Here is a 497,949-nt window from a genome sequence, read left to right on the forward strand (position 1 = left end):
TATAAGTATGAAGTATATTAAAAAAAAGAAAACAGAAAAAAAACAAGAAAAAAATAATTTTACCGCTTTTATAAAAGACTGTTCTGTGTTGTGTTCTTTATTATATAATTAATTTTTATTTTATGTTATTGAATTGTCTATTTTGATTTTATTGTTACATTTATATTCATTACTTAAAAAAGAAAAACTGCTTAGTTTATCTTAGATTTATAATCTTATTTTTCATTTGTATTTACCATATTTATATTATTCATTTTATTGTAATTTTTTTAATTAATAGGATGTTAAGGAAGACATTTTACAATTGTTTGCACTTTTATTTGCTTTCTATGTAAAATAAAAATGTTATTGTTATTTCCTTATTATTTATTAATAAAATAAAAATATGTATTAATTTTTTTGTGTATGAATTATTTGGTTAAAAATAATTAATAGTGTACTGAACAACAATGACAGATCTACTGTCTGAAAATGGTATTTTGTTTATCTGTTTTATCATCTTTTTTTCTTTGATAATATTTAGGAAAGAAGAAAACTTCTTTACTATGTGGATTTAAATTTATGCATCAACAGTTGGCCCTAGTATAAACTTGTGTAAAAATTACTATTGGCTCTGAGAGCAAACAAGAGTGCAATGGAAATACTACTATTAAAAATTCAGTGCATAATTTGGTTTATTAAAAATTAATTGGTTGTTATTCTTCAATAAATATACCATGAATTTGATGGCAAATAAAAGAATTCATTAGTGGAAATTCCCTGAAGCTACCTGTATCAGAATAGTACATGATTAGAATCCAAGCTTCCTGCACTGGTAATAAAAAATTTTATTTTACTTTGAGAATATTTTTGAATAGTAGTTCTTAGCATATGGTCAAGTGCTGACTGCCAGCCAGTTAGCCTTATAAATATAAGGATTACAACAGTAATGTAAAATTTGTAAACATATTCAGTTATATAATGTTTGTTTTCTTTTTTTATGAATCATTTGAATATTGTTGGATAATTAGTGATGATGATTATAATGGAGATGTAATGAATGCAAGTTCAAACATTTCAAACTTCCAAGCCAACAGGCACATTACACTGTACACACACAACACACAACCACATATACCCAAATCACCTCACCCACACTGGGTAAAACTATGTAATATGATATAAAATACACATTGGGTCATATTGACCTGAAAAGTACATTAGTACAAAACCAAAAAAAATCGGGCAACAGTAAAATAATATTAAAAACAATCATTTGGCCAAATCCATCAAAATAAAAGTAATGGCGCAAAGACAAAAACTGTTTTGGGTCATATTACCACTAAAATTAGTTTATGTTGTACTACCATGTGTTGAATTGTGTCTAATGCTTTCCTCAAATCAAACTAAGCAGACTCAACTTGATCTCTTCTTTCTCCAATCTGTTTAACATAATGAAGTATTTCATGAAGGGTTATTATGTTTATAATGATTTATTTTTTCATTAGGGTTTATGTTTTATGCTCCATAAATCCATTCTGATTAATGTAATATGATTCCTCATAGAATCATACAAATACATGATGGATGATTTTTCAAAGCCCTTGGTAATAATACTGTTAACAGAGATTATAATAATAGGTCTATTGTCAGTATTTTCATCTAAGCTCACTGTATTTAATAATGGAGACACAACTGCAATCTTCCAGACTTCAGGGTACTCCAATGTTAGAATCTTATTAAAAAATCAACACAGATACTATACAAGAACATTTATCTCAATGAGGTCATCAAAACCTATAGCTGCTCATGTTTCATCATGTTTTAGTGCTAGTAGCTAGTAACATAATCAGGTATTATAGAGAGTATATTGATTGCTTTAGCCCTAGCCCTCGATCTAAATTATTGTTTCATTGTCAAAAAATATAATAGAAATTCATAAAATAATTCATGTGTGCAGAATTAGCTATCATTATTTTGTCTTATTTATTTTGATTTTCAAGTTTTGATTCATTAATTAATATATCGCATATTTCAAAAATTCAAGCAGCTTATTTAATTCGACTTTAGATTTATAGTTCCTCTTAAAGATTTATAGTTTCGTAATTAAACAAAATCTTAGATTTTCTCCTGTGTTCTCATGAACAATCACTAGACAGTTATCTTCCTGTTTTCTTGTATTTTTGTAAGCTATTTTCTTCCTCTTCAAGCTCTTAATCAAATCATAAGAAATCCAAGAAATGAATGTAAATAATTTCTGCTTTTTTATTGGAACATATTTCATGATTTCGTGTCATATTCTTTCAAATATATTTAGTTAATTTTAACTAAATTTTTACTAATTTTTTATGTATTAGTAGCACTATATACTTGACCTTGGTCATCTTCTTCAAACAGTATAAACTGTAAAATTTTCATCAGACAGTATGGTAATAGAAAGGATATCATGAGGATCACGTGGAAGAATAACATAATCTGATTAGCAGAGACGATAATTTAAACATTAGAAATATGACATCTAAAATATATTCACCATTCGAAGGAATATGACACAATTTTTGTGATAGACTTGATACTGTTAAGAAACTTAATTACGGTTCAACTGAAAAATGTTTTTGGGTTATGTTGAATTGCCTATTATAATTATGTATATCCATCATTAAAAGAAAAAACAAGAGGTGGAATAGAAGTAATGTAGGTAATCTATTAATAAATTCATATCGCCTCATATTTTGATTTAAGTCTATACCCAGTTTTCAGCCAGCTAAAATAAAAAATCACATCTGGAGCTTTGAATACTAAACTTAACTGCAAAAAGAGTCCTGACCAAATTACAAAAAAATTGCACTTATCTCTTAAAATATTATTATCTTATAGGAAATCATCTTTATTTAGCGTTACAAATTGACATTTTTTATACCAATGATACTTTGTAGCAGTAAAAAAATTAAACTATGTTTGTAGTCCATAGGCATTTTAAGAAAAGATTCTTAATTTAGAGAATCTAATCTTTATGAGGTAAACATTATTTCCACCTTAAGACATTTCCATCAAGAAACCTTATAGTCACTCTTTTAATTTAAAATAAAATGCAAGAACCACTAAGGATCAAGAAGCATCTTCTGACTTTTTCATATCCTGGAACTCATTTTCTATCACAAGTATGTAAAAAGTGAAAGATGAATTATTCACAAAAAAAAGGTTGGGCTATATGTTGAATTACAAGTGTAAATAAGAGTTCAAAGAAGCAATTCCAGTTTTATGCTGATTCGAGTTGCTGAAAAAAAAATTCACAAACAGTGAAATTTTTTGTCATTGAAGAACTGAAAATAGACAATACATTGAACAGTCAAGTCAAATTGGAAGAATTCTATTTCTATGCAAACATTCAACAGACAGCTTAACAATTTTAATAAATTATTATCCAACCGAAAGTGTTGATCCTAAGACAGCAAGAAATCATTAAGTATTCTCTATCTGAAAACAAAGCTCTTGAGTAGAATTTATAGGTAGTAGCCTTGATGAAATTGGTTAATACTACAATATACTAGGAGGAATTCTGATAGGCTAATACTGTGTACTTAATGACCACAGGAGATGGCAGTGGTGATGTTTGTTCTGGCTGTCTGTTCTGCCATAGTAGCGGACATTGGTAAAGATACTATTTATGTGTTTCACTGTTCTAGTAAAATAAATAAATCGCTCAACAAGTGAGAATGCTGTGAAGTTCATCAGAAGTACTGCTGCTGATACACTAAGCTGGAGGCTAAAATAAAAAAGATTAAAGATATATCAAATTGGTATCTCTAAAAATACTGAACCTATTCATTTTCAACTGACCTTCAGATGTTAGAAAAAGAATGGCATTCATATAAAGTAACTGGCTGCAGAGAAAAAGGATGTTTAAAACCGACAAATAAATGTTTATGGATGTTGATATGTTTTATGGATGTTTATGTCAAATAAATTAAGTAATATTAAAGAACAGTTAAGTGATGATGGTAATATTTTTATTATTATTAAACTTGAAAATGATTTATTAAATTTCATGTTACATAGTTTTTCTTACATCGGTTTGGAAATGAGGTAGTCATAAACTAGCAGAAACTTATTCAAACATAGGTCATTGAATGCTGGAGGAAAGTTGTTCAATGATTATTAATACATGGCCCCGATGATGATACTAATAATAGTGCATTTGTTTAAAAGAAAACTGAATCTATCATTCCTCAAGAAGACATACTACCTGTATGTCACAATAATTAGATTAGACTCAGTAATCTCAATTAAGTCGAGCGCCTGTATCAAAATAAGTATTCATGAAAATTTCCCCTCCTTTCAAATATATGCCACAAACACTTAAAATATAAATTATTTATTTAAAAGTGCCCACATTCATTGTTTGAAGCAGTGTCAGAATGTACAATTTTTCACATTTCATGTCACAAAATGTAAAGCACTGATACACAAATATCAGATTCATGAGAATACTCTTACAGATTAATTCAGCGATGATATTTTTTATCGTTCCATTAATTAAATTTTACATAATCTTGAAATGTTACCGTCTGTAATAATGTTATAAATTCAGTTTTCCAATTATTTGCATCTTGCATTCACTGTTTTTCAATATTGTTTTTGAGTTGACATAACCATAACAGTAACTTTCAATTGAAGAATTTTTTGTACTAGTGTAGTAGGTATTTAAAAACATTAAAACAGTAAGATACAACTCTGAATGAGTAGTTAAGTTATTCAAAAAGTTATAATTTCAAAAAAAGAATTCTTGATAAAATTGTTGATTTTTTTGATCAAGTTATTTTAATTTGGCATCCTAATCTGGATGAAATTATAAAGTGAATCTGTCTAACATTTTTTTTTTTTATGTTCCTGATAAATTTGGTAATTACAATCATTCGATTAGGGTGGTTCAATGTATATATGTGTGAATCCTATTGTCAATGCAAAAAATATGTGAACTAATAAATTAATGTGCAGAATCAGTAGCCAAGAATGTTGTAACAGATGGATTCAGTGTTGTTTCTGATAAGCTGGAGTACATTTCAAAATTTTATAGACATATGTTATTGTTATTTTATTTACTTTTTTTTTGCATCAGACCTAAGGACCATACATGCATAGTCCCGAGTTCTTTCTTTTCCAAATTTTTTCCCTAAACTTTTCTCTTCTTTCTTTGGTGTTTCCTTTTCTGTTTCTCTAGTAATGTAGATTCATCCACTAGTTTTCAGAAAGATTTCATCAAAAATTATTTCTTTGGAAGTATTTAATAATTTGAGATCTTCAATTTTTTTGAACTAGTTTATTGCTTTTCCTTTTTTCAAAAAAAGTTAAATATTTGTTTTATTAATTTAATTTCATTCATTCCATTCAAGTGACCATAAAATTTGAGAGTTGTTTTTCTAATTGTATGGCTTCAAAATTTTGGTAAATTTCTTTCGATTTGCTTAATTTATAAGTATTATCTTTAAGTTTTAGTGGTAGAGTTTTCTTAAAATAATTTTTTCGACAATTACTAGTTTTTTCCTAAGAAATTCTGTAGGCCTTCCATACTATACAACAGTTCTGGTAAAGCTATGGTTTTGTAGTGTCTTATGTGTTTAATAAAAATTTTTTATTTTATGTTTAAGATGAAAGCCACTTTCATTTTTTGTGTTCTGGATTTTTATTCTTTTTTTATTTCTAAAACATTAAGGGTAATTATTTTACTTAAATATTTAAACCTTTCGACTCTCTTGATTGATTCTTATTCTGAAATTTTCATGGTTTGGATTCTACTTTTATTATTGGAATCCATTATATGAAATTTGCAGCTTGATTTTGTTTGCACGTTTTTCTAATTCTTTAATTTTCATTCTTTCTATCTAAAGTCTTTTACCAAAGTTACTAGATCATCAGCTAATGGTAAAATGTTTGCATTTAAACATTTAGATGTTGTGCCCCCATATTTTATAATTTCATCTTTATTATGTATTTGTATTTTCCTATTCTATTCCTTCAGTTAATTTTTCCAGAGCGCAATTGAACAATATTGTGAGAGACCATCACCTTGTTTCACTGCACTTTTTGTTTGAAAATGTTTGGAAATTCCACTTTAAAATTTGACTTTTGAGTAAGTTTATTTATGTTTCAGTATTATTGACATAAATTCTTTCAATATTTTAACCAGAGATTCTCGTTTGAATCATATGCCATTAGGAATTTTTGAAAAATAAATACTAATTCTGGATCTGTAAATTTTTTGGTATGATTATTGTTTTATAATTAATTTTTTTTTTGCAAATACAAAAAAAATGTGTTTGAGATATTTATGTTATTTATTTTCAAACTATCTAGTGGAAATATGTGAATCTTTTAAAGCTCACCTCTATCAAACCAGCTGATATTTTAAATTTAACATGTGTTTTCAATTTTTTATTTTTAGTAAAGAACTGTTTTTAATTGGCTTTTAAAATTTAACTCAAACTGAGTGGTAGTATTTTTTATCAGAAGAAAAAATTTAGATTTATAGATTTTCAAATATTTTACAACTGGATGTAAAGTACCACAGTCACTTCTGAAAACGGTATAACAAATCTCAAAAATACTTTTTTTAAAAGCAAAGATATTCCGTGTAAGTATATTGCAACTAAATGTATATATATATATATATATATATATATATATATATATATATATATATAATATTACACTAAATAAACCTAAATTAAGAATTATTTAGATAAAAGTAAAACTTATACCTTTGTTTTCCTTTTGAAAAACTCAACATATTTTGTTTTTTGTAACCATTAGGGTCAGTGGAAATGTAAACATCAATTTTTACCTTGCACCATGTTGGGTGTCCATAAAGAAAGGATGGAGGATACACCAATAGCGACTTATATATATATATATATATATATGTATATATATATTTTTTTTCATAAATTTTAATCTTATTGAAAACATTGTTAATATTAAAATATAATTATACACCATAATTTTCTGTCATGCTTTAACTTCTTCTATTTATGTTTAATTACTGTGAGTTAATATTTTTATATTTTCCAGGCAGAAATATTGAACCAACAAAGATTAAAATAATGCACAGGTATTTAAAGGATTTAAAAAATTAATGTTGTTGAAAAAATATCAGTATCTTGAAAATCGTTAGAGGTAAGAACATTTATTAATTGCATTAGTGAAATTCACCGGGATATTTTAAAAATTTCCCAGAAAATACTTAATTTTATTCAATAAAATTCTCTGATTGTTTTTGGTTCTCTGAGTCAGGGTGGGAAAGTTGGACATAGAATGTCCATTGTTTTGTTGATGTTTAAAATATATTCTAAACAATTTGATATTTTAAAGAATGATAAAAAATTTAATTAAGTAATTATGTAAACGACATGATATCACTGAAACAAAAAAAAACCGTTGTAGAAGGGATTCTAGAGAAAGTCAACCCTTGGTATAGATTTACATTATAAAATAAAATATAGTATACTGCTTACTAAAAGAAATATCTATTGACTTTTTAACAAATCAGTTGCAGCAACAGGATCACAAATACACAACACAACTTAGTTGAGTTTGTTTTGCATATTACATAACATAACAAAAATGTAATAATTAGTAATCACCACCATCATACATCAGCTGTCATTGACTTTGATCAGATCACGATCACCATTATTCATTGAGCACCGATCAGGTCATAAATCACCGTTCATTGTGTATTTGATCCATGTTCAATGAGCACCGGTTAGATCAGATCGTCAGTGGGTACCGATTGGGTCCAGATCATTGTTCTTTGTTCAGCGATCATACAACCATCATCATCAAGTCCTGTTAATGATATAATATGGCAATATATGATTACTACCTACCTATTGTAACAGTTAATTCTTTGATATAAATCTATCCTTTGTTTAACTTTATATTATAAAATAATATATAGTATAGAATGCTGCTTACTAAGAAGTCAAGGAGTTTTACAACTTATTTTACAAATATTTATCAAATTTTTCACCATTCAGTTGCAGCAACAGGAATTGCAAATATACACCAAAAAGTTGAATTTGTTTTGTACATTACATATCATAACAGAAATTGGTACTTCGGTATTAACGCCACCGCAGCTACAGCTTTATTTAAAAACAAAGTAGTCAATCGGATTTTGGTGGAAAATGAACAGTCTCTATTCATTTTAATAAATGATTATTTATATTTATTTATTTTATAAATATAATTTAACCAAACTTAACCTACGCTCGCTTCGCTGGCAAACCTTGACTAATTAACACTGTAATTTTTTGAATATTTATTTAATAAATTCGGTAATTATTGCAATTATTTAAATAATCAAAACACTCCTGTTGTCAAGGTTAGCGAGCGTAGGTTAAGTGTGGTTAAATTATATTTATAAAATAAATAAATATAAATAACCATTTATTAAAATTAATAAAGAGACTGTTTTGAATCTATGTTAAACTCTATATCGGCCCATTTTCCACCGAAATCTGATTGACTACTTTGTTTTTAAATAAAGCTGTAGCTGCGGTGGCGTTAATACGTAAGTACCGAGAAATTTAATTAATAATCATCACCATCATAAATCAGCTGTCATTGACTTTGATCAGATCACGATCACCATTATTCATTGAGCACCAATCAGGTCATAAATCACCGTTCATTGTGCATATGATCCACGTTCAATGAGCACCGGTTAGATCAGATGGTTCAATGGGTACCGATTAGGTCCAGATCATTGTTCTTTGTTCAGCGATCATACAACCATCATCATCATCAAGTCCTGTTAATGATATAATATGGCAATGTATGATTACCTATTGTAACAGTTAATTCTTTGATGTAAATCTATCCTTAGTTTAAATTTACATTATAAAATAAAATATAGTATAGTATGCTGCTTACTAAGAAGTCAAGGGTTGTTACAATTTATTTTACAAATATTTATCGATGTTTTCACCATTGCAGTTGCAGCAACAGGAATTGCAAATATACACCAAAATTTAGTCTAATTTGTTTTGTGCATTACATTACATAACATAACAGAAATGTAATAATTAGTAATCATCACCATCATAAATCAGCTGTCATCGACTTTGATCAGATCACGATCACCAATTTTCATTGAGCACCAATCAGGTCATAAATCACCATTCATTGTGCATTTGATCCATGTACAATGAGCACTGGTTAGATCAGATCGTTCAATGGGTACCGATTGGGTCCAGATCATCGTTCTTTGTTCAGCGATCATACAACCACCATCATCAACAATAAAACCATTATCAAAATATATTACAATTCCTGTTAATGCTATAATGTGGCAATATACTGTAGTCCACACACACAAATTCTTGGTCCAACTGTCCATTATATCATGGGTTTAAGGAAATAATTGTTGTAAGATTATGTTTATTATTGACGACAAAATTTGATTTGCGACTTCAAAAAGCTCACAACACAGTTGTAGGATTTTCCTGCTACGTGACCTTTTTCTGATGCACAACTTGATTTAAAATATTTATTTTTTTAAAATGTATTTTTTGTTTATTTAATTCAATGATTCTCACTAAAGCGTGCATACGTACTGTATTTCATTCGTTCTGGTGTGGTGGTACTAGTGTCCCCTTTAAATACTTCTTATGCCTTAAATATTCATTTATTTAATTCTATCACTCGCTTCTGATGTTATAACAGCAGACAACTATGGTAGCTGTACGTCAGTCCTACACTTGTGTTCCTTGTGGTGACAGTGGTTACTAATGAGTTATTGTACCCGCTTAGCCACTAGTTTATTTTGACAATTTTTGTGGGGTGGGGGTGAGATTTTGCAAAAAGCTTTTTAAAAATATTATAATTTTTTAATTCACAATTGTGCCCTAAGAATAATAAGACCTTAATTAGGCAAAATCTCAAGATACTGAGGGTGACCTTGCTCTACAGCCTCGCCCATTTAAGTTGAAAATTTAATGGCATCAGTTCCCCATACGTAGAAGTAATCTGACAAAGTTTGGCAAAATTGGTTGAGCAGTTCTGGTGATTTAGGGTGCGATACTGAACACGTACATATGAACATCTGGTTTTTGGGTTCCTTAGATGTCGAAACATAAAGATCCCGTGTAAACCACATATGTCCAAATTTTACTGATTACTGTACTTTACCTTATACTACTATAGTGCTAGGCGGGAAAGTAAAAAGCTGTAAGAACACATTAAATAGATTTACATTATGAAATAAAATATAATATACTGCTTACTAAGAAGTCTAGCATTTTTACAATTTATATTGCCAACGTATATCTACATTTTAACCATTATTATAATCTCAAATACACAAATATTAGTTTATTTATCGGCTGTCTTTGAGCACTGATCAAATCACCATTGTGTACCTAATTATTTTAACAGAATTACAAATCCTGTTAAAATAATTAGGTACACAATATAATATGGCAGAATATGATCTCTACTGTAAACTTCACAAAAAATCCAGCTTTTATTTATTAAATATTCATTATTATATCAATTGGGTTTAAGGAAACACTTGCTGTTATGATTACATTTGATAATAAAATTTGATTTTTGACCTCAAAAAAGCAGCAACAGCACATAATGTAAAAGAATTTTTACATTATGTATGCCACTTTGTGATATATGAGTTATATGTGGGTTTATATAACTCATATAATATATGAGTTTGATTCTATGTGATTTGATCACATAGAATCAAACTCCTCTTGCACAATCAAATCTTCTTACTCCAATTATTATCTGCCTGTTGTTAGTTAATTTGATGAAAATTTTATCCTTTGGTAGATTTGCAACAATTTAAAATAAAGCAGTATGCTGCTTACTGAGTAATTAATCATTTTTGCAATTTATATTACAATTGTTTATCAAAAATGATGTTGAAAATCATTACTTATGAAGTTTTATTGAAAACAGCTAAAATATGTGTATTCTTCAGGTCTACAGTTAATTGTAAGTATCAAATTAGAAAGCATTGTTAGATGTAAAGTATTAATTGAAAGTAGATTTGCTTTTATTGCTACAAATCTGAATTCTTGTTGATGACCTTGTTATCTTTAGAGTATAAAATTCACTAGTCAATATATGAACTTTCCTTATATAATTTGTAGTTTTTTTTTTTTGAAGGCAGATAGTATTTTGGAAAACAAAACTTTAGCAATACAATACTCTGATTTTTATTGATTAAGGGTGCAGGAGGGAGGCTAATGACTTAATGAAGCAAGAAGGGATTTGAATTTCCCTCTACTAGATGATATTTTTTTCTGAAAGTAAAATCCATTTTGAGAAAGAACATTGAATATTGTTGTATCTCAATTTTTACACTGCTCAAAAAGGAGGGTAATGCATTTAGGATGTATATTTGTTCCACCATAGCAGCTCAACAGTTGAACAGAGTTGGAAATATGACCATATTACACTCCTATGTGTAAAAACCTAAATTTTTCAGGAGAGCAGAAAAACCTTTGAAATTGAATTAACAGAATGTAATATTACAGTTGTATCATAAATTTAATCTAAGATGTGTAATTACCTATTTTTTAAGATAAATTCTTGGTATGATTAGCTTTTTTGCTTGTAAACAAGGTTTTTTTCATCTATTACTCAGGAGATTTCTGACAATGGTGATCGGCTAAATAGGGTCGTTTGAACTTTATTCTTGGGAGTTTTAAACATGTTATAGTTGAAAAATATGCTTTGAAAAACATCTGTCTGCCTAGAAACTTAATATTGCCTGTTTTTTTCTTAAACTGAAACCTAGTACAAGTGTTCATGATATTATTAGATTCTTTGTATTATAAAATGTTTTTCTTAATTATTGAAATTACTAGGAAACAAAATAATTGTAGGGATAGAAAGTGAAGACATTAATAACAAAACATTTTTTCTATCTAGTCTCAGAGAACACAAATTTGTTTTCATATTTACGTAATTTTGAAAAAAATCATAATTTACAACTTTAATTATGTTATGTATGTATCTTGCGGGCGAGCCATCCTCATACGACAAATACAGTCACTTGGTCCATTAATTGGGGGATAAAAGTACCCTTCAAGTGTTGCATGCACATTATCTGCAGCCATATGTGTATGCCCTTTTTCCAAAATTAATTTATTAATTTCTATTGAATGCCTTATAGCAAAATCGCTTAAACCTGATGCCAGGACTTTATTTTGGTTTTGAAAATTGCACCCATCAGAAATGATATTAGATATTAACTTTTTTGTAGCCACAACCTGCTTTTGATGAAAGGTAATCAACGTATCAACGTAATCAAAGGTAACGCATGTTGTAAACTCATTGCTAGTAACCCCTCCATCTGCCTCATGCCACACATATAGATACACATCTTTTGAATTTATCTCATATATTGTGAAATCATGAATTTGTAATCTCTGTTTATAATACATGGATGAGGCTTCAGTTTTTGGTGCCAGAAGGACACTCTGAAGGTCCATAGCAATGACCAAGTTCTTTTCATTAGCCTTTGCTACAGCATCTAGTCTAGCTTTTGCGCCTCTGTCTTTCTTTTCAATGTGCAGCTGAAACTTTTCATCTGAAAGATTTCCAGCATTGTGGGCACAACATGCATCACACTGATCTTTTATAGGTTTATATATGGCAATAATAAGATCTTTTTTAAAATATTTGTGGACAAAGTGGCACCCATATATAACTTAGTTATTTTTACTCCATCTAACATATTCCTCATGCATGTGATTCCACAATTTAAAAATTGGTTCAACATAAGTTTTACCAGTACATTTACGGCAATAATGGCTAGCTACCTTTGGAAGAAGTGCAATCCACTTGAAAAGAAACTTGTGTTTCTCTCTAGTTGCTTTTTCACGTTCTGTTTGAGCACTGATTTTATTTGCCTCTACTTTATGTTTTTCTACTATAGCCTGGCATTTTAAATTTAAGAACTTTTCTCTTTTTTTTTTTATAATCGTCTCTCTTTTGTTTCTTTTCTGTTATTTTATCATTCTGTCCATTTAGTTCACCAATTGATTCTCCATTCTCACTTATATCTTATCGGGTTGTTGTCCCGATCTAGAAACCCATCTTTTAAATGTATCCTCTCCAAGATCAAGTGACCTTAAAAAAACTTTCTACACATCCTTATCTTCTCTTCAGCATCATTTTCCAGCAGGTTGTCATGCCCCTCCAATTTGGCTTTTTTGAGATCTGTGGAGCTTCTTCTTTTAATATGGACCTTGAATTAACTAAAGTTGTCACAAATGTTTGTTTTTAAAGCTAGCTTCCTTTACAATTGTTTGTACAACCTTTGTTCCAGCTCTTTTATCTCCTAAATACTTTTTTCCCGAAGCTCTATTAAACGTTTCATGTTTTTTTTTTTATCTCTAATAGGAAAGAGCATTTTTAAATTCATGCTCTTTCCTATTTAGAAGTAATTTCGTTACAGAATTGTCAACTTTTACCAACAGAATATGGTAATTGTCAACAATGACCAAAACGATTTGGTAAAAGTCCGAATTAAATGTGTTTTCAAGATTTTTTCGGACTTTTACCAAGTAACTTGGTAAATGTTAAAACTTACCGGTAAAACTTAAGATTTACCAGTATTCGAGGGTTTACCGCAACACATACATAGAAATGCAGAGAATCAACTTGTTGATACTATTATTTAGATTGAGAAGTTAAGGCTGACTCGAATGTGGAAATCCTGGATATATAAATCCATATATATATACCCACACAATCTAAATTACATGTAATAGAAAGTCAAAAGTGTTTTTTAATTTTTGGGTTATTTTTAACATTTAGGTAAATTTTCTAACCATTCTGCTTGTAGTTTCGCGGGTAAAATTTTTAATGTTAAAATGAAATCAGATTTTACGTGTACAATACTCTATAGAAATCCAGTACTTCACAACGACGGAAGAAAAAAATTAAAAGTATAAATAGTTTACAGAGACCGTGTAATTTGTGAAAAGGCTTTCATTTAAGTTACCTGAAAGAATTTATTGTCAAATATAATCTAAAAAATAAAAATAACTTTAACAAAAATGAATGTTTATACCATTTAAATTAAAATTTTTACAAGTAGATGCTAAACTGAAAAATAATTATTAATTTTAAGTTCGGCGCCGAGTTTAAAAATACGAAATTTAAACTAAAATTAAATAAATAAAGTATCATGTTTTACTTCAATGGGTATTTTTAAATGGGTTTCATATATAAGTTTATTGTATATTTTTTTCCTTAAAGCTTTATTAAAAATATTAATAGGCCAACAAGATACGGTTACGGTATAAAAAAAAAGGCCTTTTACCAAATAGAACAACACCTTTTCACCCAATTGAGGAAAACCTGCGTATTGACAAAACACACAAAATAATGTAGAGAAATGACATGAGGAGACTAATACCGACTATGAGTGCAAAAAATGTACTTATTCCGAAATTATCTAATTAATTTTCATCTTATAAATAAAGCTAATATTGAACAATTTTTCGCGGGCCGCATAAATTCATTACGCGAGCCGGATCCGGCCAGTGGGCCGTATGTTTGTCTTGCCATGCCTGAACAAAGGTTTACTAGAAAATCTAGAAAAAAAGAAAGAAAAAATTTAGTCCTAAATTTCATAATAATCAGGTAAAATTAATTTAAACTTTACACTAAAACTGAAAAACTCTCAGACGTGATAAGGAAACGACGAATTGCGTTTTACCCCCATTTATTTAGAAGAATAACAGTAGATCGACTAAACAAATTTTTTGATTTCTTCCAATGTAAAAACCTAAAGCGAAATGGTTAACACAAGTCCAAGAATATCTTTCTGTTTCCTGTTTAGCCTCTGGTAATTACTTTTTAGATAATACTTCAGAGGATGATATGTATGACTGAAAATGAAGTGTAGTCTTGTACAGTCTCAGTTCGACCATTCCTGAGATATGTGTTAATTGAAACCCAACCACCAAAGAACACCGGTATCCACAATCTAGTATTCAAATCCGTGTTAAAAAGTCCATCGGATGGTCTAATGGTGAACGCGTCTTCCCAAATCAGCTGATCTGGAAGTTGAGAGTTCCAGCGTTCAAGTCCTAGTAAAGTCAGTTATTTTTACACGGATTTGAATACTAAAACGTGAATACCGGTGTTCTTTGGTGGTTGGGTTTCAATTAACTACACATCTCAGGAATGGTCGAAGTGAGACCATTCCTGTGTACAAGGCTACACTTCATTTACACTCGTAGATATCCTCTGAAGTATTATCTGAAAGGTAATTACCGGAGGCTAAACAGGAAAAAGAAAGTCCAAGAATACCTAAAAGAACTGAAGAAATTATGAGAGAAAGAGTAATTTTTAGGAGAATATTAAAATATGAAAATAGAAGGTTCCAAGAAGCGCCAAAACGCAAGAACAAGAGAGCTGAACCTTCTGGAGAACGAAGGAAAGAGATATCTTAAAGAATGAAGAAGTACTGGGCAGATAGGAAAAGGAAAAAAGAAACAACCGCAAATAAATAAATGATTAACGTGTTCCAAGTGAACATTTCTGGGGGGGGGGGAGTGGTGAGACACGGGGGAATGCAATTTTTCAATTGAATAAAATCTTTCACTTTTATGAAAGTAAACTCACAATGAGATTTCTTTAGAAAATAAAATAGGTTTAAAGAGATAACTGAGGATATGTGTCGTCGAGTTATTAACAGTATAGGAGTTCGTGTTGAAGAATTTGTTAGAGAGATGGTGGTCATATTGAACATGTGATAAGCAGAACATAATCTCCAGGTACATCCTGACCCCGAAGGGAAAACAACCTACATGGCAGTTAGGTCGTTATACTCCTCCTCCTCTGTACCTAGCCCTTAGGGCTTTACCGGAGGTCATTTTTAGTATTTCTGTAACAGATATCTCTCAGTCAGGATGCCACGAATAACATTCCCATCGGTGTACTGACGCTAACCAAAATGAACGTACTTACAATGGTCTCAAACAAGACTATACCGATTGAGCTGTTCCACTGTGACCTACTCGTAAACGGTAAAAGGTGAGCTAGACACGCGAAAGCAGACGATAAACTATGAACAACGAAAACGCAAAAACATGTAAAACACTAAAACTAACACATAGTAAACACGTTACGTTATATTTTACTTTTCTGTGTTGCGATTAAAATAAATATTTTTTAACAAAACAAAATGCTGGATCATTTCGTGCGCCACCCGGTATATTCACCGGCAAAGTAATAAAAATTTATTACAATTGTAGCGTCACTGTATGTTTTTACACACACACATGCACACCCGTATATTTACAGACATGTTGAGTGTTGAATATAAAAAACATGCTCGAAGACTTTTATTGTCGATTATTGTAGATAGGATTATGTCATTTTATTTTATATTAATTTTAATTTAATCTAGTAGATATATATAATACATGTTTAATATTATTTATTGAGACTATTATTTTTTATCATGTTCTTATTATAATTTTTCTTTTGTTTCTTTTTATGAGTTGATGAGACGTGTCTTGTCTTTATTTTAATTATGTTTATTATAAGCTTTCACAACTGTTGATCAGCGTGTAGCCTGTGAATCAGCAGTAGAATAAAACATTGTGTAGTAAAAGTGCAGGATCTAACCGTTAAAAAAACGGTGGGGGGTTGAGGTAACTGATGATAATATTGCGTGACCTTGTTATCGCTCCCGCTACTGATATTGTATTTCCCACCTATTCTTTTAAGCTACTTTAATTCAGTCAGTGATTTACCGCGTAGTTGTTAAGGTGGGTCATAATATATATACATTCTATCAGTTTCTTAGTTATAGGTAGGACTATTAAACTGGTGAAACTGTTTAGTCAAACGATCATACAATTAAATATATACGTGTATCTGTGTGGGTGTTATGTGTAAATTATTTTCTTAATGACATGGTAAGTTAAGATAAATTTACTTTTCTTCAAGATATAAAAATGAGCAGTCAAATCAATGTTTGGCGCGGATCTGAATCATGTAAATTTGCTTATTCTCAAAAAAAACTAAGGTCTACCAAACCAGGCAACAGAATTGTCCTTCGTGTAATCCACTAAAATGTTTCGGCTTACGAGAAGGACCCTTATTTCGTTTCTTTACCGTTTTAAATAAATTAACGACGCAAAAGTATTTTCCCACAAATTTATTTAAAATAAAATTTAACGATTTTTTTTTAATATTATTTTGTAAACGAGTTTCAAAACCTGAATTTTCGGCAAGTTTGTTTAATGTACGAATAAATATATACTCAAAAAATCTATATTAACTACTTCTGAATTATTTTACTTAGTATCTTCATTTTAAATTATTTATTTTATAATTAATTGTGAATTTTATGATTTTACTCTGATTAGTTTTATTACGGTTTCTTTTAAACCAGCCAGGTTAATCCTTTATTTATCCTAGAAGTTGGAAGTAGCATTTATATGTATATCATTCCTAATATGATGTATACAATATATTGTTTTTTACCATTTAGAATAAAATAATAATTTATTTTTTTATTTACTGTAATATTAGGCTGTATCTGTTTTAGCAACAAAAATAGTTTTATTTAAATCGGGGAAAATCGATTTTTATGTAAACAAAAAAAGAAAAGCTAACAACTGTGGGTTGTTTGTACGGCTTACACACAAAATTTAGTTTAAAATATTTATCATTTTATTTAAATATAATATTTTTTCGTTTATTTAATACAATGATACTAACTAAAGTGCGCGCGCATACCGTATTTAATTTGTGCGAGTATGGTAGTACTAACGGCGACGGTCGGCACTAACTAAACTAATGTAATTTCACAACTTACATAGAACAAATTTCGCTTATACGTTCGGCAAACCGGTGTAGCCGCGTGGCTTAACGCACCAAGTACCGATTTGACCGGACGATCGAGTTTGAAACCCAGCCAGACCGAGTTAATTTTTACACTTTAAATATTATTAATTTATTTAATTCTACCGCTCACCTGTGATGTCACAACATAACAGACGACTACAACTGCATTTTTGTGGTAGGAGTGCAATTTTGCCAAAATTTTGGTAAATACTGTTATTTTTTAATCGTTATCAAGTGTGCTTAAGAAAATGTGACCTTAATTAGGCGAAATCTCGAGATACCGGGGGTGACTTTGCTCTACAGCCTCACCCTCTTGATCTTTTAAGTTGAAAATTTAAAGCCATCGATGCACCATATATAGAAGTAGTCTGACCGAGTTTGGTCAAAATCGGTCCCGTAGTTGTGGAGATACAAGGTAATTTAGAATCCAACACCTAACACACACACTTACATACGAACATTAACATCCGGAAAATTACCATACGGTTTTTTTGGGTTCCTTAGTCAAAACGTCAAGATTCGGTGCAAACCGCATAATGCCCAAATTAGACCGATTACAATACTTTCCCTTCTAGAGCTTTAGCGCTATCTAGATGGGAAAGTAAAAATAAACTTTAGTATGAAAGTGATATCTAAAGATCGTGCATCCCTTAAATCATTGGCATTATCTTTTTAACGGCTGTAATTTAAAAAGGAAGTTTACTTTTTAAATGAAAACTTTTGTAATTTTTAAAATAAATTTGTATATTTATAATGTTAGATTTTGAGTAACATAGTGTAGGTAGTCTACCAGTTTTGGAATTATCGGCCAAATAATGGCCAATATTTTCTTTGATTTTAGAACAACTTTACTCTTTAGTGAGTGAAACATAATTAAATTTACGGTTAAAAATTTTTAATTGAATTATGAATGAAAAGATTCTTTTATATTTTTTTTCAAAAATTGTGGGCTTACAAACTAATAGTGTATAATTATTCGAAATTCCGATAAATCTACTTTTAAAACGAAAAAGCAAAGAAGTAAAAGTAAACACCCTAAATTTGTTAGTTTTCTTCCCCAGTTTTACGGAAAAAATAGTTTTTTAGTTGTGGTAGATATTTAATTTTGATAAACTGATAAGCCGGTCAATGAATGGCCAGAGGGTTCCGCCATCTAGACTCTCACTGAATTCATTTTTCTCATGATTGTGAGAATAATAATGATAAATAACGATTAAAGCCTTTACAATTTATAAAAACTACCGGTGTAGTGTATTTCTTCAGAGCGACAGTTTGGTCTGGACAGGATTCGAAACATTCAAAAAAGACCCAGCCCGGTCTACTGGGTGAACGATCCCAGCGGGGAACGGCATAGCCGGGTCCCGCGGGGTCTCGGTAGGTTAGAGGCAAAGGCAACCTCTGAAGCTGTGCATTGTGAGCTGGTCACGCTCCTAGGTACGGGGGAAAAAATTCGAAGAATTGCCGTGGCGCGAGTGTTAGCGTCTCGGCCTTTCATCCGGAGGTCCCGGGTTCGAATCCCGGTCAGGCATGACATTTTCACACACGTTACAAATCATTCACCTCATCCTCTGAAGCAATACCTAACGGTGGACCCGAAGGTTAAAAAAAAACATCCAAAACATTGAGATATGAAGTATATCGGTTTCAGAATCGTCAGTCCCAATCTTAAAAAAAAAAAATTTGACTGGTCACACAACCTTCGTACTGGTTTAAAAAAGTATTTTGCACTGTTCTTAGTATTACCAACAAACACCACGACGAGGTGACTGTTCTTCGTTTCTCTCACTTTCTCTCTTCTTTTAATATTTATTTTGTGTTTTTATAAAATAAAAAACACATAATTTATTTACCTGTTGTGAGTGTTAATTAATGTGTGTGCTTATTTATTTTAATGCTTATTTATGTGTGTATTTATTTTATGTTTTTAATTTTTTTGTGTTTTTTGGAAAAAGGTAATGCCAACATAATCTAAAAAATCTGATGAGGACATCACATGACTTCCTTGTATGCCTATTAAATTACACATACACATTTTATTTTTTAATGAAAAACATAAAATTTTATTTCATTAATAACTTCTGATATTTTTCACATTCTTTTTTTATTGTTGTTATTATTGAATTATTTTTTATCGTAAAACATTTTTTACCATCAGAAGTTAATAATTTTTAATAAACCAATATATTTAAATTAAAAAAACGAAAGGTTAAAAAAACAAGATGCAGTCGGATTCGAACCGATGTGCCTTACACTTGTAAGATCCAAATATTTCATTAATTAAAATTTATTTGGCTATAACTCTGGAACCGATGAAAATAAGTACTACTTATGATATATTGTTGAAAAGCTCTCAATGAGGACTTATTACTGCAGTTAAAAAAAAGTCCAAATCCAAATGTTTTTGATTTTGAGCTTTTTTGGACACTTTTGGTCCAGTCGATTGCAATAAAAAAGGGATGTGCACAACTAGATGTTACAACAGTCCTAAATCCAAAATTTCAAAATCCTACGGCTAATCGTTTTTGAATTATGCAAGATATATACGTACGTACGTACAGACGTCACACCGAAATTAGTCAAAATGGATTCAGGGATGGTCAAAATGGATCTTTCCGTTGATCTGGGCATTTTTTGGGATCACAGTACTTCCTTTACTTCGTACAAGGAAGTAAAAATGGACTTGCTTACAATATTTACAGTTTTTCTGTCTGGTGTGTTTATATACAGACTGTTCCCAAATGAGACTCTGTAGTTAGCCACATAGATATCCTCGTGCGAGAAGCATTGATTCTTCAATTGGAGACTTGTCTTATTTATTGCTATCGAAAAAGCGACTTTTAAGTGGAAACTTAAGGCGCTTAAAAGTGAAGGGCAAGTCTAAAGGAATAAAGCTAATTTTATCGATAACCAAAATAATTACCGAAAAAAGATAAAGAAATCTTTTTCGTAGAAAATTTAATTTCAAATTTTGAAAGCGGTTTCTGAATTCGATTTAACTAACGGTTTGGCCATAAAGTTGAATATATCTGGTTGTTACCGCAAGCCATTAAAATAGCCACCATTTGAAACGGTATAGTCCTTTGTTTTTTGAAGGTATGAAAACTGTATTAATCTAAAATTTCAGCTTAATTGGTTGTGTAATTTTTGTGTGAAAGAATAGAAAATTTTTTAGATATATATATCCGATGGGGAACTATAAGCTTTAAAATTTAGATTATTTAATTAATTATGTATAATGGACCTTAAAAAAATATATACATGTAAAGTAACATAACGAAAATAACCATTGTAAGCGACCTGACATGAGATATAACAATCGCCCAGGCATTTTCATAGCTATTCTTCTCAAGTTAAGCTTTCATGTCAGGTTTACTAAGAAAAGTGAGGAATGAAGTGGTTTCCCACTGTCTTTTTCATTATGTCAAGCATACTTTTTCACATCGGCATACCAAGCCCACCGAATTGCAGGAAGATGTTTAGTTCTACAAGAAATAGCCTAATTTTTTTCATCATAAGAATTGGCTGTTTAGCGAAAATTCATTACGCTCAGAGTAAACAAGCTTTGAAGTTTGCTTTCTCAACTGGTTTCACGTGTACCACTTGAGGTATATTTTTTATATTCCAAGTGTTTTATATGCATCGCAGTTATAAAAAAGAAGACAGGAACACATTATAAAACAACAAATAAATATATCCCTTATGTTCAGGAATGATGGGCGTTATAAAAATTATTTTTATCAAGTATGGGAATAATTATAAAAATAAAACTATATCCACAATATGATTATATGACGCGATATTTTTTAATATGATGTCACTTTAGCATTAGTTCATAAAATAGAGGATCAATTGTATTAAGCTATGCTAGTTTATAAATTTTTATTTTGTATACATTTTTTTTTTTTTTGAGGGGAAGATCTCTAACCTTTGGCTAACTGAATGGTGAATTTAGATTATGAAAGTCGTGAGTGTAGTTGCACAGAACCAATTTATTTTTCCGTGTGTAACGAGATGGAACGGAACAGTAATTCTCCAACGTATTGCATGTGTTTTTTTTTTCAAGAAAAAAAAATTATTATAGTAGTTAAAGTTCGCAATATATAAATTACACTTTATTAAATTCAAATGTTGAATTTAAAAGACGTTAGTATGAAGTTAATTATATTATAAACAAAGAATTTAAATACAGCTATAATTTTAATTGATGACAATCGTTAAGAAAAAAGAAACAAAATACATGTTTTAATATTAAAAAAAAAACTAGTTTATAACAGTTACGTAACTAATATTAAGCTAAACAAGAGCGGTCGATTACCTGTTATAAATTCGTACTGTGAATAAAAAGTTCGGTAACAACCAGGAAAGGGTTCAATCTTCTGTCACTAGATATCGTTATTTTTTTCCTTTCTACACCCGGTATCAGCTGTTCACCTGTTGTTTTAATGCAATAGCTAACAAGTTCGTTAAACTTTTATATATCTGCTGTGGTAGTTTTAAAATTAACGTTATATTATTTTTTTTACTTTTTTAAATTATAATTATTTATCTGAGATACTACTGTAAATAGATTTTAGTTACATTTATTTCTGTAAGTGTTTTTTTATAATATACAGTGTAAGTGAAGTGTAATGTTTTACTTCAATTAATTGGGGGTTTAACCTGTTCTGAACGTTTGTAATTTACTAGCATATTATTCTTCTATTATTTTACATGTAAGTTTGACGTAGATTATTTATTAATTATAATTTAATAAAATTGTTTTATGTGATACATTACTATTAAAATACAATTCAAAGTCTAAAGTAATATATATATATATATATATATATACATTAATTATAAAATAAATAAAATAGTTGTAGGTTAATCTACAACTAATAAATATTTCTTCATTTTAATGAAGGTAATTTGAAATATCTTTACTAGTATTGGAAATACTATGGTAATACCGGTTTTACGTATTTGTCAAGCCAGGTGTAATTTGTTTGATTGATACATTTATTCGTTGAAAGGTTGTTGTGATATTCTAAAGTGTTGATAAAGTGTTGATAACAGAAATAACTATTCGTTAATATGAGGCCGTTATTGATTGTTAATATAATAGTGCAATCTGTTTATCTTACATGTAAACTACAAGGGTACAAGTCGATTTAATTTTTTCATCAGACATTTTATTGATTAACAAATCAAGTCCCTCCTTCCTTTCTCGTTCCTGTAATTCTTTCATCTTTTTTCCATTTTGTACGTACCAGATAATTGATCTTTTTACAATATTTGAGTCCAGTTATCTACTTTTTTCGTGATATTTTGGCAACTCTGGTAATTTTAATCGATCACTTTTTTCCTCTACTAAATTAGCTTACTCTATTACACATAATTTTCCACCCTCCAATTCTTTTTAATTTCCTGGCATCATAACTCTAGAACTATGCTGCAAGATGGAAAGTATGGTAATCAATCAAAAAATGGGGTATGGGTTTTTTGTATTTCAACACTCAGCGACTCCAATAAAACAAAAAAAAGTGGGGGTAATGTTGATATGTACGTATGTTCGTGCGTTGGCGTTTTTGAAGCTTAATAATGTTTTACTGGATGAACTGATTTTGATAAAATTTTGTACAGAAACTCGTGTTTGTGGGGAAATTTGCTATCGGTTCGACACTTGATTTTCGTGTTAATTGGAAAAGTCGAGCCGAATAGTTGATCATAGAAAGATTTATTACATATTTAGCGATGGAAGGATCACTGAGGGGGTGTGATGTTTCCCTTGGACTTTCCTTCTTTGTGTTTATGTTTGGTTTTATTGTTATTTTGTTTTATGGTTTGTTGAACTATTACTGTTTTTGTTTCTGTTTGATTATAGATTTATTTACTTTTCGTTAGTTATGTTTTATGTTACTGTCATGTTACATGATTTATTTTTATTGTTATGTTTTTTTAGTGTTATTTTTTGTTGCGTTTTATGATTCGTCGTGTGTCTTAACTCATTTTTACCTTTCAGGTAGGTAGAGTTCAGTTCCTTCTTTGTTAGAAAGTCATTCAGTCTTGTTTGAAACTTGGCTAGATGTGTTTTGTTTGAAGTTTAGGTTAGTAGTACATCGACGGGAATGTCGCTTGAGGTATTCGCACCGGTGGCATCCTGGCTGAGGCTTGACTGAAAAATATCATTCCCGAGGTACTGATAAGTCCATAAGGCTAGGTACAGAAGGGATGGCGTGGCGACCGAAACCGTCACACAAAGGATGTCTTCCCCTATGGGGTCGGGATGATATAATTTTGGGGTCAATATCACCAGCGGTTTGGAGGGGTGTATGGGAGGGTTAATTTTATCAAAATTTTACCTCCACTTTATTTTAAGCTCATTTCATGCGTGCATGCTTATTTTACCATTTTTAAAGAAATTTTCCCCCAAAAATCGAAAAATCTATCTCTTTATTTATTACATATTTTGTAACGATTTTTTTTTTTAATGACATCCTAGGCATAGCAGTAGTGTAAGCGTCAAAAAACTACTTTGGGGACAATATTTTGGGGTAGGAGAGCCCATCAGAGTTTAAAATATAATTTTTAAAAAATTTTTCCAAATTTTTAAGTTTATTTAAACTTTTAATATTATTAAAAAAAAAGTTTGAATGATAAACTTTTAGTAATAATATTACGATAAAACTTTTTATAATAATTCACCCCCCTCACCGCCAAAAATAAATCTTGGCAACGTTTTATTGGTAATACATTTTTTAATGGAATTTCTTTTTACTTTTTTCAATTTAACATATTAAACGTAGAAAAATAAAAAAAAAATTCTTGGAAGGTAATTTTGATGGTGGGGGAGCTGAAAAAATAAAAACATTAACGATGTTTGGAAATTTTAAAACCTTTTTTGGTTTATTTAAACATGTAATGATAATTTTACAATAAAAATTCATCAAATATTACTTCCACCTCAAAAAAGAAATCTTAAGTAACTTTTTCATTATAATTATTTTTCCAGTATATAAGAATAAGTAACCAATGCTAGGAAAGTATTAAGATCTTGTTGTCAGGTTTTTTGTGATACTTTACAACTAGGTGTTTTTAATTGATCACTTTTTCCGGTGTTAAATTAGCTTATCTTGGTACTGAAAATCTTCCATCCAGCAATTACTTTTTTAATATTAGATTTTGTCACATTATTTCTCTCTGATTATCTTATTTTAACTCTATTTACTAAATGTTCGTACATTCTCGTTTATTCTCTTTTTTCATTGCTACAGTATGTAGCAATACAGTATGTACAGTATGTATGTATTATTATTAAACGTTACCTTTTCATATTTGATTCTTTCTTATTTTATACGTTACTTATAATTAAACTAAACATATTATTGGTAGAATTTTTCTGCTGCTGGTTATCATATGTTGATTATGACATATATATTTTTTGACTGGGCTTCGAACCTAGAACTTTCCGTTTAAAGGTCGAAGATACTATTGTTTTATTTATTACGCTTTTATATTCCAATCTCCAACAAATTGCTCTCTTCCTTTCTGATATAAATTACTCTTCATTATTTTATATTTTTCCTATTCATTTAATTTAAAATTTATTCTTTAGCTTTACACAAAGTGATCAAATCGATTACTGATATTTTGTTATGAAAGAGCGGACATCAGCATCTTTGTTCATTAGCCCGGTGGAAATTGATAGCGTATGAAAAGATGATCTGACCGGGGGGATTCGAACCGGGACCTCCGCACGAAATCCTCTCTCTCTTTTTCTGTTTAGCCTCCGAACCCATTGTAAGGTATTATTTCACAGGAATTATATATAAATGTAAATGAAATGTAATCTTGTTCAGTCTCAAGTCGACTTGAGATGTGTATTTAATTGAAACCCAACCACCGAAGTACATCGGTAACCGTTATCTTGTATTCAAATCCGTATAAAAGTAACTGCATTTACTAGAAAATCAGCTGATTTGCGATGACGAGTTCACCAGTAGATCAACCAGGTGGGTTATGCCGAGACGCTACTGGTATTATTATTATTGTGTGTTTTTTGATTTTATTACTGTACCTTTTTAAAAAAGAATTAATTTTTTATTGATTTCATTTCCATTATAAACTTTTTATTACTTCCATTAAGTTTATTGATTTAAAAAAGTAGTTAATTTTATCTTTAAATTAGCATGAATAAAGATAAGATTGTAGAGTAACCGTACAAAAGTGATTACTTTTTTTTAGTTTTATTTTTGCGAGCGCATATACACAAAATACTAAGGTTTTTTTTTCTCTAACGGGTTCTCTTTCGTTTTTCCTTTCTGCTGTCTATTTACTTCCCCTTTCCAATTTGCCTTTATTTTTCCGTTTCCTTCTATAGTGATTTTCATTAGTGTTAATTAATTACGTTTTTGATTAGTAATGCAACAATATTTTTTTCATTTTTGTAAAAGATGTATGACAGAAAAAAAACGATAAAGTTTTGAGAAATAAACCGCCTCATTCTTTTAAAGTTTAAAAAAATATAGTGTAAAACCATTTTAGGCTAATCTGATTTATCACACTTTTTCTACAACAAATATATAAAGGAAACGTTTGTTTCCAAAAAAAAAAAAAATATATATATAAAAATAATTTTAACGATACGATGGCCTTACGTATAACTATTTTTTTCTTTTTAAAACCGTTTTTTACTTTTTTTATTAATATGAATGTAAACTGTGTAATGATCGTGAGATATTATTATTTTACGGTATTTTTGTTTCGAATTATAAAATTCACCGAAACTAAATAAACTATTGTTATGCATGTTAAGGTTGTAGTAGTAAAATCAAGGAATTGTTAGGAAAATATTATGTAGTTTTTATTTACATATTTCATTTTATTTAAAATGATGGGATTGTTATTTTTCATATGTATTTCTATTACTTAACTCAAATGAAAACTGTGTTTGTTTTCTTTGTACAAAATATCGTAATTTTTATAAGATATTTCCGTATACTTGAGGAGTGTTTGGTATATGAAGAATACATTTTTAAAAACACCATTATTAAATAATACTATATTAAAAAAAAAATACATAAAAACTGGTAAATAGAAAAGTAATACGATTAAACCAAATAATATAATAGCGTAGAAGTTTGATTTATTTATTATTCTAAATTTGAGAGCACTTGGTAAGGGGTTTAAAAAATCGTTTTTTGAAATTTCTTCGCAGTCTGTTTCAATGTTTTCTGAGTCATTTGATATAAAATTCATATGAGTAACAAAACAAATAAATTTTTATAATTCTTAAATAAACTGCATCACAGATGTTTTGGAAACAACGATGCTCAGATTTGCCAGTAAAACTGGCAAATTTACCAATAAAAACTGTTCTTACACAAAACTTTCTCCTACTGTCCGTCTCTTCTTGAAGCTACAAAGCCAATATTTCAAAGTTGAAGATTTATTGTAAAAATGTTTCACGGACAGATGTAGAACTCCAAGGAGTCTTTCAACTACATAATTTGGAATCGGTTGCTAAAAAATGTATTTGTGGTAAGGGAAACACTTGACTTTGGAGTACATGATAGTGTCAACATTTAATAATGGAAAGATTAGCAAGCGTAAAGTTTTTCAGCATCTTGGAATCAATCAAGTTCTTAATACCGTAAAAATTTTAAAAAAGATTGATGAGGAATGGGAAACCGAGGCGGAAAAAACAATTCAGAAAAAAGCAAGACAGACAAGCAGAAATAAAAAGCTAATTCTAGAAGATCAGGAAGCTAATACTGCTGCGGTGTTGCAACATTTCACCCGATCACCGCAGAAATCAGTAAACAAGGGAGCGAGTGGGATGAGCCGGTCAAGTGCAAGACACATTTTGAAGAGTTCAAAGTGGAAAGTGAACATGCCAAGACTGTTACAATGAATGGGGATGACCCAGATTGAAGTTTGGAGTACTGTGAATAGTTTCAGCACATGGTTGGCGAGGATGAGGAATTTGCAGGGAAGTTTATGTGGACTGACGAAGTGCAATTCAAACTTAACGGTACTGTGAACCGCCACAGTTGTGTCTACTGGGCTCCTGAAAATACTCTCACCCTCATGTGGATAGGGCAGAGTGAATGTTCAGAGGTTGCTGTGGTGTGGTCTATCAGTGCATGGTTTGATTGGCCTTTCTTTGAGGGTATCATAACTGGTGAGGCGTATCTTGATATGTTTCAGACAAGGAGTTTGCTTGCCATCCAAAACCTGTATAATGATAAACACTTTTACGTGCAACAAGACGGAGCCCTGCCTCACTGCCATTGAGATGTCAGGTTGTACCTCGATAAAACTCTAATGGGAATGTGGGTGGGGCGAAGAGGTGCTGTTGAGTACCATCTTCTGATTTGACACCTCTGGACTTCTACCTCTAGGGGATCATCAAGAATGACATGTATTGACAAAAACCAACAACAGTTGACAAGGTACGTGAAAAAATCGTAGTCATGTGCTGCCATTATACCAGATACACTAACAGCCATAGTTCGGTGCCATGAGCATTGAATAGAACCTGCTGGTGGTTATTTTGAACATATACCATAAACCTCTCTCAGTTCCAAAAATTGTCACATCAAGTCAAATTTGTCACGAGTTATGGACTAGCAAACAGTGAGTACATTTTTTTGGATTCCTCTGTATATCTTTCAATACATCTAGAATTATGAAGATATATCAATAATTATCTGTTAAAAATAAAATTCCTAAAAAATTGATTTCTATTATTATTCATTTATTCTTCATTAGTGAAGTGGTTTTATAGTTATAATTCTAGATACATCTAGTCTACTTAGAATACCAAGTGGCCAGAAAAAATTTAAAGCCTGTAGCATTAATAGTTCCTGAGGTAATGGGCCTTCAATGTAGCTAAAATGAACATAGCAAAGAATAGGTGGTTACGAGTGCCTTTGAATGATATTTCGTTCGTATTTATTGAATGTAAAATTCAGTTCATATTTAAATTATTTCATTGATATAAAATTATCTATAAAAAAAAAAGAAAAAACTGTTCAGAAAATTTTAATGTAGTTTTTATTTCCATCATCTTATTTATATCTTATCTTTAACTTTTTTACAGCTGTCTCTAGATCAGTGGTTTTCAACATTTTTGGCTCCACCATCCCAAAATGTAAAAAAAAATATTTTGCCACCCACAACTCCAACCCAATGAAATCTAGTTAAAACTATTTAGCTGCAGCTGTTTGCTAAACTACGCGATGAAATGGGTGAAAAGAAAAAAATCTCTTCTTTTCCATATAGAAGTCAAATGGTTATTATGAAGGAAAGTGTTAACCCAGTTATTGGAAATGCAAGATGACTTAATAATATTTTTCCAGGATAAACACCATTCTCAGTTTTTTTACAGAATAATGAGCATATGTTGCTGTTGGCTTACTTAGCTGATGTATTTTCGCATTTAAATGACTTGAATGTGAATTTACAAGAACATAATAAAAACATTTTATTGACAGACAAAGTTCATGCTTTTAGTAAGAAGTTTTAACTGAATTATTCATTTTTAAAGCAAAGATTTTGATATGTTTTCACTCACTTCCAATTATATTGAGAAAAATTTGGATGAAGAAGAAGAGACTGTTTCTTACCACAGTTTGGATAGCATGGAGATGCATTTGCATCAGTTAAAAATTCAGTTGCGGAGTATTTTCCGGAAGATAAAAATGATTTCTTGAAGATTGAATCCATGGGTACTGAATCCAAAATCGCTGTATTGCAGCTGCTAAGTTACCGATTGAGATTCATGACCAGCTCATCAAAATGTCTGCTGATAAAACATTACAACTACTATTCACATCTGAAGATTTAGCCTTGCTCGTCAAAGTGAATATGAAAATTTAGTCAAAGAAGCATTAAAAATAGTAATCTCTTTTGCCAGGTCTTACCTTTGTGAAAAGGGGATTTTTGCCTATGGTTGCACTAAAAACTAAATATATGAATTGTTTTTTATCACTTGAAAACAATTTGCTTTTACCTGTTTCTAACATAGAGCCATGTGTGGAAAAACTTTTAAATAAAAAACAAACACAACCATTTCAATAATATATTTTATTTACATGTGTACTTATAAATGTAAGTAAAATGTTTTTAATAAATAATTTTTTCTCATAGAATAATTTCATTGTTGGTTATGTGTAAAGTTATAGGCTAATTTCACAATCCCCTTTCATAACACCACGACCCTTCTGGAGGTCGCAACCCCCAAGTTGAGAAATGCTAATCTAGATGAAGATTTTTTGTTACTGTTACACAAGATATATTTCAATAGAACGATTTACTTAGCTGAGAATGTATAGTACTTATTTTAATGCATTTACATACGTAAATGCATTAAAATAAGTTTACAACAATTTACAAGTCTAAAACTTTTTATGAAAGGATTAAGAAAATTATACCTATTACTTTTTTGAAGTGGCTAGTTAAATAAAACTTTGTAGTAAAAAATGGAAGTTCATAAACCTTATCCGTATCAGTATTTTTATTTTCTATCATCATTAATTTTAAACACGGGAAGGTCCATTCTTCATTGATGAAAAGTATTCTTGTTCTTTTTTCATTCTAAATACATTTAAAAATTTAACCAACAGCTTTTGTATGTAATATTTAAAAAAAAAAAATTAACTAACTGCAGTAGCCCGCTCTTCTTCAGCTTTTTATATTTTTTATGTTTTACTTATCTTTTAATTACTGAAGGCTGATGTATGTTATGAAAATTTAATTTTTAATTGATCTTGCACAAAAGAAAAAAAGATTAAATTACTGAAAGTAGGATTTCTCAATAACGTGAGGAGCTCACCTTTTGATAATGTGAGGATTTGGAACTGGTTACAACCTTTCATTATACAGAGTCCACACAACACGCTTTGTTTTAAAACATTGTACACTAAACAGCGCTCTACATTAAATTTGCATGAACACTAAGCAATGTGTAAAACGTTTTTTTATTACGTAACTGTGGAAGTTATATAATATAAAACTCTTAAAATCTAGATTAGGAGTTCTAATGAATGAAGTCCCTCTATCTAATGGTCTTGTAATTAAACTCATGCTTTTACAAACAGTGCTAAATGATTTGTAGAAAAATCACTTGGTTTGGTCTTTCTTTCTTTTTCTGTTTAGTCTCTGGGAATTACCGTTCAGGTATTACTTCAGAGGATGATATGTATGAGTGTAAATGAAGTGTAGTCTTCTACATTCTCAGTTCAACCATTCCAGAGATTTGTGGTTAATTGAAACCCAACCACTGAATGCTGGAACTCTTGACTTCTAAATCAGCTGATTTGGGAAGATGCGTTCACCACTAGACCAAGCCGGTGGGTTACTTGGTTGATCTATCTGGACTGAGGCAACCCCAACCTTGTAATGGGCACAATTGAGAGGCATAAAAGTGAAAATTAGGAACCTAAATTTGGAATTTGGAACTTTAATAACCTGTGTAAAATTAGGTCATTCTGTTGGCAAAGTTTAAAAGTTTTTTTAATGTAATCAATACTTGTTATCTGGTGTAAAACATATAATTAAGCCCTTACAGATGTGTTTTATGCATGTATAGTTGCTGGATGGGCAACTGTTTTGTGTGAAAGGGTAAAAATAGAGATAGATATCATAAATACACTTTCTGCCACCAATTCAGGACAGGTATGGAAAAGATTTTCTTCTGATTTTGTTTTCTATACAAAATTCATGGTTATTTCTAAGATTAGGTAGGTGTGATATGGTTGGATATATTTTTTCAGGTGCAGACCTAATAGAGGGAATATATTATGCAGAAGCGTGTGAAACATAGCATGCCTCATTGTTTAGTTTCCATAAATATGAATCATGTAGAACAATATTTAGCAAATTAAAAATTTTAAGAAAGCCATGAGGTTATATTTATTTATGAATGAGAAATCTTTACGAAAATTAATAATTATTATTAAAAAGAATAGCAACAGTATTCACTTCTATCAAACCTGACAACAGAAGTATTGTTTTTGTGTAACTTAACACAATATTTTGGCTTAAAGAAAGGGTTTTATGCTATTTTTATAAATTCTCAACCCATCTAAAAGATTGTTCCACCAATTTATTTAAAATTAAATTAACAATTTTCTTTTATAAAAACAATCTGAATATTCAATCAGAGACACTGTCAATGTATTTTAAGTAATATTAATTAAATAATTAAAAAACCCTTAATTTTTTGTGCTCTGATTTATATGTACATAAATAATTTTCATTAACACTTTCTACATTGTTTTTTTATCTTGTTTATTAAGTTTCTTCACATACTAAGTTGTGATCATTTAATGTATTTATATTTACATTCTTTGACTACTCTGATTAAGGTTTTATCATGGTTTCCGTTGATCCTTGCAGGCAAATGCTGGAGTAGTTTTTTATCAGTGGAGTATAACATCTACCCAACCCTGATGTGATCTGTGTAACTTATTGTTATTTACCAGTCACATTAAAATATTCCTTTATTGGAAATTAAGTTAAATTAGCCCATTGGGCTGGTCTAGTGGTTAACTCGTTGCAAATCAGTCTATAATACCTGATTTTTTAAGTAGAAGTTCTAAGATCAAATCCTAGCAAAAGTTACTTGCTTTTATAACGATTTGAATACTAGACAGTGGGTACCGATGTACTTTGGTGGTTGGGGTTCAATTAACTGCATGTCTTAGGAATGATTGACTTGAGTTTGTACAAGACTAAACCTCATTTACATAACATACATATTATCCACATCTCACTTGGCTATGGAGATTTGTTTATTATTTACTAGTTAAACAGACTGGAACATACACATTAAGAAAAAAATAATTGGTCTAATTGAACCTATAGAATTCAAGATGGAAATGATATCATTCCATTAAAATGAATCTCATTTTTAAATTCCATTTAAAAAATGTAGTTTATAAATACTGTATAATTTATAAGATGTTGGTAATATTATATGATCAGGATCTTACAGGTTATGGGTCACTTTTATTTTTTTATTTTTTATTGCTTTCTGTTCTTATAGTTATTGGCATAAAAGTCTAATGACTTATACATATTTTTAAAATTATTTACGCAATAAAATTTAAACTATTGGGGTTTATTATTATTTTATTTTTTAAATTACATATGTAATTTAATGTAGACCTTTTATAGAATTTTTACAATATAGTTAAATAAATAACAATCAGAATAAAAATCAGTTATGATTTTTCAAAAGGAAACAGTGCTTAAATAAAATGCACTATTTCAATTCATCTTCAGCCAGATACCAAGAAATTTATAAAACGGTAAGATATAAGTATAAAAAATTACTAGTTCAGTGAAGATATATTATTAAAATAAAATGCTCTTTGTTTGATGTAATTAGAATTTTATGAGAGATATTCTAAAATTTATTTTTTTTAATTTTTATTTGTAGTCGCATCAACAATTAAAGTCATTAGTGACTTATCAGTGAAATGCAACTGTACCGGCAAATGTGCAGTCATGAACAAACTTAGGCCATTCCTGAGATGTGTGATTAATTGCAACTCAACCACCAAAGAACACTGGTATCCACGATCTAGTAATCCGAATAAAAGCAACTAACTTTATTAGGATTTGAACCTGAGAACTTTGACTTCAAAATCAGCTGATTTACAATGACGAGTTTACCACTAAACCAACCCGGTGGGTTTATTCTATTTTAATGCATCCACATTGCATTATAATTTTATTTAGTTTGTGTGTAATTAATAAGTTTTTTAACATTTAGCATAAGATATAGAGTGGTACGAATGTGCTTCTAGGATAAACTCTCCGGGTTGGTCTAGTTGTGAACTCGCCATCTCAAATCAGCTGATTTAGAATTCAAGAGTTCTAAGGTTCAAATCCTACTAAAAGCAGTTACTTTTATATGGATTTGAATACTGTTTTGTGGATACTGGTGTTACAGAAAAAGAAAGAGGAGAAAATTTTACATGATTTTTATATCCACTGGCTATTTTAATTATTATCTTATAATTTAAAACATCAGTAGTTGATTATGCTTTAAAAATATTTATATATATTTTTAAAATATGTGTAAACATGTATAATTTAAATTAATTCAGACAGTTCATGAAATGTTAAATATTAAACACTTTTTTAAAAATTTTATATCTAATCTTTAACTGCGTTATTTTAAATGCAATAATAATCATCTTTTTTCATTTTTAATAATTATTTTTGAGTTTAAACACTTTTACTTTATTTTTTTAATATACCAAAGATAGCAAGGTGAAAATGGAAAATTATAATAACCGTTATGTACATACATTCGATGCAGGCTTAGACTAAATAATATGTAAAATACAATACTCATATTTTTTATTTGCGTATAGATTCAAAATTTTTAAATAAAAAAAATAGTTTGAGAAGAGCGTCTCTAATCAGCCTTCCTGGATGAATTAAAAGTTATATTTTACTTATATAAACAAATTGGTATAATTTGTTTTTTAATTAATTATTGATAATAATTTATTTAAACATTTCTGATGACATAATTTAAGTAATCAATAATTAATGAAAGATTATTAGATGAACAAATTCTGCAGTAATAATAATAATTGTAGAAATTCCTGTAATGGTATTTATATTATGAACTAGTTAAGTGTCTAGTCTGTACTTTCTTTTTTTATGTTTTTCTTTAATTATTTATAAAAATAAATGAGTAGTAAATAAATAAATAGTTTTTGATGGATCAAGAAAAAATAGTTATGAATTTGTAAAAATTCTTTTTTAAGTTTGTTATGACTATTTTTCATATTTACATCTGAAAAAATTAAATAAAAAAATTATTTGATTTTTTTGTTGTTGTAAAAAAAGCAAATTTTGTAAAAAAAACTATTCATTTACTAACCATAAAATCAATCAATCAGCTTAAAGTAAGATATACTGATTGTGAAGTAAGGTAACTTCACCTTTTTCATTTCTATACAACTTTACAGATATATTTAAATAATTTAGCTTGTTTAATAATAAACAATACACGTGGAATATTACATTACCCTTATCTAATAACAAGAGTTCCAAAATTCTTGTGACTAATAAAACTATAGGAGGTAGTCTATCTAAAAAGAAGCCTTTCTTTTTATGTAATTCTTTGTTTTTTATTTCAATTTAATCTAATTTAAAATAAAACAAAGTACTGAATTTCTATCTGTAGTTTGATTTGCATATTCCAAATCTTTGATTTTTATTTTTTATTTTCATTCCTATTTTATCAATCAATTAATCATACTTTTTTGTACTAATCTGTATAGATTGCTTAAAATTAATTATATTGAATCATTAAAGAAACGATAAAATTTATGACAAAAGTAATATAATATTTATATTTTGAAATTGATTAACAGTTTGATTATGTAGAATCAGTTGTCATCAGGATGTATCTAATCATGTTACAATTTACCATGAGCTTATTAAAGATTCACTAAGACGTAAAATAAAGTGCGTGTTATTTTCTTTTACTGCCAAGTAGAAAAATAAAAATTCTGTTCAACTGTATTGTTATTTGTTTTTTTTACAGCCTTGAAAAATTGTTGTATAATGTGTACATGCCATATCTATTGGTACATAGAATATCTTTACACAGAAGACAAGGTCTTTTCTTAATGTTGGCAAGACTCTTGATTATTTAGTCTTCAGTAATAAATATATTATAAAAGTCTTTATAATATGATATCTGAATGAAAATTAAAGAAAAAGAAGTTTTTATTACATCTGTCGGTATAACGGTCAGTTATAAAATCTTATAAATTATCTATTTTCGGTTGCAGTTCACAATACATTTTTCCAATCATATTTCATTTGTGAAAATATATGTGAATTTTATCCAAGGTTATTAAAAAGAAGCAAAAATAAAATTAATTTTTCTTCCTACTGTTTTATTTAGATGACATAATATTAAAACAGTGCAATATAGATAGCTTTATATGAAATTTATTATTATTCATTTCCTAGACTGATTATAGACTCATTGTTACAAATTCAGTGTTATATGAAGTACTGAATTTCACATAATAAATGGTTTAAATTTTTAATAAACACCAACGCATCTGTACACAGCATCATTGTCAATCTATTGTACACAGAATAAATGATCAATTCAAGTTAATGATGTACTTACTTTAAATTTAATTTAAATTTTTATTTATTTGAGTACATTTAGTCATCCCATGTACTCTCTCCTTCATTACTTTCTTTATTCTTCCATTTTGATGTTATTTGTTCTTTTCATCCTATCCTTTTTGCACTTGATAATTCCTTGTAAGGAATCCAAACTACTGCATTGCTATTTTAGCTACTATCTCATCTGCCTATTAATAAGGTTACGTCTTTCTTTATTTACCTATTCTTGTCAACAGCTACTTATTCCTATTTTTTCCTGGTTTTCATCATGAGATCTTAAATGCTTTTAATATTCCTTAATTCTTTTTAATATTCTTATCTCCATCCCTTATTGCCATATTTCTCACCAAATGTCTTTCCATTCTTTTCTTTAATCCTTTGTTCATATCTCATAGAGTAGTCATGAACAAAACTCGAAGAAAATTGTAGAGCAAATTGGTTTAGGGGGAAAATGAACTAATAGGATTACTTTGAGAGTTGGGGTCATCAGGAATATTATGGTTTTGATTTTTTCATGAACAGTATGTATGTTGATATTCTTTTATGTTTTTGAATTACTTAATATTATTAAATTTTATTTATAAATAATAAATTCTCATTCATTTATTGCTTACCAGCATTACTTTTCCTCTTTTTCTCTGTACTGAGTTCTTTTACAACTTTTAATTTTAATTGAAGCATTAACATTCTGTCGATCTCCATCACAGAATGGCAACATCTTGGTCTTTCATCTGGAGGTCCCATGTTTGAATCCTGGTCAGGCATAGCATTTTACATATGTTAAAAATCTTCGTCTTCATATTCTCGTGTACAAGCTTCTTTGTAAGCTTCTGTGGTGTATAGATTCATTAGCCAAAAAAAAAAAAAAAAAAAAATGTAGAGACGTATGTCTACCATCTCAGTCACTGATACTGATTGAACTAATGACCAGTTCACTGTTAAATAAGCTGAGATCATAAACATCCCTCTCTATTTTAATATTTAAGTGTATCTTTAATTAAAAATTGACATATTAGTACCTTCTAATGAAGCAGAGATCTCTAAAAAAACAGTGAACACAGGAAAAATATCAATAAATTAATGAAAATTATTATATTTATAAATAATTATAATCTGTTTCTATGATTAAATTTACTGAACTTTATTACATGACTGTCCAAAAAGGAGTATAATGTATTTAGGGTGTATGAATGTATGTTTGTTTCACTGTAGCAGCCCAAGATTGAACCAATTTAGACATATTATTCTTTTAAAAGCTGCGAATCCTCATCATTGGAATCCGTGTTTTTATCTTTTCATTACTGGGATTGCATAGGCTATTTAAATATATATATGTTTATATATGTATAAATATATATGTCATAGGAAATATATATATATGTTAAAATAAATTTAAAAAAAATTATACTATATACAAAATTGTCACCTGCAATTATCCTAAATTAAAAAGCAATATGTTTTTTTTTAGTAGTCATGTTTTTTAATATTTATCTCTTGTTTTATTTATTAAATAGATTTTATAATGTTTTTGCCTATGATGGTCAGTAGTGACCGTTTATTAATAAACCCAATTTATGCCCTAATTGCTGGATTGATTTACAAAAAGTAAATATCGACATTTATAAACATGTATCAAATACTTCCATTTGCTTTTGTGACAATTTTTAATGCACAAAGATAGTAACAAAAGCCTAGAAGTGTTATGAATTAACACAACTTATAAAAATACATATATTAAAATAAATTTTATTCTGTTTATTACTAAAATTAATATTTTTGTATTATAATCAAAATATTATAAAGAAAATAAAATAATTTGTGAAGCACTGGTTTATTTCTAATTAATAGTGTTATTTGTTATTTCTGACTTATATATTTATGTTAGTGTATGTATTTTAAATTAATCAAAGCTATTTTATATATACTTTATATTGAATATGATTAGAATTATTTATGGGTATTTAAAATTCAAATTCAAATTCTTCTATTTCTTTCACTTTTACAAAATTAATAATTAATGGAGTAATCCTAATACTAATTATAATTGTACTCTAAGGTTATCTATTTATATATAAGTTTGTTTTTCAAACTACAGTTATTACACGAGAAGAATATTTATTTATTTATTCTGATAATTTTTAAATCATCATCATTATTAAAAATGCAATTATCTATTCTTGTCATGATTAAAAAAATGATAATGCGTAAATATTTATTAGTAAAAATAAATTATTAAGGTTATTAATAAAAATGTCATTGATTTAATTGATAAAATGTCATTGATAACCTTGATTTTATGCATAATCAGTTTACAAATGTAAAGATCTTTTTCTTTATATCATTCATATTTGGTTAATTCACTAAACATGGTCATTGGACATTAGCAATTATAATTTTTTTTTTCAATTTATTTCTTAATACAGATTTTATGCTGTTATTTGAAAGTTGACATCTTTTGGAAATTCTTGATTTTAAAATTGTATAAAGCTAAATCATACAAATCACCTGTAAATTAATTTATAGTAGTAGGTTTAATGTGTTATTTAGAGTTAGATTTCATAGATTTAAAATAAAAAGATGTGTTAAAATCAGGGATACAGACAATTAAAATAATTTGAACAAAACTAACAGATGAAATCTTGTACAGAGATTTATGTATATGGGACAATTTGTTGGTAAAATTTTAGGGTCAACATCTCCAGGGGATGGGATAGATAGTTTTAGATTCAATCTTCTCAAAATTTTGGAACCATAACCCTCCTTTATATTAAGTTCATTACATGCATGCATGCTTATCTTACCATCTTTAAAAAAATTTTGTTCCAAAATTCTTCCTTCCCTAAAAATCAAAAAAAGCTACCTTTTTATTTATTGCATATTTCTTAACCGAATATTTTTTTCTGTCTTCCTAGGCAAAGTAGTATTGCAAATGACCCCCCAAAAAAAAACTTTTGGGGTAATATTATCAGTGGAGAGTCGATCAAACTTTAAAGAAGTAAATTTTTTTTTAAAGTTTATTAAACTTATAATATAACAATAAAATTTCATCAAAATTCCCCCCCCCCCCCATCACCAAGGGTGAAATCTTAGGTAATTCTTTATTGCTTGTACAAAAAATTCGACTCCAAATTTTGGACTGATGTATATACTCGTACTTTCATTTTGTTTATTTCTTTTTATTACAGCAGGTATAGCAGTTACATAGCAGAAATAGAGCTATAGCAGGGAAAGTAAAAAAAGGAGATTCTCAATTTGACCCGCTTATATTTTTATGTTTGTTCTTCTTTATCAAATCTGATAGTTTTGGTGATTTATGATTTTGATGATCCTCAGTCCTGTAGCAAGTCTCTTACATATAAGTTCAATTAAAAACTTTAATAAAAAAAATAATTGCTTTTGTTAACTTATTTTCAATTTTTTCTTAATCAGAAGGTAACTAAAATTATAATATTTTCCCAAAAATACCAATATTCTGTTACATGTAACTGAAAAGGCAATAACTGGAATTTGGTTGGAAAGATAACTGGATATTAGTGGATGATAGGCACCTTTGGTAGGACAAATATGTGACAAATAGTGATAATAATAACAAAGGCCCGGCTAAATTATGAAAGAGTAGTGTACATAACTTGAAAATGACCACTTATAAGAAAACTGAAATACATTTTAAAGTAATCATGATTATATAAATTAAATTGATACTGATGATTGCATAATGTCTTATTGCAGAAATTCAAATTATATTTAATTATGGGTCATTTAATTTTATGAAACAGTCATTTAAAATAGCAACTAACTTTACATAACTATTCAGTTTTAACTACAATCCTTCAAGCTATTATTATTATTATTATTATTATTATTATTAATACAATTATGTATAAAATTATTTATTAACAAAGAGTCTAATTACATTCTGTGTGTAAGTATGTGTTTTAATTTTTACTATTTCCTATTGTCCTTAATAATTTGAAACATTTATTATTTGATGAAAAGTAATATTTTCATTGTTTAGAATAGTGTTACATATTTTCTATAAAAATATACTAATTTGATTTATTACTTCATTCTTACTACACATTGATCGATTATCAAATAATTAATAATGTATTACTAAAACTTAGCTTAATTACATATGACTAATTTTAGCCTGTCAAATGATCGCAGTATATCACCAGTGTATTACTTACATGATTTATTTTTGTGTTTAGTGATATCTTTTTATCGTAATTTGAACCTAATACCTTTTGAATGAAGTACTGAGATCCTGGAAATTAGTAACTTCATTTTATTTGTTAAAGAAAAACAACTTTTACCTTTTATTTTCATAAGTTATAGATTGTATTTTAAAAATTTCATTAATGCCTTTTGAAATCTGATTTATTCTGTCGCTAATTTATAGCAACAGAATATTTTAATAATAATATTTTCGCATGATTACTTTAATATTATTAAGTGTATATATAATTCAAATTATTACTATGGATTTTTAACATTTATCTTTTTTATTATATAATTAATTGTGCATGTTGTGGTGTTACTTTAATCAAAATTAGTAGAAGTAGAATACATACCAATTCCTGACAATAACTATGTAATGAATTATTTTGCATCTTTTTCACATAAAGGAACTATTTAATTAATTTAATCCTGTTTCAGATGGCTCCTTTTGATTGTAAATTACTATATTTTTATTTGTTTACATCACTTGTTGCATGATTAATGAACTCATCACTCTGTCATATGTCATTTACTTTGTTTTCTTCATTAAAGGTTCTTTGAATGAAGAATCTATTTAAAGCTTGCATGTGTTGATATGTCTGTAAATATCATGCAATAATATTTATAGACATATAAAGAAAATATAATAGTTTTCTTTATCCAGATTTTTGTAAAGGAATTATGGTTGAATTTAATTGATATGCTCCTCGATCTAAGTTTGGGCTTTTGTCTACAGCCACTTGATAGGTATCAAGAGTCTCAAAGAAGGATTATAGGTAGAGAGCTACCTCCATCAAACAGTACAAAAACCCAATATTTCAAAGAGGTCTACACATCCTTGTCAAGGATCTGATAATTGTTTAGAAAAATATCTATAAAACCACTGAGGAGAATAAGGTCAAGAGATGAATGTTGATAAAGAAACATCCATCCAGAGAGGTACTGCTAAACAAAACATTTTCAGCCTAAAGAATAAAGAAGTATTACAAGGCTTCTCCAGGGAGCTCATAGTGTCCATTCCATTTTAAAATTCCATAGGAAATTATGGTATGTTTATCTAAGATAGAAAAATTATATTACTGATTAGTGATTATGATTACTCCAGTTTAAATACAAGTAATCATCAACTGTAAGTAAACAAGATATGACATGTCATGTAACATTAAATAAAAGGCATCTAGGAATTGTTATGGATTTTATATACTTGGGTAGCAAAATTACAACTGATGGTCGTAGCGAGAAGGATGTAATAAGTAGGATAAACCAAGCAAAAGCAGCTTTCAATATGAAAGGGAGATTGTTCACATCAAATAATATTACCCTGAAATAAAGGAAAAAATCACTAAAAAGTTACATGTGGAGCATACTATTATATCAAAGTGAGACACTTAGGAAGACAGAAGAGGAAGTCTTGAAATCTCCCTCTTCTTATCCCTGCCAGTTCTTTTCCCTGCCTCTTCTTAATGTTATGGTGCTGCTGAAGAATGTTGAAGATATCATGGACAGAGAAAGTGAGGAATGAAGAGGTCTTGAGAAAAATCGGAGAATCAGAATGTTTGATGGATCACGTGAGGAAGAGAAGAAATAACTGGATTGGTTGGACATGTTTTTGGGCACGACTGCTTATTACTAAATATTGTGGAAGTTTCTGTGGAGGGTATCAATTTTAGAGGAAGATGTTGGATGGAATTACTGAGCAAATGATTTAAGATTTTGGTAGTCCGTCATATAAACAACTTAATGCACTAGTATTACATTGAGAGAAAACTGCTGCAAATTTATCTGTGGATTGCTAACCAAAGAAATTGTTAATTGTTTTTATTCCAGATACTAAAAAGTCACCTGAGATGAGGCTCAGTTTTCGTTACGGAAATCTTTCATTCATCCTCTACATCCGATGAGTTATATGATATTCTTTCCTAGGTAAACTATATAAACCTCAATATAATCCTACTGAATGGTCTGTCTTTGTGTAATTAACTATATACATTGATGTCATTGTAAAAAATGTTTTGGATGAAGCAAATTAAGAAAAAAAACTGGTGGGTACTGATCTTGTCTCCCAAAACTTTTTTGACTAACTTTGATGGATATGTAATTTTAATTCTTTTTTTCTTTTCTTCTTTACATATTTTCTTATTTAATTATTCTTCTAGAAAATTAAAATGTTATAGATTACTATGGGTATTTATGTTTATTAAATAATTTTATTTTACAAATTTTTTATATACTATAGAATACAGTAAATACTATAATAATGTGTATTAGTTAAAATAACCAGTATTTTTATAAATGTTACTCTAAAATTTCAAACTTTAAGGTACAGTATTTCCGGTGTTATCAGAATTTTACGACAATAAATACTGTATAATCAGCTCAATTAGATTTTAAGAAACGGTGTGTGTGAGTGCGGGCGTATAAAATAGTATTTTATTGAAGGTTTATCGAGTTGAACGGAACGAATTAAAAAAAAATAATAATAAATAAGGTATAAATTGTAGAACAGAACAAAATGAAGAAACCGTGTGTTATGTTAGTTAATGCACTTTAGGTCTATTGAGTAAGAAAAAACGGTTACTCAACCTGAAACACTAGACTAACTGCTGGATAAAGAAGGAAGCACCAATACGACACTTGTGTTAAGTTTCATCTTCCTCCTTTCTATATAATTTTTTTTTGGTTCGTTTAGAATGCAGCTGTCATTCCGTCTGATGTTTATTAGTTATCGTGTAGCTATAAAATTAATAAATGATATTGTTTTGTTTATTTATTTATTTTTTTACACATAAAATATAGTTGTTAAATTCTTTTTCCTAAAATTTACTTTGTCGTATTTTATTATTTGTGAAAAAAGTAAATATTATAAACCGTAAATACTATCTAGACAATTAACATTCGTCAAAGAATCCTTTTTTTTATAACATAACGTACGTGAGAAACCATTCATCGATTCCATACAGCAAGTATAATATTGAATAAATAATAAATAATTTAAATATATAAATAATAATAATAGTTTAAATAAATTTGAACTATTTGATGTGTGTACCAATGAAAAAAAAAAACCGGTAAGATTTGCAGAACGAATTCATCGATAAAAAATGAAAATGTTGATGTGGAAAATACATTTCTTAACGAAGTAGATGCTATCAAATAAAAACCCCAAATTAAGATTTCTTAATAAGAAAAGAGAACTTAATTATATAAATACATGGTAAAACAAAATAAAAAAAAATCGCCAACTAGTTGGTGTTTTAAATATATTTTTGACGAATTATTTTTTTCTTCTAAATACCCTTTGATTGTGTAAATTATTAATTTTTTTTAACCAAACATTTGTAAGACGCCTAAGAGATATTGAAATATATAAAAAAAAAAATATTATAACTTTGATTAAAATTATGAAACACGGAACCCATGCTGACCGTTTTCCCACTCCCATACCATTTATAACCAAAATTAATTGTCATTCAGTGACTCGTCGAACAGAATTTCATAAAACTCAGTTAATCCAGTCTGAAGATAACAGGAAAAACGATATAGTTAACGAAAAAGTCAAAATATTTGGGGCCCCCATCAATATTTGGGACAATGAGATTGCCAAAACAATATAACCCAAGTGATGCATACTTATGCAATGAAATAATCTAATTACTATTAGAATGTGATTCTGTGTTTAGTAACGATAAAAAAGAGGGGGGGATTTGTTTTTTGCCCCAGCCCTTTATTGGGGTTTGAATAAGACCAAACATCATCAAAAAAATATCTTATAAAAGTATCTAAGGGCATTAAATTATGTGAAAAAATCTGGGGTGGACACTACATGACTTCCTTGTGCGCCTATTAAATTACATATACACATTTTTAAAAGTACATAAAATTTTATTTCATAAATAACTGATATTTTTTCATATTTTTCTTTATTGCTATCATTGAATTATTATTTATCGTAAATTTTTTTTACAATCAGAGATTATTAATTATTAATAAATCAATATATATATAATAATAAAAAAAAAAATGAGTGAAGTCTGATTCGAACTGATGGGCTTTACCCTTGTAAGATCGAGATATTTCATTAATTAAACATTTATTTGGCTATAACTCTGGATCGAATGAAAATAAGTACCACTTATCATATATCTTTAAAACGTTCTCAAAATTTTTGGATTTTGGGCTTTCTTGGACAGTTTTGGTTCAGTCGATTGCAATCAAAAGGGAAGGTGCACAAGTAGATGTTACAACAGTCCTAAATCCAAAACTTTAACATCCTACGGCTAATCGTTTTTGAGTTATGCAAGATACATTATATACGTACGTACAGACTAGTTTGACTAGTTTCGGCGTAACTAGTCACGCCGAAACTAGTCAAAATAGATTCAGGGATAGTCAAAATGCATGTTTCACTTGAAATCTGAAAACCTAAATTTTTCGCGATCACAATACTTTCTTTACTTCGTACAAGGAAGTAAAAATTACCTACCTCTGAGTAAAATTCTAAATACGGATCTGGTTCTTTCACCAAAAATTAAATGAGATATGACCCCACATATATAAAGAATTGTGCCAAATTTCATTCAAATTGCCCATTTAATCTGGAGATATCAAGCATATTAAGCACAGGTCAACATATATACATACATGGTGTGAAACTTTTCAATAACAAAATTGTATTTTTTTTTTTTTAAGAAGAAACAATGTTTGTTTTTAAGGAAAATACAGAACATTGGTTATATTAAGAAATATGACTTTAAAATTGAAAAAAAAAAAAAATAGGTCCAAGAATAGTATTTTTAATAGTTTTTGAGGAAACTGGGGTAAAAGTCAAAAGATTGGAATATTTTTAAAATTTATTTCTGAATGAAGTCCATAGAAACTAAATACAATCCTACGAATTTTTAAGTTTATTAAAATAAGATCATATCAAAATGAGCTAGATTTTAACTAGGATGGTGATTAATTAAAAAATTAATTTAAATGTCAGGAAAAGATTTTTGAAAGTATATGTTTACAGTGTCGCTTTATATGGAAGTGAAACTTGGACGATCTGAGTATCTGAGAAGAAAAGATTAGAAACTTTTAAAATATGGTGCTATAGGAGAATGTTAAAAATCAACTGGGTGGCTAAAGTGACAAATGAAGACGTGTTGCGGCAAATAGATGAAGGAAGAAGCCGTTGGAAAAATATAGCTAAAAGAAGAGACAGACTTATAGGCCACATATTAAGGCATCCTGGAATAGTCGCTTTAATATTGGAGGGACAGGTAGAAGGAAAAAATTGTGTAGGCAGGCCACGTTTGGAATATGTAAAACAAATTGTTAGGGATGTAGGTTGTGGGGGGTATACCGAAATGAAACGACTAGCACTAGATAGGGAATCTTGGAGAGTTGCATCGAACCAGTCAAATGACTGAAGACAAAAAAAAATAATAAAAAAAGGGGATTCTATCCAAGAACTTCTCAGGTGAAAGACAGAAAAATTATCTCTCCGCCACGTTTGATAAAATTATAATAATAATTATTTTGCAATTCCGGTAAAAAAATAAGAACAAAAGTCAGAAAAATTTTAGTTATTTTTATCTAATACGCTTTCCATAGTTGTTTACTTTAAACTAGAAGAATGTTTGATTTCCTTAGCAAAAAAGAAAAATTAAAAAAAGAATGATTAGATTTCACCGAGAAGGAGCGTGAAGAATTTTTAAAAGAAAAGTAACATTATTTGAAAACAAAATAATCGTGAAAATTAAGAGGAGCATGTAATAAATGACGATGCGTGAAGGACAGTACAATACAATATATATATATAATCTGTTGAATTATTTTACCCGATGTTATATCATAATACTTTTGTTAATAAAAAAAATAACGTATAATTGAATAATGATTTAAAAATAATTTTCATGGTGCTTCCTTATTTTATTAATATTATTTATTTATGTTTTTGTTTATAGAAAAACCTATTAAATTATTTCTAATAGATTTTATAAACCGTGATTTGTTGTAAATAGAATTATATATTTTTATTTATTTATTCATTTTATAAATTCATTAATGAGTTTTACGGAATAGTTTTGTATAAAAATGTGATTTCATCGTAATGTGTAAAAAAATAATAATTTAGAAATTATTATAATTTTGAATGATAGTTACGAATTATTGTTTTGTTTCAACTTGAATTTTAATTTATTACTTTCTTGTACAAAGTAAAGGAAATATTGTGATCGCGAAAAATTTCGGTTTTCAGATTTCAACGGAAATATCCATTTTGACCATACCTGAATCCATTTTGACTAATTTGGTCATGACGTCTGTACGCACGTACGTATGTTATCTCGCATAACTAAAAAACGATTAGCCGTAGAATGTTGAAATTTTGGATTTAGGACTGTTGAAACATCTAGTTGTGCATCTCCCCTTTTTATTGAATTTAGTGTAGCAAAAGTGTCCAAAAAAGTCCAAAATCGAAAAATATTGGATTTTGGACTTTTTCATAACTGCAGTAATAATTAACGAAAATACCAGTATAACATTTTTTGGCTCGAAAATCTCCAAAACTACTTGATCAGTTTCATTGAAACTGTAGATATGCTGTAGTAGTGGTACTACCTTATTGAAGTTATGTTGACTGTGGATTAGGTAGATTTCATAAGAAAGCTACCTAAATGAAATGGGTACCATGATTCGACTTCCGGAAAATTTGTACATATCTTCTCGGTCACATCCCCCAGACCCCCAAAAACACTGTCAGTTCAAAAGTTTATATGTGTATATATATATATCACTTTCTTGTGGACACGATAACTGCCGTCATTTTGCGCCAATCATTTTCAGATTGATACATAAAATATCCAGTCCAATATCCAATCCATTAAATATCCACCCAATATCTCGGTCGAGTTCGTTAATGGGCAAAATCGGACCATGGTAGTGGAAATGGTGGGGGGGGGGGGGTCTTTTTCGAAAAAGTAAAATATCACTATAACTTTCTTATTAAGTAAAATATCGAATTCGTTTAAGTTCCTACTATTCTTTGAATAAGAGCCTAAAACCTAATCTAAGTAAAGTTTTTAATACAACCAACCATTGGCCCAGGGGGTGGAAAAAAGGGGTTTTGAAGACAAAAAAAAATTATACCTTCCTTAATAGGCACAGTATTGAATCAGTTTAAAGTGGTCGTTAGTCCTCTAAACACTATCTAAAACTTTTATCTGAAATAATTTTTGATATGACAGCCCTTACAAGGCCCTGGCAAGGGATGACCAATGTTTTGCTGGAATTGTAAGAAGATGGGGCTTGTCGTTTACAAAACGTCTGAAATCTTTTCACATGTAACCAATGTCGTATTGAGTAAGTTTGAAATTTTTCTTAACTTTAAGGTGTTACTCTTTTTTTATTCCCTACTTAGCACCGGTGAAATCTACCTCCGCCTTCCGGCGTGACGAAAGAAATTTGTTTTCATCCGCGCTTGTCTAGTGACTCTCAGTGGTGTGTGAATTAAAATTTAATGTTTGCGTGTAGGATCTACTATTAATTTAACGTATGTAGAGCGTTGTAGTCTGAAAATCAGTGCGTTTGACTGCGAAATAGTGATAGCGTCGGTAACGAAAAGTCGGTTTTCTTGCGCAGAACCGCGCAAAATTTTTTTTGTCTAAAACTTTACATTATATTTCCATATTTTATTATTGTGTAATTTTTTCATTAATATAATTGTTGTTACATACATTTGAATTTGTTATATGTTTAGATCTTTTTTGATTTTATTACATTAATTTTCATTTTCATTAATTTACTTTCTTTTTTGGAGTTTTATTTTTATAATATGTTTATATATTATATTTTATTTAGCTATTATGGTCGTAAATTCTTTCATAATCTTAGGACACACACAAATATATATATATATATATATATATATATATATATATATATATATATATAAAATCTGTAAATTAAAATTAAACATTAACAGCATATCATATTTGTTTTTGTTATCTAACTCTATTATCCGCATAATAGCATTATAATTATGTATAAGCTACACTTAATTGTTTAAAAATATCATTTGTTAAAAAATTATTTTTATTACTCTTACATTAAGATACGTAAAGTATATTTTTAAACTAATTTTAAAATAAACACTATTAAAAACATTTAATGGTCCTTCCGGCAATTAACGTAGTTATGTAAAATAATAAATTGATAATGAAAACAATGAATTTGATATTTTTCTACAGGAATAATATTCAGAATGATGCGAATTTTTTTGTTTATTAAGATACTGCTTGAGTTAAATATTTGAGACGATATTTTAGAATTGTAACAACTCATCTCATAATTAGGATAAAGAATTAAGGGCGGTTCTAATTTTTCTACCCCCCCCCCCCCACCGACCGTTATGATTCACTGCTAATTTAATTTATTTCATTTCGTGAAATGATATTTGAAAAAATGATATTTTTATTCAATTTTTAAAAAGTTGACAACAAATTTGTAATACTTTCTTTCCTCCATAAAGGATTAAAATAAAAAAAAATCTGACGTGACACCACATAACTTACTTGTACGCCTGTTAAATTACATGTATACATTTTTTTTTAATGAATATTACATAAAATTTTATTTCATTACTAACCTCTGATTTTTTCATATTATTATTTTTTTAATGTTATTATTGAGTCATTATTTATTGTAAAAATGTTTTTAATAATTTTTAATAAATATTTTAATTTATCATTAATAATTATTAATAAATGAATATATTTTAATTTAAAAAAATATAATTCAAGATTTATCCTAATTAAGGCCGTATTTTTCATAGGCGCATTTGTTGGGAATTAAAAAATAACAATATTTACTAAAACGGTTTTGCAAAATCGTCCTCCCACTACAAAAAATGCTGTTGTCGTCTGCTATATTGTGATGTCACAGGTAAGCGGTAGAATTGAATAAATGAATAATATTTAAAGTGTAAAAAAAGTATCTCGGTCTGACTGGGTCTCGAATAGATCGCCCAGGTGACACGGTATCTAGCGCGTTAAGCCTCGCAGCTACACCAGTCTGCCGACCGTAAAAGCGAAATTTGTTCTATGTACCTGTCTAATTAGATTAGTTTTATTAATGCCGACCGTCGCAGCTGGTACCGCTACAACTGCGCGAATTACATACGGTATGCGCGCGCGCGCGCGCGCTTTAGTTAGAATCATTAAACAAAATAAACGAATAAAATATTATTTTTAAATAAAATGATAAATATTTTAAATTAAGTTGTGTGTGTAAGCCGAGCATCAGAAACAACTGTGTTGTCAGCTATTTTTTTATTATTTTTTAATCTAACACGACTGTGTGAAGCAAGTAAAGATTTTTCTAAAAATTAGTTTTTATTAATTGCCTAATAACTAATTTTTTCTAATTGTCTTTATTTAATTTGCGTTTTTTTAGACGGATGTATTCTTTGTATTGTTCAATTTTCATCATTAATAACTTATAAAAAATGTTGCCCTTTTAATAAATTTGTATCAGCTGCAATCGAATTTCAGCCGGTTTTATACATACAGAAAATAAAAATCTTATCACAGCACGCTGCTCTTCCACGTTTCACGTTTAAAGCGGAGCTGACATTTTTAAATTAATAAAAGAGGTTATAATAATGGAAATTATTTTCGAACAACTGATACTTTCGATATTAGAGGTGCCATCTTGAATGCCAAACAGTTTTACATTTTTTAGCTATTTTTTGTTAAATAGCTTTTTCCCTGTCGCAATTCGTCTCTTTAGTTATTCAGCAATCCTCTTACATAAATTAACATAGAAAAGAAATTAAAAAAAAAAAAATTTAATGAATCATTTATTAATGACGTTTAGTTGATAAAATATTTGGTTCTAAACTCAGGAGGTTTTCATCGTTATTCGTATTATAGTAGGTTATAGAATAATTCAGCTGTTCAGCTATTATAAATACGATCATTTTTTATTTATTATTTTACGTTTAATTTTTAAAATATTAGATATAATATCCAGAATACATTTAGGAAAATAAAAAAGAAAACGAAAAGTTCTTCGGTCAGGTAATAACAGAATAAAATCATCATCTGTATTTCAAGAGAAGGATCATCATTTCATTATAACCATTACCACTGCACTGTAGTAAATTCAACAGTAAGCGTGACGTCATAAAAATCCCCTGAAGGTCATGGATATATATTCAAGGTTAAACAGCGATTACGTCATCGGTTATGACTACTATTTTTATTTCATTTCATCAATAATATTTCTCTCACTTGTTTGAATTTATTTACATATTCGTAAATAAAATAAGTATTTTTTTATGTATTGCTTTAAATAGATTAGTAATAAATAAAGTTACCTTAAAAATCTTACAATCATCGAATCATAAATTCTAAATTCGTAGAATAGTTAAAAGCTATGAGAATTAAAAATATTTCATTTTCTTTTCTTTCAGAAATTAAATGAAAAACAATCTGATGTGGAAACCGCATGATTTCCTTGTACGTTTATTAAATTAAATATACACATTTTTGCTGCACTTCATTTAAACTTATTTCATTTGAAAGTGAATCCTTCAATTTTTTAATAAAAGTGGACAGTTAACAATTGCTGAAATATTAGTTTTTATTAACATCAAATATTTATACAATTATTAATTCAGCAATCTTACCTGAAATATTGGGTAGAGTAAAAGTCCCTTGATTACTCTTTAAATAAATTGTTTACCAATTAATCCAATAATAAAAACTGATTAATCTACACCGTAAGGTCAAAATTAATATTTATAACCAGTAAACAGGAGTTTACTAAACGGAATAGTTTAATTATTAACTTTTATTTATACGACACACCAGAAATCTGAAATACACACCAGAAATCTTGGGCGTATTACGCACAAGGGAAACAAATTTCGACAACAAATTTCACTTTAAATTGAATACAATTCAAAAATGTATTTTATTTTTCTGTCAAATAATTAAATAAAATAATTTTTTTTTAAATAAATATATAATTTTCATAAGAATTTGCTTAGAAAATTCAAAAATAATACGATTCTAAATTATAATTTTCAATTAATTAAAATAATCAGATGTTTCACCAAATCCATTATTTTAATTTTATTTCACTAATAATTTTTTTCATCTTTTTCAGTAAATATATTACATATTTACATATGTAATGGCTACTAAATTGCAATTACACATTTTTAAAAGTATATAAAATTTTATTTCATTAATAATTATTTTTATTTTTTTTTATTTTTATTATTGAATTATTATTTATCGTAAAAACGTTTTTACAATCACGGGTTAACAATTATTAAATGAAATATGAAAACCGAAATTTTTCGCGATCACAATACTTACTTTACTTCGTACAAGGTAGTAAAAAGTTAAGGGATGAATATAAAAATTCCGAGATATCGATCAAATCCATAGTTTTATTGTTTTTATTTATGTCGATAATCTAAGCAGGTAACGATATTTTTAATTGGAAATGTTGTTTATAATAAAAATACTTCATTATTTACTTTTAGTCCATAGATGTTTATATATTTATTATTTTAGAAATGCAGATAGAAATCATTTTTTTTTTTGTAGTGGTTTGTATTAAATTACTATAAAAAATAATATAAACAGTGTAATAAAAATAGTATTCCTTATTTATTTATTTATGTAATACTTTTTATTAGTAATATTTATTTTATTTTATTTATAAAACATACTTTAAAAAGATAAAACAAGAAATATTAGTGTTTAAAAACCCTATATTAAATCTCATTTTAATACTTGAAATCCTTTATTATGTACGTAATACTAATATTTATTATTAATTAAATTTTATATTAATTTAATTAATAAACTAGATAGATATTAATTTTTTTATATTCGTTTATTAATATATAAAAATATTAATATAAAAATAAAATATTAATATTAATATAAAGTATAAAAATATTAATATATATAAAATATTCGTTTATTTATATTTATTTATTTTTTATTATTTTAAATATTTATTATTATTTGTGTATTTTTATTAGATAAATAATAAGAATAAAAGTATTTTTATAGAATTTATTTATAATTTTTATATTTATAACTATGCTAGCTGATATGTGGTTTGGTTTACGTGGATTTTGAATTTGTATCTAGAATAAGATTTCAATAGATATTTAAGTTTTTGTTAAAATTCCACCATAATTTAAAGGTGGGTTTAACCTGGAAATGTTCGTATACGTTCACTCCTTTGTCACTCCCCAAATTGGAGTTTTGAAAAATTATGAAATAATTATAAATTTGTTTTTAAATAATAGTATAAATACGAATTTTCACTACTTTAACACCTTTGGTTCCTGAGATACAGAATTTTTACAAAAAATTGCCTCCCCTTTTATCCCATTATAGAAGAAGTTTTCAAAAATTCTTTCTTAGTAGATGTATACGTGTCTACATTAAAAAAGGAACGTACCGTACAAAATTCATCGATCTAGAATAAGCGATTTGAAATGTGTGCGAGTCAATTAGAACATTGTTTTATATATTCTTCTCACACACTTATATAAAGACGAAGAGGGTTTTTATTTGTTCGGGATAAATAAAAAAAACTACTCGACCACTCGCAACCGAATTTTTACCCATCTTTCTTGGCATAACTGAGAAGGTTTTTAGACATTTCATCTCGAAGAACTAGCTGATCGATTGCTTTCAACTTTTCAAGATACATTCATATTATACCATAAAGGTTTTATAAGCCACAGACCGAGACCCTAGCTTCCTTGCAGATTAAAATATTAAAAATATTCATTACTTCTTCACTCCCAAGGATAGTGAAGTTGTAAATTAAAGATAATCATTAAGGAAAAAAAGATTAATCCTTTTACTTCATTATTATATTTCTGCCTCCATGGTAAAGAAATAAGTTTTAAATTTTTCGTTGTCAAAGGTGTGTGTACTTTAGTTACCTATCATATCAACTATTATTCTGTTTTCTGTAATTTAGTTTCTTTTACAGGTTTCTATAAATCCTGAATACTTTTATTGTCATTAATCAGTATTATTCTCACAATCATGAGGATAACGAACAGTGCGGGGGTCCAGGGGGTGGAGCCTTCTGGGTAGACGGGAATGGTGACCGAAGCGAGGTCTGTGAGTGTCCAAGGAGGCGCCGTTCCCTTGTAACACGGGAGTGGTAAACGAAGCGAGCTCTGCGGCCTTAGGGTAGGCCCCTTGGCCTCAAAGAACCTCTGAGTTGGCTCCGGGGTTCGCCTGGGCCAACCTGGACCCCCAGGGTCCAGATTTTGGCTAGACGGACCGGCTAGTATTTATATATACGAGTATATATGTGGAATTTTTAGAAATACTTTTATTTTTAGTCGCATCAATAATTGGAAGTCATTAGCGACTCATCAATATTTGAGTGAATGAACCGGTAAACATGTAGTCTTAAATAGACTCAGGCCGACCATTCCTGAGAGGTGTGGTTAATTGAAACCTAACCGCCAAAGAACACCGGTATCCACAATATCTAGTATTACCTGTATTAGGATTCGAACCTTAGTTCTCTCGACTTTGAAGTCAGCTGATTTACGATGACAAGTTTTATTACAACCCGGTGTGTTATATTGGGAATTGGTACATATATATATATATATATATATAGATTTACTAATTTACCAATCCCTTGCATCTATTGATGACGATTGTTTAAGAATCTTAATTTTAGAGATCTAAATTTCAGAGTTTTATTTTTTTTAAAAAGATTTTTATAGCGTTTTTTCTTTTATATATATTTTTTTCAGATTGTATTTATTTTTTATTTATTCCCGCATGAAGTCTGAATTTTTCTGTATAAATTTCCAGTCAGTTTCTTAATACTCATTAAATAAATATATATTAAATTCATCATTAAATTATTATTAATTATTTTTTTGACTCATCAACAATTTGACTAGTCTGATTTCGTTCTTTATTCAGTTTAGTTCTATGCTAATTTGTTAACCTTAACATATTTCCTACATCCTACATTCTCTATTATCTGTTTTATACATTCCAATGATTGTCTTCCTTTACAGCTTTCACCTTCTGTACATCGCTCTGATACAAAATTAACTGAACTTGGCTATGATAATGTAGATTCATCAAACTAGTTCCCCAATTTTCAAGATTTTCCACAAAATTCTTGTTTTTCTTATTTGCTTTAAGACATTTAATATTAATAATAAACCATTATTTAATATTTTATATTTCCACATAAATTTCAATTCTTCTTACAATAACAAATTTAAAAGAACAGTATTAGTTAGCCTCTCAATTCTTTTTTCATGTTTTCATGTTAGTGAAAAGTCCTTAATTTAAAGCTTAAATACCCGTTGTTCCTCCATGTTAACGTTTCGTGTATATACCTAGAAAGATATCTTTAAAAAAATCCAAAATTACTTCTCACAAAAATTTTATTTGCTTTAATTTTTGTTTCCTGTAAAAGTCTTACTAACATAACTATCCAGTGAATAAATCACGAAAAGAATATTCTATAAATTCGAGAAAAGAATCTCCTGTTTGATATTTCAATGTACGTTTTACAAAAGTATATTTTTTTAATTCTAAACTATAATTGCTTGATTTTTTTATTATTCATCCCTTATCAATTGATAAGTATGTACGGTTGTAATTCTGTTTCTCCTATGAATAAATCCAATTATATTATTAAGAAATTATGATATTGGTTCCTTTTAAAAAGATTTTCACTAACCTTTGACCTTTAAAATTTTATCAGCATAATGGATATTTTAACAATTAATAAAGAATAATACTTCTCGGTTCGGAATCGTTTATGCTACCATTATTATTATATTATACGAGAGATATTATTGAAAATTTGATATGCTTATCAAAAACCAGTACTTAAAAAAATATATTTTAAAATATTTACAATGTTTTATCAATAAGAACAATTTTATTTTAAAAGAATTTTATTGGTTTTTGAGTTAAGTTACACTGAGACTGTACAAGACTACACTTCATTTACATTCATACATATCATCCTCTGAAGTAATACCTTACGGTGGGTTCGGAGGCTAAACAGAAAAAGAAGAGTTTAAGTTACACGATATCTCTACTTAATAAGAATAAAAGAAGGAAGTTGATGTAAAATTACTATTAATATAAATTAATCTAAAATTACTACCGTTTTATTTAGCATTTTGTTTTTGTTATTATGTTGTTTGTTTGTTTTGTGTACGAGAAAGAAAAACATTTTGTCTTCATAATTTGTAGGTTTTTGTTTTTATAATATATTTTAAACTTTCGAATTTTTTAATATATCATTTTAGTAGTAATTCGTTCTATATTTTTCGTACCCTTTTGTATAATAATAATAAAAATTAATTTTTATTTTATTTATTTATTTGTACGCATTGAAAAAAACTTTGACCTATATAATTGTGGTAAATTTAATAGTTAAGCCTAATGGAATTTCTCAGGTTTTAATATTTAAAAAAGTACGTTCATTGACAATAATACTTTCTATTAATTGATCAGTGGTGAAGAAATAAGAATCTAAATTGGAGGTTAGTATAAGATGTTGGCTAATTTATCCTCTAATTTACTGATTCAAGGTTTAGGGCATTTAAAAATCTATTAAAAAAATTGTATTTTTTCAATTAAAAAACTTTATTAAAATATATTATTATTGTGAAATAAACCTGTTTATAATTTTGAATTATTTTTATGTATAGCCTTGTATTGTTTTTATTTATGTTTGGTGACTATTACTTGTTTTGTGGTTAAATAATATGTTTATGTATTTTTTAATGTAGATCGACTGTGATTATTAATTTTCTTACCATTTATGAAAGGTATAAAAGTATGTATTATGACTCAGGTTCATTCGATAAACACCTCAGTTCCAGGGTTGGTGTTTCGAGCAACTAATTTTATGGGAAACGTACATCGGGTTTTTTGGTTCAAAGGTAGAATCTTTCTTTTTCTGTTTAGCCTCCGGAACCACCGTAAAGTATTACTTCAGATGATTAATGAGGATGATATATATGAATGTAAATGAAATGTAGTCTTGTACAGTCTCAGGTCGATCATTCCCGAAATGTATGATTAATTGAAACCAAATAACCAAAAACACCGGTATCCACGATCTAGTATTCAAATTCTTAAAAGGTAGAATATTTTTTTTTCTTTTAACCTCCGGGACCACCGTTAGGTATTGTTTCAGAGGATGAGATAAATGACAATTTTTGTAGCGTGTGAAAATGTTATGCCTGACCGGGATTCGAACCCGGGACCTCCGGATGAAAGGCCGAGACGCTACCACTCGCGCTACGTAGGCCGGCAAAAAGGTAGAATCTTTTTTTTGTTTTTTTTCCCCCTTCTCGCCCTGACCGGATATCCATTTAAGTATACACAGTCGGGGGGTGTCCATATACTCAAAGGAGGCGTCCCCCACCCACCGGCAGCACGTCCGGCACGGCAGGTTAGCCTCCCCGGTCCCGGATCTTTTATTTTCCATTTGCCATGCCTCTAATCCCCCACCTCATGGCCAAGGTCCGGCAAAGCCGTCCCTCAGCCCCTCGACAGGGAACCGGGTCTCGGTCTTATCTTTTGCCATGTCCCCAAACCGGCGGCACCGACCCCACTAAGCACCAAGGCACCCGCAGGGCCGACTCCGCCGGCTGGGACTCGGTCTTAACTTTATCCCACAGTTTCCCAGAAGTTCCCTCCCTTCTCAGGAACCCGCACACCTCAGCATGCGGGCCCTCCACGGAGGGCCTGTTCTCACTTCCCTACTTCAACTACGACCCCCATCTTCTGTCTTCGTCTTCTTTAATACGGAGAATTTCCCCCGCGAACTTCTTGAACCAGTCCCAATTTTCCTGACTATACACCATCCAATTAATTAAATCGTCAGGGGTCAGTCTATTAATTAAAATTTCCCTTCTATTATCAGCCCATTCCTTCCCTTCTATTATCAGCCCATGCCTTCTATTATCAGCCAAAAGGTAGAATCTGCGTACTCTAAACCGCACGAGTAACAGGTATAAAACTTTTATTGATCTGTAAACTTTCATTTTAAATCCATTGAATATTATTACGTAGAGAAACGGGTTAGCTCTAGAGAAAAAGGGTGTTTAGGAGGAAGAAAGGGATAATCTAACACAATACAAGAAATTCAATCCAAACGAATGATGTACTTCAAGCCCCGTTCAGGTATTATATATCTATTCCTTTACAATCCCTCTATATCTCGGAAGGAGCAAAATATTGCTGGTCAATGATTTTGTGTTGGCCAACAACATACTCATATATCTCCTATTTTTTTTTAGGGAATTTTCCATCCAACTCATTGTTAAGATTTTAGCCTGATATAAATTCTAGCTCCTATTTAAGTTTCATCCCGATAAAAGCTTTCCACTTCTCAACTGATTACTTAAAAAATTTAATAGAATCAATTTCTTTACATAAACTACCAAACAAAATTCAATTTTTCAAGGTTAAACAATTTGGAGATTAAACTAAAGTAAATAGAAATTTACGTAATTACACGTATATAAACACATTTGCACAAATATATAATTTTGTATTTTTCTATATTATGGGCTTAAAAGATCTGAAATCGCTAAAAAAATACAAAATAAGGGTGGGTGAGTATTTTATTACCATTTTTATTATAAATTATAATAGTCAGGGAAAGTAATAATGAAGATATAAGAAAGTGAACAAAAGATAAATATTAAAAATTGAAAAACACGACAATATATGTATATATTCGAGATTTTTCGGGCAATGTTTTTTATTTTGGCAGTCGTGTATATATTATACTACGCTGCAGAGGCGTATAGGCTCTCTGAGCGGGTTGCCCAGGCGGGCGGCGTTTCGGAATGGGATTATTAGGTATCCAAAACTGATTGCCTCTTGTGTAAAAATATTTTTTTTTTGAATGATGAAAATTGATATAACGAAAGTTAAATTAGAAATTTAACTCTAACGAATCCGGATTTTCCGCTAGTGATCGGTGCATTCCGGTGTCTACTTGTTGGTTGTAGTTCATTATTTTACGAAGGAAATACAATCACATAAATAAAAAATATCTGGTGTGGACTTCCTTGTATACCTGTTAAATTACGTATACTCAGGTTTTGCTGCATTTCATTTAAACTTATTTCATTTGAAAGTGAGATACGATTCTTTAATAAAGTGGACAGTAACACAATTGCTGAAATATTATTTTTTATTAAGATCACATTCATTACATTAGTTTTTACATTAACATCAAAGAAACGACAAGAAGATGAATATGAAGGGAAAGAAAATGCTAAGAACAAGGGAAGAATAAAAAAATTAAGATAAGGTGATAAATATAAAGAGGAAGAATATGTTAAAACCAAAGAAAGAATAAAAATGTTAAGAGAAGATGATAAATATAAAAAGGAAGAAATCGTTAAGACCAAGGAAAGAATAAAAAGACTAAGGGAAGATGATGAATATAAAGAGAGACAAAATTTGAAAACTAGAGTACAGAATTATACCAAACCAAAGAGCGATTAAATGATTGACGACAAAAAACAAATAAACGAAATGATGATCAACTCCGACGTTCGAATATTGTTCGACAATATCAGAGGAGTAATGAACTAAAAGAAAATAATTTTTTCCAATTTATTAAAGATCGGGCATGTATGCCTTAGTGTATATGTTGTTATTGTAAGAGTCTATTTTTCAGTCATTCTGTAGTTAACTTTAATGTGGATAAAATTAAACAGAAATTAAAGTAGAAAATCCAAAAATAATACGATTCTAAATTATAATTTTCAATTAATATTAAATAATTAGATGTTTAACCAACTCTATTACATATGTAATAATGCCTACTAAATTGCATAAAAACAATATTTTTAAAAGTACATAAAATTTTATTTCAGTAATAACTTCTGATACTTTTTCATATTTTTTTTATTATTACTGAATTATTATTCATCGCAAAGATATTTTTTAGAATCAGAAGTTAATAATTATTAATAGATTAATATATTAAAATTAAAAAAAAAATCTAAAGAAAAGGAGATGAAGTGTGATTCGAACCTATGTGCCCTCCCTTGTCAGATCCAAATATTTCAAATTTTATTTGGCTATAACTCTGGAACCAATGAAAATAAGTACCACGAATGATATATTGTTGAAAAGCTCTCAATGAGGGCTTATTACTGCAGTAAGAAAAAGTCCAAAATTCGTATATGTTTGGATTTTGGGCTATTTTGGACACTTTTGGTTCAGTCGATTGCAATCAAAAGGAGAGGTGCACAACTAGATGTTACAACAGTCCTAAATTTAAAATTTCAACATACTAAGGCTAATCGTTTTTGAGTTATGCGAGTTTGTTACATACATATGTACGTACAAACGTCACGCCGAAACTAGTCAAAATGGATATTTATGTTGAAATCTGAAAACCGGAATTTTCGCAATCACAATACTTCCTTTACGTCGTAATGGAAGTAAAAATACATTATTTGTATATATTTTGCATGTATATCGATATTTATATAAAACAACTATACCCCTGATTACCACGAGACATGAACTAACGAATCGGGATTTTTCGCTAGTGATCGGTACATTCTGGTGCTAAACTGTGGGGGACGCACACACATACAAATGCCCTTTAGTAGGGTAGGATAGTAGAGGAGATTTTTCGGTTGAAGCAGAAACTTTAATGAAGTGAATAATTAATGAACTGTGAACTGCGAGTCTTCTCTATCACTGTGTGAGCTGATTAGAACTGAATTATTCGAATCAATCGAATAAATAATGTTACAAAAGTAATAAAATTATTACGTTAAATAAAATAATATTAAATAAATTAAAAAAATCTTTATTTAACATTAATGGGCTTCCCGTGGGGACTGCGTGTGAGGCTAGAGTAGAAAGGTATGCGAGCACCTCGTGGGAGGCTAGACCGATCAACACCATCAACCGGTAATAAACGGGGTGCCGCCAGGGTGCAATGGGGTTTTGGAATGTGCAATAGGATGCTCTTATAATACCTCTACAAAAAATCGTCCGATTTTTAAAATTCAAACGGGATATTTATTAGTAGGTTGAAGACTAACTTTTGCATGCATCAGATACGCTCGATCTAACATTATATTTTAATAATACATTTGATTTTATAATAACATATTTGACAACAACTAAAGTTGTTATTTTGGAGGATCCGTTTTGATAATGGTTCTGAAAAAAGGGTATTTGTCTGGAAATCAAGAATTTCACATGTATTGATTAAATTAAAATTTAATTGATTCTAGAATATTATTTTGTTTATATTCTGTTGTTTCTTATTTACAGTAGTATCTAATTTGATATGGTTGTATTTCATTCAAAAGTTTCGCCTTTACAATTAATCTACTCATGAAAAAAATATTGTTTATTGAAATAAAAGAACAGATACGTAATATTTCGTTTTTTCATAACCCATCTTAGGAATATTCCTTACAGCAACATTTAAATAACATTAATTACTACAATAAAATTTATGAGAGATGATAAGACATGTTTGTCTGTAAATTAATATTCATTAGGAATTTTTTTTTGTAAAAATTATGAAATGAAAAAAAGGGAATAGGATCTTCAGGAATCTTCAAGGAAGGAAAGGAATAGGATTCAGTTTTATAAATAAAAATTTACATTAATATATTAGTTATATTTAATGATCTAGGTTTCTTTATACTTGTAAAAAATAACGTTCTAAATATCCTCAAAGTCGTGTGAAAAATTATAGTATATTTATCATGCGGTAATTCACAAAGATTTCAAAACTCTTTAAAAGATTTTTCGGCATTGTATTATTATACAAATCATACTCATTTCGGGTTACGTTTTTGTGTCGCAAACGATAAAAATGTCTTTTTAACCAGCAATAAACAGTAAAGTCTCTTTTATTTTTTTGGATACTTTTTTGTTCGTATTTGGAGTGAACCGAATTGTATTTATTAGTCTACTAAACAATAAAATCATCTTTATTTGAAACTTATTACAATTTTTTATTTTAGAATGCATTTAAAAGTTTTAAAATATGGAAGAAGTGTTTTATTGTTCTTTTTTTTACAACAAATTTTTTTATTTTTATTTTTTAAAGAACTGATGTAATTTTACGACATATGTCATGCTGTTAAGCTGTTAAACGTTGTATATTATCAGCATTAATATACGATAGAAGTTCGGCTTTTTTTAAATATATATCGATTGTCTATTTTTGTCTTTTGCGTCGTAAAATAAAAATAAGGAGAAAATTTAAGCCTCTAGCTAAAGAAATTTTTTTTTTTGTATCCAAAATAAGGCAATTTTTTATATTAAAAAGAAATTCGCTCTTATGAAGGATGTTTAGTAGTTTAATATGTTTTAAAGACATCCTATTTTAACATAAAATTAAAACATTTTTTTAATTTTTTAGTTGTCTTTTTTAATAAAGATTAAAACTTTGATAGTACTCGTATTACAATTTTTTTCTTTGTTTTGCGCAAGATGATTAAAAAATTTAACGCAATTTAAATAATTCGTAATTCAGTCTAACTGTAGGACTTAAGCCCTTTAAGAATTAATAAAATTTTGAATAAATGATATTTGAAAAACATATTGACTTCAATTTTAAGAATAACATTATACAGAGTATATTCAAAGTTCTCCCGGGACTTTCAGCCTATTCCTGAAAATAATGGAAAAAGTTCATATAAACAAATGTCCTAAGATGCTTCGTTTGCGAATTACGGCTGGTGAAAGATTTCACTCGGATTTCAGCTACCACGGTGAAATGAGCTCGTACTGAAATTCTTAGGATGTTAATTAAGGGGCAGAGTTAGTGATTTCTTATTGTCTTTGACCTGAAAAATCGAATAAAATAGGTTCCAGAACCGCATTTGCAGAAGATTTTGAGAAATATGGGGTGAAAACCCCAAATTTTTTAAAAACTACAAAACGTACTTGTGGAGCTGTCGATTTGTTTCCCAAAAGTTGCAGAACTCCAACGGAATCATACCGTCTCTGGGTGTAGAAATTGAACTGGCTGTTTATGATAAGGATAAAACTTGTTTTGTTTAAGAGTCCTCCAAACCAGCGAATGCGGAATCCTGAAGACGTCGTGTACTGACGTCTTTCTTTCTTTCTTTTTCCTGTTTAGTCTCCGGTAATTACCTTTCAGATAATACTTCAGAGGATGATATATATGAGTGTAGTCTTGTCAATTCGACAATTCCTGAGATGTGTGGTTAATTGAAACCCAACCACCCAAGAACACCGGTATCCACGATCTAGTATTCAAATCCGCGTAAAAATAACTGATTTTACTAGGACTTGAACGCTGGAACTCTCGACTTTCAAATCCGCTCATTTGGGAAGACGCGTTCACCACTAGACCAAGCCGGTGGGTCGTGTACTGACGTCTGGATTGTGCTGAATTGCATCGATAATAATTTCATCAATAACAGCGTCGTGTTGGACAGATCGTTCGTAGCTGGAACGAATAATAGGTAGTGAACCTTCCGAAGATTGCTACAAGTCACGCTAATTGTTGTGGGATCTGTAACCCTGCGTTTCAGAAAACGTATTTCATATTCTATTGCAGCAGCTATAGCATTACCATTACACACACCCAGAATGAATACCATATCAGTGTTAATAATCTTATTCCTCTGTTGTGAATAAGTACGGCATTACTTAATGATAAACCGATCACGTTCAAACTAAAATTCACAGCAAACCTTCGCTGATGACAGCATAGTTCACAGAAGCTTATATACTTTTGTACCTTACAGAATGATTTAAACACTAATACAGTTGATCAGCTGTTGTTATTTTTTTGCCGACATTGAAATACAAATTTTTCAAATAATTTATTATATTTCTGTCATTAATAAAAAATAATATTATCTAAGTAATCTTTATTCATTTATTTTTATTTTACAATTTTTAAGTTCCAGTATTTTTTTAATTATTTAATAGCAATTTTTAACAGTAAGTTTTGTTTTTAAAAATTTTCACATCTCCAAGAAAGAATTTGGGTTTTGTTTACATTAAATAAGTACTTTTCTGACAAATGTAGTAATGCACTCTTTCTAAATAAAATAGAATTTCTTTATTGTTTCTTTGTTTTATTCATCTTATCTTACATTATTTTATTCCAATTTAAATTATCTATAACTTTTGTCTAAACGTTTTATACATTTGTTACCCATTTAACAAAGTTATTATACGTCAAACATAAAAAATCAGGGGGTTTTACCCAAATTTAATGGTTTTCACACCAGATTTCTCAAAAACTACTGCAGAATCTGTTCTGGGTACTTTATTAGATTTTTCAGGTCAAAACCATAAGATATTCATAACTTTGCCCCTTAATTAAGGTTCTAGAAATTTTAGTACGCTCTGTTTTCACCGGGGTAGCTGAAATCCGAGCGAAATATTTCACTAGCCATAACCCGCAAACGAAGCGTTTTAAAACATATGTTTATATGAACTTTTTCAATTATTTTTACGAGTAGAATAGGTCATGAAAGTTCCGGGAGAACTTCGTGATACACTTTCTATAAATGAGTGTTTATACAGAAACAAAAATACAGCTTGGCATCTTTTGAGGCTTCTAAGTGAAATTAGTGAATTTTTTTTGGGGGTTTGAATCTCGGTTAGTTTTTTAATTAATTTTATCATTATCATCTGATTTGGTGTATAATCTCTTATATCTTCTGTAAATAACATCGATAAAGAAAAACTTGGTTTTGGAAAGAAAAGCAACCAAATAAAATAAACATTTGATATTTTTCTTGTTAAAGAACATCTTTTTCGCTTATAAAAAAGCAAAATAATTCTTGAATATACTTAAAAAAAGTTAAATACAATATATTTAATTACATAGGAATATGTTTTTATTACATTTGTTTAAAATTAACTTACATGTTCTACGGTAAAATGTTTTTAAATATTTAATTTATGGAATTTTATTTCATTTAAGGGATTTCTTTGTATCCAACACTAAAATAACACTTTCACTTATTCACTTGCTGCTTTCAGACGCAAGTGATTAGTTTACGGCTTTCGAAATTAGAATAAGCCTCAGGTGCTCTCACGATTAAGCCTACACTCTCATTTCAAGAGTACGAGGATATAAATATCCCAATTAGGTTTCAGCCTTAATTCTTACGAAATAAAAAATAGTTACGCTACATAAAGAAAACTAGCCAACATTTACATATTTTCTAATTCAATCTATTCATTTAGTCATTTAATGACAATTTATTAAACACATAATTCACTATCCGACGGTTGGATCAAAACGATGATTGGATTTAGATTTAACTGCTTTCTTCCCCCGATATAAAATGTGAGCACAAACGAATAGTTAAATTAGTGAAATTAATAGAATTAAACTACACTGAAAAATTTTTACAATTTTTTTTTCATTATTTTAAAAGAATAATGAATGTAATATATTTTTATTACAGGGAATAGCGACCGCTAAGCTGTGTAGGTAAACTTTTAAATGTAGGCTACATTTATTCCACAAAATGATGAATATAATTCATTTATTTAATTCTACCGCACACCTGTGACGTTACAACATACCAGACGACTACGCAAAAGGCAATTAATTTTTACGGATTTGAATACTAGATGGTGGATACCGGTGTTATTTGATGGTATCTTCCTCCAGTCCATGTAAATATGTATTAAGGATTTTTCTGGACATATCCTGGGCATTTAACAACTTATGGTGGCCCTCTGCCCGGTTTCAGATGCAGAAGCGTAAGTGTACACGAAATGAAGTAGAAATGCTCTCAAGTAATTTCAGCCGACGAACCGTTTCCCTGCGTGATGGTGGCTCGGAGGTTTGTAAGACCTTAACTAAAGGATGCCCTCAGGGCAGTGTTCTGAGTCCCCTTCTTTGGATCGTAGAATTTGATTCGACGTTGCGTTTAAGGTTGCCGTGTGGTTGTCGTGTCATCGCTTATGCTAACGACGCGCTGCTACTGATTGGAGGTGATTCGCGTAACGAGGTAGAATTCCGAGCTGCTCGTGCTTGTGAGACACTCCGACTGTGGAGTCTCCAACGTAAGATGATTTTCAGCCCAGAGAACACCAGCCAATCCGGGTTCGGATGGCTGGACTCCCCATTCGGTACGTTACGACTCAAAAATACCAGGGTGTTATCCTTGATGAAAATTTTCGGTTCAAGGAACATCTACAGTGTGTAGCAAAAAAGGCCGCTGATGATTTTTATGGAATCCGTAGTCATTCATCTCGATTGGGGGTTGAATTACCGTACCATGCGTGTCCTTTACAAAGGTGTCAGTAAAGCTATTGTGCTGTTTGCTGCGCCTGTCTGGGCTCACGGCTTGGCTTTTAGGTATTGCGCGGACATTTTGCTGCGGACCCAGCGACTCCTCTTGCTGGCTGTTATAGGCGGTTACAGAACAGTCTCGAGGAAGGCAGTCTGTGTTATAGCTGGAGTCAAACCAATAGATATCTTGGCTAAAGAGTGTAAGGAACGCTACATTTCCAAGGTAAATAACCTATTGACGTCAAAATGAAAGCAGGAGATTGAAGACCGGGGCCTTGCGTCTTGGCAGATCAGGTGGAACGAATCCCCCACAGATCGCTACACGCATGGTATATTTCCTGTAGTGTCTAATTTAAGTGCGATTAGATGGGTCTCCGCCAATCGGTATATCACACAGTTTCTCTCCGGGCATGGTGCCTTTCGGGCGAGTTTGGCTAGGTTTCGTTTGGTGGATTCGAATCAAAGCCCGGATTGCGGGACTGATGATACGGTGGACCACATCCTCTACGCCTGTCCCCGATACGAGGTCGAACGTTCACGAGCTGTTAGGGAACTTGAGAGAATACATTCCTTTCTGGATCTCCGTACCAACTGGATGATCCTTGAGGAATGTTTTATAGTGGCTGGTTTTCTTCGCGTCCTTGCGATGTGTAGATCTGCAGAGGGAGTTTAATCGAGGTACTCAATCGTAGTAGGATCCAGGGTGGCTAGGTTTCCGGCTTAAGTATTGGATTGGTTGGAGGTAGGTTCATTGGCTTTGTGCCACGGTTACATTGGTATTATTTGTGATTCGCTTTGGGGCTCCCGCTTGTGGGGGTGGTCTCGCCGCCGGGGTATGGTGCCCGAGCGACCGGGAGCGTGGCTTCCTTCCGCCGGTGGCGGTCCTGATCGTGACTTAGTAATGCCACGCGAGACACCATGATTGGACAGGGTGGAGGTGCGGGGTTTGTCCCCGGCTCCTGCGCGGACCGGAATGAGGTTGCGTTCCCCTTGTTAGGTGACCTAAATTGGTCGACTTAATTGGGTGTAGGTCTGAATTTCTATGTTGCGTAAAACATAATTTTGATTGGAATGAGTGTGGCACTGATTTAACTTTAAACTCGTTCGTTTTCTGAGGCATTCACAGTCACGAACGGTGCTGTCAAATCTGGACTAGGCGCGGGGTTCGGTCAGTTAGTTTGAGGGAATCATGTTAGGTTGGATGTGAAGATGTCCGTTTGAGGCCTACGTGAAGGCGAAATTTGATTTGCATTTTACTGATGCAATTGTCTGCCGAGGCATTTACATCGGTGGCATCCCGACCGAGGCCTGGCTGATGACTTTGAGGTGTAATCAATTAGAGGGTCTAAAGACAACCTCCGGTAAAGCCCCTCAGGGCTTGTAACGGAGGGGTGGTGTGGCGACCGGTAACGTCACAAGGTGGGTGTCTTCCCCCTACGGGGTTGGGATGATCTTTGGTGGTTGGGTTTCAATTAACCACATATCTCAGGAACGGTCGACCTGAGATAGTTCAAAACCTACACTTCACTTACATTCATGCACATCATTCTCATTCATCATTTGCAGTAATACATTAGTGGTTTAGAAAAAGATAGAGAGACGACTACAGCAGTTGTACGTCAGTGCTACACTAGCGGTCCTTGTGGCGAGAGCGGGTACTAATGACACACTATACCCACTTAGCCACTAGTTTGTTTAGAGCATTTTTTGGAGTGGGAGTGCGATTTTTCAGTAATTTTGTTTTGCAAATATTATTTTTTAATTGTTAAAAAACGTGCCTAAGAAAAATAAGACCTTAAGTCGAATTCTCGAGATACTGAGGGGGGCCTTGCTCTACAGCCTCACCCCTTTGATCTTTTAAGTTGAAAACTTAACGGCATCAGTGCCCTATATATAGAAATAATCTGACCAAGTTTGGTCAAAGTCGTTCTAGTACATCTGAAGATATAATAAGGTGATTTAGAGGCCAACATCTAACACACACGTACAAACGAACATTAATATCTGGATAATTTCCATCCGGTTTTTTGGGTTCCTTAGGTGCCTAAACGTAAAGATCCGGTGAAAACCCCATATGTCTAAATTGGACCGATTACCATACATTCCCTGCTACAGCTGTAGTGCTAGGCGGGAAAGTAAAAAGTCTCGAAAATATTATTTTGCTGTAGAAGGTAATAAAATTGAATAATTAACAGCAATCTTTTTATGATTTTTTCATACATAAGTAAAAAATACTTGTAATTATGATGTACAAAATAGTTTTGATCGTCTACTTACGAAGATTTTTTTCCCATATTCTAGCTGGTATATAGTAATATTTAACAGCCCAGCAGAGAAGCAACGCGGAGGGCAGCCACCGAAGAAGAAGATGATGATCTTTACCTTTATCCACACCCCAATTAAATACTTACAATTAATTAAATCAGCAATTGCGACTCCCTCCGGAGAAGGGGGCGCATTGCTTCCTCCAAAAACTAGGGCTCCGTTGTGGCGTATTCCTGCTAGCCTGTTAAGTGCTAGCACCGAAAGGACTTCAGCGGACGGTCTGAAGGGGAATTACATCGGGAGCACCAGGCTCAAAAGCCTAGTCTCCCGCGGTCGGACTCAGTAATGGATTGAGAACGCCGGTCCAAAAACGGATAGGAACGCTAATCACAAATCCGTCCATAAATATAACAAAATTTAAAACATATAACCGACACTAAAAATAAACTCTTGAAACACGCCCGATTACAGAATCATACAGCAGCAAGGGACACTGTCCAGGCTCTGCGATTTGAAGGGAGAATTGTGATACTCCCGCCACTTTTGCGTTCCGTTCCAGTAATATTTATAATAATATCTATAGAAGGTGATCGATCGGTAGAAGATTATTTCATGACCCGACAAGACTTTATGAAATATTTTATCACATTTATTTTAACGCGTTCCATTCAATTGACATTCATAATCTAGAGAGTGGATAATTGAACTATTTCGGGAATGGATAATTAATTTTTACCTACATATTTTATTCCGATGTGTTAAGTAAATTGCAAAATTAATTAGCAGAACAATAAATTTTTAAAGGTTTCGTTAACATTATTTCTTATTTTATTAAATTGCGTGTGTATTTGAGTGTAAACCGTGCATCAGAAAAAAGCCGCTTGACGGGAAAGTCCTACAACTGTTTCGTCAGTTTTTTTATAGGAAACCACAGACTAGAAATTTGAAAAAAAAATTTGTCTAATTTTTTTCGGTGAAGGGAAAAATGGCGATCGACTTAGTAGGGAGGTTGAATTTAACATCTTAAAGTATTTAAGGACTACAGATTACTGAAATTCATGGTTTTATGTTTTTTCTCTCTTTTAAGTATAATAATTTTAATAAGTTTAAAAATACTTTTTCATTAAAAATTTTATTAGTATTCATCGCATTAAAAATAAATCATTCAAATTAAAAATGATGTAAATTAAATTTAAAATTTAGTATTTACTTTAATTATATAGATTTAGTTTCCTTAAACTGAATAACCAAGTTTTGCTGCTCTTGTAATTTATTTTGTCATTAATTTAAATTTATTTTATTTAAATTAGATATTCCCATTTTAAATTACGTGAGAACCACTGATTAAGTAATTATAAAATTAATTTTTATTTAAATAATTCCAAAACGTAGTAAACAAATTTAATAAACTAAAAAAATTAATCAAATATTGTTTATGAAAATGTTATTTATTTTTATAAAATTATTAAAACTGAATTAAAATAAATTCTGTTTCAATTTATCTTTTACTTTAATAGTGCGGAAACTTGTTTGTTCTGTAATTGCAAGATGTACATCCGTAATTCCTTTAAAACAAACAAAACAACACGAACTTATTTTCTTATTGCTTTTCATGAGTTCATCTATTACGTCATCATTAATGGACATACGAATGACTGTCGGTTATAACACTTGATATTAGTTTTTGAGTCGTATTCAAGCAAACTAGTTCTGCTCTGAAGTTCTTCCGGCTATGCATATTTTGTTATTTTATCGTTGCCAATTGTTTTCATAAACAGCCCATCAGTTAACACTAGAGAATTTTAATCGATGACCTTCATTCAGTTAACTATGGTAAGTTATAATTTTTAACTTTTCACGGTAAAATATCATATTATTATATAATTTTATTTATTACTTATATTTTTACTGTTTTATAATATTATATAGAGACTGGGATGTTTCCCCGAATTTCAAGTACTGATTCAGGACATAAAAATGAACAAAAAATTTTATTTATTTTGTTTTGTTTTCCTTCTGAACGCCATTTTGTGGTTTTCAATAAAAAAATTAATTCTCAGGAACGGGTAAACTTACTTTAATTAAATTTGGAAAATCTAAGACTAGTTCTAAAAAATAAAAAAAATTACAAACTTTTACTTCAAAAATGTTAAAATGGCGGCCATCCTAATTTTTTAATATTCAGTATCATTGTAATTATTTGTTTGATAAAATTTTTAATTATTACAAAATTTATTAAGAATTTTATATTGAACAAAGTGACACCTCATTTGTAAAATTCCGTTGACAAACAATCGAGTTATTGCAGACAATTAACCCATCTGTGCGCTTGCGCACCGTAATCCAAGCTGATAATTTTTAATAATTTACTATTATTATTTATTATTAATAATCTTTATTACATTTAGTGTAGGAAATAAAACCAGGCAAAAAATTATAAATATATATATATATAATTGTTTTGTTGAAAATGACAAAATGGCGTCCAAAAGGAAAACAAAGCAAAATAGGACCGATGTGAACTTTTTTGCTCATTTTGATGTCCTAAATCAGTAGTAGCTGAAGTTCGGGAAATACGTTGCGGAACACTCCGTCTAATAAATTAAAGTATGAAAATATCAACATAATGTGATTGAAAATTTCCTTTTACTTAAAAAAAAGTTTTCTATTTCATAAAAAATTGAACGTGTAGAATTTTATCTTGTTTGTCTTAAATTATATCATATGTATATAATTATAATAGATTATCTGTATAAACATTTCACTATTATTTTCTTAAATAAAAAATGAATGTGTTTAAACGTATATTTGTGTATGCATATGTAAATATAAATGTATATATTTGTGCATACGCTTCCAAGTACATTTATTGTTAATTAAACTGCAGCCAAAAAAAAACAAAATACATTTATGAAATAATAATAAAATCGAGTAAAAAATAAACGTTTTAAAAAGTAAAAAACCCGATGTGGATAACACATTAGTTCCTTGTACGCCTATTAAATTACATTTATACAAAATGAAAAGGACATAAAATGTTATTTCATTAAAAACTTCTGATATTTTTTTTTGTTATTGAATTATTATTCATTAAAAATTAATTACTATTAATTATATTAATATTAAAGATTTTTTTTACAATTGGAGGTTAATAATATTAATAAATCAATATTTTTAAATTAAAAAAAAAGTTTACAAAAAAAGATGAAGTTTATTCGAACCGATGTGCCTTCCCCTAAGATCCAAATATTTCATTAATTAAAATTTTATTTGCTATAACTTTGGAACCAATGAAAATAAGTACCACTTATGGTATATCGTTGAAAAGGTCTCAGTGAGGGCTTATTACTGCAGTTAAGAAAAAGTCCAAAATCCAAATCTTTTGGGATTTTGGGCTTTATTGTACACTTTTGGTTCAGTCGATTACAATCAAAAGGGGAGGTGCACAATAAGATGTTACAATAGTCCTTAATCCAAAATTGTAACATAATACGACTAATCGTTTTTGAGTTTTGCGACGCCGAAAGTAGTCAAAATGGATTCAGGGTTGGTTAAAATGGATATTTCCGTTGAAATCTGAAAACCGAATTTTTTTGCGATCACAATACTTTACTTCGTACAAGGAATTAAAAAGGATAATTTTTAAAAAATTCATATTTGTTGGAGAATGGTACCGTTTCTGAATTTCATCTGAAGGTTCCCGAGTTCGAATTTCGGTTGAGCATGGTATCTTTTTACGCACTACAAAGATTCATTGTCATTTATCATACGTAACTGCTGTTAATGGGTGGTCAGTTTATTGTAACATAATAAATAAATTGAATTAAAATTTTTGAAGTCGATACCAAGTAGTTTTCAAAAACTACCAACTCATTAATCTTTGTTTAGGGCCGACTTCAAAAAGTGTAAATTTAAATAATTGAGTCTTAATTTTTAAATTTTAGGGTGGTTTTGTTACTTTTATTTATATTTAAATATAAATTGGTACTGCGTAAAAAAAACGTTCTTAAGAAAGGTAAAAGGCAAGAAATCTGTTATTTAAAGCGTGAAATAAGGCTATCTGGAATATATACGGGCGTTCGGGTGTAATCCGGGACTATTCATTTTTAATAAATATTGATCTCACTTATGATAATAAAAAAATACTTTTATTTCTCGATGTAATCCCCAACTGGATTTATACATTTATCCCAGCGTTTTGCTAGTGCCTGGATACTTGCAATGTAGAAACATCTGTCGTTACGTCGAAACCAAGATAGGACTGCTTCACCTCATCATTGCTGTTGAAATACTGGCCTCCCAGTAACAATTTCAAGCGTCCGAAGAGGTGAAAATCGCTGGGAGCGAAGTCCAGACTGTACGTGTGGCAATAACTCCCAGCTAAGATCTTGTAGCGTTCATGTCGTGAGGTGCGCTGTAAGCAGTCGTGCATTGTACTGCAGAAACAGAACGCCTTTAGTGATCGTACCAGGCCATTTTTTCTTGAGTACATTGTGCATATCTTGAAGGACTTTGCAGTAGTATTCACTGTTAATATTAACTTCGCGGGGTTTTCAGGTCAGATTTTATTTAAAACACATAAATTTTGTCAAAAATTACAGTCTGACTTAGTTTTATTGAAGGCTCAGGAATCTGGGCGAAATCTTTCACTAGCCGACATTCGCTAACGAAACGTTTCTGAACCTAAGTTTTTTATGAACTTTCTTCTTTATTTTCACCAATATAACATGACCTAAACGTTTGTTACATTCTTCATGCATTTTTCTGTGTTTATTAGTTAGTACTATGAAATGTATTTATAAAAAATAAAAATAAAATATTTCATTCATTTTTCCTTGTTTATTTATTTCTATTGGAGATTTATAATTCATTTGAATGATTCCATCATCAAACAATTCTGAGAATGAGCAAGGTTTTTCCTTAAGGAAAACTGAGAGGCTAACTTCAGGTAGATAATTAGTATCTGATAAACAACCTTTTTACAGCATCAATTTAAGATGTCTACATGTTATTGTGTCTAATAATGTGCTACTTCTATCCTAGATAAAGATATTTTTTCCCCGAAGAATTGCGATAAAAATGGATGCTGATTTCCTGAGGTACTCTTTTGGTTAGGATTTTTTGTCTCGTTTCGCGTTCTCTATGATAAAATTGTTTCTTTAATATCAACATACATCAACACTTTTCCTCTATCCTTGATCCTTTTCCTCAATTGTGACAAGGAAAAGATTCGTAATCCATGTTAAATGGGTTCTGTTTAAGTTAATACATCCCTGCGATTTGTTGAAGGAGGCTCTGCCTAGAGACCTGTTCAGAGAAACTGTTTTCTATCGGCTACAAAAAAGTTCAATTAAGGACCGAGGTGCTTGTAGGGTAATTCGGTAACATAAAAGGTACTGAAAAATAATTCTTTATTTATTTACGAGCAGATTATTAGTGCATCTCATTACAGATAACCTGTTAAAGTGATAGTATCCCACTATTATAGGAAAGTTAAACTTCTATTACCAAAAGAGAAAATTAATCCCACAAAATTTATTATTTATATTACGTATTTCATTTTTTGTATTTTAAGATAATTTGTTAAGAAGTCTGTAAAGCGTCTAATCACAGATAAAAACATATTTACGCGTAGAAGGGTTTGTAACTTCTGTTCAAAATCTTCAAAATTGTTTTATATCGAAGTTTTTGTGAATTTTATGGATTTTTATTTACCCTATTAATTTAAATTTATATTATTTATTTATTTTTTTGTAAAGAGCGGATTAAGCAGCTTTTAAGAATTTCAATTTATAGCTAAAATTTCGAGATTATTTCATTTTTACTAGATTATTTTTCCTATGTATGGAAACGTATAGGATACTGTAGTTATATAGTTCATTCGACTACTATCTTTACAATTGCAAACATATCAGGGCTGAACAGTCCTTAAACAAGACAGTTTATTTATCCCCAACAACAAAAATTTAATTACGTTTTTAAATTTTAAAAAATTTAAATTTTGTTTTTAATCTATTTAGCTGTAATTCATTAACTCCAAAAACCGTGAGCTTCATAATTTTTTTTTTTGATAATCTTATGGTGGTAGAAATTTTTTTTTTTTATCTTTTTTATATCCCCTCCCCTGAGCCGGACCACAGTTAAGTATAACGCATCCAAGGAATGTCCTTTAACTCTAATGGGCCTTCCCGCCCACCAGCAGAACATCCGGCAAGGCAGGTCGGCCCGCCGGTTGGCTCTTTTATTTTATGCCTGCCTCTAACCCGCAGCGAGGAGACTCCAGATCCAGAAATGCCGTAACTTTCATCCCCACTCCAGGGACCGGGTCTCGGTCTTTTGAGCGCCTTATGCCTCAAATAGGACGTCCCCAAGGGAATCCCCCACCGGGATTTTCGTCTTGATTCCCCGCTAAAAGACGTCAGGACCAGATGATTGTCGTCTCAGCAGAAAGCGTCACATTTCGCACATTGAGTCCCCAACTGATCATCGGAGCCAGCACACCAGAGTATACCGGCCCTCACAGCTGGGGCTGTCCAACATCTCCCGTTAGAAACCCCTCCTTCGGTCCTCATCATCTTTGACGAAGCGCCGTCCGAGAAAAGAGGCTAAACACATCCTAGCAAGCTGCAGATGCGATGATATAAGTTAGCAGGGACGCAGATGACAAGCCAGTAATCTCCGCTGAGCCTTTGTAGAAATTTTTAACTTAATTTATATTGTATTAGTTAATATTTTTATTACATTTTTTTATTCTTGTCACCAATTTGGGTTTAAATAACAAAGAAAAAAGAAAAATTAATTTGACTTATTTTTTCGTATGTCAGCCCTTCGACAATTTAGTTTTATCATATGTGAGATATTTATTCATAAAACTGAGAAAATTCTTTTTAATAGTAGACGTTTAACATATTTATTTGAAGTAAAATGTAGTTAGTAACATGGATACACAAACAATACTAGTATAAGAATTCGTAAAATAATTACAAAAATAATGAAGTAATTATATAAATATGTATAGATGTACGTTTACTTGTTTCTAATTACTTGTATACAAAAGGATTGTCAATCCATATTTTCAGAAAATTATAATTTTTTTAACAAGATTTTTAGTTAAATCACCAGCACGCAGTACTTGAGCTGATCATTGAAATAAGATAATTTTAAATTAAAGTAGCTAAATAAAATTTTTTTTCTCTATAACTAATTCCTATGATTTACATTACTATTTTATACAACCACGAGTATAAAGCTTAATTACTTATGCAGTTATTTTATTCTTGCTTTGTTTGGATTCTAATCAACTATGCTCACTGCTTTTATATAAATAATAATTTTATTATTACTATCATAAAAACGATATGATATAAAAATCTCTCACACTTCTATAAAGATTTAAAAAATCCCTTTCGGACGCCGAAAGGCGGAAGTAGATTTCACCGTTGCTAAGAAGGGGATAAAAAATATTTCCACCTTAAAGTTAAGAAAAACTTCAAATTTACACAATACGACAATGGTTGCACGTGAAAAAAGTTTCACATGCTTAGCATACGACAAGTCCCATCTTACAATTTCAGCAAAAGTTTGGTCCTCTCTTGCCGTAAGAGTTGGTCTTATCAAAAATTGTTTCAGACAAAAGTTTTAGTTAATGTTTACAGAACTAACGACTATTTTAAACCTATTCGATACTGTGCCTATTAAGGGAGGTAAGATGTTTTTTGTCTTCGAAACCCCATTTTTTTTACCCCTTGGGCCAATGGTTGGTGATATCAAAAAACTTTTATTAGATAAGTTTTAATTCCTATTATTCAAAGAATAATAGGAATTTTAAACAAATTCGATACTTTACTCAATAAGAAAATTACAGTGATAATTTGTTTTTCGGAGAAACCACCCCATTTCCACCCGCATGGTCGGTCCAATTTTGGTCGTTAACAAACTCGATCGAAATTTTGGGACGAGTTATTTTTAAGCAACAATTTCAAAGTGATTGACACCAAATTACGATAGTTATCGTGTCCACAAGAAAGTGAAATATATATATATATGTCACTTTCTTTCTATATATATATATATATATATGCACAGATAACATTTTGAGCTGACGGTGGTTTTGGGGTCTGGGGGGTGTGAAACGCGAAGATGTCGAAATTTTTCGGAAGTCGAATCATGGTACCCATTACAATTAAATAATTTAATTTCATTTTATGCTTCTTTTCCCAAGGGGTTTTCTGATATTAAACGGGAATTATGAAGTCAGATGCTTTCTTGACACTAACCTTGTTATAATGTGGTGTCGCAAAATTTATTGTTTCAAAAATGCTTAGCCTAAACGTATTTCGAATCCGGTATTTTCCGGACGAAAAAGAATAAAGATGCTATTATTATAGTAAAGATGTCGTTATTGTACCAAAATATAAGTAAATAATAAACCCACCGGGTTGGTCTAGTGGTGAACGCGTCTTCCGAAATCAGTCGAGAGTTCCAGCGTTCAAGTCCTAGTAAAGGCAGTTACTTTTATATGGATTTGAATACTAGTTCGTGGATACCGGTGTTCTTTGGTGGTTGGGTTTCAATTAACCACACATCTCAGGAATGGTCGAATTGAGAATGTACAAGACTACACTTCATTCACACTCATACATACATCCTCATTCATCCTCTGAAGAATTATCTAAACGGTAGTTTACCGGAGGCTAAACAGGAAAAATAAAATAAAAAAAAAAATAAAATCTGTAATACAAAAAAATCTTTACAATTCAAATCATGCAGAAAGAATATTATGAATTTTACGATTTTCAATTTAAAATATTAGTTAGAATTCATCTGCTTCTCGCATCGATACAGAGTAAATAAATTTTCCTACGTTTAAAAAATTTTTATGTCTAAAAATTGTTTTTATTTTTGATTAAAGATGATAAAATTGTTTTTCGTTCTAACTTATGGTTGGAAAGATTGATTTGCTTTAATATTATTTTTAGAAATTATAAAAGTTAGGAAGCTGTAAAGAAAGGGATTAGCCAAATTTCTTATTTCGTATCAATAACATTATCAGATTCTTATATTGTTTATATTACTAGAGTATTAATGTTACCTCAGCTGTAAAATAAATAAAAATTAAAAATCATAACTTTTTTCAATTATTTCTAAAAACATTAGAAATCGTTTTGAAGAAGGTCTTTTTCACTTCTATTATTGAGCAGTAAAGTGAAGTTACGTCAGCAACTTACAATAGGCTGTTTATGTTATTGTTTGGAAAATTCGGAAGTTAAAGTAATCAATTTATATAAACGTTTTCTACTTGTAAACAACCTGAATCTATCCATTATATAGGCTGCTATGACCAAATAACCTACTTCATTTGTCGTAATCATACGGTTGTATAATTTTAATTCTGTTGTTATCGATGTGTGTCATTTCTTTTGTTTTTAAAATAAACACAATTAAATACGATTTGATTTCTGTACTACTTTTTTTCGAGAACACACTTACTCTTTCAAAATTATATTTTAATCATTCCTGGAGGCTGATATTATTTTCTAATGTTATTCCAAAAATAACTATGAGAAAGTCAAAAACTTCTTTCGTAAAGTAGAAATAGATGTAGTTTATATCTTTCCGATAATTAAATAAAATTAACACTAAAACAAAAAATATACACAATACATACTCGCTTTATAAGCAGACCAAGCAAAAAATAAAAGGTTAACTTACAAAATAGTAAGTAGTATATAGCGCCCCCGCAGCTATATACGTATATTAGTTTTATCGTTTTAAGTTGCGTACAAAGATTATGTATAATTATTATTTTATACTTCTAAATTCAATCATAAATAATAGACTAATATATAAATGATGCAAATTTACTAGAGCAAGTAAAACGCAAAAAAAAAACAGTTGAATTTCAGTAGGGGACCGATCAACTTACTTTACGATTACTTACGATATAACTTACTTACGATATAGCATACAATTTTCTTGTTTGTTTTATAGTCGTATATAATACAATGATTTCTAATACGTAAATTTTAAATAAAAGCTTAAAATATTATGTAAATATAAATTTCTTGAATATAAAACCAATTAAATTTATCTTTTATCTAATTTTCATTTTATTGTACTCGTATAATTACAACCTGCAAATATTTTATTTATTAGAGCATATTTTTAGTTACTAATCTTTGTTGTAATAGTATTTATTAAAATCGTGCTTAAAGTATTGTTTATTATGATGTCCGTACATTTATTAAGAATTACAAAAAGGAATGTTGTTTGGGTAGTTTACAAGTTGTGATGTAATCCAAGTAAATGTGATGCATAAGAAGAGGAAACTTCTATTAGTATTATGTACAATTATATATATATGTATATACATCATTTACATCCTTGAGGGTCATATTACAAGTCAAGGAGAGCCAGTGTCATCGTGTGGCCCACCTGGGTACCTGCCAATACTTAAGCTTTTTTTTGTAGTTTTGTTTTTTCCATACTGCATTATAGATATTTTATTTTAATACTCGATTTAAAATATTTTCGTGTATGTTAATGCATATTAATATTTTGTACTAAGTTATTATCAATGTTTTAATTTCTAATATTTCGTTGTGGTTTTTTTTTTAATATCAGTTGAATAAATAATTTATCATTATCTCTTAAATTTCTGTGAAGATTTTAATTCATTTTTTCAAATGAAAAACCATTCATTTAGGTAATAAATTTTAGCAAAAACCCACCGGGTTGGTCTAATGGTAAACTCGTCGTCGTAAATCAGCTGATTTCAAGTCGAAGTTTTCAGGTTCAAATACTAATAGGTAGTTACTTTTATTCGAATTTGAATACTAGATCATGGAAACCGATATTCTTTGGTAGTTGGGTTTTAATTAACTATACGTCTCAGGAGTACTCGACCTGAGTTTGTTCAACACTAGAAATTTACCGGTACAGTTACATTACACTGATAAGTCGTAACTGTTGATGCGCCTATAAATAAAAGAATTTTTAAAAAAATTAGCAAAATTTCGCACAAAGAATTTTATTCATAAAAAAAAATATAAAACTCTTTGCAATTAATAACTTACAAATTCCAGTGTTATGCTTGGTAAGAAAAAGATATTTTGCAGTTGGTGCTTTAGTAAAAAAATAAGGATACATTACTTGAGTATTGTAAAAGTCACATAGTAGGATGCTAAGAAAGAAAGAAAATATAAGAAAGAAGCCGTAATAAAAAAGGAAGTCCGACAAGGATGTTCCATATTCCTGTTACTTTACATAGAAGTAGCAGTTAATGATGTTAAAGAACAATTTAGATCCGTAATAAAAGTGCAAGGTGAAAAGATAAAGACGCTACGTTTCGCTAATTATCTAGAAATTCCGAGAATAAAAAAGATTTAAAAGAAATAATGAATGGCATGGATGAAGTCCTACGCAAGAACTACCGCATGAAAATAAACAGAACAAAACGGAAGAAATGAAATGTATCAGAAATAATGTAGATGGACCACTGAATATAAAAATAGGAAGAGAAAAGATTATGGATGTGGAAGACTTCTGTTATTTAGGAAGTAGAATTACTAAAAATGGACGAAGCAGGAGCGATGTAAAATGCCAAATAGCACAAACGAAACAGCTTTCAGTCAGAAATATAATTTTCTTATATCAAAAATTAATTTAAACGTCAAGAAAATATTATTTAAAGCATATGTTTGGAGTATAGCTTTATATGGAAGTGAAACTTGGACGATCGGAGTACCTAAAAAGAGAAGATTAGAAGCTTTTGAAATGTGGTGTTATAGGAGACTGTTAAAAATCAGATGGGTGGATAAAGCGACAAATGAAGAGGTGTTTGGGAAAATCGTTGAAGAAAGAAGCATTTGGAAAATTATAGCTAAAAGAAGAGACAGATTTATAAGCCACATATTAAGGCATCCTGGAATAGTCGCTTTAATATTGGAGGGACAGGTAGAAGGAAAAAATTGTGTAGGCAGGCCACGTTTGGAATATCTAAAACAAATTGTTAGGGATGCAGGATGTAAGAGGTATACCGAAATGAAACGACTGGCTATAGATAAGCAATCTTGGAGAGCTGTATTACACCAGTCAAATGACTGAAGAAAATAAAACAGGATGCAATAACTCCATTTGTAATTATTGTAAAAAAATTCTGACTAATTCACAATATCGGCTAGCAATATTTGCTTTGAAAGATGTATTGGACGAACTTATATCCTTATGCAAATATCTACAAAAAAGTGATTTAACAATTATTGGTGTTCATCGGCATGTAAAAATTACAATTAACGAACTAAAAACTCAGTATTTCGGACACAAAATCTTTTGGGGTGACATTGTAAAGAGAAATATTTTCGGAATGTCAAAATGATAGTAATCTATAATTCGATTTATTAAGCGTGTATGTTCATTTAGAGAGCAGATTTCCAGATGAAGAATTAAAAGTTTGGCATGCATTTGATAATGAAATTATTATTAATTCAGGAAAAAAATTTTAATTTCGGAAAGCAAAATTCGAGTATAATTCAGTTTTCCAAAAAAAAATATTCAGAATTCATGGAAAATAAAAAATTGATATAGATTAAATATAGAACGAATATTCAGAATTAAAATTTACAATTCTAGAGAAGACTAAACTAGGATTGTTCAAAACGTTTAACGATACAGTAACCTTTATCCAAACTAATCCTGAATTATCTAACCTTTCCTTTCTATATAGCATTATGGGAACTTTACAAGCATCCAGCGCAGACTGCGAACGTTGATTTTCTGTTATGCATTCCATAAAAACAAAATACCGAAACAGATTCGAAAATGAACACTTGGGTGACCTTATGAGAATTAAATTACGTTTAGCCAACGGTAAAGAAGTAAATACAAATGAAGTTTACAAAGAATGGATTTCTATGAAAGACATAAGACAAAAGTTTAAAAAGTTAAGAAATAATTAAAGGGAATTTTGATTCCAAGGTAGGAAATATAAGAGAACTGAAACAAAGTGGTCCGAGGAAAGGAAAAAAACGCATTACGAAAGGATGAAAGGGTTCTGGAAGATAAGGAAACAATAAAAGAGAAGGAAATGAAATTGTTACGTGGTCCTTAGGCGACCATAACGAAAGCAAAAAAAATAAAATGGGGAAAAATTATATTTTTATAAAATACACTTTATATTTTTGGTGGAAAAGAACCTAAGCCTTTCATTTGAATCCATTTCAGTTGAACAAATTAACTGAAAAGTAATCAAAAAGAAATAATTATCTTATAGTTAATAAAAGTAAAAAACTCCCTTTTTCTGTATTAAAATGAAATTACACAAAGCATTTGAATATATATTAGTAATAAATAAATGAGTAAATCGTAGGAAATAATAGAGGTCAAACAACTTAGATATAAACGGAAATGGAACCCGTAGGAAATAACATCGTCGGAAATAACAGGGCGCTAATTTGGATGAAATAAATATTTTTCAATTTAAGTTTATAGTTTAGCAAATTAGATCTTAGCAGTTCGAATATAATTTATTAAAATTAACTTTTCTAATTTTTCATTTATCTTTAGTTCTTTCGAAAGTATATATTTTCTTTCTTTTCCTATTCTGCCTTCGATAACTACGTTTCAGATAATACTTCAGAGGATGAATGCGGATGATATGTATGTCTGTAAATGAAGTGTAGTCTTGTACAGTCTCAGTTTTTCCTGTAATATGTTGGTTAATTGAAACCCAACCGCCAAAGAACACCGGTATCCACGATCTAGTATTGAAATCCGTGTAAAAATAACTGACTTTACTGTGTGTTGAACGCTGGAACTCTCGACTTCCAAATCATCTGATTTGGGAAGACGCGTTCACCACTAGACCAAGCCGGTGGGTTTCGAAAATATATCTTTATCTCAATGTTTATGTAAGAATATAGAATAAAAACAAAGTTAATTTATTAAAAATAAAGATTCCTATTTTTATAAAACTATATTTTTAATATTTTAATTAAGTTTTTAATCTAAATTCTACATAAATATTCTTATGAAACTGATTTCTGCACGAAAGTATTATTACAGACGAAAAAATGAAGCAGTAAACTGAATAATAATTCTATAAATAAGTTTTCAATTATATATAATACAAGGCTGTAGAATAATAATGAATACTCATTGATTTGATTTTAATTCAGTAACCTATAAGCGGCGGGGTGGGGAAGTAAACGAATATAACTTAAGTTTACCTAAAACGAATAGATTAAAAATCGATGGTATAAATTAGAATGCAAAACCGATTTAGATAAAAAAAATCTAAAAATATCGATTGCTATTTCATGCGTTAACAATATTCCACCGTTATTGTGTACATACATAATTTAATCTGATAAAGTAACTTCAAAATTAAAATACCTTATTCTATTTTTGTTGTAATTTTAAACAAAATACTTGGAAGTTTATAAAATCACCATTTAAACAGATATTTTAATACTGTAACGTTTAAAGTAATACAGTAAACAACTTTACTTAAAAGTATAGTATTATCTTTTTATCTTTATCTTACCTTTTTTTTAATATATAATACTTCCCGTTCTGGAAGTTGTCTACCTTCTGATAAACCACTGCTCTACTTAATACTTAGTAATGCGATGAATGGTAATCTTTTTTTGTAGCTTCCATTTCAGAAAGTGTGTCGTTTCACTCGTTTAGGATATTCAAGCTTTTTTACCTATAAATAATCTGCAACATACGTAATTTTTATCTAACTTGTTCTATCTATTTATTATTATTATTCAATATTTATATTTGAATTATATTATGTACGAGTTGCTCATCGCCATTGCGGTAGTTGTTACTAGAATAGGTTGCCTAGTACATTCCCTTTTTTAAACTGGTTATTTATATTTCTTCTGATTTATTATTTATAAAGCAGTTCAGTTTATAACTATTCCGTTTTTTTTTGCATTAGTAATGAATTTTTCTTTATTTACACTATGCTGATTTAAGCAATCTGTTGAAATTAATAATAAACACCCCTCCCATGGCCCAATGAGATGAGAATGATGTGCATAACGTATAGTTTTGTAGAAACTCAGGACGATCATTCCTGAGATGTGGTGGTTAATTGAACCCCAACTACCGAAATACAGGGTATCTATATCAAGTATTCAAATTCGTATTATTAGTAACTAACCTCTAGTAAGATTGGAGCCTTAGAAACTTCGACTTTGAAGATCAGCTGTTAAACAAGTGGTCAGCGACATTGAGTATACCACTAGACCAGCCTGGTGATTGCAACGAAATGTAAATGTTCGTTTGCTTATAATCTTAAACTCCGAAAGTTTTTTCACCGGTTGCTTTGAAATTTTGAAAGCGTGTGTATATTTTGTAAGTTTTATTTATAAAACGTTTTGTAAGTATATATATATATATATATATATATATATATATATATATATATATATATATTACTTCTTTCTCGAAATACAAGCTTAAGCCCAATTTCAGCTATCTGTCTGCTCATTACTGTCCCGGCGAATATAGCTAGAACAGCTACATTAGAGGGGAAAGTATGATTATCATGTCAAAAAAGGGTTATCGGGTTTTTTTTGCAAATCTTTACGTTTTAGGGTCCAATTATTTCGTTTAGAAAAGAAAAACAAAACATATGTATGTATGTATACGCGTGCGTTCGTATATATATGTTGCAATACTTGTGACCTTGTATATCAGGATTAACCAAACCGTTTTTTTTTTTTTTTTTTTTTTTTTTTTAATTTGGCTCAAATATTTCTATAAATGGGAGATCGATCATATTTTTAAAAGAAATTCGTTAAGGGGATTGGGGAATCGAAAAAAAAACATTTAGAATTTTCAGAGGCAGTTTAAAATAAAACTTTATTAAAGCAAATTTATTACTTACAATGGAAATACAATATCCAAAAAAGGTTTTTAAAAAATCAACCCCCACTTATTAAAATTAAAATATACTGTGTTTGTTTTTTATTCTTTTGCTCTTTCTCCCTTCCGTTTAAATATTTCTCGAAAATTTATAATTCATTTATAGCGCTATACGTTTACAAGTTTTTAAAATTTAAACCCCGGACCTGCAAAAATGCAGAAACGTTGTTTGAAAATTTTCATTTTTCTTATTTTAGACTCTATTGATGGGAGAGTTAAATATAGCGAAACGTTTACTTAAGTAAATTTGTTGAGCTGTGAATGTCATAAGAAGAATTTTTCTAAAAATTTATTCCCCATCTCTAAAAATACCGGGTGATTAAGAAAGAACTTCAAAAGAAGTTCTAAAATTTATTTAGATTTACAGATTCGGTTGAGGTCTCATTTTGTAGCAAAACACATCAAGTTTTGATTGACGTAATTCATTAGTACCGAATTTGGCCACCATCGTTCTCACCAGTGTTGTTAAAAATGGGTACATTTATTGGTGCGGTACGTGCTTGCTGTGTGTATTTGTTTCATGATCTGCAATCAGCAACTGAAGTTCAACGTAATCTTCGTAGAGAGTTCGTTAGGGAGCCTACTCCTAGTAGGCATATAATTTACTCTTGGCATCAAAACTTCAATGAGACAGGTTGTTCCGTTAAACAAAAAAAAAATCACCAGGACGCCGACGCGTCTCCCACGTTGTCTGAATTGTAGACAACGATACATTTCTGGGCAATTTAATTTTTAGTAATGAATCAACGATTCACATTTGTAGCAAGGTGTACCGCCAAATATGGGGTAGCGAAAACCTTTATGAAACCTTGCACCACATTCGTGATAGCCCTAAGGTCAACGTTTTTTGTGCCCTAAGCAAAGACTATACGGCCCGTTCTTCTTCCAGGAGGCAACCACAAACAGTATCGTTTATCTGGACATGCTTAAACATTTTTTAATTCCTCGGTTAGACAATGATGACCAAGATGGAAGTCATCACTAATAGCAAGATGGAGTAACCACTTCACTACCGCTTAGAAGTTCGAGATTTTTCTTGATACTCGAATCTTAGGTCGGTGGATTGATCGTGAAGGTCAAATTGCATCGCCATCTCGCCCTCCAGATTTCAGACAGCTACATTTTTTCTTGTGGGGTTTCATTAAGATCGGGTTTATGTACACATTTTCCTGCTAATCTCGCTGAGATAAGATTTCTTGTTGAGAATTAATAATATGTGGACGTGGCATGAAGTTTTAGCTGAATTTAATATGCTGTCGTGGCACAAAAGTTTCATTTGCAATCGTTTGTAAAGTGGGTACATACGGTTAGGCGGTGATTAACTTTTAACTTAAATCCGTATATTTATTAATCTAAAATCCGTATAACTTTTATACGGATTTTAGAAGTGGATACCGGTGTGTTTGGAGGTTCGGTTTCAATTAACCAAACATCTCAGAAATGGTCGACCTGAGACCATACAAGACTACACGTCACATATCATCCTCATTCATCCTCTGAAGTAATACCTGACGGTAATTCCCAGAGGTTAAACAGGAAAAAAGGTACTCCTGAGGGTTACCTGAGTAGGAGATGCCAGCAAATATTTTTAACAACAAAAACGAGTTATTCTGTGTACAGCCAATAAGGATATAAGGTAGAGACGCCATCACTTCATTATGGGGTTATTACCATTGCATTTTACTGTATTTGTTTTTGTACTTAAGTATTAACCCGTCGACCAATAAATTGCAAACTTTTGCGTTATTGTTATTATCACCCGATATAACTATTATATTACCATTTTCATAACCATTTATATTTATTTATTGTATGGCACCAATTACACCAATTTCATAACACCAATTACAGTCGAAATTACAAATAAAGATTCAACAAACTAATGTATGCTACTGATTCAGGAGTCATCATCAGGAAATCTTCAAGATTCCCTTCATAAGCTGTCCTAGGACAAACTTCTGTGATGTGTCTGACAGTTTGAATTTCACTACACTCACAAAGGGGCGTCGGTGTTTTACCTCATTTATACAGGAAATAGGCGCACCTACCATGCTGAGTCCGTATTCTGTTTAGCGTTAAGTAATACATGGGATTTGGTTATTCTGCTTTGTGGTCCATTCTTGACGCCAGGCGTCAGTTAGGTTAAATCCGTTCTCTGTGGCAGCAATTGTTGTTTTGATAGGTGGCTTTTTAGATCGAAGGCGACCACGATTGGCATCCTCAATGTCCTCATGTATCGGCAGGTTTCGATTGTCCATAATCTTCTTGTACTCTCTTACAAGAGCGTTCATACGGCGCAGGTTCGGGGGTGGTATGTGGCTCAATACCGGGAGCCATTCCACGGGAGTAAACCTGATAACCCCGGGAATCATTCTCATAGTGTTATTAAGTTGAGCATCAATTCTACGATCATAAGGGCTGTTAAGCCACACTAGCGCACAATATTCAGCAGCCAGTATTTATATTTTATAAATATAATTTAACCAAACTTAACCTACGCTCGCTTTGTTCTACAACCTTGATTAATTAACGCGGTAATGTTTTGAGTATTTAAATAATAGATTCAGTAATTATTGCAATTATTTATTATTTAAATAATCAAAACATTACTGTTAATTAATCGAGGTTAGCGAGCGTAGGTTAAGTTCGGTTAATCTACATCTATAATTATAAGCAATAATGCTTATATTTTTAATATATAACTTATGTTAATGATCCGTAAGTTTGAAGTATTTTCAAAGTTACGGAATCATTATTGTTATGGTCGAGGAGCTAATACGTAAGTACCACTTTTTTTTTGTTTTTATTACAATTAACTCTTGTTGAACGTTACCTCAGAATATTTAGAAATCAACAGTGTTTAATATCCAAAATATTCGAAACTGCAATTATTTCAGAACGTAATATATATACTGTTCTAAATTAAAAAAAAAAAAAACAATAACAAATTTTCTTATTAGAGATAAAAATATAACACAGCAGTATTTTTTAGTGTAATATAAATTCGTAACGACTGTGTTTATTATCAATGTGCTTTGTCATTTGTTATCTACATAACAGCAACCATCACCTTAAAGCGACTTAAATTTTAGCAAGCAGTCAAGGTTATTCATATTATGACATAAATAATAAAGTATAACCTATTAGGGAACAACCTTCTTCAAATTATTATTTTATGTAAATAAACGTTAAATGTCCATTATATAGTCAAAGAGATTGCCTTTTAAACGAGTTCTGCATACAAACCACTACTTACAAAATAAACAATAACGTACGCAAATATGAACAAACACGTACCTTGCAAACAAATACGAATTCACACGTTTATATCATTATCAATTAGCGTTAACCTTATTAATTAAGGTATAATATAATCTTAAGTGAGTCTATTTGAAACTGTTTTTGACCTATTTTATTATTATCTTGCTTATTTGTTAAGAATATGATAATTTAAAAGCTAATTTATTAAAATTATTTTGTTGTGACAATAGTTACAATTGCAGGAAGGGGATAAAAGATAAAAGTAAGGTCAGAATATTGGTTTCCCTTACTGTATATTATCCGTGGTATGCGATGAGCATAATTTTAATAATTTTTTGGTTACTATAATAAAATTTATTAAATAAATTCTTCATGTGTTACTATTGCAAAGGGTGTAAAATCCTGTGTAGTTATAGCGCAGCAGTCACGTGCAATAATTAAGGACAACTTATGATAAGTTTTAAGACCGTCTAACGATCTAACAAGTTATAATAGAAATAATTAAGTTGATCGGTAAATGATTTAACAAGTCAAAATAAAATTTCGTAGTTCTAGAAGACTTTTATTTAGTTAAATGTACAAATTTCATACTAAAAACATCGGTTTATGAACGATACAACTAATAAAAACAATTATAAAAATTAAACACGACTGCCAATAGGTAAAAAAAAAAAAAAAAAAAAAAAAAATAGATTGAACTAAAAAAGCGAAAATAAATCAAATTAGAAAAGAAAGACAAGGTATGGAAATTAAGGACTAAACATCGTTATGCAGAATTAAGTAAAATAAAATAATGGTGACCAGTCAACTTTCAGACAGTTTTAATTTATTTAAAAATATTTTTCATGTTGTAGAAATAGTATGCATTTATGGTTGCTAATGATTAAGTTCTCACAGGTCTTACATCGATAAGAAAATTTTGTTCTTTAACGAAAATTTTTAAATGCAGTTGGGAGGGGGCTCTCTTACTCTTTAATATAGGACAATTATTATTCAAAGTCCTTGCTATTCTGAGACTTTTTATCGTGTGGAACGTACAGTAATTTTTATGGATCCAAATACTAATGGCAAAACTCCGTTTGAATTTTGAAAATCGGACGATTGTTTGGAGAGATATTATAAGAGCACTTCATTGCACCTCCAAAAACAACGCCCCAGGGGCACCCCGTTTGTTACTAGTTGATGGTGATGATTAGTCTACCCAATTACGAGGTGCTCCCACCACCTCACCGTTCTAGCCTTCCACGCAGTCCAATATTATTAAAAGAAATTTTTTTACTTACTTAATATTATATTATTTTACTTAACATGAATATAATTGTATTATTTTTGTTATATTATTCATTCGATTGATTTGACTCAATCAGTTCAAATCCAGCTAACATAGTGATTGAGGCTCACAGTTCACAGTTCATTAATTCAATTCATTAAAGTTTGCGCTTCATTAAAAATAAAAATGTGAACACATACAGCAAATAAACCAACCCACCATGCTTCTTGATTTGGGAGATATTATATATATTTATATTTATATAGCCTACGACACCACCGGTAACATAAGAATTCCAACGCGGTGTCATATATCTAAATCGGTTCGGCCGTTGAGCTCCTATGGTGGAACAAACATACATACGTTCATAGCGTAAATAAATTACACTCCTTCTTGAGCAGTCGTGTAAAAATAATATCTAATAAACGAATAATAAGTCCATGTCATTTTAATCTGTCCGATATTTAAATTTTCCAGAGATTAGTGGGAATTTGTTGGCAGTTTGTAGCAGCTACGATCGGCGTAGATTTGTTTGTTGTTGTTACAAAACCTTGCGGCCGGACCTAGTTTAATATGAACATACTTCCAATGGCAGAGTCAGAAGTAATTATTCACTCTTGCACTCTTTATTTTTATTTATTTTTTTCATTCTTTATCTGCCATCTCTATTCGGATGATCTTAACCAACATAATGGACACCAGGTGTCATGATCGTTCGATATCCAGCATAGTCGCATAGTCCGAATGGTGAGTTTTCTGGAATGAGCAAACCAGAAAACCCCTAAGCCTTTGGGATGTTTCTCTACGTTGTAGGAACTGATCGCAGTTCCAGAACATGCGATGTTCTGCGATATCCTCTCTCATTAATCACATTCGGCGGAGGATCTCACAGAGACACCCGTGACCGGTAAGAAACTGGGTCAACTCTTATCCCATTTACCCGTGTTTTCGGTTCACCCATCTCTGAATGTCAACAATCATTCCGTATTCGATCTGCCTTTCGTCGACTGATCCTATACGATTGGCCTAGCTACGTTATTTTAGCTATACTATTATAAAATCTGTCAGATCGATCATAAAAGATGAATCTGTTTCTGTCTAACTAAGGTGCTCCCTATATGAATCATGAGACCTGCCGAGGGTGAGGGGGATTTGAGTGCTCAGTGATACAGAGTAGCTGGATCGAAGTTGCAACCATATCGGAGATGTATCTGTTGAGAACCAGACAAAGGAATGGTTCATGAAAGAGGGCAGCAGCTCTTTCAGTAGTTGTTAAGGGCGTACGTCAGGAGGACTTGATATAGCCGTTTAATTCTTAACATCACTCAATCTTCTGAGTACTGCGCATCCCAACCCCGTAGGGGAAGACACCCGCCTAGTGACGTTCCGGTCGGCACACCACCCCTCACCACCGTTCATGGCCCTGTTGGCCTTAACGGGAGTCATCTATCGCCCTCTGACTTTTTACCTCTCATAGTAATAAGCCTGGTTTCGTTAGGATGCCAGGTAACCTGGCATTCCCTAATAACTCAGCTTATTGCCTTCGCTGAAGACCTCGTCCGGACATCTTGAATGTCCTACATCGTCTCCTTCTGAACTAGCTAACCTTTGCAGGACATATGCAATGAAGGGAACTCTGAAGATTGCACTCAGGTAAAGCAATAGTGCTGCTCAGTGACCTGTACTGTTTTAATTATGTTGAAAAACGTTTAATTTTTTTAAGTTTGAAAAAACAAAGATACAGATTACTTTTCTAATTTCATACTTTCATCTTCTCAAGGGCTTTCTAAAGTTCATCGTCGATGGGCTGAGGCAGACGACCTTACTGTTTTGCAAAAAAATATTATTTTATAAATGTAGTTCCCGATACACTTTGTTGAGAAAAACAAAGTTCGTTTAATATTACAATGTAACTCGATCTACTTGTGTTCGGTGTGAATCTTGGAAACGACTAAATGAGGGAATCCACTTACAGGCCGTGACCTATTTCTTTTTGTTACATAAACTATATTTGGTTCAACATATTAAAATAGTATACTGTATTTAGCTTTGATTAATAAAATAAAATTAAGTAAGGTGATGGAAATTTAATCTTAAATTGTCCCACTGATCGTAGTGGAGCAGTAATATATTCGTCTTTCATTCGAAAGATTTTGAGTTCGAATTCCGGTTAGGCTTAGCATTTTTTATACGATACAGGTATTCTATTTCATACCAAACACAAGATTTAATATTTAATCATTAGCTCCATAAAAAAGTACGTTTTAATAACTACGGTTAATATTTTTAGAAATTGTAATGAAAGAAAAAGTCTACAAGTAAGTAACTTCTATCGTTACATTTAAGAATATTTCTCAGTTTTAAATATGAAAAAAATTCTACTTAAGCGACACTAATTCTTTTGAATCTTGGCATTTTTTTACCAAATTAATCTTTTTTTTACTAAAACATATAAAATAATATTCACGTTTCGCTCTTTGTTTATTTTTTTTATCGCTTTAAAAAAAATCCCTTTCGATACGCCGGAAGGCGGAGGTAGATTTCACTGGTACTAAGTAAGGGATAAAAAAGATTTTCACCTTAAAGTTAAGAAAAAATTCAAATTTACTCAATTCTACAGTGGTTGCATATGAAAAAAGAGTTTCACATGTTTAGCATAAACAAGTCCCATAATCTTACAATTCCAGCAAAATTTTGGTCATCCCTAGACGTAAGGGTTGGTCATATCAAAAATTATTTCAGATAAAAGTTTTAGGTAATGTTTAGACGACTAACGACCATTTTAATCCGATTCGATACTAAGCCTATTAAGAGAAGTATGATTTTTTTTTTGTTTTCAAAACCCCATTTCCCCCCTCCCCACTCTAAGCCAATGATTGGGTATATCAAAAAACTTTACTTACATAAGGCTCTTATCCAAAGAATAGTAGGAATTTTAAACGAATTCGATATTTTACTTAATAGGAAAGTTATAGCGATATTTTTTTTTCGAAAAAGCCTTCCCATTTCCATCCCCATGGTCTAATTTTGTCCATTAATGAAATCAACCGAGATTTTGGATCGTTGTATTTTGTGTGTCAATTTGAAAGTGATTTGCGAAAATTACGGCAGTTATCGTGTCCACAAGAAAGTGAAATAAATAAATATATATATATATATATATATATATATATATATATATATATATATGCAAAATTCTGAATTGACGGTGGTTTTAGGGTCGGGGATGTGAAACGCCAAGATATGTCGAAATTTTCCGGAAGTCGAATCATGGTACAATTACAATAGGTAGCTTTCTTATGAAATCTACCTAATTGGCGCCGACTGTATGAGTTCTCCGCGCTCAAATACTCATGAAGGAACATAGTATGGGTGTGGAAGACTATTTACTATTATAATACACAAATGGGGGTTTCATTTCTATTATGAGTCATTTTTAAACCCTCTTTATAATTTTCATTGTTAATTTGTAATGTTAGTCGTTCCATAGAAGGCAAATTCTTTTTAAATTTAACAATTAAACTGGATAATCGAGATCTAGCCATGTAAAAGATCTGCATTAAAAAAAAAAATGTGATTTTGGTTTGAATCAATTAATATATACATTTTTCATTATTGTTCGCTTCTGTGTGCTGTGCTTAGTATATTGTGTAACAAATATATATCAAATATTCCAGTTTAATAAAAATTATATATATATATTTATTTATTTCAAATACTCCAATTTGGTTTTTTGGTGTTTAGTAGAGGCATCTCTTTTGATTTGATTCAGTGATAAGTTTCTTCCAGATATTTTAAATAAAGGATTTTTAAAACGAAAAATTACTGTTTACTAATTGTCTGCGAAGACTATTTGATTATTTATCGTAATAATTTAATATTACTGGATCTTTACAGCTTTATAATGTATACTTAGTTGTCAGTTTGATATTCAAAATATTTTTATTTAAAATTTAAAAAAAAAACTGGTTTGTAAATTTGTGTTAACGTTATAGAAACGTATAAATTTCAAATAAAAACTTGAAAAAATTTTTTTTACTATATAATAATCCGAAAGTAGTAGGTTTTTTTACGTGAATAAACTTTGCATAAAAAATTTAATTCAGAGTTCAAACCTACGATCAGTTGCCTAGGTGACGGATCGAATGGCTTCTTACCGTTTGTGTTTCATTTGATTTTTTATGATTTGGGCAGAATCCCTGTTTAGCCCTACTCATATTTTGAATAAAAATGAAATTTTTTATTTAAAATCAACTTAAAGTTGAATAAAAACTAACTCTGTTTTTATCGAATTAAAAGTAAGAAAACAAAATTATTTTTCAATTCTTATTTAAACCACCATCTGTCGGTTAACTTATCGTTGCAAATCAGTTGTTTAACAGCTGATTTTCGAAGTCGAAGGTTCTGGGGTTCAAATGCTATTAAGTTAGTTATTTTTATACGGATTTGAATACTAGACAGTGGATACCAGTGAGTGTACTTAGGTGGTTGTGGTTCAATTAATCTCACATCTCGGGAACGGTCGGCATTTTATTTTCTTGATTTCCGTAGGAAGTGGGAAAAACCAAATACCCAGCAGCCCGCACGTACTGGTTGTGTGGGGTTGACCACCTTTGCAGTGGGACCCACTAAAAACCCTCTCCCTCACACAGGATGGTGCTGAAATTGACGTAAAAACATAACATCAGCGCCACCCGCGTCATATAACACATTCATACACTACTTACACTCAATATTTACAATTAATAATATATACAGCTCAGAACGGTCGGTATGAGTCTGTACAAGACTACATCTCGTTTACATGTCACATATTATCTTCATCTCATTGGATCACAGAGGGGTTGCTTATTGTTCACTAGTTAAACAAATTGCAACGTACACACTAGGAATAAAAAAAAAATCTTATTTATATTTCGAGTCTGAAGTGGAGGTTTCGATTTCGAGTCGAGTTTGGAGGTTTCGGAGGTTTCGGGTGCCAAATTAAGGATCAGTAAATTGTTGAGCCTTGTTTAAAGTTTAATTTTATACCCATTTCATGATGTCGAAATTTAAAAATATATTATAAACCTCATCTTTTTTTAATACGTTTTTTAAAGACGTTATTATTATCAGATAATTAAATACCGGTAATTTGGTGTTTACCTTTTAAGTTAATACAAAATCACGTGATATATAATCAATAAAGAGTCAACATGTTTAAAATTTTATTTGTTTTCTATTAACATTATTTACATTAATCTTCTTATAATTAAATTCTCTACAATTTATGTTTAAAAAATGTATGATTTATTGCCAATTTAACAACGTTATTGTAGTCAAACGTTAAAAATGTGTTTTTTGACCCTATTTTTGATATCGTAGAAACTAAGAGAGATAGAGTTCTGTGATCTATTTTTTCGATTTCCCAGCTCAATAAACATAAGAAACAATTGAATTTGCCCCTTAATTGACCTTCCCAGAATTTCAGAAAGCCTTAATTTACCCGGAGGAACTGAAACTCGGGCTAAATCTTTCAACCTGTATAACTCGCTAACGAAGCGCTTTCGGAGGACCTATGTTTAAATGAATTTTTTTCTTATTTTTAGCCTCTAGAATGAGTTGTCAAAGTATTGCTCTATCCTCCTGAATCATTCTGTATAGTCATAAAATGGAGGATTAAACAAATTATTAAAAAATACTAAATTTACAGTAGAAAATAAAAAGAGACCAAACACTGTTGTGAGTTGTTTCAAATAGTTTTGGAATGATCCAAAATTATACTAAAATTGATTATTGGTAATACATCTATGAAAATTGGTATGTAAAACGAAATTATTCTGCAAGTATAGTGACGAGAATATCTTCCATATCATTTTATATAATGCAAAAATTGTCTTCACTGTGGTTTACAATTAAAAAAAAAGGAAAATCATACTCACGTGTTATTCAAATTATTAGATTTTTACATTTAATTCAAATTCACATGTGCGCGTTTTTGTAAACTTTTTTCTTTTTTGAAGCTTAGATTATTAAAAAATTCACTTATTTTCAGTTATTTTTTTTTATTTTTTAGTACTTATTGCATAAATATACAAAAGTAATGATAGTGAAAATATAACGCTATTATAATTTTTACTATTATTATTTTTCTAGGTCAAGTTAATGACATTGTCCTTGGAAACGTTGTGCATTATATAAATAAAAAAGTCATGTATATGTATTTTATTTTTGTGCGAGTGTGTGAATCGTGCAGTAGTGTAAATTATAAAAATTTACGATAATTATTTTCTATTTTAGTTTTGCATTAGAGAACAGTAATAGTAATTTAAGCGTACTACAGATTAATAAAAAGAAATCCTTTATTAATAATATCTGTATTTAAAAGTCATTTTGTAAAATTTAAAATAGTAATAATAAAACACAGATCAAAATATAACAAAAAAAAAATTGAAAAAAATTCATTAACTAATTCGTTAAGTTTTGAATTTAGCACACTAAATTAACAACAAAAAAAACAATAATTTACTGATTTTTGATTTGAAAAGAATATATTTGAAATAAATTTAAAAAATTGAAATTTTAATTAGTTATTCTTATCTGAATATATATATACATATATATTTTAAAAAAGTTTTTTTATTAAATTAAAAAAAAAAAACTGTCAGGTTGAATAAAAAAACTTCACAAGACAAAAAGGCGAGACATTTATATCTGAGCAGAAACAAAATAACCTGCCAATAAAGTTGTAATACTTTACTGGCATTGATTGTGTATTCTTATGTAGTGAAAAAATAATAATACATGAAAATAAACCAAATAATTTTTTTTAATTTAAAAAAAAAATGTTATTTTTAAACCTTGATCGGCTTCCCCACTTCCTATATTGTCCCCAAAGTATCTTTTGGGGACATTTGCACTACTACTACTATGGAAGACATAAAAAAATCGATTAAAAATACGCATTAAATAAAGATAGCTTTTTTCCAGTTTTCTGGAAGGGGGAATTTTGGAGCTAAATGTTTTTAAAATGGTAAAATAAGGAAAAACACGGACATATGTTCTGAACTTAATGTAAGGTTGGAATATGTTTGCATTATTTTGAGAAAATTTACCCCATAAAGTTATATCACCAGAAGATATTGCCCCAAAATTTTACCAATTAATTGCCGCATATATACCAGTTTCTATAACAAGATTTCATGAACAAAATTTATTAAATTTCAAACACGCCTACACACGTATGTATGATTACTCCCACGTTTTTGTTTTTTCGGATACCTGGGTCATGAAACATTAAGAGATGCAAAAATAAATCCATACCCCATTTTTGACGATTACTATAGTTTATCCTTCTTGCAGCATAACTCTAGAGTGGAATATATATTCTTTTGTTATATTAAATTTTTTTTTTATCAACGAAATTGATTGAATTTTCGTATGAAATACAATGATAATTAGAATGGCTTTGTATATCATTACACTAAAATTCCTGTACAAGGCGTTAATGAAGCTAAGCAAAAATATCTTCAACTTGTTAATTTTAATACAACGATAATTTTACGTTAAAAAAATCCAACTTTGAAATAATTACTAAGGGACCATCAGGGGAAATCGAAATCGGTATATTTGCAAAGAAATACGGTCTTAATAAAATATATGTATAAATAGGTTTGATATAAAAAAAAATCTTTGTACAGATGTTACCTTCTTATGTTCGTCTACTATCAAATTAACTATAACTGGATTATTTAATACACAAATTACCGACGATCATCAACCTAGTTCGTCTCTCTACAAGATTACGCCAAAAATTTCTCTTCTTTCCTATTCTTCTTAAGACCTTTATTACGAATTGTTCACTTAATCTCCAACACCTTCCTATAATGCAAAGTTTCAATCATTTTTATCGTTTCCCGTTCTGTTTTTTCTATTGTCTACATTGCACCATAAACCGTTATACTTAAAGTAAACATTTTTCAGAATTTATTTTTAATTCTTAAACCTTGTATGATTATAAGTTACTCGTACCATTTTGCTTTTGTTTCAACCGTATTTCCTCCATCTTTTGTAATTTTACTCCTTAATTAGAAAAATTATTCAATTTTTGGTTCACCTATCTTAATTTACTTCATTATATATTTTATTCGTATTGATTTTCAAAACTGAATTGATTTCCTAGCAATAAATCCAAACCATTCAATATTTTTTCATTCTTTTTTTTTTTAACTACAAAAGTTTAATCTTATTAGCGAATTTTAACATTTTTATTTTCTCTTCTTGTATACCTATTTCAATATAAAATTTATTCTTCATTTCATTTCCTGTACTACTTCTGTATGCAAATTGAAAAAAAAACAACGGATTATCTTGTCAACTTATTTCATATTTTTTTCTTATAATTTTGACTTGATTATTAACACTTCGTTATAATTTTTTTTTTTTATCTATTAAACTTGTACTTTAGTTTTATATTTTATAAATAAGATAATTTTTCAAAAATTCATGGTTTTTTTTTTGTACAGTTGGTGAATTTGAAATTATTACTTTAATAACTTCAAATTCACCAAAAAAATAACTTTTAATTTTTACTAATTCACTTTTAACTATTGATGATGATTGTTTAACTCTTGAAATGCAAGTTCATTTCTTAATAAACACAACTTCATACTAACGTTCAGAACGAAGTCTTAGTTATTTTACGTAATATATTCCCATATATATTTTTTTTTAAATTAATATTTAATTTTAATTGGATACCACCAGGATATGCTACCTAAGAGTATATAATTCTTAAGTCAGTTATTATCTATGGATCACATCTAGCATTCAGTACTTATAACATCCATAAAATAAATTTATTCATATGATATTGTGATATTGATTCATATTCTCCAGAAATTTAGTGTAGCTTTATCGAGGTGAGGTTTTTAGATAGTTGCATCCATTGTTCGTGTAGTGAGAGTACTTGTATGTTATTAGTGTAAGTAATCTCTAGATTATCGGACAAGGTATTTTGTTAATAAGAAACTAATGTTAAAATGGAAGTTGGGGAAATAAATTCGAATTATCGAATTTTCAGTCTTTCTTACGGGCAGGTAAGTTCTTCTTCATCTTTCTGACCAAAAATATATTGATTTTTTTACTTTTCCGTCTAGATAACGCAAAAGGTCTAGAAGGAAAAGTATTGTAATAGGTACAATTTGGGAAAATGCGGGTTTCACCTGATCTTGACGTTTTGATATCTAAGGAACCCAAAAAACCTAAAGACCGGATGAAAATTTTCTGGAATTTAATGTTCGTATGTACGCGTGCGCGCGAGTGTGTTTTCGGTGTTGGCCTCCAAATAACCTTTTATCTCCAGAACTAATGAACCTATTTTGACCAAAGTCAGTCAGATCTGTAAACGATTACTAGAAAATCTATATATGAGGCATTGATGCCATTAAATTTTCAACTTAAAAGGTCAAGGGGGTGAGGCTGTAGAGAAAAGTCACCCACAGTATTTCGAGATTTCACCTAATTAAGCTCATACTTTTCTTAAACGCATTTGTTAACTAATAAAAAAAAATTGTAAAAAAAGATTTTACAGATTTTTACAGAATCGCACTCCCTCCCCCCCAAAAAATTGTTGCAGTCTTTTGCTGTGTTGTGACATCACAGGTTAGCGGTAGAGTTAAATAAATGAATGATATTTAAAGTGTAAAAAGTAACTCGGCCTGGGTGGGTGTTGAACTCGATCGCCCGTCGAATCGATATCTGGTGCGTTAAGTCTTGCGGTTACACTAGTCTGCCGACCGTACGAGCGAAATTTGTTCCATGTAAGTTGCGAAATTACATTAGTTTAGTTAATGCCGACCGTCGCTGCTAGTACCGCCACGCCCTTGCGAATTAAATACGGTATGCGCGAGCGCTTTAGTTAGAATCATTGAATTAAATAAACGAAAAAAATATATTTAAATAAAATGATAAATATTTTAAGTTCAAGTTGTGTGTGGAAGCCGTTCATCAGAAACAACCCACAGTTGTGGGACTTTCCCGGAACGCGGCTTCACTCATTTGACGGGAAAGTCCTTCAAATGTGTAGTCAGCTTTTTTTATCTTAGATTACTAGTAATGCAATTATACTTGAAAATGAAGCATAATCATGTAGCATGAATCATGCAGCATAATCATGTGGGTAGTTAGTAACTTATTAAAATTCTTTTTTCTGTTTGTCCTAAGAAGAGTTTATTTTCCTGCAATAAAATAGTTTATTTCTTAATAAAATAAACTATAAATTTATATATTTTTTCTATTTGCTCAGGAAAATGATTTTTTTTTTAACTAATAGGTACTAATTTGAACCGGATTATAAACAGGATATCTTGTTCAAAAGTTAATTTAAAAATTAAAACATTAAAAATTTTAATTTTAAAATGAAATAAAACATTTCCCTATTACAGTACGATTCCGCAATAAAGCGACCATTTGGAGACAACTGTTCTACCTGCGTTATAGGCTAACCGCGTTATTTTGAATGTAAAATGATAAATGAAAAAACAAATTGCCAATTAAGTTAATATTGAAACTCAGTTAAAATATTATCGAATGTTACAATTAAAATTACGAGATTATAGGATAAAATAAAATGTAAAAATTAAAAATACAGTACTGAGTATTATTTTGTAGTACTTACATTTTTATAGTTGGATATTTCATTTCAAATTTTCTTTATTTCGAAACGGTAAAGTACGATAATATAGTGTTTTTGAGCACTTTCCCTTATAACCTGTTTTAAAGTTCCGTACTCTATTGAATGATTTAAATTTAAAATACCATAAACTAATATACAATTTTACTACTTTATTAGAATACATCACTGATTTAACACAACACATCTGAGAATGTATATTACTTAACACTTAGATTTCAGATAGTTATTTAAAAAAAGTAGGAAGTTATTATTTTTCTTTGCTTGGCGTTCATTTTTTTTACAGTTACTTGTAAATTTACAGAGCTAAAAAAAAAATCAAAAATCAATTGAATTACTACAATCAATTTTTAGTACTACTTTATTATACCACATTATTACATTAACAATACACATCTGGGAAAAATTAGTTTAACATAAAATTTTTTATAACTTTGTCTTGCTGCTTATATTAACTACATATAATTTCAGAGCATAATGAATTAGCGTATTTATTTATTCTCTTTAATTTATTATTTAACACGTATACAAAGTTAGAGTGCTTTTCTATATACCTACTACAAAGAAAAATTATTTATTTTTATATCTGATAATGGTTCTTTTTGGGGTGGATAAGGGTAAAGGGTAAATAGAAGGGTAAGGGGTAACCTATCTGCGTTATAACCGTATCCACATTATTTTTAACCGTGTTTTAGCGGGATCATACATTTGTGCTAGGGTAAATAAGAAATAAGAGAAAACTTTCATTCTGTATGTGTATGAAAAATTCTAATAGACCAATAAAAAAATCATTGTGAAATTGTTATTCAAGTTTTGTTTATTTGTTTATTATTAATTTTTTGGCTGTATTGTGATTTAAAATTTCACTTTACCCTCTACTGTTATATTGTTTTTTTTTTATAGTTTTGACTAACATAAAAATTTACATACGTGTACGGGTAAAATGAAATACGTTACAATAAAATGAAAAGTGAAACTAATAAATCAATCAATGATTGATATCTATTGTAGTATTGACTAAAATGATTTTTGAATAAATGAATAACTGATTGACGTTTTTTTTTTAAATATATATAATATTAACTGGAATAAAAAAAAATAAACCAGTGAAAGTTATATTGATTAGTAATATAACATTGTATTGAATATTTGGTACAATGTTGAATACTTACTCTAGATGTCATTGCCATCCGTATTTTGATATTACAGTCACGTTTATTAGATAGTCTTTCGCACCTTATAAGAAGATAAGTACACACGATAATATCAGTATGTCAAGTAAATTCTTTCTTATCTTATAATTCAATTTATATATTTAATAAAAGCCGTAATAAAAAAGAGAGTCCGACAAACATCTCTGATAGAAGAAAAATGTCTAACATTTACAGGACCCAAACAGCAACAGTAATAATTGAAGAACATAAGAAAGAAGCCGTAATAAAAAAGGGAGTCGAGACAAGGATGTTCCCTATCCCCGTTACTTTTTAATCTTTACATAGAACTAGCAGTTAATGATGTTAAAGAACAATTAAGATCCGGAGTAACAGCGCAAGATGAAAAGATAAATATGCTACGATTTGCTGATGATATAGTAATTCTAGCTGAGAGTAAAAATATTTAGAAGAAAAAATGAACGGCATGGATAAAGTCCTACGCAAAAACTACATTAAAATAAACAAGAACAAAACGAAAGTAATGAAATGTAGTAGAAATCATATAGATTGTAGAGGTAGAAGAATTCTGTTATTTGGGAAGTAGAACTACTAAAGAGGGACGAAGCAGGAGCGATATAAAATGCCGAATAGCACAAGCAAAACGAGCTTTTGGTCAGAAATATAATTTGCTTACATCAAAAATTAATTTAAAAGTCAACAAAACATTTTTGAACGCATATGTTTAGAGCGTAGCTTTATATAGAAGTGAAACTTGGACTATCGGAGTACCTGAAAAGAAAATATTAGAAGCTATTGAAATGCGGTGCTATATCAGAATGTTAAAAATCAGACGGGTGGATAAAGTGACAAAATAAGAGGTGTTGTGGCAAATCGATGAAGAATGAAGTATTTGCAAAAATATAGTTAAAAGAAGATACAGACTTATAGGCCACATATTAAGGCATATTAGAATAATCGCTTTGATATTGGAGGGACAGGTAGATGGGATACATTGTGCAGGCAGGCAATATTTGGAATATGTAAAACAAATTGTTAAGGATGTATGATGAACGGGGTACATGAAATGAAACACTGGCACTAAATAGAGAATCTTGGAGAGTTGTATCAAACCGTTCAAATGACTGAAGACAAAAAAAATATAATAAAAGAAATTTTAAGATGATTAGGTTGTAGTATCACATTTAGAATGTATACCATTTTCATACTGAATAATAGTCTCAGCTGATTTTTTAGCCCTACTGGTATTGTTTTATAGAAATATTAGTGCAATAAGGGAAGCTATTCTAGTTCTTATACTAATTTTTCAACGCAAGCTTCAGAAAAAAACGACATTCATAAAATTTGTGAATCTGATAAAAGCATTTAACAATGTAGAGTTGAATGAAGTGTTAAACATTTTCGAAAAAAAACTTCAATTCATGAAAACAAGAGTGATTTTCAATTTAGAAAATTGAAAATCACTCTTTAATTTAGAAAGCAGTGAGATCAGGATATAGTCTGACCTTACTGCATTTAAGATGTTAAAAGCAATAAATTTGCTTTTAAAATTTTTAAAATCTGATGTGGATACCACATGACTTTCTTAAACGCATATTAAATTACATATACATATTTTTTTAAAATTAGGCTAACCCGCGTAGACTAACCCGCCGGATTAGTCTAGTGGTTAAACTCTTCATCACAACATCAGCTGATTTTCGATGTCGAGATTTCTAAGGTTCGAGTCATTGTAAAGGCAGTTGCTTTTATATGGATTTGAATACTCAACCGGTGCTTTTTGTTGGTTTGGTTTTCAATTAACCACACTGAGAAGGCAATGGCAAACTACCCGTAAACCTGCCAAGAAAATTTCTTTCTATAGAATCGCCAAGGGTCGGACACGACTGAATGATAAAATTTGATTTTTTTTTGACGTAGACGAATTTACGTCATGTTGTTGGTATTTGAATCATTAATTTTTTTTCACTTAAAATTACTGTAACAATGTCGGAAAATATATTAGCTTGTTGCACCCCATTAATTTTTATGTTTGTTTGCAGTTGCAAGTTTCTCAGGTTTGTTGATATATATATATATATATATATTTATATATACACACACACACACACACACACACATATTTTTTTAAATTTTGTTATATTTATAAAATAGTAATTTTTTCATGCAGGATTATTTTATATGCTAAGAACTGGATATATAAATTTGGATGCAAAGAAGATGAATGAAGTGTTAAAGTCTGAATGGTTTATTGAATGTTATAACACCCATTATTTTTTTAAGTTTAGTTGATGAATCTTACGTTTTTTTCACTATGATTAAAATGAAATAATCCATCTACTTAGCCGAAGTTCCACTATTTTGTTATATTAGAGTCATAAATTTCGATTATCCCTTAAGTCGCTGAAAAGATCGCGAAAAAAGTTTGTTGTCTGTTAAATTACTCATGGGAATATAATTTTCTGGTTTGGCCAGCGGCTCCAAAAGTCACGTAACTTTTTGGAATTTAGGCTTAGAGAACGTAGTTTTAATTTGGTTACTGTTAAAAAGTGAGACACAATCTCAATTTTAGATTTTACTAGAATTCAAACCATCGATTACAGGGTAAATTCACACCGAAATTTATCGATTATTTTCTCGAATAAACCTATATATATATATATATATATATATGTATATGTGTGTGTGCGTGTGTGTGTGTGTGTGTGTGCGTGTGTGTGTGCGCGTGTGTGTGCGCGTGTGTGTGTGTGCGTGTGTACTCGTATATCCCCCGCAATCCATACGAGATGAGGATGATATGTATGTCAGGTAAATGAGGTGTGTAGACTAAGGCCGACTATTCTTGAGACGTGTGGTTGGTTAATTGAACACCAATCTCTAAAGTCGGTTTGCAATCTGTATCATTTTCCTGGCTCCAAGTCCAAGAAGACCTAAAAGAACTGAAGATAACTGAAGAAATTATTAGAGTAAGTGAAATTTTACAGAGAATATTAAAAGATGAAAATAAAAGGTTTCAAGAAGTTCCAAAACGCAAGAACAGAACTAAACTTTCTGAAGCACGAAGGAAAGAATGAAGAGGTTCTGGGTATATAGGAAAACAGAGAAAATAAACAACCGCAAATAAATAAATGATCTAATGTATTCCAAGGTGAACTATTCGGAGGAAAAAATTGATATAAAGAAATTTATCCATAATAAACTATTTTCAATATAAATTTCTTTCCCTGAGAAGTACTTGTGTGTATACTTATTTAGTGACAAATTTTGAAGGAATTGAAGTATGAATATTTTACCGGGACAGGGTTAAGGGAGGTAATTGTATTTATGCCTTTATCAGAGGTGTATTTGTTTTAACTGTTAAATAATGTTTTATAAAATTATATCATTTAATGATGTAATGTTTTACAACAAAATTAAATGATTTTAATGATTATACTTTTAATAATATCATATAATAACAATAACGATGTATAATTACCATTAATAACCATTTGTCATTAATAATTAATAAACACTGTGATTATATGTTTGTTTTTAAAATATACGTTTATGTTTGAATATACGTATTAGTAGTAATTTTAGATTCCGAATAAGCAATTAAATATTAATTACTGTTATGAATTTCCTTCATGTAGGTACGTAGATTAATGATAAAATTGATAAATCTTTGTAAAAATAAATCTCATTAATATTTTTTTACAACCAATTATGTCTATTTTGTAATCTAAAATCAGAAAACCAATCTTATTAATTAATATTGCTCTCTTTTTTCTGTTTAGCCTCTGGAACCAACGTATTATACTTCAGTGGATGATATGTATGAATGTAAATGAAGTGTAGTCTTATCTCAGGTCGACCATTCCTGAGATATGAGGTTAATTGAAACCCAACCACCAAAAAACACTGGTATCCATGATCTAGTATTCAAATCCGTATAAAAATAATTGCCTTTACTAGGCTTTGAATCTTAGAACTCTCGATTTCGAAATCAGCTGATTTTCGATGACAAATTAACCACTATATCAGCCCGGTGGGTTATTAATTAATATCTTTTTTCTTTTTCCTGTTGAGCCTCCTAATTACCTTTCAGATAATAATTCAGAGAATGAATGAGGATAATATGTAAGAGTGTAAATGAAGTGTAGTCTTGTAGTCTCAGTTCGACCATTCCTGAGATGTGTGGTTAATTGGTGGTACCCAACCACCAAAGAACACCGGTATCCACGATTTTGTATTCAAATCCATGTAAAAATAATGACTTAACTAGGACTTGAACGCTGGAACTATCGACTTTCAAATCATCTGATTTGGGAAGACGCGTTCACCACTAGACCAACCCGGTGGGTTATTAATTAATATCTACATATTTCTTTTTTAACTTCTATATTTTTACTATTTGGAGTATGTAACAGATCCTAAGCATATTAATTCTTAGTTGAATATTTGTGCATCGCAAGAGCGTTTACTCGGAAAATGTACAAAAAAAAGTACTACCTTATCTGTGATGAAGGAACTTAGTCTACATTTATTTTTCATAATTGCTAGGATTATATTAACAATGGTGCTATGAAAATTCTAAAGACTTTTTCAACAACACTATTCGTGCTGCTGGGTTCAGAAACTATATGAATACTTTTAGAGCAGGATTATAATTCATTCAGATATATCCAGACGTTACACAGTTCTGAGAATAAATAAGGTTTAGAAATCCTATAGTAGCATTTTAATTTTTAGAGTAAAAGTAATATTTCTAACAATGAACCCCGGGGCCGACGCCAGGGCCATACTGCTCGCTTTGCTCGCTCTTCCCATCTAGCCAGGATCCCCGCAATGTTCGTTACCCTCATGGTTGTGATAATAATACTGATAAATAACGATCAAAATAATCAGGCTTTATAGAAACCCGAAAATGAAACAAAATTACAAAAGACTTAGTAGTAGTAACTACTAAGGCACACAGACCTTTGTCAAGGAAAACTTCACAATTGCTATGGTGACAGAAATTAATTTATATTTTAATTATAAATTATTATTAATTTTTTCCTGTTTTATGAATATCTTTAATTTACACTTCACTCCCACGAGTGCTAGGGTTTCGGTCTATGACTTAAGATCTTCCCGGCTTAAAATGTATCCTGCATATTTGAAAGTAATCGATTAATTGGTTATCGTCTGATGCGAGAACGTACGAAAAAAACAGACAATCAAACAAACAAACTTTCGGCTTTATACATAAGATATGTTTTAAAATTGGTCAACTCAGAAATCAATAATTGTTATTCTTATCAACGTAGATAAAAATGCTCTCATCACCAATCAAGCATTATGAATTATGAGCGGAATGAACGCTCACTACCTTGAGTTATCATTTCAGAAGAATTCTTCTCTTCTGTGGTGTTTCCTTTTTGGAAAAAAGTGCTTTTTCATTATACCCTCTTTTTTTTGTCTTTTGTCCCCATTGTAGCTTTTGTAGATGTGTGTTAAACCTATATCATTTGGTCTATGTTAAAAATGCTAAAGCCTCTTCGGAGTAGTTCAGCGGGGGATGTGTTTTCGACCGATTCAAGAATTTTGATTCCTGTCCAGCATTTCGGTGGCTGTATTATAAGCGTAACGCCTGATGTGTCTATCGGTAAAACCTGACCTTATTTCGTAAAATACATATACTATTAGAGATTCAAACTTAATATTCTTTAAATTTGAAGGTAAATTTCTAATTCGAAGCACGGATCAGAATTAGAAGGTTTCTGTTTATTTTGTTTCATCTTCTTGAGATAGAATTTAATAGAATCTTCTCCCTTAGGAAGAACGTTTTAAAAAAATTAAATAAAATTTTGAAGTAGGTATTCCTTTTAAATTTTAAAATTACATCTAATCGGATGTGTAAGCTACTTAAAGAGATTGTGATCACTTTTATTGTACTTAGATATAAATGAGGAAAGATTTACTTTTGTACTTCCTTGTATGAAGTAAAGAAATATTGTGATCGCGAAAAATTTCGGTTTTCAGATTTCAACAGAAATATCCATTTTGAACATCCCTGAATCCATTTTGACTAGTTTCGGCGTGACGTCTGTACGTACGTATGAATCTCGCATAACTCAAAAACGATTAGCAGTAGGATGTTGAAATTTTGGATATAGGATTGTTGTAACATCTAGTTGTGCACCTCCCCTTTTGTATGTATTCGACTGGACCAAAAGTATCCAAAAAATCGCCAAATCCAAAAAATTAGTTTTTTAGATTTTTTCTTAACTGCAGTAATAAGCCTTCATTGAAAGCTTTTCAACGATATATAAGTGGTACTTATTTTCATCGGTTCGAGAGTTATAGCCAAATAAAATTTTAATGAAATATTTGCATCTTACAAGGGGAAGTCACATCGGTTCGAATCAGACTTCATCTCCTTATTTTTTTTTTAAATTTTAATTTATTGATTTTTAATAATTATTTACCTCTGATTGTAAAAAAAACTTTTACAACAAATAATAATTAAATAATAACAATAAAAAAATATGCAAAAATATCAGAAGTTATTAATGAAATAAAATCTTATGTGCTATTCATTAAAAAAAAAAAAAAATGTATATGTACTTTATTTAATAGGCGCACAAGGAAGTTATGTGATGTCCACATCAGAATTTTTTAATTCCTTACTGACTATGGGAAATATTCTTGCCAATTTTTAACTTAGCAGCACTAGACTGGGCACTGATGAGTCAATGAGAAATTATTTTCATTCGCTTACCAATATTCATAATAATCGGAACAATAGAGCTGTACTTATCTCCTGACTAGCTACATACTACTATCCGTCCTTTAAATAGCAAAATTTTCGTTAAATGTATTCCACAGTACCATTTAAAACATAATTTTAAAAAAAGTTTCTTTAAACATTGCCATCTAACAATAATTATAAAGTATGAACGATTAACGACACTTTTTGATAATAAAACTTAGTTACACATGGTTTTTTATCTTAATTCCAGTGCTTGTTATTTAACTGCATTTTTATTCTTAAAAAATAAATGTTAAAACATTAAACAGAAAATCGCATACGATTGCCTATCCCGAGAAAATATAAACGAGATTTTTTTAAAACCTATGAAAAGATAAATAAAATTACTTGAAGTAATTTCATTGCTTTGTAATAAAATAATAAAATTACAGATTGTTAACATCTAAATTTCAGTACAGCATTTTTATTGACACACATACATACACAAATATATATGTATATATGTTACGGTAAATTTGATTAATCGCCTCCAATGTTGGAGAAAAATGTATAATTTATATTTAACGTTAATTACACGAGCGAAGCGAGCGTAGGTTAAGATCTAAACAAATATAACCTACCCTTGATTCGCTCGCTAACCTCGACTAATTAACAATAAATAATAAATTAAATAATAAATTCAGTAATTACTGCTTATAATCGAGTTTTAGTTTTATATGCGAAATAAGTTACTATGGAAAATATGTAAAATGACCGGTATATTTAATAAATTGTATATTTATTAAATTCTCTAACATTGGAGGTCATTAATCAAATTTACTGGAAATTATGCACAGTCACCGGATTAAGCAAATTTACCGTAACATATTTATATATAGTTTATTTGTTGGGTTAGTTTATATTTGTCGTAGTAATACAATTATTTGTAATAGATTTATACATATTTCCTAAACAATAGCTAGGAACAAATAAGATATGTTTAACTACAAAAATATTAGGTCGGTATTTTCATTCAGCTATGACTATCAATTCCACCATCTGCCTAGCCGTTACTAACTTATGTCACATTGAACTACAATATTTGTGTCCTCCATTAAATTATACCTTGCAATAAAGGAATGAACAATGTAAAATAATTTTATAAATTTATTAATATGATTCAAGACGGACAATTCCTTGTTTAAAGATTACACGTGCCAATACTAATAATATGTTACAAATATTTTAAATGGTATTTTCCATCTACGGGATTAATTTAAAAAAACATTCCCCGTCAGACCAAAATTTTGCGTTATTCTTTAACATAACTTAAACTTAGATTAATATTTGTCAAAGATTTTCTTTTACGTAATAGGCTAGATGTTGAATAAATCCATTTTTTATTTCTCTGTTCTACGCTTTGAAAATGAATAATAGGTTATACAGACATTATATGTGTGTAATATTTCTATACATGACATATAGTCAACTATATAACGCTTTGTTTAACCTTCATCTTGGTTTGAATGGCAGCTCCTGTCCTTTTTATATATTACTCTATTAAACCCCCTCTCCGAAACACACAACAAGTTATATTATTTTATTTTATATGTGTCTGACTTCTAAAATAATAGCTAGAAAAAAATTTTTATTTATCATCATATAACGAAACGTAATATCGGAGTTTACAATATATGCCATATATTTATTTTCTGTTTTTTTCATAATATATTTTTAAATTCTATTTAGTTGTAGAATTTAAGAGCAAAATGAATTTATAATAAAATATAGATAGGTTTAGGAATTCCTATTTTAAATGAATATTAAAATTAGGAATATATTAAGTCAGCATTTTTCCTTTATTCTTCCAAGAACCAAACTCTTTGTTTTTATTAATTTAATTGAAATTTATGAGTCAAATGCGCATAAATGCGATCGGTTTACTTGTGAGACTCGTAAGATTTTTCTTTTAAAGAAAATTTAGATTTTTCCCATGGGTTTGGTTTGAAAAGGAGTTTACATATTAAAATTATTTGACTAAATATAATATGCCTCTCTAACAGATTATATTTAGTCAGAGAGGGGGGAGTCTCCTCCTTTCTGACGAAGTACTTAAAAATTTAGTAATTATTTTATTTATAGTATAAGATATGTTATTAAAATTCCGGTGAAACATGGACAGTAAGATAGCCAAAAAGACAACAAATAGGGATTTTGAAATGTGTAAATCGAGAGTGATGAAAAGTTTTATGAGTAGTTGATAAAATTCGTAAAGATATGAGTATTTATAAATAATATACGTTTGTAATAAAATGTTATTAAAAGAAGATGATCGGCCAGTGTTTATTAACACTTTTGGGATTGTTATTTGGTTATAAAAGGAAATACGTGTTGGAAGATAATGATTAGAATTTATAAAAGAAATAATTCAAAATACAGGTTGAATGTTAGGGTTAAAATCTTGTGTATGGTAGAAAAAAATAGAAATTAATCAAATATAGGTGTTTCATTTCTAGAACATCAGTAAAAAATAAACAACGCGTACTACTGTAACGTGCTTATCAAAAAAGTGAAGCCAGCAGTCGTGAATCAGAAACAACCCATAGTTGTAGGACTTTCCTGGAACGCGGCTTTAGCTGCGTGATTGGAAAGTCGTACTACAACTGTGTTGTCAGCTTTTTTTGTTTACTTTACTATTAATTATTATTCATGAATACCATTTTTGCAGACTATTAGGACTTGTAAAATACTATAATCCAGCATGATCCCGTAATTTATTTGCAATTATCTAGTAAGATTCCACCACTGCCTTTATTAATACTTAAATATTTACACAGTTTTTTGATAATTGATAATGCAATTATTGTCTTGTTATAGCTCCTACTTTACTCCGATAATCCATCCAAATTCGAATCATGTCATTTTTTAGTCGCTTTATTTTTATTCTGATCATATTTTTACTTACCATTTTCTGTCTAAAAATAAAAATTGCATTTAACATGGATGGGTACTAGGAAAGAATAAATTGGTGGCAAAAGAGCTTAGTTCATCGTTGTCTACAAAATTATTCTAAAGTCAGCCGTATAGTTCAGTACGTGCATCAGTTTCTTTCTTAAGAGAGAAAGAGCTAAAGAAAAAGAAAGAAAAAAAGAGAGTGTGTGAGCGCGTGTATATGTGAGGTGAAGGGAAAAGAAAATAACCACTAGATGTGAGGTTATCTATTATTTTCTATTTTATGCCTATACAAAATTATATACGGCTCTCTGCATTACAGTTAAATGAAAATTTACGTCATAAGTAACCAAATTTTTCATTTAACTGTTCATTTAGGATATATATATAGTAATAACACGGAGCATTAAGTTCGACGTCAATAAAAACAGTTTTGACAACTAGAACTAAATTATATACAATTTATTAACGGTTATTTTTATATCCAGCTCGCTATGTTAATGCACATTTAAAAAACCTGCATTACGGATGTGCATATAAAGAATAATAAAATCATACAAGACTACGTAATATGTATTAGAGTAAATAAATATAAGTTATGTAAACTCTATAAAATGGATGATATTATTTAATATCAATATCAATAAATAAATATCAGATTAAAAGGCCGAATTTTTTAATGAAATTTATTGTCCTTTTAAAATGTTTTTAAATGATTTTCTCCTACTTTCTTTTTAAAAGAAAAAATATCAACAAAGTCGCATGCTTTAAAAAATCCACGCAATTACTAGACGTGGTTGAAAATTTAAATTACTCAACATCATAATCAATAATTCGGAAAAATTCGGATTAAATTTAAATATTAGATGTGCCAATAACGTCCAGACCCAGAATGCCTTCGCAGAAAAGTATGGTGTTGATACACCAAACAAGTTCCAAGATACAGGAAACGTGTCAGATGCAGCCAGAAGTGATCGATCGAAAGTACTAACACTAGAAAAGTTGATCGACGTGCAAGCTGCGTATTCTGTTAGTCCCAAGAAGTCTATGCGACGTCAATCTAGTCGGTCTGGTCTTTCTGTTGGTAGTGCCCACATGGCATCGTGCAAGTGTTCAAACATGTATCTGTATAGAATTCGTGTGGTTCACGAGTTGTTACCTGCAGATACTGGAAAACGTGTAGCTTTCTGTCAGTGGTTCATGTCATCTGTAATACCAGATGGAAAAAAACTCGATGACCGATTTTTGTCTGACGAGGCGTGGTTCCACCTTGACGGATACGTGGATGCACAGAATTCACGAATTTGATATACGGAAATCAGCTGCACGGACAAAAAGTGAATGGTGTGCAATGTCACGTAAGCGAATCTTCATGACATTCTTTCATGGCACGGTGAACTGTGAGCGCTACATACAGATGGTGCAACAATTTGTAAACACTAAACCTCCAAACCGGCTAGAGTACATGCGGTTTCAGCAGGATAATGCTACGGGCTCATGTAGCTTAACAACACTATGACTTTCTTAGGTCACTGTTTTCATGGGTAAGTGATTTCGAAGGCTTATGGTCCCTTTGTCCTGATTCATCCTAACCTGACCTTTAGGAAGATTTCATGAGAAAGCTACCTATTGTAATGGGTACCATGATTCGACATCCGGAAAATCTCGACATATCTTCGCGTTTCACATCCCCCAGACACCGAAACCACCGTTAGTTCAAAGGTACATATATATATATATATATATATATATATATATATATATATTATACACATATTTCACTTTCTTGTGGACAGGATAACTGCGGTATTTTGTGCCAATCACTTTCAAATTTATACATAAAATATAACGACTCAAAATCTCGGTCGTGTTAGTTAATGGGCAAAATCGGCCCTTGATGGTAGAAATAGGGGCTTTTTCAAAAAAAAAAAACAACAACAAAATATCGCTATAACTCTCTTATTAAGTAAAAAATTGAAATAGTTTAAAGTTCCTACAATTCTTTGGATAAGGGCCTAAAACTTTTAAGGGACTAAATCTTATTTTGTCCCCTACTTAGCACCGGGAAATGGGTGGGATGGTTTCGAAAAAACAAAATATCGCTGTAACTTTCTTATTAAGTAAAATATCGAATCCGTTTAAATTTCCTACTATTCATTGGATAAGGACCTTTTCTTTCTTTTTCCTGTAACTACCGTTTAGATAATTCTTCAGAGGATGAATGAGGATGATATGTATGAGTGTAAATGAAGTGTAGTCTTGTACATTCTCAGTTCGACCATTCCTGAGATGTGTGGTTAATTGAAACCCAACCACCAAAGAACACCGGTATCCACGATCTAGTATTCAAATCCGTGTAAAAATAACTGGCTTTACTAGAACTTGAACGCTGGAACTCTCGACTTCCAAATCAGCTGATTTGGGAAGACGCGTTCACCACTAGACCAACCCGGTGATCAATTGGATAAGGACCTAAAACCTATCTAAGTAACGCTTTTTGATATCACTAACCACTGGTCTAAGGGGTAGAAAAAATGGGATTTCGAAGACAAAAAAAAATCATACCTCCCTTAATAGACACAGTATCGAATCGGTTTTAAATGGTCGTTAGTCCTGTAGACATTATGTATAGCTTTTGTCTGAAACAATTTTTGATATGATTAACCCTTAAGGCAAGATGACCAAAATGTTGCTGGAATTGTAAGAAGATGGGGTTTATCGTATGCTAAACATATGAAACATTTTTCACATGTAACCACAGTCGCATTGAGTAATTTGAAGTTTTTCTTTACTTTAAGGTGGACATTTTTTTCTTATCCCCTACTTAGTACCGGTGAAATCTACATCCGCCTTCCGGCGTGCCGAAAGGAATTTTTGCTTGTGGGATACCTTAAGGATACTGCTTACAAAACTCATCCTCACGCCATTCCCGAATTGCAGAGCGAAATTGAACGATGTGTAGCTGCAATTCCTCAAAAAATGTTACAGCATGTGTTTAAGATCATACAACGTCGTATTCAATTACGTAAATCGCACAATGGAGGCCACTTTTCAACTATTATTGTAACTTACTTATTTTCCTATAAGATTGCGTCACATTTTGAACTCTCTGTATTATGTACCCGTGTGGCTGAATTGTTGATATTTCCGTATGACATTTTAGACTTTCAGCTTAAATCTACCGTGGGAATAATTACAAGTCATTTTCTGTAATCTTTTAAAGTCTATGTGAAATTCTCTGAACAAAATTAGAACAGGCCATGGGGCCGGTAAGATGATATTTTTCATGTGGAAAGCAGTGTTTTTACCAAATTTTTACTATGCAGATTTGCAGATAAAGATTACCCAAGGAAAAATAAAATGGATGCAGTTTATGAAATCCAATATTTCCCCTAGAGCTTTAAGGTAGCTTAACACTAATGCGTAAAATATAACAGTTTAACTAATTTTGATCAGTATTATGTGTATATAATATACGAAATTATTAATAACTTTATATTATTAACTATTATTTTATTATCCTAATTATATTCCTTCTATCTATAAACAGTACGTATTCACTATAACTAAATGGATTTCTTTTCTAAAATATATTAAGGTTAACTGAATTAATAAAAAAAAAAAAATATATATATATATATATATATAATAAAACATTACTTATCCTTCTTTCTACTAAAAAAAAAAAAATTAATTTAATTTTGTTTATGTTTAGTGTATAAAATTACCGTTTTTCTTTTTAAACAAAATTGCAAGTCAACAAAAAGGTTAAAATAAACTATTATTTTTAGGAAAAAACAACATTATTTTTATATAAAATTATATACTGTGTAAGCTTATATACTCGTACAGTTAACAGATTAATGATTAGGATCACTTTCTTTTTAAAAAGTTACTTTCATTGGTCATATTATCATTCATTCATCTTAATAGCCAAAACATTATTCTCTTTCATAGAATAAATGAAAAGTATAGATATATAAAGAAAATTCTAATTTTCCGCTCAGCATGATTTCTGTACAAATGGACGGACGTATTTAATTACATATATTACGCTATAGATTTAAGCTTATATTGTTTAACAAAAACAAAATCGTTGGGGTTTTAAGTATAAAAGAAACTGATTTTAATCAACTAATATCGTATTTCAATTAACTTGAGTTAAAAAAAAAAAAAAAGTTTTTTTTATTAAATAAGCTAAATTACGATTAATACACTTCAACTTTAGGCTATTGTTTGTTAGTTTCTCTGTTTTCTTTTTTTTCAGTTACAAGATTGTTAAAATTTTTGTGTATGGTAGAATACTAGTTCAATTAAAAAGAAAGTAAACATAAACAAAAAAAGCTGACTATAAAACATTTAAATTACTTATTATAATACAGTGGATACCTAACTAAATAAATTAGCAATTTCTGTGATTTAAAAATAAAATGCATTTTTTGGATTATTAAAGTAATTTACAAGTTTTTTAAATTAACTGCGAGAACCTATTTAAATAATTTATTTAAAAAATCTGATGTGGACACCATATTAAATTACATATACACATTTTTTTTTTTAAATGAAAGTACATAAAATTTTATTTCATTAATAATTTCTGATATTTTATCATATTTTTTCATTGTTATTATTGAATTATTATTTACTGTAAAACGTTGTTTACAATCAAAAGTTAATAATTATTAATAAATCAATATATTTAAATTTAAAAAAAAAATAAGGAGAAGTCAGATTAGAACCGATGTGCCTTTCCCCTTGTAAGATCCACATATTTCATTAATTAAAATTTGATTTGGCTATAACTCTGGAACCAATGAATATAAGTACCACTTATGATATATCGTTGAAAAGGTCTCAATGAGGGCTTATTACTGCAGTTTTCATTTTGGGCTTTTTTGGGCAGTTTTGGTCCAATCGATTGCAATCAAAAGGGTAAGTGCACAACTAGATGTTACAACAATCATAAATTCAAAATTTCAACATCCTACGGCTAATCGTTTTTGAGTTATGCAAGATATATACGTACAGACGTCACGCCTAAACTAGTCAAAATGGATTCAGGGATGGTCAAAATGAAAATTTCTGTTGAAATCTGAAAACCGAAATTTTTAGTAACCGTAAAGGAGGTATTGTGATTGCGAAACATTTCCCTAAATACAATCCACAATTCTTTCTTTACTTCGTATAAGGAAGTATTGTGTTCGCGAAAAATTTCGGTTTTCAGATTTCAACAGAAATATCAATTTTGACCATTCCTGAATCCATTTTGACTAGTTTTGGCGTGACAACTCTACGTAATACGTATGTATCTCGCATAACTCAAAAACGATTAGCCGTAGGATGTTGAAATTTTGGATTTAGGACTGCTGTAACATCAAGTTGTGCATCACCTCTTTTGATTGCAATCGACTGGACCAAAAATGTCCAAAACAGCCCAAAATCCAAAAAAAAAAAATGGATTATTGGACTTTTTGTTAACTGCAATAATAAGGCCTGATTGGGAGCTTTTCAACGATGTATCGTACGTGGTCCTTTTTTTACTGGTTCCAGAGTTATAGCAAAATAAAAATTTTATTAATGAAATATTTGTATCTTACAAGAGGAAGGCACATCGGTTCAAATCCGACTTAGACTCCTTTTTTAATTTAAATATATTCATTTATTAATAAATATTTAATTATTAAGCTTTGATCGTAAAATATTTTTTGCAATAAAGAGTAATAATTCAATAACGATAAAAAAAAATGAAAAAATATTATGAAATAAAATTTTAAGTACTTTTCATTAAAAAAAAAAAATGTATATATGTAATTTAAGAGCGTACAAGGAAGTTATGTGGTGTTCATATCAGCTTATTTTTAAAATAAAAGACCCCGGATCTAATATGCATAAATCGTGGATACCGGAGTTCTTTGGTTTTTTTTTACCTCCGGATCCACCGTTAGGCATTCTTCAGAGGCTGAGATGAATGATTTGTGACGTGTGTGAAAATGCCATGCCTGACCGGGATTCTAACCCGGGAACTCCGGATGAAAGGCCGAGACGCTACCACTCGCGCCACGGAAGCCGGCGTTCTTTGGTAGTTGGTAATTAACCACACGTCTCAGGAATGTGTTAGCCTGAGACTGTACAAGAGTACACTTCATTTACATTCATACGTATCATGCTCATTCATCCTCTGAAGTAATACCTTACGGTGGTTCCGGAAGCTAGATAGAAAAGAAAAGAAAGGAGCTAATATGAAAAAAGGGTTTTTGAAAATTTTCTTTTTCTTATTTTAGCCTTTGTTGAAGAGGTTGTTAGATTTAGAGAAAACTTTACTTAAGCAGTTCTATTTTTAGAAAAAAATTTCTGAAAATTTATTCCGTATCTCTAAAAAATATATATTATCATATTTTGGCTCTAAATCCTGTTTTCTATTATTAATAGCCGGATAATACTTTTACTGCTTTTTTTACTAGGGTGCCTTTTCTTCAAAACATAAGTAATAATAATTTTTCTACATAAGTAATTTAATTATAACTGGATGGAACAGTCAAACCGGTTGTTTTATTTAAAAAAATTAGACTCGTGTTATTTTTTGTTCAAAGTAAATTTTCAATATTATAATAAGCTTCATACTACCTGCGTTTTTTTCAACATTTAACTAATCTTCTATAGATTTATGTTTAGAAAGATTTTCCCGTAAAATTGATTTGCTACTAAAAATGTTTTCATGTTGAGTAATATTTACGAAGTTCTTTAGGAGATACTGGTGATTCATTAGCGGTACAAAGAGTAATTACCATGCGAAGCCGATTTGCAATAGCCATAATACTCTTCTATTTTATAGTAAACAAAAATCGTGACAATTAATGATTCATTAATTAAGTAAGCTATTCATATTTTATATGAAGTCATGTTATAACGTCACGGGTTAAAACGTAATTATTTTTCTTATAGTGATGATGATAATTAATATAATGATTTATTTTGTAATAGATTGAAAATAGATTTATTTAGTAATAGAATAGAGTAAATTTGTGTATTCTGAAATAAATGATTTTAGAATATACAAAATCAGATGTATTTTTATGAAATAAAAATAACGAATATTTAATTAAATAGAAAACTAAGTTACAAGAGTTAGATGATTATGATTAACACTATTTTCCGTTTTTCTTTTCATAATATCCGTTTCTATATGCATTTATTTTACAACTAAAAGGATTGATCACTGGTAACTGCATACCCAACATTACCGTACCAAATTTAACATAACAATAAATCCCGTCATATTTAAAATAAATATAATACCTAAAATTAACTGTAGTTACTGTATTATTCAGTTCTCAATCATTACTATTTCAATAATTTTTCTAAAAAAAGGTTTTATGACTAAATAAGAGAGTAAATTTAATATTTTATTTTTTTAACAAATATATATATATATATATATATATATATATATATATACAAAAAATAAATTATAAATTATGCGAGGATAAAATTTATCATTAATTTACAGATCACAAATATGGATATCGATGTGAAATTACTAATGTAATTTCACAAGTTAGATAGATAGAACGAATTTCGCTTGTACGATCAACAGACTGGTGTAGCCATGAGGCTTAACGCACCAGCGATCGAATTCGGGACCCAACGTGACCGAGTTACTTTTGTACACTTTAAATATTATGCATTTTTTTAATTCTACCGTTCACCTGTGACGTCACAATACAGCAGATGACTACAACAGCATTTTTTTGGGATGGGGGTGCGATTTTTCAAAATTTTTTTGGAAATATTTTTTATTTTTTAATTGTTAACAAATGTGCCTAAGAAAAATATGATCTTAATTAAGCGAAATCTCGAGATATTGACGGTGACCTTGCTCTACCTCTTTGACCTTTTAAGTAAAAATTTAATGACATCAATGCCCCATATAGACATTCGACCAAATTTGGTTAAAATCGGTCCACACTAGATCAATTTTAACCAGAACTACTCCAGGAATCAAGAATATCCAGAACTACTTTCTGGAGATATAAGGTGATTTAGAGGCTAACCCCGAACACACGTTCATACGAACATCAACATCCGGAAAATTTCCATCTGGCTTTTTGTATTCCTTAGGTGTCAAAACGTCAAGATCCGGAGAAAACCGGATATGCCCAAATTGGACCGACTGCAATACTTTCCTTTCTAGACCTATAGCTTTGCTATAGCGCTATGTAGATGGCAAAGTAAATTTGATAAATTAAATTCTACCTGCTAAAAGACAATTTATCATAAGTTCTTTATTCTCCAAAATCCTCGAAAAAATTATTTTTTTAAGTATAATAATCTATTTTCTGATATTCAGACTGTTAATAAAGAAAAAGAACTGCAGATTCATTTCTTTTTAAGAAAAAAAATACAACAAATAGTTGTCGATGCTGTGTAAGGTCTTTTAGATTAACGAAAATTTTGAGTCCCTCTTTGTTAAGAAATAATTAATCTTTAATATATACAGGTCTATTAAAGAATAAAAGAACCCACCGGGTTGGTCTAGTAGTGAACGCGTCTTCGCAATTCAGCTGATTTGGAAGTCGACAGTTCCAAGGTGTAAATCCTAGTAACGGCAGATACTTTTATATGGATTTGAATACTAGATCGCGGATACCGGTGTTCTTTGGTGGTTGGATTTCAATTAACCATACATCTCAAAAGTGGTCGACCTGAGACTTTACAAGACTATATTTCACTTACGCTCATACATATCATCCTCATTTATCCTCTAAAGTAATACTTGACGGTGATTCCCGGAGGCTAAATAGGAAAAAATATCAGGTCTGTTAAAGAAAAAAAGTTAAAAGGAAGTGATACGACCCTTTGTTTTTCAAAAAGGTTTTTTACTTTCGGAAACAGGTAAATAATGAGTAAACGACTACAACCGTTCTCAAGCAGTTTGAGGACCACTATGCTTTTTTAAGAGAAATCTTACTTTCGTTTAAACGATTACTGTCGTTTAAAAGATTATTATTAACATTTGGAAAGGATTAATACTAAAAATAAAATAGAAACATAATACTCTCAGAATTAAGCGTGAGATATGTCCATATATTATGCAGTTTAAAGTTATTATTAAATTATTTTAAAATATACTCTGGAACGTAGTTGGCAAAACTATTCGAATGAGGGACAACTATTTTTAATTGATTTATTTGATAATCTAATCCTTTAGGAACTAATCTGATTCAGGAAACTACTAAAATAATATTTTTACTGTTTATAAAAATTCTAATTACGTTAATTAAATTATTTACATTACTACTATTTAGGACATGTATTCTATTTAAATATGGAATGAAAATTATTTCTTTAAATCATTCCTTATTGGAAAATTAAATGATGTTAAATGAACGTAATTTTAATCGTAACTTTAAAAAAACGCATAACATTTTAATAAACTAAAAATAAAACTCTAAAAAAAATGTAATTTTTACTATATTTGTTTGTTTATCATTAGTTTTAAATATATACTTACCATAAATATTTACAAACCGAATAAGGAAAGTACATACATTCATATTATATTGGAATAAAAAAAAATCCAGAAATTCTGTTAATTTTGTTAAATTATGAGGAAAATACAACATATTTTTGTACAAGGTTATTTGTTAGTTTTTTGCCATCACTTATCAGATTAGTATATTTTTTACATTCCTTTCGGTTCTGTGGTAATAGTTTCTTTGAAAGATATTTGTTACGTGCTCAATTACTACTATTCCTTGCATATTTTACCCACTGTACGTTCTTTTAATACTAAATAGACTAATCTGGAATGCCGGCCTCCGTGGCACGAATGGTAGCGTTTCGGCCTTTCATCTGGAGGTCCCGGGTTCGAATCCCGGTCAGGCATAGCATTTTCACACGCTACATTTGTCATTCATTTCATCCTCTGAAGCAATACATATAACGGTGGTCCCGCAGGTAAAAAAAAAAAATAATAATAAAAAGATTAACCAGGAAGCTTAACACATTTAACGAACACGTAACATATCAATACGATACCATTTTTCTATTCCTTACTGAGCTAACTATATAATATACATCATTACTTTTAGAGAAAGCAGATTTTAATCATTGCTGTATTTATCTCAGATGTTTTACATGGGGCTACAATTATTATAAATACTAGGGCAGACGATGTAAAATAATTTTATATATCTCCTTCTCTTTTGAAAACAATGCGTGCGTTAAAATCATTATCCCCATTCATTAGCGGGAAATATTATTCGTTGTACGTAGAATTTTAAAACTACTATTTTTTTAAGTATAACAAATTTATACTTAGTTTTTACTTTCCCGTCTAGATAGCTCTATAGCAGAGCTTTAGCTCTAGAAGGGAAAGGATTGTAAAGAGTCCAATTTGGGCATATGCAGTTGTTACGTTTTCGCCCCCTCTTGCCGTCGGGTGCTGAAACCTAGCGGTGGCTAGGGTGCCCGCAGCAAACTATGGCACCAGACCATCACGGTACTCTACGTACTAGCAGCTCCCTCGAGCACTGTACGTAGCGTCTTTAGTCAGTCTTTACTCATACCTGACCCAAGGCGGTCGTGTCCGGATGGACTCTCTCAATTCTTGTTCGGATGAACATTACTTTAAGTTTTATTTAGTTTATGTTTGCTATCTTTAACGTTAAGTTATAAGTTACAAGTGTTATGTTACAAAATTATTTTAAACCGCCAAGACGGCGTACAATTAAACAACCCTTTAGTAAACAACAACGTGTTGTCTTCATTTATCACCTATGAACACATACAGTCCATCCTCGCTCTAAAATCTATCGCAACGCTGTTGATCAAGGGGATCCCGTCGATGTCGCTACAGCGGTTTTCACCGGATCTGAACATTTTGACACGTAAGCAACACAAAAAACCGGATGGAAATTTTCAGGATGTTAATGTTTATATGTACGCGTGTGGGTTCGGGCCTCTAAATCACGTTATATTTCAGAACTACTAGACCGTTGTTGACCAAAGATGGTCACATTACTTTTATATAAGGGGCATTGATGTCATTCAATTTTCAATTTAAAACACCGAAAGGGGATGAGGCTGTAGAGCAAGGTCACCCTCAATATCCTGAGATATAGCCTAATTAAGGTCATATTTTTTAAGCACATTTTTTAACAATTAAAAAATAATAATATTTTCATAAAAAGGTTTTCTCAAAACCGAACGCACTTTCACTTCAAAAAAATGCTGTTGAAGTCGCCTGCTATGTTGTGGCGTCACAGGTGAGCGGTATAATTAAATAAATTAATAATACGAGTATTTAAAGTGTAAAAGAGTAAGTCGGTCTGGCTGGGTGTCGAACTTGATCGCTCGGTTGACTCGGTACTTGGTGTGTTAAGCCTTGCGGCTAAACCAATTTGACGACCATGCAAGCGAAATTTGTTTTTTGTAAGTTGTGAACTTACATTAGTTTAGCTAGTGCCGACCACCGCCACACCTGCGCGAATTAAATACGATATGCGCTTTAGTTAGAATCATCGAATTAAATTAAAAAAAAATATTATATTTAAATAAAATTATAAGTATTTTAAATTAAGTTCTGTGTGTAAGCCGTGCATCAGAAACTACCCACAGTTGTAGGACTTTCCCGGAACGCGGCTTAGCCGCGTGATGGGAACACTTCCTCTAGCTGTACGATTTTGGTGGTGGTGATAACATTTTCTTTAACGAATTGTAGAATGTGAGCCATTTTCAAGTTCTTTTTTGTATCATTTCAAAGAAATAACAATTTCTAGTAACATATATTTCAATAATTTTACTGCAACCAGCTTGGTAATAACCCGATTCTTCTTGGGAATAAAGTTAGGATGGATTCTCGCTGTCTGGCAGGGGCATAAACAATTTCTTTTAAAGGATTTGTTTGTCTCGTTTTCTAGTCTTTCTATCGATTATTCTTTCCAGTCCTTTATCTCGATTCTTCTTTCAGGTAATTTTGTGAGGGTTTTCAACTGGAGCATTCCTAAATCCTTTAGGATTATACCTTCCTTGATGTTAAGCGTTTTAATGAAGACTCTGCTTGTAAAAATCCACCTGAGAACTCTATTTCATTTACAGCTTAGTCTCTTTGGCCCTCTTAATACTTTTTTTTACATATAACCTTTCATTTGGAGAAAAAGCTGACAACACAGTTGTACGACGTTTCCGTCACGCGGCTAAAGTCCCGTTCCGGGAAGTTCTATAACTTTTTTTGTGGCAAATATTGTTATTTTTTAATCGTTAACGAATGGGCCTAAGAAAATTAGGACCTTAATCAGGCGAAATATCGAGATACTGAGAATGAACTTGCTCTACAGCATCACCTCGTTGACCTTTAAGTTGAAAATTTAATGACATCAATGACCCATAAATAGAAGTAATCTGACCAAGTTTGTTCAAAATCGGTTCAGTAGTTCTGGAAATATATGGTTATTTAAAGGCCAACATCGAACACACACACACATATATACGAACATTAACATCCAGAAAAGTTCCATCCAGTTTGGGTTTCTTAGGTGTTCAAAAATCAAGATCCGGTGAAAGCCGCATAAGCCCAAATTGGACCGATTACAATAATTTCCCTTCTAGAGTTATAGTTCTGCTATTGCGCTATCTAGACGGGAAAGTAAAAAAGTAATTAAAAAGAATCAATGGGGTGAAAGAAAAGTTAAAAAATATTATTGCTTAACAACAGACTCGTAATTAAATGATATTAGTTAACCTTAATTAATAACATTTTTACGTGAAAAATAGAAGTACGAGTAAATAACGGAATTATATGTTTAGCCAGCGCGAATAATAATAATAATAATAATAAACAACGGTTTCAAATGATCAGACTGGACGATATTGACTGATGACTGCTGTGGTGGTAGTAAAATAAATATGTAATCCCATAATTTGATAAATTGCAATATTTACAATAATATTCTACTAAATTAATTTTTACGAAGTAGTATGTACAAAGGGCCAAATAAATAAAGCCTAAGAATCGGTACTCGTTCTAACAGCTAACGCCATTTTCATACGTTGAAATTTATGAAAAATCGTTAATATGTCGTTCCACCTAATATCCAGGAAACTTAATGCAAAACTTTATAGAAATCAGATAATACGTTGGATGTAATTTCCGTTAAAAAAACAAACAGAAGAAATGTCAAAATGTCGTCTAGAACTACCCTCGATCAATAAAACAATAATTTACTCGTAGATAAAAAAAAAGTTAAAGTGTTCTTTTATTCAATTGTAGTTTAAAATATCTAATTACGAAATACAATTGCGTAAATCTTAGTGTTATTTACATTATTTATATAATCTTAAATTTTATAGTTTTACTGAAATATAATAGCTTGTTTAGTTATTTCCTCTTTATTTAAAATAACAATAAAATGAACTATGAATTGATAAGGAAGATAAAAAAAAAATAATGCGTCTTGCTATTCTTGATTACAGATGAATCCCGTAACGTCACGTCAAGAACTGGAAGGAGGTTCTGTATATAGATGTTTTAGAGATTATCGTTTGGCAGCGCCACCGTCGGATTGGAACGAAAAACAACATAAGCTTCAGTATGATGCACCGCGTCTACCTGTGCAAACGATTGTGTACGGTGATAGTTGTAATTGTGACTGTGTTAGTGATAGAATAATTGTGACCACGGGGGCTGAAACAAGTCCCGCTAGAGGGGGTACGGGACCCCTTCATACTGTTGTTACACCCATGGGATCTACTACGAAACTTATTTCTGAAAATAGATCGGCTAAGGTATTATAAATTTGTTTATTGTTATTATTTTTTTAATGTGTATTTATTTTTAAAAAAATATTCGTGGTTGTTTCATTCATAAAAAAATTGTGTAAATATTTAATTCATAATTTTATTCATTCAGCTACTTAATCATCGATTTACGGATGTTTTCGTAATTTTGTGTAGTACAAGTTTGGTAAAATTCTGTTTACTGATTGTGTTCGCCAAATTCATGCCGTCTGTGGTGGCTCTTCATTCAGCCGTTACGTATTATATGTCAACTACATTAGGTTCAGAATTTACGCTGTTTTTACGTAATAATACATATTGATTTTGCTTAACTTTCTTTTATAATTTACATTGAAATGTGGAATTTTGTACTGAATATAATTTTTTTTAAATTTTATTTGTAATGCTAGGGATTTTTTTTTAAATTTTCATACGTTTCTGTTAGTGTTTTAATTTCAATGTGTATGTTTCGTCTACCCTCAGTTATTTGTTTCGTGTTATTTGTTACGTTTGCCTGCCATTTACTGTTTTTCCCCTAAATTATAATTTCTTCTAGTACCAACCAATAATGTCTATAATAATTTTTTTTTTTACAAAGATCCACCAACAAATTCTCTCATCACAAATTGAGATAATCAAATTAATTTTAAGAATATCTTAATTTCTTTCACTTATCAATCCTCATAACTTTGCATCCTTCTGTAACACCACTTCTCTAAAAACCTACGTTTACTTTTTTTTCTGGTATCCATGTTTCCCTACTGTAACGCATGTATGCTCGATATTTCTTTTTTTAATTTAAAATTATTAAATTATGTTCCCATAAATATTAAATTAAAAATTTAATTTTTAGTAATTATATAACGGTTTAAATAAACAAACATTTAAAAGACAAGGTTACTTTTAAGAATATATGTTACCTTATTGTAACTTTTCATTAAAAATTGAAATAATTTCGCCTATTTTAATTGGCCCATTTTATCTGATTTATTCAGTGATCGTAAAAAAAAAACAGCCGAATTAATTTTAATTAAATCTGCAGGATGTATTCCTAAATTCTATGCTTTCTTTTTATTTTCATATACGAAGTAAAGGAACTATTGTGATCGCGAAAAATTTCGGTTTTCAGATTTCAACAGAAATATCCATTTTGAACATCCCTGAATCCATTTTGACTAGTTTCGGCGTGACGTCTGTACGTACGTATGTATCTCGCATAACTCAAAAACGATTAGCAGTAGGATGTTGAAATTTTGGATGTAGGATTGTTGTAACATCTAGTTGTGCACCTCCCCTTTTGTATGTAATCAACTGGACCAAAAGTATCCAAAAAACCCCCAAATCCAAAAAATTAGTTTTTTTAGACTTTTTCTTAACTGCAGTAATAAGCCTTCATTGAAAGCTTTTCAACGATATATAAGTGGTACTTATTTTCATGGGTTCGAGAGTTATAGCCAAATAAAATTTTAATGAAATATTTGCATCTTACAAGGGGAAGACACATCGGTTCGAATCCGACTTCATCTCCTTTTTTTAAATTAAAATATATTGATTTATTAATAATTATTAACCTGTGGTTGTAAAAAAAGTTTTACAATAAATAATTATTTAGTAATAACAATAAGAAAAAAGAAAAAATTTCAGAAGTTATTAGCGAAATAAAATTTATCATGTACTCTTAAAAATCTTTATATGTAATTTAATAGGCGTACAAGGAAGTTATGTGGTGTCCACCTCAGATTTTTTTATATTTATCGTAATTTTGAAGGAGGGTTCCCTTCCGGGTAATTATTAAAAACTAAAGTACTCGAAGACAATTCAGAAAATTTATCTGGTTGTTTAATAAGAGTAATAAAGTTTGTATTATTAATGAGTGTGTGCACACTCACAAATTTCTATAGCAAAACCTCTTTGTTTTATAGTTTACATCTTTTTTATGGATCATAAATATATATTTTTTATATATTTATAAAAAGTCGGTGTAATATTTTATATATGTCATTTATAACGACTAGTTTGTTTTTCTATTTAGTGTTTAAATTTTTTATAAATTAACTCGTTTTAACTACTTTTGTTATAAATCTCTACTGGTAAATATAGTTTGTTTAAAGTGATGAATGTCATTATTTCAATTAATACTATAGATTTTGTATTGTTTCGATTATTTAATTATTTTGTCATCAAAATAATCATTAAAGAATGTAAATGTATACATAATGTCTGTTCCTGTAAAATAAAAAAATCAATAAAAGGGTTCAGAAATTATAATGGATGTATAATCTTTCTTAATAAGATAATATTTTCATGAATAAATATTGTCATAACCCGAATCAAAGGTTTTTTCTAATTTATCTGGGTATCTAATTTAAAAAAAATTTTTCACATTAAAATCGGATTAAAATAACTTTTTACTTCAATGCATTTACAAGATTAGTTCCAGTATAATTTTTTTTTGATCTGATATGAAAAAAACTTTTTTTTATAAAACGGTTATTTTGTAGTGATTAATCTGCAAGGGGAGGCTTTTTTAAGCTTGATTCACATGTTTTATGATTTTAATATACTTATTTCCCGTATCGCATTGAACACTACGCGATTTTGGTAATATGACAAAATTTTAAATTTGTTAACTTTGAAAATTTCCAGTTTTTAAAAAAATAAATTCTTACTAAAAGATTACTAAAATTTATACGGCTATCCTAAAAAATCTTGTTAACACAATAATTATTCAAGAAAGGGAGGCTGGGTTAAATTTAAATTAATTGAAAATTGCCATTCTTATGATATCAGTTACGTATTTCAGTATTAAATTTAGAAATTTAGGCGACATAAAGATTCTTAGAATGCAAACAAATCTGTGAATAAATTCAAAAGTAGTTTATTTACTCTTTCGCTTTTTTTTTAAATCCAGTAATTTGTAGACAAAAAATTAAGAAATTAAAACTATGTGAATAAACATATTGAAATTTAGTACAAACGTGTTTTTAAATTTTAATTCTTAAGAATTGATCTAATTTATGAAATTAATTAATATAGGGAGAAAAAAACTGGAAAAATGATCTCAAATCTTGTTTACAAAACTTTCAATAAATTAAAAACTGTTTTTTTAAGATAATTTTGTTTTCGAATTTATTTTAGTAACTGTAACATAGTTTATATTATTATTAGAAGCAGTAATACAATTGTTTTTTTTTTTGAAACGTAACCCAAAAAAGCAATCCAATTTAAGGAAAAATAATGTGCTTTATTTAATGGGGTTAGTAAAAAATATTAAAATTATTTATGCAAAACAATCAATATTGAGACCAAATTTTTTAATAACAAATGTTGAAAGTGTCCACCATTTACATCTACGGTAAATTTTTACTCTCTTTTTCATATTCCGTGCAACCTTTCGGATTGTATCTTTTCTAATTTCTTGTAATTCTTGAGTTATGTTGGTTTTCAGTTCTTCAGTGGTGTGTGGATTATTTTTGAATACACATTTTAGATATCTCCAGAGAGAAAAAAAAATCTGTTGGAGAAAGATTAGGTGGTCATAAGACAATCGATATTTACTCTTGCATCAAAAAGATTTCTCAAAAGATCCATTGTAGCTCTTGTCGTGTGACATGTGGCCCCATCTTGTTTAAACCACAAATCTCTCATTTAATTATAAACTTTTAATAAATTACTTTACAATTTCTTGGTAGAGCTCTGCATTAAGAGTGTTTTCAAAGAATATGGGGGCAATTATTCTTCACCTGGATATTACACTCCATACACCAATTTTCTGTTGGTGTTCAGGAATGGATAATGTGAGGATTGTTGGAGCTCAGTAGCAATCATTCCGACTATTAACGTAACCACTCAAATGAAACCAAACCTCATCTGTAAAAAATACATTATCCAACATTTTAATGCCTTCCCGAACAAACTGGTTAAATAATTGAGTAGTGAAGCCTATTGTCAATCTATTAGCAGCGTAACAACTGGGTGTAATTCATGTGATATATGAGTTAAATATCAGAGTAGCTTTAAAGAGTATACAGAGATATTTCATTTTGCTTTACAAGTTTTCTTAATGATTTGTTAGGTGAGTTTAAAAGGCTTACCCTAACATCTTCCAATGTTTCGTCATTAACTACTGAACGTTTCCGGTTGTCTCTGATTGCAAATAAAACCAATCCCTCTATATTTCTTGTTGCAGATTTATTTGATACATTCTTACCCGGAAACTGCAATTTAAATGTTTCTTGTCACAAAACAAAAGATTTAGTTATTAAATAATTTTCCATAATAAAAATTCTTTCTTCCGTGTTGAAAACCATTTCTTCTTAAAAAAACACGGATAACCAAAAATAACAACGGTTCACAAAAAAAAAAAATATATATATATCAGCGTATTATAAAACAATAGGTAGTGCTGCCAAAACCCACCGGATTGGTCAGTGGTGAACGTGTCTTCCCAAATCAGCTGATTTCGAAGTCGAGAGTTCCAGCTTTCAAGTCCTAGTAAAGTCAGCTATTTTTACACAGAGTTCAATACTAGATCGTGGATACCGGTGTTCTTTGGTGGTTGGATTTCAATCAACCACACATCTCAGGAATGGTCGAACTGAGACTGTACAAGACTACACATATCATCCTCATTGATTCCCTGAAGTAATACAAGAACGGTAATTCCGGGAGGCTAAACACGAAAAAGAAAGGTAGTGCTGCCAACCCACCTGGTTGGTCTAGTGGCGGAATAGCCAATATCGAGAATAACCAGAAACCATTCCAGGATTACTAGGAAAAATTAGGAATGAAATTGTTTACTTTTTACTGTTGCATAAGCTAAGTACACTAAAATAGAGGTGGTGATATTCAGCTTTTTTCTTTTTCTGTTTCGCCTCCGGAACCACCGTAAGGTATTACGTCAAAAAACGGATGAGGATGACATGTATAAATGTAAATGTAAAGTGTTGTCTTGTACAAACTCAGGTCGACCATTCCTGTGATAATATACAACTGTAGAAGTGTAACCTTTACTTGGTTCACCATAAGGATTGGCTGCATAATGAAGATGATTACTTTCAGGGAAAGCAACTCTTGATTATTACCTCCTGCATCCCAGATACTTTGAGTCGTTATAAAAAAGGATTGGAATAGAAAGTGAAAATCAAAGAAAATGTAACTTTTACTGTTCTAAAAGTAATACATTTTGTATTTTATGTCTGCGACGTAGATAAAGTATAGATATATATGTATATAAAGTATAAAGTATATTTAATACAAGAGAAAGTAACTAGTCACTTTTAATTTTTTGAGAGCAATGATTTTCATTTTACAGCTAGCAACTGTATCGAATAGAGTAAAGATGTCATTTTAATTTTAATTAATACTTTTGAATATCAATAGTTAATTTTGTTGAATAACATAATTTTAATTTTGTTGAATATCATTTGTATTTCGGTTGGCTTGTTTTGGTGATTTATAAAAATATATCTCATTGAAAAAGGTAATAAAAATCACTTAACACCTTTTTCTTTTTCAGATAGTTATTTTTTTTAAATAACTGTATCATATTGGTAGTTTTCATCTCGAATAATATTGTATAAAATCTTATGAATAGGCCGTGGCCCCGAGAAGCTCCTGTGTTGGCTCCGGGGTTCGTCTCGACCGTTCTGAGTCCTGAGAGTCAAGGTTTTGGCTAGAGGCCCGGCTAGTACGAATATACATCTTAATGAATAAATATCGTACGAGCACAAAAATGTAAATGTTCGTTTGTTCAAAATTTTAAATCTCCGAAAGTTCTTAACCGATTGCTTTGAAATTTTGACACAACGTTGAATTCGAATACGCGCGTGCTTTTGTACACGTACTATTTATATAACTAAGAAGTCACACCTGTGACAGGTAAAAACTTGTTTTTTTTTTTTTTTTTAAAACAGCGCTTTCTGTTGGAGGTAAAAGTAACACACGCTACACTAAATATTTTACGATTCCATTTCAATATTTCCGATATATGTCCGCTATGGACTTAAAAACTATTGGACCGATTGACGAGTGGGGGAAAAAGGAGAAGGGAAAAAAAGGAAAAATGAGAAAGGTAAAAGTGAAGAAGGTAAAAAGGGAAGAAGAGAAAAATGAAAAAAAGGAAAAACGGGGAAAAAAAGAAAGGGGAAAGAATAAGGGAAAAAGAAATAGAGGAGAGAAAAGGAAAGGAGGAAACGAGGGAAGGGAATATTGTTAAAATGAAAATGGGAAAACGGAGAAAGGGTAACAGGGAAAGGTTAAATTTTGTGAAGTTCTGTAATGTTCATTTTGTTAATGTTTTATCAAACTTTCAATTGTGTTCATCTATATATATATATATATACTCAGATCGCGCAACAGCGAAGCATTGCCGGGTCTGCTAGTATATGTATATATATATATATATATATATATATATATATGGAAAATGAAAAAATAAAAGGGATGAAGGGGAAAATTAAAAGAGAAAAAGGGGGAAACGGTGAAATGGAAAGGGGAAAGAGGAAAGGAAAATGGAAATAAGGGAAAAAGAAATAGAGGAAGGAAAGAGAAAGGAGGAAACGGGAGAAGGGAATCTATAGCGAACACATATCAGAAACATTGAAATGGAATCGTAGAATATTTAGTATAGCGCGTGTTACTTTTACGTCCAACAGAAAGCGCTGTTTAAAAAAAAAAACATGTTTTTACCTGTCACAGGTGTGACATCTTAGTTATATAAATAGTGCGTGTACAAAAACACGCGCGTATTCGAATGCAACGTTTTGCCAAAATTTCAAATATATATATAATTATATATGCATATAATTCGGTCTCTAGTTATTTAATTAAGTGAAACATTAGATACTTGTTTGAAATATTAATATACGGGATGAAATCGAGTTAGCTTAATGAATTATATGCATTTGCATAATAAGTCCATTCTCACCGGTTATTGTATATTTTCCTTAAAATGTAGCGATGACGCATATTTTCGCTATATTTACAATATTTTTCGGTAGGGTACCTTGTTAATAAATGAAATCTTACGTTGTAGCCGGCCAAACCTATTAGCTACACAGCTCTTAGAGCGCACTTAGCAGCCGCGGTACAGTACTTCTGATTGTTTACGCTTACAAAAGTAATAAAATGTTAAGCAATTTTTAATTATCGAATTTATCGATATGTTATTTAATTACTTACGAATTGTATGCTGATTTTGAAATATAAATAACTAAAAAATACTATTTTTTTATTATTTAAAATTGCATATTTTGACACTTTCATGCATATTTTTAACATTTTCATGCATATTTGCATATATATATTTCAAGCTTTTTATCTTGCATATAATCCGGTCTCTATTAATAACTTATCTTTTCCCAATGTTAATGTTCTGTTTTTTAGTTATTCAACTAACCTTATTCTAGATAATATATATTATATTAAGGAATAGTTATTTTTAAGGAAAAAGAAAAATGAACTGGTCGTTTTGATAAGCTGAGATTAATAATTAAAAAAAAAAAAAAAACATTATCTTATCGTTCATCGCTTTATATTTATAAATAAAATTATTATTAAATATTATGCCCCATTTAAATAGTTGTACTTTCCCAGAGACAAGCTGTGCTTGTCTTACAAACAGCAGCACTCCTCAATAGTAACTGTTGTAAGGTATTAGATATTTGACAATTGAAATAGGTTTCTCTTCACGTTTGTTACTTATTTAATTTTTTTTAAATTTATTCTAAATATTGCTCCGATCCCGAAATATTAATGATTACGTTTACAATTTAAAAAAAAATTAATTATGAAAATGATTTTTCCAGTTTTCATAGTTTTAAAAATAACCATTCTTGTATGAAATAGCTAGTTTATGTAAAACGGCCGGTAACTGACATGCTGTCTGATGAAAAATATCTAAATCGAGCAAGAATAAAAGGAAAGAATAGTAGTTAGCCAATTGTGAGGGTTTTTGCGCCTTTTATACTGGTTTAAAAATGTATAGATTAAAATGTAGTTAGGGTATTTGTCATTAGCTTTACTAACGAAAAACAGAAAAGGGATTAATAAATAAAATCACCCTCAATTTTTTTACTGTTATTTTGCTTTAAAGTATTGGACAAAATTATAATAACTCTATTAAAACAGTTTTAAACAAAATAAAAGTCTATTAAATTTTATTTAATTTAATATTTTATATTTATAAAGTAATTTATTTACTTTTGAGAAGTTGTTTTGATTAAAAATAAATACAAAAAAAAAGTTGTACTTGAGGCTAATCTTTTAAAAATATTTTGCCGAAACTATCAATTAATAAAAAAGATTGATTTTTACGGAACCCAAATTTATATAATATTCAATGTATTATACAATATATATATATATATATATATATATATATATATATATATATATTCAATGTATGTACAAATTATCTAGTTTTATCGATTCGAGTTCTTTTGTTGAATTTGCGAATTAAGAATCTTAATTTTTGTTTATTTGTCTAGTTTAAACTTGTCATTTTGACCGAGTGACCTTCATCGATATATTTCTAATTCAGGTGGACATTTGAAGGTGAGAATTATGCATGGTATGATTTTATATATGTATACGTGTATAGCCTATATACATATAAAATAAACCTATTTGTATTCACACAAATCTAAAATATACTATCTAATATTGTCGTAGGTTTCGTGCTCTGAAAGTATTTAAAATTACCATTTAAATTTTTTTGTGAAACATTTACGTTTTTAATATTTGTATTTACTTTAATACCATAACAACCATTTTTTTTCTTTAAATTATTTATTACCTGTAGTTTTATTTACTTTTCATATTTGTTTATAGAGTTATTATTTTTTTAATATAACGCGTCATTAATGGAGAGAAGCTAGCTTTATCTTTATGAAGTTGTCAGTAATATAATAGTTCTGAAATAAAATATATGTACTGCATAATATAAAAAATAAAAGTAAAAAAAAATCACCAAGGACATCATTATTAGCGCTATAATATACTCTTGTGTGTAGGTTGTAATGTCAACCTGTATGCAACCAGGAAGAAGAAATAATTATTTAGTATACCATTTGAAATAAATTTTTTATGAATATATTTATTTTATATTGGAATAATATTATTTTATTTTTTTAATTTAAATTATAATTTAGTGGATTATTTAATTTGGGATCGATAATTTAAAACTGTATTATTGATATCAGATACGTTTATATATGCTGTATCACGGCAGATATTTTAAATCTGGTGCTTCGTAATTATGGTCCATAATTTAAATCCTCTGATAAGAAACAGACACACTGCGATCCAACTTTTATCGTAGTTTGTTCCATGAAAGTTCGTAATATTTTTCTTATAGAAGTTACACGTTGAAATAGGTGGACTAATAGAGGACAATCTGCAGTAACAAACTTCAAGAAAGAGCAAAGCAAAAAGCAAAAATAGAGGGGATCTGATTTTGAAATCAGGGCTTCATTGTATCATACTCATTTTAGATTGCTAAAAATTTTATATATGAAAGCTGTATCAGAGATTTTCGATCCCTAAATTCAGCGTATCTCAGGAACGACCCGATCAATCTTCATCAAAATTTTACTATACATGCCCATCAGTTTCACTAAAAGAGCATATCTAAATTTCAATGAAAATGATATAATTTTGGAGATTTTCTAGCCAAACATTTTATACACAGGCATATATATATGTGTGTGTGTAAGGAAATAATATTTCTTTAGTAAATAATATTATTGTGTATATTAAACACATAACATGATATACTAACTTTCATATATGGGTCAATGGTAATACTTTTTATGAAAATCAAATAAGCGTTGAAGAGGGAGGGTGATTCTCCTTTAATTCTACCTCGTTTTAGATAAATTTTAATGAAAACTTGGCTGAGAATTTTTTTATGATTATCTGTTACAACATAAAATTATCTTTTTTTAAATCTTCCTCCAAAAAATAATAAACGAAACAAAAAATGCATAAAAAATAAAGCGAAGAATGAAATTACGAAAAAACCTCCATCGGAGTAAGTGCGTCAGAAAAGCGGATTTTTTATTTTAATTAACCTTGGAAACGTACCCAAGAACCCAGTATTTTGCCTCTAACTTCGATTCACATGAAAATCAATAGGAATCTATTTCTACATCATCCTAACAAATTTCATTAAGATCTGTTTAGATTTGCGTCCGATAGAGCGGACGAAAAAATCTTATCATAGATACAAATAAATATGACCGGGGGCAGTAGCGACTTCTAAATTCTATGGAAATTCTCTAAAAACTAGGAATCGTAAAAAGTTAAATGACAATTTTACCGTTCAATATTTGAATTTTAATAAGTAAGACATTAATTATGATATATTTAACTAATTTTAAACCCTAAAAATTAATAATATTGAAAATTAAATAAATAAAACAGAAACTTTTAAAAATATTAGGCTATGATAAAAAAAAATTAAAGTTGTGAGCGGGATTTAAAAAAATAACAATAACTCTTATGTTTGTTTGCTCCAACCAGTTTTCCAGCTACTGCCGGGTCTCTCTCTCTCCCTCTATCACTCTCTCTCTCTCTCTCTCGCTCTCTCTCTCTCTCTCTCTCTCTGTGTGTGTGTGTGTGTGTGTGTATAGGCAAATGCAGTTACTGCTACCGAATTGCCAGGTCTGCCGTAACTTTAGTGTAAGGTAAATGTACCGGTAAAGCCACCGGGTTGGTCTAGTGGTGAACGCGTCTTCCCAAATCAGCTGATTTGGAAGTAGAGAGTTCCAGCGTTCAAGTCCTAGTACAGCCAGCTATTTTTACACGGATTTGAATACTAGTTCGTGGATACCGGTGTTCTTTGGTGGTTGGGTTTCAATTAACCACACATCTCAGGTATGGTCGAACTGAGAATGTACAAGACTACACTTCATTTACACTCATACACATCATCCTCATTCATCCTCTGAAGTATTATCTAAACGGTAGTTACCGGAGGCTAAACAGGAAAATAAAAAATTTACCGGTAAATATGAAGTATGGATCAGACTCAGATCAACCACTTCTGAGACGTGTGGTTAATTGAAACCTAACCAACAAAGAACCTCCGTCCAGGAGGGGTAGGATGCTTCGACGTCTGACTGCCAGTGATTTGGCGGGGACACCTAAGGCCTGTAGGAGGGAAAGAAAGACCGAAGTCTCGGTTCGGGGAGCCCTTCGCGGGTCCGTGGATTAGAGACAAGACATATTTAAAGACCGAGTCCCGGTTTGGGGACCCCTACCGAGGACCCAAGCCTAGAGGCGTAGCACATCTTAAACTGCGTTATGCGAGGGCATGGATCCGGCCTTGGGGGGAAGGTTTAGAGTAAAAAAAAAAAAAAACCACCAAAGACCACGGAATTCATTATCAAACATTCAAATCCATGTACGAGCAAATTCATATAAAAGCAACTGCCTTTTTTTTTTGTTTGGTTACAGATTTGTTTGTTTTTCGTTAGTTACGTTTTATGTTACATTGTTTATTGTTAGTGTTTTTGTGTTGCGTTTTATGATTTTTTGTGTGTCAAACTATTTTTACCTTTCGGGTAGGAAGAGTTAAGTTCTTTCTTTGTTAGAAAGTCATTCAGTCTTGTTTAGATATGTTTTGTTTGGAGTTTATGTTCGTTAGTAGTACACCGATGGGAATGTCGTTTGTGGCATTCGCATCGGTGTTAGACTGAATGATGTTACTGCCGAGGTATTGAAGATGACCTACGGTAAAGCCCATAAGGGCTTGGTACAGAGGGGGGGGGGGGGGTGAGGCAACCGATACCGTCACATAGAGGGGTCTTCCTCTACGGGGGTCAGGATGCCTTTACAAGGATTCGAATCTTAGAACTCTCGACTTCAAAAATCAGCTGATTTTGCGATGACGAGTTAACAATTAGTTAATAACTATATTATATATATATATATATATATTATATATAAAAGTTATTCCGATTATTCAAGTTGTGATCTATTCACACATTGAAAAACCGAGTTCCAGCAAATGGCTGAGAGTCTTTGTTGATTATTGATACTTATAATGTGATTCCTACTATACTGTATGTTTAGATGTACCATGCTGACCATTTTACAATTAATTAGTTTGTATATTTACTACAATCTTAATGGTGTGGAAAGGTTTTTATTATGAAATTCGTAAACAGAACTATAAAATTAAATACTTGTAATAAAACTCTTTCGTGATGATTAAATTTCATTTACGTTCTACAGGCTTTAAATAATAATTTTAATGGACAAAATGAACGTTAAAACACATACAATTGCTTTTTATTTGTGTACACCCACATACACGCGCGCGCGCGCTTACATGCACACAATAATACTTTTAAACAATTTCTTCGTGTATTGGTTGATAAATTATTTGTATTATTAACAATTATTTATTCGATCTTAAAAAAATAAAATAAATTTTGGACTGGATTATGAAAAAGGACATTACTTAATTGGATACTAATTAAAATAATTTTTTTAATTTATGTGTTTAACATGTATTTTTAGATAAGTTATCACCATATTTGTTCTACCTGTTTGATATCCTGTACAGGATAATTTAATAATAGATATTGGCCATATTAATTTATAATAGATATTGGCCATAAAAAATATTTAATTTTTTTAGTGTTTTAAATTTTTTTTTAATTCCAGGAATTTTATATTTTATATTATTTTCAGTCGTAATCTCTATTGGGATTAATTTTAATATTACTTAACGTAAAAATAATTTCGTATTAAAACCTAGGATACATAAATCCAATATCATATAACTTTAACTTTATTATTTTCGTTATTTTACTGAAAGCTACCAGATCTTGTGTTTCATTCTTTAAATTAAGATATAATTTCTGGGTGCAATTTTTATTTGTAACATAAATACAAAACTTATGACAGTTATATATAATCTTACTTTCAATGTATGTACAGTATTTAGGTTATTAAAACGATATCTATTCGGTTCTATGAGTGGCTCAGACGGTAGCGCATTCTTTCTTGTGCTGGAGTTAGACAGCTCAAAGGTTTATGGGTTTCTAGCAGATTCCTAGCATCAGCATCACTGTTGCACAGTAGAATTATAGTTAATAACACATCTTAGATTGGCGATCCAAAACTGTAATAAGCTGCTTATTACATCTACTGTACTACGAATAAGGGAACTCTTATACCTGTAGGCATAAAGTCTACAAAATTAAAAAAGATTTCTAGAAAATACTTAAATTATAAATCCAATCAAGCATTGTTGATGTTATAAATAAATTTTATGTCTTAATATGTATAATGGCTGTTAATTAACTCTGGTCAGATTTGACATTTGTGTTTTAAATAAAATAGAAGGCCTAGTTTCACCCGATAAAGACTTCAGCAATTTCGGTTTATTGTACAACTATCGGATAGGAAACTATTTCTCTTAGTCTGTCCATTCGTAGCCCCCATTACATCATAATCTTTTGAGATCTATTTTTTTTTAATTCCAAGATTTTATCTTTACATTATTTTATCGTAATCTGTATTGTATTTCATTTTGTATATCAATTATATTAGTATTTTATGGAAAAAAAAAGTTATTAAAACGTAAGATAAATAAATCTTATTTTAATAGCTATCTTATTTAATAGCATGAAAATTAAGGAATAAGGGAAGTAAGTAGACCACTGAAGGGTGTAGGTGAGAAAAGGAGTATTTTTTTTGTGGTTCAGGACTTCAGGGATCATTACTTCAGAAGATGATGTGTATGAACGAAAGTGAAGTCAAGTGTTGTACAGTCTCAGGTCATCCATTCTTGAGATGCGTGGTTAATTGAAACCTAACTACCAAAGTACACCGGTATTCATGATCTGGTATTCAGATCCGTATAGAAGTATCCTTTATTAGGATTTGAAGTTTAGAAAAAATTCAAATCCTAATAATCAGCTTCAAATCGAAATCAGCTGAGTTGAGATGACGAGTTCACCACTAGATCAACCCGGTGGGTCGAGGGAAGAAGGAGTCAAGGATAAAGAAAAATGATTGGTAGTGAGAAAGGACTATCTATCTTTGGTGGAATGTTCGTACGAGACAAACGAACCAACCTCCTTTGGTTAGGGTTGCTTGTTCTTTCCTTTAAATAATCTTTCTATTAGTGGGCGCCTATCCTGTCAGTAATCTGCCTGTAGATCTGAAAAAAAAATACTCAGATGGGAACAGCAAACTATATATCAAAATTATTCATTAATCAGTTTTTTTATTACAAAATACAAAAAAACTTCTTACCTCAGAAGATACAGATATAGGATATCTTCTGGCCCATCCCTGTACTCATATGGGTTGATAAAATGTACAACTGAATTACCAATTCAGTCATATTTATCTATGGACACTATTCAAATTCGATATTGATATAGAACTTTTGTTAAATGTAAATGAAGACTAGAGAAAACAAACTATATAGAATGTAACACGAAGAAACAGAAAAAACTCAGGAAATATTTTACAAGTGAAATTAAAAAAAAAAGTACTTCTAAATATTGATTCAGAAATGCTTTGTTTTCGAATTATAACTTGCGAAATATTTCGCCGAATTTCTACTTCCAACAGTAAAATTAAGACATTCAAAAATTCTTGGAATATAAATTAAGGGATAAATTTGAGACTTTACTATGATTTATGATCTGAAAAATTGAATTAAATAAGTCCAAACCTACTGGAACTCCAACTCAAAAACTTTTGAAAAACTATTGTAAAACAAAAACAATTGGCGTCGAAAAACATCTTTAGGTTTGATATTAAATAACCAGTGGCGAATCGTAGCTAAAATTAGTGGCGTAATGCTCCAGAAAATCTTTTCTGGACCTTTTCAAGGCCATGGTTAAAGTATTTTGTAAAATAAAAGAACCGAAAAAAAACGGTGGCATGTAAACTTGATCCTTTATAAACCCCCAAAGAAAAAATCACACGGGGTAAGATCGGGCGAACGTGGAGGCCATTGCAAACAAGCCCTGTCATCCGGTCCCTGGCGACCGATCCAGCGATCGGGAATAATTTAATTTAACCGGATCACGAACAGCGTTATCCCAGTGAGGCACACCATCTTGTTGCCAAATAAAGTTTTGCGGTTCGTATTGCAGTTGAGGAAAGAACCATGTTTTTAGCATATCTAGATACTTCATCCCAGACACATTTGCTTCCGCGAAAAAAAAGACCCGTAAACTTGCCGTCGGGATACGGCATAGAGAACATTCAGTTTTGTTTACAGATACAGCCAGTGGTGTCAAATTATTTATACTATCTATGAATGTTATTTGTCACTCGGGGAATCACAACGAAACGTACGTTGAACGGTAATTACAGATTCACACTTTGCAAACTGCACAGAACGTTTTCTGTTGGGGGAATTCTTTGCTACTAGCGCTTTCAAGCGGAAGATACAGGAAACTGTTTATGAGTTTTAATATAGCTAAAACTGTATTTGAGTTGCTATTTCATTTCATGCGTAATTAATGAATGTAAGTAAAACTTGGAAAATATTATATAACTTTAATTCCCCGATATTAATTTTGAAACACACGGTACTGTTACTCTCCAGTCTAGATAGCGCTACAGCAGACCTATAGCTCTAGAAGGGAAAATTTTGTAAACGGTCCAATTTGGACATATGCGGTTTTCACCGGATCTTGACATTTTGACATCTAAGAAACCCAAAAAAAGGATGGAAATTTTCCGGATGTTAATGTACGTGTGTGTGTGTGTTTTCGGTGTCTCCAGAACTACTGGACCGATTTTAATCGAACTTGGTCGGATTACTTCTGTATATGGGGCAATGATGCCGTTAAATTTTCAACTTAAAAGGTCAAGGGGTGACGCTGTAGATCAAGGTCACCCTCATTATCTCGAGATTTCCCCTAATTAATGTCATATTTTTTTCTTAGGTACATTTGTTAAAAATTAAAAAATAACATTATTTGCAAAAAATTTTTTGCACCCCACCCCACCCCACAAAATGCTCAAAACTTGTGACTAAGTGGGCATACTGCGTTAATAGTACCACCCCTTTGTCACCACAAAGTGTGCTAGTGTAACACTGACGTACAGCTTTTGTGGTGTGTGTAAGCCGTGCATTAGAAACAACCAACAGTTGTACGACTTTTCCGGAAACCGGCTTTAGCCGCGTGACAGGAAAGTCTTACAACTGTGTTTTCAGCCTTTCTTATTGATTAATAAATAAGCATATGTGTATCTACAGATTAATTCACTTACAGAAATTAATAATTTCAAATAAAAGCAATTCTAATATTAATACTACAAGTATTAATCTTACTAAAGTGTTAATTATAATAACTATTTTATTCACATTTACTGCGGCTTATGCCTTCTATATTAATTTGGCATACTCTTATTCTGGAGCCAATCGTTAAAAAGTCCTGAGAAGCACTGTTACAAAGTTTGGTTTGCCTTGTTTTCAATGCAGTGGAGATCAAAAGAACGAAAAGACAATCTGGCGGTTCTTTATCGCTGCTCATTTAGTGTTAACCAAGGGACACGTGTAATATTCTGTTACGGATGCGAACAGCTTTACCTCCCATCTCGATATAGAATTTCTCAAACAGCACCGAAGATGAAGTCCAGACACCCACCTGTAGCAGCCGCCGATCGAGTCAACGACCTCAACACATAGGATCACTGGACATCACTATGGCAAGGTCAGAATATCACTAACTCCAATCTTGTGACAGATCCAACTCTGAGGGTACCAGGATTTATTGTTTCCATAAGACAGTGGTGTAATATCTACAGGATTCGTACAAATCATGGTATCTGTAATAAGAGCCTGATCTAATGGAGAGCTGCGGAAAGCCCACGATGCGACGGATGTGGAGCTGAAGTGCAAACGATCAACCACCTGGCCCTGGTTTGTCTAAATACATCTTTTAGAGGCTCGCTACAAGACATCCATGATCTTATCCACGAAGCATTGGAATGGTTGACCCACTGTGACCTGTGTTTGTGATAAAAAAGTGCAATAGACAAAATAGTGTTAATAATATTGTTGACATATTATTGTTAAATTATTATAAAAATTGCGATGTTAAGTTCATTCGAACACACACACACACACACATATATATATATATATATACTATTTTATTGTCTCTAACAATAATGAAATATTAACTAAGAAAATGATAAAAATTGTTTATATAGGTTAATTTTTAAAACTTTTATTGTTAATAATATTATTATTTATATATAGATTAATATATAAAAGTTCAAATATTCACACATTTTATGTTGTTCACATAGCAGATGAATTGTATAATTCATATGTTATTTAATCAAAATTAATTACTAAATTTTATCAGGTAATTAGCAAGAACCTAATAATTCTCTCGACAATATAAATTAAGATCCTAATTTCACTTTTTTTTAATGACGTGTTATTTACTAAAAATTATGCGGTAATTTTGTTTTTCCCATCCTTAATATTTATAATTTTAATTTAGGCATCTACATAATTTAAAAAAAAATTACGTAATTTTTTAATTAAGTATATAAATGTTATTTTTAAAAAAAATAGATTTTATTAAAAGTGTTTATAATTACAAAATTTAGGCTATTTGTTGTGATTTAATATTTCTTTAAAAAATTGACGTGTTACCATTTACTTGATTAGTAACAAACAATAAAATATTATTGTTTGAATATTTCCATCATTCCATCACTGTCTATCACTGTCACTCTCTCTCTCTCTCTCTCACTCTCTCTCCCTCCTCCCCGCCAATGGATTTAAATTGTGTATTGTTTTTTTTTGTTTTGTCAATAAACTGGAAAATAGTTGTAGTAAATAAATTGTTAATACTTGTCCTAAAATTAGGTTACGTCGAGTTTATTAAAATTACAGTTCAATGAACTTGATTTATTTTAAAGTTGTAATATAAAAAAATAATTATCGTTTACAGTACTTGAAACTTTGTTGTTGTAGTAACAATAAATAAAATCATTATTTGTTTTTTGTTTTAACAATCTAATTAAATTTAGTGCACATTAATAAAAAAATTGTTTTTTCTCATATTAAACGGTTTGCAGTTTAATTAATACCAAGATTTTTAACTACGGATAATACTAAAATGGTTTTTCAGTAGCTTACATAAAAAAAAACATTAACGTTTTATAAAAGGTTTTTTTAAATTAAAATATTATTGCTGTGTATTTCAGATTGTATTTCAGCAAACACAATTAAAAAAAAAAATGGTTAAAAAAAGATTCAAATTCATGTGTAAAAAAAAAATCTGATGTGAACGCCACATGACTTCCTTGTCCACCTATTAAATTACATATACACATTTAAAAAAAATGAAAATACATAAAATTTTATTTCATTAACAACTTATAATATTTTTTTTTTTTTTTGTTATTTTTGAATTATTATTTATCGTAAAAAATCTTTTTACAGTCAGCGGTTAATAAATTATTAATAAATCAATATATTTAAATTAAAAAAAAAGTTAAAAAAAAGGTGGTGAAGTCGGATTGGAACCATGTGTCTTTCCCTTGTAAGATCCAAATATTTCATTAATTAAAATTTTATTTGGCTATAACTCTGGAACCAGTGAAGATAAGTATCACTTATGATATGTTGTTAAAAAGCTCTCAATGAAGGCTTATTATTTCAGTTAAGAAATACCCGAAATCCAAATTTTTTGGATTTTCGGTTTTTTTTGACACTTTTGGTTCAGTCGATTGCAATCAAAATGGGAGGTGCACAACTAGATGTTACAAGAGTCCTAAATCGAAAATTTCAATATCTTACGTCTAGTCTTTTCTTGAGTTATGTGAAATACATACGCACATACACACACATGTACGTACGTACAGACGTCACGCCGAAACTAGTCAAAAAGAAATCAGGGATGGTCAAAATAGATATTTCTATTGAAATCTGAAAACCAAACTTTTTCGCGATCACAATACTTCCATTACTTATTAGAAGGAAGTAAAAATGAAACATAGGCACATATAGCGGGTTTCGGTCAATATATTGAACTATACATATTAGCCTAAAGAGGAAAGTCTAAAATACAGTTAAAATTCTATTTGTTACTACTGCTCACCTTTTGTCTTACGACAGTAAAGCTTGGTCGGTAGATATGAGTGTGTGCGTGCGCGCGCGAGACTGTCTATCTGTGTGTGAGTAGTGCGCGCGCGCCTGTCTATCACTCTATCTTTCTCTCTCTCTCTCTCTCTGTCTCACTATATCTCTCTATCTCGCTCTCTCTCTCTCTCTCTCTCTCTCTCTCTCTCTGTGTGTGTGTGTGTGTGTGTGTGTGTGTTAGTGGGGGGGGGGGTCTTACAAAAACATTCACAACAGCCCAATTTACAAAAGAAAGTGGTTAAATTTTTAGGTTACAACTATTAAAAAAGACTATGTAACTAAAGGAAATCAGTCTGAGTAGTATGTCGTGTGAGCACATTATAACAATCTTTATAATTTCATATAACTATTTATAAATGTTAGTTTTATCTATTTCATCTAAGAAACCCAACTTACGCATTAAAAAGAAAATACTAAAATTCACCTGTTTGATCTGGGAAAATAACACATTTTTTTGCGAAATCTGCTATAAAGAACTTAAAATTTTATTAGATTAATTGATGGCAGGAATATCGGTCCGACTATTAAACATTTTATAAATTATCATCAAGCAGAAAACCTGCCCCTGAATCAGCAAAGAATTGACGTAGAATCTTTTCCTCAATAATCCCGTTGAATACCTTAAAAGACAAATGGACTAAATTTTTATTTTGTCCTTAAAAACTTATTTTAATCCCAATTTCATAAATATACGTGCGTTTTTAAATAATAAAAGAGACAAATTGCTGTAAAAAAAAATATTATTTATCCAATGAAAATGAAACTATCGCTAGTTTTCAACATAATCGCTGGCTATATTTGGGCGCTTGTCCCATCTTTATGAGTTTTCCTACTCCAGCGTTGTTGTACCACATTTTCGACCTGTTCATTGTTGCCGAATGGGGTGCCTCGTAAAAGGTTTTTGGAAGGACCAAACAAAAAACATCCGATAGTGGAAAATCGGAACTGTAAGGTGAATGCGACAACAGCTCATTGTACCCTGACGTTTTAAGACAAACAAAAGAGATTATAATAATAGAAATTCTTTTCGAACAGCTGATACTTTCTACGTCAGGGATGTCAACTTGAATTTCAGACAGTTTCAGTTTGTTCTATTAAATACCTTTTACCTTTTGTTGTTTACCTACCATCATCGTATTTCTATTTATCAGGACCCTATATTACTGATCCATGCGTATGGGACCAGCAGAGAAACTTCCTTAAAAAAAAAGAAATTAAAAGAAAAAAACAACTAAATTCGGTGTATTTAGTGATAAAGAATACATTTTTACATGAAAAAAAAGAAAAAATACGTTTCGATTGAGACCTTTCTTTTAAAAATCAGTTGTTATTTTATTTCCATTTTTTGTTTCTAATATCTAATAGTATTTTTATTTTTTTGTGGATATCTAATATTATTACAGCCTGTAATAAATTAAAATATCATGGAAAAAAACTTCACATCAAATGTTCTTTAACTAAGTTATTTTCTGGATTTTGAACAAACAGATTTGAAAATTGGCATTGTACATTATTCTAAATCAGCTATGTCCAATCAAGCAGGGCCTAGGAATGTGAAGTGAGCCGCATGCCGCATAAACAAGAAGTATAAAGGGCCGGACGCCTGTTATTATAATTTTATTATACAGTTTTAAGTGTAATAAAATATTATTTTTCAAAAAATCAAAAAGTTTTTATTTATTAACATAATATTTTTTTATAATGGTGTTCTTTTTTATTAAATTCCCTAAATCTAACTAAAATTATTTATATTTTGTTTCTAACAAAATTGTTTTCTTTAATTTTTATTTAAAACATGCAATTTATTTTTAAATCATATTATTTAAAAAATAGAAATCTTTTACAGCGTATACCTTTAGCGTCATAAGTTAAAAAACTTCGGCCTGCCTCCGCAGCCCAAATGGTATCTTCGGCCTTTCATCCGAAAGTCCCGGGTTCGAATCCCGGTCAGGCATGGCATTTTCACACACGCTACATATCATTCATCACGTCCTCTGAAGCAACAGCTAACGGTGGTTCCGGAGGTTAAACAAAATAAAAGAAAATTTAGAAAACTTGCCGGCCTCCGTGGCACGAGTGATAACGTCTCGGCCTTTCATCTGAAGGTCCCAGATTCGTATCCTTGTAAAACTGTAGTGCCCTGTTAAGCATTCATAGCAAATGTACATAGATGTTCAGTTACTTGTATAAAATACATTATCATTTTTGTTAGATTTTTTAATGTATAAAAAAGTATGTAAAATCTTTAAGGGCCACACAAAAGGAACAAAAGGGCCGCAGGTTGGGCATAGCTGTTCTAAACCCCTAAGTTTTAAGATTGCTTCACTCCAATAGATATTCCTTTTAGTTCACCGTCTCTTTCAAGATCTAAAATTTAGTATTTCAACATTTTTTTACATAATCTTTTAAAAAAACCTACAAAAAATGTAATCGATGTAATATTTATAATTAAAAAAAAGCAGCATATTTTCATTAAATATTTTATTTAATAAATACTTAAAACAAGATTTGTACGTAATCAATTAGAAGGAAGTATTTTTTTTTTTTAATAAGTAACACCGAATATTTAGGTCGAATATTTGATAACAAAATTAGAAAATCTGAACGTTACTTAAAATTCATGTATATACACTCACTCAATCTACTAGGTAATGTTATATTCGCGTTACTGAAGTTTTAATATTGTTGTTGTGAAATAATTTCTATAAAATCCTGTTTCTAATGTCAAAGACAGCTGTATTAGTATAAATAAAACTATACACAAAACATAAATAGTCCTGAACACTAGTACAGCCTATTCGTAAACCTTTTGATATTTTGTACTTATATGTATGAAATATCAAGATCTATTGGTATTGAAAAAGTCTATTTCTTTTGGTGTGATATATTTATATGGTAGATAGAATATGTGGAATATTAAATTTGTCTTAAGAATCATATTTTAATTTTATAAAATACGAATATCCAATATTTGTGAATTTTAACACAATTTTACATTCCCATCTAGCGAGTCGGGAAAGTTTTTCCCGCCTATAGAAGGGAAAGTGCTGTAGTTGGTCCAATTTGGGCATATGCGGTTTTCACCGGATTTTGACGTTTTGACACCTAAGGAACCCAAGAAACCCGATGGAAATTTTCCCCATTCCATTCGTGTATATATATATATATATATATATATATATATATATATGTATATATATATGTGTGTGTGTGTGCTCGGTGTCGGGCTTTAAATCATCTTATATCTCCAGAACTACTGAACCGATTTTGACCAAACTTGGCCAGGTTACTTCTATATATGAGGCATTGATATCATTAAATTTTCAACTTAAAAGATCAAGGGGGTGAGGCTGTAGAGCATGGTCACTCTCAGTATCTCGAGATTTCGCCTAATATCATATCTTTCGTAGGCCTATTTGCTAACGATTAATAAATAATATTTGTAATAAAACTTTTGAAAAATCTCACCTCCACCCAAAAAAATATTTTAAACTAGTGGCTAAGTGGGCAGCTGCCCCAATACTACAAGGGGCATACTGTCCCTGTCATCACAAGGAGCGCTAGTGTAGCATTGACGTGCTAATTTAAGTTGTGTGTGTATGCGTGTAAGTTACGTGACAGGAAAGTCCTACAACTGTGTTTAGGTTTTTTTACTTATCATTAAACAAATTCATTTTAAATGTAAGTTTTATCTAAACTGTTTTTACAATTTTCAAATTTAATAACCGTTAAATTTTAATTTATTTCAGTAATAAAAGAGAATAGATCTTTCTTTGTTATTTGTTAATAAAATCAAATATACCACAAAAGACCCTGCTTGAAAAATATTTTTTTTTTACTGTAAAAAGAAAAAAAGCTGACAACACAGTTGTAGGACTTTCCCGTCTCACACACATACACACAAATTAATTAAAAATATTAATCATTTCATTTAAATATAATACTTTTTCATTTATTTAATTCAATGATTCTAACTAAAGCGCGCGCGCATACCGTATTTAATTTGCGAGGGCGTGGAGGTACTAGCGGCGACGGTCGGCACTATCTAAAGTAATGTAATTTCACAACTTACATGTAACAAATTTCGCTTGTACGGTCGGCAGACCGGTGTAGCCGCGAGGCTTAACGTATCATGTACTGAGTCGACCGAGCGATCAAGTTCGAGACCCAGCCAGGCCGAGTTATTTTTTTACACTGTAAATTTTTTATAATTTATTTAATTCTACCGCAGATGGTGACGTCATATCATAGCAGTAGTTTAGAGCATTTTTCTGGGTGGGGTGCGATTTTGCTAAATTTTTTGCAAATATTTTTTAATCGTTAACAAATGCCCTTAAGAAAAATATGACAATGATTAGGGGAAATCTCGAAATACTGAGGGTGACCTTGCTCTACAGCTTCACCCCTTGACCTTTTAAGTTGAAAATTTAGTGGCATGAATCCCCCATATATAGATGTAATCCGACCGAGTTTGGTCAAAATTGGTCATAGTTCTGGAGATATAAGGTAATTTAGAGACCATTACTGAACAAACACGCGCGCGCACGTACATTAACTTCAGGAAAATTTCCATTCGGTTCTATAGTGCTAGCTAGATGGGATAGTAAATATTACGTCAGTAAATACGAAAGTTTATTTTACATTAACTAATAATCATACAAAATTTCCAATATTACAATGTTGACGCATAAGGACTATCATGTCCTTCTTAAAAAACAAAACATGATATGTAAGATGAAACAGAAAGTTAAAAACATTGTATTTTAGAAGTAGAATACAAATTAAACTGTAATGACTGCCTTCGTAAAACAGTAAAATAAAAACACAACAGTAAAATACTAAATTGGATATAAATCCATTTATATCTATTTATCCTTAAAATAAAAAAAATCCCTTTCGCCACGCCGGAAGGCGGAGGTAGATTTCACCAGTGGTGCTAAGTAGGGGATAAAAATATTTCCACCTTAAAGTTAAGAAAAAAATTTGAATTTACTCAATACGACAACGGTTGCATGTGAAATACACTTTCACATGTTTAGCATACAAGCCCCATCTTTTTAAAATTCCGGCAACATTTTGGTCATCCCTTGCCATAAGGGTTGGTCATATCAAAAATTGTTTTAGCCAAAAGTTTTAGGTAATGTTTAGAGAACTAACGAACACTTTAAACTGATTCAATACTGTGTCTATTAAGGGAGATATGATATTTTTTGTCTTCGAAAACGCATTTTTTCCACCCCTGGGCCAATGATTGGTGACATCAAAAAACTTTACTTACATAGGTTTTAGGCCTTTATCCAAAGAACAGTAGGAACTTTAAATGAATTCAATATTTTACTTAATAAGAAAGTTACAGCGATATTTTTTTTTTAAAAAGTCTCCCATTTTTATCCCCTGGTCCGATTTGGCCCCATTAACGAACTAGACCAAGATTTTGGGTCATTATAGTTTATCTATCAATTTGAAAGTGATTGGCGCAAAATTACGACAGTTATCGTGCCCACAAGAAAGTGAAATATATATAATATATATAAACTTTTGAACTGACGGTGGTTTTGGGGTCTGGGGGATGTATAACTCGAAGATATATTTCGAGACTAATGCTGTAAGATAGTTTGTTTTAAATTTATACATATTTAGTTATTATCCCCTTAAATATACATCCCTCCTCTAACCCCACAACGCTCCATGCGAATTTTCCATTGTTTGAAACAGTGCTGGGAAGTCTTCTGTGAGCTCTTTCATGACGCGTGCCGGTCTTTCTTTCACAGCTTCAACGGTCTGAAATCTTGTTCCGTTTAATGCAGATTTGACCTTGGAGAACAGATAAAAGTCACATGGTGCCAGATCAGGCGAATAAGGCGGATGGTCTAACACTGAGATTTTACACTTAGCTAGAAATGTCTTGACAGACAATGCAGTGTGAGCCTGATGAAGAACCCATGACTTATTCTTCCAAAATTCGGGTCGTTTTTCTTCACGGAGTTGAGCAAGGACCTCAAGGTAGTAATGTTGATTAATAGTTTGACCTTCAGGGACCCAGTGAAGGTACACAATCGAAAAAAACAATCTCATCGCTTTGAATTTTGATCATCTCCAACGTCTTCTCGGCCATCTTGGAAACGCTTAAACCACTCAAAAACCCGTGCACTTGATAAAAATTCATTGCCATATTATTTTTTTTTTTTAATAAAAGATAAGTTTCAGTGGCGGTTTTTCCAAGTCTCATACGACAATTCTTTGTTGTAATAAAACACTTATCATTTTTTCGGCAAAATAAAAAACAGATGTTATCCAAACGAAGACCACGGCCGGAATAATATATCTACAAAAACTGTTGTGGCAGCAATCGAAAGAGATGGCTTCACGCTACACAGCTGTCGGTCGTACGAATTTGGCGCATGCGCAGTTCTTCTGTAGCAATATTAGTCTCGTTATTTAATGGCCATACCTTGTAATCTATTTTAATATCACTGTTATGTCTGATAATAACATAATCTTAAGCAACGATTTCATCTCTTTTTCATAATAGACTCTTCCGTATTTTTAACCTTTATTAATATTAAAATAATATTATGTGTAAATTAGGATAATTGGTGGATTTACAAGTAGGTAAATAAAGAGACTTTCTTTTACAATAATAATTATAATGTGCATGCAAAATTATAAAATAACCAATGGTAAATAATTATTAATTTAAATGGCAGTAATTATAACTTTCTAATTAAGTTATAAATAATTATTGCTAAAGGAACATTGATTGATTGACACGGAACAAAGATGGTTATTTTCGTCTAATTAAATAAATTAGTATATATATATTTATATATATATATATTGGATAATCTAGCCTTCTGAGCCAAGTAGGCTGCCTCAATTTGTCTTAAGACGACTTATTAACATTATAAACAGATATGTTATTACTATAATAAAGCACTATTAAGGACATTTAAATAAATATTTGTGTATAAATTGAATTGTTTTTTTTTTTGACAAGGTTGAAATATTTCAGTTGCGGCTGTTTGTTGCTGTATTTTCTGCTACTTAGCGTGAAGGCAGCTTGTAGTAATGTTCCGTAACTGTTTTATCTGCCTACACGCATCTGCCAACTTAATACAAATGTAGGAATATTAGCATATTTTAGATTTATACAAAAAATATATTTGTAAAAAATTCAAATACCTACAGCGTTATTGTTTATAGCAATATAACCTCGTCATTATTATTATTTTTTTAATATTAATGTAAATTAAATTATATATTATTTTTTGAATATGAATTACGGTAAATTTTATTATATTTTGGTTAGAAATAATGTATGATTAATCCTTTTATTGGATACACGTGGAAATCGAGGCACGTGTAATAGGTATTTATTACCAATAATTTCTTTACATAAAATTAATTTAATATGTATGTATATATATATATATATATATATATATATGATTTGTGGTGTGTGGGTATGGTTATACATATCTGTGTACACGATTTTATGATGAGAAACTCCCCGCAACACCACGCTAACTACACTACATCATACACACACATTTATAACCACGCTAGATTGTGCACGCACATTCTGTGTTTTCTTCTTTCTTATAATTAAATTAAATCACGCACAGAATTAAGTGAAATTAATATTAGTGAAAATGCCCTGTTTTTTATTATCCTTTGCGTAAAAGATTTCTCATTTTATCTATAGATGTTTATCACTAATATTATTAAATGTAGTATATCTTTAGTAAATTTATATATATACAGAATGTTTCTAAAATGGTTGGTTGGTTACACTTTTTCGGTTTCTACTTGTAAAACTAAACAAAAAATATCCTTAGGGAAAATGGCAATTTCTCCTTCGTTCGCCTCCTGTACACCATCTTGTAATTTTTATATAAAAATTTATATCTCAAGTTCGGATTGACGAATCACATTAATATTTGGTAAGCTTCTTAGTAATAAAATTAGCAAAAAATCAGGACTTAAATATCTTCGCAAATTACAAAATGACAGCCATGTTTATTTTTCAATCCGTTATATCTCCATAAATATTAATTTTATCAATTTTTGGTGTTTTCTAAAATATTAAGCTTTTTATTTTGAAAAGAATGACATTTTATTTTTTTAAAATCGTTTCTCAAATAGTCGAGTTATGGGTGAAAATTGATGTTGTAATTTTTTGTAATAATTATTAGGTCTATTATTGTGAGAAAAATTATTAATTAATTTGTTACTAATTTACAATACTAGAATTAACAGTAAATAAAAACAATTAATATTTAATAGAATTGAACATAAAGTGGAGGACATGAAAACAGACACAAAATTACATCAATATTTGGCCATAACTCGGCTATTTGTTAACCGATTTTAAACAATAAAATATAATTTTTTTTAAAATAAAAGGCTTAATATTTTTAAAAATATCATAAAAATGTTGATAATATTTTTGAAGATATAACGGATTGAGAAATAAACATGACCGCCATTTTGTAATTTGCGAAGGTATTTAAGTTCTGATTTTTTGCTAATTTTAGATCTTTATTACCAAGACGCTTACCAAATATTAATGCGATTCGTCTATCTGAACTTGAAATATAAGATTTTATATAAATAAATAAAAATGGCGGACACGGGGTGAACGAAGGAGAAATTGCCATTTTTCCTATGGATATTTTTTGTTTAATTTTACAATTAGAATCCGAAAAAGTATAGCCAGCCCATCATTTTAGAAACATCTTGTGTGTGTATATGTATAATTTTGATTGGTATGAGTGTAGCACTGATTTAACTTTCTACTCGTTCGTTTTCTGAGGCATTTACAGACACGAATGGTGCTGTCAAATCTGGACTAGACGCGGGGTTCGGTCAGTTAGTTTGAGGGAATCATGTTAGGTTGGATGTGAAGATGTCCGTTTGATGTCTAAGTGAAGGCGAAAGTTGATTTATATTTTACTGATGCAAATATCTGCCGAGACATTTACATCGGTGGCATCCCGACCGAGACCTGGCTGATGACTGTTAAGTGTAATCGGTTAGAGGGTCTAAAGACCACCTCCGGTAAAGCCCCGCATGATTTGGAACGGAGGGAGTGGTGTGGCGACCGGTAACGTCACAAGGTGGGTGTGTTCCCTCTACGGTGTTGGGATGTGTGTATATGTATATAAATCTATATAGAAATAAAAAATAAATTCTGAAAAGAAAAAAAAAATGATTCATTATTTTAATGTCTATTTCAATTTCTTAAATTAAAAAAAAATTGATATTGAATTTAATAATATCGTAAATATGAAAACAGATTTTTTTTAATGTCGAAAGATATAGTTCTCGTATGCGTTCACAGGCTTTTCTAAGAAAAGTACTTTCGTTCGTACGGTGGGAATTGTTGGGGAGGGACATTGAATTTTCTTTACGTTTTGAAGGAAAACGAATGCGAAAATACCATTCACTTAAATGTAATTTCCTGATATAGTATATATATGTATAGAATTTGTGGCTCGAAAAAACTCCAAAACCACTACATAATTTTCATTCAAATTTAGATATACTATAGTAGTATATCTAAAGTCATGCATGCGAAAATTGGTTGAGTCGTTCCTGAGTTACGCTTAATTTAAGGTCAACAACAGACAAGATAACCTCAATTTGAGGTATGTTTCGGTCAAATAATGTGATTGGGGAGGGGTTGAAAGTCGTCTTTATTATATTTTGATGTGTTAGGAGTACGAAAATACCATTTATTTATAAACTTTTGTAGTTCGAAAATATCCAAAACTACTACATAAATTTTATTGAAATTTAAATATGCTGTAGTAATCAATTAGAAGTTGCACAAAGAAAATTTAATGGAGATTGCTTGAGTTGTTCATAAGTTCAATCGTTTCAATAAATTTGAAAATTTTGTAGGTCAAAAATCTCTAAACTTACTTAATCAAGTTCATTGAAATTTAGGTATGTCGTAGTAGTGTAACTAAAGTTGTGCATGTGAAAATTTGATAAAGATTAGTTTAGTTATTCCTGAGTTAATAATTAAATTTTTAGATCGACAACAGACAACACCTCAATTTGAAGTATTTTTTCGGTCATATAATGGGTTTGGGGGAGGTGAAAATGAATTTTCTTTGCGTTTTGAGAATTACGAAAATACCATCCATGTATAAAATTGTGAAACTCAAAAATTTTTTAAATAACATAAAGTATAAAATTTTGTGGTTCGAAATATTGGTTGAATCGCTCTTCAGTTACGCTGAATTTATGGTCACAACAAACAACATAACCTTTATGAGGTTATGAGCACTTAGAAATAAAATTCTAAATAAATTAATAAAATAAAGTATAATTCTCGTCAAACCATTCACTCCAGATCTCAATAAAAAGACTAATTATTATGCTACCTTAGCACCGTCAAACCTCTGCGGCTATTTAAAATCAATGAACAGGTCAAACCTTAAATAAATAACTAAAGGACATGTTTTTGATAAACAGGCAAAATTATTTTTTGGTATTTTTTATCGCAGATTATATTAAAACGAGATATCGATAACAATTTAATAGGCATTTACCACTATATTAATGTTTAATGCGTCAACGTTTGCATTTATAGATAACAACATAACTTCTATTTGGGGTTATTCTGATTTTACATTTGTACATAACCTCAATTTAAGGTTATGTTGATTTTTTATTTGTATATTTTTCATACGCGGTGTATTTTTATTACGCAGTGAGTCACAATGGGTAGTTATTTGAAACTTGATGCTTGTGTAGAATCTGCTCGTTACTCGAACGTAGCGTGCACTGTACTCTGAAAATCAGTGCGTTTCTGACTGCAAAGTAGTGGGTATCGGAAATGAAAAGTCGATCTTATTGCGTAAGAATTTTTAAAAATTAAATTCGAAATAAAAATACTTTATTATAAATTTTTTGTGATCGAATTTTATTTAAATTAAATATTTTATACTTGATTTTTAAAATAATTTTTGAAGTACTTTCTTATAAAATCCTACAATATATACATTTTTAAAATCCTATTTTCAGTCTCTCTTATATAACGTTTCATACGAAATGGTGTTTACCGGTCCGCCATTTTAATATTTCTAAATCGTAATGTCACTTACCTTCTTTAGATGAATCGTTTAAATCAGTTGCAACGAAACTAGTAAAATCGTTATGTAGTCGTAGATTTAAAAAAAAACTTTTCCTTTTTTAATTATATTGATTTAAGTGTACAATTTATTTATTGTTTAGTTTTACGATCATTATTATTATTTTTGATTAATTTTTATCGCATATTTCATTAAAACGAGATATCAATAACAATTTAATAGCTATTTACCATTATATTAATGTTTAATGCGTCAGCGTAAGCATTTATAGATAAACTTTATATTAAAAGCTCTCAATCTAGTAGCAACTGGTTATTTTTCATTAAATTGTATGTGCGCGAGTGAATAGTTGAAATTTAATTAAAATTATTTGTTTTACAAAACTCTAAAGATGTGTAAAGATTTATTTTTTAAGAGTAGCAATTTTTGTAACTTATCGATCTTTTTTTTTGTTTAACCTCCGGGTCTACCGTTAGGTATTGCTTTCAGAGGATGAGATGAATGATTTGTAGCGTGTTTGAAAATGCCATGCCTGACCGGGACCTCCGGAAGAAAGGCCGAGACGTTACCACTCGCGCTTAAATTTATCAATCTATATCTATTTATTATTAGTAAACATATTTAAATTTTTCTTAATGTTTATGTTTTTATTTAATATATAGAGAAAAGCCTATTACTTACCAGGAAGTATTATTTTTCTTATACTGCTACTACTGGTCAGTTTCAAATGAATTATCGGTAATCTGTCAACTAATATTTTACTCAAATATTATTTCAAACAGCCCATTTATGTAAATGTGTTTTACTCATAATTTATTGATTCCTGAGGAATTGTCACAGTTCAGTTAATAATTGTTTTCTACCTGGATTTATTGTTTTATATAGGTGATGTTAAGGTTAGCTGGATGAAGATTGTGTAGTAGGATGGGTAGATTAACAAGGCAAACACGTAGAAAGCTTTGACTCGAGTTTAAAATGTCTTTGTTAGATCATACATAAATACTCACCGGGTTGGTCTAGTGGTGAACGCGTCTCGTCTAGTGGTGAAATCAGCTGATTTCGAAGTCGAGAGTTCCAACGATCAAATCCTAGTAAAGGCAGTTACTTTTATACGGATTTGAATACTAGATCACGGATGCCGGTGTTCTTTCATGGTTGGGTTTCAATTAACCACACATCTCACGAATGGTTGACCTGAGACTGTACAAGACTACACTTCACTTACACTCATACATATCATCCTCATTCATCCTCTGAAGTAATACCTGACGGTGAATCCCGGAGGTTAAACATGGGAAAGAAGATCATACATAAATGAAATACTTCGCCTGGTTATTTGGAAATGTTTAAAGGAGGATCCAACGAAATATTCATTAATGATTTACTTAATTGTGGACCATTACAGTAAAATTAACGATAGTCTTATGTTGTTCTGGTATTTGAGGTTTAGCGTGTTCAGAGTCATCGTGCACCTAAGTACCAATGAACAGCATTCTACAGATTTTATTCTTAGCGAACCTAATTCTATTTTATTGCTTTTGTATTAATCAATATAAGTTTGAAGATATTTTTGATATTACATTATTAACAGAGATAGATTTAATTCATCTGATGAATTTTTATTTAGCAGAATGTTGTTGTCCAAGATGTCTTACGATTTGCATATAAGACTTTACTTAACCATAATGTAGAAGTACGGGTTAAAGTGCAAGAAATCGCATTACTGACTTATATTCTTTAGACTTTAAAGACTTTTATAGTCCCGGGTTCGAATCCCGATCGGGCACGTAATTTTTCATGCGCTATAAAATTTCCATGCTCAAAAAATTTCATATTTCCATGCATAACTTTGAACTTATATGGTGAATTAATATCCAAAAAAAAAAATATTTTTTCAATTCGTTTACTTTCCCGTCTAGATAGCGCTATACCTGTAGAAGGGAAAGTATTATAATCGGTCTAATTTGTGCATATGCATTTTTCACCGGATCTTGACGTTTTGACATGTAAGGAATTCAAAAAGCCAAAAAACCGGATGGAAATTTTCCGGATGTTCGTACGTACGTGTGTGTGTTTGGTGTTGTGTGTTGCACCTTATATCTCCAGAACTACGGGACCGATTTTGACCAAACTTGGTCAGATTACTTATATATATGGGACAATGATGCCATTAAATTTTTAACTTAAAATATCAAGGGGGTGAGGCTCTAAAGCAAGGTCACTCTCAATACCTCGATATTTCGCCTAATTAAGATCATATTTTTCTTAGATATATTTGTTAACGATTAAAAAATAACAATATTTGTAAAAAAGAAATTTGCAAAATCGCACCCCCACCCCAAAAATCTCTAAACTACTGCTGTCATGTGACATCACAGGTGAACGGTTGAATTAAATAAATTAATAATATTTAAAGTGTAAAATAGTAAGTCGGTCTGGCTGGGTTTCGAACTTGTTCGCCCGGTTGACTCGGTACTTGGTGGGCTAAGCTTCGCCACCAGTTTGCCAACAGTACAAGCGAAATTTGTTCTTTGTAAGTTGTGAAATTACATTAATTTAGTTAGTGCCGACCGTCGCCGTTAGTACCGCCCCATCCGCGCGAATTAAATACGGTATGCGCGCGCTCTTTGGTTAGAACCATTGAATTAAATAAACGAAAAAATATTATATTTAAATAAAATTATAAATATCTTTAATTAAGTTGTGTGTGTAAGTTGTATATCAGAATCAACCCGCGGTTGTAGGACATACTCGGAACGCGGCTTTTACCTGTGTAACGAGGAAATCTTACGACTGTGTTGTCAGCTTTATTTATATTTCGCTTGTTTGAATCTGGAGTCAAGTTATGGGCCATTAAGTTCGGTAGTCAATATTTATTATTAATTTTATATATTTATAAAGTTTATAACTGAAAAATTATAATGAAAAATAGCTATATTATATTATTAATTAAATGGTAACCTATATATTAACTTATGTTGGCCTAATCATTTTGTTTTAATTTAACTTTATTTTTCATTATACAATACTACATGCTCTTATAATACTTAGTTAATAGTTTAAACTCGCATAAACAACATTTTGTAGGATACGGTACGTTAATCATGGGCGCGCACACGCACACACGCATATACATATAAAAAAGAAAAACTGTTTTACAACCTCATTCCTTCTTGAAAGTGTAACAATACTGCTAGTAAATTATATTCATTCTTATGAGTATATACAAGGTTGAACGTTAATTATTATCTCTTCTATTTAATTGTTATTTTTTATTGTTTTATTTGTATTAATTATTAATAATTTTAAATAAATTAAAAAAAGGAAAATAATGACAAATAAATCTAAAAAATTTGTCTTCTCTTATTATAATAGTAGTACGGACTGTTAATTGTTTTTACGCAACAAATACTGTTTATTTGTAAATTATATACAATGATGATTCCTTTTTATGGTCTAGTGATAATAAATGTATTGTTTTTTATTGTTGAATTTTATTTCCGTATTTTAAGTAAAAAGGAAATACAATGTTGTTATGTAAAAGACAGGTCCATACGTAGATGAACGAACACAACTTTAAATATGTCCTTGATAATGCTATTGACTGGAACATTCACTTTTATGGTATATACAAGCATCAAAAATTTGTTATTTTTATTTCTTTGTGAAAGATCGTTAAACGTCAGCTCTTAAGAATGTCACCGAGTATAATTTCAAAAAAAAAATTTTCTTATTCCTTAATTTTTGTGTGATCAAAAGTAAGACTTTAAAAATGATTTCGACTGAACAATGTTATTTCAAATGGTTTTCTTAGATTTATTGAAAATATTTTATAATGTAAGAATTAGTATAAAAAAAAAAAAAAATCTAATTGGATCATTCCATACTTTCATTAAATACTCTATTAGAATCCGGATTTATCTATATATATCTAAAGTGAACGCTTTTATAATTCACTGGTCCTGGAATTACAGTTTACCGTAATCAAAGTATTTATTAAAATAATATGTACAAAATAACTGCATAAAAATATAATAGTATAAAATAAAATATCGCTAAGCTCTGCATTAATTTTTTTTTTTGAATCCACTCCGATCTCAGTAGGATCATAATAAATAGTTTCGCTTATTGGCATCTATTTTTTTATAACCAGTACTTTTCCATTTTAAGTGAGTGTTTCTCGCTTTGCTGCGTCCATTCTGTTCTTGTACTTTTTTCTGGAATCCTTCTCACATCATCCTGAATTTTAGCCTGAATTGTCTCCAATTTCATGTGTCTCTATCGCACCCGAAATTATCATTATAAATAATTTATTTTTTATTTTAAATCATATAAAGAAAGAAACTCCATTACCGACTGTTAAGATGGAAAAGTATTTTTCAGCATATTCGGAGACAATGAAAAAATTTCCTCCAGGACTCCTGTGTAGCCCTAGTATAGGCATACTTTTATATTTGTATACTTATACCAATCAGTATGATATAAGACCATTAGAATTGAATACAGTTTTATGACATAATTTTGTAGATTAACATGTAAATAATAGTGTAATCTTAAAATCTGATGGAGGTCATCTAAAGTAATCGTCAGGATTTATTTACAGGTAGTTAAATATTGAAAACCAGAATTCAGTCTCATTGACAAACGACATTAGCATGACCGCTAGTCTTGTATTAACAATAATAGTACAATAGATAAGACAAGTATAATGTCCCTTCACTGCAAATACCTTTGCTGTTCACAAATAAAACTACCTTAACGATTTACGAATGAAATTTAGTACATTAACTCTTTCACTTATAATTTAACAGTAACTTACCGAACCACTTCTTGTTTTCATGTACTCGAATTACTTGTGACGTCACCTTAATTGCGTCGTATGCGCTAGGAATTCACTCCTTCATTGATCTCGCAGAATACTCTTGTTTCAAACTCGGATAATAACTACTCACTTAGAACTCTCTTGCAAATTCTTCTTGCAGATTGAAATCTCGTAGAAATGATTTCAACTGGTCTTCCCCGGTGTATTTATACTCCTATCCTCTTTACCTGCAGGACCAGACCCTACTTGAGCGTGAGAACGATCGACCAAGCCCTTTTATTCCCGTGCATTCCTAACCGGGTCCGGTAACTCTTCTCACGGAACAACATCTACTTAGGTGTGTCAGTGTGCAGTATTACAAAGGATGATTGTTAAATGGATCTGCTACCATTACTAAAAGGGTTTCTTTTAGTCCCTTTCTGGATTACTTCCATTATTATGTTTTCTACTACTTTCTTCTTAACTGGCAGGAATTCATTACTCAGGTTCGTTATACCAGTCAAGTTACAATATTTATTCTTCATATAGTTTTATATTAGCCTTGTTTACAACCCACAACGTGTTGTTAAACCTTCACAGCTCAGTTGTTGGTAATTCTTCTATCCTGTTTCGGTTTTTATGATTATGGTTTTCAAATATAAAATGAAGGTGTTCACAAACTAATCTCTTTTTTGTTTGTAAAAAACATTAAATTATAAATTCAAGTAAATTTTTCCGATCTTTCTTGTATAAGTTATTTAAAAATATATAGGATGATCCAAAAAGAACAACGCAACTTCAAAAGCATTTAAAAATTTATTGAGATAACTTACAGATTCGATTGCGGTCTCATTTCATGGAAAAATATATCAAGTTTGTCACTCAACATTCACTTTGCCTCGATATGGGTTCCATTTGTAATGCGACATACATATCACCTAAGTCGATTTCATTTCAGTCTGTAGTCAGCAAATCGGGCGTTACCTCTGCAACTGCAGCATTAATTCGAAGTATTAGCTGAACCAGATCAGTAGGGAAAGGCGATATATAAACCCGATCTTTAATGAAACCCCACAAGAAAAATTCTTGACTGATTTTCTTGATACTCGATTCCCGACCTGGGAATCGAGTATCAAGAAAATCTCGGACTTCTGAGAGATGACCCGTCCTGAAAGGTGAGATGGTGCTCAGTCTTGCTGACGGAAATGGCGTCAAACTTGGTCATCATCGGCTAACTGAGGAAACTTTGAAGCATATCCAGATAAACGATACTATTTACAGTTACCTCCTGGAAGAAGAACCCTTTGTTTGTTTAGGGCACAATAAACGTTGACTTTAGGGCTATCACGAAGTGTTTCATGAAGGTTTTCGCTATTTCGCTACCCGAAATTCGGCAGTTATGGGTGTTCACCTTGCCACTGATGTGAAACTTTGAATTGTCACTAAGAATTAATTACAACGTCTAAAAATGTATCGTTATCTGCAATTCTATCCATCATTGCCACACAAAACTGCAGTCGAAAAAATTTGTCGTCAACTGTAATGTGTTGAACCACGGTTTGTTTGTATGCCTTCAAGTGCAATCGTTTACGTAATACCTGTATGGAATGTGCCAGTCGTCTCAAATGACGCGCGTCGAGTGGTTTTCTGTCGAATACGTGCAAAGCTTTCTTTGAATTGTTCCACAGCAACTTCAGGAACACGCGAGCGTCCTGGTGATTTTGTATGTTTAACAGAACAACTTGTCTCAACGAGGTTTAATGCCAAGAGTAAATTGTATGCCTACTAGGAGGTTCCCTATCGCACTTTACGAAAATTACGTTGAACTGCAGTTGCTGATTCCAAATCGTGGAACTAAAAGACACAGCGAGTACGTTCCACAACAGTAAATGTATCCATTTCAAACAACACTGGTGAAGCGCTGGCCGAATTCAATTCTAACGAACTACTTGAGTCAAAACTTGTATTTAGTTATGAAATAACACCTCAACGAATTTGTAAGTTATCTAAATAAATTTTTATGTTTTTAAATTTGTGAAGTCCTTTTTGAATCACCCGGTATCTTCCCTTTGAAGAGTAAAAAAAATATAGTGTCTATAAGTTTTAGAAGGATAGAAAATCTAACAAAACAAATTTTATGTTGGAAAATGTTTGTAAATCTAACATATGCAATATCACAATGATGATTTTTTGGAAATATCTGAAATATTCTGTTACTATGTAAACAAAAAATAATAAATAAAATAAAAAAAACTTTTATCTCCTTTTTTTAAAAAAAAAAAAATTATATCCCGATAAACTAGAGTAAATATGCGATACTCCTAGACATAAAACATATGTTAATTTAAAATTTCATAAAAATTGTTAAAAGTTTTCATTATGGAGTTAATACAAAGATAATCAGTGTATAATTTAGCGGTTAGTGTGAACGTGGTTAGTTGTTACGACATCTTTTCTTTAGTAACAGGACCCAGGTCCATTTCCAAATAAACACGAGTTATAAAGTTAAGTCTATAAATATTTACTAACTGAAATCATGAACAATATCTCTGATGCTTGTGAGAAAATTATGTAATGTATTACACAAGTTGCAGTAAGCAGTCAAGTGCTGGTATAATTTATACGCAACAATAACAGAAAAAAAAAACCACACGAATCTAATAAATTTGTTTTTTATTTAATTAAAATAAATTATATCCTTAAAATAAATTGTATAATAAGTTATATAACAATTTATATTTAAAGTAACCCTACTCACAGTAACGCTCAGGTTTACTTCCAGGCTGGGGTGCTAATATTGCATATAATTCATCAGGATGTTGGAGAAAATTATCTAGACGGTAGCAGTACATTATTTATCAATGTTTTTGCGTTGTGGAACTTAAAATATATGCTTCAACAATAATTAATTAGATTTACTTGTAGAAATTATCAATACATTGGCTACGTAATTGAATTAAATTCGTATAATATGGCACCGATCATTAAAATTTAATTGCTGATGATTCTTTATTAAAGCATTAACAACTATAAAATTCTTTTTGTTTTAAAATTGAAGGTCGTACGAGTGTTATTGAAAGATCTTCTTTTGTTTAAATTTAATGTAAAAAAGATATAATAAAATTAAAAAAGTAATTAAAACTGGATGAATTTAATAATAAATAAAATGGAAAAAAAACGTGATATTATTATAGTTAAACAATTTTTATGTTCTATTTTTATCATTTTTATTGTCATTCATGAATATATCTTGCATTACAATTCAAGGTTTATTACTATCTTAAAGAAAATAAACTGCGTTTGAAGTATGCAATTTTATAAGATTTTAAATTTGCTTTCAAAAGAAAACTGTATAATTATTTTCTTTGAATGTTTTTGTTATTTTTTTTAATGTCTGTCGGTAATGAGTTTTTGTTTTCGTTTTTAAATTTTATGATTCGAAAAAAAAGATGATATTGTAATACAGTAAAAAATTTCAAAATCGAGATAATAAGTTCTATTATAAGATTTTACGTACACCTGCAAATATTTATTTTCTTTTTTTTTTAATTGTATTTCTTTATCAGTACAACAATACATCGGTAATAAAAATTGTGATGTTTTTGTAACCGATTGTAATCAAACGTAAGTAACTATTCCGTGGAACGTATTATTTTTTAAATAAATTGTTGAAGGTTTTTATGATTGTAATAATTTTACTTCGTCGATCTCGAGGCGGAGTGGTAGCGTCTCGACCTTTCAACCGGAGGTCCCGGCTTCGAATCCCCCGGTTAGACACGACATTTTTATACGCTAAAAAATTACCATTTCATATTTCCAAGCACAAGTTTAGAGGTTATATGGTGAATTAATCATCCAAAAAAGGTAAAATTTTAATTTAAATTATGTATAAAGTTTAGAAATATATACAAAATATCACAATTTAAATTTTTATTCAAGCAACTATATAAACATCATCAAAGTTTTGGAGACCCCGAATTTATCCAATAAGAGATACAAACATTAGGCTTATTGCGGTATAATTTTCGGATAGTTCTCCTAACAGGCCCCTTCCATTACATAAACCAACGATGAACTGTCTTCTAGATCCTCATGGATTTAGTAAAAACACAATAGCGAGAATAGATAGAAAGGAATCAATAATATGGATGAAAGAGCTGGATGGTGAAAAAGTTAGATAAATGTGATGTATGGAGTATGTTTTATTGTATGGAAGTAACACAGGCGGAAAATGAAGAGGGCTGAATAGAGCGTTTGAAGTGTGGATATGGAGAAAATAAGAAGGACGGATAAAGTGAGGAATGAAGAAGTAATGAACAGGATTAAAGAAGAAAGAGCAAATATGCGAGAAGTACACAAAAGAAATGGAAACTGGTTAGGACATGTGGTTAGACGAACTGGAACCTTACTACGACACTGGAAGGGTCAGTAGAAGGAGAAAGAAGCGATGAAGAAGAATCATGAAGTTAATAGATGAGTTTAAGGTTGGAAATTTGAGGTGAAGATTTAAGGCCTCATTTCAGACCCTGTACCTCTTTCTCATTGTCCAAGCTTTACATCCATACAACAAGATACTTCTTCATACATAACATTTGACTAAATTTTTCACAATTTATCCCTTTTCCCTTTTCATTTTTTTATTCCTTATTTTCTATTCTCGGTATTGTAGAGGTGTTCAAAAAGTGACGTAACCATATGGGAAAATGAGTAAGTTACAATAGTAGTTGAAAGTGGCCTCCTTTATGCGATTCACATATTTGAATAGGACATTGCATGCTCTTAAATACATGTTGCAACGTTTGTTGAGAAATTGCAACGACATATCGTTTAATTTTGCTCTACAATTCGGGAATGGTGTAAGGATGAGTTTTGTAAGCAGCATCCTTAAGGTATCCCCACAAGAATAACTCAGGAGCACACAAATCAGGAGACCGAGAGGGCACAACCCCTTCGAAATCACTTGTCCATGAAAACACTGATCCAAGAAATCATAGTATTATTGACTGTATAACCCATAGAATTATCCTGCTGAAACCACGTGTATTCTAGCCGGTCTGCAAATACAGTGTTTACAAATTGTTGCCCATCTGTAAGTAGCGATAACTGTTCACTGTCATGAAAGAATCTCATGAAGATTCGCCTACGTGACACTGCATACCAAATAATCACTTTCTGTCCGTGCAGCTGATGTGGATTTTCCGTACATCAAATGCGTGAATTCTGTGCATTCTCGTATCTATCAAGGTGTTACTATACCTCGTCAGACCGAAATCAGTCGTCGAGTTCTTCCCCGTCTGGCGTTATAGATGACATGAACCACTGACAGAAAGGTACACGTTTTCCAATGTCTGCAGTTAATACTCGTCAACAACACGAATTCTGTACGAATGTATCTTTAAAGATTTGCTCAATGTCATGTGGTCACTACCAACGGAGAGACCAGACTGGCTAGACAGGCGTCGCACAGACTTATCGGGACTAAAAATATATGCAGCTTGCACGTTGGTCAAATTTTCTGGTGTTAACACTTTCGGTTGACCACTTTTGGCTACATCTGCCACATCCTCTATCTCTTGGAACTTATCGTACATCCGCTTGATGGAGACCTTGTTTGGTGCATCCACACCATACTTTTCTGTGAAGGCATTCCGGGTCTAGGCATAACTGGCACATCTAATGCATTTGGAGACAATGAATATTCTCTCCTGCATTGTGTAACCTATATTTCTTTAATTTTCCTCAATTAAACGTGCAGCAAAAGAAGAAAAACATTCTTCCATAATGTTGCGTCTTTTTTTGAACATTCTGTAGTTTTACGGCTGGCACTGATAGATCCATGCAGAAAATCTATGGGGATGTAGAAAACAGTGCATCATTGGAATTGGACTAAGGAGAAGGCTTAGGAGAGAAATAGATGGATACAGAGGTGGCGTAACGGAGATATCACCAGGCAGAACAGAAGATGATGATAATCCTCGAAGTAATCCTACGCAACGAAAAGTCAACTCCTCCTTCCAGGCTCCGGGATTTATCCGGAATATTATTTTTTGAGAATGTTGAGTCTTTGGTGTGTGTGTGGGTTTTGTTCGTAGGTTAGTTGGTGTCGAGATGTTGTATAGTGCATGTCAAGTATGAACATTGTGCAGTGTATTTCATTCGGTAGTGACGGATTTATAATCGCAAATAAATAATAAATTTTGAGGTGCTATCAGCGGCTCTTTTTCCTGTGCAAGCCCAACAGAGAAATCGGAGAAAATTTATCTAGAACAGAGTACCACATTACTGATCAACGATTTTGTGTTGAGGGATTTGAAATATTGCTTCAACAAAGTATTATTTTCATTTAACAATTAAATATTGCCGTTGAAATAGGTATAGAGTTTCTAAATACCTAGCCATCCCTGATACGTGTGGCATAAAAAGTAACCAACTATGTTATAACCGTTAACCAATATGGGTGTTGTCGAACAATAGTATAAAGAACAGGAGTTTAGAAAAAATATTTTGTAAGAGGTCAGGTCTTTTATGGATTGAGACATTGATAACTAGAGATAAATATTAAAAATTAAAACACAACTGTCAAAAAAAGACATTGCTGATAAATATTGCTCTTTAATAATATAGGATAATTACTAATACAAGATAATTAAACAGCGTGTGGGTGACAATTTTATACATAGAATTTGTATGTAACATAATCGTTTTTTAAACATATATATATATATAGCCTATGACACTCCCAATAACGTAAGGATTCCAACTCGGGGTCATAAATCTAAATCGGTTCAGCCATTGAGCTGCTACGGTAGAACAACATGCATAATACATACATACAGACATTCATACATATTTACGTACACCCTAAATACATTTCTCTCCTTTTTAGTTATTAGTGAAAAAGAAGAATAAATAAGAAAATGCATACCCAAATTTATATTTGGATTGAATTATTTTAATATTAGTATCTTAAATTTGTTTATTTACCTGCAATAAATATATGAATCGATTTCATTTTATAAATTTGATAGTACATCAAAGATTTTTATATTACGAGGGCTGTCCAGAAAGTAACTTAGGATTTGAAATAAAAAACCAACCAGATAAGAAAAAGAAATTTTATTATATATATTTGAAAGGAAAAATCTTAAACTATTTTCCTACATAGTCCATATCGATGCGCAAGCTTTACAATTCATTTTCTGTTGTCTTAGATTTTTGGCACAAAACTTGTGATAATCAAGCTTCTCAGACACAATTTCATGCAGTAAACTTCGTGATATTTGGGGGAAATGAAGCGAGAGTTTTGTAATCGTAATGCGGCGATTTTTCACGAATTTTATTGTTGATTTTCATCGTCAGTTCATCATCAATCACAAGGCTACGCTGACCATTGCGGTCCTCATTATGAACATTGGGGCGGTCATTTTTAAACTGAATGCATCACTGCTTCATTCCACCTTCATTCATTATTCCATCTCCGTACACCTCACAAAGTTGCCGATGAATTTCAGCTGGTTTGAAGTTTTTTGCCAGTAAAAACCTAATCGCTGAACGCACCTCACAACTCGCGGAGTTTTCTACTAAAGCGCACATTTTAATAATTCACAACGAACAAAGTTGAAAAATCACAGACCACACACTATGACAGCTTGATGCGTACTGAGTATTGAACGTTTTGACGCCAAGATGGCGGCTCTGTCCCCGCCCATCACCATGCTAGGCACAAACGTAAGTTATTTTCTGGACCGCCCTCGTACATTCAGAACTCAATATACTATCTGGAGTTATTCTGATTAATTGAGAAAAAAAATTGCCTTCAAACCATTTATAGAACTTCCATATTCGGATACGGATTATTTCAATTATTTTTGTTTGTTTTTATTTTATACTGAACGAAATAAAGTTTTATTTCCCTTTAGAACAGAATTTTTCTAAGTGTGCATGGTAATTATAATATAACATTATTATATTATAATTATTATGAAATTTAGGGTTCAAATTATAAGCTGACTGTCATAGAATAAATAATTAGAAACGTAAGAATCAAATTATGTTACCTTTATTTGGTCATCAAATGTAGTTTATTAAAAATTCATGAAAAAAAGAAGTATTTACTAGTATAATTACTGTAGTATATATTAGCAAACTATATTTTATATTGGCAATGAAAATAATCTTACCGTATAAAATGCTGGTACCCGTACATTGAAAACGAACTTAATGTAACATTGTACATTTTATCATAACATTCAACATACGTTCCGTACAGATGGAACGTACTTAAGGTTAAATCATTGAAGCATCTCACTTTCTTGTTTTTTATGATGAAACAGCTTTACGTTAAAGAAAAATCGGAACAAGTATAATATTACGTAACTTAGGGAAAGGTAGTTAAACGTTTAAAGCTATATGTCTGTATGGATATCAGCCAAACTAATTAATTTTTTCTTTTATATAAATTAAATTAGATATTTAAATTCAGTCGATATATTAATTTTATGTAATACGTAATCATGTAGTGTGTGTCATAATGATATTTCATAATCTTATTGCTGATTTTTTCACTTTTTTTAAAATAAAAAGTTACGATAAAATGTTATGGTATTAAAATCTGTCTTTAAAAACTTTAAAAACAGGTTTTAATATCATATTAGTCACGTTAAGTCCTTTATTAATTAATGTAAAATTGTTTTATTCGCTTCAAAATAATAGTAAAAATTCGAGGATGATCATATATTATTCCGCCTTTCTTTTAATCTCTTAACCTCCTTTTTCCTGTCTAGCCTCCGGAAATTACCGTCAGGTATTACTTCAGAGGATGAATGAGGATGATATGTATAGTTAAGTGAAGTGTAGTCTTGTACAGTCTCAGTTCGACCATTTCTGAGATGTATGATTAATTGAAATCCAACAACCAAAGAACACCGGTATCCACGATCTGCGCCTTTACTAGGACTTGAACGATGGAACTCTCGACTTCCAAATTACCTTCCAATTATCTGTTAACCTAAATAATCTTATTTTATTACTAAAATTTTTCCTCTAAAAAATAAATTCCTTTTTGATTGCTTTATTCTTTGGGTGTTTAACATTTTTTTGAACTCTTTTATAAGTTATTTTTTACTTTTGTAAATTTTACTGTCATCAATCACCTTAAATAAAAAATCTCGCTTATATAAAAAAAAACCGTTAATTATTTACAAGTATTTTATTGTTTATAGAGAGGACACTGTTTATAAAACAGTCTATACTTAGACAATATTGTTTAAATTTGTACTGGTTTTTTTCTAATTATCTCTAATTAAAAAGTTTTCATCAAAGTATGCTTTAAAAAAAAAAAAATTGTTTGTATCACAAATATACGTATGATACGTGCTATAACACTAATAGTTGTAGGTGATCTGATATACTAGAATGTCACTGAACTTACCTATTTTCAAGAATAATAAGTATCTAATGACATGCTTACTGTGAGTAATGGTGAATGAAGTAGTTTCTTATTGATTTATACATTTAGCCGAATATACTATTGCATGTTAATCATACTCTTGCATGTTAATCAGCCCTGCAAGTTTGTCACTTCCCTCTATTAAGAGGGATTGGCTGAATTTTGAATATTATGACATCAGGGAAAGAAATTCTTGACTAATGTGGCTTGTACCACGTCACTTGATTATATGTGTCTCAATTATAAAAATGTGATATCGACACCAAATGTCTACCTTGTACGTCTATTAAACTACATATACACTTTTTTAAAATGAAAAGTACATGAAATTTTATTTCATTAATAACTTACGATATTTTTTCATTTTTTTAATTGTTTTTGAATTATTATTTATCGTAATTATTTTTTTACAATCAGAAGGTAATAATTATTAATAAATCAATATAATTAAATTAAAAAAAGTTAAAAAAAAAGAGATGAAGTCTGATTCGAACCGATGTGCCTTCTCCTTATAAGATCAAAATACTTCATTAATTAAACTTTTATTTGGCTATAACTCTGGAAAATAAGTACCATTTATGTATATTGTTGAAAAGCTCTCAATGAAGGCTTATTACTACAATTAAGAAAAAATAAAAAATCGAAATGTTTTTGGATTTTGGGCTTTTTTGGACACTTTTGGTTCAATTGATTGCTATCAAAAGGGGAGGTGCACAACTAGATGTTACAACAGTCCTAAATCCAAAATATCAACATCCTATGACTAATCGTTTTTGAGTTATGCGAGATATATACGTACTCTACATACGTACGTATAGACGTAATAGCGAAACTAGTTAAAATGGATTTAGGAATGGTGAAAATGGATATTTCCGTTGAAATCTAAAAACTGAAAGTTTTCGCGATCACAATACTTTCTTTACTTCCTACAAGGAAGTAAAAAGGCTATAACTAATAACGTAAAGCAATAAATTTATATATCATTTATGTACTAAGAAATTATCTCTTTCTGTTTTGAATCAATGTATATGGAATGTTTCTCCAATTGAGAATCGAGAATTCGATTTCGATATTTTGAATAATCTCTATTAGATCGAAGAAATAAAAAATAAAAGAACATTTTCTATTTAATTGAAACTATATTTCAGATAAAATAGTAATATTTTTAAACTAATATCCCTCGTTTTAGGTTCGTCCGCGTTATATGCGTATAGAACTTCAAAAGTTGCAAATAATTTTTTAGTAGTTTAGTTGCTCTCTGATGTAACGCTTTTCAAAACTTATCGGGTAAACTAAAATGTTTAGATAAACAATACATCTACGTTTTCATTTTTCTAATAATTATCGATTTCCATAGTAACGACTTTATTTTATTGCTATATTTTTGTGAACTTAATCGTAAAATTTGAGGTTGGTTAGAGGCTACACTGAGCGTTTGAAAAGGGGATGGGGGTAGTTTTTCAAAATGAAATGTCGTTAAGACTTCTCTTATTTGGAACTCCTAGTCTGCAAAATTTCATCACAACTGGAATACAACTGTAGATCAGCATAAAAGACAAACGGACCCACAAAACATTGTTCTTTATAAGTACAGAAGATTAATTAGGTTGTCTAAAAGCTATTGAGCCTTTAGAAGCCAAAATTGAGAACACATTTATGTTTGTTGGAAAATAGCATTATGAAACCACATATCCACCATTTTTTTCGATGACTTTCTGCCATTTTTCCGGCAACCGCATAATCCAGTCGCTGTAGAACTTCGTGGGCTCTGGTTAAAAAATTGTAACACATGGTTTTTACCATTCAGAATTGTGAAACCGAAACAGCTGATAGACTGACGGTGCCAGGTCAGGGCTATACGTTGGATGAATTAAACCCTCCCACTCAAGTTCTCTCAATCTCTGACCGGTCGTTAAGTATGTATGCGATGTTAGCGTGGAGAACAAAACCCTTTCTGTTGACCAGTTCCGGTCGTTTCTTTTGAATTTTTAGGGGCAATCGCGCTAATTGTCGTCAGTGTAGGTCTGAGTTTATCGTTCTGCTCGGCGGCAGCAGCTCGTGATGCTGCACGATGCTTTTCCAATCCCACCAAACGCACAGCACCTTCTTGGTCATCAGTCTGGGATTTCAGAGTGTGAAGCTTCTCCTCGCTTCGACCACGATTTTTTCGCACATTTTTTTCGTAGGTTATCTGCTTTTTACCACTCGTGATCAACCGCTTCAGAAACGGCTCGATTTCGTTACTTTTAAATAGAGACTTGTAGATAGAAATCGGTTTAACACTGTTTGATGGTGTTCATTTTATAGACATATTTATATTATGTGATGGGAATGAATAACTGCTAACTGGATAAACCTTAGTATGTTGTATAAGTTTTGTAATATTTACAAAAATACTTAAGAAATAACTCATGAAAATATTATTTTATTAAGTATTTATTATTTTTGTACAGTTTCATCAGTATTGTTTCATAAAATAACTATTTTTATGTATTAATGTGGAATATAACTATTTCTTTTTTTTTCTTTAATAGTTTTTTACTTCTTTGTAAGAAGTAAAGAAAGCATTGTGTTCGCGATTTCGGTTTTCAGATTTCAACGGAAATCTATTTTGACAATCCCTGAATCCATTTTGACTAGTTTCGGCGTGACGTCTTTACGTACGTATGTATGTCGCCTAACTCTAAAACGATCAGCCGTAGGATGTTGAAATTTTGGATTTAGGACTGCTGTAATATCTAGTTGTGCACCTCCCATTTTGAGTACAATCGACTGAACCAAAAGTGCCCAAAAAAGTCCAAAAACCAATTTTTTGGATTTTGGACTTTTTTGGTCCACAATTTTTGGTCCAAAATCCAATTTTTTGGATTTTGGAGTTTATCTTAATTGCAGTAATAAGCTTTGAGAGCTTTTCAACGATATATCATAAGTGGTACATATTTTCATTGGTTCCAGAGTTATAGGCAAATAAAATTTTAATTAATGAAATATTTGTATCTTATAAGGGGAAGGCAGCTCTCCTTTTTCTTAACTTTTTTTAAATTTAATTACATTAATTTATTAATAACTGATTAACCTTTGATTGTAAAAAAAACTTTACGATTCAATATCAATAAAAAATATGAAAAAATATCAGAAGTTATTAATGAAAAAAAATTTTATGTACTTTTCATTTTAAGAAAATCTGTATATGTAATTTAATAGGCGTACAAGGAAATCATATAGTGTCCACATCAGATTTTTTTTTTACAAATATTGTAAAAAAACTTGTTCTTATAAAGTTTTTCCTAACATTTCACTTGATTCTTCTCGAAAGTGATGGAGAAATCCGAAATCCTCATCATTTCTTTTTATTTATCATATATAATCATATTATTATCAGAATAAAATATTTATTTATTTACATAGTACTGTAGTTAATAAATATAGGAAATGCAATATTAGTAAATTAGACTTCTTCAAGCTCAATTAATTTAGGCTACTGTTGAATTTCACCTCTAATATATGATAATAATAACAAAACTATATATATATAAAAAAATAAAATAAAAAAAATAAAAATAAAAAAAACATTGTGAAAGGCGGAACATTTTTTTCTAGTTGTAGTAATTAGAAAATAATGATCGACAATTGGCTTTGTATTATATTATTGATTGTTTCAAACAACGTAAGTAAATGATAACGATGAAAGTAGTAATTCGTTTGAATTTCCTTCTTGTACTGATGTATTTATTCTTGTAGCACGATGTATAAATAAATATAGTTGAGGTAAGTTGTACGTGATCTCATAAGATATTGGTTTTGTATTTCTTTCATGCAACAGTGGTTCGGCACTTAACGGAGTTAAGTACATACTGCTTAATATTAGTGCATTTTGTTTAAAAAGAAAAAAAAACAGTTGAAAGATTACGCCGGCGTAACACCATGTATATGTCTCTCAGATATTGCTAAAATTATTAAAATATTATACAATGCGACGTTATGAATTTGAACGGTAAAATAGCTGGCTATTACATGAATTTTCCGGCTTTTCCTTTGATAGATTGTTATTTTAAATTCACTATACGGTTTTTTCAAATTATGATTTAAAATATTATTGGAAGTTTAAATATTAACTACTTAATTAAGCTATATTTAGAGTACAATAGCGAAAAAGATAAAAATGTTCAGTAAAAATATTTGGATCCAATTTAATCTTTTTGATCAAATTAGGTTTTTACCTTAAAAAATTATGCAGTATTAAAAGTATAATTCAGAAAACAAAATCAAAATTCTTAGTAAAAAATGTTGATGTGTGTGTGAATGTTGATGTGATGTGTGTTTTTATCACCAAAATCACTACGGAGTTCGGTAGAACTTCGACGGTAAGAAGTGACGAGGTCAACGAACTACGTTTACAGTTCTAAACATGAGCTAACCCAACAGTGAAATGAAAATGGGGGAAAAATAAGCGTGAAAACATTATATTTCAGTTCAGTTAGATTAGTAATAAAGAATACTATCAAAAAATACCTCGAATTTTGTTAGACAACGTTTTTTTCCATTTGATGAACCGCGGGTCTTGAATATGTCATTTTATTCATTAATTTAATGTACCTTTACAAATCGCGCCGCTAGATAGCAATACTTGATAGTACTAGGTAGCATACAAAAACTTGATATGTACGTAAAATAATAAAATTTAAAAGAAAATATACTACAGCTTGTTTTAATAGTAAATGCTGTTGTGTAAATGAATGAAAGTACTGAAGATGAAACAATCTTTTTAATTCCCATCATTTCTTAAAAAAAAAAAAAAATAAAGAAATAAAAGTATTAGTTTACGAGAGATTATACTAGTTTTATTAAAAAAAAGAAGAAATAAAACAGAAATAAATTCAATCGGTAAAATCGAATTTAACCATAAAAATCGAGGGGTACACTTACAAAGTAATAAGTGTAATATTACATCACGGATTTTCGACTCGTAAAGGTCATTATACTAGTTTTATTAAAAACGGAAAAATATGGTAGGAAGTGAATTTGACTATCAATAAAAAAAAATTGGTCGTGAAATCCAGTTTGTTTGTTCTAAGGTAATAAATTTTAATAATAAACCGATAAGATAATTCATAATTCCGATTAGTAATTCATAAAAAGAAATAAATGAAAAATCTAACAAAGCACAGAGATATCAAAAAAATTACAATGAATTGTAAACCGTACGTTACGAGTTTCGCAGATATCATTTCTTCCGCTCAAAAAACAAAAATTTCTGTAATATAAATAAAATGTTTTTAACAAAAAGATATTGATATCAAACAAGGTACATTTCTTTTACCAAAATCTGTTATTAATTTAGAGTTCTTTCTTTTAAATACATGTTAAATATTTATAATGTACAATAGATATACAATAATAGATAATAAACAATGTTTAAGCATTCCATATAATAAGCAAAAAAAAAAAAATAAAAATTTGTTACAAAACTCTTATCGGCTTGATTTCATTTATATGTAAAACATATCACATTTACAGAAATAATACAATTCCTATGATTATTCCTTGTTTAATAAATGAAATCGGGCCGGTTCCGTGTAATAGGAACGCTTAAACATTGTTTATTATCTATTATTGATTATTTATTATTTATTCTCTGTTACATAAATTTAACATGAATTTTTTTTAAAGAATATTCTAAATTAATAACAGACTTTGATAACAGAAATGTAGTGTCGTTTACCTTTTTTGATATCAGCATCGTTTTGTTAAAAACAGTTTTATTTATATTACAGAAATTTTTGTTTTTTGAGTGGAAGAAATGATATCTGCGAGACTCTTACGTACGGTTTACAATTTTATTGTAATTTTTTTTGGATTCCTATAAACATAATAAAATTAATTTTATTTTAAAAATCAAAGTTAAAACAAAAAACTGGATCTCATTTAATTTCCTTATAAAAAAAGTATAATTTTAATAAAATCAAAATCATAACTTACTAGAACGTAAAGTGGAGGATATGAAAACAGACAAAATTACAACATTTTTTGCCGTAACTCGACTATTTGTTAACCGATTTAAAAAAATAAAATGCCATTTTCTTCAAAATAAAAGGCTTAATATTTCAGCCGATAACATAAATTTTGATAAAGCTAAATTTAACGGATTGAAAAATAAACATGGCGGCCATTTTGTAATTTGCGAAGGTATTAAAGTCCTGATTTTTTTGTTAATTTTAAAACTTTATTACCAAGACGCTTACCAAATATCAATGTGACTCGTTTATACGAACTTGAGATATAAAATTTTTTATAAAAATAACAAAATGGCGGACAAGGGGAGAACGAAGGAGAAATTGCCATTTTTCCTAAGGAAATTTTTGTTTATTTTTATAAGTAGAATCCGAAAAAGTATAGTCAGCCCACCATTTTAGAAACATTCTGTGTAAATATATATTTTACTTTCTTATGGATACTATAACTGCCGTAATTTTGCTCCAATCACTTTTAAATTGATCCTTAAAAATTACCCGTCCAAAAATCTCGGTCGTGTTCGTTAACGGCCATAATCGGACCATGGGAATGGAAATGAGGGGAGCGTTTCGAAAAGACAAAATATCTCTGTTACCTTTTTATTAAGTAAAATACCGAACTGGTTTAAAGCTGCTACTATTTTTTAGATAAGGGCCTAAAACTTATCTAAGTAAAGTTTTTTGACATCACCAACCATTGGCCCAGGGGGTGGAAAATTGGTTTCCAAGCCATAAACCACAACATATATTACTCCCTTAGGCACAGTATCGAATCGGTTTAAAGTGTTCTTTAGTCCCCTATCATTACCTAAAACGTTTGTCTGAAATAATTTTTGATTTGACCAATTCTTACAGCAAGGGATGACCAAAATGTTACTTGACACTTGTATGCTAAACATGTGAAACTTTTTTTCACATGCAGCCATTGTCGTATTAAGTAAATTTGAAGTTTTTCTTGACTTTAAGGTGAAAATCCTTTTTATCCCCTACTTAGCGCCGATAAAATCTACCTCCGCCTTCCGGCGTGCCGTAAGGGATTTTTTTTCGGTCCAACTAGGGCATATGCAGTTTTCACCGGATCTTGACGTTTTCACACCTAGGACCCAATTAACCGGATGGAAATTCTCCGGATATTAATGTTCGTATGTACGTGTGTGTTCGGTGTTTGCCTCTAAATCATCTTATATCTCCAGAACTACTGGACCTATTTTGGCCAACATGTTCAGATTACTTCTATATATGGGGCATTGATGCCATTAAACTTTTAACTTAAAAGATCAAGGGGGTGAGGTTGTAGATCAAGGTCATCCTCGGTATCTCGAGATTTCGCCTAATTAAGGTCATATTTTTCTTAGACACATTTATTATAATTTAAAAATATATTTGCGAAAGAAAATTTTTACAAAATCGTACCTCCACCCCAAAATATGTTCTAAACTAATGTTCCATTGTGACGTCATAGGTGAACGGTGAAAATCCACCGGGTTGGTCTAGTGGTGAACGCGTCTTCCCAAATCAGCTGATTTGGAAGTCGAGAGTTTCAGCGCTCAAATCCTAGTAAAGGCAGTTACTTTTATACGGATTTGAATACTAGATCTTGGATACCGGTGTTCTTTGGTGGTTGGGTTTCGATTAACTACAAATCTCAGGAATGGTTGAACTGAGACTTTACAAGGCTACCCTACATTTACATTCATACATATCATCCTTATTCATCCTCTTAAGTATTATCTGAAAGGTTATTACCGGAGACAAAACAAGAAAAAGAAAAAGTTGAACGGTGGAATTAAATAAGCGAATAATATTTAAAGTTTAAAAAAGTAAGTCGGTAAGTCGGTCTGAGTCTTGAACTCGATCGCCCGATCGATGTGGTACCTGAAGCGTTAAGCCTTGCGGCTAATCCAATCTGCCGACCGTACAAGTGAAATTCGTACTACTTTAAGTTATAAAATTACATTAGTTTAGTTACAACCCACCGTCGCCGCTAGTACCGCCACACCCGCGCGAATTAAATACGGTTTACGCGCGCGCTTTAGTTAGAATCGTTGAATTAAATAAACGAAAAAATATAATATTTAAATAAAATTAAGTTGTTTGTGTGTGCGCGCATATGCGCGCACACAAACAAAAGTCGTGTATCAGAAACAACCCACAGTTGTAGAACTTTCGGGAACGCGGCTTCAGCCGCGTTATTTACTTCTGTTTTATTATACTAATTCTAAAATTTTGGTTAAAAATAATACTTGTTTTTTAGTATTTCAAAATACTATTTTTTTTCATTTAATATTCTTTTTTTTTATGAATACTTTTTTTATTTACGTGTACTTATGATGGTCGTTCAGCAACAATGGAAATGTTTAGATTTTTTATATAAAATACGTAATCGTTTTAAACGTATGTGTTTTAAAATACATATCGTTTTTTCAAACGGTTTCTTCTTGAGCGTCATCTTGTTCTGTAATTTTGAAATTAGAGAACAAGATTACGCTACATTTCATCACATTAATATATAATGAAATAATTTTAAACATAATCAAACTTATATTTTTTCTATTGTAAATCTTATTGTATTTTAGTCGTTATGAATATATTTAAATACACTTAACTCTGGCTTTAAAATGTTTTAAATCTACTGATACAAACAGAATAAATTTATTACCATGGAAATATATTTAGACTAATTTAAAAAAAAAAAAAAAAACAACTAAATTATTCTTTAATGTTATTCAAGTATACTTTTTATAATTTTTACCTCAAAAATATAAGTCTTTCATAACTGTTTTATTTTTTAACCCAGCACGTGTGATCAAAATTATAAAAAAACCTATTTTTTTCAAAAGATTAATTTAAGCATTTAGAATTCTACGGAAATTGTTATAGCTATTATATGATAATAAGGACCAAATTCAAATTCAATTAAAAGTTGACTGTTTTTTACCGTCTTTTTGAAGAAAAGTACGATATTAAATTAGGAGACACGTTGGGATTGGGGGTTGAAAATTAATTTTCTTTACGTTTTGAGGTATGAGGAATACGAAAATATCATTCACTTAGATAAGTGAATATATATATATATAACCTATGTATAACCGTGGATACCGGTATTCTTTGGTGGTTGGGTTTCAATTAACTACACATCTCAGGAATGGTCGACCTGAGATTGTACAAGACTACACTTCATTACATTCATATATATCACCCTCATTCATCCTTTGAAATAATACCATCCGGTGTCCCGGAAGCTAAACAGAAAGAAAAAAGAGAAAAACCCTATGTATGAAAGTTTGTAGCTCGAAAATCTGCATAACTACTCCATCAATTTCTTTTAAATTTAGATATGCTGTTACAGTGTATCTGAGTTGTGCATATGAAAATTTGATAAAGATTGGTCAAGTCGTTCTTGAGTTACTCTCAAATTAAGGTCGACAAGACAATTAAACCTCAATTTGAGGTTATTTTGATTATGTATGCTGTATTTCTCATACGCGATTATGCAGTGAATACAGTGGTGAGCCAGCTGAAAGTTGATTTTTTTTTTTGGTTTGCTTGGCATTTCTCCCGCCATCATCCCATTCGGTCGCCCTAAAGCATAAGACCGAATGTCTGTGCTACAAACAATTGAGCCTCGAACAGTTTTAACGACCAGTATCCTAACAAAGCTCCTAGAGCTTACCTACCAGCGTGAGCGGACTAAGCATGGTGCCATACACCATCGGCTTACGGTCTCATCCGCTCACTTGTCATATATTTGCTAAAATGGGTAGGCACACCCAGTCAACTACTAAAAATATATATGACATCCATAATAAAATTTATTTCATCTAGGCGGCGATTAAAGTTGATGCTTGTGTGTAGAATCTACTCGTTAATCGAATGTGTGTAGTGCATTATGCTCTGAAAATCTGTGCGTTTGTGACTGAGAAATAGTGAGGGCATCGGAAACGAAAAGTCGATCTTCTTGCATAGAACTACGTAAGAGTTTTTTAAATTTTAAATTGAATGCCTGTGTTAATCACGATGTTTTTTGTGTTTAAAATCTTGTAGCAGAATATTCTTAGGTAATCGTCTTCTGTATACATAAGATCAACTGCCTTTAAAATCGAAACAATTCTGTTAAGGCTGTTTAAAATTAATTAAAATGCAACCAGTGTATTTAATTTTAATAAACTATACAATTATTTATACGTAAAAAATTATACATTCCTGATAACTTTATAATTATTTATTATTAATGTTTCTTTAATCTTCGCTTAATCTGATGTCTATTAAATGTATACAGTAAAAGTAAACATGACATTTAAAAGTAATGTACAAAAGAGAATGTCCGTTAGTAAACGTCCAGCGATAAATAAAATGAATTTGATAATGTCATGTCTTCTTCAGTATTTATCTAGTATTCTATGCGGAGTGACAGGAATAAGATCTTCCAAGGTTACTGCGTATCAGTGAAATGTTATGAGGCAGTATTTACTCGTATTTAAAACGTTACGACTTGACGGTTAAAAAAAAATTATCATTTAATTGATTGATTCTAATCATATTGTAAAACAGTAGATTTATCACTGTCTCTTACTTTCTCTATATGTAACCGTATTCCCTGTAGGTAATCGGGTCGCCTCGGACCCTGGCCCCTATAGAACCCTGAATTTGTAAGCAAGCGTTTATACTTTATGTTCGACTATCGGTCTGAATTCTAACTTCACCTACAATGTCTAGGGTCACACTTGATTTTTATAGATGCGAATCAAGTGATAAAGCTGACTGAGGTTTAGAATTTTGGGAGTATTACTGTCCTTATCGCTCACGGCAACGACAAATAGGGTAGTTTAAAGCCACTTACTAGTAGCTTTGCTCTGCTTGGGGTGTCTCCTGGCTCATCTTGAGTCGCTGAAGTTAGTCTTTGTCTTGTGTCTCTTCAGTATGTATAATCTAAGCTCATTTTTGTCTGTGTGCATACATTTCCCAGATTATATATATATATAATGAAAATATAGAATTTGATGTAATGTGTAAACTTTATAATTGTACGAAATACCAAAATAAATAAAAGCAATAAAGTATATATATATTTTCATTCATATATCAGGTAAGGCCGATCGAACGATCAGAATGAATTTGTTATAAACAAATATATCCATACAATAATTTAAATATCTTGGGTATATCGTATGTGGAATCGATAACATTTACGCGGGATTTATAACATTCTTATTAAAAAAAAAGTAAAAATAAAGCAATTGGATTTGAATTTTACAAAAAAAAACAAAAAAAAACAAAGACCCATGAAATATTTAATATTTTACTTTCCCGTCTAGGTAGCGCTATAACAGAGCTATAGCTCTAGAAGGGAAAGTATTGCAATCAGTCAAATTTGGGCATTATGCGATATTTGCACCGGATCTTGAGGTTTTGACACGTAAAGAACCCAAAAAACGAAATGAAAATTTTCTAGATATTAATTGATATGAATATGTACATGTGTCTGTTCAGTCTTGGCCTCTAAATCACCTTATATCTCCAGAACTACTGAAACAAATTTGACCAAACTTGGCCAGATTACTTTTATATATGGGCATTGACGCCATTAAATTTTCAACTTAAAAGGTCATAGGGATGAGGCTGTACAGCAAGGTCACCCTCAGTATCTCGAGATTTTGCCTAATTAAGATCATACTTTTCTTAGACATATTTGTTAATAAAAAAAAATAACAATATTTGCAAAAAAATATTTCACAATTAGTCGCTCACTCCAAAAAATGTTGTTGTAGTCCATCTGCTATGTTGTGACGTCAAAGGTGAGGGATACAATTAAATAAATGAATAATATTTAAAGTTTAAAAAAGTAACTCGGTCTGGTGGATTTCGAACTCGATCGCCCAATTGACTCGGTACCTGAAGCGTTAAGCCATGCGGCTACACCAATCTATCAACCTTACAAGCGAAATTAGTTGTATATAAGTTGTGAAATTACATTAGTTTAGTGCTGACCGTCGCCGCTAGTATCGCCGTACCCATGCGAAATTAATTACGGTATGCACGAGCGCTTTAGGTAGAATCATTAAATTAAAAATGAACGAAAAAATATTATATTTAAATAATGATAAATATTTTTAATTAATTTGGGTTAGTATGCCGTGCAGCAGAAACAACCCACAGTTTGTCAGCTTTTTTTTTTTTTAATGTTTGAATTCTTTACAGACCAGGCAAAAATGTTTGTAGATATGTTATATTGAATGAATTTTAACAGTTTGTAATTAATAAAAAAATATTTTATAAAAAATAAACTTTGAAATAATTGCGTAAATGATTCTTTATTTTTGGTTATTGAGAATCTTAATCTTAATAGTAGAAATTATCTATGCTAGTTAAAACTATGCTAAATTATTAATCTTTTATGCCTGCTTTAATTATTTTTTTTTTTTTTGTAATGAGAAAGATGGAAAACGTGAAAAAAGTGGTTTTGGTTTTTCATTCATTTAAAAAAAAATTTATCTTAAGTGCTCATTATTTTTATTTCATTATGAAGAAAATTTAAATAGTTAATTTCAGATGCATGCCTTCCTTCTTCAAAATTTGAAATAAAAAAAAAAACATTTTTCAACATAACATACTAGCGTAAATATAAAATTCCCACCAGGTTGGTCTAGTGGCGAACTCTTCATCGCAAATCAGCTGATTTCAAAGTCGAGAGTTCTAAGGTTCAAATCCTAGTAAAGGCTTTTTTACAGATTTGAATACTAGATCGTGGATACCGTTGTTGTTTGGTGGTTGGGTTTGAATTAACAACACATCTCAGCAATGGTCGACCTGAGACTGTACAAGACTTCACTTCATTTACATTCATACATATCTTCATCTGAAGTAATACCTTACGGTGGTTCCGGAGGCTAAACAGAAAAAAAAGAAACGCGTTTTCATTTTAGTTTATTAAAGGCTGGACCTTCAATTAATTGTAGTTAAACTCAGAATATCAGTTTTAGAAATACTTTGAAATCCTGAAGTTCATTTGTGTAGAGATTACGAATTATAATTGTAATTATAATTGTACGTATAACTGTATCTTGTAATTAATCCTTTGGCGTTACAAGTAGCCGTCTTAAATTTACTGCTTAATTAATGGATTTATTTTAAGTAACTAGATTTTTCGTAACTAAGTTACATTTGGTGAGGAGAGATGACCAAGATAATATTACATACAATTGTGAAGTAGCTTATAAAAAATGTCAGGTCTGTATGAAATTCAAAACAAAAATTTATTTAACGAATGTTATAATCGTTACCATTCGGCTACGGAAATTTACGAAATTAATCCACTGTTAATTGAAGTGTTTTTAATTTCTATGTATATGAAAAAATCGTAATTTTCATCCTGAAAGTGCCCATTTCGAATCTCGTTAAATTTGGCATTTTTCATATGCTGCAAAAATGCCTACGTACAAGTTACATTACTGTAGGTAATAATTTATTAAACAAATTTATACGAGTACAATTTACTATTTCCAATATGGGGCGTCCCAAAAATTTGGTATTTATAGCTATAGACCCTATTTTTTTTTTGAAGTTTTTTTCTTGAATATTGCAAATATTCCTTTTTAAAAAGGTAAAAAAAAATTGGAATTAAAAACAAAATTGTTTGGAAAACTATTATTTAAACCATTAAGTTAATTTTCTTTTACACCAAAATTTTTATTGGTTATTACTGGTAGGAATACTCTTTCTAACGATATAATTTACTAGGTGGAATGTAGTAGTGCTCCTCGATGATTGTATGAAGGACCCTCAAAATATGAGAGGGTCGCGGGGGAGTTCCTGGCACGTGAAAAACGTGAAGGGAACTACTAGTTTAGGGACGGGAAGGGTAGCCCTCTAACGGAGGAATGTATCGGCTGTCCAGAAGGGAGGTCGACGTGTTCTGTTGAGACTGGGGGGACCGCCTTGCAAAAGTGGCACAGACGGAAGGGCAGAAACCGTGTTATGCTTGGTGGCGAAGACCGGTTGCCTTGGGGGTGTTAAAAAAGAGAGAAAAAAAAGTGGAATTAGTGTATAAAGCCTATGTGTCTAACCGGGGTTACAAATTTGAAACCTAGATGTTAAATGAAGACGCTTAGAGTTCGGTTAGATGATTGAATTATTTATTTTAAACGAATATCTTTATTGATAGTTATTCTTAGTTTTTCTTTTAACTTGTTTTTTTTTTATGTAAAAAAAATTATTGATATTTTCCGTGAAAATATCAATAATTTTTATTTTTAATTACGGTAATTGTGAATTTTCTTAACTGTTTCCACTGATTCCTTTCCTGATTTAAAAACTGTAACTGTTAAAATATTATTTATCTTTATTGTTTCAGTCACTTATTTTTGCAATAAACATTTTAACATTTATTTTTATTCGAGTAATTTAAATATTTATGAGATAAAATTAATAGGTAGTTATATTTGAAACTAGAATGCTCCGTTTCATTGATATTTTAAAGACTGCAATAATAATAATACACTTGTTTCTTGTAGCGTAATATCATGACTAAATGGTCTATGACGATATGAAAAAAATCAATATTCTTATGAAATCGTTTATCGCAATATACGATTTTAAGAGTTACCGATATTTTAGTTTGATTTATATATTTAAAGAAAAACAAGTAACTATATATATATTAAATAATAGTAAAAATTTATTAAAATTCATCAAAAGTACATTTAAAATTTAACTGACGTCATTTTTACGGTATTTTAAGTCTACTTTCGATTACTAATAAATTGGTTTATATTTTACAGCAACTTTAAAGAAGATACGGTGATCATGGTTCCCGTATCTTAAAATTTTAATCCCAGTATAACTATTTTACTCAATTCTTTACTCGCATACTTAAATTTTATTTTTACTAAATAATAATTTACTACCAAGGATTTATTTAACGCTATCCTGCGAAAGTCTTATTTTCCAGCGGAATGGAAGGTATCACAGGTGGTAATGATCTTGAAACTAGGGAAGCCTATACAGGAGGTTTTTTCCTACAGGCAATTAGCCTCTTACCAGTCCCATCTAAATTGTTTGAAAAGCTGTTACTTCGCAGGCTTAGGCCAATTTTAGAGGATGAGGGGATAATTCCGGACCACCAATTTAGGTTCAGGTACGGTTACTCCATCATCGAACAATCTTGTAGAGTCGTCAAAGTCATCAGTGGATGTCTGGAGGAAAGAAAATTCTGCTCGGCGGCATTCTTAGACAACAACAAGGATTTGATAAGGTATGGTTGCCTGGCTTGCTCCATAAATTAAAATTCAAACTACCTCAACCCTACTACCTTGTCTTACGGAATTATCTTGAGGGACGTTTCTCTCAGGTAAGATATAATGATGAGTTATCGAAATTCTTTGATATTAGGTCGGGTGTCCCTCAGGGCTCGGTACTAGGTCCTGTGTTGTATTCCATATTCACAGCGGACCTTCCAGCCCTGGAAGATTGCACCGTCGCCACATTTGCCGATGACACTCTCCTTGATATTAACGAAGACACTGACCTAGCCTCGCGGAAGCTGTAAATGGCATTAGACCTTCTCTGCGGATGGCAGAAAGAAGGAGATTGAAGTTAATCAGGATAAATTAAAGCACGTTACATTCGCCATACGACAGGGTGACTGTTTCAGTGTGTACATGGAGGATGTCTTGATCCCACAAACAGAGAGTGTGCGGTGTCTAGGACTTCACCTGGATCGGTGTTTAACCTGTAATTGTCACTTGAGAATTGAAAGAAAACAACTAAACGCGAAGTATACGGAACTGCATTGGCTGCTACAGAGAAACGCTTCACGTTGTCCAATAAAGTACTGATTTACAAAGTTATCGTACCACCAATCTGGACTTATGGCGTGGAGTTGTGAGGAGTAGCAAGTAATAGTAACATAGATATCATACAACGCTTCCAAAACAAAGTAACGAGAGCAATTGCAGAGGCAACTTGATTTTCACGGAATGATGAAATTCATGAATATCTAGAGCTTCCGATGATTCGTGAGATTGTGAGACAGCGCATACCAACAACGACTTGAAAATCACGTCAAGCACTTAACAGTCAATCTCCTTGATAACAGTAGTGTTGTCCGAAGATTGAAACGTCTCTATGTTCTTGACTTAGGCTATTGAATGATATTTTGATAAATGATAACGCCAAATCTAGTGGTATTACTCTTCTTTACTTTTTTTAATTTTTATTTGGTTTGACTATTTATTTATTTATTTTTTATTTATTAATATTTTGTTTTTATGGACTATGAAGCGTTGGCAGAAATATCTTTTCTGATGGACTTTAAGATTACTGCTTACTAATAACTATTGTTATGAATTATTTATTATGGGAGTTCCTTAAGAACATCATATCATGTGCTTCTTATCAAACGATTATTTACTTACGGTTTCACTTAAGGAGGCGATTATAAATATACTGGTTGTTGAACAAAAAAAAAAAGATGGGAGAAGGAAATTGGATTCATTTAATAGAAACGTATGTTGAAAATCACATTTACACGTTCACCTTTTTCAGTTAGAACATATGAATAGATATTTGAATCCTATATTTCCATCTGTTGCCTTAAATAAATATATCTTATGTTATAATTTTAAAATAATTACTAACCACAATTCACATGGGCAACCATAATTTATTTTTTGTGTCTTAAATTAATTTTATATTACTGATTTTAAAAAATCCCACATATAAAATTAAAAAATCGGCAACAGTTTTGTTTCCCAGCAAATTGATTTTATACCTATCCAAAAATATTTCAACCTTTGTGTCATACATTTGGATTTGTCGCTATATTTATGTAAAAATTGTGTAGTATTAATAAACGCCAACCAATTCATGCACGTTCATAAGAACAAACAAATCAAAAATATATATGATGAAAACAATATTTCCCTTATAATATGGGTATAAATTTTGAACGGAAAAAAACAGGAGTAGTAAACTGAAAATTTGACTGAAATTGATACTTTTTTCTGAATTTGTTAAAACTTGTATAAGAAAAAATCTTTTTAAAGAGTTCAAATTTGTATGAGCAACATTTTTAGTAAATTTAGTCCTGCCGAAATATAATCCTTGATCTTTCCACTTCTTTGAGATCCCAGCATAAAAATTTGATGACATCAATGCCCTTTATGTAAAATCATCATTCAAAACTTCAAGGTTTTCTGTTAGCCAATCCCGAGCTATTTAATCAAATTTATGTGTGTGTGTGTGTGTGTGTGTGTGTGTGTGTGTGTGTGTGTGTGTGTGTGTGTGTGTGTGCACGCGCGCGCGCTATCATGTGAACACACAATTAAACGAATAAAAATTACCCCCTTTTGTATTTGCATTGTTTCATAATCAATTGAGTCCATAAAACAAAAACAAAAAAAAGATCAAGATGATTTTTGGTACAATAGGGTTAAAAATGAAGGATTTGTACTTAAATTAATATTTATTAAATAATGAAAAAAAGTGATAATAAAGGATAATATCAACTTATAATAGGAAAAATTCCAATTATTTAAAAAAAAGTATTAGCCCGTCAAACAAAGAGAAAATCATAACGTTACTAGCATATCATCTGTATTGTATATTATTAATACATCTTCTATTATTCTATGAACGTCAAAGTACTCATTTACGTTAAAATAATAACTGTAATTATAATTTCAGTGACGTTATATCCAACAGGTTTATAGAAGACTAGTATTAAAGAATAAACAAGTTTTTTTTTTTAATTTTTAACAGGTTTATCTAACTAATACGTAGCAAAGAGCAAACCGACTTGATTTGCTATATTATAAAATAAATTTATTTAATTTATAGGCTAAAATATAGTAAATACATTATTTATTTTATACGTAGATAGACAAATATAACCGGCAACATTTCTTCTTTTTATTTTAATTAAATACATCCTGAAGGTTATTTAGAACCTTAACACTGCTCCTATCAACTGAATTACGTCGTTTTTTTAAGCTTGTTCAAGTTATTTTACTCAGTCATTACACAAGTTGTTGTAGGATTGCGTTACGTTACTGGTAGCGTAGGCTATTCGATATTATCGCATATTAATAGTCAGCTATTTTATTATATCTGTTTACGCGTGCGTGGTTTTTATATTTAACTAAAACTAGGTTGCTTTTATTTATTTGTCTTATGTTTGACAAATGACTTTTGTCAATACGATTGGTTATTTCAGGATTTCATAAGTGATCATTGTCATTCCCGACAGGGAATAGCACTGAGCAATGAGACCAGAAATGATGCAGTGACGTCTTTTGCAGTAGAGTTATTCGAAATTCATTTTTTTTAACTTAAATATATGAATAATTTCAATAAATAAGTATATATGAAATATATATCAGCTCCACGATAATATTAAAAAACTAAAAAAAAAATTACAGAGAAAAAATTATTGAATTGGATTACCTTCTTTGGTTTTCGTTTACGCGACCGGATAGAGCAGGAAGAGGCTCTGCAGTCAGACGATAAGGAAAAAAGTCATAATAATCCCTTATTACGGGAAAATCTAAAAATTACTGATGAAAATCTCCACCACGGCATTTGGATATGCATTCTAAATAATACGTAGTTGATAACGAAGATATATTCAATGAAGAGGTCATATAGACTGTCTAAGTAAAGCCCAAAAAGGATAAGAATGGAAAGGGTTCTTGTGGTGACCGGAATCATCACAAACTGGTTGCCTAATCTTCCGGATTGCCAGAATAAATATGAAGTCCGGCTATAACTGACTTGCATTCTTACTAAGGTTGTTAAATTAAATAAATGAAAAAAAATGATGTGGACACCACATGACTTCCTTGTACGGCTATTAAATATATCAATTTTGTTAAAATGAGAAGTACATAAAATTTAATTTTTTTAATAACTTCTGATATTTTTACATGTATATATATTTTTTTATTGTTATTACTGAATTATTATTTATAGTAAATTTTTTTTACAATCAGAGGTTAATAAATCAATATATTTAAATTTAAAAAAATATATGTTTATATGAAGTCGGATTCGAACTAAACTTATTTATGTAAAGCTTGTTCATATCACCAACCGTTCGCCCAGGGGGTAGAAAAAATGGGGTTCCGAAGATTTAAAAAAATCATACCTCCCTTAATAGACACAGCATCGAATTGGTTTAACGTCTTTGTTAGTCCTCTAAACATTACCTAAAACTTTTGTCTGAAACAATTTTTGATATGACCATCCCTTACGGGAAGGGATGACCAGAATATTTCTGGAATTGTAAGAAGATGGGGCTTGTATGCTAAACACGTGAAAATGTTTTTCACATGTAACCGTTGTCATATTGAGGAAATTTTAAGTTTTTCTTAACTTTAAGATGGAAATTTTTTTTATCCTTTATTTTCTTTCTTTTTCCTGTTTAGCCTCCGGTAATTACCTTTCAGATAATACTTCAGAGGATGATATGTATGAGTATGAAGTGAAAATGAAGTGTAAAATTGTTCAGTCTCAATTCGACCATTCCTGAGATGGGTGGTTAATTGAAACCCAACCACCAAAGAACACCGGTATCCACGATCTAGTATTCAAATCCGTGTAAAAATAACTGACTTTACTAGGACTTGAACGCTGGAACTCTCGACTTCCAAATCAGCCGATTTGGGAAGACGCGTTCACCACTAAACCAACCCGGTGGGTTATCCCCTACTAACCACCGATGCATTCTACCTCCGCCTTCCGGCGTGCCGAAAGGGATTTTCCTTAGGTCTATGGTTGATGATTATTGTTTAACTATCAAAATTACTATCTAGTTTTAGTTGAGTAAAATGATTGAAAACGATTTTTTAAGCGTAATCATTCAAATTTAGAACAATTTACTCATCTAAATGCAAATTAATAATAATTGTAACGTTATCGTTAGAATTATCGAATAATTAAGTGACAATTAATTTAATTGCTTTAACACTTGGAAATCTGATTTGTAAATGGTTTGCATCAAAATAAAAGTAATTTAATTGCTGGATAAGTTATTGATTGTGGAAAAGTTTTAGTGAAAAATAACTGTTTTCGCTAACACCTGCATATTTATACCGCTGCAGTATAATACAATATTTTGTGTAATCACGCATTTTAAACAGCCTTTGGTAGGTCCTCAGTTATAAGCTATAAACAAGAAAGTAACTATTGTATAGCCTACAAAGAAGGAGTGTTTATATATTCTCAAGAGAGTCGGTTGTCGGTTCAAAGAATGAATTACATCATCAACTTTTTAATATATATATATATATATATATATACCTTTCTAAGAACAATTGCAGGTGGTGCTTGGTTATCTTTACTACCTTCTTGGCTGCTTTGATATTTGCTTTCCCCACGATTCTCTTCTCGCAACTAGGACGACAGAATAATGACCCTTTTAAATAATTCTTTTTTTTTATTCTTTTTAATTTCATCATCATTTAATTTAATTCTTCTTTGAATTAATTATACGATTATCTTTTAACAGTACTTATTTATTTTAACATACATAATTTTATATTTCACATATATTATTAGTAAGCTGAAAATTTTTTTTCACCAGTTATGACTAACTAATAAATAATTTATAATATTCTACTTAGGTAGATTATGTAGATAACTTGGAGTAAAAAATTTCTTAAATAATTTTACCTTGGGTTTTTTATCTTTCTAGTGCATGAAGTACGAACAATTTATTTGATGTTCTATAGGATATATTTTTAAGGCTATGAATTTACGAGAAAGTTTTTGTATCTATATTTCATATTGCCCACCGGGCTGGTTTAATGGTTAACTCATCGTCGCAAATCAGTCGTTTAACAGCTGATTGTCGAAGGTTATCAGGTTCGAATCCTAGTAAAAGTTACTTACTTTTATACGGGTTTGAATACTAGACGGTGGATACCATTGTAATTTGGTAATTGGGGTTTAATTAACCACACGTCTCAGGAATGGTCGGCCGAGACGATTAATTTGGTGATTGGGGTTTAATTAACCACTCGTCTCAGGAATTGTCGGACGAGCGGTACAAGACTATATCTCATTTACACGTCATACATATTATCCTCATCTCATTGGGCTGTGGGGGGTTGCCTACTATTCACTAGTTGAACAGATTCATGATATTAAAATTCAATATTGTTTTTTTTAATTTTCATTGGTTCTGCAATTGTTTTAAATTCATTGTTTTTGGTTTTGCATTGTATGCAAATAGCTGACCATTTTCTATCATTTCTGAGCAATAAATGGTTACGTTAAAAAATATAGATTAAATTTCTGCCGTCGTGATTATCCGGCGATCGGTAATTAGTATATGTCAGATTCATTATTTAAATATTTTCTTAATTTCCTTTTTTCATTTTTTTTTTAAACTCCGGGACCACCATTAGATATTGCTTCAGAGGATGAGATTATGACAGTTTTTGTAGCGTGTGAAAATGCCATTCATGACCGGGATTCGAACTCAGGACCTCCGGATAAAAGACCGAGACGCTACCACTCGTGCCATAGAGGCCGGCTTTCTTAAATTACTGAAAAATATTACCAAAAGTTTTTTTCTAATTTGTTTCACTCAATTTTACATATTACGAAAATAAAAAATATTTTCTATTTTATCTCACCTGTATATGATAATATACAGGAAAAGAATATTTCCATAGAACAGGGATAATTACATTTTTTTTATTCTATTTTTCCCTCCTGATAGTTTTTATAGGTATGACGTACCAGTCAGTTCTACTCTTTCATTGAGAGCTACCTTTTTACTAACTGGTCTGTTCCTTATAGTACAGAGTGAAAGTATCATTGCGAGATTTAATATCATAGCACTTCAGTGAGCATTGTATTTTAGTGTTCAAAAATATATTCGGCTCATAGAAGAAGGAAACGGGGAAACCATTTTCCACTAGAAATTAGAAACCTGGGAGGCTTAACATTACGTTTAAATTTGTATATTCCTTTTTTAATTTTTTTTTGTTTTCTGAAATGAATTGTAAGCTTGAATAATACCTGCACGGTATATTAATACGTAACAGGATGCTCGGCTCATGGAAAAAGGAAACGGGGATATCACTTTCCACTTCCCATACCATGATGGTAAATCTGGGATAAGAGGCTTATCCCAGAAAATATTATATCAATATTAATACAAAATTTCAATATTGTTTTTTAAATTCTCATTGGTTTTGCATAGTATGCAAATAGCTGACCATTTTCTATAATTTCCGTACAATAAATTTTACGTTTTAAAAATGTAGATTAAATGTCTGTCGTCGTGATTATCCGGCGATCGGTGTCTCGTATATATCAGATTCATTATTTAAATTATTTTCCTAAACGACTGAAAAATATTCTTAAAAGTATCTTTTTTTTATTTGTTCCTTTCAATTTGATTTGTGTATCGTAAAATGTTCAAAAAGTTTGAAATTAAGACTCCGTTATTTAAGATCTTGATCGTCATTAACCATTGATTTAAGTTTACCATTAATTTAAGTATGGCACTAAACCATTGATTTGAGTTTACTTTTTTTGTCCTCAATCATTTGACTAGTTTTATGCAGCTCTCCAAGATTTCCTATTTAGTGCCAGTCGTTTCATTTCAGTATACCACTACGTCTTACATCCCTAACAATTTGTTTTACATATTCCAAACTTTGCCTGCCTGCACAATTTTTTCCTTCTACTTGTCCCTCCAATATTAAAGCAACTATTCCTGGATGCCTTAATAAGACTGTCTCTTCTTTTATCTAAGTGAGCGTTGGAACACGAAGCAAGTGGTATATGCTTAGTTCGCTCACGCAATTAGGTTAGCTCTAGGAGCTAGTTAGGACACTAATTGAGCTAGTTAGGACACTAGCTGTAGGTCGCTAAACTGATTCGAAGCTCAGTAGCCGTTTGTGGCACAGACATTCGGTCTTAAACTTTAGAGCGACCGAATGGTGTGGTGGCGGGAGAAATGCCAGGCAAATCAAATCAAATTTTCTTTTATCTACATTTTTCCAAATGCTTCTTTCTACATCAGTATCCCGCAACAACTCTTCATTTGTCACTTTATCCACCCATCTGATTTTTAACATTTTCCTACAACACCACATTTCAAAAGCTTCTGATCTTTTCTTCTCAGGTACTCCGATCGTCCAAGTTTCACTTCCATATAAAACTACGCTCCAAACATATACTTTCAAAAATGTTTTCCTGACTTTTAAATTAATTTTTGATGTAATCAAATTGTATTTCTGAATGAAGGCTCGTTTCGCCTGTGTTAATCGGCATTTTATATCGCTCCTGCTTCGTTCATCTTTAGTAATTTTACTTACTAAATTACAAAATTTTTCTACTTTCGTAATCTTTCTACTTCCTATTTTTATATTCAGTGGTTCATCTACATTATTTCTACTACATTTCATTACTTTCGTTTTGTTCTTGTTTATTTTCATGCGGTAGTTCTTGCGTAGGACATCATCCATGCCGTTCATTGTTTCTTCTAAATCTTTTTTACTCTTAGCTAGAATTATAATATCATCAGTAAATTGTTGCATCTTTATGTTTTCACCTTGTACTTTTATTCCGGATCTAAATTGTTCTTTAACATCATTAACTGCTAGTTTTATGAAAATATTAAAAAATACCGGTGATAGGGAACATCCTTCTCGGACTCCCTTTTTTATTACGGCTTCTTTCTTATGTTCTTCAATTATTACTGTTGCTGTTTGGGTCCTGTAAATGTTAGAAATTTTTCTTCTACCTCTGTATTTAAACCCTAATTTTTTTTAAATTTTGAACATGTTATTCCAGTCTAGTTATCGAATGCCTTTCTAGATCTATAAATGCCAAGTATGTTGGTTTGTTTTTCTTTAATCATCCCTCTACTATTAATCTGAACGATAAAACTGCTTCCCTTGTCCCTATACTTCAGTTTATAATTTTTTGTAAATTTATCACTGCCAATCTTTTTTATCGATTTTTTGTAAAAAAAAACAAAAAACTATCTTATCACAATTAAGAATAATAATTCAAATTTGCAAGTATTTTATTCAGAAATTATATTTTTTTAGAGTTAAAATTTTTACTAATTTATTATAATTTTCATTTATACCTTTTAAGTTTTGGTTACAGCCTTGATTTCTATATTCTATAGTCTTTATGGCAAACTAATGTTATTTTAACAATAACAGTTTCTGGCTAATGTTTGAAAATTCGCGTACCTATGCGTGAGTTAGATTTTAATTGCGAGAAATGTGATTGTGAATGAGTAATATAACGTAAAAGGATGTATGTATGTGACATGTATTTTTCCTTGGAAAATGAAATACGAATTATTGTTTATTATTATAGGCTTAGTGTCTATTTCTCACGATTCCCTCATTTTTTTTTAGCTATTGTTTACCCACGTTATTATGTTTTAAAATTATGTATACAAATATAACAATTTTCCCTAATATGTCAATAAACCTATATAATGTTAATATTTGTATACAGCCATTGAATTTTATTAGTTATTATTTTTTTTTAAGTTTGACTTTCAGTTTAGTTAATTTGTTTACTCTTTTTTTTCTTGTAGTTTTAATAACCGTAAACAGTTATTTACCTTTCTAAATAGTTATTGTAAAAAAATAAATTGTAATGATCTGAAAAAAAATTATGTGGTTTATTTAAATACGAGTTCTAAATGAAGTAACTTCTGTTCGAACGGACAACTGAATATTTTTATTTCCTTTTACGTATACTGTGTATATAAGAGGAAATAAACGAGTGGTCAGGAATCATTAGTAATCTATTGTAGGATCTTTTATTTTAGGTAATCTTACAAGAGATATTTATTGCAGCCTGTTAGCCAGTAGGATTTTACCAAGTATCTACAAAAGTTTTGTACAATTAGGTAACTTATGGTTTCAGCAAGAAATGGGGTGCCACCTCACTGTTATCTCTTTTATAAGGGCACGGAAAATTTTAAATGAAATATTTCCAGATCGTCGTACAAGAACCGTAACATACTATCAGATCGATCTTCTCTAGATTTTTATTTCTGCGGTTACTTAAAATATAACGTATATAAAACCAAACTTGTAAACACCGATGCCTTGAAAAGGCATGTAATTAACTAATCTACTCGTATACCATCACACATGATATAACAAATTATAAACAGATATTACTTAAGGTTAACACACTGTCAAGCTGTAGAGAGGGAAATCATTTTGAACATTTCTTATAGAATGGTATGCTTTCAAAAATTATTGTTTTAAGTAATTTAAAATCGAAACATTTAACAACTTTTAACAAAATATTGTGATAATTAAAATAAAAAATCTTATGTGGGCACCACATAACTTCCTTGAACGCCTATTAAATTACATATACATCTTTTTTTAAAAGAAAAGTACATAACATTTTACTTCACTAATAACTAATGATTTTTTTCACACATTTTTTCTATTTTTATTACTGAATTATATATTGTAAAACGTTTTTTTACAATCAGAGCTTAATAATAATTAATAAATCAATATATTTAAATTGAAAAAAAAAGTTAAAAAAAGGAAATGAAGTCCGATTCGAACCGATGTGTCTTCCCCTTTTAAGATCCAAATATTTCATTAATTAAAATCTTATTTGTCTATAACTGTGGAACCAATGAAAATAAGTACCACTTATGATATATCGTTGAAAAGCTCTAATGAGGGCTTATTACTATACTTAAGAAAAACTCCAAATTCCAATTTTTTTAGATTTTGAGCTTTTTTGGACACTTTTGGTCCAGTCGATTACAATCAAAATGGGAGGTGCACAACTAGATGTTACAACAGTCCTAAATCCAAAATTTTAACATCCTACGGCTAATCGGTTTTGAATTATGCGAGATACATACGTACGTACGAAGTCACAACGAAACTAGTCAAAATGGATTCAGGTATGGTCAAAATGGATATTTCCGTTGAAATCTGAAAGCCTAAATTTTTCGCGATTACAATATTGAATTTACTTTGTACAAGGAAGTAATAATATTATTGACCTAGCTTTTTTATTTTTTAGTAGTATTGTAAATTGTTATTGTTAAGGCTGCTATTATTAGTGTTTGGATCATTAATTCCAACAGAGACTGGCCAGAATTGAACTAAGTGCAGCATTTATACAGGTTTGCCCAGACGGTCACGCAGAAGTTCCAGAATGTTTGAGACAAATCGGAACTTCTCGTGAAGCCGGGAGAATGTCTGATTTGATGGACATTATTCAGAAAGCAATAGAAAGGCATGAATTCTGATTTTGTCAGTGCAGTCGATCGGTATTGCCAAATATCAATAAATTTACTTATTCTTGGTAATTTGTAAGGTTTGAAATTAAGGTCGTAGTGCACTTTTAGCGTCAAAATACTAAAATACATTATTATTGTATGGAAGGGGAGCGCGATGAAAATTATGATTGAAAATTTGGTCGGAAATACTGAAAGGTTGAGAAACTCTGCCCTAACAAATCACAAATAAGAATTATAAGATATCATTTAAGATTACATTATTCAGTTGACCCCTAATTTTCCCCGCCCCAATAATTACCAGAATACCTTATTTCCCTAAACAATTCCAAGTCTCATAAGATATCACGTTGGGTTATATTATTCAGATTACTCCTAAATTTCATAGCCCTGCAGAATACTTCACTATCTAACTAATCAAAATATCGTATTTCCCTAACCAATCACAAATAAGAATAAGAGATGACCTAACATTATACTATTCCGATTACACATAAGAGTCTCCGCCCCCACAGATTACTTCAATAAATAGCTAATCAGAATACCGTATTTCCGTAACCAATCACAAATAAGAATGATAAAATATCACTTAAGGTTAGGCTATTCAGATTACACCTATTTTTCACCGCCCCCCACTGATTACCTCATAATTAACTAATCAGATCACCGTATTTCCCTAGTCCAGTGTTTCTCACCCTGTGTGGCGCACCCTCTTATGGGAGCGTAATAAAACTAAATTGGCGAACATATCCAACAAAATATTATTAAACATTTTTTTTTTATACTTGGTAATTTGTAAGGTTTGTAATTAAGTTCGTAGTGTACCTCTAGCGTCAAAATCCTCAAAATACATTATTATTGTACGAGATAGGGCCCGATGAAAATTACGATTGAAAATTTGCTCGCAAATACTGAAAGGCTGAGAAACGCTATCTTATGGTGTAAGTGCACACTAATAAAGGTTTTTTTTTAGAAATTCCTTGCTTATAGGGTTAACAAGCAAATTAACTATTTTTTTTTTTTTTTTTTTTTTTTTTTTTTTTTTGTAACAAGTGAAGTTGTATCAACTTGATTTTTGGTGTGCGTAATCTTCAAGTGAATATTTAAAAATCAATTTCTAAATTTCTCGAAATTCGACCTTGAAAGTGGTGAAGAAAGGTAAAACTTTTTCCAATAATGATTGAAAATTTCCCCATTTCTGACTATACTAAACGAGATATTCACTAGATTTAGGCTTAAAATACTCTTAACACATATATCTAAAACTATTTTCGGTTTTTTTTTAATTTCGATTTCTTAATGGGTGTGACGGTGTACGGCGCAGCAGCGGCTCAACCAACACAACCACTACCATTGTTACTGTATGTGCAACACAGTTGCTGCATCTACCTCCTCCGATTGCTTGACTAAACAATCTGATGTGGACACCACATGACTTTCTTTTACGCCTATTAAATTACATATACACATATTTTTAAAATAAAAATTACATAAAATTTTATTTCATTAATAAATTCCGATATTTTTTCATTTTTTTTTATTATTATTAGAAAATTATTTATTGTAATAACTCTTTTTTACAATCAGAAGTTAGTTAATGTTAATAAATCAGTATATTTAAATAAAAAAAAGAAGATCAAGTCCGAGGTGCCTGCCCCTTTCCAAATATTTTATAAATTAAAATTTTATTTGGTTATAACTCTGGAACCAATGAAAATAAGTACTATTTATGATATATCATTGAAAAGATCTCAACGCGGGCTTATTACTGTAGTTAAGAAAAGTCCAAAATCCAGAGTTTTTTTGGAGTTTTTTGAGACTTTTGGTTCAGTTGAAGTCCAGTTAGGGCAGGTGGATAACTAGATGATACAACAATCCTAAATCCAAAATTTCCACATCTTACAGCTAATCGTTTTTGAGTTATGAGAGATACATACGTCGCGCCGAAACTAATCAAAATGGATTCAGGGATGGTGAAAATGGATATTTCCGTTGAAATCTTAAAACCGAAATTTTTCGCCATTACAATACTTCCTTTGCTTCGTACAAGGAAGTAAAAACATAAAATAAAAAGAAAAATGTAAAACGAAGGACGGTTACCTCCTAGTGGGGTTGTTCAGGTAACGCTAATAACCGGGAAAAATTCATTTTTCCACATACCAAGGACGGGTAACCAGATATAACTAATATTTTTAAGATTGAGGTCGACTACTTTGAAACCCGATTTCTTCAGATCACTCGACGTTTCCTGTACTGCCCAAACTTTTTTTTTTGAGGAAATTACAGTACACTGAAATTTCTTTTATAAATTGAGCAGGCTTTAATGTTTATTTATCATTTTTACTCTCAAAATGAGTTTAATGAATACATGAGTTTTCTGACATGCTAGATACCTCCTGCAAATAACCATATAGCGCGGACCTCGTCCTCGCTGTAGTTGATGCTAGTGTAATATCTAATATCTAAACCGCAATAACATCTACATAGGGAGAAAAAGCATAGCTTTTTACAACGATGTAAAGAATGAAAATAACAGATTAATTCCACCATTGATTCTACTTTCATAAACAATCTCACTGAAACAAGAAATTTGTATACATACACAGAAATTAAACCGTGAAAATTTTATTTATATCCAAAAAGACCCTTACCGAAATACATTTGAGTATCTCAAAATATACAATCATACAAAAACATACATTTTAAATGATAAATTAGTGTAAAACCAGAATAGTCTAAATACAGGATAAATAAATAGGTGTTAAAATTACATACACACTTTCAACAAATCACGTGTTCAAAACAACGATCCTTTAAAACCTAATCCAAACATCAGCCCCACAACCAGTAGGAATGTGGGGCAATGTTTGAAGAGTGTCTCAGCGGCAATGTGTGAAGAAGGTTGATTTAGAACAAAAGTTACGTGAGAGTTGAGTAATTTTTTATAATTTTCACCTTCGTGTGAAGTATATTGTAAACATTAAGAAATTTATTTAATTTTTTTAACACGTTATACAAAAAATGGATAAAAAAGTTAACCTTCATAAATTTAATCGGAAATGCTTTTTTCTTTTAAATTTTTAATGGTGATTATTTTCCTTCGTCTGTGTTTTATATTCTCGCCTGGATTATACTATTTTTTTAGGTAAAAGAATTATACTCAGGTTTAATTGTAAATTTTTTTCTGTACAAATGTATATATTTTTATTATTAGAAAGTAAATTAATTCACACGAGCCTGTATAAGACGGTATATTTAGTGTTTAACATGTTAGTTTTTAAATCAGGTAACTAATGTTGGCTTTAATTCTGGCAAATATTTTACATTTTCACCAGTCATTTTTATCTATCTCGTCCTTCTATTTAAAATACGTGTCTAGCATGTCCACGGTTATAATATTAAGAAAAAAATTATTTCATTTGTTTAACATTACAGTAAAAATTTAAAGATACGTATCACGTATATTACCTTTCTAGTTTCACTTTTTAAATGATTTTATTTGTTGAAAAGTATAACCAATAATGAAAATACAGTTCTTTATGTCTATCGAGACATCGTAGAATACATTTTTAAAACAATTGATATGGACATCACAGACTTCCTTGTACGCCTATTAAATTACATATACACATTTTTTTTTAAATTGGAAAGTACATAAAATTTTATTTCATTAATAACTTCTGATATTTTTTCATTGTTATTTTTGAATTATTATTTATTTTAAAACTTTTTTACAATAAGAGGTTAATTATTAATATATCAATATACATGGTGTCCCATATAAAACGCAACCCAACCTTATATTGGTAGGTATTGAAATAATAAAAAGGGCATGTGTAAATGTATGTAATTTTTATTATTACCATCCATTACCTTACATTTAGAGTAAATGTTGGAAGTGGCCGCCATCTTCTTGAATACAAGCTTCAATTCTTTTTACAGCGTTTCTTGCAACTTTTTTCAAAGTTTGTGGCTGGATATTTAATACAGCTTGTTCAATATTGACTTTCAATCGTTCGAGTGTTCGTGGTTTGTTACTGTAGGCTTTTTCTTTGAGGTAACCCCGTAGAAAAAAATCCGCCGCAGTCAAATCTGGAGATCTTGGTGGCCACAAGCCTCGACCGATAACACGATTACCAAAGAATTCCTCAACGAAATCAGAAGTTGAACCTGCGTAGTGCGATGTCGCACCGTCATGTTGTAGCCAGCAGTGTCTGTTTTCCTCTTCGAAGAGTGCGATGAACTGAAATAAAATATTCTGATATCGTTCTGCATTAATGGTGTACTCGAAAAAAATAGAACGATTATTTTCTTCCGCGATATCGCGCACCACACGCCCGACCTCTGCGGGTGTAATTGTTTTTCGTAATAAACGTGGGGATTTTCAGCGCTCCAAATTCAACTGTTTTGGCTGTTTACGTAGCCATCCAAATGAAACCGTGCTTCATCTGTGAAAAATAACGAATCCGTAACGTTAATTCCCTCACGCAGAAATCGACGGAACCGTTGACAATATTGTAGCCGTTTTTCTTTGTCGGGCTCAAGAAGTCGATGAACCGTTTGAATGCGATAAGGTCGTGATTGTAATCGTTTGGTCGCCCGATGAACAGTCGATTTAGACAAATTAATTCCAGCAGACAAATGTCTGATCGATTTATTTGGCGAGGCGAGTAATCGGTCTTTGATTTCAGCGACTGTATCTGTATTCAACACTGACGCAGATTTTTTGTGTTCCTTGTTATTCACAGAACCGGTCTCTCTAAATTTTGCGACTAACCTTAATACTGATGTTTTGTTAGGAGCCGGTTTATCTTGGTACTTATGGCGAAACAAATCTTGCACTGCAACCGCTGATTTCGTACTGAAGAAGTACGCCTCGACAATAAAAACGCGTTCGTCTAGCGAAAACACCATCTTGTTTCTAGCAATACACTGAACGTTATGATTGCATTCTTGTTACTATCGGTAGTGTTTTTCTGCGTCGCCGCGATGTTCAGATGTTGGACGAGTCCATTTCAGTAACGAGTAGGGGAGTAAGCTTGACTTTTGAAATTTCGTGGATGAATGATTGATGGGTTGCGTTTTATATGGGACACCCTGTACTTTTTATTGATAGTTTGACCTTTTGGCAAAGACTGTTAATGTACTATGCCGTTAAAATCGAAGAACACGGGGAACATAACCTTCACATTCGACCTTACTTGAGTTTTTTCGGTCTTAGTGATCAAACATGCCTCCACTGGTACGATTGAGCCTTGGTTTCGACATCATATGCTTTAACCCATGTTTCATTACCTGTTATGACACGTTTCAGTAGTTCCGCATCGTTGTTAACTTCATCTAGCGACTCCTGAGCATCTTCCATTCGCCGCTGCTTTTGTTCGAAATTTAACAATTTAGGAACAAATTTCGTTATCACAAGTTTGATACCCAAAACATCCAAAAAAAATTCATGGCATGAGCCAGTTGATATCCCAACATCATCAGCGACTTCTGATTGCGATTCGGCGATCATTCATAATAATTTCTTTCACTTTTTCATCGGATATTGATGTGTTGGTGCGTCCGGAGCGCTCATAATCTTCAACGTCTTCACGACTTTTTTAGAACCGTTTATAATACTTGTAAACCCTTGCCAAAAGAAAATTCTTTTCATTTAGTTCATTACTCCTCTGATATTGTCCAACAACATTCTCTCTAAGTCGGAGTTATGAATATGAAGAAAATGTTAAGACAAGGGAAGAATAAAAAAATTAAAGATAAATATAAAAAAAGAATAAAAAGATTAACAGAAGATAATATAAAGAGGAAGAAAACTTGATAAAACGTTTATTAATCGCTCTTTGTTTGATATAATTCATCTGATCTTAATTTTTGTACACGTTCTATAGTTTTCATATTTTTTCTCTTTATATTCATCATCCTCTTATTTTTATTCTTTCCTTGATCTCAATGTTTTCTTCCTCCTTATAATTATCATATCATCTCTTAATTTTTTATTCTTTATTTCTTTTTAACATTTTTTTTTTATATTTATTATCTTTAATTTTTTTATTCTTCCCTTGTTCTTAACATTTTCTTCTTCATTTAGATTTACAATTTATTTAAATCAGTTTACTGATGTTTCTCAAAACAAAAAAAAAAGAAATAAACTGATTTAAATAAATCAGAGAACGAATAAAAGAATAATTTCCCCGTCGGAGAACGAATAAAAGAATAGTTTACTGATGTTTCTCAAAACAAAACAAAAATAAAGTATTCTTTTATTCGTTCTCCGACGGGGAAATTATTTTTTATGTATACCTGAAAGGAATAATTTAATTTCTTTGTTACATGGTAGAAAAAGTGATATTTGTTTTATAAATAAAAACTCAGTTTATTTTTGCAATGTATTATTTAATGGCAAAAAATATTTTTTTTTTTTGAAAAATGAAATGATAGAAAAAACATAATTAACAAAAAACGTAACATAAACATAACAGGAAAAACATAACAAGAAAGAAAAGAAAAAAGAGATAACATAAAAATAAAATAACAAAGTCAAAAAACATAAAAACATAAATAACAAAACATAATAAAGGAAAAAATAAACAAGGAACAATAAAAAAATGAAAATGAAAATAAAATAATAAGATAAAGAATGAAATTATTTACTGAAATTAATGGTGTTTACAAGAAGAATTAGTATCTGAATTAAAATTATTTTGTTCAGATCTTGGTGTACTTGTTTTAAAATGAATCCTATCTTCAAAGTCGAAAGAGCACTTACTAGATGAATCATCCAAATTAACCGTGTTTCTATCTTTGTCAGCCGAACTGGAGTTGGAAAATTGACCACGTAGTTCTACATTTAATTGTAGATCTTCATGTATTTCATAGAACTCTTTCATGATATCGTCGCCATTATACTTTAATCTTGTTAAACTGAAATAGTACTTTTCGCGTGAAGAAATATCCTTGTGCAGATTATCGATGTAGTTTTTTAGAGTTGAGTTTTCTTTCAATAAAAATGAGTTCTGTTTTTCTAATTCTCTTAAATTATTTTGTATTTCATCGCAATTTCTATGGAAAATTGAAAATTCTATATATTTCTTTTCGTTTACTTTCATCTGTGCGATCAGTTTTTCATGCGATACAATTCTTGAGTTCAAGTCTGTCGTTACTGTTTTGTATAAAGATAATTGCTGACGTAACTTATCACATATTTTACTTTTAATCATCAATTCGGAATTTAATTTATTTACTTTGTCTATTAACTGAGAATTAGCGTCAACGATCTTTTTAAAGCTCTTTAATTCATTTTTCAGTTGCTCGTTTTCTGTTTTTATAATGGATAATTCCGACGTCAAGGCGGAAACAGTCTCTTTATGGAATCTGTCTTTTCTTGTGAGGCTTAATAGGAAGCATTTCTTAGATGCTATTCCTTGTTTAAGTTGTTTTACTTCTTGCTTTAAGTTTTCATTATTAGCCTTTTCTTGATGGTACATGCTTTTAAGATTAAATAGCTCTATTTGTAATTCTTCGTAGGCATTTTCTTTTTGTATATGATCTTTTGAATTATTTTCTGAAACTTCATCATTGCTAGTTGTTTTATCTTCATCAAACGCATCTATCTTTTCCTCACTTGATTCTATATAATCAATATTCCGTAAGAATAAGAAAGGTATTCTTGACATTATAATTATTTTCGTTCAAAATTTCTAAAGATAGAATAAAATATTAAATATTATAAAATTTATTTTGTCTCAAGGATAATTTTTACCATTTGAATTCTTCTGATGTACAACCACTAATAAAATGTTTAATAATATGAATTTAATATAATTTTAATTTATAATATTTGCGTTGCTCGGTAACGGAATTGTTAATTGCTAACCATGTCAACCATGGCATTTTAACATGCTAAAAAATGGCCATTTTATCTCATCCTAAGCAAATACATAACGTTAGATCCGAAGATGAAAAAAATGTTGAAATCCAATCATCTTATTCGGCAATAAATTCATAAATTATTGAAAATTATTATTTTAAATTCAAGGTTTATTCCTTGAATTTAAAATAAAAAATTTATTTTCAGATAATATTTTATGTAACCTTTCCGGTTCATTTCATTTCTAACGTAATAGAAGACAAGGCCACGGACATTTTACTTAAAATACTAAAAAAATATTGTTGTTCTGTCGTAATTAAATTTATATTCAATCAGCTGTTTCCTGTAACTGAAAAGTTTTTTGTGAGATATTTCAGAATTGCAATACTGAAGTCCGGTTATAACACCAATTTTAAAGAAAGTAACCTTAAAATATGAAGTGAAAGAGGTGTATTGTATGATAATCTAATTTGTTTATCAGTATTTTATTTTTATATTTCTGATAATTAAACTGAATATCGCAACTAATATTACTGGCGTTTTACAATATTTTCATTAATTTTTTTTTGCTTGATGATATCGCCACATAAATTTGAAGCTTCTACGTGATATATGGAATTGGGATTTTTTGTAGCTTATGAAAAATGCCACATCTGACCGGGATTCGAACCCAGGGGACCTCTGGATAAAGGCCTCCACTCCCCTACGGAGATCATAGATTTGATGTAATTAGTTACTGTATTAAAATAAGTTAAATGTTTAATCGTCAACTAGTCCTTAGCTATATTTTATTTGACTTGTAGTTAATCTCAACCAGTTAACATTAAATAAATTGGAAAGTAAGATTACATATTAAAAAATGTTTATAAAAATCTACTTAATATATAAAATGCATATGGCCACTTCGATTTAAAAAAAAATCATCATCGGTAGTCATTATACGGAAGTATTAAAAAACGTAAATAGATTTAAAAAAATCTGATGTGGACAATGCACGACTTCCTTGTAGGCCTATTAAATTGCATTTTTGCATTTTTTTTTTAAATGAAAAGTACATAAAATTTTATTTTATTAAAAACGTTGGTATTTTTTATTGTTGAATTATTATTCATTGTAAAAACTTTTTTACAATCAGAGGTTAATAATTATTAATAAATCAACATATTTAAATTAAAAAAAAGAAAAGATAAAAAAAGGAGATGAAGTCTGATTCGAATCTAGTGCCTTCCCTTAAGATCCAAATATTTCATAATTAAAATTTATTGGCTATAACTCTGGAACCAATGAAAATAAGTACCACTTATGATATCTCGTTGAAATGCTCTCAACGAGGATTTATTACTACAGATAATAAAAAGTTCAAACTCCAAAGGGTTTTGAATATTGGGGGTTTTTTTGATACTTTTGATTGAGATAGCTCTTTATTTGTATTTTTTAATTAAAATAAAGCTTTTTAGAATATTATTTCATGCCAACGGGAAAATACATAAATTTATTTTGTACCTACTTGTACATAAAATAATTATCAAAAGTGTAAAAAAATAAATCGAATTTCATTTTTGTATTACTAAAGAATTGGCTTAAAACATTTCATTCTAAAATTTGAGAAATCTATTTTTTCTTAATTTATAATACAATTTTTTACCTGGTCTTTATTTATTTTATGCTAGAATTTATAAATTTATACTGATGAGATAGAGAGAGAGAGAGAGACCAACATAATGGGACAGCTTGTATGAGAAAATTTTGTCCCCATTGAAACAATGCCCATTTAAATGGGCATTTGATTTCTTCATTTGAGTAGTCTCTTTTTCTTTTGAACTATTCCTTATTAAATAAAACCGATATATATATATATATTTTTTTATAATTTCAAAATATTTCTTTATAAATAATCTAGTATCAGTTACTTTTTTTTTTTTTTTTTTTTTTTTTTTGAGGTTTTTAGGGGCATCGACTACTTTGGTCATTAGCCCCATCCCACTTCAAAAAAAAAAATAAAAAAGGGTTCAAAATTTCACATTTTCATGTGTCAAAAAAAAAAATGATCAAAATTTTACTTTTCTTATAACTTCTGATCCAATAAAATTACTTTCTAGGCTTTCCTTTCGGCCAACCTTTTTTACGTTTCTCCATTCTTCTGACGGCCTCAACCTCTGATGACAGCGTATCTGAGGCCTCAGAAATGGCATCGTCTTCCTCTATTTCGGATGCCAGTGACGTTCTTCGGCTGACGTCAGTTGATGAGACTTTCGCCGGCACTGTTAACATCTTTGCTAAAGAATCTAAATTAATGTGCGATGATGTCTCCGCGGCGGATGAGCCGGACTCTATGTCTACTGCAGTACTGGGTCCGGCTGAAATAGATGCTCTCACCGAAGCTGGTCTTTGCGCTTTGGGAGGCTCTATTGGTACTGGTTTTATTTCATCTGCGCCTGGTGCTTTTTCTATAATAACTTGCACCTCTGTTTCCGCAGATTCAGGTTTTCTTGTCACAATTTCTTTGGATTTGTGACTACACGACGGAGCGATCTGTTTCTCTTTGTCAGATAAATCAAGATTTTTAATTCTTACACAAGTTGGTGATTTTACAATCGCAGATTTAGCTGGTTTTTTAAACGGCGCTGGTGTGTCTCTCATGTCAACGGCGTCAGTCCGGGGATGAGCCTTCTCATCTTTACTTTGTTTTCTCTGATGAGTCGACTCAATCTTTGAATCAATGATTCTTTCAATCATCTTCGCAAGACTTGGTGCCATCGTGTTCAGCAACTGCTCCACATTAATTTTAGATGTGGAAGGGGCAGCCGCTGCTTCTGCATAAGAAGTCGATGGTCGTGGTGTACGCTTATTAACAATCTTCTTTGCTTCAGGATAGCTTACCTTCTGAAGCGTTTTAACTTCCTGAATTGCTGTTTCTAATTTATATGTAGGGCAGTTTCTTGAACGACAATTGTGATGCCCTTTACAGTTAACGCAGGTTGGAGGGTCTTTACATGGGTAACCCTCATGTGTTTTCTCTCCACATATACATATTTCCTGCGCTTCACATCTTGCTGCTGTGTGTCCGAATCGTTGACACTTAAAACATCTCATCGGCTGCGGGATGAAAGCTCGTACATCAAGCCGATGGATGCCAGCTCGTACCTTTTCAGGAAGATTCGGCCTATTAAATGTCAAAACATGCGAGGCCGAAGAAAGAATCTCACCATTTCTTCTCATAGTAAGTCTGCGACATTGAGTTACTCCCTGACTTGACATTTCTTGTACAATTTCTTCTTCTGTACAATTAAGAAGATCGCGACAAACAACAACTCCTCTGGATGAGTTCAGTGTGCTATGCGGTTGGACAGAGACCGCAAATTCACCGATCTTCTTCAACGCCAAAACTTTCTGGCTTTGCATGTCGTTGATGGTTTCGACATGCAATCCATTAAAAGTTTTACGTATATCCTTGACAGGACCACCAGCACAATTTGTAACTTCTCTTGCGATAAGGAATGGACTAACTTTTTGAAAGTTTCCATTCTCCCTTGTAATAATTAAAAATCTTGGCTTTAGTGCGCTATAGCCAAATAGACTTTTCTTTAATTCTTTACTGATCCTATCAGCATCTTTCATTATCCTATCAGATTCTTTACTTTTTTTTCCTCTTCGCTTGCGGCGAATCGGAGGTTTCTAAACGAGGGTGTTTACGTGCACCCTCTGCCACGTTTGAATGTTCAATGTTCATGAACAGTGGATCCCTTCTGTAGCAAGGCTAGCCGCCGGGGTACACCCCCACTCCAGGGCTACTAACCTTGGAGGTCCTATCCGGTACTCCGGTGGAACCGGCATATGTCCTGGCAGAGAGCGGATGCGCAGTCTCTGCACTGACTCCAGGCTCCTACTCACCGAAGCTTTCAGAGCTCCCATGCACCGACATACATGGGCACCATTGCTACATGCTTGCCATCGCAGGGGGCATGTGGACAACGGAAGGGTCTCCATTACACCTGCAATAACATTGACCCTGGCCGCCACATCGCCAGCTCTAAGAATGGTATGAATCCATTTCCAAAATCATATGTTACTCCATTTCCTGCAGGTAGCCAAAAATCCTGTCCGTTTAGTGACCAGAAGTTGGAACCAGGTCAAACTTAACAATGCATAACCGAGGAATTTACTCGGAACCCCGTTAGCCAGCTATATGTGATGTACAAAGGTACAGCTGTTGCCGCCCTGGACGTGGAACATAGATGTTTGGTTTCCGGACGTGGGGATTATCTACCTCAGGGCATCAGTTACTTTTATATAAATTGAAAATTTACGATTATTGATTTAAGGTGACAGAGGATATAGTATGAAAGGAATCCCAAAATTTATAATACAACTAATTTTTTTATTAGTCCTTCCAAATTAGAACATATTTTTAAATAAACGGTTTGTATACTACATAATTTCATTTAGATTAATTGAAGGAGTACATACTAGATGGTGGATACCGGTTTTATTTAGTGGTTGGGTTTCAATTAACCACACATCTCAGGAATGATCGAACTAAGACTGTACAAGACTACACTTCAATTATATTCATATATATCATCCTTTAAAGTAATATCTAACGATGTTTCCGAAGGCTGAACAGAAAAAAGAGGGAATTGAAGAAGTACATGACCAGTGGGGGATGACGGCCCGAATTTTTTTCCTAAGATACAATATGTTTTGAAAAAGAAGTTCAAACACTACATTATTTTTGATTTTTCTTTGTATTATTAGTGGAGAGTTCAGGGAAGATTTACGGAATTATGTAGACTTAACTAAACTGAAGTTTTTCTTCCTGCATGCTGAAGATTTTAATTCCAGAATTTGATAAATGTATTATTAATTTTTTTTTTTTGGTTACTACTTTATTATTTATCTATTTTTAGGTTATTATTGATAATATTTTTCTCTTTTTGTTTCAGGTATGGTTGACGTCATAATTAAAGCTTATTTAATGAGAGGTAATTAATTTTATGTACAAATGGGAAAGTTTCTCTGTTCGTTTGTATTAGCATCACGCAAGAACCAACCAACTGATTGCTTTCAAATTTACAGGATGCATTCGTGTCATGTCAGGGAAGGTTTAAAGCCACAGATCGAAGCCTCCTTGTGGGTGAAGTTGTGGATTAAAGATATTCGTTAAAAAAATTAAAAATTAATCCTTTTACTTCATTATTTTATTTCTGTCACCATGGCAACAAAAATAAGTTGCGGAATTTTCCTCGGAATAACCACTATTTTATTTTAGGTTTCTATAAGGTCTGAGTACTTTAATTGTTATTTATCAATATTATTCTCAATACTATGAGGGTAACGAACGCTGCGGGTGCAGAGAGGAGAGCACTCTGGTTGGACCGGAATGCCGAGCCAAGCGAGCTCCACGGCCCTGAGGTCGGCCTCGGGGCTCACCTTGGTCGATATGGGCCCTGGAGATCCAGGGGGAAGTTCCCTGTCTAGACCGTCGGTCGAGCGAAGCGAGCTCCTACCGGCTAGTATTTGTATATTTTTATGATCTAATAAACCTTTCATCATATTATAATTCTCTTACTTAAAAAAATTATTAATTCAAGCTTATGTAAATTATTGCTGTTGTATATATTTAATTAATTAGCATATCATGTAGGTCAAAGCGTATGAGGTTTTAATTAGCGTATAAAGAATTCTATTGCACGGTAAACTTATTTGTAATCAAATAGGGACGTATTAAACTGAAGTGACATGAGGCGAAAAAATAAATTTTTTAATTAATGTGTACTCGCACAAGTATTTCTTGTGAAGTCTTCTTTGTTGTCAATAATGGACGGACACTTCTGATATTTCGATTAATTTTTCTTCGGCACATTGGAAGAACATTAACAAAACAGCTTATTATTAAGGTGTTTTTAAATTTTAAATAACCAACAGTTTTAAATGAACTAACGAAAAATGCTATTCAAGAATTTATGAATTAAGTTTATTACACCTGTATCCTAAGGAAAATACATGTTGAACGGTTACTGAAATAGGAAAAAACCAAATAATGTCAATTTAGTTTAAAAACATCTAAACCAATGAAACCTCCAACTCAGATTGGCCATCTTGAGGTGGGCAAGATATCGAAATGCCTTTGGTTACCTTAATCTATAAAATCGGTCTTAAGGGTATTCTTTTCATAGGTGGATAAGATAAACTTGTGCAAAAAAAGATTAGCGTAAATATTAAACCACTCAAACAAATAAATATTTCCTCCTATAACGAAAATATAAGGGATATGGATAACCGTTTAACTTCCTTATTACCATAAAACTCTTTCAAAAAAAAATACTACTAACCACTGAAATTTCAGTTTAGATTGACCTAATCTAATAATAATTGTATCTAATTAACTAATTATACAATTATTATTTTTTTCTTTTTTTACTTCCTTGTACGAAGTAAAGGAAGTATTGTGATCGCGGAAAAATTCGGTTATTAGATTACAACGGAAATATCCATTTTGACTAGTTTCGGCGTGACTTTGTACGTACGTACATACGTATGTATCTCAAATAATTTAAAAACGATTTGCCGTAAGATGTTGAAATTTTGAACGTAGGACTGTTGTAACATCTAGTTGTGCATCTCCCCTTCTGATTGCAATCAACTGAACCAAAAGTGTCTAAACAAAAGCTCAAAATCCAAAAGAAAAATGGTTTTTGGACTTTTTCTTAACTGCTGTAATAAGGCTTAATTAAGAACTTTTCAACGATATATCATGTGGTACTTATTTTCATTGGTTCCAGAATTATAGCCAAATAAAATTTTAATTAATAAAATATTTGGATCTTACAAGGAAAAGGCACATCGGTTCGAATCAGACTTCATCTCCTTTTTTTTTTAATTTAAATATATTGATCTATTAATAATTATTAATTTCTGATTGTAAAAAGAAATGTATGATAAATAATAATTTAATAATAAAAAAAAATATGAAATATATCAGAAGTTATTAATGAAATAAAATTTTATGTACTTTTCATTTAAAAAAAATATGTATATGTAATTTAATAGGTGTACAAGGAAGTCATGTGGTGTCCACATCAGATTTTTTTGTTTACTTATACATAAAATAACTTGACCTGACTAACTGACTGATTCATCAACGCCCAGCAAAAACTACTGAAGATAGATTGATATAATTGTGTACACATGTTCTTTTTACGGTGTCAGTGCACACTAAGGTAGGATATTTTGAATTTCCCAGTTTAAATGGTTAAAATGGAATAACAATCCAGTAAAATTGACTACTTTTTTTTTATCGGTAGCAAATGAAGATATCGACTTGATTCTTGGTGCGTGCAATCTTAATGTAAATATTTAAAACTAATTTCTAGATTTTTTTTGAAATTGTTGATTTAAAGATATAAATGGATTTTTAATCTTTTTGAAACCGGGCTATTTTTTTAATTTCTCGGTAACAAATGAAATTACCAACTTGATTTTTGGTATGTGTAATTTTCATGTAAATATCTAAAAAGTAATATCTAAATTTATCGAAATTCAACCTTGAAAAGGGTGAAGAAAGGTAAAAAAAAATTCGAAAAATGATTGCAAATTTTCCCAGTTTCCATCTATACTAAACGAGTTAGTCACTAAATTGGGGTTTCAGATATTCTTCAAATAAATATCTAAAAACCATTTTCGGTTTTTTTTTAAATTTCGGTGTATTAAGGGGTGCGATTCAACCAAAGGTGCGATCCACCAAGGGGTGGATTAAGGGGTTAAGAGTGTACAGCGCGTCGATTCAACCATTACAGCCACTGCCACTGTTTATGTGCGGCGCGACTGGTTGCACCTACCTCCGATTACTTGACTAAAAAACATAAAATAAAAAATAATTAAAAAATGAAAAACGAAGTACGGTCATCTCCTAGTGGTGTTGTTATCAGGTAACGCTAATATAATTGAGAAAAATACATTTTTACCCGTACTTTGTACGAGTAACAAGTTATATCTAATATTTTTAATATCGAATCCGACTGTTTTGAAACCCACATGTTTAGATCACTCTAATTTTCAGGTCATGTACTGACCAAACTGTTGCTGAAAAGAAATTACAATAAACTGATATTTCTTATAAGTTGTACAGGCATTAATTTTTAACCATATAGCGAGGGTGAAGCCTCGTCGGGGATACTAGTAATTTTTGAAATTGAGGATTGTAATACATTTTTTCTTTATTGGGTTTTTGCTTATAAGTTTACAATGGATTATTTTAATTCATTAATAAGATGGATTGGCTAGATAACGATTGCTCAGTTTTCCTATCGTCCTTTATTTGTTTTTCTTTATTTAAGTGTTGGGCAACAGTTCTTTGTTTATCGTATATTATTACCATGTTTTTAATAAAAATTTTGATTTACCGTTTTATTAGGATTTAATGAAAAGTAAAAATAATGTTCTTGATTAAATTATTCTTATTTATAAATAAATAAGTCAGGTAAAAAATATTTCTGGTGAATCCCCACTGATATCACGGGTGAAGCCACGCTGCTGGAGCGCTACTATATATTATATATATAAAAGAGATACAATATATATATATATATATATATATATATATATATATATATATATATATTGTTTGTGATTTCATAATCAACACCCAGCAAACTACTGAAAATAAAAATGCTAAGGTCATTAGCCCTCGTCACATTCTTTAAAAGAAATTATTATTTCCATCAGGATCGTCATATGTAAGGGTGTAAAGGGCCCTAACATTTTATTTAAAAAACACATACTTCACAATATACATTAAGATATAAAAGACAGGACAATCACAAACACTTACGGGGTGTAAAGGGCCCCGATATAAAAATTTGAGATAAGGTTCTCAAAAGACCATAAAATTAAAATTTCAACTTATCAATACCATTTCTTTCTTTATATATATATATAAAACTACCGCTTAGAGATTCTTTTATCACAGCTTTAAACTTTCATTTTATAGACTTTTAAGAAGTCCACTGGCGTGAAAAAATGCAACTATATTTTCTTCATTTCCATTATCCGGATCAGCACTAATATTATTTGTAAGACGGAACCTCTTTCTGAGGTCCTCATATATGGTACACTCTTTTATTAGATGCTTGATTGTCAGTGTTTTATTACAAACACCGCACATTGGTCTCACTTCGCCGGTTAACAGATATAAATTTGTTAATCGCGTGTGACCGATTCTAAGTCTGGTCACCGCTACTTGTTCACGGTGAGTCAACTTAAAGTCGCTTTTCCATTTATAAGGAGAAATTTTTACTGAGTTTTTTTTTACGGTTACAAGTTCTTTTTACGGTTTAAGTGCATATTAAGAAAAAAATCCTAGTTTGAAGGGTTGAAATGGTGTAACAATGAAATTTACTATTACAATTTTTTTTTATTATTATTATTATTTAATGGTAACAAATGAATATACCAACTTGATTTTTGGTTTGTGTAATCCGCATATGAATATCTAAAACGAAATTTCTAGATTTTTTGAAATTTCGAGTTTAAAGGGTTAAAATGGGGTAAAATTAAATTTTACTATTTTTTTTTTTTTTTTTTTTTTTATTTCTCTGTAAATATCCTCTGACCACGACGGGAAACGCAAGTTACCATATAGCAAGAGCGAAGCCGCGACGGAGATTCTAATACATATATATAAAAGCTGACAACACAGTTGTCCTAAAACTATGGTTTGTTTCAGATCCACAGCTTATATACACACCAACTTAATTTCAAATATTTATCATTCTATTTAAATATAATATTTTTTCGTTTATTTAATTTTATGATTCCAACTAAAGCGCGTGCGCATACCGTATTTAATTCACGCAGGTGTAGCGTTACTAGTGACGACGATCGGCACAGCTAAAATAATGTAATTTTACAACTTACATGAATAAATTTCGCTTGTATGGTCGGCAGACTGGTGTAACCGCGAATGTTAACGCACTTGGTACCTAGTCAACCGGGCGATCGAGTTTAAAACCCAACCAGACCGAGTTACTTTTTTATACTTTAAATATTATTCATTTCTTTAATTCTACCGCTCGCTCACAATATTACGTCACAACATAGCAGACGACTATAACAGCTTTTTTTTAGGTGGGGGTGCGATTTTGCAAAGGTTTTTTTCCGCAAATATTGTTAATTTTTAATGGTTAACAAATGTGCCTAAGAAAAATATGATCTTAAGGTGAAATTTCAAGACACTGAAGGTGACCTTGTTATACAGCCTCATCCACATGACCTTTTAAGTTGAACATTTAATAGCAGCAATGTCCCATAGAAGTAATCTGATCGAGTTTATCAAAATCTGTTCAGTAGTTCTGGAGGTATAAGGTGTTTTAGAGACCAATACCGAACACACACATGTATATACAAGTATTGTACACCGAAGATTTCCATTCAGTCGTTTGGTTTCCTTTTGTAAAAACGTTAAGTTCCGGTGAAAACCGCATATGCCCAAATTGGACCGATTACAATACTTTCCATTCTAGAGCTGTAGCTCTGCTACAGCGCTATCTATACGGGAAAGTAATATATTATTCCCTTACTGTATGCTAATTGATGATAACTGTTTAATAATTGAAGTGGGTGTCTAGTTTCAGATTTTAATTAAGAAGTGTTTTATAAGTTCATTGAAAACTTTCTTGTTTTTCTATTTTAATTTAAATAATCTGAATTTATTATTTTGGATTCTATATCATATAATTTAATTTCTTTATGTTTTTTTTTTTTACAATATTACTTGTGTACTATTAAAAAATACTATGTATTACTCATAAAAGTGTGTGACCTACAATTTTTCTTTATATGGCAATTTTTTTTCATATCTGATAAATTCAATGAAATTATGATTAAATAAATATTTTTTATTCATTTCTTTTAGAGGTTTATAAATAAAAACGTTATTATTAGCGTCTTTAAATGAAACCTGTAATATTGTTATTGTTATTATAATAATAATACTCAATTTTTTTCAATGGGTATTTAATGTTTTTCATACTTACAAGGATTATTATGTTTTTATGTCCTATTTTAATTAGAAGATAAAATAAAATCTTCGTAAATTATTTTTGTTTATTAATTTCTGAATAACTGATTAAACAATCGTTTTTTAAATGATTAAGATAAGATAATACAATAATTCCGTAGATTATGTTTGTACATATCTCTCCTGTGAAATATTATCCGTTTAACAATGATATATATAATTGTGTGTGTGTGTGTGTGTGTGTGTGTGCATATTCGTGTATTGTTGTGTTTATTGTAATTACTACAATATTTGTTTAGTAATTATTTCATAATTATATTTCTAATATTTGTCAATAGAAAATCTGGTTTAACGAATCATTAAATATACTAGTAGTTAATTCATAAATTTATTTTCTCTTTTTTACGTCCCTTGCATCATAGCTCTAGAGCAGTGGTCGCCAAAGTGAGGTACACAAAGTGATATTTGGGGATACACCACAGAAGTAGTATAAGTTAATAATTTGATTTTTGCTACACACACACACATTAAATGGGATACAGCTTATAATTATTTTCGTCTTAGGAGTACGAGATCAAAAACGTTTGGAAATCGTTGTTCTAAGTTATACTGCGAGAAAAATATATGGTAATCAGTCAAAAATGGGGTATAGGTTTTTTCACTTCTCGACATTTCATGACCCAGGAACTCCAAAAACAAAAGTAGAGGATAATGTTCAAACATACCTGTGTAAGATGGCGTGTTTGAACCATAATACAAGTAATATTTTCTTTTTTTTCTATTTAGCCTACGGAACCACCGTAAGGTATTACTTCAGAGGATGATATGTATGATTGTAAATCAAGTATAGTATGGTACGGTCTCAGGTCGACCATTCCTTGGATGTGTGGTTTATTGAAACCCAACCACCAAAGAACATCGATATCCACGCTCTAGTATTCAAATCTGTATAAAAGTAAGTGCCCTCACTAGGATTGGAACCTTAGAATTCTCGACTTTGAAATCAGCTGATTTGCGATGACGAGTTCACCACTAGACCAACTCGGTTGGTTATAACTTTTTAATAACATTGTAATAAATTATATTTTACATTTTAAAATTCATCCGACCGAATTTTATTTATTTCTTTAGATCAATACATTGATCCACCATTATGATTATGAAGTGCCCGCGCTTATATATATATATAATTTTTTTTCCTTATGTGTAAAGGACGTTGCAATCTGTCCGTAGTATAGTGAACAATAAGCAACCGCCCTCCACGGGCCAATGAGATGAGGATGAATGTATGATATATAAATGAAGTGTAGTCTTGTACAGATTCAGGCTGACCATTCCTGAGATGTGTGGTTAATTAAACCCCAAACGCCAAAGTAAACCGATATCCATTGTCTAATATTCAAAACTGTATAAAAGCAACTTGTTTACTAGGATTTGAACTTCAGAAACTTCGACTTCAAAAATCAGCTGTTAAACAACTGATTTGCGACGACGAGTTAACCACTAGACCAGTCCGATGGGCAATATATAAGCTCGGTGCGCATATATTTGAAGAAATCTTTATGTTGAAAAAATTATAAATGCTTCCTTGATTTTACGTTAATAAAATTAAAATTAAATAAAATATTTGTTATTAAAAATAAACTGGTAGAGATTACAAGTTTAATTCGTTCAAAGAAAATTAGCTGGAACTTTTAATTATTATGATTATTTACTTTTCGCGGTTAATTATATATACATCTACATTATTACTTCTGTATTATGCTAATCTATGAAAATATAAGAATATAAGTTTTAAATAATACATTATATAAACAATAAATTATTATATATATTATTAATATGTACATGACCGTGTTAAAAACATTTCGCGTAGAGTGATGAAAAAATGTATACTTGTCTTTTATAACAAGACTTGTTATAAATTTTAATTTATAACAAATTAATTTTAAGTAGAAATTATAACTTAAAACTTCATTAGCATTGTGTTATAAGCATGTAATCAGAAGACCGGCTCGCTTCGGTAATTTATTATTTTTGGTTGTTTTAATCAATCGGAAAACATTAAAAAAATAATAAATTTACTTCCTTATTAAAATTGCTCTTACTACGTCATCGTATTTGTCTTTTAACTTAAAATAAAAATTTCTTTCTATTCATTATAGTAAGTACACTTATTATTATTTATTTTTTTTTTGTAAGATCAATTATTCTTTTACTCACCGGGTTGGTGAAGTAGTAAACTCGTCGTCGTAAATCAGCTGATTTCGAAGTCGAAGTTCTCAGTTTCAAATCACTTTTATTCGGAATTGAATACGAGATCATGGATACCAATGTTCTTTAGTGGTTGGGTTTCAATTAACCATACGTCTCAGGAATAGTCGACCTGAGCTTCTTCAAGACTAAAAATTTACCGGTACAGTTACATTACACTAAGTTGCTAATGACTTTAATTGTTGATGCGACTATAAATAAAAGTATAATATATATATATATATATATATACTTATATATATACTTATATATATACTTATATATATATATATTCTTTTAATATAAAACAAGTTACAAGAAATTAAAATTGAAAAACACAGCTGAAAAAAAAAAATTGGTGACAAACATTGCTCTTTAATACAAAATAATTAGTAATATTGGATAACACATTTTGAAAATCGATTCCCCGGTTTCGTAACTCAGGGATGAAAAACGTATTCAACATCGCAATGTAACGATCAGCTATTACAGTTACGGCAGCGTCATTTTCTTCAAAAAAATATGGTTTAATAACACCGACCTATCCTATTGCACACCAGACAGTCACCTTTGGGCTATGAAGTGGTCTCTCGTGAAGCTGATGTGGGTTTATTTCTGCCCAATACCGGCAATTCTGTTTCTTGACGAAGCCATTCAGATGAAAATGGGCTTCGTCACTCATTAACGATAACAAATTTTCATTTTCTTCATTAATGGTAAGCATTTGTCGACAAAATTGTAATCGCTGCGTGAAATCTTGCTCGTTTAACTGCTGCACGACGGCTACCTTGTAAGGATGGAAATGCAGGTCTGTATGCAGAATTCGTCTTACCGTACTTGTGCTCATTTGAAGCGCTGCTGAATACCTCTGAATAGAGCGGCGTGGGCTTCTGACAATGGCTTCCCTTACTCGTTCGATGTTCTCCGGAGTGCTAGCAGTTCGTCGGGGACCCGGTGGTTTTTTCTTCAATATTGAACCGCTTGTTCGAAGGTTGTTTACCCATCGCAATATTGTGTTACGAGAAGGGACACTTGCATTACGATGGATATTAAACTGACGGCGGAAATATCGCTGAACAGCAGTTACGGATTCGTCATTTCGCACAAAACTGTCATACGCGTACAGGCGTTGGTCTAGCGTCCACGGCTCCATCTCAACGACTAAAATGTAAATGCTATGAACAAAGGAAGCGTCAGACACCAGCCACGTGCCCCTCCCATCACGAACGCCTGAGTACAACCCACTTCAAAAACATGCAGTTCCCGTGAATGACCCTTATATAGTATAATTTTGTTTTTAAATTTTTTAACTTTATTTAAACGACAACTTTATATGATACTCCCGGTAACCTAAGGATCCCATCGCGGGATTGTACATATAAATCGGTTCAGCCGTTGAGATGCTACGGTGGAACAAACATACATACACCCTAAATACATTACACTCCTTTTTGGGCAGTCTTTGAATATTTTTTTAAAGGAAATTAAAATATTTTAATTTTCAAAGGTCTAAATTTATTCTACTAAATACAGCTGCTTTAAAGATTTTTTTTTTTTAAGTTTCTTACTAATAAATTATTTTTGGTTTTTCTTTCATAGATTTTATTATATCAATTTTCTCAGTATAGAATTGTCTGCATGTTTTGATAATAAAATTTATGCATTTATTTAACAAAGTTATTGCACTTCAAACCTGAAAAAAAATGTTTTTCCGTTTTACGTTGGATATCATGAAAAATACGGAAAATACAATTCAGGGACTTGTTGTTTCAATTCAAAAAACATAAGAAACCATCAACTTTACCCCTTAAATACTAAAATTTTACAGGGGGAACTGAAATCCGCGCGAAATTTTTTGCTAGCTATAACTCGATTACAAAGCGTTTTCGGACATGTGTTTTGTATGAACCTTTTCCTTATTTCAAGCTATAGAATCAGTTTCCAGATTATTTCGCTTTCTGTTTGAATCACCTGCACATATATATAGCCTATGACACTCCCGGTAACATAAGGACTCGAACGCGGAATCATACATCTAAATCGGTTCAGCCGTTGAGCTGATACGGTGGAAGATACAAACATACACCCTAAATACATTACACTCGTTTTTATGGGCAGTCGTTAATAAAGAAAACTTGTAATTTTTTTAATTTATTTACCTCAATTTAAATTTTGTATGAATACTAGAAATTAAAACACAGTCTATGTTTGATGGACTATATTTTGGTTATTAAAAGAAACAAAAAAGCTGAAAAAAGTTGTAAAATTCTGGTTAGAGAAGGCTTTGTCCTCAGTAGACTACGTATTAGGAAGAAAATTAAGTATGTAAAAGTATCCAAGTAAAAAGATTACGTAAAAATATTTCTACTCTTTGAATAATTTTTAACATGCAGGAGTCATGGTGACTTATCTCTCCATCCTTTTCACCAATTCAAACCAAAATTAGATGGTATAAATGACTCATATTCAGAAATTATCGTAAAGCAAATCGGGTGGGTCTGTGTCAGGGCGCACGGCCGTTGGTTTAACGTTAAACATTACATAATAAAGTTCCTCCGTGCTACAGACTGACCAACTTATTTGTAGATAATAAATGGGAGAGCCACCATCGTATTTTTTTGAACATAACTGAAGGTCTCCAGTGGAAAATTCTAGTTCCTTCATTTAGCCAACACTACATATAAATTGGTCGGGCTATATGCCAGCGAGCCACTTTTAGTGTATTGGATTGAAATAAAAACGAAACATTGACTGCGTACTAAATTTAATTTTAGCATAGAACAGACAGTAAATAGTACATAATATTTATTTCGACTAATATTCGACGACAGTTTTGTTCAACATCGTCTGTGATATGAGAAGTAAGAGACATAAGTCATAAAAGCAACGGTAGAGGTGCTCGCGTCGTCGGCGTCGTTCACTGAGTGCGCCGTACCGAAAATTTTGTAAAACGTAGATAAAACCACTTTATTAATTGTTCCTTTCGAATACAGTAATAATAATAATAATTTATTATTTGATATTGAAAATGTTTTCTCTAATTTATTGTTATATTGAACAATTTATTTTCTTACGGTGTTTCAATTTCATATTTACCATTACGTGTTATTTATTTACTTATTTTTTCCCTTCAATTTAAAATAAAAATCATCTACCTTGTTCGGTTGATAAATTTTATTATTTTATGCTTCCTTAAACGTTGTTGATCATCCGTTACGTGATTAAAGGAAACTAAAATAAATGAGATGTAAAATAATTTAAAATAAACAATAGATGGGTTCCTTCATTGTTAAGGTATATTATAAATCCTGATTAAGATTATAAAGCATAAAATATTATATATTTCACTGTAAACTGGATATTTCTCTTAAAAACTGGATTAAAAAACTCTTTATATTTTTATTAGTATGAGATTATAAAAGTTTAACATAAAAAAGAGTTGTACTGATTATAAATGTTAAAAATTTTTTTAACTTTTCCGATTTATTCCATAGAGGTTTATGGATTATTAAAATCCTTCTTAAAATAAATCTTATCCAATATTTTATATATGTATATATATATATATATATATATATATATATATATATATATATATATATATATAACGACCGTGAATTAGTTCATGGTAGGCATTTCGATTTGAAGCTTTCTATATTTTATATGCTCTTGGCTCGGGTTGACTAACTTTACTTTTTCGGTATTTAAAATTTTTTTCTATTTGCTATATATAATTATTATTATTGTTTGTATTATTTACTTCGTTTATACACTATTTCCTCAGTATCCACTGATAATGATTAAATCAAAATTACCATCTACTTTTATATTTTAGATTAAAAAAATGTTTTAACGGTTTTTAAGCAATTTTTTGTATTAATATCCATAGCTTTTTCTTTGCTTTAATTTATTGTTTTACTTATTGTACATATATTGATAGTAAACCAGAGTTTATTTAAAGCTATTGGAATTATACAGTCACGAAGTTCTGCCAGGACTTTAAAACCTATTCTATTCGTGAAAATAATGGAAAACATATGTCCTAATATGCTTCGTTTGCAAATTTAATGAAAGATTTCGCTTGGATTTCAGCTACAGTAAAATGAGAGCGTACTGAAATTTTTAGAACGTTAATTAAAGGGCAATATTAATGATTTGTTATGGTTTTTGTCCTGAAAATTCGAATAAAATAGGTCTCTTAACCGTATCTGCAGTAATTTTTGACAAATCTGTAGTGAAAACCAATAAATTGGGGTAACCCTGTTTTTATGTTTGATATAAAATAACTTCGTTAAATTGGTAATAAACACATAAAACTTTTAAACGTAACTTGTAGAGAATTTAATTTTTACTCTTTTTCTCCTCTCTTTTACTCTCTTATTTACACTTTTATTTACTATTATTTACTCTCTTCCTCTCTTTTTTACACTTTATAAATCCTTCTAGGAATGTTTGATTTAACTACTCTCCTCTCATGATATGAAGCTGCCAGTTAACCAGCCCGCCGCCTATTTGAATTGCTATCATTAAGCTTTATTTTTGTTTACTTTATAAATAATTCGCTTGTGTTTTCTCATTACTTTATTTTTCTCTTTGTTTAATTTTCTGGGATCTTCTCCATGCCCACATTTCAAATGCATCTTATGTCTCTTTTCAATCCATGTTTCACATCCTTGCAAAAATAGTCTAAACGTAATATTTTACAAGCTGGTTTTTCAGTTCTACACGCGCGCGCGCGAATTATATATATTTATATTCTTCATCGTACTACATAATAACTGTTTCTTTACTATTACATGCTTCCTTAACTGCTGTTTTCCTTGTATTATATCGTTTTCACTTGTGTAATCTTTCATTGACATAATATGTAAGTATTTGTACTGTTTTACTTACATTAATTCTTCCTTATTTTGTTTAGACTTTCATTAATTATTTTATCGTATCTTCTATGCTAACATTTATTCTTATTTCATATGCAATAATATGTGTTTATAATTCTGAAATCATTGTTAAATATTTTCTAAATAACCAACTCATCTATGAACCTTACATAAAATTTTGTTATAAAGGTTTTCTTTTCTTACGCCTTCTTTCATCTTGATTTATTTTTTTTGGTCCGATTAAATTTGTTTTAAAAAACGGTCTTTAATACATTTTTTTATGAATTAAAAAGATTAGAACTTAACCGCGTGACAATTAATACTACGATAACAGTTATTTTCTGGCACGTCTTTCATGTGGTTATTCGTGTAATAACTACTTATTATGAGCTTTTAATATCTGTGGGATATCATTTTACAAAAGAATATCTGTTTAAGTTAATTAAAAGAAACTTGAAATAAGATTTCTATTATATAACATTATGAACTATTAAAACGTTTTTATACGTACTCATATTTAATAAATAACATAACATGGTCGATGCTGGGTTGTCGATTTATATAGATTGTATGGCTTTCTCTGTTCATAACACTGCAAGTTAAAGTGAAAGTTATCAGGTCGGGCAAGGTTCAAAATAAAAATAATAAAAAAAGTTTTAACTTACATTCTGTTGAACAGTAATATTTTATAAACAACCTATTATATTATAATTATATTAATTATATAATATATTATATTAAACAGTATTAGTATATTATTATTATTCTAGCATAACGCTAATTTTATTTTATAATTTGCATGATATTATTCTAAAATAAACATTTTCAAGAGTTTAAATGTTTACTAATCTAATCTTTATTATTATATTACATAAAGATCGATATTATAAATTAAACCTTTCTTTCAATTATGTAATCGTCATTAATCGACCTATTTAAAAAGTAATCAATAAAAATATTTAAAAAATTTTTAAAGACTAACTTTGATAGCGGGATTAATTCGAGCAGGCTTCTTTCTCTATTAGTAAAATAAAAATATTATAAAAAATAGATTAAGTGTAATCTTGTAAATTATTGTAATATATTCGTGCAGCTTTCTGGGTAAGGTGAAAACTCTCACCTCATACGAACTCTCGTATTCATAATACGAGAGTTCGTATTATGAATGAGTTTGTGGGATTTGCCACGGAAACGCGTACATACTCACAACAATACATACTCATTGTTACTACAAAAAAAGATTAATCACAGTGTAATCTTGTTAGTTATTACACTATCTTTCAGCAGCTTCCTGGAAGAGTAGAAGGGAATTTTCTAGTGTGAATAAGCCGGTGGGTAAAGATTGTTATAGAAACGCACAGTATTATACGCTCATTAGGTTTGTTACTATTACAGATGTTACAATAAATAACTAAATATAAAATTAAAAATCTTCTACAATTCTAAATCGTCCTATGTATTACAAGGAAAATGTTTTTCATTGTGTATTATCGCCTTTAACTTATTACATAACTTAATCAGAGACGAACTGGTATTAAAATACTGCCGGAAAATTATTAAATCTGTAGCATCTTCATTTGGTGCATGTAGATAAAAATTTACGATAGTTGGGTACTTCTTTTTATAACTGGACGGGGCTTTGGGAAATATAATCACTAGAAAAATCAGCATCTCATTGGTGGGAGGGAGTTAATTAGTTTCTTGTTATTAGCTAAATATTTATTAAAAAAAAAAAAAAAATTAACTACCCGTGTATTAAGCAATGTATCATAATTTTTATTAGATACAGTTCGCTATTTATTTTTATCCCGTACTTTAAAAAATTCTACAATAAAAAAAACTTAAAGTAACAGCCCGCTTATTATTTTGCGAAAAACATTTTTTTTCTTGTACCGTAATGAAAGTAGTGTATTTATTTGAATTTTATGTATATGATATCATATATGTATACATATGTGTATGCATGAACGTTCCTTATTTCAAGCTCTAGAATCACTTCCCAAATTTTTTCCCTTCCCTCCCGAATAATTCTGTATTTCTGCATCAGTATGTATTATTAATCTGTTATGTACTATCTTTATATTACTACTTAGTTATGTAATACCAGGTTACACAGTAACAGCACGTGACATGATGTCAATAGTACCCTGCAGAAATGCCAAGGCATCTGTTCGCAGTCTGGCACGTAAATATAAATGTAACGGTAAATGTAGAGTTTTGAACAGACTAATTCAACCATTACTAGACGTGTAGTTAACTGAAACCCAACCACCAAAGAACGCCGTATTCATAATGTAGCATTCAAATCTATTTAAAAGTCCTTTACAAGGACTTTGATCAGTTCTTCAGTTTGGAAGTTTTTTTTTTAAATACGGATTTGAATACTAGATTGTGGATACCAGTGTTCTTTGGTGGTTGGGTTTCACTTAACCACACATCCCAGAAATGTTCGAACTGCGACTGTACAAGACTACACTTCATTTACACTCATACATATCATCCTTATTCATCCTCTGAAGTATTACCAGAACGGTAATTACTGGAAGCTAAATAGGAAAAATATAGATAGGTTTTTGATACTGTGTGGAAATATCATAACAGGTGACTTACGGGAAACGGATGGTTTTCAAATGAGTAGTACAATATAATATTATTTTATTGATACACAAAGAAAGGTTAAAACATACTATTTGATTAAAAATAGTCACTTTTGGAAAATTGTCACTGATGTGGTGGCCATCTATTTGAATGCAGGTTTCCAGCCTTTTTAGAAAATCATTCTTAACTCAGGTCAACATGTCTTGTTCAATCAAATGCACCTCTTTCAAGTCTATTACAAATTACAGAGTTTGTGAGCATAAACACGTTCCTTCAAATATCCCCACAGGAAATAGTCACAGCAGGACAAATCCAGTGACTGGCGGACACGGTACGTTACCAAAACGCGAAATCAGCTGGCCAGGAAACATGTTTCTCAGAACTGCCATCGATGTACGAGCAGTGTGCGCTGTGGCACCATCCTGTTGGAAATAAACATTTCTCATGTTTAATCCTCGCTTCTGAAGTTCTGATCCGAGAAATGTATTCAACATGTGAACATAGCGTTGTGACTTCACTATCACCGTGATGTCATTTTCCTCGAAAAATACGACCAGATTACTCCAAAACGGGCAACCGCACACCAAGCAGTAACTTTCGAAGAGTGGAGAGGTTTTTCATGAACGTTAAAAGGATTTTGAGGGGCCCAGTAACGAAAGTTTTGTTTGTTTACGAGCCTTTTTGGTGAAAAGGAGATTCGTCGCTCATTAACAGTATTGCATTAGAGTTATCATTAAACAACACTTGAATACGCACTGCGAAGTCTTTTCTTTGTTCATAGTCCCCATTTAGAGTTCCCCCTGCATTTTATACGAATGGAATTTCAAATCAAGTTGTAAAATCTTTCTCGCACTATCACAGTTCATGTTTAGTTATCGTGCATGTTTGCGTGCAGATCGACTCGGACTCCTGATTAATGCCGTTCTCACTCTGGCGATGTTTTCGAGCGTCCTTACGGTTCTTGCAGGTCCTTGTGGCTTTTTATCTGTTATTGTTCCTGTTGTTCTGAACGCCTCAACCCATCTTAACAACGTGTTTCGGCTTGGAACTTTGCTATTCCGACCGATGTTGAAGTGGGGACGAAAGATCCGCTGTGTTGTGACAATAGACTCATTTCGAATAAAAGTATCGTTCGCGAAAACACGGTGCTGGTGTCGTTCACTGCTCCATTGTGACTAAAATGATACTGTACTCAAATAAATTACCTAACCTCAATCTCTTCACCACCTGTAACAAAAATGCACTGGCTATTTAAAAAACATCCGTTTCCCTTAAGACACCCTGTATTTTACCCTTTATTTTCTATAGAAAGAGAAAATTCTAAAAAGGAAATAGTAGATTAATCTGTTAGGTTATACTATATTTTTCAGTTCTTTGTAAGGGTCTGACGAATGTTTCGTACAACAGGTATAACAGGCACCATCATATTTAATTTTTTCTAAGAGTAATGATGTCAGTTATACACCCCAGTCCCCGCAATGAACAAATTGAAAGAGTCTATTTGTAGGGTTTATTATCAAGAAAATTTCGATGTGTGTTTCATATTTTTATGTAATTCATTATCTTTGGCTGAATCAAGAAAGAATCGATAAACCACTTTATTCATCAATTTTCCTAGTAAGCTTGACATGAATGTATATCATTATGTTTGGAAAAAACTTCTCCATTTTCGGTGATGACTGATATCTTGCAACCTTTTCGTTGTGGTACCTAGCGTGCATAAATTTCGTTTTTTAGACTTATAACCGAATTGTTATGTTGATATGGGGAAGATCTGACCTCAACTCGGTGATTATATATGATAGCTGATGCAAAAAAACAAGAAAGGGTATAATTTGAGAAGGCTTTGAATGATCACTAAGGTTAACGTTGATATATTCAAATTATGATTCAGAATTATAAATTTTCAGAATTATAACCTATAAATTTCGCCCGGGTAAAAGGGTATTGTTTTAAAAAAGGATGAACTAAGTTCAGATCCCAGTAAGTCGATATAGCGAGATACGATCTATTTTTGAGAATTACTTTTTTTAGCATTTTACTCTTATCTTCAAATTTTTTTATCAAAACGGGAAGAATTTTGTGATGTGTCATTTGCCTCACTTCTATTTACAAGTGGATGCAGCAACATTTATAATACGGTATCCATAAAGTCTTTCCATGATTAACAAAAAACTATTACAGTTACTAAACTGCGGTTTGTGGCAAAAGAAAGAAAACATTATCAAGTTTTTTTTGCCATGTGAATAAACGTCAACATGGGTGCCTTTTGTCGCTCGTAGAATGTCCAACCGATGATCAGTTTCATCTCATGTATTGGTCAACATTTCTTCGGTAACACTAGCAACAGCTTCAGTTATTCTCCGTCTCAATGTGTCCAGATAAAGAGTAGGTGTTGCATAGACTTTGTCCTTAACATAACCTCAGAGGAAAAAACCTAAGGGAGTTATATCTGATGATCGTGGTGACTAGAATGAAACCGTCGCGCCCAATCCATCTGCCATGAAATGATTAATTCAGAAAATCTCGAACTGATAATTCCCAATGTGGTGGTGCGCCATCCTGTTGAAAAACCACCCTAGGTTGCAAGTGATTTAGTTGAGGTGCAGCAAAGTGTGGCTGCATATCCTGTTAAATATTAGCTGTTATTGATTGCTCAATGAAAAAGAAGTGACCGATGATTCTGTTGCATATCAAATCGCACCACACTTCACTTTAGGGGAATCTCTCATTTTTTCCCTTGTAAACTACTAATTTTCTGAGCCACATATCCTCACATTATGCCTTTTTACTTTCCCTGAGGTGTTGAAAGTAGCCTCCTCTAAAAAAAAACACACGCTGCTGTACTCAAAACCATTGCAAAATCTCAGTTGCAAAGGCAGCACGACAGGGGCCGACATCTGGCTGTAGATGTGCAATATCTAAACTTTATACGCATTTAACCTTAGTTTCTTGTGTAAAATATTGTGCACTATTGACCGCGGAATCCCTAGTTCACGATATGCCCGACGGGTAGATTTAGAAGGGAAATGCTTGCTGCACAACCTCAACCTTCTCTTCATTAACGGATGGCCGCTCTGTTCGCGGAAAGTCGATTACACTTCCATTCTCCTTAAACTTTGCATACTACGCAACGATACTCTTGCTATCAGACACTGATCGTCCGTATTCCCTTCTAAAATTTCGCTGCAAAGTAATCGGTGATTTCGAATCGTGATACCACAACACACATTGCGCTTTCTCCTGGGTTGTCATCATTTTATAAAAAATTTATCACAGTGCCCTCTACTCTGCCTCTACCTGCAACAAACCATTATAAAAAAAAGCTTGATAATTTTTTCTTTCTTTTGCCACAATCCGCACAGTTCTAATTGTAATAGTTTTTTGTAATAAATTTTTGTAATCATGGAAAGACTTTATGGACACTATAAATGAGCAGTCATTATTTGCTAATAAAGTGTGATGTTATTTAACTTCTTTCTTGACGTAGGAACTTTTATATCAACATACTTAAAGCTGTTGACCAGGTTAGAACAACTGGTAGAAAAACATGCTAAAAAAATTACGTGTTTCTATCGTTTAATATTTAACTAATCAATTAAATGATAAAGTAATAAAATAATTAAAAATTTACATCAAGGTTATTATGTTTTGATAAGACTATACATAGGTTTACTTGATACTGCTTGTACGGTAGATAATTATTATTTGTAAATTTTCTCATAGGTATTGAAAATTAATGAATTTAATTATGTATCTCCATGATTCTTTTACAACATTGTTTGAATTTTGTTCTCATACGCTTACATTTTTATAGGGCTGCTAAAAAAAAGGAAAAAATTGTTATTTATTACAATTAAATGCATAAAGAAAAAGTTGCAATGATTATAGCCATTTGATCAAATAACTGATTATACTATTATACACTGGTCGTATAAGACCAGATAAATGGATTGAGAAGTTATTGTATACTAGCACAAAACTAATGCGTCGAAAAGTTTACTAATTTATGTAAAAACGTTCATCTGAATGTTTTGATAAAAAGCTTTATCAGTTTATAAACGTGACATATATGAATCGAAGTTTTTCAAATCAAATGTAGGTTGGTAGATTATTATTCAAGTTGTGAATTGACAGTAACTGTTTGATTGTCTGCCTAAAAAAATAAGGATCAATAACTCCAACTCTTGGAAGCATACCATTCTGTCACCCTATCACTGTGAAGAGGCTGAAGTGGACCTCTCTAGGATTTTTACCAACGATAGCGCTTATTCTGCTTGGTGACATATCCAGATAAGTGAAAATATACCTCATCTCTAAATAAAATAAATACGTCAAGGGGTAAAGTTTCCAGTAAAGTTTCGCACGCCGTTATTCGGTTCTAGAAATCACTTGATGACAATTCTTCGACGACAAACATCTTGTAGGAATGTAAATGAAGATGTTCTGAAGAATTCGACGATTGGATGTATGTATGGCGATTGGATATTTGCGAGCGGAGCGTCTTGGAGATCTGAAAATCGACTATTGAACTGCTTCCACATTTTCTGGCGTCATAACGGTCCGTTATCGTCCTGGAAATTTTTTCCCACATTCCCAGTTGTCCTGAAGTTTTCAATTCACAAAACAGTCGATTTCCGGATCTCTGGGCTGAATTCCAAAGTAAGTATGGAACGCACGCTGCACCGCCAAGTAGGTACGGTTGTTCAAAAAATAGGTTTACACCGCAAACGCATACTGCTCTCTCGTCCACCTCATGTTTTTTTACTCAGGGGGTACTAATCAGAAATTTCCGCGGCTGCTGTGATTGCAGAGCCCATTCCGATTTCTATGACCTCCCTTCCCTTCACACTTTGCCTTCAAGAAAAGGAAGTTTCTGCTTCCCACTCTGTCTGTACTTTTCTTGATATTTTTAGCTTCAATTTTTTATGACGCGATCACAATAGTGGTTCTCATAATTTTTCATTGTCTGTTCTGCGGTTGAACTAGATTCAAAACAAATTCAATTTTAATTACATTTGAATACTTATGTTACTTCATCTTTGAATATTAAACGTGAAAATGTGAAGGCAGTTCGATAGTCGATTTTGAAATCTCCAAAGTGCTTCGCTCGCAAACTTCCAATCGCCCTAGGAATATCCAGTCGTTCAAGACGTCGAATTCTTCACAAACATTTTCATTTACATCCTTACAAGACGTTTGTTGTCCAAGAATTATGATCACGTGATTTCCAAAACCGAATAGCAGCGTGTGAAACTTTATAGAAAACTTTACCGCTTAATGCACTTGCTTTCCTTAGAAATAAGGCACATTTTCACTTTGTTACTTTGGCTATTTGAGTTCAGCTTACCAAACATTTCAGGAATTTTCTTAAAACATAACATCAATTACTAAATTATTATTAGGCTTTGTGTACGATTGTAGTCTATTTAAAAAAAAAATGATTAATAGTATATTCTTATTCTAATTTTATTTAATTTGGGGGAGGAAGTTATTTGACTAATTTTCTTCATTCCTTTCTGTTGTGTGCTAATCTTTTAAGCTCAACTTACTTATTTCCTATATTCTCAGTTATCTCTTTATACATTCCAGTCGTTATTCTCCTGTACAAATTTCACCCTTTACACATTCCTTTGTTACCAAATTAACTTGAATAAATTAAACCTAAACGTCTTAATATATCACCAAACAACTTAGTTTGCTTCTTTATACTACAAATTTCATTCCTCTTGCTTAGTAGTACGGAAATGGTGGTACGGCGCCAAACAGTGACGTCATTCCAAGATGGCGGCTGTCCGCCATCTTGGATTCCAAGATGGCGGTGGTCAGCCATCTTGGATTGTGACGTCATTGGCGCCGGTACCCCGTCAGTGTTGCCAACTTGATTTATTTTATGTCGATGTGAGTCAGTGTTACCAACTTGATTTATTTTTTGTTGACATGTTTATATATTGAAGAAATATTTCAAAGGTTGGTATCACTGTTGTTTGGCGGTCGATTTGAATTAAATAAATGAATAATATTTAAAGTGAAAAAAAATCTGTCGGCTAGAGGATTCGAACCCGGTCATGACGGGACGCGACCGACTGACGCCTTAAACCAATCGGCTGCGGTGACTCCCTGATGTAATGAGTGAAAAATGTTCTACGTAAGCTGTGAATTTTAACGTAACATCAGTCTGTACACACACACACACAATCACACATGCACACATACATATACACACAAGTGAATATAGACGTACCTCGAGGATGATCCTGGTCGTCCAGGCGATGGCGTCGGGAGGCGTTACAGGTTCTCGTCGTAGATCGTGCACCGGGAGGCGGTGGCGGTAATGTCTGCTACGACACACACACACAAACACACACGCACACACACACGCGCACACACATACATATACACACAAGTGAATATAGACGTACCTCGAGGATGATCCTGGTCGTCCAGGCGATGGCGTCGGGAGGCGTTACCGCGACGGAGAGAGGTTCTCGTCGTGGATCGTGCACCGGGAGGCGGTGGCGGCGATGTCTGCTGCAACACACAAACACACACACACACACACACACGCGCACACACATACATATACACACAAGTGAATATAGACGTACCTCGAGGATGATCCTGGTCGTCCAGGCGATGGCGTCGGGAGGCGTTACCGCGACGGAGAGAGGTTCTCGTCGTGGATCGTGCACCGGGAGGCGGTGGCGGCGGTGTCTGCTGCGCGTGTGTTTGCGTGCGTGCGTCAGCGGAGCGACGCAGACGTGTTTACCGTGCGAGATGCGGCGCTCGACTGAAGAATTGTGGGACCGACGTGGTCTGAAGTTGTCCGATTGACCAATCGCAGCGTTGGAATTCGAATCGGCGCATGCGCACTAGCCGTTAGTGCGTACGTGCGAACTCGAACGTCGTCTCTAATAAGAGCGGAAGCGATAAAGAAATTTTTTTTTTTTTTATTATTATTATCGGGTCACTAATACAAAAGTGACTTGAGTTGTTGTAACCGGTTAAATCCGGTTGCGTCTGGATCTGTAAAAAAAAAAAAAAAGTTATGAAATGAATTTATGTGTTGGAACACTCTCCTCACCTTTACATTACTGTATGGGGGTTTAGAGTGTTGTTGCATTTCCACACCACCCCAGAGGTAGCAACCGCGGTGCGTTGAGATTTTTTTTTAGAGTGATATCTCTCCCCAGTAGGCCTAAAAAACACTCGACTATATATATCTTAAGAAACGTCTTCATGATACTTCTTTACAAGACCGGGATGTTATGAACAACAAATGCAAATAATGAGTAATGATAAACTTATACAAGAAAGCACATCTATGTGAAAACAAAAAAAATCCCAAGATAACTCTCTAATTTATGTATGCGAAACCTACCTTCTTGTGTAAGTTTATCATTATTCATTACTTGCATTTGTTGTTCATAACATCACGCTCTTGTAAAGAAGTAAAGAAATAATGTTTCGCATACATAAACGTAATATTGCAAGCATATGTCTATCGCACCACTTTCTACTATTTTGAAAATACTTAAAAAATGTGTAAAACACTCTCCTCACCATTTGTAACACAATTGATAGTGGATAAATCCAATATCATATCATGTCACGGGCCTTGGAACCATTGCATACAGTAAACGTAAATAAATATCGTTTTTTTAAAAAAAAACAATAGTTAGTTACGATTTATTGTATGGGGGTTTAAAGTGTTTTTTGTTTTGTGTATGTGTGTAATTTTGTGTTGATTGTGTAATGTGTTGTAGTCCTTAAAAGGACTTATTTAAACATCGTAGAAATTAAAATATTCGTTGACGGTTTTCTTTATCCTCTTCTTTGCGTTTCGTATTCTTGTATAAAATAAAATAAAGAGAAGCGATGTGACGTCCTTTCATATATCGATTGGTTTTAACGTAATCGAATTCTGAATTTTCATTTGTGTCGTACGCCACCAACAGCGGTTGGGTATCATCATCATCACAACCATCGGCGAAACAATCTACCTCATCACGACCTCTGAAGAAAAGTCCTCCGTCCGTCGCTACATTAGCTGTTACTCTTCTTCTTTCGTTTGCGGCATACACGTTTACAGCGAGTACGTTATTTTTTCGATGCGACGTATTGAGATTTTTTAACACGGACGCATTCAAATTCATATTCGACGAACGATTTAATTTGAACGCCTTTACATTACCGTCGTCACCGTAGAATCCAGAAAACAGTACTTCTTTGCTGTGAATAAGTGCGATAGCTTGTTCACCGCATTCAAATTCGCAATAATATTTTCGTCCATATCCGAAATCATCATCATTGAAAACCACTCTTATGGTCAAGTTATCACCGTTTTTATCAAAATGATGTTCAGATAAATCGACAATATATACGTAACTGTGTTTTAATTTAAAACACATAGTCGTCAGTTGTTGGTCACCGACGCGCACGCGTACATCTTCTTCACTAAACTGAATCATGTTTATAACTCGAACGTTTCTCAACGAATAAACTGCTTCACTCAGTTACACTGTATTTATAAGCTCCTCCCCACCACCACAACTACCACACCCTGCTATCAACGAATCAGAATGTCACAACCTCCCCTCCACAATTCGAAAAAAATTCATCTGATAGGTATGGTGATATCCTGGCAAGTGCATTTTGTATGATTTGAAGCTACAATTTTTCTATGATACATTTTCAAAGTGTTATTAATAAACTGTTCTGTTATGTTAATTTCGACTATCACCTTTTCGATACCATCAACATCTGGTTGGCATACGAATTCAGGACTCTGACAACAACCCGAACCTATATCACAACGATGTAGAACAACATAAACCGGTCTGAAAATAAATCTTTGAGAATTTAAATCTTTCGAAAGACTCATTACCGGTACGGATCTTTGTTGCGGTACTTTACACCGAAAAGCTAACGTTTGCATATACGTTTCGTAGAATAACGAATGGTGACACTCTACAGTAGTTATAATGTAACACAAAATCTGTACACACAAAAAAATATTCATTTTCCCGATGTTCAACCGTTCACACCAAATGCAGAAGTAGGAATAAATTTATTGTCGTTAGCAGACGACTAAGACGCCCCTCGTGAGAAATTTTAAACACTCTCCTCACCATTTGCAACATAATCCGATAGTAGATAAATCTATTACCACATCATGTCGCGGGCCTTGGAACCACTACATTCAATAAATGTAAAAAAATATCGTTTTTTTTTGTTTAAAAAAACAATAATTAGTTACAAATTTATTGATGGGGGTTTAAAGTGTTTTTTGTTTTGTGTATGTATGTGTAATTTTGTGTTGTTTGTTTAATGTGTTGTTGTCCTGAAAAGGACAGTTTGAATAGCTACCTGGTATTACTCGAATACCACATCGAAGGCTTTTCCGATGCGTCCTTTGAAGACGAGTTTCAGCTTCATTTCAGTTATTGTCTCAAATTCGTCCTCTTTTAACGTTTCCGCAAACCTTCTCGGCAAATATACATTGAACATGGTTTCCTCACCATCGCGTAAACGACACACGATACTTTTGCCATACCGCGTTGCAATCTTTCTTAACCATACAACCTCGTACGGTTTCCCAATCGTAAGATCACCAACGCTCTTCGTCTCTAGGTTGGTTGCAACAAGACGCTTATTCAAATTGTGAATAAAATTGTTTCTTCCGTCAGTCATTATAATGTTGTTATTTCTTCAAACGTTAGCTCTAGAATGAGACTAGGACGGTTACGAATGGCTTTTTATACCCACAAATCTGCTTATCAACATCCGCATTCGGTATTCCAAGAATCGACGAATAATATTAATTTTAATTTTTTTATCAAAGCGATAAATAATTCCACGAATTGCATTTATTTTAATTTCTTATCTACTAACCACATCCGGTCGAGCCAATTATTTTTTCTTATCGAAGCGATAAATAATTTTTTATTCTTATCGTCACGATAAATAATTCCACGAATTGTATCTATTTTTAATTTCTTATCTACTACCCACATCCGGTTGAGCCAATTATTTTTTTCCTTATCAACGCGATAATAATTTTTTTCTTTCCATACCACAAGCCAATTATTTTTTTTTGTTCTTATCGACACGATAAATAATTCCACGAATCGTATTTATTTTAATTTCTTATCTATAACTTGCGTTCAGTCGTATCATATAAAAATTACTTTTATCACGTTCACTGAACGCTATTCACAATGGATCTTGTTACCGACGAGCAATTTATATTGTACGACATAGAGTGCGATAATAAAGAAAATATCGATCCAAATATTGGTGAGATTTTTCAGTATTTACAAACTTTAACAAACAATAATAATAATCAATACCGAAGACCTATAAAGAAAAAAAAGAATAAAGCAAAAAAGACTGTTACACAAAATTATAATTATGTACATTTAAGAATTTAATTGATTTAAAGCCTCTCGAGTAAAGGTACATTCGCGTTGTGAGAGGATGAGAGAAATTTTATAAGTCTCTTAAAAACCTTTACCACCACCACAAAAAAAATAAATTTGTTCGAGTTGCGTTTCCACACCACCCAAGAGGTAGCAACTGCAGCGCGTTGAGATTTTTTTTATGCGAGTGATATCTCTCCCCAATAGGCCTACAAACACTCGTGCAAAATTTTACAAACTTATTTTTATATCCTCGTTGAACTCGTCAACGTCACCGTTGGCGAGTTTTTTCTTTCCATAATAAGTTAATTTCATCGAATGATTTTTTACAACGTTCAATTCATCGTCGGTAAATCTGTTTGTATACGTCTTTGGTAATAAGGTTTGAAAGCTTTCCGGTTCATCCGATTCGCTGTCGTACAATATTACGCAAATACGGAGTTCGCCGTATTGAGTAAATATTTTTCTCATTTCCAACAGTACGTAGCTCACACCGATATCAAGATCGGTCAACCTCCTGAACGGCATCTTCTTTAGAAAACAATATTCATCGTTGAAAACGTTAATAAATGCTACGGCGTCCATCTTAACATTCGCAGTGCTCAAACTCGAATGGCAATTGCAATTGTGATTTACCTTCTTACCCCCTATTTCCACGACAATTTTGAAAAACAACCGATAGAGTTCGTTACTATCGATAACTGTACAGGCGAACGGACTTTCCCATAACACTTCGTATTTATTTGCACGTACCATAGCGTGCATTTTTTTCACGTTTTCAATAATCAGTTCGCACGAACATAAGTATTCTGGTAGACCACGACCGCAATAGTCGAATTTCTTACAATCGAAAGCATGTATTTCATCATTAACATCGTAGTAGGTGGTAAGCATCATAAAACAATATTTGCAAATATACGATGCAATAAACCTCAATTCGTTTACCGAATCGCTAAACGTTTTCATCGCTACTATATCGAGTCGTCACTATAATTAATATAATGTCTACACAAGCCGTCTACAGTATCTATTTTTAAACTGTCTAAATATTCTTGTAAACCGTCGTGAAGTTCAGCGTAAGTGGCGTCGTAATTGAAAACCACTCTAATCGTATTGAAACGGTGTATGTCTGCGGTAATTCTTGTTGCATGAGGAAACGCAGCAATTGTAAGTTTCATAAGATGACGCAACGTTCTTACGCGGCGATTCGGAAAAAATCTAATCGTCCACACCGATGCGGCTATGTCAACGTCCATCGCTAAACTGCGGATGGAATTACACATCGGAAGGACTTTTATGGAGAAAAAATGCAATAGGTTTACTATAAAACACTCTCCTCACCATTTGTAACACAATTGATAGTGGATAAATCCAATATCATATCGTGTCACGGGCCTTGGAACCACTACATTCAATAAATGTAAATAAATATAGTTTTTTCTAAATTAAAAAACAATAATTAGTTACAATTTATTGTATGGGGGTTTAAAGTGTTTTTTGTTTTGTCTACGCGTGTAATTTTGTGTTGTTTGTGTAATGTGTTGTTGTTGTTGTCCTGAAAAGGACAGTTTGGGAAAGACGGAGAGGTGACTAATTGAAATAGATTTTTATATAGCCAGTCACCGCTTGTCTACACATCCCACATGGAAGGTTGTGTTGTATTAAATAGCGTACACAATCTATGCAGAATGTGTGACCGCACGGTAGTATCGTTGCTCCTACACGTGCAATCAGACATATTTTACATCGCAGTGTACTGGTCAAATCTTCATCTCGTATAACACCTCGTTCTACTGCACATTTCACATTTCTTAATACCTCACTAAGCGATTCTAAAAACAGTACATCTGCACCCTTCACACTTGAGATACTGCGCACCAAGTTTCTAATACTGGAAACCACTCTTGCTTTAGCAACTTCGAATGATGTCGATGTTCTCTCACCCATGTTCGTCTGATGTGCAGCTGTGTTGTGAAATGAATGATGTAGTGAGCAGAGCGACAAATATATATACCTTATCAGTGCGACTGTTATGGACTGTACTTCCTGTTATTTCCCGCTTGTTATTTTAAATTTAAAAAAAACGGTTACGTTTCCACACCACCCACGAGGTAGCAACCGTGGCGCGTTGAGATTTTTTTTTTTTTTTTTACATGAGTGAAATCTCTCCCCAATAGGCCTACTGTAAAACACTCGAATCTTTTTTTATATTTTTTTTATTTTTTTTATTTTTTATTTTTTTTGTAAATGTTTGCAAGTGATTCAGTGCAAGCATAAATAATATTCCAGGCATAAAACCAAGATGGAAGGCAATAACTATAATTGAGATCTCTAACCAAAGATGTTGATTCATCAACATCTTGCAGCAGAATGAGCTCTACAGCGGTACTCGACGTGGAACAACATGTTCAAACGAAAGCGGTACGTTTTCCTTGATGCAGTTTTGACAACGAGTTGAGTGGTGATGCACATCCATCCTTTCGTTACACCAACAACATTTTACACACAATTCGTTGAAGGAATAGTAATAACCGTTTTTTGCCAATTCCTCTTTGTTTTCCGCGTTTGTGTTCGCAAACGATCGCAATCGATCGGCTTCTCTCACCAGATCCAACGGTTTTTTACACATCTTCAACCACTCCATGTAGAAACAACCGGTTTGTAACGCACATTTTCCACTCTCCTTGTGCGTGTGGTACGGACAATTTACGATATAATTTGAATTCGGTTTCGGTGCGCCGTCCGGTATCTGACGAACATCGTTATGAAACCGTCGCAAAAATTCCACTTTCTCCAGCCCTTTGGTGTGTATTGTGGCAAACTGCGAACATAACGCCTTCATGATATCGTCGTTGTAAACGACTTCGCCGTAATTCCAATCGATTTTGTGAAAATTCCTCTCCAACCATCCGGCCATCCGTTTGTATTTAGATGTCAACTCAGACTTTGGGTACGGTGATCGAAAGTGAAGAATCATATAGTTTCCATCACCGACAACAGCAAGTTCTTTAACTATAAACTCACCTCGTTTGCCGAGAAAGCCGTGATACTCGATAACTCCTTCCATGACGATCGCTCATCCGTGTATGAGGATGGCGATATGTAACCACCGACGATGTCTATGAAATCACAATGTTGGTGGGGGATATCCCTTCGTTCCCCTTATCCGCCTTCTTTTTGTCCTTCTTCTTCTTCTGCTTCTTATCGGTCTTGGTCTTTGTGATCGTGTGTTCAACTGAAGAAGGTTTATCATAAGATTTTTTACGCGGATTTCTCCTTTTGCGGATCTTCGTTGGTTTCGATTTAACCTCCTTCTCAGTCGGTTTCGTAACTTCAGGATGGCGATCGATGTTATGCAAAGAATCGTTCATGAATAGAAACGATTGAACGTCGTCTGGCGAATAAACACCACTTCCTTCCATGACGGATGCTCAACAACTACTGATTTGTGTACGCAGTCGGATTAAGCCTTTTTATACTTTCAAAGTAGAAGTGGTGGGGGTTACCCCCTCCACCTGTTCTTCTTCTTCCTCGTTTAGAGGACCATCATAGTCAGCATCATCATGTGCATGTAACGTTATGTTAGGTAATGAGATATTGGTAGCGTTTACCTTTGGTAACACTGTTGTCTTCGCTGAAGGTAATGATGATTTTACATTCACTATGGTTTTCCTCTTCAATGCGGTTTTGTCGATGTTTACCTTTGGTAACACTATTGCTTTTTCTGAAGGTGACGATGTAGTGTTGTTGCTAACTACGCCAGCAGGCACGTTTTTTGAAGATGATGGTGATACTGTAGCGTTGTAAAAAATGGACAAAACCTCCACAGACGATGAATTACACCATACTAACGGTATGTTAAACGGCGATTGTGCAGAAAAAGTCACTCTACACCGTATCGGTTTCATCGTTGTACAAGATTCATGCGAAAAGTCGCCCAGTAACAGTGTTACGATTATTCCAACTGCAATACCCGTTTTAAATACACTAAATGTTATCAGCCATTTCGTAAACTGTCGCCACGTTGACAATATTTGCTTTTTACGTTCCTCTTCCCGTCCACCACCTAATTGATCGATCTCAAATACCTCCCGCATTACATAAGTTTTTTCACTATTCCAGTGAGCGGAGTGTATGTGACGATGCTATCATGTATAATGAGACAGTAGGCAGTCGTATTGGCTGGTATATTGTTTTTGGTATCGAAATCGATACGTACATCTACTGTTCCCGTTTTAAGCGATTCGTTCTGACGGGAACAGTCGATAACAATTAACGGTACACTGGCCTTGAAATCCGCCAAACTGTAAGCGGGACATTCGTCCTCCGGTTTGTTATAATAGGCGGACCGAAAGCTGGCGAACATTTCATACATCATATTCACATCTCCCTGTAGATTGTCGTACGGATAGTACTGCGAATTCAAATACAGACGAACGTTTACCAACTCGCACATATCGAAGAGCGTCAATGATTTTGTAGCTTTATCCTTTCTGTCCGTCTGTAAACCGAATATCACGTATCTCGGTTTCTCCGTTTGCGCACATGTTTTTACCGTCCATGAATGTATGTTTGTTTGTGGTAGAGCCGGATATTCGTGGATCTGCCATGTACGAAAAGCAATCGCTAACGGTCTATCTCGTTCTACGACCTTCAACAATTGCAATCGCATCGTATCGGCAACGTGAACATACGGAATTTTCCACGCTATCTTAGTCACCTTCAACTTGGAATCAGGTGCCTCTTTGGAAGACACTAATGCGTTCACATCGCTGGAAGATCTAAGCAAGACCAATTCTTGTTTGACGTTCAATATTATGTGTTTGTAGTCTTCGGCGAAACCCATCAGCATACGCAGCGGTACGTAGAAACAAAATCTTCCAGTGGTTTCATCTAAATCGAACTTATCCGTAGCTTTGAACTTCCACCCGAAATTTTCCAAAATATTTTCTTCGCTTTTACGCAAGGAAAGAATATTCTTTATCGTTGTCGTTATTCCTAACTTTTGTACGCGACACATTTCCGCGCCGTTTATCTCGTATCGTATCTCCTCGAAGAGAAACGGTATCGCGTTGTTTGTTAAAGTCGATTCCGTTGCCTTTTTATCGCCTGCTTTAGTAGTTAACGCACCTTCGACCATCAAATAGCTTTTATGCGGTAACGTGTACACATCTTGTTGGTGTATCGGAATCCGGATTTCATCGTTGTTGTTGTAGGTTGAAGAAGCGTACGGAAGATGGGTATGATATTCATACTGTGTGATCGTGTTGTCGAACGAAACACTTTCACCGACGTCCAACATATTCGCTCCTATCGCTGCCATTACGATTCACCAAAACTGTAAAACCAAGTTTTCGAAGAAACAACACGTTACGCGATGTTAACGCTTTGGTGTTTGCACGTAGACTGATCGGTTTGCGTGACGTTTCGCTACTAGTACCAGCGCTATTGTATATTAACCCCATTTATCGGCTTTCGTTTTACTTCGTTTTCCTTTGTAAATGCAATCTCACCGTAACGGTTTCACCGCGAAAGTTTATCGGTTTTCCGTCTTGATCGGTAAACTTTATGGCGATCTCGCCTAAGCTCTTCGTATTCACCGGTAGATAGATTATATTCTTCGGCGATTCGATTATTTTGAAACCAGGCGGTACGCTTAGCGTGAATTCGTGCAACACGTGTCCCTCTGATCCGTTCGTATAAGAGCCTCGTATAAGGTTGCATTCGACCCGTACGGTGTTCACGTTGTTAATGGCGACTGGCTTCGATGACTCGTGCCATATATTCGCCGCCAGTTTAATTCTCTCGAACCCCAACAGCGGTGCCATACTATCCTTAGAGGTCAGATCGATCGCAGCACTGCATTTAAGTTCGCATTTTAACGTATTGTTATTCGGACGCATAAGTAAATCTATTTTGCTTTTGTCTTTCAGTTCATCGCTCAAGTGTTTAGCGATATCATCCACTTCATACGATCCTGTCGCCAGTGTCAACTTAATCGGTCTTTGTGGTCTCTTTGGTTCGACAGTAAATGTGTTGTTGATTCCCTCTTCGACATTTGGAATCGAGTTGTATGTGGTTAAGTTTATCAACGCCAATTCCCATTCGCCATCAGACAAATCCAATGACGGAAAGAATGTAGCGTGTAAGAACGACGTATTTCCACTTATGCAGAACATGTTTACCTGTAGACTGACGAATCACGACTGAGAAATTCAAGACATAAATGACCGCAGATAACCGTGTTTATATTCTGTCTGGCGTTATAATTGAAATTTATAATCGAATCGAGTGGAAAATAACGCATCAATTCGTTAGGTGGACGCAAATTACCGAAACTATCGAAATAGTCCACCATCCGTCCACGTTTTCTATAACATACCCAGTGTGTTCCATGACCGGTACTGCGGTCAAGATTAACAATCGCAGTTTCGTTAGTCTTCGGTTGTGTGGGTAATGCGTCCAACATGAAGACTCCTCTAAAATCTGCTATATTTAGTCTTCTCGCGTACCACATTAGTTCTATGTTCGATAGCGGTCGCACTGGTATTCCCTTTATTGGAGACAACGACGACGACGACGACGACGGTGACGACGTTTTTTTTTACCGCCCATCCCCGAACCGGTCAAAGGGTAGGGCTTAAGGTATAATCCCTGCCCTGCAGCGCCCGCTTTTTGTTTCATCATTTCGACAAGGCGTTTTATATTATTCCTTTTTGATCGTCTTCTTCGTCTTCGTACTCTTCCACCGCCGAACTTTGCTTTTAATTTCATCGCGTTTGTAACCGCCAATGCCGTAGCTTTTTCCGCGATACTTGAATCCTTAGCTTTGACTCTTTCCCAAGCGCTATCGGCTAATTTACGATCTGCTACCGCCCTTCTTTCGTTATCGCTGTACGTTGCGTATGCGATATCGTGTTCTTTACAAGCGGCGTCCAACTTGTTTACACCGGGATCGCCTCTCTTTAATCGTTTTTTTAAATTCGTTCCCGGTCCGCAGTACTGATATCCCGGAATATGTAACTCTATCGGTAGTAAATCGATCCCTTTATTTACAACCTTACCCACAACCTTTTTGACGCCTTTTAATGCTTTATCGCCAATATAAGATCCCAACGCTCCTGCAGCTCCTGCTGTTAGAGATGTTAACAGTCCACCGCCTCGTTTAAGACTGGCTATTCGTTTAGATCTTCTCACCTTACCCTTTCGAACAGGAGAAGAACGTTTTGACCTCCTCACTCTTGCCATGTCGGACTGACAATGAGCTTGTTAACTACATTGCACCATCTTACATTGGATCCGTGTTCGGCAATCGTACCATATTTTTATTCACATCATCCGAGACCGGGGGACGTATCATATTTTCATTAACATCGTCATTCTTCAATGTCACATCCTCATTCTTCAATGTCTTATCAGTGATCGGTGGACGCACCATATCTTTTGTCACATCCTCATTCTCCATTGTATCTTTACTACTTAGAACTGTGTTTGCAGAAACATCCTCATTTTTCAATGCCTTATCAGTGATTGGTGGACGTACCATATTTTTTGTCACATCCTCGTTCTCCTTTGTATCTTTACTATTTAGATCTGTGTTTGCAGAATCGCTTTGGTGATGATTGTCAGCGGTTAATATACGCATAAGCGTTTGTTGATTTAAGTTTCTGTTAGCCTTGTCGTTAATTTTTAATAGAAATTTGTAGAACCTAAATAGTGTGTCATCGATATATCCCTTAGTAGCAGTAAGCAATTTTTGTATATGTAATTCCATATCGTCTACGTAGGACTTTGTTGCGACGTCCGTCTTTTCGACAGGATCACCGACTCTACATATTCGCTTGTTTTGATAATTGATTGCGTTGTCATCATCTTTAAAAACCTTCGCTAAGAATACACTATTTAGATCACTATGCATTACGTACTCTTCCACTATCTTTTTCTTCAATTGACCCCTCATTAGATCGACATATCCTTTAGTCGCGAGGTCAGTCAACTCAACAGGTGCCTTGGCGTTTGTTATAACACTTTTTTGGATATCCACAACACCGTCTTTACTCGTAAAAATCCCATTTGTCACTTTGTCTACGTACGACTTTGTAGTGAGATCCGTGCTATTAATTGGTGCACCAGCATTTGCGATAACGCAACCTCTCGCGTTAATTGTCTCATTTTTACCGAAAAGGTTTTTCCGTAAATAGTCGACAGTTACGGCGTCTGTTTTTACAATTGGATCGGCGATATCGCACAATCGCCTCTTTGAAAAGGAGAGTGCGTTGTTGTCCATCGGTGAAACCGTGGGTAAGTATTTATTATTCAACTCGCTTTGCTTTACGAACATTTCCTTAACGTGACCGATTGTTGCACCATCATCATCTTCAACAGGCGGTCCAACGTTGCACAAACGTCTTTTCTTGATATCGAAATCTCCATCGGCGGTTTTGTCAAACGTTTCGACAATCCGAGTTGGTGGTGGTTGGGTGGTTGCGCTTCCAACCCGTGAACGACCGAACTTGTCGATACTCATCTTCAGACTGTTTAAAATAAAAAGTTCCCTGTACTACCCTCCTTTATGTATCCGCCTTCTTGTAGTTCTTCTACGATCGAGACTATTTCGTTATTATGACCGGTATGACCCGCACGTTTCGAAGCCAATAAAAGTCGCAGTCTATCGCACAGTTCGTTCGGATCGTCCCAGTAAACGTAATCCGGTCTAACCGTTTTCTTCGCTCTCATCAACAGACCCGATCCGGTTATTGGACTTTCTTCGTCGTCATGACCGCTTTCCGACGAAAGATGTGTACGAGGAAACAGTCTTTTGATAATATTCTTGTACTTTAACGACCGACTGGAAATTATGCGACCGGTGTTTTGACTTTTATGCGCCTCAGTAGTTTCTAATATTTTCTTATAGTTATTTAAATCTTTGTTTGTGTAATCTACAGGCTCATTCAAAAAAATCAATTCATATAAACCTTTGGAACCGCTATACGTCTTGTTGTCGATAACTATTTTATTTCCTTTGAACTGGAGTGGTTTTGTTCCGATCATCCATTGATCGTCAATGTTTTTAACACCGTAGACGTTGTCTATTTTTTTACCTTTATCTGTTACGGTAAGGTTCAAGAAATGTTTTGCACGAAAACCCATCGTTTTCGGCGTCGACGGGTCTACAGGTTTCACGAATTGTTTTTCCGACGTCGGTGTTTTAAAGAGTCTTCTCATAACCGTCGGTGTCTCTTCCACCACCTCCTCCTTTTTTTCAACCACTCCATTTGCATTCTCTTCTTGTTCTTTTTTAACATCGGACTTTTGTTTAAACGATTGATTAAGTTCTCGGAGCGGTTCGACAATAGGTTTAAATTGTTTTTCAATAACTTGTTCCGATTCTGTTATTCCTTGCGTAATAGCGCGATGTTTTCGTTTAATCGAATCTCGTATTCTATCGATTTCCATTACCAACTTCGCAGACGTCGACGACGATGACATATCGACCTCGTTCTTGTTCGACATCGTGGTTACGAATGATCGGAAACCAGTCGACACATCACCATCCTAGTTCCACCGATCTAAAGAACACTGCATGTTTTTTGGTTCTGCGTAAAAAGCGTATAATATCGATTAACGAAACATTCATTCTTGTCGGACGACGAATGGTATTGCACAATTCGCGGTAATATTGCGTTACACCCTGATCGATAGACGGTATCATGAGTTTCGTGCTTGTGTCTTTAAAGACAACAGCTCTCTTTACATTTCCAACCCACATTGGGATATCCACAACTGTTGAGTGATCGCGTTGTGGGACCTTTGTCAGGTACCGTGTGGAAAGTCGTCTGATCGGATGACGATCACCTTCCGAATGTAAATGCAACAGATAGCTATTGAACAGCCAAAATTCGTCTGGTTTCGCTCCTGCATATTCGCACCATTTTCGCAACAGATCTTCGTTTTGGACTTCAAACAGTTCGCGTCGTTCGTTGTACCTCAATCCGAACACATTGGCGTATAGTCGCAAAGTAGGTATCGCTTCGTTTAGAAATTCACCGGAAAAGAGCGCCTGCGCCCTGTTGTTCACGATGTCGAACGGTAATCCTCCTCGTCTTATCGGTAATGTTTCCGGTACGTCGTCGGTAAATTGTACTCCGTAAGCCGTGTCCACAAAACATTTTCTACCGTATGATAACGCTAAGCGGTACAACGTTTTTGGCGACCTGATCGGAATAGTTCGTTCCGTGATCACTATACAGCATCTCGCTCCTTCTAGACGACTACCGTATTCCAACATGTGCATGTAAACGTTTGTGTAGTCCATAGATGCATGTCGGTTTCGAAGTTCCAATAAAGGTTTTTTGTATACGAGTGGAGAGGGTCTAAATCTTGAAATAAAGTTCCATCCGTGTCGAATTGTGGTGTTGAACATGTTTTTATCGTATATCACCAGTTCGATTGGCATCTCGTATTTGTCACATTCTTCTAAAAATTTTAACCATATACGCTTATTGAAAATCTTACCTTCGCTAGTAATCATCAACAGAACGACCAACGGATAGTCACGATTCATTCTTTTTACATGTCGCCAGCATCGTCGGTCTTTATTTTCACAGTAGTTCACTTTACGACACACGTAGTTACCGCAAAACTTCTGACGGTCGCTAAAATATTTGGAACACAAGTTGTTTTGCGGTTTTTGTCTAAAACGTATGGCGTTAGCGTACGGTGTTCCGTCCTCATAGGTGTGTATGCTTGCCATTGTTACCGACTATCAACTGATCTCTTTTACAAAAACATCGAAGCCTACTCTATATCGTCCAGCATCGATATCGCTCTCCTTATCCACAACCAAAAATCCATGAGGTTTTCTCCATGCAACACCACACAGACTTTTAAACTGATCGAACTTCATATCGGTATTTACGTGATCTTGATATATGTGACGTAAGTTGAGATCGTCTTGTTTGAATATAAGAAGGAGATTTGCGTTGTCTCGTACAAGGTGCTTCCCGGCACTTGAATATGTCTGAGTCAAATAAAAGCTATCGATGTTGTTGTGTCGCCCCATCGCAAAGTACTTGCGAATATTATGTTGCTTTTCGCAAGCTACATCGTCGAAAATCATTATCGAGTTCGGTTCCGCTTCGTCGGGTGCCATCACATGATCGTTTTCTGAGTATGCAAAAAAGCCGATCTCCGGGACACCAGTCATGACTTGTTCTAGAAACTTATATTTCGGTTGGTACAGCGATTTAGAAAACACGTAAATATTTCTGAATCGTAAACCGTCCGGTGAGAACAGCAAGTTGAATAGGACATTTGTTTTTCCGCAATTAGACGGTCCGCAGATAATACATCTGATTGTATTCGGTAGAAGAGGTCCATGACGAGACCTTTTCCCCTCTCCACACCCGGCACCTGTATAATCGTCGAAGTTTTCTAGCGTAATATTACCGACCTGTTGACGTTCCAACTTCATGTTTATGACTGATCGATTCACTACACCAAATCCGCCTTATGTATCCAACTGTTGTGTTTTCCATCGAACCCTTGCCACTTTACAAATAGCCTATCGCCTTTTCTTCGTAAGACTTTCTCGACTAAATACACATTATTTGTAACGTTAGTTTTAGTGAGCTCTTCAGCGTAAAATTTACCGCTCACCACCTCACCGTGAACATCGATCAACGTGTAAGTACACGGACGCGTATTATCATGTACCTTATGTACGATAAATATTTCATTCGTCCAATTCGGTAGATAGCCTTTGGCGAATGTCTTTTTAAATTTGCTTATACGCACTCGATCACCGACATTGTATTTCGGTAAAGTAGGTTTTCGATAGAGTACCGTATTTAACCGCTGTAAAACAGCGGCTTGGTTTCGCTTATTTACATCTTTCGGTTTCATTCCGATAGTACGATGACTAGTGTTGTTGTATTTTGCAATAAGTTTCGGTAGTAATTCTAACCACTTGTAGGTTCCTTGTTCGGTAAACTTTCTCCACATCATCGTTTTCAGTGTTCGATTAAACCGTTCGACTATCGACGCTTTTTTATCCGAATGTGTGGAATAGTGATTTATATTGTACGACTGTAATAGTCGTTTAACCGTCGGATTGTAGAACTCTTTACCCAAATCGGTTTGAAAATGTCGCATCTTGTGTTTATCCAATATGGGTTTGAGGGCTTTAGCGATCTCCGTACCGGTTTTGGTTTTAACCGGTACGGCAAATGCTAGTTTAGAAAAACAATTTATCATCGTCAGTATGTAACGGTAACCTTTGTTCGATTTAGCATACGGTATCATCTCAACAAGGTCAGCTTGATATAGGTCTGAAATACCTTTAAGTTCAACGCGTCTTGTGGGGTAGTTTCGACGCGCCTGTCGATGGAGCTCTTTAGCTATTGACGCCTTGACGTTCATTGTTGTACTGACTGTATTTCGTGTGTGTATGTTTGGAGAGGAATAGGAAGAACAAAAAAGGATCTTTATTTCTTTATTTTTTTTTTTACCCGCCTCACCACTCTTATATCCCGGCCTTGGCACCGGCCGTATCGATAACAATGATAAATCATTAATCGATCTGCACATATGTTCAGATCGGTTAAAGATTTAATGTGTGATCGATTCGGGGGGTTTAGGGTGGTCCTGAAAAGGACCGTTTTGCATAAAGTGTCGTTTTACATTTTAAACGGTTACCGAAAAAACGGACAAGATGGCATACGCTGTATATGTTCCACATACGGATTGTCTGTCTCTTCCCATTTAAACAAACGTATACGACAATAGTCACATCTGACCAGATCGTCGATACCTTCGTACCTGAATCCATGCATAGCTAGGATCAGGGGGGAAAGAAACGGATTGTCCATATGTGGCCATAACGGCGTATAAATCTTTTTGTTACCGTTTCTAGTAACCCTATAAAATGTATGGACTCTATCATAAAAAGAACGATCCATTATGATTGAGTGTTAACGCAAGAATGAATAAAGTTTCAAATAATATTTTTTATCTCTTAAAAAATTATCTTGTTTTATTTTCCAATTATTTTTTATCTGAATGCAAGTTCCGAAAATAAAATTTATACAAAGAGTTGACTTTATAACCGCGATTAAATTATCGTATGCAATTTATTTTATTTTCCAATTATTTTTTTTATCTGAATGCAACTTCCGCTGATAAGTTAAATAAAATTTAATTTATTTAATAATTATATTTATTTGTTATAAGAAGTTTTATCAAAACCGCATAGTTGTTATCGCTTACACTGCAGTTAAAATTGTATTTTAATAAAATTAAAAACAGTACATAAACTAAATTGATAAGATTGCAGTTTACTTATTATTTCTTTTTTTTGTATAAAATTAATTGGTAACCGCGTACTTGTTATCGCTGACACTGCAATTAAAAACAGTACATAAACTAAAATTGATAAGATTGCAGTTTACTTAATATTTCTTTTTGTATATATATAAGTATCATTCTGACTTCAACATTTTACATGTCATCATTACATATTGAGAGTGTGTTCACAATGAGTTATTATACGGTACAGCACGAGATTGATGAGTTGATGAGCGCATTTCAAGATCTGCTTGTCATTAAAGACCGAATAGTAAGAAATGTATATGACCACTCGGAGATCGAACACGCGGCGACTGATTTGTCAAACGCTATATTGAGAGCAAGAAGACGGGCAATGCTATTAGCCGCTCGTTTTGATGGACCGCCTCCACCGTCATCACCATCTCAGCATCATCAACAAGAGGTTGCAGAATCCGATGGGTCCGCGACGGATTTCAATCCACACACCGACAACGATGACAACAATGATGACCAATCACCGTCATCGCAATTACCTGATAATGAATTACACATTATTCAGGAAATTGTCGAAGTTGAAGGTGATAACATTGAACATAGTGCCAATCACCGTGTTCAACGTGGTCATCAATGTCGTCGTCGACGTATTCGGGTATGTCGTCGTCCCGTGATCACAGACGTGGATAGTAGTTCAACACCACGACGACCTCATTGTAGTACTCTAAACAGAGTTCTGCAACAGGTCGTCAACGCTAATCCAAGCCAGTCGGACGAGGGCGATGATGGTAACCCGACAACCGACAGATGTCCGATCTGTTTAACAGAATCGGTTACTGTTGAGTTGTCGGGTTGCGGTCATCGATACTGTGAAGACTGTGTGAGGAAATTAGCGAGATATAGCAGGAATTGTCCCGTCTGTCGACGGGATATGTGTGGATACCATCGGATTAGAGAGGGAGACGACGGCAGTAATTGATGTAAGTAATTATAATTTTTTTTAAAGAAAAGTCATTTATATTATTTCATATTTTTTTTTTACATTAAATTTTTTGGAAAAAAGTGATTCATATAATTAGATACATACTTATTTTTTTTTACAAATAATTTCTTTTCACTTAAAATAAAAAAAAAGTCATTTATATTATTAGATATATACTTTATTTCATATTTTTTACATTAAATTTTTTTGAAAAAAAAGTGATTTATATTATTTCATATTTTTTTTTACATTAATTTTTTTGGAAAAAAGTGATTCATATAATTAGATACATACTTATTTTTTTACAAATAATTTCTTTTCACTTAAAATAAAAAAAAAGTCATTTATATTATTAGATATATACTTTATTTCATATTTTTTACATTAAATTTTTTTGAAAAAAAAAGTGATTTATATAATTAGATACATAATTTGTCATATTTTTTTACAAATAATTTTTTTTCACTTAAAAGAAAAAAAAGTCATTTATATTTTTAATTTTTTTGAAAAAAGTGATTTATGTAATTAGATATATATACTTTGTCCTATTTTTTTTACATATAATTTTTTTCACTTAAAAAAAAAGAAAGGCAATATATATCCGCATGATAAAATAATATTAAAAATAGTTATGATCGTGGTCTATGTGGTCTTCGGTTCTCTGGCTTCTTTGTATGTAGTCATGACCATGGGCTATGAGGACATCGTTTTCGATTCTCGGTCTCTTTCGGGAAGTGTTGTCATTGGCGGGTACTTTTCTTTTTTTTATGCTATAATGACCGTAAGGAATAGTGTCAATTTTGTTTTCTAATATGTAACGTTTATCGTCGTAAGGTGAAAGCGATTTCTTTGACTTGTTAATGGAAAATATATTGTGCAAAGTGCTTATGATTCCGTACGCGCTTGTATACGTAACGGAATCATTAAAAAGACTTTTTTTGTACAGATCGTGTCTAAGATCCTTTGCAATGGATACTCTAGGAATACCCTTTGCTACATTCTTCTCTTTCTTGTCGAATTCGAGAATGCTATACATCTTAGCACGAAGTCCGACAAATTCACGAATAGCTTTTCCATTCATTTCGTCTTTGAATTTACCAAGTCGTTTCTTATTGGTATTACTGAAACATGCGTGATCGCGAGGATAATCTGAAGTATCGAACCGATCGATATCGTGAAGAATATCGTCGTAAACGTTATCGGTCACGATATGATACATCAGACTGTCCGTATCGGTCATTAGAAGATTTATATTATGACCGTACTTTTCTACCATGTAGTCATAGTGGAATTCGTACATGATCATTTTGCTAATGTCCAATACGGTAAATCCAATGTAGATCGGACGATTGAGAAATATCTCCGTTTTCTTCAGACTTACCCCAACGACATCCTTGTTATAGATGTACCAAGCTTTAACTCTCGGTTTTGCAATCACCTTATCCAATTTACGTTCGTTAGTAACCAGTTGGAAGTCTATTCTGTTTCGTACGTTTTCCAAGGACTTGCCGTACACCGCGTTGTTCATCAACTTAAAAAAGTCCTTTTCAAAACTGTTTCGTGCTTGTGCACGCTTTTCAGTATTGAAGTCGATGTACGGTTTCAACCAAGGCGATTGGGAGAATTCCAGAACTCTGTGAACGTTTTTCATTTTCAGTCCTAGTCGAGTATACAACTTTAGGTTTCTGTAATGTAAAACGTATTTTTGTTTGTCGTACAATGTTGTCATTAATTTCTTTACGGGACATCTCTTTATGTCCTTCAAATAGGGGGACAACATATCATCGGTTGGTACTAACCGTTCTGGTGCGAGAGGGTAATCCTTGTGACGATCGTGCAATTCTTGTGGATACTCAAGATCCACTTCCAAGATGTAGCCCTTTTCACCACGATCGTCAACGCTGTTAATATCGAGATTGTCAATCTCTTCAGTACTCAACCACCTAAATTTAGCGTGTGGTAAGGGCTCAACCATGGCTGTTCCGTAAAGGTTGTTGCAATCGTAATATTGAACCCAGGATGTGGGTTCGGATGGGTCATACTGATCTGGAATGTTTGGATTGTTCGCCTTGGCGTGTCTGGTTGAAATCATGGCTACACCGCCTCGTGTACCTTTTTCGACAAACAGATGCATATCTATGTCGGTCAACAGTTCCAATTTTTGTTGGGTAAATTTTAACATGGCATTCCACGTGAAATGAGGGGTGGAGTAAAAGTGACAGGGGTCCAAACCGTAATATTGCATAGACGTACTTCGGAAATTTTCAAAGACGTCTGCCAACAATAATACGTCGCTAAGAAGATAAAGATCGTGGTAATCGCCTAACGTATTGCAGTCAAACGTTTCCCACACGTGTTGAGCGTGGACGTAATCATCGTCCGTTATGTTCTCTCTTCTTAGCGTACTGTAAAATGCCATCTGCGGTGGAAGTTGGGTTTCGAAAAACTTGTTTATATGGGTCATGTACTCGTACGGGTAAACGCCTTTACGGATTAAACAATCTCTTTTCTCGGGTAGCGGGTAACAGTTTGTGAGACGTTTAAATACGGTGTCTTTGTCCTGACAATCTTTTACTAGATTTTCCACAAGTTTTTCGAGCGATGACGAAAGAAATTGTAAAGAGTCCAAGAACCTCAACGGACCGACGGACAGTGACTGTAATCGCTCGGACGTGTTGGCGATACAGTTTATTTTTACATCGTCCTTATATTTTCCCAAAGCTTGAACTATATGATGGCTATCGTAACCGCGGAGGTTATGAAAAAATACTGGGATATGCTCGGTGCGCTTACAATTTAAATTGCACTCGTTATGACATGCACCGAGAAACCGTCCTGTGGTATGCGAGTGATGACGTACACGGTCATCGGTCAACTCACAATGACAAAGAAAACACTCGGTAGCCCTTTGAAATGTTTCAGTGTCTTCGGGAGTCATCACCATCGGTTTTTCGGTGATCATAATTTGGTGCAATCTATCGGCGTGACCGAGCAATTCATCCAGCATCTTTTCAACGATATTTTCACCATCGGTTCTCGCTCGGTAGACTACAGGACCTTCACAAATCTCCCCTTCCTCGTCGACGATTACATAGGCGTAACCGGACGGAAGATGATGGGCTACCTTATCGGTAAAACTAGTGTTGGGTTTAGGGGTGGCAGTGTCCATCGGATGTACAAATGATTCAAAGTCTGCATACACCGTATACGGAACGCGTAGTGTGGACGAGTAGTCCCTAAACTTCATCACGCATTCCTTTTCTTTAGCGGGATCGGGAACTCTTATCCTTTGTGCACCGTGTCGCTTACACTCGATCAAATGTTGGTTTAGGTTTTGTGTAGCGACATGTGGGTCTGATGAACTGAAACGGTGCAAACAGTAAGGGCAATATTGGCTGCTACCGCCATGTTTTGTAAGACCTGAAAGGAGACGAGATAGCCCATTTTTACCTGGTTTGGTATTTATAAGGCAGTAGTGAAATTTATCTCTCGTCTCCCCTGCAAGCAGCAATAGGTGTATGCAGTGGGTACGATCGCGGTTTTCGGTAACACGCACCGGGTACACGCGATCGTTATCTTCTTCATAGCCGTAGACATTGATGCTTATTGTGGGATTCAACACCTCGAAGCGATCAATGTCTTTTACCTTTACTGGGTATGATATCCCGGTCATGTTAATTTCATGTTCAAAGCGTGCATACCAACTCTGACGATAGTGACGTCCTGGTTGGTCATGCAGGTATGCTAGTACGGACCATAGGAAACATTTTTCATCATGCGGATTTTTTACATTAATTATTGCCTCTCTTTTTACAAGTTTTTGTGGTGTTTTTATAAATGAACTAGAGGCGCCATATAACGGACGGTAACGGATAATATTTAAATCAATATATATTATTTTATTCATTACCCATCCGCTGCCGTTGTTGATGAATTTGGTCAGTGTCTCTATAATTTTCTCCACTGATTCTATCCATGATTCTTCAACAACGTCGGTGTTATCGTCCAAATTTATCACCGTTCTAGTTTTTCCATGCAAGTACAAATTTGTGAATGTTGTTTCTACTCCGTCTTCGAGTTGTGTCCGCTTCATCAATTCAACATTTGCTGCAACGTACCTGTAGAAACAGAATAATTTTAGTACATATTGACTACTTTAAAAAAAAACCAAAAAAAAAAAAAAAAACAGTACATTTACAAAAAAATATTAACGTTTTTTTAATTACCATTTTATGTTGCCATCAAAGCGTCTGCCTTCTTCCTTCAAACAGTTCAGGATGTTCTTCTGATACCGTAGAAGGGTTGAAAGGAGATACAACTCCTCAGAGTCAGACAGGTCCCATCGAAGACGGATGACGTTGTTATTTATTGCATGGATAACTACCGGTGATACCATTTCAATTTTTTTTGTAATATCTGAAACAAATTAAAATAACATATATCGTAACATTGTTTTTTTTTTGTGTGTTTCAGTGAATAACAGAAGAAGACATTTTTTTCATTATATATATCATTTATTTTATTTGTTTAAAAGTATTTTTTATTGTATTTATTTTAATTGTTTAAAAGTATTTTTTTTAAATTTATAAAGTATGTTTTTATCGTATTTATTTTTTTAGATTTAATTAAATAATTTATTTGATTTGATTTGATTGAAAGTTATTTGATAATACCATACTGTTCCATTAGTATTTATTTTTTTTTATTTAATTAAAGTAAAACTTACCTTGCTAATTAAGATGAAAATGTAATGATCTCTCTCCGATCGATGTATTCACTTTCAATAACAGATTGCGAATGATGAAATCACACAAATTTTTTCACTTATATACACGCAACCGAATTTAACCGGTTACAACAACTCAAGTCACTTTTGTATTAGTGACCCGATAATAATAATAAAAAAAAAAAATTTCTTTATCGCTTCCGCTCTTATTAGAGACGACGTTCGAGTTCGCACGTACGCACTAACGGCTAGTGCGCATGCGCCGATTCGAATTCCAACGCTGCGATTGGTCAATCGGACAACTTCAGACCACGTCGGTCCCACAATTCTTCAGTCGAGCGCCGCATCTCGCACGGTAAACACGTCTGCGTCGCTCCGCTGACGCACGCACGCAAACACACGCGCAGCAGACACCGCCGCCACCGCCTCCCGGTGCACGATCCACGACGAGAACCTCTCTCCGTCGCGGTAACGCCTCCCGACGCCATCGCCTGGACGACCAGGATCATCCTCGAGGTACGTCTATATTCACTTGTGTGTATATGTATGTGTGTGCGCGTGTGTGTGTGTGTGTGTGTGTTTGTGTGTTGCAGCAGACATCGCCGCCACCGCCTCCCGGTGCACGATCCACGACGAGAACCTCTCTCCGTCGCGGTAACGCCTCCCGACGCCATCGCCTGGACGACCAGGATCATCCTCGAGGTACGTCTATATTCACTTGTGTGTATATGTATGTGTGTGCGCGTGTGTGTGTGCGTGTGTGTTTGTGTGTGTGTGTCGTAGCAGACATTACCGCCACCGCCTCCCGGTGCACGATCTACGACGAGAACCTGTAACGCCTCCCGACGCCATCGCCTGGACGACCAGGATCATCCTCGAGGTACGTCTATATTCACTTGTGTGTATATGTATGTGTGCATGTGTGATTGTGTGTGTGTGTGTACAGACTGATGTTACGTTAAAATTCACAGCTTACGTAGAACATTTTTCACTCATTACATCAGGGAGTCACCGCAGCCGATTGGTTTAAGGCGTCAGTCGGTCGCGTCCCGTCATGACCGGGTTCGAATCCTCTAGCCGACAGATTTTTTTTCACTTTAAATATTATTCATTTATTTAATTCAAATCGACCGCCAAACAACAGTGATACCAACCTTTGAAATATTTCTTCAATATATAAACATGTCAACAAAAAATAAATCAAGTTGGTAACACTGACTCACATCGACATAAAATAAATCAAGTTGGCAACACTGACGGGGTACCGGCGCCAATGACGTCACAATCCAAGATGGCTGACCACCGCCATCTTGGAATCCAAGATGGCGGACAGCCGCCATCTTGGAATGACGTCACTGTTTGGCGCCGTACCACCATTTCCGTACTACTTTGCTTGTCTTCAGATCACTTCTATAAGATCTCTCCTTATTGCTCACATTTCACTACTATAAAGCACTTCATCCACACAAATACTTTCAAAAATTTGTATCTAATTTTTAGATTATGTACGGTATTAGGAAACTACTGTTTTCCAACAAAACACTGGTTCCAACAAATCTCTGTTTGGCTATCGGTATTGACGATTCCTTCGTTCATTCATTGTGATTTTACTACCCAAATAAAAAAATTGTTCAACTTTTAGAACAATTGCTACTTCTGTCTTAATATTTTTTTAATTTTTGTCACATTTTTACTTACCTTTTATTGTAGTCTTATTATTTTCTAGCAAGCAATTCACGCTATTTAGCATTTTTCTTAATCATCTTTGTTTTTTCCTAAGAGAGCAAATATTATCTAATCTTAACATTTGTTTTTTCTCTCTTTGAATATTTACTCCAGTCTAGTTTGTTTTTAAATTGTTGTATCTGTTTTTTATATAAAAGTGAAAAATAACGGTGAGGATTATACAGAGTGTTCCGCCGGATTCGCCTGTTCGGCGAATACGTCCGGAACGTGAGAGTAAAATTTTTACTTTCACAAAATTTAATAAGCATTTTATTTTGAACAGAATGATAATTAATTTGTAAAAATCAGTTGACAATCATGTTATTGAAGAAAATTATCCCGCATTACGATTGTTAATCGTAATGTAAGCTGATAATTTTTTACTTTTTTTTTATTTCCTCCACTAAATATAATAAAAAATTATTAATAACCAATAATAATAGTAAATTAATAAAAATTATCAGCTCGCAATACAGTGCGCAAGCGTACGCCGGGTTAATTTTCTGCAATAACTCGATTGTTTGTCAACTGATTTTTACAACTGAGGTGTCATTTTGTTCAAAATAAAATGCTTAATAAATTTTTTAATAAGTAAAAATTATATTAAACAAATAATTACAAAGATATTGAAGATAAAAAAATTAATAAGGCCGCCATTTTGAAATTTTTGATCGTAACGTTTCCAAATTTTTTATATTTTGTAGAATAAAACACTAGTCTTAGATCTTATAAATTTAATTAAAGTAGATTTTCCCGTTCCTGAGAAATAATGTTTCGTTGAAAATCACAAAATGGCGTCCAGTAGGATAATAAAGTAAAACACGACTTAGACGATATGAACTTTTTTGCTCATTTTGGTGTCCTGAATACCGTAAGTTCGGCGAATACGTCCCAGAACTCCGTATATCATTGTTTCGCTCCTTTCTGAATCCGAATTTGGCTTTCGTAATCTTCTATTTCTACAAATTCCATTTTAATTAATTTTTAAATAATTTAACTTATTATATGTATTTAAAATTTGTTATTATTAAAATTTGAAACATTTCATTTCATTCTACGTCATAGTTATCTAAAAATGCTATTATGAAACTTTAATTATCTGGTATTTAAAGGGCCAGATTGACCTCCCTTATATCTATGCTTTTAGTGAAATTAATTTTTTTTCAACTAATAAATATATCTTCCATCGCGCGTACTATTTGCCTATTTCATCACTTAACAAAAATTAATTGGGTTCTATCCTTAACTTAACGTGTAATTTATACTTCTAAATCATTTTTATTTACATATTTTATACATTAAATGACTGGTTGATTTAATGAATTTGTACAAAAAGTTATTTGCATGTGAGAATTCGTGTTATTGTTGAAAAAATACACACACACACACACACGCGCGCGCGCACACGCACGCACACACACACACACACACACACACACACACACACACATATATATATATATATATATATATATATATATATAAACAGTTCTTTTGCAATAAATTTATAAGTAATTAAATGACCTTGAACTTGTTATTGCTGTTGTTATTGTGGTTGAGAGTTGGAGGAAGGCAGGAAGGTGTAATGGGAACAAGAATGGGAAGGACGTCGATTGTGTAAGCAAGGACGATGAATTCTCTTGTAAAAGAGTTAAAGCTACCTGGATGATACCTTCCTTCAGTTTATTCTGTGGTTGCAATGATTGTGGTTATATTAATATTTAAGTTATAACATTATGTATCGTTTTTACTTATACGTTTGTAATTTTGTGATATAATGTGATAATAAGTTTTGTTTAACGTTGTGAGGTTCCTTCGTTTTTAATTTTTTTTTTCATTAAGGATATTTTTTTAAACTATAATCATGCAGGTAGGTTGAAATTATTTTACCTGGATATTGAAAATATCAGGTAGAGAAAGGTTAGGATTTTTCTCGGAATTCCCTTTTTATTGTTAATAGTTCGTCTCTTTTTTTACTTCTTTTATATATATTTATATTTATAAACAAAAAAATAAAATAAAATTGCTTTTTACAATATTTGAATTTTTTTTAAATTTTACATTAAAAATTAGGTTTAAATGCAAATGTTTACTATATATATATATATATATATATATATATATATATGCTGAATTTATTCTGAATCTCCTAATAAAGAATGACATTTAATTAAAACGTTTTACAATTGATTATTAATATCAATTAGAAAATTTTTATCATTTTATTATTTTAAGTCAGTTTTCCTTGTTTGATAAAATTTCTTCACTTTTATAATCCTCCACTTAAAATTAAATCCTAGTAATATTTTTTTCCATTTCAGTTAATAATATTATTTTTTATAATAAGAAAATAAATTAGTCTACAAATAATTATTTTCTATAATAATATTTTTTTTAATTTTATTTGCAGTATCGGTAAATTATTCGGGTTGAGTTTACCTAGTTATAATAATCTTAGTTCTATTTTTCTAGTTACTAAAATTGTCAATACCACTTCTAATAATAGTTAACTGTTGAAGCAATTCCTAAACAACTAGTACAATATGGTTTAATATATATTTTTTTAAATTTTATTCTCCTCATGTGCACATTGCAATCTATTCAACTAGTGAACAATAAGCAACCCGCCGACGACTGAATGAGTTGAATATTTATGGCATGTAAATGAGGTGTAATCTTGTTCAGACTCAGGCCGATCATTCCTGAGACATATGGTTAATTGAATCCCAACCGCCAAAGTACACCGGTATCCACTGTCTAGTTTTCAAATCCGTATAAAATCAACTAACTTTTACTAGGATTTGAACCTAAGAATCTTCGACAATGAAAATCAGCTGTTAAATTATTTTGATTTGTGACGAGTGAACCAGTAAACCCGCCATTTAATTTTGCTATAATAGTTTCCCCCTCGACAAAAAATTGTCTCTCCTTGTATGTATGTATTTACACGTGTATATTAACTGCGTGTATAACCAGTCTGAATTAGTTTATGTTCAGTCCACCCCACTCCCACAAAAAAAAAATTATATTAAAAATATTATTTATTATCTGATATGAAGTGAAGTTAGAAATATATCTAAAAATATATTTTTTATATAGTTTCTGTTTAGAACAATAAAAACTGACTGTTATAATTTCATTTAAAAAGTAGTTTAGATAGAACATTTATTCGAAAAGTTCTGGGTTTAAATCCCGTTCAGGCTTTGTATTTTATCACGAGGTATACAATTCATAGTACTTATTTAAATTACAACATTTTGATAATTGATTTACTTATAGGCAGAGACTTATCGATATATAAACCAAATTTATTTATTAAGGCTTGACTACTTTATATTAATCGAAAGTTTGGATGACGTAGCACCAAGCGCTGTTGCGTAATTTTCTATAAAAGGTAAAATTATCAAATTTTCTATATATTTATTTATCTTCTGAAGTTGTTGAATGTATATCAGTGAGTATAGTGACGTAAATTAAATAAAAATTGTTTGAAAAACAAGATGACAAATTTTAATGTGAAATAAAAGTTTTGTTTTAAAATCAATTAATAAAAAAAGTTAAATTATTAAAACCAAGAAAATATCAAATATTATACACTAAAACATATCATGACAAGGAAAAAAAATTCGAAGCTTTTTTTTGTTAGTAAAAAACAGTGCTATTATTGAATACCAGTAAGTAACCTATCCCATCTTGTCTCTCTGCTCTTACGTTAACGAAATAAGTATTGCATATGTGTACAAAGTTCATAAGTTTGCCTTATCCTATTCTAGACTAATTTTTCTCGAGTTACTTTCGTTAAATGAACTTCCACATCAAATTATACCATTACAGAAGCAAAAATATACGTATATTTACGTTTTAATATACCAGATTCATAAAGAACTTCACAGCTTTAAAAGTATATGAAGATTAATTTAGATAACTTACGGATTCGGTAGAAGTCTCATTTCATAGTTAAACATATCAAATTTTGACTCACGTAGTTAATTAGTACCGAATTCGGCCATCAGCGCTGTTACAAGTGTTTCTTAAAAATGGATACATTTACTGGTTCGGAACGTGCTCGCTGTGTGTTTTGGTATCATGATCTGCAGTTAAACGTAATTTTCGTAGACAGTCATCTAGTAGGCATACAATTTACTCTTGGCACCAAACCTTCGTTGAGACAGGTTGATCTGTTAAACATACAAAATCACCAGGACGCCCACGCGTCCCAAAAGCAGCTGAAAACAACTCAGAGAAGGCTTTGCACGTAGTCCGAATAAATTAACTCAACATGTGTCACGTGAGTTCGGCATCCCATAAACTACTGTCTGGTGCATATTAAGTAAACGATTGCACTTAAAGCTATAGAAACTAACTACGGTTTAACACATTACAGATAACGACAAAGTTGCGCGGTTGTAGTTTTGTGAGGAAATTGATGGATAAAATTGCAGAAAACTATACATTTTTAGACAATGTAATTTCTAGTGATGAGTTAACGTTTCACACCAGCGGTAAGGTGAACACCCGTAACTACCGTATATAGGGTAGCAAAAACCCTCATGAAACTTTGCAGCACATTCATGATAGTCCTAAAGTCAATGTGTTTTGTGCCCAAAGCAGACAAAGCTGTACGTCCCGTTCTTCCTCCAGGAGAACCGTAAACGGTATCGTTTATCTGGAAGTGCTTCAAAATGTTCTAATTCTTCAGTTAGACGGTGATAACCAAGATGGACGCCGTTACTATCAGAAAGACGGGACACCACCTCACTACCGCCTAGAAGTCCGAAATTTTCTTGATTCTCAATTCCCAGGTCGGTGGATCGGTCGTGAACGTCCAATTGCATGGTCAACTCGCTCCCCAGAGCTAGAGGTTTTCTTATAGGATTTCATTAAACATCAGGTTTATGTTTCACCCTTCCCTGCTGATCTTGCTTGAGCTAAGACTCTGAATTAACGCCGCAGCTGCAGAGGTAACGCCAGCTGGCTGCAGTATGGTATGATATCGACTTCAGGTGGTATGTATGTCGCGAACTAAAATGAATATTGAGTAATAAACTTGGTATATTTTTCCATGAAATGAGACCTCAACCGAATTTGTAAGTTATCTCAATAAAGTTTTATGGTTTTAAATTTGTGAACTTTAAAATATATGATTTTAAATTTTTTATGCTTTTTGAATCACTCGGAAAGTCCGTACCAGGGTTTGAATTAGGTTTGTGATAATATCGTTATACGGCTGGTCATAATAACATAACAATTTACATGTTTTTCCATGAAATGAGACCTCAACCGAATTTGTAAGTTATCTCAATAAAGTTTTATGGTTTTAAATTTGTGAAGCTTTAAAATATATGATTTTAAATTTTTTATACTTTTTGAATCACTCGGAAAGTCCGTACCAGGGTTTGAATTAGGTTTGTGATAATATCGTTATACGGCTGGTCATAATAACATAACAATTTACATGTTTATCATTTTTATACATTAGGGTAGTGGTTCCCAAACTTTTCTGAGTCGCCCTTTTTCAATTAAAATTTTTTCATGGCGCCCTACCCTAAATAAAAGTATGACTACTCACTTGATAAAAATAAATAAAACTCTTGTATCTTATTTGTTTTTTTACTTTATTAACATTAAATTAATAATTGTTTTTGTTCAATTAATTATGAAACTTTTACAGTATTTCGCGGCGCCCCTGTGAAGAGCCCGCGGTTGCCAAGGGCGCCGCGGCGCACAGTTTGGGAATTACTGTATCAGGGGATGAATAGGAAGAATTTCGATTAAAAAGAATTAATATTTTTATTTTTTATAATAATAGTATAAATGAAAAAAAAACCATGTTTAACCTATAAAAACTGTATATAGATAATTTCACGTTTTTAGATTTAATAAATTGTTTTTAAATTAAGGTTTATTTTAAAAAGATTGTACGTAATTCAACTTTGATAAAAGTATACACAACTAAATTATTATTCTTCTTTGGGAGGTAAATTTACTAAATTTAACGCATAAAAAAGAGAAAAATATAACTTTCAGTCAGTTTCATGACCTAAGAGATAATTTTGCTTAATTAAATTATTCTATTATCACTCCCAGGAAACATTAGAGCTTAAAAACGTATTTATGTAATTTTTACATTCCGAAACAACTTTTAACACTTTTTTTTTTGTTTTAGATATTCTGTTTATTTATTTTAAAACAAATCTTATTGAAATAATTTAATTAACGATCTTTTTTACTTCGAATTTTATTTCTGCATATAATCACAAATATTTAACAAATTATGAATCCGTGTAACATAGTTTTCGTTATATTTTGTTAGGTATCGTACCGTAGTGATCGTTAGATACATGAATTGTGGTACAAGCGTTCTAAAAAATAATATAGTAATTTTTTTTTAGTAATAAGCGTTCCATGCCAGGCTTACTGGGTAAAATAACTAGAGAAATGATTGTAAATTATTATTATTGTTATGCAAAGCCCTCCTAAATTCAAGTGATATTCAACCTTAAACTGGTTCAGTTTCGTTCGCTACAGAACTGTTAGGTATAGTAAACATCTTTTATCTCAGAGAAATCTATTTTAAATATTATCTCTTTTACCTCAGCTGACATTTAGATTTTTATGGTAACGATTATAAAAATGTCACAGGAAGATAGTTTGAAGAAAAAAATTAATGCGGCCCTATTTGTAGTAATCAGTGCATTAGGCCTTTACGTAACTGTCTCAACTCAGTAGAGCTAACAAATAACGATAGTAGATCCGTTTGTATTATTTATGCCCACTTCAGGTAAAAAAAAAAATATAGTAATAATAATTAAGAAAGTTTCTTTTTCTGTTTTATTTATTTGTTCTTAATTGTATTCCCTGCAGCAAATCTAGACCGGTGAAATTAATTATCTTCCTGTTTTATTCTATTAACCAGATTTTAATATGTTATTTGAAATCGGAACTTGAAGAAAGTACCGGAAGGAAGTTAAAACAATAAATATCTAAATAATAGTAATCCAAAAATAGCGTTAGAAATTAATGTTTAATATGTAAAAGAATGATATGTTATTTAAAATTATAATTAGTTATTTTAGAAAAAAATATCGAATGTGATTCAAATGGCATAACAGATATTTATTATTTAATTTTTACGTTGTTAAAGTCCACGCAAAATAATGATTTTATAAGAAATATTTATTGGTTACTTAAATGTTATATTCCATGAAAATAACCATAAAACTATTATATAAAACTTCCACTTGGGTAACGAACCCAGTACCTTTAATATATCAACCGGTTGCTTTGCCATTGATCTTATGAAACGCTTATACTGTGTTAATTATCTATATATATATATATATATACTAGCCGGCTCGTCTTGCCAGAACTTGGAACTTCAGGGCCCAGGCGAACTCTGGAGTCAACTCAGGGGCTCCTTCGTATTTGCCTATTTGCCCTTTATGCCTATCTCCCTATTTGCCTTTATATAATAGTATAGATGTACTCGTATAAATATTGTTTTCTTTAGGAAGATATTTCGGAAATTTTTTTTTATAAATCAGGCGCAATTTGTACTAAAACTAATTCATGATTTATAAACATCTATGGTACTGACTGGACAATTACGACACTGAATATATGTAAGTGAATAGTTAATATACAAATCGTATCTAATGGAAATATTTTCGAAATTCCTCGATAAATAATCAACGTTATAAATTAGTTTTATAATTCTGAAATAAAATTTTCTGTAAAACTCTTACAAAAAGATATAAAGTTCACGTAATAATTTTATTATTTTCACTGTAATGTCGAATTGTATTATTTCCTTACTGGAAGCTCAGTATTATCAAAGTTACTCATTCCATGATCGATTTTGATATACATATATATATATATAAATTTTATTTTATTTATATATATATAAAATAAAATTCCTTTCGTGATATCATAAGGGAATGATGTTTTAGGATACTGTTCTATTACAGAAATCTCAATCCGGTTCGATTTTTTTTAATTAAAAAAAAAGCACGCTTAAATTTACAAAATTATATTTCACTTACAATTACTTCCTTGTACGAAGTAAAGAAAGTGTTATGATCGCGAAAAATTTCGGTTTTCAAATTTCAAAGGAAATATCCATTTTGACCATCCCTGAATCCATTTTGACTAGTTTAGGCGTGACGTCTGTATGTACATACGTATGTATCTCGCATAACTCAAAAACGATTATCTGTGTAATGTTGAAATTTTGGTTTTAGGACTGTTGTAGAATCTAGTTGTGCGCTTCCTCTTTTTATTGCAATCGACTGAGCCAAAAGTGCCGAAAATCCAAAAACGTTTGGATTTGAAGTGGTACTTATTTTCATCGGTACCAAGATTACACCCAAATGGAATTTTAATTAATGAAATATTTGGATCTTGTAAGAGGAAAGCACATCGATTCGAATCAAACTTCATCTTCTTTTTTTAATTTAAATATATTGATTTATTAATAAATAATTAACCTGTAATTGTAAAAGAATTTTTACGATAAATAAGAATTCAGTAATAGCAATAAAAAAAAATATATATATCAGAAGTTATTAATGAAATAAAATCTTATGTACTTTTCGTTTTAAAACAAAATGTGTATATATAATTGAATAGGCGTACAAGGAAGTCATGCGGTGTACACATCAGATGTTTTTGAGTTGACCATTGCAAAATCAATTGTGTGCTTCTTCCAGTCTGAACAAAAACACTTTATTTCGAATGAATTGTAAGAGGGTTGGAAAGCACTACCTGTAAGAACCTTGAAATACGCTTTTGGGTTTATTTGTTTCGTTTTGCAAAACCTCATGGGTTGTAAATCTTCGTTTTATCTTTTATCATTCCTCTTGATTTTCTATAGTTCTGACTTGATACACATTTGATCATTACAGATGATTGTAATAAATTATTTTATTAAATCTTCAGAATGCGTGGATTATGAAGTTATTGCATCCTTACTATTTCAAATTCATATTTATTCTATCAATAATTCTGCAAATAAATATACAAAGTTCCATTCTCTGGAATACCTAGAGCAACATAAAAGCTCCAGTGCTAAAGCTAATAATATATAAATGAGTCTTAAAATATAGCCTAATCTAAATATAATTAATCTAAAATTTGTCACATCGAGTGTAGTTCATATTACTAATCATTACATGTAAGGCGGTGTGTGGTTCGATTCATCAATAATAGTACGAAACCTTGTCCATATTGTAAATTTTGAACGTTATTTTAATTTTATTCATTCTAATTAAGAAAACAAAAAATACTAGTGTACTGAATAGTTACAACCCATTTACAGTCTTTAATGAAGATATTTTCAACAGTTATACTATTTACTTTATTTATTTAAAAAATAGTAAAATATTTACTTTATATTATTGTCTAACATTTTATAAATCTTAGGTCCTAAATAGACAAATGATTTTCGACACTGTTCTTTAAATACAACCGGGATTTGTGTATTTTTGCATCTATAATTCTTGTATTGTTCACATTATTTATTTTACGATATTTACAATTATTGAAAAATACTCTTAATACTTTGTATATGTATAAATTATGTATGAATAAAATATTCAGTTTTTGAAAACCTCAAGAGATAGATTGAAACTGCTTTTGAAATCCATAATTCTAATTATTCTTTTTTGTGATATATCCATATTTGTTAAGTGAGATTTATAAGTGCCTGCCCAACATTCCATTCCAAATTCAGGTATAGATTAGATAAGTGAATTATGTATATAAACCAATATTTTTTATCTCAATAATGTCGTGACTTGTAAAATTTATATGAGTATAATAATAATTCTTTCCTTAATTTCAATATGAATGGCTTCCAACTTAATTCAGAATTTATAATTAGGCCTAAACATTTAGTTGAATTAGTTTTCCTTATATATTCACATACACAAATAGTGTTACACAGGCAAGAGTGTTTATGATACTTTACATAGAAGGTCTCTTCCTCACTATCCAGGAAATTAAAAAATTAGATTTACTTATTCTAATAACTAATTTATTATTGTAGAACCAAACTCTGATAACAATCAGATCTTCTTTCATCTGTATTTTTGTATATTCCCACTTATCGCAGCAATATTCTACGGTAGTATCATCCGCAAAGAAGAGATATTCCTTCTGAAATTTTCATTACGTAAGTCATTAATGAATATTAAAATCAGAACAATCGAGAGGACAGGACCCTGTGGAGTGCCACATGATACTGCAATCCAGTCACATAAATGGTCATCCACTCGTGATACACTGCAGATGATTTGACAGATAAGATTCAAACCAGGTTAACGTGACACCCCTATTCCCTACTCTCTCCAGTTTAGCTTGGAGGATTTTGTGATGAACTGTATCAAATGCTTTGTTGTATATCTAAAAGCAAAACTGAGTTTATTTTCCCAGCTAAAAATCTAGCAGATTTTTATGCTGCTAGCATAAATATAGGGAAAAATCTCAGTTTTGCTTTTAGATACACAAAAAAGCATTTGATACAGTCAATCACAGAAAATAGTTCACTTAATACAATTTCAGCACTTTTATTCTTCATAAATCCAAATTGACTCTAATTAAAAATATTGTTTTTACAGAAAAAACTAATCTTTGATGACTCGGTTTTTTATTTTGGATAAGACAGGAACTAAAGATATCGGTCAGTTTAATCAGTGAGTAATTTTCCAACTCTCTTGAATCACCTTTTTTGAAAACCGGGATGACTAAGAGCACTTGCGGGAAATTCCAAATAACAGTTTCAAAATTTTTATTAATGATAAATTCCAGTATATGTCAAATATTTTTAACACATCTTTTAAAGTATTTGTTTGGTTTTTTTTTAGGGACAGATCTATCCATAGATTAGTCCTGAAATGTTTCTCATTCCAGGGATATGAACGCTAACCGCGGCGAGTTTAGCATCAGTTGAGGTGCTTATCGGGTGAAGTTCGATCTTCTAATTCCTTTTAATTTATACGTCATATTGTTCATTAGTAACCCAATAAATTTTTCATTAGGTAATCAATACTGTAATCGATACTTCGAAAGAATTGATCGATTTGGATGAAATTTCACAATACTTATGTGAATTATTCCACATATGCAAAATTTTCTACGAAAGTAGGAAGACAAGTTAATCGAGTATTGTGAAAAGTTTCTCAGGGAATTGTAGGATTAAACAAAAAAGGCTTAGCACTTTGGTATTGCTGTTAAAGAAAAGTTTACGAAATGACAATTACTGTATTGATTTCGGTCTTTTATAATTTTAATTATATTTTTATAGTTATAATTTTTCCTTGTAGTATGATTTCGTTGTTAAATTATGATTAATATTTTTCTCTCCCGAACAAGTAAAGAAGTATTATTGTTACGTTCTTTATAAAAGAAATACTGTATGAAAACAATGAGGTATACGGTCAACGTAATAGAACAACAGCAATTTCACTGTTATTTATATATAATTTTATGCTTAAAGAACGTGAAATATGGCGTGATAACGATGTTTATTATACTTAAAAAATATTCTCAAATATTTACAAAGAAATTCTTATTACACAATTATTACTTTATTATGTTAAATCAGTCATTGTTTTCCTTCTGCAGTCATATTGAATGAAATTATCATTTTATTTTTATTATATACTTTTCGTTATAATAATGTTTATAATACTTCTTAAAATTATGAAAATAGGGTGATTTATTTGCTTTACGTTATTTGGTGTACCGGATAACTATACATAATTCCATCTGCATTGAATAAAAATGTTACTTATAAAAAATTAAATTATTAATCAGTGTTTTCTGTATATTTTGTGTAATAATAAAATAAAATTTATGATTACTTAATCAAATTATATACTTAACGTTGCATGACTATCGGTAAGTAAATAATTAAGTCGTTAAAATTCGTGATAATAAAAAAGGAAATTATCTTACTATATATGGTACTTATTTTATGATAACAAATATTTTTAATATTAAATTATATTTTGATAATAAGTTGTTATAAATTTCTTATAAAGTATAACTATATAAATAAACGACAATTTTCGTTTTATGTGTGCCCTAATAACTCAAACCGATTTCACTGAAAATTTACAGTTTATTATTATTTGTCCCTGGATAAATATTAATTTCATAATATTTAATCACATAATAACTGTCTCTAAAGCCGATATTGACATAGAAGACTATCGATATAGACAATATCTATCGATATATATATACCATTAAATTTAGTAAAATAATTTTTTATTATTATTATTATTTAACTCTGCCTCCCGAAACCAGACCCCCAATTAAACATGAACACAGTTCCGGGAGGTGCCTTTGCCTGTAGCCTCCTGATGGAGGAAACGCCAGGTCCGTCTATACCGTTCCCGGCCTCCATCACCCAGCAACCGGGACTCGGTCCTTTGTGCTTCGCCTCTAACGGGGACACCCCCGAACGGACGGCCCCACCGGGACTCAGTCTTCAGCTCAGGGACTCGACTCTACGCACTTCATCATCACCGCCCACCGTGCAACCACGGGCGAACGGCAGCTCCGTACGGAGCTGTCTCTCAGTCGCTCGCTTCCCGATATTTCATCTGAAGTATTCCTGATACAAAATCTGTCACACTGTCGAAGTCCACCCGACTGCATAACATCGATCCAACGATAGTACCTAACTCGAGATACCCAGTTATGGCAGCACAGTCGCGGCGTTCCTCGTTCCACCGCGAGCACTGGAATATCACGTGCTCCAGCGTGTAAGTCCCGACAGTAGGAACAGAAAGGGTGTTCAGCTCTTCGTCCACTCAGGTATGCATGAAAGACTCCATGGCCGATCAGGAATTGTGTCAACCAGAATCCCAGTTCGCCAAACATCCTCCCGGCCCACGGCTCATTGTGCGTGATCAAACGATGTGTCCGCCTCCCTTTCGTGGACGCATTTTATCTAGCTTGCCGATCCCTGTAGACAGTTGCATTGGCGTTGCCCTTAGACACACCCTGATATACTTGCGCACCAGCCGCTACCAACTGTTGAAGTGGCAGCATCCCAGTCACCACCAGCGCCGCCTCAGTCGAGACCGAGGCGTATGCCGACACCATCTTAGGAGCCATACGGCACTTCTTCCAAGAGTCTTCTGTTACGCCCTACCGCCATGGCTCTCTTTCATACTGGGGCACCATAGAGGATCGAGGTCGCCACATGCGCTTACAGCCTCTTTTTCGACGACGGGGCTCTCCAGCGTTCGATAGTAACTTAACCAAGTTCTTGACAGTCTGGCATGCTTTCTCACTCACCGCCCGGTCATGACGAGTAAAAAAAGTATTGGGTTATTTATTTATACTTTTCTTAATGATTTATATAATAGTGATATTGGTGAGATTTTAACTGTGGTAAATATTCTGCCAATAGCGAAGCCTTTGCGTATTGTTATGTAGAAATATACATAGTATATTTCTACATAAGAGTTCTCAGTTAAAAAGTTCATGTTATTTAATATTTCTGAATATGAGAAAGAAAATAAATACTAATAACGGAAATTAACATTTTTGAATTTGATCGACATTTTGAAAATCGATTTTCTTTTCTGACGCCTCAATATTTCGCAGACAGAACGCATTAATTTTCATAGTAAAACGCACTAAATACGTTTGATTAACGAATAGACCCTTTACACAAGCATCAAGTTTCAATTTACTCATCATTGTGACTCACTGTATAAGCGCTTTTGAAAAATACACCAATACAAACTCAACGTAACCTTAAACTAAGATTATGTTGTCTGTTATCGACATTAAATTGATGGTAACTAAGAATGATTGAACCAATCTTCATCAAATTTTCATAGTCACAATTTCAGATAGACTACTACAGCATATCTAAATTTCAGTGAAATTGATTTGAAAGTTTTGGAGATTTTCAAGCCACAGAAGTTTACGCATAAATGATTTATGGGAATTTTTCACAAAATTTTTTATACATGAATGGTAATTTCGTACCTCATACCTCAAAACGTATAGTAAATTAATTTTAATTCCTCAAACTCATCTTGCGACCTAAAGTAACATCGTACTTTTCTTCGAAAAGCCGATAAAATGTCTCCAAAACATACGAGATCTTGAAAATTGAATTTAATGATGACGGTTAATTGTTGCTATGAAAATATCTATCTACCTTTGTAAACATTTCCAACACATCTCGACGTTTCATGATTTTCTTCTGTAAAAAAATTGTAAGATTTTAGTGATGAAAGTTCGGGAACGATTATGTATGTACACCAGTTTTTTTTAATATCTCCAGATTTGATAGATCAACCCACCGGGTTGGTGAATTCGTCATTACAAACCAGCTGATTTCAAAATCGAGAGTTCTAAGATTCAAATCTTAATAAAGACAGTTACTTTTATACGAATTTGAATACTAGATCGTGAATACCAATGTTCTTTGGTTGTTGGGTTTCAATTAACCACACATTTCAGGAATGATCGACCTGAGATTGTACAAGAATACACGTCATTTACATTCATACATATCATCCTCATTCTCTGAAGTAATACCTTACGTTAGTTCCGGAGACTAAAGAGAAAAAAAGAAAAGAAAGACTAGATAACGCTAGATCTGGATGAAATTTAACATCACCATTTCCGTATATAATGTTATTGATGCAATTTAAGTTTGTTAACAGTTGTTGAAGGGGGCTGGGAGATACAGGCTTTATATTCAATGTGTAGATACATATTTGCATTATTTCGCCTTATCTAGCAAAGTGTTTTATGATAGTGTTTGTTCTTATTCAATCTCCTATAAAAGGAAGTAAGTAGAAAACCCTTTCTTTCTTTTGTTGGTTCTGGATTCAAAATCTTGTTGTTGTGCTTACTAGATGATTCCACTTTATTAGTATTTCACTTTAGTTATGTATGTTCGACATTTCATAAGTTTGGGGAATAATAAATCTAATTTTTTTCGTCAGTATCGTTCTGCTAGATATTTTCAGCCTGCATCAATTGATTTTTATGAAATTTTATACGATGATCTCTAAATGTATACCACTGATGGAATTTAATTTTGGTTAAAATTGATCAAGGGGGTGGGGAAATTCAGTTACTTTGCTGTATGCAGAGTGTTGTTAAGCGTGTTGCCAGAAAAAGTAGGCAATTCTTTGCCAACATTTTGATACAGAAATTGGTTGAATGTACATTCGACCAATACATACGAATTAAGTAAAATTCATGTCTATATTTTTAATTATTTACTTACTATATTTTATATAGTTTCAAATTATTTAATTAATTATATCAGCTGATAGCCGACCGTGGTAGCCTAACGATATACTAAATATCTGGAAATATTTCAGGATAAATTCTAAGAAGCACAAAAAGGAACTTGGCCATCGTACATCAAAATTGTTGTTGTATTTCAGCAGGATTAATCCTTGATTTTAGCCGATAGGCACTTCAGTGTAGTTACCGGTCAATAAACATGGTTCACAGAGCGGTTCACAAAGAGCTCATTCACCATATTAAACCAAAATGCACGGATTTATAGGTTTTGGACTGGATATCGTAGGGTCAGACCTACGAGATCCGAATTTCAAAATATTGAGTTCTAGGTCTTAATTTTGGAAAACTTAAAACATTAGTTAGAAGGGACCAGCGGTTCAGAAAAGGGATGAATGATGAGAAATGATAATCTGACTAAGGAAAAAAAAAAGAAAACCTTACTCAGATGAAAACTTAACGTCTTCTCCATTTATCGGGTGCCTATTTCGCCCATAATCTCTCAAGAGGTTGAGGTATTTCTACCTAGATGGAAATAGCAGGTTACAGATTTGGTTTTGACGTTCTTAAATTAATTATATTATTCTAATACAATTAACAAAGACAGTTTTTTTTTTAATTTTTAAAAAAAATTTATGTGAGACTACATTCAGCCAACTGATGATGGCTGAATGTAGTCTCAACATAAATTTTTTCTCAATGAAATTAGAATATCGTTGAAAATTATTTCTTGACAATTTAGTTTGAAATTGAATTCTCTACATCCTAAACAAATGTTCAGTTTTAACATTTATTAATTTATTAAGACTATTGTGATATATTTCGTCATCCAATTTTTACGGTTTCCCTTTTGTCTTATTTAACATATCATTGTTACTTTCGTGATGATATGATAATTTTATATTAACGATGAAATTATTTTTCATCAATAAATATTTTTAAGTATTCTTTTCGTAATATCAAAACACTTAACTTCATTACGTAAAAAATAATCATTTCTTAGGTGATTGATTAAGAGACTGAGTACATGTGACGGCAATTTTTTTTAATACTGCATTATTTATTATCGGTACCTTGGAACGATTTCTTTATTTTGTTATTTCTAAATTTTTTACGAAAATATTTGAATGATTTTAATTTATAATTTTGCCTGAGATATTATGGTGTAAATTTATGTCGTATTATTTACATATATATATATATGTTTGAAGAGCGAGTTTATAAGATATTCGTAAATAATTACTCTTCTGTGGATTTTGACGGAAGTAAACGCTAAATATAGAGATTAAAAGCCACCTTACTAAATCATTTTATTGTTATAGTTCGGCTTTAAAAATCCTTATCTCGAAAATTCAATTTTATACATTAAGAAATAAATTTAACATAACTTATTTTACTATTACCGATAAGGAAGACTGATTTGTGGTTCTTTATTTCATAAATCTTGATATTGTTCACCTCTCTAAGTACGTTTAGGAGTTTTACACAGCTGATGATGCAATTGAAGGAAAAACTAACTTTAGGATTGTTGATTATAAATACAATATTACAAAGATACTTTATATATTTTATTTTTACGTTAGGATTTTTGTTTGTTTCATTAGTCTGAGAAAAGAATCCCATTTAGTTCCTTCTGTATTTCTCTTTTCATTTTTATTTCCTCATTCTCTCTTGTTAATTGGAAGAAATCCGTTACCCTGGTCTATTTTAACTTTATTTGTAATACAGACAATGCCGGAATTAGAATTTATAAGAAGACGTTAGGGTGCAGATGATGAAAATTTTTACTCTTCAACAGTTAAGGAATGAGGCGGGTACTGGTTCCGCTGACCAGGGGATATAAATACTGGCAGGACCAACGGGAACAGTCGGTTGTTCTGCGAGACCGTGTTCGGCGTAGTCGTAATAACAAGCTATGTCAAAGTAGTTTCGCAAGCCAAGTTCGACGTGGTTGTGGTGACAGCGATATCATTAAGCATTTAGTAACAACCAGTGAAGAGTGCGTCACGAGCATTCCATTGTAGATTAGGGTGATTGCAGGAAGTTGTTTGAAGAGTTAATGGTAAACAGTAGTGAAAGTGATAGTATTTTATTCATTCATAAAGTATAGGATAGTTCTATTGTTGAAAATGAAAAATTAATATTTGCAGAAATTGAATTTTATGAACTTTAGACTTTTGTAGTGTTATCTTGTTAATGCAATACTAAGTTCTAGCTGTCATTGTAACGTTTTTTTGTAAATTAGACGGTATTCTAGTTTTTATAATTTAACTGTCTTTAAAAAACTTTTGTCCTTAATTGAATTACTATTGTGTGTGTCATATATTCATTATTTTTATTTATTTATTTTCTATATTTTTAGTGTAGTAAATTGTATTTATAAGAAATTTTTAGTTATCCTCTCAATACCCTGCTTGAATCGCGAACACGTGACAATATATATGTATATACATATATATATATATCGCAGGGAAATGATGAAAACAAAGATTTGATGAAATCCCTAAGGTAGATGATCAATTCACGAAGATGTTAAAATTACAACTCTGTGGGGTGATTTCCCTAAAGAGAATAAGTAGTGATTTGATCAAATCCCTTAACTGTTTTAGTGAAGAGATGAAATAATATAATTCATATTGTAAAAGTTAACTTTTTAAAGTTTAAAGTTAAGTTTAGTTTAGTTTTAAATTAATTTAAGTAAAGTTAATTTTGTTTATAGTTAATTTTGTAATTAATTTTTTTTTTTCAGTATCAGAAGTACTTGATAAAACTCGAAATATAGAAAAAAATAATAAAAATGCCCGCAACCTTTCTCGCGTAATGAGCTGTACGAATCCTGACTTATTTCATCTTTTCACTAAAACGGTTAAGGGATTTGATCAAATCACTTACTTTCTTTTGGGAAATCGCCCCACAGAGTTGTAATTTTAACATCTTCCGTGAATTGATCATCTAACTTAAGGATTTGATCAATTCTCCGTTTATAATATCTTCCTGCGACATATATATTGATTAGCACAGGCGAAACGAGCCTTCATTTAGAAATATAATATGTTTACATCAAAAATTAATTTAAACGTCAGGAAAACATTTTTGAAAGTATATGTTTGGAGCATAGCTTTATATGGAAGTGGAAACTTGGACGATCGGAGTTCACGAGAAGAAAAGATTAGAAGCTTTTGAAATGTCGTGCCATAGGAGATTGTTAAAAATCAGATGGGTGGATAAAATAACAAGTAAAGAGATGGTGCGGCAAATTGATGAAGAAAGAAACATTTGGAAAAATATAGTTAAAAGAAGAGACGGATTTATAGGCCACGTATTAAAGCATCCTGGAATAGTCGCTTTAATACTGGTGGGACAGGTAAAGGGAAAAATTGTGCAGGCAAGCAACGTTTGGAATAGGTAAAACAAATTGTTAGGGATGTATAATGTAGGAGATATACCGAAATAAAACGACGATTAGTAGGCAATCTGGGAGAGCTGCATCAGGCCAGTCAAATGACTGAAGACAAACAAAAATATATTGATATATATATATATATATATATACATCTTCTTCTAGCCTTAATAAATAACATATACACATTAATAAATTTTCCATTATTGTAAAGTAATAAATGTAGGTCTAATAACAGATTGTAAAGATTAAGTACGCTTGTAATGGATCGTTTGACTATACATAACTTTTGTTTTCCTTAAAACCTACGCATATATGGTGTTATTACTATTATTTTAATTCTATTTATGATTGAAATACAGTTAATATTATCATAAGTATTGATCTTACGATTAATTATATTAAAAAATAATAAAAAAAGAATAAGAAATATTTACTATATATATAACAAATCCGTTACACAGTTTCCTTTTATGTATACATTGTTGCATTATAATTTAAAATATCGTTAATAAATTCAGACCTCCCTTTTATTTATTTTTTTTTTTTTACATGGCTAATAAAATAATGGTGTATAGAAGATTTATTGATTATTTTTTATCTTTACGTGGGTAATATATATGACACAAAATGCATTATGTAAATTATTTCTTGTCTAGTAGGTGTAATCAGTACTAATCAGTGTACGTATATATCTATTGATCATATGTATGTTATATCTATATTTAGTTGTTACCCTTTTATGAATATGTAACCTTTATTAATAACTAATAAAAATAACAATTTTTTTTTTCTGTACAGCATAATTATTTTATCTTTTGTTTTTTATAATTGTTTTGTCATTTCTATTCAAAAATGGGTTGGTATTTGGCAATTTATCTACTCGTACTTTTCTAGGCTGGTTGTTAAAATATATATATATATATACATTTATTTTTATTTTTAACAATAAAAGTAATAATAATGTATAGGTTTAAAAAAATAAGGAAGCTTTTTTTATAAAAAAAAAAAAATAATCAAAGTCTTTTCTTTAGTTTTTCTTCGATCTTTGAAGACAAATTTCATTAATGCCTACCGGGCTGGTCTAGTGATTAACTCGTCATTGCAAATCAGTTGTTTAACAGTTGAATTCGAAGGTTCTGAGATTTTTTTTTAATCCTGGTAAAAGTTATTTATAAGGATTTGAATACTAGACAGTGCTTTGATGGTTAGGGGTCAATTAACCACACATCTCAGGAATGGTCCGGCTGAGTCTGTACAAGACTACACCTCATTTGCATGTCATACATATCATCCTCATGTCATTTGGCTGTGTGGGGTTGTTTGTGGTTCACTACTTGAACATATTGCAAGGTACATATTAGGAAAAAAATGTCATTAATGAAATTAAATTTCATGTACTATTAAACACTGATATATAATAATGAGACTGCTTCCGATTTTTTAACGTTATCATGAAATCAATTAAGTTTCATTTACCAAGATATTTTTACATAGCACCGTTAAGAATACGTTAAAAAAGCGTGATTTTACAAGATAATGCTAATAGTCATAAAGAAATTTATATTAATGTAACATCGAAGGTAATTATCTAAAATTTAAAAAGAAAAATAGCTGAAAATGATAAACGAGGTTTATTACATATAACAGACTTTAGAAACTAACTATATAAGTCGGTATAGTACAAGGTGTTCCGGATATGGGAGGTAAAATAGCCATTAGTTTACATTTACCCCCTTTGATATTAAATTGATAGCGCTGTAGTACAGGTTTTGTTTCGGAAACCGTAAACAGCTGCCTAGCACGTATGTGCATTGATTCTCAAACTTTTTCGCCCACCGCCCACATGTAGAATCAAAAATTTTCTATCGACCCCCAAAAATTTTTAATTTACAATCTGTTAAACATAATAATTTCAATTTTGTTAAGCATGGCCTGTTGGTATAAGTATATAATTAAAGATAATATACAAAAACCCGCTTACCAACAATTGAATTGGAAGCGTTCAAGCGCTTTCGGAATTAAATTCCATCTTCAAAAACTCTCATATTCATCGTATTTCTAATAGTAATTAAAACTTCACATGAAAATTATAAAAAATCTGGATATTTGCTTAGATCGTAACAGTTGGTCATCATATTTTATAAAATTATGTTAACGTAAACGTCCTGTCAATTTGTTAGTCTTAACTGTTATATATATATATTTTTTTTGTGTTCAGTCATTTGACTGGTTTTATGCAGCTCTCCAAGATTTCCTAGTCGATTTTTCCAGTCGTTTAATTTCAGTATTCACCTTACACCCTGCATCCCTAACAATTTGCTGTACATATTCCAAACGTTGGCTGCACAATTTTTTCCTTCTATCTGTCCCTCCAATATTAAAGCGACTGTTCCAGGATACCTTAATATGTAGCCTATAAGTCTGTCTCTTCTTATAACTATATTTTTCCAAATGCTTCTTTCTTCATCGATTTGCCGCAATACTTCTTTATTTGTCATTTTATCCACCCATCTGATTTTTAACATTCTCCTATAGCACGACATTTCAAAAGCGTCTAATCTTTTCTTCTCGTGTACTCCGATCTTCCAAGGTTCACTTCCATATAAAGCTACGCTCCAAACATATACTTTCAAAAATATTTACCTGACATTTAAATTAAATTTTTGATATAAATAAATTATATTTCTGACTGAAGGCTCGTTTGCCTGAGCTATTCAGCATTTTATATCGCTCCTGTTTCGCCCATCTTTAGTAATTCTACTTCCCAAATAACAAAATTCTACCTCCATAATCTTTTCTCTTCCTATTTTTACATTCAGAGGTCCATCTTCATTATTTCATTACTTTCATTTTGTTCCAGTTTATTTTCATGCGGTGGTTCTTACTAGTTACATATATAACTTATATATATTGTACTAAACAGTTGAGACCACCAAATTGACAAGATGTTTACGTTGACATAAATTTATAGCATATGACGACTAACTGTCATGTTTTAAGGATTTTTTATAATTTACATGGAAGTTTTAATTATTATTACAAATAGGACGAATATGAGAGTTCCTGAAGATGGAATTTAATTCCGAAAGCGCTTGAACGCTTCGAATTCAATTGTTGGTAAACGGTTTTTTGTATATTAACCTTAATAATAATTGCAATTGCTTTTTTTAAGATGCGCTATTAAAAACAGCAATTGCATTTATTGTTTTTAAACGTGGCATATCCTATTGGGTTAAACGTGGCAGAACAAGATCTTGGGTTAAGGCTGAAAGTGGGTGGTACATGTTGCGGTCTCAATCTTTAAAGATTTCAATACCTCGGCACAAAATGAACAAAAGCCTAAAACTGCAACACTACATTAAAGACCTCACAATTTGTCATTAAAGCTAGATCAAACCCCTTTAATTTCCATATTTATTTGTATCAATACGTTGCTTAGATCGGGATATTTGTACCATTAAAGATAAAAGTGAACTTTTCTCTTTAAAGTGGAATATTTCGGTTCAGAAATTCATAGAGAACATACAAAAAAAAGAAACTAAAACTAAAATCTTGAACTTTTAAACGATTTTAATGCGATTTATTGAACAAATTTCGTTTCCCGCATGCCCGCGATCAAACAAGAAGAAAAACTTTCAAATTTTTATAATTTTTCTTCTCATTGATTTTTTATTTTTATTTGATGATTTTTTAAATTTGAAGTATGTTTTCAAAAGGTAGAGTATTCAAGCTTTAATTTGTTTTTTTATTCATCTCTCTAAGCTTCTTGGTTGCAAAGTTAAAGTAGTTTGAATACAATCATTTTTTATCATAAAACTATAGGTATCCCTTTAATTTTTTTGTACTAGTGCAGTAGGTATTTAATTTTAGTTTGAAATATCAGGAAAACATAATCTTTGCCAAAAAATATCTCTACAGTTTTAACAGTTGCAAATAGTTTTCACAAAATTTAAAAATTTATAAATAAATGCATTTTTTGTATATACGCGCCCTTTTTTTAATCAGCTATCGCCTTTCTAGACCGCCTGAACGCTTCCAATTATCTGTGAGCCTTTTACAGCCCTCCCTGAAGGCCTCCAGCGCTCACAAGGGGGCGTTATCGCCCATTTTGATAACGAATGCTAGAGAATACAGCTTATTACTTCTACTGATAGCCAGACTAGAGTATTATTTAAATTGAACCGAACAATTTAATAATCACCGGAGATAGTATCAAGAAAGTCATGTTGAAATACAATTGGTTCGTTCGGTTCTCGAAATATCAAGATAAATTAAATCTCATAAATTTTACGACATAGTAGCGTAGTTAACAACTTTTAGGAGAAGTCAACTACAATTTAAATAAAAAAACATGAATTTCAAATTTTCTTTGCATACAGCATGCGTATATATATTATTTAAATAAATATTTCACTGAAAGAGGTCAAATGTTATTGAAAAGAAATTTTGAATTAATTAGATTTTTTTTATCTTCGGAAATTTAAACGCAAATTAACCACACGTCTCAGGAGTAGTCGATTTGTTCAAGACTACAAAATACCGGGACAGTTAGTGATAAGTCGCTAATGACTAATTATTGATGTGACTATAAATAAAAGTATTAAAAAAAAAAAATTTCTTTTGATAAAATTTGCCTGTTTTAGTAAAATACTTATTTAAAAAAATATATATCCGGCTATAAGTAAAGAAAATTTCAAATTCATATTTTGTTTTTTGAACTGTTGTAATTCATTTTTCCTAATCAGTTAACTACGCTACTTATATGTTATAAGGTTCGGTGATAGATGTTTTGACGGAAAAAAGATTAACAAGAACATGTTTATTTAAAATAAAATCTTTTTTTAATATCATTTACGTAATTAACATTTAAAAATTAAAGTTTAAAATATTGCATTTTTATTTTTAAAATTTTAAATAAAAAAGCTATTTAATCCGATGTAAAGTATTGAATCCTTTTAAATTTAAAAAAAACTATAGAATAAACAGTTCAGTTAACCGACATACGTATTATTATATTATTGTAACCTGTAAGTTTACAATAAATGTACTCCTTTCTATCACGAAAAAGGGAAAACTAAACTCTTAGCAAACTAAAATAAATACTAACGTTTATTAATAAATTTAACATTTATAAATATCGCACAAAAATTACTATGCATCTTTTCCTTTTTTAAATTATGTATAATAAATATGTTATAAATTTTTATTATAATATAAACGATTGCTAATAAAATAATAAATAAATAATACATTTATGTTTACGTTAAAAAGAGGTTACATATATATTTAATATATCATATAATTACGCTAGAAAAGAGGAATCTTCGTCATACCTCGCTACAGGCTACATTGTAAAATCTTTTACGTTGACATTTTAAATATCGATAAATTCTATCATAACTATTGTATTGAAAGTAAGAGCACTATTTATATAAAAGGTTTTTTATAATAAAAATACCGTAACTAACATTAATAAACTATAGGTCATAAATAAACTGTGAAATAAATATTTTTATCGATTCGTTAGTATATTTCTTTATTTATTTTGTGTACGATGCGTATTTATTTATAAAACCCTGATATCTTAATCTGTTTAACAAAAATCTATCCAAATGATCAGAACTAGAACTGATAATCAAACAAAATACATATTTACGTTTATGATGTAAGAGGGAAACCGTGATCTATTTAGTCAAAATTGTCAGGAAAAATAATGTTTTATTTTAAAATAAAATGAGACGTTATTTTAAAATAAAATAATCAGAAATAATTTAAAATTCCTGGAATAAATACTTTTCTCAAATTTATAAAATACTACATCGATATATCATTCGTTATTATAAAAAATTTAAAATAAATTTTATTAAACTATGGTTATTTTTGGAAAAAATTTTGCAGATACTATAAATCATCTTCATGCAAAACCGTCAGTTGGAAATTTCCTCTATATTCTTCTGTTGTGCCAGTTACTATTTACAAACTCTGCCCTTTTACTTTACTCCAGTCATACATTTTAATTTTACAGGCAGGAGGTGTTCTCTTTCTTTTCATTCATATATTATTTAAATTTAAAAAAAAAAATTTTAAAAACTGCGTTTTTAATTTTTTTAAATTTTAAAACGCTGGCTAGAAGGTTTTCTGCGGTCTCTCTCTTTTTATTCATATATTTTATTTTTTAGTCATCTACCCGTTCCTCCATTCCCCTAGCATTTCCATTCCACTGTAACTACCTGTTCTTCAGATTATCAGTCTCCGTGTATTATATAGGATTTCTTATGCAACATAGATTTTATTTAATAATAAAATCATCAAAACTTGGGAAAACTTTTCTTATCCTCTTATTCAATCTTTAAGTGTAATTAAGTCGATATAATCCTCAAAATGATACAGTTAAATTTGATTGCTTAACACGAAAATTATTTTGAGTAGAGATCAAAATGTGAAAAAAGTCACTTTTAAACGTAAACGTTGACTGGTTAATTAGATATATGAATGATACCAACCATTTTTAAATGAAGTATTTTTACATAAGTTTTTCACTTATCTCTGTTTGATGTATCCTCTTCCATTCTTCCTTTACTGTTTCCTTTTTCTTATTTTTCCCCTCATATTACTTGGCATCCTTCTTAATACCGCGCGCGCGCGCGCACACACACTTTAATGAGCTTTGCAGATTATTTATTTATAAAATTAAACCAGGCCGATGTAATGAATTTTGTAGCGTATGAAAAATGCCATTCCTGACCGGGAATCGAGTCCGAAACTTCCGGATTAAAAGCATAGATGCTACCATTCAGCTACAAAGATAAGCGATAATAAAGCAATTCTAATTCTACTTTTATTTAATATTTGAAATTACAGTTTGTTTACATTGCATGAAGAACTGGGAAAGTATTAAATGCGTTTAACAGTGAAAAAAGTTTAAAAAATTAATTCTAATTAAAAAAAGGAATTTTATAGATATAATTTTTTATATAATTAATTTTTTTTAAATAATTTTAATTAATTTTTTTTGTAATTAATTTTTAAAAAAGTAAAAAAAATTAAAATGATATTTTGTGTTACTTTCCGTAGATTCTTGATGTTAGAAAGAAATTCTTTTTTTTTAATAACTTTGGCTTTAATTTTTTAAAAATTGTAAATACTTCTGCAGCCTAAATTTATATATGTTACAGTAAATTTTATTAAACCGGTGATTATGTACAATAGCCTTTAATGTTGGAGAATTTAATAAATATATAACAATAAACATATTAAATTTGTATATTTTACATTAAGACGAGATTAGCGATGGAAGCGTGTGTAGGTTATGTTTGATTAGGATGTTGATATAACCCACATGGTTGGTCTAGTGGTGAATGCGTCTTTCCAAAATCAGCTGATTTGTTGAGTCGCGAGTTCCAGCGTTGAAGTCCTAGTAAAGTCAGTTATTTTTACACGGATTTGAATACTAGATCGTGGATACCGGTGTTCTTTGGTGGTTGGGTTTCAATTAACCACATATCTCAGGAATGATCGAGCTGAGACTGTACAAGACTACTACACTTCATTTACAATCATACATTTGATCCTCTGAAGTAATACCTGAAAGGTAATTCCCGGAGGCTATATAGGAAGAAGAAAAAGTTACGTTGATATACGTACGATTCGTCAGCACACAGAATCAACATAATCTAATCAGACATAACCTACGCTCACTTCACTCTAACCTCTACTAATTAACAGCAACGTTTTGACTATTTAAATAATAAATTTAATAATTACTACTTATAGTCAAGTTGTTATTTTAATGTGTAAAATATTTTAACATGGAGAATATGTAAAATGACCGGTATATTTAATAAATTGCTATATATTAAATTTTCCAGCATCGGATGTCGACTATACATATCAGCCAGTAATAATGTAGAATCTCCGAATTATTCAAATTTACCGTAACATGTATATATATATCTTATGCTTGCAAATAAAAAAATAAAAATAAATAAATAAAAACAGGAACCTCACAAAAATTATTATATATTTCAGTTATATTTTATATCACTTATTGAAAAAGCAGATCATCACAGTTTTTTAGAGGTAAGAGTATTCATTTTTTATTGTTAATCAATTATTATAATTGTAATTAATCCTAATATAATTTAAAAAATATATATTTAGTGAGTATTTACGAGAGGTTATCTCTAAAGTAAAGACCATTTAATTGTAAAAAAATTTATTCTGAGAACTCTAAATATTTTTTATTTCTCTTAAACTACATACCTTATACTACTTCTCTACATAATTGCCATATGAATTAAGACACTTATCGTAGTGATATACCAGCTTCAATATACCCTCGTCGTATTCTTCTGCGGTCAGTCAATTTAGCCACTAATTAACAGCATTTTTAAGTTCATCGTCACTTGCGAATTGCTTACCGCTCAAAAATTCTTTCAATTTCCCAAACAAATGGTAATTAGAAGAAGCTAAGTCCGGACTATATGGTGAGTGATCGTAAATTTCCCATCCAAATGTTCTCAGTAAATCACGTGTCGGACCCGCAAAATGTGGACGTGCATTATCGTGTAGCAGGACGACGCCATCGATCAGCCGCCTACGTCGCCGATTTTCAATGACATAACTTACGTATAGTTTAGCAGTACGCTTCTGCATTTATAATCGTTCCACGTGGTATGAAATCAATCAGTAGTCTCCCAAACCGATCCCAAAAGACTGTGGCCATCAGCGTCCAAATGGCTATGGCTTGACCTTATCGGTCTGGTTGGTGATTGAGGATGACACCATTCACTTGACTGCCGTTTTCTCTATGGTGTGTAATACGAAATCCATGTTTCATCGCCGGTAACAATCGAATTAAGGAACTCATCACCTTTTTATGTATAGCGCATCAAAAATTCGAAAGCAGATCCCATTCGGATTTTTTTGTGACGTTCCGTTAAAACGTGCGGCACCCGACATGCACAAACCTTTCTGAAGCCTAAACGGTGATGAACAATGTGACCGATAATAGGTTTTGAAATATCAGGAAAAAGAAGGGCCAGGTCGGAAATCTTTGAGCGACGATCTTTTCTGATTTCATCATCGACGCGTTTCAACAAGTTCTCAGTGATTATCGAGAGCCTCCCCGAACGTTCTTTATCGAGCACATTAATTTTGTAATTTCTGTACCTGTCACACCATTTTCGGACGTTTCTTTCATTTATTACATTATCACCGTACACAGCAACCAACTGCCTATGGATTTCAGCCTTCTTAAGGTTTTGATAGTTTAATAAACGTTTGACTCCACGTATTTCATAGTCTACGGCAACATCGATTTTCCTATTCATTTTATAACGTAATAACACACAATCAAAGATACTACAACGCGACAACTTACAGGAAACAATGCAGTGTGTACGTTATTAGCGTGGCCATGAAAGACCCAGGTTCGCCAACCTTAAGGAGAGAGATTTCCCAGCGGTCTTTACTTTTTAATCCCTCTTACTTAACACATGTATTATGATTAAATTGACTAGTAATTTTTGCTTTTGGAAATTTTTATTTTTCTTATAAAATTGCAATATTACTAACTTTTTTCTTTAAAAATTTCCATTTTGTAAGCTTTAGTTCTTTTTAGAATTATTGTGTAGAATATTTAATATGATTGTTCATATTATACGAGATATACGTTCAAATGCAACAATAATATTGAATTATATAAAAGTAAGTTTTGCTTTTAAAAGTTTACTGACTTTCAATATCTTTACAATACCGGTTTATAGTTTGTTGCTGTTTTTACAATAGACTGACTAATCCTGAGAAATTATCATTAATATATCCATAAAGGCCGAATCATTAAGATGGGCATTCAAATCAAAATAAAGTTAATTATATATTATGTTTAACAACTAACATAAATATTCTTGGATTATGCACAATCACAAAAACTTCCCAGTAATCAATTACAGTGACGTTATTAACCAGTTGTTCAATATAAGAATTAAATAATAGTATGATGAAGTTAATAATTTGAGTAAATATGATATTATATATATATATATGTATATAATATATGTATGATATGTATATATATAATTATAAATACATTTTAATTGGTGTGAATATGAAATAAATTTTAATTGCTAAGAATAGAAAAATAGAAACAGACACAATACTAGGAAGTGTACGGTTGTAAAGCCTTGATATTTTTCTCAGGAGCTAAAATAATATTAACAAGCTACCATCACGTTACATGGAATCTTTTTAGATAGATGTTGTAAAGATCAAAATTACATTAATGTATATAGTACATGTGTGTGTGTGTGTATATATATATATATATATATATATATATATATGTATATGTATATATGTATATATATATATATGTATATATATATATATATATATATTATTTTTTATTGGAAATTACATAAGGTGTGGCCGTACGTACTAGTATATAGTATGTAGTCTTATGTACTCATACTCTTACATGACCCCGATTACAGAGAAAGTATTATCTTGTATAAATAAGCAGCATGCTTTCGCTAGGTTAAGATTTTTTATAGACGCAAACGCCCAGAGTTAAAACATTTCTTTCGAGCAAAGAAAACCGTGATGTACTCAATACCTTCTGTAATAATTCCATATAGTTTATAAAATTGTCGTGAGATCAGTAGAGAGGGCTTGTTAAATATAAACTCTTTTTATAATCAATGAATGAATATTAAACCTCCTTCTTTCATAAATAAATGAATAATTTATTATTTCATTTATAAATTTAAGGATTAAAAATATTGTTTCCTTATATGAATTTATAAGTGTTAATATTTTAAATGATTTTATTATTAAACCGTTTCATTAAAAACAAAAAATCTCATATGGACATCACATGACTTCCTTTTTCGCCTATTAAATTACATACACACACTTTTAAAAGTACATAAAATTTTATTTCATTAATAACTTTTGATATTTTTTCATGTTTTTTTTTTATTTTTATTGTTATTGTTGAATTATTATTTATTGTAAAACTTTTTTACAATCAGAGGTTAATAATTGTTAATAAATTAATATTTTTAATTAAAAAATAAAGTCATAAAAAAAGAAGATGAAGTAGGATTCGAACCGATGTACCTAAGTTAAAATGTTAACCTACTAATCATTAATGAAACTTTCTTCTTGATAGGATTTTTTAGTAGAAAAATCTTGAGTTTTTGTTTTGTAAAATTTGCATGCAGTAGCGTCTACACAATTGTATTTAATTTTTAAATAAATTTCTACCATCTGTCTTCTCTATTCTAAAAAATTACCTATCATCGTTATAAAGAATAATGTTAAGTAAATTCCATGTGCCAAATCAGTTCGGGACAAAAAATTTAACTTTTAGAATCTAATAAGATCATCCAAGTTAAATACGAGTAGATGTTGAATAAAATTACTTAAATTGTAAAGCTTTAATTAATTAAAGGAGAAAAAGGTGTTTATTTTGCTCATCGACCAACTCTACAGATTGACAATAATTAGTTGCAAATGTTTTCTGAAACTGTTACTGTTAGAGATAGTTTTAAATCCAGTAAATGGATATTTATATATTAAGGATTAAGGAAATCGTTATTAAGGGGATAGCCACTCTTATTCTTTAGTAAGAAAAAATAATGTAAAAGACCTTTGTTTTATAATAAAAATAATAATTTTTTGGGTGGTGGAGGGAGGTGAAAATCCATTTACGCACGGACCTGTCAGGCTCCCACTGATGATCTTGTCCAACCGCCATCAGCAGACTACCGACTAAAACCATTCCCTTTCTACCAGGACTCGACACGGATCCGTTTAACACATTACTTCAGGCCGAGTCCTCCTATCCTAATCTGAGAAGGCCGCTACTTAATTTTCACCTGGCTCAGGACTATCCAGGTCGCCCTTCTTGCTCCTGAGAATGCTCCAGGCGAATCGGGCCACACTCCCTCAGCTGCTCAGGTCACGGAGCATCATCGCAACCACGTTGTGGGACCTCAGTGCTCCGAGATCCGCCTCTAGTGTCCTTCGATCTGCCACTCACCGAGCATATTTGAAAAAGGTGTGCTCGGCGTCGTCCCGTACACCGGAGCAATAGAGGCACTCAGGGGACGGCGCTTTCCCTATGGCATGGAAATAAGCGCGGAAGTATCCGTGACCCGTTTAATACTTGGTCACGTAGTACTCCAACTCTCATACCACCGCTCTGTCAACGGTCTGGCCAGAAGGATACATCTTGCGGTCCACGGTTCTTTGATCTCGTGGTCCCAGGTCTCTTACCAGGCGAGGAACGTGCGAGTCTGTTCCTCCTCGGTATCGTCTCCCGGTCTTCGCCTGCCCGTCTGGCGATTCTTTTTCAAAATAACAATGGGTATAACCCCGACTACCACCAGAACGGTAGGCTCGGAACCGTCCGATACGCGGAAGCGACTCGCAAGGCCGCAGTGCGTTGCACCTGCGCGAACCGCTTCCAGTTTTTTGTTGAATCTTAATACCTGGGCCCAGAATTCCGCTCTTTATAACAGAGCGGAATGTACTGTGGACATCAGCAGTCGCCGTCTGCTAAACTTCGGTCCACTGACATTCGACATGAACCGGTTGTGGCTCTCGCAGCTTTGTCGGCGGCTCTCCAAACCTGCTCAGCAAAACTGAGTTTCTTGTCAATCATCATACCGAGGAACTTCACGGCTAGCTTGGTCTCAGCAACCTCGTCTTCGACCCGCAGGAGGAGGAGGGTGTAAAATATTATTATTATTATTATCTTTAAATATGTATTCGGGCACCATTATATTTTCATCCTTTTAAAATATTAGGAAATTTTATTTAACAGCTAAAATTAGTAGCTCTTAAATTAAATCAGTTATCTTTTAATAGATACGTGAGTACAACTCAATTGAATCAAAATAAACAATCTAAATGTAGAATTCCATTCATATCTATTCTTATAATATCACTTGAAACACCTAAAATAACCCTCACTAATGTTAATTGTCCCGTTTTCATTTACAAGGTTACTCTGTTAATATTTAAATAAAACAGTTAATTGTAATTAAATATGTAAGATACTCGTACTTCGAAATAGTTTTATATTAAACAAAAGTTGATGCTTAATTATTTAATGGTGTTATAATAACTTTAACGGTAATAATTAATTAATTGATTGTAGTAAAAAAAATACCAATTTTGCAAAAAGTAGTTTTCTTACGAAAAAATTAATTTTATTTTAATATTAATCATTCTCAATTTTACAAAACGTCTGTGTTCATAAAAATAACTGTAAATTTTAATAAAATCTATTTAAAAATAAAATTGTTTTTTCATTTAGAAAGAGATCCATCTGCTGCTTCTTCAGATCGGTATTTTAAAATAATAAACTAACTTAAAATAAAATTAAAAAAATTGTAGAATTACATATTTATAAAATTTTTTTAAAAAAATTACTTTTTATATTTAGTTCTATTTAATTATTATTTAGATCTTATGTAATTATAACTATAATATTTAGATTCTATTCAATTTTTTTCATAGTATTTATATTTTGGGGTCGATTTCATTTTTATTGATATCCTTAAATCATTTTTTTTATTTTGTTTCAACGTCTGCAATAACAAAGGAATATTTAAAAAACTTAATTATGCTGTTAATTAATTTATCATAAAAAATTCGTTATGATGAAAGAGAGACCTCGTCGAAAGGGCTCAACGGAAGATCCAAAAAAAAATTCAGTATGTTGAAAATTTTTTTAATTAATTTTAATAAAATTATTATATCCTGTTGCTAGGATATAATTTATTAAATTTTTTTGTGAAAAATAAGCCTACTGTATCTTATAGGCTGTATGTGACAGCTGTACCTTATCGTTATCAATCAATTTTGTTCTGCCTTTTGGCAAGTCATCGTACATGTCTAGTAGATCCTCATTTTACAGTTCCTCAATTTCACGGTTCTGTGCTGTCTGATAGTGTTGTCATATCTTCCTCCGATCTTAATTGAATCTATCATCAGTACCTACTTCTTCTTTTTTTCTTCTTCTCTACGTCCCCCATTCCCTCAATTGCAGTTTCCAGCAGATATTATCTTCTGGATCAGTAAAAATTCACATATCATTTTATATTTTTAAACATTTACCTTTCTTCCCTAATCCTTCGCAACACTGATCGTAAATTACTTAATAGAAATGATTGAAAATGGCATAGTCATTTCCAAGAATTGTAAGCACCTACGCCAAAAGTTTTAAAAAAATTGAGGATTGATGTGGTTTCCGATTGTCTTCTACACTGAACTGATTAAATTGTTTTTTTATTGAAATGTAGTTGATATATTCAATCCTTTAAATGACACTTTTTCTCTCTTCAACCTAGGGACTAGACGTATAAAAATCATCATTAGTATGATAGAAAGCGACATTAACTAGTGCCTCTTATAATTTCGATTAAAATTACAGCTCAGATTTTAATGCATCAATAAAAATAGCGTAAAGCAGTAATTGGAAAAAATCTGTTAAAAATTAAAAAACACGACTGCCAAAAAAAAATAAAAATAAAATAGGATGTCCGGTCAATGCAGATCATTACACAACATTGTAATGTAGAAGAGCGGAGCCCCTAAATTTCGGACCATTGCCATTAGATCCGTGAAGGCTTCATGCCAATATGACAATCCCTCGACTATTACGCATCACAAGGTGAACATTTTGAACAACATTATTTGGCTCGACTCCATTTTGGCGTAAGCTACCCCATACAGAACCATTTTGCTGAGCTTTATGTAACTCTACAGTTGAGAGTAGATATTCCTTGGTTTGTAATCTCCTTTCGTTACTCATTACCCTTGATTAGTCATTACTTGAATTAGTCAAGTGGAGTTGTGGGCATTGATCGGTATCCTACCGTCTGGAAACAGTTTGACCCATGTGAATTTCTCTGCCCTTTGTTCTCTCATAATGCTGATTGGAGGGAGCTGTTTCACGCTTCAACTGATAAATAGGTATCGAGCGGTCATCGGTAATATCAGATAAAATAGCGTTCATATCTTGTATATCGATGTCAGGTGGCATTATATTATTGATAATGATTTCACCGTCATGCGTATTATAAAGTAAATTGTCACATTCATTCTTATAATCTCCATCATTTGCAACAACTTGCGCTTGCGTTTAATATAGGATAATTAAAGAGCGTGCGGATGACAATTTTTTATAAAGTATAATTTTTTTACATTTTTTTAAATTTATTTATTTAAACATATATATACTAAATATTTACATTGCCTATAATACTCATGGTAACGTAAGAATTCCAACGCGAGGTCATACATCAAAATCGGTTCAGCCGTTGAGCTGCTACGGTAGAACATACATACATGCATACAATCACATTATACTCTTTTTGGGCAGTCGTGTAAAAATTTATGTACCTTTTTTTATGAAAAGGTAGTGTAATATACATGCAATATATGTAATACATTGCTAATACAGAGTGATTCAGGAGGATAAGGTGATAATTTGACAACTCATTCTAGAGTCTAAAAATAAGAAAAAAGTTCATATAAACATAGGTTCGAAAACACTTTGTTAGCGAGTTATACAGAGTGAAAGATTTCGCCCGAGTTTCAGTTCCTCCGGGTAAATTAAGGCTTTATGAAATTTTGGGAAAGTCAATTAAGGGGCAAATTCAATTGTTTCCTATAGTTTTTGAGCTGGGAAATCGAAAAAATAGATCCCAGAACTGTATCTCTCTTAGTTTCTAAGATATCCCGTGTAAAACCCCAAAAATAGGGTCAAAAAACAGATTTTTTTTTTTTTACGTTTGACGTACAATAACGTTGTTAAATTGGCAATGAATCATACATTTTTTAAACATCAATTGTATAAGGAAGGAATTGTATAAGGTATAAGGAATTGTATAAAGTCAGTAGTGCGTTTGCGAAAAATTTCGGTTTTCGGATTTCAACGGAAATATCCATTTTGACCATACCTGAATCCATTTTGACTAGTTCGGCGTGACGTCTGTACGTACGTATGTATCTCGTATAACTCAAAAACGCTTAGCCGTTGGATGTTAAAATTTTGGATTTAGGACTGTTATAACATCTAGTTGTGCACCTTCTCTTTTGATTGCAATCGATTGGACCAAAAGTGTCCAAAAAAGCCCAAAATCCAAATAAAAGGATTTTGGAATTTTTCTTAACTGCAGTAATAAGACCTCATTGAGAGCTTTTTAACGATATATCAGAGGTCGTGATTATTTTCATTGGTTCAAGAGTTATAGCCAAATAAAATTTTAATTAACGAAATCTTTGGATCGTACACGGGGAAGAAGGCACATCGATTCGAATCCAATTCTTTTCCTTTTTTTTAACTTTTTTATTTTTAATTTAAATATATTGTTTTATTAATAATTTTATTACAACTAAAACTCCTGTGTAACGTAAATTTGTTTATGTAACGTAATATAATATAACAGTGGTTGTCATAGTTTAAAATTATGTCGACTTAACGTCCTGTCATTATGAATGACTCCACCGTTATGTATGCAACTTTAAACTGGTAAGTGAATTTTTTAATTATTAATAATTATTAACTTCTGTATGTGAACAGATTTTTTTAACTAATTATTTTTTTAACTTTTCTTTTATTTTAAATATATTGATTTATTAATAATTATTAACCTCCTATTATAAAAAAAAACAAAAAAACATGTGTATACTCATATATAATTTAATAGGCTTACAAGGAAATCATGTGGTTTCCACATCAGATTTTTTTTATATTTATACAAACTTTTTATAATGTATGACAACCATTATACAATTTTTCAATTGTTAAACGTAGGAAATTAATTTTAGCAAATTTTCCTACCTTAAGACAATCTATATTTTCGGTATGAAACTACCCGTAAGCATAAAAATTTTAAATGGAAAGATTAGACTTATTACCCACCATTTTAAAGGGCATTGGAAAAAAAACCAATTAGGATTAAAAATCTTCGAATTACGATAACTTTAACCGAAATGATAGCCATTACATTTTTTTTCCACAACTAATTTTAAAAGTGGACCGAGTATCTCTTGAGTAATTAATTTCTCGACTGTGAAATGCTAAAAATTTTAATTTATCAACTGCTCTTTCAAAAATAATATTTTAAGGTATGACTTCCCTACTTAGAGTATACTGTAGGCCACCTTTGAAACTGAAAAATAAATTTTATTCTTTAATAGTTACATATTTGAATGAAAGAAAATTACTAATAATAATTAAATTATATCTACTCGTATTTAAAACTAAAATTTAGATTCATACGTTTCCACATCACAACCTCGTATCGAGAAGACGGGTGTCTTCTCCATATCACCTTGTGACGTTACCGGTCGCTACACCATCCCCTCCGTTCCGAGCCCTGAGGGGCTTTACCAGAGGTCGTCTTTAGACCCTCTTACTGATTACATCTCACAGTCATCAGCCAGGCCTCGGTCGGGATGTCACCTACGTTTCCACAATAAAGTAGGCTTTATTTAGGCAAAAAACAACTATGTCTTTCATTTCCAAATACAATTCTTATAACCACTTAATGGATATTAATGAGCCGGTCGGAGTTCCACCCCTGATACCCTCAAGGCTCAGATCGGTCCAGGCGAACTCCGGAGACGACCCAGGGGCTTCCCAGAACCGCAGAGTTTGCTTCGCTCGTCATTACCGTCTTGCCAGGGGGTAGGGTCCCTTGGATGCTCGCATTGTTCTTTATCCTCATGGTTGTGAAAATAATACCGATAAATAACAATTAAAATATTCAAAATTTATAGAAACCTGAAAAAGAAACTAAATTACGAATACAGTGAAAAATTTTCATTACTTATTCTGTCGCCTTAGTGTCAGAAATATAATTATGTAAAAGGAGTAATCTTTTTTTTTTCTTTAATGAATATCTTTAATTCACAACTTCACTCCCAAGAGGGCTAGGGTCCTAGCCCTCTTGGGACCTCTAGGCCAAGACCTGATCCTCTAGACCAAGAGGTCTATGGGTTGTAACCTACCGTGGGATAACGTGAATGTATCCTGAAAATTTGAAAGGGATCGGTCCGTTGATTCCCGCGTGGTGTGAAAACAAACTTTCGGCTTTATATATAAGACTAGAAGAAATAATGAGTATTTTTAATATCTTAACATTCAAGGGAGCTAGGGTCTGGGTTGATGGCTTAAAACCTTCACTGGGATAACAAGAATGCCCTGAAAATTTTAAAGCAGTCAATCGATTGATTCTCGCGTGATGCGATAACAAACACACAAACTTATATATATATATATATATAATTTTCGAATAACCGTGATATTTTCGATCGAGAATATTTCTGATGCATGCAAAAGTTAGCCTTCAACCTACTAACAAATATCCCGTTTAAATTTTGAAAATCGGACGATTTTTGCAGAGTTATTATAAGAACATCCCATTGCACCTCCCAAAACAGCGCTCCAGGGTCACTCCGTTTATTACCAGTCGATGGTGATGATCGGTCTAGCCTCCCACGAGGTGTACGCATACAACACCGCTCTAGCCTCAAACGCATTCCCCTCGGGAAGCCGATTATTGTTAAACAGAATTTTTTAAATTACTTCAATATTATTTTATTTTATTTAATGTAAATTTAATTCTATAATTTTTGTAATATTATTCATTCGATTGATTCAAATCATTCATTTCAACCAGCTCACAAGTGACGAGGCTCACAGTTCACAGTTCATTAATTCAATTCATTAAAGTTTGCTTCAATCGAGAAGTCTCCACTACTTAATAAATAAATTTTATACACACACACACACACACACAGACACACATAATTTTTTCTCTCGAGATGAAATATATTTAAAAACTTTCTCAGCTATGCCAAGAAACATGGGTAAAAATCTGGTTGCGTCTGATAGAAGAGTTTTTTATTTACCCCGAACAAACAAAAACCTTCTTCCTTTTTATATAATAGTATAGATATAATTTTATATTTTAATAACGTAGTTAACATTTTATATTAACAGAAAATAAATAATTTCCTTTTTATAAATCGTTCATTTTGTACACATTATATACTACTTAATTTAAAAAAAAGATGTAATGAATGAGTAAAGAAATCATATTTTGTCAATGATTTCCGTCTTCTTTAGAAAATAACTTCACACGCACGTGGAAAGAAAACTATGATTTCGTGACACATTATCATCATACCTAACTACTGTCTCAGTTTATAACAATAATATCTTCTGGTTCACGTCCTGTAATCTTGGTATGACAAAGAATGTAGACGACGACAACACATGTATAAGATACAACTAAACGCCGGAAGACGTCACGATTGTCACGTATTACAGAACCTTTTTAAATTTACTTAATTTTTTTTTAAACGTAAATTTAATTCTATTATTTTTGTAATATTATTAATTCGATTGATTCGTATCATTCAGTTCAAACCCAGCTCGCGCAGTAGTGATAGAGACTCACAGTTCATTATTACAATTAATTAAAGTTTGTGCTCCAACCGGCAAATTTCCACTTGAAATTTATATGCTGTTGTAAGTTATTTCTCATGAAATTATTTTTTGGTGACTAAGAACTGATAATAAAAATAATATTGTGTAATAAATTTGATAAATTTCATAAATTTGCGCTGATTTCGTGAGTAACTGTGTAAGTGTGGATTTTAAAATAACCTTATCGCTGGTGTAGATATGAATATTCTTAGAAAACGTTTACGTATTTATTTTCAGGTAAATTTCATGCTTTGTTGTAACATTACCCACGGTTGTTTATTACGTCAACAAATCTATATTTAAATATGAAAACTATAATTTTATTACGACATTAAAGTTCATTTGTTTTCTTTTCAGTAATACTTACAATTGAAAGTATATTATTATTTTAAAAAGCTTTAAGAATAAAAGCTTTCGATGAAAATAACTCTTTATTATATCTACTCTATGTCTATAAAGAAATTTAATGCAAAGATAGTATTATAAATAAAAAAATTAAGCTTTAATTCTTCAGTTTAGTGTTACTCGTTACTTCCTTCCAGATTTCAAAAGGAGAATCTAGGGATTTTATTTATTAAAATCCCTAGATTTCGTTTAATCTGTTTATTTTGTTTCTGAAATATTTTATTTAAATGTTTGTAAGTATTTAACTATTATTATTTTTTATTAAAATCAATATTTCTTTTTCTGTTACAGGTAAGTGATGACGTCATAAATATGGACTTCTAGGTTTTAAGAAGAGGTAAATTATCTACAAATTATTTACTACTAAGAATTTTATAAAAGGAAGTAGTTGATGAAAATAATGGAATTCAAAATTACGTAAAATGATTTTAAAACTAAATATTACGGGAATTTCCTTACTCTTTTCTGATGTTTAGAATAACAGTTATTATTTTTTTTAAATGTGCCTTTTTCCTTTTTAGTCCTCAGAATTCATTTAATTTCAGATTAAATGGAAAATGTGAAAAACGAAATGATATTAAAAAAAAACAAATTGGACCTTCAGAGAAATTTAATCCATAACTGATTTATTAATAAGATTTTTAAACATAAAGATGTCATTAAATAGCAGGAAACTAAATTTATGTAAAGCGATTTGAATGGCATGTTAAAATTTAAGGGATTTGGATCTCCGATTTAACCATAGAATAATTATCTAAAGAATGTTTAAGTTGACGGCCATTTCGGTTATTAATCAATCATCATCAGTAGGTACTAAGAAATACAGTAGTCGAACTTTTCGAGTTTTAATAAACAATTCAATAGCCTTCATAAGTTAAAGAGGGGAAAAATTTTTTTCTTTGGATATCCGTTTTTTGATCAAATAGAACAGGGATGAAATTGTAATAAAATGTGTAAATATACAAAGTGTGATAGTTTAACACTCGAATTTGTCATCTAGTTTTAGATTTTAAATAATTTTTTGTTAATTTATGAGCGCTTTTTTTATATTAATTTAATGTAAAAAAAAAAGCTGACAACAAAATTTTAATACTTTCCTGGTATTGTTTATTTATTCTTATATAGTGGAAAAATAATTGTACTTGAAAAAAGATACCCTAGATTTCTTTTTTGGAGTGGGTGTAATATATGATGAAGTTTTGAAAAATTATCATTATATATTTAAATAAATCAAAAAAGGTTTTAAAAACCCAAAAAATGTTTTTTTTTAGTTTTTTCTGCTCCCCGCTTCCAAAATCACCTTCCAAGAAAATGTTTTAATTTGTCTGTTTATTATGTTAAATGAAAGAAACTGAAAAAAATTCCACTGAAAAATTTACAACTAATAAAAATTTACCTAAGATCTATTTCTTTGGGATGGGGATGAATTCTGATGAAATTTTATTTTTATACTATTATTAAAATTTAAACTAACAAAAAATTTTTAAATATTTTAAACTTTGATCGGCTCCCCAGCCACAATATTACCCCCAAAGTATTTATTTTGGATCTACTATTATGCCTAGGAAGGTATTGAAAAAATTTCGGTTAAAAAATATACAATAAATAAAAAGAAAGTTTTTCGATTGTTTTGAGGAAGGGGGAATTTTCAAGAAATTTTTTTAAAAACTGGTAAGATAAGGATGTACGCATTAGTGAGCTTAATAATATAAAGTGGGACTATATTTGCAAAATTATGGGAAAATTGACCCCAAAAAACTAACTACCCCACCCGCTGGAGATATAAACTCCAAAATTTTACTAATAAATTTCGCCACATACACGAATTTCTGTAAAAACATTTTCACCAAAATTATACAGTCAAAAGCTTCAAACACACTAACACACGTACAAACATTACCCCCTTTTTGTGTTTTTTTGGGGGGATTCCTGGCTTATGAAACGGGAAAAACACAAAAACCCATATCCCATTTTTTGACTGATTACTATACTTTTCCTTGCAGTAGAGATTTGAAGCTATGTAGCCAGAAAATAAAAAATTATTAAAATCTACTAATCGATCTACCTCATCTAGATCGATTACGATTATAGTAATCAATTTACTAATATAATAATAGACTCGCGAAATAAAGTTCATAACGCTTTGGGGAATAGGTAACATTAATATATTTTTTCTTCAAAATTTTTTAGGGTTTTCTATTATAAATCGATTGGATTAGATTAGAATTATTATTATTATTTTATGATAGTTTTTCAGAACATGAGCAGAATTATTACGAGTAAATTATAAATGTATTATAAAATGAACTATGTGAATATAAAACAGCACAACTCTAGATTTAACAGTCAATTTAAAAAAAAAAATAGTAAATTTATTTTGGGTGAAGAAAAAAAACGTAATTTAATATGTATGAGGGGGTAAAAAAATATATGCCAAGTTTTAATTAGGTAAAATTTGAAGGTATTTTATTTATTTACATAAATATATCATTTTTTATTATAAGTTGCTATAATATAAACTGAGTTTATTTCGTTTTGGTGTACCATAATTACTATTATTAAACATTAATTTAATGAAAATACAACGGTATTCTTATCAAAAGAAGGTAAATGACATTTAGATTTGTTTTATTACTATAATGCCATTCCGACAAATAAATACTCGGTTAATTGTTTTCTTTTCGCTTTGTATTTTGTGTTTACTTCTCACAAAAAATTTACTGTTTTAACAAATTATTTCAAGTTTAAAATACATATTTAAACAAATTGTTTTTGTTATTTTATTTAACAAATACGTTAAAATTTAATCTTAACCAATTATCAATGAAAATTCTAGTAAGACTTCTCTACGAACATTCTTATTATTTCTGTTCTCTCAATTATTAATTCATTTGTAACAAAGTTATCTCTAACTTCTACTTACGCTAAGCTAATATAATTTATTTATCTAATGTTTTAACTGGAGGTCTATGACACATTTTATTTTTTTGCAATTATTAAAAAATTAGTTTTTCCGTCTTTTTGGGGTCTTAGAATTGATTAACAAAATTGATTTTATTATATTATTATCAATATATTACTTATTAATATATTTTATGCATTCTAGTAAACATTGCATTAATGCATTTGAACAAATTTGATAGTTTATACAGTTATTGGGTAATGATTATTACACAGTTTTGGGTAATGATTGGATAATGACAAAGTAATTATTTTGGCAGCCATTTTGAGGTGAACCCGACGGCAATCGCGACTATTCGTGCATTTTTGTAATCATTTAACGATGCTTAATCCGAATCCGAAATCAAAATCAAAATCTGAGACAAAACGTGCTTACAATGTCTTTTATCAGTGTTCAAAGTACGAACCGATGCGCACGGAGACCATTTATCGGCTGGATATTGTCGGATCGGCACTAGATCTTCGTATCAAATGGAGGAGTCAGGCCGAATGGATAGCCTATCGGGCTGGTCTAATGGTTAACTCGTCATCGCAAATCAGCTGATTTCGAAGTCGAGAGTTCTAAGGTTCAAATCCTAGTAAGGCTAGGATTTGACTTTTATACGGATTTGAGTAGTAGATTGTGGATACCGGTGTTCTTTGGTGTTTGGGTTTCAATTAACCACACATCTCAGGAATGGTCGACCTGCAATGTATACACTTCATTTACATTCATACACATCATCCTTTGAAGTAACACCTAACAGTGGTTCCGGAGGCTAAACAGAAAAAAGAAAGAGGCCGAATACATGATAGTAGAACATTTTATAATTTACTTGGCAAAAGAGAGAATTGGCAAAGAGATTTAGGAGTATGCCTGGGTTTTTCCTATTTTGTTTTGCCTATTTTTCTTATCTTTCTGTTATGTTAGGTTTGTTGGTTGTTAGTTATTGTTACTTTTGTGTTATAAGTTCCTTCACTTGTTAGTTTTTTAGTCTTTTGTAAAACTTGAGATGTGTTTTGTTCATTGGAGTTCTTAATAGTATACCGACGTGAGTGTTGCTTGTGGCATTCACATTGTTGGCATCCTGGTTGTGGTTAAGACTGGAAGATGTCATAACTGAGGTACTGAAGATGACCTCCGGTAAAACCTATAAGGACTAGGTACGTAGGGGGTGGCGTGGCGACCGTAACCGTCACATGGAAGATGTCTTCCCCTACGGGACAAATGTTCACACAAATACTCACATATTGATTTTAATAACGAGCTGTTCTTTGAAAACCTAATTAAACATCTATTTTAGTTGATTTTTTTACTTATATTCTTGTTTCCTTTTTAATTTTTGACCAATTTTATATTTAAAAAAAATATAAGTTTAATGATTCTATTGGAATCTTTTAAACTACGTCTTCAAAATAATATTAATATTATATATATATATATATATATTTAAATACATTCCTAAATAATAAATGTTTTTGTTAATATTTTCTTAATAATTTCGAACATATTTTGTTAAAATTTATGAAGTGTTTTCACTAAAATGTTGTTTATAAAACCATACATTTATGGCCTTCGGGAAAAAAAATAATACAATCTTTGTATTATAAAACTTTTTCGATAACGCGAAAGATTATAAGTTTTTGAGGAAACAGATATTCATACCGCAGATAAGGCAAGGATTTTTATGGAGAAGCCAAACTAAAGAATGGTTTCTGAAAAGGGGTAGTACTAAATTCAGTAGTTTTTGAGGGTGCTAATTAATTGATGACCGATATGACATGTATAACATAAGGTTAAAAGTATATAATCGCTAAAATAAATAGTAGAATTCAAGTAAACTTTCTGAGGAAACATATTATTTATTTTTTAACATTATTTTTAGTGATAAAATAACAATAATAAAAAAGTTAAAGAGATGTAAAAACTCGGATGGGGCTATGTCGGGGCGCACGGCCGTTCGTTTAAGATGAAATTTTAACAGACATTGATTTAAGTTCCTCCGAGCTACAGACCGACCAACTTATCTGTGGAGTTACATGGAAGAGCCACAATCGTATTTTTTTTTAACAACTCTGAAAGTTTCTAATGGAAAATTTTTGTTCCTTCATTAGGCCAACTCTACAGATAAATTGGTCGGTCTGTATGTCAGCGAGTCACTTTTAGTGTATTGAATTGAATTAAAATAGAGACATTGACTGCCTCCTAATTAATTTTAACAGTTTCGCTCGCTCGGCACCGGTCATTGGGGTACCTGTGCGTGGCTCATAACCTTCCCTTTCCACCGAAATGCGCAATGCATATTTCCGGCTGGCTTTTGTAGGGCTGAGGCTGACAAATTGAATTTTTATACTTTTTTACTCGTCTACTTTAATTTTTTTCTCGTAAATATTGTCCAAAATGCACTTATTATTACTTAAATCGATCTATCTCGACAAACTCTTAACACAAATACATGAATCACCTCGCTATCACGTCTAAGTCGTGAGCTCCACTGAATGGAAACGAGCGGGAGCGTCAGAATAGTTTCTGACCGATTTAAAGTGTGTTTTGGCCGATTTGCGCTGTGCCCCCTCCCCGCCAGCCGTCTAACCAGTGATGCAAACTCAAACTCGTATCGGCGAGCTGATCATGTAAGTTATAAAATGATACCGCATTTACGTCTCTGAGACTAATAGTTAGGGAGTTATTAAGGCAGGAGTATATAGGTCTTTACGGTACGCTAAAAATTTATTTTCTGGTACCAGTATGTTTCGGTGTGATTTTAAAGACGTTTCAAGTCAAAAATAGACTGACAAAAGCCAGTAGAGAGTTGTATGAAAAAAGCTGTATAGCTTTTATTGCACTAGTATCAATAAAACATAGATACATAAATTTTAAAATAATTCTTTAAAGGTTTTTATGAACTGTAATATTTTATGGCAATTTACGATAGAATGTTGTGAATAGAGAGGTTTTGTGCGTGATAAGATAAAGTCATCCGGAATAAATGAATGTAATTCCAGTAGGGTGCGTTGAGGGTAAACCAATAAGACAAAAATTGATGTGTATGAAAAAATTAAAAATATTGGAAATATGTTGAGTCTTAGAGATTTAGAGATTGACACAAAACAGAGAAAGACATAAATAATTTCATCAAACCAGTTAAAACAACCAACATCTGAAAAAAGTTGACTACGCAGTTGTAAGATTTTCTCGCTAGGCGGCTAAAGCCGCGTTCCGGGAAAGCCCTACAACTGTGGGCTTTTTCTGATGCATAGTTTACACACACAACTTAATTTAAAATATTTAACATTTTATTTAAATATAATGTTTTTTCGTTTACGCAATCGCACTGCGGAGCATCAAGGGGCTACTAGTTTAATATTATTTTTCATAGCTAGATGTTTTAAAAGCGGTCTACAGTAACTCAAGTAACCTCTCGGTAGTGAATCACATAGAAAATAAAATGTATCAATTGCTTCTATCTCAAAATTATCTATTTTTTGTTATGAAACCACTAGTTGGGTTGAGTATAGGCCACTTTGTAACTAGCTGTGAAAAATATTAAATGATAGCCATTTTGGTTAAAGTTATCGTAGCTGTAAGTTTACGTCAATATTTTTGTTTTTCACTGTCCTTTAAAGAGATCTAACGTCTGTATTCATTCTATTTAAAATTTTTTAATCGCCCTACCCCTGGGTGCTTGGAATATACCCGTATATAGTAGTCTCATAGATCGTTTAAAATTAGGTCATTTGCTAAATATGATTTTCGGTGTTTAACTGTTGAAAAGTTATTTTAAGCGTTGCCATACTTTGTTAACAATCTGTATGTAGATTGTTTATAGATTTTTTAACCATTAACAAATTGATAGTATCTATTTTTTTTTTTTTTAATTGATATCTACTACAATATTATTAGTAATTTTTATTGTTTGTTTTATATTTTTAACTTCTGATAATTCATCAATATAAATTGATATTTGTTGTTTCTTCTAATGGGCTATGACTTTTCTACCTTACTGTATTTTTTCACGGTGAATTAATTTCTTTTCTTTATTATCGTTAATTGTCAACATCTGTTCTATTTCTTCTGGCTTTTTTTCTAACTAATAAAACTATGTTACGAAACGCTTAATTTATATTGTGGATAATAATAATAATAATAACAACAAAAATAATAATAAAAATAGACATTTAACCTTGAGTTTTTTTCAATCTTTATTATAAATAAGATAGTTACCATTGTATTAATTTATTTTTATTTGAAAATGCTTTTTAATAGATCGCTTTCATTTAAGTTATAAATTATATTCTATGCTCTTAGATTGTTGTGAAATTTTATCTTTTATTAGAACTGATATTTAAAACACGTTTGGTTTTACTCGTCTGAAATATTGAGACTTAAATGAATATGCTACTGTTAGATGATGTAGCATAGCATTGTAAGGTGTGTGTGTGTGTGTGTGTGTGTGTGTGTCTGTGCGCGCGCCGCGTTTGTATTTATGTATGTGTGTGTGAGAAAGAGTGAGTGAGAGCGTGTGTATATGCGTGTGTGTGTGTTTGTGTGTGTGTGTGTGTGTGTGTGTGTGTGTGTGCGTGTGTGTGTGTGTGTGTGTGTGTGCATGTGCGCGCGCCGCGTTTGTGTTTATGTATGTGTGTGTGAGATAGAGTGAGTGAGAGCGTGTGTATATGCGTGCGTGTGTGTTTTGTTAATACTAACTGTAATTTTGGTTAAATGTGCAGTTATTTTAATGAATAATTAAATAAAGTTACGATGAAATAATTAATTATCTTAATGAAATAAGAAAACAGGAAAATATTCGATATACTTTTAATGAATTCGAACCTAATTTTTATTTTATTTTGTTTAATTTCACATGACTGCCGAAAAAATAGTGTAATTTATTTAGGGTATATGTACCTATGTTTCACCATAGCAGCTAAACGGCCGAACCGATTTAAATGTGTTACCCCGCGTTGGAATCCTTACGTTACGGGAGTGATATAGGCTATATATATATGTGTGTGTTTAAATAAATTTTTACAAAAATTATAATAAATGCTAATACTACATATAAAATTGTCACCCACACACTTCTTAATGATCCTATACAGTCAAACCTCTGTAATTTTAATCTCAAGGGACTAATATTCTTTTTCGATTTAGGAAGTTGTTCTATTTAGAGAGGTAAAATAATGAAACTCAAAAATTGTACAGAAAAATTTCATAATTTAATAAAGATTTATGTTAGTCTATAATAATGCACTACAATACTAGGTTTTCAATTACGTTAGAAAAGACAAAATGTGTGTAGTATTATGTAAAAATAAAAAAAATAAATACAGTACAATACCTTTAATTATTTCTTGAAAAAAGTCTGTAATTTTTTTTTTGAGTTTTCTTCTGGCAGATTTGAAAATCAAGGCCATTTTCAATCTTCACTAATGCACTAAATACACCATCTTCTACTTCGCTTGAAATTTCGAAGAATGTTTGAAGGTTACTTATTGCCGATTTAGCGTTTTTTTGCTGTAATTGTAATTTCTACTTGTTCAGTTTCGTCTTCATCGGAATCCTTATGAACGATTGAATATGACACAGAGGAGATGATACATCATCGGTTGGAGTGCCACTACTGCAATATCATAATCAAAATATGCGAACAAATCAAATGAAATTTTATCTATATCAATGTGATTTTTTACATTGATTTTACAAATCGATTTTTTTACAAATTGATTTTTTCTGGATGAAAATCAACAAGTTTTGAAGCAATTAATAATTGTTTCTTGGCAGATATTCTTCCACGCTTTGTCAGCGAAGGAATAAGACCGGATATTACTCATACAGTGACACCGTGCACGTAGTTTTGTTGTCGGCTACTACGACGACAGAGATAAACAAGTCGGAAGTTGATTAACATTAGGTATGCAGTACCGGATAAAATCCACAGTCTACACTGATGATCGATACACACTATTAAACTGAATTTACTGCTATCTATGCTTCTCAGGAAGTCGTGTATAGTATGTAAATTATTTTTTGAAAACGTTTTCATCAAAGAAATAATATATATATATCAAGTCCTCGAAATTTTCGAATAAAGGAAGTGATTTAATTCGATTTAAGGAGGATTTTTCAAGGGGAGAAAGTAAATATTCGATTTTGGGAGTTATTAGAATTAAAGAGGTTCGATTTAGGGAGGTTGACGGTATTAGTAATTAACCTGTATTAAAGAGCAATGTTTTTTGGGCAGTCGTGTTTTTTTAATTGTTAATATATATCTCTTGTTTATTTTAAATTATTTTTTAAAATTTATTTTGCACTTTATGAGGAATTAAGAGTCCTTACTTCACCCAATAGATTTATGGTACAACCTTTAGATAGAGAATCGAACCCACCAGTAGGTCCACATGTAGCCCAAAACTGAAATTTTATTTTTTTCATAAAGGTAGAACATTTTGAATTTTTTACAAAATGAATAAGATTTATTAACGCCTATTAAAATGCAAGATTTTTTTTAACAACAAAAAATGCATATTGAGCTTCGGTCTCTTTGAAAGAGCCAAATCTGGAAAAAAATAAACCAAATACAAGTTAGGTAACATCAAAAAGTAATTGGTCGATATTATTGCGTTGAAAGTTCTGAGAACCTACGATATTGACTTAACAAGATCGGATTTACACCGATAGAATCCAAATAGGAACAAAAATAAGGGAAAAAGACGGGAGATTGAAAAATAAGATCGGGTATGCGATAAAGAACAGTGGGTTTTAGAAAAATTTTATGGCGGAACCGTACTACGAAACACGAGTCCCTTCCTACAATGTCCTCCAAATTTAAAGGCTCCTTCCGATAACGGCTCATCTTGCCCGTAATCCTTTGTTAGTAAGTTCGTTTTTATCCAGATAAGAGCAACATTTCTGTTTGAAAGTTAAACATTGATAAATATTTACTTTAATAAAAATCATTTTTCCTTCGGAAATTAGTTTACTCAGAGATATTTATAGAGTTCCTAACGGAAGAAAATCCCTTAAATTTGCCCATTTTTTTTTTCTTAATATTTTTGTTGTTTTTGACTCGGTTGCAATCTTGTATTAGATGATTCAATTGAATTATTTATATATTCGCTCTGGTTATGTATTGAGGAAATTTCATTCATGATTGGGGGATAATAAATCTAATCTTTTTATTTTTGTTTATTTTACTTCAGTTATCGTTTTGCTTGATATCTTTAGAATTGAGTTAACTGATTTTTATAAAACTTTATACTATAATTTCTGAATACGGGTCATTGGTGCAGTAATTGAATTTGGTTAAAATTACTCAAGGGGGTAGGAGAGGCACAGTCTATATGACTCAAATCTTTTAATAATAGTCAAAGAGTAGAATACATTTTTTATCTAATTCTTTATTTGATACTTAAGTGTTTTTTATTTTTTATTTTTACTCCTCTAAGTAGTAATCTGTCGAGGACAAAAACCTAAGTAGCTATAGTTGCATAACTTTCCCGGCACATGCAATTCTTTGCCGCTTTTTTAATAATTTTTATGCTTTAATATAAAATATTTTTCCCAGCTGTTCATATCGTTTTTTTTGTTTACGTAAAATAAATATTTCAAATTAGGTCCACGTAAATTAAAATTAAAAAAAAAAATTATATTATCCTAATTTCTATATCGAGTTTTTAATAGTTTAATTTCCGTCTAGTTAGCAATTAGACTAACTACTGTAATAACCGATCGCCTTTTTACCTAAAAAATGAATAGCTCTATGATTCCAAATTCAGCAATCGCGCTGCAAACTGTAACGCGCTCAGAGAGTTCAGAGAGCGTTCATGAAGTTGTAAGGGATTATTTTCTGCCCAGTACTGAAAGTTTTGTTTGTTAACACAACCCGATAAATGAAAATTGACTTCGTCACTTGACAGCACAATCGAGTTCACCGGAACATTTTCCAGAATAGCTTTGCAAGAGGCAATACGGCTAATCCAGTCACGTTCATTTAGCTGCTGCACGATCATCTTTTTGTAGGGGTGAAACTGTAAATCGGCGTGTAAAATTCTCCTTACAATCAGATCAGAAATTCGTAACGCAGCAGCGAGTTTAAGAGCTGAGCGACGAGGAATTTGTGTAACTGCTTATCTCACTGCTTCGGGTAATCGAACATGGCCTACCTACCTGGTGGTTTCTTCTTCAAAGCTGAACCGGTAACTCTAAAATTGGACAGCCATAATTGAATTGTCTTCTTATTGGGTATCAAAGCGTATCGGTGCAGCCGAAAGTGTGAACGAAATAATCGCTGCTTGTTGGTAACAGAATCGCCAATTTTAAAATACGTTTCAGTAACGAAAGCGCGATCCTCATCAATCCACGCCATTGTTGTAATTGAAATGTAAAAATATCTTGTACAAAATGGCGTGCCGACATCACGCTCTGTACTATATACATTCCGCTAGTAACGGTGGGAAATCGTGGAGTTATTTTTGCCGGACCCTATATTAGTTAAAATGTTAAAAATTATAAAATATTATTATTATAGGATATTAATACTTTATTTAAAAAATAACCACATAGAAACATTAATAATATGCTATTTAATTATTACTATTTTTATAGCGTAATTAATTTAATATAAATATATGTTTTAAAATACCTTAATAAATTTTATGCATGTGAAATTATTTTAAAAAAATTTAATATAATTTTGTAAATACATCCATAGGTATATGTATTTGCGCGCGCACATACCTTTGTGTTGATATTAAGTTGTGTGTATAAAAACATATGATGAAGGACATATTCGCTATAAAATAATAAATATCCGGGAAATAACAGATTTGTATATATACTACGTATAAAATTTATGAGGAAATTATGAAATTGTATTGTTTAAATGTACTTGTGATTAAGGAATTAATTCTTCTTGTAGGAAATTAATTGAAAGCAGGGAAGTACCGATTTCATTTTCCGGAATAATCTGTTTTTATGATTACAAAAAAGATTTAGTTTCCAAAGAAATTTCAATCATAAATTGTTTATTTTTATTTTTTTCACTTTTAAGACCATAATGGATCACTTTAGTTAATTTTTTTTGGCAAGTTCTTTCTTTTCTTGCTGATTTTTTGTTTTTCAGCTTTTCTTTTTTGCCAGTAATTCTTGCCCTTTCTTGTTCAGAGTACACCCGGCTTATTGTTTTCTTGGGTTTTGATAGGAATCTTGTTTCATTATTTTCTAATTTCTCATAGTTTCCGGTTTTCGTTTTTAGGTTTTCACGGGTTATGTCAAATTCCTCCATGTCTTTCAGTACTTCGTATAACCAGTTCGGTCTGCTTTTCTTGTTCCAGAAAAGTTCGATTATCCGTCTGATAAGTCTGGTCACTTCCATTCTGAAAATATGTCCTAGAAAGGAAATTCTCTTCTTTCTAAATTTATTAGTTATCGGGATGATCGTTTTGTAAATCTCTTCGTTTGGAATAATTCTCCAAATCCCGTCTTTTTTAATGTTTTTCTCGATGCATCGTCGTAGAATCTGTCTTTCAATCTTTTCCAGTTTGTCGGTAAACCTTGTCTGGTACGGTCCAAATATGGTTTCGCATCTGTAAAGTATTTCTGGTTGGATAACTGAGTTTAATGTCTTTTTTGTGTTTATGGATATGCATCTTTTGTTATAGATGTTTTGTGTTTTTATTGTGGCTTTGATGAGTTTATTTATTCTTTCATTCCAGTTTGGATTTTCTTGGAGGTTGTGTGTGATGTTTTCCCCCAAATATTTACAGTTTTCTACTAGTTCTATGTCATTATTGTTTATTTTTACTTTGCTTATGCATATTAAATTGCTTATTATTAAACAGTTTTTTTTTTAGATTTATTGTTATATTCTTTTACATGTAACGTTTTTTTTATTTTTTATGCTGAAACCTTATTTATAAATTGTAGTAATAAAATACAATGATTACATAGTGGAATTGATAACAAGAAATAATTGTAATTTTAAAAGGTTCTGAGGAGACCACTGCCCAGCCATATTTACCAATGAGAATTAAAGATTAATTTACATAAAGGAATTGATTTTTTGAGGTAGACATGACTTACTTTATCGTCATTTTGGTCTCCTTACAAGGTAGATTTGGTGAGTCTTAGCTGAGCCAAAATAAACTCAAAAAGGCTTTAACCTCGAAAGAATTCACTACAGAAAATAAATTATTGAAATGGGTTCGAAAATGTATGAAGAATAAAAATGTGCCATAACGGACATGAACGAATAACTATTAAATTTGTTTTGAATAAGGAAAAATTTTCGTTTTTTGCCGATAGCGGCTTTATTTTTAATTTCTTGTAAAAATGAAAAGCATCAATCGATATCTGAGGAAATTTTGCATAAAAAACCTCTCGGGTACGTTTTTCTACGAACAAAACTAAGAGCGCTAGCGAATTTTACAATAAGCACCTAAATTGTGCTATAGTAGAATATCTTGAAAATCGGGTCCCTTCTCGTTTACAGTAAGACTAACTGGATAAATTTATAATTTTTCCATAATTTCTTAATTTTTATCGTAGCAAAAAGTATTTGGAAGCTTTATTATGAAAAATTGTTTTAGTTTTCTACTGGGGTTATTTATTTTTCATAGATTAAAAATAAACAAAATAATGATATTAAAAAAAACGAAAAACTAGATATTAAAAAAAAAACACCATTTTCCACAGACAGCAAAGAATTTGCAAAATCAGACAAATGTAAGGTTAAATTTTGATAAACGACATATTTTACATATATCTACGGAGTTGCATAAAAATATCTGTTTTCATTAATATTTTATAGCGTCAAACATTTATTTCCTAAAACTCAATAAAAATTAAAGTTTTTGAAAAATCATCTCTGCCATTTTATCTTATCAAATAACCATTAAAATAATTTCATACTTAAAAACCATAATTTATAATGACTGGTTTTGAGCATTAGCCAAAGTACCAAAAACACGCTTTTTCTAAAAAAAAATACGGTTTTCAAATGTCGATAAACAAACAATTAAGTAAGATAGAGATTAAGGAATGAGTAGTTCTTGAGTAAGCTCAAGAACATAATACTACTATATTGACATTTTCATTTTTTGCAATTTGTTTATTGTTAGAGATGTTTTATCAATAACTTGCAAATTATCACAGTAGATCGGGAATGACGGGCAATTAAAAATTAAAAATACTTTGAAAAGTTGACTAATTTAGTTTTCGATCTCATGAATTTTTTAATTATCTCTAATACGAACTGAGTTATGGAAGTTTATTTATTGCGCAGCCTTGATTTAGGCTATGTATGTATGATAGCTACAGCGCGATTTTGGTGCATATTGTAAAATTCGCTAGCGCCCTTAGTTTTGCTCGTAAAAAAAGTAACCGCGATGTTTTTTATGTGAAATTTTATCTATCTATTGGTGCTTTTTATGGTTATATGTGATTAAAAATAAAACCGCAATTGGCGAAAAACTAAAAATTTTTCCTTAATTTATTATTAAACAAATTTATTAGTTATTCGCTCATGTCTGCTAGGGCACACTTTTATTCTTCATACTTTTCCTTTTCGTTTTAAAGCCTATTCATTAAGATCTTATAAATCTAGTGTCCCTATGTTTCCATACATAAGAAAATAAACATTTTTTAATGAAAGCCATAGTGTATCAGGAAAAAATACCAAACATAAATCATCTCAAGGAACGTATCACTGACACCATTACAAGCGTATTTATTTTTTTATACATGGAAACTTATGGGTCATTCCGTAGAATATGTCCTGAAATTTTTTAAGTTTCTTCGTGAGACTGATATTTCTTTGTAAGAAATATATATATATATCTTTAATAAATTTTTTTAGGTATTATGGTACCGTACTGGGAAAAACTTCAGTTTTACATTTATAATCGGTGACAGTATGAGTTGAAAATAATGTTTGTCATTCATTTAACGTTATGTAATTTAAAGTTGTTAACATTACTGTTTATTTGATTAGTGAGTTTTTTGCGGTGGTAACTCATTATTATTATTTTAAAGTTAACAGAGAGAGAATATATAAAATGTAAGAGAAGACTTAGGAATTTAATTGAAAATTATTTTTTATGGAATGGTTGAATATAAAAATAATTTTTAATATTGATGAGTAAAAGTTTATTTGTTTTTTGCACTGGTTTATTACTTTTCCACTGTACTTTTCCTTTTTTTTATCTGATTTTTTTCGTACTGATACACATCTATTTTTCTTTTTTTATTAATTATTCCAGTCTACGACCCATGACGGAGAGTGAAACGTTATTGTAGTGCGTTCAAAGTGAAGTTCATGCGACCATCAAAAATCATGATTGCGGTGGGAGAACCAAACAGAATATAGTCGAGCTAATGGATGTAAGAAGGGGGTTCTGATTTGATACAATCAATTATAGACAAAGAACGTAGTGTAAATAATATTTACTGTCCTTTTCTAATCTATTCATCGGTTTATTTAAATCTTTGTCTAAATAAAAGACCGAGTTAAATGTTAACCTCACGTTTACTTAGTTTTATGCTAATTTTATGGTAATTATTTTTAAAAAAATACTCTTAGTATGAGCTGTATATTATCTTAAGTGGGGGAACTATTTCGTGTACAAAGACCCTATCATGTACGTGATGTCAACCGAATCCGCACGCGCCCACGACCAACACGCAGATGGTTTATATGAAGCGAGTAGCACATGGTGTATTATTGTACGCATATTGTTACGATAAAAAAATAATATTATTTAGTAACGATAGATAAGCCTAATGTAAGATTAAAAGATAAACGTTTACCAACTTATAATGAAAATATTTTAAAAATTTAAATTATAATTTTATTTTTTTTAATCTTTACTTTTCATTCCGTTTTTAACAGATTTAAAAAACAACTAAGAGGTTCTCAATTCAACCGTTTCCAACGTTTTTTTTATATACCGGGTGATTCAAAAAGTTTTTCACAACTTTAAAAGTATATAAAAATTTATAGATATAATTTACAGATTCGGTTGAGGTCTCATTTCACAGAAAAACGCATCAAGTTTGTCACCTAGCATTCACTTTAATTCGATATGAGTTTCATTTGTAATGCGATATACATTACACCTGAAGTCGATTTCATTCCAAAAAGGTCAGGCGTTACCTCTACAGCTGCGGCGTTAATTCGAAATCTTCACTCAACAAGATCATCCCAACACCGTAGAGGAAAACACCCGCCTTGTGACGCTTCCGGTTTCCACCCCCCCCCCCTTAACTAGCCCTGAAGGTCTTTAACGGGAGTCGTGTTCGCCCTCTAACTTTTTACATCTCAATAATAAGCCAGGCCTCGTTGGGATGCCACCGATGTAAATGCCTTGATAGACATTTATATCGGTGATTTTTAAACTCAGCTTTTGAGTTCGGACATCTTGAATGTTCTCCATCATTGCTCTCTGAACTTGCTAACCGAGCTCGCGGAAGCACGAACCTCGCGCCTAACTTTTATTAAGCCAATTTCTAGTAAATTTCTCGAAATTTGAGGCAAATTAACAACAACATACCACCAAAAATGTTGTTCGCAACAACGAAATTTAGTCCTAGTTCCCTTAGTGAACTCTACTTCAGTTCATACCCCTGACTTTTAGGTTAATTTAGGGGACTCCGGTCTGGTCTACAAGGAAGAGGCGGCTCAACAAGATCAGCAGGCAAAGGTCGTTCATAAACCCGATGTTAAATGAAACCCAATAAGAAAAAATCTAGCGGGCCAAATCTGGGGAGCGAGGTAGCCAAGCAATTGGACCTTCACTACCGATCTGGGAATAGAGTATCAAGAAAATTTCGGAATTCTAGGCGGTAGTGAGGTGGTTTCTAGTCTTGCTGATAGTAAAACGATCTTGGTCATCACCATCTAAGAGACTAAAGGAATAGAAAACTTTGAAGCCCGTCGGGATAAACGATGCCATTTACAGTTGCCTCCTGGAAGAAGAACGAACCGTTCTGTCTGGAAGAACAACCTGTTTCAACGAAGTTTTGGTGCCAAGAATAAATTGTATTCTTACTAGCAGGCTACCTACCGTACTCTACGAAAATTACGTTGATCTGCAGTTGCTGATTGCAAATCGTGAAACTAAAACACAGAGCGAACATGTTCCACACTAATAAATGTACTCATTTTTAACAACACTGGTGACAACGCTGGTGACCAAATTCGGTACTAATGAATTATGTGAGTCAAAACTTGATGTGTTTGGGTATAAAGTTAGACTTCAAGCGAATCTATAAGTTATTTAACTTATCTTATTTAACTTATTATCTTATTTATAGTTATCAATTTTTATACGTTTATAAATTTTTAAAGTCCCGTTTTTAAATTTGAATCTCACCCGGGTATATTGAAACAACTATTTTCAAACGTTTTATAATAACTTTTTGAAAAGTTTTATTAATCAAATTTTGTTTCGTTAGTAAAAAAAAAATATTTTAAATCATTTACATTGTGGACTATCAAAAACAAATACATAATAAAAATTTAAATAAAAGAGGATTTTAAAAGTAATTAAATTTAATGAAAAATTTGTGATGTGGACACCACATCAGAAATTCTTCTTGTACACCTATTAAATTACATATATACATTTTTAAAAAATGATACATTTTATTATTTACATTTACATTTATATTTACATTTATCTACATTTTATTATTATTATTGAATGATTATTTATCGTAATTTTTTTTCAATCACACGTAAATTAATAGATCAATATATTTAAATTAAAAAAAAAGGAGTTGAAGTCGAATATGAACCGTAAGGTCCAAATATTTCATTAATTAAGATTTTATTTGGCTATAATTCTGGACCCAATGAAAATAAGTACCACTTACAATATATCGTTAAAAAGCTCTCAATGAGGGCTTATTACTGAAGTTAAGTAAAAATCCAAAATCCAAATTGTTTTGGTTTTAGGGCTTTTTTGACATTTTGTTTCAGTAGATTGCTATTAAAAGGGGAGGTGCACAACTAGATTTTCCAACAGTCCTAAATCCAAAATTTCAATATTGTACGGCTAATCATATTATAGTTTTGCGAGATAAATACGTATGTATGTACGAACAGACGTCACGCCGAAACTAGTCAAAATGGATTCAGGGATGGCCAAAATGGATATTTCTGTTGAAATCTGAAAACCTTTCTTTTTCCTGTTTAGCCTCCGGTAACTACCGTTTAGATAATTCTTCAGAGGATGAATGAGGATGATATGTATGAGTGTAAATGAAGTGTAGTCTTGTACATTCTCAGTTCGACCATTCCTGAGATGTGTGGTTAATTGAAACCCAACCACCAAAGAACACCGGTATCCACGATCTAGTATTCAAATCCGTGTAAAAATAACTGGCTTTACTAGGACTTGAACGCTGTAACTCTCGACTCCCAAATCAGCTGATTTGGGAAGACGCGTTAACCACTAGACCAACCCGGTGGGTTTGAAATCTGAAAACCAAAATTTTTCGCAACCACAGTACTTCCTTTAGTTTGTACAAGGATGTAAAAAAAAAATTAATTAAAACGAAAAGAATAATTCTAAGACTGGAATAGTATTAAATTCTGTAAACTTAGTTATTTTGAAATCTTTACCAAATTAAAAATAGACAGTTTACGATAATTTGTTACTTCACAATTTGTATAATATCAATTTAAAAAAGACAAAGTTAAAATTGTGCGTTTTTTTTATTTTTAAACGACACTTTTTTAAATAAAGCTTGATTATTTTTTTAATTTTTATTAATATTATAACGTTATCACTTTCGTAGTGTTTTTTTTTATTATGAAAGAGCGAGCATAAACAGCTATGGTCATTAACCCGGTAGAAATTGGTAGCGTATGAAAAGATGCCATGCCTGATGGGGGATCGAACCAGGGACTTTTCCGTTATGTTGTTAAATGAATTTTATTTTGTTTGTTAGAAATTTTACATTACCTTTAACTTATATTTTCTTCTTTTTTAGATATTTTCCTTTATTTAATATGAAAAATATCGTTGTATGAAACGTATTTTAATATAAATATATTTTATTACGGTAACACTGCAGGTGTACAAATTTACATGATGTAGTAGCACTAACAAAAGGGGGACTTCAGAACATTAACAGCTGTGTTGGACATATGTCCCAGTACTCTGTTTCTTAAATTGAGAGTAATTTTTGATTGCATGAAAATAAATAAACGAAATATAGCGGGTTCTATTTTGACTTGAAAATATTTTAGCAAAGAAAATAAAACTATTGTCCCTTTAATGTAATATTTAAAATTTATTAACCGTGCATTATGACTGTTTTAATGTTTTTTCTATTCTATCGATAATCTTTAAATCTTAACGTATCAACTTTACTATAATTTTCTGATGTTAAATACGTTGTAATTTTGACTTACTGTTCAGTTTTTATCTTTTATATTTTCTTCTACAAAATTTTTTATAAATCCTGGATACTGTTTGGACCATCCAAGGCTACGTTTTCCAGAATTAGGATCAACCAAACCTCCAGGATACTCCTAGAGGCTTTGAGGTTTGTTTGTACTTATATATTTCATATTTTATTATTACGTTTGAATTTCAATTACTTGGAAATTGTCTATTTCTATTCATCTTTTTTATTCGTACTACTCAACTTTTGTTGTGACAGGCAGACAATTTTGTTGTTAATATTCCTCAATATTTGTACATTCCTGAGAAAGATGTTTATCACAACTATCTGATTAAAGGAAATTCACATAACTGTAAATTCTTACTTTCAGTGTAATAACACATTTTGTAAAAAATAATGTTTATTCAGAATATTAATTTAAAGTATATTTCCAAGGGATATGAAATAGCCAGGTATAAATACAAGTTAAAAAAAAAAAATACAAATTATTTAACATATTATAAGTGTTATTTATTTCAAATTGAAGCTCTTAATTTCTAATAAACTTTAATTTAATTAACTTTTTTGGATCAAAGCCAAGCTTTATTAGTTGCATTGTAGAATTAGATGATTTATGCTATTTTTTTCTTTCATAGAATTTACTGCCACCTACTTTTTTTTTGTTTTACAAAATTAAAAGTAGTTTGTCGTAGGAAGATGCTTGGATCAGGGTGGTTAAATTTTTAAACGAAAGTGGGCTAATCCAAGACGGGAATATGTTTACTATCAAAGACAGAAATGATAATTGGTGTATTGGATTGATGGTTTAGAATTTATTTTACTTATTTATGTCCATTGGAAGGTGGAAATTCAACTGTAAATATTTAATTATCAAGGTCAAGGTTACTGGTATGACAAACAAATTAAACATAAAAATATAAAATAAATATAATAATTTTTTTCTTAAAAGAAATATATATATATATATATATATAAATGAATGTTTGTTCGTTTGTCTCTTATGTGTTCCTACGACACTATTCATCCGATTGCGATGAAACTTTACTGAGTTGTGCGCACCCCTGCGAAGGTTTCTGATTTACTTTGGACTCGCTAGATGGTGCTGAGGTTAACCCACCGAGTTGGTCTACTTGTGAACGCGTCTTCCCAAATCAGCTGATTGGGAAGTCGAGGGTTCCAGCATTCAAGTCCTAGTAAAGGCAGTTACTTTTATACGGATTTGAATACTAGATTGTGGATACCGGTGTTCTTTGGTGTTTGGTTTCAATTATTCGCACATCTCAGGAATGGTCGAACTGAGACTGTACAAGACTACACTTCATTTACACTAATACATATCATCCTCATTCATCCTCTGAAGTAATACCTGAACGGTAATTTCCGGAGGCTAAACAAGAAAAGAAAGGTGGTGCTGGAGTCGAGATATTTCGAAAAAAAAATTGTATTTATAATTCGATTTGTCTTATATTCAGAATATTGTTAGTTAGGTGAAAAAAGTATTTTTGCAAAAAAACTGGTCCGCTAGGTGGCGCTGGGGTCGAGATATTTCGAAAAATTGTATTTATGGTCCGATTTGGCTCAAATTCAGAATATGTGTTACTTACATGGAAAGAAATATCTCTGCATAAAATGGGCCCGCTAGATGGTGCTGGGGTTGATATATTTTGAAAAATTGCATTTATGTTCCAATTTGGCTCACATTCAAAATAAAAGTGGAACTTCTGTTGGGTTAAATGGTTTAATTGATTTTGGTGGTCAATTTATTCCAATTTCAATTGATGGAGCTAAGCTTGAGTGGAAAAATATTCAAAAGAATGATAAAAAAAAATATTATTTCTGAAATAATGAATATAATTATTCCTATTTTTATTAATGATTTTACTTTGTTTTTGACAACAAACAAAGTAAAAAAACAAAGTTACATATTAGTAACGTGAAAAGAAAACTTTTGCAAAAACCATACCCGCTAGGTGGCGCAGGTGCGAGATATTTACTAAACAAACAAACAAATATACAAACAGACTTTTTTCTTCTATATATATATAAAAGGCAATTTTCATATGTGTGTTCGCTATAGACTAAAAATATACTGCACCAATTTACGCGTCAGATTTGAAAAATGGTGCGCGTTGTCAGGAGAAGGTTTAAAGCTATTGAAACCTGACCAATAGAAAGAAAGTTAGGGGTATTTTGAACCGACTGCTGTATGTAGTAAGTAGTTTGAATTAAATCCGATAGGTAGTGCAGTTGTTTTGCCAGTTGGATTTATTTACATTCTGACTTTTATAAAGTGAAAGGTTAAATTTTGTGAAGTTCCGTAGTGTTCAGTTTTTTAATGTTTTATCAAACTCTCAATTGTTTTCATTTAATCTATACATATATATATATATATACTCAAATATAGAAATAGCGAAGCAATGGCGGGTCTGCTAGTATATATATATATATATATATATATATATATATATATATATATATAATAAATAATTGTATCTTGTAAATTGTTTATAATATCATTTTCTCTTGATATCTTTGCTCTTTGTATGTAAACAAAAAAAGTAGACTATTATTTGTGTTCATAATATTGCTTTTGAATATACAGATTATATATCTTTTGGGATTTTAAACCCTTCCAAAAATACTAGTATTATTAAGATAGAAAATTTAGGATATTTTTTGCCTCAAATTAAAATTTATAATCGGTTAATGCAAAGAAGCTTCCAAGAAGTTCCTCCAAAAAACAAACTAATATTCTTACACAGAACGATCAATGTAAGTACCCACAAAAAGTTAAATTAAAGAACAGGATATTGGTAGCTCAACACAAAATAGAATACAATCAAAGAATTAGTAAAGAAGAGAAACACTGAGAGAAGAAAATTAAAATAGATAACGAAAGAATAATTAAAATTGAACGAACTGAAATCATGAATTTTAGGCAACTCTCAGTTGATACAGCTCTAACTCAAATCTCATAACGTTACCAAGCGCTAACACGTGGAGTCGTTTTAGCTTTCTAACGTCTTCACTACTGTGTAGAAGGTTAATAGCTAAACAATTCGCGCGGTTGTTTAGCCGTAGTTTGTTTTTATGTACCAAATCGTTGTATTTCTTCTCGAACATACGGTAAATCTTATAGTCATTCATAGATCTTACTGTTTCTTACGAACCAAGGTGCTCTATTTGGCTCCTCAACAATATGTTTTGGAATCTCTGTATTATCCCATAATCATTTCTTTTTGATCAAAAAGCATGGTGTGTTAGTTTCTTACTGTATGTGCTCACATTTTTATTTTGAGTTGAAGCACAAACTTTAATGAATTGAATAAATGAACTGTGAACTGCGATTTCTATCTCTGTGTGAGCTGGGTTTGAACTGAATGAGTCCAATCAATCGAATGAATACTAATACAAAAATTTGCTTTATTTTTTTGGAAAATTTCCTTTTTGTGTTGAAAAAATAAACGAAATTTATTGCAATTCTTTTTACTATTTTTTCATTGCTGTTGCAATTTTTATCTACAAAGAAGTATTCTAATCGTGAAACCTTTCACGATTTTAAGAATTCAACGGTAATATCCATTTTGACTAGTTTCGACCTGACATCTGTACGTACGTATGTATCTCGCATAACTCAAAAACGATTAGCCGTAGGATGTTGGAATTTTGGATTTAGGACTGTTGTAACATCTAGTTGTGCACCTCCCCTTTTGATTGCAATCGACTGGACCAAAAGTGTCCAAAAAAGCCCAAAATCCAAAGCCCTTATTGAGAGGTTTTCAACAGTATTCATAAGTGCTACTTATTTTCATTGGCTCCAGAGTTATAGCCAAATAAAATTTTAATTAGTGGAATATTTGGATCTTACAAGGGGAAGGCACATCGGGTCGAATCCGACTTCATTTCCTTTTTTGTAACTTTTTTTTAAATTTATTTAATATATTGATTTATTAATAATTATTAACCTCCAATTGTAAAAAAACTGTTTACAGTAAATAATAATTAAATAATAACAATAAAAAAAATATTAAAAAAGTTATTAGTGAAGTAAAATTTTATGTACTTTTAATTATTTGTATATGTAATTTAATGGGCGTACAAGGAAATCATGTGGTGTTCACATCAGAGTTTTTTAAAAATATTGAAGCTTTTCGTTGTAAAAGCGTTTGTTGTTCGTAAATTTATGACGTTTTGTAGTTACAATTGGCAAGAACATTTAACAAAATCATGTATAATGAAATATAAATCATGTAACATTTTCTCGGCGGGCCGTAGGCCTTCCTTTTTCTAATTAAAGAATAAATAATACGAGTAGGTATTGTTTAGAAATTTATTTTTTTAATTGTACTGATTACATTCTATCAATTGAGGGAATGAAATGTTGAAATTGAAAAAAATAAGTAAACGGCCTGAATCTTTTTTCCATAACTGTAATTTGTTTTTACGTCTAATAATCAAAGCTTTTAATCGTACATATACATTTTCGAAAAATATACATGATATTTTTAAAAAGTTAATTTAGGTCATAGAAATCATGTGTTTTTTTTTGTTTCTTTAATAAGAATTGAAAGTTTTAATATTTGTAATCAAAAAATCTTCTGATAAATTTATCATGAAACGAGGATAAGTTAATTACTAATACGGAACATCTGTATTTTTGTGAAGAAATTAAAAATTATATACTCACGATTCGCATTCCTTAACATACAAACGCACTGGACGCACTCAACGAGTACGTATTTTGAAATAACTTACTGTATTTGACCAGTTTTTTTTTTAACTAATAATTTACTTTGCGTGAATTAAAAAATTAAAGTATAATTTTCGTAAAAGTTAATTGGCATAACGTATTAAATTAGATAATTCTTTAATAGATTCGAATTTAAATCGTAATGGTTAAAATTTTAATTTAAATTACTAGTTTTACCGATTGAAAACAAAGGAAAGAAAGAAATACTTATATGGTTCTACTTTTACTGACCGGCAAGAAATAAGACAAGTATGCAAGAATGAAGTAATGAGATGCAGTCAGCTGTAGTGGCTTTTTCATTAAATGCACACGTTTTAATTGTATCTCTTTTTCTTCTATACATCTGTCTTTCTTTTATTTGTTACATAATTTTATGTCTTTACAACTGTAGTGTTGTCCACGTCTATTAAAAATACCTTCACAATAGTCTACAATCAAAACGTGGAGTTTATTGACCTCCATATTAAGATAGTTTAATTTAAGGATATACGGAAATTAATTCTATTTTTTACGACTAATATTAATTTTGATCACTATTATTTACGTTTGTTAAATATATTACTATAATTTAAAGCTATTTTTCATTAAGCTAATATTAAGAATAACTATTATTAATTTAAAGTGAAATAAATGATAAATTTTTATGTTTATTGGTAAAATTAATTAATATATTTATTTATGATATTTTTTTTATGTTTGGAAAGCGTTGTAGGAAATTAATTTTGTAATAATAATTTTTATTTCATAATTTAAATAACCATATTATATTGCTTAATGTTTTCTTTCTTGTTAGAAAAAAGTCTTACGTAAATTTTCTGAGAATTATTTGACAGATAATAAATACATGAATACATAATATGTCGATTGTTACCCATTTCATGACATTTACCTCTTATTAAGGTTTCCGTAGTTTTTTCTAGTTTGTGTAGAAGTAAACTTTTATATAATTGGTACAAATTCATAACCATTTAATTATTCATATATTTCAGTTTATTTAAGTTCAACAGTATTTTTCTACTACTTTCAAAAAACCGTGTTAATGTATTACGTAGCATATTTTATTGTAAAACATCAATATACTAATAATTTTAAAAAAAATAACTGATAGTAATCTTAATTAATTTAAAATTCTGTTTGATCTTTATGAGCTGAAGACGTAGAAATAATGAGCTGAGCATATTGACAACGGGTAAACGTATATATTATACTCACATAAATAATAATAATTTTTATTTATAAATTTTATTTATTTATTGAGTTGTATTACAGTCATGATAAAATATTTTCTAAGCTACAATAATTTTTTTTTAAGGAATTTTATACAAAACTGTTTCTATTTAATCTATAATATTAATTATAATACAATATTTTATAATATACAATAATATATTAAGTCATTTTTATATATTTTCTTATTAGAATAAAATTTCTCTTATGTTATAAATACATCGTCTTTACAAAGAAAAATATTTCAATTTTAGTTCTAAAATAAACTAATTTCACGTAAAATCAAAACTCTGTATTCTGACAAATAGAACAAAAATTTTAGTGAAAGTTTAGGCTAATGCCAGAAAGTGATGACTCAGTTCATAATAATAATAATTACTATTTTTCTAAGCTAAATCTATTACCCGAATAATCGTAGTGCCAAGTGATAATCCATCGGGTTGGTCTAGTGGTGAACTCATCATCGAAAATTAGCTGATTTCGAAGTTGAAGTTCTAAGGTTCAAATCCTAGTAAGGCAGTTACTTTAATACAAATTTGAATACTAGATCATGAATACCAGTGTTCTTTGGTTGTTGGGTTTCAATTAACCACACGTCTCAGGAATGGTCGACCAAAGATTGTAAAATACTACACCTAATTTACATTCATACATATCATTCTCTGAAATAATACCTGACGGTGTTTCCGGAGGCTAAACAGAAAAAGAAAGAAAGTGTCAAGTGATAAAAATATTTAATTATATATATTATATCTATTTATTAGCGCTGTTAATTATATATACTTTCAATCATGTTTTGCAAATTAATTGAAAGAAAAAAAAATATATATATATATATACAAATTTCAATAAAATTTTACATATTTCTTCAAAGATATATATTAACAAAAAAGCTGACAAAAAAAGTTTTTATACTTTCCTGGCACTGGTTATCTATTCTTCTTATATAGCAGAAAAATAATAATACAAGAAAAAATGCTGATAACACAGTTGCAGAACTTTTCCGTTACGTGGGTTTTTCGTAGATACTATACACACACACACACACACACACACACACACAACTTAATTTAAAACATTTATCATTTAATTTAAATTCAGCATTTTTTCGTTTATTTAATTTAATGATTCTAACAAAAGCGCGCGCGCATACCGTATTTGATTCGTGCGGATGTGGCGGTACTAGCGGAGATATAAGGTGATTTAGATGACAACACCGAACGCAAGTACATATGAACATCGGGAAAATTTCCATCCGGTTTTTTGGATTCCTTAGGTATCAAAACCTGAAGATCCGGTGAAAACCGCATATGCCCAAACTGGACCGATTAGAATACTTTCCCCTAGAGCTGTAGCTTTAGAAGGGAAAGCTCTGCTATAACGCTAGACGAGAAAGTAAACATTAAAAATTCTGATGTGGATACCACATGACATCCTTGAACGACTACTACACTACATAAACACATTTTTTTAAATGCAAAGTACATAAAATTTTATTTCATTAATAACTTCTGACAATTTTTCATAATTTTCTTTTATTCTTATTATTGAATTATTATTTATCATAATCTTTTTTACAATCAGAGGTTAATAATTATTAATAAATAAATATATTTAAATTAAAAAAAAAAAATTAGAAAAAAGAAAAGGAGATGAAGTCTGATTTGAAATACATCATTTCAAATTGCCTTCCTCTTTTGAGATCCAAATATTTCATTAATTAAAATTTTATTTGGCTATAACTCTGGAATCAATGAAAATAATTATCACTTATGATATATTGTTGAAAAGCACTTAATGAGGGCTTGTTATTACAGTTAAGTAAAAGGATTTTGGGCTTTTTTGGATACTTTTGGTCCAGTCGATTGCAATTAAAAGGGAAGGTGCACAACTAGATGTTACAACAGTTGTAAAAGCAAAATTTCAATATTCTACGGCTAATCATTTTTGAGTTATGCGAGAAACATACTTACGTACAGATCACAGCGAAACTAGACAAAATGGATTCAGGGATGGCCAAAGTGGATATTTCCGTTGAAATCTGAAAACCAAAATTTTTCGCGATCACAATACTTCTACTTCGTACAAGGATGTAAAAAAAAAGTTAATTAAAACGTAAATAATAATTCTAAGACTAGAATAGTATTAAATTCTGTAAACTTACATATTTTGACATCTTGGCCAAATTAAAAATAAACAGCTTACGATAATGTGTTACTTCATACTTCGATTCTCAGTAACTCACAACAATAAAGACGCGTTACTCTTACGTAAAAGACATTGCTGCTCGGACTAAAAAAATCGCCACGCCCACTGTTGCCCGAAGGCGTGATCTAGCAGTGCTACCATGCACTATTCTGTCATAAAAAATTCCCCCTAATTAAAATAACTTATACAAATTTAACTGTCTTTCCTACAAAGCAGAAAAATTTGGGTTGCGCGACTTTAAGATCACTCTGTATGTTTATTTAATACTTAACAATAGAATGTCTGGGAAAAGTAATAATAATCATGAGTTTGATAAGCGCATACTATTTTATAAACTCAATTGTGTATATTTACTTTTTCGTAATAAAAACCTCCATTTTTTTATTCTTTAAAAAAATTTCTCTTGGTTTGTCTTTTAATACGTTTGCGTGGTATTTTTATGTTTCATAATTAAATATTTTCCCTATTTATTTATATATTATAATATTTCTCATTTAAAATGTTTAAAATCTATCACGCAAAACTTTTAGATTTAAGTTATTTGTTTATTCTTTTGAAAAAAAAAAAAAATATATATATAAATATATTGTGTCTGTTTAAGTACCTGTAATTTCATGCGTGAGAATCTTTGCTAATAGTATATTTTTATGATGTATAGCTGGCAACGCGTTTATTTACTTTCATTAAATATTACATGGTGTGTGTGTGTGTGTGTGTGTGTGTGTGTGTGTGTGTGTGTGTGTGTGTGTGTGTGTGTGTGTGTGTGTGTGAGTGTGTGTGTGTGTATGTGTGTGTGTGTGTGTGTGTGAGTGTGTGTGTGTGTGTGTGTGTGTGTGTGTGTGTGTGTGTGTGTGTGTGTGTGTGTGAGTGTGTGTGTGTGTGTGTGTGTGTGTGTTATTTTTTAACAGTCGTGCGCTAAGCTTTACAAATATCTTTTTATATTTAACTTACACTCTTCCTTTATTTATTGCATATATTTGTGATTTATCATGTCTTATTATCTTTATCACTGTTTATTAGCGTGAGGTAATTTTATTTTTATGTTCTTGTTCTTGCTGTTGTTATTATTATTATTTTTACTATTATAATATTTTGTTAAAAATTAATGTTAAAATAAGAAATACGGTATTTTTAAGTTTATTTTTTCAGGTATTATTTTTTTGTTACGTTTATTATCATCTATTTTACTCACAAATGATATGTTAGAAGTATTAATTGTAAAGTATAGAAAAAAAAACTTTTAAATTAGAAACGGGGTTTTCAAGTTATTTTTTACCGATTTTTGGAAGAAAAGTACAGTATTACTTTCAATCGCATGTTGTGGTTAGGGGTTGAAATTGGATTTTATATATATATATATATATATATATATATATATATATATAAAACGATAAAGTATATAAAACGATAAAGAAAATCGAATTTCGTTTTTTCGCGATATCCCCACTCACTGAACGAATTTTGAAAAAAACATTAATGCCCCTTATATAGAAATATTTGAGCCAAATTTGAAGAAAATTGGTTCTGTTAATACTGAGATATAAGAACAAAAGCAACACAACTTACATACGTACGCACATAATATAAAAGAGTACATATGTTTTTTTGGTTAGATGAACTAGTTGGAGCCTTAAACATTCCAACCCCGTAGGGGAAGACACCCTCCTTGTGACGCTTCCGGTCGCCACTCCTCTCGTTCCTAGTCCTGCGGGCTTTAACGGGATTCGTTTTTCGCCCTCTAACTTTTTACATCTGATAGTAATAAGCCAGTCCTCGTAGACATGCCTCGGTAGACATTTACATCAGCGATTTATAAACTCAGCTTTTGCTTTCGCTGTAGGCCTCATCCGGACATCTTGAATGTCCTACTTCGTTGCCCTCTGAATTAGCTAACCGAGTTCGCGGAAGAACAAACCCCGCGCCTAGTTCTACATTTTATAGACCCAATTCGTGTGTAAATTTTCTCATAAATTCGAGGCAATTGAATACATACCACCAAAAATGTTTTGCACAACAACGAAATTTATTCCTAGTTTCTTTAGTGAACTCAACTTCAGTTCATACCCCTGACATAGTTTCATTATGGACTCCGGTCTGGTCTACCAGGAAGAGGCGGACAGGTCTCCTACTTCCACTCAGCTCCATCGCAGTCCCGCATGACATTTACTTTCACTTACTACCATCGTCGAGATGCCGCTATACTGGAGCCTTAAACGTAAAGATTTGCCAAAAATCATACACCCCATTTTTTATACGATCCCTGTAATTTCCCCTTTAATATACTTATTCTAGGTATATTCGGCAGGTAAGTAAAAATAATGAAAATTTAATTTAATATTATTAGTAGTTGTTATTAAATCTAATTGAGTAGTTGATATTTAAACAACAAATATTGATTACTAATAAATTAGTACTTAAATTAATGGTATTTGTCAATAATTACGATCATTTACTATTTTTACTACAGATAAGTATAGTAATATACGTGTTTGGATGTGTCTCTGCACGTATAAAAATATTTTATGATTACAGTTCATACCTTATTTACACTTTTAACTTATAAAAATAACTCTAATTATTGAGTTTTTACGTCACCTTGTAGAATTAATTACATGATGATGTAGTAAATAATAGTAATTAAAACATTAACCTTAATTCTTGTAATTGCTTTAAATCTTTTTTTGAGCAAATACGTGTTATTTACTCTGTACGTGTAACTAGGCAGGTATTAAAACAGCACAAGGTGTTATAGAAAACCCTGTTATTCATTGTAATTCTTTTAAACTGGATATCCAGGTAAATTTTATTACATAATTATTTTTTAGTTTATTAATGTAATCTAATTTTTTTTCCGGTCATTTAAAATTTAAACGGTTTTAAAGATTTAAAAGAAAAACAATAGAAAGTATTATAAGGTTGGATTAATTATTGTTTTTATCTTTTTAAGATTACAGCGATTTTTTTCCGTTGTTCTTTCAGATTATCAATATATAGTAATCAAATTGTTATCAGAATATAATAAAACATTAAAAATATACTAGCTAAGTCAAAAGAGACTCAAAAAGGCCTTAACCTCGAAAAGATTCTCTACAGCAAATAAACTATTGGAATGGGTTCGAAAGATCATATAGAATAAAAGTGTTCCCTAACGGACATGAGGGAATACTATTTAATTTATTTACAAATTAAGGAAAACGTTTTAATTTTTCACCAATATGGGCTTTATATTTAATCACATGTAAAATTAAAAAGCACTAATAAATAGGTGAGGAAATTTAGCATAAAAAACTTCGGAGGTACGTTTTTCTACGAGAAAAAGTGAAGGTGCTAGCGAATTTTATAAACATCAAATCACGTTATTATAGAATAGCTTGGAAACCGGGTATCTTCTCGTATACAATCTTTTTTTGGAAGACTAAATAGATAAATTGATAATCCATTCATAATTCCTTAATTTTAGTCGTAGAAAAAAGTGATCGGGAGGTTTTTTATACAAATTTATTTTAGTTTCTACAGGTGGTATTTATTTTTTTTATAAGATTTAAAAATAAACAAAATATCGACGAACAGCTAGATAATTTTTCAAAAAACGAAGTTTTTAAAGAAATAGAATAAAATTGCAAAATCACTCAAACCTAACGTTAAATAATGAAAAATTATTTTATTTTAACATAAATCTACGAAGTTTCATAAAAATATCTGTTTTCATTAATTTTTTATAACAATTTGTATGTAGCGTTATTTTCGTGTGTTTACGAAGTATACTAACATTTACTTCCTAAAACTTATTGAAAAATTACAGTTTTTTAAAAACCAACTTTGCCACCTTAAAGTAGTATTTCCTTCAAAATAACAATTAAAATATTTTTATATTTGAAAAAACAGAATTAAAATGATCGATTTTGAGCGTTAGCCAAGGTACTAAAAACACGCTTTTTCTAAAAAAAATTAATTTTTGAATGTCGATAAATAAACAATTAAGATATAGAGATATCCCTTATGGAATGAGTAGGTAGTATACTCAAGAAAAAAAACGATATATTGACGTTTTCATTTTTTGCAATTTGTTTATCGTTATAGGTGTTTTATCAACAATAGATCCGGATTAACAGGCGATCAGAAATTAAAAACACTTCGGAAATTTCATTAATTTATAGCCTTGAGTCTTATAAATCTATACCTTGTTGAATTTTTTAATTATCTTTAATAGGAACAGAGTTGTGGAAGATTATTTAATGCGCGCCCTCGATTTATGATAGCTATAGCGCGAATTTGGTGCTAATTGTAAAATTCGCTAGCGCCGTAGTTTTGCTCGTAGAAAAAAGTACGCGTAAGGTTTTTCATGCAAACTTTTCTCACCTATCTATTGGTGCTTTTTATGTTTACATTTGATTAAAAATAAAGCTATTGGCGAAAAACGAGATATTTTTGTTAAATTTGTTAATAAACAAATTAAATACTGAATACCTTATGTCCGCTAGGGCACATTTTTATTCTACATATGTTTCCGAAGCCATTCCAATAGTTTATTTGCTGTAGTAGATTTTTTCGAGGTTAAAATCTCTACTGATTCTGATATACTGCATGCTTTGAACGTGTAGATACTAAGATACGATATCAGTATCTACAATCTTAAAAAAAAATTGTTTTTTAATTTTTTTAAACTTTATTGTTTTATTTTCATATATCATTGTTTTTCCATTATATTTTAATGTCCTTTAAAATGATGCAATTATCCTACCCTTTCGATTTAAAACTTTTAAGTTGTCTCCCATGAGGACCCTCTGAATTCTTTGAGAATGTAGTGGTCTCATACTGAAAAAATATGTTGTTTTAAGGTAGGAACATCAGAAAAATTTTATTTATTTTTTTATTTAACTATTGGAAAATTATGATGTAAGGGTTTCCTGACTTTATGGACACACACACTCGATCTCTCTCTTTTTATCTATCTATCTCTTTCTCCCTCTTTAAATGTATATATATTTGGAGGTGATTTTCCAACTCCCAACCTTTAATAAGTAGAATATCACCAATTTGATAATGGGAAGCTGGAAATTTAGGGAATGAAAAACTAAAAAGAAACATATTAAATATGTTATATAAAACAGATGAAAAATACAAAGAATATAACAAATAAACTGAGGTTAAAAGACTGGAAAATAGTTTAGCGAAATCAAGCAATACATTAAAACAGCAGATAAAGTGTTATAAAAAAGAAAAAACCCATACATTTTTTGCCAAGGTATCATTATAAAGATAATATTTCTAAATTAGATTTTTTTTAAGAATGAACAATCAGTTGAGGTTACTGTTATTTTAATGAGTGATTGTATTCAGCATTTTTTATCTTTGATTTTGTATGTAGCTATTTATTTTATTCATTGAACTTTTAATTAAAATTTACCGGCAGCTACTGTACTTTAATACGTGAATCAGGAAGTTGTACAATGTAGTAATTGATGTGACATAGAGATACAGAATTTGTAATGAACCTAATAGACAATAAGAGGTGCGTGTATGTATTTGTTTTTTAAATAGAATGTTTGTTTTGTATTACACAGACAAAAAAAGCATAGTGGGATGGTACAAGGTTTGTTGAATAGCTTGACACGTGTTTAACCTGAGGCTTTAAAAAAAAATTGAATTTATAACTTTATAAAACTCTCTTTAAATTAATACTTACTTCTAATATTTATTGATATCTTTTGTTAGTTTACTACAGTTAATAATGAAAAAACTAATCAGTTTTGTAAAAGTACAGCTAAAAATTTGATAAGCACTGACACATACATAATAAAAATGTTACAACTCGTAATTCGTATTTTGGATACTTTAATACAATATTGTATAGTTTTAGTGGATCAATTATTTTAGTTAATCGGAAGATATGGAAGTTAATCACAATCATACAACTTTGTAGAGATGTTTTTCTATTCTCCCCGTGACGAATCGTACATAAATATGTTTGGCAATTAAAACGTGACTGCTTTATGACTTTTCCTAATTCTTTAAGTCTCTAAAACCAAGGTTCAAATCCAGTTAAAAACTTTTTTCCTTTTTTTTTTTAATTGGATCGAGTACTGTTAAAATGGCGTGCTTTTGTACATTTGGGTTTAATTAATGACACTGTTGATTTTATGACAAATCTAAGACTAGATACACTAGCTCTTGAAATATAATTGGGTTTGGGCTGAATTCTGAGGAGTGTAATCTTAAAATTAAAAAAAATCTTTTAAATTATGATTAAAATAAATATCGACATGAAAAGAAAAGAAAATCTGTACTTAACGAAACACAACTGCAAAAAGTAAATTTCTAAATGTGTTTAACAGTAAAAATGAATAAAATGCAGAAAAAGCGTTGCATAACGGGAGATATAAGCCTGAGTAATTGTTCTATTTTCCTTAATTGAAACAGAATCATAATTTTTTTTCTTTATTTTTTTTTTTCAACAACCTGTATATTTACAATCGGCTCCTTAAGTGGAACCATAAGTCAATTGTTTGATAATAAGCACATGATACGGGGTTCTTAAGGAACTCCCGTAACAAGTAGATCATAATAATAATCAGTAATTGTTCCGTTCCACGTCTAGCCCTCCGGTGCTGCGATCTAGTAAGCGCTAGCGCTAACCGGAAAGTGAAGCACGTACTAGTATTCTACGTTAGTATCCCGCCCAGTGCGATCGTGTTTTCATTTCAGTCCAAGGGGACTTATGGTTTCTTAATAATATTCAAGTTCAGTTATGACTAAGGTGTCATACATTCTTAAGTTTAAAGTAACTATTGTAATTCAATTAAAATGTCAAGGTGACAAGAAATTAAATATAACGATTCAAGAAGACCATAGCGTTGCTTCATTTTATCATCTACCATCTCATCAAAAAATACAGTTTACACTAGCCGTAAATTCTACCAGTAACCTTAAAGTCCATTAGAAAAAATATCTCTGTCAACACTTCATAGTCCACAAAAACAAAACATTAATAAATAAAAATAGTATCACTACATTTGGCGATAGTAACCGCAAACTTTCATTCAGTAGCCCCTAAGTTAAGCACATGGAGACGTTTCAACATTCAAACATCCCTGCTGTTATCAAGCAAATTATCCTGATTAACTTTAATCCTCATTTTTTCTGCTATGCGCAGACAAGGTCTAATGCTATTTGCAGCTCCCGCGAGGCTAGGCCATTATTTTGTTTTTTTGGTTGAGACGCCATATAATTATCTCCATATAAAAATCCTTTTTTTAAATTATTTTGTTTATATATAGTTCTATTTTTGTGTTTAGTGTGTTTTATATTTCTAAGAGTTATGTTTTTGGTTTGCAACATTTAATTAAATTTTTTGGAATATCTTCTGGTTTGGGTAACCTATTGTGTTGCCTAGGCTATTTGGACAGCCGGCCTCCGTGAAGCGAGTGGTAGCATTTCAGTCTCTCATCCGGAAGTCCCGTGTTCGAATCTCGGGCAGGCATAGCATTTTCACACGCTACAAAAATTGTCATTCATTTCATCCTGTGAACCAACGGTGATCCCGGAGATTAAAAAAGGCTATTTAGACAAAATTTTATTTATTTTATTAACAGTGTTTTTCGGACCTATAAATTACATATTTATGCTGGACTAGTGCATAAACGATTAATTTGATTTAAAAACAGTATTCCAGATATTTTGAGGTCTTTTGCTTCGATGCTAAGGAGTGTTTGTTTATTTGCTTATATTTTTGTTTACGTTTATTTTTTACTTACTATGGAACAGTTACTATCAGCTGATCTGATCGACAAAAGGGTATCGGATTGTGGAGGTTTTCAAATAACATCTGGAAAATGTGGTCCATTACCGTTGTCGAATAGAGATTCGAGGAGGATAATATGTAGAAAACTAATTACAGATGACTTAGCAAACAATCATATTATTTAAATTAAGAATAATCGGAAAACAAGAGATTTAAAGTAATACTCTAGTTTATTAAGTTTACAAACAGTCCTGTCGCATAGCCAACAAACTTTAATTTAAAATTACGTTTTAAAAAGTATACAATTTAAAAATTAAATGTAATTTAAAAAAGGGTTTTTGGGTGTTTGAATAAGACCAAACACAATCAGAAAGTATATTGGCTAATTAAGGGTCATAAATTATGTGAAGAAATTTTCCAACCCTGTGAGTAAAATTTTGAGATACTGGATCCATAAGATCCGTACCTCCCTGTTACCTTGACCAAATTTTGAACAAAATTAAATGGCATCACTGCTCAATATACAAATATTATCATGAAAATTTCATCTGTAGATATCAAGCAAAAAAAAATAAATAAAATAACAGGTCAACATATACTGATCTGTATCAATATATGTTTGACCATATATATTTGATTGTATCTATAGATATAGTCATGCATCTACATATATAACTGTATCTATATTTGACCATACCTTCTGGAATATTTCGACGCTTGTTTTTTGGGATACGTGGGTCATGAAACGTTGAGAAATGCAAAAAAACCCATACCCTGTTTTTTGACTGATTGCCTTACTTTCCTTCTTGTAGCATAGCTCTAGAGCTATGATGCCAAGAAAGTAAAAATAAGAAAGTGACAGTAATATTTATTTATACGTAATAGATTTTAAAGAAAGTTGAATTTAAAATTAAGCAAATAAAATAAATAAATCTGAAGTCAATAATTTAATAATGATTTAGAATGACGATGATGATGATGATAATAATTCAGGTAATTATTGTGAAAAAGGAAAGAAAAAAGAAAGTTGTAGGCCTGTAATGAGTACTTTTAAAGGTAAATAAAATAACCAATAAGGTAATGAAAAATAATGATAGCTTAGAAATAAATTGAATTAATGGACCGTCGACCTTCAAAATAATATGTTTTTCATAAAAATAAAGATGAATTATTCAATTTAAGAAGAAAAAATAATCGACTATTAATGAAAATTTTATGTAAGTAATTGTAATTGTGGTTAACAAAGCATGTAATTTAATTCTCATTTTTAATTAATGATATATTTTACAAAATATAAAATCATAATATCGAAATTTTGAAATTTTATTATACTTTGAATACATAGACCTTAAGAACACTACTTAAAATACTTAATAGTTAAATTTTTTTTATCACTACAAAGATATTATAATGTTATTCTCATAAGTTTTATATTAATAATATTTAAAAATTTTCTGTTCATGTGTAAGATAAACAGGTAAAAACACTGACCTATATAACTGGAAACAGAATCCTTACGGCGTAAAGTACAATTAAGTATTCAATATTGAAGCATACTCCAGCGTCGCAGAATGAGTGGCTGGGAACTAAATAAAACCATTGTACGCTTGCGCGACTATATCGTGATGATAGGGATGTTTCATTTTCTCAAGTCAGGTAACCAAAAGACCCACCCGGGTTGGTTAGTGGTGAACGCGTCTTCCCAAATCAGCTGATTTAGAAGTCGAGAGTTCCAGCGTTCAAGTCCTAGTAAAGTCAATTATTTTTACACGTATTTGAAAACTAGATCGTGGATACCGGTGTTCTTTGGTGGTTGGATTTCAATTAACCACACATCTCAGGAATGGTCGAACGGAGACTGTGCAAGACTACACTTCATGTACACTCATACATATCATCCTCATTCATCCTGTAATTCCCGGAAGCTAAACAGGAAAAAGAAAGAAAAAGATAACCAAAAGAAAACGGTCATTTTTGCAACACAAGCAGAAATTTATGGACAGTTGTAGAAAATCAATATAGAGATCAGAGATATACAGAAATCAGTGTTCAAAATACAAAATCATCGGTTTAAAACGTGGATTTATCCCTACTCTTACACTTACCTCTGCGCATGCCCTTTTTCATTTTATTTAGTTCTAGCCATTCATTTGGTGGTGCTAGTATCTGCTTCAAATTTGACTTGTTCCAATACATGAGATCTCCTCTATCCAGTTACATAGAGATCAGTGGATAAAAATGTCGGTACAAAAAATAATTTTTAGCAGTAACGAAATTTTTCGTTTTTGATAATATACCTTTAAATATGAAAATATAATTTTCATCATATCAAAGTGTTTATCCATCTTAAAAAATCATTAAATAACAATTGTTTTTAGAATAAAATGATTTCATAATTAAAACTGTTTCAGGAACCCGAAATTTAAATCCTTTTTCCAAATTTTTTTACCGACGTTGCGAAGAATTGTACGGTATTTTTACTTTCGGTCGTACGGTAGTATTAAGGGTGAAATTGAATTTACTTTACGTTTTTCCGTATGAGGAGTATGAAAATATCATTCACTTAAAATGTGATAGGGTCTATATATTCTATATATTAGTTCTATATATTTGTGGCTTGACCTTAGATTGATAAAGTGTGGCTCGAAAATCTCCGAAACTACTCGATCAATTTCATTGTAATTTAGATATGCTGTAGTAGTGTACCTAAAGTTACGCATACGAAAATTTGATGAAAATTGATTGAGTCGTTCTTTAGTTACGCTCAATTTAGTGTCGACAACAGACAACATAACCTCACTTTGTATTGGTGTATTTTTCATATGTAGTGAGCCATAGTGATGAGCGAGTTGATATTTAATGGTTGTGTGTAGGATCTTCTCATTAATCGAACGTATGAAGTTCGTTGTACTACAAATTCAATTTCATTCAATTTAGATATGCTGTAGTAATGTAACTGAAGGGTCTCCATGTAAAAATTTGATGAAGATTGATGAAGACGTTCTTAATTTACGCTCAATTGTTCCAAAAAATTTGGTAATACAAAAATCTCCAAAACTACTTAATGAATTTCATTGAAATTTAGAAATTCTGTAGTAGTGAATCTGAAGTTGTGCATGTGAAAATTATAACATAATTAAACTTATCTTATAATTGGTTAACCTTATGATTGGTTAAAAAACAACGAATACGTATGGTTGGAATTTCGTGCCTGATAATAAGAATTACTCTCACCTTATGATTGGCTATAAAACAAAGAATACGATTGGTTGGAATTTTGTGTCTGATAATTATAAGAATTACTCTCACCTTATGATTGGTTAAAAAGAACGAATACGATTGGTTGGAATTTCGTTCATGATGATGATAAAAATTACTCTCACCTTATGATTGGTTAAAAAACAAAGAATACGATTGGTTGGAATTTTGTGGCCGATAATGGTAAGAATTACTCTCACCTTTTGATTGGTTAAAAAACAAAGAATACGATTGGTTGGAATTTTGTGCCTGATAATGATAAGAATTACGCTCACCTTATGATTGGTTATAAAACAAAGAATACGATTGGTTGGAATTTTGTGGCCGATAATGATAAGAATTAGAAGCGTTATTTATTTTTCAAGGTCCGAAATTAAAAAACCACAGTGAAAATAAGTTTTATTTTATTTGCAACAAGTACTTACATAGTTACGCTATTTTTCTACATAGTCGACACTCCGATTTAGATATTTGTCGTAGGGTGGTACCAACTTTCCTATACCCTCGTAGAACGGAGCCAACTGTGTTTTCAGCCATGTTTCTACGCTGGTCTGCAACTAGATGTCTGTGTCAAAATGTTGTCCTTCTCATTTAGCTAAATTTCTACTGGATAATTTATTTCCTAATGTGTACGTTGCAATCTGTTCAACCCTTTTGGCTTTATGAGATGAGGATGATATATATGACATGTAAATGAGATGTAGTCTTGTGCAGACTCAATACAAATTTTAAATGTTTAACAAATTAATACGGTTGTTTTTTTTTTTTTGTGAATGTTTGTGTTAACTACATTTTACAACTAATCATAGATGAATTTCTTGCAGTGTTTTGGTTTCATTTGAGCTTTGAGTTTTGATTTGTACGCTTTGACTTTAAAAGCGTATCAATCAAAACTCAGAATTGTTGTTTATTTTCTTTAAAAATAATGATGGCAAATAAAAAAAAATTGATGAAAATTAAACTATTTAAATGTTACAATCGATTTCTGATAAATTATTATTTTGATAAAAATAGTTTTATTTCATCAAAATACCTGTAATAAGTTTTAAAAGTAGTTTTAATATTTTGAAATCCTTCTATGAAAGTTTAATCACGTTATATAAAACTTGTAGGCCCTTTTCAGGAATGAAATTAATTCATAACCTTCGGTTATTATTCACATCCATACTTACTGAACCGCTATTGCAATACCATAGTAAATATTAATTACGTATTAAAATTAAATTTTCATCCACCGATTACGTACCGGAAGCGTATAAAATTTTATTGTTCATATTTTTACAGTCATATTGAATTTACTGTAATTTTTCTACAAATTATCAGAATTCAATTTATTAGTTTTAAAATCCAATAATTTAGCATTTGAAAAGGTATAATTAATTAAGTTACATTAACAAACAAGTTTTATTTATGCTAATTGGTAGACAGTTATAGTAATTCTTTTCTTTCTTTTTATTCATTAAAGGAGACAATTTAAAACGATTACAATATTAATATAATTTTATAAATAATACATTATCAGTGTTCAAAAATAAACGATATCCGACAAATATTTATCCAACTTGAAAGTAATAGAAAACAGCTGATCAAATTAGTGTTTACAAAAAAAATCACTAGTTTTGATGTTTATATTAAACCTGTGAGAAAAAAAAACATTTTAAAATGAATTATAATAATTGTGGGTTGGAATGTGAAAATGTTTCTTGATGTTTTTAACGTTATATTTTTTTTTAAGTAATCAAAATTACGAAGTAGTTTGATTTTTTTTCTAGTAAGCGGTTAAAATTGAAAGTAATTAAAACAGTTCGTTTTTTATTATTCATTGTAAATGACCTATTTAGTTATCTTTTAAAAAGTCGACCTTATGGAAATATAAATATTGACATTATTGTGATTTTATTGAAATAAGGGTATACGACAAAAGTTTTTTTTTTTTTTTATGAAAGCAGTTTGTTTTTAAGCAGGTTTTTAGGGGAAATTAAGTGCTTATCCCATGAATGTACATACGTTTGAATAAGTTAAATGGGAGTAAAACGGGATCTTATAGAAAAAGAATAGCTTGATATAAATTAATCAGCAGATTCAATGTATATACTCGTAGTTATTTTTGTCTACATTTTCTGAACTAAAAACGGTTTTTCCGTGACTTTTTATAAAATTATTCATTTATGGAATCAGGCACTAAATAAACTAGGAATACTTTAAAGTAATTAAGTAATTTATTAACGTGTTTCTTTGCCCGACCAAAACTCTCTAATTCCGAAACTTATGAAATTTTTACAACATTTTAAAGAACTTGCCTGGCAAATTTGAAACAGTGGTTTTATTGGCTCAAATATTTACATTTTACATTCATAACTTTCTTGTCGCTTATTATTTATTTTACAATAAAATTCTTAGACATATATAATTGTTATACTAATCAAAATATATTTTGTAGTTTTTTTAAAATGAAATCTCCTATTAAATAAAGACAAACAAATTTGGGACCTTTTTCGAAAAGCGGGTACCACTTTTTTCTTTTTTTTTTCAAAAATAATAATTATGTAACAATAACCAAATAAAAATTTAAGTAATTATTACTGAAATTTGTTTAAAAAAATATTAAAAACGTTACTATAAGGAAATTTACTAAAATATACTTTATTTTGAGGTAAAAGATAATAAATAAAATTTATCTTTGTCTGAGCTAATTTTATTACTAAATGAAATTTCATCGGAAGACTCTTGATTGTTCAGAGTATTCTAAAGAAACTCAATTCAAGAATAAAAGCTAGGTAGGAAACAAGTAAAGTTTCTATCATTTTTGTTATAATTGATTTAAAAAAGGTTCTACAGATAAAAGTGAATAATTCGGAACAATTTTTTAATAATAATATTAACAACAGATCAGTTATTCCAATAGTATTAAAATAAAAAACAAATTTCGGCCATTTTTCGGTAAGCGGGTACCACTTTTTTTCTTTTTTTTTTCAAAAAGTAACCAAATAACCCAATATTTTTGTTGTTTTTTAATAACCAAAATTACCTTCGGAACGTACTTTTTATTAAAATAACCCCTTTAGTGTCACATTCCTTCTTATTGCGATTTTTAACTGACCGCTATAAACTTTCAACTTTAGGTAAGTGCACCTGTTTTTGAATCAACAAAGTTTTCGCTATGATTTACCGTATCATGTTTGTAATTAATCAAGGTTAACTATCGAAGCGAGCGTAAGTTAAGTTTGGTTTATTTATATTTATAATTTCTCTGGAAAAACCTCCAAATACCCACTGATTGGAAGAATTCTGCCCTCTGTCGTGATACAGAAATGTATACCCGTTTTAGAATGAACACGAAATAGATAATTTTTCACCAAACTTTCTTATTTTGGCTGGAACATGTGAACAAACATATGCTATTTATGTTAGGTGGCAAAAATTACATCTGGAAGGTGATGACCGTTTTTCCTGATTCGTGTTTCAAGTCGAGAAATGATGCTGACCCTACTGCGTGATCTTCTGTACATCCCTACAAATACTTGTCTTCAGATGCTGTACTGTACGGGGTATCTCGACGTTAACCCGCTTCTTTGAGTACCCACCACCCCCAGGAATTTAAACCAATATTTGTTTCGATTCCGCCTGGCAGCTGATGAGCTGTGCATCTATGGGGAGGTCCAGTCGAACGAACACATGATGTCCGACTGCCCAGCTCTTGGGGGGGGGGGGCTACATCTCAGGCCACCCTGGAACTTAGAGTTCAAGGAGAAAATTGGCTACACACAAGCGGCGAGTCAATATGGGCGTGAGCCGCACTGTCGGATCGTGTGGGCGTTCCTTGATGCCATTGTTTTGTTCAACCGGCATCAGTAGTTTATCTAAGGGTCGCATATTCTCAGGTCGGGCGATCAAAGGGGCTAAGGAACATCTCCGAACCTGGAAATTCAATCCCGCCTCTTACATACGAATCGTACGTGAACAAGCGATGTTCCACTGACCACTCAGACATGGTAATTGAAGTAAATGGCATTAGTTAATACAGGTTGGAGTATTAGTATTCGATTCATTCTAAAATGAGTATCATTTTATCTCTGTATCACTATAACTTCTTTTTCTAAATGAGGACTCGTCTATTTCTAACACGATGCGAAACTTCAAATTTTTAATTTTTATTTTTAGCAAAATTCTAGAACTGCTGTTACTTTTCAGTTCCTAATTACTTTTTCGTCTTGTCGGGAAAATCCACTTTTAAACTTCTTTTGACAATGCTACCCAAACTTAACAATTCCATCGAAATTGTTGGTACCTTCTAGTTGGCGCTAAACTAATAACTTTTTGTAATAATTTACCACCTCCCATTCCGCTAACATGACCAAACCGTATCAGATATTTCTTTTTCATTTCATTTATTACATATTTTTGGTTCACATTTGCTGTCATAGATAACAATATTTCTTATTTTACTTAGCCTAGTATTAAGACAGCTTTTCTTGCACTTCATTTGTGTGGCCGATAACCTCGATTGATTACGTAAGCTGATAACCCATGTCTCTACTCCAAACTCTCAGAACTGCACTAATACAAATTCTTGTCTTTGTATCCAAATGGATTGCCGTACTACCTACTATTATATTCATAGACTTTATGATATTTCTCCTCTCATTTATTCGATTTACATATCATCGTAACTTCTCTTTTCCTCATTAAAGCACACCCTGAACTTTAAAATACCTTTTCTTTAATTATATTTATTCGATGTAATATGTACATGATGTTTTATATGTGTGAAAAATTAAGATGACGAGCTTCCATTTTTTTTGTTGGAAATACCTTACATAATTGTTCTGTTTTATTTATGGTAATAATTAAAACGGTGTATGAATTATAATTTTTAATCCTCCAGTTTAGTCTAGTAGTAAAACTCGTTCATAAATCAGCTGATTTTGAAATCGAAAATTCTCGGGTTCGAATCCTAAAAAAGGTAGTTGCTTTTATTCGGATTTGAATACTAGGTCGTGGATATCGATGTTCTTTGGTAGTTGAGTTTTAAGTAACCACAAATTTCACTACCACTCGCTCACACGTCATAAACAAGGGATGCGGCGGCATACGGCCCCCGAATCCAGAAATTTATATGGGATATCTGGAAACTTCCTGATTATTCATAAGAAATAATCTATAACTTTGAGTGATAGAGTAGATTAATATGACATTTTTACATTAGGGTTGTTACGAACACCTGGAATAGCAGGTGTAACTAAATAAATAAAAAAAAAAACTAAAGTGGCGCTGAATTATAATTATTGATTTTATAATTTATAGTACAAAGCAATATTGTAATATTCAGTGGGGTAGTTGTATGAATCATAAAAGAGATGTATTTTTTATGAGTAACATTTGCGGTTATTCGGAAAAACTAAGTTTAACTCGTTCGCAAAAGGTATAAATAAAAAATGAATTGCCCACTTCGTGAGATAGGTATCTTGTTATAAAAATCGATGCATGTTTTATAAATGCATAGTTCTTATAAAATTTATTTCTTTATTTGAATAAAAAAGAACAGCTATCCTAAATGATTATTTAAATATATTAATTGGAAACATAAATTATGGTTAAAAGCCATTTTAAAAAAATGTTTATTTTAAATCTAAAACCAGATATCCATTGTCAATTAGTTATCATCAGTAGACGTTTCGGAAAAAATACGCGTATGTATAAAAAAAAAACAGTTATAAATAAATGAAAAAACTGATGTGGACACCACATGACTTCTTTGTACGCCTACTGAATTACATATACACATTTAAAGAAATTAGAAGTCGTTCAAAACATAGCGTTGCGGACGATATTTGGAGCACCGTGGTTCGTCAGAAACGTCACTCTTCATTACGAAGCGGGACTACACACCGTATCCGAGATGGGGGTGGCATAGGCACGCAGACTGTTCGGGAGAGCGGCCATGTCCGGGACATCTGCCGAGAGGACCTTACTCCACAGGGTATAAGAAAACGGCCTCATGCCGTATTTATAACGAACCACCGTGAAAAGGCGGTACGAGAGTCAAAAAATGACGAACCAGACTTAGGAGCCTCTATATCGCGTAACCTATAAATGGAAACCGCACGAAAATTCCGGCCGCGAAAGTGACCGTTTTCGCAATTAAATTTTGTTAAAAGCTAGACAACGTCCCACGAAGAGACCACAATTTCATTTAGTCAGCATATGCGACTCCCTCTGGAGAACGGGGCGCATTTCTCCCTCCAAATGACTAGGTGACTAGTGCTGGTACCGAAAGAACTGAAGGGGAATCACCCCGGAATTACTAGGCTCAAAAGCTTAGTCTCTCACGGTCAGAACCAGTAAATAAATTACACGATGGTCGATACGGATAGGAACGCAAATTACCAATCCGTCCATAAATAAAACTTAAAATTTATATCCGCCAATAAATAACCGATGTAATCCCCCCGATAATAAAAAGATACAACAGCAAGGGACGTTGTCCAGGCTCTACGATCTGTAGGGAGAAATATTGAAACTCCCGCCATTTTTGCGTTCCCTTCCGTTCCATATACACGTTTTTAAAAGTTCATACAATTCTATTTCATTAATGACTTTTGATTTTTTTTTTTATTGTTCTTATTGATTATTATTTATTGTAAAGATATTTTTACAAACAGAGGTTAATAATTATTAATAAATCAATATATTTAAATTAAAAAAAAAAAGGAGATGAAGTCGGATTTAAACCGATGTGCCTTCCCCTTGTTAGATCCAAATGTTTAATTAATTTAATAAGTTTTAACTGTGGCTGTAACTCTGGAACCAATGAAAATAAGTACCACTTATTTAAAAGCTCTCAGAGAACAACTCGATTAGCGGCGACGAGTTAATCACTAGTCCAGCCCGGTGGGTTAATTGAATTAATAACAATCTCTGTTAAAAAATGTTAAATCCAGAGAATCATAAGTTCCATTTAATTTCAGTATTACGGGTAAATAAAGACATTAGCTGTGACCCACAATTACCTGAAAAGTGGTCACAAAATTAGTTTATTAGTGGTAAGAATTTCAAAAAATATACTTAATTATCACAAACTAGTTGGAAAAATTATTTTTTCAACAATGGTGCATAAAATTCATCGCTGAGTAACGATAGTTTATTTTCCAGTTTATTTTAATCTTAATTTATCTTAATTTCTTTTATAGTTTTGGTATCATTTTTTTTTTAAATACAGAAAATTATATTTTCAGTTAGAAAAACACCTTTTCAAACATTTTAGTGATTATGAATGGATTAAGATTTTTTTATTCCGTCTACTTCCTCTTGTAATGAATTTCTTGATGTCAAGTGGAGCACGGTAAAGAATACCGTAAAGGAAATAATTGCAATTTAATTAGGTTAGGCGTTAAGGCACGCCGTTTATTTCTATTTCATCTAATCAATCGATCAGTCGTTTATCTACTACATAATTGTTATTCTAAAGTAGTACTGAAAAATGAATGAAATTGTTAAGAAAAGTTTACGATTTTTTTTCCCTTTTGTTAAAATAAACTCATTAATAAAATACTACGTATTTATTGTTGTATTTTACCAGGCGCCCTGGTCGACCTAGGTGAAACCCGGAACCAACTCAGGGGCTCCTCGGGGCCTCCGGCGAACACGGGGCCTAACCCAGGGACGCAGAGTTTACTTTGCTCGCCATTTCGGTGTTGCCAAGGAGACCGGCGTTCTGGTCTCTCTCTTTTCCTGTTTAGCCTCTGGTAACTACCGTTTAGATAATTCTTCAGAGGATGATGATATGTATGAGTGTAAATGAAGTGTAGTCTTGTACATTCTCAGTTCGACCATTCCTGAGATGTGTGGTTAATTGAAACCCAACCACCAAAGAACACCGGTATCCACGATCTAGTATTCAAATCCGTGTAAAAATAACTGGCTTTACTAGGACTTGAACGCTGTAACTCTCGACTTCCAAATCAGTTGATTAGGGAAGACGCGTTCACCACTAGACCAACCCGGTGGGTCGGCGTTCTGGTCACCTGCACTGTTCGTTATCCTCATGGTTGTGAGAATAATACTGATAAATAACAGTTAAGGTATTCAGGTTTTATAGAAACTTGAAAAGAAACTAAATTGTGAAAGACAGAATAATATTAACTATGGTAACTAAAGTACGACGAAAACGTTTGAATTGAAAATAATGGTCATTGTATACATTAAATAATGATCAATGATGTAACATACATACTGAAAGTAATGATGACCTACATCATCATCATAGATTTAAAATTAATCATGGTTTTTCAGTTAAAACACATGTTTTACTATGAATTTTTCAGTGAATCGACTATTTCACCATGTAAATTTAACGTGAACACACATTCATCATTGAAAGTATATTTTTATTAGGATGAAGTCTGTTTCAATCTGTGAAATGGTACCGAAGGCTGCTACAGTACTCTAGATAATATATTAATAATGATTCGCCCAAGAATGTTTAGTATGAATAATCTTTTTCTTGATCATACATAACAGAACGTTTAGAAACGCACTTAATCATTGATAATTTAATCAATTAATAATGTTTGTTATATATAAATGTGGATGTAGAATAGCTTAATGGTTGAATATACTGGTATTCTAAATCAATGATCGCTAGTTAAAATCTTGATCAGGCGTTTTATAATTTAACAGATGTATTCATCAATCTTCTGTAATATGTAATGCGTTTGAAGATGTGTAAGACTGTTTTAGAGAAGTGAGATTATACATTTTTACTTTCCTGCCATCATATATCTAGAGGTATGCTGCAGGGAGGAAGTATAGTAATCAATCAAAAAATGGAGTATTGCTTTTTTTTAATTTCTCTACGTTACATGACCCAGGGACCCAAAAAACAAAACAAAGTGGGAATAATGCTTAATACTTAAATATATACGTGTTTGAACTTTAATAACTTTTGGCTGGATATACCGATTTTGATGAAATTTTGTACAGACTCGCGTATATGAGGCAATTTGTTGGTAAACGTTTGGGTCAATTTCTTCAGGAGGGTGTAAATTGGTTTTTTGGGGGTCAACTTTCTCAAAATTTTGTAAAAATAACTCCACTTTATATAAAACTAAATATATGTGTACTGGGTAAGTAATAAGTTGGTAAGTGGTTAAGTTGTTATGTGTTAGATGGTGGGTGTGTGTTTGTGTAATCTGGGTGAGATTATGAAAATTTAATTAACGATTGAGTGTGCTTTGGTGGATAAGTTTTATGTCTTATGGCCATGTCTTCATGATTGTTATGCGCTTGTCTTGTGTTGGCTTGATTGTATGAATGTATAAATGGGTGTGGTACGTCGTAGTACTTGTTAGGTGTGCTATGTTCCTGAATATTTTCCTCTAGGTATTTGTGATGTGCAGTGTGCGCGTGTAGTGGTTTGGTATGGATGATGTTTGCTTGTGGAGACCGAATGTGTGTGTGGGGCTCTTACTCACCCCCCCCCCCCTACTGAAGTAATGCTTTATTAGCGGTTTCCCAGGAGCTGGAGTCAACAGTGGTAGAGGTTTAGTCGATAGTGCGCAGGAATACATACGCATTTTCTGTAACAGCTTGCGGAACCTGTTAGCGAGTCCGACATTGCTTCGGCGCCCGTAAATGGGGTTCCTCCACCTCTTAAAATATATATATATATATATATATATATATATATATATATGTGTGTGTGTGTGTGTGTGTACAAGCTTATCTTACCATTTTAAAAAATATTTTGCCCCAAAATTCCCTATTCCTCAAAAATCTAAAAAATGTATTTTTTATTTACTACATATTTTTTTAACAGATTTCTTTTTACATCTTCCTAGGCATAGTTGTAGTGTAAGTGACCGAAAAGATACTTTGGAAGTAATCTTGGGGTGGAGGAGCTGATCAAAGTTTAAAAATATAGATTTTTTGAATTTTTTAAAACTTTTTTTAGATTATTTTCATGTATCATTATTCTTCCACTACATAAAAACAAATGACCAATTCCAGAAACGTATTTCAACTTTGCTGTCAACTTTTTCATTTTATTTCTATTTCATTAATTAATGTAATTTAAAGGAGGTTAAGTATGGAAATAGCTATATTACATCTTCTGTACCGTTGGCTATGAAAGAATCTATCTTTATACTTGTAACTCACAGAAGGGTAGTTATTGTGGTTCAAAGATAAATTTAAAAAAATAATAAATCTATCTTTGTTCTGAAATAACCATTCACGTTAAAATATCTTTAGCAGAAATTTTGTACTGCATTTACTTACAAAAATATTTGAACACTAAACTTTCTATATTGCAGTGTGATTAAAAAATTACTTTATAGTTTTTAAGGCGTTTAAATATTTATTCAAATGCGTAAATAATTAGTGATAGTGAAGGTGTACTTTTACAGTCAAAATTTGTTCGATATGAATTCCATTGGTGATACGTCATACCTGAAGTTGGTTTCTTGCTGAAGTCGATTCAAGACAGTTGGCATCACTTCTCTAATTAAATCGGTGATTTGAATTTTAGCTTCAGCAATATTGGTAGATAAACGTGTAACATAGGTAGTTCTTTAATTAAATATATAAAAACAAAACGAATGATTGTAACCGGAAAACTAGTTGATCATGCAGTTTTTGATCAGCTTACCGACCTACCAAGCTGGAAACATTTTTCAAGGAAATCCCAGATTTCTTACAGGAATTGATAGCATCCTTCTTGATCATCTGCATCTAACTGTTATAGATTGAAAATTATCTAGCATATCAGGCCGTAAATTTTAATCTGGATTAGAAAGCAAAAGGTGCTAGGAAAATCAAATCGTGACAAATTTTGCTAAAATAAACCATACACCAACCGATTCTGAATAAAGTTCTTCCACACGATTTCAAGCAAATTTTGTTTTTTCTTTATCTTCCGAAAGTAGTAAATGAAGAAAAATATTTGTGTAATAATACTTACAACTTCATATGAACTGATTTTTTTTTTTTTAATCTACGTTCTTAAATATTCAAAATCATTTCATTAACTTATTGTATTTAAACAGGACTTAAAGAATTTATTTTTTATACCTTTTTGTAGCAAGATATTTTTCTTGAATCTCATGATGTATGTAAAAATAATGCTCTGATTTTGGTTTGAACTTATACTAGTTATGGATGTAATGAACTGTCTTGATACATAACTCCGTAACAGTACGCGGTTTACATACCGTAACATTACAGGTTATGTATGAAGGAACGTTTTCATTCTAAACGGTTGGTTTGATAGTAGTTAACAACTCGACATTCGAAAAGTTGAACTAACGATTGAATAATCAAATAATAAAATGGTAACCTAAATTATAGCATAACTTGAATTAATTTTCCTAATTTGTTTACACTATTATACACATCTGTCGCTAAACATATAGATGAGACAAGGTATTCTTAATTATTTTGTTAATGTTTGAACTTGAAAGACTTAATAAAGGCTATTACAAAAGCTATTTTTATTTGTTTTTAGTTTTCATAGGTTTAAACCCTTATTTTTCTTTCGCCAGATTTACTCTGTCTCTCTCTCTCTCGCGCGCGCGCCCACACACACGCACGCGCACAAACAAACACACACATACAGATTAGATTGTTTCTTGAAGAAACGACAAGAATTTTAGGGGTATTTTACAAGTGAAAATAAAGAAAAAATTTCATATAAATGTGGGTTCGGAAATGTTTCGTTTTCAAGTTATAATTTGCGAAATATTTCACACGATTTCAAAGGTAAATTGAAGTCATACTAAAATTTTTGTTACACTAATTAAGGGCTAAATTTCATGGTTTTTAAACTGAAAAATTAATTAAAGCAAGTCCTAGAATTATATTTCTAGTAATGTTTTAGAAGAGTTTATAAAAAGTTGTAAAAAGGCAATTTATTTATCTTTGACTTGAAGTAACTTTGTTGAAATACCAGTAGACAAATAATATTTTGCGCCAACATTTATAGAGAATCTAATTTTGAGAAAATTTAAATAACGTCAATTTAACATGAAGAAGATTCCGAGAAAATTCCATTTTTACTAAAAAAAATAATACAGGCCCAACGGTCTATCTGAAAAAATATTTGTTTTGCAAAAGAAAATTTTTACAATGTATAGGTAAGTTTTTGTTTATTTCTTTAGTATATATAGAAGAAATACTCGGTGATCAGTAATTTTTATTAAGTTAACAGTCTTAAATCGTATTTGGGGTATTTTAATATTATATTATTTACTTTTAGTAGAACAGTTTTTGTAGTTAAATCAGTAGATAATCTCCCGTGATAAAACCTACATAAAATTCCGCCTGGAAATTAAGACAAAGATGTTACTGCTTTATCACTTTTACCTAATTCTATAACCATGGCTATGATTCTAAGACAATGGCTCAGATGCAGTTAAATATATATTTCTTTGTTTTTTAAATCGGATTTGAATCCTGTTAAACTGGCGTTTCAGTCACTGGGATTTAATTAATGACATTCTCAATCTTATAGTTGATCTAAGACTAGATAGCACCAGCTAATTGAATTTGTGCCACATTCTGAGAAGTGTAATCTTAAAATAAAATATACATTTTTTAAGCAATGATTAAAATAAATACTGGCATAAAAAGAAAAAAAGATGCCGACTCCTAGCAGAGAGTAGCTTCTCAGCCTTTCATCCGGAGGTTCTGGATTTGAATCTCGGTCAGAAATGCGATTTTTCATACGCTACAAATTTCCATTCTCAAGGGAAAAATGACTAAAACAGTAGATGCTCGTCATCTCCAAAAAAAAAAAGAAGCAGTAGTTTTAAAACACTGCAAAAAGTAAATTTTTAATTGTGTTTAACCATAAAAATGAATAATAAGCCGACAAAGAGTTGCAAAACAGTAAAGTTAAGTTGGGTATTTGTTTTATTTCCCTTATTTGAAATATAATCATAATATATGAGTTAACGATAGTCTGAAAACAAGGAATTTAAACTAATACTCTAGTTTATTAACTGTGCAAACAGTCCTACTATATAACTAAAAAAAATTAATTTAAAAATACTTTTTAAAAAATATATTTTTAAAGTTTTACGGGGCCCATGAGATACGTAATTCTCTTCTCCCGTGACCGATTGTGACCAAAATTAAATGGCATCACTGCTCAATACACAGAAATCACCAAGAAAATTTCATCTGTAGATATCAAGCAAAGAAAATACTTGCGCAAGATGACCGATTTTTCGTTATTTTATTTTATTTTGTACAATATTTTGCGCAAGAATTACATAAAACATCAATTAAACGAGAAAACTAAAAGAGGTATAATTTTTTTTACCTAATATTAAAGTAAATTCTCTGTTTATAAGAAAAATTAAATTATTATAACCGTAATTTGATGAAGTAATTAAAAAAACGAATAGACCCTTCATATAACATCAAGTTTAAACTCATTTACCACTGTAACTTATTTCATAAGCGTGTATGAAAATACACCAATACAAAGTTCGTTAACATAACCTCAAATTAAGGCTATGAATCTACAAATTCCTTCAGCCTTCATCAAATTTTCACATGGACAACATCAGATACATTACTACAAAATATCTAAATTTCAATGAAATTCATCCAGTAGTTATAGAAATTTTCCAGCCATAAAAGTGTATACCTGTATATGAATGTTATTTTTGAAATTTTCGAACACAAAATTTTATGCGTGAATAGTATTTTCGTAATCGTTAAAAATAATTTATTTTCCGCCCCCCAATTCCGCCAAGCGACCGAAAAAGTTACTCAAATTGAGGTTATGTTGACTGTTGTCGACCTTAATTTAAGAGTAACTCAGGAACGATTCAACCAATCTTCATCAAATTTTCACGTACACAACTTCAGATAAGCTACTACAGCATATCTAAATCACAATGAGATTGATCAAGTAGTTCTGGAGATTTTCGAGCAACAAATTTTAAAGGAAATTATATTTTAAGTGAACGTACATCTCATACTTAAAACGTAATGAAAATTCAGTTTAACCTACTAACCTACCCTGCGACCGAAAGTAATACCGTACTACTTTTCTTCGAAAACTGTAAAAACATGACAGTAAATATAAGAATGCACTTTTTTTTTTTCATATTTCTTAGCTAAAATTGTGTTTTTTTAGTCATGAACTGTGAAGAACTGCAAAACCCAGACATGTAAAATTTAACCCGAGGATACCCAAAGCAGCAAGGTTTTTCATATTTCATTAGTTCGACACATTACTCTTTTATGAAGTCTGGTTTTGTTTAGAATTCATATTAAATTAATTGTGTACAAACACACACACACACACACATGAAATTATACGTTTATATTAATTTTATTTTTTTGTTAAACTAAATATATGGTGTTTTATTTTATTATTTTTATCTGTAAACTGATTTAATCTGTTAACACAGAATCTACGTTTATAATGAGCTATTTATGTAACATGATAATATTCTGAATTAATTAGGTATCTACCCGTAATTATCTTTTTGTTATTATACATTTAACAAGTTAATTTCAACAGTTCTAATTAGACGAATTATTTTAAAAAACTACTGTTTATTTTGTTGAATTGTAGGGTTTTTAGGCCTATTTACTAAGTTATTTTTGTATTTCAAATCAGGTTTATTCTTTTAATAGTGTTGTATATGTTACAATAATATTACGTTGGACGACCTTATTCCATATATTTTACATTAAATTTCACACTGTTCGACCAACCATAAATTGTACTCGTTTACTATCCGTGTTTTTTGTGTTAATTGATTAATTAATTTCATGTTGATTACCTCCTACAGGATTATTAATAAATAGTTAATTGTTGATGATTATTTTATCTAATTGTTAATGAAATATCTAAATAATATTTTATACCTATTTTTATTGAATTATAAGATTTTTATTGTTCATCGCTTAAGCACTGATCATTTTAATTTTCATGTTCCTTGTAGCAAGTAATTAACTTTATTTTGGTCTCATCTTTCCTCGCAAAAAAGTGATTTTTACGATTATAATCTACGATTTTTAAGATTATAATTTCGACAAAAGATTAAAAAAATTCTCTTCCACTTTATTTTGCAAGATAAATTCAAGACTAGTTATTTTAAAGAAATTAAATCCCTGATTGAAAATAAATTAATCTCTTAAAAAGTAAACAATAACCCCTAAACCGTATACATACATCTGGCTAGGTATGTACAGAGCCGGCCACCGTGGTGCGAGTGGTAGCGTCTCGGCCTTTCATCCGGAAGTTCCAGGTTCGAATCCCAGTCAGGCATGGCATTTTCACAAACAAATCATTCATATCATCCTCTGAAGCGTTACCTAACGGTAGTCCCGAAGTTAAACAAAACAAAAAAAAAGTATGTACAAAGCTACCCACTGGTTAGGTCTAATGGTAAAATCGTAATCACAAATCAGCTGATTTCAAAGTCGAAAGTTCTAAGGTTCAAATCTTAGTAGACAGTTACTTTTATATAAATGAATACTGAGAGTAGATCGTGGATATGGTGTTCTTTGGCGGTTGGGTTTCAATTAACGTCACATCTCAGGAATGATCGACCTGGGAATGTACGAAACTAAATTTTATTTTTCATTCATATATGTCGTCCTCATTCATCCTCTGAACAAATATCTTACGATGATATCGGAGGCTAAACAGAAAAAAGAGAGAATAACCATATTGATATCTCAAAAAAAAAGTCGTGCAAAATCTCATTCGCTTTATTACTTTCCCGGTTGTAATCTTTCCCTCCCCCAATTTTTTTTTATTCTCTATGTTTACGTCCCTCGAATTTAAAAACGTTGAAACTGCCTAATTTTGCGGATTTGGATACTAGATCGTGGATACCGGTGTTGTTTGGTGGTTGGATTTCAATTAACCACGCATCTCAAGAATGGTCGACCTGAGACTGTACAAGACTTCACTTCATTTACGTTCATACATATCATCTCAGGTCATCCTCTGATGTTAATACCTTACGTTAGTCCTGGAGGCTAAACAGAAAAACAAGAAGGTATGAACCTAGTGTCTTACAAAGAAACAATAATAATTTCAAGGATATTTTACAAATTAAAATAAAGAAAAAAGTAAAATTTTCGCTTTAAAAATAAAGTAGTATGACGTTTCTCGTTTAGTTCTTGTGTACGAAAAATTCTGCCCCGATTTCTGCTCGTGAATAAAATGAAGCCATACTAAAATTCGTAGAACTTTAACTAAGGGAAAAATTTTGTTTCATAATTTTTAGTTGAATTTATATGAAACAATCCAGCAAGAAATATCCATACATCATGATTAGAGCCCATGTAAATAATTTTAAATTGAGCGGAATATCAGAGACCATATAAAATAGTTAATTTCTGGCTAATTTGTTTATCTTTCACTCTGTCGCTTCCTTCTTTCTTCCGACCATTTTAGGTTAATGCATTCATTGTTCTCCTCCCGGATCCCTTTGAATTCTAAGATTCTTTTCCTAATCGTCCATCTGTCTTTTAAACCGATCACGTTTAAGATCGCTACCCTTTGGTCCTCCTTAACTTGGTTGAACCATTTAACATTCATCTTATCATCATTACACTTGTTAAAAATTCTCTTCGTAAACCTACTTGAATCCATTCTTGTAAAATATCAGCAGAATACCATATTCGCTTACGTGATTCTATCTTAACTCCCGGTAAACTTCCTCATTCTTCCTTAAATCTCAACCGTGGTTAGTTTTTCTGGGCCCTAAGATTTTCCTTGTATCCGACATTCAGCAAGTTTACCCTTGATTATGCATTCTACCACATATAAAATGCCTAGTCGGATTACCGTTGTACAGTGCTCCTGATCTTCTTGTCCATCCTTGAGATCCATTTCTTATTGTATATGTCCTTCGTTAGGCTGTAAGATTTTATTGGTTCTGACGGTGTTTGCTTCCTTTTCCATTTGGTTTGATAATCTCATCCAAATACCTAAATTTGCTCGTTTTCTTAATTCTTCCTAGCTCTGTCCGTAACAATTTTGGTGAGTTCTTAATATTTGTCATGTACTGTGTTTTTTCTGTGAAAATTTGTAAGCCTGACTTTTTGGCCGTTTAATGTAGAAAATTTAGTTGTGCTGTTTCTATATCCGTGAAACGTTTCTATTTATATATTTTTAATAATTTGATTCTGTTTCTAGATATTTTTCAGTACTGAAATGACTGTTTTGTTTTAAAATTGTAATACAGATTTTTCTCTCTTCTCTTCAGAAGTTTTGTTCTCTTCTTTTTAATAAAAGTCAAATTTCATAAACTCTTTAAGTTCAGTTGATGTATTATGTAGATTTTGTCAAAATTAAATTCTTCAAAACGTTTTTCAAAATTTTATTTCTACTGGGAATTTAACGAAGTTATTCTAAGTTAAACTTAAAAAATCTTATGTGGACACCACATGACTTCCTTGTACACCTATTAATTTACATATACACATTTTTGTGCAATCAGAGGTTAATAATTATTAATAAATCAATGTTTAAATTTAAAAAAAAAAAGTTAAAAAAAAAAGAAAAGTCTGATTCGAACTGATGTCTCTTCCCCTTGTACGATCGAAACACTTCATTAATTAAAATTTTATTTGGCTATAACTTTGGAACCAATGAAAATAAGTACCATGATATATCTTGAAAATCCCTTAATGAGAGCTGATTATTGCAGTTAAAAAAAAATCCAAAATCCAATTTTTTTTTTTTATTTTGGGCTTTTTCGGACACTTTTGGTCTAGTCGATTGCAATCAAAGGGGAAGGTGCACAACTAGATGTTACAACAGTTCTAAATCCAAAATTTCAAAATTTTACGGCTAATAGTTTTTGTTATGCGAGATACATACGTACAGACTTCACACCGAAACTAATCAAAATGAATTCAGGGATACTCAAAATTAATATTTCTGTTGAAATCTGAAAACCGAGATTTTTAGCGATCACAATACTTTCTTTGCTTTGTACAAGGAAGTAAAAATTGTATTTTATAATAATTTTCTCACAGATAAAGTTCTGGATAGTAGTTTTCTTCAATTTTTTAGTTCAAAAATCATATGAAATCTCTAATTTTACCCCCTTAATTTAAATTTCAAGAATTTCTGTATGACTGTTTTACCCTGCCAAAGATATTAGGGCGAAATTTTTCGAACTGGAAAACGAAGCGATTATGGACCCTTGTTTACATAAACGTTTCGTTATTTTAACTTATACGACACAGCTTGAATTTTTTCCCATTTCTTTGTATTTTATCCTGTACATAATCTATTACATATTTTATCTAGTTTATATTTCTTGTTTTAAACTTTCATTTTTCTAATGTGATTTTTTCCTGATTGATGAATTACGCCTATGTCGATTTGATTAATATTATATTTACAATATTGAACTATTTTCTCTTTGTTTTATGTCAGTGTATTTTTAAAATGAATGTGATCTGTGTTTCGTTTTAATTATTTTTTTTCTGAAAACTATCTTTTCAATATTTTTCATCTGTTGTACGACGTTTTGCTATCTGGTTATTTATCATATACATATCTGATAATACAGTAATAATATTTGAATATTCAGTCGTATTAAAAGTGAAAAGAATTAGTTGTTAGGCACTACTGGAGCATATTATTTAAAGGATTTTTTCGGACATTTCACATAGGTTTAAAATTAAGTTGAGTAAAAAAATATTTGTTTTTAGATTTTTTCAGCTTTTTTTTTTTTAAATTTAACAAAAAAACACATAGGTTAACAGGAAGTGATTAGGGAGTAAAATAAGACAAACTAAACATTTTTTATGGTTATTATGAAACGAATTATTAACCTTTAAACACATTGGCAGAAATATAATTTAATCATTTTTTTTGTAAGTGTATTTATAAAAAAAATAATAATTTAAAAAAATTTGATTAAATTGAATTTGTTTGGTTTTCATATTCCTTTTGTTGTTTGCATATCATAAAAATATATTCTCTTACACAGGATATTATAACTAATATATTAATTATAATAGGAAATCATCTTTTTATGTTGTACAGATGTATTTAATCACCTTATATCCTTAACAAATTAAGGAATATTTATTTATCCTTTTATTAATTAACATTGTTAAAATTATAATATTTTTATTACATATGTTATCATGCTTGTAAAATTAGATACCACACATGCATTTCACGCACGTTTTTGTTGGTTGGAAATTATATACCAGTTAGCAATACAGCTTAAGTTAGGAAAAATACACTGGACTCTAAAAAACTGTTACTGACAATCGTTCCATCAAAATGAAAAATGCAGAAACATTTTTTCAGGATTGTAATTTTCTACATATTTTGTTTTGTTTTACAGTTAAATTTTTTGTTTTCTTTATGCTTTTTTCAGTTTTTATTTTCCTGGCATTATAGTTCTAGAGCTATGCTGCAAGAAGGAAACCATGGTAATGAGTCAAAAAAATGGGGTATGAGTTTTTTTTCATTCGATGTTTCACATGACCCAGGGACCCCAAAAAATAAAAGAAAAATTGTATTGTAATGTTCGTACATATTGAAGTTGTTCGTTGGCGTGTTTGATGCTTAATATCTTTTGACTTTAATAAATCGATTTTTATGAAATTTGGAATAGAGACTAGTGTATATGGGGCAGTTTGTTAGTAAACGTTTGGGATCAATATCTCCCGGGAGTGGGGTGGATAGTTTCTTTAGGGTCAATTTTTTTTCAAAATTTTGCAAACAGCCCACTTTATATTAAGTTCAGTACTTGCTTACATGTTTATCTTACCATTTTTTTTTTTTAGATTTGGCCGCATATTCTCCCCCTTCCGCAAAAATCAAAAAAGCTATCTTTTTATTTATTACATATTTTTAAACGGAATTTTTTTTTGTCTTCCTAAACATAGTGGTAATGCGAAAAAAAATACTTTGAAGACAATACTTGGAGGAGAGCTGATTAAAATTTAAAGATATAATTATTTTGAATTTTAATATAATTAATTATTTGAATAATCTTAATTAATTGTTCTGATTAACCTCATTAATTAATTATTTTGAACAATAATATTACAGTAAAATTTTTTTATGGCTATAAATTTTTTTCAGTTTTAATGTTTCTTTGAAACTATCATATATATATTATTCAATTGTTTAAAAATTAGTTTGTTTTTTACTGACTTTTCGAAGACTTTTGGTCGCATGGATAGAACGGGGAATGAAAATGAAATTTCTTTAAATTTTCAGATACGAGGAGTACGAAAATACCATACAATTAAAATTGTGGTTTCCTTATATATTTATTTATAGGCAGGCCTATGTATAAAATTTTTTGACTTGAATATTTCAAATACTACTCGATCAATTTCATTGAAATTTAGATATGTTATGGCACTGTATCTGAAGTTGTACATTTGAAAATTTGATGTAGATTGCTTTAATCGTTCTTGAGTTACGCCCAATTTAAGGTCGAAAATAGGCCACGTTAGAAGCGTGATAAGTTATGATTCTGCGAGTTGGAACGTGGGAACAAAACAAAATATCGAAAAGTCGATTTGTTTTTTGAGTCTGGAAATGATTTACCTTGCTCCCGTTTCATAAACAATTTGAAGTTTTACATCATTAAATCGTCGTAAAGCATAAGGGAAGTATTTAAAATAACAAACTTATTTGTCTTTTTTTTAAATTTATGTACTTTTAGTATGGTCTTACGAAAACAGCTGTTTCTTATGTTTAAAAGTAATGTGGTTGAAAGCATAAAATTCAAAAAGAATGATTTTATTCATAATACTAGACGGCAACCTACCCGGAGGCACGCCTCCGGGTAGGTTGCCGTGGTGGCCGGCGTCTCGGGATGGGATTATTTCTTGTATAAATTGATTATTTCTTGTATAAAAATATATTTGTTTAAATGATAAATATTCATATAAGGAAAAGTTAAATTAGAAATTGAACTTTAGAAATTGATACTAACGTATCGGGATTTTCCGCTAGTGATAGAGATATATTCTGGTGCCTTCTTTTTGGTTATAGTTCATTATTTTATGAAGAAAAACAATCACATAAATAAAAAAAATTATTATTAATATATATTTCACATATGTATATATTGATATATAATAATATAATAAGTATGGCCACCACGAGACATGTACTAACGAATCGGGATTTTCCGCTAGTGATCAGTACATTGCCGTGCTAAGCTAAGAGGGATCGAAACACACACGGACAGACAGACACTCATACAAATGCCCTTTAGTAGGGTAGGATATCTTTGATATACGAGTACATTTATTTATCAAAGTAAATGAATAAAAAATAAATAAAAATTAATTTCTAAACTGGCACTGGTTTGGCTAGAAACCTCGTGAACTTTGTGAACTTCGGCTGAAATGGTATTAATTAATTATGTGAGAAGAAATAGAAGCTTACAATTTACGAAGTACATTTAATTTTATTTGGAGAGACAAGAAAGCGTTGAAAATTTGCAATTAAGGATAGTTTTTTGTTAATTTTGAACAACATTTCCATTTTGTTGGAAATTTTGTTTTAAGAAAATTTCAAACAAACTTTACAGACTGTACTTTTTGTTAAAAATTCTCTAGTTTTCTGTATTGGAGAATCAATTAAGATTGCTCTTAATTCGATATCTTTTAAAGATTAAGGAATAGGTTAATTTTTCCGAGAAAAATTTTACTTTAAGAAATTATGAAAATGTTTTTACTACAGAAAAATCGTTACTCGGTCTAGAAAACAAGAAATAAAGTAGCCTTTCATTATAATAAAATTATTTATTTTTTAAAATAAGATAAATTTTCGTAATATTCGCCATACATTCATTCAGGACTACATAGAAATCTTGAAGCCTTTAATAAGAAGTTAATTTACAGATTATATAAAATATATCAGTTTTACATTATTAAATTACCTTGAAATTATAAAACTTATATTTAATTGCATATAATTTTAAAAGAAATTATGGTGGCTACTAAAATAATTCTTTTCTTAGGTTTTTCTGATTGTGTTGATGATTGATTACAATGACTACAATTTACTTAGATTTATCTTTAACTTGACAGTTTCTAATTTTTGTAAGTAGTTTATATCTGATGACCACCGGTGAAATTTAATGAGCTTCTATTGATTGACTCGGTCGGCATTGGCCTTTATTTCTATATATATTACCTGTACAATTATGTTTCGTCTATCATAATTATAAATCTATCATAATAGCCACCTAATTAATTAAAAATAACTTTAGGTAAAGTTAAAATATTATTGATCTTTCGATTTATTATGGGATTTCCTGTAGACATCTTAAGGTAATGAAACTCTACTCAAAAGAAGTACAATTCAAATTACCAATTGTAAAATCTATTGAAATTTAAATAATATCTATATACATAAAATAGCTTTAGAGGAGATTTAAAATCTTACGCATAGAAATACCTAATAAATGATCTCGAATCACGTCAAGCGATATTTATTTTATCAATTGTTCAACAAAATTTGGGATATTTATCATTTTTAACATTTGATATTATTAAAAAATTATAAAAAAAAAAAAAAAAAAAAAAAAAAAAAAAAAAAAAAATTTTCGTATTATTTGTTCGGAAGTAATAATCGGGAAAATAATTAAACAGGAATTAATGAGATAAAACAGCTGTAACAGATATTAAGATATATTAATTAATTAGCATATAGAAATACTGAATTTTTATGAATTATCTTTGGCCTAATTATATTTATAATTAATGTCGTTGTTCTGTATTAAGTTTCCTTGTAAGTATCATTAATAATTGACTTCCTTTATTTATTTATTTTTTTACAAGATTTTTTTGACATTAATAAATACATAATTTCGATTGTGCTAACCTGAAATTAAATCCAGATTGATAGGAAAAATTATATTAAAAGTTGTAATGGGGATAAAAATCAATTTTTACTGTGCTTAACTAAATTAGACGTTGAAAAAAATATTAAAGAAATAATTTATCGAAAAAAATTAAAATTTTCTTAAATTTAACAAAATGCTTTGTACTATTGCCCCATAACATATTATGAAGGAAAAAAATTCCATAACTTATTACTGTTGATTTTAAAACAGATTGTAGTATACTAACTTCTATAACCTACACCATTTTGCTTTAAGAGTCCTACGCAATATAGTAAACTTCTTTCAACTTGATCATACAATAGCTACAATACTTCTTCGAAAATAAAAATACAAATAATTATTAGATAAGTTTCCATTTATGGTTACTAGTAAAATAATTCCCGTATTTCATTAGTGTTAACGCTGGATGCAGAATTTTTTTATATTTTCATTAACAGTATAAAATTTGAAGTGTTTTTTTTTTTAACTAATCTTTGATTCAATCCTTGTATTGAGATAAAATTTTTTGCATGCAATTTAGTGATAAGTGCAGCTTACGTGAGTAGTTTCATTAAAAATAAAAGAATTAAGCTGTGTTAGGTATGTACAAATTTACGGAACAAATTTTTTCCATCGTCCTTTCCCACTCGTCAGTTATTGTTATTAATTAATTGTAGGTTTTAATCAAAAATTTGTTTTATTTTCCTATGTGCGTAGGGAAATACAATGGATTTCACCAATTATAGAACAATCTCTTTGTTATCTCACACTTCAAAGATAATGCTAAACTTTGTTAAAAGTCGAATGAATGGGAAATTCAGGCAAATTTGGGTGAGGACCCAAATTTCGGTTTCAGATCGAAATTTCGGTTTCCCGAAGTTCGGTTTCAGATCTGGGAAGGAAACCAGAGAGGCGATACTAGCGCTGAGAGTGTTATTAGAGAGAAGAAGTGGGGTTAATAGGAAGACCTTTTTGGCTTTTGTACGACTTAGAAAAAGCATTTGACAAGGTGGATTGGGAATTGCTATTTCAAACAATGAGGGAAATAAATCTCGATTGGAGGGATAGAAGATTAATTTTGAATCTGTATAAAATTCAGAAAATGGAGATTGGAATCAACGGCTTAAAGAAACGCTTTAAAATAAGATGGTGAATCAGGCAAGGTTGCCCACTGTCACCGTTTCTGTTTAATTTGTTTATTGAAACGTTTGTCTGTAACAATTTTTGATATGACCAACCCTTATGAAAAGGGATGACCAAAATGTTGCTGGAATTGTAAGAAGATTGGGCTTGTCGTATGCTAAACATGTGAAACTTTTTTTCACATGCAACCATTGTCGTATTGATTAAATTTGAAGTTTTTCTTAACTTTAAGGTGGAAATCTTTTTTATCCCCTATTTAGCACCGGGAAAATCTACCTCCGCCTTACGGTGTGCCGAAAGGGATTTTTTTTAAATTTCTTTCAGAGAATTCACATCAAACTTTATTATTTTAAAAGCGGATATAAAATAATATATTGGCCACAAAACGAAATATATGGAATATATTAGTGAGTGTTTTTCGAATTGATATTAATATCCACCATAACAAAATCTGCTTTTTCAAAAAAAAATGTATTTCCTTTTAAAATTCATTAAATATTTTCGTATTATTTGTTCGGAAGTAATAATCGGGAAAATAAGTAAACAGGAATTAATGAGATAAAACAGCTGTAACAGATATTAAGATATATTAATTAATTAGCATATAGAAATACTGAATTTTTATGAATTATCTTTGGCCTAATTATATTTATAATTAATGTCGTTGTTCTGTGTTAAGTTTCCTTGTAAGTATCATTAATAATTGACTTCCTTTATTTATTTATTTTTTTACAAGATTTTATATCCAGTTAAATGTATCAAATATTGGTTTTTATGGTCTTTATATTTTATTATATTATTGTATTGTTATTTAGTTGAGTTTCTAACAGAGCAGTATTACCGTTTTATTATAACTATTAGGGCGATACAACTAGAACATAGCTAGTACGTGCTCGATTGATAAACGCGATCAACACAACATGAATAAAGTTAACCGTTACAGATTTAAATAAGATTACAGCGGAAAATGAAATTCTCGTAGTGGTAATATAGGATTTTATAAGCATAGGCCTGTATTTTTTATGTTTCATTATCACTATCCCTCTCTCTCTTTCTCTCTCTCTCTCTCTCTCTCTCTTTCTTTCCTCTCTATTTCTCTCTTTTTCTCGCGCGCTTTATTAGTTATAAATAGAAAGAGAAAAACGTTATTCTTTTTAATGAAACTGTGACTGAATTTTTTGAATTGTAATACGTGACAATCGTGACGTAGTTTAGTCTTCCGGCGTTTAGTTATATCTTATATATGTGTTGTCGTCGTCTACATTCTTTGGCATACCAAGATTACGGGACGTGAACTAAAAGATATTATTGTTATGAACTGAGACAGTAGTTAGGTATGATGATAATGTGTCACGAAATCATAGAGTTTTCTTTCCACGTAAGTGTGAAGTTATTTTCTGAAGAATACGGAAATCATTGACAAAATATGATACCTTTACACATTCATTATATCTGTTTTTTTTTTTTTTTTTCTTTTTTTTTTTTTTTTTTTTAATTAAATAGTATATAATGTGTACAAAATGAATGATTTATAAAAGAAAATTATTTATTTTCTGTTTAATATAAAATGTTAACTACGTTATTAAAATATAAAATTATATCTATATTATTATATAAAAAGGAAGAGGGTTTTTGTTTGTTCGGGACAAACAAAAAGTACTCGATCAGGTACAACCAGATTTTTACCCGTGTTTCTTGGGATAGCTGAAAAGGTATTTAAATATATTTCATCTCGAAAATTTCGAGGGAAAAAATTATGTATGTATGTAATATATATATATATATATATATATATATGTATGTATGTAATATATATATATATATACGAGAGTTATTTTTTTAAGGTCCGATCGGTCGCGAAATAAAAACACGCGCAAAAATTGGATGATCATTTGCGCATATGTGTTGCGCAGCGTCTCTAGTATGGCCTTTAATCACGCCGCGTCATTTCGTTTAGTTCTGAACACGCAGCTAGCACGTAAACATGTCTACAACAATAGCATCTCCCGCCAAGTGTGAAGTGCGTGCGGTAATTCGATTTCTTCAGACTGAGAGGTGTAATGCAGCTGAAATTCATCGACGAATAAGTAATGTGTACGGTGAAACTTCAATGAGTGACAGCAAAGTGCGACAATGGTGCAGGAACTTTAAAGCAGGACGTATAGATATGTTCATAATGTAGGCGGTCAGGGAAGGAAGCGAGTGTCAACCGATGATCTCCTTGAGCGAGTGGATGAGACAATTCGAGAAAATCGTCGGTTCACCATTTCTGTATTGAGCTATTCGTTTTCTGAAATTTCAAGGTCAGCTCTCTACACCAATGTGAGTGAGAGACTTCAGTACCGCAAACTGTGTGCGAGACGGGTTCCCAAGATGCTGTCCGACCATCACAAAACAGTGAGAATGGACGCCTCCCTAACGTTTTTCCAGCGCTACCACAATGAAGGAGAAGATTTTTTGAACAAAATTGTCACAGGGGACGAGACACGGGTCAATTTGGAAACTGAAGAAACAAAACAACAATCCAAACAGTGGATGCATTCTCATTTTCCCAGTAAACGAAAGAAGTTCAAGCGAACCTTCTCCAACAGAAAGTGTATGGCTACTGTGTTCTGGGACCAGAATGGAGTTCTGTTGGTGGAATTCATGGAACTTGACACGACTATCACTGCAGCCTCATACTACGTGTCTCTTCGACGTCTACGAAGGGCAGTTCAGAATAAGGGAGAGAAATGTTGTCATCAGGCATTGTCTTTCTCCATAACAATGCTCGGCCGCACACTGCAGCCGTAACAAAGAAGCTCCTGCAGCGTTTGGCAGCGTTCGTCGGGAAGTGTTTGATCACCCACCATACAGCCCGGACTCTGCTCCATCCGATTTTCCCTTCTTTGCTCACATGAATTGCTGGCTAGGTGGGCAACATTTTGGCACAGACTTCGAGCTGCAGACCAGCGTAGAAACATGGCTGAAAATACAGGCGGCTCCGTTCTATGATGAGGGTATTGGAAAGTTGGTACAATGCTATAACAAATGTCTAAATCGCAGTGGCGACTATGTAGAGAAATAGCGTAACTATGTAAGTACTTGTTGCAAATAAAAAAAAACTTATATATACTGTGGTTTTAATTTCGTGACCGATCGGACCTTGAATAAAAATAATCCTCGTATATATATATGTGTATATATATATATATATATATATATATATATATATATATATATATATATATATAGTAGTGGAGATTTTCCGATTGAAGTACAAACTTTAATGAATTGAATTAATGAACTGTGAGCCTCGTCACTTGTGAGCTAGTTAAAATGAATGATTCGAATCAATCGAATGAATAATACTACAAAAATAGTAAAATTAAATTTAAGTTAAATAAAAAATATTAAATAAATTTCAAAAAATTTCTATTTAACAATAATGAGCTTCCCGTGGGAACTGCGTGTAAGGCTATAATTGTGAGGTATGCGAGCACCTCGTGGAAGGCTGAACCGATCATCACCATCAACCGTAACAAATGGGGTGTCCCTTGGGTATTCTTTTTGGAGGTGTAATGTGGTGCTCTTATAACATATTTGCAAACAATCGTCCGATTTTCAAAATTCAAACTGGATATTTGTTAGTAGATTGAAGGCTAACTTTTGCATGCATCAGGTACACTCTCGATCCAACAGATCGCGGTTATTCGGAAAGATTTCTTTTTGTTTGTTTGTTACTGCATCACGCGAGAACCAACTGACCGATTACTTTCAAATTTGCAGGATACATTAATGTTATCCCAGGGAAAGTTTGAAGCCACCGTCCCAGCCCTAACCTCCCTTGAAGGTTAAGATATTAAAAATATTCATTTCTTCGTCCTCCAAGGAGGGTGAAGTGATTTCATTAAGGAAAAGATAGATAATCCTTTTATTTTATTATTATTAAATAAATTATGAATTTTTCGTCGTCAAAGGTGTCTGTACTTTAGTTATCGTAGTTACTATTATTCTGTAATTTAGTTTCTTTTTCAGATTTCTATAAAACCTGAATAATATAATTATTATTTATCAGTATTATTCTTACAACCATGAGGATAACATACATCGCGGGGGTCCAGGGAGTGGAACTCTCTGGGTAGATGGGAATGGCGAACGAAGCAAGCTCTGCGGCCATGGGGTAGGCTCCTTGACTCCAGGCCCCGAGTAGCCCCAGAGTTGGCTTCGGGATTTGTCTGGGCTGATCTGAGCCCTGAGGGTCCAGGTTCTGGCTAGACGGACTGTATATATAACACACTAGCCAATCCGTATATATATATATATATATATATATATATATATATATATATAAGGTTTACAATTTTAGGACCACTTTTCTACACCTTTTCTATCTAAGAAATATTACAAAAATTATGGGGAGTTTCAAAATAAAAATATAACCCTAAAAAGTGTTAAAAAATATTTTTCGATTGAAGAATCTCTTTTAAAATTTCATTTATAGAAGGAATTAAAGTACTGGAAAATTTCACCTTTCTGTGTTATCTTATGTTATTTTTATTTATATGACAAATTTTTTAATGATATGAAAATTTTGAATTTTTGGACAGCTTTTTATACGAGTAAAGAAAAAACACACGCACAGTACATGTCCGTTAATATTAAACCAATTTTTATTAATTTATAGTTTAAATATTTTAATTGAATATCCGACCTATGACGGAATTCTATTAAAAAAAATCTGATGTGGACACTACATAACTTCCTTGTATGCCTATTAAATTACATATACATACACATTTTAAAAAATAAATAATATTTTATTTCATTAATAACTTATGATGTTTTTTTCATTATGGTTATTGAATTATTATTTATTGTAATTTTTTTTTACAAGCAGAGGCTAATAATTTTTAATAAATCAATATATTTGAATTAAAAAAAAGTTAAAAATAAAGAATATGAAGTCGGATTCGAAACGATGTGTCTTCCCCTAGTAAGATCCAAATATTTCATCAATTCAAATTTTATTTGGTTATAACTCTGGAACCAGTGAAAATAAGTACCATTTATGGTATATCATTGAAAATCTCTCAGTGAGGGCTTATTACTGCAGTTAAAGAAGTCCAAAAACAAAAGTTTTTAGATTTTGGGCTCTTTTTGGACACTGTTAAGTCTTTAGAGCCAGGATGAACTGTGTTGATTGTTGGATGAACGAATGAAATAATATTCTTGTAGGATAGTCGAATTTAATTTGTAAACGATACTAAATATCACACTAGATAACTGAACCACATAAGTTACATTAGACGAAGAAATACATGACCGCGCCAGACGGGATTCTTAACTCCAATTTAAAGTATGAACTGGCTCAAAGGCCAGCGCTAATAGAAACTAGAGAGCAGCACTAGCTGGCTCAAACTAAGAACGGAACAGACACTTTTGGTCCAGTTGATTGCAATCAAAAGGGGAGGTGCATAACTACATATTACTAGTCCTAAATCCAAAATTTCAACATCCTACGGCTAATGGTTATTGAGTTATGCGAGATACATTTGTACAGACGTCATGCCGAAACTAGTCAAAATGGATATTTCCGTTGAAATCTGAAAATTTATATTTTTCGCGATCATAATACATCCTTTACTTCGTACAAGGAAGTAAAAAAAAAACGTAATTTACATTTGATTTTGTTTTTAAGTTGAAAAATTTTCTAATGTAGTGTACTTTTTTGGAGTTTCAATTATATTTCCATTGCGTAAATTCTTTAATGTAGTCATAAATAAATATTGAGGCAAATCGAATTGACATAATTATTGTCTACTATAAAATTATAAAAATACCAATAAAACTAATTTTTCATTTTCCCCTCCCACCAACAAAAAAAATCTTTAAGATTTTTTCAACAGTAAATTTTTAGTATATGAAAAAAACAAAAGAAGAAAATTATTTAAAGATATTATACGTATGTGTAAAAAGAAAACAACCAAGCAATACGTATGATGATGAAAAATTTTATAAATCTTAGTTTTTTAAATCATTTTTTTTTAATTAGTTTTGATTAATCAAAGACATATTTGTTTCCTGTTGGATAAAAGCCACTAAACACTGTATTATTGTTAATTTAAAATAATTTTTTTTTTAATGAACTTCAAAAGTATTAATTTCTCAAAAAAAGTTATAGAAAAAAAATCTTAAATATATATACGTGTATTTCTTCCTCGTTCTCTTTTTACATGTATAATTCACCCTTGGTTTTTTTTATGTAAATTTTATAATTACATGTAATTATATTTCATTGAAAACAATGAAATTATTTAGAAATAATAAGTTATTATTTTTGATGACAATGAATTACGTATTCAAATAATACTGTTCCGATATATACTTGAATACACGTTAAATAAAATTAATATTATAATCATTTATCTAAATGAAATTTAAACAAAGTTCAGTCAGACAATTTTCGTTATTATAAGTCTTAATTTTCATTTTTGTATTTTTCTATAGATGATATCGAATATCTGAATTATTTTAACTAAGCAAAATTTTTATTTATTTTTTCATTTAATCTCTTAAACTATTTTAAATATATATATATATATATATTTAAACTTTCCAAACGTTAAAAAATCCTTCATTTTTTGTAAGAAAATTGTGGTTTTAATGGATTGTTTGTGTTGCTCAAGATTTTTCTATATAATCTGGTTAGAAAGTAAATTCACTGAAATAAAAAGTTCTTTAGATCCCTGGGAAGTGCACGTGGAGCCCCTAAGTACGGTACTAATGAACTACGAGCGTCAAAACTTGATGTGTTTTGCTATGCAATGAAACCTCAACAGAACCTGTAAATTATCTAAATAAAATGTTATATGTTTTTACAGTTAATATACGTTTATATGTACATTGCTGAAGAAAAAAAGGTTTTTCTGTTGTTAGGAAACCGTTTGCTTACAGTTATTACTAATTGCTCTGCCCTTATACTTTATTATTATTTGTTTACAATTTATAAAGAAGGTCAAATTTTCACCTACGCGTCCATCATCTTCATTATATAAGTTCAGTAAGTATCGTAGTAAATATTCCTACACGGAACTTTTAATTATTACGTATACTTGTTATGTAGATTTTATTTATTATACAACCCACGTACAAACGTTTATTAATATGAAATTCATATTTATATACTATTTTACTCATTAATTTTCATGGTTGTCTTTTTTTTAACCGATTCAGCTTTTTTCATAATTAATAAATTTAAACTTGATACACTAGTAAAACGCATAATAAAATAATAAAAATTACTTGTAAATTCTCATATTATTTACAAAACGCATATATATGAATTTTAAAATCACTGATGCATATGTTTGTTTTACCTCATGACATATATTTAATTCGATAAATATTCTTTCTCCCTCTCTCTGTATAATGTAAAATTACTGAAACGGGCAATTGAGTATAATTTAAAAAAATTCAAAATGTTTAAACCAAGTTTTTCAGATAAAAAATATTAGTAATTGTACTTTTTATACTCTTTTATATTACCTTTTATCTGATTTAATATACCTAGTTCTTTCCTTCACTTCAAACTATTAATCTATTTAACCTTAATTTAAATTGACCTGTTTAATATTGAATATTCCACAACAATACCAAATTTTAAAAGCTTCAAATTTGGAGGTTTATAGATTTCCCGTTTATATTTCATCATAAACTTCCCATCATAAAATTTCATCATAAAATTTCCCGTTTATATTTCATCATAAACGTCTACTGTATTTAAAAATCTTAATTCTTAGAATTATTATGATTAGACTAAAATTATAAAAATAAAAAAAGTATTTTAATATAATTTTCAAGCTTTTTTAAAATGATTTGCTTTGTATTAGGTCTACTTTTTTGAAAAGTTAGAAGTACCCCTCTAGTATTGGTAATTGATACTTATAGGATTGCATTCTTAATTGGTATTGGTGAGTTAAAAAAAGGAATTACAAGTGAAGAGTAGAGTAAGTTTTTAGATGTATGTTGCACAACCATAAATTATAAAAATGAGTTCGTTTGTTTTAAATTATTTAACTAGGACAACCTGTAATAATTTTATCGTAGCCAAAAAGATTAAGATATTACGAGACCTTGCCCCCTGCTAGAATGATATTATCAGGGGCGGATATTTTAGTCATTAATATTTCTCCGATTTAACCACATTTGGTTACGAAGGACGAATTTCGTTATCGAATAATCTATGCGCTCGCGTTTGTACATGATCCAATGACAATTAAAGGCGGGAATTATCATGTATGCATTGCCAATCTAATAAAATTCACAGTAATGTTAGTTTACCAAAATAAATCAGTCCTAACTACACTGAAACATGAATTCTTCTTCCTACACGCCTTATGCAGCCTCTGTAACATTGTTGCATTGAACGGCCTCCAACTTCTTGTCTGCTACCCACTTACCTTCTCTTTGAACATCCTTGTTTCTTTTTTCTTTTTCTTTTTTTATTGCATTTCTCTGCATGTCATTTATCTTGTTATCTACGTATATCTTATCTTTTTCTTTGTTTTGTTTGTTTTTGTAACGGAGATATTTAAATACACGTACACGTAAAGGTATTCATGTTGTAGACATTTCTTAATATAGAGTATCGTTTATTCTTCTTGCATCAGAAATGCAAATAAAATAAAATTGTATGATTCATTTATATTTAGTACTTGTTTTTTTTTTCTTTATTGCTGTAATTTCTTTCTAAGAATACATAAGTGTATTATACATAATATCTTGCGTAAAATATAAAAAAATTGATCTGAAATAACCCCTCATATGACCTCGAAAAACGTGGAATTCACCTTATAAATACAACTTCATAAAATGTATTACTGAATAAATACATTAACTGTTATACTTTATGTACTGTATGTTTTGTAAATTCTTTCTAATTTCAAATAAGATTTATGCTTCAGAATTTTTTTAAATTTTGATATAGCATGACGTTTGGAGCTCTGTTAAAAAATATCTGAGGTAGACACCACATGACCTCCTTGTACTTATATTAAATTACATGTACACATTTTTTCTGCACTTCATTTAAACTTATCTTAGTTGAAATTGAGATACGATTCTCCAATTCTTTAATAAAAGAGAAGAATTACAGAAATGCTAAAATATTAGTTTTTATTAATATCAAATATTTATATAATTATTAATTCGACAACCTTAACTGAAATATTAGGTTAGAGTAAAAGTCTATTCTATAACGTAAGGTTAAAATTAATATTTGTAACCAGTTTACAGGAGTTCGCTAAACGGAATAGTTTAATTATTATTAAATTTTATTTATTCGACACACCAGAAATCTTGTGCATATTACGCTCAAGTGAAAAAAATTTCAACAATCACTTTAAATTTAATACAATTCAAAAATGTATTTTATTTTTCTGTCAAATAATTAGATAAGATGATTTTTTTAAAAATAAATATACAATTTTTATAAGAATTTGCTAAGAAATTCCAAAAATAATACAATTCTAAATCATAATTTCCAATTAATATTTAGTAAAAGGTGTTTCACCAAATCTATTATTTTTATTTTATTTTTACGTCTAATTTTATTTCACTAATAATTTATCGTTTTTTTTTTAATTATCAATGAATTATTTATTGTAATTTCTTTTCAATTACAGGTTAATAATTATTCAATATATTTAAATTTAAAAAAATAGTTAAAAAAACAAAAGGAGATGAAGTCTGGTTCGAAACGATGTGCCTTCCCTTTAAGGTCCAAATATTTGATTAATTAAAATTTTAATTTTAATTTTGATTGCAGTCAAAAAGGGAGGTTTACAACTAGATTTACAACAGTGCTAAAACCAAAATTTCAACATCCTACGACTAATCGTTTTTCTTAAACGAGTTACATACGTACGTACAAACGTCATCCCGAAACTACTCAAAATGGTTCAGGGATGGTCAAAATGCATATTTCCGTTGAAATATGAAAACCGAAATGTTTCGCGATCACAATACTTCCTTTACTTCGTACAAGGAAGTAAAAAAACTTTAAAAAAAGAAAAAAGGAGATGAAATCTGAAGACCGAAATTTTTTTCCATCACAATACTTCCTCTAATTCGCACAAGGAAGTAAAAGTAGGGTCAATAGTTTCTTTTATTGTAATGATATAAAATAGATTAAGGAAATAATAGAAATGGAATATTAGTACTTTTCCTTTATATTAGTACTTAATATTAATTGGAAATTATGATTTAGAATTGTATTATTTTTGGAATTTCTTAGCAAATTCTTATAAAAATTGTATATTTTTTTTTTTAAATCATTTTATTTAATTATTTGACAGAAAAATAAAATACATTTTTGAATTATATTAAATTTAAATTTACGTCAGAGATTGCTAGTGTTTAAAGGGCCGTCATTTGGATAAGAATTGTGAAAAACAGTGGTTTGATTTATTCACTAATATTTTTCTCATTAGAGAGATTTATATAATGTGTACCTTATTTATATATTTTTACTTCCTTGTACGAAGTAAAGGAAGTATTGTGATCGCTAAAAATTTCGGTTTTCAGATTTCAACGGAAATATCCATTTTTGCCATCCCTGAATCCATTTTCACTAGTTTTGATGTGACATCTCTACGTACGTACGTACGTATGTATCTCGCATAACTCAAAAACGATTAGCCATAGAATGTTGAAATTTCGGATTTAACACTTTTGCAACATCTAGTTGTGCACCTCCTCTTTTGATTGCAATTGACTTGACTGCAGTAATAAGCCCTCGTTGAGAGGTTTTCAAAGGTATATCATAAGTGATACTTATTTTCATTTTTCCAGAGTTATAGCCAAATAAAATTTTAATTAATGGAATATTTGAATCTTACAAAGGGAAGGCACATCGGCTCGAATGCAACTTCATTACTTTTTTTTTAAGTTTTTTTTTTAAATTTAAATATATTGATTCATTAATAATTATTACTAAACTTTTGATTGCAAAAAAAATTTACAATATTTAATAATTAATAATAACAATAAAAAAAAATATATATGAAAAAAATCAGAAGTTATTACTGAAATAAAATTTTATGTGCTTTAAAAATCTGTATATGTAATATAATAGGCGTATAAGGAAGTCATGCGGTGTCTACATCAATTTATTTTAATTTAAAATATATTAGTTATTCCCTGCAACTTCTTAGGGAAGGGGCTAATATTCCATTTCTAACTGTATAAAAATAAGTACCCCAATCATCTCAATGTTTAAATTTAGAAAATCGGTGAGCCTAAAATTTTATTTATAATTAGTAAGGACGTAAGGAATATTCTTCGAATTTATTAAATAAATATGAATTTAGACACAAACATTTTTTTAATGTTTTTTTTAATTAAATTTTTTATACATTATACTTTTATACTACTATTATTTACTTCTATTACTATTATTATTTTATACTTTTATTAATTTTTTTATACTTTTTTGATTTTAATAAAACATTCAAAAGATTTTAAATTTTTAGATTCAAAATATTTTCCTCGTAATTCGGATTACTATCCTTTAATTCTGTAAGGAATGGCTGAAATGTAATGTATAATGGAACGTAACGAGAAAACAGAATGTTCCACAAAGCGATAAGTGCTTTAATCTTGTACTTTCATGGCTCCACTAATAACATTCCAAAACTCGTCGATCCAAGGCTTCTTATTTTCTCAGAGTCGCCATTATTACGTAATCGAGTACGCCTGTTATGTCAATGCCTTTAAAACATCGTGTAGAAGTTGCAAAGCATGGAATACCAGCACTATGGTTCCCCACAATAAAAAAAATGTTAAACGTGAACTTCTACAAAAAAAATTCTCTTCATAGTGTTCTGGAATTTCAAATACGTGTTTGTGACACTATCTGAGAGCTGTAAGTCGACTGTAAATTCTGTGCGATATATAGAAACTTTAAAACACCTTAGGAGACGTGTGTGTCGTGTTCGATAATCTTCGGAGTAGGTAATTGTGCAATACACCCTGCTCCCCCCCCCCCCCCACACACACACACACACATATACACATACATCACATGCAATTGCCGAGGCTATAATGAAGTTGAAATTTTAATCTATTCAACCGTTATACTCATAGATTTGTCGCCTTGCGAGTTTCACTTCTTTCCGCAACTAAAGTTTGATTTTAATGGTATAAATTTCACCCGGCTAATGAACTGAAAGATTCAGTGAGGTCGTGCATAAAGAAAAGCCGCCACAGTTTTTCATTGACGGAATGAAAACCATTTGGAGGAGTGTGTAAGCTGTAAACTGTGATTACGTGGAAAATAAAATGCACTTTTATGACATATTTTTTTTTGAGTATCTCTTTTTATTAGTCAGCTATGTTTATTAAATTTCAGCCAACCTTCGTAAGTTTTTCATAAATAAATCTAGAATTCTTTAATGATTGTAAATAATTTCTAGCGAAATTTGTGCTTTGTTACAATAGTTAGAAACAAAACTTATCGATTTTATGCACAAACAGATTAATTATATTAATATTCTTTATTTTACATCCTTTTATTTTTTAACATCATTTTAATTGTATGGTCAAAGTATTATAAAACCATTAGGTTGTAAACTTTTCTCAGCATCTTATGTATTAAAAATATTTTCATTAATTGTGAAAATGATTACTATTTTCCTTTTATTGTATTATGTAATACCGCTGTATTTTTATGTAGGCTGTAAATTCAATTATTTATTGATTTCTAGAATCTTCTTAAGGTATGAAACTGTTTAGTCCTAATACAGCTATTTATAAAATCTTATCATATTACATGGAGATTTAAATCTAATCAAAGCAACTATAACCTATGTTTAACTGGTTTTGAACCGGTGTCCCCGCAGCTGTTTCATAAATGATTGGTAGTCTAGTTATAAGTGATCCAGTTAGCATAGTAATAGTTTTAATGTAAATCTTGACCCCCACCATATCTATAAAAATATTACATCTATAAAATCTTTCTCGTTTTGCAATGTTCATTAAAATAAAATTAAAAACATTCACCTAAAAATCCGTGATAGTTATTTTTTTTTTTTATTTGGTTTTTACAAACTGGCAGACTATCGATAGTCATGACTATTTTAATTTTATTTTGTTCAGTGTAGGAACACTATATTTTAACATATTGTAATTTATTTTATATCGTAATGTATTTATTTTAATGTTGTTTAGTAAATTCACACGTTTAATAAATAATAATTATACAGATTTTCATTACAGTTGTGCTATTCTGATAATAGGACATGTTTGGAAATCTGCAAAGATAATGTAAAGTACATACATAAATTTTCCTTGGTTGAATTTGATTAAAATCCATTGTTTTATTTTATTCACCTTAGCTTTCTTTGAGAGTGTTTTTTTCATATAATGAAATGTAACCGAATTCTTTAAATATTTTACATGTTGACATATAGAATCATAAAGTAAAACAACAGATAAAGCTTAATTTGGACGCTTATTTAAAACAAGAAATTTTCCATACTTAGATTTATTTTGAAAACTAATTACGTTTACCATCGATTGAATTTTAAATCATCTTGATAAACATATAATATTATTTCTGACCACCATTTTCCACTTAAAACAATCATTTAAAATCAGTTTTATTCCGTATTTGTTGGTTTGATAATTTCTTCAAACGTTTTTGTTCCCTAAACAGTATAGAAAGGCACATAGAAGAAGAGACTTAGAATATTATAGTAATGAGAAAGCTTGATTTTTTTAGCTACACAAATTTCCAGAATATCGTTAATTGGTCCTGTATAAACACTCGAAACTCGCATAATTTTGGCCAAAATCAAAGCTCTTTTAGAAAAAAAATAATTGCAAAAATTTTTTTGCAATTTTTAAAAAATTCTTTTTCTATAAGTTTAATTTTTTTTTTTGATTGAATTTCTTGTTTTTTTATGTCTTTTGTTTTTTTGAATTAGAGGTTGCGTGTTGTTTTATAGTCTTGGTTATGTAGGATGTGACTTAAATTTAATTCGGTTTTATAATTTGGTTTTTTATTTATTTTAAGTATTGTAATGAAACAATTAAAAAAAGCTGACAACACATTTGTAGGACCTTTCCATCACGCAGCTAAAGCCGTGTTGATCCTACAACTGTGGGTTGTTTCTGATGCACGGCTTACACACACAACTTAATTTAAAATATTTATCACTTTATTTAAATATAATATTTTTTTATATTTTTTTATTCAAAGATTCTAACTAATACGCGCGCGCATATCATTATTAATTCGGGCGGATGTGGCGGTACTAGCGGCGACAGTAGTAACTACTACTACTAATTAAAGTAACGTAATTTCACAACTTACTTACAACAAATTTCGCTAGTACGGTCTGCAGACTGGTTTAGCCGCCAGGCTTAGTGCACCAGGTACCGATTCGACCGGGCGATCGAGTTCGAGACCCAGCCAGACCGAATTACTTTTTATACTTTAAATATTACTAATTTATTTAACTCCACCGCTCACCTGTGACGTCACAACATATCAGTCATCTACAACAGCATTTTTTGGGGTGGTAGTGGGATTTTTCAAAATTTTGTTTTCATATATTGTTATTTTTTAATTTTTAATAAATGTGCCTAAGAAAAATATGACCTTAATTAGACGAAATCTCGAGTTACTGAGGGTGACCTTTCTCTACAGCCTCACTCCCTTGATCTTTTAAGTTGAAAATTGAATGGCATCAATTCCCCATATGTAGAAGTAATCTGATCAAGTTTGGTCAAAATCGGTCCAGTAGTTTTGGAGATATAAAGTGATTTACAGGCTAACATCGAACACACATACATACGAATGTAACATCCGGAAATTTTCCATTTCCGGTTTTTTGAGTTCCTTAGGTGTAAAATCATCAAGATCCGGTGAAAATTGCATATGCCCAAATCAGACCGATTACAATACTTTCCCTTCTAGAGTTATTTATATCTCTGCTATAGCGCTATCTAGACGGGAAAGTAAAAAGAAGGACCCACTCCCTAGTATTTAAACATTTTCCATGATTGAAAAATCATTATAATCTAGTACTCTTTACAAAGTATTAAATCGCATGAAAAATATTTAGGAAGATTTTTAATCTCTAAAACGACAAGATATGGTCAAAAACCACTTACAAATTATAAGAATGTCTTAAGAACACTCTCATAGATATAATGGCAGACCTAAGGAGATTGGACAGTTATTCCTGGAATGTAAATAGTCTCAAAATAAAAGTACTTAAATTTGTTAGCATCTTCATTTATGAATGTAGTTTCCAACTGGGAGACCGATTTTGAAGTATATACGAAACGAGATAGAAACAATTCCCCCAGTCTTGAAACATTCCCTAGTCTTGAAACATTTTCCAAAAATGTGTGAAATACATGATGATGTATAAGAAATATGGGATTTGTATTAGGAATGTACAAATGTATAAAAGGTTTTAACTTATATTGACTTCGACTACTCTCTTCTTTAAATTCAGCCTCTTTTATTCTACGTGACTAAGGCTATTGATTTTTCCTGTTTAGCCTCCGGGAATCATCGTCAGGTATTACTTCAGAGGATGAATGAGAATGATATGTATGAGTGTAAATGAATTGTAGTCTCAGTTCGACCATTCCTGAGACGTGTGGTTAATTGAAACCCAACCACCAAAGAACATCGGTATCCACGATCTAGTATTCAAACCCGTATTAAAGGCAGTTGCCTTTAATAGGACTTGAACTCTAGAACTCTCAACTTCGAAATCAGCTGATTTGCGAAGACGCTTTCACCACTAGACCAACCCAGTGGATTTACGTGACTAAGGCAAGAATTTTAATAAATAGTTCCGATATTAAATAACATTCTGACGTCAGGAGTTTCTGTAATATAAGTAGCATCAATTAATTCTCTCTATTTCTAATTAAAATTAGTCAAATTCTTTCCATTACTAAGAAAGATGAATTATGTTACTTGTAAACGATTCCGTTTAGCAGTATTTAGTAATCTAATATTTAAAGATATTATTGTAAATATATTTTTTTTTTTTGTTTCAGGTATGATATCCAACAATGTAGTTTACTTTTTAACCGGTAAGATTGATTATTATAGTAAATTTTATTATTTTTAAAATATACTTTTAAATTTGAATTAAATTAATATAATTAAATTGAAAATTGAAACAAATACAAATTAAATTATGTAAAATTAACCTTACAGATTTATTTTTAATTAAGCGTTAAGTTTTAGGCAATTATTTAATACAGCCGAATTACTAACATACATATTCCAATACTTGTAATTCCAGTCTTAAATAACAAGCCTATCCGTCGAGGTGTTTTAGATAGTATACGCGTTGTGCGCAGGTTACTTACATTAAGGAAATCAAGAAGTATTGCTTAAGATAGAATATAACAGCGATTTTATATTCTCATTCTGCTTAACCGTAAATACCATTCAAATTAATGTGCGAAAAAAAATCGGCTTAAATTTATTGTGTACGTTTTAGTTATGATTTCATTAAAATAATACATTTTTTGAATGATACATTTCTGCTTATAATTTTTGCCACTGCAATTTCGGGAAAACTAACCAACAGTCTTTTTGGGGATATCCAGTACCGACTATAACAGGATGAATTATCATTAGAATTTTTTCTACACAGAAATGTTATAGTATTTTAAAATTAAAAATCACCTTCAATTAATTAAACATGCGATTAAAGAAATTAATCATTAAATTAATTTTCCTTTAACGTCGGATAATTTAATTGTTCTTTTATGAATACAAAAAAATTGTATACATTTATATTAATAAATGTTCTAGTTTTCAGATTTTTTTCTCAGAATTTTCGAAGAAATATACGGTATTATTTTCGGTCACATGATGGAACTGGGGGATGAAAATGAATTTTCTTTACGTTTTGAGGTTTGAAAATTAGAAAAATACATATAATTCATGTATAAAAATTTCTGACTCAAAAATTTCAAAAATAACATTAATTTATAATATTTTCGGCTCGAAAATCTCCAAAATTACTAGATAAATTTCAATAAAATTTAGATATGCTGTTCAGTTCTGCACAAACGTTTTTTTTACGTACAACTCATGAATTATAGATGAGTAGCGTACTATTGAACTATTAATCGACAGAGTTGTACCCAGAATGGTAAAGCAATACAAAATTACTTTTATTTTGGAAGTATCTGTTGCATTAAAAAAACCATGAATTACAGTATTTTTATTACAATTTTTTTAATAATCTTTCTACTTACGAAGTAAAGGAAGTATTGTGATAGCGAAATATTTCGGTTTTCAGATTTCAACAGAAATATCCATTTTGACCAATCCCTGATTCTATTTTGACTAGTTCGGCGTGACGTCTGTACATACGGATGTATCTCGCATAACTCAAAAACGATTAGCCGTAGCATGCTGAAATTTTTGATTTAGGACTGTTGTAACATCAAATTGGGCACCTCCCGTTTTGATTGCAGTCGACTGAACCAAAAGTGTCCAAAAAAGCACTTGGATTTTGCACTTTTTTTAACTGCATAATAAGCCCTCATTGAGAGATTTTCAACGACATATCATAAGTGGTACTTATTTTCATTGGTTGCAGAGTTATAGCCAAATAAAATTTTAATTAATGAAATAATTGGGTCTATCAGGCACATCGGTCGAACCAGACTTCATCTCCTCTTTTTTTTAATTTAAATATATTGTTTTGTTAATAATTATTAACCTCTGATTTTAAAAAACAAATTACTATAAATAATAATTTAATAATAACAATAAAAAAATATGAAAACATATCAGAAGTTGTTAAAAATTCTATGTACTTCTCATTTAAAAAAAAAGTGTATATATAATTTAATAGGCGTACAGGGAAGTCATGTGGTGTGCACATCAGACTTTTTTTTAAATATTTATTTACTTTACAAAGAAATGTCACATTATACATTTACTTACACTATTGATTGCTGTATTCTTGAAGACTAAAAATTTAGCGAAAAGGTTGTTTCTGCAGGCTTGAACAAGTGAAGAGTTATCTGATTCAGTAGAACTTAATTTTAAGCACAAATCCGGGTCAAGATTTAGTCTATTATGAAATTTAATTTTTTCTGTAACCGTAACAGAAAATTCAGTTTCACAAAGATATATGACAGAAAATGGAATTAAAAATAACAGCGCATTTCTGGACAGCGATGGTTATTCATTCATTTTTAACCTCTATTCAACATTCATACAACTTCAGTAAATTCCATTTTCAAAACTCCATCACAAGATAGTTCTATCAAAGATTTTTTTCGTTGTTAGTTAGGGTTCCTGGAATATCAAATCAAGTATGAATGGGTTTTGTGTCCATAGGAATTCAGAATAGTCTTTACTGAAATTTTCTTCAAAAGTTTCAGCAAGTAAATGGTGCTGATTTATATTATTGCTGAGATTCTTTCATTTCAATTTTGTGTACTGCTACAAAATGTTTCAAATTTGGAAAAGACAGCACAAATTTTCTATATACAAATAATTACCTTGAATTAGGGGAAAAATAAATGCAAGCTAAAATACTTTTACTTTCCCATCTAGTGCTATAGCAGAGCTTTAGACGGGAAAGAATTTTAATCGGTCCAATTTGGGAATATGCGGTTTTCACTGGATCTCTACGTTTTTATACCTAAGAAACCCAAAACCGGATGGAAATTATTCGAATGTTCGTATGTACGTGCACGCGCGCGTGTGTGTTTGTTCGATGTCGCGCCCTAAATCACTTTATATCTTCAGAACTACTCGACCGATTTTGACGAAACTTGGTCAACTTATTTCTATGTACGAGAAATTAATGCCTTTAAATTTTCAACTTAAAATATCAAGAGAGTGAGGCTGTAGAGCAAGGTCACCCTCAGTACCTCAAGATTACACCTAATTAAGGTCATATTTGTTTAACGCACATTTTTTTAACAAAAAAAAAAATAATATTTCTATACAAAAGTTTTACAAAATTGCACCCCACCCCAAAAACATTTCTAAATAAACTAGTAGCTAAATGGGTATAGTGCGTCATTAGTACCCCTCTCACTACAAGGAACGCTAGTGTAGCACTGACGTACAGCTATTGTATTCGCCAGCTATGTTGTGACGTCATAGGTGAACGGTAGAATTAAATAAATTAATAATATTTAAAGTGTAAAAATGTAACTCGGTGTGGCTGGATCTCGAACTCGATCGCCCGGTTGGCTCGGTACGTGTTACGTTAAGCCTCTCGACCACACCAATCTGCCAACCGTATAAGCAAAATTTTTTCTATATAAGTTATGAAATTACATTAGTTTAGTTAGTTCCGACCGTCACTGCTGGTACCGCGATACCCGTGCAAATTAAATACGATATTCCCGCGCGCTTTTGTTAGAATAATTGAATTAAATAAAGGAAACAATATTATATTTAAATAAAATTATAAATATTTAAAATTAAATTGTGTGTGTAATCATCTATTAAACAATTGATTTGCGACGAGTTAACCACTACACAGCCTCGTGGACACAGTTAAATCTAAATATTATAATTACAAATTAGAACAGATAAATGTTGAGAGATACCAAACCTTTAGCTCGTAATTTTTGGTTAGATGAAATATTATTCTCCTGTAGGAATTTTACGCTAAGAACAAATTTTTTTAACATAACTGTGTATAAGACATAAATCTTATGTTAACATATTATCTCAAAATATATAGGAATTTTATTTGTATGAATAAGGTGTATTACTAGCTCACAAGAACATTTTCTTTTTTTTTTACTTTTATATGTCTTTGTCATTGTTCAATTTTGTCCGCTACATTATTTTTATTTTGTTAATTTGTATTAGAATTTCTTTTATCACTCTTGAGAGCCATCACGTACCTTTGAATTGCTAGTTAAAAAAAAAATTTTATATAAAATGTTTTTTCAACGCTCATCATAGTTCTCTAAAACATTTCCTGAACAATAAACCTTCGTTGTATGAATTTCACTTAGAATGATTTTTTTTTAATCTTCTTTGTTATCTTTTATTTATTTTTTTAATCCAGTGTTTTCCTTAACTTAATTTTTTTTTTACAGTGGCCTAAATTTATTTTATAATACTACTATTTTCTTATTCTTTTTATTCCTTCCTTATTATTTTTTCCATTATTTTATTTATTAATAATAAAAAAGTGTTTCTGTAACACAATGGAATTATATATATAAAATACATGAAATTATTTATAAAATTCTAGGAAGCAACATTATTATATTACCAAAAAAAGATTATATACAATAAACAGTTTGTCATTTTTTCCTTGATTTAAAAAAAAAATTAATAAAGATTATGGCATTTAAATTTATTATTTTTTGTATCTTAAGTAATATACCTTTACGTATGCTGATATAAGACATTATTTATACCCGTTTCTACCAATTTGTATCTATTGCATTTGTTTCTTGCATTTCATTTGTAATAGATTAATAATCAAATGACAAATATAGGACTGACGGCCATTTTCCACGGCCGTTCTTGTATTGGTTAGCTATCTTCTTTTAACACCATTCAAGAATAATATAATTAATACTAATGAAGAATAATATATAATAATAATAATATAGCTGGCAAAGTATTACATGATTTTAGCGATTACACCGGTCAGTCATACACAGCTTTTCCATTGCACAACCTTTCAGTTTCGCCGTAAAGGCTTACCAAGTCATTCGTTAAAAGTATTGTCTTTATTTTCGTAATAAATGTGTCAATATAAATAAATAAATTTCCAAATTTTTTAAAATTTTGGGATATCCACGGGAAACACCGAATTAATGGAGAAAGCTATTTTAATTATCAAAATCTCCAAAATTGAAATAAAGGATATTCTGATTTCTGGGCTCCCTTATTCTCTGGAGACAATCTAGTAAACATTTTTTATAAAGAAATAATCGTTAACAAAATTAAATAAATTTAAAAAAAAATTGTTTAAAAATACTGAAAAAAGTAAAGAATACCTTGAAAAAAATGTCTTCTTATTTTGGGGCCGGGATATATTATAGGGGCCAAAAGTACTTAAATATTAATAACCCTTAAAGTGAAAAAAAAAAGTTTTAATAACATAAATTTTTGATTTGGAGCCAAAAAACAAAAAAGCAAAATGTTATATTTTTTATAAATGGGGGAATGTAGTTTTCAATATATATATATATATATATATATATATATATATATATATATATATATATACAGAGTGTTTTTAAAATGGTGGGCTGGCTATACTTTTTCGGATTCTACTTGTAAAACTAAACAAAAAATATCCTTAAGAAAAATGGCGTTTTTTCCTTCGTTCTCCCCCTGTCCGCCATTTTGTTATTTTTATATAAAAATGTATATCTCAAGTTCGGATAGACGAATCACATTAATATTTGGTAAGCGTGTTGGTAATAAAGTTTTAAAATTATAAAAAAATCAGGAACTTAATACCTTGCCCGTTATATCTCCATAAATATTAGTTTTTGTCGAAATTTATGTTTTTCTAAAATATTGAATCTTTTATTTTGAACAAAATGACATTTTATTTTTTAAAGTCGTTTAACAAATAGCCGAATTATGGAAGAAAATTGATGTTGTAATTTTGTGTTTGTTTTCATGTCCTCCACTTTACGTTCAATTCTATTAAATATTGTTTTTATTTATTGTTAATTCTATTATTGTAAATTATTATGAAATTAAGTAATAATTTTTTAACAATAATAGACCTAATAATTAAAAAAATAAAACAACTAACCGTAATAATCTTACGTTAATTATTGTAGAACATTAGGTGTAACTAAACAGTTAACAATTGTTAAAAGTTATCAGAGATGTTCAAAGTGTCCATCATTAGAAATTACACAAATCTCCAGTTTTTTCTGAGAGATTGCTTAACCGTTCTAAAATTCCGGGATTATTCCTAATTTCTTAAAATTCATTTTGGATCCTTTGTTGAAGATCCTCAGTTTAGTTGAATAAACAATAATATATTTCAAATGGCCCCACAAGTCAAGAAAGTTTAAGTCAGGTGATCGCGCAGGCCAGGGCACTGGCCCAGTCCGCGGCCTATCCATTTTTCATGGAAAGTTTCGCGCAGGAAATCTGATACCAGCTGACTGTAATGTGCTGGAGCTCCATCGTGGTGAAACCACATATTTCCTATTAATTATAGAGTGGAAAAAAATGTGGAAGATTTTCGGTTAAATGAGCAAGATAATTTTCTCCATTTAAACGATATGGTAGAGTGGCAGGACCCAAAATATAGTCATTAAAAATACCTGTCCATATGTTCAGGGAAAATCTTTGTTGATGACTACTTTGGAAGAGGTACCATGAGGATTCTCGTCGCTCCAGATACGCTGATTGTGATAGTTTTGAACACCATTCCTGTTGAAGGAAGCTTCATTTTTACATTGTTAACATGATCAATAGTAATAGTCGCTGTGTAAAATTATTCAAAAGTGAAAAATTAATATCAATTGTTTTATTATTATTTAATATTAAATCTTATTGAGAGACAATTATTATTTAATTTGATACTAATTTACAATACTAGAATTAACAATAAATAAAAACAATTAATATTTAATTGAATTCAACCTTAAATGGAGGACATGAAAACAGACTCAAAATTACCTCCATTTCCTGCCATAATTTGACTATTTGTTAACCGATTTAAAAAAATAAAATGTCATTTCGTTCAAAATAAAAGGTTTAATATTTTAGCAAACATAAATTTTGATAAAACAAACATTTATGGAGGTATAACGGATTGAAAAATAAACATGGCCGCCATTTTGTAATTTGCGAAGGTATTTAATTCTTGATTTTTTTCTAATTTTAAAACTTTATTACCAACACGCTTACCAAATATTAATGTGATTCGTTTATCCGAACTTGAGATATAAATTGTTATATAAAAATAACAAAATGGCGGACAGTGAGAGAACGAAGGAGAAATTTCCATTTTTCCTAAGGATATTTTTGTTTAGTTTTACAAGTATAATCTGAAAAAGTATATCCAGCCCTTCATTTTAGAAGCACTCTGTACATATACATATTGAAAATTGTCATAGTTTGTCAACGTACGATTAAATCGGCAACGTAACCACAACATATGTCAGATGAAACTTCTGTTTAATAAACAACCCTTCCGCTTCCGGAAGTCATGGTGTATTAAGTTTCAAACTGATATTGTTTGTTCTAAATAGCTAATAAAATACACATTTTTTTATAAATTACGAAATACGAGCTTATACAATTATTTTATTTGTTTATCAAGAAATTACAATTAGGTTTTAAATATTTGCCAAACAAGTGTTGTGTCCCTATTGTATGTATGTAAATATATTTTTTGTAATTAAATTTCCCCTTACCAAGTGTGTGTGGGAGGGCGCGCGCGCGCGTGTGTGTGTGTTTTATTTTTTTTAGGAAGTTGAACGTCTGCTGTTTGTTTTTTCTACACCGGAAATTTATACAAGTCTTTCTCACCCTCTGAAGTAGACTTCACGTAAAATAGAAAATATAATAGTATCCCTTTACAGAAGTACTCACTATTAAATTACACATATTTATACAGACTTCTAAAAGTATAATTTTTTAATATAATTTCAATTTTTAATTTATTATTTTACATAGTTTTAAACCATTAGATACTTACAGAAATCATCAATCTATTAACTGGTTTGATGTTTTTTACTGATTTGTTTTCTGTTTTCTACTAATCTTTTAATCTGAAAATAAATACAGTATCCCGTCCTCAGGTACCTGTTTTATAAATTTTATTATTTGTCTTCCTCTAGTTTTTGCCTCATTACATGTCCGTCTGTTTTTAAGTTATCCAAATCTGTATGTCTTAATACATATCTTAGCAACTTTTCTCAGTCTCTTTACTAGAATCTGCCACAAGTTTCTCTCCTCTCTTACTTACGTAGAATTCTATTGATCCACCTAATTTTCAATATTCTTTTATAACATCACATTACAAAAATGTATATACGTTTCCTTTGTATTTTTATGTTATTAAGTGTTACATTACACACAAATGTATTTTAGCCTTTTTTTCTGATTTTTAAAATTAGAATTTTCCATCAATCATTTGTAATGTTACTATTAACTAAATAAAAAAATTATGTTTAATTATGATACTCTGTCTTAATATTTAATTTCTTGTTATCTTCCTTTCTGTCACAATTCATTGCTTTTTCTTTTGCTTCCGAATTTCTATTTTCTAAATTATCCTTGATTTTTATCATTGAAAAAATGTTATCAAGAAATCGTTAAAGCTGTGTATTCTTTTCCTTACATATTTCTCCGTTCTCAAATCTTCCCTTAAATTTCAACATTGTATTTTTTATATACAAGTTGAAAAGCAACGGAAACCAGACTGTATCTTTGTCTCATTCCATTTTGTATGAGCTCTCCTTTCTTCGTCTTCTTTATTGAAATGTTGTGTTACCTAATTCTGTTAGAAATGTAATTAAGTTACACGAATATTCAATAATAATGGTGTAATTGATATTTGTAATACTTATTAATCCTGTTATTCGTACACTATTATATATGTATTACATTTTTTCCTTTTAATTTTATGTTTAATTTTTAAGTGAATTTATTCTAATAATCGAACTTTATCTTATTTATTTTTTTGTTTTTTTACTTAAAAGAAACACTCAACATTCTAAACAAAAAAAAAACAGGTGTTTATAATAATAAATTATTTTTTTAAATGTATATTATATATCCATTAAGATTAAACAATTAATATAACTTTTTATTAAATCTTAAAAATCCATTAAAATAATAAATTTTAAAATTCTTGTTTATCAGTTGGTAATGGTGTTATAGCTAAATCCTTAGAATTCGAAATAATTAAAACCGGGTTGGTTCGAATTAGGTAAACATTCTGGTTACCGTGAGGCTATATTCTAGGATAAAAACAATAAAATAACGGAATTAATAAATTCTTTATGTTTGACTTAATATGCAATAAATAATAACTATTCTTTAAGTTCATAATAATAAATGAAGAAAATTTAATACATAAAAAAAGCTTAATTATTGAACAATAATATGATTAAAATGAAATGCAGTGAAATTGATTTCTTTCTATTACGGTTGAAACTGGTTATCGTTTGAAAAATTTAATAAACTGTTTTTAGAGGTATTTTGTTGTTGCGTCTGTTCGGTTGCGTTACAGCGACTATAAAAATGAACTATAATGTCAACATATATGACATTATAGAGAAAGATATATGTATCTCTTCATATATTTTTGTCTACGTACTACAGTAAAACATATGACCCTGCTATGAAAAATGCTGTGCCAGACTGGGATTCGATAACCCACCGGGTTGGTCCAGTGGTGGACGCGTCTTCCCAAATCAGCTGATTTGAAAGTCGAGAGTTCCAGCGTTCAAGTCCTTGTAAAGGCAATTATTACTTTTATACGGATTTGAATACTAGATTATGGATACCGGTGTTCTCTGGTAGTTGGGTTTCAATTAACCACATATCTCAGGAATGGTCGAACTGAGACTGTACAAGACTACACTTCATTCACACTCATACATATCATCCTTTGAAGTAATACCTGAACGGTAATTCCCGGAAGCTAAACAGGAAAAAAAAGACTGGGATTCAAACCCAAGACTTCCGGATGAAAGGCTGAAACGCTACCAGTTGCGCCACAGAGACCGGCAATTCTTCATTTATTTTTATTAAAAAAAATTCTGTAAAAATTATTAAAATCTGGATTTTTTTAAGATTAAATTTCTTCATGATGAATCCGATTTCCGATTGGTTTGGATTACTGAAAGTTTGCTTGTTTGATTTTAATTATATAGTAGCGCTAACAGTAATGTTTTCAGTGCTAAGATTGTATATTTTGGTATATTAAGTATAATAATACTGCCGGCCTCCGTAGCGCGAGTGGTAGCGTCTCGACCTTTCATCCGAAAGTCCCGGGTTCGAATCCCGGTCAGGCATGGCATTTTCACACACGCTAAAATTCATTCATCTCATCCTCTGAAGAATGTCTAACAGTGTATCCGGAGATTAAAAAAAAATACTAAGAACTTACGGCACCCGGTGGAGGACGTAACTCATATTAAAAAGGTGTCATATGAATGTTATACATAGGACATTAGAAAAGTTTTCCAGTAAGACTTTATTTTTTATAATTTTTCAAAATAATTTCCACCACACATTATACACTTCTCCATCCTTCGAAACCAGTCGTCAAAGAAATCCTGCCATGTTTCGTCGAAGATCTGAGTACACTCATCATCCTAAGCTCTTTGGAGGTCATCATCGCTCGTAAAATATTTCCCTGGAGGAACAGCGTGAAGTCAATTGGATCGTGGTAAGAACTATACGGAGGGTGATCTAACTTTTATTCCAGTGCTAGCCAAATACTCGGATCAAATTTTAGAGGAGTAGACTAGAGCGTTATCGTGATGAAAAAACCATGTATCCATCCTTGAGTTTGAGTGCAGCAGCTTGAGAGCTTCGACGACTCAGGCAAATCTTGGTACACCACTTCCCTGTAACTATCTTTTGAGTTTCCAACACAACTCACTCTAAAACTAAATACTAAAATATACGGCTACCATTTTCTTCTTTACTCATCTGGATTTCGAACAGGGGTTCTTATCATCTTCGAACACCCACACTTTGTTCTGAGCCTTGGTTGGGACGTCATAATAATACAGCCAAGTTTCGTCACCGGTCACAATATATTTCATATAAGGAGATTTCCCATTTTCCTTCACAGCATTTCACGATATCATGACACACGACAATCCCATTTGATCGACGGTCAAGTTATGCGTCACCAAAGTTTACAAAGCTTTCTAACTTGAAAGTTATCTTGCAGAATAGCACGAAGTATTGGTCGTTCAATGCCCAAGGACACTTCTATTTGGTGACTGGTCTCACGCCAGTCTGAAACATTTTTCGTACTATAGCAATGTTTTCCTTAGTCACAGACGAAGACGGTCGACCTGACTTTTTTCGTCCTCATGGCGAAAATCTCTCTTTCAAACTCTGTACCACCTAAATAATGTTCTCCGATGAGGACAATCCTCTCCAAGTACAGGAGTCATTTCTTCTAAACACTTAACCCACGTACAAAATTGTCCTGTATTCAGATTTCGACCGCGACTATATCATTACCTCTTTTCAGTAACATAACTAAAAAGCAAATTATACTGAGACGGAGGCTACGGTGTAGGTTGAGATCTGTCTAAACACCCGCTAACTTGTAACCTCCTGTAATGATTCCTTCCGTCGTATTGCAAATCTACCTATTGCCCATTGTATATCCAGTGCTTATTATTTAAATCTTCCTCGAGCATCCACTGTCTAAATCGAACAGGAGAGAAGCCTAATAGGTTTCTAAAAAAGCATCTTCCGCGACAATAACCATCCTAGGTATAATTGGTTTTTAGTCCTTTTTATGTGCGTACGTGTTTTTTCCCCGCTGCTATACCATTGAATTTTAACCGATTGTTTGCAAATTGTTGTTTTTATTTACAACGATGCGATAAACTTTATAAAAGTTCGATCCAATGCTCTATAATAAACCTTCCCATAAAACCGCAGAAAAAATCTCATATAAAAATCTTAAATCGAAAAACTGGGATCGATATTCTTGACCTTCAGTTACACGAAATTTAATCCCTCTTCAGATGAAAAAGTTAAAGATTTGGTTTGCTGGGCATTTCGCGTCACCACCAAATTCGGTCGCCCTAAAGCATAAGATCGAATGTCTGTGCCACAAACGGCAAGTGAGCCTCAAACAGTTTAGCGACCAGTATCTTAATATGGCTCCTATAGCTTACCTAACAGCGTGAACGGACTAAGCGTGGTGCCATATACCATCGGCTTACGTGGCCCAACCGCTCAGTTGTCATATATTTGCTAAAATGGGTTAGGGTAGCCCGCATACTACTAAACTACTAAAAATATATATGACATCCATAATAAAATTTATTTCGTCTAGGTAGCAATTCGCTGCCACGCCTAGGTCGCTGAATGCCAGAAAATACCTGTCCCCCATTTTATAGCGCTTGAAGCCATAATAATTGGCCGGTGGTCAGCCATACTGAGGATTAGCTTCCCACGGAAATGCTGTAAGAGTCTTTCTCTTAAGCAAACTACGGATGCCGGTTTAACAAAGCAACCGCATCTAGGAGCTCTCGCCACATTGACTCGCCGTTTGTGAGTGGCCAATTTTCCCCTTGACCTCTAAGTTCCAGGGTGGCCGGTCTCTGGTCCCCCAGCAGGGCAGTCAAACATCAGGTGTTCATTTCACTGGACCTCCCCGCAGTCGCACAACTCATCAGCTACCTGGCAGAACAGATAATGTTAAAAAATTATTTTCATTCTTTAAAAAGTATTGTTATATATTTTAATTCATTTCTTATCGAAGAAAGATACCAATAAAAGCAGCATTCGCAGATAATCTAGTAATCTTCTCTAATAATTTAAAAAGTAAAAAAATAATTTAGAATATTTATATAAAATATCCAGATTTACATACATTTTTTTTTTGAAAAACCGGAATTTATAAAAAATATTTTAAAAAGTCCTAATATGTTAAACTAAAAACTAGAAAATTAATTAAGTTGAAAAATTTAAATACTTAGATGAAATTGTCCGGGAAACGGGCCTATTGGTGGATTACTGAGGTCGGAAATATGACCAAATGACTATATTATTTACCAAATATTATCGTTTAGATGGCGATCTACGAAATTTCAGAAGTTTACGTTTAGTTTCTTGTTTGTGGCGATCGATTAAAACAAACAAGTTTTGACATTTTCTTAAAAATGGATAAAAATTCAAGTTTCAGCTTTTATTAAGTATTTTCTTTTAAATGTTTAACCAGGAAGGACATTTGAGTTAAATTCAACTTTAAAGGTGTTTACAACTCTCTTAAAGGTGTTTATTCAACTCTCGAAGGTGTTTAGTTGCTGCGTTTAAAGGGCGTTTAGGTTGTTTATTTTAACGGTAGTTTTTTTACGTTTTATAACAATAGAAGAAACATAGATTGATCACCAATGCACACCCAAGAATTGTGGGTGAGAGCAGTTGAAAGTATACCAAAGAAAAAAAATAGGTTTCATCCGCAAGAAAAGTCATGGCTACGATTTTTCTGATATTCTAGTATGGTGCTCGTAAACTATCTAGAAAAAGGGAGCAGGACATCATCGGGGAGTACTACGCTTCACTACTGGACTGGTTAGATGTTGCTATTTAGGCTAAATGTCCAGATCTCGGCAAAAAGAGAGTGTTGTTTCACCACGTTAATGCGCTTGCACATACTTCTCGAGTTGTTGCTGCAAAACTTCATGATCTACACTTCGAAGTGCTCTCACATATGCTGTATTTTCCAAATTTGGCTTAGAACGATTATTTTCTCTTCGTAAATCGGAAGAAGTGGCTCGTATAATAAAATATTTATCCGAAGGAAAATTATTTTCATCATAACTTTCAAGAATCTGTCTTAAAAAAATGGTGATAAAAATCTGTTAATTTTTTTTTTTAACAACTAGCTGCAGGACGTGCCTACGGTACGCCTCCGCAGCTAGGCATTCCGGGCCCTGGCGGTCGGCGTCTCGGAATGGGATTATTAGGTGTCCAAAATTGATTACTTCTTGTGTAAAATATTTTTTTTTTGAATGATGAAAATTGATATAAAGAAAGTTGAATTAGAAATTTAAGTCTAGAAATTGATATTAACGAATCGGGATTTTCCGCCAGTGATCGGTACAGTCCGGTACCTACGTTTTGGTTATAATCCATTATTTTATGAAGAAAAACAATCACATAAATAAATAAAAAATATGTAAAAAAGTTTAAAACACTACTATTAAATTAAACGCACTAAAATGTAAAAAATACTTTTAGGACGGTATCTCAGAATAGATTTGATAAGGTAAGCTAAATTCCGGTGCTAATTTAAAGGTAACGCACACACAGACACACATTTTGTTATTAAATTTATTGGATATTAGTTAATTAAGCAAAGAAAATGCTCTAAAACAAACCTTAAATTTTTACTGATGAGATAAATGACTTAAAGATAGGTTTCATGTTTTCATTTTATATGCAACTATCATTCCTGTCGCGGCTTTGCCTGCGCTATACGGTTATTTGCGTTTCCTGTCGCGATCAACTTTCTTTTACTTTACGTTTTTAGGTCAAGTAACCGGAGGCATGGGGCCAAGTCACACATACAGTAACAGTGACAGTGGCTGTGTTAGTTGAGCTGCCGCACCGTACATCGTCACACTCCTTAAAAAATCGAAATTCAAAAAACCCGAAAATGGTTTTTAGATATTTATCTGAAGATCAAGCCCAGATATAATCAATATCTCCTTTAGTATAGTCGGAATGGGGAAAAGTTTTTAATCATTGTTCAAAATTTTTATTACCTTTCTTCACCCCTTTCAAGTTCGAATTTCTAAAAATTTAGAAATTAATTTTTAGATATTCTCATAAAAATTACGCCAAAAATGAAGTTTTTATCTTCATTTTTTACCAAGAAATTAAAGGAAAAAAATACTAAATTTCATTGTTACTTCATTTAAATTCTTTAAACTAGGAATTTAAAAAACTCCTTTCTTAGTATATACTTACACCGTAAGAAGAACATGTATAAAAATGTTCATCAATTTATCTTTAGTATTTCTTGTTGGGCGTTGATTATGAATCGCTCACGACATGTTTTATATAAATAGTTATGGTTTTTTTTAATATTAAAATAAAAGAAATGTAAATTATAATAACTATAAGAAAGAAAAAAATTAAAAAATTAGATAAATACAGGTGACGCAAAAAATGGGATCGCCCTCTGTGCACCTTCAAAACTATCGTTAGTTTTGTAAAACATTTTTTTGGCAAAAACACGCTGTTAACCGTTTCGCTGCTTCATGATGACTGAGTGCAAAGTTACCTTTACATAAAGCAGTGCTCCGAACTGTACATGACTGCTACTACGCATTTCAAAAATTCTCGTTTTTTTGGTCATTTTACATATAAGATATAGCAAATTAGATACAAACTTAAAATTGTTAATTACCTCTGTTAAACAAAAAAGAAAAAAGAAAATTATCAGATTATCATAATATGTTATACATTTATTTAATTTCTTATCATTTCAATTTAAACAAATTTTAATATTAATTAACTAAAGTTAATTAATTAGAAGTATAGTAAGAACAAATAAATTAATTGTTTATAAACTATAAATTAATTACTGTGATTAAAGTTAGGTTTTTTATTATAGGCGTAGTAACAAATTTACATTGGTAGTTAATTAAATACAAAGTGGTTGCACAATTTAAATTAGACCGTAAATTAAATAGGGTAATAAAACAACAAATACAATGTAACAAATTAAATATTAATATATAGTACGCGTCCTTTAAGAATAGAAAGAAAGTTTTAATTAGGCTTATAGGCAATGATAAAGTTATAATGAGGAATTTTATAAATCTAATTTTCCCGATTTCGTAAGGGGGCTGTTTAAAAAATAAAATTGCTAATAAATATGAATTTAACAATTCCATAATTATTTAATGAATGTTGTAAATGGATTTAAATTGTTTGTAGGTAATTTTTATTTAACGAAATAAAAAAAATAATTATTATAACGCCTAAAATTTTCGGTAAATATTAGTAATATCGTGTTGTCTAATACAGGTGGTCATCAATTGACGGGTCTAGGAAGAAGTAAAAGAAGTCTGGTTCTTTGGGAGTTACCCGCTAACCTACTAACTAAACAACAAACAAACCGCGGTCAGCCGCATTCCAGACAGTACATCACTACTACCTTTCCGTTTAGCCTATTATTAATCGCACTAGCTTTTTAAACTTTCCCCTCTTATCCAAGTTACCAGTTAATTATTATTACATTAAAATATTTATCTGTATAATTTAATATATAAAATAAAAAATCCCGGACCTGTTGCATCAAGTTTCTATTGTCGCTTCTTCTTTATGTTGTGGTTTATCAAAGTATTTTTATTATTTTTATATTTTTATCTATACTATTATATAAAGAGGAAGAGGGTTTTTGTTTGTTCCGAATACAAAAAAAAACTGCTTATCGCAACCAAATTTTTATCCGTGTTTCTTGGCATAACTGAGAAGGTATTTAGTTATATTTCATCTCGAAAAATCATGAAAAAAATATATATGTAGTAGTGGAGATTTACCGGTTGAAGCACAAAGTTTTATGAATTGAATTAATGAACTGTGAGTCTCTTACCGTGTGACCTGGGTGTGAACTGAACGATTCGAATCAATTTAATGAATTTACGTTTTATAAAATTATATTAAATAAATTTACAAAATTTCTGTTTAACAATAATGAGCTTCAGTGAGGAATGCGTGTGAGGCTAGAGTTGTGAGGTATGCGAGCACCTCGTGGGAGGCTACATCAATCATCAGTATCAACTGGTAACAAACGACGTGCCCCTGGAGCGCTGTTTTGGGAGGTGCAATGGGGTGCTCTTATATCTTTTCAAACAATCTTCAGATCTTCAAAATTCAAACGGGGTATTTGTTAGTAGGTTGAAGGCTAACTTTTGTTGCATGATTCAGGAACATTATCGATCTAACAGATCACGGTTATTCGGAAGTGTTATATCTTCGCAAGAAGATATTTCAATTTTCAAAGTTCAAACGACTTATTTGCTAATATAATACAAAAAAAAATCATGATGCAATCAAACCAGAACAAAAATTAACTGATATACTCAGAAAAATCGAGTGTCGTGCACTACACCGAGATCAGCTTGAGCCCGACTAGCTCTCACAAACGGTCTTTATAGAGTGTAATGACAGTAAGATTAGAGGTAATGCTACCAGTATCGGATTGAGGATCGAGCCCACTATTGTCGAATTTGATGTTTTAGGAGAACAGGGCAAAGTGGAACGGCGTATACCGCCCCTAATATTGTGCTGGACTGTGACGGTGCATAAACTACAAGGGACTATCCTCAATAGAGTTGTCGTAGATTTGATCACTCACATCTTTGTCAAAGGCCAGGCCTACATAGCACTAAGTCACGTGAGACAGTTGGAGAGTTTAACCATTAGTTGTTTAGATCCCAGAAAATTGATGTAAGATCCGCACGATAAAAAGTTTCTCGAGAAACTCAATCGTTTGAGAAATTTATAAGTTTAGATTGGAAACCAATTAAATAAATAAATTGAAATGTCTACAGTTTTCTTATTTGTCTCAGTACGTTAAATACGTTATATTCTTAAGTTTTTGAATCGTGAATTTTTCTCGATGATCATTAAAAAGTATTATATAATAAAAACAGTTACAAAAATTATTATAAATAAATTATAAATATAAAAAAATCAGGTCTTACATCGATAAGATAATTTTATTATTAAACGAAAATATTTAAATGCTGTCGGGGGAGTTCTGAATAGTAATTGCGGTCTATTAAAGAGCTTTGAATAGTAAGTATTCAATATTAAAAAGCCCTCCGACTGTATTTAAATATTTTCACTGAAGGACAACATTTTTTTATCGACCCTAGATAAGAAGGTAATGATTAGACCAACTTAAATGCCTGGTATTTCTATAACATGACAGTGTTATTTATACAAATTAACACTGTCTGAAAGTTGATTGGTCACCAGTCATTTTATTTAATTAAATACTGCATAACGATATTAGTCTTTTATTTCTACACCATGTTTTATTTTTATTTATTTTTTAATTCTATTTATTGTCTTTTTTTGTTAAATTTATTTATTTTTTTTATTTTTTGGCATTCTTGTTTTTTTAATTTTAATAATTGTTTATATTATTTGCTTTTCTTGTTGTGGCCAATATTTTTATTTTTTTTTTATTTATAATTAACTATACATCATAGATTAGGATGTAATCATTTTAACATAAGACACTTCCAAGTGTTAAATCCCTCTATACATGCTCATACCGTATGGTGCTAAATAAACCGTGTTGGAAAAATTGAGCGTAACTTTCAAACTGTATTAAAAAGAATAAATAAATAATTATTTGTTTCGATGTAGCCGTACTTTTTTCAATGTCTAGATCAAATAAGTTTCGTAGAGAGTTGATAACATTCGTTCACTGAAATTAAATTGGTTTTAAAAAGTATAGATTTAGTACGCTTAATATATTGGTACAAAAGTAATGGGCATTTACTGTAAATGGAATGAAAACTATTTAAAAAACCTGATGTGGACACCACATCACTTCCTTGTACGCCTATTAAATTACATATACACATTTTTAAAAGTACATAAAATTTCATTTCATTAATAACTTCTGTATTGTTTTTATTGTTATTATTGAATTATATTTTATTATAATTTTTTTACAATCGGAGGTTAATAATTAATTATTAATGAATCAATATATTTAAATGAAAAAAAAGAGTCGAATTCGAACCGATGTGCCTTCCCCTTGTAAGATCGAGATATTTTATTAATTAAACATTTATTTGGCTATAACTCTGGAACGAATGAAAATAAGTACCACTTATCATATATCTATGAAAATCTCTCAGTGAGGGCTTATTACTGCAATTAAGAAAAAGTCCAAATTCCAATTTTTTTTCATTTTTGGGATTTTTTGGATGGTCTAGTCGATTGCAATAAAAAAGGAAGGAGTACAACTAGATATTACAACAGTCCTAAATTTAAAATTTTAAAGTTTTGAATCGTTTTTGAGTTATGCGAGACACGTACGTACAGACTTCACACCGAAACTAGTCAAAATGGATAATTCAGTTGAAATCTGAAAACCGAAATTTTTTGCGATCCCAATACTTCCTTTACTTCGTGCAAGGAAGTAAAAACAATATACTTATATTTAAATTGTGATCTTCAGGTGTATATACATTTCATGCTTCTTATACATGAGTAATCTGGTTTTTCTGGATTAATTCTTTTAAATAAACACCTTTTTTTTTCTTCTTTTTTTTTTATTAAGTCTTTTGTTTTATTAATTGGATTACTTAATTAGTCAGATTATAAATTTGAAGGTTAATATATTTAACCTCTATCACAATATAATGCTTGGGAATAATAAAAACCATCGTTTATACCGGTACTTGTTATTATGTTTCAAAAAATAATAAACAGGTTTAAGTGGTTTTTTTTTTTGTCTTTTTTCATCTCTTATTTGCATTAAAACTAAGAATAAACGAATTTTTTTTAACCTTCGTTACGTAATTTCTTATTACAGTTACAATAATTCCTTAAGATGTAGATTTAGGTTATATATTGATAGAATAAGGAGATTATATTTTTAAATAATAAATGCGTGATGTAATAAGATGAGAATTTTATAATCCGGTTGGTTCATTTAAATTGAGACACATTTATATCTCACTAATTACACATTTTAGAAAAAATTTTTCCGATTAAAGTTTATCCATTTCAAGAGAGAAATACGTTCTCAACCTACATTGTCCTTGATAGGTCAACTTAATTTTTTTAAATAGGAACCTATATTTTTTATTGCAGAATCGAATTCTTTGCAAAAAAAAGTTAAGATTTCATTTCGTTTTTTTTTCTCTAAAATTGATAGTTTTTTAGTTATTCATCTTTAAAAATGCTGTAGGCCTATAAATTGGTGCTTTAATTTCATTAGGTCGATGCATTAGTTTCATTTAGCTCACCACGATGTTGATTAAATGCCGTAGTAGTGGTCGTCTGTAATACAAAATTAAAATGAAAAACCAATAACTCCCTGAAAAGGAAAAGCCATTCCCAACAAAAAGCATAGCTTTTCACGCTTAGTTGAAAAATAAAAAATTAAATTGTTTCCCATTACTTTTTTTTTTCACAAAACAGCAGAATGCCCTTGCATCACGACTTATAAAGGGACCTTTTGAAAAACATGGAATCGAACAACTTCAGCAGGCTCTTTACTCACCAAACATGGCTTCCTGAAACTTTTGTCTCCTTTCTAAGATAAAAATTCCGGTTAAAGGAAACAGATAACAGATTTAAAGACAGAAATGATTAAAGAAATGCGACAGGTAGACTTCAGTGCTCATTAAAACTAACTTCGAAAAAATGTTTCCAACAATGAAAAAATCGCTGGGATAATTATGTTGCAACAAAACACACCCTGTTTCTTTGAAGAGGACGACAAGTCATCGAACTAAATAGGTTAAGTATTTTTGTTTTTATGAGCCAAGGTCGGATAATTTTTGATCACACCTCGTATATGTACATATATATTTTTATGATAACGCGTTTTTCGATTGGTCGGTAGCGACTCTACTACATACATCATTTATCTCACGTGCAAATAGTAAAGTAAATTAAATATTGTATAATATTTATTTCATTTCATTCATTTCCTTATTAGAATTTTGTTATCTATATGTTGACTTGATCGTGATAAAATGAATAAATTATTTAAATTAAATAAATTGACCTTCCTACAAATCTTAATATAAAAATAAGTTATTATTTTTCATATAAAAATCAAACTGTTGTTCAATTGTAATAAATGTCGGGAACACTTTTTCTAGTTATTCTTTCAGTATTTCAAAAATAAAATTATTTTTTTCGTATACCTATTTCATAATAATAATAATGGATTATAATCGATTTTCTAAATGTCAAAATGACTCACGATTTCTTTTTTCGTGTATAACGATTACTAATATAATATATAATATCTACATAAAAAGCTACTTAACCTATCTGAATGATATTGTTGTACGAGACAGGTGTATAACTTAGAAGAAAAAAAAACTTATTTCGTCACGAATAAAATAATAATCGAAATATTGTAATTCCTTAATTTTTTTTTAAAATATGATACACATAACACTTTAAATTTGGATATTTAATTTTTCAAATCATGTTAAAACTAAACATTTTATAAAAGTAAAAAAGAAATGTAATGTGGACACCATATGACTTCCTTGTACGCCTATTAAATTACATATACATATTTTTTACTGCACCATTTAAACTTATTTCATTTGAAAGTGAAATACGATTCTCCAATTCTTTAATATAGTGGACAGTTACACAGTTGCATTGTAGTGTACACCATATTGCATCACATTTTTTTGTGGTGTCCGAATCACCATTTCATTTTAGTTTATAAAATAATTTTGTTTTACGTCGCTCAAGTAATTATGTGGTGTAAGTGAGAACGAGTCGAATCCGTAACGAGGCACATATCACTTTTTTTTAATTTAAATATATTGATTTATTAAATATTATTAACCTCTGTAAAAATTATTGAATTTAAATGAAAAGTACATAAAATCTTATTGCAATAAGAACCTCTGATTTTTTTCAGTCGGAGGTTAATAATTATTAATAAATCAATATATTTAAATTAAAAAAAACTTAAAAAAGAAAAGGAGATGAAGTCTGGTTTGAAATGATGTGCCTTCCTGTTGTGAGATCCAAATATTTCATTAATTAAAATTTTATTTGGCTATAACTCTGGAATCAATGAAAATAATTATCAGTGATATATTGTTGAAAAGCTCTCAATGAGAGCTTATTACTGCAGTTAAGAAAAATCCAAAATTCAAACTTTTTTGGATTTTTGGCTTTTTTGGACGCTTTTGGTCCAGTCAATTGCAATAAAAACGGGAGGTGCACAATTAGTTAAATTCAAAATTTCAACATTCTACGTCTAATCTTTTTGAGTTATGCGAGATACATACGTCACGCCGGTTCTAGTTAAAATGAATTCTGGGATGGTCGAAATGAATATTTCCGTTGAAATCTGTAAATCGAAATTTTTGGCGAAAAATTGATTTAACATATTTTTAAATCTTACTGTTTATTAAAAATTATTATAATGAACAAACACTTTTTGTTTTCTCTTAGAGTATATTTAGAATTTTTTTTTTTTTTTTTAGGAAAAACTTAACAAATTTAAAATCTCGTATGTATTCATGAGATAGTATATGCTTATTAACAAAAACTTAGTATATTAGAAAGTTTTACATTATCTTCCCGACAAAGTAATTTCCTTCAGCTGGTATGCACTTTTACCAATATTCATAGAGTTTTTATTAACATCCTGAAACCAGTTACAGTTCAAGTGCTTTATTGTTTCTACAATTATGTTGCTGACCTCATTGCTTTGTTTCCCTTTTCAAAATAGTTTTTAAAAAGTGAAGAAATGAAAATTAAATAATGCAAAAGAGAAGACGTTAATAACGTTTAAATGTCTTATGTTGTGGCCTGAAGGGTACTTTTATGACTATTATGAGTCAGTGTACTAATACAATAAAATGTCAAAGAAATCTAATATTTATTTTCATTTTTCAGGAATCATTCTTTTTAAAAAACAAAATTGTGTACGTAAATGTTAATGGCATCAAAGTACATTGCCATTGTTCGTTGTCTGGTTTCTGGAATGTATTTATGATTGACCGCTTAATAAGAAATTCCTTACCATTGTTCTTGTCAAACGAATGTAGCCGAAAAGATTATTATCGATTTTGTTTTGCTGAAGTTTTGTCTTCGAATAGTATAAAGTACACATCTGTTCACCTATGATTATTTAGTTTAGGAAATTCTTTTACTATGTTACCTTCAGTGATACGGAGGTCTTCTGCATTATTTTTTGGTACAGTACAAATGTGACAAGTGTCAACTTCCTAGTAACATTCTCATATTTCTTTGCTTATTAAGCAACTTTAATCTCATTGTCAGTAATTTTACCGACTTTTCGAAGTACAGTATTTCTTTCGGTCGCATGGTAGAAGTGGGAGGTGAAAATGAATTTCTTTACGTTTTGAGGTATGAGTAGGGCAGAAATAACATTCAGTTAAATTGGAGTGTTATATATATATATATATATATATATATACTAGTATCCCATTCGCCCTCGTTATATGGTTATATGCGTCTCCCGTCGCGGTCAATTTTTTTATTTTATTTTTTTTAGTCAAGTAACCGGAGTCAGGTACTAGTCGCGTCGCAATTATGTAACAGCAATTATAGTAACAGTAGCGGTGGCTTTGTTAATTGAGCCGCTGTGCCATACACTGTCGCACCCCTTAAAAAATCGAAATTCAAAAAAGCCCGAAAGTTGTTTTTAAATATTTTTCTGAAGAGAATTTGCAAGCTCAAATCTACTGAATATCTCCTTTAGTATACTCAATTTATAATCATTGTTCAAAATTCTTTTTACCTTTCTTCACCCTTTTCAAAGTCTAATTTCGAAAATCTAGAAATTGGTTTGTTATATATTCAAATGAAGATTACACACACCAAAAATGAAGTTTTTGTTACTTTATTTTAACCCTTTAAACTCGGAACTTCAACATACCGGGTTTTTGATAGGAGTAGTAACTGATATTCGTAAACTCAGGACACATTGACTTTACAAGCGTTTTGCATTGTCAGTTATTAATTATCAATGACAGCGATGTATTCTGTCCATCCATAACACTTAAATTATTTTTTTCACTTAAATATTTTACTTTTCCATTATATTGAATGTTCTCTAAAGAAAGGAATACATTTATATAAATTATTGTAATTTTAATTGGACATTAAAATCTTATACGTTAAGAAAGATTTTTTCTGATATTAGGTAATTTTGTATTTTGATATTTTACTGTAATTAATGCTAAAACGTTTTTAAATAATAAACTGAATATATTTGAAGAATAATTTTTAGTTTTAAGATAAATTATAACTTTTAATTATTAAGATTTATTGTGTGGACTCGCTAGCATTCATTCGTTTGTATGTATGGTAATCATTGATATATTAGGTGAGAAATTATCTGTTGACAGTTCAAGGTTATATTTGTTAGTTCAAGAGTTATATAGTTTAATTACAATATAGTATTATATGTTATATGTTATATTGTTATTACAATTATTTGACTATTTTGTGAATTAATATTTGTTGCAGAATTTTTACATAAATAAGTTATTTATGAAACTATGTAGTGTAATACGTGTAGCGTGTATTGCTTTACCAACAAATATCTAACATTGTTGCAATTTTTTGTTTATCAACAGGCTGCACGTTTTATTCTATGGTATTTATTATAAATAATTAGCACTTATTGCATGATTTTTACCTTAATAAATTTATTATTTATGTTTAATATGGTAAAATAATTGCAAATTTATGCTTTAAAATAAGTTACTCCAAAAGTTTCGCTTCTTTAATTATAATATTCTTATTGAATATAAATTAATTATTAAAAAAAGCATAATAATAATAATAATCTATTACAGCAGAGTTTTTATTGGTAGGTACAACTTTAAATTTTAAAAATTAAATTAACTCTTAAAACTTAACTCTAAATTTGAAATTGTTTACAAACATTTATTTCACATTTCTTTGTTTATTAGAAATCCATTGTATATATATATATATATATATATATATATATATATATATATATATATATATAATGATTTTTGCCTTCTTCTGATTGATCCGTTATATTTTTCAGATAATTTTATTTTAAGCGAAATTACTACATTTTCTATATAAATGATTTAAAAATAGTTATAAAAGTTTTGCCATCAGTACTTAGTATTGAATGATTAATTTTAGCATAAAATGATATATATACGGTTTCATCATATCACTCTCATATTAAAATTATTTTCGTCCACATAAAGTCTTAACTCATACTCGTTAAGTATCTTTTGGTCGTTAGTGTAAATTCTTTTTTCTTATTTTCATCAAGGCAATTGTCTTTATATTCGTTACAAATAGCTTGTTTACATAAAGTACGATTTTTTATAGGCCTACGACATTTTTAATAAAAATAAAAATGTTTTAATAAAATGTTTTTTTTATTTTTCTGTGAGTAGTTGAGGTTAATCTATAGTTATTTTCTGTTTTATTGTCATTTTTTAAGTAGAAATTAAAAAAAATTACAAAATATTGCGTGACTTTTCCTAGATACGCCAAGCAAAATATAATATGGTAAAATCGTAAAAAAAAACTAAAAAATTGTAAAATAAAAAATTCTACTAATTTCTAAAGAAAATAGTAAAATAAAAAAGTAAAAGTTGTAAAAAAATAAAATCCTAAAAAAATTCTTCGAAAATGTAACGTAAAATAGCCTTAAAAAGTAATTATATGTTCTTAAATAATTTTGTAGTATTAAAAATACATTTTAAAAAGGCTAATATTCGCTAAAATTAGTTTTATTAACTTGAGATCGAAAAAACTAAAAAAAAATCTTTGGAACATTTTTTAAATTTGAGAGTCCAGTTTTCAAGGGGACTATTTCATTGATTATGATGAAAATATAGGAAAAATTAAGTTAAAACTAAGTGATGCCTAACAAAAAAAATAATTTAAAAGATAATTGTTTAAAAAAAATGAAACAAATAAAGTATAATTTTTATGAAAGTAATAGAAAAAAAATTGCTTTTCATTTTAATTTTCATTTTATTTAGTTTATATATTAATCAAGTGGTTCGGTAGAATGACGTCGGCGAGAGTTTGTCCGACGGCGGAAACACCGAAGGCTTATTTACTCTAACTCGCAAATCGGCATTTCAATTGTTTAAAAAATTAAAAAATAATAATTTTGATGAAATAAAGTTACATATCATCGCAGAAATAGATGTTCTTAATAAATATAGGTTTCTTTTTCGATAAATATGTGATATAATTTCATGTTTTTTAATTTGAAAATGTGATTTATTGTTCCACCCTGATATTTTCTCCTAACCCGTTTACGAATCGCGTCGCTAGATAGCAGTACTTGATAGTTCTAGATAGCGTACAAAAACTTGATAATGAACACTTGAAATAATAAAAAGAAATTTAAAAAAGATTATACTAGTTTTATTAAAAAAGGAATAAATAAAACAGAAATAAATTGGTAAAACTTTTATTTTACAATTAGATTTATTTGCTGGCTCTGGGATCGTGATATCTCGAAAAATTATATTTATGGTCCGATTTAGCTATGCGGAATATATATTAGTTACGTGAAAAGATATATTTTTGCAAAAAAATTTAAAAAAAAGAAGATTTTCATTCATGAAGATGCTTTTTGTTTCACATCGCTCAAGTTGTGTGGTGTAAGTGAGAACCTATCGGATCCGAACCATGGACACATCGGTTCGAATCCGACTTCATATACATATTTTTTATATACATATTTATTTTATATTGATTTATCAATAATGATTAACCCCTATAAAAATCTTTGAATTAAAATGAAAATTAAATAAAATTGTATTTCACCAATAACAGATTTTTTTTCAGTTGGAGGTTAATAATTTTATTAATAAATCAATATATTTAAATTAAAAAAGAGATAAAAAAAATAAATGAAGTCAGATTCAAACCGATGTGCCTTCCCAAATATTTCATTAATTAAACTTTTACCTGGCTGCAGCTCTGGAACCAATAAAAATGAGTACCACTTAACATATACCGTTGAAAATTCCTCAATACTGCAGTTAAGAAAAAGCCCAAAATCAAAATTTTTGACACTTTTTGTCCAGTCGATTGCAATCAAAAGGGGTGCACAACTAGATGTTACAACAGTCCTAAATCCAAAATTTAAACATCCTACGGCTAATGGTTTTTGAGTTATGCGAGATACATACGTACGTACAGACGTCACGCTGAACTAGTCAAAATGGATTCAGGGTTGTTCAAAATTGAGATTTCCGTTGAAATCTGAAAACCGAAATTTTTCGTGACCATAATACTTCCTTTACTTCGAACGAGGAAGTAAAAATCGTAGATATTTCTTGATAGCTCAATATACGAAGTATAAACTTTCAAAAAAATTTTGAAAAATATTTAAACCGAAGGGAAATAGAACAAAACAACAAAAAAATTGGAGTGGTAGCGTCTCAGCTTATCATCCGGAAATCCTGAGTTTAAATCTCGGTCAGGCGAGACAAAATACGCTACAAAATTCGACTTCCATATCCCACGCACAAGCTACAAGCTTTTGTGTTGATATCAGCAAGCAAAAAAAAAGAAGAAAATTCGCTGAGAAAGTAAATTAAAATTGCAATAATATTTCTAATTAAAAAAAGTAATAAGTTTATTCTATTTAAAAATTATTACAAGATTTTATTTTGTCTATTTTTAATTAATTCGTAATCTTTTTCTGGGAGAATTTTAATTTAGTTTATTTATTGTTTATTTCTTAAGGTTTTCTACACCAAATAATGTTAGTTATAAAGCTATAGCAGGCTGATCAGTCATAAAATAGTAACATTAATTGTACGTCAGATTTTTTGCGTTTTTTCTCTTTGGATCCATTTTCTCTAGTTAGGGTTTTATACTGACTCACCGGGTTGGTCTAGTGGTGAACGCGTCTTCCCAAATCAGTTAATTTGGAAGTCGAGAGGTCCAGCGTTCAAGTCCTAGTAAAGGCAGTTAGTTTTATACGGATTTGAATACTAAATCGTGGATAACGGTGTTCTTTGGTGGTTCAATTAACCACATATCTCATAAATGGTCAACCTGAGACTGTACATGACTACACTTCATTTACACTCATACATATCATCCTCATTCATCCTCTGAAGTAATACTGATGAACGGTAATTCCAGGAGGCTAAACAGGAAAAAGAAAAAAAAAGAAAGGGTTTTATATTGCTTTTTCTCTGTGTACTTTAATTAATATAATTTTTGTATTTTACGGATTTATCGAATTACATTGTTATAGATAATCCTTTCAATTTAAAAATGATATATTAAAAACAACTTCATATATCTCCATAAATAAAGAAAACAATCAATTTCTATTCAAAAATATTAATTCTTTGTTTGTTAATTAAGTAGCTTAATATGTTAAGAAAATATAAAGTCGATTCTATTTTTTCTGCGTATTTTTTAGAAAAAATTTAAAAGTGAAAATTGGGCTTTTTGAATGAATCATTGTGTTTAGTTTTTTCTATTGAAATTTTCTTATATTTATTTATGTCATTGCGTGAGTTAACGTTATCTGTTATAAGTAAATTTATGACAAGGCGGTAAATTTGCTTGTTGTACTACAATATATTAACTATATATATGTATGAATATGTTGAAAAGTAGAAGTAGCTATGTTGGAATTCCGACATGCATCGTACAAGCAGGCTACCTTAGCTATTTTAATTTACGGCACAGTCATACACTAACTATTCTATTGTTTTATATTTTTACACAATACATTTTAAAATTAACTAACTGTATCCCTCCCACGTTCTAAATTTATTTTAATTTCCTTTCATTTTTGTTTTGTTCATTTATTTTTTAGTAATAATATATTTTATTTCACTTTCTACTTATTACCTTATAAGTGTATTTAAAAAAAATATCTTTGTATTATTTTAATGCATTTTATTATTTATTTAAAAATAAATATTGTACTTTTTTGTGTGAATATTATCTTGTAATATATGTGTATATTTTGTTTTTTTTTATTATTGATTGTTTAAATATTTTTAAAGTATTTTTTAAGATCGCTTCATTATTCAATCATATAAAGTACAGTCGTAAATTTTTAATGTTACAAATTTATTTTATCGGTTCATTTGATAATTTCTTAGAATTTTTTATTACACAAAAATCTATCTCTGCCTGTTAGCCTAACTGTAAAATATTTACGGTGTTTATAACTGAAGTGCTTTCTATTAAGTAGAACGAAAAAAAATTGATTAATTAGTTTTGATATAGCTAATAATATTTTAAATAAAGATTATGGTAGTTCATAATACATTGATTAGAAATCAGTCTGCTAACCCATCGGCTGTAGTTATTTCATAAATAGAGACCGGATTATATGCAACACAAAAAGCTTGAAATATGCATGTCAAATATGAAAATTGTCAAAATATGCAACTTTAAATAAAAAAATAAGTAATTTTTAGTTTTTTTATTTTTTATTTCATAAGCAGCATACAGTTAGTAAGTAGTTGAATAACATATCGATAAATTCGATAATTAACAATTATTTTACTTTTGTTACTTTTGTAAACGTAAACAGTCAGTTACTGTTCCAAATGTTCGGTAGTAAGATTGAGTCTTCGATCAGTCAAAATATTTTTATAAGTGGAAAAGGATCGCTCCACATCAACTGAGATAACTGGGCAGTATTTGAATTTGGGAGCTATGTTAGCACATATTGTTTCTGACAAAAGTTCACCCGACCCATTAATAAAACTATCAATTTGACAGAAAGGTTCAAAGGGCTGGGTTATTGTTCAACATTTTTAAAATTTTTCTTTAAGATTACACGGGAATACCTCTGGCAATGCGGAGTTCATTTGGCGGATTTTATTCATTAACTGAATAGATTCAGTTAACGCCAAACCTTATGTTTAAAGCTTTTTAATACTCGCAGATATGTGTGAAAAATAAGTGCTAATAACAGCTACTTTTTTTTATACTAGAATCGTTAAATGCTTCCTTGGACTGACAAACTGCCATAGCATCTGCTCGAAGTCGTTTACTACAACTTTGATGGACTCGAAATATCCATTGTAAAACAGCACAGCTTCAATCCACGTTCCCCATCGAGTTATCACTGGTTCGGGAGGTAAAGGCACATTTGGCAGTTTTTCTTTGTAGGCCTTATTGCGAGTAGGTGCCTTAAGAAACACTTTCTTTGTTGATGAAACCAGTTTATTTACATTCAAACGTGGATCGTACTTCTTCAGCGAGTCGATGTACTCCGTGAGCAAAGCATGTCACATGAATCAAATTCCAAATACAGTGAAACACTATAGTGTAGGCTCTGGCCATATCCCTTGTAACATCTAGCCTATTGATCGTAACGGTTTTTCTGTTTCTTCCGTAGAAAATTTTTTTTCCACGTAATGTTAAACCATGTTGGGCTTATTATAGATAAGTCCTTAGACCAGTAAACGCATAGATAAATTTATTATCATACGGCTGAACATACAGAAATGGGGATCTAGTAAGACCATCAATAAGTTTTCAATCGATATCTGCAATAGAAAAAAAAAAAACAATAAACCTATTATTTCTCACGAAATATAATTACGTCAAGCGTTCCTATATATTTAGAAAATTCTCTTTGTAGATGTAAAAATGAAATCTTTTAAAAACAATTTTCAACTGTTTACTCTCAAGTAATATTCCTCCCTTCAACTCTATAAAATCGCGCAAAATGTTGGATGTCTCCCTGGTAATAAATCTTGTTTCAATACGCATGCGTTCCAGTACGGAGGTAGTGTTTGTAAGATCCATACGTCCACACTAAGCATAACTTTTAATTCCAAAACCTGATTATCTAAACCTGAGAGAAGTCGCATAATTATCCACATATTTCCTAAATTATTTTTTAACTTTGATTTTCCCTTTGGTTTCATCTCTTCTAATCCTGTTTTATATGTTCGTCCCCACCAGTGTTTTGGTTTGTTTTGAATTTCCATATTTATTATATTATTTTTTATTTTTATTTGAATAACCGACAGATATTATATAACCCATATATTTTATTTCGGTTGTTTTATACTGTCCCACAAAACTCAATTTTTAGAAGTATTTTTTATCCTTTAATACAGACAACGTGTTTTTACTCAAAACAAGAATAATAATTTCCTGTAACTTCGATTTACGATTTATATAACTTTATTATTTTTTTTAATGCCTGTGTCTGAATTTATCAGTTTCTTGTTAAAACCTTAATAAACAGCGAGGAACATATTTAATTTATATGAAAAGAAAGATTTGAGTTTTAGTCAACAAATAAAAAAACCTGTTTTGCATATAAACATTTTTTTATGTAATTATGCACCATTATGCACATTCTTTCTTTTTAAATAACCTTTATTTAAAAAAAAAATATAAGAAAATATTCGCATCCATACGTTATTAATTTTAGCCTACATATTACTCATGCACCGGTGTTTCTGATCCCTAACGTTTCGACACACCATGAAATTGCAATCAGTCAAATTACTTACAAATAAATTTTACTTGTGCAAGTAATTTCTTGTGTTAATTTCGTGCCGTTTCTAATAAATCTTTGTTTAAAAATACATTTGTTTTCTAAAATAAATAATTTTCGATTATATAATTCCAAATTTCTTTAATATAAATTTCATAAAATATAAATAGATTATAATATATATTTTATATATCAATCGATTTATATTTTATTATACTTTTAAGATTATCTAGTGCTTTTAGTATGTCTAATAATATTTTAGGCTTCAACAAAAAAGATATGAAGATCTGCGCTTGGTTAACAGTGCGAGGAAAACCAAGCGGTCGAGCGGTGTTGTTGTTGTGAATGTTCTTACATATATCTTTTCTGTTAACAAAATGTAATAACAAAAATACTGTATAAAAAAAATATATATATAAATAAAAATCAGTTTAATATATGAAGCGTATCCATGACCCAAATTTTTATTAAATATTGAGCAACTGATGATTTTAGTCATCGTTCTTAATTATGACAGTATTTTCAAAATAAAGATTTCAGACTAATGACCAAAGCAGGTGATGCTCATAATCTCATAAAACGATTATAATTTTAGCCTTTGCCTTAATTTAATTTATATATTACTTTTAATTTTATCATCGATTAATATAGAAATTCTTGTAAAATGTAGAGTTTTATTTATGTTTTTTTTTGCAATATATATATTTCTCCCACCAGTTTTCCAACTACTGCCGGTCTGAGCATATGTATGTAGGCAAATGCAGTTATCACTACTGGCTTGCCAGCCTGCTGTAACTGAGTAAATGTATCGGTGAACATGAATTCTGGAACAGACACAGGTCGACCACACCTGAGACGTGTGATTAATTGAAACCCAACCACAAAAGAACAGTCTAGTACTGAAATCCATATAAAATCAACTGCCTTTACAAGGATTCGAATGTTAGAACTCTCAACTTCAAAAATCAGTAATGTATATAGAATAATTTTGTGTAGCTGTCTCCTTCCTCCCTCCCTCCTTTCGATCCTTCCCCCTAAATTATTTATAATACACTTTCTTTAATGAGCCTAGTATGGCATGTTATTATGCTTGATAATAACATTACTGTGTTTGATTGACGACATGTCGGCTACAAATGTTTGACTATGGAACCTAAGAACCTACATACAAGACATCCTAGTATTGAAACATCATTTGACTAGAAAGAAGACTTTAAATTTAAATATTTGCATAACTTGTAGTCGCAGCCGTTTTTATGGATTTGATACATGCTAATTATCCGAGGTTCAGTCAACAATATTGATGATTATTTGTACTACCTTGTTCGAAATAAAGGAAGTATTGTGATCGCAAAAAATTTCGGTTTTTGAGATTTCAACGAAAATATCCATTTTGACCATCCCAGAATCAATTTTGACTAGTTTTAGCGCAACGTCTGTACGTACGTATGTATCTCGCATACCTCATAAACAATTAGCCGTGGGATGTTGAAAATTTGACTTTAGGACTTTGTAACATCTAATTACGCACCTTCCCTTTTGACTGCAATCGACTGGACCAAAAGTATCCAAAAGTAATCCAAAAATCTGGATTTTGGACTTTTTCTTAACTGCAGTAATAACCCCTAATTGAGAGCTTTTCAATGATATAACATAAGTGGTACTTATTTTCATTGGTTCCAGAGTTATAGCCAAATAAAACTTTAATAAAATATTTAGCTCTTGTAAAAGAAAGGCCCATCGGTTCAAATCCGACTTCATCTCTTTTTTTAACCTTTTTTTTTTATTTAAATAAATTGATTTTATTAATAATTAATCTCTGATTATAAAAAATATTTTACAATAAATAATAATTCAAAAACAATTTTTAAAAAATGAAAAAATATTAGAAGTTATTAAAAAAATTTTATGTACTTTTCATTTCTTAAAAATATGTATATGTAATTTAATAGGCGTGCAAGGAAGTCATGTGTCCACATCAGAATTTTTTTTTTTTAATTTTTCGAGATGACATTTAAAAATCTTCTCAGATATGCCAAGAAACATCGGTAAAAAAAATTTGATAGCGATTGACCGGAGAGTTTTTTTTTTGTTTACCCCGAACAAACGAATCTCCCTTTACGACAGTATATTCGGCTTCGGCTAAAAATTACCATAAACACTCCACTTTCTTATTCAGTCTGTTATATAATACTTGTTCTTCTTATTTTCGGATCTGATTTATGTGTCATATCAATTTGCCTATAATCTTTTAATTATTGCTCACGTAGACAACATATCTTTTGATTATGTGAGGAATATTTTTTTAATTCTACATACTCTGGTTATCTTATTAAAGGTTAGTTTTATTAGATTTTAGTTAAAACACGTATTGTATTTTTTAAATTCATACACTAATAAATTTCAGTATTTTTGGTCATGCACCTTCCTTCACCCCTGTCTCACACACACACACACACACACACACACACACACACACACACACACACACACACACACACACACACACACACATACACACACACACACACACACACACACACACACACACACACACACACACACACACACACATTTATAAATAAACTGTATCTGGACTTAGTTTTTTCTTTTATGTTATATAGAAAATTAAACTAGTTTTTGCGTCAAAAAAAGTGTAAAATTCTTTTTAAAATATACTACGAGAAAAGAGTTAATTCCGAAAGTAAACCGTAATAGTTTTGTAGTGAAATTTAAAAACAGCTAAGTAATGTTTATGAATGATTGTTAATTAGTTTCTGCGTTACTACAAGTTACCTGTCATTAAAAGAAAAAAATAAAATAACTACAAAAGAGAAACTAGATTACCGGTCGGTCATCTTACTTTATGTCCTATGCATTTCTTATATATCTGTAAACATCCTGTATTACTTGTTAATTTTTGTAGCACTTTTATATTATTTGCTTTTAAGTCTACTTAATGTAATTGTAAGTCAGTGAAACTCATACCTTCAATTTAATGAGAAAATTACTATAGTTTTTTTTTTATTCATTTAAAGAGAATAATCCTTTTATAATTAAAAAGGTTTTATTTGGTTTAATTCATTACTCAACTGAAGCATCTGTTTTCTCTTAGCATTTTTATGTTATATTTATCTATATAAATAAAAATGTAAATGTTCGATTGTTCAAAATATTAAATCTCCGAAAGTTCTTCACAGACTGCTTTGAAATTTCGACACAACGTTGCATTCGATTACGCGCGTGTTTTTATATGCCTACTATTTATATACCTAAGATGTCACACCTGTGACAGGTAAAAACATGCTTTTTTTGAAAAACAGCGCTATCTGTTGGACGTAAAAGCAACACACGCTATACTAAATATTTTAGGACTCCATTTCAGCGTTTCCGATATGTGTGTCCGCTATAGATTAAAAAACTACTGGACCGATTTACGCGTGAGGAAAAGGGAAAAAGGGAAGAAGGGGAAAATGTAAAAAGAAAATGGGGAAAAGGAAATGGAAAGGGGAAAGGAGAAAAAAGGAAAGGAGAACGGGGTGAAGAGAATGAAAAGGAGGAAAGGGGGGAAACGGGGAAATATGGGGAAGATGAAAGGAATATGGTAAAAATTAAAATGGGGAAAAGGAAGGGAGGAAAGGGAAAAGGGAGAAAGGTTAAATTTTGTGAAGTTCCGTAATGTTCATTTTGTTAATGTTTAATCTAACTCTCAATTGTGTTCAATTTATATATATATATTTATATGTACTCAAATCTAGCAATAGCGAATAGTCGGTCTGCTAGTATTACAAATATTTTATAAGAAAACCGGGCCTTCTAATATATAGAAGACCGCCTATATATAGGCGGTTATATATATATATATATATATATATATATATATATATATATATATATGGTGGTTTTCGGACCGCTTCAAAAATGTTAACATTGTTTAATGTTTCATTACCCATGATTTTCTAAGACATTTTAGCGAATTAAATAACGTTCATGAATTCAGCGTACTAACAACAAAAAAAAACTTTACAATGAAAAGCATCAAAATCCTGAACACTTTTTTCTTGAGTTCTCATTTTTTAATACAGTTCCAACCCCAATTTTTTCCTTTTTTATTCCCAAAACACAAATGGAGATTGATATATTTATATTTTATACTAGCAGACTCTGTAATGCTTCGCTATTGCTACATTTGACTATATAGATTAAATGAACACAATTTAAAGTTTGATAAAATTAACATTACGAAACTTCACAAAATTTAACATTTCTCTTTTACCCTTTCTCCCTTATCTCCTTTTCCCATTCCCCTTTTTCCCCGTTTCCTTATTTTCCTTTTCCCATTTTCATTCTCCCATTTCCCTCACCCATTTCCCTTTCCCTTATTTTCCTTTCCCCTTCCTCTTTTACCCCTTTCACCTTTCCATTTCCTTTTCCCCGTTTACTCGTTTTTTCTTTTCTTTTTTTTCCGATTTTCCCTTCTTACTTTTTACTTTTACAATTTTTCCCTTTTCCGTTTTTTCCCGCGCGGTAAATCGGTCCAGTAGTTTTTTAGTCTATAGCGGACACACATATCGGAAATATTGAAATGGAGTCCTAAAATATTTAGTATAGCGTGTGTTGCTTTTACGTCCAACAGATAGCGCTGTTTTTCAAAAAAAGCATTTTTTACCTGTCACAGGTGTGACACCTTAGGTATATAAATAGTAGGTATATAAAAACACGCGCGTAATCGAATGCAACGTTGTGTCAAAATTTCAAAGCAATCGGTGAAAAACTTTGGGAAATTTAAAATTTTGAACAAACGAATATTTACATTTTTATTTATATAGATTAAATTATTTTTATATTTGCAAGGATTTTTTATATTAAAATGCTATTCCTATGCTTACTTCAATCTTTTATTTATTTTTTTATTTTTGTATTCTACTTCTGCATTATAAGGATAATTATTGTTAATCTACGTCAACAAAAAAGAAGGAAGTTCGAATATATTTTTCCTTTTATTTTCTTCTTTTTTTTTACGTGCGTTCAAACATGAAGAAATGAACATTAATGAATGATTTTTGAAACTAAAAATTATACTGTCTTCTTAGGCGATTTTAAGATTTTTAAATGTAGCCTGAAACAATTTTGATTTTAGGTAAATACCATAAGAAACATTTATTAGAAAAGTTGAAGTTAATCATTAATATATATTCCTGCATTTCAGATATCCAGCCTTAGCACATCTTCGCGTTTGACATCCCTCAGACCCCAAAACCACCGTCAGTTCAAATGTGTATCTATATATTTTTTTTTTTTTTTTTTTTTCACTTTCTTGGATACTATAACTGCCGTAATTTTGCGCCAATCACTTTCAAAGTGTTCCTTAAAAATAATTCGTTCCAAAATCTCGATCGAGTTCGTTAACGGCCAAAATCGGACCATGGGGTTGAAAATGGGGTGGCTTTTTCGAAAAAAAAGTGCTCTAACTTTCTTATTAAGTAAAATATCGAATTTGTTTAAAGTTCCTACTATTCTCTGGATAAGGTTCTAAAACTTATATACGTAAAGTTTTTTGTTATCACCTGCCATTGGCACAGGGGGTGAAAAAAATGAGATTTTTTTTCACCCAAAGACAAAAAAATCACACCTCCCTTAATAGGCACATTATCGAAACGGTTTAAAGTGGTCATTAGCCCTCTAAAAATTACCTAAAACCTTTGTCTGAAACAATTTTTGATATGACTAACCTTTTCGGCAGGGGATGACCAAAACAAAAAAATCGCTATAACTTTCTTATTAAATAAAATATCGAATTCTTTTAAAATTTCCATTATTCATTGGATAAGGGCCTAAAATGTATATAAGTAAAGTTTTTTGGTATCATCAACCTTGGCCCAGAGGGTGAAGAAAATGTGCTTTCGAAGACAAAAAAAATCATAACTCCCGTAATAGGCACAGTATCGAATCGGTTTAAAGTGGTTGTTAGTCCTCTAAACATTACCTAAAACTTTTTCTAAAACAATTTTTGATATACTACCCCTTGCGGCAAGGGATGATCAAAATGTTGCTGGAATTGTAATAAAATGGGGCTTGTCGTATGCTAAACATGTGAAATTTTTTTCACGTTCAACCATTGTCGTATTGAGTAAAGTTGAAGTTTTTCTTAACTTTAAGGTGGAAATCTTTTTTATCCCTTACTAAGCACCGTTGAAATCTACCTCCACTTTCCGGCGTGCCAAAAGAGATTTTTTTTTAGTTGACTTCTTGATTTTAAGAAATAAAAATATAATTGTAGGTAGGATTTAAACCGAATCGAAAACGAAAAAGTTTAAAAATAAAAAAATTAAAATTACCTACTTAAAATCTCCTTTTTTTTGTAGACAAATAGTTTTTATTTTTGTTCTTATTTTACAATTCTAACAAAGAAATTAAAATAATTGTAACTAAATAACGTTCATGAATTTAACGTATTAACAAAAACTTTCGCAACGAAAACCTTCAATAATTTTTAAAAAATTAGGACATACCAGAGCTATTCACGGATACCTGATGGCGACAGAAAACGCACCACTAAGCGTCCGAAGAGACTGCTACTGCCATACAAGGACTTAACCTTGTGGACTGCATATGTTATGCGGCCTTATGTCGCAAATTTAAATTACCGAGGGACATTCGCCGCATCCTAGGAAACTATAAAAATGTACTAGACCGGGTATTGTTATTTTTACGAAGGATCAATATGCTGCATAAAATTTAAGATTATCCAACGATAAATTTTTTTTTTTTGTTATTCGTGTTGTATATTCTTATCCGAGAACGTGAATTTATTGTTATAGTTTTTTCAGAGCGAAGGTAATGCGTAAAGGGTTTTTCGCCTCAAAAAAAAAAGGTACTAAGCATGGACAATTTTTTATATTTTTTATAATTTTTTTATTTGTCTTTTTTACTTTTATAGAGGTGAATTAGTTGGTTTATACAGTTGTATTGAACAAAGTTTATAAACACAAATAAAAAATTAATTATGCATAAAGTTGAAAAAACCATGATATTCTTAACCACCTTAAAACTAGGGCGAACCGTTACTAAGTAATAATATTTAGATGTGTTTTATAATAACAAATAAAATAAAAATTAAAAAATTAAATAAAAAATAAATGGAATACATTCATTGCGAGACAGGCATTGTTAGATAAAATCATTGTTGCGTAAGGAACAATTCAATTCAATGTAATAATACTCTTTTCTCCACATTTTTTCTTCTACTTAATGTATCATGTACAGTACACTGAATAGCCTGTAGATTGAGCGGTGGTATGCCTTGGCATGCGACGGTATTCTATGTTTATTATTGACCGTAAGAAGGACGGTGCAAGACAAAACAAAACAAAACGGTTTGGATCTTTCATTCGGATCTTTTTTATTAGACAAAACAACGTTGCGAGTTCCTTCGTTATTTAACACACACACACAAAGTTTTTTTATTGACATGTATAATGAAGTTTTAAAAGTATTGACATATTTCGATTAACCGAGGGTATATTCAACGATTTAATGTAGAATAAAGATGATTTACCCAAATATCTTTAATTGAAGTCCTGAAAAGATGATTTCGATGGAATACTTTTTATTTTCAATTTAAATTTTTAATTCGTTTATCTTAAATAAATTACTTATTTTCTCGTAAATGATAAATATTAACAATTCTAAAATTTTATTTATGCTTTTTCCAATATTTCAAATAACTTTTTCCAAAAGATAAGAAAACGTAATTTTTTCAGAAATATTTTACTTCTTTAACCCGTACATAAAAAAAAATTCACGCCTGGCCGGGATTTGAACACCGGACCACGAGGTAATAGGCAGAGATGCTACCGCTCGCACCACGGAAGCCTGCACCCGTTTACGGTCCTAGATTGATATAAAAAAAGATTTTTTTAAAATAAAAATAAAAATGCTTTAAATTTTCAGCTTTCAATTGATGATAATAATAAAAGGGAAATTCCTGTTAAGCGAAAAAATAGGCTAAATTCCGTTTATAAACCACTTTTTATACTAACATGAAAAGAAGGTTGGCATGGGGAGCTATACTTAAGAATGTAATAATTTTCAGTTTTTACCTGGAAGAAAAAATTTTTATTTTAATGATTACGATAGCATTGGTGTAATATCTGGATTACTTAGTTTCTGAATAACTGTTATTATTTGTCCTTCTGATATTTAAAATAAATTGTAACCGAAATGATTTAGCATAGAAATTTTTTGATTTGTTGTACATGTACGGAAAGTTACTGACAGAATTTTGAAAATCTTTATAATTTTGACTAAGATTTTTAATTAATTTTTAACCGTATTTGGCTTTCAGAAATAGATATTTATATTGATGAGAAAAATTTTCTTTTGAAACCAATATTCTCGCATAATGTTTTTGCTGAATTATCACAATCAGCCTTGTCATCGGGTAATCGGTGTGGTACAAGAATTTTACTTTTCGTAGAATTTTACTTTTGCTTTTCGTAATACCGTACTTTTCGAAGAAAAGTAAAATACTTTTAAAGTACTTTTCGAAGAAATTAATACCGTACTTTTTGAAGAAATACGGTATTACTTTACCGGTATTTTCTTTCGGTCCCACGCTGGGATTGAGAGGTGTCATTGAAGTTACTTTATGTTTTGAGGAATGAGGAGTACGAAAATATCATTCAGTTAAATATAATTTCCTTATGGACCTATGTATAAAATTGGTGGTTGAATAATCTTAAAATTACTGGGGCATTTTCACTGAAATTTAGATATGGTGTATTAGAGTATCTGAAGTTGTGAAAGTGAAAATTTTATCAAAATCGACAACAGACAACATAACCTAAATTTAAGGTACTTTTTTCGGTCGCATGTTGGGACTGGGGTGTGAAAATGAATTTTTTACGTTTTCAGGTATTTAGGATTACGAAAATGCCATTTATCTATAAAATTTTATGACTCGATAATCTCAAAAATAACATTTGTGTATAAAGTTTTATTGCTCGAAAAACCCAAATTACTAGATCAATTTCATTAAAAGTTGGGTCGTTCTTCAGTTACACTTAAGGTTGACAACAGACAAATTAATTACCCAATTATGTTAAACTTTGTATTGGTGTTTTTTTAATACGTGCTTACACAGCGAGTCGCGTTGTTGTATGTGTCATATGCAAATGTCTTTTATATTGAATGAAAGATAGAAAAGACAAAATTTCAGTATATTTTAAAGTTTACTATTAACTAGCGTAGAATATTTAAAAATATTGACATATTTTTAAAAGTTTTAAAACAGGCGAGTGCTAAATAACTTTAGGATATGTACAGACCAGTTTTAGTACTGTAATAACTTTCTTTCACAAGATCATACTTGTTTTCGTAGTTGCAAAATTAAGTGTGATAATTCAGCACGACAGAGAATTAAGTTCTATTTATAATTGAAGTTATAATTAAATAAATCCTCAACAGTAATGGTTATTTTACATAAAGACAGTTCAGTATTTACTATAAATCGTTTTTTATTTGTATAAATTCATCACTATTTACTTTTTCTTCAGTTGTAAATAGTCCGTTCTCGCTTATTTTGGAATTTTCCTATTTGTATAATAACAGTGTTTTTATGTAACTTGGTAGTTTTTACTCCTGCTTCTGCACTGAATTAAAGTACGATAATAACAATTTTCAAGAATTTAAATAATTTTTATTAATAAGTTTATATTTTGCCGATCTTCGTGGAGGAGTGGCATGCATATCGGCCTTCCAACCGGAGGTCCCGGGTTCAAATCCCGATCGGGCACGACATTTTTCATACGCTAAAAATTTTCATTTCATGTGGGTTTTTTCTTATTTTTTAATACTTTTTTAAAGTGGCTCTTGTATAGTATTTAAGTTAGGTCCTTACATTAATACAGTCCTAATAATACCTTTAATTAATACTTTTAAATTGTAAATAATTTTTCCATCGGTTATGATATTTTAAAATCTTTTGTTGCAAATATTAATTCGCTAAAAAATTCTCCTGTTCGTTTTAACCAATCAAGAGTTACTACAATGACGCTCTAAGCAGTAAGAATACCTGGCTTTGTTACTGTACGTCCAGTTAATATAATATAAGAATATATTAAAACAATAGAAGCCGTTTTTAATACCGAAATATGAAAATCCGGTCCAATATAGTTAAAAAATATTTGCAGGAATATATATCCTCATAATACTGAACCGGATTTTCAGCATTAACAAGTACACTTCTGTAGAGGTGTCCTGTTGAAAAGTTTCAAGATTTTGCACAGCGCATGTGTTTTCCTTTACACATCTATTCATTAAAAATATTTTCATATTCGTACTGTAAAATATTTTCACTTTTCTAAAAAAATATTAAAAATTAAAAAATTCCTAAATTTATGAATAGGGAAACCAATGCGGTTATATCGAGAAAAATATCCTATAATTTTATGCATATTTTTTCCCCGGTGTTTTTTCTCGGTAAAATGGAAAAATTAATCTATTTCTAATTCCTTATTGACTTTTCTGTGTAATTTACAATTATAATATTTTAAGAAAGTTAAAAAATAATGCAACAGAAATGTAGTTGTAAGTCTACTATCTTTAAAAAAAATGCTATTGAAATTTCGTATCAAGAAAAATTTACTTTAAAATAAAAAGATAATTAATAAATTAAAGAGTAACAAATTTATATATAAATTAATTAATCTCTGGAATGAGTTATAATTGTAAAAAATATATTTTAAAAATTTTATTAACTTTATAAATATAAATTATTGAAAATTACAAAATCTTTTACGGCTAAGATTATTTTGTTTTTCTAGAAGATAAATTACATTAATCTTTTTAGAAGGTGAAGATAATAAAAAATAAGAAAATTATTAATTATAGTTAAATATTTATTATTACAATCTTAAGGACGTTTATAAATTTAACGTTAATAAATGTGTAATTGTTTACAATTTAACTAGATTGTTTAAATAAAATATCTTAAAATATACCATTATTGATAGCTTTCGCCTAGAAAAATCTTCATTCCATTAATTTATTGGTTAATTAAAACTATTCCTACCGTTCAGAGTACCAGTTCTTTTTTTTCTAGTCAAAAAAAACAATTTCATTGTATAAGTCTTAGTGAATCTTTTTATGATAAAAACATTATGAAATCAAAAAAATAATTAATATAAAACTCTGAAAAAACTTGAACTGAAAAAACAGCTTAATTTAAATATATTAATTTATTTATAATTATTAACCTCTGATTGTAAAAGAAATTACAGTAAATAATATTCAATAATAACAATAAAGTTGGGCGGTGGGGGCTCCTCGGAGTCGTCGCTCATCTCCTGGGGACGCCTTCCGGTCATACGGATTCGGATAGTAGAGTGCCTGGGTGATCATGCAGGGGCTGTACATACCATATGGCTTAGATCCGGCCCCTGCATGATAGGAGGGGAGGTTTTTTAGGGGGTGAGAGCCCCGCATTGCCGTCAGTGGGGGCCTGACGGCGACTGGCAGAGCTTTTTCCTCCCCCTACGGAAAGAAAAAAAAATATATGAAAAAAAATCAGAAGTTATTAGTGAAATAGCATTTTATGTACTTACAAAAAATGTGTATATATGTAATTTAATAGGTGTACAAGGAAGTCATATGGTGTCCGCATCAGATTTTTTTTTTGTAACGTTTTCTATTGCAGTTATATTTTAGGCAGCAGTAAGTTTCGTATTATCAATTTTATCAATTATTATTTAGAGTAAATTATTATTCTTTATCTTTTAGAAAAAAGTTATATATATTAACCTGATATGTTGACGACTAATAACGTAATTAATGAAGAAAGAAAGGCATTCATTCTTTGTTAAGATGTGTATTATAAGTCATAAGACATTAATTTATAACTTGTTAAATACATAAATCAGTATACGAAGAATTTACAATATTTATTATATATATGACCTGTTTTATGTAACTCTTCTTTATATCCTTTTTTATCATGGATAAAATTAAGTTGAATTATCCGACGAATAAATTAACCATTTAGGAAATTTTAATTAGCGCTTAATTTACAAATTAACAAATGTTTAGTTATGTTTTTTAATTTATTTTAAATAACAGCTAAAATAAATAAAGATTTTTTAACCGAAATCTGAAACGATTTATTTATAATAAATATACTACCTACATAACGGTAGACATCGTTTTATATAAGAAAATTGATGAGGTGGTGCCAAGATAACTGTCAACTAAGAAGAGTTTGTGAAGAGGGACATAGTAAATCTTTTTAAATATTAATGTATTTTTTGTTGTCGTTGAAAACATGATATAATTAGAATTTCTAGGTCACTTTTTGCTAGAATATACAGAAAAGAATTTTTAGTGTGTTTTTTTATATATATATATGTACATTTAATCGCCTGGGGCGATTAAAATGAAATATACGTATATATATAATACATGTTTACTTTAAAATATTACCTTTATTAATTTCTTGGGGTAACCAATCAACTACACAAACTTATAAACTAAATACACAACATTTCACTTAGAATTCTCTAAGCTTCCTCAGGTGACAATACACATTCACACAAGCATCATACAAAAATTTAATTTTTGTCACCTGAGGAAGCTTAGAGAATTCTAAGTGAATCGTTGTGCATTTAATTTATAAGTTTGTATAGTTGATTATTTAACCCAAGAAATAATTAAAGGTAATATTTTTAAGTAAAATATGTATTTTTATTGTATTTAATTATATCCAATCAAGAGGAAAATAAACTTAAATAAAGTTAATATATATATATACACATTAGCTGGCCCGTCTAGTCCGAACCTGGACTCTCGAGGCTCAGGTCACCCTAGGCGAATCACAGAGCCAACTCACGGGCTGCTCGGGGCCTCCGAGGCCAAGGGTGCTACTCCATGGCTGCAAAGCTCGCTTCGCTCGCCATTCCAGTTTCCCAGTAGAATCTGCGCAGAGCTTGCTTCGGTCGCCATTCCCGTCTACCCAGACGGCTCCACCCTGTCGACCCCTGCAGTTTACGTTATCTTCATGGTTGTGAGAATAATACTAATAAATAATAATTATAGTATTCAGGCTTTATAGAAACCTGAAAAAGAAACTAAATTACAAAAGATAAAATAACAGTAACTATAAAGTACACACACCTTTGACGACGAAAAATTTGTAACTTATTTCTTTGCCGTTGTGGTCGAAATATAATAATAAAAAAAGGATTTATCTATTTTTTTCCTTAATGAATATCTTTAATTCACTTCTTCACCCTCCTTGGGGGCGAAGAAATAAAGAATACTTTCAATATCTTAACCTTCAAGGGAGCTAGGGTCTCGGTCGACGGCTTAAAACCTTCCCTGATATAGCTGGAGAGTGGTAAGCCTGAATGGTTTCAATAACAACATGAATTTTGTGCTCTCTTAAAATAATATAAATAATTCAGTACAGTGTGTTTTTACGGTCTTTTTATCTTGTTTAAATATCTCATTTGAAGTACAGTTCTCATTCTACGTGTGTTGACTTTCGCATGACTGAGGTTTTGGTGGTTGTAAACAGTAGCAGCTCAAGTCAACTGGAGGCCTCAAGCGGTAAAGGTTTTGGGACCCTCAAACTCAAGTTAGAAATAAAAATTGCAAGAAAACTATCATAAACGTATTAATAAAAAAAAAAAGTAATGAAAATGTTAATACTGTTATACATTAAATAAATTTAGTTTTAAAATATTTTTACATAAATTTTCGTCTTGCTTTATTTTTTGGCAAAATCATCAATTATTTTGACAGTGTCAATGCGGTTTAAAATTTCCTGCTCTATATACAAAACGGCCAAATTGCTTAGTCTTTCTTCTCCCACTGTATTCCTTAAAAATTATTCACTCTCTTTAAAACAGAAAATTATCTTTCTTCGGACGCATTATATGAATTGTTAAAAAAATCTTCAATAATAATATTTCAATAATCGCAGATGTGCAAGACATTTTCTTGGCGGCTCGATAGATGTGATATCTATCGACACCATTATCGCACGAGAAATCTTAAGATATCTGGATTTTCTGTTGTCGTTTTTATGGTGTACTCGTTTTCTTTTAGAAATATTAATAAATGGTCCAACTCATCTTCCAAAGTACAAACATCAATTTCATTTTTGTACATCCTTCAACTTTTTTAATGCTTTATTTCTTCTGTTGACAGTTTCCATTAAAAAAATATACGGAAAGGCTCTAGAACAATTTCATACTTCTGAGCTCTTTGAGATAGTTGTGCCTTAGTGTTATCACATATGACATAAAATGACTTGACTTTAAAATCTTCTCTAATCATAAATTCATATCTGACTTCTTTGTTTTCATCAAAAAGCACGTTTCTCTTTCGTCGTCTGCGAGTTTATTTGTTTTCTTCAACACTGAATGGTAGCCCTGATGCATCTTTTTCAACTTTTTCATATTCTTTTCGGGAATTATTGATAATATTTTCTAATGACTTCAGTACGATAGATCCTTTGAATAGTTCGCACTGTACTGTTTGCAGTGATTTACTAGTAGCATTTATTCTTTGCAAAATAGTATTCCAAATCACTGTCATTAAGGCAGTTTCATATTTATCCATTTTCTTCAGAAATGAAGTCGCCTTCACTATTGTAACTTGTTTTCCTTCTTCTTCTTCTTCTTCTTCTTCTTCATTACAAATTTGATGTAAAGCCTCTTTTATATGAACGACAAGTTTTATAGCTAATACAGCTTCTGCTCTTGCTGACCATCTTGTATCAGAAACTCTTTTAAGTGAGACGAATTATTTATCATTACACATTGTAGTTTACTTGTTAAAATTTTCCAGCGATGAGTTGGCGCAGAGAAAAATGAGAATAACTTCTGCACAAACATGAAATATTGAACTGCAGCGCTACAACTTTCTGCAACGAAATTTCCAATTAAATTTAAAGAATGGTTAGCACGTGGAATAAAAACCGCACTTGGACTATGTTCTTTAATGCGTGCTTGCAAACCTGAGTACTTTCCTGATATATTTGAAGCATTATCAAAAGATTATCCTCAACAATTTTTAATATTCACACCTTTTCTTTTTCCTGTTTCCTGTAATTACCGTTTAGATAATACTTCAGAGGATGATATGTATGAGTGTAGTCTTGTACAGTCTGAGTTCGACCATTTCTGAGATGTGTGGTTAATTGATCATTGATCAATGATGTTGTTAATTGATCAATGTGTGGTTAACCCAATCACCAAAGAACACCGGTATCCACGATCTAGTATTCAAATCCGTGTAAAAATAACTGACTTTACTAGGACTTGAAAGCTGGAACTCTCGACTTCCAAATCAGCTGATTTGGGAAGACGCGTTCGTCACTAGACCAACCCGATGATTACATCATTAATCTTTGATTAATATTCACATCTAATTTTGTTAAAGTTTACAAAACTTCTTTTTCTAAGTATGAAGAGTGGTGTTTATGTATGGGAATGAATCCCACAAATCTTTCTTTTATGTTACCAGTGGATGAAATATATCTTACCACAAAAGTAAGTTGGTCGACATGAGAAATATCGGGAGTGGAATCAACAATTATACTATAATAAGTCGCAGGTTTAATTACTTCTATTATTTCAGCTCTTACTTGATTGCCAATAAGGCCTACAAATTCGTCAACGAATATTGTGAAATAAACAATTCAGGTTTCCTCGTCCTTGGTTGGTATATTTTTGTAGATATAATCTCAAGAACTCATCGTATTCGCTTAGTTATTCCGAGCAGGTTGAGTAATTTCCTTTCCTATTGGAATCTTTGCCTTAATCGTGACCCCTAACTCCTAATCCTAAGCGACTCAATAATTTTATTGTTGACAGTTCTTTTTAACACTTCTCTCCAGTAACATTCTTTTTTTTCTTTTCCTGTAATAGTTAGGTATCAATTCTATTGAATTTGGTTGATCTTTTGTACAGAGTACAAATGGCTGACGTGTGTTCTTTTAAAACTTCGTGATCCGATGAAGTAACAGTAATTGATCTCCAGTTTTGCAAATCAGTTATTAATTTAGACTTTGATTTTGAAAAGAATTTATAAACACTTTTGCTTGTTTCTGAAAATATCAGCCAGGTTCTCTTTTTCATAATTACATTTGATTTCTTTTTATAAAAATGATCATATGAAAGTCCTTTGTAATAAACTTCATCTCTGTCTTTATACACTGATTTCAAATTCTCTATATTTTTTGGTTTGTGTTTAAGAATATGGTCAATAATAGCATGTGAAAAAATTGTTGGCCATAAAGCTATATAATTTTTTACTTCGATGTCTGTATTTCAAGAGTTTGGACTATCTCTCTATCTTCTGCGTCTTCACACTTCCTTTCATCAGTTGCATTTTCAACCTCCTGATGCTCAAGTTGTTCTTCTTTTTTCTCTTCTTTACTTATAGGCCTGTGTTGTTCAGAAGAAGTTTCAAACGCAGACAGTTTATCTGAAGTAGATGTTGATGGCAATTCTGTCTCTAAATTTACTGTTAAAAACTTACGCGATGCACTTCTTTGGCTCTCAACAATTTCCAGATTTTTCTTAATTTTTTTTTTTTTTTTGCTTTTCTGCCCGCTTTGATTGATGTCTCTTCATTTTTTACTGTAAAGAAAAAAGTTGTTTTAATGTAAATAAATTGAATTTTTTGTAAAAAAAAAGTGAATTCGGCGAAATTCGGAGCCCTATAGTATCCCGGGGCCCCACGCGGCCGCTTATACCGCTTACCGTTAAACCCACCACTGATTGTAAACTAACTTTAAATTCATTCTGTAGCATAGCTTAGCTCGTAAAGCTCAGGATTAGACTGATTTCTTTTTAGTTTGTCTTCTTAATCTAATTGAAATGTCATAATCACTGGGCATCTTTCTTGCGCATCCAGAAAGGCAACGCAATAAATCTTAGATTAATATTACACCACAGCGCTACCTGTGAGCAAGATACGGTAACTAATGAGAGCGGCTGATAACAGAATGGTTGTCTTGCTGATAAGAGGCATGCGATGAATGAACTAAGCGGATGCCGTACATTCCTTATCTATTTAGGTCTATACCAATTTGTTAAACCGATAACTTTATAATATTTTTATTCGTGAACCATATAAGGCTTACTATTTATCTTCTATAATTAGGATACGTAACCCACAGTTCATATTTATTTTACACTTTTAGTGTAATAAAATTTAATATTTTTTACTTGGTAAAAATTACTCTTAAATTTGAGCAAACTAAAACCGGCGAGCCTTGTGTTATATTTAGTGACCACAAATACAGAATATAGAATACAGGCATTATAGAATGCTAAAAAGTGGTGATATCTCATGGCGCTGCTTGGGAAGGAACTGCGGTGCTTTATTCAAAACAGACGCAAATGCAACAACTGTGTTAACGAATAATTGTAAACACACTGGCCCTCACCCTGGACCCTCAGGTTGCTGTCACCTGCTGCATCAAACACGCATACAACATCGCCTTACAGTCCAGTCGTCAATTATTTTCTCCTGACTCATAGCCGCCCCGAGCCGTCCATCGCCTGCCGCGACTCCCATGCGGCCACCCATCTCGCATCAACCGTCGCCTGTAGCGTTGCCGGCCGTCCCATCGACACCGTCTCTTGCCGCATCTTCCGCGTTCTCTGCCACGCCGCCTGATCTATCAACTACAATTATATCAATAACAAGTTAACGTCCAGTTTTAGTAGAATCACATTCCACAACTGACAATACATCAGATAACAATCGGTTTGCCCTGGATACTACTGCTCTTCCATATCCTACTTTGGAAGATTCATGTTATCTGGTTGAACAGAAAAAACGATTAAAGAAAGAAATCCGCCAATTACAAGAGCAAGTCCGTAACGTGCTAAATCACTCGATAAAGTCTGACATCAGGCTGCTTCAATTTACTGACCAGGTCTTTGTTGCAAATATAAACAAAGTGAGTGGCGTTACATCTACTGTCCATGGATGGCCGCTGAGATAATTAATCAAAATTATATAAGGTCCGAGCCGAACCTGACGTCACAAAAATGTGAATGGTGTATGAATGAAACGTATTGTATGTTTGAATGAACGACTGAATGGGTAGAAAGGACTTTAAATTTTTTTAAATTTTAATGATTTATTTCTGTAAACTTTTAACCATATTTCCCTAGTTATTGATTGTTGACGATTGTGATGCAATTTCATATTGTTTTTACACAATAAAGGAATTACTTATAAAAAAAAAGCGTGTACGAAGAATTCGGTCGGTCGGTTCTCACGTGATGCGATATCAAACTTTATATACATACATTTCCGAATAACCGTCCAACCCATTTTTTACCAGTCGATGGTGATGACTGGTCTAGCGTCCCTCGACGCTCGCACACCTCACCACTCTAGCCTCACACGCACTCCACTCGAGAAACCGATTACTGTTAAACAGAATTTTTTTTTAAAAAACTTATTTAATATTATTTTATTTAACGTAAATTTAATTCTATTATTTTTGTAATAAAAATTACATTCAATATATTTATTCGATTCGAATCATTCAGTTCAAACCCATCTCACACAGTGATAGATTCACAGTTCACCGTTCATTAATTCAATTCATTAAAGTTTGTGTTTCAACCGGTAAATCTCTACTACTACATTTAGACTATATATATTTTTTTTCGAGATGAAATATACATAAAAACCTTCTCAGTTATGCCAAAAAAACTAAAGAGACGAATCGGGTACTGGTTCTACAGGCTAGGGGACATAAATACTGCCAGAATCCAGCGGAAAGTTAGAAGTTCTGCGAGGTCGTATTCGGCGTATTCGTGATAACGATATCAGTAAGCATTGATAATAAGTGAGGAGTACACCACGAATATTCCAGTGTGAACAGTAGGTAAATACAAGGAGTTGTTTTGTGAGTTATTGGTAAGCAGTAGTGAAAGTGACAATGTTATATTCATTCATAAAATTTAGGGTAGTTAAGTTGTAAACAGTAAAAGCAATAAATCTGCAGAGAATTGAATTGCATGAACTTTATTTTAAAAAATTTTAATTAAAAGACAAATACTCGCCTTTCTCCGTGGTGGAGTGGTAGCATCTTGGCCTTTCATCTGGAAGTCGTCCCGGGTTCGAATCCCGGTCAGACATGGCATTTTTCATACACTACAAGATTCCATTTCACGTTCCACACACATATATCGTTTCCACACACAAGCTTGAAAGCTTATGTGACGATATCGTGAAGCAAAAAAATTATAAAAAAATTAAATGTAAACATTTATATTTTACATGTACATTTTAAATTGACAAAAATTCCATATCTTCTTTAATATATATATTTTATTAAATATAATTTTTTTTATTATTTTTAAAATAAAATAAGGTGGAGTGTAAATTGTAGATCCTACATTTATTTATATTTTCCAAGGTTTAAAGGCGGGCATCAGTTCGTTTAGTCATGCATTAATTTGCATTAAATAAATGCATTAAAATTAAATAAAGTTATTTATATTTAATTTAATAACAACGTATTATTGTAACTATTATAATAAAAAGAAATAATTTATACATTTATGTGTGTGTACGCATACGGACGAGTGCAGACGCCCAAATGATTAGTTTTATTAACAATGACTAACTCGTGAAAAAGCTTTCAATTTTTGGCATCAGTACGTAGTAGTAACTTTTTCTTGAGATCCCATTAAAGCAGCTTTCTTTAAGGATGTCAGTATTCACAGTAAAAACATTTTTGTGATACAGAACCTTTGTCTGTTACTCTTCTGATATCTCTTTCGCTTGGACTCAACTCGTTGAAGAAGCTCGGAAATAAGTGTATAGGTGTTTGCGAGTAGACTACGCTGTTACTACAATAATCGTTAGACAGATTTTAAGTTTTTTTAACGTAAAATTATAATAGGAATTTTATGAAATAATCGGTAATAGTATGTCAAAAAATTTAGTTTTATATTAAAAATCTAGTATCCTCATGCCAGATTCGCCCGCTCTCTATGGTTACTTACATTTACCGTCGCGGTCAATGTTTTTTATTTTATTTTATGTTTTTTAGTTAAGTAAGCCGGGGATGAAGACAGTCAACCCACCGGGTTGGTATAGTGGTGAACGCGTCTTCTCATCAGCTGATTTCGAAATCGAGAGTTCCAGCGTTCAAGTCCTAGCAAAGGCAGTTACTTTTATACGGATTTGAATACTAGGTCGTGGATACCGGTGTTCTTTGGGTTTCAATTAACCATACATCTCAGAAATGGTCGACCTTGAGACTGTACAAGACTACACTTCACTTACACTCAACATGTTATCCTCTGAAGTAATACCTGACGGTAATTCCCGGAGACTAAACAAGAAAAAATGAAGGTGCAGACAGTCGCGTCGCCCATTCAATAACAGTGACATTGACTGTGTTGGTTGAGCCACCGCGCTGTACACCGTCGCACCCCTTAAAAAATCAAAATTTAAAACCAAAAAATGGGTTTTAGATATTTATCTAAAGAGTATTTGTAAGCCCAATTCTATTGAATATTTCGCTAATTAAAGTTGGAAATGGGGAAATTTTGCAATCATAATCAAAATGTTTTTACCCCGTTTGAGATCGAATTTTAGAAAATCTAGAAATTGGTTTTTAGATAACTATATGAAAATTAAACACACCAAAAATCAAGTTGACATCTTCATTTGTTGCCGAAAAATTAAAAAAATAGTAAATTTCATTGTTACTCCCCTAGAAAAAATGGGGTTTCGAAGACAAAAAATCATATCTACCTTAATAGGCACAGTAGCGAATCGATTTAAAGTGGTTGTTAGTCCTCTAAACATTTCCTAAAACTTTTGTTTGAAAAAATTTTTTATATGACCAACCCTTACGGCACGCGTTGACTAAAGTGTGGCTGGAATTGTAAGATGGGGCTTGCCGTATGCTAAACATGCGAAACGTTTTTTCACATGCAACCATTGTCGTATTGAGTAAATTTGAAGTTTTTTTTAACTTTAAGGTGGAAATCTTTTTTCATTTTATTTTTATTGTGAATTACGATTTTATAACTGATTCTCTTTTCTATTCATTAATATTTTACTCTGGTATGACGTTTTGTCAGGGTTTTTACGCGGTTTTCCTGGATCCTTCCTGGAAAATACTGGAGAAGTTATTTCTTTTTTTTTTATCCGCGGAATAGTATACCTACAATTTTCGTTTTCAAGATGATCGATATAATACATAATTATATTGTAATTTGAATGTATCAAATTGTTTTTTAAAAAATCTTTATTGTAGGTTTTATGATACAAAGGCAGAAACAATAGATAATTTTTTAAGGTTGAAATTTCCTTTATTAAAATGAGATAATGATTACTTTTATATTTTTCTGAGAAAATTATTTCTATTAGAATAAATTTTCATTTTATTATGTAGTAGCATTCATGAGTTATTTAAATAGTCCTTAAGGATTTTTAACTCGCTTTAACTTTTAAGGTTAAAATAAATAAAGTACAATCAAATAAATTTAAAAAATTAAATACTAGACGTGAAAATAATGATAATGATATATTGCATCAGTATCGTTAATTTTCTTCTTAAATTAGACCTAACTAATTCTCTCTGTTGTTGTTTTTGTAATAACAAAATATGATATGATTTATAAGCCTACAAAATTTTTAGTTGAATGAATTACCACCTACTGTGTGTTTTTTTGTGTTCGTTTATTTCCACGGTTGGTTATTTTACACGTACTTATTTACGCTAGAATATCTGTTCCATGTTAGGGGAAATTTATAATGCTCTTTTTTTTATAAGGTGTATTATGTTATAAATTTATAAGCATGCTAGTCTCATTTTCTTATATTTTTTTACCGTTAAGTTTATAATTTATTATTTGCTTATAGAAAAACTGATTTTCTCATTTTGTTATAACATAGACTTCATAATCATTATCTTCTAAACACAAACCAGTTAATTTCGTTTTAAAACATCTCTTTAGTCTACTCAGGTTTTTTCTTACGATTAATTTACTTATTAAACTGCTATTAAAAGGTAACTTTTTTTTTTGTTTACTGAGATATGTAAGTTCATCATTCTATTCTAGTATATTCTATAACTTTGCATTTTAGAGAAGGGATAAACTAACCTCACTCTTTTTACATTCCCGGAGAATATAGCTAGAATAACTGTATTAATAGGGAAAGTATAGTAGTGATCATACCAAAAATGGGGTATCGGGGTTTTTTTGCAAAACATTACGTTTTAGGGTCAACTAGTACATCCAGATAAAAAAAAGTGTGTTCATGAATGTATGTGCATAGTCTACATATGTGTGTCGCACTGCTTTTGACCGTATACCTCAGGTTTAACCGAACCATTTTATTCTTCAAATTTGACTTATATATGTGTATCATTTATCATCTCACTGTAAGCTCAATTAGTTCACTCTTACTTATTTAAACTCTTTTCAAAAATCTCTTTTCCTCTCCTATTCTACTCTGAACTTCCTATCGGTTGCTTTTTTGAACACTTTATCTTTAACATCAATTTTTAGCTCCATATTTCAAAAGGTTCAAAGTACTCTATTTTTTCTCCTTTCACTGTTATGCACATCTCACTTGTTCACAGAGCTGTATAAAATTTTGTTATAATTTCTTTAGAGTCTCCATTTTATTTCTGAAATAAGTAAATCCTTTACTTCTGTCAATCATTTGATAAATACAATTAATTCATTATGGCGCCTAATGAGTAGATATCCTAAAGTAAACTGTATATCAAAATGTATGATGAATTGGTTCCATCCCTGAAAAGAGTCTCTTGCTCCTGGCAGAATTCCACTGGAAACAAGTATGGTTGATTCATACATTCCTCATCTAGGCATGTTAACTATTATTGAATTTGATAGGCAGCTAAGAATGCTAGAAGGAGAATAGCATGAAGTCTTGATTTGAGTTCATTTAATCAGTATATTGTTTGTATGTTCTGAAATATGGTAACTTATTTTAATTATAAGTTTTATTTATTTTTTTTATCACTACTAGTGGTCAGTTTAAATGACAAGGCTCAGTGATGATTATAATGATGAAAATAAAAGTCCATAGGTTTTACAATCATCTGTTACTAAGATAATATATATATCTTGTGATCTGAGTTTCCATTACTAAGGACAGCTGTTAGTTTCAATGGTATTCAGGTGATATCAAAACATTAAAAAAGTTCGTTTTCATTTCCTGAGAGGATTTAGGGTTGATAGTAAAAATTTGCCACTTTCAGTTATTTCTCATCATTTGATTATTGCTAAATATAAATGCTTTTTTTTAATTTTAGCCATGTAGCCCATCAACAAGTATTAGAAAAACTGATGGAAGAATTAACATACACATACCTCAGCTTTATTTTTATTCTAATGCCAATAAAAATTTCAGAATTATTTTCCAATGTTATTACTTTTTTATTATATTTGTGTAGATTACTAATCATGAAGTAAGTAGTGTGATTTATTCTTTAAACATTAATCCATTGTTTACTGTTAGAGATAAAAGACGACAAATGATGTAATTTATTTATTAATAGGTTTATTGGCAATGCAGAAGCTGTCTCACTCTGATTCTATTCTTATTTCTGTTTATACATTGATAACGCGTAAAATTGAGTACATATATATATATATATAAAATTAAGCTCAACTCTAACATCATGTTTTTAATAATGCTTTTAACTGATAAGATTTAAGTAGACTAGTAGTGAGCTGCTTTTTAATGTAGTTGTTGGTTACTATGTTTAACTTGAATAAAAATATATTTTTGTTATATTATTGTTTTCAGTAGTTAAGTTATAGTTTACTGTTTAGTGTTCATGTACAGTTTACATTAGTTAAATTTATTAATTTTACTTATTAATTTAAGAAATCTTTTTGAGAGGTTTGTTTTTATTAAACGAAATGTGGAAATGCTTAAAAGTACATTTAAGCAATTCATTATTAGTGTGTTCTGAAATATGGTAACTTATTTTTATTTATTATTATCGATATAATTATTAAATTTATTTATTTTTCTCTTTTATCTCAATAGATATAAGGATTTATATTTATTTTCATATTTAGTTATGACATCATCACCAATATTACATGAATTTTAACCAATTTGAGTAAATGTAATTTTACTTACAGTAAACACTAACATTAAAACACTTTTCTCATAGTAACTATTTACCTTGACAAAACACATAAGTAACACATCAAGTCATTTTTCTTGTAAAAAGTGGCATAAACAGTTTTACATTTAGTTTGAATTATGATTTTGATCGATGACGTTTTAATGTTTTGATCCAAATCAATTCTGTATGATATCCAAATAACCTGTTAATGTTAGGAATATAAAATATAAAGTCTAGAATATATATATATATGGAATTTGCAGATCTTGAAAAAATAATTTACGCTGTATAATGGTATAAAACATTACAGATTTCAAGAATAATATAATTGAAATATAAAAAAAAAGAGAGAATATATAATATAATATATAATCCTGAGTAAGAAGACAATAAATTGTATCTCTTACAACCCTTTTTTTTTTTCTTTTCTGTTTAGCCTCCGGTAACTATCGTTTAGATAATTCTTCAGAGGATGAATGAGGATGATATGTATGAGTGTAAATTAGGTGTAGTCTTGTACATTCTCAGTTCCACCATTCCTGAGATGTGTGGTTAATTGAAACCCAATCACCAAAGAACACCGGTATCCACGATCTAGTATTCAAATCCGTGTAAAAATAACTGGCTTTACTAGGACTTGAACGCTGTATCTCTCGACTTCTAAATCAGCTGATTTGGGAAGACGCTTTAACCACTAGACCAACCTGGTGGGTTATCTCTTACAACCTGAAGGTTCCATAACTTCTTGAGTATCTTGTTTAGTAACATCCTGAAAATTGGAATGTGTGAAAATAAGGATGAATGCCAATAGCTGAACTTACATACCCTTATACGGATTTGAATACTATATTATGGATGCTGGTGTTCTTTGCTGGTTGGGATTCAATTAACCACACATCTCAGGAATGGTCGACCTGAGACTGTACAAGACTACACTTCATTTGCACTCATTCATCCTCTTAAGTAATATCTTACGGTGGTTCCAGAAAGAAAAAACTGAACTCACATCCAATAAACTGGTTCCTGTAAAGGATTGAGGTTAACAATTTTTTGTGCTGTTTTATTATTGCCTGCTGTTGGCATTTATTAGTAACTAGTGGTCAATTAATCAATGCCACTAAAAAATTTATTGAAAAAAAGATTCAGGTAGAAAATAAAAATAGAAAAATAAAGATTGAATAGAATAAGAGCAAAAATGAGGAAGGCAAGCTGCAGTATGTGAAGAATCTCTCCTTGTACCACAAGATTGTAGCATGCCCAATTCATGCGAAAGATGATTTAAGAAAACTAAAACATTTTTGGGGTGTCTTGATGGTCCAGAGAAAAACTATATGAGTATTAAGATTTGTCCGCTGTTACTTTGGCTGAAAATAGGAATGAGTTAGAAATAATGAATGATATAGGATCATTACTAGAAGAAAAAATTAATTTTAAAAAAATAGAAAGGTAATGAAATGCGACAGAATGAATGATAATGAAAAATTAAATAATATACCACGAGGTAAGAGGATCTTATTATGTATAGTTTATTTATTACTAATTGCTGTGTTCATTTTTAAGTAAGTTTTACTGTTAAAATTAACATAATACAAAAATAACTGTTCAAAATAACTGTAATATAAATGTTTGTTCTGTCAAACAAAAAACTGATAATTTGTGGTTTGCAATAGATCTTTTTTTTACTATTACTAGTTTTAAAAAATAATAAAAATGAAGAGTAACTGTTATATAATAAAACATCATGGTTTAGTACATACCATAATTTGTTGTTTATTATGCACAGTATAATAATTTACTTGTTGAATTCTGGATTGGTAAACCACAATTTGTTTTCTTTTTCATTCTTGAGCTGCTTAATATTTTTAATTTATGCCTGCAGCAATATATATATATACCATCATTCAGCCACTGATCACAGTCAAACTGCAGTTTATAGAAAATTTAAATTTTTCTGTAAGGTATTATCTCTATTTTTTTTTAACCTCCAGGACCACCGTTTATATTGCTTCAGAGGATGAGATGAATGATTTGTAGAATGATTGTGGGTGAAAAATGCCATGCCTGACTGGGAACCCAGTAACTCTGGATTAAAGGCCGTGACGTGCCATGTAGGCTGACTGTAAGGTATCATCTAGTCCCACTATCACACAGATTAAAAAAAAAACCATTAGTTCCAAAAGGAAAGTAGGAATTGAACAAACTGACCAATTTAGTGTAGTAAATAACCAAAACTGCCAAAAAAACAATATAAGAAATTCATATGTATTTAAATTATACTTCTACTATTAAAATCTTGAATAATAAACCTCATAGTATTACAAAGTGTTCAACTTCTCAAAAGCACATCACAATTTCTTCCTTATTTAGTTGATTGAATGTTGAAATTCTGTATAATTGTTACTTAGAAAGAGATATCTACAAAAAGTACATAGCTGGAACTAACTTAATCTTATACAATTGAACTTTTGCTGAGTAGTTCTACTTTGGTCTATGAATTTTGAATCCATAAAAAATAAAAATTAGGATTGGACAGACTGTACCAATTCATTCTAATTACTTCTTAATCAACCAAAGCAGAAATAGAATATTTTTAATTTACTTAAATTATTTCCAAGGTAGAATTTTGAATAACTAATTCTATGGGATTAAAAATGCTCATAATAAAATCAGAATTTTAATATATTTAAGTAACTGGATGAAATTCTTCATAGTTGTTACTTAGAATATATTTTTAAAAATCTACAAAGCCAAAACCTTTTGGTAATTACCATAAGGGTTTGACTATAAACATTTCTTCTTCATTCTACTCCACTTATCTAACATGAAAAACCTTTCACTCATTAACTCTCTCTTAAATCCCTTACCAAAGGAAAGTTTGGAGGAAGAATTTAACATTTATGTCCTAAGCAAAAAGAAATCTTTTAAAATTAACCTTTTCAATTCAGATGTCTTCAGTTTCTGAGTATGATCTTTTTCATATTAATGTAGAGCAGGAAGACTGATGTGAATTATAGCACGGCTGTTTCTATTCTGGTTTACTTCAGATACATCATAACTGGATTAATTCTAATTGTACTCAACAATTATGATGTAAATTTACATCATAATTCTTAACTTAGTCCAACTTACCAGTGCTGCCTAGGCTTAAACTTATAACTTTTATCAGGATAGCTAAGATATTCAGGCTTTACTAGGCTAATAGCTAAATCAAAGCAGCTCTCAAGTGATAATTTATTACACTGACTGTTGATTTTTAAGTACTGTAGTGAATTTGCCTTAGGTAAGATAACAATTTCTTTAGGTTAAAAAAAATGGATTTTACTATCAACTGTAAAAACATAATACAGTCAAACCTGTACATAATGAACCTCAATATTATGAAAATCTTGATTTAACAATTTTTTTTTTACTGCATCATGATATTTTAATAAAATTACATGTAAATGTATTCACACCTCAATATAACAAAATGGTGACATTCTGCATATTAACATAATACAGTATTTAGTAACAAACAGTAATTTTTTAGAAATGACATTAAATTTTGTATTTTTGACATTTCTGTGAGTTTAAGCTAGTTATCCTTTTGATTTCTGTACCTAAATTGTATCTGTATACAAACACAAAGTATTCTTGTCGACAATCAAGAATGACATGTTATTTTTATTCAACTGGTAAAGCAAAAATTTTCAATTTTCAAAAAATTTCAAATTTTTTTTATAACCCATTAACAATAAAATTCTAACAAACATTTAAACACATGTTCTGCAGTTACTGTCTGCCTACATATTAAAGTAACAAAATTTTCCAAAATCCATTAACTAACACAGAGCACTAAAATTACAGTGCAAACTTTTACTCATTAGCCTAAATGAGACCTTTACCTACAGTATGTAGACATAACTAATAGAATTCTTAGAAAACATTTAACACACTCCTTCTATTGTTCAGTGCATATATACAGTTCAGCGATAATTTTTTCTGGGATTAATTCAGTTGGTCTCTGTCTTTGGATTAGGTTACTCTCGTTATACAGTATACTCTTTCTTAGTATGCCACATACATTGTCAAAACAGAAGAGCCTTAGTGTTTCAGAAAAAATTAGTGTTATATACTTAACGAAAACCTCTATTTAATGTTTTTTTCTTGGGATTCTCGATTTCATTACGTAGAGGATCGACTATATAATTATAAGTTTAAATCTTTGCATTCTTGCAATACTATCATCATTTAGCTACATATTAACTTTTATATTCCAGTTAATTCATAAAACTTCTAGTCAAATCTATGATAATTATTTTTATGGTAATTTCAATCATTCATTCATAGTGTTTTGCCAATAGAATAGGTCCTGTCATGGCTGCTTCTCTCCACCTTGTTCTACCCTTTGCTAACCTCTTTGATTCTGCATATTTTCCTTTTTCCATAATTCCATCCATCATTTGAAATCTCCTCCTTTCCTTCCATTCGCATCTCCTCGCATCTAAAAACACCTTCTTCTGATACAATGTCCTAGCCAGTTCCTTTTCCTATATTCAATCACATTTAGCATTTTCCTCTTCCCTTCAATTCTCCTTAATACTTGTTCATTTGTTACTATATAAGTAATAAAAACCAATTTTTAAATTTTTATAATATTTGTTAAACCTTAAACTCCATTTTTTTATTTATCAGAGATTTGTAGATAAATGAAGGAGATGAGATGGTTGTTGAATGAACAAACAAAATTAAGTTATTTACTAAAATAATAACAATAATAGTGTACAAAAGTTCTAAAAATGTATTAACGTTTTCAATAATATTAATAATACTATTAAAATAATCATTATAATAATTTATAACTATTTTTATAAAAAGTTTTTTTAATTTTATCTAATTTTTATGTTCTATATTAAATTAAAATTTTTGCTAATTTATTTATTCTACCATTATAAATTAAATCAGTGTTCTTCAAATATTTCAGAATATAGTTTATATGCTTATATAAATAAGCATAAATATGAAAATGTTTATGCTGTTTCTGGGCCAGAAACAGCATATACATTTTCAAGAGAACAGTCATTCTGTACATGTTTACTTGGAGCAAATGAAGAGTTAAGTGGTTTCTAATCCTGCTCTTGACTAAGCCGAATGTAATGTTGCACATCAGCATGCCAGGGTTACCAAAATGCAGATGATATTTACCCCTATAAGTGACACCTTCATTCTGTTTATTATTGTTTAATTGAGCATCATTACTCTGAGGAAAAGTAATTTTTATTTACTCCTTGTATCCCAGATTCTTTGTATGTATGATGCCCATAAGTTTGTAATTGAATAAAGCAACCGGCTTTTATTTACTCATTTCTATGACTACATGTCATTCCTCCACTCAGCAAAGAAAACATCTTTTATAAAGTTATTGATTGTAAAATCTTTGTAGCACTCTGAAATGATTGTTTTTATTCATAGCAGATACCAAATAATTTTTTTTTAAACTAAACTTTTGAAATAACAAACCAAATGCCAGGAAGAGATCAGTAACTGAAGATAGTGACAAGGTGACTGAAAACCAGTTGGAGCTTATTAAGTGCTGTTTTTATATAATTAGATTCAGTTTGTTGTTTCAAAAGTTGATGGTTTAATACAACTATGATTAGATTCAGTAAGTTATTATTTGTACTTTTTATGGCTTTTATTCTAATATTTTTTTTTATATTTTGTTTCAGGTCCCATGGTGTCAATGTTTGCCCAGTTTGGGCAGTGTTATGGTGGTACTTTCTTTAACAGCCAGTCTTGGAAATATTATTAGATTACCAACAATAGTTTTTCACAATGGAGATGGTAAGAAATTTCTACTTATAACAATAACTGATTTGTTCAGATACATTAATATGCACACATTATATGAATATTATTAATTTAAGTTTATTTTTCCTCTTGATTAGATAGAATTAATTATAATAACAAGACATATTTTACTTAAAAATATTATCTTTATTAATCTCTTTGGTTAACCAATCAACTATACAAACTTATACGAGGGTAAGTCAATTAATATCCGCAATGTAATTATAAATTTTATTGCAATACGAATAGGAAACTTACATGTACATCATTTTTCAACATAGTCCCCTTGCATTTCAACGCATTTGGTCCATCGTTGCACAAGTTTCCTGATGCCCTCATAAAAGAAGGTTTTCGGTTGAGCTGCTTCTTCCACTGTTATGTCCGAGGTAAATCAACGGCCCCATAATGCCTCTTTGAGTGGACCAAACAATTGGTAGTCAGAAGGGGCAAGATCAGGACTATACAAAGGTTGAGCCAGTACTTCAAAGTTGAGTTTCTGGAGCATTTCAGCAGTGTGGGCAGCAGTATGTAGATGGGCATTGTCATGCAACAACACAATACCTTTCGACAGCATTCCTCGGGGGTTTGCTTTGAATTGCAGGCTTCATCTTGATAGTCAGCATCTCACTGTAATGCGCACTGTTGATTATCGTGCTCCTTTCCACATAATATTCCAGTACTGGGCCTTGTGAGTCCCAAAAAACCATAAGCATCAGTTTTCCTGCGTACGGTTGGGTCTTGAACTTTTTTTTGCAGGGCATAATGGATGTTTCCATTCCATACTCTGTCGTTTACTCTCTGGCTCGTAATGATGGATCCATGTTTTGTCACCAGTGATGATTCTGTCTAAGAAGATGTCCCATTTGTTACCACAGCGATCCAGATGTCCAAGCCCGTTTGTTTATGCAACTGTGTAAGTTGTTTTGGGACCCATCTTGTACAGACTTTATGAAACCCAAGTCTGTTGTGGATAATTTCGTAGGCAGAACCATGACTAATTTGCAGACGATGTGCCACTTCATCAATAGTTAGTCATCTGTCTAAGAAAACCATGCCACGTGCACGCTCAATGTTTTCCTCATTTGTGGCGGTAAACAATCGTCCGGCTCCTTCATCATGCATAACACTTGTGCGACCATTGTTGAATTTTTCAATCCATTCATAGACACTCCATTGCGGCAACTCAATGTTCCTGTACTGTACCAGAAGTCTTCGATGAATTTCGGCCCCTGATACACCTTCCGACCACAAAAAATGGATCACTGAACATTACTCTTCTTTGGTATAAAGAGAAAGCAGAGCAGCCATGGTTAATGGTAGGGCAGCGATAATGGAACTAACCTAGCAGCATCAAACCTGCACAGACTTATCAACAATTTAACCACGCATGCATCATCTACGCAACACGACAGTACTACCAACATAAACAAAAATATAACTAAATTGCGGATAATAATTGACTTACCCTTGTAAATTAGATATACACTACATTTCACTTAGCATTCCTAAGCTTCCTCAGGTGACAATACACATTCATACACACATCATACAAAATTCTCTTGCATACTGACATATTATTTCATAGACATTTAGAATTTTGTATGATGTGTGTATAAAGGTGTATTGTCACCTGAGGAAGCTCAGAAAATTCTAAGTGAAATGTAGTGTATTTAATTTATAAGTTTGTAAAGTCTATATATATATATATATATATATATATGTGTGTGTTTGTAAAGTATATACGAGTATATATAAAATTATATAATATTTCATTATAATTGCCCCAGGTGATTTTCTCGTAAACTACGCACAATGAAAAACAATTATCTAAACTCAGATTGGAAGGGGACATCTCATGGTGACCTTGGAGTTGACCTTTACCTTTACCTTGAGCTTATTTAAAGGTTAACACGATTTTTTAAGTGGAATGATTATTTTTGACCCCACCAATGAAAAGAGCAGAAAATTCTACATTAAAATATGTGGTCACACAAATGACCTTAGACCTTTTTTGAAGGTCATACCACTAATCATCAGAGACAATGTTATACAATACTGTAAAGTCATTTTTATGCTCTTTCGCATAATTTGTGAGATAAATAGCCCAAAATGTAAATATTCTTGGAATATTGTATGACCTTCAAAAATGTGTAACTCAGTATAACACTATTTATCTCTGATGATTAGCTTCAAAAAAGGTTCAAGGTCATATGTGTGACCACATATTCAATGTAAAATTTTCTGCTCTTTTCATTGGTGGGGTCAAAAATAGGTCACTCCATTTGAAAAAAAATTGTGTTAACATTGCAGTGAGGTCCAGTTCAAGGTCAAATTCAAAGTCACCATGATGTGTGGCCCCCTCCAATCAGAATAACCTTAGTTCAGAAATTGATTTGTATTGTGCATAGTTTACGAGAAAATCGTCTGGGATGATTAAAATGAAACATTTTGCATATAAGAACATTAGTACTTGTATACAAAATTCTGATATTTTATATCACAATATTGCGGCACTTTTTTTTTAATGTTGACAATTGATATAATCATTAAATTAATTATAATTTAGGATTTCTGTGGTATCAACTGACAACTGAAAGAATACTAAAAAAATAAACACCTTAAAAAATTCACCAACTAATGTCATCTGAAAAAAATCCTTATTAAAAAAAAAAATTGCATTATGGTTTTTATGGAGTTTTGTAATTTATTTTTCAGTTTATATAATATTTTATAAAATAATTTATTATAATAATAATATGTTATTCATTGTTCAAGATGGAAGATCATGATTGATATCCTATAAAAAGAAATCCTTTTCCTGACACAAAAAATTTCTCTCAAGTTTTTTCTATTTAAAAGTATTTGTGAAATGAAACTTGTAAACCATCACATGTAGCAATAACCCGTATAACACTGAAATTATTGAGAAATGTAGTACACTTCATTATATCCAATCTTTTACACAGATATTTGTTGATTTTCTATAGGTGTGTTATTTTTTTATAACCCTTTAGTATTGTTATTTTCATATTTTTTAAACTTTTTTTTGAAAATCCCTAATTTCAGAATTCTGAAGCATTTGTGATTTTCTTTTTCAGCTCACAATAATAACCTTTCTAGTTGTTTACTTTTATTTTATTAAATAATTTTAAAACATAGTGCTCTTCCTAATAGGTCTAAAATATACCTTAAATTATTTTGAAATGCCTTAAATTATTTTAAAATGTAGTCAGTTTTTATTTTAACCAAAATTATCATATGGAACTAGTTTGACTGTTTTTGAAGTTAAAATGTATTCTAAGAAAGGCTACTTTATTTTCTTATTTCTGGTCGAAAGTTTATTTTAATGAAGTTAATTAAAGTTTTTCAGATTAATACTGACAACTTCTGTGTGAGCAGTGTACTTCATCATAACGATATATGAGATAGAGATTTGTAATTGGATTTTGTGTCACTACTTTAAAATAATTGACTGTAGTTTAATAAAAAAATTAATTCGCTCTATCATTGTTTCAAAAATGTTTAATATGTCATTACTGTTAATTGTTTATTTGATTAAGATGAATGTGGAGATATATTTAGATTTATGAAAAAGTGGATAAAATTAATTGAATAAAACTAACATTATTTCACAAAAAAAATAAATTTGCAAAAGTCATATATATTATGAACTGAATTCCACAAATGAAACTGTTGTTTTGGCAGAAATCAAATTGCAAATATTTAATTATTAGAAAAAAATTCAGTTTTGAAATAAAGTAAATATTATAATCAAGAATTAAATAATATTAAATATTAAGTTCAAGGAATTTAATAAACCAAACATTACAGAATTTTGTTATTTAAAGAGTAAAATTATAAAAGATAGATAAAGTGAGACAGAGATCAAAAGAAAACTGGTACAAGAAGGATAACTTTCATACAGAAAAGAAGTTTGAAAAGAAGATTTAAGAATTCAAAGACATTCTTTAAAAATATTTGTATGAAGAGTAGTTCTTTATGATAATGAAATAAAAAACAGTAAGACTGAAAGAGAAGAATAGAGGCTTTTGAAATTAGGTATTATTGGCAGACATTGAAAATTAGGTGGGATGATAAAATAATAAGTAAATGGGATGATAAAGTACAAAATGAAAAGGTAAAAAAACTTTAAAATGTACAAAATGAAAAGTTTATGATAGAATGTTGTAGAGATAAGAGGTCAAAATGCCATAGACAGGTCGGTTGACATTCAGGTTCAGTAAATTTGATAATAAAGAGATATATGAAGAACTGTAGAAAAAGATGACAAAAAAATGATAATTGAGGTCAGATGTAATTATTATGTGCAGCTAAAAGATTAACACGGAGTAGAATGGAATTGAGAATAGCATTGAACTAGTTAGATGACTGACAAAAAATTATATTTAATTCTAGTCCAATGAGAACCATTAAAAGATATTCCAATACTACTATAATTGATGTAATAACAAGCTATACAGAGTGTTGGAAGGAATATCTAGGAAGAATAGAGAATTCAAGAATTCCCAAACAAATTCTTAACTGTGCTCTGGTAGGAAGGAAGTGAGAGGAATGCCAGAACAGGTCTATGACTATATCTTTTTAAGGAAATGATGATGATGATGACATTTGTTGCAAATATGTGTATTTCAATTAACAGAAGAATTTTTATTTATATTAAAGCAAATCTGATCAATAGTTTACAACAAAAGTGGTAAAATATATATCATATTTTTAAATAAATAATTGTTTTTTAAACAAAAAGTGCATCATAATTATAATGCATTGTATTGCATGCAACAGAAAATTCACAACATCTGTAAATACAATGGTGAAGGTAAAACCCATGAAGTGAGAGGAGATAATGTTTGAATGACAAATTATTAAAAGATTGGATCAGTGATTCCTAGTTTTTCCTACTGGTGATTACAACAAATATTTTATTAGTATCCACTTTCATAAAAATAGTCAGAGATGATAAACGTTTAAATATAAACATTTCAAATATTTAATTTTTTAAAGTACAATTTCATAGAAGTAGGTATCTAAGTATTGCCGGCCTCTGTGGCGCAGGTGGTAGCATCTCGGCCTTTCATCCGGAGGTCCCGGCTTTGAATTCCGGTCGGAATTCAAAAAAAAAAGAAAAATAAAGGTATCTAAGTACTAAGGGAACATGAAATATATATTAATATTTGTATACTTTGAGAATTATGTATAGTTAATGTGGTTTTTATTTTTTCAAGTTGATCTTTGTTACATGCTAAGAATGTGAAAAATATATCAAAAAAATGATTTTCATTAGTAGAGCTATTATAGATTTTTGTTGATTCATTTTCAGATTTATTTATGAAAATAGTTAACACACCTCGTTTTAAACAGTCCACTAGAAATACAATCATCAGTCCCCTTTACTGCTCCTTCTCAACCAGTTCTCCTCGAATCTTGTAACAGTTCCAAGTGGACAGTAACATCTGCTTTGGGAATTTCTCATTCAGAATGTAGGGCAGCTGGTTTACCAATAAGGACTAGATTACCTTTCAAACACAACAAGCTAGATATCACACACTGAAATTACATCTACACTTAACCCCTAAGCATAATTTAATATATCTTTAACATTTAATATATAATGAAATATAATTTAATGTAGTAGATTAACTATCTTGCAAAATATAGGTAAATTTAATACTTGCCAGCCTATTTCTTTATGTCACATCCTACATTAAAATAAAATAGTGATATAATATCAGTAGAAGTAAATCTTGTTGACCCTACTTCCTTCCCACCTCTTCAACACAACATTACTCTGCTACTCAGTAATCCTTTGGACAATTGACTCTTGACCCAATCTGTGTTTTAGCTGTCAAATTTATTAAACATATATGTTTTTATCTCATCCCTATTCATATTTATAGATAGAGCACGAAGAAGAAGCAATTTGATTTGTAAATCTAGGTATTTCTAATTGTGTGTATCATGTTAACTTATTTAAAGTAACAGTGTTTATTTTTATTTTAGGTATTCTAAAATACAGAAATGTTAAATGCAGGTAGGTTATTATTAAATTTTATAGAAAACTTCAAGTTAAACTCCTAATAGATTTACAGTTATAATTTATGATTTTATGTTTAACAGATACTGATATATATTTAGATAAGTGCAAACAGGTATAGAATACAAATGGCATTTAGACTAACCGACATTTCCTCCACATCTAGCTAATGTTACGGCCTATTTGCTACTGGATTTCTATCCTTCACTGACCTTCTCCTGCACATCCACATATAGTGTATTTCCATGTGTAGAGTATAGTGTATAGAACATGACAACATGCCAAATGTGCCTTTATATGAATTGATACCTTGCATCTACTTGTATGCAAATCAGATTCTTACAAAATAAAGTTAATAAATTTTATTTGACTTGTAACAAACCTAGTTTTGATGAAATATATTATAGCAATAATGAATATATTTAGATTACGTTTGTTAACTTCTAATTAATTAATACTAGAACTTAATCATTTATAAATTAAAAAAAGCATATAAATAAATTAACTTAAAATTTCTTACTAGCCTTTTGTTTACATTTTAGGTACATTTCTCTTAGTATATATAAGCCTTGCCTTGATAATTGGTATACCATTAGTGTTCCTAGAAGTGGTGCTCGGTCAGTTTTGTCAAGAAGGTACGACAAAATTATGGAGAGCTGTACCATTATTAAAAGGTAAATTATTTTTTTCTTTAATTATTCTCTTTACTATTTATTTGTAATTTTGTTCTTTTACCACAGTATTTTCTAGTATAGATCCTATCTTAACAGTTTATGAAACTTGTATACAAAGAAACTGATTTTGGAGAACCCCAATTGTGTGGTTTGATGTCAATGAACTTGTAACACTATTTAACAAGTTGTTTTACAAGTTCTTCTTACTATTTATTCCTACATTATACTATTATACTACCATTTTTAGTAAACACATTATACAAATTTGAATGAAGTTTTGCTTTGTCCTAATGAAAATAGTAATTGAAGACTATTTTCCTACCTTTCAGTGAGTATTGAAAGATATGTGTATTAATTTTTTGTTTAATTCCTACTAAATTTAGGTATATTCTATATATTTAATTGGTATATTCAGCATTATGTGATAATTAATTTTTTTTTTGTAAAATTTTTGCTACTCAGATTCTTTAATTTATTGTTTATCTGTAATGTTAACATAAATTGCATTTGAATTAAAGTAAGTATTTTTTACCAGGTACATCTACATTAAATGTAGAATTCTTGAATTACATTGCATATAAGCTATCACTTACTTTTATACAATTAAATTTTCTGCTGTTTTTAATTTATTAACAATCATCTAACAAATAACAATAAGAAAAGAAGACAGTTTTTTATTAGTTTTAATAATATAATAAAATAAAATTCATATTATGAATATGAAATTATCCAGTATTGCTGATTGGAATGAATTTCTGTCTTAATATAGAGGTTATTTCATTTAATCTCAATATTATTACTTTGATCTTAAAGTATATTTTACTATTTGTACTACGATGTGAAGTTATCCCTGATATAAATGCTTCATCATGTTGGTTAAGGTGTTGAAGATAATATTAGGCCTTTTTTTTTTTATTATTGAAGCTTAAAGTGAATAAGCTATGAGGAACATTGTCTAATGGTAATAAGTTAAAATAAGCCATAAAAGCTAATTGATATACTATAATAGATTAAACTGTCAACAAACAACTGAATTGCAGGAACTTAATTGGGTTAAAATTTTTCAATGGGATTCAGATTTAAAACTTAGGTTTAGAAAGCCATTGTTTTGTAACTCAGCTATGTGTAACTATTTTAATTATTATACTTTTTTATTTATAATATTTGTTATTCTGGCTATAATCTGATTGATGTTAGTTTTCAGTTATTATATTTATGAACATTTATTAATTTTACATTAAATATTTATTAGCTAGATAATGCAGTTACTAAGTACTGTATCTGCTAAATGATTTTGAAAGAAAACAGAATTTTGTATTAGTTTATATATTCTAGTTTGTTATTCTCTCCTTTGCTGGCTTCATTCTTTATTATATCCAGGTATTGAAATTTTTCTCTTTAGTTGTGGTGAACAGCCTCTGGCCTGATAATTGTATGCTAATTCGAGTGTACCTTGACATTTTTTTATTTGTTAATTCTAATAATTTAAGTAATCTGTTCATATGCAGTAACCTCATTATTTATTATAATCACAAGGGTCCTGGACAAAATGGTAAACTATCCCAATTCACCCTAATTGGAAGATCATTATTTTCACCATTCACCCTTTTACAATTATCATTGGTCACTTATTCTACATTACTAATTCCGTGAATACAAATTCGACCCTATTACATTCTCCATGCTGAGGATGGCAGAATATGAAGAGGGCCAAATCTTTTTGGCCCTCTTTGGAAAAATTAAGCCTTGTATAGGCATGGAGACTACCTGTGGACCAAATTAGACACTGTGATTCCTGCCTAGTGGTCATAAATAAGAGTAATGTCTGAAATTCCATTAAGTAAAGCCAGATCTCCCTCACCCAACAACCAGTTATAATCAAAACAGAAATTCACTCATCTTTATAGCATATTTGTTGTATATTTATCCAATAAAGAACTATTTACATCTTCAAATCCTGAACTAAAGTGAGATTAGAGTAGGTGTTTCTGTTGTTCCTGCCAAATGAAAATGAAGTATTCACTAAAAACAACTGTTTGTACAAACTATTGGGAAAAACAGATTGAATTATGAATCCGTTAATGTTCATGAATCATACGTTTATGCAATCTGTTGCTTAACATAGTTTAGTTTATGATATGTATAAAATACCTAAGAAAAAGAATCACAAGAAAGCGTTATTTCTCTAAGAGTTATGGTGTTCGCTGTACAGTCATATCCTGTAATGAAAAGATGATGTAGCATTTATACAGATGAATATATGTATGTGCTTTTCAAATGGTTTGTTATACTGACGTGCAACAGTATATTTGCCTCAGTGAAAAAGGAAACGTGAAATCCACTCTCACTTTTCCTAGCAAGATTTACAGGAATGCTTTTTATTCTTGACAATGGCGATGCTAATTTTCAGAAGTGTCTTGTGATTCACATAAGGTTGCCTACTACTGTTATGACTATGACATTTAAAATACATAAAATTTTAAAAGTCTGAATGTTTTATGCAACTTTGTTGAATGACAGCCCACAGAATATTACAATTCATTTTATTGTACCTGTAGTTAGTTATATTCCCTGACTGTCAGATCAGGATCGATTGTGAATTACAACCCAACAAAACTCAACCTTCATTCTCACCCTGTCTCATTGTTGCCATTCAAAATAATTGCCAGGACATGATATTAAGGAGTTAATAGAGTTAAAATATAAAGGCTTAGGCCTAGTTATATATAGCCCACCGGGTTGGTCTAGTGGTGAGCGCGCCTTCCCAAATCAGCTGATTTGGAAGTTGAGAGTTCCAGCGTTCAAGTCCTAGTAAAGCCAGTTATTTTTACACGGATTTGAATACTAGATCGTGGATACCGGTGTTCTTTGGTGGTTGGGTTTCAATTAACCACACATCTCACGAATGGTCGAACTGAGAATGTATAAGACTACACTTCATTTACACTCACACATATCATCCTCATTCATCCTCTGAAAAATTGTCTAAATGGTAGTTACCGGAGGCTAAACAGGAAAAAGAAAGACCTAGTTATATAATAGTTAAACATAAAAAAATTGTCAATTTTCTGCTTGTGCTTGTCTACTGGACAGGAAGGCAAGCACTAACCACATGATTAAAATTATTTTACTAAACCAGTTTTTATTTTTACTAATTACAGGTGTAGGACTTGTAAAAGTTCTATCATCCTTTCTCGTTGCCATATACTATCCTGTCATAATGGGAGTGGCTCTATTCTATGCAGCATGGAGCGCAAAAGGTCCAGTTCCATTTTCAGAATGTAGTTATAATATTCTTCAAGATGTAAGTAATAAAACTTATTCAATTTTTTTTTTTCAATGATTTGAAATTGTATTTTTAAACACATTGTTTGCTAGCTGTAGTGCATGTATCAGTAAATAAGAACATTGTTTTATATATGTTTATTATCTAATGCTCAAAAAATGGGGTATAGGTTTTTTTTATTTCTTTATATATTATGACCCAATCTGATAATTATTAACACTTTTATATGTATTAATTACAATGGAGGCGTCTTCCTTGGTAAAATATTCCGGAGGTAAAATAGTCCCCCGTTCGGATCTCCGGGTGGGGACTACTAAGGAAGGGGTCACCAGAAAATTAAAAAATAACATTCTACGAGTCGGAGCGTGGAATGTCAGAAGCTTAAAAAAGGTTGGTAGGCTAGAAAATTTAAAAAGGGAAATGGATAGGGTGAATGTGGATATAGTAGGAATTAGTGAGGTTCGGTGGGAAGAGGAAGGCGACTTTTGGTCAGGTGATTTTAGAGTAATTAACTCAGCGTCAAATAATGGGCAGGCAGGAGTAGGTTTCATGATGAACAAGAAGATAGGGAGGAGAGTGGAATATTTCAAAACGCATAGCGATAGAATCATTGTAATAAGGATAAAATCAAAACCTAAACCGACAACGATTGTTAACGTTTATATGCCTACAAGCGCCCATGATGATGATGAGGTAGAGTGTGTATACGAAGAGATTGATGAAGCAATTAAACACGTAAAAGGAGATGAAAATTTAATAATAGTTGGAGATTGGAATGCAAGCATTGGAAAAGGCAAGGAAGGAAATATAGTGGGTGAATACGGGCTGGGCAAAAGGAATGAAAGAGGGGACCGACTTATAGAGTTTTGCACGAAGTATAATTTAGTAATTGCCAACACCCAATTTAAAAATCATAATAGAAGAATATACACTTGGAAAAAGCCAGGCGATACTGGAAGGTATCAGATAGATTATATCATGGTTAAGCAAAGATTTAGAAATCAACTCGTTGACTGCAAAACTTACCCTGGAGCAGACATTGATAGCGACCATAATTTGGTGATAATGAAATGTAGATTGGGGTTTAAAAACCTGAAGAAAAGTTGTCAGATGAATCGGTGGAATTTAGAGAAGCTTGAGGAAGAGGAGGTAAAGAAGATTTTTGAGGAGGACATCGCAAGAGGTCTGAGTAAAAAAGATATGGTAGAAAATGTAGAAGAAGAATGGGAGAATGTTAAAAAGGAAATTCTTAAATCAGCAGAAGCAAACTTAGGCGGAATAAAGAGAACTGGTAGAAAACCTTGGGTTTCAGACGATATATTGCAGCTGATGGATGAACGTAGAAAATATAAGAATGCTAATGATGAAGAAAGTAAAAAGAACTATCGGCAATTAAGAAATGCTATAAATAGGAAATGCAAACTGGCGAAAGAAGAGTGGATTAAAGAAAAGTGTTCAGAAGTGGAAAGAGAAATGAACATTGGTAAAATTGACGGAGCATACAGGAAAGTTAAGGAAAATTTTGGGGTACATAAATTAAAATCTAATAATGTGTTAAACAAAGATGGTATACCAATATATAATACGAAAGGTAAAGTCGATAGATGGGTGGAATATATTGAAGAGTTATACGGAGGAAATGAATTAGAAAATGGTGTTATAGAGGAAGAAGAAGAAGTTGAGGAGGATGAAATGGGAGAAACAATACTGAGATCTGAATTTAAGAGAGCATTAAAAGATTTAAATGGCAGAAAGGCTCCTGGAATAGACGGAATACCTGTAGAATTACTGCGCAGTGCAGGTGAGGAAGCGATTGATAGATTATACAAACTGGTGTGTAATATTTATGAAAAAGGGGAATTTCCGTCAGACTTCAAAAAAAGTGTTATAGTTATGATACCAAAGAAAGCAGGGGCAGATAAATGTGAAGAATACAGAACAATTAGTTTAACTAGTCATGCATCAAAAATCTTAACTAGAATTTTATACAGAAGAATTGAGAGGAGAGTGGAAGAAGTGTTAGGAGAAGACCAATTTGGTTTCAGGAAAAGTATAGGGACAAGGGAAGCAATTTTAGGCCTCAGATTAATAGTAGAAGGAAGATTAAAGAAAAACAAACCAACATACTTGGCGTTTATAGACCTAGAAAAGGCTTTCGATAACGTAGATTGGAATAAAATGTTCAGCATTTTAAAAAAATTAGGGTTCAAATACAGAGATAGAAGAACAATTGCTAACATGTACAGGAACCAAACAGCAACAATAACAATTGAAGAACATAAGAAAGAAGCCCTAATAAGAAAGGGAGTCCGACAAGGATGTTCCCTATCTCCGTTACTTTTTAATCTTTACATGGAACTAGCAGTTAATGATGTTAAAGAACAATTTAGATTCGGAGTAACAGTACAAGGTGAAAAGATAAAGATGCTACGATTTGCTGATGATATAGTAATTCTAGCCGAGAGTAAAAAGGATTTAGAAGAAACAATGAACGGCATAGATGAAGTCCTACGCAAGAACTATCGCATGAAAATAAACAAGAACAAAACAAAAGTAATGAAATGTAGTAGAAATAACAAAGATGGACCACTGAATGTGAAAATAGGAGGAGAAAAGATTATGGAGGTAGAAGAATTTTGTTATTTGGGAAGTAAAATTACTAAAGATGGACGAAGCAGCAGCGATATAAAATGCCGAATAGCACAAGCTAAACGAGCCTTCAGTAAGAAATATAATTTGTTTACATCAAAAATTAATTTAAATCTCAGGAAAAGATTTTTGAAAGTGTATGTTTGGAGTGTCGCTTTATATGGAAGTGAAACTTGGACAATCGGAGTATCTGAGAAGAAAAGATTAGAAGCTTTTGAAATGTGGTGCTATAGGAGAATGTTAAAAATCAGATGGGTGGATAAAGTGACAAATGAAGAGGTATTGCGGCAAATAGATGAAGAAAGAAGCATTTGGAAGAATATAGTTAAAAGAAGAGACAGACTTATAGGCCACATACTAAGGCATCCTGGAATAGTCGCTTTAATATTGGAAGGACAGGTAGAAGGGAAAAATTGTGTAGGCAGGCCACGTTTGGAGTATGTAAAACAAATTGTTGGGGATGTAGGATGTAGAGGGTATACTGAAATGAAACGACTAGCACTAGATAGGGAATCTTGGAGAGCTGCATCAAACCAGTCAAATGACTGAAGACAAAAAAAAAAAAAAAATGTATTAATTAAACTCTCGATAATTTTAAGATAGAATATTTAGTTAGGAATTTAAACTGTCTGATAGTAAAAAATTACAGAGTAGTTTAATACTGCTAAGAGCTGAATTTTTGTTGCTTGAGTTTGAAATACCTTTTGCTTATAAAAACCAGTGAAGTTTTTTATGAACTTCCCTCTCATTAAAATACACATTTGCTTATCTCTTTTTAAAGATCCTTGAAAAAATGAGGATTGAATTTAAAAAGCCATTAAAATTTTAGTTTTATATCATATTAAAGTTAAAATTTTCTAATTTTAATTTAAAAATTTTATTATTATTTTATAAAATTTTCAAGCTACAGTCATATGTTTGACTCACTATTTTACTTTCCTGGTATCATAGCTCTAGAGCTATGCTGCAAGAAGGAAAGTACGGTAATCAGTCTAAAAATGGGATATGTGGTTTTTTCATTTCTCATTGTTTTATGACCCAGGGACCCCAGAAAACAAAAGGAGTGGGGGTAATGTTCATATGTATGTACATACATACATATTTGAAGCTTAATAACTTTTAACTGGATGAGCCAATTTTGATAAAATCTGGCACAGAGAATCATGTTTAAGGGGTAATTAGTTGGTAAACATTTGGGGTCAGTATCTCCAGGAGATATTGCTTATCTTACCATTTTAAAAAAATTCCCCCAAATTCTCCCCTTCCCCAAAAATTGAAAAAAGCTATTTTTTATTTATATTTCTTAACCAGATTTTTTTATGTTTTCCTAAGCACATTAGTAGAGCAAGTGGCCAAAATTAAATAATTTGTAGACAGTATATGGGATAGGGCAGCCGATCAGAGTTTAAAAATATTGACTTTCTGAAATTTTAAAAACTTTTTAGTTGATTTAAACTTGTAATAATAATATTTCATCATAAATCACCCCACTTCCAAAAAATAGATCTTTGGAAACTTTTTATTGCTTTTACATTTTTCAATGGAATTTTTTTAGTTTCTTCTATTTAACATAGGAAATCGAATCAAAAAACTTTCTTGGTGGTTGGGGGAAACATTTTCGGGGTTGGGGAGCAGAAAAAAGTTTAAATTACTAATTTTTTATAGTATTTTTAAACCATTATCTTCCACTACATAAGAATAAATAACCAATGCCAGGAAAGTATAACAACTTTGTCATCAGCTTTTTATAATGTTTTTATAAATTGTAAAATTTCTAATTAACAAATTATTGGTGAACTTTTTTATCTCACTGTAAATAAGTATCCAAAAAAGTTTTTATTAATTGTATTCAGAAATTATTTATATAATTTTTCTTTTGTTTATTCTTCTTTTACACCCATTTTTAAAATTTTGTTTGACAGGGAATAATATTTATTTGATTGTTCAAGTTTTATATCATCTGACTTTTCTGAAATTAGTTTTTAAGCGTACACAATCCTATATATATATATATATATATATAAAATTGTGTGTGTGTGTGGTGGGGGGAGGGTATAGTATTTTATATCCATTATTTACATCTTACTTTCTTCCTAAATGTTTATGTCCTCAGCATTTGATAAGGTGTCTAGTTTTATGTATCCCAGTGTTTTAGTTTTAAACTTTAAATAATATTTAGTTAACAGTTTTTGATGTTTTCTAGTTTTAGAATTTATTTCAAAATAGTTTTAGCATACCCCTTAATTTAATATAAATATCTGGATTAGGTTTTTTGCAGTAGTTTTCCTAATTTTAATTATTTAGGCTACTAACCAGGCATTCTTGATTGCCGTTCCTTTGTTCTTGTTTTTTTACATTGTATACTGAAATTCAATAAAATAACAGACAAAACCTTTTAAGTGTAATACCTTTTTTACCTTTTTTAAGTGTAAAAACACACACATCTACATAAAAATCAGGGATTTTAGGTCAAATATCGTACAAGTTTAACCTTAATTTTATTGTTTTCTCTTTTGTTTGGTATTATAATTTTTTAATTAATTTTGTTTTTTTGTCTCTTTGTTGTTTTTTATAATTTACAGAGCGTTCAGAAAGTTGCTTGCAATATGCTTTAGAATTATATGATGCATTCTGTTCTTTCACCATTCAATTGGTAGCTCTGTGTGTTTGTTGGTGTTGCTCAGAAATAAACCAAGACATTAGTTGTTGAGTTGCGATTGACCGTGCTTTATTTTGTCTTGTGTTGTTTCGTTTATCGGAAGAACTGCATGCATTTCAAACTCTTATCGAAAAATTTCGAGCAACAGGCTCTGTTGAAGACACTGATCGAAGTGAAAGACCATCAAAAGTAAATGAACAAGCTGCTTGATATTTCGGATGTTATGACCAAAAGTCCATCAAAGTCAATGCGTAAGTTAGCACAACAGCAAGATATAGGATTTACTACCATACATAAAGCTCTAAGAAAAGAACTGAAACGTTTCCCCTATAAAGTAATGCGTGTTAAAGAACTGAAACCTACAGATCATGCCAAAAGAGTAGATTGTCAATAGTTTAAATGTTTGTTAACCAAAATTCCATTGGTATCCTTGACATTACATTTTTAACACATGAAGCGTGGTTTCATTTGTGGGGTTTATTAATTCTCAAAATGTACTTCTGATTGACAACTAACCTCTGTGAATAACATAAAGTGGAAATTGGAGTCTTGGTCGGTGTAAGTAGAATGAGCTCTGTGAATCCAATAATATACAGTTGATTGTGATCGTTATTGTGCTGTTTTAATAAATTTCATTAGTCAGTTAACAGTAGTGGAAATCAAACCTATAAGATGGTGCCACAGCGCATAACAGGTCAGTGACTTGTATATGAAATGTCTTTGGTGAGCAATTTATTTTAAGAGGTTTGTGGCCTGCATGATTACCCGATCTGACGCCCCCAGATTACTTTCTATAGAGGGCAGTGAAACGTAACAGACCACGTGACAATTGATGAACTAAACTCCGTAATAATGGCATATGTATGAGTCATTCCAGTATATCAGCTGGTTAAACTGTGAAAACAAATTGAAACATGTGCAGTTGTTGTATTGATGTGGAGGAGGTCATTTTCAACACCTTTTATAAACTATTCCAGTTATTGTAATATCCATTTCTATAAAATAATAAAATAAAAATACAAAGTAATAATTAAGAAAGTTTCATCATTGCACTAACATAACTCCAGTGTACAGCATCTTTCCTAATGCTTTGTGTTTTATGTGATTGGTAAGCTGAAGAACTTAAAGAATTTCTTTTCTAAATGTTTAATATTGCAGACCTATTATAATGAATCAGACTAAGTGTAATTCCTGATTTTTTGTATATGTATGTACAAATCAAAATCTGTATTATATTTCTCAATGTGAAATGCAGTTGTCTTACAATTCTTAAAAATTGATTAGATAAAAATTGATTGATTCTTAAAAACTGGTTTAGATTAGTTAAGAGTTCAACAATGAATTTTAAGTCTCCAACAACTGTTATATTATAGAAATAATAACTATTAAATTTGTATGATATAAAAATACCTTTCTTCTTTCAGGCACCAGATGTTCATACTAGTGCAGAAACTTGTCTCCAGTAAGTATAATTATTTTATACTGTATGAATTTATTGCATTATATATTCTACAATTAATGCTTCCTGAAAGGTTTTGCTGCCTCGGTTTAATCTTAAAGTGTAGTTGAAACCATTTTTTTTTTCTTAGAATATCACACATATTTACAATTAGTTGATTGTGAAAAATTAACTAATATTATCATATTATCATATTTTGATAATTGATTCTTTTTTGTAGTCCTAAAGAATTTCATGTTATCATTCATGCTGCTGATGAAAGAGTACAGAAGATCCATTTTCATTATGAATACTGAGAATAGTATGTGTAAGAGATTGTACCACAGATAGTAATGCAATGAACTGATTTTAATAGAATTGATCAAGATCCTGAAAACTGGAATTTAATCTTGAAGTATTTTAAGAGCCATGTATTGCTCCAAACTTGGTGATCTCAAGCAGTAGTAATTGTTCCAATTAAACAATTTAATATGACAACATGCATCTTAAATTTCTTTTACATGGTTATATTAAGTACTGACCCAGGAACAAATTGTAAATCGAGGTTTTTCATCTCTTGCAGTCCTGAGAAATGAGATTTTTTTTATGTGCATACAATCTTTGTTCATTACAACAACAAAAAAAGCAGCATCATTATCAATTTATTATAGTAGAAAAGAAATTCAGATTTGATCTATAAGCAGATGTGATTATTAATCACATCCAGACTGAAATCATGCCTACTAATTCCTTTTTCACATGATAACCCACATAAGTAGGTAGATATATACTGGATGGCTGAAAAGTAACTTTCATCCACCTCTTACCTTTTTTTTATAATTGAGATAACTGGATGCAGTTTGTGAAATTCTTCCTTGTACCGAGGGGCTACTTCAATGGACATTTATTTCATTCTTTTTGATTTTTGGGCAGCGGGAGTGGAGGCAACTGAAAAATTTCAAATGTCAAATGAAAACTAATGGTCATTTGATATATCATTTTAAAGAGCTCAATGAGACGAGAAGGATAATACAATTTCTGGCCACCCAATCCAAAATGACGGCCAACAATGTGTTTGTTTCAGATAGCTAGAACTACAGTTGTATGTTCCCCTTTATTTTTTTTGTTAAATCAGGAGGTATCCTGATTTTCTCTTGAAAATCCTCTCCGATAAGAGAGAGACTAATTCAGTAACCCCCACTTTAGAGGATTCGAACTGCAGGTGGGCAGGGACAGCTTAAAGGTTTTAGATGGGACATATGGTCATGTGATAGCTTATTTTAAAGGTCATTGTAAGACAAGTGAAATGGTATAAAAAAAATTAATTCTGACTATTTAAATCAAAATGACGATCACAAATGTCATTACATTAATTAAAAATTGGAAAAATTAATTATTATTAAAATTTTCAAAATACTTCTTTTAATTAAACTTTCAGTCTTGAAGAATTTAAATTAAGTAATTAACATTCCACAATTTAATTACTTTTCATCTGTAACACATGAAAAAATGTAGGGAAAATAATGGCAGTTATACTTCTTATTTACAAAAAGTCTATAATCTCATGAATTAGAAGTAACACCTAAAAAAAATTAATTCAGTTAAAGAATGTTACTGCTTCTTGCCTCACATTAAATTTTCAAACTGCTCTCCCTATACAGTAATACAGATACTACTCAAAAGCTTCTCTCACATTATGAAAACTTTCTGGTGAAATCTCCTACATTTTATCTCAATGCATTCCCTTAATTCTACAAGAGAAGTTGGCTGTAAGCTATACATATGGTTGATTTTAAATACCCTCACAGGAAAAGATTAAGGGGTTTCAGGTCAGATTACCTGGCTGGCCATTCAATACTATTATGTCAGTGATTTGGAAACTGCTAGTCAACTCATTTCTCACATTGCAAGTTTAGTGCTGATGAGTATATCATCTAACTAGAAAAACATATTTTTTCATAAATAAAGTTTGTCCGTTGTGTCCAGAAGTTATCTCACTCAAATTTTTGAGAGCTGGAATTACCTGCTCATTCAGCAAAGTATGACTTTAACGACACCAGTGAGGAAAACTACTATTACATCTGCTCTGTATATTATTATGTCTGTTAACAGCCCCATATACTATAGTAAATGAGGCTTAATCAGTGAACAGTCTGTTGAAGCAGGAAATCATTCTTACTGTTAATTTGTAAAATTTCACTGAATTCAACATTCCTGTCAAAATCATCTTCAATAAGTTCTTGAACTAATTGAATCTTGGTATTTATGTTTTTAATACTTTTTGCACTGACCACCTAGAAAATTATTTCGTACAGTCGCTCTTGCCAATTGTTGATTATTAACAGAAATTTCAGCTAATATTCCTACTTCATCTCTACTGTGTTGGCCAAGCTTTTTGTCATCTAAAATGCTACCAGTGCATTGGAATTTTTCTAAAATTTGTGACTGCAATCCTGAAAATTGTATGATTAGGATTAGGGCGCACATTAAATGGATCAGTTGTTCCTTCGTATGTTTTTATTTCTCCAAATGAAAATACTATTTCTTGAATTGAAAAAACATTGTTTATTTCCTGAGTCCTTTTTTTTTGTAGATTATGGGTTTTTAACAAAGTTGAAAAACAAAACCAGTTTCCTAATTCTAAACTTAAGGTTAAACTTTTTAATCTAGATTAAAGTTTTTTCAATTTTGATCTCTTTAATCTTTTTTTTTATTTTTGACCTCTATAATTTAAGCCTACTAATAAAAAACCACAAAAATTCATTAAAATAACACTAATGTACTTACACTTCAACATGTGTTAGCTTCTTATCACAAAATTAATAATGAATGTAAATTTTGAAAAATGTAACTTACCTTGTTTAATTGTTGATCAGCTGTTAACATTGCCAAGTTATGAGATAAAGATTTCTTAGAAGTTTCTTATGATCTATTGTTAGATCTGATATAACTTTTCTTAAATTTTATTTAACTTTAAAAAACTGAAGAGGATACTCGAAAGAATTTGAGATATGCAAAGCATCTGATATTAAAAAATTAACTGTCAAATGATAAGTTATTTTTAGATAAAATATTTCATACCACATAATGATAATGAAAGATTGCATAAACTTACAATAAATAAAGACAAATAATCTGTACAAAACTAAACAAATATTAAGCAAATTGAAGTAGCCAATTTTAAAGATTTGAGTAGTACACACGCAATAACTAATGAAACCTTAATTATAGAGTGCATTAAATAATCTTTTTGTGGTTTGAATATTGACATGCTCCCAGTTATTAAATCAAGAACTTTTAATTTGATGAAACATTTTCCAAAGTGTGCCAGTAGATGAGGCTGAAAAACTATAACTGGGTGTAACAACTTTTAAATAGGTGTTATAATCTAATCTCAAAAAAGAAAAATAATGTACATATGTAATATGTCAGATCTTCTGTGAATTCCAATCCAAAAGAATTCTTTTGAATTTACATGAATATTTTGATCTATCTTTTCCCTTAACTGGTTAATGGTAAAAACCCTTAACAGAGAAATTATTACTTGCATGCTTTATAGATTAAAATTTTAGGAAAGTATGAGACCTGGATTTCCCAGTAAGCACCTCAACCACTAGTTTAACTTCTAGTGTAACTACTTTAGAAGAAACAGTTCTTTGTCTTTATACCTACTATCCATTGACATTACTCCATTGAGCCCAGTAAAGAAGAACCTCTGCTGATAACCAGAAGGTGCCAGCATGATCCCACACATGGAGCCAGGACAGCTGCTGATGCATTATTCGTAGATCAAGGTTGAAGGAATAAGAAAACTAGAAGGAAAAAGAAAGCAATAGTGACACAGAGGGACTTCCTCTGATCAGAATAGTGAATCGTCTTACTGAATACTCTTGTCATGTTAGTTGAATAAACATTTTTTTTTTTTTTAAATCTTAAGATTTGTTTATATTCAATAAAATGTTACATTGAATCACGATAAAAGATAAGCAAGCCTTGTTTGATTTTTTGATTTTTAAGTTACCATGAGAAAAAATCTCATGGTAACTTAAAATGAAGTGCTACTTGTCAGTAGTCTTTATTTTATTTTTAGGATGAAATTTTAAATGAATTTTTAAATTTGTTTCCAGACATACATTTCTAAAGCCTCCAGATAAAGATCCAATCTGGTTTGGAGTTAATATTGCTCTTCTGTTTGTGATTTGGGCTGTTGTTGTGCTGTGGTGAGTAGTATCTTTTATGTTAATGAGTTCACAAGTTCTCAGTATTTATAAAAATAATTATCACCTACTACTTTTATTATATAATTTCACTTTTCAGTCGTATTTAACTCAACTTGTTGAAAAGCATTGAGAGATAAGACAACAGTTCAAATTATTAAACAGCTCCCTAAATAATGTTTAATGAGACTGATTTTTCATGTTAAATTATTAAGAGAAAAAACGACTTTGTAATCTTCATAAAGGTCTTATATTCCTATTATTTTAGGTAAATAATAAATAGATAAATAATTTGTTAAATGTTATTATCTAAAGCATCAAAACAGTAAAATGATAACAGTAATATTAAGTGTTATTATTTAGTCATCATGTAATTTAAAAAAAATAAATGCATTAGAAATAGGTCAGTAAAACCTGTCAAAAATAAAATTGTATGCAACTGTGAGCAGAGACAGACTAAAATGTTAGTCTATCTGTATAATAATTTTGCTAAATAATGCTTTCACTATTACTAAATTGTGTGAATAATAATGAAAACACTATCTTGCTGAATAAAATTATTTTATTTCTTGATGGTTTAAATAAGTTACATTTAATAGATTTTAAGAGGACCAGTTAAAGTAATTTTTTTGAAAACAATTATATATACAACACAGTCAACATCTGTGGAATAGGCCATATTTCAGTGGGCCTTAAATACTGATATACAACAGTATAGTTAGTTCAGTAAAAAAAAAAAATGTTTTATGTCATTTGGTTTTGGTACCCAATACAAATATTAAAATAAAATTTTAGTAATTTAGAGTACACAGTCGCTTATCTAAATTTTATATCACCCTTAGTGAGATAAATGATAATTTGAATTTTTTTTTAAATGAACTAAATATGATACTTATTATATGCAATTTTTTTAATAAATACATCATTTAGTTTCATAATGTTACAAATAATACTAGTATACAACTTCATATTTTTTTTAAATGTTAGTGTTTGAAATAAATTGTATTAATAAGGCCAAATTCTTTGTCAGACTGGTACCACCTACTTTCATCTAGAAAGTCCCAGATTCATATCTTAATCAAGATTTGAATGTTCCATAATGCTTTAAATTTTCCATACTCTCTATTTTCCATTTTACTCACTACTTCAAGCTTATATGGTGAATTAAAAATAAAATAAAAAAATATTTATGGATTAAATTGTGTGTTTATAATATTTTTCAAATTATGTTTACAGCATGTCAAGAAGTACAAGATCATATAAGGTTTGTGCATTCTTCATATTTATACCAGTAGTAGGTGGTATTATTGCTTTGTTAATAGAAGAACTAATGATTGATTCACGAGGTCTTGATAAACTTTTAAAATTTGATTTGAAGCCTTTGTTAACTTTTGATGTAAGTTTTACTTTTATTTTCATTTTGTAAGTTTTTTTTAATAAAAAAAATTAACAAGAGATAAATATTAAAAATTAAAAAACACAACTGCAAATAAACATTGCTGACAAACTTTGCTCTTGAAAAGTGCAGATGTCAATCACTTAAGTCTTTAAGCTGTTACGGTGGAACAAACATACATATACACTAAATACATTACACTCCTCTCTGGGCAGTCATATAGAAACACTAGTAAGACAATAACTTCAGACTTATGAATCAAGCGGTTTCCAAAGTGTTGAGATACAAGTTATTAAAAAACAACTCATTCATCTGATTAATTTTTTCAATTTTAAAAAATTTTTTATATATATATGTATATAGCCTACAACACTACTAGTAACATAAGAATTCCAACACAGGGTCATACATCTAAAACGGTTCAGCTGTTGAGCTACTACAGTGGAACAAACATGCACATATATACACTCTAAATACATTACACTCCTTTTTGGGCAGTCATGTAAAAATACAATATACATTAAAAAAATACTTATTCAGCGAATAGAAAGAATTTTTTAGATATTTTTTTTCAGTAAAAGTCAGATTACATTTACAGCATTTACTTACATTACACTCAAAACTTCTTTCTTAAAATAGTTTCTGCCTAACTGCCTCTAGATAGGAAATTTTTATAGGCTTTTTTGGGTCTGTAAATTTTTTGATTTGTTATTTTTTTCATTTATCAACAAAGAAAGAACTAAGCTGAAGAGCTGTGTTGTTGACAAAAACTGGAAAACAAGAAGCAGTCAAAGGCATTTTTTACAAAAAAAAAAAATGAATTACTAAAACTTATGGTAATTTCAGTTGTTAAATATACATCACTAATAGGTAATGAGGAAATGAGTGTATGTTAAAAAATAATAACAATGAATAAAAAAGAAGAAGAAGAAGAAGAATAGAATAATGATAAAATTAATTAATAAGCAATTCTTACAAAAAATAACTAAATGAATACCAGTACATGAAATGTATATATATATATAACAACTATTGACTAAATATGAAAACATTTTAGGCAAAGCCCAGTCAAATATATAAAGTTAGATTAAAAAGCCCAAATAATTGAAGCCTCCAGTTCAGAGTGGACATCATCAACATATCCAGTATTTTATATATATCTACTTACTCCACATTACCTACATATGAATATCATTTAAAATTCAAAATTACCGTCTAGTTTTAGATTTAAATAATTATTTTTGTAAATGGTCTTAAGTGCTTTTCTGTTCTCTAATGTATTATTATTTTTTTTTTTTAATAAAAGTATTTCTTTAGTTTAGAACCATATACAAGTGTATGTGCACTGTCTTTTTTTTTTAAATATGGTTCATCAAACAAAGTGACTAATAATAATTATTCTATATAAAATTTTTTAAAGTTAAGAAATTTATAAATATTCTACAGATATCTTCAACCTGAATATTTGATATGATTTACAAGAATTTAGTAAAATAGACTAAAAAAATCTTGTATAGTCTTTCTTAACGTACTTGTGTAATATTATCAAACATACATGGCAAATCAATTTGAATGCTGTCATTTGTCAAATAAATTTGAAGGTGGATAGACAATAACAAACATATTTTAATAGATTTGTAACAATACATTTGAATTCAAATATTTTGTCAACTTGATCCATAAATACATGATGCATTCTGATAGGAACATGCACATTAAACATCTAGCGATAATTTCCAGCTTTTTCATCTACGTTTCTGTTTTGTTTGAAGTTATTATCATGGTGATAGTTACTTCTCACTTGCTTAATAGTTTCTGATAGAACTTCTTTAAGTTTTTTTCATTACTTCTCCTTTAGTTATACAAAAACTGGTAATATTATTTATATACTTTTATTATTTATACTTTTTCTGGATGGAGTTTTTGGAACTTTCCATGTTTCTGGAAAATTAAAAAAATAATTGTTATCAAAACAGGAATGAGCAATTAATGTCAATCGTCAGGCTTATTGCCTAATTAATAGAAACTGATTCAGCAGCAAATAAAAGCTCAGTTAGCAAAAAATATCAATAATTATCAGCATTTCATGTTGTTCACAAAAAGTATATAATTCCAATGAAAAGTGGTGCTAGATTAGATGAACTTAAGGAACCTAATTTGTTGTATTTTAAAATATTACTACCCGTAATAATGCAGTCAGGTAACCACTCCAGTAAATTATATCAAAAAGGAATTCTTTGAATGAAATGAAAAAAATGTAAGCGAAGAAAATTCACCTCAAATAAAACATCAAAATATCAACATGGGTAGAATGTTTTATTTTGAGAAATATCTTGAACTATTTGAAAAAAAAAAAAATATATATATATACTCATATGATATTGGGTGGCTTTTAGTGGTTTATTTTCAGTCTTTTTCATCAGTGATTTAGGATTGCTCTACTTGTATGTAAAGTTTAGTACTGGACTACACACTAAACAGCCCCTGCACTTGTAGTGTGTTAAATTACAAGGGACTTTCAGGTTAATCCAGGACTATTAATTTTTAATAAATATAGAACACACTTAAGATAATAAAAAATACTTTTATTTGCTAATGTAATCTCCTGCTACATGTATACATTCATCCCAGCATTTCACTAGTTAACCGCAGTGTAGAAAAATTTATCAAAAACCAAGATAGGACTGACTACTTCACCTCATCGTTGCTGTTGAAATGTTGACCTTCCAGGAACAATTCCAAAGGTCCAAACAGGTGAACATCACTGGGAGCAAGGTCCAGACTGTGCAAGGGGAAGGTAATGACTCCCAGCCAGGATATTGTAGCATGCATGTCATGCGGTGGGCTGTATGTGGTTGTGCTTTGTCCTGCAGAAACCTTTAGTGATCGCACCAGGACATTTATTCTTGAGAGCATTGAGCACATCTTGAAGAATGTTGTAGTAGTATGAATACTACTTAAGAGTGAACTCTTAATATTAACTCCTTGGAATAGAAAATTAATGTGAATGATGCCATTTTTATCCCAAAAATTTGAGGCCCTAACTTTGGTGGCTCCAAACCACCTTGACCAGGATCATCACTTACTGATGTTTAGCCTTCTTTAAAATGTTGGCACCACTCAAATGTTTTACTACGACTAAGAGGCTCATCACTGTACTGTGCAAGGAATCGTGAACAAATCTCTCTGGCTTTTTACGCCTTCATTCACAAGAAATTTTGTTACAACACTGCTATTCTACACATCCATTCACTACATTGGATGACATCTGCTTTATGTCTGACTATTGTGTTGTTTAATGTTGCTTCACACCAGTGCACTATGCAGTCATAGCTTACACTTTAGGCTAACAAAAGTCCTGATTGACATGAACATTCCCCATACTAATTAGACCCAGATAAGTTTCATGTATATTATTAAGTCACATTTGTCACTCATTAATCCACCTATTTCAATAATACTATTCCCACCCTATTTTACCATATGAACGTTTTAGTTTAAAAAATTATTTTATAGTGCAGTAAATTAGTTAATATCGTCAATTATTCTCTGAAATAAAAATATGTTGGAAAATTTATATTGAAATTGAGAACACTTTTTTTTTTAGTATGTATATTACTTACCTACTTAATTGATTTAGGACATAAATTAAATATTTTTTGTATATTTATATTTTTATATGAAATATTTATATTTATGGTGTTTTAATAATCTGTGAAGATCTTTTATTTACTAATGTGAAAACTAAATAGTATGTTTTGTTTCTTATTTCAGACATGGTATTATGCTATGATACAGTTGTTTTTCTCCACACACATCGGATTTGGTAATATTACAACATGTGCTGGAAGACTGTATTCCAAGAGTAATGCTTTTTGGTAATATTTTGGTTGGATTTATTATGATTGTAAATAATTATGATTTAATAATATTATCAAAACAATGAAAAATTGTTTATAAATATTGAAGTACCAAACTCATAAATTTTAAAATGCTGAGTAATTTTTAACTGACTTCAATAAAAGAAGGAGGTTTTCAATTTGATTTACACATTCTTTTTTACACACATTCTTTTTTAATATATGTAAATTTTTCAGATATTCAAGTGGAAGAATTTTGAAACAAAAAATTATACTATCTACTAAAAATTTTCTGTTACTTTTTTTTCTCTTGTTATTAAACCTTAGTACTGGATTATTATAGTATAATGATGTAGATGTTATTCTGACACTTAAGTATTTTCACACAAATAAATAAAAAATTATAAAAATTAAATGTATTTTGTATTCCAGAGTGTTCAGTCTAATGCTCAGTTGAAACTCTTTATGTTGTATCTCTTCATTCTTTTATTATTTATTGTTTCACAATAAACAAAATAGCATAATAACTAGAATTGTCTTGTTCCAGACAATCCTATTTCATACTAGTATCAATCTCTTTATATTTGTTTCTCTGCGTTCGTTTTCTTACTCTTAGCAAAACACTGGTTTCTCTTTTTACACAGTTAGTATCTCTTACAAATCTATCAAAAATGTAAACAAAAGTAAAACAGAAAAGTAACAACTCTTGTTTAAATTTTGACTTTTGGAAGTCAACAACAAATTACAAGGTAATATATCGTGATTAAATAGCATTGAAAATACTTCATCTCCTCATTTATATTAATATTCCTGTGTAAAGTTCATTATTATTGATTTTACTCGCTGAGGTTTATGTACTTCATCATTTCCATAAATAAAAATGATAAATTCAGTCAGTTAGTTAAAATAATATAATTTAAAATGATAAATTCAGTCCATAAGTTTCAGTCAATTCTCACCAATTTTTTTTTATACTCTTTTATTTTACTTTACATTAAGCATTCATTACATTTTCTTTAAAGTAATGTTTTGATACATTTATTACACTGCTACTTTCTTTCCATGCATGTTAATGATGTGAACCATATAAAAAGAATATTTTTATGTCTGTTACAAATATTCATTCTCACACAGTTTTTAAAATCATTATTTAATTATTATTTAACCATTTTTTCCAGATTTTCATCGATTTAATTAACAAATCCTTTAATAATGAATTTAAATCATATGAAAAATATATTTGGTTAGCAATTAATCTTATTTGAATTTTTCAAAATTAAACTTTTCTTATTTAAATTTTGACTAGGAATTGAACAATAATTTCCAAGTTAGTTAGTTCTATGAGTTTCAAAAAACCAAAATTTAAAGAACTGAAAAAATATTTTTTTTAGTTTAACAATTTTTTTCTGAAGCCTCCTATATTCTCATTTTAGGTGATTTTTAACTGTTTTATAATACCATAAGACAGCAGGTTCAGTACAAACTTAGTCAGTGCTAATATTACAGTCAGTTTTACACATCAGTGTAGAAAATTTAAAAATATTTATGTTTTATAAACATTTAGTAACAGGTAAGAGAGTAATTAATTTCATAAAAGTAATTATATTTTTCAAATTGATCACACACAGTTTTATTCTAAAGTTTAAACTTTAATCTCTATTCAAATGAATAGGAAGTTTCAGCTATGTTATCAGTTTTTTTTTAGCTTGAAGTTATACTGTCACAGAGTAAACACTGTTCTCCATTAAATATTTTCAGATATTGTTATCCAGTCTCCAATGATATAGGAGTCTTGGCAATTTAAATTAAAATATATTTAGTTCAAAACTATATTTACTTAGCAAAACTGTAAAATTTACAGCTAATGGAAAGCTGGGTAGTTGTGTAACCAAAAATGTATGCATCCATAATACAGGTGTCAGTTTATGTTGGGTTCCAGGCCACATTAGCATTTCAGGCAATGAATATGTGGATATGAAGTCCAAAGAAGCATGTATCAACTAACTTTAATAAATCAATCATGTAGTCTGATGTTATTAATTTTGTTAATGTTCACTTCATACTGAGTGGCAGGAGGACTAGATGATCATTGTTGAATGACTTTAACAAATTAAAACATGGTTCTGCCATAGAGTTTCTCCAACAGAAGACAGCACGGGAAAACTAAATATGCCCCTAATAATTGCAGAACATGGACAACAGTCCCTTACTGCTCGATCTTTTTTATTATAGGACAGGTATTTGTTTGTTAAGTGTTGGCATCAAGAAGTAATGCTCTGTAATCTGTTAAGTGGCATACTATGGCAACTCCAACCACTTTATGACTCCCAGTGATCCACTATTTGTGCTATTGTAGCCAAATTCTTGAGTATTGTGTTTGTTTTTCTGCATTACAGCGTAAATTTAATTTCCCTAATGATATTTATTATGTTTTAGGTGAAATACTGTTAGTAAAGTAATGTTGGCTCATATTTTAACTTTTTTATGTTATAAATCTTGACAATAAATGATTTTTGTATTGCATATCACCTGTATAATTTCATTTATTTAATATTACTGTGATGTAATTGTATAGCATAATTCATTAATACAATAATTATCATATGTTTTTGTTGTAATTAGTCTAGTTTTTTTTTTTTTAATAATGGCCATTTCTGTGTTTGTCATTGTGATTTTATTTATGTTGCACAATCCCATATTTATGTATTCTTGAATACGCCACATTTCTGTATTATTTTATTACTGTCATTGTTGTAAAATAAAGGCCACTCTGCTCTCTTTTCATATTGTCCAATGTAGTATATTGCTTTAACTTTTATTATTGTTATGTGGGAACATCCTTTACAGTCCTTTCTACATATTTTTTGTATTTATCACCTTAGAATTTATAAATTATTATCCAGCTATTGGATTTAGCAGTTTTAGTTTGAACAAGTTTTAGCAGTCCTTTGTATTTTAAGCAGTGATAATACTGTAGTTTATCACCATAAAAAAAAGTTCTGAAAGTAAATTTGATCTTTATTTGAGCATATACAAAAGATCTTATATTTTTAAATCATAAGCACTGTTTTTTCAGATCTAGGTGTTAGAAAACTCTCCAAAATAAATTAATTAAATAATTTATTTATTCCTAGGGTTTTTTAAACTATCAAATCCAGTTAATATATGTATGATGCACATTTATTTAAGTTGTAACTTATAATATGTAATATTCATAACTTATTAATGTTTTTAAAAATATATTTTTTTTTTACAGGACAGCTGTTCTATATATGTTGTGTAATGTAGCTGTTGGAGTAGCATTTGTATGTGTTGTGTATCTATGGGTTGGGCGTCTAGAAGCCAGTAATGTTAAATTTGTTTGGCCACGTATACCTGAATTATTTGTTTTAACATTATTGTATGATGTTATTACAAATTGTTTTCATGATAATCTTCAAATATGGTCAATACTTGGATTTCTTCTACTAGTCTTTTCTGGATTAAATAGTATGGTAAATAAAAATATCTGTTAATATTGTAGTTCCTGTGTATCATGAATAGCTTTTCCATTTATTTATTAAAAAGGAAATATTTCATTTTAATTAATTTTAATATATGTAGCTTTATTTATTTTTAATATTAGCATTAGCCATGATTCTTTGATTGTGTAATGCCTTTGTGAGGGTCAGTGAAGTATAAACTGAACTTCTGTTGCTTTTTTTTTATTTGATTACTATTTCTTTTAAGTTCTCCAAATGTTATTTTTCTACATAATTTCCATCCTAAAATTTCTACATTTCTGCTACTGAATAGGTTTTTTTTTATATTCCTATATCACAGAAATTAGTGGGATGTGTTCAAATCAGTGATGGGCAAAGTGTTCCACCTCTTCATTACTTACTAATTGTTGATTTCCCAGAACTTCCTTCTCAAGAAAGTCCAACAACGTAACAGTTGGATGGTACTAAGGATAGGCTTATAATAAGAAAAGACATTTGACTGTATGACAATGCATTTGACTTGAATTTTGTTTAATTACTAGTGCAGTATGTGGTTTAATTTTGTCCTGTAGGAGCAACACTTGTGAATTGGAATTTTATTTTCTTAAACTTGGCTAACAGTTTGCTACATCATTTATTAATTCCTTTCTCTAAAGAAAATTGACTCGTAACACATTTATAGTCCCAAACCACGTTAGCAAGAATCTTTCCTGTAGATAATTACAGTTCCATCTTTCCCCTTTTCTTTGATACCTTGATTCACTTCATCTGTGGTATTGACTTATGCAAAACCATATAAGAATATGATTCAGAATTGACCCCAGTCTGCTTTGTACTGTTTAAACAGTTTTTGAACAAGAATAGTTGTCTACATTTCTTCTGCTAAACAATATTGGTTATTGTTTATTCGGTCATCATGCTTGCAAATTAATAGATCTGAGTGAAAGGCAATGAGGAGCAGTGGAAAGTACAGACACATCCAGTTATACCTAAATCAATTTTAGTTACATTCCCATTAAAAGTAGAAAAAAAATTGAGTTACATTTGACCAACCTCAACCCAAGAGAAAGCTTGTAAACTAATGAATACACAGCAGCTATTCAAAATCAAATGGCTGTTATATATCTTATCATGATTTGTAATAAATTTTCTTATAAATACTCTACAAAAATTGTTTCTTTGTTCAACCAGATTATTTATACACAATAAATAATTCATATTTATTATTAATGCAAATCAGTATACAAAGAAAGTTATAGGCTGTCTCAAGTTGAGGCAGCCTGTAAGAAACTTTTATAATGAAATCCTTGTAATCATTCTATATTAAAAAAAGTTGTCCAAATTATTATAATGAAGTTAATTTGGACAATAAATTAACATCAGTGTTTATTTCACTTGAATCGGGCTGTTTTTAATCATTCAATTGTTATTTTTATTTTATTATATATTCTTTTTTTAAATTTATTTAGCTCTACAAAAAATATATTAATTTACAATATTAAGGATAAATACAATGAAAAAACAAAACATTACCATTAAGTTACATAGATTTTAATCTTAACTGTAATAAATTCAAGTTGAATTTATTTTTTATCCAAACTGTTAATACCGAATTAAGTACTGTCCACAATGAGCATACAAGGAAGATCCACAGGATGTTTATCGTGCTTCCTCACCTGTTATTGAATGGCTAAAAAAATTAAATGTCAAATTGTAACTATACTGAAATCTACAATTATACATATTTAAATATGCTTATATATCCTTTGTATATTCTTTTTTTCTGTAATTGTTTGAATATTTGATTTTGATATTTTGGACACAGCACATCCATGTACCATATAACAAATACATAAATAAATTCAAGTAAATAGAATATCCCCTTCAATATAAAAATTTTATATGGAAATCAGGTATTGTCTGTATTAAAAAAAGTGTAAATTTAGGCCATATGTATTATATTCATAATGACAATAATAGATTACATAACAATAATAAAATATTAAACAATTTGTTCCATGTATTAAAACAGTCAGAATGATAAACTATTTAAACCAAACTTACTTTAAACCTAATCTATGCAATATTCTAACCTTAGATATAAAAAATATCATCACATTACAAGAGCTACATTAAGAGTTTATAAAAAGTAGTTAACACAATGAAATTCTTACACAATATACTATTTGCTCATAGAGCCAGAAATATACCTTGCCTTTAATTAATTCTCAACCTTTAATATCATCAGAATGTTAAAAATTTTCAATGTCGCATTGATAAATGATCTCCTGAAGATCTCCTAAGACTAAAAGGTTATTTAATTCTACAACAAATAATCACTGAAAGATTAAAAATTGACTGATTGACCTGGAACAATCCTTTTTTATAAATATAATTTACTTGATTGGAAGAGTACGTGTCATAATTTACTTCACTTTTTTTTTACTTTTTGAACATTAAAAATTTATTTTTCTTTTTTAAATAATTAATGTATGTGATAATTCTTATTACTTTGAGATAAATAATACAAAATCAGTTTGATAAGAAAATTAAATCACTTGGAGAGCACGTTTTTCATTACTTCTGACAACTTAATCAATAAATGTTATAAAAGTCAATCAAATGTGAAAATTTGAGCATATCTTGTTTTTAATTGAGAAATTCTTTATTTTAGGTATGTTTTCTGTTTATAGTTGACATATGAAACAATAAAAAATGAAAAGAAATTTCAAGTAACTAATTTACATGTTTTTTCATTGTATTGGCCTTGATAAATAATAGATTTTTTTATTAAAAAAAAAAAAAATTAAAACGAACAGATTAAATTTATTCAAAGCTGAATAAAATATAAAACTTATTATATTAAAATAATAATAATAATTAATGATAGAGATTCATCTTTTGGTTTGTTAAAGTATGATTTTTTTGGCTACTATTGGTTCATTGATTAAGGTACTACTTGGAAAATTTCAGGAAATTTGTTGCACTCTCTGTTGATAAGAATTGGCAACTACTCACTTATTCATGTGTGGATTCTATACATCACAGTGTTGTACTCTTAAGTCACAATTCAGGATATGTTATGACAACAAATTATATTTGCTATGCTTTGAATGTTTGTTTTGTATTAATGTGTGTTTACTACTCTGAATCACTGAAAATAATTATTTTAAATTATTATTTAATCACCCATTTAAACCACAGTTCATAGTTGAATGAAGATTACAGCATAATGCAAATTATGCAAAATAGTAATTTTATGCAATAGGTTTATGCGGGTTAAAATAATGCTGATTGAATTTGATTCAGTTAAAATTATTGTTTCTTATTAGGTTTAAATACTCATACTGCTTGTTTATTACTGCTTGTGTCATTAGGGTTTAAGCATTACTTTTTCAAAACTGATTATTCTGATACTTAATGAGACTACACTTATTACCATTAATATCGGCAGGTTGCACATGCAGCTTAAAGTCCATGTCATAGGATCTCAGTTCATACACACATATCCTCTCACACACAGGCTGTTTAAAAAAATAAGCAATGTTTTGCTCACTGTGTAATTTCTGTACAGTTCATAGTGTACATATACACTGCACAGTGAAAGCATAGCACTGTTTTCACGGTAACTTGTACTTGGTCATGCAGAATAGGAGAATTGGGTCATAGGGGGTTGAAAAGGCAAGTAGATGCTACTGACAGACAGTAAGGAAAACCACCAATATAAATGGTAATGAGTATAATTGTCAAGCATGGCATTTTTCATATCCCACAAAATGTCCATTCCATATTCCCACACACACAAGTTTAAAGCTCATATATTGAAGCATTTATAAAAACTTAGAGCTTATAAAAAAAAAACCTGTGTAACTTTAACTGGGGTTGCAGCCCACTGATCCTGGTATTAAGCAATTCAGTTGCTAATCAGTTATACTGTCAATGCAGGTAAGCTGCTTTGGGTAGTTATCGATGACATATAGGATCCACGTTCAATTCAGCTAAATTGCTTGTTTACTTTTATTCAGAACTGTGAATATATGCATTATTGTTTTGTAAAAAAAATAATTTCATTCTTTGCATAGAATTTAAATAAGTAAAGGTGCCTCAAAATTAATTTATTCTTTTTTTAGATGGTCTACTCAATATAAAAATAATTTTATTTGTTGGTTTTTTTACAGGCTGCAATTGTCTTTACTGTTATCGAATCAATTATGATTGAAACAAAAGAAAGATGGAAGTGGTGGATGATTACTGCTGGTGTTTGTACTGTTGCATTTTTAGCTGGAATAATTTGTTTACTGCCAGTAAGATAATTAATTCTTATTTAAGTTGTAGTTATAATATTTATATATTGGATTAAACATTTATACAGTTGGTTAATTACTTGTAATTTTTGAAGTCTTATATACAGACTTACCTTTTAGGCTTTTAAAAATGTGTAATCTATTCAATTACAAGTGATTTTTATTGTTTCAAAACATTGTAGTAAAAAATAAAAAGAGTATATTATCAGATTAAATACTAAGCACAGTTGAGTTTGAGAAAAAATATTACCAGTGGTTATATAACAAATATAATATTATTAATAAACAAAGAATCTTTTTATTCTAATCAGTACATTATATAAATCATATCTTTATGTAAGGATAAATTATAAATATTAAAAAAAATTATAAGGTAAAAAATAGATTTGATTAAAGATAGCATTTTATTAAGGTGCTGCAAAGCAAAACAGTACCGTTTATTTTGTTACAAACTAAAGCAGTTTGATCATCCCAAGAGAACTACTTGTCATGTAATAAAACACCTAGAAATTTTGTTTTATGGGTAACAGAAATACGATCATTATCATTAATGGGAATTTTATTCACACATCAGCAGTGTAATGTCTAACTGAGAAGAACAATGCAAACTTTACTCATATTTAAAGTAGTTAGATAATTACAATCTATCTAACTCCAGTCCATTAAATACATCATGCTAATATAATAATCATCATCAAAAACAGAGTAATTTGTTTAATTTTTTGTTTTATTACATTTTTTCTTTTGTAAATAACATTTACGAGCAAGTAAATGCCAAAAATCTACCTTTTATTAGGAGAGGGTGCCAACTGGTAAATAATTCAATGAACAATTACAAACATTGCTAACATTTCAATCCTGTAATCTGTTGCATCTAGTTAAATAAGCTCCTTCTATAAATTTCATTAAACAGCTTACAGTGTTCATTCATAATACTATGAAAATAGAAAACAGACACAAAATTGAAATAAGTAAAACTATTGAAGCAAAAGCAATTTTACAGACATTAATTTAATTATATACAGCACATAGACATTGCTCACAAACTGGGAAGATCATAGTACAATAAAATTGTCTACTAAATTGCTGAGATCTTAAGAAAATTATTTCTAAATTTCATTCATGGAAATCATAACTATATCTTACAAACATGATTTAGTAAGCAATTTAAAATATAACTACATAGAAAATGATACTGTAAAATATGACATGCTCTCTCTCATTCTCTCTCTGTTTAAATCTTATTGCTCATCTGATAATGAAATTATCTGGATAAATTTATACCTTAAACCTTTTTCAAGGTCAAAAAAAAGTGGAGCTCAGTGATTCCCAACTTTTAAAGAACAAAAAACATACAACAGACATTCTGATTTTATATAATAAAGATTTTACTAACCTAAAAATAATAATTGTTAATAAAAAAAAATCTCTATCTATTATATATTTTTTAAATGTTTTTACAGGTAAAATTAGAATTGGTACATATGTTAGATCGTTATGTTGTTGGCCACATGGTTGCAGCTTCTACTGCTCTCGAACTTATTGGTTTTGTATGGATATATGGATCGTTTGCCCTATATAGTGATTTTGAGTTTGTTCTTGGCCAAAAATTAAATCCAATATGGAGTGTTGTGTGGTTTTTAACCCCTATCCTTCTTGTGGTAAGTGATATATTACTGTTATTAATCATTAATTTCTTCCAGAATGATTTTATTTTAACTTAACTATTCCTTTTGTACTTTTTTTTTATTGTAGCTTCCTTTGTTCTTTCTTTAATTTTACAGTGGATATTATAACATTTTATAAGATTACTGTGAGGCACCAGTCAGACCTGCTTTCTTAGACTGATGTCTACTGTGCAGCTATTCTCTGCAGTGAACAGATGTCATTTATAGGGCTGAAAATCTACAGCATTCATTGGGCTTTTATGCTGATGATAAGCTTCGTTATAATTAACGCAGTGGAAAAGGCAGTGGGAGACCGTTTTACTCTTCATTTTTGTTACTAAGTCTGTAATAGGATACTTTTTATTCTTGAGGATAACGAGTGTCATTATTGAGAGTGACTTGTGGCAAGATGTGAAGGATCCTTCCCTCCTTCCTGCCCAGATGATGTTCAGCATCACTTTTCATGTTAATCTTATTATTCTGAATTTTTTTCCCTGGTTGTAAATGTATTTAGCACTATTTCATGGATTGAGTTACTTGGTGATATCAGTCTTCTATCTCAAAATAGTTTAGAAATTCATCACCTTGATTTTTAAAATGCACAAAGAATATTACTCGCAGGTACATGAATTTTCTTATGATCATTAGCAGTTTTGGCACTCAGTGTGTTCAGTTTCAGATTTTTTATAAACATTTCATATAGAACATTTCTTTTTCTTAGGAACACATTCATAGATCATTAATTCTTCAAGCATTAGTCTAATTATTGTATAGAGTTGGAAAACATTAGTCTATACGTACGTGAACTTCAACACTCCAGTAGTACAAGTCTTCTAGTGATGTTTAGTGGAAGTATCATGAACTGTTCTTTATTCAGCTGCATAAGTAACAGAAGCTGTATAAATTAAGAAATATTTTAAATTTCCAGAAGTATTTGTTTTTAAAAACAACCATAGCTCATAGAATTTTGTAATGCATGATCTAAATTAACTTTAACAGATGCTTTTACAATTGTTATGCAAATATAAATCGTTTTCATTTGTTTTATTCTATATTTTCAATTCTAAGTTAATAAAATGAAAATCTATTGTAGAATATATTCCGGTCAAAATTATTCTAATGGATGTTTGAAAAAATACTTTACATGTCCTTGTGAGATTATGCAATATTGCTCAATGAAAATAAACGTAATTTGAAATGCGTTAGAAATGGATTTGAAACTGAAATAATGAATGAATACATTTTGCTTGCTTAGTGCTGACTGGAACAAAAGTTATGCAGGTAGAAACACAAGTCTGCCTTCTTAGCCGCGGGTTAAACATTTATTGATATAAATATTTTCCTTAATTATCTGGATTGTTTCATCAGTAACAATAAATGGCCTTCCACTCCTTGCTTTGTCATATATATTATTTGAAATAAAAGTAATTATTTTTCGTACTATATAAATTCATAACATCATTTTACTTGCTTTTAACATAATCACTATTATCAGAGGTGAGTTGGTATTGAATTACAGTTACAATCTATTCTTTCATTCAAATGAATTTAATGAATGAAGAAATTCATTCACTAATCCTGCCACTTAAGAGGATTATGAAATTATGCAAATTGTTGTTGTAACTAAGCTCCCAGTAAACTCTACTCATTTGCTAACCTGTTAAATATGGCAGTTCTACCAACTCTGAAAAAATAATATCCCTGCATTTTTTTATTCTGTAAGGAAATATTTATTTAATTACTTTTGTTATCTTAATAATATACAAAATATGTTTGTTTTTTATTAATTTTAAGAATTATTGAAAAAAATGGAAATTTTATTCAATTGTAACTGAATTTATAAAATTTTATTATATTTATTTACATACTTCATTTCTGTGTTTAACATTTTTAGTTATTTGATCATGGTCTAAGTTTGGAATTTAGATTATTTAGGTGACATTGGGTGGTAATACGTAAGTGTATGAAAATCTTTTCTTGACTTCTAAAAATGATGAGTGTTGCATGATTATTTAATAAAAGGAATGAAGCAGTTAATCAGAGTTAAGCAGTATGAACTAACATGTACAATAAAAACAAAAATTGATTACATTGTGCTAAAAACAAATGATATTTGTTATCTAAATCATATATTTCATGAATATTTTAATAGATTAATTAGTCTTTAATTTACTCTTATAAAACATAGTATATTTAGATAAATATGTCTTTTTATATTAAAAAATTACATAAAACCATCTATTAAAAAAAAAATTGTTTTAGGTGCTTGAGATCTGGTCATTAGTTGTGTTACCTTTCAGTGGTACGCATCAACAACATGATGCTCAATGGTTAAATATAATGGGTTGGATTTTCTACTCAACTACATGGTGTATCATATTATTTGTTGCTTTCTGGCAAATATTTACTCAAGTTGATTACAATATTGGACAGGTAAAATTGTACTATTATTTTATTAAAACATATTTTATAAAATGAAATTTGACAAAATATTTTGACATTTGAGGAAGTATTAGGTTGTTAAGTTTGATAAAAGATTTTTATCTTATTTTTTGTATTATTAAATGATTTTCTGTTTATATATCAATTTTGTTTCATTGGTTTTTTATCAAGTTATTTGAAATCAAACATTACAAAAACTAATAATTCATAATAATAATTAGTAATAAAAGATTTTGATATAACAACTTAATTATTTAAAATACATTGTTCGTTACATCTTTCAATAAAAAACTAGATCTTTTTCAAGATTTTAAAGATCTAAATTTTCTAAGGAAGAGAAAAATGAGGTTTACTGAATTTCACTTTTCTTGTTTAATTGTTAAAAATTTATTTAAGTAAGGCTTGCCATCATACTTTGTTTACACCCAGTGTGTGCATACATGCATGCCTGTGTTTATGTGTGCATGTGCACACATACACACAGGCATGCATTGCATTAAGTTTCCAACCCTTATATATAAAATGAGATAATGAAATAATTCATTAAAATTTTATACATATACATATATATATATATATATATATATATATAAGCACAGATTCTGCTGGAATAGGTTTTAACTTGAAAGATTTGAATAAAGTAAATTTAAAGAAAAAACTCAGATTTATTAAAAAAAAATCCATTACAAGTTCAGTTCATGTAGATATCCTCATGTATATAGATTGAAAAATAAAAGGATCAAAAACATTATAAAATTTTGAGACCCCTGCCAAGATACTGACATGCCTGATACCCAGAACCAAGGTACTAGTCATTCAACCCAAGTATATGAATGTGCAGTCTTTGCTGAAAACTTATTCTAAAAAAGTAATATCCATCCCTAACAAACTAGACATCGGAAAACTGTTTTTTTATAACTGAACACATTACTTTGGCTTTCAAGAAAAAGACCTTATTATGTTTTCTTCACATTTTTAATAAATTACCAAACCATTTGAACAATTTTTCCACCAATTTATTTAAAATACTATTAAACAATATTTTGTCTGTCGATGAAATTTCAGATAATAGAAAAATAATATAAAAAGCGCTGTTTTTTCTTCATCGCTCTCAATTTTGAGCGCATAAATATGCACTCAAAATAATTTTCAAAGAGGCTTCTGAATTTTGAATTAATTTATAGTAATTATTTTATATTTAATGTATTTGCCTTATTTGCTGTGTTAGTATTTAAAAAATTATGGCGTTTGTAATATCTGAAGGCGGGTCAGTAGTACGCTGCGCTTAACGAAGTACCCTTCACTGCGCTTAACGTCATTCAGCGACTTCTCCTCACACCAACAACCAAAGTAGTATACTCCAAAAGTCACGTCCATTAATTTGCGATGACTTGCACCATATCCAATTATGACATTACTATTATATAGTAACAAAATATGTTCTGGTAAATTGTTATTAGAAATAAAATTATTTATGGCTGATATATTGTTCAAGATGTGTATAAAGTGAATTATTTATTTATTTCTTGAAAGTATATGTTTGTCTTTTTTCAAGTATGTTAAGCTAAGATTTTGCTATAAATAAACAGAAACAATGTCATAATACAAAAGTATATGAGATGAGTTGTTTATTTATTTAGGCTATAATCTTATGATTTTCTTTGACATGGCACAGTTATTAATGAAAATTATTACAAAATAGCTTGTACACACCAATAACTAATAATCTTTTGAGCTTTGTAGACCTACAAAACTACAAAATAACAACATTAAATTGTACAAAAAAGTACATAAATAAATAAAGTATTAAAGAAACGTGAGTAAAAGTAATATATATTAATCATTATTAAATTTATTATAAAAAAAAATATGATTACAACAGAAATATTAAGTTTATATAATAATAAAAATGTAAAATTAATTTAATTAATTAAAACATTAGTTCATACTATATTTTATAAATGTAAAACATAAAATGATTTCATACAAAATAATTTTTATAGTAGCTGAAATAAATAATACAGCAGAATAAATAAATAACAGATGAAATAATTAGATGACAAATTTAAATAAATAAATAATATCAAAAATAAATGAATATGGTAGAATAAACAACAATAAAAAAATAATAATAATAAATACAAGCAATATCATCTGGAGGTCTTACTTTTCTAGCAAATGTTCTGCATGCCGGGTTATAGGAGTGTAGTGGAGGAGACAAGTAGAGGCAGCTTGTAGGGAGGACCCACCTTTAGATTTTTCATACATTATAATATGGACTTTAATCACATCTATTTTTAATCTTTCAATTTGTTTTTATATTTATAATTTATCTTTTAATAATGTGATCTAATATACATACCATTCAGAATAAAATATTTATTAATTGGCCCAACTTGTTTCCATAGCTGTTTCACTGTGGAACTCTTTAAAGCTATGAAATTGAGAAATGTTTATTCTCTTTTACTCTGTACTGTTGTGAAATTATATTGTGAAACAATGTATATTTGTTACAACAAATAATATATTTAAAACACTGTAGTTCAGTACAATAGAAAATTTCCTACTTTTATTGAATGCCGGAATAACATTTTTTTTTTAAATGGTCACCTTACTGAAACCAAAAACATTTTTAAAGCAAAACACAAAATTCAATACTTTTACATTGTTTAGTAACAGAGATGCTGTTTTGTTAACAATGTTTCCTTCATCTTAGGAAAAGATGAGGTGATCTGTATCGAAGTGTTATGATATTATTATTACCAACTAAAATAAAAAAATTTAATTCCATTTCCAGAAACATAATGCTGATTATTCTGCAAAGCTTTTTTACCCCAGAATTTCTTTTAATTCAGTCAGTTGGTCAATACACCAAACCAGTGCTGGAAGATTATATCAAGGAAAACCAACCATTTTAGTCATAAGATCTGTATCTAATTCTGTTACAGTATATTGTGATTAGTTTTACTTGCATTTAATAATTTAACTCAATTTTTTTTATTCAATTAATTTATATGAGATACACAACAAAGAACAAAATAATTGTTATATATTGTATGGATGGAACCTGTGAATTTTCTTAACGCTAGTAGTATCTGTCACAAGTAATATAAAAATAAAATAAAACGAGTAAAAGAAACCTCTTCATATTAGGTAATGTATTACCAACAAATCTGTACAATTTTTTAAGAAGTTCTCTTAAACAAGTTATATTGCTTCCTTTTACCAGATGACTAAATTCAATACAGCTATTAGCAGTCAACAAAATTCTTTTCTCACTTATCAGTACTTTTTACTGAATGCTTTTCCTAACAAGAACATTTGAACCTTTAAGTAAAAATGCCATGTAGTATCTTTATGTACTTATATTACAAAAATAGCTAGATGTCTTAATTGCACATAAAAGACAGATAAAGACAGCACAGCTGATTATCTATCAAGAATTAATCAATCCAGAATATATTTCCCCCTGTGGAAAACAAAACAAATAATAGGTCAAATACTAACAGTTTGTTTTAAACTACACTTTAAAGTTACAGAAATTGAAAGATACTTTTTTACGTTAATCATACTGTCCATTTTGTGCTCCAGTTTTCAAGAAGAGTAATCAGATGATAATCTAATAAGATACATTTTCAAAATTTATATTCTGGACTTTTTCCCCAGAATATCATATTTTTTTAAAAATGTATATTAAAAGAAGTCATATGTAGTAAATGCGATAACTGTTGTGTAATTACTATTGATACATTTAAGTCATTTTTGTACTGATTATTTACTAAACCATTATTCAAAAAACTTATTGTTGGCTAAAGTTGTTGATCCTGCTGCAGTTTGTGTAACAGTAGCTGAGGTAAAAAAATCAATGAGAAAAATGGATCAATGAGGGTTGTATGAAGGCTTGCTAAAGAATGACTGTTTATTATTTTTTTTATTTTATTGTTTATTAATAAATTATTTCATCTGTATTTCAGAAATTACTAAGTACTTTAAAACCATCAAGAAACTGGGGACCGGTTGATCCAATATATAGACATGGTTGGGTCGTGTGGAGAGGACAAAGTACAATTAGTGGAGAAAGAGATTTCACGTTAAAACGACGTGGAACTCGTGACTACACACATTCTGTTAAAAGAGCACATTCACAACCGAAAGGTACAAATTATTATCCACATAGCAACCAATCAAGCCCCAGCAATACAGGAGTTCATCGCAGTAATGGTACATCACGAAATAATGAACCACCATTCATCGTACAATTACCTCAAACAGATTTAAACAACCATGTTTGTTGGAGAAAAGATAATCAAATAAATGGAAAATCATGACCTCAATATTTATTTTATTTTTTTATTGTATGTATTTTTAATAAATAGTGTACAATTTATCATTTCTTTGTAAATTGTGTAAAATGTATTCTATTCTGTTTTTTTAAATGATTATTTTTATTTTGAAAATTCAGATATGCCTTTTCATTATTTATATCAAGGATGGATAATTAGTTTAGTTAAAAATAGTTAATGAACTGAAATATTTAAGAGTGTTTGATTATTATTTAATGTTTGAGAAACTTTTTTATTTATAAAAATAAGTGATCTTTACACATCATAAGTGATCTAAATTTGAGAAAAAAGTAATTTATTTTTATGTAAATTACACTAAAAACATGTATCTTAATAAATGATTGTTCTAAGTAATGATAAACAGAAAGTACATGCTTGTTATTATGATGATTTAATATTTAAATATAATTGATTACGCAAGCTTAAATATGCGTAATAAAGCCTGTATTTATATTTGGTTTTTTATCTGGTGATAGATATTGGGTTTATTAAAACCACAGGAAGTCTACATCACGCACATATCAGGAAAAGTACTGACTTGCATAATAGTTTTATTTCTCGTGTTATCCAGTATTTTTAGTTTGCAATGTACAAAAAACTATTGTCTTAGATATATTAGTAAAGTGAAATTAAAAGAAAAAAGAAGCCATCTGTGGTATCTTTCTTACCAAAACACTACTGCAGTCATTACTGTTGGTCCACTTTTGATTTTTAGTAAAATCAAATTACCATAATTAATTGAAAACTATAAATCTGTAGACTTTTAATTAGAAAAAAAAATCTTGCTTAGATTGAATTTAAGATACCACTGAAGAAATCACATGTGTTTGTTTGCAAACCCAACATACATATTGAATAGTGAAATATTATTGTCAGGGAAAGAATTAAAAAATGACTTTTTTTAATAGGATAATTAATTGGGTTATGTATGGTATAGTACACCATGAAGTTATTTCAGATGTAATTTTAGTGAAACATCTGTTATTAGCCTGTCTTCCAAATGTGATTAAACTTCCTCAGCAGTCATGACAGAAAATTATTCTATAATTATATAATTTATTTATTTATATAATCCATCATCATGATTATATAAACTCGTATACTATGCAACACTTATTGCATATATTTTTGATGATTGTTGTATTTTATTAATGTTAGGATCTACCATATTAAGTGTCCAAGATAGTGACACTTCACTATCTTGTTCACTGCATAATATCTTATAGAAAGATTAATGTACTTATACTTTATTTACTTCACAAATATACTTTTTTCTATATGTAACAATTTTCTTACACTGTGATGCTTTAAAGCTTCTGATATATAAGTGACACAATTATTGTTTTTTTCTCTGAGAGTGACAACTTTCAGTATGTATTCATTCTTGTGAACTGTGAATATGTTATTATAGGACTCAATATCACTTACATTTCACTTGCTGATACACAAAAAAGTATTTGAATAAGTGAAGAAGTCCGGTTTTTTACAGCCATTATAGTTACAGCCATCTGTCAAACATATGTATTAAATCCAACTGCTAAACAGTAATCAGTAAATAGTACAGTCTTGTTATAATTTAGCGTAATCTCAAAATAAAAAAATTAAGTAATTTAATTTATATGCTGCCTGCTAATAGTTGAAATAAATTACATTAAACATTATGTCCAGTAAATTATAGTGAAATAGTATAATAATATCTAGTTATTAGTAGTGACTTTTTCTCTTACTGACAGTTTAGTCCTCAATCCTAATTTTAACATCTATATCAACATAAAAAGCAATAAAGACTTTGGGCAGGTCAAAGAAAAATATTATTCACATAAAATTCTACATCACATATATTCAGTTACATAATATGCATCTTATTACTGCAAATGAAATGAAGATTGCCTAAGGACATTATTGCCAACATTTATTAAATAAGCATTAATTTACTTCCTAAATTATTTATGAATGTTGTGTTTCCTTAAAGTAATGAACATTGCATCCTTTTTCTCTCCCAATAAATTGATGACTATTGCATACTTTTTCTCTTTCTTATCAACATATTGGAAAAAAAGTTAGGGTAATTTACACAATGTTTTAATTTCAAATTAATTGTTACTAATTCTTATTATGTAATTTTTATTTTTTAAATAGTAAAGAAAATACAGAGATAAAAGTGTTTGTCACATTATTTTTAAACTGTTTATATAGAATCAGTTAGTCTCAAACAATGAAAATGTATTTGTTATAGGCCAGTAATTGTCTGCTAACTATTTTTAAATCTAATACCATTTTCTGATTTTATTTTAATTAGCTGCATTAATTTCTTAAATTTTTAATGTGAAAAATTAATTCCATTTAAAATACTGCTTCATTAGAATTAATTTTCAATTTATATATATTTCTTAATCAAGTTCAGTTAGTTTTAATAATTAATTTTTGAGTATGTTTATATTAACATAAGACTGTCTTAAAAAAAAGTAAATAATAATAAAAATGTTTTATAATATTTACAACTAAGTGTATTTTATCTGCTTCAAGTATATTGATTTAATTTTCTAGTACTGATTTTTAAACATATAAATTTAGCCGATTGGTTTGCAAGTGAATCTGTAAATAATTAATGTGCATACTTCATTTACCATTTTAGAATTTTTTTATTACTTTGCTAATTGTTATCGTGACTTATAGTTTCACACACACACACACACACACACACACACACACACACACACACACACACACACACACAGAGACACACACACTCACACATTAATTGCTCACTTAATTTTAGACAAGCATAATTAAGTAGTAAAGTATACATAAATGTTAGGTATGTAGAACTTCAGAGATAAAGTTCATAAGTTTTATTTTTAAAATTATATTTGTATGTGATTTGTAAATATAGTATAATATTAAGTTGTGCGTATATTATACACACTCAATACATATTTGAATTCATGTAATTATCTTAGTTATAAGTAATTAATTTAAAATTCAACATAATTAAACATTTTCTTAAAAATTGATTTTTTTTTTTTGTTTTTTTTAACAATAATCTTTTCATCTGTATTAACTGTGACAGTGAATAATTAACATCAAAGACAGAGCAGTAAAAACCAAGCAGCAACACAAAGTGTAAGAAATACTTTAAATCTACTATAAAATAGACTTAGTTTAATGCACAAGTCAGAAAAAGGATTCTGAATCTAAAAATAATTATTTGTTTATGAAGTCCAAAAACAGCAGGCTGATTCCTAGTCACTGTTTCTTAATGCTAGGTGAAGTTTTTAACACATATGAAAAATAAGCAACTTAACCTGAACAGAATTCAAACCTACAATCTTTCAAATGAATGCATATAATAAAAACAATTTCAAGGTATATTTAATTTTTTATATCTTCTAATTGGTCTAAAAAAAGTATTCTGTTTGATCTGAATGCACATACAGCCACAATTGTTTGAAAAGAACTGTACCGAACTTCACAAAAAATCACAGAAATGAATCTAGAAATTTAAAAGAAAGTTTAAACCACATTTTTTTCTGAGATTTAATAAAAATACATAAATTAGAAAAAGAAATTTAAAGTCTGCTTTTTGTAAACTAGTTTACTCTTTTGCATTTAAATTCATATAAATGTTGGATAATGCCAACAGGTAATAAAAAGATCTGCACATTATACGTTTCTAATAAAACTATAAATTATTTTAAACTAGTTTTTCACCTTAAATAATTTTAACTCCCTCTATGAATCATGAGACCTTGCCATTGGTGAGGGGGCTTGAGTGCTCATTGATACAGAATAGCTGGAGCAAAGGTGCAACCATATCGGAGAGGTATCTGTTGAGAGCCAGACTAAGGAATGATTCCTGAAAGAGGGCAGCAGCTCTTTCAGTAGTTTTTAAGGGCGTAGGTCAGGACGACTTAAACGGCCATATCAACATTATTCAATCCTCTGATTACTGCGCAGCTGAAAGCAATGGAAAACTACAGCTGCTTTTTTTCCAAGAAAATGTAGCCCTCTGCATTTTCTTATAACAATGATGGAGGTGCCTTCCTTGGTAAAATATTCTGGCGGTAAACTAGTCCCCATTTGGATCTCTGGGTGGGGACTACTAATGAAGGGGTCACCAGAAAATTAAAAAATAACATTCTACGAGTCAGAGTGTGAAATTTTAGAAGTCTAAAAAAGATTGGTAGGTTAGAAAATTTAAAGAGGGAAATGGATAGGATAAATGTAGATGTAGTAGGAATTAGTGAGGATTGGTGAGAAGAGGAAAATGACTTTTGGTCAGGTGATTTTAGAATAATTAACTCGGTTTATTAAATAATTGGATTTATTAAATAATGGGCAGGCAGAAATAGGTTTTATAATGAACAAGAAGATAGGGAAGAGAGTAGAGTGTTTCAAAATGCATAGCGATAGAATCATTGTAATAAGGATCAGTTGAGAGTTCAGCATAAGTTGAGGATTTTGAGGTTCGAGTCCTTGTAAAGGCAGTTGCTTTTATATATATTTGAATGGTAGACTGTATATATCAGTATTCTTTATGGTTGGATTTCAATTAACCACACATCTCAGGAGTGGTCAAACTGATTCTGTTCCATACTACATATTTACCAGTACATTTACACTTACATTGCACTATATCTGCAGCTACATCAGGCCTGGCAAGCCAGTAGTAATAATTACATTTGCCTATATACACGTACTCAAATCCAGCAGTAGCTGGAAAACTGGTTGGAGAAAACAACAAAAATAATAAACTGATAAGACAAAAAATGAGAGGTGGGAAAAGAAAGCATGTTCTAATTAAAAACAAGTTTGTTTTCTAATACCAACATTTTATTTTTTGTAAAAGACATTTTTTATCTAATCTATTATCTCTTATCTACTTTGAATTGAGCAATTAATTACCTTTGTAAGAATTTATTTATTATGTCCTATTTGTTTCTGGAGGATGTAAGTGATAATTATTAACTTTTGTGATGTTGATGCCAAATGAATGCATAAACATGGGAATCAAATATTTCTCTGCCTGTAATCAGTGTTTCTTCTTACAATATTCATCTATCACCAAATTCTTTGTTAACTCATGTGTGAGCTTCAGTTTTTAAACATACAGAACTGTACAAATGTATAACCATAAGGTAATATATTTTTGTGGTAGATTTTAAATTGCAGCTTATGGTGTTGAGTTATTTAATTTTTGGTTTAACTATTTTTGATGATAGTTGCACATTTTCCTTACATTGTAATACATTATTTTTTATTAATTCATTGTTAAATAAAACAAGATTTTTTGTGGTTGACAGATTACAAATAACACATTTTTAACAGACTCTTGACATTAATGAAAATCATAATTAATTTTTTTTCTTATGTAAGGCGTAATAATACATTTTAACAAAAGAGGTAAAAGATTACTTTAAAGTAAAAAAACTGGTTCTTTTAAAGTAATTTTGCTTTTATTTTATCAAGTCTTATATTGTCTTCTTGTTTCCAATTTGTATTAGTTAAGGATTTTTATTTGATTTCAAAAGGTAAAAATATATTCTTAAGTAAAGGAAATAAGTCCAAATTTAGAATTTTGGAAAGTCCCAATTTTGTGGGATACAGTTAAAAATGTCTTGGGTGTTTTGCAATCATTTACAATTAATGTAAATATTTGTGTAAAGAGAACTATGTCTAAGATTTCACCTTTTATGACAGTAGGAAGTGTTCTTTTATCACAATCAGAAACGAGAAATTATTTGTTAGATAATTTTTTGTTTGAAATATTATTATTTATAATGTATTTTAATATTATCTTTAAAGTAAAAATGGAATCCTGGCTCCAAATGATTGTGTTACACACTAAATATGCTTACCAGTGTAAAACAGGAGCAACAGTATTGCAGCCTGTTCAACTAAAAAAACAACATATGAAATGCTGTATAGGTCTATATAACATTTTAATGCAATTTCCAATAAGTAAAACAGACATATGTTTTCATTAAAAAAAGATTTTTAAATGGAAAAAATTTGAATCAATCACAGTAGTTAATAAATCAATCACTAGTAGGATATACACCAGATCAGTCATGATTACATCTTACAGTCATCAGCCAGGCCTCGGTCGAGATGCCACCGATGTAAATGCCTCAGTAGACATTTGCATCAGTAAAATACAAATCAAATTTCGCCCTCACGTAGGCCTCAAATGGACATCTTCACATCCAACCTAACATGATTCTCTCAAACTAACTGACCGAAACCGCGGAAGCGTGAACCCCGCGCATAGTCCAGATTTAAAAATACTGTTCGTAACTGTGAATGCCACAGTAAACGAATGAGTTTAAAGTTAAATCAGTGCTACACCCAAACCGATAAAAATTATGTCTTGCGCAATATAGAGATTCAGACCTACACCCAATTAAGTTGACCAATTTAGGTTACCTACCAAGGGGAACGCAACCTCATTCCGGTCCGCGCAGGAGCCGGGGACAAACCCCGCACCCCCACCCGGTCATCATGGTGTCTCGCGTGTTATTACCAAGTCACGATCACGACCGCCACCGGTAGAGGGAAGCCACACCATCGGTCGCCCGAGTTAACATGGCGCGGCCACCCCCACCAGCGGAAACCCCAAAGCGAATCACAATAAATACCAATATAACCGTGGCACGATGCCAATGCGCGTAGCTCCAACCAATCCAGTCCTTAAGCCGGAACCTTAGCCACCCGGGATCCTACCACGATCGAGTACCTCGATCAAACTCCCTCCGAAGACCTACACACCGCAAGGGCACGAAGAAAACCAACTACTATAGACCACTACTCGCGGATCATCCAGTTAATTCGGAGATCCAGAAAGGAATGTATGCTCTCAAATTTCCTAACAGCTCGTGAACGTTCGACCTCGTATCGGGGACAGACGAAGAGGACGTGGTCCACTGTATCATCAGTCCGTCCCACAATCCGGGCATTGACTCGAATCCACCAAACGAAACCTAGCCAAACCCGCCCGAAAGGCACCATGCTCGGAGAGAAACTGTGTAATATACCGATTTGGGGAGACTCATGCAATCGCACCTAATTCAGACACTATAGGAAATATACCTTGCGTGTAGCGACCTGTGGGGGATTCGTCCCACTTGACCTTGCCAAGACGCAAGGCCCCGATCGTCAATCTCCTGCCTTCGTTCTTTACGCATGGTACGGTAATTCAACCGCCAATCGGGATTAATGACTCTACGGATTCCATAAAAAGCATTAGCGGCATTTTTTGCTACATACTATAGATGTTCCTTGAACCGAAAGTTCTCATCAAGGATAACATCCAGGTATTTTTGAGTCGTAACGTATCGAATGGGGAGACCAGCCATCCGGACCCGGATTCGTCGGGTAGCAGCCAATCGGCCCTTAAGCAACATCATTGTGGTTTTCTCTGGGCTGAAAATCATCTTGGAGAAGATCTTCTGTTGGAGACTCCACAGTCGTAGTGTTTCACAAGCACGAGCAGCTCGGAACTCTACTTCGTTACGCAAATACCCTTGGCTAGGATGTGGCTGGGCCGAAGATGGGGAGAGATAGACTTCTGGACACAGTCCAGAAGATAGATAATGGACACAGTCCATTATCAGGCCAAGGGCCATTCAATGAATACCTGCTAAAAAGGGGGAGCCACACAACCCCAACATACTAGTATGGTAGATAATGTAGAGCATTTATTTCTAATATTCCTTAGATGGGAGATGATGCAGCCATTTAGCGGACAGTACTTCCCTCAGGACATAATGAACATTATGCTCACCTCCGACAGAAGGTGGAAACAATGTGCTTAATGGTTCTACAATGTTCTATCTAGAAAGATGAGGGAAGAACACCGAAAGGAAGTGCTTAGTCTGAGAGGTGGCGGTGGAAGGCCAGCCCTCGAGGGTGGGCGGCGAGGGTCCAACAAGATCGTCACTGCTGGCTGCCCCCTGGGAACGCTGAAATCTGCCACTTGATGGCAACACAGGAGATCCGTAGGCATAAGCAGAGATGACATCATACCTCATGGTGGTTCCATCTCCAGGCAGTGTGAGGGGGAAGGTTTTTAGTGGGTCACTTCCTTGGCAGGAAACCCCACACACCCAGAAGTATGGGCTGCAGGTTTTCCCCCCACCAATGCAAAAAAAAGATGAGACTGACAGACAGGTGAGAGAACTGTAGTGTTTCAGCACCGGAATAGGGTGAAACACACACATATGCTTGCTTGAGTGTATGATTGTATGTGTTCTTCTCCAGGCAGCAGAAGCATATCTCATTTCCCTCCCCATCCTATATACCTCCAGTGCATCCTTTCACAGACACCAATTATCCAGAGGCAAGCAAAATAAACTAGTGTATATCAACCAACTACTTTTATAAACTTAGACTTTTCTGTACTTTCTGATGTGTTTTGTTTATAGTAAGCTGTAAAATTCTTGTACCATTACCATTTTACTCAGAATCAAATTCTAGTTTTTTATTATATTAAATATTTTTGATTATATTAATAAATAACGTGAATGCAAAACCTTTATCATAACAATGTTTAAATTAATAATACAATATAAATAACAATAACATTAACGGATGAGATGAAAATTTTGTTTTATTAAATTTATGTAGCAAATTGTATAAACATGAAATTTACAGCTAACAGCCTGCAAACAATCACAGTTATGACACCCCATAACAAACTTCAGTGGGCTTGGGAAGGTCAGGGCTTCTGTCCACAGCAGATCATAAAATAAATTTGAGTTTAAAGAAATTTGGGAAGATTTTTCCTCATTTTCCTATGAGAAACATGTTTCTAATGGCTGCAGTAATGACAGTAACAATAAATCTAACATGTTTTAATGTTATACATCAAGAAATGTACTTTTAGGTATGGATAATAGAATAGACAAAGTAACTGGGTTTTTATATACATGATTATAATTTTATTTATCTACTCATAATTAATTATAGAAGCAAAAATAGCACAAGGAAGGAAATAAAAAAATAATAAATTACCTTTTTTTTAACCATTTTCCTCTTTTGTAAAAGCCAAAGATAATGAATATTATTATTTCTTTTAAACAGAAATTAAAGTGACTTGTAGGAAAGATTTATCCTTACAATTATGATTAGTTGAATGCTAATCATGAGATGAAATCTCCCAATTAATTAAGGAAAGAAATACAACGCTACTGCATTATTTGATATCAAGTGTATCAGGATGTGGTGAACTAGAACTGGCTTAGATAGAAATTGTCTTATAAATCAGTTCGTTTTATTGTGTCTGTGGTAATTGGTTTTCCTGTAATTTTTTAATATTTATTGATATCTCTATGTACAAATTATAAATATAGAAATATCTGGTTTAATTTATTGGCTTCTGTTTACTGCAACTGGTCACAATGAAGACTACACTTTTTATTTTTATTTTTATTACTCTATCTCTTTTTGTAAATTCTAATTCACAATCTCTTATGAGCTTAAATGGACCATCACCAGAATTAGACACAGGTACTCTTACTTACATATTTTATTTTGTAGTCAGTATGATGGAATGAGGTTAAAACATTTATTTAATTGATTAACACGCTCACTACAATTAGAAAAATACATATCTAGAAGATCTTTTCATAATTATAATCTAGTTTCTTCCTCAATAGTGTTGCAGATGGCACTGTTGTTAATGGTGCCTATCTTAAAGTAGTTAGGGAACTCTGTATGCATTTTGTATTTCTTTTTGTCAAATTTAGGGTTTTGACTTCATTAATGTTTATTGCAGAGTGTAAAAACTCTTTTTGCATATATGCTAAAAATGTTCAGGATTTTGAAGCTTATTGTTGTAAACATTTTTGTTGTTATTAGAACTATTAATAAACATAAACATTTAAATTCATAAATGTTGTTTAGTTACAGATTGCGGCGGGCCATAGTCCTTCTTTCTTTCTAGTGCATTAATATGTATGTTTTAATTGATTTGTTTTATCTTTATATTTTATTCTAATCAAATTTTTTATGTATTTGAAAATCTATTAATTAAATTTTTTGATATTTTTTTGTTAAATTGTGGTTTACTTTTTGAAAATGAAAGTTTATTCTTGAAATAGCAGATACATTTGCCTGTATGCAGGACATTTTCATAATCACCGTTTACCAAGTAAATTATTTTTTTCATAATTCTGCATGAAATTTTAAGAGAAACTGAAAACTTCTCCTAGACTAAATGATAGAGGTCATGCTGGTGTTGAAACATATTAAGGAAAAATCAGCACTCCAAAAGAAAGGTTGCGTTATGTGAACAAGCAGAACAAATGATTATTGGAGAACTCTGAGAAGCCAACAGCTTATCCATATTGTACAAAGAATGCAAAATATTCATAAAAATTACCATATTTTACAAAGACTGATATAAATCTGCAATTTCTCAAGAACAAAAATAATTATTAATAAATCAATATAATTAAATTTAAAAAAATATATATATTTATATGAAGTCAGATTCAAACTGATATGTCCATGGTTACAAATCCAACACGTTCTCACTTACACCACATAACTACTTGAGCAACGTGAAATAAAATTAATACATAAACTAATATAAAACACTGACACAGACACCACAAATATGTGTGATGCAATGTGGTGTCCACCACAATGCAATCGTGTAACTGTCCACTTTATTAAAGAATTGAAGGATCATATCTCACTTTCAGATGAAATAAGTTTAAATGAAGTCAGCAAAAAATGTGTACACGTAATTTAATAGGTGACAAACAAAGAAGTCATGTGGTGCCACAATAGATTTTTTTAAGTAAACATAAACAGGCCACTATTTTGCAATGCAAACAATATTTCACAAGTTAGTTTATTTACTGTAAGATTAATTAGTCATTTTTAATGTTGAAAGTATACAAATAATTAAAGTTTATTCATATTAATTAATTTAAGAATGGTGCAGATGAAATTTGGCAAAACATTTATCATCAATTTTCTGGAATAACTTTGTTGTTTGTCAACTGATGTTCAAAAACACGAGTTCATTTGGTTTATAATAAATAATCTAATGTTTCAGCTGATAAAACGTATATTGATAAAATAATGATTACTAAAATTTTAAACAGTATTAATTTTATTTATTAGAGAAAGTTAGTATATATACATATATGTACATGAATCAAATATTATAATCATTCTTCAATCTGATCTTAAGAGATAAGTATTTCTTTAAAAAATACAAAATTACAAAATACAAAATACAGAACAGAAGATAAACAAAGGATATGTCATTTTTTTCATAGAACATTTTTTGTCTTTTTTTTTTTAATAAATAGAATCTGAAAATTATATATATATGAACGTACAGTTAAATGGTAATGACATAATTTTTTTTAATTTAAGTTTTAATCAGTAAACTAATTTACACAAATATGTAATCAAACAATCTGAATTACTTACTGTTAATATTTTATGAACTTAAACAAAAATCTAATTGAACCTTGTTATCATTACGTTCTGTATACTTATTGTTAATATTTATATATGTGCTTAATATTAGATTACTGTATTCTAAACGTGATAAACCACTTTGATGAAACAATTTGGATGTATTTTACTTAATGCTGTAGTATTTTTATTGGCTGATGACCATAGCTACAGGCCGGATTATTTGCATTTGCATATTAAGTCTATTCTCACCGGATATTGCATATTTTCCTTAAAATCTAGTGATGATGCATATTTTCGCTATATTTATAATATTTTTCGGTAGGATACTAAGTTAATAAATGAAATCTTATGGTAAGATAAGCGCCTACTGCAGAACTTCTCCCATTAGGCAATTAAATTACGCAAGTTTTTGTTGACGCGCTTATTGCATTAGTTTAGTTTTTTTTATTTATTTGAGCAAAGTTTAATGTGCCTTGCAATCTACGATTGCCAGATTTGTGAATGAGTGTATTAAAAAAATATTTCCTGAATCTTCTGCAGAAGAAAGAGTTTTTATATTTCTCTCAGATGCTGCTCCCTGTATTATCAAGGCAGCCAAAGCCCTCTAAATATTTTATCCCAGTTTGATTCATGCGATGTGCTTTTCTCACAGAGTACATCGATTCACTGAAGAAGTACGATCCACGTTTGGGAATGTAAGTAAAGTGATTTCATCAACAAAGAAAGTGTTTCTTAAGGCACCTGCTCGCAATAAGGTCTGTAAAGAAGAAATTCCAAATGTGCCTTTACCTCCCGAACCAGTGGTAACTCGAAGATGAATGTGGATTGAATCTGTACTGTATTACAATGAACATTTCGAGGCCATCAAAGGTATAAACTACTTTGATAGTGCAGAGGCTGTGGCAGTTTCTCAGACCAAGAAAACATTTAACGATTCTAGTGTAAAAAAAAAAAAAACAGCTGTGATTAGCACTCACTTTTCCCACATACCTGCAAGTATTAAAAAACTTGAAACTTAAGGTTTGGCGTTGACTGAATCTATTCAGTTAATGAATAAAATCCGCCAAATGAACTCCGCATTACCAGAGGTATTCCCATGTCATCTTAAAGAAAAATTTTAAAACATTTTGAATAATAACCCAGGCTTTGAATCTTTGTGTCAAATTGACAGTTTTATTAATGGGACAGGTGAACTTTTGCCGGAAACAATAAGCACTGACGTAGCACCCAAATTCAAATACTATCCAGTTACCCTCAGTGGATGTGGAAAGATCCTTTTCCACTTATAAAAATATTTTGAGTGATTGAAGACACAATCTTACTACTGAAAATTTGGAACAGTACTTGATTGTTTACGTTTACAAAAGCAACAAAATTTTAAATAATTGTTAATCTATCGATATGTTATTCAACTACTTACTAATTGTATGCTGATTTTGAAATAAAAAAACTAAAAATTACTATTTTTTTATTATTTAAAGTTAGATATTTTGACACTTTTCATGCATACTTTAAGCATTCTTCATGCATATTTCAAGCATTTTATGTTGCATATAATCCGATCTCTAGCCATAGCAAATGATGTTTTTTTTTTTTTTTTTAAATTACAGTAGATTCCTCTTATCCACCTCTAATACTTTCATCAGAAGTTGATACCAATCATTTAAATTATGTTCAAAAAATATTAACTTGTATAATATTATTTAAATTCAAATTATCTAAATAAAAAATTTTTTTTCATAGTATTTGGTGAAAATTCATATTACCGTACAACTAGAAAAACTTGTTTTGAACATGGTAAATTTTATGGAACATCATGTACCTCCTTCTGTAAACAACATAGATTATCTATTAAGGGTATCTGTGCACGAAATAGGTGTTTCTGTGAGTATTGATAACAGAACATCAGCAACACCACTCATCTGTTGACTTGTTTCTCAACTTGTGTTTTTAAAAATCTAAAGGTAATTTTCATTTTTTTTTTTATTACTCAGTGTAATAAGTATACTAAGAATGTTATTTTCATAATTATTTACAATTATATATTAATAATAAACTATGGTACTTTCCAGTACAGAATTTGATATTGCAAAATTAAAATTCTTTTTAATAATTATAAAACAGGAACTGGTCTATAACAAAGCTTATTTTTAAAAAATGAATGAGAAAAAATGATTGAACATATCTTTTTATAAGTTAATATAAAATATTATGTATAACTTTTTTTGTTTGTTCATTAACATTTTATTGTAGTAAGGGCTACCTCCTGCCCCATTCTGATTCATATGAATGAATACCTTAAGTAACAGCATAGCTGCTCAATCAGTTTTTCATTTTCATAAACCTGTTTTACGATTTAATTCTGCCTTAATTTTTGTATTTTAGTAAAATCAGATTTTTCCTGAAATTAAAAATTATGTTTGAAATATTTAAATTACATTTATCGTTAAAAAGATTAGATGAGAAATTATAAAAACAAAATCTGAGGGAAAATAATAAATTAATAAAAATAAAACAGAACTACAGTTTTACTGATTTAGAAAGCAGGGTGCTGTAATTATGCATACTTTGAGGAATGTAATATACTGTTGTATTTATAGATCTGGGTTGAGCTTGGTACTCCTGACACATTCCTTAAATAAGAGATACACTTATTTACAAATAATGTCATTATAATAATTTTTATAGGAATCTCTTTATCCTCTAAAACACCCTTTAAAAATTAAGTTTGATTTAAGTACTAGGTCGGCTTCTATGCTAGGATTTGCAGTGTTTCTTTTGAATAATATATTTACAAAAATATTTATATTAAATAAATTCTTAGTAAGTTTGAGCAGTTAGAGAAATCTTTTATTAACCTTTTCTTTCATCAAAGGCTAAACCAAGGAGAGAAAAAAGGAAAGTTCTTCCATTTGTACCCCTAAAAACTTAATTGAGTTTTTCATTAGCTTTGCTTATAAAAGCAAAATTTATAAACACAGTACTACTATATTACAGCATAAATATTTAGTGTTAATAAATGTATCAGATGAAAAAAATCATAAAAATCTTCACTCCTGGAAGAAAAAATCAATCTTATTTTCTTACATTAATGAAAGAATAACTTGTATGTAATCTGAGCAATAGATGGTAAATGCCCAATTTTTTTTCTCAGAAAAGAAACATTGGTCTGTTGCTTTATAGTATCTGTGTCAATCTTTTTTATGGCTGTACCATGCATAAAGCACCTGAGGTACGATGCTCTAGGCTGTAGTATTTGCTTTTTCTGAGCATCACAATATTAACTATACAGCCAGTTCCTGTGGTGAACAGAATGCAGGTGCACTAATAGTGTTGAATACTACATGTATTTTTATTGGCTAGATGTACTGATATGGAACTACATATTTTCTCAATCTTCTTTTCAGCTCGGAGAAGAAGGCAGAAGGAAATCACTTTAATGAATAAAGATTGATTTTAGTAATCTTGACATAGTTTACGTTATTTTTTCAATAAAAAACAACCCAAATCCCATAACTGGTAATCATTCTTGGAAGTGATGTAGTACTTCTGTCAGAGTGTCTTGGTTGTGGAACTTAAAATAGAGAAAATATAGCAGATCAAATTGATAGGTTTTTTATGAACAGTTATTCAAATTTATTTTTGACTTTAATATTGGGTATTCATACTGTTTTGTACAATATGTTTAATGTGTTTATTCATTAAAAAAATGTTTACATTTTTATTTATTATTCCAAAACAAACTGTACTGAGTTACACTTACATAATTAATGTATGTATTTATGAGACCATAAATTTAGAATCTTGATTCATCAGTTAAATTATGAAGTGATTAATTTATACAGATAAGATTTATTCTGTACTTATAATAATACTCCTCAAATATATAATAAAAGTCCTAATGCAAAAAAAGTTATATAATCTGATTTCAGTAATGGTTAAAATAGTTATTATAAAAAAAATTGTCATCTATAAATCATTTAAATAAAAATATCAAGAATGAAATAATTCAGAAATATTTTTGAAACAGTATATTTTACATTAAAAAAACTGAAAAGGAACCTACATAAAAAAGAAAATAAAGTGAAGGTACCATACTATTATTTGTGATTCATGTTGAATTAAATAATCTGCATTGAAAATAATTGTGGTATGAAAATGGTATAACAGGAATAGAAAATTAAATCATCTTATAAGAATACTATAATTTAGATTACTTCAAAAGTATAAATAATTTGCCAATTCATGAGTTATTGTAGTATAATGTTAATTACCTTCACTTAATGCACAATATTTAATGTTAACAAAGTATTCTTTTTCTTCTTCTTGTGTCATTCAATTCTTGATACAAACAACTGTGACTGAAATGAACTTCATCCATAGTTGCTTTAAAAAGTTCAGTAATTGACATCAAAAACCACATTCAAAGGTTCTTAAGCCTTCTATCCTTCTTCCTATATTTCACTGTTCTGATCACTTCATCTTGCAGATTATTTTGTAAGAGCTGATACTTTTCACCGTTTCACATTATGTGGCCCAAGTACTGTAATTTCCTACTTTTAATAGTACTAGTTATTTCTGCCTCCTTTGTAATTCTTTTGTTTTTTGCATATCCTGCCCATGAAACACTTAATATTCTGAAATACATCAATATTTCAAAAGACCTGAAACCTTTTTATGTGTAGCCATTTTAATAAATGTATTCCTAGCCTTCTCTACTCCCTATCAGTAAATATATCTGCTGCCATATACAATACACTGGTTATCTACCTTAAGCTGACAATCAAGAACAACACATTTGCTGTGACCATAAATTTTATGATGCTAACACTTTTGTCTAACCCATATTTTCTGCTATTATTCATCAGTAGTACACAATTTTATCTATAAAGAGGTACCAATAAATAATTATAATCTTGGAAAGCAATATTTCAGTAAACATTTTACTGTCATTAACACTGTGCATCAAAAATGGCATTGATCTCTTCAGCAGAATGGTAGCAATTCTGCCATTCATCTGAAAGGTTCTAGGTTTTAATTCCAGCCAAGATTAGTGTTCACACTATACATTAGGTTTTATATTAGGTTAATATAAAAGTTATGAACTATTCAAAATTGTACAACAACTGTAATTAGGTATAAGTCTTTAGGCGGTTCATAATAAATAAAATAATTTTATTACTTATCTCATTTTCTAAGGCAAAAATGCATTTAGAAAGTTCACAAATTGGATCACAAATGAGGGTAATAAAAATTATCCTGGCTGTGCAACAAAAATAGATATGATTAATTTTTTTGAAGAATTTTAACAACCCAAAAATATTCTTACCTTAACTAAATAAAATATTCGTATTCTGAATCAGGTGCAAACATATTTTTTTTAAAAAAACTTAAAATTTACAGTCTGTAAATAATTTTGGTATGTGACAGGTAAATCCATCACTGAATTAATATGTTTAAATAATAACTATAATGAATATATTTAATTATGTAATTATCTATTATATATAAATATGTTTCTATTGTGTGTTTGTTTGTTTATTGTATAATAAAGATGTTTTATGTTTTACTTGTTTCAGTGAGGAAAAAACTGTTGTGACAGAATTAAAAAATAAGCTTCATTACACATACAAAGTTGTTTTCTAACTTCTATTAAAATAATTTAATAAAAAAAAATTAGATTTTAATTAAATTATAATAATAATTTTTATAATTACATTAAATATTTATTATAAATATACAATTTATGAAGCATTAATATTTTGGTTTCATTTTCATTCAGAGATAATATTATTGTTTATTATAGTTACAATATTTTAAAGTTATATTTAGGAAAAATCTTCACCCTATGAAGGTAAACTACATTTGAATAAAATATTATATATTGTCTGCATTTTCAGAACAGGATGTGTATAATGCCAAATACAGAAATGTAGTAGATGATTACACCATCAAAATCAGTGCATTTATTATGGAATTACAAAACTTATATTACAGATAGAAGATATACTAAATAAGACTTACTTGTACTAAATAAAATGCAATATTAGGAATTCTTATGACAAAAAATATAAAACCCGACCTAATAATGTTTAGGAAACATTAAACCTAATACAAAGATTACTTTAACAATAAGAATATAAATAAATTAATCATAATCAAGGAAAACCTTAATTTTTATTAAAATTAAAACTATTTTGTATTCAACAATAAACAGTATTTATAGGAAAGAGTTAATAATGATCTTCCCTTAAGCAGTATACAGTCAGATCTTATAGCATATAGAAGACAACAATTCCTAAAACAAAAAATTACATAAAATAAAACGTTTTTTATATGCAGTAGATATTTTAGTAACATATAATACAAGAAAGTTTCAAACATCTTATAATATTTGTAGATTTAACAATTTTATAAAAATATTATACAACAACAACATGAACTGGAAATGTAAAATCTATCAATATTTTTTTGTAAATAACAATTTCAAAAAAGATAATCAGTATTAATGTAATAAAAAACTTTTTAATTTTTTATTTATTTTTTAACCACCTTACCAGCAAGTTTGATGTATTTTCTCAAGATCTTTCAGTTTGTTCAAACCATCATCAGGAGATTAAAAAATTATTATAATAAGTCAAAAATTAAAATGATAATATTCATGACTGTTTGAATGTCAGCAGTATACTCTTTTTAACTTATAATATTTTTTTAATCTCCTGATGATAGTTTAAAAAAAAGAAAGATTTTGAGAAATACATTTTTTACTGCTAAGGTGTTTAAAAAATCTTTTAATTTTTTATTCTTAAAATAAATCAGTGATATTCAATGATATTAATGGAGCAAGCGATCTACCCCTGTAGTTAGTTAGTTCTTAGATGGCGCCACTGAAACGCTATATTGAAATAAGAAAATAAATAAAATAATTAATATAATCCAACCAAACAACCTACGCTCGCCAACCTTGACTAGCGAGTGTAGGTTAAATCTGGTTAGATTATATTTATAATTTTATTTTATTATTTTCTTCTTTAAATATAGCATTTCAGTGGCGCCATCTAAGAACTAACTACAGATGTAGATCGCCTACTACATTAATATGGATAATCATTATCTAAAGTAAATATTCACAAAGAAAGATATAATAACAATAATCGGGCTAACAACCAATAGACGTTGATGTCACTCATAAGAAAAAAGAAAAAAGAATTTAAAATACACATTTATGTCAATGTCAACTTATAAAGTATAATTAAAATTATGTTATACTGATGATAACAATAGACAAATTTAAGAATTTAATAAAGTACATAGCAATGAATATCGTACATCATAAAATATATATAGCTGAAATATACAAATAAACCATAAATTAACACATGAAACTAAATTTAAATTATGTAATAAAAATAGGTGAAAGTTTTTGCATTAAAAGATAAATAAAAAATATACATTATCAAAACTACTAATTTTTTCTGGTTATAATATAGCATATAACACAGACAATCAAAGGTTAATAAATAATTTTTTTTTAATCTGATATGGATACCACATAACTTACTTGTATGCCTATTAAATTAGATATACATATTTTTTTTTAAATGAAAAGTACATAAAATTTTATTTCATTAATAACTTCTGATATTTTTTTCTTTTTTTTATTGTATTATTGAATTATTATTTATTGTAATTTTTTTACAATCACAGGTTAATAATAATTAATAAATCAATATATATATAAATAAAAAAATAAGTTAAAAAAAAGAAGTTGGATTCAAACCAATGTGCCTTCTCCTTGTAAAATCCAAGTATTTCATTAATTAAAATTTTATTTTGCTATAACTCCAAAACCAATGAAAATAAGTACCATTTATGGTATATAGTAGAAGATTTTTTAATGAGGGCTTATTACTGCAGTTAAGAAAAAGTCCAAAATCCTATTATTTTTTTTGGATTTTGAGCTTTTTTGGATACTTTTGGTACAGTCGACTGCAATCAAAAGGGAAGGTGCACAACTAGATGTTACAACAGTCATAAATCCAAAATTTCAACATCCTACGGCTAATCTTTTAGAGTTATGCAAGATACTTACACATGCACATGCATACATTCATATAGACGCCATGCCGAAACTAGTCAAAATGGGTTCAGAGATGATCAAAATTAATATTTCCATTCATTGAAATCTGAAAACCAAAATTTTTCAGGATCACAATACTTCCTTTACTTCATACAAGGAAGTAATAATAAATCCAACTCGAGTATTTATAACAAAACAGATATTTTTAAACAATGTGTGGAAATAAAATTTTAAAAGGATTTCTTTTAAAAGTGCTTTCTTGTTTTGTAGTTTAAATGACAAAAAGAAAACAGGTCTTAATTCTCAACATTTTATCTATTTAACATTTAAAGTAGATTAATTTAACTGTCATATTATTTAACAAAATAATGATCACTATGAAAGTGCACATGTGTGTATATGATTACTAAAATAGTAGCAAGATGAGTTGATATTGAAATAGTTTTAATAATTATATTACAAATATATTTTAAAGCTAGAAGCAAAGCCTACAGAACAATTAATAGCACAATGTTTCAGACAGATAGCACTAGTCTTCTTTTTTTATCAAGATGAAATAACCAAATGACATTGAAATTATTGTAAAACTTTTTAAAAAATGAAGAAAAATACTTATGTTTTTAACATATTTAAACAGAGTCCAAGAAGTTTTTTCAAGTCTTTTGTCTGTTGTTGAATCTATCTGTCATCAGCAAACGCTATAACAACCACCTTAGCTAAAATGTTACTGGTAAATCAGAGGAATATAGAACTTACAGCAATTACTCAAGGACTCAACTTGAGTAATGCCAGATTTAAGGAAAAATATAATACATTCTTTACACACAACAAAATCAATCTTTGCAAATCACTTCATAGAAAGGGACCCATATGTAAAAATATTAACTTATATAAATTATACTTATAGAATATAACAGCCATAAACCCATCACACTTGAATAGTGTGAAATTATAACAATAATTAAACAAATACAACACAAAAAAAATATAATCATGCACAAAATATTTCCTAACCACTTTAAGGTGAGCAAAAAACAGCAGAAAATTTTATAGAATGTCTTTCCCCATATACCTGTCTTAATAATGCTTCAGTGCACAGGATTGTACTGCTATTAGTATCCTGTTTCCAAATTATAAAAAATCATAAACAATATGAAACTGAATTCTGATAGCATTAACTTCCAAAGGTTAAAAGCAATGTTTCTTAATATTTTAGTGCATGAATAGTTTTCACCCACTATTTATATTTATGTCTCCTTGTTTGCAATTCAAACAATACTGTTTCACTTAGAATATCTTAATCTGGTACTACTTAGTTTGTCATCATTATTAAATATTTATTTTGGACACAATATGTATTATCATCTAAACTATATTTTAAATTTGATAAGTTAAAATTTATGGATTTTCACTTCCCAAAAAGGGCTGCCAAGTATTTGCTTGGCACCAGTAAATATGAATTATGTAATTTAAATTTTATCATTTAGATTTTTACTTCTATTGCCATTTTAATAAATTATGTCCTAATAATCTCAAAGATCAGTTGATCAATTTAATTAAAATTAAATTACAATTTTTTTTTTACAAAAAAATATTTACAAAAGATATGATGTTTTTGATGAGATATAATTAGATAACCTAAATAATTTTCTGCATGCACATTTAATATTATCTTAAACTTAATCAAATATTTTTCAATTATTGTATTAAATATTATTATTTTATTCTATTCCAGTTTTATTTATTTATTATTTTCACATTGCTTAATTACTATTATTTTGTATAATAATTATTTTTCGAATAGTATGGACTACAATACCTTTTCTTATCAGTGACTTTATTGAATCGTTCTTTATATACTCGTGCAACTGTTTATAGCACACCATCACTCATGATGTGATCTATATAATGAGAACTAAGTTCTCACCTGAGTGAAGTATTTTTTTATTTATTTGGTTGCTAGTTTATTTTTATTTTTTTATCTATTTGAATACATTTATTCATTTCTAGAAATTAACAAAACATTGTCATTAATCAATTATAATCATTTTTTTGTATGAGACTTTTTGGTCTCATGATACTTCCTTTTCTTTTTCCTGTTTAGCCTCTGGGAATATTAGGTTCAGGTATTACTTCAGAGGATGAATGAGGATGATATGTATGAGTGTAAATGAAATCTAGTCTTCTACAGTCTCAGTTCAACTATTCCTGAGATGTGTTGTTAATTGAAATTCAACCACCAAAGAACACTGGTATCTATGATCTAGTATTCAAATCCATATTTTTATATGGATTTGGCTTTACTAGGACTTGAATGCTGGAACTCTCGACTTCCAAATCAGCTTATTTGGGAAGACGTGTTCACCACTAAACCAACCCAGTGGGTTAAGGTTTCATGATACTGATGTACACATACTTTATACATTAAGATTAAATTCTGTCATTCTGAAAGACCTTAATTTTAGCACAAAGCAAAAATTCCTGCAAATATGGCTAATGAAAGATAATAAAAATAATACAATTGATTAGTAATACAACTGGTACCTGATATGACTAATTTCTTGAGTTCACTATTCTACAGAGAATGGCAAGAACAAAAATAATGAATGAATTGGCTTTTCATCTGGAAGCACTTTGTGTCATTTGTGACTATGTATTATACTGCATCTGCACAGAATACAGGATATGCTCCAAAACAGTAAATCTAGTTCTATCTGGTCAATAGATCAACTGAATATTTAAACTTTTAAATAAAAAGCAATAGGCACTAAAGGATTGAGTCTTATATGCTTAGAAGATTACAGGTTAACTATAACTGTAGCAATATTCATCCTTGTACCCATTCTGTTTATGAGTATAGTATAGTTTAACAAGACATGAATTATTACTATGGAAGGTAATCAAGTGCCATAAAAATTGTATACGAGGTCTGTTCAGAAAATAACCAAATATTTTTAATTACATGCCAATGGCTCTCCATTGTATTTAGTGACCATTATTTAGTGACATGTGGTTGGCAGCAGAGTCCTTCTGCATAACCTCCTCTGTAATGAAATGTTCGTTGATTGTTGATATCTCGTTTGGTTTTCATGTAATTGTTATTTGAGTGCAACATGTTTAAGTGTTTTGTAATTTGCGATTTTCAGGAGCAACAATTCAGTCAATTGAAGATGACCCTCGACCAGGAAGGCCTTCAACTTCAACTGATGACACCCATGTTCAGAAAATCAACGATCTGGTACGTACAAATCGCTAATTGACTGTCAGAGAATTTGCAGAAGAAGTTAGCATCTCAATTGGATTATGTCATGACATTTTCACTGAAAATTTGAAATGCATCAAGTTGTAGCAAAGTTTTTTCTTTCTTCTTTGGTGAGCAACAGCAGAAAGACCAAGTGAACATTTGTCATCAACTTCTTGAACAAGCCAATGACAATGAAACATTCACACAAAGGATCATAACCGGAGATGAAAGCTGGGTTTACAGCTATGACATTTTGTCAAAAGTTCATTCATCATAATGTATTGTCTCCACACTCCAAGAAAGCACATCAGTCTCAATTCATTGTCAAAGTGATGCTATCAGTTTTTTTCAATTTTAATGGAATTGTGCTTTTTGAATCCTTGCCTCTAGGAGAAACAGTGAACCATGCCTACTATCAAGGC

The 497,949-nt window shown here is 30.6% G+C and overlaps 1 protein-coding gene and 2 long non-coding RNA genes across 6 annotated transcripts; 2 read left to right on the top strand and 1 right to left on the bottom strand.

The window, feature by feature from the left end:
• Window positions 1-16,788: 16,788 nt before the first annotated feature.
• LOC142329450 (sodium-dependent nutrient amino acid transporter 1-like) lies at window positions 16,789-477,778 on the top strand. 4 transcript variants are annotated; one of them, XM_075374095.1, is made up of 14 exons: window positions 16,789-16,943; window positions 123,321-123,632; window positions 432,175-432,289; window positions 438,890-439,021; window positions 442,183-442,325; window positions 449,040-449,077; window positions 453,181-453,273; window positions 454,507-454,666; window positions 458,441-458,544; window positions 461,783-462,020; window positions 466,187-466,312; window positions 467,776-467,973; window positions 470,242-470,412; window positions 474,396-477,778. In XM_075374095.1, the coding sequence occupies exons 1-14, from the start codon at window positions 16,941-16,943 to the stop codon at window positions 474,747-474,749; spliced, it is 2,187 nt and encodes a 728-aa protein (XP_075230210.1). In that variant the 5' UTR covers window positions 16,789-16,940; the 3' UTR covers window positions 474,750-477,778. The 4 variants fall into 4 exon arrangements, with proteins under 4 accessions (XP_075230210.1, XP_075230209.1, XP_075230211.1 ...); XM_075374094.1 differs by lacking the exon at window positions 16,789-16,943 and adding an exon at window positions 69,536-69,696; XM_075374096.1 differs by lacking the exons at window positions 16,789-16,943; window positions 123,321-123,632 and adding exons at window positions 256,043-256,063; window positions 280,916-280,966.
• On the bottom strand, window positions 318,362-320,416 carry LOC142329405 (uncharacterized). The gene is made up of 3 exons (XR_012757491.1): window positions 320,301-320,416; window positions 320,110-320,177; window positions 318,362-318,829 (listed from the first exon to the last, which is right to left on the bottom strand). It is a non-coding gene; the product is annotated as an uncharacterized LOC142329405 (long non-coding RNA).
• A 6,309-nt stretch (window positions 477,779-484,087) lies between the features above and the next one.
• LOC142328775 (uncharacterized) lies at window positions 484,088-491,961 on the top strand. Its single transcript, XR_012757362.1, has 3 exons — window positions 484,088-484,271; window positions 487,947-488,167; window positions 491,783-491,961. It is a non-coding gene; the product is annotated as an uncharacterized LOC142328775 (long non-coding RNA).
• The last annotated feature ends 5,988 nt before the right edge of the window (window positions 491,962-497,949 follow it).

This window comes from Lycorma delicatula, chromosome 8 (genome assembly GCF_047948215.1).
Source record: "Lycorma delicatula isolate Av1 chromosome 8, ASM4794821v1, whole genome shotgun sequence".
Classification (NCBI taxonomy): domain Eukaryota; kingdom Metazoa; phylum Arthropoda; class Insecta; order Hemiptera; family Fulgoridae; genus Lycorma; species Lycorma delicatula.

Coding starts and splice junctions, on each gene's coding strand:
- LOC142329450 (XM_075374094.1), top strand. CDS start 69,673: ATGACCTTCATTCAGTTAACTATG. Junction 439,022..442,182: donor AGCTGTACCATTATTAAAAG/GTAAATTATTTT, acceptor TACTAATTACAG/GTGTAGGACTTGTAAAAGTT. Junction 458,545..461,782: donor TCCAAGAGTAATGCTTTTTG/GTAATATTTTGG, acceptor TTTTTTTTACAG/GACAGCTGTTCTATATATGT.